The 564384-nt window shown below is 41.2% G+C and overlaps 59 protein-coding genes and 2 long non-coding RNA genes across 115 annotated transcripts in view; 38 read left to right on the top strand and 23 right to left on the bottom strand.

Moving 5' to 3' along the window:
• Nucleotides 1–3861, bottom strand: part of LOC125768804 (uncharacterized) — a 16284-nt gene extending 12423 nt beyond the window's left edge. Inside the window, exon 1 of the long non-coding RNA XR_007418966.1 lies at nt 3520–3861. This is a non-coding gene — a long non-coding RNA (uncharacterized LOC125768804). The remainder of the gene's footprint in view (nt 1–3519) is intronic.
• Nucleotides 3862–4096: 235 nt separating this feature from the next.
• On the top strand, nt 4097–5514 carry LOC125768800 (double-stranded RNA-specific editase B2-like). Its single transcript, XM_049436919.1, has 2 exons — nt 4097–4218; nt 4315–5514. The coding sequence occupies exon 2, from the start codon at nt 4320–4322 to the stop codon at nt 5313–5315; it is 996 nt and encodes a 331-aa protein (XP_049292876.1). The 5' UTR covers nt 4097–4218; nt 4315–4319; the 3' UTR covers nt 5316–5514.
• A 9630-nt stretch (nt 5515–15144) lies between these two features.
• LOC125768797 (myotubularin-related protein DDB_G0290005) lies at nt 15145–112085 on the top strand. 2 transcript variants are annotated; one of them, XM_049436916.1, is made up of 9 exons: nt 15145–15797; nt 59708–59774; nt 80302–80354; nt 106835–107553; nt 107634–107909; nt 108017–108128; nt 108314–108364; nt 109081–109257; nt 109332–112085. In XM_049436916.1, the coding sequence occupies exons 4-9, from the start codon at nt 107529–107531 to the stop codon at nt 110110–110112; spliced, it is 1422 nt and encodes a 473-aa protein (XP_049292873.1). In that variant the 5' UTR covers nt 15145–15797; nt 59708–59774; nt 80302–80354; nt 106835–107528; the 3' UTR covers nt 110113–112085. The 2 variants fall into 2 exon arrangements, with proteins under 2 accessions (XP_049292873.1, XP_049292872.1); XM_049436915.1 differs by having other exon boundaries at nt 15146–15797; nt 108308–108364.
• Nucleotides 68745–128852, bottom strand: LOC125768796 (HIV Tat-specific factor 1). Of its 2 annotated transcripts, none has more exons than XM_049436914.1 (5): nt 128742–128852; nt 112745–113912; nt 71321–71487; nt 69197–69520; nt 68745–69112 (listed from the first exon to the last, which is right to left on the bottom strand). In XM_049436914.1, the coding sequence occupies exons 2-5, from the start codon at nt 113891–113893 to the stop codon at nt 68836–68838; spliced, it is 1917 nt and encodes a 638-aa protein (XP_049292871.1). In that variant the 5' UTR covers nt 113894–113912; nt 128742–128852; the 3' UTR covers nt 68745–68835. The 2 variants fall into 2 exon arrangements, with proteins under 2 accessions (XP_049292871.1, XP_049292870.1); XM_049436913.1 differs by having other exon boundaries at nt 128705–128821.
• Nucleotides 124321–128897, top strand: LOC125768795 (X-linked retinitis pigmentosa GTPase regulator). The gene is made up of 5 exons (XM_049436912.1): nt 124321–125358; nt 125480–125713; nt 126920–127084; nt 127161–128678; nt 128760–128897. The coding sequence occupies exons 1-5, from the start codon at nt 125301–125303 to the stop codon at nt 128831–128833; spliced, it is 2049 nt and encodes a 682-aa protein (XP_049292869.1). The 5' UTR covers nt 124321–125300; the 3' UTR covers nt 128834–128897.
• Nucleotides 128898–129526: 629 nt separating this feature from the next.
• On the bottom strand, nt 129527–138643 carry LOC125768801 (peroxisomal targeting signal 2 receptor). 4 transcript variants are annotated; one of them, XM_049436923.1, is made up of 5 exons: nt 138423–138643; nt 131505–131710; nt 130898–131290; nt 130631–130833; nt 129527–130557 (listed from the first exon to the last, which is right to left on the bottom strand). In XM_049436923.1, exons 2-5 carry the CDS (start codon nt 131703–131705, stop codon nt 130389–130391), a joined length of 966 nt encoding a protein of 321 aa, XP_049292880.1. In that variant the 5' UTR covers nt 131706–131710; nt 138423–138643; the 3' UTR covers nt 129527–130388. The 4 variants fall into 4 exon arrangements, with proteins under 4 accessions (XP_049292880.1, XP_049292878.1, XP_049292879.1 ...); XM_049436921.1 differs by lacking the exon at nt 138423–138643 and adding an exon at nt 138176–138391; XM_049436922.1 differs by lacking the exon at nt 138423–138643 and adding an exon at nt 134505–135287.
• A 2434-nt stretch (nt 138644–141077) lies between these two features.
• On the top strand, nt 141078–143818 carry LOC125768798 (arrestin homolog). Its single transcript, XM_049436917.1, has 4 exons — nt 141078–141511; nt 142020–142571; nt 142633–142966; nt 143029–143818. The coding sequence occupies exons 1-4, from the start codon at nt 141347–141349 to the stop codon at nt 143172–143174; spliced, it is 1197 nt and encodes a 398-aa protein (XP_049292874.1). The 5' UTR covers nt 141078–141346; the 3' UTR covers nt 143175–143818.
• Nucleotides 143819–154337: 10519 nt separating this feature from the next.
• LOC125771115 (uncharacterized) lies at nt 154338–178006 on the bottom strand. Of its 3 annotated transcripts, none has more exons than XM_049441390.1 (3): nt 176752–178006; nt 155294–155844; nt 154338–155211 (listed from the first exon to the last, which is right to left on the bottom strand). In XM_049441390.1, the coding sequence occupies exons 2-3, from the start codon at nt 155400–155402 to the stop codon at nt 154916–154918; spliced, it is 405 nt and encodes a 134-aa protein (XP_049297347.1). In that variant the 5' UTR covers nt 155403–155844; nt 176752–178006; the 3' UTR covers nt 154338–154915. The 3 variants fall into 3 exon arrangements, with proteins under 3 accessions (XP_049297347.1, XP_049297348.1, XP_049297346.1); XM_049441391.1 differs by lacking the exon at nt 176752–178006 and adding an exon at nt 157257–157328; XM_049441389.1 differs by lacking the exon at nt 176752–178006 and having other exon boundaries at nt 155294–156160.
• Nucleotides 157328–159396, top strand: LOC125771112 (uncharacterized). Of its 4 annotated transcripts, none has more exons than XM_049441386.1 (3): nt 157328–158040; nt 158122–158245; nt 158722–159396. In XM_049441386.1, the coding sequence occupies exons 1-3, from the start codon at nt 157328–157330 to the stop codon at nt 158728–158730; spliced, it is 846 nt and encodes a 281-aa protein (XP_049297343.1). In that variant the 3' UTR covers nt 158731–159396. The 4 variants fall into 4 exon arrangements, with proteins under 4 accessions (XP_049297343.1, XP_049297341.1, XP_049297342.1 ...); XM_049441384.1 differs by having other exon boundaries at nt 158956–159396; XM_049441385.1 differs by lacking the exon at nt 158122–158245 and having other exon boundaries at nt 158722–158839; nt 158956–159396.
• LOC125771114 (putative uncharacterized protein DDB_G0294196) lies at nt 165885–169584 on the top strand. Its single transcript, XM_049441388.1, has 4 exons — nt 165885–166352; nt 166433–166498; nt 166793–166924; nt 168813–169584. The coding sequence occupies exons 1-4, from the start codon at nt 166101–166103 to the stop codon at nt 169170–169172; spliced, it is 810 nt and encodes a 269-aa protein (XP_049297345.1). The 5' UTR covers nt 165885–166100; the 3' UTR covers nt 169173–169584.
• LOC125771111 (PDZ and LIM domain protein 3) lies at nt 171207–206001 on the top strand. Of its 7 annotated transcripts, XM_049441378.1 has the most exons (10): nt 179776–180005; nt 180159–180616; nt 188803–189128; nt 189222–189408; nt 198337–198486; nt 199208–199264; nt 199906–200009; nt 200529–200573; nt 203027–203168; nt 204673–206001. In XM_049441378.1, exons 2-10 carry the CDS (start codon nt 180500–180502, stop codon nt 204808–204810), a joined length of 1266 nt encoding a protein of 421 aa, XP_049297335.1. In that variant the 5' UTR covers nt 179776–180005; nt 180159–180499; the 3' UTR covers nt 204811–206001. The 7 variants fall into 7 exon arrangements, with proteins under 7 accessions (XP_049297336.1, XP_049297335.1, XP_049297333.1 ...); XM_049441379.1 differs by lacking the exons at nt 179776–180005; nt 180159–180616 and adding an exon at nt 171207–171698; XM_049441376.1 differs by lacking the exon at nt 179776–180005 and having other exon boundaries at nt 180012–180616.
• A 1735-nt stretch (nt 206002–207736) lies between these two features.
• LOC125772417 (uncharacterized) lies at nt 207737–208177 on the top strand. Its single transcript, XM_049444119.1, has one exon. It carries the CDS (start codon nt 207824–207826, stop codon nt 208085–208087), a length of 264 nt encoding a protein of 87 aa, XP_049300076.1. The 5' UTR covers nt 207737–207823; the 3' UTR covers nt 208088–208177.
• Nucleotides 208178–208280: 103 nt separating this feature from the next.
• On the top strand, nt 208281–210957 carry LOC125772415 (phenoloxidase 8). The gene is made up of 4 exons (XM_049444118.1): nt 208281–209093; nt 209161–210244; nt 210316–210571; nt 210647–210957. Exons 1-4 carry the CDS (start codon nt 208569–208571, stop codon nt 210846–210848), a joined length of 2067 nt encoding a protein of 688 aa, XP_049300075.1. The 5' UTR covers nt 208281–208568; the 3' UTR covers nt 210849–210957.
• Nucleotides 210958–217810: 6853 nt separating this feature from the next.
• Nucleotides 217811–229733, top strand: LOC125770391 (mucin-2-like). The gene is made up of 3 exons (XM_049439892.1): nt 217811–218093; nt 226857–228028; nt 228100–229733. Exons 1-3 carry the CDS (start codon nt 218091–218093, stop codon nt 228620–228622), a joined length of 1698 nt encoding a protein of 565 aa, XP_049295849.1. The 5' UTR covers nt 217811–218090; the 3' UTR covers nt 228623–229733.
• Nucleotides 227683–288017, bottom strand: LOC125770398 (cysteine-rich venom protein 6-like). Of its 3 annotated transcripts, none has more exons than XM_049439902.1 (3): nt 287884–288017; nt 287564–287801; nt 227683–227694 (listed from the first exon to the last, which is right to left on the bottom strand). In XM_049439902.1, the coding sequence occupies exons 1-2, from the start codon at nt 287939–287941 to the stop codon at nt 287608–287610; spliced, it is 252 nt and encodes an 83-aa protein (XP_049295859.1). In that variant the 5' UTR covers nt 287942–288017; the 3' UTR covers nt 227683–227694; nt 287564–287607. The 3 variants fall into 3 exon arrangements, with proteins under 3 accessions (XP_049295859.1, XP_049295860.1, XP_049295858.1); XM_049439903.1 differs by lacking the exon at nt 227683–227694 and adding an exon at nt 227740–227751; XM_049439901.1 differs by lacking the exon at nt 227683–227694 and having other exon boundaries at nt 287440–287801.
• On the bottom strand, nt 232490–236459 carry LOC125770397 (uncharacterized). Its single transcript, XM_049439900.1, has 2 exons — nt 233355–236459; nt 232490–233291 (listed from the first exon to the last, which is right to left on the bottom strand). The coding sequence occupies exons 1-2, from the start codon at nt 233370–233372 to the stop codon at nt 232503–232505; spliced, it is 807 nt and encodes a 268-aa protein (XP_049295857.1). The 5' UTR covers nt 233373–236459; the 3' UTR covers nt 232490–232502.
• On the top strand, nt 240947–245475 carry LOC125770395 (uncharacterized). The gene is made up of 2 exons (XM_049439898.1): nt 240947–241942; nt 243204–245475. Exons 1-2 carry the CDS (start codon nt 241940–241942, stop codon nt 244275–244277), a joined length of 1077 nt encoding a protein of 358 aa, XP_049295855.1. The 5' UTR covers nt 240947–241939; the 3' UTR covers nt 244278–245475.
• On the top strand, nt 246594–262906 carry LOC125770388 (cadherin-23). The gene is made up of 7 exons (XM_049439887.1): nt 246594–249066; nt 256320–256463; nt 256562–258554; nt 258629–259995; nt 260069–260310; nt 260385–261814; nt 261891–262906. Exons 1-7 carry the CDS (start codon nt 248868–248870, stop codon nt 262000–262002), a joined length of 5487 nt encoding a protein of 1828 aa, XP_049295844.1. The 5' UTR covers nt 246594–248867; the 3' UTR covers nt 262003–262906.
• LOC125770394 (uncharacterized) lies at nt 263014–266654 on the bottom strand. Of its 3 annotated transcripts, none has more exons than XM_049439894.1 (3): nt 266485–266654; nt 265351–265473; nt 263014–265278 (listed from the first exon to the last, which is right to left on the bottom strand). In XM_049439894.1, the coding sequence occupies exon 3, from the start codon at nt 265251–265253 to the stop codon at nt 264159–264161; it is 1095 nt and encodes a 364-aa protein (XP_049295851.1). In that variant the 5' UTR covers nt 265254–265278; nt 265351–265473; nt 266485–266654; the 3' UTR covers nt 263014–264158. The 3 variants fall into 3 exon arrangements, with proteins under 3 accessions (XP_049295851.1, XP_049295852.1, XP_049295854.1); XM_049439895.1 differs by lacking the exon at nt 266485–266654 and adding an exon at nt 266242–266459; XM_049439897.1 differs by lacking the exon at nt 266485–266654 and adding an exon at nt 266001–266233.
• LOC125770389 (UDP-N-acetylglucosamine--peptide N-acetylglucosaminyltransferase 110 kDa subunit) lies at nt 266983–285774 on the top strand. 3 transcript variants are annotated; one of them, XM_049439888.1, is made up of 8 exons: nt 266983–267524; nt 268438–268636; nt 269359–269569; nt 269700–269883; nt 269978–270046; nt 275090–275286; nt 282412–284514; nt 284608–285774. In XM_049439888.1, the coding sequence occupies exons 1-8, from the start codon at nt 267396–267398 to the stop codon at nt 284870–284872; spliced, it is 3357 nt and encodes a 1118-aa protein (XP_049295845.1). In that variant the 5' UTR covers nt 266983–267395; the 3' UTR covers nt 284873–285774. The 3 variants fall into 3 exon arrangements, with proteins under 3 accessions (XP_049295845.1, XP_049295846.1, XP_049295847.1); XM_049439889.1 differs by lacking the exon at nt 266983–267524 and adding an exon at nt 267557–268286; XM_049439890.1 differs by lacking the exons at nt 266983–267524; nt 268438–268636 and adding an exon at nt 268654–269246.
• Nucleotides 286434–291879, top strand: LOC125770396 (syntaxin-6). The gene is made up of 5 exons (XM_049439899.1): nt 286434–286973; nt 289258–289427; nt 289525–290155; nt 290244–290338; nt 290430–291879. The coding sequence occupies exons 1-5, from the start codon at nt 286945–286947 to the stop codon at nt 290504–290506; spliced, it is 1002 nt and encodes a 333-aa protein (XP_049295856.1). The 5' UTR covers nt 286434–286944; the 3' UTR covers nt 290507–291879.
• Nucleotides 291880–291921: 42 nt separating this feature from the next.
• LOC125770393 (selenocysteine-specific elongation factor) lies at nt 291922–293932 on the bottom strand. Its single transcript, XM_049439893.1, has one exon. The coding sequence runs from the start codon at nt 293595–293597 to the stop codon at nt 292017–292019; it is 1581 nt and encodes a 526-aa protein (XP_049295850.1). The 5' UTR covers nt 293598–293932; the 3' UTR covers nt 291922–292016.
• A 250-nt stretch (nt 293933–294182) lies between these two features.
• LOC125770390 (solute carrier family 12 member 8) lies at nt 294183–298067 on the top strand. Its single transcript, XM_049439891.1, has 5 exons — nt 294183–294733; nt 294818–296297; nt 296359–296622; nt 296699–296877; nt 296958–298067. The coding sequence occupies exons 1-5, from the start codon at nt 294702–294704 to the stop codon at nt 297115–297117; spliced, it is 2115 nt and encodes a 704-aa protein (XP_049295848.1). The 5' UTR covers nt 294183–294701; the 3' UTR covers nt 297118–298067.
• Nucleotides 298068–298399: 332 nt separating this feature from the next.
• On the bottom strand, nt 298400–298954 carry LOC125770404 (mediator of RNA polymerase II transcription subunit 10). The gene has a single exon (XM_049439910.1). The coding sequence runs from the start codon at nt 298861–298863 to the stop codon at nt 298471–298473; it is 393 nt and encodes a 130-aa protein (XP_049295867.1). The 5' UTR covers nt 298864–298954; the 3' UTR covers nt 298400–298470.
• A 143-nt stretch (nt 298955–299097) lies between these two features.
• On the bottom strand, nt 299098–300449 carry LOC125770401 (survival of motor neuron-related-splicing factor 30). The gene is made up of 3 exons (XM_049439905.1): nt 300296–300449; nt 299804–300207; nt 299098–299725 (listed from the first exon to the last, which is right to left on the bottom strand). The coding sequence occupies exons 1-3, from the start codon at nt 300335–300337 to the stop codon at nt 299455–299457; spliced, it is 717 nt and encodes a 238-aa protein (XP_049295862.1). The 5' UTR covers nt 300338–300449; the 3' UTR covers nt 299098–299454.
• Nucleotides 300450–300718: 269 nt separating this feature from the next.
• Nucleotides 300719–302900, top strand: LOC125770402 (peflin). 2 transcript variants are annotated; one of them, XM_049439906.1, is made up of 3 exons: nt 300719–300894; nt 301137–301383; nt 301461–302900. In XM_049439906.1, the coding sequence occupies exons 1-3, from the start codon at nt 300883–300885 to the stop codon at nt 301829–301831; spliced, it is 630 nt and encodes a 209-aa protein (XP_049295863.1). In that variant the 5' UTR covers nt 300719–300882; the 3' UTR covers nt 301832–302900. The 2 variants fall into 2 exon arrangements, with proteins under 2 accessions (XP_049295863.1, XP_049295864.1); XM_049439907.1 differs by lacking the exon at nt 300719–300894 and adding an exon at nt 300962–301050.
• Nucleotides 302901–303483: 583 nt separating this feature from the next.
• LOC125770403 (zinc finger matrin-type protein 2) lies at nt 303484–304812 on the top strand. The gene is made up of 2 exons (XM_049439909.1): nt 303484–303881; nt 303958–304812. The coding sequence occupies exons 1-2, from the start codon at nt 303776–303778 to the stop codon at nt 304443–304445; spliced, it is 594 nt and encodes a 197-aa protein (XP_049295866.1). The 5' UTR covers nt 303484–303775; the 3' UTR covers nt 304446–304812.
• LOC125770399 (choline transporter-like 1) lies at nt 304813–308837 on the bottom strand. The gene is made up of 6 exons (XM_049439904.1): nt 308513–308837; nt 306924–308001; nt 306553–306832; nt 306325–306487; nt 306026–306247; nt 304813–305938 (listed from the first exon to the last, which is right to left on the bottom strand). The coding sequence occupies exons 1-6, from the start codon at nt 308618–308620 to the stop codon at nt 305720–305722; spliced, it is 2070 nt and encodes a 689-aa protein (XP_049295861.1). The 5' UTR covers nt 308621–308837; the 3' UTR covers nt 304813–305719.
• Nucleotides 308838–309386: 549 nt separating this feature from the next.
• On the top strand, nt 309387–314649 carry LOC125771049 (type 2 phosphatidylinositol 4,5-bisphosphate 4-phosphatase). The gene is made up of 5 exons (XM_049441239.1): nt 309387–310166; nt 311160–311326; nt 312065–312274; nt 312346–312510; nt 312598–314649. The coding sequence occupies exons 1-5, from the start codon at nt 310085–310087 to the stop codon at nt 312727–312729; spliced, it is 756 nt and encodes a 251-aa protein (XP_049297196.1). The 5' UTR covers nt 309387–310084; the 3' UTR covers nt 312730–314649.
• LOC125771050 (uncharacterized) lies at nt 314634–315649 on the bottom strand. Its single transcript, XM_049441240.1, has 2 exons — nt 315133–315649; nt 314634–314964 (listed from the first exon to the last, which is right to left on the bottom strand). Exons 1-2 carry the CDS (start codon nt 315339–315341, stop codon nt 314838–314840), a joined length of 336 nt encoding a protein of 111 aa, XP_049297197.1. The 5' UTR covers nt 315342–315649; the 3' UTR covers nt 314634–314837.
• Nucleotides 315650–316649: 1000 nt separating this feature from the next.
• On the top strand, nt 316650–333190 carry LOC125771047 (zinc transporter foi). 6 transcript variants are annotated; one of them, XM_049441231.1, is made up of 4 exons: nt 316650–316811; nt 328290–329152; nt 329250–331043; nt 331136–333190. In XM_049441231.1, exons 2-4 carry the CDS (start codon nt 328607–328609, stop codon nt 331283–331285), a joined length of 2490 nt encoding a protein of 829 aa, XP_049297188.1. In that variant the 5' UTR covers nt 316650–316811; nt 328290–328606; the 3' UTR covers nt 331286–333190. The 6 variants fall into 6 exon arrangements, with proteins under 6 accessions (XP_049297188.1, XP_049297190.1, XP_049297193.1 ...); XM_049441233.1 differs by lacking the exon at nt 316650–316811 and adding an exon at nt 316853–317133; XM_049441236.1 differs by lacking the exon at nt 316650–316811 and adding an exon at nt 319220–319356.
• A 1788-nt stretch (nt 333191–334978) lies between these two features.
• Nucleotides 334979–338708, top strand: LOC125771048 (protein ERGIC-53). The gene is made up of 6 exons (XM_049441238.1): nt 334979–335276; nt 335751–335905; nt 335976–336148; nt 336531–337412; nt 337485–337610; nt 337697–338708. Exons 1-6 carry the CDS (start codon nt 335075–335077, stop codon nt 337731–337733), a joined length of 1575 nt encoding a protein of 524 aa, XP_049297195.1. The 5' UTR covers nt 334979–335074; the 3' UTR covers nt 337734–338708.
• Nucleotides 338709–387630: 48922 nt separating this feature from the next.
• On the bottom strand, nt 387631–389008 carry LOC125770331 (protein MIX23). The gene is made up of 3 exons (XM_049439762.1): nt 388850–389008; nt 388452–388724; nt 387631–388385 (listed from the first exon to the last, which is right to left on the bottom strand). The coding sequence occupies exons 1-3, from the start codon at nt 388889–388891 to the stop codon at nt 388278–388280; spliced, it is 423 nt and encodes a 140-aa protein (XP_049295719.1). The 5' UTR covers nt 388892–389008; the 3' UTR covers nt 387631–388277.
• Nucleotides 389009–389150: 142 nt separating this feature from the next.
• Nucleotides 389151–393896, top strand: LOC125770323 (condensin-2 complex subunit D3). The gene is made up of 7 exons (XM_049439754.1): nt 389151–391498; nt 391579–391729; nt 391801–392212; nt 392300–392486; nt 392560–392848; nt 393043–393447; nt 393519–393896. The coding sequence occupies exons 1-7, from the start codon at nt 389373–389375 to the stop codon at nt 393849–393851; spliced, it is 3903 nt and encodes a 1300-aa protein (XP_049295711.1). The 5' UTR covers nt 389151–389372; the 3' UTR covers nt 393852–393896.
• A 367-nt stretch (nt 393897–394263) lies between these two features.
• Nucleotides 394264–395340, top strand: LOC125770328 (tRNA (guanine-N(7)-)-methyltransferase). Its single transcript, XM_049439759.1, has 2 exons — nt 394264–394456; nt 394553–395340. The coding sequence occupies exon 2, from the start codon at nt 394579–394581 to the stop codon at nt 395293–395295; it is 717 nt and encodes a 238-aa protein (XP_049295716.1). The 5' UTR covers nt 394264–394456; nt 394553–394578; the 3' UTR covers nt 395296–395340.
• Nucleotides 395341–395364: 24 nt separating this feature from the next.
• On the bottom strand, nt 395365–397781 carry LOC125770325 (protein bicaudal D-like). The gene is made up of 6 exons (XM_049439756.1): nt 397515–397781; nt 397304–397433; nt 397063–397241; nt 396615–396988; nt 396349–396540; nt 395365–396260 (listed from the first exon to the last, which is right to left on the bottom strand). Exons 1-6 carry the CDS (start codon nt 397665–397667, stop codon nt 396107–396109), a joined length of 1182 nt encoding a protein of 393 aa, XP_049295713.1. The 5' UTR covers nt 397668–397781; the 3' UTR covers nt 395365–396106.
• Nucleotides 397782–397915: 134 nt separating this feature from the next.
• On the top strand, nt 397916–399915 carry LOC125770324 (uncharacterized). The gene is made up of 3 exons (XM_049439755.1): nt 397916–398259; nt 398317–398414; nt 398485–399915. Exons 1-3 carry the CDS (start codon nt 398044–398046, stop codon nt 399668–399670), a joined length of 1500 nt encoding a protein of 499 aa, XP_049295712.1. The 5' UTR covers nt 397916–398043; the 3' UTR covers nt 399671–399915.
• An 87-nt stretch (nt 399916–400002) lies between these two features.
• Nucleotides 400003–401029, top strand: LOC125770327 (general transcription factor IIF subunit 2). The gene has a single exon (XM_049439758.1). The coding sequence runs from the start codon at nt 400157–400159 to the stop codon at nt 400973–400975; it is 819 nt and encodes a 272-aa protein (XP_049295715.1). The 5' UTR covers nt 400003–400156; the 3' UTR covers nt 400976–401029.
• Nucleotides 401023–402669, bottom strand: LOC125770326 (ubiquitin thioesterase OTU1). The gene is made up of 3 exons (XM_049439757.1): nt 402073–402669; nt 401635–401966; nt 401023–401562 (listed from the first exon to the last, which is right to left on the bottom strand). Exons 1-3 carry the CDS (start codon nt 402473–402475, stop codon nt 401350–401352), a joined length of 948 nt encoding a protein of 315 aa, XP_049295714.1. The 5' UTR covers nt 402476–402669; the 3' UTR covers nt 401023–401349.
• A 243-nt stretch (nt 402670–402912) lies between these two features.
• LOC125770332 (protein Asterix) lies at nt 402913–403665 on the top strand. The gene is made up of 3 exons (XM_049439763.1): nt 402913–403043; nt 403124–403248; nt 403335–403665. Exons 2-3 carry the CDS (start codon nt 403128–403130, stop codon nt 403541–403543), a joined length of 330 nt encoding a protein of 109 aa, XP_049295720.1. The 5' UTR covers nt 402913–403043; nt 403124–403127; the 3' UTR covers nt 403544–403665.
• Nucleotides 403666–403903: 238 nt separating this feature from the next.
• On the bottom strand, nt 403904–434311 carry LOC125770329 (uncharacterized). Of its 2 annotated transcripts, XM_049439760.1 has the most exons (6): nt 432360–434311; nt 424641–425901; nt 410212–410272; nt 408249–408320; nt 404684–404932; nt 403904–404392 (listed from the first exon to the last, which is right to left on the bottom strand). In XM_049439760.1, the coding sequence occupies exons 2-6, from the start codon at nt 424729–424731 to the stop codon at nt 404248–404250; spliced, it is 618 nt and encodes a 205-aa protein (XP_049295717.1). In that variant the 5' UTR covers nt 424732–425901; nt 432360–434311; the 3' UTR covers nt 403904–404247. The 2 variants fall into 2 exon arrangements, with proteins under 2 accessions (XP_049295717.1, XP_049295718.1); XM_049439761.1 differs by lacking the exon at nt 410212–410272 and having other exon boundaries at nt 432360–434310.
• Nucleotides 434312–434711: 400 nt separating this feature from the next.
• LOC125770334 (cohesin subunit SA-1) lies at nt 434712–438701 on the bottom strand. The gene is made up of 5 exons (XM_049439767.1): nt 438444–438701; nt 437100–438371; nt 435536–437021; nt 435075–435463; nt 434712–434993 (listed from the first exon to the last, which is right to left on the bottom strand). Exons 1-5 carry the CDS (start codon nt 438521–438523, stop codon nt 434780–434782), a joined length of 3441 nt encoding a protein of 1146 aa, XP_049295724.1. The 5' UTR covers nt 438524–438701; the 3' UTR covers nt 434712–434779.
• Nucleotides 438702–438939: 238 nt separating this feature from the next.
• LOC125770336 (alanine--tRNA ligase, mitochondrial) lies at nt 438940–442450 on the top strand. Its single transcript, XM_049439780.1, has 4 exons — nt 438940–439612; nt 439684–440035; nt 440109–440248; nt 440306–442450. Exons 1-4 carry the CDS (start codon nt 439056–439058, stop codon nt 442290–442292), a joined length of 3036 nt encoding a protein of 1011 aa, XP_049295737.1. The 5' UTR covers nt 438940–439055; the 3' UTR covers nt 442293–442450.
• LOC125770340 (elongation factor Tu, mitochondrial) lies at nt 442440–444266 on the bottom strand. Its single transcript, XM_049439793.1, has 3 exons — nt 444092–444266; nt 443110–443963; nt 442440–443048 (listed from the first exon to the last, which is right to left on the bottom strand). The coding sequence occupies exons 1-3, from the start codon at nt 444129–444131 to the stop codon at nt 442542–442544; spliced, it is 1401 nt and encodes a 466-aa protein (XP_049295750.1). The 5' UTR covers nt 444132–444266; the 3' UTR covers nt 442440–442541.
• A 234-nt stretch (nt 444267–444500) lies between these two features.
• On the top strand, nt 444501–462745 carry LOC125770335 (probable E3 ubiquitin-protein ligase HERC4). 11 transcript variants are annotated; one of them, XM_049439779.1, is made up of 13 exons: nt 444845–445059; nt 447290–448566; nt 454085–454184; nt 454261–455184; nt 458460–458537; nt 458641–458827; nt 459023–459416; nt 459503–459917; nt 459987–460117; nt 460201–461676; nt 461746–461971; nt 462052–462165; nt 462251–462745. In XM_049439779.1, exons 2-13 carry the CDS (start codon nt 447587–447589, stop codon nt 462401–462403), a joined length of 5178 nt encoding a protein of 1725 aa, XP_049295736.1. In that variant the 5' UTR covers nt 444845–445059; nt 447290–447586; the 3' UTR covers nt 462404–462745. The 11 variants fall into 11 exon arrangements, with proteins under 11 accessions (XP_049295734.1, XP_049295729.1, XP_049295733.1 ...); XM_049439771.1 differs by lacking the exons at nt 444845–445059; nt 447290–448566; nt 454085–454184; nt 454261–455184 and adding an exon at nt 457728–457994 and having other exon boundaries at nt 458439–458537; XM_049439768.1 differs by lacking the exons at nt 444845–445059; nt 447290–448566; nt 454085–454184; nt 454261–455184 and adding an exon at nt 457727–457994 and having other exon boundaries at nt 458439–458537; nt 458641–458812; nt 459503–460117.
• Nucleotides 445537–446471, bottom strand: LOC125770342 (uncharacterized). The gene is made up of 2 exons (XR_007419177.1): nt 446334–446471; nt 445537–446206 (listed from the first exon to the last, which is right to left on the bottom strand). It is a non-coding gene; the product is annotated as an uncharacterized LOC125770342 (long non-coding RNA).
• Nucleotides 462746–462798: 53 nt separating the features above from the next.
• Nucleotides 462799–466189, bottom strand: LOC125770339 (leucine-rich repeat-containing protein 40). 3 transcript variants are annotated; one of them, XM_049439790.1, is made up of 7 exons: nt 465902–466189; nt 464868–465058; nt 464575–464778; nt 464376–464499; nt 463610–464291; nt 463153–463533; nt 462799–463081 (listed from the first exon to the last, which is right to left on the bottom strand). In XM_049439790.1, exons 1-7 carry the CDS (start codon nt 466065–466067, stop codon nt 462976–462978), a joined length of 1854 nt encoding a protein of 617 aa, XP_049295747.1. In that variant the 5' UTR covers nt 466068–466189; the 3' UTR covers nt 462799–462975. The 3 variants fall into 3 exon arrangements, with proteins under 3 accessions (XP_049295747.1, XP_049295749.1, XP_049295748.1); XM_049439792.1 differs by lacking the exon at nt 465902–466189 and adding an exon at nt 465280–465778; XM_049439791.1 differs by lacking the exon at nt 465902–466189 and adding an exon at nt 465195–465278.
• A 299-nt stretch (nt 466190–466488) lies between these two features.
• On the top strand, nt 466489–474255 carry LOC125770337 (integral membrane protein GPR155). Of its 6 annotated transcripts, none has more exons than XM_049439783.1 (8): nt 466489–466868; nt 467803–468529; nt 470113–470402; nt 470468–470610; nt 470911–471414; nt 471496–471927; nt 471990–473032; nt 473099–474255. In XM_049439783.1, exons 2-8 carry the CDS (start codon nt 468207–468209, stop codon nt 473298–473300), a joined length of 2937 nt encoding a protein of 978 aa, XP_049295740.1. In that variant the 5' UTR covers nt 466489–466868; nt 467803–468206; the 3' UTR covers nt 473301–474255. The 6 variants fall into 6 exon arrangements, with proteins under 6 accessions (XP_049295740.1, XP_049295738.1, XP_049295739.1 ...); XM_049439781.1 differs by having other exon boundaries at nt 466489–466839; XM_049439782.1 differs by having other exon boundaries at nt 466489–466741.
• Nucleotides 474256–476188: 1933 nt separating this feature from the next.
• Nucleotides 476189–477121, top strand: LOC125770341 (uncharacterized). Its single transcript, XM_049439795.1, has 2 exons — nt 476189–476465; nt 476550–477121. The coding sequence occupies exons 1-2, from the start codon at nt 476459–476461 to the stop codon at nt 476840–476842; spliced, it is 300 nt and encodes a 99-aa protein (XP_049295752.1). The 5' UTR covers nt 476189–476458; the 3' UTR covers nt 476843–477121.
• Nucleotides 477122–477636: 515 nt separating this feature from the next.
• Nucleotides 477637–486760, bottom strand: LOC125770333 (AT-rich interactive domain-containing protein 2). 2 transcript variants are annotated; one of them, XM_049439765.1, is made up of 9 exons: nt 486387–486760; nt 486215–486308; nt 483869–486124; nt 482901–483545; nt 482099–482530; nt 478719–481595; nt 478323–478640; nt 478152–478243; nt 477637–478055 (listed from the first exon to the last, which is right to left on the bottom strand). In XM_049439765.1, exons 1-9 carry the CDS (start codon nt 486647–486649, stop codon nt 477941–477943), a joined length of 7092 nt encoding a protein of 2363 aa, XP_049295722.1. In that variant the 5' UTR covers nt 486650–486760; the 3' UTR covers nt 477637–477940. The 2 variants fall into 2 exon arrangements, with proteins under 2 accessions (XP_049295722.1, XP_049295723.1); XM_049439766.1 differs by lacking the exon at nt 482901–483545.
• Nucleotides 486761–486821: 61 nt separating this feature from the next.
• LOC125770338 (kinesin-like protein subito) lies at nt 486822–489583 on the top strand. Of its 2 annotated transcripts, none has more exons than XM_049439788.1 (4): nt 486822–486952; nt 487435–488975; nt 489060–489270; nt 489358–489583. In XM_049439788.1, exons 1-4 carry the CDS (start codon nt 486887–486889, stop codon nt 489511–489513), a joined length of 1974 nt encoding a protein of 657 aa, XP_049295745.1. In that variant the 5' UTR covers nt 486822–486886; the 3' UTR covers nt 489514–489583. The 2 variants fall into 2 exon arrangements, with proteins under 2 accessions (XP_049295745.1, XP_049295746.1); XM_049439789.1 differs by having other exon boundaries at nt 486823–486952; nt 487597–488975.
• Nucleotides 489584–520261: 30678 nt separating this feature from the next.
• LOC125772217 (tyrosine-protein kinase transmembrane receptor Ror2) lies at nt 520262–524699 on the top strand. The gene is made up of 4 exons (XM_049443682.1): nt 520262–521120; nt 521198–521477; nt 521552–521794; nt 521862–524699. Exons 1-4 carry the CDS (start codon nt 520728–520730, stop codon nt 523034–523036), a joined length of 2091 nt encoding a protein of 696 aa, XP_049299639.1. The 5' UTR covers nt 520262–520727; the 3' UTR covers nt 523037–524699.
• Nucleotides 524700–530678: 5979 nt separating this feature from the next.
• LOC125767165 (uncharacterized) lies at nt 530679–532368 on the bottom strand. Its single transcript, XM_049433472.1, has 2 exons — nt 531434–532368; nt 530679–531349 (listed from the first exon to the last, which is right to left on the bottom strand). Exons 1-2 carry the CDS (start codon nt 531440–531442, stop codon nt 530900–530902), a joined length of 459 nt encoding a protein of 152 aa, XP_049289429.1. The 5' UTR covers nt 531443–532368; the 3' UTR covers nt 530679–530899.
• A 107-nt stretch (nt 532369–532475) lies between these two features.
• LOC125767166 (uncharacterized) lies at nt 532476–540653 on the top strand. 5 transcript variants are annotated; one of them, XM_049433473.1, is made up of 3 exons: nt 532476–533051; nt 533135–533248; nt 540378–540652. In XM_049433473.1, the coding sequence occupies exons 1-3, from the start codon at nt 533043–533045 to the stop codon at nt 540582–540584; spliced, it is 330 nt and encodes a 109-aa protein (XP_049289430.1). In that variant the 5' UTR covers nt 532476–533042; the 3' UTR covers nt 540585–540652. The 5 variants fall into 5 exon arrangements, with proteins under 5 accessions (XP_049289430.1, XP_049289432.1, XP_049289433.1 ...); XM_049433475.1 differs by lacking the exon at nt 533135–533248 and having other exon boundaries at nt 540264–540653; XM_049433476.1 differs by lacking the exon at nt 540378–540652 and having other exon boundaries at nt 532739–533051; nt 533135–533543.
• LOC125767168 (uncharacterized) lies at nt 533799–535636 on the top strand. Its single transcript, XM_049433481.1, has 2 exons — nt 533799–535117; nt 535195–535636. Exons 1-2 carry the CDS (start codon nt 535109–535111, stop codon nt 535498–535500), a joined length of 315 nt encoding a protein of 104 aa, XP_049289438.1. The 5' UTR covers nt 533799–535108; the 3' UTR covers nt 535501–535636.
• On the top strand, nt 537551–543998 carry LOC125767167 (uncharacterized). Of its 2 annotated transcripts, XM_049433480.1 has the most exons (3): nt 537551–537641; nt 541913–543470; nt 543541–543998. In XM_049433480.1, exons 2-3 carry the CDS (start codon nt 543462–543464, stop codon nt 543850–543852), a joined length of 321 nt encoding a protein of 106 aa, XP_049289437.1. In that variant the 5' UTR covers nt 537551–537641; nt 541913–543461; the 3' UTR covers nt 543853–543998. The 2 variants fall into 2 exon arrangements, with proteins under 2 accessions (XP_049289437.1, XP_049289436.1); XM_049433479.1 differs by lacking the exon at nt 537551–537641 and having other exon boundaries at nt 540780–543470.
• LOC125767169 (uncharacterized) lies at nt 537980–539681 on the top strand. Its single transcript, XM_049433482.1, has 2 exons — nt 537980–539237; nt 539315–539681. The coding sequence occupies exons 1-2, from the start codon at nt 539229–539231 to the stop codon at nt 539618–539620; spliced, it is 315 nt and encodes a 104-aa protein (XP_049289439.1). The 5' UTR covers nt 537980–539228; the 3' UTR covers nt 539621–539681.
• A 3668-nt stretch (nt 543999–547666) lies between the features above and the next one.
• LOC125766934 (uncharacterized) lies at nt 547667–548767 on the top strand. Its single transcript, XM_049433031.1, has 2 exons — nt 547667–547780; nt 547848–548767. The coding sequence occupies exons 1-2, from the start codon at nt 547766–547768 to the stop codon at nt 548181–548183; spliced, it is 351 nt and encodes a 116-aa protein (XP_049288988.1). The 5' UTR covers nt 547667–547765; the 3' UTR covers nt 548184–548767.
• A 253-nt stretch (nt 548768–549020) lies between these two features.
• Nucleotides 549021–550257, bottom strand: LOC125766933 (putative protein TPRXL). 2 transcript variants are annotated; one of them, XM_049433030.1, is made up of 3 exons: nt 549862–550257; nt 549516–549778; nt 549021–549395 (listed from the first exon to the last, which is right to left on the bottom strand). In XM_049433030.1, the coding sequence occupies exons 1-3, from the start codon at nt 549998–550000 to the stop codon at nt 549387–549389; spliced, it is 411 nt and encodes a 136-aa protein (XP_049288987.1). In that variant the 5' UTR covers nt 550001–550257; the 3' UTR covers nt 549021–549386. The 2 variants fall into 2 exon arrangements, with proteins under 2 accessions (XP_049288987.1, XP_049288986.1); XM_049433029.1 differs by having other exon boundaries at nt 549021–549778.
• A 6892-nt stretch (nt 550258–557149) lies between these two features.
• On the top strand, nt 557150–561490 carry LOC125770437 (toll-like receptor 6). Its single transcript, XM_049440062.1, has 5 exons — nt 557150–557667; nt 559080–559209; nt 559302–560767; nt 560832–560959; nt 561032–561490. Exons 1-5 carry the CDS (start codon nt 557233–557235, stop codon nt 561219–561221), a joined length of 2349 nt encoding a protein of 782 aa, XP_049296019.1. The 5' UTR covers nt 557150–557232; the 3' UTR covers nt 561222–561490.
• Nucleotides 561491–562725: 1235 nt separating this feature from the next.
• On the top strand, nt 562726–564041 carry LOC125770533 (uncharacterized). The gene is made up of 2 exons (XM_049440241.1): nt 562726–563188; nt 563449–564041. The coding sequence occupies exons 1-2, from the start codon at nt 563180–563182 to the stop codon at nt 563794–563796; spliced, it is 357 nt and encodes a 118-aa protein (XP_049296198.1). The 5' UTR covers nt 562726–563179; the 3' UTR covers nt 563797–564041.
• Nucleotides 564042–564384: the final 343 nt, after the last annotated feature.

The following is a 564384-nucleotide window of genomic DNA, read 5'->3' on the forward strand; positions in this document are numbered from 1 at the left end:
TTTAGTGACGAATTGTTTACAATCATTCGATGTGTCTTTGCTCCCTCCATCCGTGAGGCAACTCCTACAAGAAATAAGCGAAAAACGAAGAATAATATAATTTCCTCTATCACATCATCAGTCTTTAAATGTGGTACTTACTTAATTTTCTCCCTAAAAAAACAAATCAAATTCACTATCTAAAACTAATCGTTAATTGCAGTTAATGATAAAAAATGTCTTCCCGTCTCACTGTTTCGTTGTTTGCCATTACACATATTGCTCTACGACAGACCTGATCGTTTGTACGCACGATCCCATCTAAACTCGTCGCTTTCGCAGGATGTTGTCAAATTAATTCGATTATCGTTTTCTTTCTCCATCTTCAAAACGACTTGCGCGATAAGCGCGCTCGTGTAATTATGATCGATGAGGTTCCACGATGGCGCCACCGTCCCATCACCCTTCGCGTTGCTGCAGTACGCAAAATCGGGTTGAAATAACATCCTCCCTTACTCGAGCTGATGGGTAAATAAACTCATCGTCAAATACACACATCTGTAGGTACGTTTTAGCCCGTGCACAACATGAGGAATGAAAGAGAAATGAAAATACATCACAGTTTTTAGCTAAAGCGTCCCATCACGTACGATCCCAACCGGCCCCAAAGTGTGGCGGATGTTATTTATTATTTATTTGTGTCGTACGTGTTTTAACGGGGATTCTTTTTTATTCTTTCTGCTGCTTTCGTTACAGTTACAGTCGATTTTCCTTCCTTCCCAATTCTTCCCAAATTCCTCAATTCAATGTTTCGTTCTTGCAGACATGGCCACGATTTATGATTGCTGTGAAATTGTTCACACTTTTACTTACGGGACGGGGGCGCCCGTTTTTGGGGAGAAAATTTTTAACCGATGACTTAACACCAAACTGCTGACCCTGACCAATTCCTGCACCGAGAACAGCGAGAGCACGAGAAGCATCATGGCATACGGGGTGGGTGAGATAGTAATTCAACACGACGGTGGTCGCGTGTTCTTGAGCGATCATGCTCACATGGAGACACATGATGTCAGCTGTGTGAGCCTGCGCCCATGACGCAATAGACGGACACGATCCGTGTTTCACTTGACGACGTAATCGGCCCAACAGACGGCTGGCGTGGCAAAACAAAACCGACGCATCGACGTATCATTCACATATGCAAATGAATGAATTCGACCGATTCCGAGAAGTGATCGTTCATTAAAAATCGGGTTGAGCAGCGGGAATTGTGTGTGTGTGTGTGTTTGCAACACGTGTAAACGGTATGTTTGGCCATCGGAACATAAAGCGCTGGCAGAGCAATTCGGAAAGAGAATTATCATCCGATTTTCGAAGAACAAAAGTCTGATTCACTTCCTTCCGGGCGCACGTGGGAAGGAAAGGTGGGTTTGATGTTGTGCCATCTCAAGTGGTTGTCGGTCAATTTGTGGTTACTTTTGCATTCCAATCAGTTTAAAAATACATGTAACAGGTACGTGGAATAAGGAATGTAGTACAATTAATTTTAAGAGGTTTTTGGTGAAGGCTAAGATTCTTCAAGATTAGGGAATGAAAAAAAAATATTCGTGCTGGATTTAAAATAAATAGTATTTGCTGGTTTATCACAGCTTTTTGTTAGATTGCTGCTCCTGAAATTAATATCGCCTTCTTGAATTTATATTAGTGTTGTAATAATAATATTTTTTATATCAATTGTTGTTCATTAAGGAGAAAAATCTTATTTATAACATTTCATCAAAAGATATTCAAACAATTAGGGAGAAGTAGCGGAAAAGAAAGAACAGGTCTAGGAACTGTTTAAACTGTTTTAAGTCAGATGGGCCATGGTTGTGAGATACAAGATCATCGAATAGAACTCCATGAACAGATCATGGAATCACTTCAGTTCCAGAAAGTGATCCCATCACCATCGGCCATCGTCCAGGCCCAGTAGACTGGGCAGCCAAAAACAGAAAAAATGCAGAAATGCAGAAAAAATATCGAAAGTTTACTGTTGGGAGAACGTAAATCTCATACCTTGCTTCTTTCGCCAATTGGAAAGCCTGAGTAAAAAGAAAACTAAAGAGAATCAAATTTTGATATTTTTAGATACAAACACATCCTTCAGCAGACAACTAGTATCTGTGTCAATTAAGTAGAGTGTTCTACTGTTACACCATAATGAGGCACAGCATAAGAAACAATGAATCTCTTTAATCGAGCGATAACACAAAGACACGTGTATGGCCATTGATTTGTTTTTCTTTGTTTTATGAATAATCAAATGTACTTATCAAGCGGCGTACAGGCTGGTGACGGAATGAATGATTAAAGAACGGTAGGAACGTGATTACTTTCTAGGCGCCGAACATCACCGACACTTTGAAACGACCCTTAAATTTATGTCTCTATCCAATCGTTGTTTACGCCTAGACATGGTCCCGTTCCTCTAGTTTGAATGGCAGGAAGAAGAAAGATCCAAATAACAAAAAAAGGTCAATTAGTAAGTTGTGTTGTTATGATACCATCAACAAACACGATTGATCCTCCTAAGAACGTGTCAATTTTTGAAACTTAGCTCAGAAATGTGTCCTCAAACTCAACTCAAACCCGGTCTTTAGGGCGGTCGCTTCTTCTGCTCGTTAAATCGGCAGTTCTTATAAACTGAAACCCGAGCAACTGTCCCGGAGGGTTGGTTGAACTCGCTCCGCTTGTTCGTAGCAGACTGCAAAGTTCAAGGCTGGTGGCGAAATTCGTTACCCAATCCTTCGGATCTTTCCGTATCGTCCCAGTAAAAGTGTTGCCGCTCTTCTCGCATCGCACGCGACAAGTGTTTTCACACCCAGCGCCCGGCCATATCGGGAATGTTCAATCGGATGAATCGAATTTTATTATTTATGTTTTATGATCGATTGTTACGAATTGATAGACCTGGGTCCGCGCAGCACATTTGTGCATCGTGGTTTGGCTGGTCTTCGTTTCGGCACACCTCGGGCACTCTCTAGAAAATTGAAACAAAACAATCGTGTACACAAACTGGGAACACGATCTGGGAACTCATCGCAATCATAATCATAAAACTGGCAGGTTAAAAACAAAAGTTGTAAAACTGTGAACAATCGACCTGCAAACTCTGTTCGAACGCGGTCGTTTGGCAATACATCGATCGAACACAGATGAAATGTGAAAATTCCACATGCTCATAAAATTCGATGGTAGCTAATGAAACAAATGGTTGTATTTCATACAAATTACTGAATTTTTTTCATGTATTGTGCGCTCAAATCGTGTTTGTTTCGTTTTGGAAACATTTTAATCGTGCATTGTTTAAAAATGGTTGTGCTAATTTATACTACATTTGATTGATGTTAGCTGTTCATACGCGAATTTAGTACGAGTTTCGTGTATTTATAAAATGCGTATATGTATTATTAGTGCATCCTCAGTATCAAATGTTAACGAATGCCAACATTCACCGCACATAAAACAATGCTAAATATCTTTAAAATATGTTACCTTTATATTACTAGATTGTTCAGTATTCGCCCCAGGTCGAATGTTTGCGACAAATACAGCATGCGCAACACTTCCAGCTAGATTAAACTTTACGTTACTTCTGTAATTTACTTCCGTCTCATGCATATTGCGCAGTAATTTAAACACAATTCACTAAAACAATGTTAAAATGTATCCGCAGCATCATTAAATACCAAAACTATAACAAAACTGTTGTGTTATTTCGAAATTTGATACCAAAAAAGGAAAGTGGATACCATTTTCATGTTGTTTACTATTCACAATTTTGTAGAAAACACGCAATTTGACGTTTCGCAATTTGACATATACCGCATCAATGGAAACACAACCCAACCATTGTTCAAAGTTATTTTTATTATTTAATTTGTGATAACGAGAAAATATCCTGTTTAGATAGCTGGTTTTCATAAAATTGTAATCTTTAGCTCACACATAATATAATTAAATGCAAACGTATGAATTAATAATAAAATAATAACTTTCCGTCGAATTCAAAACTAACCTAACTGTCGCCCAACCGACACAAGGCGACAGTGTGAATCGTTTTGGTACAACCTAATTTCTTCGAACTGGCATTACTCCAAACTCATCTCAATCGTAAACAACGCAGAACTTTTCAGCACCACAGTTTTACCATACGTTAGCAAAGACGTGTCTCGCGCCACACGTGTAATATTGGTATGTTTCGGACAATTAAAAAACTTAAAACGTTAATCGTAGTATAAAGTTACAAAAAGATACGAACTACTATTCATATTTTCATTCCGGCTATAGCGACGATGGACAGCAATCAGGAGTGTGAGAATTTTTCCGATACATTAGGACGGGATTATTTCGATTTCTATGAGTACACCGATCGTCTATTTTACGAATATAAACACCGAGAGCCATCGATCGATTCGTGCAGTGATAAATCAAGCATTGGATCAACAGTGGAAAGCGGTAGCAACTATCTAGTGGAAGATGCGCGAAAGTCCAATCTTGACACTTCCAAACAACCGCGTGAAATACAACGTAAAAAAAATGACAAGCGAGGCAAGGCACGCAGGATGCAGCAGTTCCGCAAGTGGTTACTGCCGAAGAATGCGATCTCAACACTGAACGAACTGCGGGCTCCAACCATACCCGATATGGCCGTCTATCCGTGCGGTCCAAAAATGAAGGCGGAAGTTGTGGTCGACAACGTCAAGTACGAGGCAATCGAGCGGAACAAGAACCTAGCAAAGGCAACAGCTTCCGAGCGAGCGTTGCGCGGTCTGGTCGTTGAACAGGTTGCCAAGCAAAACGAACACACTAACTTGGAGAGCCTGCCGATCGAGCGTGTGGCACCGTTTGCTATCCATAAACTTTTCACCGAATGGGAAGTGCCAGGATTCAATGCAGGAAGAGCACAGGAAATGGCAAACATGAAGCAATTGAAACCGGAAGCAGCGGCAACGGTTGATCAGCGGATCAATATGAAAATGCCTAAAGTAACCAAAACCGTTTCCGATCTGCCACCGAACGCAGCCGAATACAATCCGGGTATGCTGTTTTCCTACATGCGGCCACAAGTTACGTACGAAAATCTTGGACTAAGTGGCGATCCGACCAAGATGGAGTATATAGCAGGAATTCGAACGGACGGTTACTATTTCTTCGGTAGTGGCAGGTCACGGAAACTAGCCCGAAAGGCAGCTGCTATGGAAGCGTTGTCGAAACTGTTTGGAATAGTGTATAAAGGGAGTGGTGAACGGTCAACGCCGGAAAATTACTACAAACTTGACATATTGTGAAATCGTTTTTAAAACGTAACGTTTTTTGCCATTGTTCTTTTTAGCGCTCCTTGAAAACCAATCGGCTAGTGAGAGCATTGAATCAATTTGAATAATCCTTACTTTTCCACATGTAAATTTTCACTACTCTATTGGTAAGCAAGGCAATATAGCTAAGCTATGTGCCTGAATAAAATTAACACCCGGTAAGAGGACAACATTTTCTAGAGGGTTTCGAGGTGCAGGTTGCCTTTGTTAATAGGGTTTTATTATGTTTTTTTCTTCCTAAAATTTCCCTTTGTAAAGCATTACTTTAATCAAAAACCGTGCATACAAATCGGTTGATGCATTTCATTTGCAAGAGAAACGTTGGGAAAAGAATTCGTTTTTATATCCATTTTTTTTTTGGTTATTCATTTTATTTTACTAAACATATAACACTCAAATCAAAAACATGCACAGGACTACGCTTTCACATTTCACAACATCATTTGAATTTGGTTCTTTCGAAACGCTTGATACTTTGTTTGAATACTGTTTTTGTTCCAGTATTTTTTTTTTAGTTGTCTACCCAGTGTTTTGTATCTACTTTTATACGTTTCAAATATCATCTAAATAAAGCGATATTAAATCGAAACCTAAGCCAGTGAATTAGTATTGTGTTTGCTCTCCATTTTACACTTCTGCTCAAAATCCGTTTAAGTAATTGATGTTCTGGATCGCGAATGTTATGCTAGTAGCTCCAATCACCTACTTTCTAGATTCTCCATCTCATGTATTACGGTCGCCAAGTTTGTCGATGATTACGTGTAAGTACTCTACCACATTGTTGTCCTGGGTATCGACAATATAGGTTTATAAATCATTCCAGATCAATTTTCCAGGAAGTAGCTTAGCACCGGTTAAATCATGTTTCACCAACTTGAAGCTGTTTACTACTTTGTATCATTCTCAGTCACAGATTCCTCACGTGCCTGGTAAGTAACCTCGTCCATACCAAAGAATAGATAAGGACTGTATATAAGATGCTACCTTTCTTTAGGGTACCTATCTGATAATCGCGATGAACAGATATTTATTTCGAAAATGTCCGATCTTCACATATTGGTCATCCCTGCTAAAGGTCAGCTTCCATTACATTCCAATAACATCGCTTTCAGTCTGTGACAGAGTTTCGTCCCAAGCTATTTCTGTTCTACAAAATAACGAATGGTATGTGTGGATAACATTATACTCCTGATATTCAGTTTTCAATTTGTATCATTTTTTTCGGATCCGTGATCCGCGATTTCCTGTTCAGAAGTTCTCCCAAACACTGCCAAAATGTTGAGTTCCACAGATTAGTAACTGTTACAATTAGTTTTAGATCACAATGTGGGTGTCAAAACATTAAATCCTCAAATTGCCAGTAGTAATTGTCCATTATACAATTCCCTCGTCCATATCCTAAAGCATAATTGTTATTCGTTGGTGACTCTTTGGCTGTATATGCCAAAAGTATCTTTCCATTTCAAAACTTCTTGTTGATCGTAACAAATACATGATCGTCTTGCTGATCAGCTCTTTCTGAAGCCAAACAACAATTGTTTGTTTACAGCTTCCCAAAAGTACATAAGTTGAATGAACAAATCGGTCGGAATGTTGGCTTTTTATTATGTTCCTTCAGACATTCTGTTGCTGAAACTATAATATCGGAAGATGGTGTTCTTTCCGGATTTCCACTGGGCTTCTTCAATTCCTTGAAGAAGTCGTTTTACGATAAAATAGCTTAAAATGTTCTTGAAATTTCCCAGCGTCCAATTAACTGTCAGGGAGTTCTCGGTCATGATCTCTATGGTATCAACCTAAGCTTCTACGATCTGATAACGGATCATAGCCGTACATCATCTATGCGGTGCAACTTTTCTAGTAATCGATTGATCTGAGCTTTGGTTTAGTTACGCCTCAACAATCAGCGGGTAAACATAAACCGCCAGCGTACTACCCAAAAGGCCAATTGGCGATAAAACGCGACTGTTGCCGTTACGCTAGCACCGCCGGCATACTGGCGCGATTTTCGATTGTTCCAAACAATGCGGCAGTTAAGATTGCATCTTTAAATGCAAACCTCGTGCCGGTTACAAGAGTTCCCCAGTATGGCTGCACCGTGCGGTACGATAAATAAACCCGATAATTATTCGCTATCCGATAGTGTGCTGCTCCCGGTTCTCGTGTGTTGGTGTAGCATTTCACGGTGGAATGGAATTTGGGGCCGGGTTCACTCTCAGCATCGGACACTGGTCAATCCGTTCCGGAGCAGTTACCACCCGAAAGCAGGAACGTGCCTTCCTGTGACTCTTTCGATCTCTTATTAGTGAGTAACCCAAAAAAAAAACTTTCCCGCGTTTCTTATGCAAAACTTCTTTTCTTCCTGTGACCAGCTTTTCTTTCAGCTATCTACCGACACTTGAGCACGATAATCTTGGCCATTCCGGTTGCACTCTTCAGCCGTTTCCCGTTTGCTAACCGGATGCATTTGCTGGCAGCTCTCGAAACTGAATGCAACGATCGGAGAAGAAATTTACGAAAGGTAAATTTGAAGCACTATCTTTGGAAATGTAAAAAAAAATACACAGAAGCATAACAAATAACGATCAACAAAAATAAGAAACCAAAAAAAAGTGCATCAAGAAAGTGTACTGGATAGCACACGGACAAGATATCAGCAGCTTCCTTACGTTGAATCACCGACCATAACTCATTATGATTTATTGACGGTGATTTATCCAGCTCTCGGTTTTTGATGGCAAGATAAAACATTTGACGGCGTTGGGGTTATGACCCTGCTGCTTTCCCCTCATTTTATCCTACCCTTCACAGGGTCGAAAAAAACAAAAAAGAAAATGCAACCGGAAGGACTAACGGGAGCATTTGCACCGTGGAGTGAAATTGGAACCGATCTGAACGGAGTAAAATCTGGCGTAAATTTAATCGTTTACTTTACAAGAGCCAGCGATAAATGGGCTAAAGGATCTATACATCGAGCTTGTTATTAAATTCAATTAAAGCATGGAATCAAATACCGTTGGTTGGTTGATTAAGTATGGCAGGTCAGCAAAAAAGTGACCCAAAAAGAATGAAAGAGTGGAAGAACTGATGCTTTTGTATTGTTGTTTTGTGATCTCGTTTTGTAGTAACAAAAAAGCAACTGCTTGTTATAAATTAACAAGGATTTAAAAAATAATTTCATTGATAAATTTATTAAAATGAGAGTTCGTTTCATATGATCAAAAAAAGTGGGTTATTTGGTTATAATATTTGCTTCAAAATTCAAACGCAAATTTGCTTGTGTCCCTTAAGACTTAACGTACATCTGGAATTAATTCAATCGAATATATTTTTCCAAACGCTCGTACGTTATTTAATTACGGACTTTCTATTTCGAACCCCGCATTTTCCTTTCATCGAGCATCGGGTGCTCGAAATCGTGACTGTTTTCCATCCAATGAAAAGTGAAGCCTTTTCTTTTGCGTCCCCTTTTCTCAAGGGAAAACACAAGGTGGGCCCATAGAGAAGATGGTTTCAATTTTGCTCGATGAAATTGGGCTAAATGATTCAATTCACATGGAACTGTCTGGGGACAGAATAAAAACAGTCTATTGAACAGATGAAACAAATGACGGTTCGGTAGCAAACGAGCATAACAGGTGCACAAGTCCTCGACGTCGTTGTGGCCCGGTAATACCGGTAGCAACTGCAAGAAAGAGCCACATATGCGCTGACTGTTCGACTTTAATTGAATTTATGTGTTTAGAAAATGTTTGCCATTTTCCGTGTGCCATTCCAGAGAAGCGTACCACCAACCGCAGGAAGGTCAACATGACGCGGGGTCGGATAATGTTGCGTTTGTGGGCACCTTGTGCTTACGATAAATTCCTCTTTTTTTTCTTCCCATTGAGCCCATTTGGGTGACGATTGATTTGTTCGCGCCCGCAACACATACAGGTGCGACCGAAGGGCACCCACGCCACCGTACCGTATTATCCTGCCGATTGTTGTCGTTTTGTCGATAGTTTATGCAAATAGTTTACGCTAATGATACACGCCGAGCACCACTTGCCCTTAGTGCAGATTAAGCACACCAAGGTGCACGGTAAGTGATCGCACGACGCCTTCCCAATGGGCAGTGCAATAAATAAAACAAATCATCAGTGGCGAGTGGCGCACGCCGCGTCACGGTAATTGTGCAATTAGGGCCGCGGCGGCTGGCTTTGCTGGAGCAAATATTTATTTCAATTGAAACCATCAATTGAAACATGGTGACGGTTGTTTGATGGAGAGGTTTTTTTACGTTTTATTTAAGTGTAGTTTTATTGTGTACCGATCTTGCAAGGAAGTAGTTTTGCAATAGTTTGCCTACGGTATAGGGCTTTAAGGTTTGCCTTGGAAATCTCAATTAATTGCTCATCAAACGTTCGTTTGTTTTTATACCCGGTATTGTGTTCTAATGAGGAATTATTGTGTCGTTTCAGTTTATGGACGCCTCAAACCGACGATTGTGATATATTTGTTTTTGGTTTATCTATACAACTGTTGATTTGATTATTCAAGTTGATATTAACAGATTGTCACTAAAAAAAGTCGATGATTGAAAAGGTTGATGCAGCAGGAAGTCATTCCGGCCAATATTACCAGACTTTTATGAATCACAATGACCAACGTCAGATGTTAGATGAAGGTGTATGTATAGAGAAATTTCAGGACTCTTTGCCACCTTCAACGAGTCTGGGCCAAAGATTTGGGCAAACTTGTCTACTCTTTCACCTAGCGCTAGAGAGAGTCATGCACGATTCAGAGGTGGAAATTTCAAGGAAAATCATCGTCCTGATCCTGTTATAAGCTGATGACATACACATCATTGGTTTACAGCTCTCTTATGAGGCGGTGATCATATCACAAGTGGTGATCTGAAAAAGATCGAAAGAGTCTGCACCAAAGAGATGGTCGCCATCTTCTATAAGTCCAGATCCCGAACCTAACATACGCTGATGATATAGACATCGTTGGTTCACGGCTCTCTGACTGCATTTTTTAAGTCTCCTATCTTGGGTCAAAGTTCAACACCGACAACAATATTGATGTTGAGCTATGCTCTAGAGTGCTGGCTTTCAACCGGCATTTCTCCTACACCCAAAACACCTGTCGCAACTATTGAAGCTAGGATTATATGGAACCTATATACCTATATATATTGAACCTATATAACCAGCACTCACATACGTCTTTGAGACATGACATTTTTCCAAAACTGACGAAACGCTCTTGGCCGCGTTCGAGTAGAAGATGTTCAGAAAGACGTTTGGCCCCGTATGCGTGGAGGCACAACAGAGAAGCCACTACATTGACGAGTTCTATGAGTTGTACACTAAGTCTCTATGAGAACCCAGCCAGTCCTTTGAGGTGCTCCACATGGACGGAGAAGGCAAACTGGTAGGACCAAACTTAGAAGGAGTGATGGCGTTGATACGTCCACCACAAAGGCCGAGAAAATGCATTGGTAGACGAAGGCGCTTGATTGTGAGTGTTTTTGAGAGCTCCTGCATTAGACCAAGACCGCGAAGGGTTGTAGCGCACGAAAAGTATTACTATTAACTTATACTTCATTATACTTTTACATTTATCATTGGTAATATTCAAATTTTACTGAGACTGTTTATGCCAGCTCTATGTAAGCATTTCTCCATTATTGTGTAATTTATTAAGGAAGTTTTGGTTGATTGTTAAATGGTTGTAAATTTTAAATTTTTGCACAGGGTTACTTGAAATAGGAAATATGACTGATTGTTGATTAACTATTCTTATTGGAGTTACTTTTAATTTTTATAAACCTTTACCTTTATTTACCTGATAAACTGTGTAAGCATTTTAAGTTTTCTAGCAAATATTTTCAATCTGGATTCGTATGACATTATTAGAGTATCGATAAGAGAAAATCGTTGATCAATTGAAAATTCGTAAATTATTACCATTCATGCCTTTTTTTTCTTCTTTTTTGACTAGTTTTCTTTTTTTCTGGCACTTTTTCTTCTTTTCAGAAACTTCAGGAGGGATTTCTGACTTTCCTTGAAGATTGGGATTTACTACCAGGTGCTTCCGTGTAAGGCGCCGATTACAAATGTATCATCGAGCCACAAATCACTACACTAAATTTTTTAATTATTCACACACTTAGGTATCTTGCATTTTCCTTACTTATCACCACTTTACGATTTTTTGAATAAAATAATATAATACTGGCCAGAGGTCACCTAGCGAAACGAAAAGTAGCGGTAAACCTATTCTCATACCTAACGAACGTTCAGCGAAAATTTCATACAAATCGGTTCAGCCGTTTAAGAGGAGTTTGCACACTAACACCGCGACACGAGAATTTTATAGATATAGATTAATAAAATAGTCATGAAGAAAAAATCCAAGTCTTGTCTTAGGATTTGGACCGAAGTGCCAAATGTAAGATTCCCTGGACGAGAAGCAAAGCTTCCGTTTAACACTATATTCGAATAATCCAGCATTTCAAAGTGTTTCTTATGATGAAGAAAAAGAAACTAAAGAGGGTAGAAATTCAAACATTAACGAAAGAAATAAAAACAAATTTTTGCTTGATTACATCATATTTGCATCGCAATTTTGATTGATCATCAAATTTAATCTACGTTAATTTGAGATTTTTTTTGCTTCTTTCAAATTGCATAATCTTGCAATTTGCTTCATGACCTTCAATTGAATATTGTGCCGCAAAATAAAACAATATAAAACAAGAAGAAGAAATCCGAATCAGCTAATCGATCGTCAAGCAATTTTTAAGCTTGTTTGGAAACAAGCTAGATTGAAATGAATAGTTTGAAAAACAAGAACAACAAACAAGAAACAAGAACATTACTTTTGTATAAAGCAATGAAGAAAGCAAAATTCAGTTAATGAAATTATAGAAAAAAAAAACTTATTATCGTTCCTAGCAACAAGATTCACCTTAAGTTAGAACAGATCAAACCGAAGCAAAAGCACGCAACATATTTGCGTACGTAAGCAGCGGTGCGTTAAAATAGATAATCTATCTGTTTATGTTTATCATTGGCACGCACAATCGGACAGCCCTTTTTGGATTCACGCCGATTATCATCCACCGTTCCGGCAGCAAACTAGGAAATCGCGCCCTCTGTTTGTGTGTTTAGTAACTCCGTCCGTGCGATTGAATAAACAAACGCACGCTGCGGAAAGTTGATATTAGGGCGCAATAATTAAACAGGACCCCCAAAAACCTCGTAAGATTCACTGCTTTTTGCATAAAATGTGTTGTTGTCTTTTTGGGTGGCAAGATGCGTAAGAAGTAGCTACATTCTTGCAAAACTGCAACTAGACAAAAACGAATTGAATCGTTTCGTGGAAACGGGTGATCGTGATCGTGGGTTCTATTTTAAACGATCGAAGACGACCGGATGGAAATGGCAAGCGTATGGAAGTTTGTTTTTCCCAAAGTTTCCGAACCGAATGCATAATGTGTCGTGCTAATGAAGTGGCGACACGGTGGAAAGGGTCTTTTCAGTTCCGTTCAGTTTGATCCTCCGATGGCGTCATCGTAGGGTGTTGGGTTGGTTGGTTCGCAACATCGAAGGGACCGGTTTTTGTCCGGGTGAGCAAGTGACTTTTATGGCTGCAACAATTTTATGATGATTAATAACGATACCGAGCGCATCGCTGAAGGTTTTCGGACAAATTTCTATCAACCCCAACCCTCCCGTTTATCTCCCTTTAAGCACCCTTCTCCCGCAGGTCAGTTACAAATGAGGTGAAATTAAAGTAGCGTTTAATTTTAATGGCTGTTTAGACAAGTGAGCCGTTTTGATGGCCAGGTTAAAACCTGGGCACCCTGTAATGCTTTAAAATCGGAAAGTAAAATCTGGACACAGTAGCTGAATAGAAAATGAAATTTAAATCACTTTTTAACGAATCACTTTTCGGCATGAGAAACGACCCTCCAGGATGACATCAATAGATGATGAAAAGGGATGAATTTTAGTTTCACGATCAAACATCTTGCATCATCATCGAACATGTTCTATGCTCGCAACATGCTCGTTTTTTGTGTGTTTAGAACAATTTTATAAATGTGATCCAATTAATAATCGCATAGAGAAAAAGCCTTTTATGTGCTTCCCATACGGTGCTGACAATCGGCTAGCCGTTCTGTTGTTTTGGGGGGTGAGAAGCAATAATTTATGGTTCTATGGCCCTTCGCGTTTGCATACCGGGATGATGTGCTCTTGGCCTATTAACGAAACATGTGCACCGTGCGTGATCAACCCCCGTATCAAGGGCACAATGTGTTGATTTTGGGTGGGAAATTGTTCAGATAGTGGATGGGTTTTTTTTAAAGTAACAATTGTGCCGAAGTCCAACAAGTTTTTCTTCAAGGAAAAAGAAAATTCAAAATCAATTCTTTGTACAACCAACGCTCAGGAAACGCAAACCATATTCTAGGCACGATCTCTAGTCAGGCTCATGCATTGCAATCGTTATGCTATATTTGTATTTTTTTTTTATTACTTTTCTTATCTTCTTGTGCTATTCCAGGGTTTCCCGGGAATAGCTTTTCGGTACTCCATGACAGACACTTCATCGTCGATAGTTTCCATTCTTCGTGTCACTTTGCTGCTTTGCTGACTCACCGCAACGGTTACCATTGGATTGAGTTTCGTGTGGGCATTCGCTTACGTTCCTCGTGTCGAGTCGACTCGAGACAAACGGGAAGCTGCGAGAGCGAAGAAAGCACACTATAAATAGACGCATGACCCAACCGGTGCAGTTCACCGGTTAAATGGAGGTTTGATTCGGCTTCCACCGATCGCAACGATTGGGGTAGGTTCTTTCGGAGAAGGTCAGAAGCATGGCATGGGTAGAACCGGAACAACATCGGAAGTACGGCACAGCGTGAGATGGCGCTTTGGCAGTTGCATTTCAATCTCAAGTCATCATTTGGGGAGGGGATCGACCCCTCCCTATCAAGAGGTTGTGGGGGTGGGGGGGGAGAGATTGCACACACACGAACGAGTGAATCAAAACAGAGAGCTTTCACTCATCTCTGGTCGTGTATTGATTTTTCTCGTGCCTGTGTGCGATGTTTGCGAGTAGATCGGATGAATTTTAACGAAAACCCGACCGAAATTGATGCGTTTCAGGGCTGCAACGCAGCAAAGAAATTCATTGGTGGGAAGATTTCCACACTGATCTAAGACAATCTGCATCTTGTAGAGAGGTCTTGTGCTATTCTTAGTGCTAAGCGCGATGGTAAAATGCAATACAAGTAGAAGTAACATAACCAGTAAAGAACCGCTTTTTTCGCATTTTTGTAAAAACTTAAACATTGTTAGTGTACATTCCAATAAAACTATAAATCTTAAAAAAGCGAACTATTCCACGGCAGAAATAGATAAAATTAAAGATAAATTTTCCCACCCAGTAACCCTGCAATCTCGTATCCAACGTAACGTCGTGTAACATCACTGTGTTCATGCAACGGCGGAAAAATCAGTCGGATCTAGAATGAACCAATATAACGCGACTGCCGGTACACTGCGCTCATGAACTGACAATTGTGCTCGCGCGCTCTCTCTCTCTCTCTCGCTCGCTCCACCTGGCTGCTTCTTGCCTAGGGGACGCATCTCTCGGCATGTACGCACGCACCACAAAACTAGCAAAGCGTTACGCCGAAATGAACACCGGCAATAAGCGAGAGGGAATGAACCGGTATGAGCGAAAGGGCCAATATGTACGCAACACGCGAAACGGAGAGACACACATACACTGGATGATGCTGCTGCCCGTACGGTCTCGCCGGGTTCGTCATCGTGGTACGGTGCCCTATAACGTGCACTAGCCAGATAAAGCGAATCAGTTGCTTTCGGCCGTTCGATATTTTCGCAGCTCGCAGCTCCGACCGCGACCAGAGACCAAGAGCGTACGCAAGGTGTTAAGATCGATACAACCAGTGCATCGCCGCGGATCTGTGATCAGTTTCCGTTGCCGGTTTGGCATTCGAATTCGTATGCGAACCGAATGAATTTGTTGCAACATATCTTTCTATGTGTGTATTTGAAGGAAGGTTTTGATTCTGTTAGTGTGTGAGTGTGTGATTTTGTGGGTTCGGTTGGAGCCTTTCCACCGTATACCATTTCGTGGCGAAATTTGGCGCGCACCCGAAGAAAAGGTCCTTCAAAGGTGATTAGTCACTAGAGGCAACGGAAAATAAAGGAAAGCCCACTAAGGGAGCGTATCTGTTGAAGTGTTTTCACTAGTGAAAGTATAGTGCTTATGTGTGTATATGTGTGTGTGTGTTGATTTGCTTGTGTTCAACTAAGTATCCTAATCGGATTATAAGTAGCGTTAAAACCATAATCGATCTACAAATTAACTGTTACGATCATTTAGAACGCAGAAATTGACAAAAAAATTGCAGTTTAAAATCAGGTAAAGTGTGCACGTTTTTATCATTTTTCTTACGTAAATATATTATCATAAAATGAGTGTAAAATTATGTCTAACCAATAAAATTAAACAACACTTTCGACACATGGTAACAAAACCCCGATAATCGTGCAGAGTGCAATAATGCAGTAATGTTATGTGTGGAAAAAGTACGCCCCTTAGAGTGAGTGTAAAAAAAGGTAAACGCTTCAAAAATAACATCAAACTTCACTCTACAAAGTGTGTGTTTTTTTGTGCGACAAAGCACAACATAAATTATGCTGCTTTTGCATTGAATAATTTAATGTTCAATCAAATGCAACACAACGCGATGGAACAGCGCAGTAGGCGATGTTTTCAAGTTCACGGTCATGACGGTTCATCTTCCGAATCCGTGTTTGGTTTTGGTGTTCATCCTGCCCTGCTTAAGAATCGTCTAGACGCGCTCGATCTTTGCTATTGTGTCTAGTGCATTTGTGGCACTTTAAGCAGGAGTGCGATTTTGCTTTTACTGTTGCTTAAATTATCAAGCTTTAGTATCTCTTTTAAGTAACGGTTCGAATACCAATTTCAAACCAGTTGACTCATCGTTACTAACATGCCAAGTGTTACTACTTAGTGGCCCTTTCTGGAACAGTGTGTTTGCCTCTTTTCCCAGTGCTCCAATTTCACTCAATCACAATTGGGAAGGTTAAGCTTTTTTTGTCGTTGTTTTACGACCGAAAAGGTCAATCCCTTGAGGGAATTGAAAAATCACGAAGCAAGGAAGAAATGTCTGTTCCGGTCTGTCGGAATGCAAATTCGAAATGTTTCTATGTTCACGTGTACGTGTCCCTGTAGGTTAAAGAGTATTCTTATATGGTGACACATCATCTCGTTTGTTGGGTGTAGGAATGATCACAGGTATAGGAAAGAAGGGAAATATTGTGTTGAATGTCGTGCTGTGAAATACAGTGGCTTTTACGATATTAAGATAAAGAATATTTCATTGCGAAATACTTTAGTGGATTGCATTCCCACCAGTGTTGTGTCTTAGTTCTAAATTTAGTTTATAATTTTAAATTTTCGTTTCAACTTCTACGTGAATATTTAATCAAATTAATTTGATATATGATTGGAGGCTTTTAATTACTTTACTATTTACTACTCTGTTTTTCTTAAATTTTATAATTATATTCGAAATGAAATTAATTATTTGTTTATTAAGATATTAAGATATTATTAATTAATTAAGATATTAAATAGAGTGTGTGTGTTGGAGTGTCATTTAGTATTGTTGTTGTTAAGTAAGTAAGGGTTGTTGACTTACACAACTATTATTCAAATCCGTTTTATCGAGAACGTTGTGTTAATTTGGTGAAATTTCTGTAAAGATTGTGAAGAAAAGTGTAGTATAAAAAAATTGTTATAATATACAATCGAAATAATTTTCGTATTCCTCCCATATTCGTTTTTAATGGAAAATGTTTCGATCGGACTCGAGTGATTTTGGATTGAATATTTAGCATTATTTGCACCTTTTAATTAATTGAGTAACAAAATAATGAAAAATTGCATTTTTGTAAATGTTCTATACATTGGTGTAAGTAGCTGCACAATAATTTAAAATGTTAGGCAAAATGATAAGCTAATTTTATCCATCCTTTAAACATCAACTTCAAGTGTATTGCCAGTGATAGTGCTGTTTGAAGAGGAGAAATTTACAAGTCTGTCACTACTAGTCAGCTGGAACTCTGATGCAAAAAATCCAATAACTTTATTCCCGATAACTTTATTATAAGCCGAGATATATTTTTGTTATCTTTTCCATCGAGAACAAGACAGAAAAATTATTCTTAAAAAAAGGATTAAGAAGAATTCTTAAAGAATTCTTTTATTAAAAATTTTACATCGGGTTTTACCCGTAGCAAATTTCGTTAAACTAAAAGAATTTATAACTTATTATTTTCTACCTTTAATTGGAAACTAACTTTACGTAACAATCGTTACATGTAAATAAATTGTGATACATTCATCAAAATCTCGTGTGATTAGTTTTATCGTGAAACTTCCCACAAAACTTTGCAAACTTACCCCACATTTCCCCCCACACGTACGACATTCGGAATCAATCAAACGATTTCCTGCGAACAGAATTGACGACCATCATCAAAAATACATAAAGCATGGTTCGTGTACAAAACGGGTGGAGAAAAAAAATCGCCAAAAACCCAGCATGTGCCCCTTTAGCCCTTTACCGTGTTCGTTGACGTTGGTGGTGTGGGTAAAGCAAACTCGAATGTACGGAAGCGGTGTGATGAAAACGTCATTTAGTCTTACATCTTCCCACATAAGGACTCCTCACCCCCCCATAATAGGGAGGAACATTCACGCAGCTGGACGGCTAGTGCTAACACCCAAAAACATTCCTCATAGCATAAAACCACATTCAAAGGGAAGGACATACACACGACATACCAGACGGGATTCCACCAAAATCAATCCACCCCAAAAAAGGCTTTGGTTTTTGTTTTCTCGTTTCATTCCTTTTTTTATCGCCATCCTACCACGTGTCGCTGGAATGATCATAATAAAAGATATAAAAATAAAGTGCCATCGTACCCAAAAGCAGGACAGCTCGTGATCGTTCTATTACATCGATAGCTTCGAACAACCGCAAAAAAAGGAAAAGTAAACCAAAAGACCAATATCCTTTTTCTCATCAAAATCATCTCAACATCGAAGGTTGTTTTTGTGCGTGTGTGTGTGAGAGAGAGTATTGGCGGTTACCAGCAAATCCATCGTTGTCCACGCAACGATTCCCGGCAAACATTTCGTCGGAAGGATGTGGGAAAATCTAAACGAGTTTTGTTGGATTTCATCCTCTTCCACCTCCCCCTGTTGGTGAAATGTGAAAATTCCTTTCCCAGATGATGTGGGAAGGGGGTGGTTTCCTTCCCCAACCGCCACCCTTCTCATTTGCTTTAGTGAATGGAGCGAAAGAAATTGTGCTTGACCACACAGTTTTATGTGCACTCATTCACATTTTGGGTCGGGTTTTTTAGGGGGGTTTTCTGTTGGTAAGAGCGGAAGGAAAAAGAGTTTCCTCATTCAAATCGGTTGGTGTAGAAAAGCTGCCAGATTTTCACACAACCCCTCCAGGTATTTCTTCCTCATTCACCTCTCCTTTTGAAGAAGTTTTTTTCGTAATTCCTTCTTTTTGTAAACCATTCACATTTTATTTCATTTACGGTGACAAAAATTATGCACCACTGCGAAAACTAGGCAAGTGACCACAACGCGGTCAAGTTATGCTGCCTGTCCGATATAATGGTCGGTATAGTATGACACCTGCTTCACCGTCCTGCTGGTTCTAATAGCATCCCTCTATTACAGCCGCAAAGGGGGAAGAACTAAACAAAAAACCTCCCGAAAGCACCATATTTACCACCAGCGACACTTATCGCTGCTTCAGTAGAAGTCTCGAAAATGCTCGAAAAGAAGTAAAAAAGGAAGCGAACATTCAAAATGGTGGAGAAGAGAGCAAGAAAAAAGAAACGGACGCTTCCATCATCTAGATAAGCAAGTTTTGCTAGCTAAAGTGTCACCTCTCGCGATGAGTACACCCACCCACAGGGTGGGTAAAACGATGGCAAAAGGCACCCGGATGAGACTGATTTCCTGTTAAAATGGTAAAAAAGAAACACTCAGAGAAAACACACACATACTACCGTTGCCATGGTGCAGAACGCGTTAAAGGTGCGAGTTTTGCGGGTTTTTATCTGCGACTCTATCGCCAACATACCGCAGCAGCAGCAGCAGCAGCATCTCGCAACGATGGTCTGGCCGACGTAAGAGCAGTGGACCACGTGGAGTGGCGAGGTGCGCGTAAAAAAAAGAAAAGACCGAAACAGTCTGATATCATTACAAACCGAGAGAACATACCTGTCAGTTGGTTTTTGCCACTCGCCTACTTCGGTTCCGCATTTTTTTTATGTTTTCTTTGGGGAGGATATCGTCGATTAAAAAAAAAACAACCGCACGAGATGTTTTTCACAATGTCACAAAGACCGCAAGTCTTTTGTAACACGGAGAAAATGCTAACATGCAAATGTAGCTGAATGTGCTGGATATATTCTTAAACGGTTGCGGTTCTTTTTGCTCTCCCCTTTCGTTCACGAAGGGACAGGTAAAAGTACTAATTTAACGCGAAAAGGTGAGTGTGACCTTTTTAACCCCTTTATGGGAGGATTTGCCAGAAAGGACTTTGCTGTGGTAGAAGATATTTGAAATACCCTCTTTTAACATCACATTAAAGTGAGACTAAAGCGGCTTACAACAACAAATAACCATAAGGAAATACATTCTAATATTTTTAAACCGTTTTTTCTGTTGAGAGATTAAACTGTAATTAATTGATTAAGCAGTCTTTTTTAAAAAAAAACAATGATTAAATTAATGATCTTGAAGTACAGCAACTTAAACCTATTGCTGTAAGAATTGATTTAGAATCTTGATTGAAATGACACTCGCGTCAGATGTTGTCACCATAAAACAGTGCGAAGTAGTTAAATGCCAAACACCTGAAGGTATTTGACATAAAAGTTTGACATTTTAGTGAGACATGACTGATTGTCAGAATTAGTATTGTATCTGCTATAACTGAGCTACTGATCTATTTGTTTTGTTTAAGTCACCGAGATGAGCAAGTAATCGGGAACTTGATCATGAGCTCTGGTTTCGAAGAGCTATCCTTTTGTTAGATTATTAACTTTTCAAATACCGGCGATAAGTGATAAAAGTTATATCCTTGTGAATATCTCTAGATATTAGAAATTACGAAACTGGTAATTTGGGAAAGTTTATCCCTTAACCGACCACAGACTTTAATGCCTAGAATTTCACCTGATCTGATCTCTACCATCTCTGTAGACGATCTCTTTGTAGGATAGTGCCGTGTACTACTGTGATGCTTTATGCCCCAAATCTCCACGAGGCTCTTTTTGAAAGGCTTTTGAACTTTCACCGAGGGTAGTTGGGTGCTTTTAATCTTAATTTTCTATAGTTTGAATCTAAGAAGTTGAGACTTAACGATAAATCATCGCAACTAAAAAAAAAAATTTATCATTTATTTGCAGCCTGGGGTAAATCATTACTAGAGTCTTTTCTACCATCAGTCCAGATTCACTTTATTCTGATTGAATAATTTATTATTATTTTTTATGACTTATTTGTGGACCCGTGAGGTCCACACAAATTTCTTAGCTAATACTTATTGTGCATATAAATATCAATAATTACAGTCATTTTAATACATTAGATCCTCAAAAAATCTGCCAATACAACTTCCTATAAGTAGACGGTCGGTCTAGCGTGAAAAAAAGTCTTATTGTCTTAGCATCTCTTGTTCCCATAAAACATATGCCACAAAACTAAACTACCTATGTATCTTCAGCCACATTTTTGAAGCATAGTTGTCGGTGTTATTCATTCATTGCGTTACAGTTTGTTTTGTCCCCAAAATTCACGCTCCCCACAGCAGTGTTTCGTCCCAAAACATCCGCAATCGAATGTATGTAAGATGGAAAACATCGGCCAGACAAACGTGCTGATAAAAAGGCCCTCGGAAGCGTTTACAGCACTGCCAGAAGGCATCCAGTACCTTCGATACCTTCCCAAGTACACACATACACAAGTGTTAGCAGCAACTACCAAAAAAAGGTAGAAAAACTGGCGGCCAAAAATTTGATTACGCTAAATGTAAATATTGAACTTCTCTTTCCCTTCCTCGTACCCCCGTTCTGTACCCTAGTTCGGTGGCATTCGTGACGTAGCAATACCAGTGCTTCTCTTGAGGGTGGAAATTTTGAGGTCGAGGGAGCAGAACCCGGTGTTTTGCAACCATATCCCGGAGGTTTTGACGACCTTCCCGACCGTAGAATAGATTTTATGTCCATGTTGACTCTTTCATTGCCCGCTCCACCACTCCACCGCGGTTCATCCACGTGTGGGTGCGTATGTGACGCAATTGTTTTCCTTTCAGGGAGTTTGTTTTTTACGGGAGATGGTACACAAACACTACTGCTCCGCAACCAGGTTTCCTCTAGCCGCGCGGGGCGGCAAGAAATTAGCACCATCCATTAGAGAACGATACGTGTTCCGGTGATGGTCACCGAGATGGGCTAACCGGGTGTGATGGTTTGTCTTATTTATATCACACACAAACACACACCTTACTACCGCCTTGTTCGAGAAAAATCGATATCGAAACCGATTCGTTTTGGCCGTGGTTTTGACGAAATCAATCCGTCAATGATGGCGCACCGACTGGCGGTTCGATCTTTTGCTTGTGGAACTCATAAATTATACTCTCATTTATTACATTTTGCCATGGTTTTGTGACGCAGTTCGGACATCTTCCAATATGATCAACTTTCATAAATGGTGAAGTGGCAAAAAAAAACAACAACTAAGACACGACTCCAAATGCGTACTACTTGCACACAACATGATCTTAAATTAAAATGCTTTTGTAATGCAAAACGATACACCGTTAAGCGTCTTATCCAAGGTTCGCCGTAAAGGAGTTGAGGTGATTTAATCACCGAACTATAAGCGAATGTTTTATGACCCAAAAAACATCCATTGTGCCCCGTCCAGATTCTTGGAAAACCGAAAACTCATCCAGTTCCGATGCGGGGTTGCGGCAGTTAAGAGTTGTAATCCTTCAACATTTATAATAATCTTCAACTCCACCTTCCTTCCGCTTCCAAAAAAGCAAGGACAAACGAACCAAAAACGAAAACCCACCCCCTCGAAGCTTTCCGTAAAATGTTTACAACTTTTCAGCGGAAGGATTTTTCCCGCTCAAGAGCAGCCCTTGTGCCTGAGACATGAAATCGATGACCAAGCTTCTAAGAAATTTGCTACTTCCTTCTGCTGCTCTTTAGACGAAGAGAGTTCTTAACTTAACGATGCTGCTTAATTCCAAATTGCTGTCTGGGCGTGCGAAGCTCAATCGCTCAATATTTTTGCGCCACAGTGAAACAGTTTTACGAGCGAACGGGGTTTTTGTAATAAATAAAAACTGCCACAAATATTGTATTCCACACGGTATCAGCGAAACAAAACTGGCGGAACTTATGATGGATGCCTCCACCCTTCCCTGGTTTTAGCACCAAAACTGCCTACACTGTCTCCTTCAAAACGATCTCATAAACGAACTTGCTTGACTGCTTGGTGACGACCACTCTGGCTATCCAATTTGTGCAAACGCGATACGTTATGAGATACGCGATACATAGAGTTTTAGAAGAAAACCCATCCACCATTATTGCCCCGAGATGATCAATGACTTCATCGGGCTCCCATCAGCTGACAGTAACGGTTAAGGAAAGGCCTGTCATAAAACACCACGAACACACGGCGCTTTGCATACCAATGATCTTCTTTTGAGATGGATTGTATCCGTAGGAAGACGCCACAGTCTACAGCTTCCGTAAAAAGTAGGATTTAAAGATATGTAATTCCTACCAAATGTTCTCCCACAAAGCTTGGGAAGTTTCTTCAATTGCGCAGCGGCACTCGTACTTCGCTTAAGCGTTCGAAATGGAAATAAATATTTTCTTTACAATTGTGCTCAAAATCAGCACAAAAATAACGAAGCAAAAACTTCCAATCTTCTGGTAGGTAGGCAAGAAAAAAAGGATGATACAAAGAGAAACATATTTACTTTCCCTCGAGCCAAACGTACAAAAATACCGAGCGCTAGTCGAACGAATCGAAACAACATTGTGTTTGCATGCTTATTAAAAACTTTGTATGCTTTGGCAGAAAAACGAAAAACAAAACCAAAAACAAAAACCCAGTGGCAAAAAAAGACCTGAATCCCATACCTTGCAGGAAACAACAACTGGATTGATTGTAAGGATTGTCCTGGGATTTTTCGGGGTAGTGATCCTTCTTTTATTCCGCCGCCCGCTCCGAAAAACCCATTCCCAATGGTACCAATCTGCAAAAGTTCAACGTTTTTACTTGAAAGCGGAAAAGGTTAATAGAAAATGGAATTCCATGTAGACAGCATCATCATCCCCATCATCATCGTTGTCGGTATGCCACCCCACCCAAAAAGCAACGCGGGAACACATTCGGATGATGCTGGAATTAGCTAACTTTGACAGAGGAAAACGTAAAAAGCAATCCCCAAAATCTTGCAAATAGGTCCCGCAGAATGGCAAATGTTTGCCATTTGCTTCTCTTCCTTCTACCCCCAAAAAAAACCCCCCCAACGATCGTGCAGCTGTTAGTGCAAAGGCAATGATGTATTGGAACGATCTATAGAACGGTCCGCGAGATTGGACTGTCGAAAAAGCATCCGTCCATCTTACCGGATCCATTCCACGGTACCCTTCACCCTAACTGTGGAAGCCGTAAGGACAAAGTGTGAGGTGTGAGTGCCCTTTCGTAACGCAGGTGCGAATTGGCATCGGGGTATTGCAAATGCAAATGGGAAACTGTTTAGCAGGTGTTAGAATAGAAGCACAACAAATAGGCGCACGGTACACGTCGGTTGATGAGCTCCGGGAGGGATTTTTTTCTTCTTGTGTGTGCCGGCGATAACGTCATTGGAAGGTGTTGAAACGATGCTTCACCGTGGTCAATTTGTGGAACTGTTCAATGGAAGTACTTAAGGATGGTTTCGAGGAATTCTAAGTGCGATTATTTTTTAAAACAATCATCAAATATTGCCGTTACAAATGTGTTTCTAGGGAGTTGTATTGCGTGTGTTTAAAATATTTACTCACAAACTAGAAAACTAACACTTGTTCGCTATTTCTAGCTCAGCAAGAATATAAGGTCACTGCTGAGAGAGAACGAGTTATGATTAATTTTCATGCATACAAATTAATTTACAATTCAAAATATGATTTTTAAATAATAAATAAAGCAACTGAATCCATCAAATAAAAACATTCATTACTCCCAAAGGAAAAACACCTCCATGGCGATCTTCATATGTATATTGACGCCATTACTTTTTTCGTGAGTATCTTACGTACTGGCTTTTGACCACCCACGCACGCGCTATAAAAGTTCTCTTATCAGTGGTTTGGAATGTGTTTATATAAATAGATTAGATAATTTATCTCCCTGCCTGTAGGAATAATTAATATGGCCAATGTCGTACGCATAAGTTTACACCTATGGATGTAGCTGCTGAGAGCAGCGTCAGATAGACGCAAATGTATTTTTTGGCTTGTAATGGTGAGACGTTACAATAATATACAAATGAGATTTGAAACCACGACACTCGTAGTGTGTTTGACCTACTGCTTAGCCTTTGGGCCATTGGTGCATTGCAAAGAGAGTGAATGTTTTTAGCCAATAAATAGTTCGAGCGGAAGTGAAAAATTCGAATTATTAGTTTATTGTTATGTTGAAGATTCTTTTTTATTTTAATCCATTTATGTTTGAGGCAAAATCTAATGAAATTTCTAAATATTTGTACTATTTGTAGGACAAAAATAAAAATGAACAAATTCCGTAAAAGTTAAAGATGAGAGTTATATCAGTAAAGGAAAATTCAAGAGAAAGTGAGTTTATTTGTCGATATTTATAGTTTGGCAGAATTTTCCTATTCACGTTTTATATTTTCTATTGAAAATTAAGGTTCAATGCTTTCAAAATAACAAGAAAAAACGTATGACTAATTTTTTTCTCGCTCAATTTTACGGAACAAAACATCCCGCTATTGCTAAACGTATTCATTGAATTATGATGAATTTTCTTATCAATTTTCTGCGTAAGCTGTATTATCATTACCCACGCTCATCGTGCATAAAAACATTCATCTGTCAATCAAACGCTTTTCCCCGGTTTTTGTCATCCACCGACATTATGAAATCGATTCTCCCTTTTGTTCCAATATCAACACCTTCCCGGTGATCCCACCTTCGCCGATGGCCGATGTTTATCAGCTGTAAATTACTGACAATTAGTATACCATGTACACATGCGTTTCATCGGTTTTATTCGGATGGGGTGGTTGTTTTCCCATTGACACAGCCTTCGAAAGAGCGCGATCGTGTTCCTACCAAACAACACCTTCACCGTGTTAACGCGGCGCTGAAGCGTGATGTCATGATGGTGAACACGTGTATGAAAAAAAAAGTATGGAAACATGAGTGTCCGCGAAATGCACAAACTTTCCAGTGACATTTGTCATCTTTTTCACCTTCGGGCAAGTGCGTTAAATGGTCGTAAATAGTAAAGCCCGACGAAAGGGGATGCAAACGCCTATCAAATGATGACGATCGCCTCGGAAAGGCTTTCGTGTTCGGACACCAGCAGCAGTGTAAAGTTTGACGTGTCGGGCTAATTATTCAAGACGGAATTTATTAAACCAATTAACATAACGCGCTACCGTGCTTCGGTCTCGTTTTGAATGGATGGCTGTTTTCGGACTGTTTTCAAGTGTTTTCACCCTAATAGCACGCCCCACCCCCTTGCCTTTCACACCCCAAAACGACGCCCAACAGGAAGGGCCACTTTTAATAACAACATCATCATTCGTACCTTCCGCATGGATTCACCATTCGGGCTTTTTGTTTCGGCCAAAGCAGAAGAATGCGACTTTCAGTGTGTTTAGTTGGGTGGTCGGGCAGATTTTTATGTACGTGTCTCTTTTACCCTTTGTCCGCCTCGCGTAGAAAGGCGTTTCTTGTCCGACACCCCGTTCGCGTTGGCACACGTTCGCCCGGGCCAGGCGGTATCAATCAAAATCTAACGAAAATTGATTGATACCATGCAGTGCGTGAACCGGGTGGACGTAGATTCGCCGATGGATTCTATCCTTTTTTTTCCTTCCATCAATCTAACAGCTCAACTTCACTGGAACTGAATCCAGTGAGTGCCGAAGTCAACGAAGGGCTACGGATGGGATGGCAATATTTTTAGAGCATCCCAAAACTAGGTTCGTTGGCTTTTCGTGGCGTAGGTACGATGGTCATTATTTATGTGCCAAAATAGAACCACATCAAGGAGGGGTAACGGACAGATGAAGACAGACAGAATGGAGCAGCAGTAGCGGCGACGGCAAAAAAAAACGCATGCTTATTGCCACAGCACGATCGTTCTGTTACAGCTGGAGGGTGTCTTTTTAGCTGCCGTTTGATCCGTTTTTTTTAATTTATTGGATTGCTTCAGCCACTGGATAGATTGCTCGAGGGCGCATAAATGAAGCTTTCATGTAGACGTCAGGCGCCGGGGTAACAACAGAAAGCCAAAAAAAATATAAAAGCGCTGGTGAACGAACCCAACCCATCGGATGGGAGCTTTTTGCTATCGGTCGGACGTATCTACCACAGTGGTTCGGGTGTCACACGTTGCTTCCGTGCCATCGTGTTTCGATCGCAACGATAGTGGATAGAGGGCCCCGTTTACTGGGGCGATATAAATGGATCCGAGTGAGTGTGTGAGCAAGACTGTTGCGTACACGCGTTGCCGTACGCAGCGTTGGTATGGCTACCGCAATCAATCTTGTTTTGTAGCACGGTGAAACAATGTACGAACATGAAATACAATCGGAAAATGGAACGTAAATACATTATAACTTAATTTGCGTACATTACGAAATGCTGGAGATAAGTCAACGATGCATGGAAAACCGTAGAATGCTTGTTTTTATTGAAACAACAGAACACACAGCAATTGTTGGCTACCTGGTATGAAAATATTATTAAATTAACCTAACTTTTATAATAAAATATTTTTGCAGATATACAAACGAAGAAGATATCTTATTTTGGGTCTTTGGATAACTGGATCTTTGGATATTATCATTCCAATAGTGCTTATAGTGGTCGAATGTAGTTGAAAACAGAACAATTTAGTAGCACAAAAAGCTTAGATCTTAGAGAAAAAATTAATAGAAACATGTCCTTTTAAAGTTGTTCTACTGCTGAGGAAAGCATCAACCTCCATTTCTTCATTGAAAAGTAAATTTTTCGAGATAGGTCTATTCGTATAAATAGCTTTTGAAAGGCTTTTCTGTTCTGAGTTGTCCGGTATCATTTTAATAACACAGTATTTATCCTTGTTGGGAACTGAAATTTAAAAAAAATATGGAAGTTGAAGAGAGTCCGTGGATTTTGTCTGTGGTTAATCTCAGACAATTCTGGTTCTTCTGTTTTAGAATGTTGTCCCTTACACTATGTTGATGTCTGAGCTACTGGCCATATTTGCAAGGTTCCTTGATATCACCATGTATTAAAATTTAAATGTCATAAAGATAATTTCGTTTTTCTCAAACCTATATTTGGCTATGAGGTGGGAAATTAAACCTCCATGCTAGCCGATATCGAAGTCCTCTTTCAAGACATATCTGAGATCAGAGTATTGAGTTCCACAATAATTCCAGAATATTATCAAATTTAAATTTCAAAAATAAACGATTCAAATTTCTAAATCTGAATTATATATCTTTTGGTGATGACAGGTACAGTTTCTAACTGTTCTTGTGCTTAATTTAAATCTCAAACTTGTGTTATTTCAACAAGAATAAACAATTAACATCTAGCTACTATAGGAGTTACAGGCTCGGTGATGTATGTGGTGATTTTGCCAGCGTCTATAATACAGGATCGGCTGGAAATCCCTTCCAGACCATACACCCATACGCAGAACTGACTATCCGGATATGGGTAAATAAAGTCAAGGAAACACAGAAATAGCAGGCAAATGGCTCACTTGATGTTTCACTGCAATATTAGAAGAAATTAGATCAGTTGAATATTCCGTTTTTTAAAGAAAAGTGTTGTAAAGTTCATTATTAAGGTTGTAAGGTAGAAAGTTTTTAAAAAATCAAATCCAAAAATCAAAAATCAAAACAAATTGTCATTGTCAATCATAATAATTGTTGTGAGAAAAAATGAAATAAATAGTAACAATTTCACTTAGCAAAAGAATTGGTCATTGAGATTACAGTATGCGAGAGATTAAATTTTAAATTGATATTTTAATTATGCTTGTACAACAATGGTGGCCTTGATGGTAAAACTCCATCCTCAAACTCATTCATAAAGTTGAACAGCGCTACTGCTGACACTTAGCACAAGTAGTATTATTCTCACGTTACGCTACCGTTGTGCCTCCATCCACACAAAATTGCTCAAATTTAATTTTAAAATCATTCTTCAAACCTCCCTAATTGTTCCCGGTAGTGTAGCACAGTTGCTTAGGAATGTTGCTACTACCTCCCCTAAAAAAGCACGAGCCTACCCAGCCATCCCAGTCGGAGCTATTCCAATCACTCGGTAGCTCCGCATCGCTTCGTTCCCGTGGAAGAATGTTCAGCTGACAAAATTTGCTACAAACTTGCGAACCGTTGGGCTCAGGGTTTTCGTTCGCACGGTCAGCTTCACGTGCCCGGAAACTTCCCGCTTCTGATGGGCGGAGAAAAGAGCATAAGAGTAGGAGTTGCTGAAGGAGAAGCGAAGCGGGTTTTCCCTTCAACCAATATACCGAAAGGGAATTTTCACAATCTTGCAACTTTCTCAAAATTGTTTAACTTTACAAGCCCATCGAAGGAATGCCACAAAACGTCCCTCCGACCGAGGCGGAAAAGATAGCAAGCGGTAAAAAGGCCTGGACATACATTCGGTGGACCACAGCAAAACACCTACCCATCGGGTTCCGGGAAGGATGGAGCACGTACCATCACAGTATGAATGGAGTTTTAAAGCGTGTGACACCATCAGCATCCCTGGGAGAAAAAGAAACTGGACGGAAAACGGCTTACGGAAAAGTAAAATGAGAAGCACGAACGAAACTTACACTCGTCTAGCTTAGCAAATAATCTCGGTCACCGCCGACACACGGGAATGTGTCCTTTCCAGCTCCTTTTCTTTCCATGGTACCACGCGTTCGTAAACCGTTCTTTACCTCACACCGAGGCTACTTTATCGCCGTTTTGCTTCAGGCTCAAGATGCTCATAAAAAAGTTTTCGACCCCACCACTCTCACGTGTGTGACTTTTTTTTTTGGGGTGGATTTGCGTACACCGTACAGACATTCAGCTCGACAAACACGAACACACATGATGTTGGCTTTTGGGGTGGAAATTGTGCTGTAGTAAGTCACTCGTGAAATATGTCCCCTGTGCACCATATTTGTTTTACATGATCATGAAGTTTGGTACGAAATTTCGATTCGATTTCGTTTCCATCCGTGTAGGAAGTTTTACTCCCAAGTGGTCCACGGTCCAAGAGTGTGCAAAAGAGAGAGAGAAAGAGAGAGAGAGAGAGAGAGAGAGAGAGAGAAATAGATAGTTCATACAGTTGGTGTAACAAAATTGCTTCCAAAGTGTTCAAAATTGAACAAAAATGGAAAATGAAACTATTTCTTCCACATCACTCAAATTGGTGTGCAGTTTGGAAGGTTGATATTTGTGGAGTGACAGACAGACAGAGTGCAGACAAATAAATGTTCAAAGGTTTGTTTGATTTTATTTGTTGCAATACTGTTCAATGTTTCAAAGATATTTTACCAAAAGTATTTACTATTTGCTTAAAATAAGTAGAATTCAAAATTGTTCTTCAAATTGATTTTCTTATAACTTCTCGTATTACTTCAGGAATTTTCTGATGAATTACAAAAAAAACAGAACAATTGGAAAGGTTTTCTATAAACCTTGTACGATAAATTCATGTACACACTGTCCAGAAATATGGAAAAGTGTATTAGAATTTATGGAATAAATTAAGCTAGAGCTGATTAGTTTGGGAAGGCCCCAGAGGGGTGAAGATGGTAATGGCGTCAGTCTCTACACAACAGAACTGAGTATCAAATCACATCCGGACCGAACTTCAGTACTCAAGTCAAGAATAGCCAGTAATATAAAGCAATCCACTACCTCTTGAGTTCGTAGTGCCACAAAAGAAGAAGATCAGTTTCCCAAACTGTCCTCCAAGGATTGTTCGATGAACTAGCAGTAACTCTGGATTCTTGAAAAAACTCTGAAGAGAACATTGTCTAGTCGAAATTTGCATCCAACCCCATCTTGAAAGTATCCTGATAGGAGTTCATAAGCAACTTGAAGTCGAAACATGAGGTTAGATTGTGCTTTTATGACAGTAAAGCTAAATTTGAGGTAACTTCAGATGGGCGAAAGAGTCAGTTGATGTCCGAGTTCATGGAGCACATCGAGAGATATGCTTTAACGCCGATTAAGCTACTCTGAGATTATCGTGCCAACTACCAGCAGGTTTTTTTTTTCATTCTTATGTTTGTATACTATAGAACTAAGTCAATTGAAACAATTTACAAATTGATTTTAATTATTTTAACCTAGACTTTTTTTAGAGATCAAGTTTCATCTTAATGAAAAATAGATATAAAGGTTTTATTTACGAAGCTAAACTGGATCAATTTAGTTACGGTTCTGGTAGATATTATTGTTGCGAAAGTCATATTTGTTTAGGTTTAACCTCAAGGATTCCTTCCAAAACCAAGTTCACGGTCACTGATTGCTGTTCTTCAATACACAAACAACTAGTGCCCATCCTCATTCACCAAACCCAAACGAAGCACAACTCACTGCAATTGGCGCCATGCTTGATCGATTCCGTCTTCCATCTTTTCGCGACTGATCGCGTCTAGACACAGATAATCCCGACCGATCAACACATCATCACATTGCGGCCCGCATCTTTGGCACCGTTAGCAGCTGTAAGGGCGTCACCGGTACGGTTCAGAGGAAGTATGTCGAACACGCTTATTACTCCGATCGAAGTTTGGTTAACTTTTCTCATTCTCCCCGACCGGTGCAGTTATTTGCTCTGTGTCGAGTGTCATAAAGATTGCAACACTGTCACGCAGCACTTGAAGAAGTTGAATACAAACCTGAAGTACTTCAAGTTAAACGCTTCAACAACAACAAAATGAACAAACAATAGTAAAACAATATCGCACCGCACCTTGCACCGTCTAAAGGGGTTTTTGAAGACAAACAACTACAAACATCAGCAGGCAACAGAAAGCATCAGCAAAAACCGTTCCGAAACGAACAAATAAACTCAACAAAATTGCAAACAATAAACAAATTAGCGACAAAAAAAGATGCCAAAGGCGACGAGCACACGCCATGTCGTGTAGAAAGCAACAGCAAAAAAAACACACAACCAAACGAGCAAAATACAAGCGACAAAACTGCTAACATTTATTTGCAAATCTTAGCTGACAAGGCGCACAAACTCAGAGCCGGTGTCGGTAAGAATGTGAATTTGACGGGGAACGGAAGTGACACGCGGAATACAAATATCGTTGATAAGATTCTTCCTTTCCGTTTGTTTTTCCTGCACCGAACCAATATTCTACCACCCTCAGCACCCTCATAGAGGACATTAAAAATGAAAACAAACCCCGAACAGGGAGACATTGGAACCTCCCAGTACAATGTGACACATACAGGCGTTGCAAAAATTTAACTCGCGGTTAGGCCGTTAGCAACATCGTGTAATGTAATTGGAAAGAAGTGGGTAAGAAACAAAAAAATAAACTTCCACTCACACACGCGTTAACATGCGGTCAGTGGCAGTTTTGGTCGATGAAAAACAAGCATCCCCCTCTGTTTTCATGCCTTAGTGGTGCCGTGCGCTTTGATTGAAAACGGAACACAACACAACACATTTTGCACTTCTAGCAGCATAACCGAACTGCATCATCGATGCGATCGACGACCATCGGTCCAAAGTTTATGGTGACAGACATATTTATGACGACGAAGGTATTGTTTTCCCGTACGCAAATGGGAGAAACGCAAACGGCGTTCCTGTCAGGGTGGACAGTGCAAAAAAGCAGTAATAAGCCGGTGTTTGGTTACGGGCACCGTGCACGATGTTGACTGTGTTGGCACATCGCCGACCGGTAAACGAATGCTTTGACTTTGGCGCCTTCGTGTGGATGCAATTTTTATAAATTATGGTCGGTAAAACAGGCGAATTGAATTTGTAAAAAAAGAACCAACAGACATTCACTATCGTAGCTGTACTGAAGAGATTAAGCCACTAAATGGACTAAGGTTTTGACGCTCTTGAAGGATATTAATTTAATTTATGGCGTGTTATGGTTTTATGGGGTACGCTTCATTAACTTTTGAGCTTTAAAATTCAAGATTCCGGAGAATTCCTTAAAACTGATCATTTCATTAGGTGGTATCTGGTGGTGTAACGAATAATGTTGACAGCCAAGCCACAAGACGATTATAAAACGGAACTTCTTGAGATTTAAATGAACTGGACTGAAGGACTGAGGACTGAACCTCATTAAAAAACGTAACTAATCGATCGACTGCTTATTCAGATGTTGGTCAAAAAGTCAAGGAAAGCCAAGAGAATTAATCCAATCTCTTCCAGGATATTGGATCTTGTAAATGTTGGTAATGACATGCAGCAAACGTTAAAAATGAAGATCAAGATCAAAGTGATGCATTCGTTCCTCTAGAAGATTGAAGCAATCGGCCAAATAGTCAGGAGGAATTGTCAGCCAAGGTCATTGTGGTAGTAGGCGATTGCCAGATAGAGCGACTTAAGGTTTTAGTAATGAATGTATTAAGGATAACGTTTTACTACAGACCACCAGTTATGTCGAGGTTTTTTAGGGGAAACGACAAACGGGCGATCACGTACAACAATTTTGAAACCAAAACGGAAAAAGCAAGTGTTCACAAAGACCTCGAAAATACTGAAATAAATGCTAACAGCTTTGTTTTTGATGAAATTTGCCAAGGTTCTGGGCAGTCTGATAGGAAGTAAACTATTGTTATCCTGCAAAAACGAAGAAGCGTTTAATTAAAGTAAGGTTTGTTTCATTTAATAAAAATCAATTATTTTTTCTTGTGTAAGACTTGTTTTTGTAACGTATGTAAGAGCTCTACCCAACATTCAGAATTCCAAGGCTCCCACAAGTAACTTGAATATGAACTCTGTATAAAGCTGACGAAGACTTCCACCTCCAGACAATCTATTTATTCGTTCTTATGCATCTCATCAGGAAAAAACACATTGAACAGCCATCTACAAGTCCTTCTAAACCTTTACCTTAACCACACAAGATCAATTTGGTTACTGTAACAGTAAACAATACAAAGAACTTCGCTTTGCGACATTTCCATTCTGATAGAAACCTTCCATCATTAACCCTACGCCAACAGTCACTCAGCAGACGTATCAATTATTTGTACACTCTAATTTCACGTCCCACGCGTTTCCAATTGGCTTCTGGTTTCAATGTGGCGTTCTGATTTTCATGCCAAACCTGCCAAAAGTTTAGTCCAAACCTACCGAAATCGTGCTAATTTTGTCTTCAACATTTCCCATCGCCAACACGGTGAAAATTCCGAGGCTATGAAAGCGCCTAAATTCCCCCCGTTTGCCTCTCATGTTATCGTCCTCTCCAGTACCGTCGCTAAAATCTGTTGGACTAAGGACTAAATTTAACATCCGAAAAAGCAATCCAAAGTTAAGCAACTCGCAAAAGGGTTTCCATTCCGTACCATCCTCTGTAAAGGTAGCTGCTGGCTGCTGGAAAATTCCACCAAATGAATAAATTAACAAACGGCTTGAGTTAACAAACGGATAGGGCAAAATTATATTTCCCACAAAAACGAGCATCCAGATCTTCGCCTTAAAGCTCAGCAGAAAAAAAGGACTAGTAGGTTAAACGGAGCTAGTGGCCATATGTCATGGATATGAACTTCCGGCAAAAGCAGTCCATTTAAATGTAGCTCCAGGGCCAGCGAAGCGTTTATAAATAGTATAAAGCGCTACAGACTGTGGCATAACTAAGCAAGGATAACAATGAAGCGACAGAGTTTCGTACCAGCGAAGGTTTATTTGAATAAAATCGTATGACGTCACGGAGTTTGTAAAACGACGCCAACGGGAACGGTAAAGTTCCGCTCATGCGGGATGTCCGTAATTCGGGCAGGTCTGCGACCTTTCGGTGGGGCATAGAACGATTCCATCCATCCGTCCATTCCCGGAAATACCATAAATTAGTGGTTTCATGTACGTCGAGCACAATTAGCTTGTGGTTCACCGTGTGTGTTTTACCAATTGTGGTTCACCGTGCATCGATAAAACTCTTCCCTAACATCCGGACAATTCTCACCTGCGGAAGCATTTATTTTCATTTTACATCCTTTTTCTTCGGATTGCCGTAACTGGGTTGTGGGTTAAAATACGAAACCTTCGCAGCGGTTACATCCCGGAAGGTTCTTTTCCGGAAGGGAACATACAGAAGCGATGCTCACCGGGTTAGAACATTGCTGCATAATGGGATGCACCAACGCTTACACCAACGATGTAACGTCTTGTAACGTACTAAGCATAACCACACTGTGCACCGGAATGTCGAACAAGTCCGCACACACACAAACAAAATGCCCGGAACCGGATGCTGACTGTGTGGTTGTGAAGCAACACCATAAAAAAACTCTACGCCACAGAAAGGCACAACAAAATGGACACCATACGTCGACAAGAACACCCGTCGACACCCCCGTAAGCTACTTCCGGGAAAAACTCTCCATCACATTCACTCTCGGTAGTGGAATTTCTGGAGGAACGCCATTTTTACACCCTTCCTCCAGAAACACGGCCGTTTTTTTTCTTCTTTTTATATTGTGAATTGTGCAGAAGGTTTACATTCCATGTTGAACGAGAAAATTGGAATGCTTGTTACATGAATAGATGCAACAAATTGTGTCTTGTTCAATCAAGGGTCGCTCCTTCCTGAAGGGAGATGAAAACCGTATTTATTGGCGGATAGTAGGAACTGATTCAGATCAGACTATGGTTTACAAACTACGGTAAGTAACACAACTCACGTACGCAATCAAAAAATTTCCAACATTTTGGTATGAACAAATCGGTGACTCGCTCACAGACCACAACGATACCAGGCTTGTAGGTCATGTCGTTGGGATAAGCTCGTTCAACAATTTGTTCACTCTTGCCACAAACAACGCTACACGTAATAGTACATAACCATCGAGAAAATGCACCAAACGACCGGCGTCAGCTTGTTTATTGTTTTACGAGCTAATTGTAATTTTAATCCCAACGTCACGTACATAGTTGGTAGGCTTACTCCGGTACAAAGATAGCAATGCGGAGAATTGGCAAGTTGGTTGTTTGTACGGGGAGTTCTTCCACCGAAAAACTAAGGAGATAACTTTATTGCGAAAAGTTTTCGCTCGCACTCGTTGGAATATTCATTTACACAATTAGACTCTCTCGTATCTGGCATTAACCATGATAATGGGGATGGGATACAGAGCTTCAAGTTACTGAGAGGCTTTCAAAAAGGTACTTTGAATTCCAAAAGCTGTTGCGAAGATTCTTTCAGAAATGTTAATTTTATTCTCCACTTAAGCGCTACTTGAACATTATTCTCTAAAAAACTAATATTTCAAATTAAACCACTTTTGTTTTATTATATAAAACTAATTATAGCAGAAAAAAAGTTTTCATACATCAGTAATCGTTTGCGTAAGTATCGTGCCCCGAAAGAACATTCCAACTGAGCACACATGTTGACAAAGAGCTCCACAATGAAGTTATTCAAACTTTCCGAAAACATGCTCCAGCAGTTAGTAACCACAAACAAATGAAAACTCTCTCTCTCTCCATTGCCATCTTAAGTCTTGCTTTACTTCGCCTTTATAACAGTCTGTAACGTAGCTTACGCTCACCCTTCCGTACCGGGTGCCCCGATGTTTCTATCCAACCTTAAGTCACCGTAATATACTCCACATCCATTTTATCCGGTAAAAGATGGTAAAGAAGTTGTAATGGTGAAATGGTGCTTGTTAAAGGTTAAGCGAAACACTGAACTATGTAACAAGCGTACCGAATGCCAAGGATTGAACGATTTGTTGGTGGAAGTTGTAAAGAAGAGTTGGAGTTACAGGGAAAATGGCCCCTTCCGACCTAGAAAGTGGTGTAACGAGTATCCATTAAGGGATCTTTCGACAAGGTCGCTGGCAGGGAATAAAGACTCCCATAAAGACACAGATTTAATCCGATAGCAATGGTACTACGGTACACTTACAACCTATTTGCTATTGATAAAAGATCTGTTTCGCACGATAATGTACACCGAAGCAAGGACTGAATTCGAATCGAAATGGGTTGTAACGTTATCCAACTTCAAGCGAATTGTTATCTTTGGGTTAAACTGGAAAGATTAGGCAATGATGGATTTTCCAAACCGTTTGCTCTATTAATTCGCTAATCTACTTTCTTCCGAATAATGGCACGGATTAAGGAATAGTGCAAAACAAAAAAAAAACCTTGTACCACAAAACTTTCCCAAGCCGGAAAACTCGCAAACCTTAATTAACTATAATCCGTATCATGCAATTAATTCCCTAGTATTTTGGGCCCTTTTTCATACGTACGGCTTCCTTAATGGGAAATTAAATTAGCATCTGAAGCAACCACAAACAGAACTGTTCGCAATTCCTTTTCCCAAACACTTACAATGCTTCACGATCACACGCTGCGCTCCATCGGTTGCGTCCTGTGTATATGAAGCCGCCAAACAATTGAGTATTATGCGAATGTTTACACCGGAAAATGATTGTATAAATAGATTGCAATCAGATTAAGAGTACTGTCCAAAATTCAAAAGAGGGATTAAATAACAATACAAAAGTAAATGCTTTCTTTGCCACACTGACTACGGTACGGTACGGTAATATTTTTAGCGCAACTTCAACTGTTGACAACTCAAAAACTTGAGAAAAATCTCATCTCACCACTCAACATAATAGCCATCATTCAAATTGCATCTCATTGCAACAGAATAACCCCTTTTGAAGCTAATGAAATCTGAAAAAAGCGATCACTTCAAAAAAAATTAGCTGAGTGTGAAAGTATTTTTCGACTTCCATGCTCTGTCTCTTGATTTAAATAAGCCCGCAGCTGAGATCGGGCTGATGGGCGTAAGCCAAAAAAAAAGCAAGGATACTGACGGGCAAAGCAGGAACACACTTTAAATTATTTTTCCTGCATTCCATCAAATTTATTCGAGCGTTGTGGTGCTACAGGGTACCGACCGAGATAGTTGAGTAATTTTGTTTTCATAAAATCTGCATAGCAATTGCGTGCAACGAGCCGAAGAAACGAGCCAGACAAGCGCGACAAAACCAAAAAAAAACCCGCAAGATGGACGGCCTTTTTGCATTATTCAGCTCAGTATTGCTATGCATCCGATAGTTTGCTTTGCCCATCCGTTGCTGATGCATGATCCTGCATCGGATGAAGGAGGAAGCGGGTTTGGGTTGGTATTTTGGGCTGTCTGGCTGGCTTCATGCTATGTGGTACAGTATGATACATTTTTTGACAATGGCCAATCATACGAGCAAGGTTGATTGGATGATGACATCGGTGAGCGCGTGACATGTAGGAGGCGTTGTTGCACTCATTGTTCCAAACGAAAGAGGGAGCATTGTGATTAAACCACAGCCCAATCTTGAAGTGGTTAAAGTAAGAAGTGATCCACTGAAACGGTCTGTAAGGGATCATTCAATTATAACGTAACAATGGAAGGGGAATAGGGGTTGATACTGCCAGCGTTACGTTTTGTTACGATAGGGAAGGAACGGGTCAAAAATTCACATTTTTTTTCGTTACGTTATACATGAATCATCCCTAACACTGTAGGTAATCAAAAATTGTACCTCGGTGTGAAGGTGTACCTTGTTGTGCAATTTCCACAGCATCTCCGAAGTAATTCGTTCAAGTATCTCCCGCCATACGTTTGTTGTGTATTGGCTTCTTTTTGTAGATTGTCCCAGCATGTTGGTTTTAATCTACATTTATTAACAGTTTCATGATCTTCAACCAGGCGGCTCCATGATCGCGTGTCTTGAAGATTGGAAGCCCAAACTTGAGCTTGAAGTTTGGACGGTGAATACACCGTCTGTCGTGGATCGAAGCTAACCTTAACTCGGCAACAAAGTGTGTAAAAATAATTATTTTTTTGTTTTATAATATTTTTTTGCCCTTGTGATGGCTTTTGCCTTATTGCCAGCTTGTACAGAACAAAATACAAATCGTATAAAGAATTTCCTCGTTGTATTTTCCCTGGCGCCGGACATACTCGGTTACATCTTTGAGTTGCTGGTGATAATGTTGCTTATTACTACTGTGGGTTTTCGGGGGTGTATCCTGTATGTTCTTGTATGTTGGTGGCGTTGTTAGTGTTATTGTTGTGGTCAATAGAATCAACTTCTGGTAAGCAGGAAAGGTGGATATGTGTGTCCTTTTTTGCGGCTATGATATCTGCCTTAGAGGCAACTGCTTCCTTATAGATTTAAGTATGGCACTCTCAAAGACATCACAAAAACAACATAACAAATAGAAGGAAAAGCGTGGGAAAAGTAGGGAAATGGAACCACAAGAAAGACCGCTGTCTAGCGCAAAGGAGTGAGTGAGTCTCATGAAATTAAGTTCATAGAACATGGTCCACATCGTGGAACTCTACTCCACAGCCACACATTTTCGACGAAGCCAGGCCAGGCTAGTACGCTGTTCAATCTTGAAGAATGAATGATCTATAGAGAGCCAAGGCCGCAAGTACACTTGCATATCCGCATCGAGTATAGGAATCGACTGAGTTTATCCTCCTCACACACAACTTGCGAGACAGGAAAAGTAGCTAGAGGGTAGGTAGAGATGGGTCGATCGTAAAAAGAGCCTCTGCTGACACCTATTTTGCACAGTGGGTCTATCTATCCATCTGAAATTTAATAGTAAAAAAATTGAGGAATGTTGTGAAGGTGTACATAGTCCAATCAAAAGATTATTCACGTCCACAGTCAATAGACATATTAGATTATGATCAATGGATAATAACATCAAACATTAATTGATTGATAAAGCCATAATGTTAAAATATGTGAGGAGAAAAAAATAAATCAGAAAATCACTTGAGACCTAATGATCATTGTGTTGTTGTTTTTAATTAATTTCTCCTAGATATGGATACACCACTGTAGTCGCCAGAAATGTTGTCACAAGCTCAAATAAAAATGTATAACACCGGGAAAGGAACATCAGATGACTTGAAAACAAACTTGACTTCTTGTGTGTTTAAAGTAAATCAGAGTTATTGTAAAATTAGATTTTAAAAATACATTTAACAAAGTTATCATAAAAATTGGTTATCACTATAGAGGTATCAGTGTGTTTCGACTGAAGTAGTAATCTCTCACAAAGGCAAATATTTGTTTTATTTCCCCGTATTCAAATTTATGTTCTTGGCACTGTACACAGATTTGAAATAGAGTTTCTCCTGCAAGCTTACTTGTATTATTTCGTATTTCTAAGTTATGCTTTGCTACAGTGAGCCAGCTGTTTAGCATAAAATGTGAGCCACTTCACCACGCAAGTACCCATTGCATATGAGGCACTTAAAAAAAGTAAGAAAAAATGTAAAATAATGTTTCACTAGTATGTTCCGAATGTACCTTTTTTTTCTCCAAACGCACTCTCCTCCAACTGATGGATCGCAGACGGGGCACAGGAAGCGATACGGATTCATTGTAACCCAAAAAACCCTCTCCACTCGGTACCATGTTTGCATGGCGTATGTACGGCACTGTACTGTGCCTTGAAATAAATACTGGAAGCTATTTACCTTTCGATATCGCCACCGAGAGGCCACCGAGCCACCGGTCCGGATCGGCACAATGTAGCAAAACACGCACGGAAAGATGACTTCATCGTTAGCACTAGTAGCAGCGGGGGTGGGTTGGGTTGCGATGTTTGTTTCGCGGGCTGCGAGTTTGTACCACGTGTCGGTCGGGGTCGGTCAGAGGTGGTTTTACATCTTCTCAGCAGCTGATGTAGCTGCAGCATTTGGGGCGAATTATGGGCGTAGACTTAAGTTTGAATTTATTGTTCACAAAACTGCAACACGTTTAACTAAGCTTAAAACCCTTTGCTCTAGACGGTAGCGGCTAATAATCATTATATACTGCATAATTAATGTACTATTTAATGTGTTTATAAAAAAGAAGCAAAACGATTGAAACCATACAGGCCCACACACGTGAAATATGTATTTAAATTTAATTTATATTTCAAATAAACCGTCCACCAAACTTGGTAGATTGGAAATCGATTCGGTAGCGGTTTTGAGTTGGGAGTAAAGATACAGTTATGTTACAACCTTTTTTTCATTCCCTTCCCAGATACAAAAACTCTTTCATGCAGAGCAATAAACTATCGCTTTATGGTACCGATCGATATGGAATAGGGATGGGGCATAATAGAAATACATTACGCAACCACAACGAGGGAGTATTTAACCTATCAGATGCTGCGGCTAGGTGGATCACACTGTGGCTGACAGTGGTGTAGAATTAAATTATGAACTAAAACTTTTACTCTCAACCATTCGCTTATCCCTTCATCTGTAGTTTTTTTTCTCATGCGACCTTGACAAAAGCGCGGAAAGAGTTCATTTCACTCTTGCTGTAGTTGATTTAAACAATTGTGTTTCCGACAGCTGAAAGTTGACAAAGTTTAATCCGTTCGTCAACGTTGATAAGCTCACCATTAGCAAAACGGAAGAAATAAATGGTTTGAAAGAGAAATACAAAGAACAACTCCCCACCCCAAACAGCATTTACACCCGTAGACGGATGAAACGTTTGCTGACTTTGCTCAAGTCAGCGCCAGGCAGCTTGGTAGAAATGGGCAATAGGAAAGCGTACTTGAAGCAAATATTTGCATACCATATTTTCGTCATTTATCGTTGTTTTATTCAAGGAAGCGATGGTAGCTACGTGTTTCTTTTTTCTAATTCACTACCCCTTCTTATCAGGTAGAAGCTGTGCATTTTTCTGTTTGAGACGATCTTCTATAAGTGGAGCCATTTTGTTCTCTGGACGTAAAAAAAAGAACACTAACTGATAAACGAGACAAGCTCACAGTGGTTTCAATTCAACTGGAAAACTCTTCCCAACAGTATATGCGATGGGAATTTGTTATTAGTAAAGCACGAGAGCAACAAAACACTTTGAAAAATGTTGTGAAAAGCGAACCTAGAAGTGGTCTGTAAAGTTCCCAAAATGACATTGAAGCTAGTCGTGCCAGTTTACAACCAAAAGCACTCTTCTAGATGTTTATTATTTGTTTCGCCAAATTACCGGTACAAAAAGCATCTCCATGAGCGATGACCTCCACGAGAAAAGAGATGATCCATCCGGGAGTCTTTACACCCGAAAATATCCGCATTAGTTCACAGCTACATCACTATCGACGTGCGCCGATGACAAGCTGATGGGAGGATAAATGGCTCCTAATGACTTCAACAACCCGTCCACTTGTGTCTGTTGCAACACACACTTTGGCCGACACTTTTATCCCGTTTTGGGAAAGGTGCCTCAGGATATTATGTTACCATGCCCAAAATAGCTTCACAATGCCTGACACGGACATGACCAGCAGCATCCTTCACCCGGCACATACACCGGGCTCATTTCGCACGACTTTATGGCCCAGTCACGTCAAGGGGTTGCGAGGGGAACAGCAAAAGGCATACACGTGTGCGGTTCTTTCACTCATCGTGCAAGTCTGGCACGAAATAATGAAGGTACTAAAATTATACGACATCAATCGGAGGTCGGCTGGAAATAATGTAGCATCCGGTGAGGATATATAAATATATTTAGTACACGTTTCGTTTCCTCGCGTGGAGGTTGGTGCTGAAAATGTTGCGATGTTTTTCCATTTTCCACAATGGAATTTCCACGCAACCCTCAACAGTGGGGTTTACTGCTGCCGTGTGAGGGCATGTTTTTGCGCCATAGCTATCATATCTCGCGAATGGACGCTTAACGAGCTGTTATGATGCTGTTTGTTTGCATTTGTTTTTTTTTGTTTTTTTGTTTTTCATGGGCTGGTCGGAAATTGAAAAATATTGTTACACACCGTACAATGTGTAATGAATTGTAAACAAAACAGTTACACGTAAATACAATTGATTAAATTGTACTGATTGAAAGAAATGAGCTTTCGTGTCAATGTGACCGTTGGAATGTGGGTACACCCCAGAGTAGAACAATTTTCCGCTTTTTTGTGAAAAGATTTTATATCATCAGTTATCATTTTGCAACTCGCGTACCGTTAGCCGTCAAGGTCGTTCGGTGTCATTCTTGTTTTATACCTAAACAGCTTTATAAAAGAATAATAGCACGAAAAAAATTCTATAGTTTAAAGAGTGAAAAACAATTAAGCAATATTTTACTAAAATTATATAACTTAATTTTAATTATTTAGAAATTTTAATACGGTAGAACAGATCAAATAATCAATAAATAGTAAAAATAAATAAATTAACAAAAACAAGCTTAAAAAGAAGAAGAAACAAATAATAGGAAGAAGTAGTAGTAAGTAGTAGTAAAAAGAGAAAAAAAAGTAATCAAAACTTTAAAATAAACAGTTATAAAAAGATTAAAAAATCAAACATTCTGTGTGATGCAGAGTTTTCAAGTTGAAGTGGTGAAATTGATTTTTTTAATGATTTATTTCATATTGAACTAGAACATGTAGATGTAGATGCTATAAAAAACCTTAACAGATTCTAGTTTAACTTGAAAAGAGCCTTACTTGAAGTCTTGGAATTGTAATCCTTGTAAAACGGTCCAACAATTAATGAGTTAAAAATATAAATTCTCTAAACTAAAACAAAGCAAACACAAGTAAACTAGAAATAAGTTCAAAATAGATGATAAAAACGAAAAATTTAAAGGGGCAAATAAGATAAGATTTTAGATGTTCAGTCGTGATTCATACCCGGAAGTGAACATGTTGTTAACAGCCCTGCTTCTTGGGAAATCAGTTATTATGACACCTGCATGGTCCAATTGATTGATGGTAAAGATCTATTTAAATTGTTGATTTTGCCCCTAGTTTTCTAATGATTAATTAATTAATTACAAAACAAACCAAAAGCCAAACAAACTCAATTAAAACAAAATGTCCATCGAGACGTTCTACCTTAGACCCGCTGTGACCGATCCCAGCATTGATCCAACAACCAGCTCTGCGGTCAGCAAACAGAAAAACCATCAACTTTCCCTCAAGTTCAGCCTCCCTGGAAACTGGTTCCCAACGCCGCGGCTAATGTACCCGTACATCTGCGGTTTTGACACTTTCCCTCCTCTGTTGCTGCTGCTGCTGCTGCTGCTGGTACACTCAATTGGAATAACAGCGGCAAAGAACCCGAAACTCGAAACAGCTCATTGCAAAGCTTTTCCAACCGTGCAACCACCGGTAACTGAAGCTTACCGCGGTAGCAAAGGCTGGGGAAAAGATTTCGTACCAGGAAAAAAAAGCACAACAATCTCGCCAAACCGTTAATGACTTCCAGCTGCGAGGGCTGACGTTCTGTTCCGGCGGTCGTTCGATCACGGTGCCACTATCAATACGATTCGTGCACGGTACGCACGGCGGGAAAAAGTACATTACAAGACACTCTCCTAAATGATATCTGGTAACAAAAAACCAAAAAAAAACCAAAAAAAAAGAACGAACAGCCATCATTTTGTATGTACCGTAAATAACAGTACAAAACAGCGTTCGCTTCACAGATTGTTTCGGGAAAAACCGTCGACGAAAGGGCAAAGATTAATTATCTTACTTGCGGCACTGGTGGATGGACTACGCCGGTGTTGAACATTTTTTTTCTGCCGCTTATTAACTGGCCCTTATTTCATTCCAACACTACATAGCACCGGTGGTACACTCCACAACGGTTAGGACCTTTTCCCATGAAAACAGGGGAAAAATGACCAACCAAAAAAAAATAGAAGCTTATTTCAACTTCTCATTTTCAACAGCGGAAAATTCATTACGCAAAATATTGTTACGTGTCGGTAAAATTGAATCCTTTCCTTACACTCAGCTGGCAGGTTGTGTGGGTGGGTATGAATTTCCTTCCTTCGTTTATTTTTTCGCTTTGACTTTATTTGTTTGTGCGCTTGTTTCTGCAAAATGGCCCAGTATGAATGAGTTTGCCCAGTTCGCAGTTCATTTGCGTGTAGCTTACCGGTTCATACTTTATGCTGCCCATGGGTTTTCACCACTAATGTTGAGTCGTGAGAGGTTTTTGGTTTTTTTATTTTCCACGCGGGGTCAAATGGTGAAAGTATTTTACGAACCACTCGACCGCATTGGGTTGGGTGACTTATTGGCCGTCCCAAAACGTGCGTTTACCATTCTTCCTTTTCGGCGGTATTATTATAAAGCCGCGTTTTAAAGGCACGCTGTTGGGTGACTTTTCGCCAATCAAACGACTAGCGATGGAAACTGTGGGGGTGGAATCATGAATCCACTTTGACTCCGGATTGGAAAACCTGGATTCAACTCCAACAAAATTGGGGTTTCAACTTGGGAAGTCAACTCCGCATAATTCAAGGATAACTCCGGAGTTATTCGGAGTTATTCAAATTCGGAGTTGAATTCGACATCGTCTCCGGAGTCGACATCGGAATAAATTTTTTCAACTCTTTCTTAGAATTTTCTTCTAATTTTCCTCAGGTCTTGTGGTATTTTTCCACACTTTTTCGCATAATTTTTAAAGATTTCCGCAAGTTTTTGAAATGTTGTTTTTTGGGGTGATTTTTCGAGTTGGAGTTCTGATGAGTTTTTTCTGTTTTTTCCACACTTTTGTTTTGGTATTTTTTATAGATTTCAATTAGCTTAGCTTTAGTTAAACAGTTTTCAGAGAGATTTTCTCAAATTTTTTTTACGAGTTTACAATAGTTAGTTTTCCGTAATTCGCTGTTCTGTTGATATCCTCAAAATGTCGGAGTTGGTCCGGAGTTCGATTGTAGAATGTCCTGGAGTTGGATTACTTCGAATCCAGATAAAATTGGATTTTTCCCATCACTAAATCAAACACACCGGTCCTTTAAGATCAACAATACCGTCTCGTGTGTATTCTAACTGCGCGAAATAAACCGTTTAGTCGAGACGTCAAAATTACCCACCACGTGGGGTGAGGTGGTGAATTTTGCATTATTCAAACACACACACACACGTGGCCATCAATGGGGGATGAATATTTTTCATACCCATTTTCCTATCAAAGAACTGGTATGAAAGATTACCTTTCCGCGTAAGAGATGAAGCAGCTCGAAAGGAACCTTAAGGAATATAAATTAAATTTTCATACCAGCAAAATTTTGACAACCGACGCCCTCCCTCCTCAAACAACAGTGGCACAACTTTGCTGCGGTTGCGCTACCCCGGCAGAAATTATGTCTCGTTATGTGTCGCGCTAACGCTTCAAAACGTCGGAAGCACACACACACACACCTTGGTGGAGGATTGTTTCCATCTAAGCACCTGTTCCGGTACGGGTTTTTCCCCAGGTACGGAGCCTTTTGTTTCGGGCTTGATTGCGATTGAGGTTAGGAATGGAATGGCTGTAATATTCGGGTAGCTGCTTAAGTTCCCCAACCCATACATTCCTTAATTGTGCCAAAGATCCCTTCCCGTCTTGAGATCGCGCCGTGTATGGGATGCGTATATCCAACCAGAAAGGGCGCAAAAAAAACAAGATGACGTCACGGACAGGAATGCTTTTGACAAGACGCCCGTATGTGCGCAATTTGGCGTGTGAAAGGATGCCCTGCCAAAAAGGCACAACGAGCAGATCGGTCCGTTTTTTTTCTGGGTGGAACTTTTCTGTGCCTTTCGTCCTTGCTTCCTACAGTTCGAGGTGGTTGTTTTGCGTTAGAAATTACGCGAAGGAAACAGTGCAACATGTGCTTGACATTTATGGGTGGTAATTACTCAGCGCATATGAGTGCCCATTAGGTGGTTGTAGATGTGCTTTGTTCGAGGAAACAGTTTTCTTTGTTTTTTACTCATGTAGGACAATAGAACAGCTCTGAATGTGCGTTCAATGAATGGGACAGATTAATGAATCGTATCATTAAATCATTTGCACTATTAAAACCATTTTCTGATTTTTTTCAGTTCTTTGTACATATTTCTGTTATTATTTAGTTAACTTTTTATAGCTCTGTTTTGTTTGCAAACGTTAATTTAATGAAAAAAAAAACTGAGATTCCAATTTTCTATTTGATTCGACTTCAATGATATCGACTATTTAAATTTTGAAGTGTTTTCCTTGCTTGATTGTATTTGAACAAAAACTATCAAAAAAATAAGTAACACAGGACTAATAAACTAAGATGTGATCTTAGTTTTTAAATAACTTATGTCTAAAGCATTAAAAAAAAACAAAATTTCAATGACTGTTAATGAAATATCTTCTTTTACTGAATGAATTAGGGAATAGGTCATTCATTTGAATGTTACTTTTCTATTTCTATAAACACTTTATTTTGTAGTTTGTGTTTAAATAATTCCTCAAAAATTGCTTAATAAAATGCAAACGAGTATTCTTTCACCAACTTTTCGTCATTATCGATTAAAATGGCTCCCAATGTTTCTAGTGTGTCTCAAGCACACAATTCAACGGCAGCATAAAACAGTCTTTTTGCTTGTCCTTTTATACTGAATCATCCCTTAGCTTCATTCCATAATAAAAAAAACAACCAAAAGACATTTCCCAAGAAAAACTGTCTTCGGCACTGTTTGGCAAGTGAAGAAAATGCTTGAAAAGCTTAAAATTCGAGACTTTTATACCAAAGCACCTCGAATCCGTCACTCGATATGGATCCCCTTCTAGTGTCACGTCACCGCTACTAATGGATCACAGCCGGGCCATGGCAAAGAACCGGGAAGAGTACTTTTAAGCAGCATCCATCAGCGAAAGCTTCCCGTTTCTCGGTAGTCGTTTGGTATGTTCGGGACCGTATCGTATATCCCGACGAGTCAAAATTGTCGTTCCGTCTGCTGGTGTATTCCCACCTTTAACTTCACCACCTATGAAGTAGCTTAGCGTTCAACGATATTTGACTCGTTTTTTTTTTGAGTGTGTATTTTATTATCGTTGTCGTTTCTTGCTCAGGAAAAGTCGTTTCACTACCATCATCACTCATTCTCGACCGAAGGATGATGCGGTGTGTATTTGCCCGTACAGAAAGGAAGAAAGGGGACCAAAAACACGGGCGACAACATGCCAGAAGCGTCGGAATGTACTTGTTTATTTATCATCTCCAATCCAAAGTAAGAAGGACCAAGAGTAGCACATTTCAAGCATGTGTTGACGAAGATTATCTAATGAAAATCTTGCATCGTAACGTACCCATTTCCCGAGGACACTTTGAGGATTCTTCGCACGAAAATTAAGACAAAAGTGCCATCGACTTTCGAAAGCGGGCTGTTTGAAGCTGTGATCCTTCCGAAAGGATATCTTTCGGTCGATTCGATTGGTAAAAGTTTATGTTGATCCTTTTAAGACGGGATGAGTGCGTGCCCTGTATGTTAGGTTTTTCCTCCATGCACAACACAAAACAATACACACAAGAAACGAACTTTTCTCTAATGGGAAACACTGAAAATAAGGGTCTTTCGATTGGCTTTTTTGTCCCCCTCCCTCAAAACCACCATATGCTCCACACAAAAACCCTTGCCACTGGAGCACAAGAAAAAGCCGACAACACTCGATGGAGTGTAGCAAAAAGGTCAAATGGGAGTGAAATTGAATCGTGTCGAAACAACAACACTCTCACAACACAGCTCCACAGTCATTGATGGCCATTTCTATCAACCATCCCTTTAGGTCCGTCTGAGGCTGACCGTTGCCTCCTTTATGGTGCCATCCAGTATTGGTCAACAAATTGGATACACATATTTTCAACGACAAAAGGAAAAATTGAGTGGAAACTCGATACGCTTTCCACGGTGCGCTAAAACGATAACGGTGACCTTTTTTTTCCTACAGTCTAGAGTGTAAGGAATTCCCTTTTTGTGAGGAGGCTGCTGCCGGTGCACCGACCATTGGATAGATGCGCGGGTTTGTTCATTGTAACAAGATAAACAAGATGCTATCGAACGAAACGATACGGAGTATTGGTATTCCTTCCAAGGTCGTCATTGTTATCGATTGGAATGAATTTTTATTAGCCCGAAATGCTGATGGGAAACGTGCCTTGTACTGGATGATGGTTGTGTTAAGGTGGTTTTTTGTTGTTGTCGTAGAAACACCAGGTGCTGTATAACATGCTATAAGTGAAGTAAAAAGAATTATCTACTGTCACTCGTTAAATATTAGGCGAACTGTTATCTTTTCTTTAAACTACTTAAGGTTTAAAGACATATTAAGACATTAGATAAAAGTATTTAGACATTGTTGACCCTTTCTATCAGGATCTTATTCTAAAATATATTTTTGTGAAAATATTTCTCCAATTTCTATGTAGGTACATGGAATATTAAAAGATAAAATTGAAGCCCAAGCCAATGCAATAATAAATCATGTTAACAATGGGTCGAATCCGAATGCTCGAAGTATTGCAAAAAAAACTGGAAAATAAAAGTCAATTAAAATAAGTACGAAGCAAACTGCACATCAAGCTGTTGAAAGCCAAAGAAAACTCCCAATTAGTAAAATAAAAAGAAGCAATTTGAATGGTAAATTGATGTAAAATTGTTGTGTTACCATACAGTCTCGAAAGGTCTTGTCCATTTCAGGCTTTTTTAGACTTAAAATTATGAAAAATACTTTGAAGTATTGCTAGATTAACCTTTAAAACCCAGTATGGACAGCAGAATACAAAATGCCATTAAGACCTCAAGTGTTCTGTATTGCGTCAGAAATCGAAAATCGAACACTGAACTTCAAAAACAAGCTCTTTACAAATCCATTCTTGGACAATGGTACAAAAATGTCATAGAAATAAGACAACCAAATAAACGCACTCCCAATCTACGCAAGTCGCAGGCGTGGACATTGAGTTAACAGTATTATTATAACCATATCGCGTGTAGTTTCGATTTAGTAATAGAAGAGCACGGTGCCGGGATGAAGGTCTGGGTAAATGCAAATTAATATTTTCTCAAATATGCGTTACGTCAGTTGTGGCTCTTTTAGATAGTGTCTCTATGCCTAATAATAAACAACGGACTCAGTACGATGATAGCTTGGAATGGTCGTTCCGAACTCTTTTACTTCTCTTTGTGTTCCTTCCTTTCGTTCTCTTCTTTTTTCGTTTACTTTTCATGTTTATTCCATGTCTTTGATCGGTTCTTCTTCTTCTTCTTCTTCTTCTTCTCTTCTTGTCTTTGATCGGTTAAGTTGTTTAATTTTAAGTTAATAATTAGATACAGAAGGAACACAACACGTATTTTATACTAGTAACCACCTGAACGTAGAGTCTAGTTCAGTAATCTATCCTTACCTGAAATCTGCGATCCAGTATTTGGAGACTCTCTCAAGTCAAACCGGAATAAGTTTGAAAACTCTTCGTCGGGTTATGGCTGAAAGACTTCCGGATGTAAAGGTAGCCGTGGCATCACCTTCCATAGACTGACGATGGGTTTGGATGAAACATTAACTATCATCAGTTCAGGGAATCCCCATTGCACTTGTTGGTGAACAACAAGATCCCACATAGCATGCCTATGCAGAGGATCGATCAAGTGTTTTCGTCCTGCTCAGAATGGCCGTAGGTAGGGTTTCTTATTCTTGGAGCATGTACACTGCAAGAAATAAGCAGTCATCGTTCCGAACAATCCCCCAAATTTCATTTTCATCCTCTTACCTCTTTTAAATAACATTAGCTTAAGAAAGAATAAGGACTCTTATTCTACAATTGTTTGCAAACTACGTCATTCACATTGTTGGAAACAACAAAGTTGTGATTGATTTAACAATTCTTAAATGCTCTTTGTAAGTCCTTTACGTCATTCCTTTAAAATAAATAAAGCTTTTAATTATTTATTTTCGTTAAATTCACTTCATCCAACAAATCAATAATGAATAATTTATTACCATTTATTGTGGTTCAATTATATATTCGTCCTAGCATTAAACAATTTTTAAAGTATTCGTCGTGTACCTGCAAACTGCGAAAAATTTATGGGAATAATAGAAAAAAAATTAGTTTGAATAGCTTCATGAATTTCTAGAATTAAGTTATAAATGAATTACACATAACAATTTTAAAGCTATTGATTATTGAAAAGATTAAATTTTAAATATAATACGGATCGCAAGTTGCTAGGAACTGAATGTGAAATCATGATCCTTTTTTATCATTAATTCTTTTATTTGCGTTGGCCCGGAAATCGATGGAATTTAATACCTGTTCCGAGTCCCGTTTGTTAATTAAAACTCTTCTGCAAAATAAACCCCACCGTTAGAGAGAATTATATTATGCCCAATTCTTGGAAAAAGTGCAATGGTGCAAGCGATCGAAACCGTTTCCCCGTTTGGCCAGGTTGCAGCTGTAAAATCAATTCCTTCCCAGGATTAATCACGTTCCTCTTATACTTCCGTGTATCCGTGTGCACGTTTCTTCATTTAAGGGTGCTCGTCTGGGACGGATGCCGGCAATGCCGGCAGTTGCTCTAAAATAACGCACCGTAACGACGTTCGTGTCTCGCAAAGGTTCGAAATCCAAAAAGCCTTTCAACAGCGGCGCCATCGTTTGGGCGTCGAATCAAAACGAAAGCATGACACTGAACATTGTACAGTGGCGCTTCTGCTCATCTTCGATGAGTCGACGACGAGTGGAAGACACTAGCACGCGCTACATTCGATCTCACTCAATAACCGATTATCGGCGCGCGTGTACGCCATGAGACGGGTGGAGATGTTTGGGGTAGAGTTTTAAAGACGCAATCGGTCTTATTAAACACGTGCCACACCCTTCACGGACCATCATCGTGTGGCGTTGTGGGTGCGGGTGCGTAGACAAGGTACAGGGGGAAATGATGATGAACACTCATGCCGAACTTTCAATCAATTTTCCAACCCCTTGATCGGTGCGCGGGCTCAAATTCATGGCTTTTGCACAAAACGTTCCAATAAACCGTCGAATCATGTTCGGTGGATGAAAAGGCAAGAGCATTGTATGGTTCTATTAGTGAGATTAGCAGCAAGAGGAGACGAATAATTTGATTTTACTTTCAAATTAAAACTCAAATTAAAATTAAAATCAGTCCTGCCGAAAAATGTATTTATTTAGTAGACTAATATTTTTCCTGTTATCAGTATTTCTTGAAAAATATTTAAAAAAATTGTTGCATTTTTTTTCTGGATGTACTCGTTGGTATCCAAAATGATGGAACTGACTGTTTCTAGAGCGCTCGAAAACCTAAAGTGTAAGAAACGTTTATTATTTCCTCCACAATCTATTTATAAAAATATGAAACAGATTTTTTTTTTTAATTTATGTTTTATAAAGGTACAGGAATGCTTTTATTTTTTGCAATATTATTAATATGCACTGGATTCTTTAAACCAAATTAATTATGAACAAGGTTCTCGAAATAAGAAATATTTCAAATCTACCTCGACAAATTCCAGTTCAACTTGAACATAATCCAGAAATGACTCTGGCTTTGCTAGTTGTACTTGAAAAGCCTATATATTTGCCTGCCCCTTTATAAAGTTTTACTCATTTAAAAAAACCCTATTTATTTAACCCTATAAAGAAATTAAAGAAAGGTTCAGTTTAGTCCATAAGCGACCTTCCCAACCGATATTACAACGCACAATAAATGTGTTGTTCAGGCACAACCTCTCCTTGTTGCATTAGTTTATTGAGTCAGATAGAGTTTCACTTCATCGATTTCTTTGTTATTATCGATGAAAACTTTCTTACTGAACTCTCAGAACTGCAACTTGCATATCGCCTATCTCACCTCAAAACCTTCAGGGCAACAAAATTCACCTGAAGAAGGTGGCAATTTACACCCTTTCCATGATGGAAAATTACCGTTTCGGTTATCACCCCCGAACCATAGCTTCTGGGCCTTTTTCTCAGCTCAAAAATCGTGCATACGAGAATTAGAAACATTTGATACCTTTTCTAGAGAAAAACAAAAAGAACGTAACAATTGATAGCAACTTCAATGCTCAGTCAGTCCACCTAATCTTCACATGCTTTCACTCGGTTACCCTTTAATTCTATCGATTCTTCTCCAGGCGTCCACGGACCGACGGAAGCACACACAATTTCTCATTGTAGCGTCTACATTTCCCGTTCGATAACATTATCGATTGCCACCGGGGTGGTACGGGGGTTGGGCAAAACTAGACAAGCGAAGCTTACCCATTCATTCGCTATCAGCTCGCGGCGGAAATGCAATCGATTTTTCAACCCCCGAACTCCAAACTGAATGCAGCTCACAATTTATAGCAAACGAACGGAACAACAAGCATATGGGGGAAAAAGGTGAATTTACTGGGCCCGGCCAGGATGCATTTTGTTGGTAGTTGGATGTTGGCTTTTTGCTCTTTGTTACATGCCGAAGAAAAGGGGTACAGCAAAAGCAAAAAAAAAAAAAAAATAACAGAGCAAAATAAAACAAAACCCGGAAACCCATTATCGACAAGCGTGATAATTTGCACTTGGCAATCGCGCGAGGCGGTTTCCGCCTGGGTAGTTCTACGCGTTTTGCTTTTTCATCATTTAAAAGCCCTTTCGTAACGAGATGAATAATTGAATAATGGTGTTAATTTTGGGGTATCAACTTCATCCTTCTGGATGTGGTGCTGAAGCTGATGGATCAATATCAGTGAATTGTCTGTTTCATTACATTGAACAGAAAAGGAAATTAAGTTTGAGTGAGTGAGTGCTGTTATGTTACAGTGCTTACTTATTACTTAGTTTAACTTTTAACTGGTCGTTGGTTGTAGGAGGTAAATTGAAAGCTTAAGAAGCTTTGAAATAATTTAACGACCTAAAAAGTACATTCGTAAAAGTATGTAAGATTTTATTTTCCAAAGTATTTTTACTTTATTTTTAAGAATGCTGTAAAGTATATGTGACGCGCACTTTTTAACATTAAAACAAATGTAAATTATCTTAAATTCAATATAAGCTATTGTTCTTCTCGAAAACAATATTGTTCGTTTAAAAATTCACACAACAATTTTTTGCAACTAGAAAATAAATTAACAAAAAAACATAAAAACTGATTAAAAATTGTTTTAACGTCTGAATTAATTCTACATGGCCAATAAACATATAGAATAATGACAAATTTAACTGAAGAAAATAAAACTTAAAAAAAAATAAAACACAACTTCAACGCAAATAATATCATTACCCAAATAAAACGAAAAATGTGACAGAAACCTAAACTAAAGAAAGAAACTAAACAGAAAGAAAATTATAAAAAATATAATGTTTATATATCAGTTATAACTGGTATAGTACTACTGGAGAGTACCGTACCAAGTTATATACGTAGTATTTTCACTCGGTCAGTCTCTCCGGTCATCGTAGAGACTGATCGACAGCATCCGGCTCGCTCTCTTCTGTTCGGACCGTCAAACGATACACATCGAGATGATTAGGAGCTCATCATAAGTATATGTGTGTGTGAATAAAGTATAACTGGCGCAGTCGGCACTTCGCACGGAATCGAGAAAACTATAAAATTCGGACATCCAGCATATCCATTGCGGTTCAGTTGGTGAGGAATTAAAAAGACGATTCTCGATCATCGAAGGAGAGCTTCGAGCAACCGGTAAAACCGTCCTTGGAGGTAAACCAGTGGATTTGTGCTGCTCGAAGAGAAACACGTGTTCCCAATCGTTCAACTGTGGTAGTGATCAAAAGTGAAAAAAGGAACAATGGAAGAAGCAATACAAAGCATGCAAGCGCAAATTGCTTTCCTTACGCAAAAAGTGGAACAGCAGGAGATTAGCCAAAGTTCAGTGGCATCAGTGGACAACGCTATTAAATTTACGAAGCTTCCTGACACGTTGAAGTATTTACCGGAATTTACGGGAAACACCAATACCATCCTAACGTGGATAGAAACGGTCGAAAGAACATTGACACTATGTAACGGATCGGAGGATAGTATTGTGTATCAAATGTGGTTAGGGCATGTGAGGAACAGAATTGTTCATAAAGCAAATAGGATTTTGCTAAATAAGAACTGTCCACTTAATTGGACGCTTATGAAAGAAGCGCTTTTAGAGCATTTCCTAGATGGAAGAGATTTAGGCACACTTACGTCAGAAATTTCGAGATTGAAACAGCATAACCTGTCTCTAGCAATGTATTATGATCGCTGCGAAACACTGTTTTGTGAGATACGAACAATTATTTCGATGGATAAGCAAAATTTTGGTCATGAAAGTGCGATAATCAGAGTAATGGAACTAATGATAAAAAACGCATTTGTTGAAGGACTAAATGGAGATTATTCTAAATTTTTGCGAGCAAGCAAACCTGATTCGTTGAAAGATGCGTATAAATTAGCAGAGGAATTATTTAGCACGGATAAAAAGAATATGAAGAAAGCCCACTTTGAAACAACCCCATTTCAGTTGAAACAAAGGTATCAAACTCAAACCCAACCGAAGATAGAAAAAATGGACGTTGATTCATCTACGAGACAAGTAAGGCATAACAACAGTTCAGGTTACAAAACATCTAACTATAAACCACAAAATTTTTTCCAATCAAATGGCCCACCGCGTTTTAAAGTAGAGGAATTATCGAATGTAAATCATTCTGATAGTAATAGTATCGATGATTTAAATTTTTCTTTAATTGAGAGTAATAAATCAGAAAACTTTGATAATTTCATACCATACATAAAACTGCGTAATAGTTTCGGAACGGAAATGAAATTTTTGATCGATACTGGTGCGAACAAGAATTATATTCGTGTTAGTTTAGCCAAATCTATGAATTGGCGTCGTGTAACACCAGTAACAGTTCGCAGTGTGCATGGATTGTATAAGGTGGATAAATACGTGTCGTTTAATCCATTTCCAAAAATTCCTTCATCACAAGACTTTAAGTTCTTTATTTTTGATTTTCATCCTTTTTTTGATGGTTTGATAGGTTATGAGACTTTAAGAAAGCTCCAAGCTAAAATTATAACTACAGAAAATGTACTTGAAGTATCTGGTTTAAAAATACCTATGTTTAAAAAATATTCCGAGTTTCAAAGCGTTACGTTAGAACCTAACAAATATCAAATTATAGGGATAAAAACACGTTTTGATAATGGCGATTTTTACATCGAAAAAGAAAAAGAAATATTTCCTAGCGTATTCATTTTACCCGGTGTATACAAATCAAACAATCATGTAGCCAATGTCGTAATTTGCAACAATAATGAGTCGAAAATTACACGCGATTTGGAAAAAGCTTTTGAATTTGAATGTAATAACTTTGAGATTCCCCTTCATGCTGATACACAAGCTCATAATTTATCAAACAGATGCGATGATTTACTTCTCAAAGCTAAGATCGATCATTTGAATCCAGAAGAGAAAACAAAGCTAGAGAAATTAATTTTGAGTTTTCGAGATATTTTCTTTGTTGAGGGAAACAAATTATCTTTCACCAATGCCATTAAACATCGCATAAATACGACGGATGATATACCGGTATACACAAAATCATATCGATACCCATATTGTCATAAAGAGGAGGTACAGCACCAAATTGACAAACTGTTAGAACAAGGCATTATTCGACCATCCAATAGTCCATGGTCTTCGCCAATCTGGATCGTACCAAAAAAAGGTACTGTAAAAGGTGTACCGAAATGGCGACTTGTAATAGATTATAGGAAAGTAAATCAAAAAACCGTTAGTGATCGCTATCCTATCCCCAACATAACAGAAGTTTTAGATAAACTTGGCAGGAGTATGTATTTTACTACTCTTGACCTTGCCTCTGGTTTTCATCAGATAGAGGTTTACGAAAAGGACATCCCTAAAACGGCGTTTAGCGTTGACAATGGTCATTACGAATTTGTTAGAATGCCATTCGGCCTAAAAAACGCGCCGTCGACATTACAAAGAGTACTAGATAACATCCTTAAGCCTCACATCGGTAAACAATGTCTCATATACATGGATGACATAATAGTATTCTCGACTAGCCTACAAGAACACTTGATAAATTTGAGGGAAATATTTGAATCGTTAAAAAAGTATGATCTTAAAATTCAGCTTGAAAAAACAGAATTTTTACGTAAAGAAGTATCATTTCTTGGCCATATCGTTACTCCAGAGGGCGTAAAACCTAATCCTGAGAAAATATCGGCAATCCAAAACTGGCCAATCCCTCGAAATGAAAAAAATCTCAAGGCTTTCCTAGGAGTAATTGGTTACTACAGGAAATTCATTAAGGATTTCGCTAAGATTACAAAACCACTTACTACACAGTTACGAAAAGGAGAATCTTTTGACGTAACTAAAGAGTACATATCTGCTTTTGATAGATGTAGACAAATACTAAGCAGCAGTCAGATCTTAATTTATCCCGATTTTGAAAAGCCGTTTATACTCACTACAGATGCATCTAAATTTGCAATTGGTGCAGTTTTGTCTCAAGGAAGTATTGGGAAAGATAAACCAATAGCGTTTGCCTCACGAACCCTCAACAAACACGAGGAAAACTATTCAACAATTGAAAAGGAATTATTAGCCATAGATTGGGCATGTAAATATTTTAGACCATATTTGTACGGGAGGAAATTTGTTTTGTATACAGATCACAAACCGCTCACATATGCAATGAATTTAAAGGATCCGCACAGCAAATTAATAAGGTATAAACTTAGATTAGAGGAATATGACTATGAGATACGGCATAAACCAGGAAAGCAGAATGTTGTCGCAGATGGATTGTCGCGACTAAAACAGATGGATGAGATAAATAATTCAAATATGACCGCCCACTCAGGCTTAAGCGACAATAGTCATCGTATTCAAATGACTGAACTTCCATTAAATTTTTTCAAAAATCAAATAGTTTTGGAACTAAATGATAGTAGTGAGGAAATGCACCAGGAAATATTCCCGCACGTTTTTCGTCGAACTATAAAAAAGGCTAAATTTGATATCTCGGACTTAATTTCAATTTTTAGGAATAATTTGCATTCATCACAAATTACATGCATTTTTTGCTCTGTTTCAATGATTCAAAAATTACAAGAAGTTTTTGACTCATACTTTTCACAGATGAATCCCTCGAAAATAAGAATCTCACAGTGCATACTACAGGATTTAACTACCCCTGAGGAACAGAATGAGGCAATTGAAAAAATTCATGATAGAGCACATAGGGGAATTGAAGAAAATTACAACGTGATGATACAAAAGTATTATTTCCCAAAAATGAAGGATAAGATTCGTTCTTTCATTAATTTTTGCAAAATCTGCCTTAGTAACAAATACGAACGACATCCATATAAAATCAAATTCGCTTTTACTCCTATACCAAAGAAACCACTGGATATTTTTCACATAGATATTTTCATTTCTAAACCGAACTTATTTTTAACAGCAGTCGATAAGCTGTCACGTTTTGCAATAATCATTCCGCTAAAGTCTCGTTCCATAGTAGATGTAAAAAGAAGTTTAGTGAAATTGCTTACAACCTATGGAACTCCAAAAATGGTGGTGTGTGATAATGAATTAGCTTTTAAATCAATAGAAATAAGGGAATTATTGCAAAAATTAGAAGTAGATGTTCATTACACTCCTTCAAACCACAGCGAAGAAAATGGAATCGTGGAGAGGTTCCATTCAACCTTAACAGAAATCTTTCTTTGTATTAAGGGAAAATATAATGACTTAACTTATAAGGAAATTTATAAAATAGCAACCACCCTATACAATTCCAGTATTCACAATGCGACAAAATTAAAACCTGTGGAAGTATTTTTTGGTATAAAAGAAAACGACGAAAGGCCACTTGAAATGGATAAAATGTTGGAAGATAGGAATAAATTGTTTGATGATGTTATGCTCCAACTGCAAAAATATCAACATAAAAGCATTGAAAAACAAAATGTGAAAAGAAAAAATGAACCAACTTTCGAGGAAAATGAGTCAGTCTACAACAAACGGCAAGGAATCAGGGATAAGCGAAAGGCAAAGTTTAACAAAGTAACCGTAAGACAAAATCGAAGGAAAACATTTGTTGATAGTAGGTTTATCAGGTTACATAAGTGTAATGTTAAACGGAAACGGAAGATATGATGAATGTTAGCTAAACACAACACACTTAGAAAAAATGTACACGGCATACAGTTAGACTCGATCAAGCGAGGACGCTCGATCTTCTACCCCCGGAGAAGTTATAACTGGTATAGTACTACTGGAGAGTACCGTACCAAGTTATATACGTAGTATTTTCACTCGGTCAGTCTCTCCGGTCATCGTAGAGACTGATCGACAGCATCCGGCTCGCTCTCTTCTGTTCGGACCGTCAAACGATACACATCGAGATGATTAGGAGCTCATCATAAGTATATGTGTGTGTGAATAAAGTATAACTTATCAATGTTTTTGGAAATATGAAAGTAGAATTTCCAATCCAAAGCAGATTAGAAATAAAGCAATACGTTAAAAAAGAAGAAATTCCAATCAATAGAGAAACAGAAACATTCATTGGAACAGAAGAAAATGAAGCAAATATAAACCAAACAATATCTTTGAGAGTTTACAGCTTAAACAAGTATACGAGGTATACAGATCTGTTACTTCCAATTTGCCTTCATCAACCGAGATGAGTAAAAAAACATGTTCAACCAAATTTATTGCATCTTTTACTTCTTGGTTCTTGCTTTTATACCTCTTCTTCAATTCATAATGGGATATCAATCATTCAATCGTTTTGCAGTGTTTAGTGTTTTTTTTTGCCCACTTCTTTATTTTGCATTCAATTTTTGATACTTTTTTGACTTACTTTCTTTCTTTCGTTTTCTCTCTTTGTGCCGCTACAGGTCCCGCTCGGTTGCCAGAACAAATGCGCTGACCCTTGACCTCAAACCCTTGACTCACGGTAACCAGGTAAGCAACAAAACCGGCAGATCAGCAACAATACCTCAAACAGCAACAAAAAAAAAGAACTCCCAAAATGAAATTCGCGCACCAACCGCATCATAACTTCCCGCAGGTTGTGCCATGTCCAGCGGTGGGATCACGAGGAAATAAATAAATAAAAATACCGCCTTGCCAAGCACCCAGCGGGAAAGGGTAGAGAGCATGAGATGGGTTGGTGGTTAATGTTGGGATGTTGGCCTCGGGGGCCACGAAAAGGATAGAGTCAATAAAAAGTAGCACAATAAATCTTCGTTTTGCACGCGTTCGGGGTTGGTTGATTTTATTTGGCCGTTCTCTTCGTTCCGCTGTTTTTTTTTTTATTTCCCTCCTCAGCGGGAGCACGGACATGGTTACGAACCACCGTTATCGTCACGCGTGGAAAAAGAAAAAAAACCCAAACGGCGATTGTAAGAACGGCGGTTATGGAACGGTGAATAGCTCTTCTCGTTTAATATCAATAACGAATAAATTCATCTAAGGGATGGCCTAAAACGTGTCTTTCCCTGGGGGAAGTGAGCAGACGGGTGAGATGTGTGTTTTTTTCCTTCATAAAATAAAACTCCACAAAGGCCAATACCGATGGAAAGCGAACGGAATAACCGAATCCACCTGTTGCGTTTGTCTTGGGACCATCATAAACGGAAGGCCCTTATGCGGTGGGTTGCAGTTGTATTTGCATCATCTTTCCATTTGGGTGCACTTGATCTTTAAGCGAACTTTTGACGCATTCGATTCGTGATCGTTTAATGGATTTCTCCAAGGCGCTACACCCGTCCGACCAATGCCAGCGGAACAGCAGCACGTTCTGCCGGTCATGTGCAGAGTAATTTTTCGTTGCATTTTATTTTACGCACAATGAAGAGTGACAGTTGCACGGTTTGTAAATGTGCCGCCATCGTGGAAGCACATGCCGTTTTCGTGCACGTGTGGGAAACGATGTTCGTGCGAAAATGTTTTATTGACGAAAGATTGATGGAATGCAATTGAAATGGCAACATTGTCGCAGCAGTGACACTGTCGGCAATTAATTTTTTAATTTTGCAATAATTTACTGAAAAGGTTACCAAAATGATATAATTGTGGGCTCTTGTTCTGTAACATAATCATTTAAATAATATTTTTATTTAATTAAATATTATAAATTCATGAATGTATCTCTTAGATCTAATTAATAAATGACACAATTGGGTTGTGCAGCTTGGTGTATCTTGAAGATTCACATTTTTATTGTAGCTTCTACTTTGTTAATCGAAAAAATAATTAAAAATTCAAATAAATAAGTAAAACTTCGTAAACTCATGAATTTTTGATGATTAATGAATCTTTAGAGATTACAATTCTTCAGAGATTTACGAATCTTCAGGGATTTACAAATCTGCAGGGATATACGAATCACCCGGGGGTTTGATTGTGAAAAATTAACAAATCTTTAGGGATTCAAAAATGAAGAAAAATTCTTTAATCTTGACACATTTATGAATCTTCAGGGAATCATGATCATCAGAGATTCATGAATCTTTTGAGAGATGGCTAATGATTCCAATGAAATTTGTTAACACTTAAAAATAGATAACAAAAATGACATAAAAACACAAAACAATTGATTTAAAACCGAAAAAAAAATTAAGAAAAAATAGTCAGTGCCAACTTTCGTTTCTTCAAATAAAATTTTAACATTTACAATCTTGAATCAGCATTTGGATGATAAAAACTATTTTTCACGCATATCTTTTACAGGGTATCTTCTTACTTTCCCTCGCTATAAATCCACCATATTCACCGAAAGTAAACGTCCTGTTACCCTTTAACCATAATGAACCACTCGGGGTAGTACTTTATACGGCCACATAAAAGTACCGCACAACAAATAGACAAATTTAACCCCCTTCAGTTAAGCAAAACCCCCGATCGAGCCTTGTCTGTGCTTAATGAGTGAAGGGACTTAAAATGAACCGAATCGTGAGGTTTGGCTGAGTGTCTGGCACCATTCGGGCTAAAGTCCAAACCCAGTCGAAACGATTAAGAAAAATTGAGCCTTAAATTAATCGTAAAACTTCGGACCAATGCCGAACAGGGGAAAGGGTGGTTAAATACGAGCTAAAAACACAACAAACTAGTTAACGAAATAAAACAATTAACAGCAACAACGACACCGGCAGATTTTGTTGTTGGTTTTTGTTTTGTTTGCGTTCGATTGGGTGGATTTTTGTTTGTTTTATTTTTACATTTAATACCACAAGTTCGGCGCGGCCGTACTTTGGATCCACCATATTGACCTCTATTTTTCCTTTCCGTTTGCTTTCGCGCTTTCCTTTCCCTTGGCCATTTTCCCACCAACCATTTTCGATCGGTGTCGATGGGTTTTATACAAGCCCCGCTGTGGGTTGCCCTTTTTTTCGCAAGATCGCGTACGCAGCGTTTTATTTACGTCGAGTAGAGTGTATTGAGCGTTGTACAGAAGTTGTTTTGTTCTGTTTTCGTTTTTCATGTACATGCCCGGTTTTCGGTGCGTTTCTACATTCGCGGCATTTATCTGTGACTTTTTGTCTGTTTATTTTTATTGTTCCGATCTGTTTTGTTTTGCGTTGGCCCCCCTCTGGTAGTATGTTGGTTTACTTCCACCATTCCCTATTCCCTGTGCAAAACATGGCCGCTTCGACATTTCGGATCGTGTGAAACTGCCAAATTCGCTAAATAATGTTTAATGCGACATGGGATGGAAGTAGCCATGGGACCAAAGCAAGCAAGTGCAGTTATGCGCGTGTAAGCATACCCAACCAACGATCAAGGGTTTTTTTGTCTTCCCCATAGTTGAATTGCTTAATTTCGAATGCTGCACTTTAATGTGAATGTCAACGAACTTGGTTGATTGGTACCGAAATTGATTCGGGCCCAGCATGTGTCAAAACAAGGATGAAAATAATTGCTCATCAATGTATTGCTATGGGGAGGAAAATGTCCTCTTTAAATTGACACTACAATTTGTCACTTGCAGGCAAACATTTGCGGTCAGTTTGTGTGTCATACCGATGGAAATTTTAAATGTACAATTTTAAAAGGATGAACTCAGCTCGGTAAACTTCCATTCGCACGAAGTCACTTTCAAATAGGTTAGGCGCTAGTAGAACCATCTAGTTGGTTAATATGTAAATTTAGAATACTCGTTACACCGAATGGAATGCCAGCCAGCGTGTATTTATTACACACTGTCTGTGGTGCGCAATGATCTCAACAAACCGGCCTGAACGAGAGCTCATGATGTTGCATTTTATGAACTTCCTTTGGCTGTACTCTATTTGTCACGGAATGCGTTTAAAAACACGTGTCGAGATTCGTGTCGCTTTTTTAGTGTCGGTTTTTTTTTAATAGACAGACGATATGGGTGAATCTTTTGCGCAATTTACGAGCGGTAGAAGTGCCGCAGCAAAGATTAAATTGCAATCAAGTGGCGTTAATGAAATGCTCTTAATAGATTCTAATGGTGGTTGTAGTACTGATATAAAGTACAGTTCAAATGATGTCAATAAGGGAGATAATTCAACTATTACTATTGGTTATCGTTAGTATGAGTATATCGGATGAAAGGGAAATAATCCTTCATATTTTTTTCAATTAATTCGAAAATATTATCAATGATAACTTGTGGAAAAGGAAACGCTACATATGTATAAAGTACTAAGCTGACGGATGGTAATTAGTATTACCTCTTTGTGCAGTGGGCTTAGCAAGTGATCCTCACGCGACTTAGACAAAATCGATAACAAAATCTGAACCTATTAAATGTGCGTACTGCGGGGTGATAACAACAATTAGACACATACTAGCAGTCTGCGAAGGCTACAACGAAGAAAGAATTTTTTGAAGAAAAATAGGGAAAAACATCTACGATATCCTAGCAAAAAAACGAAAAAAGTGAACGAAATGTTTTTTTTGCAATTTTTAAAAACTGTAAATATGTGCCAAAAACTTTAATTGAATAATAATTCTACCAATTAAGAGAATGATAAATGTAAGGAATTCCTACTATAAATAATTTAAAGTTATGAGGCGAATGTCAGCCAATAGGCCCAAAGCCTCTATAAAATAAATAAAAAAAAGTGACGGAGGGTAATGTACTTGAGCTTTGAGGCAAATTGCATGTTGTTAACTTACCCGTGTAAACGATGCTTTATACGCAGGACACTTTACTTTCATAAAAATGAGGAAAGCATTCACTGCGGCAGACGAAATTGCTTCTTGGGGTCTGTCAATCGGCGCTTTGGCACATTTAAAACATCACACTCGCCTACAATGGCGACATTTTTCAATACATAATTTCACGCAATAAGCAATAAGCTCATTAATAAACAGATATCACTAACACCAACCAATGTCATGATTTTATGACAAAACGCGTTTTAAAAACCGCATTGCACAAACACAAATGCAAATAATTTGCTAGCTTGGTGTCACGCATAGTACACGTACTGACTGAAAATTTCCTTACTCACACACGCGTATCCTCGTTGAACACAACGATAACTTTAACGTTGGAGTAAGAACGCTGCCACAAACCAAGCCTTTGCTGGGAACAATTTGTACATACGCAAAACAAAACTTCACTGTTTAACATCACATTAACACACGAATTGATATATTAACCATTCGTTGCATCGAAAAAGATGATCGAGGATCACTTTTTGGCAGCCAAAAAAACAACTTCTACTAAATATTTTCAGTACCGAAAGCTTTCATATCTCTAACGCATCGCTGTCCGATCGCCACTAATCACAATTTCTCCTTATGTCATGATCATTATCTCTTCTGCTCAATCACGACACACCTACACAACTATAATTAGCAATGCTGCTGGGATCTAAACTTCTCTCATTCTTTCACACACACTTCGCACCTGCTTGAGAGAAGAATGAAAAAAGCAACAATTCAACAAATTTCGATCAAATCTCTTTCTTCCATTTATGGAATGGAAATTATAAACACTTTTTAATAACATAAAATACTGTTGTTGTGATTAGAAACAAAACGCTTTAAAGGGACATTGGTTCAATCTTGTGGTAATGAATTAGTTAGAAAACGAAGTTTTATTTTTTCTAATGATAAAACTGGCCACTTGTCAAAACAAAGTATTTTTCTAACAGGTTTGACCACGAAATAGCTTTGATTTCTATGTTCGAAATGTTAACAAACTTTTTATAAATTTTTATTTAAAAACTAATTGTTTAAAAGTAATAAAAAGCAAAACTTCTGTGTAATTTTCAAGAAATTACTGTCATATGACCGTTTAACAGAACGGCAGATCAAAAGTATCGAGCAGATCCATTAGCATAACAAATCCTGTTAAAGGTTCTCTTTTAAATTTTTGTGACAGGATGGTCAAACTATTACGTAAATAAAAGAGGGGGTCTAACAATGGATCAGAATCCTTTGAATTTAACTCAGTTCAATCTTCCAAAGAGCACATTGAATGACGAAAGCAAATGTACTTAAACCTAGCTGTTGGGTTTCTGGATAGTTGTCTAATAGTAAAACTAGATAGTTGAAGCTTTAACATAGAAAGAATATGATTTGTAAACTGTCAGGAACTGCAATCAAAATGTCCAACATCGAAAATATTCGTAATTCGGATCAAGAAACGTTAGAAATTGATACTTTGATACGTTAACGTACTCAAAATTTTGAGTGATATTCTTAGAAATATGGAGCACTGTGAGCAATTCAATTTATATTGATTAGATATTATAGGAAATATTATAGGAATATAGGACATAATATAATATATATAGGACAATAATAATATAGGATCCTATAATCCTATAATATAATCCTATAATCCTAATCCTATAATAATATAGGACATATTAAAGGAAAAAGATGTCTTAAGTGTCCGTAATTTGTATCAAATAGGGACTTAAAATTGTTACAATCGAATCACATAGAAAATGAGATATTTCTCACAACTAGTATCAGAACTATTCTTTCTAATTGTGCCCTCAATTATTTTAATCTATCTTCTCGTAATCACTATGGTTAAAACAGCAATTATGTGATGGGTCGGCATCTTATTTCGGTCCCATATAGAAGAAAAATACGATCCGAAAAGGTCATACCGCTGATGCCGACGACCGAGAACTTTTCACGCGTAAATAGCTAGATACCATGATCAGGCGCCATTAATGCTACAAACTGCACCTTCAGCCACGGTGTGTGGCGCTTCCTGAAGGACAAACGGTCTTTCCACTAAACCACCGAGCGGCCTTATATAGCACCCTGCCGTGGCTGAGGCATGCAACGCACCTGAACTATCGCCCTTTCGGGTTGCTCTTCTCCTTTTTCATGGCGACCGCTTGGCTGCGAAGCAATCTGCTGACTGCTGTGCTTTCTTGTTGATCATTTAATACACTCAACTATTGCAACCAAAAAAAACCCTTCAGAGCACATTTCTCACCGAGCGTGGTTTTGTTTCCTATTTAGCGCGGGGCGCATTTGGAAGACAACACTCACGGTACTCGAATTTCATTCCGTTCTGCTGCATTCCTTTCACCGTTCGCTTGCAGCGGTTGATTCCGTTCTTAGAAATAGAAACGTACTGTAAGGTTGCGTTGCATTTCGTTTGTTAAAACAGGAGCGCAAAAAAAAAGGTTTAAAACATGCTGTCTGCATTTTGTGCAGTGCCCGTCGGTCGGTCGACGTCCTAATCGCGCGAATGGGCTGCAGTTTTTGTTTTTTGGCAATCGTCAGCACAGGTGTGTTTTTGAGTCACCTAGACACATCATAGCTGAAATCATTTGTTCTCGTTTGTGCTTCATAATTGTTTTTTGTTCACATTTTGTCTTGTTAAAAATTCATATTTCCATCTAGTATCATCTAAAGTGAAGAATAATACAAAGAAAATAATATTTGATAAAATATACCATTAGTTAATATACATAGTAGTTATTAAAATTTAATTACTAAAAATTACTGTTCCTACTTAGAACATGTTAATGGCCATGCTTAAAGAACGAAAATAAATAAAATCTTCATTACCAACGTCTGATGTTCTTACCATACCAATTAATCTTTCCTAAAGCACCTTCATTGCATGATTAATTTATTTTTCACAACAAAAAAATGCACACAAATTTGAAAACAAATACGCCATCATACGGGTCTGGCCTTGATGCGCGAAAAAAAAGTGCACCGAGTACACATTTATGCTAAGGCATGCACTTTTACCAGGTGTTTTCCCTATACCTTCACCAAGTGGCAACCGAAACGACATACCGATGATGATGTAGATGAATGCGCTGACCACAGGAACACAGGCGGCTACCCCTTGCAACCCTTTATCCGAGATTCGCTGCGAAAGGAAATTTTTCAAAAAACCGTACACGAACTGTACGCGACTTTGCATGCTGCCCGTAGCAATTCAATGGGCACCATACAAATGCACACGGGAGAAAGTATGTCGACAGCATCATGTTCACACACTTGCCACGGGAAAATCGCTGTCGGTCGGTGCGCTTTGCTGACGAACGTAAGAATGCAAATGAGAATAAATAGGTGCACCGTTTTTGCTGCAGTGCCCGAACGGAGTGAACCAAATCTTGACACTTCTCGTCCCGTTTGCGTAAGGGGCGATTCTGCAACCACTACCTGTACCTGTCTCACGGATTGTGCGAGCCTGGCATTTCTACAATGAGACGTAGTGCAGTCGGACCAGATCGAAATAACACCTTTCAACCGCTGTACACTCGGTCGAACGAACTCGATGAACGTTATAAAAGCGGCTATTAGGGAGATGGAGAGTTTTGTTTGTAAATTTTCTGTCACTGAACCGAACGGAACATCATATGAACATGCAAACAGACGCCCGTTGGGACTTTCGTTTGTCCCGTTCCCTATAGAGTCCGGAGACGATTCAAACCGCAAACTAGTGGTGACACTGCATCGACTTTTTGCGGTTGCATTGGTTGACGGAAAACACCAGTCAACCGACTGTATACGTTTGTTCGTCCGGTTTCTCAAACATTGGCACAACGGGGAAGAAGAAAGTGTCCGCAGCGTATTGATATTGAGGATCTTTTTTTTTTAAATGAACCACAATCTGAACCACAATACCTAAACATTTGGAATTGTTGAATAGAACTATTTCTTCTGCATGGATATGGATCTTGTTCCATATGCTTGATGAATAAATACTGCTCTATGATTATCACGATAATAAATAATGCCGCAAAGAAAGAAAGCCTTTGTTGTGTAGGAAACACCCACAAACGGAATGGAACCGTTTTTTTACACCACTGAAATACATACAGTAAAAATGTTCTTAATCATAAAAAAAATCATTTGATGATGAGGAATTCTTGTGAGAAAATAAAAGGGATCCCTAAATTAAATTATCCGTCTCTCATAATTACAGTGCGCAACATAACATTACGAGGACTTTTATTATTTTAATATAAAAATGATGGCGTTTTCATCACCATACAATCCCTTCATGCAGTACTGCAAAATGTGCAATAAGTAATACAATGGAGTTACGACATTTTAAAATTCATTCACAAATTTTAATAATTCTTAGTATATTCGCTTCTCGTAAATATGTATTAATATGAATAAAAATGAAAAAAATATCTATTTCATGAGGTATTGAAAGAGAACAGTACAAATTGTTTTAAATTTATCATAAATTTTGAAACTCAGAAGGAGAAGTGTTTGTCAACTTATGTTACCAACTGTAAAAAAGACATTTTATGAATTGCAATATCCTTCCTTAATTTCTTGAGCATTCTATTTAACAAAGTACCATCTCGCCAACCGTTTTTTTTAATTGAACAATGTCTACATACCTGTTCACGGGTTTGTTGTGTGAAATACATTTCCTTTCTTTTTTCGGATCTACAACATCCGTGTTTCTTTTTTCACTGCAGTGGATGAAATATACACCGGGATGGATTCGGTAACCATTTCGGCTTTTATTCTCATGAGCCGGGTCGATATTTTAGATGTCCCCAAAATAAATCAATTACAAACGCCATCATCACATCTAAACGGGCTCGGGATCCTTCACTTCCATTTCCTTCCCTTCACCTTCGTCCTCTTTCATCTCGGTCTTCTCCACAATGGTTTCGCTTTCTACCGCCGGAAGTTGTTCCTCTTGGTCGTCCAGTTTCATTTCCGGCGATGCTTTTGTCGTACTCGGTGGAGCATCATCATCCTTTTCCTGTTCAGCCACCTTTCCCTTCTCACCACCATCATCCGTTTCAAGGAACTCCTCCCAATTGCCACGCCGTTTGTCAATATCGGCATCAGTTTCAGCAATTCTGTCCGATGGAATTGAAACAAGTAAGGGAAAAGTGTGAAAATGAAATTCTTCCCGCATTAAGTTCAAACCCCATTTTGCTTACCGATACTTCGTTCGACCGTCCCAGATTGCTGCCGTTAGCTGACGCTGACCGAAGTACCGTCCATTCATCATCTGCACCACCAGGTCGGCCTCTTCCGGGTCGCCCATCGTTATCTGGGCCACCCCTTCCGGGTGCCGGTCGTACAGCAGCACCCGACGGACCGTACCACACTTGGCGCACTCTTCGCGCAGATCGTTCTGATACTCGAGCAGCAGATGCACCTCCCGATCGAACAGTGACGGCTCGAAGAGGTTCTTGATGATGACGATACGCTCGTGTTTCGACCGTTCGCCACGCATCTTTTCCGGGCGCCAGTCAAACAGCCTGTGGTACAATGAAACGGTAAAGGAACGGGATCGATTAGCATTGGTAGACGAAACAAAATGAAAAAAAAAATTCTCCCTCCATTTGAACTGCCAAACACTGCTCGCCCTTCTGTCGATCTCGAGCAGGGAAGCCAATCGATCGGTCAACCATGAAATCGTTCTCGCTTTGGCGGAACCTTGCTCTTCACACAGCGAACTCGCTAAAAGTGTAGTAGTCTTGTGCAGCGATACGACTGTACGAGTCGCGGGACATGGTTAATCGTATGCGAAACCCCATTTTCTGCCATCTTCAAGTGGCGCCTCTCGCGCGCGCGTTTGTTTGAAAACGGCAAACGGCTAACGAAACCCGTCCCTAATCCGTCACTTTGCTTGCTAATCGCGACCAATTGTAAATGAACTACTTGAAGGATGGCGGTACGGTTGAGTACTCTGAGCGAGAGGTTTGCCAATTTTCACCCTTTCTCAACCGAATGTGCGGATTGGTAATGAAGTCGAAAGGGAAGCACATGATCATCATCATCACCATGATGATGAGGATATTGACTGCGCCTCTTGGTGTGTCTATGTTCAAGGATCGTGCGTAATGAGTCACACACTCGAGACGTGTGGCACCATTGAGATTGTCGATTGCCAGTTTCGCAGCAATTGCGCGCGTTTCTTATACTTTTACTAGCATTTGTTTCACTTCGCTGCCGCAAATGGTAACCGTACATCGGGTGCGGGATTGATATTTGCGGTGAAGCCAATTTCCCCGACCGGCAGTGTGGTGTATTGGTAAAACAAAAAAAGAGACGCTACAATAATACCATCCGTACAGTGAGACTGTTGGACTGATTCATCCGAAAACAAACGCAAAAGCGAACGTATTGCAAATAAGGGATTAATCAGTTTGATGGATTTTGTTTGTGCAGTTTGCCGGCAATGGCAATATTTATTGCACAATTCCGACAAGAAGCGCGTGGCACGTACATGCAGTAAAAGTGTTAAAATTAAATGCCTGATAGAGCGTTTTTCAAGTGTAGAACCTATGCTTAGTCATATCTGTTATTACCCTTCGTTACGGTACAAAGTAAGTAAAATACTTGAATGGATCTCATTATGAACCGTTTTGCATGCGGTAACCGTATCTGCCTCATTTTGTAATGACATTTAAATTGTGTGCAATAAATAAGTAAGTTTATAGGGCCATATAAGTTCGTAGCAAGCAATCAATATTGGAATAAGCAAGCGTAACGGAAGGATTTTAAATTTTAAAGCTGTGGTAAAACATTTTTATTTTACGTACTTTAAAATTTAAAGAAAAAATACGAAATTTAAAATAGGTGAGAAACTCAACAACACCTTGACCGTATTTTTTCCCCCTTAAATAAAACCCCAACCCTGAAGACTCAATTTCTGATGGTCTGGAAACTTATATCTTGCAAGCGGTTGCAACGCTCGGGCTAAAATTAACGTGTTGCTTATTTGCTAACGAGCAGCCGAGGTTTAAAATAGGGAAGTAACTTTCGTTTCGTGCGTTTTGATATCAAAGTGAAACACCGCGAACAATTAGCATTGGTCCATGGGTGCCTGGGTTTTGCCGCCTGATCAATCCACGTCCGCAACGTACGCCGCCGGGTGCTAAATGAGAATGATCATAATTTATGCTAAACATGGTAAGCAGGAACATAACGACACATTAAGTGTTGTGTGTGTGCGCAATAAAGAGAGAAAACGAGAGAGAGAGAGAGAGAGAGAGAGAGAGAGAGAGAGAGAATCCCTGTCCAAATTAACCCTATCGACCCCCAGCGATACTTACGATTCCTGCATCTTCTTCAACCGTTCCTTCTCTTTTTTGCGCATTTTTGGCTTGAGGGTTGGATTGTATTCACCGCGCATTTGAAATTCGGCCCGCTGCACTTTGATCTTGTGGCCACGCACATCGTAATTGTCGAGAATTTTTAGCGCCAAATCCACGGACTCGATCTGCAAAGGAGAACAGAAAAATGAGGAAATCATTTTGAAATTGGGACGATGAAGTTAATCTATTTAACAACTAGTACAAATTTATGATTTTTTTTAAATTAAAACAGATTATTTTGAAAATTGAAAGAAAAAATATAATATTACAGGGTTTTTGAGTTCAAGTGGCAATGTTGGAGATATATCTCGACTATTTTCAAGTTGAACTGGAGTATGTGAAGGTAGAACTGAAAACTTTATCAATTTTTAAAATTTTTGCAAGAAGAATTCGACATTTTTTGAAGATTCCTTTACTCACAGAATCACTCAAAATTTATTTCAGTTTGCAGAAGTTCCAAAACGATCAGAACAATTCCAGATCTATTGTGACACATTCCAGTTCAAGTCCTTCAATCTTGTCACTTCAACTCGAAAACCCCTGCAATTGGTTCAAACATTACTGGCTACTAGTTCTATTATCCTGCATCGTTACTTAACCATTTAATGCCTCTAAAATCATCGCAAGCAGACGCACTTAACCTACCGCCCTCGTAATCAACATTATGCACACTCGCTTTTGGCAGTGTCAATAATTGTCGATTACGAAAGCAGTGTTTTCCCCACTATCAGGCTTAAGTGCCATCATAGAAAAGTACGAGCAAGGGTAGAAGACACACGACAATATGCAACGTAACGAAAGAAGGACAATCTGAACAAACACGGAAGAGAACTCCAGCATGATCGCGTGTCCATACAGCGGGCTCGCATCCCGCATGCATCCGAACCCCCTGCAACCAGACAAGAGGATGCACCAGGGCCAGAGGTGCTAAATGCAGCGCAAATATTGATACTTTCATTCGGTACCGGGCCACGTGACACGCATGCCGAACTGCCGGGTTTACGTTTTGCGCAAACAGTCCCATCCCAGTCGCAACGGTGGATTTTGTTTGTTCGAATGCAGTCGCGAGCGAACACTCAATTTGTCCATCGGGATGGTATCTTTTTCATTCTCTCTTTCTATAAATATTATTATGTTTTGCTGCACTCGAACGGCCAATGCAACGGAACGGTTCAACTCGCTTCCGTAGTTACGCATTTTTGTTCCACCGTGCCGGGACCCAAAAGGGAAAGGCAAACCCCTGTCCGAAGTGTGTGTGTCTGGTAGCGTTTTGGAATTGAAATCAATTTGTTACACACGACTCGCTTTAGTGAGCGGGTAAATAACGGTCCCATCGAGAAGTCATCGGATCCGCCTGTTAAGTGCACAATTTACCCACGGCCACCGATCGGCCGACCGATCGAAAGTAAATAGTGCGATGCTGGTAAGATTGGCTGGGTCCGGGGTCGACCGGTTAGTAAATGAGTCAAATTTGATGATGATAAAGATCAGGGTTGACTACACATAGTTCATCGTGGTGTGGCTAATTGCGAATGTCATTAGTAGAGAAAAAAAAACTTTGTTTCGAAAGAAATGTATTAAATTAAATCATTTAAACACTTTTAAACTTCAACGAAACTTCATGAAAATGACCTTCTGAATGTATATCTTCGCTTAAGTGACATTCGATTTTTAGCTAAAAGACTTGGTCATTAAACCAAGAAGAAAGAGAGAGAGAGAGAGAGAGAGAGAGAGAGAGAAAGAAAGAGAGAGAGAAAGCGAGGACTCCCTGAATCGTCCAATTGATTTCATTAAACAAACTCTTGAGAAAGTGTAAAAATGACAACTCGAATTTCTTCACTTACTTGAAAAGAACTCAAAAATAACCCAAACTTTGACGCTTTAACTCGAATATCGACTAGTGATTTTTGTTCATTATATTCAATAATTAATTAAAATATAATTTCTGCAACACCTATAAATGCTAGTCAAACGCATGACAGCAAAATGTGAGGAAAGAATTGATTTACAATTTTATTCCTTTTGTACAAAATATCTCTTTTCGACGTAATAGAATTAGAAAGAAATTTTGGAATTCATTTTTTTAGTATGTATGAACTTATTTTAAATTTAAATTATCTTATTTTTGTAATCAGATCTTGTCTGAAAAATTACAAAACTTTATGACAAAACTCGGAAAATTCAAAACAAATTGCATATCTTTAGGAACTAAACAACAGTTAAGAAAATTAAAAACAAATCCATCATAAAATTTATCTAAAATATATAAAATATATTTATAAGTAATTGCAACCAGCCGGTCATCCATATCGAAGAGCTCTAAACAACTAACAGTGTTATGTTTCATTACCTGCCCAAAATCGGAAGTGGACGTCGGACGAGAGAAACGATGATTTAATTTCTCGCTTCATTCGATCTACCATCTCGGGGTGGAAAATCAATGATTTAAAGTTATAACATGTTCTCTATTTGGAATTCATTTTTTTAGTATGTATGAACTTATTTTAAATTTAAATTATCTTATTTTTGTAATCAGATCTTGTCTGAAAAATTACAAAACTTTATGACAAAACTCGGAAAATTCAAAACAAATTGCATATCTTTAGGAACTAAACAACAGTTAAGAAAATTAAAAACAAATCCATCATAAAATTTATCTAAAATATATAAAATATATTTATAAGTAATTGCAACCAGCCGGTCATCCATATCGAAGAGCTCTAAACAACTAACAGTGTTATGTTTCATTACCTGCCCAAAATCGGAAGTGGACGTCGGACGAGAGAAACGATGATTTAATTTCTCGCTTCATTCGATCTACCATCTCGGGGTGGAAAATCAATGATTTAAAGTAACATGTTCTCTATTTACAGCAAATCAACAAAACAAAACAATAAACTATAACCATCGCAACTTAAGCGCCTGTAAACCATATCGAATTTGCAATCGATCACGGTTGAACAAACGGATCCAGGGACTGAGAGGTGTATGCAAAAAGGGAAGGAATCTGTTTCCGGATAGAGGAAACCCAAAAACCAGTACCGTATCAAACACACAGACTAATGACACCATCGTACCAAAAGTGTTTCTCGCCAAGACTAAACATAACGCCTGAATCGTGTGCACGGTTCTAGACCGCACAGGCCTGTTTGAAAGATGGTAGATGATTTTCATAGAAATTGGCACTGGTTCAAAATTTAGCATTTCTGTGGCTAGACGATACTAAGTTCCCATTCAACCACAACATATCACGTTTCAAAGTTTACAAAATCAAAACCAACAAAACCGTGTCCAAAATCCAGTGAATCTGTCAGTTTTAATAACAAACCCGATGATCGTTTCTCCTTTCCTGGGGCTGCGGTGTCTAATTTTTGTAGGTGCAAGGTGTAAAGTGTTCGGTTCACTAATCGGACTATGACCACACCTTTGTTTAGTGTGGGGGAACAATAAAAAAACCCTCAGAAATCAACAGCTCTTTCACTGTCACTTGAGCATGATGAGGTTTTCAGCAAAAAGGAAAAAAGAAAATTTGACGTTGGCAACATCTTCAAACGAACCGATTTTTGGCAATCGCAAGTGTGCATTTTTTAAACTGTTTCTGCAACCCCCAAAAAAAAGCCGCTTCTACTAAGAGAATATGTGGTTCATTTACCCAAGGTCCCAGGGTCAAAGGGTGCAAAGAAATTAAAATGTTTTGAATGCCTTTTTTATTTCTCACCCGTTTTCTTGAAAAAAAATCCTTGGAAGTTTGCCAACGGGTAGTCTAAAGCGAATAATGCTTCTTGCGAGCCATAATGTGTAGCGAACGTGTGCACAATTAACATTGTTTTGTTCTAATTTCCTCAAAAAATTGTCCCCTTGGTAGAACCAGAAGCATTAGCTCATTTGGTACTTGTCAGCAGTAGCTTCATCCATACAGTTGAGCCGTTCATCACCATAGGACTGAGTGGCAGAAGACATTACTGCATCAGCCAGACGTAAGTGACAAGTGACAAGATACTCTAGGGTGCCAGTGTCGGACATACGCACGGTCTGCCATTACGAATTGATCATATTTAAATGCTATAAATCCTTCAATTAATCAATGGGTCAGACCCGACAGCGACTTCTCGCAAGATGTACCGCGCAACACGGTGGCTGCTACTGTCCGGCCAGCGTTACGCACGCACTGAAAGACAAGATCAAATGTCGGTGTCGACGAACATAATTTTACCATCGGCCGCAACCACATTTCCAAAAAACCCGATAGTTTCAAGGTTCTCTCGATGGCCCGGTACACTTTGGAGTTCGCTTCTTGGAGTTGTGTTTTTTTTCGGGAATGGAAACGCCTTTCCACCGCCAAAGCACATTGACTCCCGGGAGAAACTGAGGCAATAATAAAGAAGGCAGTGGTGATTGAAACGATACTACTCTGGCCCCCGAGCTTGCTTACAAAACACAAATGCCGCCCATCGGAGCAGAAGGCATCGGAGCGGAGTGAATCGAAAAGTCAAACGCACGTTTTGATTGATCGTGTCAAATCATATGATATGATTGGCCTTCGCGTTTTTTTTTGGGGGGTGATACTTTTCAGCTTCATATGGGACGTTGGGAGGTTAATGGCAGCACACGAAGCGCCGGTTGCATACCACCGGTGGTCATGGTCGTGCAGTTCGAAGTGGAAATTTATCTCCCGCTCCATTTTCCCTTTTTTGGGAATTTGAGCCAGGAGGTCTGTCATTTATTCCGGTGGAGGTTGAGGTGTAACGTGTCAGGTGTGTTGTGTATATTGGAGGAAAATTCCTTTCTAAAATGAAGCTCCAAATTAGTTTACGATGTGAGAGTGAAAAGATGCTATAAATGGACAAATCACCGTGAAATGACTCAAGTCATCATCTATTGCTTACACAGTTTGAGGGGTTTTGAGATCAAGTAACGTTGAAGATATTTCTGCATTCTCTTCAAGTTGAATTGATGTGTGCCTGTTCAAAGTTTACACTGTGTCAGTCGAGAAAAATTAGAACAAAATCGATTTAAACTTGTAAAAATTACAGAAATAGTGAAGGAATCGCGAATAATAAAAAATATAGGAATAGAAATAGAGAAATAACAAAGAAGTTTATTAAAAGAAAAAGTAATTAACAAAAAAAAGATAAAAATAACAACAACAAAAATGAAAAACGAAAGAAAAGTAGAGAAAAAAATCATAAAACCTAATTAAATTAACAAGACAATAAAAGTGAAGCAATAAATGGAAATATTAGTACAAACCCCCGCCATAACAATCAGCTCAAGTGATGAATGAGATAGAACAAACACCACTCATCAACACATTAACGAAGTACACTTCAACTTCACTTTCATCTACCCACACTAAGAGGTACGAAGAAAGCTTTAGTCAATAAAACTGGAAGCCTGTGATGGCCTCGCACAGCTCACAGCATGAACGAACGGTCATATTTCTTTTCCCGCGCCAGAATTGTCGAGAAGTTTCCCGTTGCTATGTTTAGCGTTCAAGGATCCGGAGCACTCATTAAAGACTACCTTTTGCGCATCGCATCGCTCTGCACAATCAAGCAATCATGCAAATCATCATCGGTTTTCCACGCCTCTCCTTCACCTTCTTCTCTTCCATCTCATTCGCGTATGCGCATTGAAAATTATTGTAATCAACAAACGGTCGCTTGAGATAGCGGGCAGCCTGTTTCCACGTCTGTTTTCCACCCGGGCCATGTTCACAGCACACGATCGATATGCGGTCTAGCCGGTGATAATGTAGATCGACCGTGCCCTTCATACTGTGCGTGAATAACGCAACCACGGTGGTCTTTCCCGGTGTGTCATTCGCGGGACCATGTTGTCACTGCGGTCATGTTGAAATTGGACATGAAACGCACCTGTATGTGATCGAATTTTATTGCACCTCCGGTCTTAAACGTTTCTGCAGTAGCGATGAGTTTCTGGGGCCCTAATTTATGATGCAGCTTGTCGTTAGCAGGGAAAGCACACACCCATCGAAAACGTGAAATGAACGCAAAATATGGTATTGAAATTTAATTATCGACACTTTACCATAATGATCACCTCACCCCAGGGAACTGGGTCGGTGTTTGTACGTTTGTGTAGGGTTTTCCAGCAATTTGTGCTTGGTGCGTGATATGAACGACGACCACCCATGGGGGTGGCTAGCTGATATTTGGCGATCGCACTTAAACGCCATAATGCTGGATGCGAAAATGATGAACAATAACACAAAAACAGGGCTGGAATGTTGCTTCGGTAAATCGTTTTCCTCTTTTTTTTTTGGGTTGGGAAGCTTTGTGTGGAAGATTTATTCACCCTCGATTCTATCGTTTGCTTCTGGGGACAGGCGCTCGAAAGTTAGATTAGTTAAGTAAATATTCATTCATCGTCACAAACTCTCGCCATTAGAATGTATTTTTCATGACACACTGTTACCAGCCACGCTCATAAAAACTCTCCCCGGGCACTGATGGTGCGCGGAGGGATGGTTGTTGTCGGTATGAAATATGTATAAAATAACAATTTTTACCCAGAATCCGGCGTGGCATTTTGTGCTTGTTTTGATTTTTTTTTCGATTCTTTTCCTCTATTTTCTCCACTCCAATTTTTCACTTCCGGACACGTTATGCTATGAAAGTGCAAAAAAAACAAAACTTTACTTACGCTCCATCCCATATACAAAGGCCCAAGGGATGCATATGAATACGAGTAAATCTGGTCGTGTAGAGTTTTTTTTTTGTTTTCTTCGTTTTTTGTTCTATACTTGCTCACAAAACAAAACGACAAAAAAACACCACCATCAAATGAGCAAATTCCCTCACGAAATGGTCGAAAAGTGTGTTAGGAAAATATTGGCTTAAAACATTCCATTTTGTTTGTGCGCTTCGCTTTTCCCGTTGAGCAGAGAATCGAGCAAATCATGATTGGCAAACAAACGCTGAGAAATCGGCTGGGAAATTCGTACGATTACATTTGGTTTTAAATTAGATTAAATAAATATATATTTTCTGACCGATCATGATCGAGGATTTTTTTTAATTTTTAATTAAGGAGGAAATATAAATACAGAGTGGGAGATTATAATAAACAATCTTAAACTCAAGAAAATATTCCATTTTGCTGTTGTGATATAACCTATAATTTATATAAAAAGGTTTCTTATGGAAAACCTATAACGACTGTCAGAAATTTAGAATAATTATACTATTAATAGAAAACAATTTTTTAAAAAAGGCTAGTTTTCCGTTGTCAGTCGAATAGTCTAATATGCTTAACCTACTTATTGTTGAAACATAATTTTCATCGGAAAAGTAGTTAAAGAGAAAATCGATTTTCATATAACCAGAATTTTCTTTCCTAGAAAAGCGAATGTAAATCATATTCGCACAACTCTCGCTGATGCTAATCGAACACAAACAGTGATCCAATCGGAACGGCACAATATTATAAATCAATTTAAATTTTCTACGAATATAAACTAGATTAATTTCAAATTCCAGTTCGTCGAATCCGTGCCATCAGCATGTGGTCATTCAGACTCAAGCAAAAGTGAAAATCATTACATTTTCATTCGGCGTCAAATTAGCTCCGAATGTTGAGCGATCGGTTTAATTCATTACGGTAAGCATTACGGAAACATTTCGGTCGGTGGAAAAACTGTTTTTTTTTTATCTCAAACGCTACCATGCAATTTCGATGTCTTGGGCATAAAACATTCTATGTTACCGTGACACTGTTTACACAGCGAACCTGTGTGTTGGAACACAAACAAAAGCACAAAACATAACAAACACACGAAAAGCCGCTGCTTTTCTGTTTGATTCACTGGCAAAATAGGCCGCAATCCGTCAGCCGGTTCTAGCCCATATTTGTCAAAACACAAACGTACATGGCACGAAACAAAAATATCCGTTATAAATCATAAATCAACATCGGTGGAAGAGAATTCATCTTCAGGTCAAGGGAGTGGGGATGAGAGTTGAACCAAAGAACCGAAAACGCAAAATTTTTCCTCCACACACTGCGTGAAGCTACAATTAGGAGGAATGAGAAAATTAGTCCCTTTCCTGGTGAGACAAAATGCATGCTCTTGGGAACGGTGGTACGTGGAAAACGGTGGAGTTGGTGAAGATTGGTTAATTATGATTTATCGTCCGTAAGCGTATCGAGCAAAAACCCAAAGGGAACGATCCTCCCGCTGGTGGAAACCGGTCAAACCTAATTCGTACTCGAATTATTCGCTTCACATACGACGCATGAATCGAATTGAAATCTAATTCTAATATATACGGGTGAATTTAAATACGCTCATGAAAATGGAATTGCAAATTACATAAAATCTCTTTCGCGCGAATCTATAGGCGAATAGATAATCCAACGGATAAAATAGTAATAAAATGCAAAAGATAACAATTTTGCACCTCCAACCATTATTGGCACCGTAATAAAAGCATTCCGGGTTTATCTTTTATCTCTCGCTTAGCGTAATTCACACAAATAGTTGCGAAAAGTGCAGACACCGGACAGAAAATTATGGATATGAGATAGGACATTACAGCCAGGCAACTGCAACAGCACCGAACAGCGAGATAGAGAAATGTGAAGAGCAAATGCATTCGTTCATGGTTTTGTTTTTTTGGTTTTCCTTTCCTCGTGTCCCAGTCTGTGCACCGTAGCTGGACGATGGTACGAGCATCATATCGCGACTCATTACGGCCAAATGCATACCTAATGAGCCATGGCATGATTAGCGATCCTTTTCACTCTCGGTTTTGCCCTGTTTGCGTGTTACATTCGCATGTGAATTAAAGTGCATTATTTTATTTTTGTAAAGATGTGTATTATGAATGTTTTTCTATTTTTTAAAATTTATAATCTATTCCGAATCATTTTTATAAAATAAATTATAATAATATTTGCAATGTTTTTTTTTTCAGACACTATCAACCAGACACGAGATTTCTACCGTTTCCTGTGTTTATCAATAAAGGTAAGCAAGGACATACTCTTTATATAGAAAACTTAACTCTTATATACGTATACGTATACGGCTTCATGGCCTTGCATTTCGGCATCAGCTGTGTACTGGTGATGGGGAAATTCTTAATTTTCACGGAGGCGGATTAATCCGAGACATTCCGGTGTTAGCTCCGGAGTAATTCCGACATTTATACTCCGACAATGACCTGAGGGCGGTACGAGGGGTTGGAAAATCAATGTAAGAGTTTGTAAAATCAGTGCGCCCGCCCACAAACGGAAGATGAATCTGGAGTTAAAATCGGAGATAACTCCGGAGTTAACTCTGGATTCAACTCCGGAATAATTCGGAGTCAACTCTGGAGTAATCCAGAATCAACTCCGGAATAATCTGGAATACTACGGAGTTGAGAGTAGTTCGGAGTCAACTCCAGATTTTGTGCGGAGTTGAATCTTATTTTTATGCGTCGGAGTTCACACCACTACTGTGTATACCAAAGAGTCGTAGTTCAAGTCTCATCTGGACCGGTTGGGGCACATATTTTCCCGAGGATTTTTGATGTAGGAAAATATAATTCTAGGAATCCTTTTATATACGACACAAGATTTAGAAATTGTAGTAGTATAATAGTAGTTATTTGAATCTTTTAGTCGAAGGAAACTACTTTGTCAGCGGAAAACATGTAAACTTGTTTCATCCACTGCTTAATGTAATTTTTAATCCTACCAATCGGAAATTAATTTTATGGCAAAGTTCCTCGCACCCTACAGCTCGGTGTCATAAAAGCAGTAAAATATATTGATCCCCAACACGATCATCACGCCTGTTAATGTGCCTATTTGATGGAGTTTTACCTTTTTTGTCTCTCATTTTCCATCCTTGATCATCGATATATAAACTGCTCGAGGTTTTTGAATATGCAATAATTAAAAAGCGCAACGTACCGTACATACACCGGTTTTTACTGGAGAGCTAATTAAACTTTAATATCGCCACAGCAAACAGCTAGGCAGACACATTTTTTAAATGCAATTTCGTGCAGCTTTATTAATGTTTTTTCGGTCCAAACTTCCTCCTGTGCATTTACCGTGCAGAAGGTTATTTAAATTCAATTTTATTACCACCGCTTTTTACGGCACAGCTCGTTTCGGTTCGGTTCTGTTTTGTACTTTGTTTATGAGGGAGGGCGAAAAAAAAATACAAAAACCTGGTTCCTGTCCAATGTCGAAATGGGAATTGCCGTTCGCAATAAAAATGGCAACTAAATCCACCGATAATAATCATCATTTCCATATCGTACAACCATCGGGAAAAGGACCATCGAAGGAAATGATTTTCACCGTGTGAACACAAACGCGTATCCGGCCACTGTTTAGGCGGACTAAATAGATGGGCTATTCGTGTTTATGCTTCACTGTTTCATGATCGTCATCAACTTTGCACCAGGTTCATGGGAGCTGTTTTTGGGCAAACAATAGGGCAAACCAAAGTATCATGGAAATGGACCATAAAAAAGTGCGAAACGGAGAAGTGATATCACAACAAAAGCACACTCACTGTGGTGAAGATAAATAATTGATAATCCTACAAAAAAAAAGAAAAAAAATGGGAAATCCCTGTGTGACTTCGTATCGACGTTTTTAACGATTTGCACGATGGCGTGTTTATAAATTTAAGGATTTAGATTTAGATATCAACAGCTGGTGGTTTTGTTCGTTCCTGTGTCATTCCCTCCTGGAGGGCGAATCATCTGGAACAGTTGCAACTCGGGCATGATGTTTCCCATTTGTACGTGATTGTGGTACGCATGCAGTAATGTTGTGTGATTACGATTTGTAATGGTGCTGTGCATAGCTTTCTAGAATAGCCAGTCGCACGTACGTAAGCATAACATTATGCTACATTCAGTCTCGTTTGTCCATCGTTTAGATGAGTTATTGAGACTCCAAGAGTCTTCAATTGGTGGAAAATATATTGCTATATACAAGCGAAGGACAAACAGCTTTCGTTATGAAGAAACGATACCAAGACACCTCACACACGGACTCTAGATTCAGATTATTAACCGTTGATCATTTGTCATCAGCAGCAGCTTCTAGCAAAATTGTATCTGAAGCAGCAAAGCGCAATCTCTGCACATTGTACCTCCAATGTACGTCCTTGGTCAATAGGTCAATGCAGTTTTTCCACTCCCACGCGGGAAGGAGAAAGATAAAAAACGCAATCTAAAAGGGATCAAACGAATGGTACTCCAAACAAGCGAACAAACAAGCAGCAAAATGTAAAAGAAAAATGTAGCCCAAAGGGATGGATGCTGTAGATCGAATGGAGCAAGGATGTAGCTCCTATCGTTTGCTCCTACCGTTCGATGATCGATCGGATAATGATTAGGTGCATTTGAAAAGGGCAAGGGCGTGGTAAAAAATGACTAAAACGGAAGCACCACATACACATAACACACGGTAGCATGTGCAACGCTGCTTTTGTCCTTGAAAGCAATCGACATCGTACAGCGTACGCCGACGACGACGACGACGACGACGACGACGACGACGACGTTCCTGATGACGCTGGTGGAAAATTTATATGGCGAGCTAATGTTAGCTACTGCAGCTCTTGAAGAAGCTATATTTTAGCACGATGAAAGACAAATGGCTTGTTTGCCAGACGGTACGAACAACCTTTCTGTGGGAGAGAGGATTACTATGGGAATTTATCTTTGTTTTTTCGAGTTGGAAAATAATGTTGTAAATCTTGCGAGGAAGCTTATAATCTTAACTGGCGGGTTAGATTGAAAATTTGAAGTAGACTTTGCAAATTAATGTATTCTAGTTTAATGATTTAATTATAAAAAATATTCCAAGAACTACTTTAGAAACCTTTCAGCTCTTATTTACCGGGTGACGGATTATCCGGGTTGTACGTAAATGGCACTACCAAAGGGAATTATAATAATATTTCCAGAGCGTCATCTAGAGCTTACTTCCGTACACAGGACTGGATTTCCTACTATACGGGAAAATAAGCCAAGGAAATCCAGTAATGGCCATCAAAGACCACCTTTCTTGATATTGTTAGAGCCGCAAAAGAAGAAGTAGGTTTTTCTATACGAACCTTAAACATTACTAAAATTATTTTCAATATTTTTTTTATTGCTATAAAAATGTATAAAAAAAATAAATTGAATTTGAATATGATAAAATTACTCATTTACTTTACAAAAACAATTGAGCGAATATTTCAATCATTGAACCAACAAACATTTAAACATTAAATGAAAAAGTTTAAACATTCATGGTTTACCTTTTGATTATGTTATAAGTGGTGAAAGTAAATAAAATATATTGTAAAATGGCCAGCAAAAAATCCTCTACGTCATTAATATTTATCATTAAAATTCAATGTACCTAATATCCATGCTGTCCGGTAATCCGGTCAAGTTTCTCGATTAACACGGATGAAGGGCCCTCTGTATTGCCGAGTATTTTGGTTTGCCATGGTGTACTAAAAACACTCGGATACGGCTAAAATAAAAACAATGAAACTAAATAATATTTAAAAAGTAATATTTAATAATAATTCCCACATTCTAATATGATGCATCGATGAACCCTATCTATTCTCGCTACTTAAGACGTACAGTTTATTGCATGTTATAAAATTTGTAAACAAATTAGCCTATAAAAACCACCCCTGAACCGATTGGTTTTTGCATACAAGAAGTGTTTGTGTTAGGTTTTTGGGTGTGCAACAGCACATAAAAACCACCCACCCCAAATGAACTTGGGAAGATTTCGAGGTGGGGAGGAAACCCTCTTGTCTCAAATATCGACCACCGGCAATGATTTCGTACGATCGTGCAATTGTGTAGGATCGTTGCAACCGTATCATGCATACAGATGTGCATACAAATCAACCACCCTCTTTAGGCACGTCTGCTATATGGCGCCAAACACACAAATTGTACGATCATTGCTAAATTTATGCGAACAACATCCTGGCTTTAAACATTTTATTTACATTAGTTCAGCCCTCCCTTGGTCGAACGTTTTGTGGATTCGCATCACAAAACTTGAGAAGCGAGCACATTGTTTGGTGTGAGAACGTTAATTTCATTCATATCAATAATTTTCATGCGCCACCGTGCGCCAGACAGTTTTCGCGCGCGCGTTCGTGCTAATATAGGGATGCACTTATGCGGGGTGATGCAATAATGCATCGCACACACTCGGATGTGCGATTCGTCATACACCACACGGGTAAACCACACGGTACGCGGGTCCCCCGTTTTTCGCGATTCGCCTCTCCCCACACACGCGTACGTAAAGTGTGGCGGATCACTCAATCTGTCTGCTGTGAGTCGCAGCAGCTTCCCACGCCCGGTAGAACACAACCGCAGCTAAATAAAGCAACACACCGTCAGCTCCCGATGCGCTAATTCATTTTGGCAGGCTGCTGACGCTACCGCTGGCATGCTACAAACGCCTGCCCGAAAACCAAACCGGGAAACCTGTTTGATTCGATTCGAACTCGGCGAAGAAGAAAAGCAAAGAAAAAAAAGAACCTGACGAAATGGACCGGAGCACGTTCGGAATCGCACGGTGTCGGACAGACGGAATTATGTCACACACGTTTCAGCTGACCCTTTTTGGCCCGCTCGCCACCACCGCTCGTGCATGTTCCGGTCGTTGTTTTTTTTTCCTTCCTTTTCTTTTCAAACGTACCATGGTGTAGGAAGGTGTCGACAAAAATGTGCATCCCACTGGGTTCGAAAATTCCAAAGGCAGACACACGCGCACACAAAAAGGGGACCGTGAAGCAGTCGGAATATTTCACGCAAAAATGGTGGTACACACTAATGATGGAGCTAATTTTGATGCCATTCAATTCAAAATCGAGTTTCGCTTCTCGAGTTTGTAGTTGGGAAGAAAAAGACGCAACAACAAAACTGTGTTCCACCAAGAGATAATAAAAGGTGATCGTGAATGAACGTTCAGCAGCAGCAGCATCAACGGGAATTATCCAATAAATCGTCACATTTTAATTAAAATTTTCTTTTTACATTCCCGCGGAACACAAAATTGGCTATAAAACAATCAAACAACTATTAAAAAGCTTTCGCATCTTCTAAATCGTTAAAAAACTTCACACTTAAAAAGCGATTTTTTCCAATTTAATATTCGATTGGCAAAACAAAACAAAAAAAACACGAACCTTCCTTGCTGTTTGGCTTTGCAAATTAAAAGCTTTCCTGTTACGGCACTTAACTGCTTGTTTTTTTTAACTGCTCACCAAGATGAGCAGAACGTGCCGACCGGAAGACACTTATCATCAACGGGCGCAAACTTGCGATTGTCATCATTTTTGACAGCGCACTAAACGGCCACATCACATAAATAAGATACGCCTATTAAATGCTTATCGAAATACCAAACCATGGTGACTGTTGTGATGTCATCCCGGTGCCGGTGCCAAAAGAGGGCAACTGCGCCGGCAAACATGGCCCCCGGGACCGGAATATTCATATAATGAAATGGAAACGAAAACTGCAAAATCAATTTCTCGCCGTGTCAATAATATTAACTCCCATCTGTGCAAATGAACAATGTGCACACATCTGACCTATCATTATACCATCTGCATCCAATAAAAATTCCATACATCACAAGTGGGTTATTACACCAAAAGGAAAAAAAAAACAGAAGGAATGCATTTTAAATACACAACACTAATGAGTGTTTGGTCACCGTGTGGTAATGACAGAGAGGCTTATACGCATCGCAAATATTACCCCGATGAGCATACGCATCGATCCATACGCTTTATGCTGCATTCCTTCAACTGGATGCATTTTTGTTTATTTAACGCGGTGCAACTCGATGAATTCTAACCACAGGATGAATGGTGAATGGAGTTATGGGATTTTAATTGCGTGCAAGCTTTCCATCAATTAACAACACCCCTAGGGAGATTGGAGAACGACCCGGATGGAATTAAATGGAAAGTACTTTGCAAAATATATCGAAATCAATTAACGCGTATTGAACGATGCATACGATAGGGGGGATGGAAAATTGTATGTTATGCAAATAAGGGTAATATTTGTGTTACTGATCCGTGTCAGATCAGAGGCTCACAGTCGGCTATCAAGGATTTCCTAGAATATTGGAATCATTATTTCATATGATCAGTTTTCTGATTCGAATAAAATATGTAATTATATCTATTTTAATATAATTGGAGATATAAATATCTCCAGTACTTCTCAGGACATTATCCATAGAGTAATGAGTCGACCACTTGTGTCTTATTCAAGAATAAGAAATTCTAATTGCTTTTCAAATGATGAAGAATTACACAAGTTTCTCATATGACCGAAAAGATCTATCTAGCTACGAGTAAATATAGTCAAGGAATGTCTATAATGACGAAAAAGAACTTATGATGTTTTAAAGCCAAAAATAGAAGAAAACGAATGTTGAAGAACATGTTTAATTCTTTATCATATGTTTCTGAAACTTAAAGTTAAAAGTATATCAAGTTAAATTGTGTCAATACGTACTCTTTCTTAAACTTTGGTCGCACTGTTCTAAATTTCCTACTTCAGAAATTGAAATGTCCATTTTATCCAATTATTTGTGTTTCGAATATTTGACAACAAATCCCCAACAAAATCTGACACTTGTTCTTCTCGGGATTACACACGTGATTAGGGAAAATCCCTTTTAGCAAAGCTACCTGCCGAACAATTTGCCCAACATTTACCAAAGGCTTAAAGAAGAAGAGGTCATATAGAGGTCCCCGCAAAACAAAACTATCCCTTGTTTCGATGCGTACACTAATAAGCACAGAACACAAATCTGTGCCACCCTTTGCTGATAGCCATTATTAGACGAATGGAATTCATGGCGCGGATAAGAAGACACCTTCATTTTCACAAAACCACAACACCGCACACACGCATCCAAACCCGACTACGGGGCGCTTACAAACAATTGGCGAATCCCTGAGGATTACAGCAGCTTAAAGCACCCCGATAGCATACGTAGGCCAGGAAACACAAAACCCATCACCGGATCTTCACCGTTCGTCGGTATCATCCATACCATTGCTGTTCCTTTTGTGAGCGACCAGGATAACACGGTTGTACACACACGAACAAAGACGCACAATTATCGTGTCCCGAGGGGTCTGGAGGGGTCGGGAAAACCGGAAACGAGGCATCTACCACAACACCAAACGGACGAGTCGATTGCTTCCGTACCGGAGATATTTCGAGACCGGTTTCGGGATGAGTCGTCGCTAGCGAGAGTTCCAATAAACTCCACTCATGGATAGCTCAAATCGATCGGCTTGTCCACATTTCTGAGGACACAGAAGTGAGCAGTTGTATCGTAGTGTTTTTGCCTTTCGAGCCTGCATAAATTTTGGTGATGATTGTTTTTTTTTTCTTTCCTCATGTTCTAACCGATGTTGGCGGCGTGTACTAATCCAAACGGCAGATGATGAACCAGTTTTTGCTGTGCTGATGTATATCAACGGGATTGTTTCCACAGAAGTAGCGACCATTTGCTTCGCTCTTGTGTGATGATTTGTGCTAGTGAAGAGAGCAAAGCTGCGGGCACTGTCTGTCTGAGGTTTGTCTGAGGATGTATGGTTAACGTGCAGCTCGTACATCCAGAACTGGAGGATAGACAAACGAAATGAATAACCTACAAAATTCCCATCCTTCACCCAGGAGGCATGCTACTATTAGACACGAATTGCAATATGTATGTGTTTGATCCACTGGGTTAGTTGTTCCAATGTGGGTGCTCTTTTTTTTTGTACAACGTGTGGACAAATACCACAAAAGCAAACTACCGGTTGCATCGCCTAACAACATTTCTCATCGTGCGAATCGTGTTTCGAGTGGCTTTTTGTAGGCATCCTAGAATTTCACCAGGCATGAGGCCGTTAGCAATGGTGAGAACATTCGTCAAAAGTACAGCGACCTATATATATTGTCCAAAAAAGAAGAACCAAAGCTATGCAATTCAAAATTCCATCCCGGAAGGCTTCACTACCACTGCTACCATTGAACATGTGCATTTAAAAAGCCTTTTTTGTGCTTTACTCATCGTTGCACTTTCCACACAAACGGTCGTTTTTCTGCATAATGAAGCATAGCAATAATAAAAAAAAAACCCCGGGACACAAAATGAACACGTCAGCTAGAGAACAAGTGCAGAAATTCAGGACAAGCTTTTTGTGAGCTTTTTTTCACATCCTTACAGCTTGTGTGAGCATTTTCGTGCGACGAAAACAGTTAATCCGTTTATGCAAAGCTAACAGATGGATCGTTATAGCAAGTATTTTCTAACGATTTTACTGCTTGTGAGCTACAACAGGCCTACTGGCCTACCCTCGAGCTTACAAATCGTTCGATATTGATCAGATTGAGAGCTTTTGCTAAGTTGATAAACCTTTGTCTCCTATTTGGGGGGAAAGATTTGAGGGTTTTGTTTGTCACCAAACCTTCCTCCACATCATTGATGATTGGTTCCAAACAAACGATCCCATCGGTAGAACAAAACAGCCTTGTTAGTTTACTATTTGCTAAAGTCTGAATCAATCCGATCAAACCTCCGTCCCCAAGAAATCCCTGATTAGCCTTCCTATATCGCCGGTGGATAGATTCCTGTTTGCTGATGCGTTTGTGTGGCGTTTCAGATTAAGCAAATATCAAGACAAATATTTGACCCGACCTGGTAGGCCAATTAATTCGGAGTTCCAACTTCTCCGGAGATACTCCTCATGGTTGGTTGATGCTTTTTGGGCAGGAACTTCTTCTCATCTCAAAAGTCACATATTTGCATACCAGCAACAAATGATATCTAATGGTAGACACTCATTAAAAACCCTCCCAGCCCATCCTTTGTTCCACCAGAGCTGATTGGGAGAAATTTACCCGAATCGTTCGATTTTTGGAGCATGTGTGTTTGCATTCTTAGATAACTTCTCTTCTTCACGAAATTCCCGCACGAGTCGAAATTGAATCAACTATTTTTAAACCGGGCGTTGAAGTAATTAACCCTCGTGTGGATTTTTCCCCCGCGGTACTCGCTTACCGTTTCGGACACTGGAAGCTGATGCGTGGTGACCGAACAAGCGACCCTTTGAACCTGTAGTACCACGCTAGTTCGTGCGAGCATGTCAATCAGGCACTCTTCCTTTCCCTCCGGGAACGGGTTCGAATATCTCATTTCCTTCGATCACGCAAGCACACGCTGGACGAGGTTGTGCTGGCGCCATCATCACTCGCAAGACAACATACGAAAAGGAAATGAGTTCATTCACGAAGAAGAACGTAAAACGTGTCCACTACTGGAGAGCACATACTGGGGCGGCCTTAACTTCCAACCTTAATGCACGGCTAACGAATCGCTGATCGAGAGCCAAACAAACTTCCGTCCTGTGGCTATAGACACGTTCGATCTTCAATCAAACCATGCACACACAACGTCTTCTCAATGTTTGCCCACTGCCGTAGCGATGCCGTAATATTGAATCATGTAGAAAATTTCACTTTCCGGCAGCTTCAAAACAAATCAATTCTTCCACACTGCTAAGCACGCGTTCGTTGACGGGAAATTTGTTCTCCGGCTTAGTGCTCTTCGTTCGTTTTTCCTTACAAGTTACATCACGCAATCGCGGACACAAAACCGTCCAAATTCTACAAGTTCTTTGGCGAAACCGAACAGCAACAACATCTCGCGTGTATCCCCAAAAAAAACCCTCACCAGAACTTTTGTCCAGTTTCGGAACGGATGGCAGACACGCTCGTTATCGCGGGTGGTTCGAGCACGGAACGAAATCGCCCAGATTTTTTCCCTCATCCGGATGTCCGAGTACCACCGAAACGAAGATGAAGCACGAGAATGAATTATGATTATTATCCTAACTGCTCGCGAAGCATTGTTCCAAACCTCACGCACCATGTTTCGTCCCAATCTTGCTGGAATGTTGTGGCCAAAGATGAAAAAGCATGACGAGCCAACTTCCGAACCGAAACTGTGATGCCGTTCCATTTCCTTGAGGCTCACATTTCAGCCGGCGGGGAAAAATTTATCCACAGATTTTTTTGTGTGGCGCTTTTATTGTTCTGGAGCAAGATTATACTGGCCAATCAGATCAGCTAGGCGAGCAAAGACATTATTAGGCAGTCGGATGTTGATGATGTTAATGTTAATGCTGGACAAATATTATACCGCACGGTTCTGGGGGGATGAATTTCTTCATGTGACTGAGATATTTTTTCTTCATTCGCATTTTCTTTATAATTTACGTAGAAAACGGACTGTTTTTCAACAGAAAAAGAGCAACGTTTATGAAACAAATCAATAATGGTACTTTCCATTTGCAACCATTGTTTAAACGCATCCATCATTGTCCCCACCATGGGAAGCTCCTGCACGAGATGGTTACTAAATAGGCAATAAATAATGCCTTTTAAATAGAATGTCATGTGGCTTGTTAAATCAAAGCTAAACGAGCTCCACAGACACAGCGGGGCAATCATTACCTAGACATCTGCTACACCATCCAGCTGCAACATTCACCGGAAACCGGGTGAAACACACCCTCATGTGAAACCACAAACCAAGAAACACATCAAAAAAAGGGGAGCACTGTCACCAACAATCCGCAAGTAAGCGCCAAACAAGTACCTCGCGCTTCGGCGGAGTAAAAGAAGGAGTAAACACAGTTCCAACTCAATAAAACTATCATAAATAAAAATTAAAGCGTAATCTGGTTTGATCGCTGATGTTCTTCGGCGGTGGAAAGAAAGCCACAACAAACAACGGTCTCCCCTTTCCATTTTAAGAGCAGCGCCACCATGTGGGCAAATCAGGGGGGCAAAAACAGAGCATTGACAAGTTGCGTTTGGTTAGCGATTGAATCCCATTCTATCCCAACTGGGGATCTCACGAGCACCACACAAAGAATAAAAGGGTGGAAAAATGAATCTTTTTTTCACATTGTCCACTTCTGCGAAAGCACTTCCATTCCCGATCGGTCCGACAGTTTGTTTATGGTTACCTCTAGATCACGTCTTAAGGGGAGATCAGTTAATATCCTTGGTCACTTCCTATAGCGCGACTTTTAATGCCTCCGTACATCGGGAGTGGGACCATGAAAAGAGATGAAAATAAATCTCACCTCCTTTTTGGCGGGATAATTAATGTAATTGCTGAGTTGTCTGGGCAGCTCGCGACATCATCCAGCAGCAGGGTTACTTATCAAATTAATATCCATTTTTGTTTCGGTAATTGTTTCGTTACCTCCGGTTTTAATGTTACTGCGAATGACGCCATGCAGTTCACGTGTATAGTCCGAACCGTGCAAAAAGCTACACATTTTTCTAGCAACGTTTAATGGAACTTCGATTTGCTGTTGTCTTCCAGTACTACAGACCGGAAGATACGGTCGTCACTCGAAAGCAAACTATTATCGAGCGTACACACATCACATTATATTGCTCGCGTCGACAAATTTATTTGTTCGACCATTTTATGACCACCATTAACGGAGTTCGGTCCGTGGATGCTTTCGCTGCCCTAAGCTATTCCCGCATCCACGATTCCCGATCACTCGTTCCGGTACGTGTTCTACAAACCGCACATGCTTGTGTAGCGGTGGAGTATGCGCACAAGCGAACCGACCTTCCTTCCTTCGCATCGTCTTGCATACCGGCCGGTAAGAGGCCAGTTTACAATGGATTCATTCATTGCTTTGCGCTTACAAAACCACAACAACGGCACAAACAGACGGCCCACATAACCACCGACCGTACCAGCGAATGTTTGCACAGGGCGGGGGAAAACACGAAGAACTTCTGACACCAGACGGGTTAGGGTGAAATGCATGAAAGGTGTCACGGGTTTTAGGATACTGCCCACTGCCAACAAACATTAGATCATGCACTTACGGTTTCGCAAGCGTTTGTTTCAAGCAAAAACTTCTTCCGCCGCTTCACTTCATTCTTTCTCTCTGTACACACACATGCTTTTGCACCGAAACGCTGCAAGAACTGTGTCACGGCGTTAGCGTACAAGAGCCGCACAGTAGTGGAGACACCTTATCGCTAGACAGCATCGCGTCAGTACTGTCAGCGTGTAGGAGACGAGCCAGATTAATGAAACCTGTCCGCGAATATTAATGGAACGAGCTGTGTGCCGGCCGATATTCACTCCAGCCGCTTGTCCAGCTTTGGACGAAACAGTTTTCCAAACAAATCACGCGATTTGTTGAGGAAACATTATGTCGATTACAAAAACGTGCACGGATCGATTATGATGGGCACGGTTTGTAGCGCCTAGAAAAGCAATCTCTTATCGCTTATCGAATCGAAGCGAATGACGTCCGTACGATATGGAATCTACCAAGACTGGATAAGCTGTTGTTGAGGAGCAAAATGCTAACGTACGCAATTATCGAACGACCGAATATTCCCATTCTCACTAATCCTTAATGTTTCGATAAGCCTATCTACCTAGATAAGGTAATCACCTAGCTACCGGAGCTAAAATACTTTGCAATTTATAAGTCATTTTTCAGTTCGTTTTCATATTTGCAAAGTTGCTAAAGCTATCCCTCAGTACCGTTTCCTATATTCGTCAGTAAACAGTGCGTTCAGTTATGAAGTCTCCACTAGCAATTGTCCTGCTTCTACTGGTGGCGATGATCGCCTTCTTCAGTGCTGCACAGGCCGCCTGTGGTCCGAACCCTCGCTGTCCATCCGACGCTAGCAACTATCTATTGCCCCATCCGGACTGTACGCAGTACTATGTTTGCAACCAGGGAACAGCTTGTGAGCAGAGCTGCCCACCCGGACAGCACTTCAACTCCTACCACCGGCAATGTGAGGCACCGGAAACGGCCTGCTGTGACATTTTCATCCCGTGCAATCCAACCGAATGAAGTGAAGCTAATGGAAACCTCACAGTACTGTAGTGAAGAGTAGTAGTTTTTGCTGTCCAAAAAACTTCACACCCTTAAGCAATGCTCATAATAAAATGTGGCACCAAAGCAACTAATAACAGCAACTGGAGAATGAGTGAGAGATGTGTGTGGTTTGGACTCTTTTCTCCTTAGAAACCGAAATTTAGTCACGTCAGCTTTAAACAGTCCGCGCATTCCAACTGCCATATATTGGGGCCATCGAGCAGTAAAACCGATCGTCATCCAACGCGAAAGCGATACTTTGTTTATGCGTTCTGCAAGCTACAAATAAAATGAAACAAAAACGACATCTGATTAGCAGAAACTGTGTGCATGTGTGTTTGGGGCTCGTTCCTGGCTGGGGGTTGGAAAAATTGCCCCCACGAGCTAAACAAATTTTGCTTACCGAGTTGCGCGTTTAGTTACTCTAGGCTTAACTGGATTCGAATTCGTTTCGTTGGCTTTGTTTTTTTCCCCCCGCTTCTTTCGGTGTAAACAATCACAAAATGTGGGAGAATAGAAATATGCAAAATGTTTAGTTCTGGGCATTTTCTTCTTTCTGTCCGTGGGAGGTAAATTAAACGTTTGCACTGTAAATCATTTTTATTGGCTCGATTTTAATTTCGTGCATTTTAATACATAAAGCGCATCGTCTCTTCCCGTTTTCATTGAATGCAATCGAAAACGACAATCTGATACCAGATTCACGCACTTCAAAACATCCATTTTTTCTCGTTCGAAAGGCAGAATGATTTAGCACATTTAGAATATGAAAAAACACACCCTCCTGTACTGGTCTCGCATAAAAAAACTCCCCCCGGGCGATCAAGATGTCGGCATTCCGAGTCGACCGATCGATGATCTATAACTTCAACACGTGACCGTTAATGTATGGCGCGCGAAGGTTGGTTGTTAAAAATAGTTCATCCTCCCGAAAAAAAAACGAAACTTTCAACCCGACTTTCATCTGTTTCTGGGATGGGAACGGTGTCTCTGTGTGTCATTATTTCCTTTTGAACCAATGCCGCCTTTTCGGATCGATCGTTCACGATCTTTCAAGCGCAAGAAAGCTTCCTTTTCACGGTCGGAACCGATTCATAACGGCGCGGTTGGATAAAAAACTCACATTTTTCTTTTTGCATTTGCAGAAGGTGTGCAAATCGATATGGAAATCGTTTTAGCATAACGTGAACCGCTTCTACTATGGAACTGTTGGTGGCACATGTGTGCATTAATTTCACTTTGAAAAACAAAAAATGGTTCGCCCGGCCTGTCTGGACACAGGATATGTTTAATTGTTTATACGAACATTGGCACGAATGCGTTCTGGCTGACAGAGTCCGATCTCCGTCGGCATATGTTAGTCTCGCATGACAGTAGTTAAAAAGAATGGTAAAATAAACTATGATCTAGACGGAGTTTTGGGGGTTTTTTTGTGTTTGGTGTTCGAAGCGAAGACATAATTGGCAAGATTGGTTTATTTTTATCACACATTTCATTTGGCTTTTTGGCGTAGGATGACGGCATACTAGCCGGATTCTCATCTGCTGTTTGACTGATAAGAATGAAGCCGGAATAAAACGAGGTCAAACTGAAGTTGACGCACAATACGTTATTCTTCAAAGTAAAGATGTGCGGTAAATGTTTCCTTACTTTATCGATATAAAAATATTTTACAAATTCCTTTTGTCTAAGGAGTTTCTTTTTCGAAAAATTCCACCACCAGTTGGATCAATTTTCCCTATACATTACTGCAATTACTGAATGCTCCCGAAGGAAGTAATCCATCCGCAAACCCTAACCGGATTAAGGGCAAATGCTTCGCTTGCTTAACACCGGCATATCCTGAAGCAACTAATGATATTAGCTATTCTGTATCGGGCGTGACATAAGCCGCCACTGTCACTTCATCGTGACCCAAATTCTAACCTGAAGATGTGTGTTTTGTTCTGCAAGCCATAGACCCGCCATAGACACAAAACAAGGCCAAAAGGTCCATAATGAGCTTTTAAGTGAATTTTAAATAGACGTATAATAGGTATTTTCCTTTTGTTTTCCCTTTCCCTTAAACGACACCAACCTCACACCAACAGCTCATGATTTTAATGCTGTCTCATTTGGCCATTTGTAATTATGCGTGTACTCACGCTTGTTAATGTGCGTGTGTGTGTGTGATTTGGGTCACATTAAAAATCCACCACCACCCACCCTGGTAGGATTTTCCAGTGAAAATGGTCGTATTCAATTAAGCGCAGAACAAAACGATGGCAAAACATAAATTATCATTTTAATAGCTTCATTTGGTTGCTTCCTTTTTTATACTCCTCAAAAGCGAAACCATTCAGTTAAGGGATAAGGACGAAAGTCATTTTTATTCATGTGCAACATGAATTTCCCCTTTTTTGAAGAGAGACATTTTGGTTCGAAATCACTGGGGTGGGTTAGCAAAAATTACCTTTTGCATCATTAACAAACATTTTCTGCTTACGGCAAAACCAAAAAAAAAACGGCAAAAGCACGTCTACAACGTTCGGGAAGGAGTGAGTACAGAGGATAATAATATGTATCATTTTTGTGGCTATTTCGGTCCAATCTGCTTTCTTCGCAAAGGAACGCAGAGGCAAAATATCAACAAAACAACAACAAACGAGAACAATTTTTCCACCCAGAAAACTTTTGAGTGGCCTCGTCTGAAATATCCTTCAGCGAACGTCGTTCCGAAACAACCATTACGGAGATATTGCATTACATGGTGGGTCTTGTCGTTGAGTTTATTTTTAAAGTAAGCAAAAAAAAAGTCGAATGAAAAGTTACACGCAAAATCGGTTCTTTTATCGCTTCGACGAATTTGGAATATTCGATCGATAAGCAAACCCAATACCTTGAATGTGGATAGTCTTGTGATGGTCTGCATCTAAAGAAGCTAAACGAGATCATCGAACAAGCCTCTCTGTGCTCCAAAACATTGAAAATATGATACTTTACTCTGGATGCGAGGGGTATTTTAAAGAACGTACTAGTACACGTTTAATCAACAGGCAAGAACTAACGTTGCTGCTGTTGGATGGAATGCATCTGCTTCTGTTCACATGCAATTATGCACTATGACGAACGCACCGAACATAACGCCTCAGGTGAAGCTAATAAGCTTCGTATTTCCTTCGCACCGTAAGTGGAATGCAACACATTGGAATGTCAGCGGAACTAGAAGAACCGGCGTAACTAGATCAACGAGTCCTAGGCATCTTCCTAAGTGTGTGTGTTTGCGAAGGTCCAGAAGTGTTTAAAGCCTTCATACAAATGGTACCGAAAATGAACCGATTCAGCAACACCAACCGTAGAAAGAAAAACCGCTTCCCATATACGCTGGACACCTATCCGTCCGTTGACAGTGCGGCTACCTTCACCCATAATTATCCGGCGGTCCCGTGTCAACAAATAATTAAAATTGCATTATCACATCAAGTGCGCGTGTTACTGATTGTTGAACCATCGGACACGAAGCGCTTTTAAACCAACACGTCGCAGCAGACACTACGGGAGACAAGGGGCCAATTTTACAGCTGACACGATGCAATTTTCACCATCACCACCACCACCATCGGAGTACGGGTACTTGTGGCATCGATTAACACCCGTCACGGTGATCCGTATCCGGTCGGTTGGTGCTTGTCTGCAAGAAAGACCACATTAACAACGTAGCTCTTTTGCTCCAATTTCTAATTCTCACCAAACAGGACCGAATGCCACATGGATAACGTTCAATATCCTAGATTGGATCATCATCATCATCATCATCAGTGGGCATTAAGTTCAAACCAACCCGGCGGGGGGTGCAAAAGGGATTATGATGGACAAGCCCATCAAAGCTTTTCGTTAATCTTTCCTCGAATCTTTATCTCGCTTTTGTTTCATCTCGGTAATCCCCTCAGCGCTTTCTCCCCTTTCTCTGTTTTGATGATTGCCAAACGATACTATTTGCCTCAGATTGCCTCGCTTTTCCAAAGTTCGACTACTGGGTAGAATCAGAGTTTGGAGAACGATTCGTTCTCGTATCAACAATCAAATCCGTTCCAGCTCGCAACAGCTACATTTGCTATGGTGAGGCAGTGTGCAGGCCAGGTTAACGAGGTGCGTCTATATGTGCTGAATATAATCGAATCATACACACGGATCATATTCTTCACATCCTGTCGTGTTTTTTCTTCCTTTCCTTCCCCTTTCGAAAGACCAATCTTAGCTATGCTTTCTAGCGCAGTACCAGCTCCACAGTACTGAAGCTGAGCTTTTCCGAGACGAGATTCTGAGACGAGAAAGATAAGGAGAAAAAACAGAAATAGAATAATAAAGCCTTACTTATGCTTTGCCAGTTGGAGAGAAAGTTTTCATTCGAAGATATACTTACACGCACAGACACACAATCTGAAGTTGAAGGTTGGTAGAACGGAAAAACTCCGCCGACTCCAAATATAACACCGTTACTCTTGAGTGTCGTTTTTTTTTTTCTCTCCATTTATGGGAACCGTTTTAATATCCGGTCGTGTCATCAAATTTTGATTGCGTCGTCTTGTTTGATTTGCCGAAACTTTCAACAGCCAGCCAGGTAAAACGGTTTATGCGGATTTTTTCTCTGCTGTCAGAAACGCTACACTTGAGAACGTTACTTGGAAGCTGGAACGTCGTTTGCAGATAAAGAATCGATATGCACATTTGGTTTTTGTTCTCCAAGGCATTCGGAACATGTGCGAAATTTATGGCATGTTTACCATTAGCCAACTGTTTTATTTATTTGTTTTGCTGAATGTTTCATTTCAAGCGAAACAAATTAAAACGCAACCTAATAAGGATAAGTTGCACACATAAGGTCCCCCCAATAGAGCGGTTGTGGTTTTAAATTTCCAACTAAACGTCGTTTCGGTTGTAGACCAATCCATCACTGACACGAAACACGCTGGCGTGCGACCGTTTGGTAGCATATAAACAATAATCAAATTCTCGTTCGTCGGGTGTTTCGTGAAATTAAACCAAAATAGAACATATGCTTTTACATGCTCTCCGATCCGTCCAAAGTTGTGCAGGTCACTCGCCTTTTTTGTGGGGGGGGAAGCGAACGAAAGAGGTCTAGGTCTATGATTTATCATTCTCAATTAAGTGCATGCCGCTATGACTTCATGCGTTCCATCCAATCGCGTATGTTTATTAGCATCACCACGTCTCGGGCTACCCGTACATACCCAACAAGAATGTGACCGTTTTCGCACCCGAAAGACCACCTACCAAGATAGTTAAAAAAAAAGACACAAGAAGCTGCCCCATTGAATATGGCTGTCGAATCACCATCAGCTACAATGTTTGACGAGATCTGGACGTTAGCCGCCGCGTGCTTTTGTTTTTCCCTATCTTCAAACACAATATCAACTGGGAGAGGCTTTTGCGGCCGGACCTTCCCCGTTGTAGGGTCACACATTCCGGGCGGGTCCGGTTAATTTAGCAAATTGAGTTTTATAGTGTGCTACAACGATCCTCCCCGTATTGGCACGCCTATTGGAGAGTTGGAACAGTTTCAGCTTTTTTGGCGAAACATTCCAATCGTGTCGCGCACGTCCACGATGGACATTAAAAAATCTCATCAAATTAGTACAAACCCAACAGCAGCCAATTACCGACAGCAGTTGTGCGACATTAAACCAAAAGTTGCTGATGTCATTTGTTTCGCAAAACGGCATGGAAACACTTTTCGTTAAGGACGATTCATTGCGGATTCGTCTAACACATGTGTTTGTCTTATTGGAGTTTAGAATTTAGAAATTGCAATGTACTCTTGTTCTTCTATCAAGGTATCTCCTGTCTCTCTCAATTTACCGGGAGCATAATTTAAATCTACAACAATCCATTCAACTTTATTTCTGGGTCTTTCGTCTAAAGGTTCCTTAAAAAAATAAGCTCAGGTTCCAACCGGTATGCTTAGCAACTTCACTGTTTGGAGTGCCTTTTCCTGAATGGGTTCCATTCAGTTCGAGAACTTGAGCAGTGTTTCATGCCGGCAGCTTGGAATTCCGGTTGCAAAACATGACAAACAATCCGCTTACTTCTTGCTGACGTATCCAGCGTATCGTCTTCAAGTTTGCCGATGATTGCTACTGTAAGCCGTCGATAACTTCCGAGCCTTTTTGGTCGTATGCACTTGGAGGCTCTGCGAGGTGGAAACATAAAGTATTTGTTTATCGAATTATCTTCGTATGCGAATAAGTTGGTGCTACTGTGTGACAAGTGCCTAATACGAAGTGGAGTTCCTCGAACTTACGATCATTCTGGTCGGGATGTCTTTTGAATTAAACACTCCATATTATTTAGACTAATATTGTTTAAAGCTTTAGAACTTTGAAAGTTTTATGCTTCCAACATTGCTTCAAATGTCACTCTTCATTATGTCACTTCCTACCTCACTAAACGGTTCAACCTCGAAGCTACCCCATTTATCCACTCAAAACGATGCGATAGTGCAAAATTAATCATATCACCTTCTTCGAGTCTCTTGTGTGTCTTGTGGAGTTAATTTTTCATTCCGAATGCAACACCTTTGAACAAAACGAGCTTTACACTTTTTCTTACCTTGTTTATCACCCATCTTAACGGATCCGCGATGTGTCGTTAATGTGCAAGGTAAATATATTTGCCAACATTACTTAACTGTTAGGTGCAGTAAATCAACAACAGCCACACCGGAAAGCCACACATCATCAGGGTATGCCCTTGTTATTTTTCTTCCCTCAGTGTGTCAAGCAAAGCCCCCCTTCTTATGGCACCACATCCATCAACATCATCCACGCCACCATGGGCTGTATGTTTTCCCGGCATGCAGTTGATCGAGTGGGGATGAAAAATTGCATCGATCCAATGCACTTCCTTTACAGCATCACATTTTCACATCCCGGGCGCGCGCTCCGGTTGATGTCTAAACAACTTTCACGGAGCTTTTCATAATTTGATAATGCGCTTGCCTGGTATGGGGACTCGGTGTGTGTGTGTGTGTGTCCACACAATCCTCAAACCTGAAACCCCGATGTTTAGGGACGAACCAGTAGTGTGCATATCGCACACCATACGATAAAGTTTTCGCTTCGGGTCGAGTTGCAGCACTTTCCGGTTGAAATAATTGTTGATCTGTGTGGATGCGGGTGGCACGGGTAGTATGGATGTATAACTTTTGATAGAATTATCTGAACGGTTCTTTTGACGAGAGTGTCACTGACAAAAAAAAGGTTTCCAAGCGAAGGAAGTACTTGCGGAAATGAGAGTGTAAAAAAAAAGTAACTAGTTTTACTCGTCGTTATAATCAACTGAAGTAAGAACTGTTTAAGCTAATGGAAATTACTATCCACGAATAGTTAACAGTTGCTCCGATGGTTTTCTGAAATGAATAGTTTCACTATTCAAATGGTACGATAAATGATCATTTAAATGCACTACAAAATGAAATGTTTGCAATTTCCTCAAATTGTGTCATGAATTGTAATTTAATTTTCATAACTTTATATTAACAATTTCAATTAATTTCCAAAACGTTAAACAAAACATATTAAAACTTCTAAAGAGAAAAACTCTTATCTTATGGAATAATCACATTAAGAAACGCCAACCAACAGAAACATTGCAAACATAAAAGAAAGAAAAGCAAAATTCTGAACGTAAATTAAGTTTGTGCCCATCCATTCAAATGCCCGGACAGTAAATGAAGGTCACAAACAGTACACGTCTGTTTTTGGGGGCTTTCTTTGGCTCTTTTTTTTCTATTGGCCCCGGTATGCTTCAATGGAACTGAAGATAACGAATTTATTACTACCACGACCCACGATTAAAAGCAGAACGCATAAAAGCCATACTTGGTGGAGCACCGTTAATGGTGGAAAATTAAATTTTCCACATCATATTGTAAATCCACGAAATTGTATGCTAGAAAATCAATGGCAAAGCTACTGCTGCTACTAACACTAATTGTGCACATTTGGAACAGGAACAAACAGATTTCCAGTACGGAGGAAAAAAGGAATTTCCACCAAACCTTTTCTACGGCTACAAAGCGGAAGCGGCAGTTTCAAATGGACTCTTTTATGTATTGGTTTATTTTAATAAACTTAATCCAAAAGCTCTTCACTGTTTACAGTTTGCATAATCAGCAGCATACACCAGCACGGACCGCTTTGTTTGCAGGGAATGGATGATGCTGGGTGTGTGTGTTAACACGGGCGCGGAAATTGCAACCCCATTTGCAGGACAACACGCCACATACGTCAGCGATTGATGAACACGGTGAAAACGTATAATGTTGGCGGTTCGCTTTTGTGAGTTGATTAAATTACGCTCCACCAGTCCGTGCGGGGGAAAAGTGGTTGGAAAAGTGAAGGAGGCGGGTTAAACGCGGTATTCACCCCTTGTCAATGGAAATCGATCCGTGCCACTGATAAGCACATACCCAGCAAAACCCAAGCAAACGTACACATGTGAAGCTTTGTGTAAGCAAGCATAAAATTAATATTTCGTCAGCGAATAACTTCAACCGCCCCATGTCGGCACCTGAGCGCTTTATTGTGTACCATATCCAGTGCACACACGGGCGTAACGATTCTGAACCCAAACAGATCCAACTCTGGGCAGTTCCTTACCGTGTTGAAGTCATTTATACATGCGTTTTTGTTGTTGTTGTTGTTGTGCATACGCGAAAAACGACCCCCCACAGACAGTAAGGGAAGAAGGCATAATCGCTATCGGTACAATTTGCATAAGCAAGCATGGAAGCTATTAGGGAAGGACGCACAAGGGCACACCCTCTAACGTGAATACACGCGCGCTAGTTCAACCGTACCTTTTTGTCGGCATTAATGAGATTAATTATCGTCGATCGTACGGGCACATTATTAATGTTGCGCTTCGCTGTTAATTTAATAAAGCACAGCAAATAGCCCCCGAAGGAAAGGTAAATTGATCGGCTGTTGACGGGCAGCATCGAAACATGATGGTTGATGCCTTATCTTAATTGTGCCGTCCCACCACCTTTCAGCCTTTCCACCCGTTGTCTCATCGTAAAGAAGCTGCAAAAACCAAAAGCGCGATCGATTAGTCGGTGTGTCACTTGTTTCGCTAACAACCGTCATTGGATGCAATCTGTTGGTACACAGTGCAACCACACTTAACCCAATTCCATGGGAAGCGTTTAAACGTGTACAAATTTACTCACCCCCGCCAAAAGCGAATGGCTCACAGGCGCAGTAAGACATTCCATTTTTTAGAGCGAATATGCTAACGTCGAAATAGATTTACTGTTCAACCGCTGCCGCACGCTACCAAAGGTCACAGCCAAAATCGTCCATCAACAGCCCCCGCCGTAAAGCTGATGTTGGGGGGCGTGGGTTTTAATTTATCTCCATTTCATCGCCGTTGTTCGGCATCGGCTTCGTTGTTCGAACTCTCGGCACACCATCGGCTAATAAGCAATTAATCGCCACCCATGTACGGATCCCGGATTGCGTTGGGTGGACAGATTTTGGAAGTTGGTCAAAGAAAGCAGATTTTGCACGACACTTGGACAACTTTCTTAATTTCACACTTTTTGCTTACGGTGGTGTAGTTTTTATTTCCCCTCCAATGCCTTTGTTGAAACTTTAGTCAAACAGTTACACATAGCAAATTGATTAACTTGGCGAGATAAAATTTTAGATGAATTTTGAACGAACTCCCCGCACTCACAAAAGAGTCCTCTCTGTGGTCAATTTTTACTTTCATCCTGAGTAAAATCCTCCAACATTGGATAATCCGATCAAGTGCTTTACGGATACAGATCCATCGCTGGAAGCGAAACAACAATTAGAATGATGACGGATAAGCTTCGTCCTCCAAAAGGACTATACGAGAACCTCCAACGAGTAGAGAGTCTGGGAATGAAACACCAGAAAGTTTTGCATCCTTAGTTTCTCCATGGTTCACAGTAGCGCCTAGACAGCATTAGTTCCGACTTTGCCCGTCGAAATAAAAAAAAAGCATCTTGTGCTAAAGAATAGTTTCCGCCACGGGACGTACACATTCAAAGCGGAAGTAGTTTCGTTGGTGGTCTTTCTTCCCAAAAGCCAGGGTAACGAACGAGTTGCGAGCACTGGGGCATGATGATGTTGTACTATTTGCATAAATTATGCACGGTAATTGAATTTTTGTCATCGTCCTTTCGCCATGTCCATCTAGTGAAGCGGTTTTTTTTTGCTGTCTTTCTTTCTCGTTCCTTTACCATGGACGTAAAGCTCGATACACTTCGGCCACGGCTATTCATTCGAACGCACAAAGATGAAAGGAAACATTGCTCCACTTCCATTCGCATCCTGAAAAGAAGCTGCTGCTTATTAAGATGTTTTCGCTTCTCCTTGAAGGCGAATAGCTGCTTCTCTCTTTTTTTTTTTGTCCACACAGTTCGGTCGAAGATCGAAGGAAGTAACGATACGAGAATGAGAGCAACACGCACACCCCAACAGAAAAGGCGTGCGTCAACAGAAAGAAGTAATTATTGCGATTAAAATCCATGGAAAAATGTACACGAAAAAAAAGGGAAACAAAGCAAAGATCGAGCTCGGTCACGATCGGCAAAACGGAACGGTTGAGTTGTCATTGCTGTACTATTCGAGCAGATTGTAATGGCGAAACGAGGATGCAGTACTTGCCATAACCGGTTCCTTCATGCGTACGGGAACAAATTGTGACACGCGCGCTAATGCGCACCCAGTAAGGGTTTCTTCATATTAAATTAAAATAAAAACCCTCTTTATGCCTTCATTTTGCGCTGCACACCGACAGTTGTCCACGTTTACGATTTTGTTCGCGCACCTGCCCTTTTGAACCGGCACCGCCGTTGCCTATCGTGATTGAAGAATTAGTAGCCGAATGAATGAAATCGGTTCAACAGCAGTTGACCCTTCCGGGCTTCAACGCGATGCCAAAACTTCCAAGAATTTCAACAATCGGTCCGCTTTGTTCTTCGCAAGGTTGTCACCTAATCATCGTGTGGTTCCACAATCAATTAACCTGCCGGTGGACTCACGGACAAACGGAAACAAATATACCCGCGTGTGGAGCACCATACGGTAAGCTTTAAGGTAAACAAACCCGAACGACGAAATACCTACATTTCATTCGTCATCTCACGTCACGACGAGGGACACAGTTTTGATCGTCACGATTATCACACGATCGTCGGATTCTTGCGATTTTGTGACCCGGGGGGAAAAAATCTCCCGATAAGGATCTCAAACGGAATTGCGTCGGTATCCGTAAAAGAAGAGTTCAACAATTCAACCATGATCTCGGTACTCTCTATTTCTTCAAGGCAAAAACTTTCGGTGTACAAGGATGGAAAGCACATTGATGGTAATTGTGTTGATACTGTCGGTAAGCTTTGCAAGCCCAATATTTGCCAGCATTTTTCACCCCTTTCCTTTTCGGTGACCTTACTCGTGCTTATTCGCACCTTGGTATGATTTATTAGTTTTCAGTATGCAGATCGGCAGTACGCGATTTTAATCCACGAGAGTTAACTAAAAAGAAAATAAAATTGACAAAGAAAACAAAAAGACAGTTCGGTGCTGGGCTTTGGTGTTGGCTTTTGCCCCGATCTCGTTTACCTTGGCCGGTTTGATTCGGTGTGGTAAAGTGTCTGCGCGACAAAAAGTACACGAACACGGTGGACTTCCCTAGCACTGTCGTAATCCGTTTCGAGAATGAGCTGTACCATGCATCTCCCGCTGTATGACTGCATGGATAACAGCTCCATGACCTTTATAATACGCACCCGTGGTGCTATGGGAACTCCAGCTTGCAAGCATATTGTACCATTGTCTGCGCAAAAAGTGCACTTCTGCAAAGCTCTCTAAGTCCGTTACAAGAGGGGATTTTAAAAGGGCTCTCTCCAGTGTTGACAAAACAATCGCTAATACCGCATGGACAGTATGAGATATTTAATATACTCTCCCCTTTTGCTGATGAGTTTTGCTGCAAATATTTAAAGCTCCTTACTCATCGTAATGCTACTGTTATTCATAAAAGAGCGGGTAAAAAAAAATCATCACCAGAGGTTGGGACAGATGAAATAATCTTAAGCTTCTAATCATAACTTTCCGGATCAGACAGCGAGATGAGATGCAGTCGCTGCATAAGGCAGGTCGGTTTCAGCGGACGGATATCAACATTCACGTTTGTGGTTGACACTGACGCTGGCGTAGTGATCCGGGAACTGATCCCTCCCCCCCGGGCCAAGGGTGATCTACGTATACGTCCACAAGCAATAAAACTAGTAAATGGTGCGGAATTATGTCGTTCCTCTAATGATGAATTCATGAACGGAGTAAGATGAAACCGACAAAGAATGCTACTACTGCCGCAGCCCACACCGGGTAGAAGCCGCCCGGGGGAGGTGGAACACACCCACTAGTCGTCAGTGTAAACAACACAGCGGTGTATTTTATACACCACCGTCTGCTCATTCGGTGGTATCGGGGATTGTTTCATTTACTGCCGTACAGCTTGGTTCTCTACTTTCTTCTGCCCATCTTTTGCTAACGCCCGCAAAAGTAAAATCCTCCGTTGTGCATGTTGGTAATAATAAAAATAAAATACATTCCCCCCCCCCCCCCCCCAATTGCCTTACCGATGAAATAACCACGAGCTCGGTCACGACGCTTATGGCAATCGCGGTTCGGAGTACCAGTGGGTGGGTGTATTTCGACAACGATGACTACCTCGCGATATCTTCCATTCAGCAACCGTTCGTGGCCCAGCTACCCGGAGATGGTTTGCTGATCTGGCAAAGCCTCCGGTGCTTAATGCTTACGTGTTACTCGAAAAGAAGACGTTACCTTCGGCACCGTACAGCGAAAGCGTGTGTGCGATGTGTCTCATATTTATGTTGATACCCTTTCGCTTCTTATGCTATATACATTGACGCGGTTCACTGGTTCATGTAAGTGTACGTCCCTGGCGTACGTCACGTTCAGGTTTGTGCATATCGGAGCAATTAAAATTACACTCGGCAGGATATTTAACGGAAATTACACTTAACACCATTTGCAATCACTGGCATCATTAACACTGGCGTTGCGCGTCTTTTCTTTCACGCCTATCTTCTCACATGTGAAGGGGGGGGGGGGGGGGGCGTGAGGAAGAGAAGATACAAACGGAGTGGGAATTATTTATTACTTCCTTTGGTTCCTTTAGCCAAACGAAAGAAACAGCATCCCACATGGCGAACCGCTTATCCGTAAAGCACCTTCACTTATGGTTGTTACAAATACTTCCACATCTCACACCTAGAGGGCGTTAGTATACCCTTTTACCCAAGACATTAACCTTATTGCTCGGTCGAGTGCAAACAGGTATTAACATACCGACAGATTTAATGCAAAATTATCCTACCATTCCATGAAACTATATTTTAATTCACATTTTTCTGCTTTTCCGGTATTTTTCTCCCTTAGGTCCCTCTTTTGGTAGGATACGATATCAAACGAAATCACCATAAACTGGGCTACGCTTGAAAGAATTCCCAAACACTCACTAACGTGCAAAGTGGACCAACACCGGTAACAAACTAAAAAAAAAAAATTAACTTGATCCGCGTACATTTTTCTGCTTCCGTTATTGCTCATCGAAGCAAGTGAAGAAACCCCAGGAAAGCAGCGCCGTATCATCATCATCCGTTTGAAGGGTGCGGTGGAAAATTATACGCATCCCGACCCCGACACACAAGTACGCGTCTGTTCCCGCGCTGACCGGTTGAAGTGGGTAAACCGTCAGAAAAAGGATACACCACCGAGGACGATACGCGGAAGAAAATTAGTACCCACTCTGTTCGGTGAAATAATTTTAATTAAATTCAGTTCACGTTTAACGGGCGGCGCACGTCCGGGAATTGAGAGCGCGGGCTAGTATTAGCGGGCCTGGGTCCCGGTGTACTAAGCTTTCAATTAGTTTTTTTCCACTGTTGGGAAGTATCATTTTACCGCTGTGAAGCATACTTCGCAGTAAGGACGGTTTGTTGGTTGATCATCCTGCCGGGCCGACACGGATGATATTTCAACGGGCTACAACAGTCGGTGCTGCAGCTTAAATTACCGAAAACGGCAAGATAACACTTTCTTTGATTTGATAGCAACGACCACCATCATCAACATGGATTCGAAATCCACATTACTCGGTAAGTTGGTTTATTTTTGTAAAGCAAGGGATATCATGGAACACTGCTTAAATGAGTGCGATTATTTCTTTGATCTGTAGCCATTATCTGTCTGCTGGGTATGGCGCTGCTAGTGCAGGGTAATGGTAACGAAACGCGGCACGATGCTGAGGGCAAGCAGTACCGACGCTACAAGCGCATGTACGTGATGTGTCCGCCAAAGTTTAGTCGCATCGGTAACGAGTGTTACTACATCTCGCCGAGCAAACAGAACTGGCTCGATGCGTACTTCGAGTGTAAGGATCATAACAGCAAGCTGGCCGAACCGATGAAGTACGAGGACAAACATCTCAGGCGATATCTGCAGAAAATTAACCGTAAGGATGCAATTACTATAACCGCAATTTAATGATTATTTTACCAAAAAAGATGATTATTCACTTTAATGTTTCGTTCGAAAACATTCTTCTCCAACATAAAACAGTGTCAGAAGATCTCTGGATTGGCGGTACATTTAACTGGAAGGTGAACAAATGGCAATGGGGTCACAATGGACGCGACATCGAGTATCAATCGTTCAGCCAAATGATTCCTGGGTAATTAATGATTCACTTTTAACTTTGGTTCTAGCACAGAAACACACTCGTTACACCGTGAAACCGTGCACATCATCCAAAGGCCGTCACCAATGCGATCGCCATTTAACCCTTGTGCATTACCGGTTCATCACTCCTCACCGTACAAGAGAACATTAACTTATGAGCATTTTTTGCAGGAGCAGCAAGGATTTGAAATACAACTGTGCACTGCTACGGTCAGACCTCAAATACAGGTAACTATTATTGTAACGTGTGGATAGAGATAGTTTTAAAAATAATAAAAACAGAACGCTCTCCATCCTTACAATCGGAGCGAAAGGTGCATAGATTGATGCGCTAGGGAAAAGCTTGTTTGTCGTTTTCAACCATTTGCGCTCATTTTCCATCTTCCATTGTTACATTCGTTTGCGATTATGCTAATAGCATTATTAGATTAAATGTTTTATCAAGAAATAGTTTTCCCGTGCGTTTTTCCTATACTTTGTGTGAACAACTTTGAAGGTAAACTTGGTACCAACGAACTTTATAATTTATTTTTTTTTGTACATGTTGTTATGTTTATGGCTTGTTTGATTTTTTGGTTGTAGTTTTTAGTGCACCCAAACTTTGGCATGGATTTGATTAACTTTTTTCCACAGCACGTTCCACACATGTAATACATTCGTAGTTTTTGATTCACTGCTATGCTCTACCCCCATAAATTCACTTGCTGAAGCAGTACAATTCGCACCTTTTAACACGTTTAATGTAGTAAAGTAGATATTTAAATGCACTTTGCCTGGTGATAGATACAGTAACAATAAAGCTTATCGTTAATTTAGTTACTATTTAATTTAGTTAAATTTTACAAAACAAACCTATTCTATTTGCTAATTGTTTTTCGTTTTTTTTTTTATTTTTATTTATTTCCCTAACGGAAACAAAACACAAACGCACTACCTTTCCATAGATGGTCGGCTGAAGAGTGCACAAAGAAAATCAATTTTATCTGTCAACATCGTATGCCGCTAGTGTCCGCATCCGGACGGTACAGTTTGTATGACAAATGGAACAAAACCTATCCCGATCAGAAGGCGAACGAGAAGCTGGTGTTCATCATGAACGAACCAAACAATCGTAACCGAAGGTAGTACTATACGTGACATCTCACGAAACTGTTGTTAACATTTGTATTAAACTTTGAATTTTGATTTTCTCTAGCAATAACAATGAGAAGCCACGCATCTTCAATAGCATGAAGCGGGTAATGCAATCGAACCCTTCGATTAAACCACGTCCCGAGCACAAGCGCAAACCGTACCATAACAGGAAGACTGTTGAGGCTGCTACCGGACCTTACTACATTCCGCCGGAAGTGGTGGTTGGTCGCAAGCAACATCTCGCCCAGTATGCCCCGGACGCACCGAACGATATTAACACGATCGATAATGGACATCGAAATGGGTACCATTCGGGTTCACAGTTTAACGTTGACTTCCACACCGGACGCAATGGCAAGAACCGTCTAGTGAGCATGCCGAGCAGCTATCGGCTGGGGCATGGTTCGGCGGCACGTGTGGAAGCACACGGACCACATCAACACCGTCACCAACCGGGAATGCATAAAACCACCAAACGGACCCACTACTTTATGCCGACACGTCCACCGACTACACCGAGCACTACCATCCCTACGACGACGACGACGACGACGACGACTACCACCACAACTACAACACCAAGACCGCGAACTACCAGCCGACCAACGCCGACAATGAGAATCCCTTACTTCCCGCCAGCTACTACCAACATCCTTAAGCACCACACGACCCACTCGATGACGATGGACGAAAGGAAGCTTAAGCGGGATCAATTGCGCGAACGGCTCCAGAGGTTATCGTGGGAGGAGCAGCAGCTATTCTTCCAGGATCGTGCCAAGCGAAAGAAGCTGAAGGAGGAACGCCAGAAGCAGCTGCAGCGCGAAAATGAGGTGGTGCAGTAGAAGGGCACGCAGGTTCCTACCGTTGGCGATAAGAAGCTTTCCGTAAGCTTAACCTTCCCGTAGCGTTAGTGGAGGACTTCTTCGGGACTAACCAACACGAACAAAAAAACAACTATAGATGAGACGAACGATGGCGCACATCCAACAACCTCAAGTCAATCCAACTTAACTTAATCCAACAACTTTTAACCTCAATCCGGATCCGGAACGAGTGCTCCACAAAACAAACACACATATCCAATATACTTGGAACATAGAAATTCGTTACTGTGCACTACACTGATCTGATTTGACGGTTTTTTACGAGTTGCTTCAGACCATACTTATGGAGAAAATAGAAAAAGTCACTTTAAAATACAAAAGCCTCACTAAGAGTTGCGTTCTTCGTATTTTCTGATTACGGTGTTACATAGTAGCATACAATCAGACTCATACTAAAGAGAAGAAATCGATAAGTTTGGAGTGGAAATTACAGCAAAACCCAGCAAGATAGTGAACTAAACAAAGCAAATAGTAAACATACTGTGACACAGTGGCAGTATCTAACACGCTAGTACTTTAGTGCATTAAGAATGTATAAGAGCAAAAAAAAAAGTTGAATAAATTCGTTCATAAACAAAACGGAACCACTTTTTCCACTCCCCGGTAACAACAAAACGTCTTTCGCGCATTAATGTAAAATCTTACAATCTCGTTCAATGCAACTGTTTAGACAACAACTAGAGCGTTTAGAGAGGTATACTAAGGGTATAAGTTCGACCAAAACGAGTTAAGTAGATTGAATGATAAAACTCACTAAATATGAAACATTTGAGTAGCATAACCTCAAAGGGTATCAACCATTGGCAGAACAAAGTAGTGACTAGAGAAGGGATAAAACAATCTGCAAAGAAAATGTATACAGACTAAAGTAAAGCTTTCCCCTCTTTTAAGAAATAGTACTAACAGAAGTAGTAAACAGAAAGGAAAAGGCATGTGTTTAGGTGTGTCTTTCTGTTGCGACGAAGCGGAAAGCAATACAAAAAATGGTGGCAAGCTGCAGAAAATATGCAGAATGTTTAGGAAAAGAATTGATAAAACAAGGGAAGAAACAAAAACCCAATCGCCGACCATGTCCTTGTCGATGTAAAATTAAGACTAACATTAGCGCTTAGTTCTAATTGCCATACTATTAATACTTATTGCTACAATCACTACTATTATGATGATGATTATTATTACCATCGCTGCTCGTTCCTATCACTTTCGACGCAAGAGTCAGTATTGGAGCGAATGCAACCGGTGGCACTTATTACATGATTTAAAGAATTCGAAAAGCTAATTGCAAAACAAAAAGGAATTAAATAAATGAACCGAACCGGCCGCACAAAATAAAACCTGTGACCTGCGGGAAACAGACCACGTTTCTCTCGCAAACAGCAAAGTAAAAACGCCAAACGCGAAAGCATAACTATTTGTAACTTTAAATCTACAAAAAGAAAACACAAAATATTTAAAGCAAAACTACAAAACCAGAAACACGCAAACAATGGAAACAAACGAAACGTCATCAACGGTGGTCAGTGACCGTTCGTTGCGTAGGGAATCAAGCTAGTTATGTGCCGCGAGAATGAAGAAGTCGTTGAAGATGATTTAGATTCTATACGATAAGCTATCTTGTATACGCGGGTGTGTGAAAGTTCGCCTGCGAATTGACACACGCATACGGATATGTTCCGATGCAACCAACATTAAAGCATAGTGTTAAAGGTCACGCATACAACGATTTCAAACGAAAAGGTGATTACAGTCAGCAATCGGTAGTCGGTTCGCGATGTACAAGGCAGAACCAAAATTTGTAGGTACATCAATCCACCTCAATCATGCCATTTCCAACGGTGGAGTTTAATGTCCCATTGGAATTGGGGCAGCACACATTTGCATTGTTTTACAAAGAAAAGCATACTACTGGTTGAAATAAAGTATTACTTGAGCGAGTTGTTTTTTCTTCTTCTTGGATTCAAATGGATTTTATGAAAAATTTTAAAATTTGGGTAAGTATTTTCACATGTATAGAAGTATGTATATAAGACATAACAGAAACGATCAAAAGTAAGTACTTTAAAACAGAGATTAAAACAATTATAATTATTGATAGAAAAACTAGTCCACAAAAAATGAAACAAGTTTTCCATTTCAAACATTAAGTTTTCTTACAAATCTCTAAAGTCATATAAATGAATTTTGAAGAAATAGAAACAATTAAAAACAATTGAAAAATAAATATAAAATAAAGAAAAAAAAATACAAAATTTTAATCAAGATGTTAAAAAAATTTAAAACACTTAAAACTTTTAAAGAAACAAAAATAAGTAATATACAAAACGACATAAAAGATTAGATAAATATTTTGGAAATCATACAAAACAATAATTTCGGTAATATACCGAATACACAAAATTGGTTATTTAGAGAAGAGTAATTTAGACCTCCTTTAAAGCTTGCCCATAGACAAGAAAAACCAAGATCAATAAGGGTAGCGTCAAATTAGACAAATTTTTTTTTAGAATTTTGCTGAAAGGTCAAAATTTTATAGCTTTCCAGCCACTATCATGCTCTTAAACACATGCGAAAAAAAAACAGCTTCACCTACCTTTATATAGTGACATAGCCCGTCACCTTTCAGCGTTCCATCCGCTTCACGGTACAGCTTCAACTTCAGCTTATGCGTCTTGGGATCCTTCATCACCATACCACACTTGGACATCACTTCACCGAACTCTTCCTCACTAATGTCCATCGGTAGATTGGACACGTACACTTTCGTATTGTGCTCCGGTGCCATATCAAACCATTTCGGTGGTTCCGGTGGTGCTTTCCGTTTCTTGCCCTTCGGAAGGGCCCGTTGTGCCTCATCCTGTTCATCAACGTCATCCTCATCAATGTTCCGTCCAGGGAATTGTCTCGCAGCCGTAGATCCTTCACCGGTGGTGACTCTACCTGCGACAGCGGGAACACTTCCACTCGAGGTGTTGTCGATGAACCCGTAGTTTAGCTGATACATGGCCATAAAGTCATCATCCACCTTAGGGAACCAGGCTTTCCGTTCGTCGTCCCAAAAGTACACCGCACCGTCCTTATCCTTGTACGTGTGCACACCGTCCTCGTAACCGTACTCCCGATCCTCTTCGGATGTTGGTTGCTGCTGCTGTTTTGGAACCCATTTTTGCGCTTTCTCATCCCACCGATAAAACTCCGTCTCGGTTGGAGTTTCCTGCTTCGGGATCCATTCTTTCTTCTCGTGACACCACCGATAGTGTTCGTTTTCATATGGATTGTCTGACGGTGTTTCACCTGCCGTTCCCGACGGTACCGTTCCGTCCAGTGGTACCCATTCGCTTTTTTCCTTACACCATCGGTACTGAAACTTGGTGGCCGGATCGGTGTAAATAGCTTCGCCCGTCTCGTTGTATGTTACATGCTCCGCGTGCTGATCTTTCCCCGTTTTGGAAGCACCCGTCTCGTCGGGTTGTTTCTCCTTCCCAGGCTCATCAATCTCTTTCTCATCAGAAGCACTCGAAGTTGGTTCTGTGGTTGGCTCATCAGCTTGTTCCACTTTTCCCGAAGGTGCAGCGTCGGTATCTTCTGCACCGGGGTTTGATTCCATCTCTATTACACGGTTCTCGTTGTTTGTATTCTCGGAATCGGTCAACATTACGTTGGCCGCTGTCTCGCGGGAACTCATCGTCGGAGTAGCACTAACGTTCGGTGATTCGCTGGAGTCACTTTCACCACTGGACATGGTTGATATTGGACTGAAGCTGAAAGTACAACAAGACGCACAACAATGCACTGGTCAATAAAACAAGCAAGTTTAGCTGACACCAAGGAACATACGGTCTACATGTATGACGTTTTCCGTCTGGAAGAGTAAATAATGTAATAAGATACACTAGAGTTGTCAGTACATTTGTCAAGTTTGTTTGATGTATCTTTTGAAGCAGTTGAACGATTCGACAATATGGCTTATTAAAAGAAGTTGATTTTTTATTAAACTAATTTCACTCTAATATTTTTTTAAATATTTCTTTAACAATTATTCACATGATGGTTAGTTAATATATATTTTTTTAATTCAGGACATTCAATAATTTTTTGACAAACGACTTAATTTATTATACCCCGTTAGAACATATTAAACACAAACGCTAGCGCAATGAATTAATTAAATCCAACCACCACACGACACATTCGAAACGGTCCCTAAATTTAACAACATTTCAATCCCCTTCCTTTGATTTTTTTTTTTTTTGCTCAACCACCGACGACGACTGGTCACAGTGGAAACTTCTCGCCAATTAGGCACAAGGTTACCGAAATCCGCTCCGTATCGTAGTGGACTCATTCACCGGGTCCGAAAAAAAAGAAGGGCAAGGTTGATGGGAAAAATACGTGCTTTTCACGCTTTCCACCCCCACTACGTAATGCTTTACCCGGTCAATTCCTGTGGTTCATTATTCCCTTCCAAGCAATAACCCAACCGGACGCTAGCAGCCGAAGGAACTTTCTTAGCAGAATTAATGGCATGAAGAATTCGCATGAATGAACCCGAAAGCTCAAATAATACGCACGATTCGTATCGATTTTTTGTCACAAAACCCCCATCGGGGATGAATCTAGGTGAGGGTTAATTGTTGGCGCAACGGATACATTGGAGAGCCTTTTTACACCAACTCATATCCATCCGGTTTACTAGCAGTGAAACAACGAGCGCCTGCAAATACAATGCCACGTACACGTACAGCGATAAGTTACACGAGCATGTTAATTGGTAATCAGTCAGTTCCCGGTCAGTTCCCAACAGTATCCTTGAGGAATGATACTGCCTGGAGGCTTTAAAAAAAGGGAAGCTAATTTCCCATCATACCGTTCTAATCTTCGCTTGTAGCGTTTCCAAAAAGTATAAATATTTTATCCAATCATAAATACATTTTTTTTCAACACTTTTAAAAATCATATCGAAAAATACTTGCATTTGAAAAAAAAAACAAAATATACAAAGAACTATCCTTAGGTTCGTTATGGCGCTGCAGTAATAGTCACGGAAAGAGCCAATTATTGTTAATTATTTACTAGCTTGGAAAATGCAACGCAAAACCTGACTCAGCGATGGGAATCGTCAGGTTTGCTGCTCGTATATCCGGTGCAGTAGATAAAAAATCATCAAAAGCCTTCCACCAAACCCTAAATTTCCGCATTAAAATATAGCATTTCAATTTTCCAATATATCCACGGTAAATCGGCACATGCTTACAAGTGCATTACATATGTTTGATGAATGCATTTACAATTTGAAATAGCTTTCAATTACATATCTTACTCCACCCATCAACCGGTTATTTACAATGTGTGGCACAATTTCCACGACCGCTACATTCAATCGTTTAGTTAATTGAAACGCAAACGATAGGCAAGCTTCCAAAAGCTTGTAGGCTACTGACCAGTTCTATTAGCATATCGATTCAAAACTGCCGATGAAATTCATAACCGAACACTTCTGGTGGCCATTACGCGAGCTTCATAAACAGGCTGATGGTTGAATATTTCATACGGCCGATCAATTCGAACGAATAGTGCTACAGGAAGTGATACGAAGGGAAGCAAAGGAATTCCATTGCCCTTTTTTTGTCTTTCCCCTTCTTTCTCCCTACTGTACAGACAATAAATTATGCATTTCCATCACAAACTGCCCACCATCGCCGGTTACTACTGAAAGTCGGTCACATTTCGGCCTGATTTCCAAACACCAACCCCCGGGGGATGATAGAAGAAGGAAAAAACGCAAAGCGTCATTTTGAAAATCCTGTGTGTTTATGTTTCCCGGACGTGTTTTTTTAGTCATTTTATTGCCTTCATCATGCGAACTTGTTGTTGCTCACGCTGGTGGTGCACTCATGAATTCATTATTGCCTGGTGCCATTTCATACATTTTAGAGTAAGCTTTCGGTTCACGCATTCATACGCTGCATTTCGTGTTTGAATGACTTTCGGTAACTAAAAATGCATAGAATGATTAACATTAGGATTATGGAATTGGTGTGGTTTGGTGTTGTTGGTTTGCTAAAAAAAAATAAAATAAAAACACGACAATAAACACAACCGAATGAATTAAAATTAAATCATGCCACATAAACGCTTAATTGTGTGTCGCAAAACGAAATAAGCGAACTAATTCAGGATTTGTAATTCGTTTCATATCTGTTACTGTCCATTTTTCAATCCATTTATAGACATTCCCGTACATCCGTACACCGGGCGGTGCCATGGTTCCGTTTATCCCACCTGTTTACTACCAAACACGATGGCTCCAAACTGACTGTGATAGTAACCAACGAGTGTAAACAAATCCGTTTGGCATGCGCCACTACTAGCACAAGTGGAATGTGTTTTCTTCCACCTGCAACGAAGGTGCGAAAGTTTTCCCCGTTGTTCTCGAACACTTAATTGCGTTCCCCGAGGCGCACCGGGTGAAGAAAAACAAACATGCAACTATGCAACAAAACCGACGCGCCATCGTACCGATCGGTTCCGAACGGTGGTTTTGTTTTGGATACGGTGCTTGGGGAAAGCATACGCGTCATTTAGTTCATTCTCCTTATTGCGTTATGGTTACGGTGGCTTCAGTAAGGCTACGGGAGTTTCAAACAGCGGTGACTGCAAGTTCAAGGATTGCTCCGCAACGAGAGTTAACTGTGAGACATTCCGATACTTCCGGCATCTTCCTTTAGTAAGACAATGTTAAGAAGGACGCTACTGATAGGAAAGTGTTTGAGAGTGTGCTTGAGTTGTAAATGGGAACACCTTTACTATCTGCTAATGAGAAGCTGCAATTAGTCGTCTAGAACCAGTGCTGCATATTAATGTTCGTTTCTTCTTAGTTGCCCAAAATCGAAATGAACGGATTTGGAACAATTATTGTCCTGTGTTGAATATTCATCGCCACGATAACGGGTGCACATCGGTGAATAAAATCAGTGTGCTCCAGATCAGTGCTGCTCGTGGACACACAACAACAAAAAAGTTGAAACCTTCGATGTTTCGATACTAAGTAACACCTGTAACAGAAAAAAAACAGAAACAAAGTGATTTAATCCGATCGTTAAACTGGCGACAGTATTTATCGATGCCAAGAGAAAAACGGCCAAAAGCAGTAGTAAACGGTATTCATTTCCTTCCTCATCGATGAGGCACGCGGATAAAAAGCTTTTTCCCCGGCGTTGATCATCGACGTACGACGGGAAGGACCGTTCCTTATTAAAGCTAAATAATTCCGACCATTCCGATTATAATGCTTATGCTGTTCTACTGTGACACTTATTCGTCGGAAGGGTCGCATGAAGGATTCTTCCCCTTCATTTTCCCTTGTGGCCTATTTTGTATTTTCTCCCAAACCTTTCACCACACATGAACTTTCCCGGGAAAGGGGTCAATAGACTGGACAGTTCTTTCAACTTTTGTTTACGGTTGGAAAATCGATTATACCACACCATAAGCCAGTTCCCCTGTTGCGCCGTGTACATCAACTGCACGCGGGACCAAGTGCCAGGAATGATGTTTCACCGCCAGTGCAGTGCATTGTCTAGTTTAGTTTATCAAACTGCACTTACATTTTAAAGTAAAAAGAGAAGAAAATTGTTCCTGTTTTTAATTTCGTTTGTCGTTTGTGTTCTGCAAAACGGTTCAATTGAACTTTCACTGCCACGTCGCGTTCCCGCTAGATGACGCTAGATAGCGATTTCGGCTGAGTGAGGAGCTTCGGCTCAGCGAGGATATTCGGCTGAGCGAGATGAGTGCCGCTGAATAAAAGCCCACCGAAGCTGGCGCCAGGGCTCTTGCCCTAGCGACTCAGAGAACAAGCAGAGGTTTTTTTAACACCATACCAATTCACCACACACAATCCACACACTAACACACAAAATACACGTGTGCAATATAGAGTATAGTTAAAGAAAACTGCGTGTCGCGAGTAAATATTTAGGGAAAGAAATCCGTGATTGCTGGACGCAATCTTTGTTGCTGGACGCAACAATTTAAAAAAACCTTTCTCCAGTGTTATAAATCCTGTGTACGCTCTCTCCGCGTGACCGCGTGCTACGTTTTCGATAGGACATCGAAAACACGCTATCTTTATCGGAAGGACTCCAACGAAGAAAGTTCGCGAGTGCAGTGTTTCGCAAGTGATTTAAAAAATGGAACAAGTGTGTAGCATTTGCAACGGTGCAAATCTAGATGATGCCGTCGCATGTGATAGATGCTGCCGATATTATCATCTCGCGTGTGTTAACGAGGACGAATCCGTTCACAGCCGTGAGTGGACATGCCAGATGTGCGTGCCTGGCACACCGCCGGTAGGCAGACAGGGATTCGACGATTGTACGTTCGACACGCCGTCCGTGTATTTTGCTCAACCCGCAGCAGTGACGCTCGATGATGAAGCACCCGGCCAAGGTGAGGAGCCCCCTGCCAGAATGAGACCGGTAGTCGCCACGTCATCACCGAACCATGTGGCTAAGTCAAGCGCCCCGAACGCTAATACGCTTGACGAAATTAGCCGCTGCTTCCATAAGCTAATGGAAGAACTTGGGACGAGCCGCGTGCAGCGAAGAGAGGAACCTAACATCGTAGAGCGGCTTGAAGCCGTTCTAGGCAACTTTGTTCAGCGCATGGAGCGAAGCAATGGCGCCGAAGCACGTGTTTCCAGTGGTCGGCAACCTTATTCTGAGTTCGGTGAAAATGATTTTCATGAACTTAGTAGAAGCCAAGTTGCAACCCGTCAAGCTGTAAAAGGGAAATTGCCGTATTTTTCTGGCAATCCAGACGAGTGGTCGATGTTTGAAGCGAGCTTTAACGAAACTACGCGACTTTGTGGATTTTCCGATGGAGAGAATACCATACGCCTTCAGCAAGCATTAAAGGGAAAGGCATTGAAGGCCGTTCAGTGTCGTCTTCGCAAATCGGATAACCTCAAAGAAGTGATGGAAACCCTTAGATCGATGTTCGGTCGGCCAGAGATCGTCGTTGGAACTCTTTTGGAGCAGATACGTCGTCAAGCACCTCCGAAGGGCGATAAGTTGGACACGCTAGTCGATTTCGCTATTTCGGTGGAAGAAATCTGCGCAACGCTCAGGTCAAGTGAAGTGGAAAACCGATTCGATGGACCCTTGATGCAGGAACTAGTCGATCGACTTCCTCCCTTTGTTCGTTTGCAGTGGGGCATACATCGTGTAACTACCTCACAAAACACGTTGCAGGATTTTGGAAAATGGTTGCAGACAATTAAAAAGGCGGCACTGCTCGTAACGCACCCCTCACCCAGCACCGAACATCGAAAGCATGTCAACATGCACGTGGAACAGTCTGCCGGCCCGAAACCAGATCAGCGATGCGCATGTGAACAAGGATGCAGACACCCAGCTGAGTGTGCCGCATACAATGGTATGAGTGTATCTGAGAGGTGGAACCTGGTACGACAGAAATCGTGGTGTAAGCACTGCTTAAAAAAGCATCGAAATCTCTGTCGAGAAGCCCGTGTCTGTGGAAAGGACAATTGTACAGCGAAACACCATCCAACGCTGCATAACCCCGCTTCGGCTCCAGGTAAAGCAATTAATAATTTCTCCCATTCTACCACAGCAGCAAGTGACGTACTCCTCAGGCATGTACCGGTCGTATTACATGCAGGAGATAAAAGAATACAAACCGTCGCGCTACTGGACGAAGGCGCGTCTGTATCACTAATGGAACACTCGCTGATGGAAGAGCTTGGTGCGTCAGGAATCCTGAAACCACTTTGCCTGAAGTGGACCGGTGGTCAACATCGCTATGAAAACAAATCAATGGATGTGAGTATTGGGATATCGGGACTTAAGAGTAACGACCACGTGTACGAGATAGATGTGCGGACCGTACATCGATTGGGTTTGCCGGCGCAGCGTGTTGAGCAAAAGGAACTACGAGCAAACTACAAACATCTGTCATCAATACCGCTAGCGTTGTACCGAGAGACACCACCAAGACTGCTGATAGGTATGAATAATTACCACATAACCGTGCCGCTAAAAACTGTCGAAGGATCTGTAAATGAGCCCATAGCCACAAAGACCCGCCTGGGATGGACAGTTTCAGGATGTATTTCTTCACAGGTAGCTTCAAAAACAGCAAAAGTAGTAGCCACCCACTGCATTGAACTATGCGATTGCCAAAATATCGATACGAAGATTGATGCCGCACTTAAAGGAGGGTTCGCACTGGATGATCCGTATAACAAACAACACGTGAGTACCCATTCCAAAAATGAAGAGCGAGCAATGATGATCCTAAAGCAAAAAACAAAACTTGTTAATAATATATACACTACCGCGCTGTTATGGCGCTACGATGATGTGATATTACCTAACAACCGCTCAATGGCAATGAAACGACTAACCTGTTTAGAACGACGAATGGAAAAGGAGACTCACATCCGATTGAAAATGAACCAGATATTGGCCGATCACGTAGCGAAGGGTTATGTAAGAAAACTTACCGATCACGAAATAACGGCAGCACATCCTCGGAAGTGGTACTTACCTATTTTCCCGGTAATTAATCCTAATAAACCGGGCAAAGTGCGCATAGTATGGGACGCAGCAGCATCAGTAAATGGAGTATCACTGAACTCAATGCTACTAACCGGTCCCGATTTATTAGCACCATTAACATCCGTATTATGCCGTTTTAGAGAATTTAAAGTCGCTATGGCAGCGGACATTCAGGAGATGTACCATCAGGTCCTGATTAATAAAGAAGACCAAAACAGCCAAAGGTTCCTGTGGAGAAACGATGCAACACAGAAAGAACCAGATGAATACGTCATGATGCGAATGACTTTCGGGGCAGCTTGTTCGCCAAGCTGCGCACAATTTGTAAAAAATGCAAACGCTGATAGATACGCCGAGCAATTTCCGCAAGCAGCAGAATGCATAAAGTCAGACCATTATGTTGACGATATGTTGACTAGTGTAGAAACACTAGAAGAAGCGATAAGGTTAGCGAAAGAAGTAACCTTTATCCATTTGCAAGGCGGATTTAAACTGCACAACTGGATGGCGAACAAAAATGAAGTTTTACGGGTCGTCGGGGACAACGGGAACCGCTTGAAAGAGATGATGCTAGACCATTCGACTGCAACCCAAAAAGTACTCGGCATGTGGTGGGATGCTCATAGTGACACCTTCCAATTTAAATTGCCAAATAAAGCACAAGAGGTCCTAGAGGGAAAAATAGCACCTACTAAGCGGCAACTTTTGAGCGTTCTTATGGCCATTTTCGACCCGCTTGGCTTAATCGCAGCTTTCATGTTGTTCCTCAAAGTTCTTCTTCAGGAAGTGTGGCGCGCCGGCACTGGATGGGATGAGAAAATTCCAACCAACTTGGAAGACAAATGGAAGAAATGGCTCGCATGCCTACCTGAGCTTCAAAAGCTTTCAGTGCCAAGATGCTACCGCCTCGCCATCGACCTTAACAGTTGTAATACTGAACTACATATATTCGTCGATGCTGGTAAAGATGGATATGCTGCAGTGGCATATTTTCGGATCGAGTCGAACGGGCAACACGAGGTAGCATTGATCGGTGGTAAAACTAGAGTAGCGCCTTTGAAATACATCTCCATTCCTCGATTAGAGCTACAAGCGGCTGTTTTAGGGATACGTCTAGCTAAAACTATTGAAAAGGCACACCGAATACCAATTCAACGCCGATTCCTGTGGACAGATTCAAAAGATGTGTTATGTTGGATCAATTCCGATCACAGACGCTACAGCACATACGTAGCTCATAGGGTAGGAGAAATATTGGAAAACTCCACCATGAATGAATGGCATTGGGTGCCTACACTTTTCAACGTCGCCGATGAGGGCACTAAGTGGTCAAACCTTGACCCACACACCACATTTACCAAGTGGTTTAACGGTCCTGATTTTTTACGGAAACCCGAAGATGAATGGGACATGCCGTCGTTAAATGTCCGTACCACGGAAGAAGAAATGCGTCAAACCGTCACAGTGCACCATCTAACACAACCGCTAATAGCTATCGACCGATTTTCGCGATGGCGAAAATTGCAACGAGCAGCTGCGTATGTTTGGCGCTTTATTAACAACGCGCGCCAACCAAAAGCTTCGCGCATCCTGGGACCGTTAACTCATTTGGAGTTGCAACAAGCCGAACGCACACTTTGGATACAAGTACAGCGTCAAGAGTACCCAGATGAGTATAGGATCCTTCAGGAGGGGCAGGCGGATACTAAAAGAAACAGAATAAATCTTAAAAAAAGTAGCACTCTTTTTAGGCGAAGCCCCTACCTGGACACGTACGGCGTCATACGGCTACACGGACGCATCGACGCTTGCCAGCACATCAGCGATGACATGAAACGACCCGTCATCTTACCAAAAACTGGCCACCTCACCGACCTGATAATTGATGATTACCACCGACGCTACCAACATGCAAATCATCAAACCGTAATGAACGAAGTCCGGCAAAAGTTCGACATTCCGGCCTTGAGGCGCGCTTGTCATCGGGTACGGAACAACTGTATGACGTGCAAAATCCGTGACGCTACACCTACGGCACCCACAATGAGTGAACTTCCCGCAGCGCGTCTTTCTCCATTCTGCAGACCGTTCTCATTCGTTGGGATCGATTATTTCGGTCCGTTCCTTGTTGCTGTCGGACGGAGGCAGGAGAAGCGCTGGGGAGTACTATTCACGTGTTTGACCATCCGAGCGATCCACATTGAAGTGGCAACAAGTTTGTCAACCAGCTCTTGCATCCTCGCGCTGAGGAACTTCATCGCTCGTCGCGGTACGCCGTTGGAGATTTACTCGGACCGGGGCACCAACTTCGTAGGAGCAAATCGCGAATTGAAAGAAGCTATTGCAGAAGTTAACACCCATGAGTTGGTTGAAGCGATGCACCTTCCAGACACGATATGGAAGTTTAATCCGCCGGCTGCTCCACACTTCGGCGGGGCATGGGAGAGACTGGTGCAAACGGTGAAGCGCACTTTAAACAACATGCGGTTTGCACGTGCGCCAACAGATGCGGTGTTCGCGAACTGGCTGATGGAAGTGGAGTTGATAGTAAACTCAAGGCCGCTCACGCAAGTTCCCGTAGAAAGTGAAGACGAAGCGCCATTGACACCCAACCACTTTATTCTAGGCTCATCAGCTGGGACGAAACCCCTTAGCAGCTTAGATGACTCGGCGGCCTGCCTGCGAAACAACTGGAGGACATCTCAAGCGTACGCAAATGTTTTTTGGCGAAAATGGGTCACCTCATACTTGCCAACGCTAACCAGACGAAGCAAGTGGTTCCAGACGAATCGGGTTTTGAAGGAAGATGATCTGGTGCTGGTTGTCGACGACAACCTCCCGCGTGGATGTTGGCCAAAGGGACGCGTAGTACGGACAGTACCATCGAAGGACGGAGAAATTAGGCAAGTGCACGTGAAACTCGCTAGCGGAAAGGTTCTAGAGCGGCCGGCAGTGAAGATCGCTGTTATTGACATTGAACCACGAGATGGTGTTTTGACAGCTCAAAACACCGGGGCCCAGTGTTCTGCAAAACGGTTCAATTGAACTTTCACTGCCACGTCGCGTTCCCGCTAGATGACGCTAGATAGCGATTTCGGCTGAGTGAGGAGCTTCGGCTCAGCGAGGATATTCGGCTGAGCGAGATGAGTGCCGCTGAATAAAAGCCCACCGAAGCTGGCGCCAGGGCTCTTGCCCTAGCGACTCAGAGAACAAGCAGAGGTTTTTTTAACACCATACCAATTCACCACACACAATCCACACACTAACACACAAAATACACGTGTGCAATATAGAGTATAGTTAAAGAAAACTGCGTGTCGCGAGTAAATATTTAGGGAAAGAAATCCGTGATTGCTGGACGCAATCTTTGTTGCTGGACGCAACAAGCGACCTTTTTTTTCCTCATGCCGAGCAATTTGAAACGAACATTTATTATGCACGGAAAATGCATTCAACGAATTAGTGAATCTTTTCTGCCTGAATGTATGCAATGGAAGTAGGCATGAAATAAATTTTGTTTTGTGTTAAACGGTTCTATTCTTTTAAAAATCTATTAAATTAAATGAAAAAAAAACAAACACATAAAACCACGAGATGGATGTAATTATAACAAAACGGTAATAATTACATATAACGACTTTTTTTTAAGTCATCAAACAAGATTCCAGCCATAAAAAAGGCCACTGTGTCTCTTCTAAAAGTAGATCATAAATGAAATGCCCGTAAATAGACACGCTGGTACCAAACGCTGGTGGGAACCATTGTCTCGTGAATCAATAATTTCCGGACTAACGGACTAAAGCTATATTCATGTAGCAAACGGACGCGATATCTAAATTATCAAAGATTCTATAACGTTCGGCCTGCGGCCCACTTAATAACCGGCGTATGGTGGTCATAATGGGTTTCCACTATATGAAGCGACACTTTACACCACACAGTTACCCACCACGGTCCACTTTCCACCCTTTGCCGTAAATGGATGTCATCCAGTTACATGCGATCGAGGTTCTCTCATCCGCACACTCAACACATGGAAGCAAACCTTTTTTTTTTATATCATTCCCTTCATCAACGGCAGCCAAGTGTCCAAGGCAGACCAAAGCACTAGAACGCAATCGAGCATAGACTGACCCTTTGAAGGATACTTTCTCTTAGTCGTGGTAGTAAACGGCTCTATACCACGACTACTAAAACGTAACCGACGTGTGAGTTCGCGCCACGCCACGCAACGTTTGGACGTTTGGCTGGGAAGGTACCTGCTCGCAAGTATTTGCTAGACCACAGTATCGAACGGACCACAGGCAAACCAACAACGTTGGAGAATCAAAACGAACCATAGGGGAACGAAACTAAAAGGCTTTCCTTCCCATTACGTGCCATCGACAGGTGAAGTGTTTGCAGAATGTGTTAATCATGCTTGGGAAGTGGTAAACCTGTAAATAGGTCAAATCGGGATAGTGTTTGCGAATGAAAGCGAGTATACGTCTAAGTTTGAACTGAAGAAATATTTTAAAAAACATAAGTAATTTTACTCAAGTTTTCGGCATTTATCATATGCTCGTATAAATGTGTAACACAACGGACCAAAACGGAGGTGGCATGCATGTGGATATTGAAGTTCCAGGTGATTATCCGTGTGCAAAAAAAAGAAGCTCAAACATTACTTTGTATCATTAGAATTCTTCTAAATCCATCAAAAACCTCTATGTTACCTTTATTGTCCTTTTCGAAACCCATCGCTCCAGACACGGGTGCAGTGTTTACGTTGGGAAAATCGTACCTTTTCGATGATACGATTAAAGAGGAAACAACATCACAGCTCGACTCAACAAACCACCGACCGGAGACCAACGGTAAAGATGGTGTACCGGAACCCACCACAAAGGATGTGCCGATGCGACAACAAAGTTACTTTTTTGTCAAAAATGATCCGATCGTGAAAATTGTCTGTGGCAGCAAACAAAGTGGAGTGATATGCGGTAAGTGTTGTCCCGGTATTGTTTACGGTAGTGTTGTGTCACAAAAAAGGTTCTTAAGTAACATTCCTAGGGTGAAAGAAGATCAATTTCAGGCCGGTACTTTCCTGTACGCAAGTGTGACAAATTGATGCTCAAGTTTTGCTTTGTCTATGAAAGAACCCGGAAATGAAAACGGATTATAAGTGCTTTTCGGCAACTCATGATAACAACAATGATGAAGCAGAAATTGTTATTATACGTAGACATGGCATTCTTGCACAACTGAAGGAACTTACCAATCCAACATAGATTTTTTTGTTCCAAAACATTTTTCTTGTCAAGTCGTGCACCTTCACTTTCTATGCTTTGTGATTAGCATACTAAGAACAAAACAAAATTTACAACGTTTTATTTCCCTGGCCAAGCATTCTTTCTCTCACAATTAAAACATTAGTGTCAAGAGCGATATATCCATTTGTGGTGTCGCGAAATATAACCGTGGCGCTATGTTGACCTTTCGCTACAATTAAGCGCGTTCGTGAACTTGAAAAAGACACGAACACTCGATACCGGCTGTATTTTCTCATTACAACACTTTCGCCTTTTGCTCAACTTTTGTCCAAACCGAGCAAACGAGACATCTTATCGGGAAAAATGAAACCTCCCTTTGGCGCTGCAAATTAATGTCGCCACTACTAGGACCAGTAGGTGTTTGTTGTCATGCAGAAAGGGCACCCCGCTAATGTAGCATTTGGCAATCGGTATTTATCCAGCTGGTGCTTACTGTTAAATTATAACCATATATCTATCGCCCAGAACAAAGCAACAATACATCCGGACTGAACGTTGAAAATCTCGCTTGTGCACGTGTGAAGCACTGGCGCAATCCGTTTTCGTGTTAACTATTGCCCTTTTACACTTCCCCCTCCGATTACACCGATTATCGTGGCCAGTGAAAGTTCAGCTACGAACCTAGGGTTCCCCAACGAGTGACATAGATGCACGCAATCGCACAATTAAGGCGCACACAAGAACACAGTCCGGAGGTATAATATTTACACACTCATCACATCGCATTGCGCCCAGAAAATGACCAGACATCGGTAGGAAATAGTGTGGGTTCAGGAGTTTTTTTTTTTTTTTGAAATATTACGTAGGACGGTTTAGGCTTCTTCCTTCAATTAATCATTCTTTTAACCTTTGTGTGTCGCAATATTTGAATTCCAGAATCGGGACGACTGTTCGTATGGGGTCTGAATGGACACGGTCAGCTTGGATTGGGCAAAACGGAAACCATCCATAAACCATCCTGCGTGCGCACGATCAAACGTCTCAAGGAGCGTGTCCAGTCGTTTTGTTTCGGTGGAAATGGATTCTGTGTTATACTATCTGGTACGTTTTCAATTAGTGTTCCTAAAATTATATTTAAAAAAAAAACTGTTTTACCCAGTTCTAAATCATTCCACAGAATCTGACAAGGTGTATTACTGTGGGAAAAATGTATTCCCTTTCAATGCAAAGATTTCCTCCTTACTGGAAGCGACTACACTTCACAAAAATCCCACCGATAACAGTGAATACACACCGTTCCCGGTAGAACTGCGAGAATTCCATCACCTTCTAGATGAATCTAGAGAGGAGCGTTTCACAGAGGTAGTGGCCGGTTTCAACCATTTCATTATGCTCAGTTCCACCGGAAATTGTTACGGCTGGGGATACAACAGTCACCAACAGCTGGGTGGAGTCGATTCACTTAAAATACTCTCCCAACCGGAAAGGATTGCACTGGAGGAACCGGTCGGACAGGTGTTCTGTGGCAACTACTGCACACTGCTCATCACGACAGGAAACATACTTTATTTGGTGGGAAAATTTCAAAAGATCACTATTCCGGTGTTAAAACAGCTGACGAATTGCATTCTGCCGGAGAGCGTGATTGCAGGCGAAATTACCGGATGGGATTGTGTCTACCTGTTGTTAGCGTCCGGCCACGTATACCGTTCCAATCGGATGAGAAAGGTGGAAGATCTACGGTTCGAACTATTCGAAAATTTAGATGGATTGTTGGCGGAGGATGAATTCGTTATCAAGATCGCATCAGCAAACGATTGTGTATCGTTTATTACCAGTGCCGGTCGTCTGCTAACGACGTACGACGATGACTGCCCCTTCACAGCGTCAGATCATTTCAAAGAGCTAACAAAATTCCGTCACTTCAACGTTACGGACATTGCCAGCGGGAACGAACATTCGCTAGTGTTGGCTTACCCTGCCGTAGAGCGTCTAGATGTAACACATGCTCTCGAGCTGCTGCACAATGCTACACCGATACCAACCGAGCTGCAGATGGACGCCCAAAAGGCGCAAGAGTTTATCCGCAACGAAAAGAGACGGTTGCGCAGGGAGCACGTGGAACGTGAGATTTCCAAGGATGAATCGATTGCGATCGAAACGAGCGATCGAGGCGATTCGGACGTGCGGTTTATCGATAACGGTGTAAGCATAGCGAATGCCATTACTCCCAACGGGAAGCGGGAACACAAACGACACCATCACCACCACCAGAACCACCTGAGACCATCCGACGCAGCTGATGCGGATGATGAGGCGGACCGTTTCTCTGCCCACAAGGATGTCGGACTGAGGAAAACGCACACACCCAACATAAGTCAGCTGATTGATTACAGTGATGACGATAATGATAGCATCTCATCTCAGTCCACTTTCAACGACGAGGAAGAAGAACATACAGACACTGGGAAGCATGCCGGCAAACATACGGAAAACTACAATGGCAAAAATGGAAATAAAAATGATAGCAATAATAATCGCAACGAGGATGCACGTAAGCTGAGCCTCGGCAGCAAGCTAAACGGTAGCATGGGCAGCACAAAGTCCAGCGACAGGATGCGTAAGTTCTTCAAGGAGCTCAAATCGAAAAGTATGGATGTATCGTGCAAGAACCCGGGTGTCGTTTTAGACGATGGTGAGTAGTTTGAGGTGATGATTTACCGTGTATTTTGAAGCACCTAACAGGATGATACGTTACGTTCTATTCCCTTGGCAGATGTGAAGTATTCCAAAAACGATCAGATTATCCAGGCAGAGGATCGAGCGTCGAAGGTGTGCACACTGATGTGAATCTGTTCACTTTTGTTGTTTCTTCATACTGTACACACTTGGCAAATAAATCACTTTAAGATAACCGATTGCATACCGATTCTTTATATTCTACGTAAACAAAATAACTATTTGTTTCACCCTAGATTGTCGTACCCGGCTAATTCTACATTTTACAAACCAAAACGCACTGTTTTCGTTACAAACACCGCTTGTAAACTGTACCGGCTTAGGGGGAAAAAAACGTAAACAACTTTGCGAATGCTAAAATGTCAGCTAGAACTGTCAACACAAGCACTGTGGGAAGTTCCTTCGTCATTTATACATTTATATTTAAAAAATAGTTTTCATAATTGTGCAAAAAGTGTACATTAAAATTAAAGTTGTGCGACAGAGCATCATTTTCATGTTTTGTGCAAATAAAATTAAATCAAAACATATATTTGGGTACATCTATCGGGCTGCGCGAGTATTTTGGCTGCGTACTTTCCAATTTACGTTACGCCTGAACTCAAACAGTCACGTGGTTGACACAGTCACGTGGATGAAAGCTCAACAAACGCTTTACAATTTATATTGAGCAATTGTCTTTTATTTAGCATAGATAATTAAGAGAAGTTTAAAAGATAAGCAATATACACACGTCGTAATTAAAAAAAAAAAACTAATTTAAAACAATCATCATTTCTTTCCATATCAAATGTTTGAATCACGTTTCTCAGACACATATGCATATATTTCCTGTGTGTTTGGTTTTTCACAAATTTATCTATCTTGTTTTTAATACCATGCTTTTTTGTAATATCCCGAACTATAATCCATTAGCCTAAAACAATGCTTGCACCAGCACAAAAATAAAACCCAAAACCCTACCTCGCAATAAACCAAGCGCGTTGTGAAAAGAGAAAAAGAAACATGTAACCAAGCTGCAACGATCTTCAATGAAGAGTAATAAATAATAATATAAACAGTTAAAGTTTAATATAAACTACCATCAAATTGCGCACCGTTCTATAATTCGCTGCCGCTAAGCTTCCTTTACAGCTGTACCACGCACCATGTATGTAAGTATCATCTACCGCAGCTCTACCATCACCGAGTGTTTTGATTACAACTGTACATCGAAACATAAATTTTACACCATCCTTTCCGGACGGTGTTATTGGCGCACTCCCATTTTTTTTGACGCCCTTGCACGATTACTTTCTGTACAAATAGTTAATTTCAATGTGACAGCCTCCCGCCTACAGGCCTGGTGCCAAGAGTCACAGCATCCCGGGGAGCCTTGTTTTGGTCTACTTATCATCTAAATCACAATTTTTCCCACTTTCCACTTTTGGCCGAAATACAAAATTTTGGCTTGCCGATCCCATAGCCCCGCACTTTTCACGGGGTTAGGCTTTGGAACGTACTACACCTTAGGACGATTGGATGTGCTGTGGTTGAGTTGGGGTGGGGGATTTGTGGAAGGGGACACATAGATCACACGTCTACACCTTACTGGCTACATCCTTCGCTTGAAGTCACATTCAAAAGGAACTGTTGCGGTGGTGTGCACCTTCCGGCACGATACCGCCTAGATCTTATCCGATAGGCAATCCGGCTTGAAAACGTGCACCAACGAGTCCCATCCACAGTCGGCCAGCTGATTACGGCGACGTCTGTTCCAATCGAGCCCGTACGTAAACTCCGAATGATGTTTGATCGTTTCCATAGCTTCATTGCTCTTCTTAAAGTCCCATATTCTATTGAGTGAGAGGAAAAATGACGGTTATAACTTTTGAAATTTGCTTACGGGACACGCCACACAATACAGACCTGGTTGTAAAGTCGTATCCCACGCTGGCCAGTACGGAGAAATTGTGCGGTGAAAATTGTACTTTTCTTACGGCAAACTCATTGCCCTTCAGTTCCGTGATCGGTACGCCGAAGTTTCTCAGGTCCCAAATGCGTATCAAACCGTCCGACGCGCCAGTAGCGAGAATGTTCGAGTCGTGTTTGCACCAATCCACCGTTAAGACCTAGAATTGCAATTCGAGGACACCTGTACTTGTATTTTCTATAAGATCCCCCCCATCTACGTACCTCTCCATCGTGCGCTTTAATGCTTGCGATCGGTAGATCGTAACAGAGGATGTCCCAAATCTTCAGGAAACCATCGCCACTCACGCTAGCAAACGTGTTGGGGATGTGGGCCGCAAACACGGCATTGTACACCAGCTGCGTATGGCCGATGTACGTGCTGAGCGAGTTATTCCGGATCGGATCCCATATCTTCACCGTACTGTCCCAGCTGGCACTGATGAAGAGCTGCTCGTACGGTACCTTGCTCCAGTCCACGCTGTAGATCTCCTTCTTGTGCTCCCGGTACACCATCGACGGTGGCCCATTGTTGCTGGACACGTTGGTGTTCCACAGCTGGACACTGCCATCACCCGAACCGGACACAATGATTTCCGGGTTCGATTCGGACCATGTCTAAGGAGGGAAAAAGTAAGAGGTGTCAGTTTAGAATTCTTCAAATTGGTGCCACTTCGTCAGCATGTTTAACATCAGCTTCTTTAGACAATTGTAGCCCTATCTCTTATCTTGACCAATTGCCCTGTTTTCCAACATTTCTCGCTCACAACGTGTTGTGGGGATTAGGTTACGCGCTAGTGATAAGATTACTTCCTCCCTTTCTAATACGTACCACGTCAAACAGACCGTCCGTCCAGTGATGGGTTCGCTTCTCGACGATCCCGCAACCGTCCGGTGTTAGCTCAAGAAAGTACAGTGTGCCACCACCGGCCAGCCCATAGAATTGGCTCGATGCCACGACGAACTGGTCCGGGTTGAAGGGCGAAAAACGCACACTGTACCCGTGCCGGTTGGTGGTGAAAAACGTTGACATCCTTCCTGAAATTAGACAGTGGCACAGAATTTAGGTTAAACCAGTTAGTATGCAGGAGGGTTCGCTTGTTTTATTTTTTTTTGGGCACTCTTAGTGCTCGTCTTATCATACGTATGCCACCCATGCCCTTGGGCTTTAAACGGAGCCTTACTTGTGCGCACCAAACGAAGGAGCACTATCTTAAACAACTGTTATTTACACCACACATTGCGTGGCCACGGCTTGATTGTACGGCTTGATTTGACGGATTTCGCGTTTTCCGCCCGCTAGATGATAACGTGCCTACCGCTTCTACGCACACACCCACTTTGCTGTACAATATCTTGCAAATGTAGCAGCTACCGGATCGTTTGACCAAACCAAACCAACGAACGTAGTGGGTCACCAAAATAAAAACAAACTCACGGCGCCCCCAACCTTGGAGACCTTTTGCGATACACGCGCCCCATGAACCGACACCGCGGAACTATCGATGGGAAATGTCCGCCACAACCACAGAGCACACAACCGCGGCAGCATCGCCACCGCGCGATGGTAGAAAAAGATTGCATTATTTATTAAACAACCACCGAAAAACCGGGGGCAGTAAGGAAGAACTACGACTGTGCTCGGGCACACACATTCATATCGCGACCGGATGAAGTAGGAATGGATGAGAGCGACGGTTTGAAGAAGTGGTTGAAGAAGATGCTGACGGCAATGATGATGATGATGATGATGGAACAACAATTCCATCGCCACGATACGACGGTGAGGCACGAGCGCGCACGTAATCAAGTCGTTTGGTACACGCTTTTAGGTAGCGGAAAGGTTGTGCGCGATATTATGACACATACAAGACACGACCGCGAATTAAAATCGCATCGCCTTGGTGTCGCCGCGTACCGAACCCGGCACAGTAGTGCTGTAGTGGTGGCGTCCGCCCGTACGCACACCACGTGAATGGTGAGAACGCGCGCGCGAACACCATGGCGCGGTTATACGATATAGCGTCAAAACAACACCATCATTTAAATCATCGCGTCATCGTTCGTGGCAGCATCTTGGGACGTGTTGAGCGCGAAAAAGGTAAAAACGTGCGTACTTTTCGCGCCTTTCGCATCGAGCGCATGGAGCAAAACGCGTACGAGAACAGGGAAAGTTTTATACCGACGTCTCTTTCACGCACAAACGGGCAGATGAGATGCGGGTAGAGTTGGGGTGAGATAGATGGATGCTGCATGAGATGGAAAGCGTCGAAGCAGCAATGATCACACAGTTCGCGCGATAGGGAAAATTCTCTCGCGAGAAAATTTTGTTGCGCTTTTCCTGTTCGCACTGGTTCTGACTCTTTCTTTTGTGTGTGGGAAGATAACGCAGCAAAAAAAAAATAATGGACGTCTTCTCACAAAAGGACAAAGAAAGTGCATCTCAAGTAGGCGTCAATCAAGCGTGATCGTTTGCGAAGGAAAAGCTTTGCTATTTGAATTTAAATTACTATTCTCAAAAAAAGATGCTATGTTTGTACAATTCGGGTGATATTTACGTAGAAAAAATTATATTAAAAACACGATTCAAAATGTTTAAGTTATGTTTATAGCACAATTATTAATTAATGTTTGTAGCTTTCTGTTTTGTTAATTTGGTGATGGAAAATGTATCCCATTCATGTTGTTTTTAAAAAATATTAAAATCATTCAAAAATTAACTAAATACGGTAAAATAAACACAAATAAACACACCATTTTTAACAAAAAATATTTAGTTCTAAACGTTTCAAAAATTTTATCAAAAATTGTGATTTTTTTTAATATTGCCAAACTTGTTTGTATTAAAAAAGCAAAACAAAAAATCTGGATCAGTTCAGTGGAATATAAAAAAGCACCTCGAGTTAAAAAATTCGATTTTTGATAGAGTTCAAAAAACATTCTTTAATATTAAAACTATTGGGTTAGTTATTTTGACTGGTACGTTTCATTTTCAATACATTACTTTTTCAGGGTTAAAATATTCCTCTAGTCTATTGTAATGTACGAACTCAGAAAAAAACATTTAAATGTAATCCAGTTCTTCGAAATTGCCTTTAAAGTAGCCAACAGCGAAAGACATCTTACATGCTTGGTATTTCTAGTGTTAAAATTGTAATAAAATTACCAAAACCAACTTAACTTCTTCCATCAATTTGAACAGGTAACGATGAAGAAGATTCTCTTGCATGAGTAAGATCATCAAATATAGGATGACTAAAACAATGCTATTAAGCAGGCATTTGACACTAAATGTAAAACTTCATAGAACAATTATAACGTAACCAGTCGCATGAGAATAATCTACTCGACACGCGACCAGTTTAAGATCTTTGTCCATGCTCTCTTGAATGATCTCTTTGAGCACGAGTATTCGCTTTAATAGCTGATCATTATTCAGTTAGCGATAGGAGTCGAACACAGCAGAATAATAACTGAAACAAGTGCTTAGTTTAGGGATCTCACTACGATCATGTGGATCCTAAAAAGAATCAAATCTATTTAGAAGCAAGTATTTTGCCTTCTAAAACCACATTTAAAAAAACAATTGCTAAAGCACAAAAGAGCGATCACGCGACCAAAACCAACCAACTTCAATCGCATGTTTTATGATTTCACTTCACTCTTACACCACACACTGAGGTAATAATTTTAATTTAATTAATTAACATAAAAAAATCACAAAAATATAAAACGATTACATTCGACCCTTTTCGAAAGCCTTTCAAACAAAACCAACTATTTCCCTCAACTAAAAACGGACCAAAAACCCGGCATAACAAATGCCACTCACCAGCAGAACCGTCCTTTGCACTACTAAACTTGTGCGTGTGCACCCCAAAAATGCACCTCACAACGACTTCACGCGACTAGAAAAACTAAATCGCGCGCGCGTGTCTGGCGTACCAGCAATCTCAAAAACGCTACTCCATGTGTGTCCGGTTGTTTTAAGGTTTTTATTTTCCCCGTGCAGTATCATCGCATTGCCATGTTCCTTTCCCCTCCCCCGCTGGACGTTTCTTGTTTCTTTTGAGTGTTACGCGGTACAAGCGTCTCATCTTCAAGCCGCGTCAAAAACTTCTTCTCCCTCTGTTTTTTTTTCCTATTTGTTTCGACTACCCAAAAGGAAAAACTACTAACGCGATGCATCCAGACCTCGTTTTGCGATCCAACAAGAAGGGAAGCTGGGATGCATGTGTTTATGAATAGAAAATAGGCAAAATGCAACAGACTAGGGCATGCTCGGTACGTTCCCTGCCTAAGGCTAGCAGAGAAGAGAATGAACAAACCAACAACGCAACAGAGAGAAGAAAAAAAAACGAAAAGAAAGCAAACGTTCCACAAAACCAGAACCCGTTCAAAATAGTACAAAACGATCGAGAATGTCTTACAAAAATCATACCGCGGCACGCTATGTTACGATGCGTATGTAACGCGTCTCCAACGCGATCGTATGGCCGCCCGATCATCGCGCGTACCAAAGGGAGATCGTCTTGGCGCACGTAAAGCAGGGCGCGAAAACACAAATCGCTACGGCAGAACTCGGGGTGTAACAAAATAAACTATCATGATGGGAAGGGAAAGGAACAGGCAAAGGGAAAAGTGTTCACCCAAAACGAGCGATCGTCGTAGGTCAGGGTGGTGAGAATTAAAAATTTTAGTATAAAACTTTATTCGCATTTTTATGGAAGCGTTTTTTGTTTCTTCTGCTTCGTGCACAGTTGCACAGTTTACAAAATGATTCATCCCCTGGTATGTGAACTGGCACAGCAGTTCGAATCGGTTGTTTATCAACCACGTTAAATAGTTTCCTGCCAGATTCAACCAATAAATTGTAGAATTGTTTATTTTTGCATTCGTTCCCATTTTCTGTTTTTTTTTTGGGTTGCCTTCCCACACAATCCAACGATCATTCTGTACGCCAGCAGCATGCAGCACTGCAAAATGTTTCCGATCTGTACTAAAAACTGCATTTTGTGCATCGCGATCGAGTAATTTCTTTTCTGCAAAAAAAAGGTGCTTTTGGTGCAGTGAAATGGCAGGAAACGAAGCAGCAAATTTATTTATTTTGCACGCTTTTTTTTCTTTTCCCTTTTTTTTGGGTGTAAACGTGCTGTTAGCTGTGTGCTTTGCCGTGGCCCTTACCGTGTGTAGCACTGTACACTGTTGCTTCCGTGTTCCTATTTTTAGGGGTAAAGTTTTGCATAAAAACGTGTGTTTTTTTGTCACTGAGGAAAAGAATCGGTTGCGTTTCGGTTTTTGGTTGGTTTAGATTAGGTTGGACTTGGTGTGTTACAAAGTGTCTACTCATTTGTTATGGATGCGGATTTTTGCGAAGTGGGTCAAGCCAACAATAGGGTAAAACTAAACGCTTGGTATGAACGTATTGAGTAACACTATATCGTATTTATTAGGTAAATAGATAATAAGAAAACAATTGTGTTATACTGTCCAACACAATCTACAAATTTAAATAATTTGAATAATTTTTAAAAACAGCTTTAATTTTTGAAAAATATTTCAAACAAAACAATAAAACTTTTTATCAGTCTGTTTTCTCCGTTTAGAAAATGGAAAGACAGACAAAGACATAAAATAAAAGTAAATAAAACTGCACAAAATCGTAGTAATTAAAAATTAAAGAACATGAAAAACGTGTTGAATATTAAATATAAAAAAAACATTTCAAATTAGACAAGAATACATTTTTAAATAAACATTTTTCATAAAAAGCATTAAATTAAAATACAAAAAAAATTGTTAAACAATAAACTCATAAAATTACAAAGCTGTGTAGGAGAATAAAAGACAAAAGTCAAATGATAGATATGTAAAAATTAAGTGCTACAATATTTAAGTTTTCCACAATGTTTAAACATACACAGTATAATGTAAAAATATCATATTTTTCTATCACTTATTATATAACAAAAATTTTTTTTAAACCTTTAATAATAAATAACCTTTAAATAATAATAAAGAATAAAATATAATAAAAAAACAAAAATATGTATCGAACAAAGAGATTTTTCGTACGCGACCGTATAATGACAAAACCATGCCTAAAAAATAAGCAAAAATGTGCAAAACTAATAAAATTGTACATATTTATGTTTTTTATAACTTTGTAGATCTTTTTTTTTAACAATCTTCTTTACATTTTCTCATTTCTTATCTTCAAACTAATGACCGTATAAAATTTTGTTACGCGCCACAGTAATAAAACGCATCAAAAACGGGAAAACATGAGGAGAAATATACTTATTCTTATGACTACTATTAATGGTCTCCTTTTCCTTATTTTTCTTATTTATAAGAATATTTTCCCTCTTCTGTTTGTAATTTTCTACTTCAATTTTCCTCTACCATTTACCCCGTCAGGACGCGGGAATCAGAAAACCCGTACCCAAAAAGCACGTGCTTCGCACAAACTGCGCAATATCCCAACGACTAGAGAGATGGCTTCCCTGTTTTGTTACAGCGTACGCTCACCAGAACCCAGAGAGCAGATCATTGCGGCAGCAGAACGAACTGCTCTCCAGCACCGGGCGAATCATCATTCGCTCATCTCCAGCATCTCTTCTAAGCACCCATCCGGTCTCGTTTCCGTACCGTACCGTACGGCGCATCATCGCTAGGGAGCATAATTTTTCCCGCATTTTCCTTCATGGCGTCATCGGCGTCGTAACGCGTCGGCTAGCACCCGTTTTAGATACGCACCGTACAGATCCTGCACCCTTTCGCCCTGAACCACGTACGACCTCGCGCATAAAGGTATTATTAGAAAATTAGGTTTTTTGCCCAAAAACCAACGGCATTAAGCAAAATAAGAAAAATATAAAAGTTTGCATTGCCGGCCGTCAGAAAATAGTTGAAACATGGCCTTTCTCAGCATCCAGAAGGTGAAGTAAAAATGGAACCGACCGTGTTGTGGCGAGAGACTCGTACAAGCGTCCAACACTTGGGAAAGGTCGTCAGCAACAACCGTGTCTTGTGAATGTGTCCAAGTGTGTATGTGTGTGTGTGTGTGTGTATGTTAATATGTGTCCCCAGAATAAACGGGGGGATACAAATGGAGAAACATTTTGTATTATTTTTGGCGAAAATTTGTCATCCAAAAAGGAGTAACACGATAAGCAGCACAAGTTTAATTAAGGCTGCAAGGAAAAGGTGAAAATGTTCCAAAAAGGTAAAAAATATTGCCAAACAAAAATAAAAAAGCAAGATAGACAAAAATCACGGTTGTACAGATAGAAAATGGAGGAAAAACTAATCAAAATGTTTCATTTGTTAGTGTTAGTGTGTATTGTTTCCTGTTAACAAAAACAAAAAAAAACACGAACACATTCTTCATTTTTAAACAAAACCACAAACGTTAGGGAATAATTATGGTGTGAATTATGGTTTCAAACGGAGGTTTGGTAACAAAGTGTTGTGTAAACTAGTCCGATACGTTGTGCTTACCATGGTTAGTGTTTGGTTTTATTGAGGCCTTTTTTCTATACTCTTTTACTTTTTGCAATACATAACCAGAAACAACGAGCTACCTTTAGTGGATAATTTAAACGTTTTTTGGTAGTAGTTTTGTTTTTTTTTTTTAATTGTGAAAAGAAAAAGTTGTTTGACTTTATTTTCTTATTTTTCCATTCTTTTTTTTTGTTGGTTTGTTTTAGATTTGTTTGGTAGGTGATATTATGGAATTTGATCATACAAACAACCAGATCTAGTGGATTTGTTTCGAATAAAACACGCCGTGCCGAGAGAAGTCACACTGAACCAAACACACACACACACACACTGTGGGCACTTTTGTCGGGAAGGATCCGTAGACGCACGTACACGCACCAAAGGTAGAGTAACCGTACAATAGGACACACAGAGCAAAAGCCTGCGAGCTCGAGGCTATCGAGGCCAACCACCACGAACGCCTACCAGACGTCCACTGGTCCGGCAGAAATGTGGAGACACTCGTGCAAGGCCATCGAGCCCACCCCAAATAGAATCCACCCAACAGTTTCTGGGGGAGACAGAACGGGTGGTGGTGGTGGTGGTGGGATTTAATGTAAGATCCTCCTTCCATGCCAATAGTCACCACCCTTAGGCTGCGAAATGCATCTTCGACGGGGTGGTGAATTTCTTCCCTGCTGTATGTGCGTGCGTGTGTGTGTGTGTAGGTATGGAATGCCTTTGCCGGAAGTTGGCAACGTTGCCAAACTGAACTTCTTCGAGGTGGCAAACTGTACTGCGAAGTTCAACGGTGGGCAGGTGATTGGTGTTTAAAAGAACGAGAAGCAAAATCACACAAAACCGCAACCAATATGGGATGCAACAATGCCGGGAAATGCCGGTGCCAGGTGGACAAAAGATGGAACCCGGCAAAATGGGGAAGGAAAGATGCACATTACTACATGTGCACCGTTTACCTTTAAAGCATCCATAATACGCATAATCCTGAACAATCATATTCACCACAGATGCATCGAATGTCCTTGCGTACTGACCGTGTTGGTCAGTTGGTGCGTTTGGAGGTGAACAAAACAAACAAAAAAAAAAGAGCACAACAACTCGAGGCCTGTACAATTTCTGCAACTTGTTATCGATTTTCTTCCATTGCTGGAATCATCGGATGCGCTAGACTTTAAGCAGAACTTCAAGCAGATGGGAGCATTCAGGAGTGGTAGGAAGTGAAGGAAAAAAGCGGCCGAATAGCCACAATAGCATGATGAAAAGATTATTTCTTTTACATACATTTGCGGGCCGTTGTTTAAGAGGTGCAGTTTTTACTGCTTTGGCATTGGGTTTTATACATGTCTGAATGTAGTGTAGAAATTGGAAGAATTTCATAACGTGGATGAATAGCTTCCTATTATGTATATTGTTTCTTTGTTTTTTTTAAATAACTGAAAATTTACATTCGATTTCTTTTCTATTCTATTCAATTTATTCCTTTTTTTAATATGTTTTTTTAATTATAATACATATGTCTTGAGTTTTTTGTAATTTATGTTAATATTAAATTCACTTTAATGTTCTTTAATAATTCTATCTTAGTTTTTAGATTTTATGACAAATTTTGTATTTATAAAACTTTTTTTCTTACTTTTTTAACAACACGAATTACAACTTGAAATAATTTAAAAAAAATCAGCAGCATTCACTACAAAATCAAAAGGACGAATTTTGTTTAATTTCATTTTACAACTCGTAAATTCATGTCCAAATCCATGGTTTGCCTCTAAGACTGCCGAACTACATGCCACTTATTCGTATTAATTTACCCCGTTTTTTTGACTACAAAAATACCATTCGCTTTTTACATAATTTCTCTTTGGCTATCCTTAATCCTACCTGCTTACATTAAGCTGTCTTTATCTGGATTGTCTGTTTGAATGTTTTTGTTTTTTTTTTTTGCTTTTTACTTCCAACAATTCGTCCAATTACAGTGCCGTCTGGTAGTGTTATTTAATCAGAACTAGTACATGCGTTCCGCGAATACTATCAAGGTTTCACCGGATTCTTTGATCCACACCCTCCGATCGTGCGGAACCGGTGGTCCGGTCGCTCAACAAACCAACCTTGACATTCGAGCCGGGCTGGCAACATCGGACTACAGGATGAATTTATTGGCAAACATCCATCGAGGTTACCTTTTTGGGGCTATGCTAATAGAATCGTGAACTATGCTCGGAAAATGTTGGCCAAAGCAACGTGAATAGATATCATTCCGTGGTGCATGAAGCCTTACAAACTATTACCATTTAAATTGGTGAAAAAAAAGCTGTTGCTCAATGCGTCGTTATGCAAAACATTAGTCATCGGAGGAAAAAATTGAATCTTGCATAAAAAAGCTAAGCTCCTGAAAGTATGCAATGCGTAACACAATGGGTTCAAAATGAATCTCACAGCTTCAACGATTTGGTGCAGTTTTGTACTCCCAATGTAATTCTTTATGATTGCCCTTTTGCGATGGCCACAGCCGCCAAACGTGACCTACACACGCACCGAGCGCGTGACGTCACGGCTATGTTTTTTACGGAACTGGCATCAAATAAGATTACCGTGTTCTAGCGATGTGCTAACCGTTGCATCGTAATTTCGCCGCTCTGCGCGTGTATAACACACCCTGAACTACACCCTGAAGAGCAACAAGGAAGGCTGGAAAACATGAAAATAAAAAAGAAAAGACAAGAATTAGGTGGCAACCATAGCCCCCATTCGAAGGCATACAGCAACAGCTTCGTCATAGTTCGAGCCTAATTCAGTTAATGGTCGGATGGAGTCGATCGATACCGCCAATAGGGAGGAACAAATGGGCAGCACGTCGGGAAACCTTTTCGGTGTTGTCCATACCATCCGGGAAGGTATAAAACCGTCCACCAGCTACCCAAACGTTCGCACTTCTGGTTGTTCTTTCAAACCAAATACCCAAATACAGTGAACAGAGTTTTTTGTTGCGAAGCAAAACGCAAGAATACAACCGAGACCGAGACGAATTTTCGATTCTACATCTCGATTCCGTGAAAGTGAAGTAGTTGAAAACACCATCAAAGCACCGTTTGATCCGTGAATCCACCCGTGAATTAGAAGCAGAAGCTTTGTGAAGCAGGTTTATTGTCCACTTGGTAGCTAACAGTGATGGTTGTCGCAGTGAAAGTATTCAAAAAATCGGCACCGAATGGCAAACTGACCGTCTATCTCGGCAAGCGTGACTTCATCGACCACACCGACTACTGTGACCCGATCGATGGCGTTATCGTGCTGGATCAGGAGTACCTGCGAGGTCGCAAGATCTTCGGGCAGGTTGGTGAATTTTTTTGTGTGAATTGTGAATTTGGAGAATTTAATGAGGAATTGATGAAGTTGAATGGGAAAACACGTCATAAAAGTGTGAGAACAGAAAAGGTTGCAATAACAAGTGTCACACGTGGATATAAACCGTTGGAACTGTGGAAATTCTTTAAGCCGAGTGTGTTCTTTTGTGGCTGTCCATCGACGATGTGAGAGGGCATTATAAATAGTCAAATCTTCTCAATAAGATGTCGTGTCTATATGAGTTTTGATCCTCGGGTCTAGGTGTACTTAGACTCACCACTGAGGCACTTAGTCATGTAACTTCCCCTTTTCCAATGTCTTTTAAAACGCCAAATGTGACAGGAATAACTACTGATAGGAGATTAACACTAACGTTGATGTGTGATATTTATTGAGTGTTTGAAACGTTGAAGAATTAACCACTTTTCTCACGATCGACGTTCTCATAAAGTGTGTCTTTCTTGGCTAATATGGAACCGTTTGTTTTCCTCCACAGCTCATTACCACCTATCGCTATGGTCGCGAAGAGGATGAGGTGATGGGGGTGAAGTTCTCCAAGGAGATGGTGCTAGCGAAGGACCAGATCTACCCGATGGAGAACGCCAACATGGAGATGACGCCGATGCAGGAGCGGCTGGTGAAGAAGCTGGGCGCGAACGCATTCCCGTTCACCTTCCACTTCCCGAGCATGGCACCGAGCTCGGTAACGCTCCAGGCCGGTGAGGACGACCAGGGCAAACCGCTCGGTGTCGAGTACGCGATCAAGGCGTTCGTCGGTGAGGATGAAAGCGATAAGGGCCACAAGCGCAGTGCCGTCACGCTTACGATCAAGAAGCTGCAGTACGCACCCGCTACCCGTGGCCGCCGTCTACCTTCGTCGCTCGTCAGCAAGGGCTTCACGTTCTCGCAGGGCAAGATTAACCTGGAGGTAACGCTCGATCGGGAGATCTACTACCACGGTGAGAAGCTCGCCGCCAACATCGTCGTGACGAACAACTCGCGCAAGACTGTCAAGAGCATCAAGTGCTTCGTGGTGCAGCATTGCGAGGTAAGCCGGTGAGCAGACGAAGTTCCCAACGGTTTCTTTAATCCACTGTGCTTCCTTCCAGGTCACGATGGTGAATGCGCAGTTCAGCAAGCACATTGCTTCGCTGGAAACGCGCGAAGGTTGTCCGATCACACCCGGGGCCAGCTTCACGAAATCCTTCTTCCTGGTACCGCTTGCCTCGAGCAACAAGGACCGCAGGGGAATTGCACTCGACGGACATCTGAAGGATGATGACGTGAATCTCGCCTCGTCCACACTGATCGGCGAAGGCAAATGTCCCTCGGATGCGATGGGTATTGTCATCTCGTACTCGCTGCGCGTCAAGCTTAACTGTGGCACGCTCGGCGGTGAACTCCAGACGGACGTACCGTTCAAGCTGATGAACCCAGCACCTGGTAAGTGACGTAGGGGTTGTGTTCTGAAAAAGCGTACAATTAACTCCAACCATTTTCCACAGGAACCGTGGAACGAGAACGAGTGAATGCGCTCAAGAAGATGAAGTCGATAGAGCGTCACCGTTACGAAAACTCGCACTACGCCGACGATGACGATAATATCGTGTTCGAGGACTTTGCTCGCCTGCGGATGAACGAGCCGGAATAAAGCGGCCCGCGGGTTATACAGGCGCTTATCACCACCTTCGCCAATGAGGGCATTACCGATCGCGGTACCCTTCTTCATCACCAACCATCCTGAGCTGAGCAAACTTTCAAGCAATTTCTAGACAAATTGCTAATGCTTCCCGCACCCGTGGAACACCCGTGTCCCTTTTGCTGCCCCAACCCTGTTAGCTCCCAAGAGACCGCATCGCAGTGTGCGTGTATAGGGCTTGAAGGAAACAAATTCTGCCACCAGGGACCTGTCCAGGGTTAGCTAGGGAACTCCAGCAGCGAAACATACCTGAGCCACGTAACAATGCCCATGTGATAATACTATGATGCTATTTAAATTAATCACCCAGTGCGCCAACAGAGACAGAGCGCGATGTAAAACTGACAAAAAAAAATCAACCAAGCGAAGGAACAACCTACCCTAAGTGCTCCCTATTAACGTGTAACGATATAAAAGAGAGAGAAAAAACACTAGAAAAAAAACGAGGAGCGATAATAGTAAGCCTCCACAAAAAAAGAAGCAACAAGCAAAGTAACGGAACGATTATTAAATGACAACGAATTTGATTCATCGATTAATTAACTGTCATGCAATGGTTCTAACGAAAGACTGCGCAGTCACGATACAACAACAAACCAACCTAAAAAAAGCCAGAACCAACGACACAATTGATCGATCAATCGAAGAGCAACTGATACCAAAATACTAAAGACGAATGAACAAGAAGCAAACCAAAACCTCCCTCAAAACAAAACACCAGAAGTGAACGAAATCGAATCGACGATAATCTAGTGCAGCTCGGTTCGGGGTGGATGCTTTTCCCGCGGAAACTGCTGGGAAAACCGGCCACACCCGAACCGCTAGGCGACAGCAGCCATAGAGTGTAAGACGTTTTATTTTCTGTTTTATTTTCGGTGAAGTACAGAAGAATTTGAAAAGTTTAGCAAAACAAAAAAATACAGCAAAAAAAAAGGCTGCAAGTGACAGCTGAAAGCGCTGAAGATGAATATCGATGGGCCAGATTTGCATGGAAAGAATGCCCCCCAAAGGACCACTTTTCCATGCAAATCTGGACTTTTTCGGGTGTTTTCTTCTGCATCACTTTCGGCGCTCCTTACTGTGAGTCAATTATTGTTTGCATTGTTTTGATTTGATCATTTGTAAACGACGAAATCAGTTCCATTAAGTAAAACAACATGCAAAACAGTATACAGAACAACGATCAGCAAGCAAATAAAACAAAATGAAACATAATTTAAGATGGAAAGGAAAGCTTAAAACAACCATTCCAGCATGACAATCAGTTCAGTTCAACTTAAAAAAACAGACTTTATTTCGCAATACATTTACCTAAGTGTTTATGTATTGCGATGTGGACTGTGTTTGTTATTTGTATTTATTTTGTATAAACCTAATTTGGCTATGTTATTATTGTAATTGGAGATAAAAATGCAAAGCAACAAAAAAAAACAAACAACAAGCTATTTTTGTTTCATTTTATGTGTGTGTGTTTTTTGTATTGAATTCTTCTGCTTCGTCAACTTTTGATTTGTATTGAGAGATGGACAGCGAAAGAACTTATTAGAGACTTCCACTTAAGCGCAACCCCTATCCTTGTAAACAGAAAGTATACGAAAACACCCGGTATTTGCTCAATTAGAATTGTTGCCCCTGTTAGAAAAGGGTAAGAATTAGAAAGATTATTTCGCTGTATAAAAACCACTAACTCGTGATACTGACGGATGTGATACTGCTCTTGACAAATAGATCTGATGTAAAAAAAATCTTATTTACCTTGATAGTAAGATGTAAAATATTGAACATTTATGCAAAATGTTTCATAAAAGTAATCTAATGTTTGTTTTCGAAGTTAAGTAAACATTTGTAGAGCAACAAATTGAAATTGAAACCGAAAAACAAATGTTCTAATGAAAATTTTAAATTACAAAGTAAAACAGAATCAAACATGAATTTTTTTAAAATAATTGTATAAAAATTTAAAAAAAGATAACTCAAAACAATAGAACGCAACATAATCAATGATGGAAGCAGCTTAATTAAGTGTACAAATAAAGAAAGAAGTATGGAAACAGTCTAAATAAATGTAATAATAATACAAACTGCGGAACAAAACATAATCAAACATGAATACAGTGTATCGAAATGTACAAAGAAGAAAAATTATAGAAATGTTTTAATTTTACGCACAAAAAGGAAAAAATCGAAACAAAATCAAACAAACAATTTAACTATAAATATAGAAAAAGGGAACAACTTTAGAAACATTCTAATTAAATGTACAAAAACTTAATACAGAAAAGAAAATTCATTACTGCTGTACAAATATAATAACATACGAAAACAGTACAATTCAATGTACCAGAAAACAGGGAGAGAGAAACATAAACAAACACCGGAACTGTGTAATTAAATTTACAAAAAAGGGCAAAAAATATTAAACGATTAGAACATCAAATATAAAACAAAAAAATGTTCTAAAATCACAAGAAAACAACCAGATAACACATAATATGATTCCAATCACCATAAAACATCACAAAACAGCAAACAAACTCCATTTGGAGAATGATCGACGGCACTATACCTATAAGCGTAACGTTTTCTTAACAACTGTTCTTACCTGTCACTGTATGCCACTGCACCAGGTTTAAAAGGCACAACCCTTTAACGTGTGATGCGACGTGAAAGTTTGTTCTGTTGTGGAGACGGATCCAAAAACAAACTACAGTAGAGGCTCGGTACGGTCCAGACACTGACCTCGACCTCGACCCGGTCCGGGTAGTGATTGATCTGACCGAGAGTGACCACTTTCACTTCACACACTTTTAAATCGTTCGCATCGGGATTTAACACTAACACAGTCAACGGCCGGACACACTGGACACATGCACACACACACACACACGGAATGTGCTTACTCGGGGTAAGGACGAACAAACGAACGAAGCTCGGCTAATCCACTCCTTGCTGTGTCCGTTAAACCGAAGGGTGCTCCAGAATCACATATACTCACACACACACACACAAGCCGTGATTATGCAGCGGGTGGATAAACCGGAAGTCATCAATCGCCACCTCGGGGGTAACCACGTGTTGCAGAAGACAACCACAAAGTGGTACCAGACACGATCGTTACGTGTACCGTCAACCGTACGAAGTTATGCTGACTTGAGTAAATCTCGTACCAGACTGGAACGTGCATTCCTTCAGCAGTCCGCGTTACCGGTTTTCGATGACGGCTGATCGGGTAAAAAGGCACGAAGCGGGGAATAAGGGTACGGAACCGTTCCAACCAAAAACCTCGGGGTGATTTAAATTTTTATCAAACCATGACTTTCACCGAAAGTCCACCGACACACACACACACAGGAAAGCAGCGAGATCCTTTTAAAATGCTCACGCATTCGAGGCTGAATGGGAAGTGTGCGTATGCTTGAGCAGGAGCGCGCGAATGTGAAGACCCACCAACCGGAGAGGTCGCGAGAAAATCCTTTTAAAATTTAAAAGTCCCACTTTCGCTGGATAGGGTAGTGGCTTATGTACACAGTTCCCCGCTATAACGGTCCCATTGCAAAAGTAGACGAGGACAACCAGAAAAAGGGGTACGAAGTGTCCCAGGAAGCGGTTAAGAAAGCACCCGTTCTCTGAACCGTTTGCGTAAAAGGTGTAAAAAGGAGGAACCGTCCCATTACAACCGTGTTCCCGGTGCGTGAAGCGGGATGAAAAAACGGCCAACACACTTACTTACGGCAACGAGAAAACCCGAAGACACACTTGCGCTACCACCGCCACCCTGTCCGGGATGAGAGTTTGGTTTGTACTAAAAAAACGGAACGCTCTGTACTAAAAACCCGTGAGCCGAAGAAATCTTCCCCGATCGCATCATATCGTCTTCGGGCACGAACCAGTGACACGTGTTTCGCATTCTTGATATCCTTACCAACCCGGCAAGGATATCCTTTCTTTAGCTTCTTGTACTAAAGCCTTTGCTAGCTCCGCCTGTTTTCTTACGCCGCACGAAAAAGCGGCCAAGCTGTCCTGGAGGCTGCGCGTGTAGCGCGACTCGCGGGGATTTTTCTTCGGATATCCGAAGTTTTTCACTGCTTCGGCATCGCGAGTTTCACGCGTGTCCTCTCTGTGTGTGTTCGTTTCTTTTTAAATTCTTAAATATAATTTCTTTTGCGCGAGAAAGAAGCCTCCTTTAGATGGGGAGGATTTTTTTTTTCGATGTGTGTGTCGTGTATGTATGAACGTTTATATTCTTTCATCGTTGTTTCTCTGTCTATCGCGTGTAGTATAGTTTCTTTTTCCTTTATAAGAAGCACACATTTTGTTGGATGGGACAAGAAGTTGCAAGCGAGATGGCGTTGTAATGGTGAACGCGAATTTTTCACCCTGCGCTCGGTGCGGTATCGCGACGTTTTGCGTTTGCGTGCGTATTGGGTTGCGGTACATCCAATCGCGGCATTTTATTTTGTCCTATCGAGGTGAGAGAGAAAAAGGATGAAGAATACAAAAGGAAAAAAAATGCACACATCCAAGAAGGTCCTGCCTGTATATGTATAGCGCGGGAAGAAAATGAAGGAAACGGCTTGCTTTGTGAATGATTTTTCTTTTTTAATTTAAAAATTTTAAAGAAACCGTTACATGATCGGAATAATTCTTTAATTTTTTTTAAATATATCTAAAAACAAATATTAGATATTTTTAAATAGTTTTTGGAATTGAAAAGTTTCTTCTAAAATCATGCAAGTTTTGTAAACGTTAACTAGCGACTATAAAATTCCAGAATCACACCGTATCTCGAACACGTGTGTGTGTTTGCGTGCGGGTGCGTTTGTGTGCGAGGAAACTTTTCTTAGTTTCTTTCGCGCACTTTTCCACCAATATTGGGGTACATAATGCGCTCCCCTAAACGAAACGAACCGAACGTATCCGTTGCCATTACCCGAACGAAGGATAAGAAAACAACCCACCCCCCCAAGCGTACCCAGTACCAGGCGTCTCCTCGGGCGTTGTATCTTCGCGCACTTATTTCTTTGAAATTTTTCGACTCACATTTTTCGGCTTCTTCAAGACGGGCCGGGAGAAAAGGCTTTTGCACTTTCTCTATCGCACTCAGGTCGGTGTTGGCTTACGTTCAGAAAGGGCTCTGTTCTTTTCTGTTTTCCTTTTATTTTTTTTGTTTATGCTTCTAAACCGGGTGAGAATACTCCTGCTGCTAAGTTTTTAACGCACGAACGCGCGAAAAGTTCATGTACTCGGTGTGTGCAAGCAGCCAATATACAATGTGCCGACCGTTGGTCGTTTTTAGCAGGGTGGCGCTCTGTGCGTGTGTGTGTGTCCGTTTTTGTAAGATGTGAAAAGGATTTTCCACGATGTGGCGCCCCTAGAATCGGCGTAACGTTTTTGGCAGGTTTTATTTATGCAAAGATTTCAACCGTTAACGGACGTGTGCTTCCTTTACAGTTGGGTGGAAATTTTGTACCCGATTTTTTTGTGTGTGGTCGTGACGCGCCCATTTGTGTCCATTGGATAGAAAGGAGAGAGAAAAAACACGAGCCGCTCAAGTTAAGGATTTTTTACATAGACAAAGGTAATCGTAAAGTCCGTTAAAAATTCTAACGGACAATTCTTTTTTTTTAAACCTCAATTTATTATTCTAAAAAGAAGAAGTTTTGCTGTCTTTTTCTTCTTCAAATCTCTGTTCATACAAACAGAATGGGTTGTCCACATTGGAAAACGGTTAAACTCAAGGTGGTTTCTCTGCAACCGGGGAGAACAGAGTAAGTTTTGTACTAAAAATTATGAAACTCTTTTTTTCCCTCATTTTATAAAGAGAAGATTTTTTTTTTATTTCTATTGTCCACTTTTTAATAATCTGTTTTACTGCATCCAATTTCTTCCCTTTTCGAATGGTCAACCCCTATTTTTCGAAACGTCGCTCTACACGTGTACGGACGTCCAGCCGGACCTGGTTGCTTGAGAGCAACAGCCGTCCACCATCGCCCGAACAGCTGCTACAGCGTATCGGTCAGCTGAAGCTGGACCATTCCCCCGATCCGAATGGGCTGTTGATACCGAATGGTCGGCTCGGGATGCTTTTTCAGTCGGTCATCCTTTAGTCGCGTATCGCTGACCGTACGGTAAGGATGTGCTGATTGAACCTTTGCTCCACACGATCGAGCGCTCGGTTCGTACGTTTCAAACCTTCGTGTAAGTGTTTATTAAAAAGGATTTTAACATATCCTGGTGGTATCCCGTCAATGATGATACAGTACCCTCTCTAGTCTAGTTGTGCAGTTTATCCTTATCGTCACCGTTCATCTTGCTGTCTAAAGTCATTAGTGTATTTGTGTGCGTGTGTGTTGTGGCATAATGTTAGCATGAGGGAGGGGCGGAAAAGTCAGCAAATTGTGTAGAAGTACGCTAAACTTTAGATAACGCATATGTTAAATTCAACCAATATAAGTAACCAGTACAGTTGTGTGTATTGAGCCGAATGAAAGGCAACATTCGCAATACGGTGTGTTTAATGCAATAAATCACATACTTAGAGGCCCTTGTCCAAATCAAAATGAACAATCAAAGGCATAAATCGTTTCATTCGTATTATCAAAAAAAAAGACAAAACAAAACAAAAAAACACCTTCAGTTACGACATTTTACTTCCCCGCACGGGTAACTACTCGATCACGGGAGAATAGAAGCAGCGGCTAAATGTTCCTTCTAACGATGCGTAACGTGTGCGTAACGTAGAGCAGGTGAACACATATCTGTGCCCCCGCAGATGTGTATCACATGCGTGACACGAACACACGAACGAAAAAAGTTTAAACAAAAAGCGAAAGAGCGAATATCCAAATGTCATAATATTTAGCTTCTTAGCGATCGTGAGATCTTTGTGCAATAATCTTTAAAGTAACTTCACTACAGCTATCATATATTTAAAGGGTGTGAATGTAATTATGAAACCATGAAACAAATTAAGAACAAATTAAGAAGCCAGTTTAAAACTAAATTGAAATGAACAATCATGCAAAAAGGGGATAAATTTTAGACGGTACATACAAACCAATAATTAAATATTAATATGCTAATCCTAACCAAGCAACATTATTCGTATAAGGCTTAAAAAATGCGATCGTTTACTAACAATGTATGAAATTGATTTATTGTACTGCATCTTCAATATGTAGGATGAACACATATTAAAATAATTGTAAAAAAACTATACTATAACAATAAAGTAAGATCACACATCGAGTCCCAACAGAAAAATAGCCAGTTGTGTTGGTTTTACTTGTGTAACAGCTCCTAAAAGTGATCAAACATTAATAATTTTGAGTTATACACTTTTCTAATCAAGAGTTTTGTGATATTATTTTTATATTTTATGTCTCTGCTAATCAAATTTGCTTTTTTGTTATTGATTGTATCTATTTGTTTACTAATTTCGCTCTTTATTCGTAAAATATGTGTAAATGTTTTTTGTTTCGGAAAAAAACAACTTTATTTTATTCTTTTTTTTGCTGTAATATTAATCTTTCGGTTTTACTTCTGTTATTCAGATATTTAATGGTTGTTACGGTCTATATAAACGATTCGAAATGTTTTTCTTTTGTTTGATTTAAACTTCATTTTCGAGTTTTCAGTTACACATTAGCGTATATGGTTAGTTGTTTAGTTTAACTTATATGATCTTTTTTGTTTTCATATTAAATTCTCATTTATATTGTATTCTATATACTGTATCATTTTTTAAAGATTTAAATTCTTCTTTTTTAGGATTTAGGATTAGGAAAGATTAAATTAGGTTCTTTTGATTAATGTTTTGTTCAAATCTAGAGGTGCATTAACTTAGTCTTTAATTTCAATTGTTCTTCTTTTAAGACCATTCGTTATGATACGATTACTTTCGTCTTTATCAACTTCGTGTAATGATTTTTTCTATGAACCAAACGCAACCGTCATTGCATTCTTTCCACAAACCGAACCAAAAATCACGAACGATATTTCCTCAATCACGGCTCAAAAACAAACAATAATCTTTGCTCCCATAAATTCCGCACGAATTACGTTCTACGCTTTCGCTCATTAAACTCACCCTTCTGCCCAACGCAATACAGTAAGCATGCAAATGCATATGACCATCATCGAAAGGATCTCGAATTCCGTCACGTTTCTCGTCTTCTTCCGATTGCGAATGCATGTGAACGCAATGACATCGGACCCGTACCAACGATCGTTCGCTGGCTCGTTAATCCTTACCCGAGCTCTCGAGCCAATTGCTGCCGGCACAAAGCGAAACACATCATCCCTTCACCCCTAACAGTAAACCCTTCGAACACACGAACCTGTTGATGCGAAAAAGGGGTTACACGAGCGATTTGTCCGATGCCTCTGTCTGTCTGTTATCCTTTCTGTCCTTCTGGTCATCCGCAGTGATGCGCAAGGGTCCTTTTTTTCCCTGGCATCGGGTTATGTCGTGTGAAGGGCCAGTGCTAGGACCGGTCAAACCGGTTTCGAAATCATAGCGACCACCGGTAATGTGTCGGATTGTTGTCCAGAAGCAAATGTTCACACACTAGCCCGCATTCGGTGGACCAGCTGGCGGGATTCCGCTACCGGCTTGGGATGACCCGTATCGGGATTTACCTCGAGGCCGCGGGAAGGAAAAGTCGCCTGTTCCTGGGAAGTTTTGGAATGGTTTGCTGTCTGCAGGCTGGGAGTGATTGGCGAATTCATGAGGGTTTTATCTTAATATATCATCTTCTGGTCCGTACCAGAACGGCGTAACAACAGTGACCCTTTGGTTGATGTGAGAAAACTTTCCTCTGCTATCTTGGTGGGAAATAAACCGGTTTGGACATTGTCCTGTTCGGGTGTCAGATTGATTTAAAGGATGATGTTGAAGAAAAAAATGTAACTCAAGTTTGAAGACTTAAACTATGTTCAAGTACACTTACTAATCACTTGTTGTTGAAAAGAATGATAAAGAATTGAAAAATAATAAAATATAAGACGAGAAAAAGATTTATGTTTTAACACATACTTAAATATCGAAAAACTTCCTTATTAATAAAAAAAACAAGTCGGAAAAGGATGGTTAACAATAAGACTTGTTGTTTTTTATTATTTTCCAAATATTTTATATTTCTTTTAAAATGTCAAATGGTTAATCTGTTTTCTTTCAATCATTCAGTTGCAAATTTTATTTATTTTGTAGTTTTATTTATTTTATATTTATTTTATATTTTTCTAATACGCACAAAAAGCAATAGGACTTCGAACAAATCAACCCACAACAACAATACCATCAACAACAGCAATAACCACAAAACGCACTATCACAACCGAGTATGCCCGGGATAAGGTAAAATACAAGGAGGAAATGCCTTGTGATAATTGTACTGCTTCAGCTCCAGAGGCTGACAATACGGCAGAAGCCGTCATCATGAATTATAAATAAAAATAAAAATATTTTATATTTTTCTGTGTTTTATTTATTTTAAATTTATTTTATATTATTCTGTGTTTTATTTACTTTACTTATGTTTTACTTCTTTTTTGTTTATTTTTTAAAGTGTAAAATTATTCAACTTTGCATTTTCATTTCAAGAATCGCTGTCAGCTTTTTTACAAGATCACATTTTATTTGCAGACCACAAGGAGTTTAAAAAATTAACTCACGATTGAGCATTGCATTTGATAATCAAATCAAAACAAATGTTTATACTTTCCTCGCCCGACCTTCCCTCGCTGTAAATCACGTCCTTAACTGCCCGAAGTCTTCCTCGTTTCCGCGTGACGATCTAATCCCTACCGCTATTCAGAACCTCACAAACGCATTTGGGATTGTAATTTTTTGGCCCAAGTCCAATTGAACCCCTTTTTTGCCCATCGTAACAGAAATACGTTGATGACCTTTCCAGTTTCGGGCCATCAAATTTTCTTTCCGTTCGGTAGAATTCACCCCTTTGCCAGTGTCTGGTCGAATGGTCGAATGAAACTGTCCCGCTGGAGGGAATCACCGGAATGAAGGGTAGCCGGGGAGTATCTGTCCAAACCGGTCTTATGGGTGACGCGGAAAAGTCGATCAAAAAAATCGGCTGGGGTGGAAAACTGGACTGGCTACTTTTCGACCACTCGGGACATCTTGGATTTCGTAAGATGTGATGTTTTTTTCTTTCTAGTTTTGTTCTTTATCTCTCTGTCTCTCTCGTTTTGGTATCTCGAGTTCGTCCTTTGGTGTATTTGATGGGCCGGCAGTATCATTGGGTATCCCTTTTTTGAGATGACCGAGCATTTACGTATCGTGGGAAACGGTGTGATTCGGTCGGTTCACGGAACGAGTTATTTTGTTGCGCTCATTTACATACTGCATGCGGGACATTGGGAATGCTGGTCCGGCAATCACACAAAAGCAAAGGAACAGGATTTTTGTTACCCAGCTGTACCAGGCTTTGTAATTTCGAAACCGTCACTGAGAAATTTGCAATTGAAATTTTTCACTAACGAACACAAACGGGTATTCAATCAAATCTACTGTCAAATCAACAATCAACAACATGAAATTACGATAAAATTAAAATTAAAAATCTTAGTTCATTCAACTGGCAATGAGAACATTGATCATTAATTGGAAAATAATTCATTTAGTCAGTTACGTATCTTGTGATGAACTCTGTAAAACATTTAAACTGAAATTCTTTTGTTTTATCAAAACACTACACTTCAGAAATTGGCATTAATCATGTAATATTAGCTACAGTCGAGGGAGTGAAATAAAAAGATTTAAGATTAAAAGATGTGCTAGTAACATACTTAGCATCATTATTATCAAATCCCTTAGTCAATTTTATTTTACATGTATTACAAATAAATCAAGTCCGAAAAATGTAAAAGCAATTGGTAAGTATTTTGATAATAACAGTAAAATAACAGTTTTTAAAATGAAAATAGAAGGAACAGTTAAATAAATAGTTTTACTACTTAAGTTCTAATAGAATAATTAAATTAACGTTTTTCGAACTCATCCAGATTCCAAAAAATAGTATTGAATGCTTTAAGCAAAGAAGAAGAAACGGTTTTTGAAATTTAATTACACAGCATCATGAAAAAATGTTAATAAAAAGACCTAATTTTGGCCAGACAATTTTTCAACGCAACCTAAATAATTACCTTTCAGAAGTTATCCAATTTTCTATAAAAATCAAAACAAATTAGTTAATTATTCAATGCTATTAGTAATGTACTTGTATTTTTTATATCCACGATTATCTATTATTGTCTAATATTGTTTGTATCTATTTATGCAATTTTTTAATTCTCAAAGAACAAGTTGTCTTATAATTATGTCGCTGACTGTAGGTGTACCATAAGTAAATCATTTATACCAAATATTTACTCAGTACAATCCAAAACGAAATCGCAAAAAAAAACACAACTGTTATCGTAATTTTATTAACAACATGATAATAATGCGAAGTAAATACACAATTATCAATCGACGATTTATTACAACTTTCTCTAGCGTGTAATTTAACCAGCGGATTTAAATCATTTCTTTTATTACATACTCATCGCAATGTAATGAGACAGAAATTACATAGTTTATTTTTTTTTAACTAAATGTATAAAATTACCCATTAGCTGCCCATTAGTCCTCACCGTTCCGCCCATTAGCTTACCGAACAGTTCCTTAGCGCTCAGCGAGCATACTTTGCCCCCACAAAATGCCTTACACCCCACTTAAAGTTGGCATTTTTGTCCGTCTTTATGTAAGTGTGAATCGGTCCGCTCGTCCCATGCACGGCAGCGATCGTTCGTCCACTTCCGGCAACATTATTTGACCGCTGATGGTCGACGTTATTGTAAGCGTGCCGTTGAGTTGCACCGTTTTTATGCACCATTGCATCGTCGATGAACCCACCGGCCAATTGGGCCCGTATGCGCTCCGTCCGTTCGCCCGCACGGGACGGAAACGTTGAAGATTCACCACGCGCTGCAGGAAAGATGATGGTTTAAAGATTTATTAAAGTGGTCGATTTTGTGCAGCAGACGGAAGTGATGTGATTAATACTTACCTTTGCCGATCGGTTTTGCTGGAGAGTTTCGTTGCAGTTCACCGAGCGTATGGTGAAGCAGTAAAAGAAGTGTTGAAACCAAAGCAAACCAGCAGTACGATCGTGGCATTGTGTTTTAGCTGATCCTAAGCACGACTTAAGGTCCACCTCAGTTGACAATCAATCACAATCCGAAGACACTTGACGGGCAGGTCGATATATTTATAGATGCTGCACGTCTGGCACGTGTCTTTTCCTCGCTTTTGTTTACTTCTTTCTATCGTTCCGGTTCCGTGTATTGTTTCTTCTATTATGTTTTCCATTTTCTGTTTCCCACTCGGAACCGACACTTCGCCAAACTTTTCCCATTTCCCTTGATCTTGATTTTCTCCTTCCTTCGTTCTCTCACGATCACACACACCACTGATCGTGATCGATTTTGCTTTCGATCTACGAGTGGTTTATTATAAAAGCATTGATAGAGCGTTCACTGTTACCTCACAGCCGATCGTTTCCCTTTTCAGTGGTGATTTTGGCTTCTCTATTTTGGGACCGGAAGCGTAACCAAAACACTGCGAATCGTAACGTTAAGAAATTAAAAAGAAAAATAATGAAAGTGAGATCTAACCGAGTTCATTGCTAGCAAAACCACAAAACAAAATCAATAGGAAAATAAAGGGGGGAAACACATGAAAATCAGAAGACTGTAAACACGGATGAACACGAAGTTGATGTTGGTTACTGACAATGAAACGTTGATTGGTTGGTTTTCTTCTCCTTTTGGTAGGAAAATATCTGCCAAAGCAGTGAAAATCGAAATGGAACGGATTTGCCAGTGGGAAAAGGTAAAAACCGACAAGTGCTTGATCTTTTTTTTACCAAGAAACGCAGCCAACGAAACGTTCGTTTCGTTGCAATTTTCGCAGTTTATGGCTGCAGTAATGATGGCACCTGCCCGGTAATGAAAAAGTTATACCTTTTAGTGAAATAATTAGCTTATCTAAAGCACATACATAATTTTTCAATTAATTAATAAAATTAAAAAAAAAAAATATTTTTTATTAATACTTCTACATGAATAAAAAAAATATTTTTGGTTTTTTACAGTACGTAATAAAACTATAAGACACCCAATTATTTTGAAAATAACAGAAAATGTAAAAGAGTTTGAAAAACAATATATTAAGCAAAATTAAATAAAATTAAACAAAGTCGTCCAAAAGTTAACAAAATGTTGTAATGAAAAGAAATAATGTTTTTCTATGATTTTTTAATATGTTTCCGCCATTTCGATAATTATTCTGTGTGACATAAAAATATGTTACCCAACGAAATATTTTTGTTTCCAACGCGTAAAATTATTTTAAACTGTTTTCAAAAAGCAAGCAGTTTAAAAGCGTCTTGACTAATATAAAAACATGGCAATATATAATATGTCAAATTTTCATAATCGTTTAGTGACTACGTTTATTGATAATTTAACATTTAAATCATCAAACTAGTAGTCTTCAATTATGTAAAGCACTGTATTTTTTTTTTTTTTGAAAACCGTTAGCCAATCAATCGCAAACTCTAATGATCAAATGATCCAATTTATAAAAAAGAAATAACATAATTTCAATATCCTAATAATCAAATAAATTCACAAGTAAATTAAACATATTTTTTATCACAAATCACTTTTCCTATCACTTCATCGTTCTTCTTGGTTGCATCTTATGCAATCACTATTAACTTCGGTTGATTAGTTGAAGTGAGTGAATTTATTCGTCACATTAACCGCATACAAAGTGAATCCCGTGACAACCACCATTTGCCCAGATTTGTTACACTTTTCTGCTCCACTTACACGCGCCACAACACCAACCGGGTACTCGTGCATTACCGAGTTTGAAATCTAATTTACCGGTCACGTTTAGGTGAGTTTGTCATATAAAAATCATTTGCATATTCACTTCACCAGTCAGTATGGATAGTTGCTTACCATCGGGAACAAGTGTTCCCGTACTGCCCCGTTTTGTACCACTTGTGTGAATTTGCTAGCAAAAATCGAAAATGTCGTTAACACATCACGTCCTACCATCCTGTGTCATACTGTATGGCCTCGTCTGCGTTCTGCCTATGGGAAAATACGCTGCCGGAAGTTATCTGCGCGATGTTGAACTGATCGGTCCATCATCACAGGCCGAGCTGAATACGGTCTATTACTATCCAAGCTACGTTAAAGGTGAGGATCCGGTTGAAGAATACAACCGAAGACGATTGCACGTGGACACGGCAAATTTTATGGAGTACGAAACGAACCGTCCGAATGGTGTCGAGCAGCCGCGACACAACCAACAACGGCAGGCATACGAAAAGCCCAACGAAACCGATGATGAGTGTTGTTTGAAAGTGAAACGAAAGCGGAAGTATCATGGTCAGTCACGGTACCCCAAACAACACGCAATCGATCCGATGCGTGTGGTCGATGCGCAAACTGATCACGAGCAAAATTATAAGAAAATTCGCCAAACTGGTGCGGGCGTTCCGCGGTACGTCCGGGACGATGTGGAGCTGTTCGATATCGAACGAGGTAATCGGATCAAGGCAAAGCGGCCGATCAGACGAAGAACGAGAACGGCACACGCAAGCCGAACGAATGAACAACGACCGCGGTATGAAGAATCGGATCCACAAATATTCGCATACGAACGATCCGATGCAATAGCGAGTGGGCGAGCGGACACTGATCAACCGCGAACTTCACAGGATAATCAATATTTTCAGTAAGTAAAATGCACCACGGGGATGTAGCAATGATTGTTTGGCGGTTAATTGAACCCTTACTCTTTCGCCAAAAAAAAAAGAGATACATTTCAATTTCAAAAGTCACCTCTGGAGCTAGAGTTTGGCCACTTGTTCGAATCGAATAATGGCTGGGAAGAGCGCTACGAACGGCAAGATCATCAGAACCATAGACATCAAGGAAAAGTAATTTTTTTGACTACTTAACGGGTTTAGTAGCAGTTTTCTCTATTTTTTCTATCATCAATCTCTATTTTTGTTACTTCTTGTTATTATTCAATTCATCTTCTTTTACTAATAATATGTTTGTTTTAGTGTCTTCTATTCTTAACTTGTTTTTTCCATTTATTTTCTAATATCTTTTATTCCTATTGCATTTCTTCTATGTTGTTTGCTTAGTTAGGAAGGATTTAGTAAAGTTTTTTTACATTTTTAAATTATTTTTTTACTTTTGTTATTTTTTTCAAACCTTAACGTAATTTAAATAACCACTTATTAATTCTAAAGTAAACATGAAAATTTTATTCCAAATGCATTAGAAAAGAGTTTAAAACATAATGAATGAGAGAATGACCTTTTTAGACCTGATCTTATTAACATATCATTCACTAACAACCAACTAACACTGTGTATACCTGTGTTTCCCTTCATCCATACTGTAGATACGCTGAGATATTCGGTGATGGCTCATTCACAGCCGGTGCACGGCGAGGCAACGACCAGCACTATCTAGAACAGCTCGAACGCGGCTCGCACAATTTAGGGGTGTTTCAGAAAAAAGTATTCTTTTGCACATTCCTTTCCCATTAGCACAGTTTAACATTTGCTACTAATGACGTTCTTTCTCTCTTCTTCCATACATCTCATGAAAAACAAAAATATCCTCCAACGTACAGGTCAAATGGGCCGACAAACAGGGTGGCTTCGGGGAACATTACTGGGATCTGAATCACATCCAACCGAACGTTCCTGCTCGATAGAACAACCGCCATCGAACGCTAACATCAAGGCGAAGCGATTACAGATTAAGGTCAAAGTGGATGGATGATAGAATAATGTACGGAACCCGGGAAGAAGTGGATGGAGGGAGACGATACAATAAAAACCTCACCAAACATAATATAAATGTCAAGAGCATGTCTTAAGCACGCGAATCCATTTCAGCTGTTACCGGTTTGTGGGGTGATTTGGCGATGCCCTTTTAGCCAACATCGGTTCAGGCTAGGAAGAATAGCCTGGATTAACGATTCTTATGCAGTTTGTGCTTTGTTGTGGAACTTACGCTCTGTGTGTATGCCGTTGTATGGATGATTTATTTGGCAAATAAATATGGAAAAGAGCATGATTGAGGTGATCGTACTGGACCTTCGGAAAGCTTTGGCGATGGAATATAATATATTTAGTACCGCTATGAGTCATGATTCGCGAGTCATTAGATCTTTCGTAGGTTTATGATGGGGTTTTCGCAAATTTTCTCAGACTTTCAATGTATTGTTTTTATTTCTCTAATTTTTCAACTTATTCTGCAGTCAATTTTTAATCTTTTAGTAGTTTTGTATAAAGTTTTCAAAAACATGCATTTCGTTTTCCAGTTCCTTATCTTAGCATTTTTTAATGATTTGTATTTGGAATGCTCAAAAATTTCCGCGGATTTTCGCAGTGAAAATCCAAGCAGATTTGCAAGAAATTTCCACCATTATTCTTTGGGCTATTTCACACTTTGCTTCGAATTTCCGTTTTCATTGCCATTTGTTGTAATTGTTGCTAAGGCTTTCTCAATATTTCGATGTATTTATCGAGTTTCTTTAAAGGGGTTTCCTTAACTTTTCTTAGAAATTATAACTTTTGTCCTAAGTACACGTGTTTTTGTGTTTCCCAGCTCTATCAATTGGGTTTTCTATAATCTTTCTTAGAGTTTTTTTTTAAATTATTTATAACTAAATTACAGTAAAAACTGTATCAAAAATGCTTCATTTTGTTTTATTTTACCATTATTTCCTTCTTCCAATATTGTACCATTAAAAACAATCATTCAAAATGGTTATAAAGCTACCATTTTTACGTAATGCAGCCTATGAATGAATTTTTGTTTTTTTTTTCTTCCACCTTCAGTTTCGTTACATGGCAGGATCAGCATCATTAGTCGGTGTAACGGTGGAAAAACAAAACCGAACCGAACATGCTGAAATTGGTTATAATATTACATTTCACACACGAAGACGAGGTACCGCGCACCGGCAACCCAACCGATCACCGTTCCCGCCGATCGGTCGTATGGCAAACCCCCTCCCCCAAAAGCCGGTGGGTTGGTAACGCAATTTCCAAAAGAGGGTACCAAAAACCAGCCCCATCACATGCCGGCACGCGAAATTGAACGGTTTTGCTGTTTTGGTTATATTTTGTTTTTTCAATTTTTTTGTCGTTGATGGTCTCGTTATTATTTCACCCCTTCGGGAGGGCAGGACTAGGGTTGATGATGATTTTTTTTTGTCTGTTGTTTTGTTTGGTTTGCTACGTACTTTATTATTATGTCATCGTCCTGCACAAGACGAGGCAAACCGACAACGACTGGAGCTAAAAATCGTAAGGGGAAAAGAAATTCCCATCCCTTTTTTACGCGCCCCCTTCGGCAGTGCAACCGGGTGCTCGCGTAGAACGAGCCGCTCTGAGCCGAAACCGATCGAGCACGAAAAACGAAGCGGTGTAACAGCGGTGAGACACGGGCCAAGAACCGGTTCGAAAGCCAAGCGTTACCGAAAAGTAGTGCGTAGACTGTGTGTAGACCGGCTTCAGACACAGTTGCACGCATGCTATCAGAACCGAGTCAGTCAAGCGATACTGACTGCGAAATCGTGCTACAACTACTCCTTTCGATGATGTTTGCTGGATCATATGGTCGGTCGTAACCACGGAACCGCAGAACAGCAGTAGTCATCGTTTAATAAATGCTCATCGAAGACGTCGATCGTGACCAGTCGAGAAAGCTGAGACACTGGACAAACACCATCGCCTCGGTTGGTTCATCAATCTTTTTCCATGCACTCGCACGTGTGGAAACACTTTACGAAAGGCTGTTCTAGATTACTCCCACCCCGTTAACCGGCCCCCAGATAAAAACAATACGATCTTCCATTCACGGTGGAGCTCGGAAAAACCCCCCAGCTCACATCACATGTGTGGGAAACTGAGCACTGCACTTTTTGGGGTGGTTTTCATTGACCAATTGTGCCACCGTAATCGTGGTACCGTTTTGCTTGGTAATGCTGGTGGGATCGGCAGCTAACGTGAGCAATCGAGATTGAGAGTAATTAACCCGTTGCGGTCGATATGGACACAATCTGCGTGTCTGAGTGTGACTGTGTCAGTATCAGCTCGTTCGGTGCACTGAGCCCACTTCTAATTACTATTGCGCGATGATTTGTTAAAACGCTCGAAACAAAACGCAGTTGCACCTTTCATGTGTGGGACTCGGTATGAAAGAGGAAATATGAAACGCCTTGCTCTTTTAGAGCAAATGGTGCGGCAATTCGAACTGATTACGAATGTTTAAGCCGAAGAGATTGTGTTGAACAATGACCCGAAAAAATGGAGAATTCGATCATCAAAACCATTGCTTAAATTTTTGGAAATTATTTTATCAGGAGAAATGTTAATGTTTAAATCAATTAAGGTGCATAAGCCTTTATTAACCAAGCAGAACAAGCTAAAAATACAGAATTTTAATTTTAACTTATCTGCATTAACAGCAATTTTTAAAAACATTTATAGTTTTCTTATTTTTTCGTCACTTTAGTAATGAAATATAACTACGTAATGCGCCTTGTGCCTGCATGCGACAAAGTCTACGATTTTTTTAATGTTTGTGTTGTGAAACAAACATTAATTAATTAATTAATTTAATTTAATTAAGTGTAACAATAAACAAACAAAATATTTACATAACGAACTCCAATTAAACTAGGACTCTAATGAATTGAAGTTTTATTTTCTGTTACCGAAAACCAAAGTCAAATCTGCGACAATCTGGCTTATCTATTTGTGTCACATGATTGAATAAAGATGAACCAAAAGAAAGTATGGTTTTTGTTTCAATTGAAAATATGTCATAATGTTGACCTTAACCTTGTAAATGTTAACATTATTTTCAGGTATCGTAATTAATATTTGTATTGTATTTCTCAAATAGTTTCCAAAATATTTTTTTTAGAATATCTTTTTGAATCTATCTTTTGAAGATACAATCAAAATCTTTTTCTGTTTCCACGAAAATTGCAATAAAACAGTATTAAAATAAATATTAAAAGATATAAAAATATAAAATAAAAGCTGTAGAAAAAAAAATTATGAAAATTTTGCTAAATCAGCAAATATTCGTTTGCAAAGATAAAAAATAAATAAAATAAAGTTTAAATTATTACACTAAATTCATTCAAACCCAAAAGTTTTTATACTTACTAAGAATAACAAAAACAAAAAAGAAAATAGACGCAAGAAATTATATAGAACACAAGGGAGAGAACAAAAAAAATACGTCAGAATAATAAACAAAAACATCTATAGACTTAAAACTCTAGATTACTTGCTTATAAAATTGCGAAGGCTCATCACAAATATTTGTAGAAAAAAAAACATTGTCAAAAAATGAAAAAAAGAACAAATGATGCAAGCATCAAATGTAAATGAATTTCATTACGAACACCTAATCGGCAGCAATCGCTTAACACGCTGTTTGTATGTATTAATTTCTTGCTATGAATCAATACCATTGTTGCTGCATATCGTGCACCTTGCTCCAAACAAATTGAACAGGCACTAATTAGGCAAAGCTTCACACTACTTACAAAGAGAGCACATCGAGCCCCATCGATTCAACCCCGATGGATCAACTATTGCTTCGAGAACCACCCCCAAAAACACCCTCCGTACTGGAGCAGTACGGAAAACAATAACCGATCGGTTTTGTTGTTCCAAAAAATTGTTTCCAATCCACTCAAGATGAACCAATATCAAAATACACAAAACCATCCTCATACCGCTTCGCAGAAAAAGTGGCCACCATGTCAAAGCACTAGAGACGCGGGTTTTGCACGGGTTGCACCGGTACATGTGGGTCACCGGTGAAGGTGTCTCACCCGCGACAACCAATCCGCTTGAGAGCGAAAAATCCGGGTCGATCGATCGATCGGTGTAACAACATAATTAGCGCTTGCCCAAAACAAGACCGACCCGGGTACGGGCAAACGGTGGTGGAATGTTGGAACGGGCAAACCAAAGCTAGTGACTTTCAGCAGAAGGGAAAAAAATACTTACAAAGCTACCAAACGGCGGTTTGGTGTATCTAGATGATAATGTCTTGAGAAGTGTTTCACGGGCTCGATCTCAGCGCTCGACCATCATCGGTCCCGACCACAGTGCACAGACAGCTCAAATCCATCCATCAGCGTCGGCCCCCCGATGGTGCAATCGGCCAGATTGCGGGTGATCTTAACCCGATCTGGGTGCGATCTTCGCGATCAATCCACCCTCGAAGCAGTACCTCCTGCCGGCAGCACTGACATTTGCACGAATTGTTGCAAATCTATGGCAACCGGAGGCATCAGAGGCTGTAGAGGGCAAATTCGCCAAACAAAAAAAAAGAAGCTTTCCCGGGACCAACGTAGCGACCCATGCTGCCGTCGGTGAGATCGCCACGAACTGGTGGTAAGATTGTTTTCTTAGCGCTTCACGATCCTGATCGTCGAGATGCCGGGCACTTATGTAAACGCACAGCCACAAGATCTTGAAAAACCTCCCCCTCGGGAACGGCAAACAGAACCAACAACAACCAAGAAGAAGGGAGAGATCGAGAGACATGAAGGAGTTGGCGGTGAATGGTAGGAAAAGAAAATAATGACAACCGTCGGTCGGCGGCGCCGATAATGCGGCCGAGTTCAGCGCGAATGGAAAGAAATGCGAGCGAACTGGTCCCTGCGTTAAGTGTTAGGGTGTCCTTGAATCGAAAGTTCAGACCAATGCGATGACGACCAGAGCTCCCCAGAGTGGTTACGTAGCGCGGTTGCTCCAATTGGTGGCTTCGAGTGACTGCTTTGGAAACGTTGTGGGAGTGCAAAACACGTTCCCGCGGTACGAAAATTGGCACCGAAAAGGACTGGTAAATGTGTCAAGCTGATTAAAAGGAGTAATACATCGACTGGAATGTTATCTCAATTATCTAAACCATTTCTAACAGTAAGTTATCAGAACTGGTAATCGAATCAGAAATGATAATGAGAAATACGCTAAATATTTATGTAAAGAAACGTGAAGAAAGATATCAATCATGAAATATAAAAGAAAAAAGTAACAAAACAGGAATAAAAACAACTAGAAAAGTAGAGTAGAATAAAAAGACAAAAAAAAAACATGTAAAAAAGATTTAAACTTAACATAATTTTTCAGTTTCCAAATGTATACATTTGAACCATTATAAAATTTAAATAAAATTGTTATTTTATGTCAATAGTTTGCAATACTTTAAGGCAACACATTTAAAAGGTTCCATAAACTTTACGATCGCGCTACAGTTGCAAAGAGCAACACAAACAACCCTAAATACCACGTGACAACGGCAGCACCTATTTCTGCTGACAAAACACGCCGGAACACCAACATTCATAACTGCAACAAACAGTTTTAGGACAGTTTCAATATTTATGTAATAAAAAAAAACCAGTTTTATTGGGATAATTTGGTACGCACGCAAGTAGATCGGGCCCGTCTCCCGGGCAAAACCTTTCTTTCTAATACCGCGAACGTGTGCGTGGCTGTAGGCTTAACGCGTTCCTATAAGAGATTGCGTTTTTTTTTGTTGTTGTTCGTTTATATTAAATGTCACACACCCAACAAATGGCTAACATGGAGCTTCTAGTTGCTGCCTCGCTGTCACCCATATTTGCCGTATCTAATGCAGAACGCACAACACTGCGGTACAGTGGGCCAGTTCCCTTCGCGAAATGAAACTGCGATAGAGATCCGAGACCTGTTCGAAAGTAAGCCAATCGACGCCCAGCGGCGTCTGGATATGGTGTCGGCAAACGCTTCTACATAGACTGTGGCCAATTCTACGGCACACCGTCACTGAGTGACGGGACCGATCATAGCGCACATGGATGAAGGCGAGCGATCTAGAACGGGCCCAGCAATGTGATGGGTTTGATTTGTCTGCGCGACCTTACCGTACGTTGGTAAATGGGTTTGATGTGAGTTCCCTTGTTTCGAGAATCAGGGCCGGTGTGCCAATAAGGTGACTAATTGATAAAGGCTACCACAGTGACGGCCACACCCAAGGGTGGGAAGGTTTAATTCATGCGTGCAGTTTGCAATGAGTCCCGTTTTGAAGGTTACGTCTTTGAAGTCTATGAATATTAGAATTGCAATCTTCTTTTGAGTTTAGTTTTTTTTTATCAAAACCTAAAGTTCAAGATACTTCAGAATACTACTACTACTATAGAATCTCGAATGTTGACCCTTTTTTGACAATTCCAGACTGAGATATAAAGCTACTTTCTGGTCTACTGTAGACATCCTCAAAGTCGTATAAAATTTCCAAACGAACGCCACAACCATGTGAAGGGTCTTAGTGCAATGGACCCGCCAAGAGTCCACCATTCCCAACGGATGCCACCACCATTCCGTTGGAGCCACCCGAAAACGTCATCATCGTGTTCGGTTCGCCCGCAGACAAAATGGTGCGAAACTTAATTCCAGCCGAAGCTGTCCCCCACCGGTGCTTGTGTCGGCGCGGCCGGCCACAGTCGCACCACCTTCACATATAAAACCGTATCGTTCGGTTCAACCGTAGCTCACTGTAGATCGTGATCGTCGCATCGATAGGTTCGGACGAGTTTTTGAAGCGACAACCAAGTGCAACGCCGGCCAAAACGAACCGGTGAAAGTGAATTGTTTGCTTGCCTTTCAGAACAGTGTCCAGATTTTGTGTGCGTGTGTGCGTGGTAGTGTGTGTGTGTGTGTTTGTAGTATCGATCAGTGCCACATCATCATCATGCGTGCATTCGTTGTAGCATCTATACTGTGCGTTGGCTTTGTGTCGGCCTACCCGCAACAGGCCGTCGATCCGGCCTATCTGCGTCAGTACTACCAGCAGATCGCACAGTCTGCCGGAGCCCAGAACGGAGCACAGGGCCGTGCCGATGCTACGCCCATCTTCGAGCAGGGTGCCCAGGAACAGCAACACATCCCGCAATACCTGGCACAGGGCCAGCAGCTCCGTCTGAAGGATAATGTGCACGATCAGGTGAGGAACGAATGAAGTAGTTTGAAGTTGTCCAATTGTCCGGTGTGTAAAATTGGGTTTTTTTCCTTCATCGTGTCCAGGTCCAGCGTACTCAGTACCAGCAACCTCAGGCTAGACAGTACCAACCTCAGTATCAGCCACAGCAGGTAATGTCCCCCAAAAGAACCCCTCCAAAAGGGAATACTAAACCTACTCAGTAACTCGATCAGACATTCCCATGAGAGCTCATAACATTATTAATACATTGTCATTACGGTTACTTCATTTCCTGCAACACGTTAGCCCTGCTACCGCTGCACTATGTAATGACTTTCATTCGTTTATAATGAACCATAAAAAGGGCATTCCAAAGATCCAGGAAGCCGACCGCACGCTTGATTGTTCATTCGGTTTTGCTTGTTTCCCCTTACAAACGGTTTCCTTTCTCCTGCATCTTCCAGATCCAGTACGTCCAAGAGCAGCAGTACCAGCAGCCGCAGCCTCAGCCACAGCTGAAAGTATCCAAGCCCCGGCCACAGTACCCGCAGGGTGGACTGAAGCAGCAGCTGGAAGAAGACCAGGAGGACTATGACGTAAGTTGGCCGTTCGTACATGACATTGTGACTGCACTGGCAGATAAGTCGTCGTGAAAGCGAAAGTCAACTCCAGCAAAAACCCCCAACCGATCGTGGTAATGGGGCACATTAAACTGTACATTTAACGCCTACCGTCGAACCCCAGACATTGGAGAGGCATCGGCACAAGGGACAACGGTGGAACCATTTCCGTGTTTCACTTGAAGAGACAACAGAGCAGTTCCTCGGGCTAATTGCGTGCTGTTTTTTTTTGTATCGTCCGATCCTACCCCAACATTTGTACCGCGCGGTAACAGGTTATCTTCGGATTGACCATCTTCGCCAGCGGTACGACGACCAGCTGTGTACGTTGAACTTCACAGCTGGCGCTTTATAATAGGTATCTCGCTGAGCTGGCGTGACACGAAGTCAATGAACGTCCATTCGATTGGCATGAAGTTTGACGAGTTCCGGTCAATTATGTAGATTCGCTGATGTAAACACTCCCTGGTCAAACCCAAACCCCAGCATCCGCTGTAAGCAGGTACTGTGCGAGGTTGGCTACCAAAACCCCAAAACCATCCACTTTCCAGTTTTCGGGTTCATCATGTGCATGCTTTTTCCGGCTGCTCGTTTACTAGCCGGTTTTTCCTCTTTCCCCAGCGGAATCCCTTTTTCGGAATCGTATCGGAATAAGGCCTAGACCGAGACCTACTGTTGACGGTTGTGTAGTGCACTCCCGGTTCGGGTGAAACGCTTTCGAGCGGATGCTGCTACACGATCGATTAACTCGATCGCGATTTTTCCCCATTTTCGGGACGGCACACACCGTGTGTGCGAGATCGATGACCGCATCATCGTTTTTTTCCGCGGTTTCTTTCATCATCCATTGTATCATAATATGTTTCGGGGTGCAGCACGGCCAGTGAGTTTTGCTGGCTTTTCACAGATGCACGGTGCAATGACGAATTGCCGTTCGCGTAATGGGTCGGTTGATGCGTTGAATAACACGCGCCCATTTTGCCGCTCCAATTATTGGTGCGGCGAAAGTGATCGTATTTTGATGAATGAATAGTGGTTGAACAACTGAACGTACAGCAAAGAAAAAAAAAGGCGGGGAACGACGGATTTGTTGCGGTGAACTAATCGCGCAAATTTTAGGTCTAGTTTTTATATATGGAGATGAGTTTTAATCATATACTTTTGCGTGGAAAGTTGTAATGGAAGACTGCACTGTTGCGACATGCATACATATTTTTTGGTGTGGCAAAGCGAGAGTGGAAACCTACCAATGCTACAAAGTATACAGAACGATGAGCTGCTGTTGGAGACCTAGATTACTGGGTATGTTTTAATATATACCCACCACCAGGCAATGAATCAATCAACTTTCACTGGTACACAAGACATCCAGCATGCAAATCTGTACGGCGCGATCGTACCTCGTATCTCCGAAAAAGTGTCTGCAACTGGTCGCAACTGGATTGCATAAGAAACTGGTACACTGCACGAACTGCATCTACGGTGGTAAAAGTACCAGCATGCGTTGTTGGACACGGGTCGAACGTTAATGTGACAGCTCGGCGAACGGTCGACCCCGAACCCCATCCGAATGACATAACGGCTGCTCACGTGGAACATGAACTCCAACGATTCTTTCTCACCCGCCGCGGGGAGAGGACTTGGCCTGGGAATTGGGATACACTCATTCCTTTCGCTGATGTTTACCGTGATCGAATCGCATTCTCTTTAGGTGATGGCTAGGACGTTAAATGTATTTCTTTTTTTTTGTTAAAAGGTGAAAGTAAAGCACTCGAGCAATAGCAGGAGATTTGCACCAATAGTCTATGATCGTTTTGAATAATCGTCCACTTTTATGTGTTATCAACCTCCCTATTTCCAACAGCCCAATCCTTCCTATCAGTTCGGTTTCGACGTAAAGGACGACGAATTCACCAACTACCAGAACCGCAAGGAGCAGCGTGACGGTAACGTGATCAAGGGCAGCTATTCCGTGGTTGACTCCGATGGTTTCATCCGTACCGTTACCTACACTGCCGACCCGAAGGAAGGCTTTAAGGCCGAGGTTAGCCGCCAGCCGACGGACATCGTGGTCAAGATCCCAACACCTGCCCCACAGTCCGCCGGACAGCACGAACGTTTCGCTAGTCAGCCCCAGTCGAACGGTGCTTACCGTGTACAGCAGCAGCCCCAACAGCAGGCCCAGCAGCGACCGAGACCGCAGGAGTACGCCCAGTACCAGTAAGCGGAAACCCCCTACCTGGGTGGATCTCTAGTACAGTGTAATACCATCAACTATCACATAATTTATGCGCTCGTGCGTTGCGTTAGAGGATACGGAATACGTCCCGGTTCTAGAGCCGACACTTACACTGTGAAGTTTGTGTTTCTTTCTGCAAACGTCGTGATCATCTCAGCCGCTACACTAACCGAGCGGAGATAGAGAAAGTCTATGCGTGTACGCAACCACGCTACTCCTAAGAAATCGTCCGGTAATCTTAACTATCGCTGACGAAACCTATCGTCTTTGGGCTTGCACTCACTCACTCTGGCCCTTATCGTAAAGTCATGATATTTAAATAAAAAAAGAACGATAAATTAAACAAATATAAAATGATTTATTTGTTTACAGAACAGAACGAAATCGGGATCCTTTTCTGATCAATTTCCTCAAAAGAGTCCAATAAATAAGGTAAGAGAATGTAATGTCCTCCTGGGAAGAACAACGTGAATTTCTCTTATATTCAATATCTTGAAATTAAAACCTTCGGAAGTACATTATACAGAATATGTCACATTTCTGCTTGCCGAAGTTCCTAAATATTTCATTTCGCAAATGTGAAGAAACGTATTCATTGACGTAATTTATGGTATTTTAGCTCTACTAACTTGTACGATGAAATTGAAATTAACATGAAATTCCAATGGAGAACAAGATATGGACAATATCCTAACCGATTTTAAATAGCACCAGGTAAGGAATACCTTTGATAGAGCTTGAGAACAGAGTTTGTTAAAACCTCAGCACAGTAAATATCTTAAAGATGACAGATTTCAAATATCTATACGATGTCTAGTTTTTCCGGACTTATTGCCTCAAAATAAAGAAAAAAAGATTTTGTTGGAGGAATCAAGAAGAGAGAAATCTTGAGCAGAGCGAACGAAGAACTACTTCTTCAATATACTATTATCAAGCAATTTTGTGCTGCAGAAGCTCTACAAAATTATTTTCAACTCAAAAACTTCAGGTTCTCAGAATACCTATAGACAAAGACTCGCTTAAGCAAAGATCCCTGTTTTTACGCCAGCAGTTATCTTGAGCGAATAGTTTCAGTGAAAACCCACATTATTTTTTCAAGTCTACTTCCTATTTACAGCACTCTTAAACACCTTTTTTCCTTTCGAGCTATGATGCACTTTCAATATCGCTCCTATTAAATATGTTATTTCACGATGCCCAATAAATCATCAAACTCAAAATTCCAACACTATCCGACTAATTTTAACGCATGTCACACCCGGCCGGATGGTGGATTTCGTTACAAAAACCATCCTTTAGCCCCACCACCACCAATAGAACATATCCACTGACAGATGTACAGATAGTTTATCATAAACAGTTGCCTCTGCATGCTTGAGATCCGCTTGGCACCGTATCACAAGCTCATCAATCACCGTTGGAAAACCGAACCGAAACGGAGTCACCGATCGGCGCTAGTCGTAAAATGTCTCCCCCCCAAAAAACCGATCTTCTGCAGCGCCGGGTGAGTAGAAGAAAAAACTTCACCCTTGGCAACGTTAGCTTCCTAGCGCAAGCATGTTAAAATAAATGGTAAATTATTTACACTGCTTGTGGTGTGGTTTTGTCCGAGTTTTTCCTGGTTTAAAACCTCCCCCCACCCCCGGTGCGGTATCCATTTCCCAGTGAGCAATGTTTTGCCGCATTTTAACTCTAATTTACTCTCATGCGTTTGTGGATCTCTCGTGTTTCTCTTACCAACAAGCTGTTTGCGCAAGAATCGAACATCTCCGACGTGATCTCGACAGTAAAAGGCCTGCTCCCTATGCTGTTACTGACTCAACGCGTCCCTTCAACTATGAGAAACCTGCGCATACGGGAACCCTGTCTGTCCATTGAGAAAATTGCATCCCCTTTAAAAAAAAAGCCCCCTGCCTCTATCGTGTCAGCTTCCCATCTCCACCCAATCCCGATAGTGCGACATTGATGTCGTACGAACAGGAACCGCGTTCAGTTGTTCCCCGAAAGAACGTGGGTGTCGATCGTCTCGCGAGAACAATCGCCTGTTTTTGGGGGTTGTGTGGTTTTTGGGTGTTTGTGCAACTTGCTTCTTGTGCGGCTTGTGGATGAATTGTGGACAGTGAAGAAAAAAAGGGCGCGAAAAACGTTGCTAATCGGTGTGCTAGAGTTACCGATCGCAGTCGCAGTTCAGTAGCAGCAGCGACATTAAGCGTTGTGTGTTGGCCAGTAGAGCAGTGATAGAACGGTTTTGTCTAAATACACCTGCGCTGCGGAACAGATACCAGACGGACGCTCTTACGGAAAGGTCAAGTTTGACAAGCTTTGGACGGTGGGCAGACGGTGCGTCATATAACGCCGTAAGCGTTCAATCACCTGCGATCAGCAGACGAGCAAGTGTGTGCGATGGAGTGCGATCGGCAACAGTTTGAGCGACCTCCGTTTTGGAGACTTCCCCAGCAGAAAACGTTCGAACTACCGTACGGTAGGAGGCGCGTCCATTTCAGTGAACAGGTGAGTGTTTTGCCATGAATTACTACATTTTGTCATTTGTTTGTGACTGCATAAAACGAAAATTAGCAGCTTTTCCACACCTTCACCATTGTCTTGAGAGACGTGAGACGGACAGGTGTGTCGTGGATGGTGATGTGCAAAAAAAAAAAAGGTATTCAATGTCGTCATTGGGTTGATTTTTCTCAACCGACATCGTTGTTTTGAGTTTTATTTTTTACGTTCCCATCGAAAGCGAATTTTTGATGTCATTCGGCCACTTATCGCATGCCTGCGTGTATATTACTGGTCGTTTTAATGTTGTATCGGATGTGATCTTAAAATAAATCACGATCGTACTGCAACAATCAGAGACGCGCGTGTGTGTCATATCGTAGCCTTACACTCAAACATTGCCCTTGCCTTGAATTATGCTTCAAGAACAAAAATAATTGTTGGATTACCTATTTTTATACCTATGACAACGGGGACAAATCATCGGTGAGTGAAATAATTACAAACAAGCTACAATGAATATCGCCAAGGTGAGCGATGACTCCGAATTGTTATACAGCAAGCGACCGTTCATAAGAAATTTTGAACAAATTATCACAAATCCGATCATTCGACGGCTGATCCTATATCGAATTGCGTCAAGTACCGGTTTATGTAATGAACTCTTTTTTTTACGTAATGGTTTCTTCCGAAATACGTCACAAGCTCTGCTTTAGCGTCACCGGTTAGCTAAATTTTCTAGCTGATCCATTTTCCTTCTAAACAATTGAAAATATTCATTTTCCTTCCTGATGTGATGGCATGAAGGGATAAATCGATTTTGATCGGATTAAAACAACACTGTTAGATGGTTTACAATGGAATAGCCTGTTTGGTGAGGCCCACAGTACATTGTTTGCTTGTAAAAATAAACATACGGTTATTCTGGTGAGATCATTTGTTTTGTGGGAACCATTTTCGGTTAGCAGCTGTATGACCAATCATGCAGTAATTTGCTTATTTGAATGTTATTTTTTTTTATTTGGTTTTCTATTGTTGTCCACTTTCTCCACATCATCACTTTTTGATGATGACTTGTTTAGGTATAGTCAACTTTTCTACACAACAAAGACGTATAATTGTATACAACCATTTTAATTCAAAATTGTTTGTTTTTAAAAGAACAATTCTAAATTTGTAAAACGATACAATCGAAATACTTTTAGTTCAATCTCAACGGTTTCTACAGCTCACAGTTCAAACACGTTAAGCCCCTGAAACATATGCAATCCGCATACACGCTCGATACCCAAACAACACATTTTTGAAGCGTTGCAAGCGCTTGAAGCGTTTCTAGTTTGTCTTGCATTTTCTATTTTCCCGCTTCAACGTGGAGTTAGAAGGAAATGCAGAGATGCAAAGGTTGGTAACGATTCTTACCAGAAAGCTTGTACACAATTTGTTTTATTTTTTCTCCCTTCATACAGGGAAAAATACACGTACAATAATAACGAAGGGATAAAACCGTAAAGCAGTTGTAACCCTTCTTGAAGCTGAACACTTTGTGCCTTGCATAAATTAATGCGTTTGTTTGCCCTTTCTTGTCTTACGCACCCTAATTTTGAGATAATGCAAGACGCGTGCCGTTTGGTGATGTTACCTTTAAAATCAATCAAACCAGTGAAGAAAAGCAATTGGTTTAAAGTAAGCAAAAAAACATTTAGTTTAATGAAAAACATTGAAAAACGTTTAAACAATATGAAGTCTTATGAAGTTTTAATTTACTTCGATGAAGCGTACTATGGTGTTCTAGCCTCTTTAGACCCGTAAATAATTCGATAAAAAGAATTAAAATAATTTTCCTTGAAGCTCTCCAACATTTCAAGGCAAACATTCAATTTCCAACATTTGACGAAATTCCCACCAAAACAGGTATTTTGCCTAAACCAACAGGTAACAGGCCTAATATTCTCTCCCATCAACCTCGGACGGTGAAATAATATGTCCCAAAAACTGTACACCCGTCCCGTACAATGCATTCCACAGGTCAACCAGGATTGACCTGTCCGAAAATCTTCCCGTTTTGCTCGAAACCGGAATCTTCCTGGCATCGTCTTGAGGCGCCACTAAACTTGAGAAAGCACGCCGGGCAATTTTCCCACTGCCGGTTGTTTAAAACTATTGGCGTAAGAAGGTTTTTAAAAAACTAACAACCATCTTGACGCATTTGCCTAAATGTTCGAAGAACCTCGTTCAACTGTGGAAAAGTTTAGTATGGTTGATACGATTACGGGGAACCGTTCGTTCGCGTAACAGTGCACAAATTCGCGTTTATCAGAGTCTCGATTTGCGTCCATAAAGGTTTGGATCGATTCCAAACCACATCCTCCGTTGTAAAGCAAAGTGAATCAATTTACATTCCTGCATTAAACGAGCCAGTTGCAAAACGGTCGTTCAACGTTTAAATGACGAATAAAATCCATTCCATACAAGCACTTTCGGGCGTTTCAAATCGTTCAGCAACGGGGGATAGACGGTTCAATCATCTGTTCGTCCGCCAACCTGGACTACCTCGTGTTAGACTGAACCACTTGAACTGACCTATATTTAGTCGTCCGCACAAACAGACACCGCTTTGAAGCGCTTTCGCTGCCGAATTGTTTGCCGACACCCGTCACAGAATGCCAGAAAGGATTGTGTGTGTGTGTGTGTGGGTCTGTGCTCTTTAAAGCGCCATCGATCCGTACCGACATTGCACCGGGTGCGAGTCACAACACTTCATTCGGTGATCGTCTACGGTGCACAGATTGAACGTGTCTGGTTTACACACTGCTCGCCAATGGTCACCGGCATACCCGGATTGTTGGGACTACTGTTGGGGCCGGTATCAATCGAATCGGACATATCCCAACGCCAAACGATGCGGTGTGATGTGGTGCAGTTGTTGAAAGGTTTGTTTGGAACGTTTCAATGGCAAAAGCATGAATTTCCTCCTGTCGACACTGGCACCGTTTTGGGTGAGGTGATGGATAATTACTGTCTGATATCCGGCAGGAAAGGAACCATATGTGTTTGTGTGTATGTGTGTGAAATGTGTTTGTTTCTTCATCCGTCCCAACCTACGACAAATAGGTGTAAAGCTATCGAAATGATGAAATCCTACATTGAAGGTCTAATAATTGATGCAATCGGATGCTGGCGGAAACAATCATTTAACTACGAACTTGAGGTAATGATTGCATGATCTCATCCTTATACACTTATGAAGAATTTCCGATTTGTTTGTCCTGTATGAACTAGAATAAGATATTTGAGTAAATTATAGGAAAGCTGTAGGGCAAACCGACATGACCTGGTTTCTTAAAAAGGAAATACTAAGTTCGGGTAAAAGAAATCAATTAGGTATTTTTGTATATAATTCATGACTTTAAGTAACACGTTTCGGAGTGATTTGAGACAATTATAAATCGTTTTATTATATAATTTGTTGCCAATTCGAAAAATGCAACTTAATGCCTCTCTCAGAAGATTGTTGTTCCTTCTTGCCGAAAACTCAATATAATATCGATTTCATAATCTTCTGTAGATCCCTCCTTCTTATCTCTCAGAATGTACTGTAATGCGAGAAAAACAGGATAATCACTTGGAACTAGGTCCGGATTATATTGTGGATGCATTAAAACTGCATTTCTAGCGACTTGTTACAGATGTGGTTGGTCTGACGTTTTCTTCATGGAACTCAACGCCCTTTCTGTTACTCTGTAGGCCTTTTCTAGTCAAATGCTAGCTTTAAATAGTCCTGCTGTCGATGATAAAGATCTGAAATTAGTGATTGGCCATAGTAGCAATTGGTCACTAGTAATAAACTCATATTCCACTCATAATAAACTACTTAATTTCAGTCCCATCACACACAAAGTAGAATGTTCTTATCCTTGGTTTGGCTACCGTTTAATCTGGTTAAGTGGTTGGTGATGTTTTTGTCCAATATTGTCATTTCTTATCTTTTTCTCGGCGATTTAAGAAATAGGACGATTGACCAATGCTTTACAAATGTTTTGGGTTTGGCCAATGCTTTACAAATGAAAATTCATTCCATCTTTTTTTTTGTCACTACCAACATATAAAAGCATTTCGGATATTTCTGTACTGTTCTATTGTTATTTTTGACGAAAGAAAAAGAAACAACATTTTCTTCAACCCACCATTAGAACAGCTTCTACTATAAAGAGCAATTAAAACCGCTTCAGCAGCAAAAAATATAGTACAAAAACTGAAAAATATCAACATTTTTCATATTTAAACCATTCTTTAAATTTAACATTTTGAAATATATGACAAGTATCGTTTTTATTTTATTAAAAATACCTCAAACTATTATCAACCCACTCCTCTAAATATTACATCCATTCCGCTCCAATAAAATGATACGCGGCATGTATTCGCGCACAAAAGCGCGCCGTTCGATGTGTTGGTTGTGTTGCCTACGCAGAAAAGTAAGATGGTTGAACGGGTGTGGTGAAGCCAATCAACCCTTCGCATGGTTTGCGGAAAGTTTCAACCCCTGGCGTGGCGTTGCCACGGTACACGAATGGAACGGTGGGCGCGTGGTATGGAAAAATCACATTTTCCACCGCGTTGCGTAACGCGCAGCTTCGCCGGAAGCCATCTTTTTTCGCGACAGTGTGTCGCAGTGTTTTTAGTACAAGCGATGGCTGTGAGGCGACCGAAGTTAGCATCGCTGTGTGGGTGCCCGCGTTCATATGCGTGTGTGCGTGTGTTAGTTACAAAATGGTGAAGCTATATGTAAAACGGCAAATAAATCAGTTTTACCGTTTAAATATGGGGAATTATTTCTCTTATCATAATTAAACGGCATTTATTGGACGAATTTGAAAACTGTTAATAGAAATTTTCATAGATTTTCATAGAGTCAATCTGTTATGAAAGTTCGATATAACACTTCATAGAAAATGTAGACAAAAAAGAGTAAATTCCGAACATTAAACCACCCCCGTACCAAAAAAAAACAGATGCCATGCGATTGTTTTTTACGAGTCAAGTCATTTGTTGTGAAACTTACCCAAACAGCTAACAGCTTTCCCAAGCCGGATTAAGTTTTATTCACGCTTCTTGAAATGTCCACTTCGAGTCCGTAAATGTTTGAGGCAAACAAACAAAACAACAACAAAAAAACACACCCATTAAACGGTTACTGAACGATTCCATAGCAAAACGAACAGGTCACCATCGCGTTCAAGTGTACAAACGACGATCCTGTGCACGATCGTGCACATCGTAGCAGAGATTTTATTTCTGTCTACCAAACAAAATGCGCTACGGAATGATTTGCTACATGACACCGAAGGAAAGTGAATTGCTTAAATGCTGCAATCGAAACACTTCATCCATCAATCACGAACTTTTTCCCCGATTTATTCTTTAAGCTCTTTTTTTGTACTCGTGCAACATAACGATTATGAGTCCATTTGTGTGTGTAACGATTATGAATTTCAAAATCATCTATTGGGTGAGATGAAGGAAACTCGGGTGTGAAGTGATGGAGTTTCCCAATCGATCGCTAACGTCAGAAGGTTACAATTTTCCACATATGATCTGCCTTTCGATGAGTGAAAATTCCACCCAAGGGGGAAGAGATACCGCTGATGTACCGTCGGCATTAGTCCCTGACGCTAGTGGTCGTTGGTTGGCCCGATTATGTATGATGAAATATTTTTAGAAACTATCAAGAACCCCACTACAGGGCATCAACAGGTGTCTTTGATGCTGTAGCAATCTCTGTCCAGTCTATGCGATGTGTGCAGATATAGCGGGATGCATACTAAACATGTTTCAGATTGAGGTTTACCACATAACTGAAGAGGCATAAAACTGAAAATAAAATCATTCCGGGTAGAGAAGTATGACAGTAACGAGAGATATTTTTTTATAGTAGAGTTACTAACATCAACAATTAAATCTCTAAATCAAATATCTGATTCCATTATAATCAGCACATAAAATGCAGTTTGAAGCAGTTATATCAACAGAGTGGTTACATGTAAACAAATCGATCATACGTACAAACAGTTCCTCATTGCAGTACATGTATTGCAACACTGTCGCTTTGGGGATTTGTTTGTGCTGTACCAGTGCCAGTGGTCGGCAAAACGCCCAACTCTTTGGATACTTTCAATGATCGCTCAAGAAGATATGCCTCCATATTCAGGCCCTCCGTAACTTAAACTACTCGTAGCTAGTAGTCTGGATGGGATTCGATAGCCGATGTTATCGTGGAAAACCGACGCCACTATCATCCATTAAATCGGTCTACCGCGGTTCTGAGATGTCGTTCTACACATTGTTTAACTGAACATTGAGAACATTTGCTCTATTCAAAATCCATCATGACTGACTTTTATGGTTAGCTTTGGCTTGTGCCATGTAAAAAGTTTCATAAGATCTTGTTCTTGATCCTGATAAAGTCTTCTAAACAAACTCTAACAAACCAATTGTTTGCAAATCGTATACTTTGTAGCCTGTTATCAGGTTTTATAATAAATATATAAGAAAATTAAAAAAAATCTTATACATTTGTTTATTAAAAATGCCTCATGATAGTGAAATATGTTGTACAAGTGAAATATGAAGGTTGATTTAGTATTTTCATTATCTTTAAAAGGCTTGCCTTTGTTAATGTTCCATGTTGTAATCAATGTCGGAATAATTTGTTTTCCAATATTTGAAAAATACTTCCCAATGATTGTTTATAATTTAAAAATGAATGATAAATATTTTAAATTCATACTTGTAAATAGAAAATAACAGAAAAAAGTGCTATAAAAATATTTTGTAATCATTATACTGCAGAAATAACCGAGCATACCCGGGATAAGGTAAAGTACAAGGAGGAAATGCCTTGTGAAATTTGTACACTTCAGCATCTTGAGGCTGACAAAATAATAAAAAATAAATACTGCAGAAACCTAAACAACTTGTTAAAAAAGCACGATTTTCTATAAACTCTTTAGTCCATTCTGATTTTTTTACAAACAATTTATGTTTTAGTACTAACTTTCATAATTCGACTCGTCCTAACTATCACAAAGTATTTTTTTTTTTGCTCGGTTAGAACGGCCTGGCCGTATCAAGACTTATTTTACCACGTAGCAGGATAGTCAGTCCATGCTAAGGGGGGACGGTCCGGATGGGATTTGAACCCAGTCCTGCCGTGTGGACGGGCGCCGTTTTTCACATGCACCACCGGGCCGCCCCATATCTCAAAGTATATTTTCTACGATATTTCGAATTTTACTTTGAAAAGTTTTCCAACCACTGGCCTTAAACCAGCGTCTACCTTGATTCCCAGCGCATGTGATTCACGTGTACAACTGCACAAAGTAAACAACACACTCACAAAGTAACAACGAATCATGAGTCTATCTATAATCTACTGATCACTATGCCATACAGTATGCTATAAAGTTGCTATACTTTTCCCAATTACTCATAGCGCACAGTGTGCTTCCAAGGTAGATGAGTAATACGCACGAGTGTAAAGTGCATGGTTGATAGAGGTCAAATTAAAAAAAAATCCCAGCTTTGATGCTCATGAGCGGACTGTAAAAACAAACCAATGTACCGTTCAAAATTGAATGATTGGTTTTACGTTTTTATTTTTCCTCTCGACCACTCAACCAATGCTGAAGTATTCATGATTCATTGTAGAGTAAAAGGAAACAAAAACAACCAAAGTTACTAACGAAGAGCAAAATATCTTGATCGATACATCGTTCATCTTCTTAGCAAAGGGGAGATGATATGTTTTTTTTTTCTTCCTCTGAACTGAGTGCAACACTCTCGTGCGATACGATCGAGCGTCACTCAGCCAAAGCAAAAGTTGTGAAAATGAGTGACACGATCATCGTGCAGCGTACGAGCACGATCGCGATCACCGTCCGATCGACGGGGAAAAATTGGTCAACCATGAGCATGGGCGACCGGGGTCCGAGTGACCAATCGTGTCGGCGATTAAAATAAATATTTGATTTTTCCTCCGTCCGGTTTTTCGGCCACACTGAGTGCCGGCTCGCTAAAACAAAAACATAACAAAAAAGACAGGACAACTCACAGCGGCGAACACGACAAACGCAAGACACGAAAAACGGTCCCGATCAAGCTGGGCTGCCGCCCGGGTACTAGCAAAAGTGCAACCAGCAAACAACGACAAGCGAGCGATACGGTTCGCAACGGTCAGCGCGGAAACAAAACTTCAAGCGAACGCGCGCTCGTCTCTGTGTGTGTGTGTCTCTCTGTGCATAAAGTGAAACATTTGAGGTGAAAAAAACGGGATAAAGGAAATAAATTTGTAAAAAACAATCCCACCCTTGTTAGGGCTAGTATCTGGTGAAAAAAAGGGAGGGATTTTCCATAAAACATTTTGCTGGGAAATTTTCATCCATCCCGGTGGTTTTCCATTTTCCTTTGTAGCTGGTGTGATATAATAAGCGAACGGTTTTAATAGTGTACGAGTGTCTTGAGTGTTTGCCCAGCTCTGGGGTTACGATATTTTTACAGTTACGTGGATTTTCTCGACATTTCCCTACACATACACACAAACACGCGAAACAACCAACCGTGTACCGTGTGATCGTGTGATTTTTTATGTGCTGAGAAACTGGTCGTGGTGACCGTGGTGAGAACAATTAAAAAAGCCCCTTTTCAAGGTGGGAAGCAATCTTTTTCCCCTCCGCCACATCGGAACGAAAAGTGTACTAGTGGAAAAAGTGGAAAAGACTCACAACATCCCTTAAGTGACCACAGCAGCCACAATGAGTCCAAAACCGCACGACTTTATGGTAACGCTCAGGCGCGCATCGCCACAGGTCCCGTGGGGCATTCGGCTCGTCGGTGGTACCGATCTGAACGCACCACTTATCATCACACGGGTAAGCATTGGATCACGTTGGAAAAGTAGCCACATTTTGGGGGTAATGTTATGACCGATTGTGTCTAGAATAAAAGCTTCAAAAGAGGGAAAATTCAACTGCGCAAAAGAAACTTTACAAATGAGGAATTTTTCGGAGCGTGACAAAAGCAAGTGAATGAAGAGAAGAATTAAAAAACAATATTGAAGAGATAAACGAATCTCTCAGCTTTTCTTATGCTTATTTTGCTGGTGTTAAATACAATTGACCGAAAGCATGGAGGCGCATGGTGTCAAAACAATCGCACGTTCAGACCGCTTTGTTGTTTTTTTTTTGCTGCTTCAATCCAACCGTTGGTTATGACATTCCGCGCTTGTTGGAATCGTTGATGGTTGCCAATAAAATTTTAGTACCATGTGCAGTGTACCCGAATTTTTCGTTCCCAAAAACCCAACCATCGTTGTTGTCGCAGAGGAAAACCCACAAGACACCACAAGACGTATCGACGGACATGCATGTGGCCTGTATGTTGCATCACTGTTTCTTAGTGATTAATGGTGGGTTTTGTTTTGCCGTTTGCAACGGTTTGCACGAACACTCGTAACAGTTGCACTGTTTTTATTAGCAAAAAAAAACAACCTCAATATTACAACGCAATATGGAAAGCGATAAATGCATCCACCAATGCGCCAAAGGCAATGATGTCGCTGTAGACATTATTATGAAAGGTTAGCTGAGCACATGTGGTTAAATATTGTGTTTTATTGCATTCGCGAGCGTTGTGTTTGTTGGTACTGTAACAATGAAGGATAACCCTTCGTTTGCTGCCGCAGAATTGAGCAGCAGAGAAATGCATTGTTATTTACGTTTGCAAACGATACATTGTTTCGATTGGTCGTTACATTGAGCGAAATGTTTTGAGTTTACAGCGTGCAACCTTTACAGTTCATTGTAATTTATTGCATTAAATAGTCTGAAATTATTGGCATTGTATGTGTACATCAAGCTAATTTATGCGCGCCTTAACCGAATGAATCTTTCATTGTTTATATGCAAGTCAGAAATTTAATTGAAACATTCAACACGTATGCATGTAAGTAATAAATAAGATTAGATTAATTTTGAAATCTTCATTATTCTATGACATCTTTTGTTTTGAATGCTGAATACAGAAAGTTTAAAGGACAAGCGTAATTTTTGCTATCGAGCTTCAATAGTTTTTTTTTTTCATTTATTATTTTAAAACGATTTTTTATTTCAAAAACACATGAAAAACCTTGTATTTAAGCGATCAACGGCAAAATAGAAGAATATTTAAATCGATTAATAATCATATGAGGGAGACAGGGTTTTAGTGCAATATTTTTCAATTATTACAGTTGAATTATTTTTGTATAACAGTTTATACTTTATAACAGATAAAATTAATATCAATCATAAAACGCATAAAATGTTCAAAACGCATTTTTTAACATCCGTATCGCTCCTTATGGAAATGATTAAAACATTATACTTCAAATATTTGAATATCCCCTGTTTAAGTCTTTTTTACTCAACAAATTTTATTTAAACAAGATACAACATGAGTTGAGAGAATAATGTCTTTGAAAAGATTAAAATAGATAACAAAGGAATTAAAAAGAATCAAAATTAATAATAATAAAAATTAAAATTATGTAGAAAAGAGCACTTGAACATCGATTATAAATCAGAACAAAAGTTTATATAAAAAGCAATATTTTTGAGCTTCTAAACTATTGAAATTCAGTCAGAACACAATTTCGCTGGTTTGTTTTCTTTGCTACGATGAACCTCCCATTTCTTTCCACCTTTTTCCCTTTCACGCTCCTCACGAGCCTCTAAGATGGTTCACTTCCGCCGACACCCCGAGCGAGGAAACGGCCGTGACGCATAGCAAGCGAACCGCATTCTTGGCACACGTTTAAGATTTCTCTATCACTCGCAACGATCCGGCAACGATACCACGCATGAGCGTGTGCATCACTTCCGACCATTACCTACTTCCGACCAGTACCTATGACGGTGACTCGTGCATCTCGTGCCAAATGCCAAGAAAAAATAAATAACCACACCAACAAAGTTTCGTTCACTGAACCATCAACAACAGAACGGCGCGCACTTGTTTCGCACATATTGGTTCGTGACCCTGTTCGAACGCTAACCCCGCGTCCACATCCGCGAATGACAAATGGTGCGTCAATATGAAACAAATTGTAGCTACTTCTTTTAATTTGACGGTTTATTTTTTACCATCCTTCTGCCTCACAAAATCGCACTCTTCTAACGAGCTGATGAGAAATGATTATTAATTTGCCCACGTTCGCGGTGTAAGTGGGCGAAAAAAATGTTTTTGCTATTTATTTCATTTGCAATATTTAAATGTAAATTCCACATCCTCAGTATGGTTTTGGTGGTTGCATGTTGGAACAGACTACTGCAACGATCAATCCTGCAGCTCGTGTTGATTAACCTTCACACTTGCATACAGACCGTTTCCGAAAAGTTTCAAAATGTGTTCGAAAATGACGTAAAAACTGCTTAGCTCGTCGTTACAATCCTTGAGGATTTAGCTATGCCTCACCGAAAACATGCCAACGCCGTCACAATCTGTTTAAATTTTATCGCCTCACTAATAACTAGGTTAGCCAATTAAAATTGACATCAACGAAGATTTGGGTTGAAGAAGCTGTCAGTGGGATGTTGTTGCTTAGTGGTGAAGATTGTTAAAGGAAACGAGACGTGATAAAACATTTTTTTCGAAACATCAGGTACTTTGAACAGGTCATATGACCTGGCCGTCCTAATGGAAAAAAATACTTTAAGTAAGATATTTTTTTTAAATAAAATTTACTCTTTTTTCAATTATCACTGAAGCTATGTATTATTGCGGGTTATGAAACAGGGAAGTCGGTATTAAGAGATGAATATGTAAGGAGTTTAATAATTCATTTGCCGGTTTCAATGGCAGATGGGAAAGTGCATGTTAAGGTGCAGACTAAAATTGCTATTGGAATAGAATATTCAATTATTTATTGCTTTAAAACAACTATTATGTTTAAGAAAAGTAACGAATGACCCAATTGCATTTTATGAAATTTTACAGCTGATTCAAACTAGTGTTGTGCTTAATGTCATTTGTCATTTGTATGAATCTATAGTGAAAATAAATCTCTCGATAAATTCATGAATCCTTGTAAATTCATAAATACTCACTGTTTCATGAAAGCTCAATTATCTATTAATCCTCATAAAACCTTAAATCTCTAAGGAATTGTGATTTTAGAGATTAAGATATAAAGTCTTTGGCTTCAGACGGGATGCTTCAGCATGGCCAAAAATGGCAGACCAAGACTTATTGCTGTTCAACAACATAAGAAAACATACATAATCTAAGCCGCCTCAAATTTGTGAGGATTCATGAAAGTATGAGAATTAATTAATTTTTTAGAATAGAGATTTCGAGTCATTCATTAAGGTCGGAAATTCATCCTAATTTCCGAATCTGAATCAACCTAACAAGCAAAGTAAAGAAACAAAAGTGTACAAAAGAAGCAATGATGCAAATTTGATAAATAAAACAGAGGAAAATGAATGAAACGAGAAAAAAGAATAAACATAATAACTCAACAATAGAAAAGAATGAAACATAAAAGAATAAAAAAAAGGAATGAAATCACAAGACGGCCAGGCCGTATGACTTAAAAATATAAGACAATGTTATGTTTGCATAACGAAAAACTTGTACATTATTTCTATAAATGATTGCTTGATTATTTCTAGAATTACTATTGTTGTATTGTTGTCATTTGTGGTCACTTTTGTATGATTAGTTGGGGGAAAATAACTCACTTACTCATCAAAAGCTTTTTGGTTTTGAATTGCTGGATGAACCTCTTTAAAGCAATCGTTTATACCGGTCTTATCGGTTTAGTTATCAACGTCTTTCTCATTAATCATTCTCATTCTCATTTCTCATTTCTTATTAAAAATTTGGTTAAAAAATCTCCACTTTCCAATTATACTCTCTCGTTTCGTTAATACATCACAAATTTCCTAACGTGTTGTTCTGTTTTCAAGCTTCAGTCTTGCATTAAAATTTCTTCAACCAAGCACATTCCATCCGACACATTTTAACAAAAGCACTAGCACTACCAAAGAACTCAAATTAAGATTTCTTACGATTGCACCTTGTCGTAAAAAACTGTCATCACACACATAGTACCACGCACGCACTCACATCGCTGCAATTCCCTTATCTAATTTCCTTCTCGGTGCTAATTTATGCATAAGGAAAACTTTATCCTTCCCACCAGAAATCCTTTTTACGTTTTATTTCGATGTGCAAGATAGTGAACTTGTGATACGCCCAACCCTTCGCTTTTTTGTGACCATACAGCCAAAAACTCCTATTGCTAAGAAAACTTAGCCCCTTTTTCGTCGGCACCTTTTTCTTCGGCTTCAGACCACCATAGAAGGAGAAATCGGCTCCAGCACGTTTGCACAAGATGGCTGTATGCATTGCCATTTGTATTATAATTTATGTTCAAAGTATTCTACCATCCCCCATATAAATGCCTTTACTCCACAGCAAGTACCGGTACACACACACCCACATGAACGTTACCTTTTGTCGCTGTAGAAAAAAGATAAGAGTTTCGAAAAGAAAATTACAAACCCAAACCCACTTTCGCAAGACAAGACTTCCGTTCCGTTCCGAACGTCGGTACGAATTTCAAACACCCTCCCCAAAGAGCGCAGGATTGGCGAAAAGAAAGGACGACTTCTTTCTTTCTTGTCCTTATCAAGGGTAAAAACTTTGTCGTTTGCCAATTTTCTTTTACGGTGATACAAACCCACAAACCCTCCCCCCGCTCTGGAAGGTACACACACGCAACCGATCCACTCGCTCTAATGTGGCCAACGTATACGACGGAATGAAAGGGGGGTTTTGGGTAGCCATTTTTAATTAATGCGAAAATCTTAATTAGATTTTCATTTATATTAAATTTCTAGATAATTTATTATTTTAATCTAAGCGAAGCAGACACGACCCCGGGTCCAGGTTTTGCCGGTATTTGTGTGTGTGTGTGTGTGTGTGTGTGTGTGTGTGTGTGTGTGTGTGTGTGTGTGTGTGTGTGTGTGTGTGTGTGTGTGTGTGTGTGTGTATGTGTGTGTGTGTGTGTGGAAAAGGTTTCGATTTTCTTGAAACAAGCGAACGGCGAAAGAACGGCCCTCATTCAATCACAGATCCTCTTATCGCTTTTTCTTTGGTGTTTGGAGTTTTTGGCTGGGTGGGGAGGTTGGTTCAAAGATTTGCCAATGGGAAAAAACAGGCCAAACAGGTCATGCTCTCAATTCGCACATTCTCTTCACAATATTGATGAAATCCATCCATTCACAAAACTCGCAAAACCCAGACGCTGAATTTCCATTTTCCAAAAACTCCGATTTGAAGTTGTTTAAATATTTACCCAAAAACAAAAGGTAAAGTGCTGTGTTTGGAATGTGCTTGGAAAACTTTTGCTATCTTACACACGTAAACGCAAAAACCCACTCACAACCGCCGCTGTGTGCCGCTTTCACGTCTCATTACTAAAGTACGCTAAAGAAGATACAGGGTAACTGACAAAAATGGGTCCGCTTTTCATGTCCTTTCCATTCCAAAAGCAAGCTAATTTTGTCCAACATAATCCATAAAATGGGAACCAATGTTGCCAAAGTCGCAAGGGCAAAAGAAAATTCTAAAGATGCTGAGATTTTTCCCTTCAAGATTGTGACATCCTGCCGAGGGAAATGGATGGAGTAGTCGGTGCCACACCCAATTTTTCCTGTCCATCCTCTCTAGACGCCGCCAGGGGCTTTTATGTTCGGGCTGGTTTTTTGAACCGGCATTCATTAGCATTACAGTAGAGTCTTTCGGTTGGCTTACGTACGCCGAATGTTTACAAAGCGAACTGTTTCCCTCCGCTCGTGTGGGCCGGTCCCGATGGTTGACGATGTACATGGGGTTGAACCAACCCAAACTCCCGTGTACCGGTGCTGGCAAATAGAACGGGGTTGGGCTTTTGCGATGTCTACAAAGGGGTGTACCGTATCTGGGACTGGTGGAGGTTTGCCGACGCGTACAAAAACTTTTATCCTGTTCAATATTTTTCGTACAGAAAATCTCTCTTTCCCTCCCTTTCCCGCTTCTCCGTGTATCTTTCTTTCTCTTTAGGATGTCTTTCAAGCGTTCCGATGTGGGCAAAATCATTACAGCATTATCTGTTATCGGTTTGCCACAGAAGGATACAGCTCGTAAAGGTTGTTTGTACCGTTGATGAAGGTAAATCCCATCCGGTGGAATTAGTGGAAGTCGTGACAAGGATGGATAGTAAACTGAAGCGCAATAAATGTAATGCTGGTAATGAAAAATTAAGTTTAAAATGTTTGACTATAAGCGAACATAATTAAAATGTGATTTAATTAAAAGTGACACCTTTTGTTCTGTATCAGAATAGAAAAGTTTATCAATACGACCAGGCCGCTCTACATGAATAAAAGAAAATGTTTTGCAACATTCAATAGTTTCAAAAATTTTTGAAGTTAAGATTTCCATCAAGAGGTACGACGGCTAAGAACCATGTTTTCATGAGGTTTTGTACGTTATTTATCAATTTTGTTTAATGATCTTTTTTAATATTTCTTTGAATATTTTAAACATTTTTTTCGTTTATGCTTAAGACATTTTTGTTATGTTAATGGGTCTATTTGTTTGTTTTTTGGTTTCAAATTTTAGAGTTAATATTATTATTTGATTATTTAATTATTTATTCTTCTTGGCTTAACGACCTTACAGGTACGCCGGCCATTTCTGGCTTACTAGACTTATTTTACCACGTAGCCGGATAGTCAGTCCTTGCTACGGGGGGACTGTCCGGATGGGATGTGAACCCGGTCCGGCCGTGTGGACTGGCGCCGTTTATCACATGCACCACCGGGCCGCCCCGGTTATTAATTATTTATTAGTTACAGTATTTCTGACTATGATTTAATTCTATTTACACTTACTGTTAGTTATGTCAGCCATGACAATCCTGTACGTAATATGATTTTATACTACAAGAAATACGAATTTAAAACATAGTTTTGCTATTTATGATTTAATTTTTTTAATACATTTTTAAATATTAAAGAGTTGTTTCATTTCGTTTGGGTTTGATTAATAAAAAAGTCTTTTAAAACTTAAATAAATACGCAATTTTTAATTACATTTGTAAAATACATTGCAGTGTTTTAAAATGTTTCGGCTCCAAGTCTATCTATTGAGCCAATTAAACAATGCGATTTTAAGCTTATAAAACCTTGTCTATGTAATCATTGCATACTTTTGAGGGTGGACATGACGGGTGTTGGCAATTATGGCAAAATTAATTATGGTTTAAATTAAAGCCAAATTTTACTGATTTAAACTATACAAACTATTTACAACTATGTAAATATTTGATTACATTCAATCTTTTTCCTACTTAAGCGCTGCACGAGATTTAGAAATTTGAGATTTTTTTAGATTTGTATGTGAAGTTCATGTGCCATTTAAATAGGTATTCAATCCTTTAATAATAAAGTTAAATGACGAGTGAACCATATTCGACTGAAGCAAAAACTCGAGGCGCGCAGATTTATTTGAAAGCATTTGAAATTTACATTTTAAATTGCAAAAATCTTTACGATTTGCTAGAAGAAGTTTTCCCTTCTTTAGTTATACTGAAACTCCTTAAAATACGCGAAGGTGTGTTTTAAACTGAATTTCATTACCGACAAACAGATTCTCACAGAACCGGTAAATATTCTCACGATTATTTTAACTTAAGTACTCCTTTCAAATGTCCAAACCAAAACTTTCCCCTCAAATTTTGCTTCCAATCAACCGGGAATGGGCCCATTCAAGGTGTTCCATAAAATCCTGTTATCGAATCCAGTTTACCGAAACAACAATGATGACACAGTCCCAAATTAAAATCATCTTATCGGTGGTTACATTTCCGCTGACCGATCGAATAATCCCCGAAAGAAGCCGGTTTATGTCGTACGATGTCCGGTTTCGGTGGGAAAAAAGGACAACGTCTTCGGGACGTTTTACAAGCGTCAAAGGATACCAAAGAAACTAAAACCCTTTGCTTTTTTCTATTGTTTTCCCCTTCTAGGTACAGGTCAACACTCCAGCCCAGCCGGAGCTGCTACGTGGTGATGTGATTACCAAAATCGACCAGTACGATGCGCGGGACCTTACGCACATCGATGCGCAGAACCTGTTCCGTAATGCTGGCAACCAGATCAAGGTAACTGTGCGCCGCGATGACAAGGTAGCACTGCACCAGAGTGCCCATCCGATCAATGGCAATCCGGTGGCACCGTTAACGCCGGCCACCTTTGCGCAACCTTACCAACCGTACGCGGAACCGGTACAGCCGGCCAAACCACAGCTACATCAGAATTTCCCACCACCGGATCCTTCCCAGTTCTTGCCGAGGTAGGACGCAAACAAAATCCTTCTGGGAAAATTTAGATTTCTTATTGCTACCTACGCTTTGATTTTTTTTATTTTTTTTGGTTCTCGGAGTAGCGTTGCCTCGTCTTTGCCACATGGTCCGCAGTCGTATGCGGCCGCACTGGAGCGTCCAGTTGAAACGTTGCCGCACACCGTGTTTCCCGGAGTGGATGAAACTGGAGCGTACCATCTGCCCAAGCAGCCGTACCCACCACCGACGCCGACCGGTCTGAACGATGCCAACGAAGCGATCACTAATCAGGTAAGTCACCATCGATTAACATTCGTCCCAAAATGCCAATGCTTTCGAAAAACAAATCTCCCATTTTTCTCGTTGCTGTTTGACCACTACAAATGGTACTGATAATGGTTCAAACCTGTAGTTTTAGTGGACATAGTTTATTTTATTTAACTAACAAAAATAGTTTAAAATTATTGTTAATTCAAGCATGGTACATCTAAAATATCTTTTTATATAAAGATACTCATTTGAATTTATTATAAAATAATTTAAATAACTTATTCGAATCAACCACACATTCGATATTCGAATAATTGAAAGAAGCAGAAGTGTAAGTACAAAATTAATGAAAAAAAGATTGGTTTTGGAGTATCAAAGTCGGATGTAAATTGTAGTAGAATGTGTTTTTTTTGCTGTACATTAATTTAACAATTACTACTTTTAGTGAATCAACTATAAACCCCTATAAATAATGAACTGTAATTCGGTTTTTTACGGTATCAAAAAATTAATCAATTGTTTAACTCTAAATTCTGTGATAAAATAATCTCATGGTAATAATACTCTTGTTATTGTAATTATTTTAATTTTCTTTCAAAAGTCATAAAAATGAAGTGCTATCTTGAAAAGAAATACTAACATAAATCTCTTGTAATGAAAATTCACAAAAACTTATCATAAGGAAATAGTAAACCTTCAAAAAATTAAATAATCCTATATAATAAACTCCAAAAATTGGAGTATGGAACTCAATATAATTTTTATGATACAAAAGAAAAATTCCTCTATTTTATACACATCACAATCCAGAAGCACTATCGATCGATCGAGACAAAAACCTTCCTTTCATTGCATGTAACAAAGCTCCACCTACCTTCGACTTGAAGCCTTCTTCACACAACACAACAACAACGCTCACCACTACAACCGACACAACCGTGGGTGAGGATGATGGGTGGTGGTTCGCGAATCTTTTGGAAAATTTTAAATTACTTTTACTCCCTTTGCTGGCCGCACCGCCGCCGCCGCCTGCCTTAACGGCACACGAGCACAACTTTGCCACTGGCATTTGCCATTCCGAAGTTTGTGCTTGAGGATCCATCTTAATATGAAACCCACACCCCGTGCGCCATTTTCCACTCCCGGCAGAATTGTTTCCAACGGGGCTTTCGCGCCCAATTCGCGCCCAAAAGATTCCGCTGCCACTTGTTTCGCGCCGCCTGTCAAACCCTGGCGCACACCGCTTCACTGCACAAGACAGCCGAACGTCACCTATAGCAACATCTTCGTGCGGTGTGCGGTAACGGAACAGGTTGCTTCGGTCGAGATTCTCGCTTTCCTCCGCTCGATGGCTGCTAGGATGAGGATGCTTTCATGAATAAATTAAATTTTCTCCTAGCCGACCCTCCCCCCACCCCCTTTGGTTAGGAAGCTCTGGCACGGGGAAAAACATACTTGACGTCCTTCACATTTTGCCGCAGCGAAAGAAAAGGCGCTCTCTTGGGGCGCTGGTACACATTAAAATGCTCGCAAGCGTCTTACTTCTTCGCCGGCTGTTATAAGTGACAATCTGAAGATGAGTGTTGGTGAAGCGTACGAACCCTTCTTTTTTTTTGGCTAGGAAAAACCCCTTCACGTCACGCATCAGCTAGAGCTAGAAAAGACCCTTTTTGCTATCTGCTGCAGCTTCTTTGCGAGATGAGTTTTAACAGGCTCATCCTGATAGAGAAGAAAACCCGGGACCAAAGGACACATACATACACACGCACAATATGCTTGTGGCTCGTGCCTCCTAACCTCATCGCGTGCGTATGCGCGCGCGCGCACGCTCATCTGTATTGCGAGCAATTGTCAACCTGCGACACATTAACGTCCCCTTTTTCTTCGCGTCATCTTTCGGCGTATATGCCACTAGATAATACATTAGGGAGAAAAACCCCTTTCCAGCATCCTCTAATGCATGCATCGAGTGATGTTTTCCTTGACTAATAAGCACAGGGAGTTGATATAAAATGGTGGCTTCCAATGAGACCCCGTTTTGCGTCAAAAGAACCTTGTAGTGAGGAGAAACCGAGACACGCGGCTTATTATAGAGGGAAAGTAATTTAGCAGTGCAACTTTTTCACGTACATAACATGCACTTGGGGCTAAGATTCTTACAGCATCTTACAGCAAAGTATGGTTTGGCGGAGGAATTTTTCACTCATAAAACTATTCGCGTCTGTAGCTGCAGGGTTCGCGACTAAGCCCTGCTGTTCATAAAATATCGACCCCATTCCAAACACACAATCTCAAGCGCTGGGCAAACTTTCTGCCAGTGTATGTGTGTGTGTGTTTTCCCGCTTAAGCTTCAGTTCTTAGTATTTCATTAACGAAGGATTTACCAGCCCAAACTCATAGTATGCCGCTGTACGCTACAGCTAAAACTAATTATTTTCACATACATTATTGCTACCGAAGTGCGTCAAATAAACGCCAAGTGCTGCTTAGCATTTTCTTCGGCAAATCTTTTGGCGAAGCAAAACACTTCACTCTCATACCCACCGGTTTTGAGGCGGGATGTACGGGCACGGAATATTTAGACCGAGCGCTACATCTTCGAAATACTCACTCCACAATCGTGAATGGTGGAAAGTAACGAAGAGGAACAGTTACGCCGAATCCACTTGCGGCATTGCTCTAAAAGTTTAGATTTATTAAATTTATCTCGCGTTTTGGAAAATGTGTAAACCGTCGGCAATTTGTAACGAATAATTTTGCCTACAGTTTTTGTTCTTTAACTCACATGTTAAGAACAGAATGATAAGCGAAACAAATTTGAAGGGATTGAAATAAATAATTCCAAATAACTTATTAAAAATAAAAATACGTACAAGCTGCTCCAGAGAGTACTTTTCGGCATCGTAAGGCGAGTAAAGTTCCTTACGATTTGAAACAATCGTATACAAAAAATATCCTAGTTCATCAAGAAATAATTCTCTTCTAACAACAAATTTAGCAAAGAAAACATTAATTTGGATTTTGTTCATTTAACTTTAAAATAAATCCACAATCCCATTTTTCTCAAGCAACGATAATATGTCCGTGCTGATAGCTTAGTGTAATGGAAATATTCATATTGCATACTTCCAGGCGGATAACGTTTTTGCAGGGGTGCTCAAACGTAGCTGAGTTTCCCCTTATGTATAAGCTGAATGAAGAATGGATTTATGATATTCTAATCAGCGATAAATGCTCTATTCGATACAATTGGCAACAATATCCGCAAAGATTAATATTAAAAAACTTATTTTTTAATCATCTATAACTTCGTCACTTACAATTAGTGTTAATCTACATTTTATTCTTTTCCAAGGAACGATATATTCGGGTTTTTTTTAATCACCTCACTTTATCGCAACAGCAAAACATTACAAAAATATCATCTCTTTTTAAAACAATCTAATTCTACGAAAACAACAGCTATATTTGAAGTAACGTAGATATTTGCGATGATCATTAAAACATCGTTGATAAGCAGTACATCCATGTTATCGTATTGCTGCTATTCGGAAGCAGCACGTAAATCCATTACCAACGGTTTTGTTATTCTTCACCACATGAAAACAACATGTTTACTAATATTTTGCTCGAAAAAAAAAACAAAATAAACTTCAATCATGCTACTCAAGTAGGGACGAACTGGTCTATTTGGGTAATGACCTTGATGCTGCGACCCATCTCCTTCAAGGCCACCGCACAAGCAAACACTGTAGGTAGTTGAAACTGATAGTGAAACTATCAGTTTGAGCGTCCTTAGGCAAATAAATCTTGCTCTGCCTTGTCGAGACCTCGGCTTTTGGCAGCATTTCCTATCGAACTACGTCCACTATTCATCAAATCAACTAAGTGGCACAAGTCCAAGGCACGCGTTAGGAAGGAAAAGGAGTGGTCTGAGAGAACTAACATCGTCAAGGGCGTAGTACGTGCAACATGTGGTACACTCCGGGCACTTTTCTCGCCATGATGTTCACCACCCTTGACGCTACGATGTTGCATCAATTTCTTATACACGAAAGAAGTTTGGGAAAATGTTCCGAATGTGAATAAGAGCGTATGTCTAACTCCCTCGTTGCCCAACCGGAAGCATCATGCTGGTCAGCACCCGTTCATCACACTGCCCAGTATCAAGTTCAACTTTCAACACTAACCTTACCCTTTTTGCTGACACCCAGCTACACCTCCCGGTCCGGTGTACGGGATGCCCTAACTGCGTAGAGTTATAGACCACAAGCTCCAATCACCTGTGGCGCACCAAAGTGTAGCAACGCTATAACGCTAGACATATCATCACCGACATTCCCAACCCAGACGCGACACATTCGGCACAATAAACCCAATGCCCTGCCATCACGGCGTCCCCTTTTGCGAGACCTTCGTCCACCAGACTCAGGTTCAGGCAAAACTCTCCACACCTTCGCAACGCAAGTCGCAAGTGGTCGGACGGTAAAGGATGATAATTTTAGCCAGCTTCTCACTCTACTCCGATGGATGACTTTCCCTTTGAGTTTCCGTTCCATCCACAAACGCCGGTTGCCTCTCTCGCAGTTTGCTTCTCGTCACACGGTCGACTAAAAATAATTTCTCGACCATTCGGAATAAATGAGGTCACGCGAAAAAGTCCTCGTTCTCGGACAATTCAAACCACAGGGTGGCCGTATGGTCACAGCACGTATGATGTTAGAGCATGTTTGATTGCTTATTCTGGTTTTTTTTTTGCAATGCTATACACGACGAGAGGATGCACGACAACGTGGTAATTAAACGGTTTTATTTTCCTTGACCGAAAGTAATAACTGGTCCAAAAAAAAAAAATACGACAACATGTCCGAATTTCACTCGGTGCCGCTTTGCTGGAAATTTTTAACACAATTCAAAAAAGATCGTACTTTAAAAAAACTGAAATATTGCTTCGATCTCTCTCCTTGGCACCGTTCCATGCACTTGGGTCGCATGAAGTTTGTAAATAAAATATTTTTCCTTCATCTTACCAGCTGCTCCTGTTTGTTTCGTTACTTTCATCTTTAGTAATTAATAAATCGAGCAGAATACTCTTTTTTACTTTTTTTTTGCTTCAACAGAACAGTGGCGTAAGGCGTATAACAGACAAATAATTGAAATAAATTTGTCCTAACGGTAATTTCTCTGCTTCTTTATTCGTATTCTTCTTTAAAACATTTGCCGAAATTTTGGATTTATTTACAAAAAACCTTTTATTTTGAAGTATACTAATCCGAACGATCGGTTACTAACTGTGAGCAACATAACCTTCATTATCACTTTTTCAACATGGCTGGCATGATCTGTCAAAACTTGTGTCGATCGCTGGCGAAACAACCGATAGCACCGAACCATTATGCAACAGGGCCTTTTCGTTATTACCGGTTACACACGGTTACAATGTATGGACAAAACATACCACACTTACCATTAGTTTTCCCTTGTAGTCAAAATAAACAACCCTTTCACGTCCGTCCATTAAGCGCATTGGTCTGGGGTTCGTTTCTTTTCCGTTCACAGAGCCGTAATCGTGCGGAAAAACCAGACAGGCGATCGAGATCAATCGCCTGGGTAAACCACAATTCCAACTCCATCGGAAGCGTTACACATCTTCGCTCCAACACACGGAGAGCTAGCACGGTGAAAAACCTCTCATTTCCCGCCCCACTCCCCCCCCCCCGCCCCCTCGAAAGTAATGCGTAAACAAACTTGACCACACTTCGGGGCAGCATGACTTGGCGCGCATTTTTCCTGCGCGTACGTACATTATTAGTTGCGTGTCGTTGGGTCGGATTTTGCGCCTTACGAAAAAAAATAGATCTTTCTTTCTTTTTTTTTAATCAACCATTTTGCGTCTACTTTTACTTTCGGGAGTACATTTATCTTCTCCTTGCTATACTTCCTCCACCCGCCAAGCTAGCGATCGTACACCATCCGATCGTCATTTCAATGGACGTCACCGTCTAAAAGACGTACACAATCACACACTCACCCACACGGCTGTACGTCCTGATCCTTGCTAGCTTATAGAAAAACACCATTAGAATGAAAAGGAAAGAAAATCTACCGCCATCTCCTTCGTTGCCCTAGCTCACTTGCAAATTGATCGTAAGGCCAGAGCGTCGAAGATTTTCCATTTGGAATCGACCAGCCACGTTCGGTTCAGTTGCGTTCGGGAAAGCTACACTAACGGATCAGAACTTGCTTGCTTGCCTAGTGCGCTTGATCACTTGTACAGACTCGTATCCTTACTGTCTCCGCGTTGCCTAGTGCCGGTTCCAGCTCGATTTTACTGAGCTTAGTTGATAGTTGATTGTGGTTTTATTTTCTACGAAAGTGGCCAGTTGCTTGCTCGCTCGAACGGAAAATTCGATAAAAATGGCCGCCGCATATCAGTACCGTGGTTCGCCCGCGTTCATTCATTTCGCGCATCGAAATGAAAACTACGACGAGGCACAAATTGATTACCAAGTAAGCTTCCAAATGTTTTGCACTGTGTGAATGGGTGGGTGATTTGGAGTTTAATCAACTGTGTAGTTATTGCAATTGGTGTTAAGTGTTTTAATACATGATCAAGGTTTTTCCAGCCAAGTGAGTGGAGATTTTTTTTTCAAAAATTCTAAAACAAGAAGCTGAGCTGCGTACGATATGCTACATCATTAGCCCAACTGTGAAACATCGGACAAGATCGAAGATTAGTTAAAACCGTGCTCAGTAACTTGTCGATTGAAACGTTTGACCCTCAAGGTGAATGCTGACGCACGCCTTCGGTCAGCGCGGGTTCTAGCGTGGTGATCGTAATCCGGATGATCGTAAATCAAATACTTTTCCAATAATGATTTTTTCGAGAGTTTGTTGATCGTTATGGTAGCCGCAAGTAGCAAAAGATTGAATCCATTCAAAACGTGCCCAATAAAAATATCGCCAACACACACACTCACACGCTTGGGCTGGTGCAATTTATCAAAAAAAAACATTCTAGAATATTTTTGCCAGTCTAATCTTCGTTCGTTTTTTATCTGGATCGTTTTTACAAACAAGTTTTGCGCGCAAGAACGAATGGTGATAAATCACTGGTGCCGTTGTGAGTGACATAAGAAGAAAAAAAGCAATTCTACATTTCGTACGGATGTTTGTATACTATGGCACCGTCCAACGCTTCTCTCTCTCTCTCTTTTTCTTGATACTGTTACTTTGTGAAGGTATGGTTTCATGTTCTAAAAATAATGATCCCTACCAGTTGCCCTCCAGCATCGAACCCATGCTCGTCGAGTGACCAGTGGCCATCCGGTTTTTGGGCGGGGAAATATTTGCCAGATTTTTCCTTCACATTTCCTTCGCTTGTACGTTTGGCTTTCAACGCAACGCTTGACTAGTTAACTGATGAGTGCTGGAACAAAAAAATAAAAGTATATATAAACGGTGGTGGCCATTTGGAGGGCAAATGTGCTAATGTAGATGTGAGCTCGTAAGAATGATTATGTAACTATTGTAAATGTTAAAGTGACACTTCATTAAGAAAAAATATTTTTAATATTCTAAACAGAGTAACAAATCTGCCAACGAAAGTGTTTTCAAAGTGTAATACAAAAAAAAAGGAAAATTTGAAGATATTAATCAATTTCAAATGCTTACAATCTAAATATAAAACATATGAAATTAATTTTCTTTGCGATCCTTTGAAGAAAAAGAATCAAAATTTGATACACCTCGCTCATGTTTGACCTGTAATTCAAGGCGAAAAAAATTATAATTTATTATGATTACCCTAAGTTCATAAGGCTCACATTTTTGTCCACATTACCGCGCCATGCCGCTGACATTGACATAGATTTTTCGAGAAAACTTAAATCCTGCTCGAGGTCATACGCTCTGTTGCCAGCGGTTGCATGGACACGCGACATAAACTACATTGCCTAAAAATACTTTTCATTCATTTTCTTAAGGGCAAAACCTTCAACGGTCACACCACACGTACATTCAAGGATGTTTTATTTTTCTCACTTTCTACTCTTTTTAAATTCTTGTTTGTTTTTTGTACCTTCGATCAAGCACGTTTGGTTTGCTTGCTAGGTACGATCCATTTGCTTTGATTAAACCGCCTTTTTGTACAGAATATTAAACACACACACACACAAGCAACGCTAGAATTGTGATCGCGTAATATGCGTTGTGCTTTCTGTTTATTGTTGGCACGAGTTTGAAGGTAATGCCCACAACCGATCAGAGTTTATTTTTCACAACAACGTTGTTTACGAAGCAGAACTTTCCCTTTTTTTTCGGGACAAAACACCACCGGGTGCTAGGTATTTGCGAATGGCAAGAATATTTTGTTTGCCTTTCGGCATTTCGGCTATGCGAAACGAACCGTTTTCACCAACACTGAATACGATCAGGTGATGGCACACGAGCGTAACGGCAAAGCCATGTGGAATTCATTACAGAGCAAATTGTCCGTTACGACAATTTACACGAGGATTTAATTAAGTTTTTTATTTTTGTCCTTTGTTGTTACGAAAAGTGTTTTCGATAACACAATTGAAAATAATATTTTATATCCTTTTTTTTTTGGTTTGTTAGCATAGCAACTGAACATTAGTTACAAAAACTTTTTGCAATAAATATTAAAAAGAAGTTATTTTATATTAAGAATTTAAATATATTTTACCTTTAACGCTAATGCGCCTGAAAGTAGGGGGAAAAAGCTGTCTTTTATTAATTTAAAAATATATCCTTTTTCCAAAAAAAAATTAAAATATTTTAAACATTTCAAACACACTTGTAACACACTTGTATTCACATTCCTTATACATATCATAAAAGTTGTTTTGTTTTTTGTTGTGTTTGCTAAACCGTTTGCGTGTGTTTTTTTCTCTTTCTCTCTCTCTCTCTCGGTTTCCCTCATTCCAGCCGTACCGTACCACGCCACTTGTCCTGCCCGGTGCGAAAGTACCGAAGAAGGATACGCTCCCGACAGAGTCGTACCTTAGACACCACCCGAACCCGGCCATGCGTGCCCCGCCAGCACATGACTACACAGACACACTGATGAAACAGAAGGTACAGCAGTACTGGCGTTAAAATCGAGCTGATACCCAGCGGGCGGATGTCCGCCATCCCCGGACGGCTTGCCCTCTCCTGCCCAATACAATTACACATCCGTTGCATCATCTTGTCATGTAGTTTTCACTCCAAAAATCTGCTTCGTTTAGCAGACACCCAATCACATCTTGCGGAATGTTTATTTATACACACGCACACACAACAATATCAATTATTAATATATTTAGTGGTTTTCTCCATCTGAAATATTCTCCTTAGAAAGTATTTGTCACGAGGAGCCGGAATGTCGTTTAGGTTTTGTGTTTTTGTTTGCTACGAATTCATATAATAAATTCGCTTTCAGTGAAACGATACCGGCAAAATATGGAATGAATATTTATCACCAAAAAAACCGTCCTTTTCATCTACCCTGACTCTTCAGAACGCATTTACCAAACGGATGGACTCGTGTCTTAATTGTTTCTGTTCTTCCCTTTTCTCTTTTCGTCATGTCGTTCATATGCGTTATGTTATCACCCAACCATCGCAATGCACCCACACGAACGCCCTTTTGTTGGCGAATGAATTAAACAAATCAAACAAATTGTTACTTGTTTTTTTTTTCTCTTTATTCTGTTAATTCTGTGATGATAAAAAAAATACAAAACAAAACACACTTATTAAATGTCTACTACAAACAAAATCTCATCTTCCCCATCGATCGAACGCATACATGCAGCTCGCTGAAACTGTGATTCATCGAGTGATTGGCGAAGAGCCACCGACCGGTCCGAAGGTGCTTGTCTACAATTTGTGCACTTCTCTTTCGCTTTCTTTTTTAATTGAACCTGTTTGTGTGAATTATGTGTTTGTGTGATTTGTCTGTGCTGTACGTATTCGTACTTGCTGCTGGATTGGATTTTAAATGGGTTTCAAATTTTCGCTTTTTACTTCTAAACTTCCTAGGTGGCGGTACTTCTGCATCTACTTGATACAACTACTATTTTATCTACTTTACCTTACATGAAGGATCCCTTTTCCACCCTTTTTGTTTTTGTTTCTCTGCTTCGTTGTCTATCGATATGAAAAGAGTAATTGAACTGCTCTCCACACATTATTATGTTTCAGTTTTTACTCACCGTTTTTCTACCTTTCTTTACGATTTCTGTTCTGTTTGATCATGTGTTTTTTTTTTCTTTTTGTTGTTGTGCTGATTTATCTGTTTTCTTTATGTTTACATTACATCAACGCGTACAACGCGTTTGTTTGTGTTTTCTTTCTGTTTGTTTCGTTTTACGTTTCTTTTCTCACCGCTTACAACTTCTTCGTTTTTTTTGTTTTTTTTTGTTTTACCTCTTCGTTTACCTACCTTCCATGCAGATGTAAACCATTCAGATTGTTTAGTTAATTAAATTATCAAACAAACCTTCTTCACAGGTCGTTCACAAGCAGTTCAACTCACCGATCGGACTGTACTCGGATAGCAACATTGAAAACACGATCAGACAGAGCGCTCCACAGCAGCAGACACAAACCGTTCCGTAAGTAGCTGCAGATGAGCTAATTTTCTTCCTATAGAGAAATGGAAACAAAACTCTTCGAAACTCAAACTCCTACCCTAGTGATTGTTCTGGAAAGTTGATTAACGTCCCAGTTACTGTGTACAGAATGTTAAAAATGTAGCAATTATAAAAATGGGTAATGTTATATTTAATAAAACCAATATAAATATAAACGCATATTAAAGTTTTGCTCATATTAAAGTGAAGTACAAGGCGCCTCCATTTCTGTGTCACCATAATAGTTTTTTTTTGTTAAATAAATTAATTTGAAGTTGGATTAATTAAAAATAATTTTCGCGTAAACAATTTTAGTTTGTGAATATAAAAAAAAGTTTACTTCAATCATCCTTCAATTCATCAACTTTCCAAACAAGAGTTTTTCCTTTCCATTCCACATCTATTTCCAATTTTTTAAAATCCTGCCCCAAAAATTATTCAAAGCAAAGTAAATGATGTTATAAATTTTTCTATGCCCTCACCCACACAACATGCAACTAGATCGAACGGATACACCAATCGCCATCGGCCAACGAAAATTGAAGGGTAATGCATCGGTTACGGTTGTAGTATAGAGCTGGTGGTTTGGATCGTAGCACTGCTATGAATTTTTGTTCGCCTTTATACTGTTATATTTTGCCATTAATTCAAGCTTCCTACTATGAAGTGTTTTACTGCTGATTTGGTTTGTTTTCGAATGACGTCTCCGTGTGAACGCTTTGCATTTTATAACAAAGCACTTTTGCAAAATGAGTTGTTGTTTTTACTACACATTAGCTTGTATCGGTGCTGAAAAGCTTAGCAAAAACCATTTCATGCTGATCCACAAATCATTCAAAAGCTCCTCATGTACGTCTCTTCTCCCACAAGCCCACTCTTTCCCTTTTCACTTCTTAGCCTTTAACGTGCGCCAAACGTTCCAAAACGTTGCCTCTATACGCAACATCGATTGTAGCTCATGCAAAACAAAATTAATCAAAAAGATTAAAGAAGACAAGAAACTCCAAATTAAACTGCTTTTGATGTCGCTTTTTTGGTGTTTTTAATGTAAATATTAAGAAAAAGTCTCGTCCCCTTTGAGTCTCAATCATAAGTCTTTTGGAGGCATAGGAAAGATTTATATGAAAACCCCCATCTTGGAGAACTCGTTAGCCTTTTTGTAATTGATCTGCTGGAGAAGAAAAACTATCCTGTCTCTCTTTCTGTTCCTGTTCTCTCTGTCTCTCTACGAAGTTATTAAAAACTGTCAAGACCCATATCATAGCATAGCCTTCTCGATTCCAGCATATTCATCGATCTGTCCTTCCTGAAGCAGAAGCAAAAGATCCTGGACGAGCAGCGCCGTCTCGAGCAGGAACGTCAGCTTCACAAGCAATATCCCTTCCAATCGTATGCCTCTTCATCGTCCGGCCGTACGTCTCGTCAGCAAACACTCAGTCCACCACCGGTGCCTCCTCTACCGGACGCTTACCAAATGGTCGTCGACCCATCATCAGGCACCGTTCACTACCACCAACGTGATCAGCAACTCCCATAACCCGTCGAAACCGTCGTTCAAGATATCGTTCCGTTTCTCAGCGTGTGTGCTTCCACCCTCCCGTGCAGTTCTTCTCCTCCATTCTGATTTCTCCTCTCCCTCCTTCACTGAAAAAAAACCTTTCATCAGCTGCTTTTCATTATCTAATTGAAAAATATACTCCCGCGCTAACGAACGCCTTGTAAATGCATGCTAACTTGGAGTTTGGTTTGCGAATCGTCTAAATTAAGAACCCACTCACAGTGGTCGAATCCACTTGGACCGTGGACAGAGTGTCAAATTTGAGGTTGAAACTAATTTTATCTTCTCGCTCTGTCTTAGAGGACGGGAGATCGAGATCGAATTAGAAAGGAAGAGGATGCTTTTTCCTCGACTACAAAAAACAACTCTTAATAGAGCCATTATGCTTGTTATTGTGATTTTTAATGTGTGATATGTAAAAGAACCAAAGGAGATAAACGTTACAGAACGAACCAATTTATTACTGCTTAAGCGTTTAGTAAGGTAACGAAAGGACCAAAAAATATATTTATTATTCTGAAAGTGAAAAAAAAAATCAGAACATAATAACGATTATCAATTTAGTGTAAGAAATTGGACCAATGATCAAAAATCCCAAAAACCGAGACTGTGGTGACATTAATAAACCAAATTTATCATTATTACAGTTCGTTCTGTTCCGTTTTGCCTTTACAGTTAGCGATGATCGTTTGTTGTTATTTTTAGAAATAAATATTGTTGTTGATCGTGTTTTGTTGGTTAAAATTAGTGTTTCAAACTCGTGCTCGTGTTTTTAAATCTGCAACAATGAAGAATCTTACCAGTTGTCTAACAAAGTATCATTTTTTTTCTCTTCTCTTCAAATTGCACTCCAAAAATAAATCAACACCATTCATCATACCGTCATGCTTGGGGATTCAACCTACTTTACATACAACTTGTTGAAAATATTAAATTTGTACCATTTATGACACAATTCATATTTGCGTGATGGACGTGCGGCTCCATTGACGGTTACACTTACGCGATCACTTACGCACTGAACGTGTGTGTATGTGTTTGCAATTGTATCAAACTTGAACAAAAAAAACCATTACATTCTCACCCTCGAAATGGCACCAAATGCACTAATGATGAACAACAAAACCGTTCGGAAAACTGTTGGAAAACACCTGAACATCATGCAACGTTTAATATGCGCCATTTTCTCTACATTCGTACCGTGTGCGAGGGGTAAAATTAAAACAAACACACAAAAAACGCTGCTGACTGCCAAAAATAAAATTTTCCTTCCATTTGGCACTAACAAAAAACCACAACCAAAACGTTCAAATAAACACGCGCCAACGGCCCGAAAATGAACGCCAATATGCGGCGATGAAAAACCCCCTCATAAAAACAACCGCTTCGATCATGCGCTTGGGCGGTCGAACATTTACCGGTATTACGCACACGGCTACAGCTACAAGAAAACCGTCGTGTTTGACCCATGCAAAAGCGAAACGTACCGTGCGCTGCAGGAAGGAACTGGCGAAGGTTTGCAGGAGGTACCGAATCCGATTCAGCCGAAAACCTTCGCCCCGAACCGTTTAGTGCCTGGAAAGGTAGGTGTACGCTGATATAAACATTCATCATGAATCACGTTTAGAAGGTAACCAAGTTGATTGGCAAATTAATTAATTTATTTATTTTAGAAAAGTGTTTCAATGTTGTTTAATGGAGTAATATTGAGTTGCTTTGTTTATTGTTTTATCTTCTCTCTTTTTAATTATCTTTGGTATTTATTACCAAACAAAATACAAGCTGGAACGTAGATTTGAATCGTTTAGTCAATAGATTATATTTACAAAATCATTAACAAGGGTTTTAAGATGTTTAAACAACGCATGTGACTACGACAACAATGACAACAAATGTGAACTCAACTAAAGAAGAATAATCAAACTGTTCAGAAAATTGAAAAGGCGCGTCTACACGATGCCAATCTTTGATCGCCAATCTTACACATACAGTCATAGAAGCCTATAACAAAAAGATTGGTAGGTGTTCTCGTGTTTTCACGATACCAATCTTTACCAGGCCTGCTTTCTTCTTCCTACTTCCAGCACAAATTAAAAGTGTCTGAAAAGATATGTTCTTTCATCAAAGTAACCGTTTATTACAAAAGATTACAAGCGAAAGATTCGAGGCATCCATCAAAGTTGGTTAATCTTTTTAGGTGAAAAAGATTGCCCAACTCTGCTCGAACGCACCAATACATACAAAAAAGATTCGCCGAATGTGAAAAATCGAGCAGGAATCGTATCGTGTAGACGCGCCTAAACAGAATGAAAGAGTGGTTTTAAGGATTTGAATCTTTTACTCGCTCGTTCTGAGATTCATTAAAAATAATATTCTCACTCAGTGGCGGATGAACCCATGGGAGGAGTGCGCCGCCGCCAGGGACCTCGCATGTTAGAAAAAAAAAGCATCCTCCCCTACCACCTTCCCTCTAGGGCCTCGCGGCGAGAACAGTATATAAAATTCCAGGCTATTCCAGAAATATTCTACGATACTCCTCCGTGTCATGTTAGGCCGTTGAGATGTCACAGTCGTTTGCGTTATTCTATCTTCTCAAACAGCCCTGTAATGTTTTTTTTTGCTTCTAAAGAACGGTCAGACCCTGTCAAAAACTCTGTAATGTTCTAACAAACAAAACAGCTTCTTAGGCAGCCTTATCTAGTTCACAGTATTGTCAGCAGTTGGTATCACAATCGATGCACAGTATATGATAATCAAAATTGAAGACGACTAAATATTCTGCAGACCAACTTTCAATATGAAACAATTCAATAAAATTTCTTTGAAACACGATTGCCTTATTATTTGCTTCATTTGGCTGAATAATGAATGAGCTAATAAATAATACTAAATTTGTTAGATATAACGAATGTGTTACAATTACATTAGAAAAATTGTGGAAGTTATAGGAATAAAATCCGCTTAATAAGTCGCAATATTAAATTAAATGTTTCAAAATTATTGTCTCATTTACTCTTGGTAACATACTGGATAATCGTCAAACAATCATAATAAACTGTTTTTTTTTCCTTTTGTTACATCCCACAGAAGCCTAACGCCAATCATCCTGCACCCCAGCCAGAGTTCGCGTACCGGGTCAACTCGATGGGTGAACCGAACGAAAAGATCCACCAGAGTGGATCCTTCAAACGTTTGATGCTACACGTTATGAGCGAAATGGACTAAGCGTCCGTCATCTTGCCATTTAAGAGCTCATCAATTGTTGCGCCCAGCAATTTTTCTTACTTGACACACACACCCATACAAACAAACAAAAAAAACACATACCCATGTAGATTGTTCATCGAAGCGACAGTATAATCGGCTTCAAAACGAATCCCATACCGTAGAGGTCCATCATTTTAATTCATAGAATGCACTCGATCGTAAAGATCCTCATTAGGGATCAGAATTTGTTAAACAACAACCACAACAAAAATATCTATCGATTTTCGTTGTATCTCTCAGCCCCACACATACACGCACACACGAAATTGTTCGAAATATATTTTAGACCTTAATCAACCCGCGGGCACCCCCTTGCCGAAATGTGAAACTGCGTGAATGTTTTGTAAATAAGCAAATGCTTCCACCCTGCCCATTGCCCGCATTGGAATCAGATTCCGTTGGGGTTTCTTTGCCCTTTTTTTTGATTCTCTAACCGCCACATGTTGATTAGTTCCTTCCCGTTTTTCCTCCCTATTGAGCTCACCCCCTCTCCTCCCCTTCCCTCAGTGTCGTGAATCGCCCATCGTGTGTTTTGCTGTAAGCACATTTGCATATTTAATTATTTATCTATATCAACGTATATTTACGCGATTGTATATTCTACACTGATCTTTTTACCGATTACCGCAAGGCTCACTGAAAAATTTGAGCAAATCAAGCGAAGCGAGTGTATGTTCTAGTCAAAAGCTGATCGTTGTTCGTTTGTAGCGGGATCCAACCCACCGTGGCATTCGGGTCCGCCGCGTAACGCTCAGAAGAAGTAGTTATCGTTTTTAATCAACATTACATATATCAACCGTTACTACATTTACTCGCTGGTAAAATGTTGTATGAAAAAAAAAAACACAATTTTTTGTATTTAATTTCGCGCTGAAGGTTTCCTTCCAATAATGGAGATAAAACCTTTGCACCGTTGTACGTTTGTTTTGCTGGAAGGGATGTGAAACACATTTGAACTCATCAGGATGATGGAATTTAAGCGAGTACATATGCAAATGCACACACATACACGTACTCTGAACAAAAAAAGGAAGATAGTTTAGCACGGCTTGATACGAGATATATCTATTTATTACAGTTTATGTACACAGTGATATCACATTACGATGAACGAAAATGCAGAATAAAGATGAACTTACTATAAAAATAGCTTCAGTTTTAACTAATGATTTGCACGTGTTGCATATATGTATTTGAGAACATAATAGTTGATTTATAGTGATACCAACATTAAAATGTGTTATTGATTAGAATAATTTATCGATAAATGTTTGCTTTTAAAACTTATAAGAATAATGACTGTTCTAGTATATGTTCTAATTTTAATTACTTTTCATATAAGTTCTATATTTGAGTTTTATTTTAAAAGTGATTTGGTGGATCATCACATTGGAGTAAAAATCCATGTTTAGAAGATGTACAAACTCATATTCTCAATTTAAGGCCACCGGTTCACATACTGACATATAGATGGCGCTTCAAATTTTGATATTACAGGGGCTCTCAACTTGTTTTGCTAGGCTCAATTGCATATCTGTATTTTCAAACATATTTTAAATGAAAACAATACAATACAGCACGACCGTAATAATTTCAAATCTACTAATTAACTAAAATATTTATTTCAAACACTTCAAACTGTTGTGTAAGTGTTTTAGAAAAAAAACTAGATCACGCTGTTTTTTTTAACAATTTCAAATATATTACAAGAGAAACAAAGGTTTGGCTATTTAGTTTTTAATAGAATATTGATCTCATCTAAAATTACGATTACTCAAATTAAATTATGATTAGAATTATTAATCTCAAATTAAACTATGATTACTCAACATACGACGATCGTAAATCATATCACATCTATAGGGATCGCGCTTTGTAAGAACACAGAGGATTAAGTATATCTAGTACACCATTACAAGGGTGACTCAGACATGACCTAGTAACAAAATAAGTAAAATAATTGAATTATAAAGCGAGATCAGGACTGTTTTAATTCTTACACCCTTCAATAACAGTTTGCGATGGAAGGGTGGAGATCAACACAACAACACCGCTGCATTACAATTATAACAAAAACATCTCCACGGAATTATCCCAGGCAAAACAGTGCAGAATATCAGCAACAATGTATTCACGTTTGAGAACTGTTCGTCTACAGCACACAAAGAAGGTTTCCATTAAATGTGTGACTCACAATATTCTTAGCGTGAAGTGAGTACAAAACACATTATTAACCAAATTTAATTCGATTTATCAATAGTATTTATCCAATTTGTCATGATGTTGTGAAGTAAACTTTGCTGACATGAAGCAATAGTTTATTGAGCTATTATTAAGCATACACGCACTCCACGGACGGTACGATAACAGCACGCCCTTTTATCTGATGCAATACCAACCGATGAAAACTCGCGGAAATCTTTTACATTTAAAAAATTACGGAAACACCCGCTACACGCCTCTAATTGTGCACTGCATGCGATCGATATTCGATTGCGTGAATTTTTGTTCAATGAAAACGTCTCTCGACATTGCGAAAAACACACGGAGCAGGTTAGATCTAGCGAAACAAAAATCACATCCCCAAAGGAAGTTGTACGGGCGGGGTGTTGAATGCATCGAAACAAAAGGCATAGCCTGCATGCAATCGTGCTGCATCAGAACAATCTGCACCGGTCGCAGTTCTTATCCGTTCCCACACGATTGTATTCTAATCGTCGGAAGGGGATTGCGCTGCGCACCTGAACCGGGTGTCTAGTAAGACATGAACGTTCTAGTTCCGCTAGATGCGACGCACTGATAGTCTAATTGATTGCTCACATTTCCCGCCACGTCTGGGGCTGGTGATGGAAATGTCTCACCTATAAAAGCTACCGATCGCATCCACAACCAGCATCAGTGTTCGGTTCGAGTGATCGCTAAAGTAACAAAGCTTTGCCGTTAAGCCCTACAGAAGTTAAAGTGATCCAGAATGAAATTCACCATTGCCTTCGTGTTGTTTGCGCTGGTGTGTGCTGTGTACGCCCAAACCGATGCCGCCAAGGATGCGGCAAAGGATGCGACCGACAAGGTGAAGGATAAGGTTGCCCTTCCCGATGCACCGAAGCTGGACAAGGATGCTGTCACCACACCGGACCCGAAGGATGCCACCAAAAAGGTGGAAGAGGCGGCTGGCAAGGCCAAAGATCAGGCCGCTGAAGTGGGCAAAAAGATCACGGACGCATTCAAGCTGTAAAACGGTTCCGCGCTCGATGAAAACCTCCCAAATATACATTTCTTACACATAACACAAGAAAGTCCAATAAATGTAGCACTTGGAATCAAACATGTAGTGAGATAAAAAAAAACAGAACTCTTTTTTTTCCTTAAACTATCCGAAAATTGACCTCATTTCGTACGCAACTCGGTCGATAAGTAACGGCAGCATTATCGCCACAGTTAGAACGTTGCGGTTTTTACAATCACTGTGATACGGAGCGAGTGGCAGAGCCCGTTCTAATCACACCAAATCTTGTGGTTAACTCTTTCTACTATAAAACACACCCGATCGGAGTGTACAATCTATCAGTCAACGTTTTGTGTTCTACCCAGCACAACCCCAAAACCGTGGCACAAGTGTGACAAAAGCAAAAGTCGTGTGATCTCCAAACTTCGCTACTAACGCTCGTGCTACATACCAACGTCGGAGTTATCGCTCACGTACCCCGCTTGTTACAATGTCAGAGGCAACCGATCTATTGGCACTGTTGCAGCGCCCGCTGGAACCAACCTTCCTGCCGAAAGATGACGGCAAGACGGTGATCGATCTTCCCGATGAGTTCCTTACCGATCGGTACCGTCCGATCGGGGCCGAACTGCAGTCACGCTTCTCGAACGATGCCGAACAGCGTATCCCGGTGCGACAGGGTGCCATGCCGGATCTATCGTTCGCTGACGGTATCGATCGCCGTGGAGCGTTTTCGCTGTTCATACCGAAGCATCGTGATGCGGCCGCTGCCCTGATCAATCTGTTCATCGAACAGCCGGACGTTCCGTCACTTATGAGTGTGGGTGCGTACTGTCGCGATCGGTTGAACGCGGTGCTGTTCCAGTACAGTATGGCCGTGGCAGTGCAACACCGTGAGGATACGAAGAATGTTAACATCCCGTCGGTCGTGAGCCTCTTCCCGGACCAATTTGTTGATCCAGCCGTCTTCCCAAAGCTGCGCGAGGAAGGTGCCGTCGTACAGCAGGAAAATCGGGTATGTACAAGAGCGTGGGACAATGGACAATGAGGGTGACTAATTTATTTTGCATTTCACTTCTTAGATGGTGATCGACATTCCACCAAATTTTACCGCCTCCGACCGTGAAGATGAGCAGCGTATGGCATACTTCCGTGAGGACATTGGTGTCAACATGCACCACTGGCATTGGCATCTGGTATACCCCGGTGATGGCCCCGATGCCGTTGTGCGCAAGGATCGGCGTGGCGAACTATTCTTCTACATGCACAGCCAGCTGATCGCTCGCTACAACAGCGCTCGCTTCTGTGCCAAGCTGAAGAAGGTACGCCACCTCACAAACTACCGTGAGCCGATCGTCGAAGGGTACTTCCCGAAGATGGTTCGCAGCTCGAACAACCGGTCCTATCCGGCGCGTGCGGCAAACATTTCGCTGCAGGATATCGACCGCATCGACAACGGTACGATCGTGTCGGTGAGCGATCTCGAGCGTTGGCGCGATCGCATTCACGAAGCTATCGATCAGGGCTTCGTGCTGGATAAGGAAGGTAATCGTATCGCGCTGGATGAGGTGCGCGGCATTGACATTCTTGGCGATGTTTTGGAAGCGTCCAGCCTGACGCCAAACATGCAGCTGTACGGTAGCCTGCACAATATGGGCCACAATGTGATTTCCTACATTCACGATCCGGACTACCGCTACCTGGAGGATTACGGCGTGATGGGTGACGTAACGACGGCGATGCGTGATCCAATCTTTTACCGCTGGCACGGTATGATCGATGGTATCTTCCGTCGGCACAAGGACCTGCTTACGCCCTATACCGCCCAACAGCTGGGTAATCCGGGTGTGACAGTGAGCTCGGTCGGTGTACAACTGTCCCGACCCAACACACCCGCCAACGTGCTGCTAACGTTCTGGCAGCGTTCGCAAGTGGATCTGGCGGCCGGTCTAGATTTCGGGCCGCAGGGTAATGTGTTTGCCTCGTTCACGCATCTGCAGCACGCACCGTTCGCGTTCCGCGTTGAGGTAAACAACGAATCGGGAGCAGTCCGAAAGGGTACACTGCGCATCTGGCTCGCACCGAAGGCGGACGAGCGTGGTACAGTACTTAGCTTCCGTGAGCAGCGTCAGTACTTCATCGAGATGGATACTTCCACCGTAACGTGTAAGTAGTGAACATTCTCCGCTCGCTTCAAAAGGAGATCGTTTATTCTTACGAGTTGTTCCGTATTTTAGTGAATCCTGGAATGAACACGATTGTACGCCGTTCGGATCAATCGAGCGTTACTATCCCGTACGAAAGGACGTTCCGTGCCATCGGTACTAAATCTGTCCCGACCAACGCAGACCAACTGGCTCAGTTCCGGTTCTGTGGTTGCGGCTGGCCACAGCACATGCTCATCCCGAAGGGTGCACCCGAAGGTGTACAGTTCGATCTGTTTGCCATGGTTACCGACTATGAGGACGATTCCGTTGAACAGGAGCTCGATCCGTAAGTTATGCGCGGATACATATCATTCACTTGTGATATCTGATTAACGTTACTATTATCCCCCCAAAAATACAGTAACGCTCCATGTAACGATGCGCACTCATTCTGCGGACTGCGGGACAAGAAGTACCCGGATCGTCGCGCTATGGGTTATCCGTTTGATCGCCGTGCCGCAGATACCGTACGCACGCTTGATGACTTTGTCTCACCGAACGCCAACATGAAGACGGCTACGATTCAGGTGAAGTTTAACAACACCGTGATCGCGCGCACTTAACTCAATGGAAATGTGTCTACATTGATGGCAAACGTTGGAAATTCGGATTGAAATTTTCTTTGAAAAAAGAAAACTTTACACAAAATAAACAAGCATATATAAAATTTTATTACGATGTGTTGTGAGGTTCTTAACCCATGGTAGGTGTGCAAGATTCCGTCACGGTAACGGTGACCCGAGTCGTCACTGTACTTGTTGACGTTACGATGACGGTACCAGTCACCGGTATAGTGAACGTGGTCGAGAAGACTGCAGTGGAAGTGGTTGTCGACGCTGGCAGCGTGATTGTGGTGCTTGCACTAGACGACACAATAGACGTAGATGTTGGTAAGGTTGCCGTTATCGGCACAGTGGTCGGAAAGACGGACAGATATAACTCCGTATTCGGCGCCAGGGTGACAGTTTGGGTGCTAGTAACTACCGAAGTTGTTGTAGAAGTTTGCGTACTGCTAACTGTTGTCGTCGATGGTGCTAGTGTCGAAGTGCTCGGGATACAAGTTCCAAACTCCGTCGGAAAGTGATGGAGTAAATCATGATGATGCAGCAAATGAAGGTTCGAGGATCTAACGCTGATCAGCAAAAGGAGGAAGATGCCACGCAAACTCTTTGCGTTCGTAGTGCGGGTCAACTGCTGCATTTTTTTGAGACACGATACTCACTTGTGCAACGTCAAATTTCGACTAAACGAATTTGAAAGGAGCTGGGTTTTGTGGAACAGTTTAATGATCTTTGTCGACTCTTCTTACATGGTGGATCTTTTTGTTTTTGGATCACGCCATTAAAACCAAGAAGGGTAAAAAACTTAACTTTATTTTCGTTTCTTGCAGCACCGTAGGAAAATGATGGAATATTTTGTACTTTGAACAGTAGTAGATAATTATTGTTTAATCTTAAGATCTTGTTCTTGGGTGTATGTGATGGTGTATGTGATAAACGGCGCCGGCCAACATGGCAGGACCGAGGTTCAAATCCCATCCGGACCGTCTCCCCGTAGCATGGACTGACTATCCTGCTACTTGCTAAAATAAGTCTTGATACGACCAGGCCGTTCTAACCGGCCAAAAAAAAGATCTTGTTCTTAACGAAAAGCCAACATTATACAAACCATTCAGTCATACGGTTTAATATTCGCAATCAGTAAAAGATCAGTTTCACAAGACAGAACCCTTAGGGGGATACAAATACGAATAACTGTTTCATTCTCCAGTGAAAGAACCGGATTTGGTTCTTTAACAAAAACATCCACGAAAAAAAGAGCAGAGCAATCAGTACTTTCCATTTATAACCTGGTGCAACTACTTTCCAGATGCGCAAGGTTCTGACAAAATCGGGTAGATCTGGTTTTTTGGTTAGTCATCTTGAAGCCTTCGATCAAGTCGCAGCCAAAAATCTTCCGTTTGCACGTCTTACCATGGCGAACAATAAGTTGCATAAGGTAGCTAATTAGTTGGTTAATATTTTCAAAATAAGGATCTAATCTCTTTCACAGCTGTTACTAGTGGTGATACTACTCTGCCTACAAAGCTTAGGATGCGCATTCCACTATTTGCACCACGGTGCACACTTCACCAATCATATCCATTCGTTGACACTTACCTGTTTTCGTACGGTGACAGAACCCACCGTCACGGAAACGGTTCCGGTGACAAGTTTTACCACCACCACAAGTACCGCAAGTACGTACACCGCCATTACGCCAAGCCCGATACAGCTGACCGCAACGACCACGGAGACAATTTTCACCACGGTTTCCACCATCGCACCGAGCACGACCATCACCATCACTAGTACGAGCACGTTCTTTTCAACGCCACCGATCGTATCAACAGTTACAACTAGAACCAGCACCATTTATGTTTCGTCAAACACGTTAGTATCGTCAACGATTACTACCACCTCAACCGCTACGATTACTTCGACTAAAACCTCCAGAATTCCGATGTGTAATTAGTGTGCCCATAGTGTCACAGGTAGTGACACCAGTGAAATATCAACCACGTGTCATAGCCACGTAGCACGATGAATGATCAAACTGCATTGAAAATATATTTGACGCTTGTAACTGCATTCCTTTCTTTTGTCGTAAATCACTGCGCAGGTGTAAATTCTAGCGTTTTTCATCTTCAAATCGCTGCATCATTTACGACCTAATGCATTGGTACTAACAGGTTTTTCATGGGATTATTAAAATATCTACAACAAAAAATCATTTTTTTTTTTCAAAGTAATTTAATAAACAGCAAAAGCAAGGGGGTTTGAAAGTTCTAAGCAAAAAAAATAATTTAAAATTAAATTATTGACTTTAATAATAATGTGTTTTTATTCAAATGAGTTCGTCTTTAAAAGAAAAAGTATTTAATCAAATTTGTTTTTAATAATAAAGAACTTTGATGTTTATTTCATTGATTATTTTGTTGTTGTTGGCTTAAGACAAGCCCCTTTTTAGACAACAATTGTGGACGGCAAGCGATGAAAGATGTTGATAATATTTGAAAGACTAAAGAACGTAGTCAGAAAAATATTGTCGTATTTTACGTATATTTTGACATATACATATATGTAACATATTTTTAGTTAAAGTCGTAATTAGAAAACAAGAACATAAAACTGAAAGATTGTGTATCAGATCTGGTTAATGCCTGACCTAAAAATAAGCACTGTCCTTTCTCGCTGCCCTTTCTCTCGGTGACGTTTGGCTCAAGTAATAAAAATGTTTTCGAGTGTAAGACATTGCATGACAGTTTACTCACGTCACATCAGATGCTGTCGAATAGTAAACAACAACGAATGCATGGGTACATGAATATCAGGAAAATTTAGTTTTAAAATGTTTTCAACAGCTAATCATTATTATAGAAATGTTGAAATGAAATTTCGATGGAGATTTTATAAAAAAAAAACTTTTGCATTGCTTTTCCTTCTATCGGTCTATCATGACTGCAATACGCAATCAGCAATTCATTTACAATTATTTATAATTTATTATCATAAACGATTACTAAATGTTTGCAACATTTTAAAAATGTTTTCATTGCATAAACATGTGTCCAGTTAGTATTCGTTCTTTTTAGTTTTATAAAATTTCACACCAAAAAAAAAATTTCTTCGCACCATACCTCCAGAATTAGGAATCCATCCAGCATTATAAATAACAAAAATAATACACTTAGAACTGTTCGGTCGTTAAATGCTCGACGACTCGGAACAACCTTCAAAACCGTGCACATGATCGCATGGTTAACGTTTGAAGCGTCTCGCGCATCCAATGAGTTCATTAGAATCTGCCGCAGCAGGTTGTACACTCATGCATGTGCTGCAGCACCATTGGTCCGGGTCAGAAGAAGCTTCCAAAATACTTACGAAGAGCCCCAAAAAAAAATAACCCCTCTACCGCATAAAACGTGGTAAAAAGCCGCACCAAACCGTAAACCCCATGATGTCAAACAGCATCAGCACCCGGAGCAAATAATCACAAACATTTTCGCATAAAATTATCACTTCCCCTGCACGGCATATGCACACCCTTTTCCCAGCTTGCCACCGCAACGAGATGGCTGATGGGGTGGGTATGGGTGTGTGTGTGTGTATACGACGAAAAGATTGTGTCGGTACCGCAACACTATGCTTAAGATATGGAGTAGCGTGGTAGTGATGTCAACGTGAAGCAAAGTGAAGCGTTTCATGATAAACGATAATGATGGTCGATCACTTCTGATCGTGAACCTCAACCCAACTTCTGCTTCTAATGAGCTAGATCGGTTAGCGCGTTATCACTTGTTTCCTGTAGCTCACTGCATATATTCGGGCGTAGCAGTTCTATTGGTATGCGGTTTCTTCCCGCAAGGATCCTCTCCATGTCAACCGTTCGATCGTAAACCATTAATTTTATTTTTTAAAACAAAAATAAAGCTATTTCGAAGCTATCGCGTTTCTATCTTCATTCTCACAAGGGTAAAGAAAAAGGAAACAAACAAATTGCACTTGCTATATGTAGTAAAGGATTATGTCATTCTCATGTCCATAAAAAAAACGTTCACAACACCCCGAAATCGCTGTAGCATGCAAAAGACCGCTCATTTACTTGCCAAAACTTGCTTCAAGCTCCCTATCGGTACATCCTTTATTCTTTATCACTAATGATGATATATGAAGATCGAGCGGTGTGGAAATATTGTCAAAAAAAAAACACACACACACTTTTAACTGTGTTTAATTTTTAAACTTTGACCTTTTCAACAAAGAAAATATGACTATATTTTGTTTCTCTTCCTATTTCTTTGCCTTTGAAGTTAATTACACCGAAAAAAAAGACAAAACTGCAAACAAACATTTTATTAAAAACATCGAAGAATGGTGAGTAACACTAATCGGCCTTCCACAGTCTTTATGGGTAAAGAAATTGATCCATTACTCATATGGTTGAGGGTTGAAACAATAAACCGCCAATCTTAATTTAACCATTAGCTATCAAGTTTTATGTCCAAATCAACACCAGCAAGCACGCAACAACACAAACGATTTGCATACGAGTCGCTCTTACCGTTACCGGACGACTCCACTATACACACGTTTGATCCAGTTCTGGTGCAAAAATAGAACGCGTACGATCGATTCTGAAACTTATTTTAAAAGCAGAAGAATTTCTTCCAAACTTTTTTCATACGACATTCATGACGAGTCTCATTTTTGGCATCTGGCAAACATCCTTGTGCGAGCTTGAATCGCGTTTCCTTTCTAAGCTGTGTTTCCCATTGCTCTGTCCCCAGCCATTCAGCAAATGGTCGAGGTTGTCGATCGAGTTAAAATTAGTCGAAATGTTAAAACTGGATACCTGCACGATCGTAGACACGAAAGAAGAGACCGGGAGAAACGGGACAGGAAACCACACACTATGTTAAACATTTTGCATAAATTTCCTCGCCCAAAAACCATCGCCGAGGTGATCTTTTTTATGTTTCGTTTTTTTTTTTGTTATTGTTTCCACTTCTAATTCCATCCTCTCAGAACTGGATTCGATGGAATGGAACAACTTGACGCAAAATGTTGCTACAAGGACGAGACGACAAAGATCATCCTCGTGTTCGAGCGGACGCGAACAGGATGAAGCATCATGAACACGTCGGGCTAGATTCCACACCGTTTGATACGGAAATAAAAAAAGCTTTTTTTAACGTTGGTTGACTATAAAGTTCCCGCTTTTTTTATATTGATATTATTTTAGGGAAAGTGTTCGTCTGGCAATGCCTTGCTTAAGGCAATAAAGTAGAAAGTTTGAAATGAACTATTTCTTTTAGGTCGTTCTAAAACTTATTCAAGCTAAAAACAACATCTTAAGACAATATCGGAAAACATCGGTGTAAAACTGTAGCATTTGGATGTAGCATAGCCTAGGAAATATTGATGGTCCTAGTGAACCATCGTCCAACCGTCTCCTTGATATTCAAACTGGTTTAACCCTGAAGCGTATTAAATTATTTCTTCCTTTCTATTTGAGCGATAATCAACCGTGCAAAGACGCTTGTTCCCACAAACTATTCATCTATCGCCGCGACGTATATCAAGATCATCAGAATACCTCTGCCTCAATTTTGCCAGCAAGGCGTGAACCATGGTGACTCATCCTCCGTTGACAAAACCTAAACGACAAGGGAAAATGCGACGATGTGATCCACATGTTGACACATTTTCATTCTCATATGGGAATTTTATACACGATTTGCAATAGATAAGAAGCCTTGACTTTGTGGACGGGAGCAACAGCCTGTCAGGGATGATACATTCGTTCATGGAGGACTGATTTAGTCACTGCAGTACTGCAATTTGGCACGAGTTGTGTAGAAAATGCGTGTATGAATATCTTCGAATTACCCACCAGCACACGACTGAACCGGGAAGCAAGAATCGTACGTTGCAAATGTGATGAGCACCTGATGATCAGGTGAGCAGTGGGCAGTTTCAGGCGCGGATGAAGATTCCATAAGGGGCAAAGGGTACGCGTGTGTATGGTCAACCATATTAATGATGCTGTGCGAAAGAGATGCAAAAGCTTCTTCTTTTTTGTTGTTCAAGATCGTCAAGGGAGAAACAACCCCCTTTGAAGAAGTTACTTCCGATACGGGAGATGGGGCTCGAAGGAGGCCTTACAAAAGATCACTTGTAGATCGGGTATAGTGTGGATATTTATTTAAGACTTTATTTTTATTTATTGATAGCTTTTTTAGTAAAAGAAAAATAGACACATTTTACCTTCTTTTTGGGAATAATTTTCGTATAAAAGAAATGACAAATAGTTACAGCGCATCGGGTTAACTTTAGAACATTTTTACATAGTTCAGTTTCGGTTCTAAAATGAAAATTTTTTTAACACATTAATATCCTCTACTTTCTTCTTAGGATTTAAGTGACTTCATTTCACAGAATGTGTACTTAGTGATTTGTTATTTTATCAAGGGCAATTTTTAATAAAAAATAAACTTAGTACGTATATGAAAGTTTTACAACTTAACAATCGGAATGGGATCATTGAAAGTTTAACTGCAAATTTTTTTTAATTACCTTTATTATTTATTTTTCATTTACCTCCTATGAATTTATGGTTTTGGAATTCAATGGTAAACATTTTATTGATACTAAATATACTAATGATTTCCTTGATTAGTTTACTAACCTTCATACATTACATATGATTATTTATGCAATTATACTCTATACAAAGTTATATCAACTTTTTATTTGAATTAAATTCAAACTCCTTTATATTTGAAAATAGACTGTACATTTAATGTAAACCATAAAAATAGCGTCTTGTTTCTACAAAAGTCTCCCAAGCGCTCCAGTCTCCCCGCTAGTGTGCGTCCACTATCAGCGGCCGTATCTAGCCATCGGCGAGAAGAGCTCGAGTCGCTTCACCGGCTCACCGGTAAGCTGTATAGCGCACCTATAAAAGCATCCTGCGACGGGTGAACAAATTTCAGTTTACCACTTAATTTTCGGTCGACAACAGCCGGCATATCTGTACTGCCCGGTGACCGGTTTTCCCCCGTCCGGTGAAGTGCGTCACGCCACCATAAACCCCGTGCAGAGTGCTTTTCCAGCACTACATGTGCGTTCGTGTGTATGAGGTGTATTTAATAGATTGTAACACGACGTTTGCAGGACTCGTGCAATAAAAGGATACCGGTGCTTAGTGGAGTAGTGTACAGAGCTACATAACCAGTGACTTACCGTACAGTTGCGTGAAAGATGGTGAGTGAACTATCGATACGATCAATAGAAGTGAATAGTTCAGGTGCTGCTGAATGCTTCCTGCTCGCTGATCGCTAACCGACGCTTAGAAGGTCAATAGGTCTTGCAGCTTTTGCTAGCTGATGGGAAGTGCATCCTACGTCAGTGTATCTAATATGAGCTGCATCCAAGTGCAAGTAACAATGTGCAACCGGTCGCAACAGGCCGTGAAATGCACGTGAAAGGCGTCATCCTATGAAGGCGGTGGCAATTAGTATTACCTTGACTAGGTGGTAAAGCTTTTGTACACCGGACTAGCTAAGGTGACGGATTCTGTGTCACGGAGAGCTCGAATTTCAAGCTCATGGGTGAACTTGAGTGAACTTAAATATGAGCACACCACTATAAAACAATAGCATAATACTTAATTATTTCAAAGTGTGATATTCAGGCATACCGGAAAAATATATACTTCCTGGACATTTGCCTGCATAAATACAACATTAAGAATATATTATAAAACAGAGCAGTAAAAAAACTCCTCCTTTTTAGATGACTGATAACATTCAATATGTGACGCATGCTGTCAATGACAATTGACAGGTTTTCTGACTGATCAGTCAAGCTCCACTTGGGGAGATGCTAATTCTGCTAATTTAATGCCTCCGTAGCCTTTTTTTTTGGAGGACACACATACTCATATTAGCAAGCCTCTAATCTGGAGCCATCGACTCAGGGGTGTAAACGATTCTTCCTTTCTCTCGCACTCTTATAGATCGTTTCTATCAATCGTGCCTTATCAAGCGACGATGATGAATAAATAAGCGGATTTTCATATTATTTACGTATTTTAAACTGCGCAGGTAGGAAGTGGATGGATTTGTGGCAGTTTCAACAACATGGCGAGTTGTAATATTTCGCCACATTTTAGTGCACACGGTTAGTGGACACAATTGATGCATATAAATAGATTATACTATGCGATTTGCAACATCTGACATAAAACTAGTTTGGTTATTGTCAAACAAATGAATTTTATAGATCGTAAAAGAAATCATGCAAATAACTCAATTTCACCATGGACACTTTACTGTAAGCAGGTTCCAAAACAAACTACACAAAACTAACCTCGTCCATTTTTCCCGTGTGGTCCGAAACCAACCATTGCAACTGATGGACCGAGGTCTTAAGCTTGTCTTTCTCACCACATTACCATATACACGAGAAACGAAACGACAGAAAGAGTTCGTAAGTACCTGTGGCGCATCTTGTCCATAAACTAGCTTCATTGCTAAATCACGCTCAGCGACCTCAGGTGGTGGTCGGATCCATAAGGGACAATGAGGAGGGCACCCGAACTGTGTGCCCAAAAATCCCCATTGCCCAGAGCGATACACCCTGCGTCATACATATTAATTCATCGCGACAACACATAGAAAAATAAACAGGCAGAAATGTATCTCTCACCGTATCTTGGACATCTCCGTTCGGTTCAGTCCGTCAGGGTCAGGGGTTGTTCGTCCGAATTGGACGAAAGCCGAACAAAGGGTGAGTTCAGGCTGAATCAGAAATAAAATAAACTATAACTTGATTTTTAACAAATCATACTTAACGACACTGCGCACAACTCACCCATATAAGGTTGGTACGCTGTAAACAAGTCATGAAAGAACATTTGCAGTAAAACGAACACAGAGATATAAATTCCTTGTGGACGGTTTTTTTTCTTAATTTTTTTTACCGTTTATACTGCAACGAACTCCTGGCATCGTTGCAGTGAAAAAGCCAAGCCCAAAAAATGTTCATCTTTTGCTGCAAAATGTAATCGCGATGCAACTGCTGCACGGACAACATTAAAAAGCTTGAGGGTTTTGGAAGTCGAACGAGAAAACCAGTTTCCAAGTTCGACGGGTTCCATTTCGTTTGCTTTTATTTACCATTTTACTCGCTCGGTAACCTGCTACGTGAACCTGAGAGAAATTTTATACACCATTCACACGCGGTAGGTCACGTACATGGGGTAGGTTTCGTTTCGAAAAAAAAAACACTCTCCCCGAAGGAAACATTTGCAAACACGCACACCAGAACGACCAGAATGACGGACGGATGAAATGCTGCGGAAGAGATAAATCGTTTCCCATTCATCTACCGCAACTAACGGGTGTGTGAGGTTTCGTGAAAAATTGGCACAACATTTACCGACGGTGAGTTTTGACGACGTCTGACAATGTTTTATCATACCCAAAATCTGATACACACCCGACGATCATTATCGCTTATGGTCAGCAGTTTTCTCCTACAATCTTGTTTTATCTACTGGCGTTTTGTCATCGTGCTATAATTGGTACATGGTAAAACAACCGAGCTGAAGTAGGAGTTTTCTGATGAGAAAAGAAAGCTTCTTAAAAAGAAATCTTTTGCTTGCAAACAACCGACTTGTTGTTAGAAACTATTTGCGGATGTATGACGCTTTTTTTTCGTCACAAAAATAAAAGACCACCGAGAATGGTGTAACCCCTGTACCACCCCATTTCGCTCAAGGTCGCAATGATTAATGCATCTTTTATTCTGCAATTTATCACAAAGCATAAGGAAATCGAATGTTTCGTTTCGTCCTAACGCAGCGTGCAACCGTTGCATTCGACGATGGTTTCTATACATCATACCAACTAATTTGCATTTTTTCGCCAATAAAAATTTGCCAGATCCTAATGGTGGGAGTGCATTGGAAGCTCTTTTTTGTCTCATTTTCTTGCAAACCATATTTGATACAACGCCCCCTTCTGGTATAAAATACCTTATGCTCGAATTGATTTATTGACGGGTGGCTGTTCTCGGCGCAGCGGTATAAGTTACGAGGCGGATGTTTTCGGCGTTTTAATTGAGATGCTAATTAGTGGCATGGCGGAACACGGACGAAACAAAAAAAACCGCCTTGCATATGATTAGTTACAGCCGCGATGGCATAATAGTTCACACCAAGTGTGGAGTTGCATATAAATATGTTTTAATCTGATACAGCTAAATGGCCATTTTCATGCGATTACTTCTTAAAAGGACTGTTTACGTTTTTATTTTTTTTAAATTAGTTCACCTCTTTTTAAGTTTAGACCGACATTAAAAATGAAAATACTTTTTCAAATTTTACTCTAAAACTAGCCCAAAACGAACTCAGCATACCTAGCTTAGTCCTCTAAAACATTATTTTGAATTCAAGTTTTTCCAGCGCACATTTTAAATGTCTTAACTTCACATAATCAATATTTCCTTATCATTGACTTTTATGGGGGAAGAAATAATTATCGAGCACTCAATGATTTTTTCAACTAATCACCAGAAATCATTTGAATCTGGCTCTTTGTCGGTAAGAAAACATTTCAAAAGGTCTAGCGCTAGAAACGCTTTTCCTTAGGTTAAACGTATTTCCACCTAACTCCAGTTTAATTTTTACCGCATGACAAAGTAAGCAATTGTTGCCCGTTTTATCGATGAATACTTTCAGATAAGTCACATTTTCTTTATCTGAACACATGGTGAAAGAACGAAACTATGATCCAAATCCAGCTTATGATCCGGCGATCTTGACTTCGTTCCAATTATCACTATTGATTTCTTATCGCTCACAATCACAGGATACAAAGATCGAATTTATTTTTCTACTTCTACTTTTATGACACTGTCAAGTCAGGAATACTTAGACCTGAGTTTGGGGTACGGTCAGGATATGATTTAATTTAAAAAAATTTATTACCAAAAGAACAAACTAACCTTCAAAGTGAAGAATTTTATTATTCACTAAAAATACTGACGAAATAACTTACTTTCAAAAAATCGTTGTGCATTGACCAGCAAAGCATCATACTTAATGGCATTAAAAGATCAATCCAAATTAGTAACAAAATGTCAGTCGATCATTAATTTGGCCGTTACTAAAATTCCCTGTAGTACAATAAAATTTACCACCATGGTTGCTAAATAAAATTCTGCGAATCAATTTCGGACACTCCTAATTATGGCATGCAACTGATGTATTTCCCCTTTTTGCTTCGTGCGGAGAACAAATATCCTTGCAACATTAGCAACGATCATAAAGTGATGCTTCTTCCGACAGTCGGTATTTTGCGATCCACGCGCAACCGAAACACGCACCCAGTATTATTAGCTAAATACTACCCAACGAGCAGTTCCCATTCGAAGAGCCGCTGATCAAGCCTGGAACAGGTTTTCCGGTAGAGTTGGTCGTGGGCAGGTGAGACTTCTTCAAGGTCGTCTGCCCATGTCCGATGCTTTGGAGGGTGCGTACCCGGGCGGTGGTCGATACCAGCACGCATAACCATTCCCAAACGGTTGGTTGATGGTGTTGCTGCCGATGAACTTGCGCGCATCGATTCCGCCTAGTGCCGAAGCTTATTTATTCAACCGATTCGAACTCAACTCTCAATGTCAACCTGTCATTTCAACGGGTATAAAGTATTGGTTGTCGTTTGGTTTGCATTTTTTTTTCTCTACGTCTATTATGCTGGTACAAGAAGATTCCACACCGCGATCGGTGTGTGTATGATTCGTGAAGGTATTCCGTTCCGTACAACCGTACCGCGGAGACTTGAGTGGGTGAATGAGGCACGAAACTTTATCGCGATTCTAACGACTTTTGGGGCGATATGCGGCGATAGGAATGCTGCTGCCCGCATGGTTGGTGGTGATGATTTATCATTATTTTAATTGTAATGACTTAAAAGATACTCATACAATACGATTCGGTTTGGAAATACGTTTTTCATATGCTTGCCTAACGAAATCGTTTGAGACTGGACATTTTTTTTTCAATTCCGGTAATCCGCCTAAATATTTTTGGAATATTTGAATAACATTTATATGTACCATCAACAACTTGTTGGTCCAGTTTGAAGATTAATATTTCCATTATAACCAATGCAGATTAGTTAATGCTTTAAGGACGCTGCTTCATTCGTTTTGTTGAGTACCAAAATGGTTTTTCGATGGGGAAAAAATCGAATCTTTCAAACCAAACATGTTTTACAATGACAACCAGCTGTTTAAACATCTTCATTCCGTAGCGGTCTCTGAAATGGTTGGTGTTAATGAAAAAAAGCTACTCACAAAAAGGTAAATAGCTCATCCTGAAATAGCAACAAACCTGCCGTTGTTGCCTACCGCCTTGATCATTAAATGATCGTTTTTGAAACAACGCACAGCAAAACGCAATGGCTATGGCAGGAAGCGTTCAACCGAAGGACGCAACGAGCATACATGTTTGTGCTTATCACGCTACACGGTTTCTTGGCCACTTTTGGGTCAAAGTTCCAGCGACCCAACCACACTGTTACTGAGCAGAGCTGTGGCGTAACAAAGAGTGGTTTTTTTTTGTAATACTCCAAAAATGTATCCCCCTTTAATAGTATACAACCGAAACATTTTACCACTTTAAGCTATTTAGGCAGACAGATATGGGAAGATGCTATCTGCATATCATACTGGCGATCGGTAAATTACAATGTACCATTTATTGCACTTCTGCCACCATAATAAGGTTCGATCGATCGATTCGATTACGTACGAGCGTATCGTATCACAATGTATCCTCATAAGCTCATGTGCAATTTAAGGCAGTGATTAATGTGTATTAATTATTTTAAACGTCACCGGAGACATGGCTTTTGCGTACCGTGGACACTTGTACCTTATGTTAAGCAACTGTTACACCTAGGAATAACCAGTTTTTTGTCATCCTTAATTAATTTCTTTTCGTGGGTTTTTTTTTAGCTTCCCATCTTGAAATAAAGATCAGGAATGTGTTGATTACACAATATCAATCTTCTTCACACACCACGAAAATTACTACACCGCCATGCACGGTGATATGCAAACAGAATTAGCTCAAATGTCAACATGACCGCTGGAACATTCCTATACCCTATGATCTCATCCGTTTGATTCGTGTTGAGGTTTGGCGATCTAAACGGTCAACTGTTTTTTCGGTACCATTAACATAAATCTATATCTTACCGAAAGTTTCTAGTATGTGTTTTTAGTAGTGTTTCTCGAATAACCCCAAGTCTCCCGTTTCAACGCTAAACACTAGACCGCAAGCGACGAACCTCTTTTTTTTTCGTCATTTCATGGTCACCGAATGGGTGGAGCATTTGTTATTGGCATTCCGGCATTCCCGTGCAGTAGATAACTTTCAATCAAGTTCAAAGCTCTAATGTCATCACAACCGAATGCATTTATCGCGTCCCGATGTCTACCATTAAGTATCGTGTTTTTTGGTGTGTCCTCTAAAATGAAAGCTCTTTGCAGAGCTTTTTTATATCATCTTAGGAGTTTGGTTTCTTTTTTGCTCTGTGGGTAGATTTGTTTCGTTTGACTGTATGGGTGCCAAAAAAAAACCCCGAACGGAGCTATTTTTGTGATAATAAAATGCAAATTTTAGCATGAACGTCTGCGAATCGGATACCGCAGGTCCACATTTAGAAATACGGCGGATGAAAATAAGCATCCGTAGAACTGGCTCCGCAAGGTGTAACAGTGATAATGAGGCAGAATGAAACAAGCAGATGAGCAGAGCAGATATAGGCGGCAAACAAATAAACATGTGGCCGGTTGGCGAACATGCAAAAGAAAACCGGTTGACACTTGGTTCCCAGGGTGCTTGGTTGTTGTTTTTTTTTCTCCTTTAACATAAATTTTTAATTTGCCGACATCTCAAACTATCCCCAGGTGGGTCATCGCTAGCACAAGGATACACCTTGACTTTGGGAGTTTCAGCTAACGCGTATGTTTGGCCCCGGTTTGTTGTGGCTCGCAAACAGGTTCAGTTCATTGGACCCTACTGACACTCTGGGAGGCCTTAATGTTGTATTGTTAGGATCCTTCTTCCCGGATATGTTTGCGATATGGCTGTGGTACACTGATTTGAAGTAGCCAAGAAGATGGGTTAATGAGATTGTTTGACTTAACGATTGATTTTTAGGGAAGCGAAATAGAATAATAAAAACCACATATTAGATATTAGTAATCAGAAACATTCAAAACGAAAATACTTCTTATCAATATATTACCAACGTTCTAAAATAAATAAGCAATCTAATCAAAGTTTATCAGTCAGTATAAATATAGAATTTAATCAAAGACGTGTCAATCCCCACCTCGTAATAAGGGTATAATTATTTTATTACCAATTTAATTGCTTTTTCTATCTAATAATATACATGGATGCGTAATGTCCAGTATATTACAACTACGACAAACACACGCAAAGTGTAATTACGTCTTTGAAAGATGCAACTAAACGCTCCGCCGATTAGTGTAGCCCGCCCGCTGCCTTCGTGATCTTCACCTCGTACATCTTTCTCTTTTGCCGTCGGCAATGAAAAGGATGTCGGCAAGGTTGGACCGGTGCTTAATCAAATCGCACCGATCGCACACGGTGCGATTCAACGCCCAAGGAAAACTTACTAGTCAGCCTAAAAACCGGATAAGTCACTCTCCGGGAGGGGCAACCCCGGTGCTGTGATCGTTCTAGCCTGCAAATAGAAGCATCCGTGCAGCGAAAAGGCAACGGGCCGTGAAAACGGTGCGGTAACACATATCGTAACACACGCTAACGCCCCACCGGGGGTCCCTTATTTTACATTCATTGCCCATTTGTCCAGTTGAAGCTTCATCCGATGATGAGCTGGTTAATCGGGGTGCCATTTACATGCGTAGATCCGTCACCGGACACTCGGCTGCTGGTAGAAAGAGCTTGCATACACGGTGTCATTGATGGTGTAACTAAGATGTACGGAGTGTAACAGCATTGGAACTACATTATTCACACCGTCCTATCATCGGTACACGATCGCAAACCGTCTGACATCGGTGTGTAGCCACACAATGTAGATGAGTCGCGTAAGATCGGTGAAGAATTAAATGAGACTAAACAAATTCTGCGAATGCAAAAATGGGATGGATGAGAGCAAAGCTTGGTTGGCGATCGGTGAACGATGATCAAGTTGTGCAAATAAACTCGTCGGACGGATTTACCAAACAAACGCAACCCATGACGCAACGATGCTGTACGCATTGATCTTATTTGCAAAGATTGAACGATGACATTGCCTGTGCTTTGTATAGGAAATATGGTAATGAATGAATGTTGTCCATGAGGCAAAATCACATACTATGCAGAAATATAGCTTCCTAAATCTTCTAAACGATCATCAATTCATTCATGCAGCGGTGATTAGCAGTTCCCCTTTTTGGGGCCATTTCAATCACTTCGCACGCATCCTCGCACGGCTCTAATTGATAGATAAATTGACCGTTTCCTTCAACTACCTTCAACGCCAGTAGCAGGCAAACACAGTTAACCTTTGTGCAAGCACATGCATTCCATTAGCGCAATTTATGTATGTGGTCGGTTGTATGGCAGGATGAAGCATCGACCTCAAGCCGCTTGAGACCGTACGCGAAGTTTGATAAATATTATTCATCGAAACGCCTCCCTGTTACCTTCACCGAGTGATATTTTAAAATAGTGGGCCGGTATTTGTATGGGATTTTTGGGTAATGATTTACAGTAATGTCAAACAGCTTTATTTGCAGAGTTTTGAAAAAAAAGTTTGCTTTCGAATTTGGAACGTTGGAAATGCAAGATTGTTATTATTGCTTGAAAATGATGATTTTGAATTTGTGTATACTGTTTATATATTTTCTAGACAATGTCAATATTTAGTACATTCACCTTTAATATATGCTTACTTTAATCTCTCATTTCAGATGCGTCAACTGCTTTCAATTCTCTGTCTGATGGCAATATGCCATGCAGAAATACCAGTCTTTGAGATTGGTTCATTCCCCGCGGATACCGACACAAAGGTAGCGCCGAGTCAAAAGCGAACCCAATTTGAAGGATATGTTGTGGAAGAGCCCTCGGAACAGCTAAAGGAACCGTCCAACCAATGTGTAGGTGGACCGGACAAGTGTGGCTACGTCTACACTAAACCCAAGTGCCCATGGCAAGATGGTCAGGCACAAACCACCACCGAAACGAAGACCGCATTTCATACGGAGACGATCGTGCAGACGAAAACGGCTACGGTAACTGAAACCGTTCCAACCACCGTTACGACGACGTTCACAAGTGCAACTCCGTTCTGTGGAGCAACCAACACCTACCTGCCACCGGATACGACTACTACCTTACCGCCGGACACTAAGACGGTCGTTGTAACGCCGCCACCTGTAACAACTACCAAGACACTACCACCGACAACGACCACCATCACGTCACGCGGTCCTCCATTCACGACGGAGCGTACCATTACTCCGACTACCACGATCGTCATCAGTAAAACACCTTTTGTGACGTCAACGCGTACCGTAACGCCTACCTCGACTAGCATTATCACTGCCAGCAGTGTTTCGATTACGCGCACGATCACACCGACTTCGACGTACATCTCGTACATGCCCTCGACAACGATCACGCGTACCGTAACGCCAACGTCCACTAATCTTTACTACGCCGACTCGGTCACCGTCAACCGTACGGTGACACCGACGTCAACTAATGTCTTCTATCTACCGTCGACGACGGTCAATCGCACCGTAACGCCTACCTCCACGAATTTGTTCTACGCCGACTCGGTCACTATTAATCGCACCGTAACGCCTACCAGTACCAATGTGTTCTATCTGCCATCGACTACGGTCAACCGTACCGTAACGCCTACCTCCACCAATGTGTTCTACGCTGCCTCGGTAACGGTGAACCGTACCATAACGCCTACCTCTACTAGACTCTCCTATCTCGACTCGGTCACTGTAGATAGGACCGTGGTGCCGACATCAACCATTGTCTTTACGCTGAACACAACCCGTACCCAGACTCGCACGGTAACGCCAACTTACGTCGTACAGCAAACGGCGGATACCACTACCGTTACTAGGTAAGTAACACATTCGGAGTAATGACATATACTAATGAGTAATGACATATTCTAATTCTTTTCTATTTCAGAACTCTTACGCCCTCGTTCGTCGTGACCGAAAGTGTACCAACGGTAACGCTTACTCGAACGTTCACTCCATCCAGCGTTATTACAACGACGGCATCCACAACGAACGTGATCACGCGCACGGTAACGCCACAGGCAACGAGCACCACTACCGTAACGGCTCCTGTTCGTACGATCACAGAAAAAGCATCCACTACCGTCACGGTAACACCTCAACTTTCGGTAACGCCCACTATCTACTCAACCGTTACACTGCCACCGGTTATTAAGACTGTATGTGAACCGGCCCGAACCTATCTACCCGATCCAGGCGTTACGACCATCACCCGTATCCAGACGGAAACGAAAACGGAAGTATCTACGACCACCGTAATCGCTTGCACACCAACCAATGCGTACCTGCCGGTAAAGGAAACCGTAGCCGCCAATGAGTTGTCACCTGCCTTTGCCCGTGTGCCGGATCTGCACCGTGAAGTACTGCCACCGCAGGATGACGAACGTCAAAATTTGATCTGGAACGCTTAATGCTCAAGCACGAGTAAAACGTAACAAGCAATCAGAATAGGAAGGAGAAGATGAAACAAAAAAAAACAAAACAAATACTCATACCTTCGTTGCTAAGTGTGGAGCTGTAGGGTGGGCTCGTATCCACTCAAACAGTCCAGTGATTAGTTGTAGTAAGACCGTCGCCTAGGACACGTAATACAATGTACATAAATACTCTCGGAGCGGACAAAACTAGATCGTTGGAGTTGTTGCATCCTTATTTTTACCGTCCCCAAACTTCACTTAACTTGTTTCTCTGTTTGCTGTCGAATGTTGGAAAGCCCAGCAAACACCAGGACCGTTCAATGGCTGCCCGCTTGTGCCTTCTGTTTCAACACAGCAGCAAAAACCAATAACAGCAACCTGGTTGTGATTCACTTTAATTTTTGTGTGTAAGTGTGAGTGTGTGTGCGTGTGGTGTTCATAATGATTTCACAAATAAAGTCTTTGATATTTCAAAGGAAAGTTAGGCGTGTGAATTTATGGTTGCAAGAAAGCAGGGAGTTCAATCAATTGAGAAGAAATTCTTGTTTGACGTATGTATATCAGCACAAAAGAGGTTTAACCTTTTCACCATGGGCTTAGTTAAATCAAAGCAGCTGGGTGTAAGACGAATAAGAGATTCTCTCGCTTTCCTCTTAGCTTAACGACCTTTAAAATCATGCCGGCCATTTCTGGCTTATTAGATTTATGTTTAACACATCGGATCGGATAGTCAGCAATTGCTATGGGGGGACGGCCCGGATGAGATTTCATACCCGGTCCTATCATGTGGAACCAACACTGGGCTGCCCGAATAAGAGATTATAATGTAAATGTAAAGAAATGTGAATGACAAGGAAATAGTGAAATAGTTAGAATTATGAATTCGAATATATCCTATCACAATGATTTATTTAGTATTATTAATAAACAGCCGATTATGAAAAGGATCTAGAAGATACGAAATATATGGGTACAGTGCAATACCAACCAACAATAAGAACTTTTATAGAGAAGTTAACATTAGCCTGAAAATTGACGAATTGCCAAGGAATGCAAAGTTTTTTTTTTTTTTTTTTTTTTTTTTTTTTTTTTTTTTTTTTTTGTTAACGGGGAGGGAACCTTCAAAAGGTACCCACCTCGAAGGGCGGCTTGCGGCTACAAACCAATCCCTCCGAGATGGGTTATGTGGGATTCATCGTGACGCTGGGCCCGAGAAGCGGACCCGGCAGCCGATGGGACCCTAACTAAACCACTCCTCGACCTGATCCGAACCCTGCCGATGCGCTTGATGTGCGTAGTACTCCATGCAGGAACGTTTGTGCGATGCACCCATCCTGTTGACGCGCTGCTGCTTTCCAATGCTGCTACTGCGTCATCCGTCCTAGTTGTCTCAGCTGCTGCTGCTGCTTCGTGCCTTCCTTCCGCTGCTGCTGCTTAATTCCGCCCGTCCGTAGCCGCTACTTCCGGTGGGGTCTAGCTCCTGCTGCTGCTCTGGTTACTCGTTGCTGCTGCTGCTGCTTCCGTTGTCGTCATCCTTTGGTGCGGTCACGGCGGCAGCTGTTGCTGTCCCGTTTGTTCCGTGTTCCGCCGTCGTTGTTGTCGTCTCCGTCTGGCCGTAGGTGGACTTTCCTCATTCCATCTCACTTGGAGGTTTCTGAAGATGGTCCTTGCGGCGGTCCGGACTGCTTCCCATGTGTTGCTGTTGGCACACATTTCCGCTGCAAGATTTTCTATCGTCAAGCGGGTGTGGCTCTGCTGCTGCATCTCGTGTTGGGTTCGAGCAAACCGTGGACAGTGGAACATTACGTGGTCGACATCTTCCACTTGGTGTTCACACACCGGGCAGTTTGGCGAGCCGTCGAGGATGCCTTTTTCGACGAAGTAGCTCCGGAGAAACCCATGCCCTGTAAAGAGTTGAGAGAGATAGAAATCAATTTCTCCGTGCTTACGATTTACCCAGGACATAATGTCCGGGATAATTTTCCTCGTCTTCATCCCCGGCGATCTCGGCTGCCCCGCTCCGGCTGTCCATTGTTGTTGCCAGCGTCCCATGGTCTCTTCCCTTTGCCGCTTTCGTATGTCTGGTCCTGGACTTCCCCTCGCTACCTTTTCGTCGTGGCAGCGGATGTCCTCCTCTAGGAGAAGGACTAACGGGATAGTGCTTGCGACCACGCAAGCGGCATCGTAGGAGACCGTTTGGAAGGCACTGGCCACTCGAAGAACTCCTGTGCGGTGCGTCCTCTGAACCGTGGTCCGGTGAACGTCCTTCTGAAGAAGCGTCCGTCCCCACGATGGTGCCGCGTAACGGACAATGCTATTCCCAACGTTAACCAAGGGTCTCCTTCTGCTGCTTTTTGGGCCACACTTATTCGGCATCAGAGCGGTCAAGACATTCGTGATACGTGATGCCTTGCTGCAAACCTTCTCCAAATGCCGACCGTGGTGCTGTTTGCGGCAGAGCTCGACCCCCAGGTACTTGAGCGATTCAGTGGATACGATCGTGTGTCCCCCCGCACGTAGTTGACCTACCTGCGGGTTGTGATGAGTGCAGAAGATCATGTAGCCGGTCTTTTGATGGGCCAGCTTCAATCCCACTCCATCCATCCAACGCTCGATCGTCTCCAGATTCCTCGTAGCAAGGTTGCTGATTTCCTGCGGGTCCCTCCCTATAAGGGTGAACGCCACATCATCAGCAAACCCTATAATGTCCGCACGCTTTCCGAACAGCTCCAAACGAAGAAGGTCATCGTACATAACATTCCACAGTGTTGGCCCTAGGACCGAACCCTGCGGGACACCTGCCGATACTGGTAACGAGACCATTCCTTCATCCGTTTCGTAGTGGAGCGTGCGATTCGTGAAGTAGTTCCGCAGCAACGCCTGGAGGTACGGTGGCGTGTTCCTTCGCTGCAGAGCTGCTCCGATCGCTGTCCAGTTGGCCGTGTTGAAGGCGTTCTTCACGTCGATTGTCACCATCGCACACAGTCGATCGCCCCTGCGCTTCTTGTCGAGCGCAACCCTTCCGTTGGCAATCACCCTGTTGATGGCATCCATGGTTGAGCGTCCTTTCCTGAATCCGTATTGGGCATCAGCGAGACCGCCCGTTTGGAATGCAAAGTTTCAAGAGCAAATATTTACTGAACTAGATTTTTGCCCAAATATTTTTGCAAAAAGCTAACCATCAGCAAGGAGCTTTCTACGCTAGATCGTGAAAGATCGTAAAGCGTTTATACACGTCGATCGCCAAATAAAGCAAAACCTTCTGGTGAAATATAAAACTATCAAGGTCAAAACAATAATCCGGAATTAAGCAGCAGCAGCGGAAGGAAGGCACGAAGCAGCAGCAGCAGCTGAGACAACTAGGACGGATGACGCAGTAGCAGCATTGGAAAGCAGCAGCGCGTCAACAGGATGGGTGCATCGCACAAACGTTCCTGCATGGAGTACTACGCACATCAAGCGCATCGGCAGGGTTCGGATCAGGTCGAGGAGTGGTTTAGTTAGGGTCCCATCGGCTGCCGGGTCCGCTTCTCGGGCCCAGCGTCACGATGAATCCCACATAACCCATCTCGGAGGGACTGGTTTGTAGCCGCAAGCCGCCCTTCGAGGTGGGTACCTTTTGAAGGTTCCCTCCCCGTTAACAAAAAAAAAAAAAAAAAAAAAAAAAAGGTCAAAACAATAAAGCTAAAATAGAGTAATTATAAATCAATCAAACAATTCTTTGTTCATACAGTTTAAGCCTTTGCATAAGGCCCACTATGAGTATTTTATTGAAAACAAATTTAAATGTCTATACAAAATTTAGCTAAACGGCACATAAGGTAACAGCAAACATAAACGCCCTACAGTATGCAATCGGAATCCATCTTCGGTTTCACGTCGACTTTAGCGAAACCGTTGAGGTTGGCGTTTTTTTCGACGTCTCCACGCTCAGCTTGCGCTTGTAACGATAACCCTCGTGATCATCGTACGTCGGCGGCACTGCATGAACGTTTGGCAGCGAGTGAAATCCTCCAAACCCGTCGACGCCATTGCTCGGTTCGCCGAGCAATCGGTGTCCTTCGAAACTTTCACCAAGCGCCAGGAAAGGTTGATGTGTCACGGGATGCTCCAGCACCGGTGGCAGAGACACCTGCGGCGGTGGAATGTATGGTGGCGGCGGTGGTGGTGGTGGATGCTGCAGCTGAAGACCATTGTTGATGATAACTGGATTCGGCACTGGAACCGGTACATGGACCGGATCCGGTGGTAGATAAGTGTTACCAGCGGCCCCACTAAAGCCTTCCTGAGCGAAAACGGTTGAGAGCACGGTTTCGGTCACGTACTGTACGACGGGACTTGGCTGCAATACCAGGGTGCTGGTTTCGGTCACATATTCCAGCTGCGGTACAAAGACGGTGGAGACGGCATACTCCGTAGAGGTGATCAGTACCGGGTTTACCACGGTGGAGGTCAAATAGTCCGTCAGGTATACCGTGTTGACGTCCGTGAAGAAGTGGTTCAACGTTTCGGTCGCATAATCCGTAACCGTTTCGGTAAAGATTTCTGGCAAACATTGAGGCGTTGGACGTGGATAAAAGTATCCTTCCTGTGGATCACACTTGGCACCTCCGATCACCAACAGCAGCAGCAGGTGTATCTTCAGCGTAAATGATAGATTTCGCTGCAAGAACAAACACATCCTTTGTAGAACTTTATCCGGGGCGCCAAGAACCACACCACTTACCATCTTCGGTACCATCATCTTTACCACGGCTGACTGATTACGTATTCAATTTCCCTTTCCAACTGATTACGGCACAATTAGCGAACAAATTAACACCTGCACCGGCTGCTAACGGGTGTGCCGATGTCGGAACCGGACCTTGGCTCACGAGTTTCTCACACTTAATCCGCAGCAAAATGTGACTCTCTAGTGACCGGCAACTAGGGCTAGACTTACACGCTGTTAAAAAAAACACTGTACTGTCCGATAAGAGGTCCGATCGGATGTGACACCTATCCCTGATTTACCGTTAGACTTTATATACTTCGAGCGAGTATTAGGACACAATGTCATCTACCCTTCCATACGGAGGAGATACGGTTGGGCAAACCTGGTTTTCGAAGGTGAAAATTATCTTCACAAACAGCTTACATACAGCGTGTGCTGCTTTTTCGACAATTTTGTTGCAATTGAGCGAAAAAGATGTCCCAACCGTGTGGTGCGTAATATGCTGCTGACCTACAGAGCAAGGGATTTGAGGATATAGCCGATATGCAACAGCGGATTTTCACACAATTGCAGCAAGGTTACTCAAAATTCGAGAAGTACAGTATCAGTATCATACCTACTGGATTCAACTTTACGTCTGAATTACTGGACCACAGAATAACTGCTTCAGTTTCTTGGATAGGTTAGTATTAGCACCCAGCTTGAGGCAAAATAGACTCACCGAAAGTCGACTATTGCTAAGTGCGAGAAGACTTTAGAATAGCACCGTATAACAGTTTTGTTATACTGGGACCAATTAGACGAGGTACACCTATTCTAATGGAATTGATGACAATGATATATCTGAAGCAGCGTGTTTATCGGTAAGCGGACTAATCGACCGCTAGAAGCCACGTGCTCGCAAGTCTATAAAATCCTAACTATTTTCTCAATGCAAACATTTCGCAGGGGCCCACCCACTTAGATCCTGCTTTCCTCCTTAGGGCCTAACACGTCCGCTTAGGGCCCTCCAGAAGTGTAAATCTCCCCACCTGTTTATCTGCCGAAATATTTGGAATTATTTTGCATATCTAATAAAGGTTTTAACTCCTCAAGCCTTAATAAATTCCCATCCGTCTCCCCATGGACATAGTCAGTCCTGCTGTCCAGTCGCTACGTGGTAAACAAAAAAGTCTTGATATCTGGCCTGGCCGTTGTTAAGAAGCAAAAACAAGCCCTTATAAATGGATCCCTTTGGTTTCCTAACCTTATCCTGAGAAGAGCACTTCAGTTTTCGATCTTTCTTCTTCGCAACACATGTGATTGTTGTGATGCTTTACTCTGCGTATGAATATCTCTTTTTTATCTGGATTGTGTGCTACAAATGTTTTATTTGTTCTTAGAGATTTTTTTCAAAATACATCATGTCAGGCTCATAATAAATAACCCAGGATCACTCCACTAGACGCACAACATCACTTAGCAATGAGTATGAATCAATGATGTAAAGATCTTTTTCCTCTGCGATAGACTCTGATGAACGAATTAAACTGTTTGTTCTTATGAACTACATTTAAATATTATGCAATGTATAGAAAATAATATAATTCCTCAAATCCGGTTTGTCTGCCGTAACAAATAATAATTCAAGTTGGTTCAAAATCGGCATCTAATCGCAAACGCAATGTCTTCTCCTTTTGCTTAGCTCGTTTTGTTCGCTCGAGAAGCGATTCGAATCATTTTTATTCGCAAATTAAATTCGTAACATGAATGAAACATCCTTGGGAAAACCCCCCGAAACAACCAAACTTCAAACTCATGCCGGAATCGCATCAGCCCGAGCATCATGTTCTCTCACAAATGGAGATTAGCTAAACATTTCCTTTCAATTCGACATTCTGCACAACGGCCTAATGATCCCACCATAACCGCCGCTCGAGATGGTATTTCCGCCTTCCATCAAAGTACATACGCGAAGATTCAATTCAACCGCACACACCGCGATTCCTCCCTGTGGATGATGAATCCATACGAAAATGTCATACATCCTCTTCTCTATGCTACCCGGGACCTTTTTCTCGCGTTCTTGATTACTTCATTCAGCATTATGCACGTACTAACACACACACACGTACCGCAAATGTCAAGAGAGCACTGAGTAGCTTCGCAAACACTACGCCCCACGCTGATCGGTTCAATGCACGGCTGTTTGCATTATCTACAGGGGTTTTATTTCTTTTTATCGCACCACCAACATACTTCCGGGCATTTTTTGGCGCGGTTGGTTTCCATGTGAAAAATCTTCCCAGCACTCTCGTAGCAAATTGTTCTGCTGTAAGATGACCGCAGCAGTGGTGGTTGCAGTTTTTTTTCTCCTTTTACGCGTACATGCCGTCATGAGTAAAATTTGAACTTAACACCTTCCGGTTGGTTGAACGTCAGCAGCATCGCATGAATTGATGAGCACTCATTTAACCCAAGCTTGGTGAGTAAAAATAAATACAAAAATAAAACTAGTAACAACGCACAAACGAATTTTAAAGCTCCTCGGATTTTGGTGTGCATAATGAATTTTATTTCTCTCTCCACAGAAACCGGTACTAAAGACAGAAGAGGGAAAATCATTCTTTGTCGGATTTTCAGTCACAAATCCTCCCCATCCTTACTGTCGTGGGATTACAGATGTTTTTTTTGTCTTCTTTTTTAGCTTGATTTTATAAATCAAACATTAAATAAATCATTCTTAAACTCGTAAACTCGCCTCACGATCATGGTCAAACACACCGGCCAAAAACCGGGATGGAAGACAAACCTTACCGCACCCGGATTCGAAATGTCAAAATAATTTCCCCACATGTTGGGTTGCGTGGTTTTTATTTCATATCTTAAACCAAAATTCATTTGAACTGCTTCCACACACTCAACACCTAGTCAAACAACGTGACGGTCCGAGGATGAGCTAGCGCTCGCGTTTGATCGTATTGTTCCGTATCGCATGCATCTAATGTTTGTGCGCGCCACCGATTGCGGACGACCTTCCGCGATCGTCGGTAGATTATGATTGATTGTACTTCAGCCCGAAAATGTTGAGCGTCTAATGCAATTACTGTGGGTTTTTTGTTCACTATACGACGACAACCAAGAAGATAGAGAGCGAAAAAAAAAATCCACGTCCAAGCTAAATGCCATCGGGTCATCGGACACGCCGTAGCATGGGTGATTCGATGCGCTTTTTTCGGGCGGCTGCACTTATGTAAAGTGGCAATCGAACTGATTGAAGGATAATCGGTGGCCCTTTTCTAACACGGCGCTGATAAAAGGGATACAGCGTGGGATTTGAAGTAAACATTTCTCTCTTTTTCTTTTATTCTCTCTTTCTTTTTGAAAAACAAAAATACACTAGTTGGTGTATAAATGCCTAAACAAAAAGCAAACATCTAAATACATTTTATATAAATATAAAAATAGAATTCTTACAAACTACCATTTTGCTACAATGTTTCCGTCTTTCAGCCCATTATGCACCGGTTGCGCTAAATGGTGTTAAATTTTCGCAACTCCATACCGTACCAGACCGTCACACATTAAACAAGGATATACTCAATTTGCAAATCCCATGCAATGGTGCTAACATTAGTCCAAGGTCCAAAACGCCCACCGTATCGTGATAAGCTTTTACATACCCGATATGAAAGACTTGCACAGCCGCACAGAAAACGAACCCTCGAACCGATCGATCAATTATTATATGAAATTCCCCGTTCTCATTCAACTACACACAAACACACAGATACACGCAGGTGTGTACACATTTGTTTGCACCATCCATTCGCTACCGAATGACAAAAACCAGTGTACCCCGCCACCCGCGTGTCCCGGTTGCCGCAAGGATGTGATCAAATATTTGCGCACATCGAGGCTTTACTTATGCCAAAAAATTACCGCATAATAATGATCCCGACCTTGACTTTCATTAGCGGGGAGTACTGTAAACTGGGCCCCCATTGGCTTGGCCGGCGCTAGATGTAGCGTAACGGATCCGCACCGATCCGCTGAAGGGTACGGTGTACCACCCGCGGTTAGATTCTTTTCAAATTTGGCCCATCCACACCACTTCTCTTTCCGGAATATTTCACACAAAACGAATAAGCAATCCATCCCAGCATCCACTTGAGAACTTGCTGCGGTCTTGCTTAAACACTTCACCTGCTCAAACACGATGCTCTACCTCGATCAACCGCAAACGATAGGGAAGCCGCCATTAACATGGCGACCATACGTCCCCAACCCCGTCCGTATCGACGAAAGGTCACTCCTGCGGGGTTCACTTTCGGAGTTCACCGAAAATCGTACCCCAAAAAAATGTGTAGAAAACATCCAAATAAACCCACCACGATCGTGCTTCCTTGCCACGCGTACAAAAGCTGGCACGCGGTGTGGCGTGAAATTCGAGCACCTTGTTGTGCACAAACCAACATCTTCCTGGCGCGTGGACACGTACCGTGTACATCTTTGCGCAACATCAAACAGCAGCATACAGCGGGTCGTGTACCACTAATCGAACGAAGCGGTGTACCCTCGTCTACGGCTGGGGTTGGGTTGAATCCGGACGGGTTTACTAGCATTGAAATTAGTTTCACATTATCATAGGCTCGAAACCGCGTACGATCAGCAGCCTTGTATACCCCGCAACCGCGAACCCTCCGAGGTTCCCCTTTCGGTGCTGTATGGCAAACTAATTATACTCGCTAATGGTCCTCACTCTTCATCGAACTCACTCAAAGGCTTCTGTTTTGCTCTCACTTTTACGCTACCCACCCGGGTACAACTTTAAAGACGCATCTTTAGTGGACAGTTCCCTTCGGGTTTCTTCGTGCATAGTCGCCCAAAAAACCGTGAAAAATCGGTTTCGCCTCAGCACAACAACAGCACAACCGTTGTGCGCATTTGATGAAGATATAATTGATATGGTGCGTGCTGCGGACCTGACCAGCCAGCGGTTGAAGGTTTTTCCTTCAGCTTGAAACCGAAGGGCGCTGTTTTTGGTAGGGAAAATGCCATCACTGCAGCTGCATATCGTTACAGTGAGTGCTGATCGTTCCCAGCCCGATAAAGGTAAGAGGAATGAAGCGTTCGAAATCACATCACGCGGTATTGTTGTGTTTGATGAAAATAGGGCGCTTTATGCAAATTCTCTCATCCTTGCAGTGGATATGATCAGTTTCTATAAAATTGTGCAAAAAATTAATTTAAAATTTATTGCATCTGAAGGACTGCCATGTCTACATTTGTTTTAAAAAATATCTGAAGTTTATACAACCCGGGGCCATAGTGATTTACATTATTAAATTATAGTAAGTGAAATTATTAATATTAATACAGGGTTTTCAATGAGTAAAGTTACAATAGAATGTGTTGGGGAAGATTTGGAATCCTCATCAAGTCCTGAATCTTGTTTAAAATTACAGCGGAAGGCCGATTATCCGTGCTCATCGGGACTCACTTCCCACCGAATAAGCGAATATTACGGATAATAGGCACAACTCTTTTTATTGATAAATATTAGTGTTTAGTGTTTAATGGGTGGACTTTTTTTCTAATGCTAAATGTTAATATTCTTAGGTGCACTTTGCAAAATAAATCTGTTTTATTTGATCGAAGAACTTGAGCAAATTATGTTATTTCCTATTGAGGATTTTATTTCTTACCATCACCGGTTTGCAGTTAATATGTCATTTCCGAGCTGCACGTATAATGGGACAGTCGGATAAAAGGTACACCGATAATCGGCGCTCCACTGTATCTTAATTCTATGCAAAAAAAAGTAACAAAAACTTCCAAAAGTAACAAAAAATCGAAACTTAGCTATACATTTTACATTTCAACTTTTCAGTAATATAAATACTGCCCTTAAATTTGCCACTCAGAGGGAATTTGAATTCAACGGCAGAGTTGAAGTCATTTCTATTGAATTATATTTCAAGTTGAGGTGGAATGAGTGGATGTTTGCATCTTTTAAATTTTAGCAAAATTCTGATACTTTTGCAAGCTTAATTCAATTATGTTCTATTATGTTATGAAAACAAAACAATTATGAAAAACAAAAATGTGAATTGAGAATGCATTAAACAGAATTGATTTTCAGATCTACATCAATCCATTCTAGTTCAATTTGAATAGAATCTAGGAATGGCTCCAACTTGAAAACCCTGTAACGATGACGTGTGTTTATACCCCAATGATATAAAAGAGTATTTGGGTCATTAAAAATAGATTTCTATATTACTCGTTGTTACTGCCAAATGGTCATCTGTTGCTATGTGGAAGTCGATCGCGATGAAATATGGAACGATCGTTTTGGATTAAACACTTCTTTAATGTTAGCTTTAAATTGGCATGCCACATTTCTCTACAAATGTAAGTTGATGATTTATGTTATTTGAACGAATTATGTTATTTGAATGACGTATTCTTATTAATTGGCAAAATTAAAAAAAAAAACTTAAGTAGAACAAGCGTAAATAATTATTATATGTTTTACTGCGAACACTGATAAAAATGTACGAAAAATTGTATTAAAATAAATGAGAAAAAACAATTTTAACACTAATTATTTCTATCTCTATTTTTCTTCTCTGTGTAACTACATTTAAATGTCATGTCGGCCATTTTTGGTCTAAAACTAAACCATTTTTAGTAGTTTTCAAATTTCCGAGAGGCTTGAAGCTTCAATATTTGTAGAGAACTCAATTATAAACTGAGCATGTACGTTATTTATATACGCGGAGGCAAAGGTTAGCTTGTTTATGCAATTCTATCATACCTTTGTTCATTACTTTAAAAAAATCCAAAAACCTTTCAATAACAGCGTAGTTTGTTGACATTTGTTAATTCAATATTTGTTACACCTACTCATGCATGCGACATTCTTCTTTGATGCAAATCATTGCTTCACTTACACGAATTTGGTATGTGGTAACATGAAACGCAAACTCCTTACGGTTTAAGGGTAAAATAACGCACCAATTTTGTATGACGAATTCTGCATGAATCAATACCGGAAATCACACAAATTCCCCTCCCCCCCCCGGGGGCTAAACTGTTAATATATTCGCAAATTAGCTTATTTAAAGCGTTCGAGATGAAAAGTGACTGTTTTGAAAGTGACTTTATGATCTATTTCCATTGCCAAAGTGATCGATCTTATAATTCATTTTGCCATTTTTTTTTGTTACTCTCTCCCTCTTTCAAGGCATCTCATCACAATTTGTCACAACGTTTTGTTTTCTTTCATCTTCTTTTTTTTGCAAAGATCCCATCTTTATTGGATAACATTTGTCAACAGCACGCAACAAACTTGGAAACATGAACCAATTCTGCAACGGTAGCCACTCTCGTTTGGTTCACACGTCCGTGTGCCGGGTTCGCACCAACCTGCGCACTTTGCTGCTACGGGGTGTGTATGAGTGTGCGTCTTTTTTAACGACACATTTTCATAGCGTACCATCCAGTACCAGATGCTGATGAAAACCATCAGAAATAAATCAGGGTCGATTGGCGTTAAAGGTTGTGCCTACCAGCGAAACGCTAAATAGATCATCTCCAGACCACGATTCCGTGACGTGTGTCTTTCGATTATGAGCCGGTGGCGGGAAAAATAAGGCAATATGCTACTCTGTTTTTTTTTTTCGCCAGTGCCAACAGAAGAATTGACAGTTTGCTGGTAGACACAACAAAAAAAACCCGAAAAATATTCCCACATAAAAAAAACCTTTCCTACCCTTTTCTGTCCGCCAAAGTTGTGTGCGGCTGTGCTGGAGATGTCAGGTGGAATCAGAAAATTAAATAATCAGTACGTCACAAAAACATCAACACGATCTTTTAAAAATGGCTAACCATTGGGTAGGGGATGAATCCGTCTAAAATGCTGTACATCCCCCCGAAAAGAGAGAGAAAGAGAGAGAGAGAAGATCCCCAATACTTGCAAGTTCTACTGACGCTGTCCACTAAGGTTGCTCTGAGTGAACTTCTTTTCAAATCGGTTTTTCTTTTCTACTCTCTTGGTCACCATTATTTGGACAGCTTGGTTGCCCTTCTCCTCCTATTTCTTCTGCTGGTTCATAGCATCGCACACCAGCAGCATATTTCCCGCCAGGTAACCCCTCCACACCCAACTCGCTGTTCAGCGGCTACGATCATCAGCGATGCGCTCGGAATCTCGTCCTCCCGGTCAGGGGGGAATAGAGCAGCACAAAACGGTATATACACGCCGAAATATATGCCGAGATTCGCACTCTTCGGTTGTGATGGACGATCAGCACCACATTGTCATATAAAAAGATCAACCGGCGAACCAGAAGCGATCAGTCTAACGCTGACCAGGTTAGCTTAGTGGCGTACGCGTACCAATAAAACCAGCAAAGCCGTACAGTGTGGGCGAAAGTTTTTCCTCCACATTGTTCTTGTGGACATATCCTTCCCGAGAGCCACAGTTTGAAAATCGAAAGTGATCAGTGCTGTGCATTCTTTTGCAGGACCAGAGTGCCGAAAACGTTGCGTAGTGGTGTAGTGTATTGGTAGTGCGAGGCTAAGCTTTTCAACTACGACCAAAAAAAATAATGGTGAGTCGCGATATAACGAGATGCATCCGGACAGTGGCAGGTGCTAATGTGATGTTTGCACTAATCATTCGTTCGCTACTGTGAAGGATCAGGTGCTGTTCGTGCAGTGATTTTTTTTTTTGCAAATTTAAACCAAACCCCACAAGCAGAAGAAATATTGCGCTGGTTTGCGTTTTGCAGGATGGCGATGAAATAATCATTCGCACGGGGTGCTGTGAAGTTTGATTAACAACTGAGTGTCCTTGAGTATGTTTGGGAAACCATAAGTGGAACACAGATAGGCGAAACATTTGTGTTGTTCATGTGATTACATATATCAATGCGTACTTTGTGTATTTTGAATTTGCCAAAGTAAATTTCGATTGCATCACTAGCCAAAACTGTAATGAAAATTACACATCTACAGTGAAATCAAGAACGTGTTATAGAAATTGTTCCACTTCTAACCACTTCTAAAATATTCTATTTTTTATCATTAGAATTAGCATTATCATAAATTATGGAAAATCTTCCCACGATACTGTTACACAACTGTTTGAAGACAAACAAAACTCCACATCTTAAATTACACTAATCCCATCCTCACGAAGACAGCCACCTGGATAGCCCTTAAAGATTGGATGCTTTGAATGCTACACTAATTATCATCCCTTTTGCCTTGCTTCGTTTTCGATAACTAATCCACGGTCAAGGACGGTGGTCTTGTAAGATTTTCACTTTCCTTCGATCCTCATCAACCGTTCGGCGATCGCTAGCGTAGCGTTAATGATCTGGCGCTATTCCACCCTGTGATATGAAAATTTTTAAATGAACGCTTGCTTTCGACACCTTTTTGGCCAGTGTGGTTGATTTATGGTTATCCTTTTGTTCGCTTATCTACCCTGCGCTACAACCCGCTGGATGATGAGCATAATGACTGGTCGTTTCAATGCTTCTCGTATATTGATTAAATTCCTCCAAAATAGAGCTTGCGACACGTTTATGCAAATTGGCTCTTTCTATTGCGTTAAGAGCATTAACGCGGTAAGGCACCCGCGTTTGTCCGGTATAGTTCAATCCGGGGAAAGACCTTTGCTTGTTAGTTACTTTGGTATTTGCTTTCTACCACCTGATGGCCTCAAATTCCAAATCAATATCGCTCCTATATAACATTTCCCATTAAGCAGGTGTTTCGCTCACCGTTAAAATCATGATTTAAGTGACAACTCTGGTTGGTTTTTGATTTGTTGTTTTAAACCGCCATCTTTTTTTTTTTTTGCAGAAACTCTGTGCCTTCCTTTTGCTGGCCGTGCTGGGCTGTGCTCGGGCGGAACAGTTTGAAGGATATTTTTACCCGAAACCGAGCTGTCCACTGCCCGAAACGGTGTACATCACGCGTACGGAAACGGATTACCAGCGTTACACGGAAACGGTCGCTTCTCCGGTGTATGGCGATGAGCAGACGGTTGTGTCGTCCGTTTACATTACGAACACCTACACAGCGACGGTGCCTGTGTACCAGACGGTCACAAATACCGTCACCTACACCGTTACACCACCGCTGCAGCCGGTCCAAACGGTTTACAGCACGGTAACGCTGCCACCGATCGTATCCACCACGACCGTTGTAACGGCGACTCCGGTCTATCGTACGCAAACGGAGACTCGTACCGTTACACAGCCTCCCGTAACGCTACCGGCACAGGTTATCTACTCGACCGTACAGCTGCCACCAGTAACGCGCACGGAAACGTCCGTCTACACCACCACCACACCCGTCATCCAAACCGTGCAGGACTATCGCACCGTTACCCTGCCACCGGTAACACTTCCGGCTCAAACCATCTACTCGACCGTACAGCTACCACCGGTAACGCGTACGGAAACTTCCGTCGTTACACGCACCAGCCAGGTTGTACAGACCGTGCGCGACACCGTTACGGTTCCACCGGTAACGCTGCCAGCACAAACCATCTACTCCACCGTACAGTTACCACCGGTAACGCGTACCAGCACATCCGTCTACACAACGGCCACACCCGTCTATCAGACCGTTACCGATACGCGTACCGTTACACTGCCTGGTGTACCAGTGCAAGGTCAAACCATCTACAGCACCGTAACGCTACCGCCCGTTACGCGTACCGTCAGCTCGGTCTACACGCAACCGGGCGGCTTCCAGACGGTCTACATCACCCAGACGGAGGTGCAGCGCGATCAGCTACAGGGCCAAACGATCTACAGCACCGTAACGCTACCCGCCGTTACGAAGACCTTCTGTGCACCGACCTATCTGCCACCGCAGAACACGCTCGCTGCCTACAACCAGGGACGCTACACGAACGGACTGTTTTAAACGCAGCGCAAAACAAACAAAATAAAACTAAACGAAACGATCAAGACCGTGATCACTTTCTCATTTAAGCAGCCGTTATTATGGGAGCGCACCATTTTGACCGTCCCTTCCTTACCTTCCCTACCCGCTGTTGCCCATCCGAATGAAGCAGCGAAACAAATGATTTTGACGCAAAGCGACGAACCTGCTCGAACTTCCATTGCAATCGTTTATGTGGTACGGCCATCGGAAAACGTGCTGCGTGTCAGATTTGTTTCATCTTCTGCCTAACCTGTCCACTTCCCTTTTCCATCTTGCCATCTTGTTTAATCGGCGACCTCCGACGTGCCTCCAAATAGAAGAATGCCATATGAAATCCGCGCCAAAATGCTAATCAACTACGCCCCGTGCCGTGTCGTCTGTCGGCAAACCTTGAGGATGCATTTTTAAATAGAATCATCACAAAGCACGCACCGTCTGGTGGGCTCCGTCCCATGCCTGCCTGCGCTCGGGGTTTTCTTCGGTCACCCTCCGAAAAATTTTCACCCCTTGTGTCGTTTTTTTTTTCTGACTCTGATGAATTTCACAACAAATCTGAGGAATTCCCGCGCACGCGCGCCAACAAATATGATGAAGACCACCATCAACAAAAGCCATTGATCACGGACGGCATGATCATCTCATCAGGTCGTATCTTTTGGCGTTGCCAAATATTAAGCATGCATTCAAACGTAGTATGGGAATATGGATGTTTTTTTTCTTCGGTGCAACCAATTCACCAGCCTCCCACCACACCCGATGTATTGTTTTTCTTTGCCAATTCGGGGGTCCGTTTTGTTATAATTACCGTTTAGGATTGCTCAAGACGTGGTCAACGTGCATCTGTTTCCTTTGCCTCCCCGATAAACTTTTGTGTGCAAGTGTCTAAATATTATGATGGGTTTTTTTTTGCTTTTCGTTTGGAAGGGTTTTTAAAAGTTTTTAAATGGCTTCCGTCGTACCATTGTTTCAAAGCCAATTAACATGCGAACTAGTTTATGATGCATAATTCGTTTTGAGGGAAAGCGGCAGACACGAAACAATCAAATGTGTTCTAGTGGCCTAGGTGGCCTTCTTTTAGCTGATTATTGCTTTACATGCTAGTGGTTTAAGGTTGTATTAGAAAAGTGTAACAAGTGTAACGAGATTCAATAAACGAGCAATTTATTTTTCATTTCAATTATAATTGATGTCAATTGTTTTACTGCATAAATATATCACAACAGACTCTTCTTTCCTTCCTTTTAGCATATATAAAATGTTTACGGTTGTCTAGAACTATTCCTATACAACGATGAACATTAGCCTTCCACCATAATTAGTAAAATCATTTACATTTTTTTCTGTGTTTTTTATCAATTCAATTCTATTCGTACAAAACTGTTCACCATTGTCGGCTCCACAGCCGTATATTTTTATCTTCCTAATTTGCACTAAGCACAAGTTGTTGACAAAAGTAGACCATAACACGTAGTACTGTGCTTTTTTACGAAAACCATCAAAACAATGATAACCGCCAAGGTTAGGAAAAGAGAAAACGACACATTCTTTAGCTCAGTAATATTAATTTTTGGAGAAAAACCTCTAATAAATTAAATTTACGTGACAGAAAATGTTCGTTAGGAGAATTATTATTCCTAAAAATGATATTTTCATTCAGCAGATAAATTTTGTTTGGATATCTATAACATAAGACACGTTAATACATTTAATGAGACATTTTGTGTTATTTACTATTCATACATTCATTTCATTATTCATAACCTACATACAATGCTAGAAGCGGTTTGGTGGTATATGTGATAAACGCCGTCGGTTCCAAACGACAGGACCGAGAATCAAATCCGATACGAACCGTCCCGTAAAATTTTTCTCATAAGCCAGAAACGGCCGGCATGATCTTTGAGGTCGTTAAGCCAAAAAGAAGAACAACTTATATCGCAACATTATTGTCAAAAAAGTATTTGATTGACCATATATTGTTGTCCCATGCTGTATAACTCATAAATTAATTTATTTACCTCAAAAATTGAAAATTACACATCTATTACAGAAGTGTTTACAAAATGTGCATCTTTGCATATCTGAATTACGTGCAACATTTCACAAAATATCAACAACAAGTAATAAATTGCATTCAAGCTCCCTCTAGAAACGATATTCGCTACCTATACAAGAGACTTCAACGCCAACGTAGGAGAGAAACATTGAACTGTGCGATGCATTTTGTTTAGTTTCATTTCTAGTTTCAGTCATTTTTTGTTTATTTTTATACCTATGTTTCATCTAATTCTTGCAATAATCATAACAAAAAACTAATAAACTAAAAAAATATTATTATTTTTTTTTTTGCAGCGCCCTCTATGTTTCACTAGTTGCATAAAGGTGATCTTTCAAACGTGCCGTTAGTTGTCTTTTGCTTTTTCTTCCCTTGTTGTATTAAAAAATACTATAAAGTCTTCTTTAACATTCCTAAAGAGTTATGCACTTATAAAATAACTTTTAAATAACTTTAACCTGTTATGATGTGATGTTTCTTTATATCATATCAAGCTTTTCGTGCATGTTTCAAATACATTTCTTTTAAGCAGTTTCCCGATTAAACTAACAAACGCCGCAGAAAACGCATCCCGGAAAGAGAAGCACTCGCATCAAGTTTGGCGAATTTTGAATATTTTAAACCCATTATAAACCACGTACAATATCGTAACAGCATCATGTACTCGCTTCACTTCACACTTTCAGTCGCACCTGACAAACTTAAAAACTTTAGCATCAACATACATCCAGCGTCGATATCAAGCGAACGCATTTACGCGTCCCAAACTGTTCCTCGGAAGCTAACGTTCGCATCTCCGACTATTTTCGACACGGTACACGAACTCAAAAGTAAACAAAAACTTACCCCTCTGCTTTCCTTCTGCTTACGCGCTTCCTGCGTTTGTGTGCTTCTCGCTGGAATTCGGATTATCAAAGCCCACCATGAGCGCATGACGCTGAGTTCCCGTGTCGTTGCAGCACGCACGAATGTTTTCCCTTGCAAAAGCACGAACCAAAGTTGCGGGACCCGTAAACGAAAACAAAACCTTCTGCCCAAGTGAAAAACAACAATTGCCGCGCGCAGGAAAAATGTTTTACTCCACAGCGGAACAGTCAACAACGCAGGTAGCTCCGAGCATGATTTCCCAGTGACCACTCTGGCGGGTCGATTCTCACCGGAGCAAATCTTGGCTGCTCAGATGCTCAGATCGGAGAACACGCGACGGCCAACTCATTCAGTGAGCGACGTTCAAGCCGAACGCACGTCTTTGGGCCGGTGATCGGGCGCGATCGTAAGGGTGAGCGAAAGATCAGCTCAAACCAACCATCGGAAGCACTGTGTGCGTGTGTTCCCTTACCAGACACCTGCGCGACTGTCAAGCAGAAAAGAAGGAAGCCATATTACAGTGTTTCGATTAGCACAATTACAGCGTGGTGTTGAAGATCGTGATCGATGCATTCAGTGGTTAATATGGTTTTTGAGTGAACAGAGTAGAAAGATTTCAACCGTCTACAAGAAACGAACCTTCTTCATCCGAAATTCCACACTATACCCACTCTGGCCCATATTCTGTTGGCCGCACACGGAACCGGTTACCAGAGAAACTTCAACATCCTCATCCCGTGGTCTCGCTGAGTCACACGATACACAAACGGCACGGCAGTGTTTTTTTTTATTTTGTTCCTCTCTCCTTTGCTTGAATTCTCCTTTCTTTCGATTTGGTTATTCAACGCCAACGGGAGACGGGTCACCGTGTATATCTGCTGGTGGTAGTGACGAGCGAAAGGCGAAAGGCAAAAGAAACGGTCACGCAAAAGCCGCCCGGTTTTACTGACCGTAGACCGATCGGTGCTGCTGTACGATCTTCGCAGATTGGAAATGAGTCAACGATCTTTAAGGGCAGCTAGCAAACAAACGAAAAAAAGCCCCTCCGTGCCGTGAGCCAATAACGATCGTGCATCCTGTTGAAGTGAAGTAGAGTGGAATGGCGAAAAAAAAGTGCATAAGTTAGATGAATAGCCAAATACCCGCATTTGGAGCGTATGATCTTCGTCCAAAGTTTGATCAATGTGGTACAATTTTGTGGTGCCCGTAAGGTTTCCTCGTGAAGTGAGCGCAATCATTGCGGTGAATTGAGTGTGATAAGAGAAAGAAAAAAAACGAGGAGAAACCTTCGAAGTTGTGAGTGTGTGGAAAGAAGTGCAAACGATCGCAATCGCTCTGACCCGCAGAATGACATAGCAGCAGGTGGGCAATTTTATGTTTGGATGAAGTTGACGTCTAGATGTGAAGCTTTTTTTTGTGCATGGTCACAGTGTAGTAACCTATTCAAGTGTTTAAAGTCAAGGCATATTTAAGTGCTGAAAGACGTTTAAAAAACGCTGTCGGTAGTGGATGTGTCTCTCAATAGTTCCGGAATAGGCGTGTGCAATTTTTTGTTTTATTGAATGGTGGTGGACACCTTCGAATAGCAAAAAAACACCAGACATCCTCCAAACCGGTACAGCTGCCAGGCCAGGAGCCACTCAACCATGGCATTGCAACCGTGCAGTAGAATGATGCACCCGGAGGTGAAACTGGTTTCACTGCTGATGTTATTGCTGTTGCAGCAAGTTTCCCAAGCTCAGATCATCAACCGGACGCCACACTTTATCCCGGGCAGCGGTGATATGGCCCGGTTCAGTCTGCTCGAAAATACACCGGTCGGCAGTGTGGTGTACCAGTTGCGCGGTAAGTCTACCCGGTGATGGACGGAATGGGATTGAGCGGGATGAAAATTGTCGCTAGAAGAAGCAGAAGATATGCAGCTTAAAAACAGATGATTCAACCACTGAACCCTCGTTTTGGCCACTCTTGATTTCGTTTAATTATGCAGTTACGATTCCGGTTAGACATATCCGGATTATCGGAAACAGGTCTCCCTTCACGATCTGTTGCTTTTGCAACAACGAACGTCGAGTGGAGCAAATCTGCAAAAAAAAACTTCATTTCACTTTTTTCTAATTAAAAGGACAACGGCTGCAACAGCACTGTTAATGGTAGCAGCTAAAGGTGAACAAGATTTGTGGGTACGGAAACGTGATCGTAAAGTGGTCCGTAAAGTGAAAAATTTAAGCAAAATTTCACTTTTTTTAATAATTTGCTCAAAATATATTACAAAATAGTACTAATTTATCTGACGTTTGTCCTTTACCTTTCGGAAGATAAATTCAACAGAAACCAAACAGAAAAAAAACTCCAAAACATTCATTGTTTCGTTCCAAAAACCTGATCCTGAAGCTTGTAAATTCTGCGCCTACAGTACTAACTACACTTTAAGCAGCTGAACACCACTAACAACCTGATCCAATTTCCTTCAACATGCAACTTCCCACACCGTGCCACAGCACGGAGCTGTCTCCACGCGGCCGGAGACGCTTTGTTTCATTACCTCCCCAAAAGTCCGGCAATTGGTTACGGTCTGGTGATGATTCTTCTACGTAAAACAATGATACACACTATTGCTTTACAACCGCTCCACTGTCTCGTCTGTTCGAATGTAAAGAAAAAGAGAACGGAAGTGAAATGTTTCTTCCGAACGTGCTTGGGAAAATTATTCCCTGTATTGCATTTAAAAAAACCTACCCGTCAGTTCATGGTCATCGTTTTGTGCCAACGGAAGTATCGTTTAAATACTGATCAACTTTAAATATATGAACAGAGCATGAATACATTATAAGGAGGATCGCACCAAAAGTGATCATATCATTTTATTATTTTATTTCACTTTCTTCGAAAAGATTTTATATTGTTTTACAACCGTCATCAAGCGACGAACCTCTTGAAAATGTTTTTAAAATAGTTTAATCATATTTAAAAATTAAGTTTTAAAAGATCGCAATTCTAAAAATATATTTTAACAGAAAAACTGCGACAGGCAGATAAGCGAGGAACCTTAAAGCAATTCGCAAATCCTCAAAGCAATAGGCAAACTTCAAAGCAATGACAGACCTGGTCATGTCATCGCGACGTGCTAGACCCTGAGCAAGCAAAGAAGAGAGAGAGAGAGAGAGAAAGAGAGAGAGAGAGAGATTAGTTTACGCGACATTTTGCAAAAAATTGGTGAAACAAACATTAGTATATTAATATATAAGTATACTTAAAAAAATAATTTTGAATGAGCTTCGTAACATGTAAAAGATTATTCAATCATTTAACGTGAAGTATAAACGTATTATTCACGTAACGCAAGAAAAGGCTGTAGTATTGTTTCACAAAAACAACAAACTTTAATTGTTTCACACAAGCAACTGGTTTATGATTATAACTTTAAGCTCAAAAAACATATTTCGCACGACATTTTCAAGAAGGAAATATGCGTCGATTTATTTCTTGGACACGTAAGGTCAACACAATAAACGTGGGTAAAGTGGCAAACAAACAAAAAACACAACCAACGCTGGGATGATATTTCTATTATAAGGCTTACTTTAAATCCAAAAAAACAACTATAACACTCAAACTTTTCCCCCTTCTCCCTATAGTCCAGCATGGTGCGGAAATTGATTCAACTTGATTGCACCGAATCGGATCGGTTGAATGGGAATGGTAAACGAACACCCAGCAAGCTTTGCTGTAGCTTAATAGAGTAAAAGCAAAAGAAAAGGAAGCTTACCGTAATTGCTTCATCGATTGAAACCAGTTAAATCGATAAACTGGAAAATGGTATGGATAAATCGGACGGCATCACAACACGTACGCAATTGGTTGCTCCGGATCCGTTACGATACGAGCATCGGTTCTAGAAAATTTGCTCCGCTCATTAGTCAGAATGGGTGGAAGGTTGGTGTTTTTTTTTTACTTGGTTTTTGAATACAACCTCCAGCCACCAAGATTTTTCCTTTTCGCGCCAAACGGTGGCGAGGAACTGCGATGAGTTCACCAGTCCAATTTCGTTCCGATAAGCTGCCACCGAAAACGAGAGGAAAATGTGTTGCATAAGTGCTCATATCCACACACACACACACACGCACCGCGATCGCATAAATGTTGCATTTCATGCCAGACAGAGCGTGCACCGTTTGAGACGATCAGTTGATGAATGATCAAGCGGCTTTTTTCGAATTTATGTTCAACGTTTCAAACGGTTTTGTTGTTGTTTTTCGCACCTGCTCTTTAGGACCGTTTGGTAAAGCATAAAGGAGGCAAACAACTACTTTAAAAGCAAAAACCATTTTGTGGGTTAGTGGTGTTGTGTTTGATTAGGAAATGCGAAATTGCCCCAATCGTATTGGCAAATCGGTGAAGATGCTATGTGTAATTACACCTTGCAACGATCCACAATCGAAAAAGGGATCGTTTGGTTTGTATGTACAAAGAGAGAGAGAGCGAGGGAGAAAGAAAGAAAAATCAATGCGCTGAAGAGGAAATTAGCATTTTTCGGCTCCAAACAAAAACATGGAATGTTGCTTTTTTTTTTCAAATCATCTTCAATTTTTCACCCCTTCCAACCTGTTGCAAAAGCACAAACCGTTGGAAGATTTTGTACACCGTTTGCTAATTAAAAACGCTTACCAATGTTTGCTTTCAACTGCTGGTATACATAGAGCGATCGGTTACATGAATCGATTTAACGATCGCACGAAAAATACGCTATTCAGGCATTATGTTGTTGGGAAATTGAAATTGAAAATTCTTATAGAATTGTTTTTCCGTTATTGAAATTAGGAGTCCATCAAAATCATTTCCCTGGATTTTGGGGTAATTTTTGCTACTTATCAGGCATAATTTTACTTTTTGATTTACTATAATTCAAGCTTCATAGCTCATGTTTTATCTACTACTCTACGACAAAAAGAGTATTAATATTTGCTCTGAAATTAGATGCAAATTAGCTCTTCAGCATCGCATTCGTAACAGACAATTAGGCAGCAAAATGATGATTTATGGCACAAAAATAACAAAACGAAGCAAATACAGCTGATACCGTCACAAAATGGAGAGAAGCATAAGCCGGTATAGAAAATGGAAAATCAAACCGCTGAAATCGAATAACGGTTTCCACAAAACATAAAAATAAACCGGTAGTGGATCATATTACATCCCGGTCCTATCGAAACTGCAAAAACTAACGAAAGTTAGGGCAGGAAATCGAAGATATAAAAAGCTCGAAATGCTTTGCTCCAATGAAATTGCTGTCCGAACAATAGACGGTGGATCTTTTATTACCCTTCGTCAATAGCGTCGGAAGAAGTATTTTATTTAATTTCTAAAAATATAACGATATTTGTTTATTGTTTCTTTTTCTTTCCTTCACTCTCTTCCTGCTCGTGATGCTGTAATTTACATGGTGGGCGCTTACATTTCGAAACTACGATCGAAACGATCAATCCATCCAATTGTTCCAAAACTGTCACGAACAACTCCACCCCAAAGGCGGGTGAAACATCGTTCGGGAAAATCGAAATGCAGATAGTAGGTAATAGACACCCAAAGTAGGCCACGTCAGAAAGCTTCCGCCACCGGGGGTATAAAAAAGGGGGAAGTTGGTTGATAATGAAATGCTGCAGCAAAACGAGCTGGGAACATCTGATTGTCGCCCGCGCTCTCGAATCTTTGCACAGGGGTAGAAAAACCAGATGTTTGGAGGAATCTCTTGCGCGGGAGACAAACCACTCGAAGGTTAGATGGTGGTGCCTCCTCTCCCGATCATGGGCTTTCACTTGTTGTGAATAGCGGGAAGTAAACGGAATGGGGCAAAACGAAAAGCCACATAAAGATTCCACCGGCTAAATTCGACGAGCGACGGAATGTTTCGGGAGAAATCTTTTGTTTCGTTTCATCTGTACCCTCTGGGCAGGAATGGGAAACGGGCGCTGGGAGTTTTTTTTTGCTTCGGGACACCAATAGATTTGGGATATTCGAAAGCTAAAGAAAAAGTTCCCTAGCCACACGGTCGCGGAGGTACGCGCGACAACCTTCGTATAGCACATTGTGCGATTGGGTGTCTAATGAAGCGAAATAAATACTCTGCAGCAATGCTAAGTAGGCTACGGGTATTAGCTGTCAAGTTCAGTTATTATTCAGCCGTGTAATTAGAGAGGGAATAGAGTTCTCAACAGTAGAGCTCTAGCTAATAAAGGGCTTAAGAAAATTAGAAACCAATTCTACAAACTATTTCCCTTCTATTTTCCAACTCAACTCTCAAACTTTGAGTGGTAAGGATATCCACACACATTTCAAGGTGAAAATTTTCAAACAATAATTAATCAGCAACAGTTCAGGAAGGTTTTGATGCATTACAAACCACTTTTCCTTGCGTTTGTTGCCTATCCAAATTACCCAACAACGACCCATCAGGCCATATGGCTGGGCTTTGCGTCAATGTCTATTAACTCTCCGTGGAGCAAGCCGAATACTTTCCGCCATCGTTTGATGAGCAATCTTTAACCTGGCGTGAAGGAAACGAAGGCTCATACAAAAAAAATCGAAAGTGAACCTCATGTACTTCATGGTGGTTTAATAAGATGATGGAGAGCAGGTGGAGGTAATATAAATGATGTATCTTCCACCTTACCACAATAAGACGATCGTTTGTAAACGGGCACGTACACAATATTTCTCACCAGCACCGTTTTGCCGTTTAGGTACAATCGAAAGGTTACAGCCACTGTATGGTCAGCGTGCTCTCCTTTCGCTTCAGAATCTTGTAACACTGCGACCGGTGACCTTCGAAGCTACTCACCTATATACCGCTTGTTCTGACACCAGCTCGAACGCGTTTCATTCTGGTACGATGTACAGTGTGCATGCATCTTAGGTGGCCACATTTGCTGCCTTCCCAAATCCCTCATTGAACCCGAACCAAGGTCATTATAGACAACGTGAAGTTCAGTGCTAGTGGCTTTAGGGCAAAGGCATGGCCAAAACCTTTCCCTGGGCACACCTTTACTGCAGGTGAGGTGTGTTGGAAGTAGTGCGAAAAAGTAGCCCAAGCCTGTATCGGGTTTCATGCTCTCTGTCGCACACTGTTACGATCTCGCACGCGCTCTCACTCGCTCTCTGTTGCTATGGTACCTATCTTAAAGCATTTTCTATTCATGCTGACACGTTGGAAAATATCAAAGCTCTACGTCTGCCGCAGCCAGTTCACGTGGTGGAAAATGGATACACACTAAGCCCGTTTAATGCTTAAGTTCCCACGGCCTGTGTTTGGACAATGTTGAATGAGTTGACGGAAATTCCTGCAAGCAGAGATAGTGAAGATCTTTTTTTCTTTTCGGAAAGAAAAAAACATTAAATGCTGCCCTTATAACCTGTGCGTCGATAATTCGAAAGAAAAGTACTAACATGGCGAAGCATATTGTCAAATTTTAATCAATGGTATTTCCTGAAAAAAAAACTAATGCTCATGTTGGTTGATTCTCTTAAGCAAAACAACAAAATGATAGTGACCGGAGTAAAGCAGACTAATGTATACGTTCAACAGCACTTTGTATAGGTTTTTCTTTGGTTAAAAACTTGACTTACAAAAAAAAGAATAAACAATAGCTGCCATTAGTCACGTGCTATTGAACAACCGTAAACGACCAAGGCGAACGATCCACTCTTCATCACGTCACGTTCAGTTTTTATATCGATACACGAGTGTTAAAAAAGGAACAAAAAAATAGGTTTTGCTGCATTAGCTGCAAATTAAATTTACTAAATTTTTGTCTGCATTAGTTGCAAATTAATTTACCTTTTTTTGTAAAGGTTTCTTCCTTTTACAATAGGAGATGAATACCTCTATTGATATTTTTTTTCCTTTAATGTTGAAATATTCTCCAGAAACTGACAAAAAAAGCAACAAGGGGAAGCTGGTAATTTTAATATAATTAACTGATTATCTATTAGTGGAAAATTTCTATTTTCAAATTACGAGTAAAGTTTACACATTTTGTCTAACTTTGGGCGTTTATTTTTACTTTGAAAATATAAACTTTAAATATATACTAAACTCTGTTAGTAGACTTAGTTTTAAAGAATGCTAATTCTAAATTTGACTGATATAAAACTTTCTGGGGTCGAGTTTTGAGGATGTTTTCAACACATTAAATACATTTAACAAGGAAATGACAAGAATTTGAGGAAATCTTCGAAGGGGAAACGGTGGCTACGAGTTTGCAAAGCTTTTTGAGGGATTTGAGTGATTGAGAATTTTTAAGATAAAGTAAAGATGAAAATAGCAAAAGAATCAACTTTTCTTCAAACTTTAAAGGTAGTTTTAAATTACATCCAGCTCTTGCGATAACACAAAATAAACAGGAAATCAAAGAAGAGACGCTACTCTCTGAGTACATTTACAAAATGGAAATTAAAACAATACAACACAAAATATGAAAGTGAGCATTGTTTTCTTCAGAAACGCATAACGCGAAATTGTTATAAAACTCCCAAAAAATGATCTACCGTCAACATACGTACCAACGGAGTTGAACGGTGAAACCACCATGTATATCATTGTATGCCGTTGCAAATAGTGTGCCATTTCTCATGCACCTTTGCCAGCAAACGTGTAATGTTACGTGCACGCGCGCGCAAAAAAAAAAAAACCATCATAAAGATGCACATTAAAAATTCAGCACCAGTCGTCGTCACCTCATCGTACGTTACGCCCATTTGCCGCATTTTCTGCCATAGAGCGTAAGTTCAGAATGCTAACAGCGGAATGTCGAACGAAATGATCCAGCAAGAGCAGGTGTCTCAGACAACCGATCGACGCTTCTGTAGTAAGTGGGCTGCTAAGAATTCTCAACACGATCGTGCTGTTTTTGTGGCACTGGTGTTTTTTGTGTGCAATTCTGATAGGCGGTAGTAATAGATGTGTGTTCCACACAGGATGGCAATAAAAAATCATTCTGCTGGCGAGAGTTATAAGAAAGTAGATCATTGCGGAAGCCCCGTTACATACGACACGGTGCTAATGTGTTCTAATCGTATTATGTCTTTTCTCCTGCGACCAGGTGTTGACCCCGAGGGCAGTAAGTTACGCTTCAGTATCTCCGGACCTGTATTTAGCGTCGATCGCGACAGTGGCGTTGTACGGTTGCGTCAATCATTGGACCGCGAACAGCAGGACACGGTGGAAGTCATCATAAGCCTTACGGGTGAGTGATCTTTCACAAATTTCCCGTTACACCGTATGGGATTATTGGTAGAAAACATTCCTCTTTAACACACTTACGCACTAACTCTCGTTCACTAGATGAGGGCATACTAGGAACCGAACCGAACACAGTCTCTTTGAGACGGGAAATTCCAATCCGGGACTACAATGACAATCCACCAGTTTTCGTGGGCCGTCCGTACAGTGCTACGATCAGCGAATCTACGAAACCGGGCAGCAATGTCACGGTTACACCGGACATCATTGCCACCGATCAGGATGAGGGAATGAATGCGGAACTTACCTTCAGCTGCTATCAGGACCCGACAAAGGGTGCAGACGATATCTGTGAGGTGTTCACCGTACACACGGAAAAGATCGCCCAAGGGAAGTTCGGTGCGTGGATCGAGCTGCGCCGTCCTTTGGACTTTGAAACGAGACCGTCTTACATTCTCACCATCCAGGCACGGGATGGTTCACCAACGAATTCGCTTCGTGCTGTAGCGTCCGTTGCCATCACTATTCTGGATGTGCAGGATCAGCCACCGATCTTCATCAATGCTCCCTATTCGGCCACCATTCCGGAGAATACGATCGAGGGTACGCGAGTGCTCACCATCAACGCAACCGACGGTGACACGGGTAGTCCTAATCCACTAATGCTAATGCTTGAAAATGAACCGATGGGTCACTTCTGTCTTAACTACATTGGTCATCCACGATCAGGTGTGGCAGAGTTGATCACCACTGGTAAACCGCTCGATCGCGAAGATCCTATCATCACACAGAATGGAGGCGCATACACATTCTCAATTCGTGCAACGGAGCTGATCAACAACGAGCTGCCGGGTGATTCGACGACCTCACAGATCACGATCGTACTGACGGATGTAGACGATCACGTACCGGAGTTCAATCAACCGTCGTACGAAGTGTCTATCCCCGAGAACCTCGAGCAAGATACACCTCTTCCAGGGCTAGCAATCGTAGTAACGGATCGGGATCTTGGCCCTAACAGTCGGTATACCCTCGCACTACGCAATATTCACAATTCCGAAGGCGTGTTTGGTGTTGTCCCGACGCATGGTGAAGGTCGCACACCGATCGTGGTCAAGGTGTTGGATTCGTCCCGTCTAGACTACGACGTACCGAGTGAGGATGCGAAAACGTTCCGCTTCCAACTGGTAGCATCGGTCGATGGTGAGGAGAAATCTACGGCCACCGTGACGGTACGATTGCAGGATGCAAATGATAATTCGCCCACCTTTCCACAGTCCACGTACTCGCTGCAAGTGCGCGAAAATTCTCCGCAGGGTTTCAAGATTGCGGACCTGAGCGCTACCGACCATGATGCCGGCATGTTCGGTCAGCTATCGTACGTGGTGAAAGGTTTTGGGGCAGAGTTTTTCCGCACGCATCCTACCGAAGGTGGGCTGTACGTCGAGCGGCAGTTAGACTATGAGGAACAGAAGAGCTACAGTTTGGCGCTGGTTGCCAGAGACGGTGGTGGACGCGAAACGAACGCCAACGTGTTCATAGACGTGATGGACGAGAACGATAACTATCCGTCGTTCGAAGCGCTCGAGTATACTCGCACCATACGGGAAGGAGCGACCGAGTTTGAGCCACAGTTTTTTGTACGCGCCATTGACGTCGATGGGCCAACACAAGGCGGTGGACGGGTATCGTACACGATTGAGTCGGAAAACAGTATATCGGGGCATGTATTTACGGTGGATCAAGACAGTGGAGAGATTCGGATTACAAGACCCGTCAGCTCGATGGATACGGACCGTGGTCAGTACGAGTTGCTAGTGGTCGCTACCGATCACGGTGTACCACCGCTCAAGAATGATACGCGCGTACTGGTGCGTGTTGGGTTGTCTGGCAATCAGCGGCCTATCTTCCGGGGACATGTAACTGCCACGAACCGTGACATTCCTGGGCCACCGTCCTATCGAGCAACCATACCGGAGAACGCTCCGCCAGGGTACAACGTTACACAAGTCAGTGCCACCGATCCGGATGGATTGGATGAGCTGTTGCGGTACAAGATTGTGGGTGCCAGCGATAATTTCGTGATTGATGATCAGTAAGTATTTCGGACGTTGTTGGTGTTTATTTTCCCTTTTATTTATGTACGTCTGTTATCATTGCCTTCAACAGCACTGGTCTTATAACCGTCACACGGGACGCACGACTAGATCGGGATACCAATCCAGAAACTTACGCGATCGTCGTGAATGCAATTGATGCAGGATTCCCCATCCCGGAGACGGCTACCACTACGGTAAACGTGAAGATACAGGACATTAATGATAAACCGCCCAAATTTCCTCAACAAACGTACACCGCGTATGTGTCCGAGCGGAGCCCTATCGATTCGGAAGTTCTGCGCGTCACTGCAAAGGATACGGACCTTAACTCCAAAATTGAGTACACCCTCGTCGAACCGATCACGGCCGTTACCAAAGGAGGTATTCCACTGCTGACGACCTCAACCTACGACTACCGTCAAGCATTCCGCATCGATCGGAACGATGGCACGATCTTCGTAAACAACACGCTCAACTACAACTATGCCGCGGTCATAACGCTCACCGTAAGGGCCACCGATACGATGGCAGAAATTAACCCAGAACGGCAAACCGATCAAACCGAAGTGACGCTTTACGTACAGTCGTTTAAAGACACAAATCCTCTTTTCAAAAACAAAGGATGGTCCACGGTGCGTCCCAAGATCGAGGTAAAGGTGAAGGAAGAATCACCGGTCGGTAGTGTGGTGTTCCGCATCGAAGCCGACGATCCCGTATCCGATGTGCCGATCACGGACTTTGAGCTCGTAATGCAGGACGTTGATGGGTTGTTTGCTTTGAACGAGCGTACGGGCGAAATTATGCTTCTACAGCGATTGGACTACGAAACGTATAATAAAACTACCATCGATTTCGTCGTCAAAGCCATCACAAGCAATCGGAAGCGTCATTCGCTTGCCTACGTTAACGTTACGGTTGAAAACGTTAACGATAATGCACCGATCTTCGACCGCGAATCTTATCGCGTTACGGTGCTCGAATCCGACCGTCATCCGCACGTGGTAGCTACGGTAAAGGCTACCGATCAGGATGCGGTACGCACGGAGAAAGACACCCTGCTCGGCTATAACGTGATCACGTACAGTCTGTTCGGTTCACACGCGAATCTATTCACGATCGATAACCGGACGGGTGAGATACGGATTGCGCCCGGTCAGGTGCTGGATCGTGAGAAACAATCGGTACTGAAGCTGCTTGTCGTAGCGGAAGATGCACCCGGACGTCCACAGGAAGCGAAGAAAACGACCGTCGAGGTAATGGTGGATGTGCTGGATGTGAACGATAATGCACCAATATTCGGGCAGCGCTCGTACACGGCAGTGATACCGGAGAACGTACTGGTGGATACGTTTGTGGTCGCCATCACGGCACACGATCCGGACGAGGGTCTCGGTGGGGAAGTACGGTACGATATTCTAAACGAGGGTGAAGCAAATGGTAAGTTATTCGTACGATAGTAAACATTCCTGAGCTTGGTGATATGGTTGTACTGCAATTTTCTTACCTTTAGGACTGCTTCAAATAAATCCTAAAACTGGAGAAATTAAAACAAAAGCAATGCTCACCGGTAAGGGACGGGCAGAGCCGTACGAGTTGGTGATCCGTGCACAGGACAGTGGAAATCAATTACCAAAGCAAAGTTCTCTGTACAACGATGTATCCTTTACGCTATACATAGGAGACATTAGTGCGAACGATGGCATTCCATTCTTCATTGCACCGCAGGTCGGTCAAACAGCTAATGTTACTGAGGTAAGTGTCGGCTAATGCTCCCTCACCAAGGATCTCACCAGAGTTTTATTTAACGATCTGCTTTCTGTTTGTAGAACGCTACGGTTGGTGCACCAGTATTCCAGGTGATTGCAAGCGATCCGGACAGTCCGGCCACACCGAGCGGCACTCTGCGTTATCGCATTCAATCCGACATTGAAGATGCAAAATCATTTAATATCAATGCGAAAACTGGTTTGATCACTACAACCCGCTCACTGGATCGGGAAATAAAATCTGCCTACAATGTTATTATTGAAGTTAGCGATATGGGAGAACCACCGCAAGCGTCCACCGTGGTGCTACGCATCAACGTTCTCGACATTGACGATCACGAGCCAAGGTTTGTGCGTGAAGTTGAATCCCAGCCTTATGAGCTGCAGATATTGGAAGAACAACCGGCCGGTACGATCGTCGGTAACGTTTCAGCGCTGGATGAAGATATCGGTCCGAACGGTGCCATTGACTATATGATCATCGAGGGTAATGAGTTGGGTTTGTTCAATGTCACACGTACGGAAGATAATTTGGCGATTTTACGCACTACCCAACCGCTCGATCGTGAAACACTGGAATCGATCCGACTAACGGTTCGATGCTTTAAGCACAATACCGTACCGAGTACGCTAATGCACGATACATACAACCGGCACGATAAATCCCAGCTGCAGTTGGTAGTTCGTGTGATAGACATTGACGATCATGCACCACGGTTCGAGCGAGAAAATCAAACCATCGGCATTCGGCATAACGTCCCGATCGATACGCCGATAGCAAATGGGCGTGCATTTGATGAAGATCCAACCGCTCGCCCGATTGTGTACACGATCCAAAGCATCAACTTTGTGCCACAGTTCTATCGGCGGGACAATCGCACCGAAGACTATACCGGTGTGTTTAGCCTGAACGCAGATACGGCGGAGATCCGAACGAGGCGCAGTATGTCCAACTTTGTCGATGGCTATTTCCAGCTGAGTGTACGCGCGGCCAACTCGGACGATGCGGATCGGATCAGTGAAACGCAGATGAAGATCTTCGTCATACGCGATAAGTCACTGTTGCGCTTCGTGTTCGCCCGACCACCGACTGAGGTGAGCGGTGTGTTGGATCGCTTTACGGTCGACATGCAGGAACGGCTAGCGGATGCCAACCTCGAGCTGTCTGTGTTTGACGCACAGGTACTGAGCCATCCGGACCATAGTCTCGACTTCAGTTCGACGAGTTCATGCTTCCAGCTGACGCGCCACGGTTCGGCACTTACTCCGGTGGAGATGATGCGCATCATGGATGGTGCAGAGATGAAGGATGCGCTAGCCGACGTGTATCACCGATATTCGGTGCACAAGATCGACTCTTGTGCGGTGGGTAAGAAACCACCCGCGACGGCACTGATCGCTTCATCTGGTACCTGGCTAGTGATACTGGCGGGACTGATAGGCTTTGCCGCTTTTGCCTCCACTATGACGGCGTGCTGTCTTGCCAGAAGGTAGGAATTGGTTTAGTTTTTTTTAAGTGAATACCTAACATTAAGTTTCATCCCTTTCCACATTTCCTTCTTCCAGGTACAAAAGTCAGGTGCGAACAACGATCAACTCGCAGCGAATTGTTGGGTCCGACATTTATGGTAGCGCAACACCGGTGCTGTACACGGAACCCATCTACGGTGCACTGTAGTAAACAGCCCGGGAAAGGCCATGTTCACAATGTTTTTCAAAAGTCTGTACAAACAAGTCATAAGATAGACACCCTATTTCACTTTACCCAACACGACGAGTCTCTGTGTACGAAGCTTGCCGAGTTCCGTTCTTGTAGCAGCGAAACAAAACATACCACAACTATGCGCATCGGACTAACCGAGGGTCAAGACCATACGTTGTTTACCCCGTTTACCGGACAACAGAACAATGGTCACCGATGTAACAAAAAGACTATAAAGGGATGGGAGGAAAATATTTATTCTACATTTTAAGTGCCTTTGTACTGCCGTTCTTGCACACTGTGGTCGGCAACGGACGAAGATCGGAATGATCCGTGAAGGTGAACGTGCAGAACGGAAACGTGCCAAACCATGCATCAAACTGTCCTCAAGCTCTTGCGAATCGTTGCACGTCGTCTAGAGAAATCCCTGGAGACAGAAGTTTTACTGTTTAAGGTGTTCATTGTCCTTCGCTGGGCGCTGAGACACTTTTAGCATTTTAGCTGGGTAGTAACGTGTGAATTAACTGCATTTGATGTATTTTGTAAATAAAGAAGAATAGAGTAACATTTAAAAAAATAACGGAAAGAAACGGTATATCGAGTTTAATTCTTAATTTAATTTATGATAACTAAGCAGAAGAAGCTCATCATGTGATAAACATGTAAGTATAAGTAAGAGTTCAATGCAGCGGACAGATACGATCGCTAAATATTTCAAATAATGTCTACATTAAAATCTTCAAATATGCAGACATGTGTCTATTCAACGGAATTGGATATTTTTAACTACAGACATTAAGCCACTAACCATTCGGCATGATAGGGTCAATAATCAATAACATAACTACAAATTTTCGGTCTAATACCAAGGTTTCGTATCATAAGACCATTTAAAATGAAACTCAAGTAGACCTCTTTAGGCATTAAGTTTCTCAATATCACTCTTACACCAATGCATCTTAAGTAACATTCTAAATATTATACCAATTTTAACCTGGAATCATATGCTTCCTTTATTCAGATAAAACGATCAATACAAAATGAAGAACGATTGATAAATTCGATCTACACATTCCCGTTTCTCTCCTCTCTGTCGCTCAGCTCCTTTCTTACACTACTATCCTCATGCACTCTACAGCTACACACACTCACACTTCGAGCAGGAGAGAGACACATCTTTTACTACAAGGGCAATAATATGACTTTATGTGTGGGCATAAAAACATGAGCTAGGGTTATACATTCTTAACCATTAAAGACAGAAACATATCTCATACAGTGTTGGTAGTATCGGAAGAAATACACTTTCGCTAGAATAATAATTCTAGCTTTCACGATCGAATGATGATGGATTATGAGAATACTTGCGAATTAAATGGGTGCCTTGGGATAGAATAAAGTATGTTTGTTCTAACGTCCCTTTCGTTTAAAGCGTGTTGAAGGGATATTACTTTAAATTTTCACCAACGATACAAGCCATTCTTTTGATCTAAAAAATCAACAACCACACAAACACTCATAATTCCGAGCCCATAAATGACCGAACGGAGTGTGCGATTCCTCAATGATAATATAGACACGCATCATTGTGTTCAGTGGGAAAATAAAAAAAACTTTTGCTATCCTTTTTCTTCAAACCAATCATTTATCACTATACGCTTCACAGACAAACGATCCTGATCAGTCAAAGAAATTATTGTACGGGGTTTGAATTTGTGAGCAACTTTTAAAACTAATTGATATTACCATTTCAAGAGTATGTGTATTGTTGACTAATTTTAACTCTCCCACATTGCTTTGCATTTGAGGAGTGCACATGTATAGGGCAACGAATTCAGCTGCATTCGAAACGGACATTTCCTACTGGTAAATTTCATGGCCAATTCCAATCATGGCGCATTTAGCAAACATGTTTAGCTGGTTAGAAGACGAAACAGGGACACCCATTTGCTCGGATACTATAACGCTAACACCCAAAAAAGGAAAAGTGAAATAAATGTACAGGACACGACACCGTTACGAACAAATCTACCCCAAAAAAAGTCACATTCTGGGACAGCACACGGGAACGGGAATTATTCCCACGGTGCCATTCACGTGGTATGTATGGTAAGCCTCCATTTTTCTCCGCATTAGATGTACATCATCTCCGCCATGCTGGACATTTTCTTCGGGATGTAAACAAGCGTCTCGAAATAGCTTGCCATCTCGTCGATCGTTACATCGCAGGGCATGGCGTTAAGGCGGGCCTGCTGCGAACAGGAAGCCGCAGCTGACGAGGAAGCAGATGATGCATTCGTGCTGTTACTGTTGCTGCTACTGGCCGACGATGAACCACCGGCCGTCGATGCAGCACCACCTAGGGGCAGCGCCGGAAACAGTGACCCCATTGCCAAACCATCACTATCGATCGCAACGCTGCCCTGCGACGAACCGCAGCGCGTTCCACTACCCTTAAAGTTTACCTCCACACTGCTGCCGTCACTGTCAAGCGATGAGGTACTGTTGGATTTCTTCAGCTGCCGCTTTCGATTGTGCCTTGCATTGGCCGTCGTTCGGCTGAGCTGCTGCCAGGTAAGATCCGTCGAACGAAGCGCTCGGAAGCTGTTGTGCGAAAAGTTTGGTATCGCTTCGTCCGTTGGCCGGAATGTTGTTGATCCAACACCGGTCGCACCCGGGACAAGCGTCAGTTCGTTACACTGCGTGATCAGTAACCTAAAATCGAGCATATCATCGCTAGCCTCGTTCGCGAAGCATTTGGTGAGATTTGTCTCCGACAGGGATGGTTTGATCGGCGTACCGGACGCTCCGGCGATCCCTTTTCCATCGTGCATCTTTCGCAGATTCTGATGCACACACTTGCCGATGTTACGCAGCATGGAGTCTCGCACAATTGTTTTCCGATCGGAGCGATGCTTGTGCTTGAACGTGGGTTGATTTCGTATGCCATGCTCCAAGTGCATCGATGCGCTATGTTTGCCATGGTGCGTTGCTGTCGCTGCGATGGGTGCCCGTTCCGCACCACACTCGCAGCGGTTGCCGAAAATTTTCCTTATCAACTGACGATCTTTCATACGCGCTTCGCTGGCACTGTCCAGCTCTGCACGAAACGGATTCCTTCCAATCACGGTCGTAGGTTTGTCGCTTATCGATGAATCCGCACGAAGCTGCTGGAACGTTTTCAGAGTATCTTCCAGCCGAACTTGTTCGTCTATTTCAGAAGCCATTGTTCTTTGCTTTTCTTACTGAAAGCTGAAATTACAAAAGAAAATTTAGTCAATTAGTTGTAAGCAATGTTGTAAGATTTGAAGCATTTATAAATACCTTACGGTGTGGCTAATGTAAACAACAGATAACGCACATCACCTTCAATTGGCGTAGCAATTTGGTTGCTTCGTTTGCAATTAAAATTTGTATAAAGTTTCTATTATTGAAGCAGCAAAAATTCTGTAAAAACATTTAGAAAAAAGCGAAAAAAATATCTTAAAATACGCATGAAAGTTTGGTAGAAGATAAACAACACAATTTTCATTATTTAAGTTAGTTTGCCTAACATGAGCCAGTTGACCGTAACATGAGCATGAGCAGAATGTATTATAAAACGCAATACGGTCACAATTTGGAAACACATGTGTGTTTATAAATGAATAATGAATAGGATCTTGTGGTCGATGCTTCTGCTATTTCAAAAACGCAACTTTATGCTTTTTGCGCCGTTTACCGATCACTTCCGCAAAATAACAGGCGAAACAAGGAAGTGGAAATTTCCAGAAAAGGACCCGCAACAACCAGACAACCCGGATGACCTTTTATGGGATGCAGCAACCGATAGAAACAAAGGTTTCCGTTTGCCACACAGCAAACGCTGAAGAAAGGTGTGCAAAATTGTGGAAAAACAGAGTAGTCTTTGACCACATGTAAACAAACCAGCATAAAACAGATTCAATTTTCATTTTCTTATTCCTTCAACCTACCCCACCACCCCACATGCACTGGAAATTGTCAGCCCTCTATGTACGTGACGTCAAACAGGAAGACCTTCTTGTGATGTGTATATGTGTGTGTGTGTGTGTGTTTGTATATGTTTGTTTTTTCCCATTTCTGCAATCGTCCACTCGTTCTACTTTTGCTGCACCCAGCCTTGTGGAAAAAAAAAATTTCCACATTCTAATACAACAAATACACACACACACAAGCACACCGTACAGGACTTACATAAGCGCGACGAAATTGTTTCGCAAAAGCAAACGAAAACTATCAATCAAAACTGGTTGCGCGCACTTTGATCGCCAACACTGTGACATTCACCCCACGGTTGGTGGCACCATTGCGGATGAGGCGATTTCGTCAGCAGGAAAGCAACCCAAACTGCAACGCAATGGTGCGTCGCTGATCGGAAAATCTTTACCTCAAACGGATGCGAAACAGGACAATGAATTAATAACGCTTTGCATTTACCTGTTTTATGGTTAGGAAACTGCACACAACGAATATATTATTCACTCGATTCCAATGGCACGATCTGTGATGAAAACAAACAGCGCACACATTTGAACACTGCCGCACACACACTGGTACGCGTACTTTTTTCGAAGGCAACTACAGCGAGCGCGAGATTGTGATTCATCAAAAAAATAGAGCCAAATGTTTCGACGAACGACGATGACAGTTGGAGCAGTTTCGTCGATTTTTCCTGGTGTCGGAAATACGCGAGAAATGCCTTAAATGTTCCGACAACTTTTGTGATTATTTTTAAATTGCTTATACATGGTGTACACACTCCATTTCATTTGATTTGATCTTAAACTAATGTATAAAAAAATTACGCAGAAGAAGATGTTTGACGTTAGCAACAAAATCACTCCAAAAAACATATACTTGACGTTTCTTTCTTTTAATTTGACATTTCCTTTTCCGACAACGAACGGCCAACTAGATTGATTGTTAGTTGGGAATCAGCTGCCTGAATGCATCAAGTGTTTTTCCTCTTCTATCGTGATTAACTACTGCGTGCGTATTGAGGTTGCTGTGGAAATAACGTTGAATCCTCCACCAAACAGAACCCCCGCGAGAGGAATCGATTTTGAGTGAATAGTAAATCGTTTGCAATTCGACCCCTTTTCCGTTTCTACCAAAAAGAGATCAAGCAAGCGCAAGCCTCTTGCATCCCTTTCATCCGCCTAATCGACGGGTTGCACTTTTCAATTGAAGTTACGTCGGGCTAAGGGACAGTCGACAAATTTAGCTCAATCACGAAAGTGGCATAATCCATCTCCCCCCTTAAGGTTTGTGCAGGTTATTCGTATATGTGGAAGTGTAAGGCTGTCTGAGTCGCACCGTATCGCAAACGCGTGTCGTGGCAAGAAACAATGTCCTCTGTGGAAAATGCAGAAAATGGCGTAGGAAAATACTCTTATCAGACGGTGTACTACATCATTACCAACAACAACAACAACAGCACCGAAGGCGAACCGGATCAAGTGGAAAACTTACATGCGGTAAGAGCGAAGAGTGTGAAGGGAGAAGGGGATCATGGGTCGAAAAGAAAACCAGCCACGAAAGAAGAGGAGACACCTTTCGTCAGCACTGATTGGCCAATAAAACAGTTGCCCATCGGTCGGTCGGCAGCGCTTTGTCCAAGGTGAAAGCGAACGTAGCATTTTTTTATGCTGTGCTAGTTTATGCAAAGTTAAATTGCACTTTGTTAGCAATTTACTATGAAATAAGCAACAGCTTTAATCATGGGACTTATCGTAAAGAGTAGAATAATGAATGCAATGCAATTTTTTCACATCAAACATATGCGGATGTGCATCAAACGTTCTAGAACGATTCCTCGTTAAAAATTCGATATGATGAGCGATATGTAGCGATGAAAAGTTCATTGCTCTTGATGGACGTGGAATGCTGAAGTGAGAACTATAAACGCGCCCAAGTTTCCTCGCACTCTCGTGTGCGCACTGTTCGAAAACGGGTGGTGCTCGATGAGAGGAATAACAAGGTGTTCTAATGCTGCTAATGCGCGCGAGCAAGAGAAAGCCACACCGATTAGAGCGGGACAGGTAGCAACGGGATGGCAGCTGCGAGCAAAAGCATCGCGCTGACGACGATAATTCCGAGTAAAGATGGCGATTAGTGGTGTGTGCTGTCTGATTGAAAACGCTCAGCATTAATTGAAGTGAAAAAGCAAAAGGCGTATATTTTTTTTCTGTTGCTACAAATCCGCCACAGGATTACGTTACAATCAGTGCTAGACCAAGGTGTTAATCTCTGGAGTGAAGTTTATATAACAAAGCTGATACTAACCACAACGCAAACGCTTGCTTCTTCTCTGCATTTCGTACCCGCTTCACTGCGTCGTGCTAAAATGTGGTGATTGGCTGGTACATCCGTTCGGTTGGGATTTCGCAGATAACTGCAGCTGTCGACAGTGAACTTACGCGGAAGCGTCGCAGAATAGAAGCAATTAAGATGCAGGGACAAATGCCCGGTGCAGTACAGACCCAGGGTGGATCACCACAGGCTGCTGCCCTAGCAGCACAGCAACAGCAACAGCAGCAACAAAGCATTTCGGTGAAAATGGATCCAGCGAATCAGCTGTCTTCTGCTGGTAAGTGTTGATAGTAAGAGTTATTTTAATTTCCCACATATTTAAGGTTCGATATTTAGAAAAGTACAGAGTTTGGTTTGTTTATTTTTACGTTTTGGAATCGGTAGATAAAACAAACAGGAAGAGCTTTATCTTATCTGGTCAGGTTAATAGATTACACACCGAATAAAAATAGAAATCTCGAACGGTATCCAATTTATCACGATAAAGGAAGGTTTACCGAAAGAATTAGTCCCAATTGAAAAAAAAACTTTAAAACTGCATCTTCTGATGTCCCTTGTGTTTGTCCCTCAAGGACAGACCGCTGTCATACGACGACGCGCATATTGATTTTCCCACAATCACCCGGTCACGCGCTTTCGGTGCGCTCTCTTTCACGCTAGCACCGATGCTCTTTCTTAGCACATATTGCTGCAGTTTTCTCGCTGCAACGTGACTCCGTACGATAGCGATAGTGGTGTAGAATATTACAATGCACAGAGCGCGGGTTAGAATAGACTCCATGTAATAGTCACGTTTATTCCTCCCTCCATTCTAGTCTTCTAAAGGTGCAGAGAGTGTCGAACAGGAACGAAATCTGCGCTTCGGTATAGCGCCATGGCCCTGAAAAGTGAACATCATCTTAAGTTTATTTTAGCGACAGCCGGTTGTGCTATTATTGGAATGAACATCTTTTACTAAAGTTTGTCATCACTTTTTTTTTTGTTACGCACATTTTTCAGGTCTGTTGGAATTGGCACACCGGGAATATCAAGCGGTTGATTACGAAAATGCCGAACGCCACTGTATGCAGCTATGGCGCCAGGAAAGCAACAACACGGGAGTACTTTTGCTCCTGTCGTCGATTCATTTTCAGTGCAGACGGCTGGACAAATCAGCACAATTTTCTACCCTGGCCATCAAGCAAAATCCACTGCTCGCCGAAGCGTACAGGTAAAAAGGAAACGAGAGAGCACCTTTGGCCAGCCGTGCGCTGTGAACCAACATTGTAGTGACACTCCATAACATAATTGTCCATTTTTTTGCCCTCTCTCCCTCTCGCGACATTTTCGTGCCCTTGTAGCAATCTGGGAAATGTTTATAAGGAACGCGGACAGCTTCAGGAAGCCCTAGAAAACTATCGCCATGCAGTGCGTTTGAAGCCCGATTTCATTGACGGGTACATCAATCTGGCCGCTGCATTAGTTGCAGCTCGTGACATGGAACAGGCAGTGCAAGCGTACGTCACTGCTCTGCAATACAACCCGGTTAGTTTCGATTGCCCAAGCAAGTTGGTTGGCGGGTGTGTACTTATAACGTTACCATATTATCATCAACATTTTCATTTTTCCATTTTATCAGGATCTATACTGTGTGAGAAGTGATTTGGGAAATTTGTTAAAAGCACTTGGCCGGCTTGATGAAGCGAAGGTAAGTACTGTTTTATTTCATCCAAAAAGTAATCATTTTCACTATCCATTTTTCGTGTCATTGATTGTGTTGTGTCGGTAGTTGTGTTGTGCTCAAACAGGGCCAAAATGTCCGCAAATTAGGAAACGGTTTAATTCCATCATGCAAGTTAATTTTTTTAACGCGATTCAACTAAATTTGCTGGAAATGTAAGATGGCCATTACACGAAACAGATATTATTAAATATATTATGATATTAAAATTCATATTCGAGTGTCCAAAAGTTTGTATTGTTTATTAAATCTTGCATGTTAGAAATATAGTTGTAAACACGCGTTTTAAACATGTTTTTAAAATCAATCAAAAACAGCGGAGGCAAAGCACAACTATCGTCACAGTTCATCCTTTATGTTTTTGATCCATTCTTCAAACAACAACAAAAAAATAGAAAACGTTCAGACATCATTTAAATCGCATTAGCCTCACTACAGATGTGTAATATGTTACGTTACGGGTCATGATGGATGTTTGCGAGTTGTCCGAGAAGATGGCGTTCATGGCAAAAAACCAAATCTGACTGATCGTGTACGATTCTTGCCTAAACTATTTCAGCACGAGATGCCGCACGAGTATAACTTTAGTTTATTATATTGCATGACGTGAGCGTTTCAATCGAGCTACGGCAGAGATTTATTGAATTGAATAGCAAATGTTGACTATACGTCTACAAATGCACGATTGAGACGCTCTCCTCACATTATTTTTTGTTGTATCAATTGAACGAAACAAAAATATGGAGCCAGGGGATCATCTAATGATCGCGAGTCAGAGAGATCGGGCAGCAATAATTATGATAGCGGTTGTAGCTGTTGCAGCAGTATCTACGCAAATGGGATCGAGGCATCGAAATGATAAGATAATCTTAATAATCTTCTTCCGGGTCACTGATCGCGGCAGGTAACGTAATATGTTGGATGCTCTAACGACAAGAACTTCTATGGGAACTCCATTCCGGATGATGTGCTGGTGGAAATATTAATAACTATTTCCATTCGAAGATTCCAATAGAAGCGTTCTTGTCCTACTAGTATCGAACATGGATTCATACTTATTTAGTATAAGATTTGTTTTTAGCATAAATCTTCAAAGACTGTAACAGATTTTTATTCCTAGAAGCAAACATTTTTCCTAGTTTTAAAAGGCTTAAAGTTGAAAACTATAGTATCCAGCATCTGAAGCCTTAGAATTGAATCGGTTGAACGTGTTATATATATGATGTTTAACCTTTCTTATTCCGAATCTAGATATTCGAATAACACATTCAACTATATAAAATGTGCATCCACACGCCGTATTTACGTATCCATCCTACATTGTATCCGGTCGAAGCGATCAACGAATGCAGTTTGCCGTTTCAACGTGCCATTTCGTCTTGTATAGGAACCACATATACTACTCTCTTTAGGATTTGTTACTTTCTTCATTTTTGTTTACTGCTCTATACTTTCCCAATATCTGTAACTCTTTCTTGTTTTAATGATCAATTGCTAACCCCCATCTCTTTTCGTAAAATACTTTGTTGGCATATCGTAATGAAACTTGTTCGGTTTCTTACTGTTCAGGCACTTATTATTTCCTTCTTTGTTTAGTTTTTTTTTGCGAAAAATGATGTGGGTTGTGATTGATGATGCTGTAGGATGTTTCGAGAAAACCTAATTATTAAACAGCTACTTAGGCTTAAGAAAAATTATATATATAGGCGACATTTTCCAGCTTGTTGGCGGCAGCAGACGGATGCAGTCCAGCATATGATGAAGCCATGGAAGGATAAGCAGAACCCCGATCCTGTTTGACAGATTTTCTCTGGATATTGCATGTTGAAATGTATTTCTTTTTATTAGTTTCTAGGATATATCGTCTATTTTTTATGTAATGTACCATTTAAAGAAGGCTAAAGCAAAATTGTTACACTAAATTATGCGATACCTATAAAAAAAATCCAACCATGCGTGATTGTCTTTTGCTTTAGGCTTCTACTTCTCTGAAAATGAATCGGTTGTATACATATTGCAAACATCATTTTGTATATTGAGCATACGATCCATTCATTTTCATATCTTATAATAACTTGTTTTGATTTAAATTGATAGCAAACATGATGATTTCTTTTTCTTTGTATAGTAAATGATTATTAATTACCCGAGATACGTTGTTCAATCAGCTATTTGGATAATTATTTAATGTTTATTAATTTAGGTTATTGAATTTTTTTTTACAAGATTCTCTTCAGGATACCTAATGGACTAGTCCTACAAAGTGGTAAGACAATGTTTCTAAATGTAATTTTAAAATGGTCTGTTATTGTACAATGCAATTGTACATTTGCAAATTAATGGAGAGGAATGAATCCATAATATGTTTCTTAGGTATACAGTAGAATGGATCATCATATGGTGTCCGTGGTTTTGTTTCACTGTGACTGTCTGCGATAAAATTGAGAATAATAAGTTATGTACGAAACTTTCATAATTCGACAAATGCCAGTCAATTTTGGAAGCAATCCCCTTAATTAGTTTGGATGTATTTTATTATCATTTTGTTTTTTGGTAACAACTAACGAAGGTATCTTTCGCGCATAAGGTTACCTTACGAATTAACAGATGCTTCGTTCGGTTTTGAAAAAAAAACTCATTAGTACGCAAACAAAAACACACGTTACGTTTAAATAAGGTTGATAAACCTAATTTTTAAAAATAACTTTTGTAACAACCCAACAAGATTTGTTAGTTGCTCTTCTTTCTTGGCTTTAACGACCTTACAGGTCACGCCGGCCATTTCTGGCTTACTAGACTTATTTTTACCACGTAGCCGGATAGTCAGTCCTTGCTACGGGGGGGGGGGTGACGGTCCCGATGGGATTTGAACCCGGTCCTGCCGTGTGGGCCGGCGCCGTTTATCACATGCACCACCGGGTCGTCCCGTTGCTCTTATTACAATCAATTCCATTTCATATGGCTATCAAAAATTGTTAAACAAATATAAATTGTGTTTTAATGTATAAACATTAAACATCGATTATATTATCCGTTAGTCTTGAGGTTTGCTTTCGAAAATAATTGTTACAATTATTCAATGCAGTTTTTTTTTATTTGTTATAATGATTATACAGTTATCATCAATTTATATTCAGTATCATGATATCAACATTTGTATACAAAGAAGAAATCATCATGCATTTTAACGATTAACAAGCTATTACTTTTTCAGAGAAAATCTGTCAAACATTACATTGACGGTGTTGTTGGTTCTGCTTTTTCGATTAACTCCTAATATTCGTCCTTTCACATCGCTTCACATTGCTTCACATAGCGAACTTTATGAACTTAAATATTTTCACTCTTCGCCCTTCACCACCGCCGATGGATGTCGCCGTGTACAATCTTTAATCATTAGCCATCCAAAACTGCCGTCCGTTTTTTAAACAGCCTGGAAACATATCAGCCTCAGCGCACGGGAAACAAATGAGGAAATGTATAGAAAACGGAAAACAAACAACATATTTTCTTAGGCATAAGGTAGCTGTTTAAAGGTTTTTTCAACAACATCCTGCCTTCTCTAAAACGCAACCGGTCGGCACACGATTTCCATTCACTGTTTTCCACATTTGCTCTTTGAGCGGCTTCGTGTACCCGCTTTTGTGGGTTTGGTATGCATTGCATACGTTCGTTTGGTCCCACATCTTCTTACCCGCCGTGTGTGCACTTTTAGCGAAACTAAAGAAAAGATGTCGGGCCACTTCATTTACAGGAAAAGGGTCGCTATTCGCGGATAAGTATTGCAGCAGCACCACCGGGCAGCACATTCACCCGTATTCGCATTCGCTTCTAAATCAACCCACCCCAAAACGCTCAGCTTCATCGCTGCTGCATGTGATGGTGCTGTGCGGGTTCTCTTACTGGTACCGGACTGGCAGACTGGCGCGATTTGCTCCTGTGTGTGATACGCTACGACCGAACGAACGTGAAAGGGGCGATACGTGCGTGCGTGTGGATTTGCACTCCAAACACTAGAGAAAAGAATATGAATCAGTTACATTCTTTGATTATGAAGGAAGTTTGCAGGGTGTGGGGATATAAGAGCGCATTTGCACATTGGGAAAACGTGACTACTGATGGAATGAGAGCTAGAAAGTGGTTGCATACGATACACACAATGATGCTAGATTAGCTGGTACACATTGGATGAGCTATTTTAAAACAATTTTTTGTGATCATTGTGGCATAATACGCTACCAAACCGTTTGCAAAAAGATCAATTAAAAATTACTCATAATTAGCCTCATTTAGTCCTTAATTTAAACTAACATATCTCGAGCATCCGGAGCTTTAGAATACATAAAAATTAATTGAAAAAGGTTTTTAAGGAATTTATAAAAATCGCGTAAAATTAAACATAAAATCAAAATACGCCCACAGTAGTACCATTTGACGATATCAATCTAGCGTGGATCGGCGATCATTTTCTACTCTCACAAAGCGTTTCTACAAAAGCACTAGTTTTCTGTTTTTTTTCATAGTTCTGTTTTGTTTTCGGTTATTTGATTGAACGCATACGTTTTAGTCACCATTTTAAAGTATTTTCATTATTATTTGTTCATTGTAAAAAAAATATTAAAAGTTCACACCAAACCAGACGGTTTGGTTCATTTTCATGAGTAAGAAAAAAAAATGAAGAGAAGGATATGATCCATAAATCGTTTCAATTTCACATTAAATGTTTAGACAGAAACCGCCCGCAACACTAATCTCGTTTTCCGTGTCTTTTCTTTTTCTCGTTCTTTTTCGACATTTTCTATCGTACATCGTTTCACATTTATGAACACAAAATTGTGCACACACTGATGTACTATTTGCTGTTAACACAACTTCCGGATATTATAACTTTGTAAACCGAAACGCATAAACCCACGCAAAAAAAACACCCATTCCCAAACGCTGCACCACACGCATTCCGGCGGTATGTGTGTCGTGTCGGTATTGTATTGCGGTTGTTTGATACGTTAGGCATGCTATCTGAAAGCCATCGAAACTAGACCAGACTTTGCGGTGGCCTGGAGCAATCTCGGATGTGTCTTCAATGCGCAGGGTGAGATATGGCTGGCGATACATCACTTCGAGAAGGCGGTTGCGCTCGACCCGAACTTCCTCGATGCCTACATCAATCTGGGCAACGTTCTGAAGGAAGCCCGCATCTTCGACAGGTGAGTGTGCCGTAAAGGGTGTTATATAACGAAGGGCGGGACGGGATGCCCATATCGTAATTATGTTAAAGGGATGTCGAAGGGATTCAGTGCGGGGATCATGTTTCTACCTCGATGCATCATCCTTGCCCATAATGCTTATCATCACAACTTCAATACTAATGAAACCGATGTTACTAATAAAGATAGCGTGTAGCGCAGTCATGTGTCGATATCATCCCAAGTACAGTGTGGGCCTTCGCTACGACAAAACTATGAAGGTAATAATTAGCATCCCATCCGACGGTGTGCTCCGGATTTAAAAATAAAACTCATTGCCACTTGAGTAAACTTCTTGCTGCCTGTGAGATTCGTTCGCAACACAGTTATCTGTACATCTATTGCAAGGACAGTCCCCTCCATCTCGTTTTGATGTGTGGTGATGACGGGCTCGGTTGATCTAGAGATGGATGAAATCTAGTTCGACGTGTCTGGTTGTCGGTTTTTTTTTGGTTTTATCTTTGTCATATATTAGACGAACAATGTACGGTATTCAATTCTTTTTTGATTCTGTTTGATTTCTGAGCAATGTGGTTTTTCAGAGGCGTATAAGCATGATAAAAATGTTGTCTCCAGAGCATTATGTTTACCATGAACCGGCGGATCCAGTTACGATCCAGCGTGGGCGGGATGTGATGTAGCAGGAATAGGATGGACCAATATCCTAGCCACGCGGAATGTCTATCATAGAGCCTCGAGGTGAAAACCACGATTAACAAAGGAATATGAAATCAAGTCGAAAATGATACATTTTTAATAATGTTTTATCTATGTACGACCATGAACTACGTAATACACGTACCTGGGTCTAAGTTGAAATGATAGTTCTCTGGTATGGGTAACGTTTCTATTCCATTCTACATATGTCGCGTATTATGGTCGTGTTGTGATAGTCTTATTGCATGTCTATCGTATCTAGATAGCAGTGTGATAGCTTGAGTTATTGTCCTTCATTTCTGCCATTGCATAATTTAGTTCCCAATCCACTGTCATACGCCACATGGTTCGATAACAATCTCACTGGATGAATTTAGTCGTGGTCTCTTTTGATTACGTTATGGGTTTGTGAACTGAAGCAATCTATTTTGTCAGTAATACTTTTTCTGATACTGCAATCGTTTAAATTCTATGATTTATAATAGTTCCAGAAGGAGTTTTCGACCAAAAAAACCGAAACATCATTCATCCGGTTTAGGAGAAATGGCGTTATATTTTTATCTAACATGCTTCAATAATTTTTCAACAATCCACGCATTGAAAGGGGGGAATAGTAGCAAAGGAATGGAATTTGCATCTAGGAGTGGGTGCGAATACAGGGAGAAACAATTCCTTCCTACACTTTCGAGGCACCAAACTCGTCGCCTGTTGTTTGTGTAAAGGTAATCCATATCGCGATCCATTTACCATAACGGAGAGGGTGGAGAATATTTCACGCTTCCACGATTCAGTTCAACTCACCCGTTCAAGTGCCCATTTTCCGCGACTTCGGTCTGGCAGAAGTTGGCAAAATTTCTATGATGCTATTCGTCGTCGCTATGATTTCTAAAGAGGTTTTGGAGTCCTCTTCCGGTTACAGCATGTTCGCTTCTTACCGCCCGCTGTCTGCATCGCGTTTGGGGGGGCTGTATTCTCTTCAACGTTCTGAGTTCTTGGTGAAGTGCCTGCTGCTTGTAGCTAACTTCCATATTTGCCGGCACTCTAATGTGCCAGGTAGCTAAACAGACGGCCGAAGAGAGTATGTTTTAACGGTACGTTTGAAAAACTCTTGAAAAATAGCACTCAATTTTTATTTTATGTCCCGCTGGTTTTGTTTTTTTTTTTTTGTCGCGTAGCGAAACGCCCTAAGTACGCCGCTATTCACATTGGCGCGAATGAAAAGCGCTCATATGACCACACGGGGAGTGTCTCCAACGGCGGGGGTGTCGGTACTAAGCGGGGCAGGAATTGGGAAAACGCACCAAACGAACGAGAGAACAGTGGTCGGTGGCGTAACTGAGAGCAAAGTACGACAACACCGGCCGTCTCTATGTGTACGGGCACAAATATTGAGAGAAACGAACGTGGTAAGGGGCATGGAAAATGGTTTATGAGAGAAAAACGTGTCCTTTTTTCCGAAAGGGATTCAGCTGGGGCCCTTTTTACACACGGTGGTGCGCACAGTGTCGATTCGGTTGATGCCGGAAAAGGTTGCGTTCGGAGAAGTTCGTGTCAATCGTACATATCGTTACACATATCCCAGCTTCGATCGTACTTCGTTCGATTGTTAGTTCGTTTAGTAATTCGCTTTGGAAGTGGTAGTTATGGCACCAAACATACAGAACCCCTTTACCATCGAGATGATCCACAGTTGAGGCGTAATTCGAAATTAATCATCACAAAAGTGATAAATAATTGCGCGAACGATTGATTGTTACGGCGTATAAAAACCTCCTCCAAAGGTCCTCCAAAAGTACCTAAAGCATGTTTTTTTTTATTTGGTTATTGAAATCAACTGCGACTGTCTATGAGCAGTAAATTAGGCGACATGGATGATCGTCATTGGAGGAAAGTGTGTAAACATTGGGAAAGCTGTTTTGGAAGTTTAGCTCCACCAATACTAGTGAAGGGCAAGAGCGAATAAACACAGTAACGTGTCATCATTGTGCATTCAGTACATCGCCGCACGTGTCATTTCAAATCGCTCGATCGTTATATGGATGAGTGTAGTACGAAATCGCTGTACATGACATGGTGTACAATTTGACCAGTAAAACTTTATTAATATTATCCGTGATAATAAAGTTTTCCTTCAGCGCATTTACTTGCTCAGTAAGCAGCGTTAAATCTAGTGAACTGATCAGTGCGTAGGTAGTGATAGTCATTTTACGATCGTACCATCAGGACTTCGTGTACACACACGCGGTAATTTACGATTATTCGGTGTGCGGTTTTGTGCATTCAGTGATACATATTCCTTGTTAGAAGTTGCTCCTTTGCCAAACGCTTACCCACATGAATTAATTTTCGTTTTGACACAGTTTTCCACACATGTAATCTTCCCGTGCGGAAATGTTCTAATTTTAAAATTCTACTGCATTGCTCTTGTTCGGTTTGTCAAACCAAACGAGAGCAGCAATAGGTGACGTCCGAATGATTTTGATTGCCCGTAGAAAATTGAATTCGACCGCAGATGCAATTGCAATTTTTGTTTTTGGGCGAATCAACCCATTTTCTAATTTTAACACTAATATGACAGATGTAGAATGTTGTTTTGTTTTGTTTCGTGATCTCTAGACAATCGTCACGTCCGGTAACGGTCGTTCTTTTTTTTTTGTCTCTTCCCTCTCTGTGCAAAAGATGTCAATTAGCTGCTATATTTTCGTCACTTGAAGTGATAATCTAATTGGACAAAATTCAGAACAAGAATTGAGAGCAGAACTAACCTTAGCAACAGGCATGATTGTGATACACCAGAGTACAGCTTCATTTACCTGTAATCTGTGGTTAGCATCGGATCAGCTTTAGTCCTTTTTTACTCTCTAATTGGATCAGTTTCTATAGAAGCACAGGTGTGTTTGCAGGGTAAATTTAATTGCAAGATCTAGGGTAAATATTCCTTCCTATAGAGACATATTCGCTCTCCTGGCGACCAACTTGACACTGAACCCCCTCGGGCGACATTTAATTTATTGATAAAAAAGGAAAAGGGAAGCAAAATAATGAAAAAAAAAACAGTAAACGCATCTAGTTTCTTGCGTAGGATGATGTGTATCTTATTTTAGTACTTCTTTTCATGGAAAAGCTAGCGAACAAGTTTGCTATTTAATCTAAGCATGGGCGAAGGAAATTGGAACTGCCTGGCTTCGTTAGAAACGAAGCGTTTTATTGTAACTGCTATTGAGCCGGAGGGGATCGTCGGTCACAAGCAAAGGGAGTATAGTTGATTTATTTGCCTCGGTTTTGGTGGGTGTGTATCTCTCCCGGGAGGGCAATGATGTTGTGGTTACGGTGTCCACTTTGACATTTTGCGTGTGTACTTTGCTGTTTGCTGTCATGTCCTATTTTAATACCGTCACCCTGGATATATGTGGCGGTTCTAGCCCAACAGTTCTAGCGGGCATGTTCCTGTGAAGACTGCTCCGAAAGCGATGTGTTGTATCCATTTGCCAGGTGAACCATTCCTGTGAATAGTTGCCAAATCCACTACCAGCAATACGATGTCAACAAGATTTAACAGTGCAACCCACTAACAAAAAGAGCCATCGGGATAGCACGACCACCATGCATATGCGACTGCATGTTGCTGCCAATTTGCGATGGTGGTTCAAACGAACTGTTAAATTGTGCTAGTTTACAACCAGTTTTCTAGTTCACAGTCGTGTACGTACAGCTGCCAGAATTGTTTCTAAAGCGTGACGACAAGAAGCAAGGGACGTGGAATAATTAACAGAAAGCCCCAAGCCCGATCGGGAGTGAACAAGATACGAAATTGACCCGATTAGTAACGGTGCAACTGACTCTTACCCCAAATTACCTTTGTTGACGATATGTGCCTGGTCAACGACATGGTGTAACGCCCGTGCGAAAGCAGTAAACCATCGTCTAATAAACCCCATCGTGCAAAAGAGCCGGTGCACTGCAGTACCAGCGATGGATTATCAGTGCATTGTAATTTACACCATTGTGCGCATAACGCCGTACCATCCGTACAATTCCCTGTCGGAGCTGAAAGCGAGCCAGGAAGGATGTTTGGATTGGATTAAGTTCTACATCAAAAGGTTAGCAACAAAAAAAAGAGAAGCTTCGAACGACCGGAGAACAATATGATATATATGGGGGTCGATTCTATATGTTCCATGCAAGTGAAATGTGAAAACAAAAAACCTTCCTACACAACTTAAGATATGATATGATGCTGATGATTATGCGTATACCAAAGTTAAGATGGATTTTGTTTCTGCAGGCGAAACATAAGCTGCGTTTGAAGAATAGAATATAAGCTTTAGGCACACGAATGCGATATAGAAAGAGCCTTGGTTGTTGTGAGTTGTTTTGAATCCATGTTCGCCCACGACAGAAACTTTACTTCCTTACAGAGCTGGGGGAGTATCTTTTTGTACCACCCGAAAAAGGATAATCCTTCAGAAACTCCACAAACCATTTTAAGGAAAGATTGGCTACATTCTACTAACAGCTCGCAAATCCTCTTTATGATGATCTTTACACAAAATCCTTTCAATGAACAATTTCCAATGCCACTTGTTTGTGTTCATTTGCACGCGCATCAGTTTTGTTAATAAAACAACTTTTTTTTATGTAGCAAATCTTCTATTTTTGCTACTAGCATATCACGTATTCAGGTTTGGCGTTATGATTTAGCCTCCCTGTGCGATTTTACCATACAAAGGAAGCAGCGAGTTCAGCGATGCATTTCAATGACGAGTTTTCGAGGATGCCTATTTATTTGCCACTCTGCGTAGGGTTTTATTAGGGAGGGTGTGCGCTCTTGTTATCGCAATGTGTTTGAGCGCGTGTGTGCATATCTCATTGCACAATAGTCACGCACAAAACATGTCTCAAGAAGATTTCCCCTTCGTACGAATTGTTCTATTCACTGGAGAGCAGCGGGTTATCCTTTCCGGGAAAAGAATAAGTTATAACGCGGATGTCAATCAATCGTTCTTCTTTCCGTGAAAGGATGAAGCATTGTGCTTTAAGGTTTTAGTTATCTCTTTTTAATCAATTGCCCAAGTTTCAATTTGCTGAATGTTTTAGTATTGCTTGACGTGGATTAGAAATGACAGTTATTAAAAGGAAAAAAGAAGCGTGTATAGTCACTCACATTTATGGCATCGAATAATGTATTCCTTGTGCAGTGTACTGTACAAGTACAGTACTTTGTAATACCGGAAGTTGATTTAGAGCAAAACAAGTTTCAAAACTCGTTCTATTGAGGAGTTCCTCGGATATGCATGGTCCAAATCACGAGATTTTCGCATAAATCACCTTATCAAGCGTTAAAAAGCGATTTAAAATCTGTAATGTATGTTCGCCAACTTACTTTCCAGTTTATTCTAACCATCATTATTTACAGTTTGATGAGTTTTTTTTTGGAAAACGTTTTGTTTCACACACTGTTGCGAACACAGATATGTTCCATCAGCAGGGACACACGGTTACCGTTACCGCTCGTCTGTGTAGGTTGTTGGAAAAGCAGATGCAGATCGAAGTTGGGACGCGCTTGCTAAAAATAATCTTATTGATGTAATGGAATTTATTAAACTTCCTGTCGCTCGCCGCCAGAATGGTAATGGGTAGGGGAGGGAAGCTAGCACCGCTTGATCCGTATCGACCCATCGCGAGGAAGCGAACACACGAATCTATGTCGATGTCTGTCTGTCGTTCGGGGAAAGTGCTTCACTTGTAGTACCGATACGAGATGGTAGAAATTGAAAACTGATTCTTAGCATTTGAAATCTCGTTTCGCGTCCTGCTGCACCACGCGCTGTCGTCCCAGGATGATTGGTGGCGGTCGTGCACATAATCCTTCTAATCCTGTTACAACGGAGCGTTTTGTAAAAGCCGTTTTCAATTTATTCCACTTTTATGTTCCGCTCAATTGCGGAACTTGGGACAGTGAGAAAACGGTGTGTGTGCGTGTCTGTGCTTTATGCGTGTGACGGGTTATAACGGAACGAGAGCGCCTAGTCCTTTTGATATTAGGTAAAGCAAGCAGCAAATTGAAATGAACGAATGTGGGTGTCCCTTCGTGGTGACATTTTTGAAGAGCCCTTTTACGTTGTTAGCCTTGGCCGAATGATGATGTTCTTTCCCAAAAAAGGGGATTCGGTTTTTGTGGATGGACTTGTCAAGTGTGACCGCTATTGTTACGCTGAAAGCAATCCCAGATAAATTAGACACATCGTTGACTTTTCAGAAGAGTTTTTTTTTAATTCAACATGGGACTAACCTTTCGCTTTAATGATATGCACAAAATAGACAACATTTACAGCATTGGTTAAATTTGATATGCTTTCTTTTAGCGTCCTTTTTTAAACTTGCATAAATTTATAACTTTTTTCTCTGTTTCTTTTCGTTAATTTTTAGAGCCGTCGCGGCATATCTTCGCGCCCTAAATCTGTCACCCAACAATGCAGTTGTGCATGGAAATCTGGCCTGCGTTTACTACGAACAGGGGCTTATCGATCTGGCCATCGATACATATCGGCGTGCGATCGACCTACAGCCCAACTTCCCAGACGCTTACTGCAATCTGGCGAACGCTCTGAAGGAGAAGGGTCAGGTGAAGGAGGCGGAAGAATGCTACAACATTGCACTACGCCTCTGCCCAAACCATGCCGATTCGCTCAACAATTTGGCCAACATCAAGCGCGAGCAGGGCTACATCGAGGAAGCCACACGGCTGTACCTCAAAGCGCTCGAAGTGTTCCCAGAGTTTGCGGCCGCCCACTCGAACCTTGCATCGGTGCTTCAGCAGCAGGGCAAGCTGAACGAAGCACTCCTGCACTACAAGGAAGCGATCCGCATCCAGCCCACGTTCGCCGACGCGTACTCCAATATGGGCAACACCTTGAAAGAGATGCAGGATGTGGCCGGTGCACTGCAGTGCTATACGCGCGCTATCCAAATCAATCCTGCGTTTGCTGACGCGCACAGCAATTTGGCGAGCATTCACAAGGATTCGGGCAACATCCCGGAAGCGATCCAGTCGTACCGCACGGCACTGAAGCTGAAGCCTGACTTCCCGGACGCGTACTGCAATCTGGCGCACTGTTTGCAGATTGTTTGCGACTGGACGGACTATGAGGCACGCATGAAGAAGCTGGTGGCGATCGTGGCCGATCAGCTGGATAAGAATCGGCTACCGTCGGTGCATCCGCACCATTCGATGCTGTACCCGTTGTCGCACGAATTCCGCAAAACGATCGCTGCACGGCACGCAAATCTGTGCCTGGAGAAAATAAACGTGCTGCACAAGCCACCGTACAAGTTTGGCCGTGAGCTGAATGGCAGGTTGCGCATCGGATACGTGAGCAGTGACTTTGGCAATCATCCAACGTCCCATTTGATGCAGTCCATTCCGGGACTGCACGAACGCAACCGTGTGGAGATCTTCTGCTACGCGCTTAGCCCCGACGATGGTACAACGTTCCGTGGCAAAATAAGCCGCGAAACGGAACACTTCATCGATCTCTCGCAAACGCCATGCAATGGTAAGGCTGCTGATCGAATTCACGCCGACGGTATCCACATTCTGGTAAACATGAACGGATACACGAAGGGAGCGCGGAATGAAATTTTTGCTCTGCGACCAGCACCGGTGCAGGTTATGTGGCTCGGTTATCCCGGCACTAGTGGTGCATCGTTTATGGATTACATCATTACGGATGCGGTCACATCGCCATTGGCACTTGAGGCACAGTACAGCGAAAAGTTAGCCTACATGCCGCACACATATTTCATCGGCGACCATCGCCAGATGTTCCCGCATCTGAAGGAACGAGTGATTGTGAGCAACAAAACGCAAAGCAATTCCCTTGCGGATAACGTAGCCGTGATCAATGCGACCGATCTGTCGCCACTGGTCGAGAGCACCGATGTAAAGACGGTACGTGAGGTGGTGCTTGCCAACAAGCCGGTCGAGATTCAGCACAAGGTGGCCGAGCTGCCTACGACGACACCGATCGAGACGATGATCGCATCCGGTCAGGTGCAAACCTCGCTGAATGGTGTAGTAGTGCAGAATGGGCTAGCAACGACGCAGACGAACAATAAGGCCGCAACCGGAGAGGAAGTGCCACAGAACATCGTCGTTACGACCAGGCAACAGTACGGTTTGCCGGATGATGCGATCGTTTACTGTAACTTCAATCAACTGTACAAGATCGATCCACTGACGTTGCAGTCTTGGGTTACGATTTTGAAACACGTTCCCAATTCTGTGCTCTGGCTGCTTCGTTTCCCGGCCGTCGGTGAGGCAAACATTCAGGCGACCGCCCAGCAGCTGGGTATTTCTGCGGGACGCATCATCTTCTCGAACGTAGCCGCCAAGGAGGAACATGTACGCCGCGGCCAGCTAGCGGATGTCTGTCTAGATACGCCGCTCTGCAACGGACACACGACCTCGATGGATGTGCTGTGGACTGGAACGCCGGTTGTAACGCTTCCAGCTGAAACACTGGCATCGAGGTAAGTGAAAGCATATTTTGGAACGGCGCAATGCAAGAATTTGCTTATAATCGAACATCGTTTAACGGTTGTGTTTGTTTCATCACTTTCCAGAGTTGCCGCATCACAGCTGGCCACGCTTGGCTGTCCGGAGCTGATTGCCGAATCCCGCCAGGAGTATCAGGACATCGCAATCAAGCTTGGCACCGACAGAGAGTTTCTAAAAGCGATCCGAGCCAAGGTGTGGGTAGCTCGCTGTGATAGTCCACTGTTCGATTGCAAGCAGTACGCACAGGGTTTGGAAACATTGTTCTACAAAATGTGGGAACGATTTTCACGTGGCGAGCGACCCGATCATATTTCCGCAAATGAGAAGTAAATGTACTTTGGTTAGGATAAAACCCCAACCTTCACCGGTTGACAAATGAACAGATAAGGAGGAAACTTTCCATGGTTCGTTTTCAATTTTAGCGATTTTTTTAAAGCATATTTCACTCTCAATAGTGTGAATGGGCTGAATTACTGGTGTACTTTTGTGTGTGCGTTTGTGGTAATTTAGTAGAATGGGTTTTGTTGTTAATTTTTTAAGCTTTTCCTACGTTAGGGATGCATACGGTCAGAGCTATGACAGGCTTTATTTTCTTTCTTTTTTATTACTACACATACGATTTATGTTTATCTTAATTCACTCCACACCAACAGAGTAATTTTCTTTTCGGTTATCCGTAAGAAAGTCTTTAAAATGATCCCTTTTGATAGGTTCTTATTAGGCTGGTCGAGAAATGTTACTTAAATTGAAAAAGGTAGCACGATTTAAATCAATCTACTTTGCTTATTTCGTGCAAGCAAACATGTACATAGTAAAATGACGAAGTTACAAGTTTATCTAGGGCCATTAAAACAGGAAACTTTATTCCCATTTACATATGCGACACACGGTTATGGTAATGCAACGCTCTACGGTCTTATTTTAACGGAAACGACATACAAAGCAAACCTTCAACTTCTTGGAGGATATACAGAACCGTTTTCCTTTCCCACGTACAACAACAAACACTTGTCATCTGTTTACCGCGATTTTTTCCTAAATTGTATATAACTTACGCATGTCGGTATATTTTGTGGAATATTCAAGCTTCTGTAGCACTAGGTGTAATTTATAAGCGTAAAAATTAGTCGAAATATATTACGTCGACTCATCTGCGATCTACTAGATAAGAATTTTGAATGAATGTTACGATTAAAGGAAAAAAAAGTTTACAATTACTTTAGACAGAAAAAGTGCGCGTTTTTTTAAATCTTTTATCACGATAATTTCCCCGGGAAGAGATGGTTTTCAAATATTGCGTAAAATTGGCGCTGCGTCGTATGTTAAATCGCAATGCATCCGAAACATTTAGGTACATGTGCCAATTATAATTTATCCACGCCAGGTACCTAATCGTCATTCGCCATGAATGGAATGGCTTGCAAATTCGACTTGGCGTTTAACAACCCGCGAACGAATAGTATTTTTTTACAGTTTTTTATGTCTGTTTTAGTATTTTACACTAATAACACCATTTCTCAAACCTGTTTCATGTGTGTAATAAAAAATATCTCGATCTTTTCTATTTCTCGCAGTGCTTTTTGAAGAACCCAAACGTTTTTCAAAAACCGCCACCGAAAAGATATTCCGCCAGAGTTTGTAATCATTCAACACTACGCTCTAAACAAGAGGTGTTGTTTTCATGTCAAACACACAGGCAAACTTGTGTCATGCAAGCTTTTCCTTTTCCCTAGAGGAAAATACATATTTCAGGAGCAAACCCGAACCGTACGCGAAGCGGCATTGTGAGCAACCGAAGTTTTCCCCCCCAAAGGGATCGCCACTGAGGAAGGTAAAGAAACGTGTGGGTGGGAATGTGCAAGGAAAAGTGAAGCGAGAGGAAATCATGAAAATCGGCATCCGATGCGCTGGGTTCGGTGACGTTTTTTCCTTCTTTCTCCCGAGCGAGCGAGAAGGATGTGAGGAAAATTCTCTCACACACAAAAAGGAAACGTCGTTGTTCATCGACGCAGCAGCTTTTCCGTGATGCAAATAGAGACACGGTGTTGTAGTTAAGGTGATTGCGAAAAAATTAGCAAATTTGCTTCTTTGCTGTTGGCCACCTTTCCCTTCCTGCACGCGCTTACATTGGTCAGTGAAATCGAACCGTTTAATAAGGGTAGCTACTGGAATCATTGCGAAAACATACTGTTTACAAGAAGCTGCTAGGCTTGCTGGATAGAGGATTGTGTGAAAAAATCGCTTCTCGTTTTTGGAGGAAAAGTGTCCAATGACTTCCATCGCTATCAGTACACATTTTGTTGACCGTGCCAGAGTAAAGAAAACGTTCCAGCAACGTCGATTGATGCATTAATGAGAGTGGGCACAACTTTGTGATACAACCACACAACCAAAGTCCTAGAATGGAAGATCCATTTTTCGTGGTGAAAGAGTAAGTTTTTGCAATACGATGATTTCAGGTTTTGGGGGAGGGTGGGTAGTTAAGGGAAACCTACGTAGGTAACTTTTGTTTCTTTTTGGTTTGTCGTTCACGTATAATCGGCTTCGAATGCTCAAACTTCGCGAATTTAGTATTGATCGTTTCAATATGAAAGCAGTGGATTATGTCGCTTCGTGCATTCGCTATTGTAGCAAGCTGTAGCAAACGAGCATTGATGCTGTAACTGTTTGTGAACTAGTAAAATGTGTGTTATGTTTTTAGCTCTAAGGCTCGCATTCCTGTAACAACACCTTCCCGGATGTAAATTCATCCATCCCCACACATTCACGGACCGTATGGTAGCAAGCGATTCGGAGCCCAATTTATCATCCATTTTCCCGCAGATTCTCGAACCGCACTACCCGCACCTAGGGACACAAGCAAGGAAAACAATCGGCAGTGTACATTAACGACCTGGTCTGTTTGTATGTGCATGCGGTTCGTAATTAAGTTTTATTTCGCCTACCAAAGTAAAAACCAAAATGATGGACTGTTTGCAGTATAAGGTGGCAGCAGGCAAACTGCCTCATGGTCACCGTAACGGAGGCAAAATTAGAAATCATGTTAAACGCGAACACCTCCCGCTTTACAGCGTAGGGCTGCAACGCCAGGCACGGACACAGCTGCCGGTATCGTCGCGCAAGAATCCATCCTGGCAGAAGCACTTGTCAACACAGGGTTCTGAGCATGGTTTGTCCCAGTCTTCTCCGTTGTTGCACGTGCGCTCGCAACCAGTACCGCAACGCTGGAAGGTTTCGTTTTCACCGCACTCTGTTTGGGCTGTAATGGACGTACGAATGACGCGTTTTTGTCAGTACGAGAAAAAGGCGTACGATGTGATGATACTGATAGAACCACTTACCCGAAGCTCCCAAGAAAGCGAAGACCGCGAGGACGAGCAGGGCAAAGATGGCGCGCATTTTGTAGGACGTTCGATATTGCTTCTTTTGGCAACCGAATAGAACAGACTAGGTTCCACATCGGTCACAGGGCCGTATTATATCGTCCTGACTACAGACGGCCACTATTTGCACAGTTGCTCCACCACAACAGAGAACTCGAATCCCGCATTCAGTTATTCGAGTACGTGGCTTTTCAAATCATTTTCTTGTGAATGCAAATAGTTTGTTCGGAAGCGACAAATAGCAAGCAAGAAACAATATAGTTATGTATTTTTCAACTTTGGAAAAACCAATTAATCATCACTAAAAAGTTATTCATATGTAGGTATATGAAACGCATCAAGGTGAATCAAACAAATTCAAGGGAGCTCAAGAAAATCGGGGGATTTTTTTTATTTAAAAAATAGCTGGTGACACATTTGTGTCATTTTACGAAGAATTGTTTGTACAGGTTTGGGTTTCCATACAGCTTAAACAATCATTGCCATGAGGCACAGACCTGCGATGGTGGTAACGTCTAGCGATGTTACCACTCTCGAGAAGGTTTTAATTAATTCAAAGGTTCTAGATGAATTTTGTTTGGGAATTTACTTTTCAAAGGACTCTTAGCACATAGCCATGGTTTCACACACGCGTTATCATCTCGCCGGAAGTAACCGGGTTTACAGAAGCATCCCGAAACGCACATGGTCGTGCAGCTAGCCAATGGTTCACTGAGGCTGGTACAGTTTCTGCGACATGGGGATGTACAGTTGTAGTACTCTTCGTTTGCTTCGGTACATTCTGTGGAAGAATTTTAGCAAAAACATGCAATGCAGTGTTTTGTACCAATTCAGTTACAGTTCATAATTTACCTTGTCCATAAGCGAACGTCAGCATTAGTGCTGATAGCAACACGGTTACAAAGATGTATCGTAGCGCCATTGTTCTCCGTTCTACCGATTGTTTCTGATACTGCTCAACTAAACAACGCACCGTGTTTAATGTTGCTTGTTTTATAGGCATCGATCTTGCCTATGTTCTGCCCTGCAATGTGCCTCATACCCGAATCTAGAGCATGAAATGCATTGTATTACGAAAGACAGTCAACATAAAACGAACTGCAGCGCATCAATTTCTTCTCGCTCCGTACACTTCCAGCTTAAGCAACCAATGCTGCCAGACATAGTTGCACGATACAAGCTTTTTAAACAGATCCACGAGATGATGAAATATGTTTGAAGAAACACTGCTTTATTGCCGAGAAGAGAAGAGCTCGAAATTGTAACATTTTCGTAGAATTTTATAATTAAATGGTTTCGTTTTTATTTCCGTTTTGTTTTTCTCCATTGTAGCGAAGTATTCAAAGCATTGAATAAAACACGTGGGCTGTATATTCGCTGGCGTGAGCTGAACGATGCACATTCCGGTGGTTCCACTGCCGAAGCCGATTGGACAACAACTGAACTGAAGAACTCACTCCGCAGCATTGAATGGGATTTGGAGGATCTGGAAGACACTATTAATATCCTTTTTTTAAATGACATACATTTGCTCACAATTTTTGGCTTATTTCCCCCCATCGTTTGCGTAAACCCTTCCTTAACGTTTCACCCTCGTACGTATTGTAGAGAAAAATCCAAGCAAATTTAAGATCGACAACCGGGAACTTTCCAGCCGACGGCATTTCATCGACGCCACCCGGGATGAGGTGAAATCGATGAAGGATCGCATGAGCATTAGCCGCAACCGTGATCAGGACATAACCGCACGCCAACCGCTGCTCGATAACGTCGAATCGTCACCGCAGTGCAATAAGAATTACATCAACAACAACAGCATCATATCAAACGGTGTGGCCGTGCTGACCGGGAACGGTACCATCGGTGGGCTCAACAACAATTCGCTAAACTGCAACCTGAACAACAACAGTCAGGTGAACAATTTAAACCTTGCCGAAACTGGTAAACATCTGATCAGTTCCGCCGGTGCTGCAATGGCTTCGCGACACAGTGGGGCAAAGTACTCGAAGCTGGAGAATAATCTCGACGATAGTCCGAGCCACTATGTTCCATCGTCATCCGGTGGTGCGGTACTCGACTCCAGCTCAAATCGCTTCGTGGAAGATACGTTGGCCACGCAGCATAGGATTCTGGTCGGGCAGGATGAGCAGCTGGATATAATCAGCGATTCGATTGGGACACTTAAAACGGTATCCCGCCAGATTGGTATCGAGCTGGATGAACAGGCTGTGTAAGGGAATGTTGCTCGATCGCATGTTGTTTTTCCAAGGTTTCGTAGTCTAACATGTGTTATTACGCTTATTGCCTATCCCAAACAGAATGCTAGACGAGTTTGGCAATGAACTGGAGCAAACTGATTCCAAGCTGGACGCTACCATGAAGAAAGTAGCAAAGGTATTACACATGTCCAACGGTAAGAAAAATTGTGCCATTTTCAACCTCATCTTAAATCGGTTTTTGATCAAATTATAATTTCTTGATTTTTCCTCCATTATTCCAAACAGATCGGCGACAGTGGACGGCAATCGTAGTTCTATCGATAGCACTGGTAGTTGTGATAATTATTTACATCATTCTCTAATCAATATCTATCTATCGTACAGAGGAAAATAATTATTCGGGTATGGTAAAGCGTAGGTGCGTGGGGGTATAGAAGTCAACTAAAGTCAAGTGGTGAAAGTTTTTTTTTTCATATTTGTTTTTATTTTCCCAAATAACATAGTGATGAGGTTGGCAGTACGCAAAACAAACCAAAAAGAAACATATTAATGATTTATGATGTAGATTAATATGGTTAGCTTCTCCGTTCTCCCGTGCAGTGTTCATTTGAGGAAAGTGATGAGCGTAGTGATGTTATGTTTAGTCCTATCGTATGTGAAACTGTAGATCAATTTATTTAGTTTATTATAGTTTAAAGAAAATTAATCCTATCGCCCATAAGTTTAGCTAACATGTCTGGTATATGTGTGTGAATGTTATGGTCTTCTTTATTATTACTATTGTGCGTGAACTACGCGTGAAGCATCTTTCGTACAGCTAAGTTTATGCGAGGTGTAACATAGGGATAGCAAACCATTGTAAATATCGTACCAATTACGTTCGAGATGCTCTCGAGATTTGATAGTCCGGTCTAATTTTGCATTTTTTTTTATAAGAACACTTTTGTTCGTATTGCATAATTCAATATACTATTTGTATCGAACACTCTTATCCAGCGAATGGTATCATACGAATATCATTTCATTTTTCCACTGAGATTCGTAAGGATTGGTTCTAGTCATAGGTTCCATACATATGTTTAATGATAGTGCAAGGTTTTGAAACGGAAACAAAAACAAATAGTGGAAAAAGGTAGTTTCTTAATATTACCCTTAAGCGTTCGTACTTGGTTAGGATTTCAAATTTTGATTGATACATATTTATGTTTTTTTTAAATAAATAACTCAATAAACAAACAGTTCATAGCATACCAAAACGTAGACGACCACAAACGATCAGATACAGTCGATAAACTAGGTATCGAATGAATATATTTTTCGTGAAATGTATTAAATATCTCAGAATGAACAACTATGTTTTATGATGCAGCCAAATTTTCCTATATTATCAAACGATTGTCGTCAACCATTTAACCGCAACAGAAAAAAAATATATCGGTGCAAAGAGAAAGCAATGATGAAGCGTCTGTAATCCGCAATACGACGTTGAGGGTGATACGGATACGTAGAGCGATAAAGGCAGCAAAAAAGGAGGACGTCTTCCTCGATGTAACGATGTAAGGACCCACGACTAGACGTAGAAGGTAGTATTCGACTCGGTTCACCCGGTCGAGCATACGTTCGAACAAAACACAAATGTAGTGTGGACAAGTTTTTGAAATTCCCCGTAATATTTTTGTCGCGTAGTAATTCATGATTAAAGTAACAACACTATATAAAGGAATGAAAAGGATAATATGTTCTTTCGCATTTCAAGAAGCAAGGCTCCACTTTGCATTTAACCCTTACCGGTCGGTGATGTATCACAGTTGCGTGTTGTTCAATTAGCAATAAAAAAACTCCATCAATTTAAATCAATCGCATTGAACATGTTTATTGAATCACTTTTTGAACTTTCGCATTTTTGCGGAACAGGAACTTTTTAAATCTAAGCTCCACCTTTACCTCACCGTCTGGCGATGGTCCCTTTTGAGCTATCCGTTTCAAGACATCGGCTGCAACGGGTTCTGGGAAGTGCAGCTTTACCTTCCCGCTAGCACCAAAAGTGTCCTGAATAATGCCACTTTCCCCACTTGACAAGCTAATACCGAGCCCAACGAAAGCTTGACGGTTGTTGGCCGATTTTTTAAAAAGACCCACCGCTATTAATTCTGTTTCACTTACTACCCGTTGAATTGAACCAGTTTTTGCTTTGTGTTTGTATATTTGCAGCTCCGGTAGTACCGTTTCGGTGTATTTGCTGTCCCGTATCACTTGCGCTAATTGGCCAGAAAAAGCTATTCTGCAATCTGCTGCATGCACATCACTGTCCAACTTCGAACCAATGATAAGCGCATTTTGAGGAGCCAGGACTGGCGTTTCAAACTCGAGCAGTGCAAAAACGTTTCCGCTAGCATCTCGATCTGTTGCTATTTCCTCTAAATATTCGTACTGGTGTGCATAGGAAAAGGTTTCTACCTCAGCAGTGAATAGTAAAATCGTGGCCACGACCGTCTCGTACCCGCAGGTGATGTGAAATTTTGCTTTCGATTTTATTGGACGTTTGTAATATTTTACGCAGTTTAATCGCACTATCGCTGCGTACACGCAATGGACATAATTTGAAGCGCACAATATACCACGTTCCAAGGATTTTGGATCAAATTGAGTAATACAAATACCGGCCCGATCGCCCTGACGAATGGTTTGGAAGCTTTTGCGAAACATTTGTATCGATTTGACCTTCCTTTGCAGTTTTAATTTCGGGATCTCAACTTCATCGTTTACGCTCAACTTTCCTTGCAATACCGTTCCGGTACAGACTGTACCTTGACCCTTGATTGCGAAGCAATGATCGACGGCAAACATAAACGGCAGATTCAGATTTCTTTCCGGGATGAACGACTTTGATTTCATCGCTTCTACTAGCGTTGTGATGTTTTCACCTGTCGTTGCTGAAATTGATATGATGGGCGTTTCACCGAAAGACATCTTGGAAAGCACACCCGCAATGCCTTTCTTTAAGCGTTCTAATGTTTTCTTCTGCTGGATTGGATCTCGCAGCACATCGATTTTGTTCAATACAATGATCATCTTCCGACATGTTAGTTCGCCTATTATTAGACATTCAGCCGTTTGAGGTTGAATTCCCTTTTCCGAATCGATCACTAGCAGCATCATATCGATTATCTGTGCACCTCCGATGATGGTTCGTATGAGACTGGCATGCCCGGGACAATCGACAAAGGTGTATTGAAGTTTTTCGTAACCCTGTTCCATGCATTGCTCCCGCAAAAGGTCTGGCAAATCTATCTGTAGGGCACTAAAACCAAGATCCAGGGTAATCCCACGTTCTTGAGATTGTGGGTTTTTATCAAAAGCTGCCGTACTAGCGATCGCACTCAGTGCTTTGGCTAGCGTTGTCTTTCCCGAATCCACATGACCCAGGATGCCGATATTTAGATTCAGATACATTATGATGTACCTATTTCTATACTTTCCGTTCCTCAAATTTGTTTTATGACTTTTGTCTATTCTTTTCGATGTGTACACACCATATCGGTATAGATTTTCCGGCTTTTGCCCACAATTTTCCAAAGCGGCGGAGAGTTTGTTTACATTTTGTTTTGTTGTTGGTTTGTGCTGTCAACCTACTCAAAACAAACATTCCCGGTAGTGATGGGCCAAAGAAAATTAAATTTGTTTGTGATTTTTTACGTAAAGTTAACGGATTTCAAACCCCAATGGAAAATATTACGTTAAAAAGGGTTAAAGTGGTTGCAAATGGCAAAGAGTGTTCAAATCGAATAATCGTGGCGTGATTGCATAACAGAACTCCATGTAAAAATATTTTTGCAAGCATAGTTTCTGGCCGTTGTGCCGACTTTGAAGGAGTGCAGTGTTGATCATACGAATGTATATTTATCGTTATTTTACATATATCACAGTTTTATTCTTCTAGTTTGCTAATAAACTCAAATTCGGCGAATTTAAGCAACAAAATGTCATCTAAAATGGACACAACTGCACTAACCGCAGTGACTCGGTGGAAATTTTCCTTGCATTTTCCTCCCATCCCCTTCGACGTACTATTTGTTGTGACAACGAGAACGGTTTTTATTGTTAGTGACATTTGGGTTGGAAAAAGGAGAAAGTATCGCGCCCACAAGGTGGGCCCCAAGATATCCTTATCATTGGCAATAACTACGCAACACATTTTCGCTAGAAGGAATACTTGCGGAACAGGTGTGTGTTAAGAAAACATGACATCACAACCATCGCCTGCTTGCTACGACGACGACGATTGATATACGCCGAACTGGGCAAGAAAGCGGCGCAAGGTTGTGTGGAGTGAACGGTGCAGTGCAAACAACGGATAACGCGCGACAGGAAAAGTGAGGAGAAATCTGCAAAACAGAAGCGCGTGCTGTTGGGGTGTGCACTATATGCACTGGTGCGGGCATTTTAACAAATAGAAAACACTGTCCGAACATCATCCGTTCGGAGTTTTACGCAGGGTACTTGTTGCTGGCCCTATTGTTTTCGTTCGTGACGTGGCTGTACTAACTTGGGCAAGGTATGCCCAACGGGACGAATGTAGACTGGTCCAGGTGAGGCAGCGAGATTAGTTAAACGGAGTGCAAAAGAAGATAATGCAATTTTTAACATATTGTTTCTCTTAAATTCGTTTTCAGATATGGACTCGGTAGCGATGATTCATCGCCGACCGAACGAAACCGTGCACACAGCCGCACCGGTGGTGGGAGCGGTGGATTTGTCGATCTAGGCAATGAATACGATTACGGCGCCGGAGGACATCATGCATCGGGCAGGGATGAAATCTTTGCCGAAGATCAGGGCGATAAACCTTGGTGGAGAAGTAACTTCTTCATCTCGCAACCTGTCCTGTTTGGAACGTGGGATGGCGTCTTTACATCCTGCTTGATCAACATCTTCGGTGTGATCGTATTCCTGCGATCTGGATGGATTGTAGCCGAGGCAGGCATCATGAATGCCATACTGATCGTCTTCTGTGCGGTGGGCATTGCTCTTGTGTCCGTACTGTCAGCCGTTGGTATCTGTGAGCGCTGCCGGGTGGAAAGTGGTGGGGTTTATTTCCTCATCGCCCACACGCTGGGCTCACGATTCGGTGGATCGCTCGGGCTGCTCTATTGCTTCGGACAGGCTGTGGGCTGTGCGTTGAATGTGCTCGGTTTCGGTGAATCGATCGCGGGTCTGGTTGGATTGGAAGGGAACCAGTGGGCGATCCGTGGGTTTGCCATCACAGCCGTCCTTCTGCTCGGTGTTATTAATGTGGCCGGTGTAAAATGGGTCGTAAAGTTGCAGTTCGCACTGCTGATCGTGATTCTAATGTCCGCGCTAGATTTCATGGTAGGCAGCTTTATTGGAGAGGCACCCGAGCACGGTTTCGATGGCTGGGGATCGGGCAACATGGGACTGAATCTGTGGTCTGCCTACACGGACGGTACGTCTTGGTTTACCGTGTTCGGAGTGTTCTTCCCAACGATCACGGGTATCCTGTCCGGCATTAACATGAGCGGTGATCTGCGTGCACCATCGACGGACATTCCAAATGGTACGCTGGCTGCGCTCAGTACATCCACGTTCCTTTACATGGTGTTTATACTGTTCCTGGGTGCCACCTGCCAACGAAGCCACCTTCTAACGGATTATCAAATCGCAGTTAAAGTGTCTGCGGTCGAGTTCCTGCTGCTTGCCGGTATCTACGTATCAAGCATGTCTTCCTGTCTAGGCGCTATGTATGGTACACCGCGCGTACTGCAAAGCATTGCAAATGAAAACGTTATTCCCGGCATTGGTAAATTAGGCAAGGGTCGTGGCCCCAACAAGGTACCGCTGTACTCGATGGCTGTAGTGGCAGGAGTAACGATTACATTCATCATCATCGGTGATATTAACACGCTGGCCCCGATCGTCACGATGCCGTTCCTGCTGACATACGCTTGCATCGACTACTCATACTTTGCACTGGCACAAACGTTTGACATACAAAACAATCGCGAAGAGCGCTTCAGGATACAGGCGCAGAGTCCACTATACGAAACAAGAAACTACGGTGCAACTGGAGATTATCATGAAAACAACGATCTCGACCAGTTGTTCCCGGAACGAACACGACACAAAAATCTAGGAGTAAGTGCGCCGCATTTCACGCTCTCTGTGAAAAAGAATTAACCGTTCTTCTTTTTTTCAGACCCCAACTAACTCACCACAACATGTGCCTTCAAATGCCGCTACCAGCGCGCGATCGCAACAACCAAATGGAATACCTCACAGTGCATCGGTTACCAGTGCGGACTCGGAAGTTATTTTCCGGGACGGTACAAACAGTGCGAATAACGCCAATTCCTTAAGCGAAGCGGACGATGAGCCGATCGCTCCGATTCGACCACCAATTCATTCCAAGACGAAAAATTGGTACTCTGGTTTCTGTAACCGATGGGCCTCACTGCTGGGTGTAAGTACTGTGCCTAGCCTTCTACAGTGTTCGGTTGTCAGATGTTTTTCAAAGCTTACTTTGATTCACATTTCAGGCTGGTGTCAAAATACTCGTAATGCTGCTTGTAAGCTGGGTGTATGCACTGATCTGCATCGGGACGGTGCTCATCGTGTGGTTCTACGTTGGCACGGCAAACCCAGCTGTGAAACCGGGCTTGGCACACGAATTTCGCTTCTTTGTATGGTTGAAAAATGTCGTTTTCCGTTGTTTTGGGTAAGTTAAGCCGTTGTGCAGCAGTTTAAAATTATGCTTCGCTGTATCATGATTTAATTTTGTGGTTCCTTTTATTTCAGAAAACGTGTGCACGATTATGAACAGGTCGTAGTTACCCAAACGTGCCCGAACGTAAACCTCGCCTCTGCTCAACTGAACGAGGAAAATGAAGACTTTGCCTCACGGCGACGATATCACCAGACTGCGGTCGTTCAGGGACGGTATGTTGATGAAGTGTGAATGGAAAGGTAGGCACAACAAAGAGGATACTTGTGATTTGTGGTGTACAGTGTATGATGTCACCGGAAAACCAAACAAAACAAATCCCCCCAATTTACTAGCCACAGACCATGTACCGTGTCTGCTCCGTAAAACGATGTAAACCCTTTCGTTACATGTGTGTAACCCGCCGTATCATATATTCGATCGCCAAAGTGTATTGTTGCTGGAAAAATGTGAGTCTTTGTAAAATCTCACACATAAAAAAATACACGTACAAGGTATATGTGAAACATATTTAGACCATCGTAGAACATGATCGTAACAAGCAATATCGAGCATTACACATCAAACAAGGAAGAAGAAAAAAAGGTCCGATGTATCGTTTGCGCACGCAACGGAAACAACGCAATCGGAAAGCCTCGATGAGAGGGTTTTTTTCAGTCGTCTGAACACAAATAAGTAGTATAGGATCAAAATGAAATTATGTAAATACGAAGGTCTTGTTTTCCTTCCTATTGTGTTGCAGCTTACAGTCTAGATCGTAAGATTTGTAAATTGATTTTCCTTTTTAAATAATGTATTCCAGTTAATTTATTAATGTACTCGCGACACCCAATTGTTGGGCCACTAATTCCTCACGATGCTGTATATTAACACTGCTCTAATGGAAGCAAATTTGAGATTACCAAAATATTTTGTTACCGCTAATCGGACACCTTTTTTATCGGCATTTTACATTTGCTGGAACCCAAGGAATTCAGTATTGTTTAGTGCACTGTGGTCCCTCCTTTTTTGCGCTGTAAACCCGCTACCGAGAAGGCCATTTAGCGGTAGATAGACTGCTTATAATTCAACCTAACATCCCGTGCGCATCTGTGGAACCAATCTTAGATAAGTAAAACTAATTGATATATAAACATTTCGTTTTGTCGCGAACAAACGGAGAACAATAAACATGCGATAAGTGATTCATTTTATTGTTTTTTTTTGTGATGAAAGTAAACCAACATCCTCACATACCATGCGGGATGAAACTAAACGCTGTGTAAGATTACATGAATACAACTGATAACATAAAACTAATAGAAGTTAGTGCTTGGCATTTGGCAAACATTAAAAAAGATGACGATTTAATTTCGGATGTGTGCCTAGTAGTTAGGTATACGATCCTTGTATAGAGATTGTATTTCGTTTTTAGAAAAACTTTATTTTGTAGTATATAGCAAATTACGTCGTATATTATATAAACAATTACTTTCTAATTTTCATGATACAATAGTGCAATTTACGCAATTTACCGCGACACTTCCATCCTCTAAAGGGATCGGGACACTGTACCCAAAATGTTCCCGCAAAGCACTACTACTACTACTATTCGTCCCCTCGAATTGCCTTGTATTTGCTGATCTCCACGGGGAAGGTTTCGCTTAGCTCCTTCATCAAATTGCTCTTGAACTTACGGTAGGAGTCGATCTTGCCCTTCACCTCTTCGTTCTTTGTCAGCGCCTTATCGATGCAATCTTTCGTGTAGAGCTGCGGGTTCCGTCCCTGATCGATATAATCGAACACCTCCAACGGTACGTTCACGTCGATCTGGTTCTTCATCTTATCGATCTCCTGCAGCCCGGTGACGAGCGATTGTATCTTCTGGTTTAGCACATTTTGCCCTTGTGGTTGGAAATCGCTCACGATGATACGGATCTGGCGCACGTTCTCAATGAACATTTCCAAATGGTTTTCCAGATTTTCTAGTGGTGAAGTCATTTTACGCGTTAAAGAACGTTAGCAGCACAGGCAAATATAAAACTTCTCGCTTGCAGCTTTCTTTTGGAAGAATGTTTTGATTACTGTAGCATCGAATGTCAATTTTGTTTTGCACGAGTTTATTACCCGTGGTGCATTACTTTACAGCCATTGGGATAATTTCTCGACGAACCCTGCACAATAATGCGTGAAAAATAAAATTCAACCCAAAGCCGACCAGCACGGAAAACACAGTTCTCAGTTATTAATAATTAGCTTATTCACTTTATTCAAAGTTTAATGTGATTTCTCTGCTCCCAAAAGTTTACTTGATACTCATGCCACTCAACGGGCTCGTCCTAAGATGTGAATGAATTCTTGATTAAACGAGGTACCCGAAGAAAAATTTCATAAAAAGCCTACAGAGAAATATCTTTATCCTCGGCAGTTGCTAAACCATGCTTAAGACAAGAAAGTATGTAGTAAAACAATTACTAAAGAGGTGTTTGATAAAATACGCTTGATCAAAGCGTGTGCTTCAATTGCAAAAAAAACAAATGATCTTGCAGCACACGCACACAATTTTGACGCAATTGTTGCTATTGAAAGCATTTAAACACCTTTCCTGTACTTTTCTCCGTGGGAAAACTCAGTCATCGGTTTGCCCGATACACCACAGGTACCGATACCGACCCGACCGTTCACATTCTCTGGAGAAGCAAAAATACTTTTCGCCTTCACGCCCGACTTCTTCGTCGATTTTGCTGTAAACTGAAGCCATTTGTTCTTCTCGCATTCGCGTTCCTCCTCCAGCTCCTTGAATCGCTGAATTTTTTTCATTTTCTTTTTCTTCAGATATTCCTTCTGATTGTGTCGCAAGCGCCTAAAAAAGGATTGGTCCATCATATTAATGCGCTTGCCACTTAACAAATATTTCGTTCCATTGCTCCACGCAACTTACTTGTTACTGTTGGCGGGAAACACTTCGTTCCGTGACTTTGGTTCCTTCAGCTCGCTGATGGTAGTGTTGCTCCGGTTTTGATACGCCTCAAACACGATGCTCACCTCTCCGGTTTCCGATATCGACTCTATGGTAGCATCATAGTACTGACCGTCTTCAATCCACTTAGCAGAACATTTATCACCCACCTTCCATACCTTGGCTGGTTTTGTTTGCTTTTTATCCGCTCCTGATACGCCATCGTAGTAGCTGCTGCTGGCCGGCTCAATGTATGCCGATTTCTTCTGTTCCGGTTCCTGCTGCGCCTTGATCAGATCCTTCGTCAGTTCGATTACCTCGTTCAGATCCTCCTTCAGCTTGAGCAGTTCCGCATTCTCCGGATCGGTAAGCAGAGCAGCTTCGACCTACGGTTGTGGCAGAGGGAAGGGAACGAAATCACGGCTTCGGAACCATGCATTGAATGCTGCCTTGTTTGCGGATCGCTAAAATTACCTGCTGCAATTGCAGTTTGTAGTTCTGTAAATCGTCGGCCATTTCGGCGAGTAATCAACGGAGATTCAATTATATTTCCCGAACTGTTTGCAATTGATATTGATAGCCAAGCGATCTCGTCAATAGAGCAACACAAACTTTTTTTCTAATTTTCTGGAAAACAATTGTCAAACAACGATGCCGTTTACGGTATAAGTTAAAGACTTAGGAAAGGATTGCTTGGGCAGATCTTAATTAACAACAAAGTTGTGCCCAAACGAGCCACATTATGTTAAATGAATTAAAGAGTAATGAACAATGAATCAAACGAATTTGCCAAAAATTATCTTCCTTTTAATTTAATCTTCATTTTTAGTAATTTTCAATCCGGAGCATGTCCACAGAGTAGGGGAGATGTTGCAAATTTTCATTTGACAGTTCTTTTCCAAGTTCTGTCATTAGCTGCAGTTCGTCAGCTACGTCGGAAAAAAAATCGCGTCTGGAAGTAATTGTACGGTGTTGTCCGCGTTCGTTTTATCTAATCGTGATTAAGTTGTTGTTCTGATTCTTGTGTGCTTGTGTATACGTACTAAGATATAAATCTAGCAATGGCTTATCAGGTGAGTGGCAGTAGATTTAGGCTATCGATAAGCTGACGTGTTGTTTTCGTACCGCATTTGGTGATTCTGGGCACCACCGTCACTGTGGTGATGTATTTACGCTGTTTGGCAAATGCCTAACTACGTGATTCAGAAACTAGTGAAACTCCAGCCATGGTGTGAATCATTACTGCACGCTTGCTTGATTTGATTGGCCTTTTTTTTCATTCCCTCTTCCTCCCTCACGCTGTTGGTTTCCGCAGGGAGGATTTCCGCAACAGCAGTACGGAGGCTATGGACAACACCCGCCGCCAGCCGCTGGTTACGCAGGCGGCTACGGTGGATACGCACCGCCACCCCAGCAACCGCCCGTCAATCCGGAAATTCAGAACATCTTCCGAAACATTGATAAAGACAACACGGGGCGTATTAACAACCGGGAACTGCAGCAGGCTCTGATTAATGGACGGGGCGATCACTTTTCGGATACCGCCTGTAACCTGATGATCAGTGAGCGGATTGCAAATGTGTATGACGATGGTACGAATTGGATAATGATACGAAGCTACTTTACCTTTCTCTGGCAGGCATGTTCGATCGGAACAAGACCGGCACGGTAGACATTTACGACTTTGAGAAGCTATACAACTACATCAACCAGTGGCTGCAGGTGTTTAAAAATTTTGACCGCGACGCATCCGGACACATCGAGGAAAATGAACTAACCCAAGCGTTGACGCAGATGGGCTTTCGCTTTTCGCCACAGTTCATACAGTACCTGATCGCGAAGAACGATCCAGTCAATAGGAAGGAAATCTCGGTGGACCAATTCATCGTGACGTGCATTCAGATTCAGCGCTTTACCGATGCATTCCGCGTGCGCGATACCGAACAGAAGGGCATCATCACGATTGGTTTCGAGGACTTTCTAGGCATTGCATTGTCGATGTGTTCCTAAAATTGTGCGAGCGGGGACAGTTCAGGCCGAAGGATCTTCGAACCCGATTCGACGCTCTAACCTAACCGCTATCGTTTAAACACACAACACGGACACACAAATACACATACACACACACACAGATACGCTACACACGCAGAAAAGGTAAAGTAATGCACGGTGAAAAAAAGAAACAACTGTTAAAGTATTCTACTAAACGGACAAAAGATGGAAAACTATGGCAGGGCGTGTGATGTGGATGGTACCGGGATGAATGTTGTCGATGAGCCTTATTCAGTTGAATGAAATACGCTTTTGTGAGATTGAATCAAAATAACCCACTCAGAAAGGAAACAAAACAAACAAACAAAAAAAACCATTGCTATATTAATGATCACTTGGTAGCGGATGCAAACGGTAGACCTAGCCGCGGAACCAGCAACTACTACGATTTGCGTACCGTAAAGAACAAGAAACAATCAGTGCAACAAGATGCCCAAACATGTAAACCGTTAACATCATAACTTATTCCATGCCGAAACACCAATATTCATCTTATCGTACATTGATTAAACGAGGGAAAGGGTAATAGTATAGCAGACCTACTACAACCACAAACACAGTACCACACTATCCGGAGTACCGACCGATTAAACAACCATATGCGTCATAATTTATCTAGTTTAAAAGGCACGCTATCAACGAGATGATGAGAGTGAGGAGCAGATCTTACGCTAGAATGAAAAGAAGAAAAGGGAGGAAGGTGGAAGATAGGAGGGGGGGGGGGGCGATGAAGGGATGCAGCACATATAAACACATACATCTTGGGAAGCGCACGGTTTCCGTTCGCTCCGTTCGCTGCTGGAGCTAGTTATATCTTTTGAGTTGATTGGCAATGGTTTCTGCGCATTGGAGAGCTATCGTCGTCTTATTATGTGTGGTATAAGTTTTTCGCAAACCGCCGCCAGTATGCGTATGGGAAGCTCTAGCGCGCGTTAGTGACTTCGTCGGTGGTGCCGGCGGCGATGGTAACAAACGACGAAGAATTTATTGTATTTTAATCTATCGGTAATAAATGTACTATTATCTATTTCATTGTTGGAATTTTAGAATGAGAAACACGTTTTGTTTTCTTACCTTTATCTGCTTTTATTTTTAAATTCTAACATTAACGAACGAAAATTTTCTTATTCTTGGTTTGCTATTCCTTTTCAGTTTTTTTGTTGTACAAATGTAGGTACTGAACCGTGTGTGGGAAGAGTACATATTGTTGTAGTAAAGTCGAAAATCTCAGCCTAAGGAGAAAAATATTTTAACGGAAAAGCTGTCGATGGATGAACTCTACAGAAATGGTCAGCGCTGGACTGGATGTAGATTTTTACAAAGTTTATCGATTATTTTGGAAAACCGTGAAACAGGAGCATCTACTGTAGAAACTTACAACAAACAAAAAACGGTGAAGAATTGAATTGTACTGACGGTAACAGACTTTAGTCAAAAAGCTGCTCTGGTGAGTAGAAAAACATATTTTGAAACGACGAAAGATACCTTACTATCTATTGAATCTGCAACGGTTACATTGATGTCTAAATACTCTTGATAAAGGAAAAACATGTGCCATTCCAACTGATGTGATTCAATCACAAAATTTGAACATTCGCTTCAAAATGCATCAAAAACCATTGGGCGGGTGCAGCATTCACGCATACAACTACAATCTTGTTTTGATTTTGTTGCCATTGTACCGCGATATGTCAAAATGTGTGTTTCTTTTTCTGCTTGCCAGTTGTCAATCGGTTCGAAATAGTAGTACCCGTTGCTCTGGGTTTACTTTGGTTAGTTTGTTATTGTTATTGCGAGATACTGTACACACACTATTCGGTGTAAACAATTGTTCTGCGAGATAAAACTGTTTCACGTTGTTGTTTGAAGCGAAATCTGCGCTTGCTGTAGAAGGTTTTAACGATGTCGCTGCGGCCGGATGATCATCGACGGAAGTGGGATCGCAAGGAGTACGAAAGGCTCGCGCACGAGCGTATACTTGCCAAGGATAAAGGCAACGAGGACGATGGTAAGAACCATGGTCGTGTGCACCATTCACGCCTTCCAGTGATGCCGTATTTTAACCTGTTGATTGTTCCCACCAGGTGAGCCCGTTACGAAGGAGCTGCTCAAGCAGCGCGAGTACAAAGTCGATCTGGACAGCAAGCTGGGTAAAAGTATGGTCATCAACAAGAGCACACCGTCCTCCCAGTCTGGCGGGTACTATTGCAACGTGTGCGACTGTGTGGTGAAAGATTCGATCAACTTTCTCGACCACATCAATGGCAAGAAGCACCAGCGCAATCTCGGCATGTCGATGAAAGTCGAACGCAGCTCGCTCGATCAGGTGAAGGAACGGTTTAAGATAAACAAAAAGAAGACCGAAGAAAAGAAGAAAGACTACGAGCTGGAGTCACGGGTACGTGAAGCGAAGGAGGAGGAGGACCGGTACCGGGAGTACAAGCGCGAGAAGAGAAAAGAGCGCAAGCGAAAGCACGACGATGACGATGCCGATCCCGATCTGGATGCGGGAAGCTCGGAAATGGCCGCCATTATGGGATTTGCCGGGTTCGGTGGATCGAAGAAGAACTGAACAGCATTGTCCCCAATCCGGGAAAGGCGCCTTGCGGAAGGTCTACACCATGCAGGCTTTGTGGTGGGTGCATTGACGGGCGTGTGTCCCCATCCACGGCTTAACGGATCTTTTGGGCGCAAGGGGGGGGGGGGGGTTCTCTTTGGTTTCCGTCGCATGGTCCATCAGCTCACCGATAATATACCACACAGACACGTGCTTTACAAACGTGAGGAGCAACGGTAGAGGCACACTGCTCTGTCTCCAACCACATTTACGCGCACATCGGCCGATGTTCAACCTTAACTAAATAACTTGTAACTTGACTTACCGTAACTGGCGGTGTATGCGTGTGTGTATACTAGAATAAACTCTATTTAAAACCTCATTTCTGCAACGGCAAGTGCATAGTTTTATTTCGATTCATTAGCACAATTATTTTCATGTAGCAATATATAGAACAGTTCATCTTATTCCCGTCGTGATGTAGAATTCTTGTATAGGAAATCCAAAACTAAAAAGAACCGTTAATATCGGTTTAAGATAAACTTTTCAACAGTCAGTATTAACATTGCAATAAGCGCAGTACTGTAAATAGGTTTGCAACTTCTAATGGGTGGACAAATGTGTTTTTGTGTGGCGGACTTCTTTCCTTATCCGGCTGGCAGCGTTCTTTTCAATCTGCTGTGCTGTTTGCATTTGCCTCACAATAAGCTCGGAAGCACCGTTTCGTCGCTAGTTTTGAGAAGATCATTTACGCACATGGTCGTTACAACTTTCGCACGACAGACAGACAGTTCGTATTGGTTTTTGTGTGTTTGAGCGCATTCGATTGTTGCGTTGGTTACTAATGTATAAATGCTTTTATGCCGATTACAATATTATAATAATCAAAAACTTAATCTACATCTTGTGACCATCTTCATAATGCCGCGAAACGTGTAATATACGTTTTTGGGGGAGAATATTTTTAAGTAATTAAGTAGTTGTAGCAAAATATTGGACCATACACAACATGAGCTGTGATGAATGTTGTATGCTTTAATGGTAGTTGTGCGTATGAGATTTATCATGCAAGACGCTTTTTGGAACCATATCTACCGATTTTAGTAGTGGTGCAAGTAGTAAAGCATCGTTCGTAATACAATTTTTGCGATTTATAATGTACGCCCCGCCAATGTAGATAAATATTGATGAGGAGCGTGAAAACGGTGGTCGTACTATCCCCATACACACTAATGCCAACTTATGCTCTACTAATTTCATGCCCATTCGACGCATTTCACCGAACCAAACTAAGCCTTACTATTTTCCATCTCGGCCTGGAGGAATTGAGCGGAGAATGGTTGCTTCGTGATGGGCGTAAGTTGAACCTCCTGCATCGGTGCCTCAACCGCGTCCGGTTCCGGTGCTTCGCCTAACAGTCGAGCCAGATTGCTTTCCTTCCAGCGGCCACTATTGCCGTTGATGGTGCGATCCTCACACACGCACAGGAACAGCGTGTCGACAACCATCTGCGGGATTTAAAATTTTTAGGATTTGATCAAAAAAAAAGTTGGCAGAAAACAAATTACTACAGGAGCTGGAAAAAAAACACTTACCTCGTACAGTGACAGTATAATGTGTGCGATGAAGAATGCAAACACGGTAATAATGATAACAGGTGCCATGTAAAAGTGTAGATCGGGATTGTCACGCAGCAGAAGAATGCTAATCAGTCCGCATATCGCTGCCACGGCTAGCTTGCCCAGGAACAGCACAAAGTCTCCAATACCGTTAATAGTGGCCACTTGCAGCGCATTTGTCACGAGTGCATTCCAAGCCTGCATTTAATGAGAAACAACACTTCAGCACTTTACGCTTCTTACAGTACAATCTTTTCACAAATCGGAAATCTTACAATCTTTGCAGCAGGACAGAAGTTTACTCCTTCGATGGCAATGACCGTGTAAGCGTTGTGGTTGAGATAGCGAATAAATTTCTCCAACAGCCAGAAACTGCAAATGCAGCACCGTAAACAGCAGCTAGCACACTCGGAACCTTCCTGCTGGTGACGTTTCAACCTGTTTCAAGCAAGACAATCGTTTAAGACAAACTCGCTTCCACCAGGGACGGCATGTGGACTTACTTCGCATACAGATAGGTCAGTATGAGGCGTGGAATTTTGAAGATGGTAATGATGAGCGAACCCTTCGCGACGGACCCGAGATGATACTTGACCAGTTTGGCGATCGCAAGCAGTACCGGCGAATCGGTTGGCTTGCGAAAGTACCAAAATGCAACCGCACCGGCAATGGCCAACTGCTGGCAGGCGAATATAAACTCACTCGTCCAGATCAGCCCAATGATGTAGATCCACAGCATGTGTCGCAATGCGTTCACATCATGATATTCGACCAATTTAAACGCTGTTTGGAAGCAATCGAAATAAAGGAAACGGATCGTTCAGATTGGTGATTGGTTCAGGTGCAATACAGGAATAAATGGAGTCATACGCACATTTGAAGCTGGTATCATTTTTGCCCGCCATTTCCGGCTTCAGCTTGGTATCGCTCGCAATCGAGGGATTTTCTTCGAGCTGAGCCAATGGAAGCAATGGTTTAACGCCGGGATAGTTGGCCGTTGCCAGACACACGACCACCACTACCCAAAAAACGAGAAAGATCGATAGTGCCAGGAAGGCTAGCAACGGAGGACCGGCCAAACCCGGCAGCTGTAGCATACATTTGCCGGCTTCTTCGAACAGTGCCGCCAGACCGGTTAGCTTCTCGCGAAGATAGTATATGACCACGAGCAGAATGATCATGATGCAGGTGGCTGCGATCGCGAGCACATAAATGGTCGTTTCGTTGCGTACCAACTCCTCAAGGTAGGACAGCTGCTGATCGGTATCGAGCGTATGTTTGGCCTTGTAGTAGCTCCACCAGAGCACACCGGTAATGCCGATACTGGCCACCACGACGATGATACAGATCAGCCACGAAACGATCGTTGCGAGCCAATGAAGCAGTGCAATCATTATGATTGAAAATACCAAACTTAGCGCACACACAAGCACGACCGTTGGCCACGCTTTGTACAGATCGCTAAACACCTGCTGCGTGGCTTCCCACGAATTGATCAGTGCGTACATCTTCTTCACCTGCTGCAGCGGTGCATTTACACCGGTCGGTATACAGCGGTGCAGAACGGGTGCCGACTGGTACACCGGAAACGGTGGACAAGGTCCAGTAAAGTCGAAATATTTCGCACCGCCAGCATCTTGCGTTTGGAGCATGCTCATGTTAAAATCGTACCGGCAGTACTTCGCCTTGCGATCCTCGTAGTAGCGGTACAGTTCGGCCGCGTTCAAAATTTCACGCTGAGGACATTCTTTGACGCAAATTTTCAACGTATGGCGTAGCTCCTTGATGTCGAGAAAGAATAGATACGGTTTGTCCTCCGTGTTCATCCCGGACATGGGGAAGTTGGAAAACTTATCGTTGCTGCGCACGCCGCACGTATTGCCGAAGGAATCGTACCCATTGATGATGCGGAGCGGATTTCCGTATATGAAGGAAAAGATTGCGATTACGATCTGGGAAATAAAAAAACAGGGGAAAGGAGAAGCAGTCAAGTATGATGAAGGCGCAAAGCAAGGGTGGGGTCATTCGTTTAATTTAAACACCCGGTTGAATTGTGGATCATTAACTTTGACCTTGAAGGGTGCAAACCGAGTCAAAGCGGAGGGGAGCATTTGAAATTTAAAAAAAAGGGAAACCATCTTCACACCGTTTCCGCGTTTAGGGGGAAATTTGTTGTCAGGGTCAGGGTACGTTGGAAAATCCATATGTTTGTTCTACAGGTATGCACATTTTAAAAGGGGTTCGAAACATGATCGCATGGGGTGAAAAACGTTGCATTCGTGTCAATACACTGTAATTAACTGCACGCACGCGCTTCTATACTGACATCGGTTAATAATAGATGCTAACCACACCGGGTTCCTTTAAACAAAACTTGGGAATGTACAAATTTGGAACGAAAAACGCTGTTGATTAATTTTAAACTTTTGTCAATAAGTCTGTTTTCTTAACACTTTTACCTACCAGTGCAATCCAGAAGACGACGTACAGTATCAGCCAGAAGATGTCCGTCGGTGATCGGACGGTAACTGGTTGCACTTGCTGGTCGGGTTTGCTCTCAAAGCAACCCATCGTGGCAAAGGGAACACTTTCTGCACAGTTGGTGTCCCACAATAAAGCGATTCGTTTATGGTTTTTTCGTTCACTACGGCGTTCAGGGCGGGGATGCTAATTGCTAATTCCGTTCAAAACATTCCACCCAGATGACGCGATCCCGGCAGCAGTGTTTATTGTTGTTGTTGGCGTCGCTTCGCTTCTAGTGTGCAGGGTTGCTTGCGAAGCTAGTACAAGCTGGCCAGCATCTTTTGACAGCCCACCCAGTGCGCAATCGTTTGACATCGTTTGACGTCTTGCACTGTTGTTTCTATTTTGATAAATATAAAAATATTTCAATTTTTTGTTAACAATAATGAACATAAGAATCTCTCGTTTGCTATTAATATTATTTAAGTATAAAACATCTCGTGAAGCATGGAAATAAGGGACAATTTTGACGAAATTCGGTGATACAGTTGGCTCGCAATATTGAGGCCATTGCCAGCGCTGTGCACATCAGCAATACGACAAATGCTGTAATTAATTATGAAAAAGTTAGTAAATATACCATCGCTTTGATGATGTTCCGACACACGTTTTATGTACAAAAACTACATAAATTCTAGAAAAGATGCACGCCAGCGCCATCTATTATAATGTGTAAACATCGAGAGCATACGTCTGATGTCAAAGCGATGCGCATCGGGTGGGCGAAGCCATATTGGGCTCTATTGCAATCTGAATCGTAAAAAACTAACGAACGATTGCGACTTTTTACCAATGCGTTGAAGGCTGCACCTGTCAAATAAACAATCATACAGCTAGCGACAGTGCCAATCGGCTACATCACTCTATATTTACCATTCATTATTAGTTCGTCCGTCAGCACTTGCATTAACATGGTGGTGCATTGCCACTAGCCGTGTTTTTCTTCTTTTACATACGGGCGGGGATAGTGCGCTGGAAAGAATTACGAAAGCTGCCCAAACGCTTGAACGCTTACAGGGGCGTGAAGAAGTGAAGCATTAGAAATTCGTTCGATGCGTATGGAAAAGGGCAAATATCGCAAATGTCAAAGTGAGGCGAAAAATCGTATCGAATTTTTTTTTAGTTCCTTCTACCGCCTTCATCTATCTATCTGCCCTCGGAACATACATGGATTCTCAAGTGAATGCGTGCTAACGAGACGCAGATTAGATTAGAGATTCATTCGGTGAAGTAATTCTAGTGCGTCAGTGTACGGTTTCTGCCGTTCGGGCTGTAGAAGGTGGTGCAGAGAAATTCTCTTTGTTTCTGCCAATTCTGCACGCACGAATCACACGGTCGTCGACGGGCCAGTGGTGGTTACGGACGGGGAAGGAAGTGGTGTTCAGTGTGCAGGCCTGCAATCGCAGTAAATTGGCAACAGTCGCACCAACACATAACTTCGACCAAGTGTAGTTTCTATCGTGCGTGCGTGTGTGTGTGTGTCCCCTGGCAGGCTGCAGTCCGGAAGTTGCAATGGACGGGGAATCGGAAAAACAGCCGCTCCTGAAGCAATCACAGCAACAGCAACAATCCCAAGATTCAGGATCAGTGCAACGTAAGTACGCAGCAGGTCGGAGTGGACCACTTCCGGATGAATGTTTGCGGTCGATAGTGTTTTTTTTCTACTTCGAGGTCTGGCGTCAAATGTGCTACAGCCGTTCCAATTATTATTGGACCATTACGTTGCTGTTATCAACTGTTTGAATATAATTTTGTGAAAATTTAATCTCCATTACGTAGCCTGCTTCGATGCGATCGGAATTCTAGTGGAATAACTTTTTCTTCTTTCGACATCGTTGCTGTGGTTATGTGATGAGTCAGCCCAGTTATGTGTTGTCTCTTTTTTTTCCTACGACTAGTAAACTGTGCCTGCGCTGCTGCTGCTGCAGGGCAATAGAAGCAGCGGGCTTGACAAATGAAATCCACCGGCTAAAGGTGTGGAAAGAGGAATGGTGGGCTGAGATGGTAATGAGTCAGGGCGCAACAAACACACGAACGTAGCGAAAGAAACGCGAGTTCTTTTGTTTTTATACATTTCGGTTCTTATCAGCTGTGTCCGCGCACTGGCCACCAAGAGATTGTGAATTTCCACAAGCAACGGACCCACAGCGAAAGGCTCACAGTGCGATATGCGGAGCAAGGGACGGGCGTTTTGGGACGATGGGGTGTGGGATGTGTATACAGGCATACCATAAACATTCTATCCCGACGGTAAAAACAATCGACCCGTGATTCCAGATCACCTATCGGAGATGTTACTTCAGAAGGTTGATGTTGGCACTGAATGCATACATTGCATAAGTGACCTACGCCAATTTATCGGCTAAAGCATCTGATCTATACGTGACACGATCAAGGGTTTTGTTTGTTTACATTACAGCAAGATTAGCCTGCTGGCTTCATCCGTCTATAGAACATGACTAAGAAAGTTCCTTATTTAAAGTTTACCGATTGCAGCCAGTCGCGTTTGCACATTTGCATTGCATGCTGTTACGATCAATGATTCTAATGTTTTCCTTTGTTCTTGTCTCGTTTTTGTTTTTTTTAGCGGTCGTGAACGCATCCCCCATCGGTCCGGACGAGGTACCACCCTCGTATCAACAGGAGCAACAGAATAGTATTATAGTGACGTGCCGCGTATGTCAGGCACTGATCGACATCTCCTGGAAAAAGGAACAACATGTCGTCAAGTGTTTGCAGTGTAACGAAGCAACGGTATGATGCTGCTAAATTTGCCTGCATTTGCAGATAATGTTTTTTTTCTTCTTCTTCTTAAACAATCCCCCGCTTTTGTCCAGACGAAAATCTTTCGTGTGGATACTCAAGAAAATACAAAGCCACACACGCGTATGAAGCCTTTTAGTTCGTAACACACGCTTGGAGCAGTTGGTTGAGTTTTGTTGCTTTGCCCGGAATCTCATCCCTAGGGTGAGGTTTGTTTTTTTCTTTCTTTCTTTGTGGTACAATGAAACTTGATCCGCTTAATCCACCCAGCCAGCCAGTTTGTTTGAAATGTTCCGGGCAGGCATAAGATATACTACTAGCACACGGCCATGTATGTTTGGCACAAATGGTGGCGATGAAAAGCGAGATAGCTTTTAATGCTTACGTGTTCCGGCTTCACGATAGGACGGGTATTTTATTTAATGTGGGCTTTCCTGTGTGGACCCGCCCGGGGGTAAGGAATAGCAGCGTACTTTGCGCTGGAGCAGGCGCTAACATTCGAAAGATGCGCACTTCTAAGACAAACCTTAAAAGTTTTACCATAAACCTGAAATTGAACCCGTTTGAGTGTGAGTGTGTGTGTGTTCGTGCACGTCCCCGGGCGGATTGTTTTTAGCTTGAAGAATAAGGAACCCTTTTTACCCGAAGAAAACAATACACTACATCTAAATGGAAGCAAAATTGTTCGATCACTTAATTTTGGACTTTTCTACCTTTCTCTTGTTGTAGCCTATTCGAAATGCACCGGCCGGCAAGAAGTACGTACGGTGCCCGTGCAATTGTTTGCTGATTTGCAAGAGCTCTTCCCAGCGGGTGGCCTGCCCGAGGCCCAACTGCAAACGTATTATTAATCTGGCCCCGAGCCCGGTCACACCACCATTGCTACCAATGCCCGGCATGTGTCGCGTTACCTGTGGTCACTGTCACGATACATTCTTGGTATGTAGCAGGCGTCCCGTATTGGCAACATATTTCTACTTAATTATTTTTACTATCTTTATGCATTGTAGTTTGATACGTTGAAGAACAATCTGGCGAGATGTCCGCACTGTCGCAAAGTGTCTTCGGTCGGGGCCGACTTTTGCCGTAAGCGACGCAATCTACATTTCCTTGGTGGAATTATATTTTTGGCAATCGGTATCGGCGTTACATTTGCCACCTATACCTACGTGAGGGTAATTTTTGATTTCGTTGTTACTATTTTTTTGTTTATGTATTAAACTAACGATTTCTCTCTTTTTTTAATATTTTTATCATTGCAGGATTATAGTGGAATATTTGTGGCATACATTAGCCTTTATCTCATCTCTTTGCTGCTGTTTGCAAAGACGGTTTACTACTGTTCGCTGAAGATTAGCAACATTGATGGACCGTTCACAAATGTGGCATCTTAAGGGACCGTACCACGAACAAACATTCCGGAATGAAAAAAGGGCCCGTGCACATGCCTCCTGTATTTGTGGCGGTGTGGCGAATGCACGAGGGACGAAAGGGAGGGGGTATGCATGGTGATAAACGGTAGGGGTAACATACAAAAAAAAACTCCCCGATGCTGATTCAAATGTGTGAGGCGTTTGGCACTGGTGAAAAAATAGATACATGAGAAAGGGGCTCTTTGTTTTAGTACACACTAAAGATCGACCAAAATTGAAGGCAAAAGTCAGCAGACACACTTTACGTGATTAAGAAGGGGTTGAGTAGAACAGTTGCGACTGCAAAGCAAACGTTTAATCAAAATCAATTTCGTTAGGTCGATTAAGCAGAGGAAGGTTGATCGCAAAACAGTGCGAATTCGTACCCGAGAAAGTGTCGTAGAAGGTTAGACATTACTATTAGGTCGATAGGTAAAGAGGGAAGTGAACTGTGGCGTAATGCGCAACAACACGTGTTGTACTTCACCACCGAATGTATGATGAATTTTGTATCAATTGTATGTGCAGTTATCTGCTTGTGTTTGTGTTGAGTGTTTCCTACAGCCCCTGCCAATCGGTATCTTCCTCTTTTTGGTTATTGATTACCGCTTCTGGGATGGTTTGCTGTCCTTTCAATGTATGTGTTGTGTTTTTTTTTTATATAAAGTTTATACTGTCATGATTTTTTTATCGCACTTATAGCCCAAGCATATATATATTATGATTTAATATGATTGTATAAAACGTAAGCTGAATAGAAAAGGAATGCAAAACGTGAAGGAAAGCTTATCTTCACAATATAAATACAATAACAGGCATAATGTAGTGCTAAAGTTAAAAAGAAGTCAGCACCAATACGAACCGCTCCATGATTGTGTACTACTTTGTTGGCCATGAGACGAATCAATGAGAGGCTTGTTTGATAAAAAGCATGATCGGTGAAACGATCCACGATCAAACCCATGAAGACCCTTGAAGGGATGCGATTTGATTGAATGCTGTTGTTAGGTAAATGGCGTAACAAAATTGGAGTGTTTTCACCAACAGTTGAAAAATTTCGCCGAGAGCGAGAGAGGGTCAGGGAGAAACCCTCGTATTCATCCATATATACATATGAAACATACATTCATACATTTACCTTTCATACCGTGCTCTAAGGATGCCGTATATGTAATACTAGTAACATAAACATATAATTGGAAAGGAGATTCACAAGGGTGCGGCTTGTGCGATGTTGTAACTGAACGAATGCATTCTTTCCTTCAGTATCTAGCGGCAAGCTGATCATAATGGCTGGCATACACGAAACACACACACACACGGAACACAGTGGTTATTAGCTAATGTTTTACTAAAGATTGAACATATTTAAGTTACGTATCGAACGCGAACCTGTAAATCGTGCCACCAGCAGCCCTACAGAACGTTGTCTACAACCAATGTTAATCTTCTTGATAAATGTACGCTAACCCGCTGTTCTAATTATGATATTAGTTATGGAAAACCTTTGCACATAACAACTGGGTAATGTAAAAGCTAATGGACAGATTTACAAAGTGTAAGAATCAAAGGTTGGGTGGGTTTGTTAAGAACGGTACCAAACGTCTCGAAGGCTTTACGTTTGAAGCTGGACAGATTTCCATTCAATAGATGGGACGAACCCCGTAAGTATATTGTGTTGGTAAAATTTGTGACAAAGCATACGAACAAGCGAGCAAAAACAAAGCACGGGATGGTGTCGATAGACGTGCAGGGAGACGGTAACGAACGGGATACACGAACCGATACAGTTATATAAAATACGCTTTCCACATTTCTCACTAGTAGGTGACGAGCTCTGCTGTGAGCTGTATAATGCAATGAAGCAGAAATAAAGGCAATTTAGATACGATACAATAATAACTCCGTATGGTTTATTGAAGTTTAACTAACTGGATAGGTTTTGCTGGTAGAGGCGCTTGTATAGCAAGTCAAACGATATAAAGCTATATTATCATCTAGCCCCACGTATCTAAACCACGTTCGTGTGTGCCCTTAGGATCCTCCAGTATGCTGCCCAGGTACGACATCAGCGTGTGCATTCCAAACTGTCATGAGTTGATGCCTGGTGGACCACAGTTGGTAAGTTTGTCTTTCACCTCTTCCACATCCACCTGCTTCTCGTTGCAAAGCATCGTCAGGAACTGTAAGTACTCTTCGTAATCTAGCGTTGACTTTCTGCGTGAAGCGATAGACCAAATCGTGAAGGAAATCGTTACCGTACACATATTTATATACACACACGTGTAACATGCTTGTCTTCCATCCCCGAAGGGTGAAATTGTAAAGCGGATGTAATCACGCGATACATTTTCGCAACAGTAGGGACCCGTACCATGACCTTACCTAAACTCGAAGAACGTTAACCCGGTTTGGGTAAGAGTGAAGTGTTTGGAACCGATGAGGCCGGCCTGTTGCATCCAGCAATCACTTTGCGACAGCAGGATGCGTTTTCCATCACCTTGGAAAGAGTTCAACGTTGGCCGGTACTTGGCGAACAGTGTAAACATCGAGGCTAGCGTTGGTGGTTTCACTTTGGTCGGTGGATTAGACATCAGCAATTTTGCCACGATAGATAATTTAGAGGGAAAGGGCCTAAAGGTAACTGAAAGAAACGTGTGTATGCAGGTGCGTCTATGGACAACGTAACAACGTTTCGTTTGGTAGCAACGATACACGTTGCTAGGTTTACGAAAAATGGTGCAGCAATCCGCTACTTTGGTAACGTTATTTCTATTGTGAAAGGTCAATACGGTGAGTTGTGAATAGTTTTAAAAATAAAAAACAAAGACTTGCAATTGCAATTTCATTTCAACTACTGGCGCAAATTGAATGCAACCAATGGAATAAGGATGTTGAGGTCATTAATAGACCATATTTGATAACGCACAACTTATCAAGAAGTCTTTTCAGGAATAAAATCTTAACCAAGACGGGCGGTACGCGTTCATTCTCCTATCGCTCCACATCCCGCTCACTCAGCTGGTCTGGTCAACGATATCAAACAATTTTTATGCTCGTTCCAATTTTTCATTGTGAGCTAGACCTAGTTCAGATTATCATTGAAAGAAATTCTCGTCTCATTCCATTTTTTTCATTTTTTTTATTTAGATTATAGAAGTTTTGAGTCGCTAGGACTACATTCGCCTCTCGTGTTACATTCCAGTTTTGATTGCTTGACGAAAAATTCATTTCTTTACAGATGTGGGGCCGTTTGGTGGAAATGTAGTTGATACACGCGTACATTCAATCCTCGTCTTCGGATTGTACTGGTTTGTGTGATTTAATAAAATGGAAGTGATTAAATTACGACCCACATGGTGGAAAAAACGTTTAAATTAGTCTGTTCTTCGGAATTTTCCAAGGAATTTTTGCGAAAGTTAAATGTAACGCTTTGTAACGCGTATAACGGTCAAATTTGAACTGACAGCATTACCATGACCGTTTTATGGAAGCGAGTTTCTTGCAAAAAATTAAAGATACGACATTTTTAATCTAGTACATAGTACTAGGATACATAGTACCCTGACACTTCTAAAGCCTTCTGTGCGTTAGTAGTTTTTAGCATCCTTTTTTCATATATCGAAAGCATGGTCGCTTCAAATACACACGTTTTTGTGGACGAATTGGAGACAATCGGTCCAGTAGACGGTTCCGAAACATTTGCCTTGGTGTAAGTTTGGAGTGCTTCTGCGTTTAGACCCTTATATTATCTATTACTTCAGAAATATCTCACTACAGCACAATAATCGCTCCCTCGACCAAACTCGGTAATTTGAAAACAAAAATTCAAAATTTTCCACATCTTGTTTGACGCAGAGCATTTTCACCGGGGTATTGACTGTCAGACGAATGACATTTCTAACCGCATTCACACTCACACAATCCCATGGCAGAATTGCACATTGAACAATTGGTTTTGCGGCCGCGGAGTGCGATGTAAATATTGTTGCCGCTCGTGAAACACATTTCGCAGGCGATTGTAGTCGATGGTACGGCGTTCGTGCGTGCGTGGATTATTGCATGTAAGCAAACTATAGCGAGTAACATAAACATCCCTAAACGGCACAACGTTGCCGGAGGTTTCTTCTCCATTTGCCCCGTTGTCGCCTAATCAGTAGACCACGTTATACGGCTTGTTCGCACCTTCACGCGGACGGCACCAGCTTCTAGTGGCCTCGTGTTCTGTACGGTGGTGGTGTCATAAAATTCCGATAAGAAAATGACATGTTGAGGCAGCTGCAGAACGTGACGAATCTTCGACACTTCCGCTGAAGCTGCTGCTTCGGTCAAAAGTGATTGCGTGTGTGCGTCCTCATCAATGTCCGCCGCACATAGTCAGCAAAAGTGAGTAGGATAGCTTACCGATGGTGAACCATGTTGTATCGGAAAGGGTGGAAGGTAGTGCAAGTTGTGGGAAAAGATAGAGTCAAATGTGTATGCTTTTAGGTTTTCGGTCGGAAGAAATCCTGCAGTGATAGTGTGCACCAAGTGCCAGATTGGGTGCAGACCCGTCGCCAGCTTGCGCTTTTACCGGCGGAAAGAGAGATCCCGCAAAGGAAGAAACCAAACTGCATTGCATCCTAGCGTGAGAAATGAGATAGAACATATTGCGAGAAGGAAAATGAAATCGAAAAGCAACATTAGCATCGCTATGTCGTCGGTCCTGTGCGTGTAGCGCACATAGTATAAAAAACGAGCCGAAAAGTGCATAATTTCACCGGCCAAGTTTGCGTTTGCGTCAGTGAAAAACAAAAATGAATAGATTCCCATGGTCACATTCTGTACAGCAACGTGATTGATTTTGAACCATCGTGAGCGATCAGGAAATGAAAAGTGAAAGCACTGTCATGAAAAACGACACCACGGAACACGGCTATGGTGGTGGGGTCCATATTGGTAGTAGCAGTACTAAAAATGGTAGCAACTTTTGCTTTCGAGTGCCATCTTTGCGTGGGAAAGTTTTGGTTGCACTTTTTAATCGGTGGCGGTGAAAAGACGAAGAATTGTTACAGGGCGGTTTGTTAGCATTAATTAAGTATTCTAATCTGATTGATGAAAGTCCACTCCGTGCAGTGAGATCGATTTAATTTCAATTTGACAGAATATGGGGAGATCGTGAACACAAAACTAAACAGCAAACCAGTTCGTGACTGTTGAATGTGAAGTCGATAAGAAAGTAATAGTGAACGATAGTAATTTCCGACGTAATCTTATGTTTGTTTGTCTATCCTTAATTAAAGCTACTTCTATCAAATTATCCATAAACCAAACGAAAGAGTGATTTCGTGTTTAATTTAAAATCATGATACCAACCACCAAGTGCTGATGGTTTACTGTACGAAAAAAAAACTCCCCGCTTTTAGAAGTTATATTTGTGCGCGCAAAGTCCCCTTCTCCTCTGCCTTTTGGTGTTCTCTAGCGGGTTAGTGTGTTGGAAAATTGTACGGTAAAAGGCAGCGATCTGTCTCGGCAGGTGAAGCGTGGTCGTGGTGTTCTGTGGTGCGATGCGTGCTAAATTCGTGTCACTCTATTTTCGATCTGCTGCCCCCTTTTGTGATCTACCCTCTGAGGCAAGCAAACCGATCAGGATCTCTCAAACCGCATCATTCGTCGCTAGTGGTGTGCTCGCTCAGCTGCGTGCAGGGAACATTTTCCTTCATCGTGTTACTTTTACCCAAGGTCCCTTTAGGAGACCAGGTCGAATATTAGCGAGTTTTGCCAAAATTCTTCTTCAGATATTTTGACATAAGCGGGTGGGGGTCTTTGGTTTACAACACTGGTTTTAAGTGTATGGTCAATGTGTCATAATGCATAACAAAATGATTATGGTAAAATATACCTATTACTTAAATAATTGGTACGAAAATGTTATTATTTTATGTATGTAAAATTAGTTTGAAGCATGCAAATATTTAAACATGGATTTTAACTTCTCTCTCTCTCACTCTTTTTGCCTTACAGTCCTCTAGGGCCAGCCAGCCATTTCTGACTTACTATACTTATTTTTATTTTATAGTCGGCTAATCAATCCTTGCTACGGTTCCGATGGGATTTAACCTTATTTTACTTTAATTGATGCATGCACAGGAGGTGCAATAGAAAGCTTCTTTTCCAGATGGGGTGTTACGCTATACCTGAAGACGTGATGCCGTATATGGCATTTATAGGTTTACATGTTTGGAGCTTTCAAGAATAACTTTAACAAGATCATCCATATCGAACGTACCCTCCAGCCACCTTATCCCTTAAACATTTTTATCTAAAATGCAAATACCGTTGCAATTTAAACAGTCGGTGTATCTTTGCTTAGGTATTTATTATGATGTCAAACGCCCCCACCCTTGTCAAACGATGTCTTCTTGTTTTACGTCTTCTTGAATGTCAAAATGCTCTACATTCCACCACCTGGTCTTTTTAAATAGCCTTGCTTTTACCATTCACAGCTGGAAGAGCGTATCTACCGCCCTACAGTTTGTGTTCGAGCGAAATGTGCATTACATGAAGTGGTTTTTAAATAATTCCTGCAAAAGATACGCCCAGTGCAAAAGAGTTGCATAAACTCTGACGGTAATCGCATTCATAAATTATCTGCTCACTAGCAGGACAGTCATTTTACTAAAGGTAGTACTTTTTTCAGTTTTTTCCACTATTACATATTGTACAAGCAATTGGTTATGGTTCATAAAGTTTAGTAAGTGGTAATGATGGTACGCTTCCGGTGTTATTAGTAGCACGGTAGGCAACTATCATTATAGCTGTTGTGTTGTGTGCACACACGAAGAGAAGCAGACACATGGCTACTGCGAATAAACCATTTTCTTGTTTTAATTTTTTTTTTAAATTGTAAAGTTTGTTGTTACTTTCTCCTTCGCTAGGAAAAAATGTAATAATTAATATTCCATACAAACTTTTTTATGTTTTCGTATTAACTTGGAAGTACCTAGTACTGGCAAAGACTTTTTTTTTGTTATGATCATCTCAGTATTTGGAAGCATTTATTGGACAGTACATAAAAACCAAATCCATCGAAACCTTGTATCGAATAAGTAGGCTGAGAAACACGTCCAAAAAAGTGCGTGATGACCTGTTGATTTTTGCATATGCCAATATCTTGAAGATAGCGTTACCTTCGCGGTAACGTGGGCATACGACGTACATAAACATAACAAAAAATACTATAATTCGAACCATATTCGGAGAGCATTTGCAGTCATTCCGCATACAGTCGGAACGGCTCATCGATATATCGAACGCGTCAGATGGTGACCAACAAGTTGGGCATGAATGATGATGATGGTGGTTGATGCCCGTTGATGGGTTGCAGATTTGCAGCCGTGTGGTTTTGATACTACAACTATTACGGGGTGATGGCACAACGGCGCGATGGTGATTACCTTGAGCTCTTTCCAGCTAGCGTGCCCGACATACACCAACCTTCAATGCGGGTTGTCTGTGGCTGCTTAAATTCGCATCAAAAGGACAGAATACCAAACGCGCGCCTTCCATGTGGGTTTGATTGCAGATCGTTGTTCAAGTAGGCGTTGTTGAATATATTTACACTACGTATATAAACAAACTGGAACAAAATTGTGTAAGAAAATTGTTTACGTTATGTTCGAACTCTTTGATATTTTTCGATTATTTGATAACGAGTGCTAAGTTGACTGTGTCATCTTTTGCGTTCTATGACAGAATTCTTTTTACCCCTTTTTGCTCATATTTGGAAGAAAAACAAACATATTGTTTATTTTATTTCATTTTTATGATGGCAATAAATATGTTTACTTGTTTATTTATTGATTTCATGGTCGTGGTACAGGACTATGATATTATTATTTTTATCGTCATCCCTCCACACAAACGATGCGCGGTTTATGCGCTTTCAAGTTCATGTACCAAACATAAACGCTGCAGCAACAAACGCATCCGCGCGAGAGAGGGATGGAGGAAGAGAGCAGAGGGATCACAGCACGTGCCTTCACGAGACCGGTGGTATAACGTGGATTTTCTTTGCCCTACCGCAACCATCCATCGATATCTTGATTGCTTCGTTTTTTTGTAATTGTTTTCTTGTTTATTTCTATTCGCTCTGCACGAGCAGCTGATAGCGATAAGAGCTGTGATTCGTTTTCAAATAAGGGTTTTTTTTCTTCCTTTGTTGACGTAGTTTCCGTAGTTCTGTTTTGCCCCGTAATGGTTGGTACCATGGTGGGGGTGAAATGCAAATTCACAACCACTGTCGGTAGGATTGCGTCGGTGGAATTGATGATGACCTACAATTACACACCTGTACCAACGCTCTCAACGGCCCGAATCGATCAAACAATCGTGCAGCTAAACAAACAAACATTTGCGCAATACGTTCGTCCACGTCCGTTGCAATGCAATGTTCCGGTGGGTAAAGACGAATGTGAAATCATTGATCTACCCAGGGAAGACAGCAACATCCAATTTGGCAAGACTGTATGAACTCTTATCGGGAGATCTGACTAAACCAGTTTGTAGTTTTGACCACGATCAGTATTTTTAGTGTATTAAAATTCCTCCTTTTGATAACTGTAACTATCGAAATATCAATTTTGCTCTGTCCTCATAAAATGCTATTCACATAACATTTAGGCTGGAGAAAAAATGTTAATAGTGGTTCCTTCGTCCGTGAGCTAAAGATAGACCATAAAACAGGTATCTACGCAAAGTTGGTTTCAAGAAGAATCACGATCAGTTTGGATATTATATTATTTAATATCACAAAAACATCGACGGATCGAATCGTCTTCTGCGAAACCTTGGTGAAATGGCATGAAATTGACGAAATTCTTTAAACACATATTGTAACTGGCAACGAGAAATGGGTCAAGTACAAGAATGATGTGCACAAAATTTTCGTGGTAAAGTAGCTAAAACGGGGATGAACTATGAACGAATAACGGAAGGATCCAGTCATAACGGGCAGAAAGGTTCTTCTGAATATGTCGGCGGGACTGGAAGAAAATCATGTATTATGAGGTGTTTGCGTTTTGCTAAATATTATATTCGTTTTTCTATAGACTACAACTACAACTTTTTACATCGAAAATTTTTTAGGTCAATAGAAAAAGGGCTATATTTCATCAGGACTACGCCAGAAGATCGGCGAACTTGGTAGGAAATCCACGATAAAGTTTGGACCGATTGCCACCTCACTACAAAACTCTTCCTGAATGATAAGGATTTAGGATCAAGAAAAAAAAGTAGCAAATGGACATCTATTAACTCATTAGACCAGGGGTCCGGCCCGCTAGACGATTTGTTTCGGAGACGCGAGAAAAATTTTGTACGGCTCACAAAGAAGAAAAAAATCAATTATCACGCTATAAGATTATTTTTAATCCTGTGAATTCAAATCCACACCAAATATGTCGTATTTAATTATTTTCTTTTCGAAAAAAAGCATCTAATCTCTTTGGTAGTAAACCCTCAGTATCCACATGTTTCAAGAATTGTTTCAAGTATTTGGCTCGCAGTTTCTGGTTAATTTTTGCCTGGCCCTTTTTGGTGAAAACTATGCCGATCCCTACAATAGACAATACGCATACGATCTAGTAGATCATAAAGTAGAAGTAAAAGCTTCATGCAGATGAACTTCTCCCTTGACCAAGAAGCAGAAGACAAGCTCTAAAATACTAATAGCGTGTATACTAATTGCGTGTACTCGAGCGGGGTCCCGTTGCAAATAAATCCCGGTCTTTACTTATCGTAGAACAAACGTTCCCACAAGCACTATCTCAACACACTGCTATCGCTTATCTGCACCATGAAGGTGGAAAAGATTGTCCACTTGTCGATTTAAGCAGCATAGGTAATAGATTGGTACTCAACATACCGATCGCACTCACTTATCACGTTCCCTTTTTGGGGAAGCGTTTGTGCGTGATGAAGAAAACAGTAGCAGACGTATTGTGGCCGGCTGTGTATGGCAGAAGAAGATAAATGGTAATGGTACACGGCGCGTGCACGCGCTTGAATTAAGACTTGTTGATATCAATTGAGCAGTGGACAGTGAACTGATCGATTTGTTGAACCATTTGCAGTTCGTTTGCATTTAGGACGGCGTCCTTGGGATCGTTTTAGGAGTCTCGGCACGCAGGAGCCGCCAACGTCATTGTCAAAAAACCTCCTCACACGATGCCCCGTATGGCTATTCTTGTATACAGCTCAAAGAAATCAAACACTAGCTGGTCGGTTGGAAGGAGATTTAGCTCGCAAACTAATTGTGTTAATTGTTCGAAGATCTATTTCTTTCACAGAAGCTAGCAGTATGGATGTCCAACGATAGTCGTTGATGATGAGAAGTTAAGAAAAATGATCATTCGATCGTCGTTTTTTTAATTTAAATCAACACATGATCTTTTGAACTTTGCTGCTCTATAGTTAAACTACAACACGGCAGATGAAGTGCTCAGAATTTGGATCACAAATGGATTCGTTGTTGTACTAAATGAGTTGTCTATCAATTTATCAACTAAATTGTATCCAATTTCCCGAACTGCTTCCCCTAGCCTTTCTTTCGTGTTCGTGTTGCTGCGCAACTAAATTAATTGACGATTGTTTCGCCAAACGAAATTTGCATGAACAGATGGTGAATAGAAGTGGTTTTATGTCTCGTTGATCGGTCACTAGCACTGGCATCCGGCGCGTGTCTGAACGTGTTGTCCGATCGTACTAAAACCGATCCATTTACGTACCCTTTTTGAGGGGTGAACCGTCACACAGCTTCACCTGCTGCTGATACAGTTTCTAATCCTACGATCAATGGACAGGAGGTTCACCTCCCTGTTTATTCCGGCCGATGTGCGTCATTAACATTGTGTTTTCTTCTGAACGCACCGATCTCCTTTTTTAGTGACGATCTGATAGAAACAGATCTGTCTGTACAATGAAGGTGACCGAAAAGAGAAGTTCTGGTAACAATTCGCCATCCATCCGAGGGTGGACAAATCGACAACTAGTTATACAGTTCCGTTCCACACATGGGAATGGAAAATCGGACATTAGAGTCACCAGAAAAGTGCACGGAGAGCACATTGTGGAGGGTGTGCGAAATTGGAGCTAGAATAACAACTCATTTTTGACCGATGAATAACATATTAAACGACATGATTGTGAGGCGCGCGAAGTGCAGGGTGGGTGGCCTTATATTGCAAAATTGTAACACGTGCTCTAGCACTGAGGGGGTGGATTGGTATTGTCCCATGCGCTAATGTGGTTATGTGATAGGATGAATTACGATGCCACGTTTGCTTCCTGCAGTACACGCATATTGTACTCGTTTGCTGTAAACCCCCAATGTCTGTGGTGAGGCCAGTCACGATTGAGTGCGTACCGGCGGACCGGTGGCGCACACAATACCCGCCGTTTCGATAGTTTGGGTTCATTATTTACGGCCCATCATCGCCAGCAGCACCGTGGCTTAGTGTGGTTTGTGTAGGGGTTACAATCAAACGCAGTACTTGTGTCAAGCTGGGTATGCCAAGCCGGAGGTGCAGTTCAATTTTCCAGCGATAACACCTTCTCACAATCGCACACACAGTGTGTGAATACACCGTAAAAACCGTTTCTTATCACAATTTCACCTCCAGCAAGGGGAACAAACAGATTGTGGGTTAAGAGCCAGCCCAGAGGGGTTAGGGTTTTATGTGGCTGTGCGTTTTTGTTGTGAGTTTGTGTGTGAGTTTGCAAATGTTTATAAAGGTTTACATTTGTACAAATCAAATGCAAAAAGTGACGAACATATGACGCATGTTGCGGTTAAATATTCGGAAAGTGCTACTTTCAAGGCTCGATCCCCCGGTGTACACGTTGTTTGTTAATCCGGCCAACCGGCCCCCAAATTATGCTGGGTTTTTTTCCCCCAATAGCGAAGAAGGATCATACTGTTTTGTGGCGAGCTTTTATGAAGCATATACTGAACACACAAACCTCCTTACCCCGGCAGTGTTATGTTGTGTGTGTGTTGAGTTGTAACAAATGTTTAAACGAACCGAAGACAGGAAGAAATTGTGGCGAGAATTACACAACAGACAGACAGACATAGCATTGCGTAAAGCTAGTCGCGGTAATACTAAGGATACTTACTGACTAGAAGTCAGACATAATAAAATGTTTTAAAGCATTTAATTTATGTATTAACCCCATTCTACGTTGCCATTGTATAGCAACATGGACTTTGTTTTATATAATTTACGGCGTGCCTTGTGGCGGCTGGTGCGCTTATCGTGGACCTGTCCTTCACCGAGGCTCAGGCTCAGTGTGTTTAATAAATCATGCTCGAAATCAGGATTACAGATTGTTAATTGCCATTGGTTCGGAACGAAGTGGCGTGCAATAAACGTTCTTGTAACCGGTGTTTTGTTTGATTATGAACATTGTTACACTAGTGCGAAACAAAAAGTGTTTGTTATTGAAATGATTCGTGTTTTGCAATATTTCACTCATAAAGTTAGTGTATGTTTTTCGGTATAAGCGATTGTAAAGTGAAGTTATCTGATGAGTTGTAGAACATTCGGTTGTGAGGCGTTTTATGTTAATAATGGATTAGTTAAACGTTTGAATTAGTTAAACGTAAACGTTAGTGCCGAACTGTACCAATATTTACATTAGATTTTTACTTAAATTTACCTATTCCCAAAAAAATTTAAAGCATGATTTACTTGTGAATATTGATTAGAAAATATCGAATTTTTAAATACACCTTATATATTAGCACAAAACGGGTACAGTCACTATTAGTAAAATGTACCTCTCAAGTGGTCATAAATTCTTTTTTTTTGTTGTTACGGAATGCTAACACTCGCGAAAAAACTACATAATCCATTCGGGAACTAAAACGTTGCACAGCATGCAGTCCTTCGGATCGTCTCGCCTGGGTATCAAAACCTTAATGAAAAGGCATGGAATGAGGCAGATTTTGCGCATCGATCATATTACAACGCGACTGCTGATCGCGAAGCATGGATACAAGCGCAGCATCAGCTTAAAGAACATGTCTTTCTTCTTCGTTTAATGCATTTGTTTCCTTTTGATTGCATTTATCCGAGGTCCTTTTAAATCGGGAACGGTTTATTTTTAACATTATGGTCTTAAAAATATGTGTAAAAAAATGGAATTCCTTCTTTAACCGGTTCGTTTTCGATTACGTATTTGTTATTGTGACAATGCGACAGTATTTTTTTAACTTTAAGCTTATTTAAAGCTTTCGGTTTAAAAGCACAAGATGATGGGTGGTTATTATCATTGCGTGAGAAAGAGATATAATTCAAATGTTTAATTTTTTTAAAAAAAGTAGTATATGTAACTGATCACATTTTCAAGCGTACTGTTACTAATTGTACTCTCTTTCTTACATCAGACATGGCATTTCCACGAGCAAAGTTGTCATGCAACATTAATGCTATTGCAAATAAACTTTTCAGCAAGTTAGGAGTTGCAATTTTAACGCCAAAATATGCTCTAAACTACCACTCGATAGAGGCTGAAGCTCACACGTGAAACGATCATCCGTTTAGCGGCGTTGCCCTTTTTTTTACCACTCTCTTCCGTATAACGCATTCGCTCAGTCCCACTGTGTGTATGTTCGCAGGGGCGCAAAATAGTTCTCGTTTCTCTCTTGCGCGCTTTCCGCTTCATCGTTGCCTGCGCACGGTGTGCGAGAGAATTGCGCTGACTGGTCAAAACTTTTGCTGTCGGTGCAAATAGGGTTCTAAACCCTAGAAGAAGCGGAAAACGCACGGGAATGCGTCGGTGTCTGGCGCGATTTTTTTATCGTTAGTTTGGGAAACATAAGACGAGTTTTAGCAAAAAGAAGTAAAAAAAGGAAACGGAAAAGAAATCGTTGTGCAAGACTCGTTCGTGCTGTGTTCGTCCGTTCCGTCGTTAAACGGCTAAGAATTTTGCAGTGTCAGTTTTTTTTGGTTGCTGTTGCCGGTTCGTTGGCGGTTTTTACACGAATTCGTTCTTACCGAAACTGTGGCTTAGCCTGCCGTTTGATCCGATCCCGCCTCATATTCCATTATAAAAACGGAAGCAACGGCTAGCGTTAAGTGCAGTTTAGCAGCGTTTACAGTGCCGGACGTTTGTGTAGAACCATTGTGGAACGATCCAAGGCTGGATCCAAGTGTGCGTCCCGGTTGATTAAAATTTTGAGCGTTGTGTATGATTTTGTTTTTAAAATGTTTTTAGTAAGTTAAAATGTTTTTGAAACGTCGCTGTGAAACATTAGTGGAAATTATTAAGTATTAAATTCACTTTGCGAGAAAAGTAAGAAATTGTCAGTTGTGGTAAGTAGCACAACATGCGCGTGTAGAAACTGTACTTACGCCATGCGTTATATTCACCGTTACCTTGGATACTGGTAACGCGCAAGGATTCAAAAATTCCTCATTACTTACATCGATTACTAAACTTGTTCCATCGAACATTACCAACGAATAAAAAAAACGCGAAATTACCAGAAGTTATAATAGTGCTACGATAAGAAAAAAAGAAAATACCTTACCCCGCAGAACATGCGGAGTTCAGGGACAAACTGCCAATAAATTTGCTTACATATTCAACCAAATCGGCATTGTTACACCGCGTGCTTCGCTGATGATGGTTCTGTTTCACGATAAACAGCAGTTGAGAAAGTTTGATCAAACAAATTTCTCCAGCCCTCTCAATATACTATTTTCACTAGAAGGATTTCTCCATCTAACAGCGACACACGCACCGCTAAGGAACTAAGGTCCTTTTGAAGGGGTCGTGTTTTTTTTTGTTCTTACTCTGTTAGCTGGTGGAGGAACCGTTGCCATTCCTTTGGAAGGGCAAAAGCATTGTAGTGCTTTTTCCTCACTGTCAAGGTTATTGAGTTGTTGAATGTAAACCGTAGAAGCCCGAAATTAATGGTTCGCCCACCCGCCTCAGTATGGGATCCCATGGTTAGAACCAGGCTTTCATTAGCCACATGTTCGCCGTAGACGGTTAGTATCGGTTGGCTTTTAGTGTGTACCTCGTGCGTGTGCCGTTGCATCGAATTTGATATCGTCGCGCGAATTTTTTGGGTTTTTTATTTCATCCTCAACCGTGGCGAGTTATATTATAGGGAAGAAGGGTAATTCATTTATTTGATAAATTTTTAACTGTAACCATATTTACTGCAAACAATTCGTAATTACATTACTTATTCAACATTGGGCTATTTGTATCGATTCCGTCGCACGGCAGAGCGGCCATGCTTGATTGCATGTTTCGTGTTGTCGCGCTGATCACATTGCGTGGAGGTTGGTCCGTCATTATTAATTGCCATCATTTGTACCCGCGATATCGATCATCGATGCTATCTATACCTTGTTGATCCAAAGGCACTCAGTCCGAGCTTAGTATGTGGTTCATTTTGTTCTGACATTTTTATTGTATTACTACGCAGTCTCCTATTACTTCCAATACTAACTAAAATTAATTTTTGTTCTTCCTTTTCTTTGTAGATTAAATAGTTTCCAGCAACAAATTCTATTAAGGACAATAAATGGAATTGAATGCTCTTGGTAGCAGCTGTGTTCGGAGGGTACGGAGTGGAGTTTTTCGGAAAGCAATTTGGTAAAACACGTTACACGTCTGAATTCCTGAAGGGAAGTTCAGTAGTAGTTAAGCGTGAAGTAAAGCAACTCGCACGGTTTGCTCATACCGTATAGAAACGTTTCGCAAATCGAAAACTATTTGAATTCAGCAAAAAAGATACAAAAAAACCGCAGCAATACTACCAGCTAGAAAGGGAGCGAAAGTCAATTTAGGGTACAGAACGATGGCCCGTCACTTTATGGCAGTGTGTGTCGTGTGTCTGCTCTGTGCGGATCATGTGCCATGCAAGCAACATTTTTCCAACGATGATAGTAAATCGCTCGATACCGCTGGCCGGTCGGATGTGAGAACACGCAGCATACGATCACTAACCAATCTGCAGTACGAACCGTCGATAGTCGAAACGTTAAACGGTGTCCAGGCGAGCATCGATGATTGGAACAGCGACGATGGAACCCATCGGATAGTAAAGCGACATCAACACCATCACCACCATCACGACGATGATGAGGAAACGGAAAAAGAAACGCAAACCGAGTTTGAACGGTTGATGAAAGACAAGATGGATCAGGCCATGAGGAAAATTTTCACCGAATACGGCAATCCTACCCTAATGACCATGGATTTGCAAGGTTTCGAACGGATGGTGCATCAGTTGGGTATGTTACGACTGTTACGACCGAAAGCAGCAACAACAGAGGACAGTGAACATAGAGCGCAGGATAATAGTACCAGTGAATCAACAGTGCAGCAGGTGGATTCTCTAAAGGTAAGAAGATCAGTTAGCAAATGATTTATTAATAAAAAAAAAATAAAAAAAATTAATGGTATATCTCTACTTTATTCGTTCGGGGTTTATTTCCCAGTGCATTAGCAGTAATGAATTTCTACGGCGCGTTACACCACCGATGATACGGTCCCAGGAATGGGAGGATGCAGCTAAAAGTGATAAAAGTAGTTACGAATCGGAAAAAGAAGGCAGCAATAGCACGATTAACGGTGACAGTAGTACTTCCGTTGATGGGCGTATCGTTAAGGACGACGCAGCAAAACTTATTTTATCAAACGATAATATACAAAACATTAGCGTAAGCAACAGCAACACTAATAGTAATAGTAGTAGCAACACTAATAGTAGTAACAACAGCAGTAGTACCAGCAGTTCCCCAACAAAAGATCAACTGCTCGTGCAAATCGTTGTACCGGACGAGAAGATCAATGGGAGTAGCCACAACGAAAGCACTACGGCGGAAGGTCCCCCACGCGTAGAGTCAACGCTTATGCTGGGTGATCGCGATCTTTACAACATGTGTCCTATGTTGCTGGGGCATCTCGTATCGATGGTGCCGCAGGAACGATCCGGTTGCTTCGATGAGGAAAGTGTTCCACCGCTGCAGGTGAGCAGTCTGCAAGAGCAGAACGATCCTCACCATCATCATCATCATCACCACCATCATCACCACGAAGGTGGTTCATCTGAGGCGGCCGTATGGATCTACTCTTCCATTGCGATAGTGGGCGTGAGTTTGTGCGGATTGCTCGGTGTGGCCGTGATACCGTGCATGGAGAAACATTTCTACCATCACGTGCTACAGTTCTTGGTCGCGCTGGCAATCGGTACGCTGTGTGGTGATGCACTGCTGCATCTGCTACCGCACGCCATGCTGTCCTCGCTGGATAACCCTAAAGCGGCACACGATTCTATGATGTACAAGGGCCTCGCGGCGGTGCTAGGGATCGTGTTCTTTTACTTTATGGAGCGTTTCCTTACGGTGATCGCGGAATGGTGCAAGACGCGACAGAAAAAGGACAAACCACCGTCCCGGGTGCGTGTGATGCGCGATCCGGAGTCGACCTCGCTGCACGCTTCCAGTGCTGGGGAGAAACAGTGCAAGCACAAGTACAGTTCCTACCCGTACTGTTACGATGAGATCGCGATGGACACGAAGGACGATCATCACGAGCATAATACGGGCACGAACGAAAACCACAACAGTGCGCTGGCAAAGTGTGCCAACCATCATCACAACGGAGAGGTAACTGCGGACCATAGTGCTGAGTATGCGGCACTGAACAATGATCATTCGCATCACACGCAAAGCAATCAGCGGGAGGAAACGAACGATAATAATACGGTATCTACCAACTTGGACGAAGGATCGATCGAGGGCGAGCAGGTTAGGCAGGGTGGTGGCAAGTGTTTGGAGCAAACGAGTGGGAAACTGCGCCCGGAGAACTATACGATCATCTTGCGCGAACACGAAACCAAGCACCACGGACATTCGCACACGCACGGACACGTTCATTCGCCGCCCGGTTCGCTGTCGGCTGTCGCATGGATGGTGGTAATGGGTGATGGGTTGCATAACTTCACCGACGGCATGACGATCGGGGCAGCGTTTGCGAACAACATTGCTGGCGGTTTCTCGACCGCAATTGCCGTGTTTTGTCATGAGCTGCCGCACGAACTCGGCGACTTTGCGGTGCTGTTAAAGGCGGGCATGTCGGCAAAGGAAGCGGTCTATTACAATTTGCTTTCCTCCTTGCTCAGTCTGCTCGGCATGGTGGTGGGCATTATTATTGGCCACCAGCCGGAAGCATCCTCCTGGGTGTTTGCTGTTGCGGCGGGCATGTTCCTGTACATCGCGATGGTGGATATGGTGAGTAGCAATGGGAGAAAAGAAAGTTATCAGCATGTTTCATTTATATTTGGGATATTTTCCTCTCTCTCTCCTACTTCTTGTTGATATAGATTCCCGAACTCACTTCATCCCACGGTGCGGAGGAACGGTGCAAAACATCCGAATTTGTATTGCAGTTTCTTGGTCTTACGCTTGGGTTCAGTATCATGATGGTAATAGCTATGTACGAGCACGATCTGATGCTGCTGTTTGTCGATTAAGTTTCTCACGGGAGAATTGTAGAGCACAATGCAAAAGTTACAGAGTTAAACGATGAACTCAACCACTCCTCTTTAGCGTAGCGGTTCATGATCACAGTTCCTCGACGCATAGCGTCGTCCTCGTGCGCTGCGGAGCGTACACCACTGAAAGTATACATCCAGCAGATGTCAAAGCTTGTCTTCAAGCTTGCCAGTTTCTATCATTAACTTACATAGACATCAACGGCGTCTAAGCATATATACCTGTACAGTCAAGATAATGGCTGCGTAAAATGAAGGAAAACAAAATACGAAAAAGAAAAAAAAACAAAAAATTTGGCACCCTGTCTCGCGCTATCTCTCAACCGTTTTAACAGGTTAAATTAAAAACAAATCACTAAGATAGAAAACATAATGGCAAACAACAATATACAGTAGCGAGCGCAAGGAAGATGGAAAGCTTCTTCCTACGTGTAAGAATAATGTGATCATTGCGTTAAAGCAGAATCAGAAGCATTGTGTCCGTAACCAAATAATCAAGAATCGAGCAGAAAATGGAACTGAATCCTTAACAAACAAACAAGTAACACGTGCTCCATTAATTAACGCCAGTAAAAATGGCTAATTCTTGTACAGTACTGCATCATCACGATTCTCGTTCTCTATCCCGTGTAGTCGTGTAGTGATTGAGCTACGGAAACATTGTAAATGTATCCATCATGCTCACTCTATACTTAATCGTTTAATTTTGGGCGATTGGGTTTTCATAGTTTCCCTTTCAATAGCATGTAGAGTGGTAGGTTTTCTAAACAAAACAAACAAACATAAAAACCAATACCGAATTGCTTTTTCAAGCTCAGATAACACGAAAAGTATTACCAAAACTTATTGCATGTTACAAAAAAGAAACACACAAGAACAACACACACAAGCATACATAAAAAGTGGAAGATAAGGAAATCGTGTAAAACATTAGTGCACCAACTGGTGTCATCCCTATTGGGATTTGGATTATTTTTGTTTTGTAATCTTAATTATTAAGTTCCCTTTTGCGTCGTTTTTCTCTATCTGCCAGTTATATTTAAGGTTTGAGTACTTTGTAAACTTTTGCATCGCGCTTAGCACATTTTTTGATCGTTGATAGAAATTTTTAAATTCATTTCTTGCTAACCACTCTGTTTAGCTTGTCCAATTGAAACTTATTGTCTCCAGCTTGAACATCGTACTTAAATGGTACTTTAATATATATATTTTTTACGTCAGGCCATAGAATTTTATAATTGAAGAACCGAGAATAATGTTTTGCTTCACATCTGGCACTAAACTGAACGCCGTCGTGCTTATGAATTGAATTACCCATAGATGAACAGTCAGTGCTGCGTATGCTAATGCGACCATATTATTCGACCGGCCAAGAATAACTACTTATAGATTTTTATCTACAATCAATCTGTCGTAAGTAAAGCATTTCTCTTTACCTGTACATAGCACCGTTCTAATATGAAATCTTGAAAGGTGGCCAATTTCGCAACTCGTTTTAGTAATCAATGCTAATGCATTTGGCTAATGCGTGCGTACGTTATTTGATGCTGCGCTTTTTACTTACAAGCTGTTTTGTTTTCTATTTTCAACAATACCGCGTAACGAAGCTATACAATGTGCACGGTAGCGCAGATAGATATAGTGCTGCTAATATCATCTGAGGAAGGAAGCAGAAACAAAATCAGCAAACACTATACTTTAATTGAACACTATAGTCTTAAGTAGAATAACAAATGTTGGTAGTCTTTTGCGTTGTCGATGTTTTCTGTTTTATTTTTCTTACTACGATTTTTTCTATCTATTTTCTTTTTAACGCTTTCGAAAACAATGTAGCGGGCAATAATAATAAACTCAAAACCATGGAGTAACAAACAAAAACTATAACGAACAGATTGTTGTTGCTGAGTTTTAATTTAAATTTGAAAGATTTCCAAATTATCGTTTTAAATGTGACAAACGACTTTTGGAGGAGTTATAACTTTACCGATCATAGTAACCTTTGAGTAAAACTTTCGTACGTCCAAGAACAGTTTGTGTGGGATTGGCGTTAACTAAATTTTGAGCTCAAAATTGTACGAAATGTCGAGAAGACTGTTGGGAGATACCGCCATTGCTGCTGTGCAAACCACCGTAAAGGTGAACCGTGTTGTGGGTGTGCTGAATAATAATGGCAAGGGGTACTGTTTTCAACCGACACCACCACCGGAAAAGAAATGGTTCTACAAGCAACTGCTAGAGAGCGTTCGGTCGGGAATATCACCTCAATTAAACCTAGGCAGTTCAACACTTGGACAGGCAACGTCAAAAATGTGGCTACAGCTAAACATCGCACACCGGAGAGCCCAGGATATAGCGGAAGAATATCGTTTAAAGGAGAAGTTTGAAGTTCTAGTAAAACAGATGGCGGCAGCGGTTGTTGCGGCGAAGGATTTCATCGCGCATAAACAGTATTATCAGCTGGATCGAATCATCGATAAGGGATTGCTGAGTTTAGAAGAAAAAATAAGAACATCACGGGAAAATCAGCTCTTGACTGAGGGCAGAAGCAGTTCATTACTGCCGCCTACTACTTCGATGAATGCAGATAAAGGTTCAATGAAAAATTGTACAATGATCATGCTCAAACGTGCTCCTTGCATGAGTGATTCGAATCGTGCAAAACACATAAATAAGCCAACATCAGCCATGTCGGACAAATCGTAAAACAATACGTCGTAATCTTACACAAAATTGTACTAAATATATTGGAGTTATCATATTATTAAGCTTGCTTTCATGTGTATTGAACCCGTTTATAACAAAAAAAAGCTCGCTCTAGGCAATACAAGTTTAAATTTTAATTTAACGATAATCCCAATCCTGAAAATGAATAGTTTTTTTTTCACATATAGTTAAAACAGAGAAAACAGAAAAACTAATGTTATTCCTAGAACGTGGCCTAAGCTCGGGAATAGATAAAAAATTGAAAAAGTAAGCAATTCATCATGTTTAACTTTGTAGAAACCATTTATAATTAGTTGAACATGTTCAAACATACTGAAATAACAAATTACCCCGTCACTGCATGCTTAGCAATTGTCGCGTTTGCGAACACGACAAAAGTAGCACAATTTTCCAAAATAGTTTTGCGATTCTGGCGCGATTTCAAGGTTGTTTAACTTTTCTCTAGAATTAAATTAAATTAATATAAACAAAGAAAATTTTAGTAAGTATGGAATTTGTTGTTTTGATGAAGTCGATGAGAAACGCAATTTTTTTTAAACGTATTGGCGATGTTTCAAAACAACGGACCATCAAGAAACTGGTCGCCGGATGCTGCTGACTCCTGTGATGCTGCGAAAATCATGTCATAATTATTCCGGTTGCCAGAAGAAATTTTGTATTTGTTTGCCTTTTTATTGCCAGCAAAATTGAGCTATCCTGGCCGCCATTATAGAAAACTCTGTAGCGTCAAGTCACGCTTCGAATAGCGATTTTTCCGCTGAAAATACACGTATAGAGAGTTTTTGCAGTTTTTTTTTCTATGCAGTTTCGCAAAAAAAAATCTGAATCGCGTTCGCAAACGCGACAATTGCTAAGCGTTTAGTGACGGGTTAAGAATGAATTTATGATACAAAATGCCGTCTGCAGGTCCTAAAACATTCCCACTCTGCAACATGACTTTACGTACGACCTGACAGACGTCAGCACGAAAAAGATAACAAAGCTGACAGCTCAACATTGAAACGTTTACATTTTTCTACGCTCCCTACCGAACACTTTCCGAAAATGTTTCCCAAAGGGTTGACGTGTAGCGGCTCCGCGGCTTCTCTGCTACTGATAGGGCTACTGATTGGCCTCGGCGCCAATTTGGACCGCGTAAGCGGCGACGTGGGACTGGTGCACCGGCGCTTCGAGTACAAATATTCCTTCAAACCACCTTACCTAGCACAGAAGGATGGCACGGTCCCGTTCTGGGAGTACGGTGGTCGTAAGTATCCCGTCTAGCGTAAATGTGTCTCGGCGGGAGGGGGGAGCGATGGTTTCGGCAGGCTGTGAACCGAAAATCCGTACCGATTGTGAAAGTGCGAACGAGATGGCATTCGCAGCTCGTGGTGCAAACAGTTACACGTCAGAGGGTTTTTTGGCTGAACCAACAACAACGTGAATGGATTGGAGTTTTTTTGGAGGAATTTCGCTATTAAACAACACGCTAATTGTAAAAACGCATTTTGCATGATGGAAACCTGTGGATTTAGGTTTATCGAGAAAAAAGTTATTCAGAGCATTGCCAAATCTGCCATGAAGCGAATGTTTTCGGAACTCCAAAAAAAACCGGTTTGAACAAAAGTCTAAGTAGTGAAAGTGTCCTTATTGTACAACAATCTACCCCAGGCCAGAACTTATGCATTTGCATACGGAAACGAATTGTTACAACCTGTACCCTCTTTCATGTATTTTACAGATGCAATTGCCAGCTCAGAAAACGTGCGCATTGCACCGTCCTTGCGCAGCCAGAAGGGAGCCATTTGGACGAAGCAAAAGACGAACTTTGACTGGTGGGAGGTGGAAATCGTCTTTCGGGTATCCGGTCGAGGACGAATCGGTGCAGACGGTTTGGTACGGATTAGTTATCATAAACCAGGGCAAAGGCTATCCGCTGGTACTAACCATTTATTTGTATTTTTAGGCCTTCTGGTACACGTCCGAGAAGGGTAGCTATTTGGGCGACGTGTTCGGTTCATCCGACCGTTGGGTCGGTCTTGGTATCTTCTTCGACTCGTTCGACAATGATAACAAACACAACAATCCATACATTTCGGCCGTCTTGAACGATGGTACGCGAATGTTTGACCATCAAAAGTAAGTACCTGCAGTAAAGAAAACGTCCGGCGTCTATGTACACGTTGGGCACGTTCGGTTTTGTTACAAAACTTGTGGCAAATAGTGGTAAACGCGAGCGCCGCGATACTTTCGTCAGCAGATTTAGCATTGTGGAGAATGTAAACATACACTCGGGTGTTGTTTTGCTGACGCTAGGTTGTTTTCCGTTTCCTAATGATAGTGAATCCAACGACGTTTTTTTTTGTTGTTGTTTTGTTGCTCTTTTCCTGTGCGGATTTCTAGTAAATGTGAGCACTATTTTTTGAAATTCTTTTTATACGATTTGTTTTAGCAATTCATACCCGCAGTTCATACGTTTCCTTCTTATCAATAATGGTTTCCCTTTATTTGTCTATTCTAGCGATGGTTCAACGCAGCTTTTATCGGGCTGTTTGCGAGATTTCCGTAACAAACCGTTCCCGACCCGTGCAAAGATTGAGTACTACAACAACATACTAACGGTTCTGTTCCACAACGGCATGACCAACAACGATCAGAACTACGAAATGTGCTTCCGCGCAGAGAATGTTGTACTGCCGAAGGCCGGTTACTTTGGTCTATCGGCGGCAACCGGTGGGCTTGCCGATGATCACGATGTGTTCCACTTCCTGACCACGTCGCTGCACATCCCGGGCCAGTTTAAGGAGGAACCCGCACCGGGTGAAGATTCGGCTAAGTTAACGCAAGAGTATCAGGACTACCAGAAGAAGCTCGAGCTGCAAAAGGAAGAATATCGCAAGGAGCATCCGGATGAACAAAAGGACGATCTGGACAGTCTGTTTGAGGACTTCAATGAGCGCGAGCTGCGACAAATCTGGGAAGCGCAAACCAACACATTTGAACAGTTGCGTACACTTAGCTCTAAGATGGATGAAGTGATAGGCCGCCAGGAGCGTACGCTGAGTTTGCTCTCCGTATCGGCACAGGCCGGTGGAGCGGCAGGCGGTGCACCACCGCCACAGATTGCTGTTGGTGTTGGTGGTGGTGCGGCCGGCGGCAGTACGATTATGCGTCACGAGGTAGACGCACTGCTACAGAATCAGAATGTGATGGTGCAAACGGTACGTGAAATCCGTTCCATCATCGGCGAGGTACACGCACGTACGGATAGCATACTCAACAATCAGGCACGAGCGCCAACGGCACAGGTGCAGGCCGGCGGATACGATGTGCAGAGCTTGATGAATGAAATGCGCGACGGTATGAACCAGGTCCGCCAAGGTGTGGCGGGAGTGGCCCAAAGGTAAGAAAAGTTTAAAATGGGTTGGATTTTCTGTTTGAAAATGACCACTAATGGTTGTTAAATTTTTGGCAGGCTACAATCGGGACCGCAGGCGGAAGGGCTCGCACAGTGTCCAACACAAAACTGTCTCAGCTTGACGGCATTCCTGGTGGCGATAGTGGTGCAGCTGTTGGTGATGCTAGGTTACAGTATGTACAGGTAAGTGATTACGCGTTCGAATGCAGTATGACCGAAACAAAATTAATTCATTTTTTTTGCATAATTTCTTTCCCACCCTTCCACAGAGATAGCCGGGAGGCTCAGGCGAAAAAGTTTTATTAGCTAGCAAAATAACTTATTGATCGTTGATCGCGGTGGGTTGCTTTTTTTTTCGAGCGACAAAGATCAAGCAAAAAGTAAAAGAAAATGAATGCAAAACAACAAACAACAAACCTGGCAGCAAACAGTTACGACCATCGTGCGATATAGTGCAACATACGTGTACCGTGACCACCGTTCTTTTTTTTGATATTGTTTTTGATCGTCATCCATAATTATGTTGAATGCTTTTTTTTCCTTTCGTGGTAACGAATTACAAACACATTCTACATGCTGCATCTCAATTTGTTATTGTTTTGTTATTGGGATGAATTAAGATTCCTTTTTACGGTGTAACAAAATAGGTCTTGCGTGAAGATATTTTTGAATGTTTTTCCACTTGCATGACGAAAGTGCATTTAACAATAGGAGCTGCAAAATAATAGGTCATACAATAGAATAGAAGTTTTGTTTTGTTTGATGGCCAAACTTTGTTCCCTTTTGATAGAATTATTAACTCTGTTTGAGGAGAAAGATACACAATTCCTTTAAAGAATGAACGGTGAATAACTCTTGTTTTGATTGCTTAAAAGTGTTAACCATTAGTTTGCAACACAGGTCAGGCCAAAAGGTGTCCATCTCTTCCGCTATCCTGGACACATTAAACGGCTCAAAAGTTAACACAGATGTTTACACGGATGTACTTCTAACATTCTACTTAAAGGTCACATAGTCAGCCCACCAGGGAAAGATGGGTAGAAAGATTAATCGACAAAAGAAAAAAAGAAGGAAAAAATGAAACAAAACCTAGCTAATTGCGTACTGGGTCGTTCTGGCGATAATTCGAGCGTTTGTGCGTACCATCATATTCATGATCTTTGAGTTTCCCATGTTATTCTGCTGTGTTTAGTGTAGTATCGATTTTTTTTTGTCTTGTCATCCATATACAAACGAATGAAAATGGAAAATAAACAGTCTGCTACGATTTACAATGTACAATGTGGGGTTAATTTAAAAAAAATAATCGAAAAATATTGATGCGAAAACCATATGATCGAACCGGACGTGTCACGATCGGGAAATGGATCACCTTGTGTGTAACATTGCATGCCATCGTACTGGTTGTATGCGATAAGTAGGATGGAACAAATTGTACAACATTTTACTTGCATGCAAATTTACTAAGCGCCCTTACAAGATGTGTACCAAACCATCGTTGATCTTTAAATGTTGAGCCATAGAATTGATATCTTCGTTTAAACGTATGACGACAGGGGGTTTTTTATAAACTACGAAGGGGTGCATAAATTAAATATTTTAAAATATGATGCAATCTACCTCCCACGTCACAAATTGTCCGTCAAACTGTTGCGTAGATTATGTGTAACTGCAGCAGGACACATCGTTCTAAATCAAATTGATCGAGAGGGTAATGTTTTGGAAACAATTTTTGGGCCAGACTTTAAATGCAGCAATAAATTATCGTGAAGACATTTGGTCGTTTTTGTACCGCGTGGGAAAACAATTGCTCGAGATGATATGGAAATGAAAATGACAAAATGAAGTTAAGTAAATTATTTTGTATCATAAAATTGTGTCCCACTGTTGTGGTCTCATACCGAAAAACCGAATCCGGCTGCTAATCGATAAGCTATTATAATTTTCAGACTACGATTCAAGCTCACGATTCGATAGTCATCTACTCTGTCTGGCTGGGGAGACGTTAGTGTTTGTCCGTGTAACGATAAGATAGCCATTTAAGGAAGGACACACACCAACCCACAGTTACGAGGAAACTTTGAAAATCGAGACAAGAATAGCGCGAATAGCAAAAAATGAAACAACAGAGAACAACATCACCATAAACCAATGTATGTTCCACATGAAGCATGGATTAATGCGACGTGATCGCGCGACCAGCAGCTAGGGTTTGGCGCGCTTCATTCACCGTACGAGATCGAGGATCCATTCGAATCGGATTAGCATCGCTAACCGGTACCACCGAACCATTGCTGCCGATAGTGGAGATATGAGCGATAAAAATCGGCACCAAGATGCTGTGCCTTGGCTTTCCATTCTGGGCTGATGTAAGATCTCGATGACTGCGACAAAAATAGCCGTAAGATGCCTGACGGTACCATTACGGTGTGAAGCAAGCAAGATGCTGAAGTTTACGACTTCCGGATATGGCAGGAATTAGTGAAAAAGTTTTTATGATTTGACTTGAGGGTTTGTGGAATTGTGAAAGAAAGAAGAAAAAAAACTCCAAACAGGTATTATGAACCTTCGCTTCTGGTTTCGATTCAGCTGGGATTCACCAACGATTCTCAGTGAGAGAGAACGCAGTTGTTGAGAAATTGTACCTACATTTGCTGTGTAAAACGTGTTTTACTGTTTCCACACAACAAGGACACCGAAATTAAGGAAAGTGATAAAACTGAGATTGGTTTCTGCATAATACTAGTAAAAAAAGTAAAGCAGTAAACTCTGTTAAGAACTTTCAGGTTTTGGAGTAAAACGATTGGCTTATAAATTTATCATAATGCATCTTAATGAACATTCTTCAACATGTTTTGTTGTGCCCAATAAGCTCTTTTCTTTAGTTTTGTTCCAAATATTCAAATGTTCAAATATTTCTTATTTGTACAAAACATTGTTCCTAGAAAAAGAAAATTTTAAATTATGAGAGTGATAATGTACACAAATTCTTGTTATGCTTCTTGATCCGACATATATAAGGAAATTCGTCGGTACGGCTAGGAAATCAAGCAATCAGACCTTCCATAGTATCTCCGAAGGTTTGAACCGAAGTCCGCTATTCAGACGACAAAGATCAAAGTGTCTCAAACGAACCGTTTCTCAGTTGCAAGAGCTGTGAATAAAGGTGGATAATATTTGGTTAAACCTCTTCCTCTGATTCACAATTGAAAAGTAGTAAAAATTTCCCGAAACTTACGGAAAACTACGTGGAAAATTGCAGCTCCTACTCTACTGCTGTAAAATCCGTGGATCTTTTTCTTTGTTACAGATTTCGTGAATTGGTAAAGTATGAAAAATATACTTTCAGTTTTTTTTAAATTATCTATTTATAGATCAAATCAACATATTAACTTCTAATTACTTAAATTGCAGGCTTCAAACGATCCCATGGCAGTGGGGATCTTAGGATCAAATCTTATCGCAACCGCATGTGTTCCGGATGTATGTGAGTACGTAAATAATAATACTAATCCCTATATTAATTGTACAATGTTTAGCTACTTATATTGTAGAATAAGCATTGGCTCTTTCAAGCGATACAATGACCCTTTGAACTGGCGATTGTTGTAGTAGACCAAAACTGAACATTTTCTACTGCTAGCTCAAACGCTAAACTTACTTTCTATTACGTTGAAAACAAAAAATCTCATTTTCACAACAACTCATGCCGGTCCGGGTTAGTAATGACTAATGTTGCCAATATGGTTTTATCATTCACCGCTGCAGTATTAATTGCTACACCTCCTGTAACGATCACCCCCACCTTTCCTGTCGACAATATGTCGCGCTGTGCAACAGCTCCCGAGTTCAAACTAAAAACAATGAACCCAATCAATGCTTCGCAAACCCATTTGCACCCCAGACTGCCGTAAGCTGTGTCCGTTCCTTCTTTAATCGAAAGCACGACTTTCCACCCTTGCTGCTGTTGTGGGGCCACCGTCACGCGAATGGGACGGATTTTTGGTAAGATATGTGTGCTGTTCGCTTTCGCCTGGAACGGTTCCCTTTTTTTTTGCCTTTCCAATCAATTACTGACGTGCGTGTTGGTCACTTGTTTGGAAAATCCCCCGAACTCCACCCCCCGAGGGAATAGTGTGTGTGTGTGTGAGCATGGAAAAGGGGGAGATCTCCAAAAAACGTTTTTTCTCCACTTACAGTTACCAATGGACTGCCGTTGCAAATTTCACTTCGTGGCTTTTCGTTGCGGTTGCCAACCTCCGATATCGATAACCTTTGTGTATACGTCCTTCCCAGCGGTAGACGCACTGGTCGCTACGAAAGTGGTATCCTTTCCTTCGATTGATACCATTTCTTGCCCACAAGTAGGCCGTGTGTGTGTGTGTGTGTTGAAGCGATGGAAGTGGACACAGGGCAGGGATTGCCTTTTTGTCTGGTCGTTCCACACACAAAAGTCAATCGATCGATCATCGTGCCACGATCGCCAGGGTGCCTTTCGGGTACGAGATCCGAATCGAGCGTGATCGAATTCTTCTCGCATCGCGTTGTCCACCGCTGGTGATTTATACAGCGTCCGTAAGGGCGCTCCATCAGGGCACTCGAATATGGGATTGAGAGTGATTGTCCTCTTGTACTATAGCTGGAACCATTTTAACGTTAATCTCAAAACGAAACGCGACCACATGGCCGCAAATCTACGATCTTCTTAACCCACCATATCCCATATTTGTTTGCTCGCTCGTTCAGCTTTTTCTGTCACTTTCTCTCTCTCACACACACACATGGACAAATTATGGTAACAAAGAACTGCAAGGAAGTTGGCTCTCATGTCGCCTTTGTCGCGATGGAATCGAAACAAAATAACAGGTAAAAAAAAATTTATTTCTCTAGCGAATTGTTGTAAAATTGATTGGAAAGTCACGCTAGGGAACACCGGTCATAGGGTGCAGGGTATTAGTCATAGTTCAGTTACCATTTTTTTGGCAGGTTTTTACGCGCCTATGGTTTGTACGTTGTTGATGAATGTGTAATTTTAACCGTAAGCCGTAAGCCGCAAGCTGGCAGTCAAATTTATCGACGCCGTTTGGACTGTTTTACACATGATGTTTCTTTTTAAGCGTTAAATTTGCTTTACAATGCAAAGTAATTTTAATGTATTCTGTACAATTTCTAAATAATAATCGAAAAAAGACACCAGAATATTAAATCTCTCTTCGGCTCTCATCAAAACGTACCTGTACATGCGTTTCACCATTAACACTAGAACTACCGTACATATAAAAAAACATATTTCTGCACTCCGTATAAATGATTTAAATTATCCAATTATCCATAAATCCTTTAATACGTAAAATATCTTAGTATAACATTAAGGCGCTGCTCTGGGATTTGTCGTATACGACGAACGACAAATACAAACGTATGGAGCTGTATGAAGGTGCTCTGTCAAATCCTGTAAAACATGATCATACATCTGTCGTTATACAAATCAATTTGTTTTTTCTATAAACCTCGTAAAACTTGTCGTAGGCACATCTTTCAAAACGTGCATCTTGGTTGTCAGAACAGAACAAATTGTTGCAGCAGAAATTAAATGGACGCAAGTTGTCCAATGTGCATCATTTCTAATTGAATTTTAATTAAAGCGGCCAATCTAACAAGTTTAGGCAATGGAACTCAGATTTGAGGACGCTTTATTGTTGGTTTTGTATGTTTGATGATTTGATGTTTTTCTTCTTATTATTACGGTTTGACGTTCCTTCTCTGTTTGACAGTTTGTGTGACGACAAATCCTAGAGCACCCATAAAACTTGTCGTTGTCGTTCGTCGTATACGACAAATCCCAGAGCAGCGCCTAAGCTAATTAGAAATTAAAGAGAGAGAGAGGCTTAAGAAGTTACTTAGAAATAAAACTGTCACCGAGCGTTTAATGCACTTTGACGCCCCTGCTTTGACAGCGCAGTACAAGCGACATTTATAAGGTTCCGCGGAATGTTTTATACCACTGACGAATCATGACTGACATGATCTAGTAGACGGTGTAGTTAAAAGTGATTTTAAATAGTGCTTATGAACTTGTCAGAATGATCGGAATCACAGATTTCTGTCAAATATTTAAAAATTAAAAGTCATAAATAAATAAAAATGCCTATTGCATTTTCTCATATGACATTCTGTCACTCTCAATGGTTCGCGTTGATGAAGAAATGCTTAATTGCGAAGTTCATAACAAGAGTTTTGCTATCGTTTCTGCCAACCCAAATTTGGCTACACTCTTTTGCTAAACTTTTACCGATGAAGTCTTTCCTAAGCCTCGAAGGGCCACTTCGGACATGATCAAAAAAAAAAACTCCGCACATACCGGCACGTTTCGAATCCGCGTCGCATAGCGCAGTTATGCACGATTAGACGATTAATGTTTACAGAGAAGAGAAGGTAAGCGAATGAAGGGTCGTCGACAAAATGCTGCACCACGCGTAATTATGACGTCGAGTGTCTTTTTCGCTGACACTCACGGCATTTCCATTACCTGGCAATGGGGATCGTGAAAACGCTATTTGGCAATAGCCGCGTTGACGTTGATGAGTCCTTAGGAAGCGACTTACTAATTTGAAAATGAGTGGAATTTGAAATTTTCCTTTTTGCAATGAATTGCAATTAGTGTAATGAGCGATTAGCTGTTTGGCGGCGGTGCGGAGTTTTATGGTACCGTCAGGTTAGTTGGGATCGTGACCGTCGGATCCGATGGGATCTCAAGTCTTACCATAGACACTTTCACTGCTTATAATCTACACTTATGGGTGTGTTCGTGGAGGGTGGCATTTAGAAGGATCAGTTTTAAAAATAAAACATAATTTGACGGGTTGCTGGCAGCTAATAGAAGCAAAGATAATTAAAAAGCAGTTTTAAATGGCACATACTATTAATGCTCAATGACACACTGCCTGTAGCTTGATATAATTGACGTTATAGTGAGTTTTTTAATCCTTTCTTGCGTGTAAGTAAACTGTAGCGAAAGGACAAATTTTAAAAATAATTAAAGAATGAAAGAAACATTTAAACATTCCCACCATGATCACATCATGTTCAGGTTAATTGCTTAATATCCCTGAACAAAATGCAGAACTACAAAATATGCCTTATCCAAAACGCATATAAATTAAAAGCGAAAACAATGCTTCATGTAACACTAATGGCATCTCATGTTAAAACTTACAACTTGGTGCCTATAAAGTGAATCCAATTACATCAGAGCCATTATGGCCATTTCGCGCATTCTCAGGATCATCCTGCGATAATTGTCTGCAAAGGGCGGTAAAGCTTGAAAATTCCAAACGGACTATTAAAAATGCACAACCAAAAAAGGACATGGAGGCATGATTTAGTTGCGTCTGTAAACCATGTACATGCCTTAAGGGGTGTGATAAAACCATAAACTTTATACCACACGGTTTTTGTTTTGTAATGATAAGCTTTTCGTGCTGCGCACCATAAATTAATCCAGACCAAAATGTCCCTAAGAGGTATAATGCACCGAAGGAAAATGGATTTCCTTACAGCCTATCGTAAAATGAAGCGCCAGCACCAGGTATAGTTAAAGGAGTAAACAATTTATAATAGGTAAAGGGAATGGTACAGGGCTTTTCGAGGTTATATTTTTCATTTTCACCGAATTGTTATATTATTAGAGAATATAATTTACTCTTTCAGCGAGTTATTGAACTGTGTTAGAAGATGAAGTTTATTTATTCAGCAAAAAAGTATTAACCGTCGGTTGAATGTTGTTCCTAACAACACCCCGTTGCTATGGAATCTCTAGATGCAATACTACTGATAGCAAACAATTTTGCCTGCAGCAGTGTTGCCAGCCAACTTCTGCTCAACTCAAAATAACTTGCTTGCTTGAAAGACATTTCATTTCAAAACAAACATGGTCGATGGTCATGTCAGTTATACCCTCAAAACCCATGTAAATAGAAACGATCTGTGTTTATTGGGGTATGAAATTTAAAAAACCATAAACAACTGTGTTAGTTAGGGGGTTATTTTTATATGTTGTAATTAAAAACATTTTGCGATAAAACTTTTTTCAATTCTTCAATAGTATCTCAGAAGCGTCCATTCTCCATTGGTTTTTGATGTTACGCTTGGAGCATTTATGCTTGATTTTGGTTGGAGCATTTTTTCTTCTCATCAAACTTTGATTGCAACAAAAAAAATCTGTTGTGAACAGACTTTGGCTTTCGTGAGTTGTTCTCTTTCTTCGCACAAATAAAGCTCCCAAAGCTGCTCCAAGGAAAAGTTTTACGAGTTTGGAGATGGTTTGATTTTTTCATCCATTTCTTGCTTTTGTGCGGCAACCCAGCACATAAAACACGTCACGTTCTGTACGGCCTTGTACACGATCTTGTCTTACTGCCGTATCGAGCCTGCAATATTGTTTTATTTGATCGTAAAACTTTAAACGAACCAAACAACCTCCCTTGCCATGGTACGGTTGTGATGTCCTGATGGGGCACAAGGATATGTCTAGCGCAAAGAGGCCCAATAGTTCGACGATGGTTTCCGAAAATTGTAGAAATGATTTGTGCGAACGGACAACAACATATTTTTAGATTCGCGACCATAAAGCAGCTGTAAATCATTCGGCAGATTAGTTGCCAGACAGAAGACTTTACTTCAGCGCGTCTTTTGGAGTCAACGAATGCAACCGAAGATGTTTCCTTGGGTTAGCTTCAGCATATGAAAATGGCTTAAAGGTCTCAGTTGAACAAGCAGTGGTTTGGTGGATTGATGTTTATGGTGATTAGTTTTGCTTCCTGCTTCAGGAAAGAAAAACGGGTTCTTTTAATTAGTGATACAGAGTAGCTTGTTGGAGAGGGCAATGCTGGAGGCGACTGCTACCAGCTTGAAAGGAGCATTCTCCAAAACCAGAGTAAAAAAAAGTAATTATAAACCTCTCCGGTCTCCCGGTAGTAAACAATTGAATGTAGCATTAAACTGTAGAAGAAAAGCTCCTGAAGAAATCTGTTGATTAAACTCTGACTCGTAATTCATTCCCGGTTGTTCCGTGAGTATGGTCTCCGCAAATAAATTGATCCGAAGCCACGAACAATCCGCGAATACTCCTTTTTGCTGCGGTCAAAGGATTACGATCTTTCCGATCTTCTTCTTGGTCGACTGAGGTCAACCAAGCGAGAACACGCCGGACGCTACTAATGTGAAGGAATAAATCAAAAGAAAATGAAAATAAAACGTCCCTTCTCGTCTCCCTTGATCTCCACGACAACCCCATCCCCCTGGAGACACACTCTATCGCCTTTGTGGTTGGGAGCCTTGGGAGGATTTGTGCTTGTTTACTTACACCACACACCGTGACACCCGGTACCGAACGGGTACCATCCTCAAACCATCGTGCCCCGTATCCTTTCACTGTCGTGGTCTGATATGCAAATAGTGGCGGTTATATCGACGGTGACTCGACGAGCACAATGGCGAACAAGAAAAGTGGGTAAGGAGGGAGGAAATAAAAGCGAAAAGAAAACAAAACTCCTTCTCGCGTCTTGTTTACGCGGTTAAAGAATAAGAGGATCTAGTAGCCTGGAGAAGCCCATCCAACCCATGTTCATGTCCATGGTAACCGAAGGTATGTGTATATGTGTGGAGGATGAGCTTGCTTGATCAAACATGAGGCTTGTAGGGTGAAGCGCACGAAGGCAAAAAATGCAAATCTCCTTGATTGCCATTTCATAGAGCGTGACACAAATCCTGCCCGTCGTCGTCTGCCGGGAGAAAGGAGAAGGGGAGTGAAACGGTACGCGGCCTGTAATCGACGTGTCCCCGTGTGAGCAACGTGAAACAATCACGCAAGCGAACGTACTACACGTTACGTTTCATTTGCACAAAAGTGACAAGAAAAGATGTTGAGAGGAAAGGAAGAAAAAAAAAGTGCACAATCCAAGTCCAAGTGTATAAAAAGTGGAACGGAAGAGTGTGTGAGAGGGAGGGGGGGGGGGGGGTGCTAGGGGGAGGCGGAAACAGTACCATACAGGACGGCGGACACACGGTACGTCGATACGTACCTACGTACGAGCGCTTTAAGCCCCCTTTTTTCCTGATCATAGTAGGCTCACCTCCAAAGGTTTGTAGAACAAACGACTTCAACGACTGCGCCGTGGTTCGATATCTTCAGGCGACGAACCTCCTTTATGCAACTTTATGCCTGCTGCTTCTTTGCTTTGGAAAGTTCTTTTTCACAACTTGTCAGAAAAAAAGGAGGCATACTACCTCCCTCCTCCACCACAATTCCCACCCCCACCTTTGTATTCCCTTCTGCTGATTAACCACTTTACTTCAACTACCCATTATCTTCGTCATTGGTTTCCCTTTTTTATTGCCAATTCGACACGAAAAACAAGACACCTATTGGAAATCCGGGGAGAATCCAGCAAGGAGATTCGAATTACCAGCAAGGGAAGGCCGGGGTTTAACATGAAGTCGGAACCGAACACCGGCCACTACACTGGCAGGGAAATTGTTTCATTAATTTCATTAAGCATATCTATAAATAATTACTGCAGCCATTAACAAGGCAAGGCCTCCGAGGGGTGATGTTTGTGCGTTGCGAACACTCTTGTACCTTGTAGCTGTTGCGTTTACGTTTAACGATCCATACGAGGATCCGTCTTCTTCTGCACCGTCCCAAAGGATTAACCCGTCGTTGGATAGCATTTGGTAACGGCACCGATGTCCTTGCTGTTGCTGCGAGATAATCCGTCCGAGTTGGCTTTCGTTTTCATCCGTCGCAGTACAACGTGGTACATCGTTATACGGGGCGGGATCGTGTGTAGCAATAACTCATCGCTAGGCGATTGTGTCAGTGGTCTAGATACGAAATAAATCTTATCGTCGCCTGCATCACGTACCGGGGTGGGCCAGTGGTCGGCAAAGTACTGTGGGTGAACAATCTTAGCACGGGGTGGATTCCAAGGGCTAAGTTTAAGTGTCTTCTTTCAAGATATTTTTACATTTTTGGATTTTGGCAGTTTTTTTTACGAGACGGCAATGGGTACTGTGAACCCGATTTTACTACCTAAAATACTTAAAAAAAGTCTTGAAAATTTGACAATTTTAATGTTAACTCTTTTACATGATCTTCAATAAATATACTTTCAAATGGAAATACTTCATACTAGCGATGTGCAAAGTGAGTAAGAGTGAGATAGTGAGTTGAAACGTTGTATTGAACGAGTTTCGTTCACTCACCACGATGAGTTTTAGCGACTCTTTTTTCACTTACTCACTCATGAGTGTAAGCATGTAGCCGTGGTGAGTCGAGTTGCAAAAAGAGTAAATACGTGAGTTAAAACGAAAATGTGCGTAGGAGTTGAAGCAAAAATGAGTTGAAACGAAACGTTTGAAACACATGAGCTGAAACGGAATACCTTTTTAGATTTTTTTTTATTTTTTTCTTATTTTCTATTCCTTTTTTTTATTTAAAGCATTATTTGAGTGAAAAGGAACTTGTTTCAACCAATTCACATTAGAATAAATCAATTTAATTTTTATTTGCAAAATTTCACAAAAAAAACGTAAGGGGTAAGCCTTATGAAATTTTTGAGTTGAAAATTTTATTTTTATTTTTTTCTTATTTTTTCCCTTTTGCTAATTTAAAACATTATTTGAGTGAAAAGAAACTTTTTGTAAGAAATTTACATGAAAATATATCAAATTTAAAAATTTTGCTAAATTGCTAAAAATTTTAAGGCTTTAGCCTTAGGAGATTGGCATGTTTATAGAAACATCTGAGACATCTATACAGACATACAGACATCTGAGGGCATGGCCGTCGAAGAAGAAAATGTAGCCATTGGTGCCATCTATCGACCACAGGTTAAAGATTGGCGATCCGTTGGATACCGACCGAGTTATAGGCAAAACTTGGTGCAAAAATGAGGAAAATTCTACATTTTCTCAAACAGGGTATGGAGCTTGGTTCCTCGATTAACTCCTGGCACAGACATCTGAGGGCATGGCCGTCCAAGAAGAAAATGTAGCCATTGGTACCATCTATCGACCACAGATTAAAGATTGGCGATCCGTTGGATACCGACCGAGTTATAGTCAAAACTTGGTGCAAAAATGAGCCTTAGTAAATTTTCATTTTTTTGAATTTTTTGATTTTTTTATTAATTTTCACTCTTTTTTTTATTTAAAGCATTACTTGAGTGAAAAGAAACACATTGCAATCAATTGGCATTAAAATAAATTAATTTAATTTTTTTGCAAAATTTCCCAAAAAAAACGTAAGGGGTAAGCCTTATGAAATTTTCGATTGGAAATTTTTTTTGAATTTTTTTTCTGATTTTTTATTCTTTTTTAAATTGAAAGCATTATTTGAGTGAAAACAAACTTATTGCACCAAATTCGCAATAAAATATATCACATTTAAAAATTTTGCTGTATTACAGAAAAATGAGGAAAATTTTACATTTTCTCAAACAGGGTAAGGAACTTGGTTCCTCGCATAACTTCTGGCACAGACATCTGAGGGCATGGCCGTCCAAGAAGAAAATGTAGCCATTGGTGCCATCTATCTACCACAGGTTAAGGATTGGCGATCCGTTGGATACCGACCGACTTATAGCCAAAACTTGGCGCAAAAGTGAGCCTTATGCAATTTTTTAATTTTTAATTTTTTTTATTTTTTATAATTTTTTATTCTGTTTTTTTATTTAAAGCATTATTTGAGTGAAAACAAACGTTTTTTAACCAATTGGCATTAAAATAAATCAATTTTATTTTTTTTGCAAAATTTCTCAAAAAAAAACGTAAGGGGTATGCCTTATGAAAGTTGAAAATTTTTTTAAATTTTTTTTCTGATTTTGTATTCTTTTTTTTATTGAAAGCATTATTTGAGTGAAAAGAAACTTATTTCCACCAATTTGCATGAAAATAAATTAATTTTATTTTTTTTAATTTTCCCAAAAAAACTAAGGCTAAGGCCTTAAAAAAATTTCAAATTTTTACAATTTTTTAATTTTTTTTATTATTTTTGATTTAATTTTTACTTAACGCATTTTTTGAGTATAATGAAACATATGTTTTTGTGTTTTTTTTTGCAGCCATTAAAATCCGTGCTGCGTGAAGACTCAATGTTTGGTTTGGAAATAGTTTTGATAAAATAAATAAATAAATAAATAAATACCCTATTAATTAAAACAATATTTAATTATATTTAAAGTGATTTAAACGGGCTGGTGTATGTGATAAACGGCGCCAGTTCCACACGACAGGACTGGGTATCAAATCCCATCCGGATCGTCCCCCCGTAGCAAGGACTGACGTGATATCAGCTCCGTGGTAAAAATAAGTCTAGTAAGCCAAAATGGCCAGCGTGACCTGTAAGGTCGTTAAACCAAGAAGAGAGAGATAGAAAGTAATTTAAATAATTAACAAAATTTTTTTAATATGGTGAAAAGTTTCGATTGTAATATATTGAGAATTCTGAATATTTTACACATAATTTAGATTTAAGTACCTATTTTTCCATTTTAACTGTTCAAAACACATTCTTGAGCTATTTTTTTTACTACGACAAAGTTTGCCGACCACTGATCTAGAGCGATCGTACTTTGTTGTTGAACAAAGTCAAACAGAGAGGTTGCACTTTTGCGTGATTGTTTTTCTTCCGGTATTGTGCCCAACAACACACTTAAGTTTCCCTTTGCGAAGAAGAAGTAGAAGAAAAGGCTTTAACAGCGCGTACCGTGCGCGAGAACTGGGCCTTGAGTTGTCAGACGGTGCGATTTATGCGTGAGGGACCTTGAATATCCTGAAGCTGTGTATAATTTTGCAAAAAACGGATAGGAAATGAGTAAGGCATGCTAAATGTAATATTGCTGTAAATAAATTAAACAACTCCTGCTGATGATCAACATCAAAGCAAATGGTTTAACTTTTTTTTTGTTTAAACTTTATCGCATTGAAACCCAAAACAGCTTAAGCATGGATTAACGAAAACCGTAGCTTGTTTAGCTCATTGTTTCCCTCCCATTCCCAATTCGGATTATGCTTCCAAAACCAAAAACAAAACATCAAAAAAATGGAGCAAAACAAAAGTATTAAAACAGTACGTGCGTTTAACATTCGTCTACTTTGCGTGATTTTTGTTTTTGTGCCCCAACTTCAGTAAACTTCTCCTTAAGATTTGGCCTGCCAGATAAGTTGCTGGCACGAAAGTTCGTTATTGTGTATCCTCCATAACAACATCCTTCATTCTGGATGTCTGAAGAACACTGAGGGAGGCTGAGCACTGGGTGTAGAATGCTGTGGCATCACACTGATGCTCGGGCATTGCAGCGCAAACAAAGCGGGAAAGAGGTGAAAAATAAAATAAAACATAATACAGATACACACACACACGCACAGAGAGAGGGAGAGAAGAAATATTCCTCACTGATCGAAAACGAAACGAATTGAATGCTCGGAAGGGAACGATAGCCACCGCCACCGATCATGGTTCGGCGATGAAGGGAAACAACACGTTCTTGTGTTGTGGGATTTTATACAATAAATTGACTGACTTTTGAATGTAAAAGTATGAAAACAGGTTTTTATCAAAATGAACAACAGCGAGTCAATCAGCCAAACGCGATGCTGGAGTGAAGTGCGGGCAGGTTGGCTAAGAAGAATAGAAGAAGAATACACACACACACACAAGCGAGCAAGAATGCAAGAAATAACTTCTACAACATAAGTCAAGAAAAGATGCTGGAAGATCGACATCGTACGCTTATTATAAGTGAAAAAGAGACAACAACATGGTAGAGATGAGGCAGCACCCAACTGGATATTGAAGAAAAAAAAAGGAATCATTAAGACGGTGCAAGAGTTGGTTGCACGGAGTGAAACTCTGGGGCACTCCCAGGCATCATCATCATCCCACCGGGGTTGTGCCTCTTTCACACACAGCCCACCTTACATACCTTTACAAGCAACAAACGCCAAAGACAACAAAGGGGTGCAATCTCCCAAAAGGCTTAACCATCGTCGAAGACGAAGATCAACCCAAGAACACCGCTCGGTGGCCATTTTGTGTGCGAGGGGTTTTTTTTCTCTCTCTCCCCGCGATCGCAACCAAACCGGCCAAGCGGTATGAGATTCTTGCGCTGCTACTTTACCCCGAAGGTCCTGACCAGTGACTTTCGGTACCTTCGCCTGCTGGACACAGTTTACTATAGCTCTGGGCTTAAGATGTAAGGGACGGGATGGATGCAAAAGCACGCGGAGAGGAAAGCAACAAAACAGGCGAACAACAACTCAAGCTAACTTGAGCTTGGGTGCTGTGAAGTCCCGGGACCGAGTCCCGGGGACAGTCTTCCTCCTGTGTGCTGCGGTTGTTGTATCATTAACTTTTTTTTTCTTCTTCTCTCTGCATCGATGCAGGGGTTTTCACGTTTGTTTTTGTTTTTGTATTTGGTTTACAGGAAGTTTTAAGGAAGAAAGCCCTATAACGTTGGGCAAAATTAGGAATAGTATACAAGGTAGAATACTGCCGCCAATACAGCAGAAGTAACATGGTGTAAGTATTTTTTTGCTCGATATAATAACGTTTTAAATATTTCATTTTACATTGATTTAATACAATGTAAATTAATACAATAAAAATAAATATTCGTCGTTTCGTCGACCATTTCTCGCCTGCTACATATCTCCTTTTTGGACAGGACAAGATATGCACGTACATTAATGGTGTTACCACACTGTTGTAAATGTTTGAATTTTTTACAGTTTACGAAAATGAGTTTCTTCTTCTTTGTAAGTTAGTTTGGAATAAAATATTTTGTAAAATGATCTTAGATTTTTTTGTTCATCTTCAAAAGGTTTTGTCAAGCTCTGTTTAGTGTTTCTATTTATTCGGCCTTTTGCGTTGAAACAAAAGACTTCAACGCTGTAGTTGCGTATGAAAATGCTTGTTGTCTCGCAAGCGACGAACCCTTTAAATTTACACTTTTAAACCTATTTCTTTAGCAAAATATTAATGAAAAATCATGATAATTGTTAAATCTGTAATTATTATTACACGTTCACTTAATAATCAAACAGCGAACTTTTACAACAATTTTCCCCAAGCAAAAACCCTGCAACTTGCTGATGCGAAAAGGAATCTGTAAACAACGCAGAACACTGCATCCAGAAGAGCAAAAGCCACATGGTCGAAGTATATATATTTTTTTGTCGGTTCTTAATATTTTAACCAGTTCTACCATCATCAACCATCGTTCTTACTAACCAACCGTGTACGGTACGGTCGGTAAGGTGAGATGCGGATACGCCTTGCGTTGCGACCAATCTCGCAACCATGATGATGCTGATGATGATGATGATGATGATGCTACGACAATCGAGCAGCACTTCAGGCAGCAAACCACAAAACCCCCACACACTTGCGCCGGTGTGCCCACGCTCGGGCTGCGAGGCTTTAAGTAGTGATGCTGCGAATGGCAAGCGTGTTCCAATCATAACATCATCCTCGTACGGTTCCTTCGCATTGGATGGTTGGTCGGTTCTGTTACTACCTCGAGTGGTTCGAGCTGTGTGTGCTCATAAAATATAAGAACGATCGTTCGAGAGTGTGCGCACACAGGAAACGTGGTACGAATCGGTGGTCGTATCGTGAACAAAAAATTCAACCGAATTTTATATTTCATTACATTCTGTTCGGTTTTGTTTCCCTTCTTTTGCTGGTGCATGTTGCATGCTTTTTCATTGTAGGAACATTTCCACTGGGAGAGAGGATTTTTTAAGCAAACAAACCGTCTGGTTGCGGCGGGTTGCAGCTATGGGATGTGTATTGTGGCGTGATTAGCGTCCAGTGAATTATTATCCAATATTTTCTGTAAATTCGATACAATGCGTGCTCGTTTATGTAATATTGTTAAGGAGGCACTTTTTTCAAGATTCTCTTTTAAGGTTCGTCGCTTAATTTTTCTTTTGCATTTGGTTGTATCACATTAAAGCGTTGAAGTCTTTTGTTTTAGAATTCGGTGTCATTATGGAACAACTTTTTAATTACGAAGAAAAGAAATTAAGAATCAAATAGACGATTCAACCAACGATACAGAATCAGGCTCATGTTTGGGAAAGAGAAGATCACCTTTAGTATTCGATCAAGTTTCGGCCAAGTATGGCAACACTTGGTTCCGTATCAGTTCTCCATGTTGGATGATAGCTTCAAAAAACATCTTATTGTTTTTTCATCTCATTTTTAGGAACGTGTTCGTCCGGCCAAACGTGTTCCAATATCTTTTCTTCGTTTATTTATCGATGTTAAGATTGAACCTTTTCCATCCCGTGTGCGTGTTCCGCGCGCCAACAATTTAATGGTTGCGTGAGAGCATGAGCAAATATAAAAAAAAAAACAAAAAACAACACAATCCCGATTGTTTACGCCTGTATGCGTGTGTGTGTGTTTCTGGACGCGCGATTGTATGTTCCACTGCAGCCTCTTTGGCCCGCAAACCCTTCCGGTGGCTCAGTGTCTTCTCCAGCGCGAAAGACAAGGCAAGATTTCATCTCGTGGGATGCTTGCACACTCTTCGAACACGTTTTTGTTTTCTGTTTTCGTTACGGCACGATGTGATGTGGAAATTATAATTTTATAAGCCGGCCGGCTCGCGTTTCTCTTTACGGGGGTTGTGCGAAATCTTTGTGCGCTTGTGCGCTAAATGTGTATGTGAGTTGCTTTTCTTTGCTGCTTTTACCTCACGATACGAATCGTTCTTTTCGAAGCTTTTGCTTTATCGTATATATTTTTTTTGTTGGTTTTTGATTTTATTCGTATTCGAATGAAATTTTGGCAACCCTCCGAGCGATACCACAGTTACGGGTTTTACCTTTCTTATTATTTTTTAATACCTTCGCGACAATGCTGACTCGCTAGCGCTTTAATGTCACGGGATTGCCGGTATCCCGGCATGGGTTCGTGTATCACCAAAGGCCAAGGGCATAAGCAAGCGGAACACGGACGAAATCAATTTAATGCGCCAACGAGAACATATGAAATTAAAATTGATCTAAAATGGAAATTTCATGTTATGGCTTTTTAAGGAATCGCTTTTTGGCGGCTTTTTTTCTTCCCTTTCTCTCCCGATTTTGCCACTCGTTCGCATCAACCCAGTAGCAAATATTCGGCAAAAGCGCAAGATTGTGTATTGGGTTCGTCGCTTGTTACTGCGTGGTAAAAATATACACATGAACGTTCTTATGGCCATGCATTGAAGTCTTTCGTTTTCGTTCGATTTCGGTTTTTGGGTAAAGTGAATGGTTTTTTTTGTCTGTTTCTTCCGTTTGGACATATCCTAGCGGGACACAATTTAAAACTTGGAAGGATAATTTTGCTTCAAGTTTAAGGGCAGCATACGATCGAAAATAAATTGACAGTTAAACGGAACGGTTCCGTGAAGTAAGCGATATAATCAGTGCATGAAACCAATGGAAGTGGACATACCGAACATTAATTCAGCGATAACCGAACGTATTGGGTAAAAAGGGGTCAATTTTTTCTTCTACTTGCTACTGTCCAAAAACTGAAAGATAGTTTTGCTGTAAGTGCTCGTTGACAATGATGCTGCATGGAGCTTTGGTTGCGTGAATGCAATCGCAGCATGCACGACGTTTGTTCTGTTCGTCTGTTGCTAAGCAATCGTGCACCAAGCATAACAAGCCGGCCGATCCCACGCTGTCGTGATCGTGTTTTCGAACGAACCGGTATGTGGAGATTATTTTTTGGTGGAATGATTATTTTCGGGGTGGGCCCCGCGTTGTGTTGGACTCTCCCAAATAACAGCCCCCCAAAAAAAAAATATATCCTCTTTCGACGTGCATGCTGCATGTTTTCGACGCTCTGCCATCCGAGGGTTTTTGGAGGGAGTTGGGGAGGCAGGGTTGAAAATGGAAGAAAAGCGAAAAGGTATACGGCCGAAGAAGGAAAATGCTATCATGTTTCACTATCGCACCACAGTTTCGCGGATCCACTTTCATGGCAAAAATTTTAACATTTTTCCGCCATTTTGAAGCTGGGCTTTTTGTTTTTTTTTTTAACAGCACGTTACGCAAAAGGGCCACGACAAGAAGTAAATGGGAGACAGGTAGGGTGGGGACAGGTTTTTCAGAAAACCGGTATCATCAGGTAACAGAAAGAAAGCAAAAAAAACAACAAAAAACAAAAACAGCTCCATCTTCCTGCCAACCGGATGCGAGCAGCTTAATGTGTGTTATTTATTATGTTTCACCTCGCCAGATAAACGAATTTTTGGGGTGCTTCCTCGCGGGCAAAAACCGGGAAAGAAGGATCCCTGGCCGGTTCGTGCTAACTTTCTGTTCCTTTTTGGATACATTCTTTCAGCTATGTTGCAGTAGGTTGAATTTTTCGCACACAAAAAAAACTTGCCCATCCACGCCAACCATCTTATTCGGCCGAGGATGGTTGTTTGTGTTTTATTTTTGCATTATCTCGAACGTTGTGCGACACGGAAGCGGCTTGATACGGGACGTTTCTTATCCCATCCCCCAATCCCACACCCTCCCCCTCAATGTAGACGGAAACGATCGATTATATTGGAAAGATATCCGGGCTAGATTTGTTAAAAAGGGGTGAGTTCTTTGGGAAATGATAATGATGTCATTGAAATACTTAGCTGCTAGGGAATGGAAGAGTGTAAATTCATTCTAGTGCCCTTTACAGAGAGATATTTTAATATTATAACATCTTTACAATGCAATCTTTTTTTTCCCTTCCTTAAAACCTTTCAATTCTTCCCTTCTATTGCTTTTCCGCGTATTTTAATTCCAACATTCCACCATTCGATTCGGGGGAAATAATCGTGCAGAAAGGATATCTCTACTTCACATCAGCGCAGTTCAACTAATTCTTCCGATCGTAATGCGTAATTCGATCCGCCGATTCACTGGACGGACGCGTACACGTGTCGGTACGAGTTCCAGCAACAAAATTGAATTCATTTCGTACGCCGCATAATAAAGCGCCTGTACGGGGCCAGCGAAACGGGGCATTTCGGTGACTTTTCGAACCCCATTTCGCCCTTTTTGACAGACAGCAATAAAAACGAATCGGACAGGGGTGGTCCTTTGCCTGTGTGTCTGTTTATAAGAAAGCAAGATAGCTTTCTTTTTACCGGTTTGCTGTAGTTGGAAAAAGAGTTATAAATAAAACAACGGCTAGGGGTGGGTTCGGAAGAGAGTTCTTCGATTGGGTTCTCCCGGCTTGAAAACATTCCTCTTAACCTCCTACACCAATGTTAAGCTGTTTCTTCTACACCGTACCACACCTTTGGCCACTTCTTTTCCTAGTGTAGGGAGCAGTAGAGGCAGAACATTCCCTAGGATCATCAGCCAAGATCACGAAGCATCGGCTTCATCCCGCTCAAGCTCGAGACGTCCCGTTGATCCACTCAAAGACGTCAACTTAAAGTAACTCTCGGCATTCCTTCCGATCCCAACACATTACACGTGTTCGCGTTTGGTTCGATCGTTCTCTCGTGCAGACAAACCACGCACATTGAAACCGGCACAGGGAATCGGTTCAGTTTTTCGGCGTGTTCTGTGGCTTCGGGTACGGGGAACATAATAATGGTGGGCTTCTAATGCGGGCGGGCATTAATCATTTTCCAGCGCAATATAATGGAAGATGAATGTCCGTGAAATCGCTGGACTGCACTGTACACGTTTGGCTTTCTTGCCAGGTTCTGGTTCGGTTCTTTGGTAGATAGTTTGTTTTTATTGCAAACTAGCACCAGACAGTGAACACATGTTGGTTAAGAATTTAGTTGTTTTTCTAATGGAAATGGTTTACATTTAAAATATTTCCCAAAATTCTATATTTTTATCACTTAAATTTTAAAGTAAATAATTTAAAGCAGTAAAAATTAGTTTAAAATTAGCAGGATTTAAAAAGCAGGTAACTCGTAAGCAGAAATTATGCAAAATCAAACAAAAGACTTCAATGCCAGCAACAACATGAACATCATTCATTGGCTCTAAGAACATTTGCACACAAATTTCTATTTTCTCCATTTCTCTTTCTCTCGCTCGCTTTTTCTATTTCAAACACACGTAAGCTGGGAAAAGACTATCTAGCCTGGCAGCATCCATCACGCCACGTTTGACGTATGACCCGCGGAAACCGGTGTGACCCCACGCTTCGGATGGCCGATCCAGCTCATCCAGCTCCATCCCAAACCGTCGGTCCCGAAACCGCCCCAAGGGTCATCCGGTTCGCCCGTACATTTGTGGCCAGACAAAAGAAATCAGAGGTTTTCTCGTGTGTGCGTAGGCACGAATTGAATTGACGACAGTAACGACTCTCAACCCCAGGGTTTCTGATAGACCCACTCATCCCGGGTGGGGCGAGTAGTCGAAAGAGAGAGACAGAGAGAGAGAGAGAGAAAGGATGTAGCAAAGAAATATACTAGAATGACTCGCCAAGCACATCGGTTCGACCGATGTTTAAAATCCGCATTGAAAGCCGGCGATCGTAGGCGTTGATGAAAAGGTTAACGATTTGTTCATTATGTGTACGATTATTTTCTTTTATTATCGCAACCCCTCGGGCGATCTGTGCCTTGGCTGGAACGCTAGATTGGCTGGAGGATAGGATACCACACGCTTCTAGCCTATCCCCTCGACGCTTTCGGATAAAGTCTTGCCAAAACATGCTTACAAACACACGAGCAAACGGCTTCTATCGTAGGCAAAGGAGAAGCGACGATAGATGAGATTTTATTGCGAACCGGGCGCCTTGACCATGGCCCTGGCTAGTTCAAAGCCTGACAGGAAGAAACCCCACTCGAACTCGAAAGATTCAAGGTCCTCGATGAAGAAGCTGATCATGGTGGATCAGCACACACCACAAAGGCATGGACACACACACACATATACACACAGACACTAGATGGAAAAGTGGCAGATCGCTCTCGGCGTTAACGATGGCGTTTATAAGCGCGATTGGTTAGCGCAATGCGCGTCGGTAGCGCTAGGCAAGCGCGTTCGTGCGTACATTAAGTGCGTTACAGGGTTGCCGCATTTGGGGCAGAGATTAATTGAACAACATCTGTGCGCCAGCGGTCGGCACTAGGTTTTTTTTTTGGAATGTAGGCAAAATTAAAAGGCAATGAAAAGGAAGGCACAAAACAGCAACAACAACAACAAAAAGTCTCAGTCGGCGGCCAAAAAGGTAGTACATATGGAGGATAATGCGGAACTTATCTGAAGCAATGTGCTGTGCGTAGATAAAATGTGTGTGTGTGTGTGTTTTTTCCCAACCACTTGCAGACCATACGGCCGCGTTCCGGATCGGTCCTCGGGGTAGAATTGTATGTAAATTGGGTCCGTATAGCTACGAATGCGGGGATTTCCTTATACGGTACGGTCAATGTCAGATTTGCCCCGTTTGGCCCCAATTTAACGCCAAGTGCCTTTCGGCACCTGAATGAAGTTGTTGCTGGTGGCTTGTGGTTTTTTTTTGTTTTGGCGTTGCATTCCAGTACGATGCGTGCAATTAACAACTCCCGCAATCGGACGGTAATGTAGTTATGGCATTTGTTGTCCAATGTCCAATTAAAAATTTTGGAATCGATTTAGAGCTTCGTTTAGTAGAACAGGAACCTTTTAATCGACTTCATAGAAAGTGTTAATTTTGTAAATTGAATTTTACGCAGTGTAAACGTAAATATGCGTTTAGATTAGATAGTTTAAATAAAATTTAAATAAAACTAACGTACACGAAAATGCTTGCATGTGAACCAGATCCAGTAAAAAAATGGAACTTATTTAAAGAAAGCTTTTCTCTTTATTCCAATCGATCCTTTCAAGTAAACATGTTTTGTAGTATTGAATTCTACAAATCTTTTGAAAAGAATCATGCAAATGAATCTTCAGTAAGGAGTTATTAGTATCATGAGTCAACTCTCAATAGCTTCATTAATCTTTGAAGATTCGTAAGCATGAGGATTTGGGGATACACCAATCTTTATATTAGTCATAGTAATGGAGATTCAAAAATTAATCCGATTTATGAGTCGGTATGACTTTTTATTGACGTATAATAATTTCTGTATTATAACATATCATTGAGCAGTGTCTGTAGCAAGACAAATTAAATTAATCTTTCACTCTATCAATCGTAAAAATAAACGAATGAAGTGTTACATACATCTAGCATACATTGCATATGCCCAATAAATGCCGTGCTGGTGCAGTGTTTGTCAACTGTCGACTACAAAACAACCGTGTGCGTGACTAACGCAGCAAGAGTTCGTTGCGCAGATCGAACGATGGGTATAATAAAATCATTTTCAACACTCCCTCAGGATACAAAAATCACAAAAAAAAAAACAAAAACGAAAATGTACATCGTCATCGACTTAAGTTGCGGGCCCGACCACTAACTGACCGGGTGCAGTGCAGAACACCGCCCTTTCTCTGGTACACATAAATTTTAGCACGACCATCGTAAATTGTGACCGTAGTCGATGCAGTTGATTAAAATTTAAAATACCGCTCACGTGATTCGCGATTCTTACGCCTTTCTTTCATTCCACACTCCAGCGTATGAGTGAAAGAATATGGAGTTTACACGTTACGTTCCCTAGTAAATTCTTATCCCTTCGTTTCCTTGTACAAATTTCAGCTGCACGGTGAATGTTAATTAAATTGTTTGCCACGCACATTTCACACACTTCTATAATTGCTGTCACACAGTCACGGGAACTGTACCGCGCCCTGAATGGGGTGAGTTTTATTTTATTGCACAAGTTTTTTTTACTGACGGTGGGAAACTTAGCGAAGGAAAACACTTTTTTGTATGAGATTCATTGCATCTTGTTGCTTCGCTCTTGCATCCTGCAGCTGATTCGATGAATTCTTTGATTAATAAGGGATCTTTTAACGATCACTAAACGGCGCCGGTTCCACTAGATAGGACCGGGTATGAAATCCCATCCGAACCGTGCTCCATTTCCCAAGGACTTTCTTTCAGAAATGGGAAGACATGGCCTTAAAGATCGATAAATCAAGAATAGACAGCTATATTTGCCCGATTACACCGGGAATAAGGCGCCATTTCACGGTTCTTGCTTTAACACTAGAACTACCGGACCAGTCATTTTGACTGAAACGCTTCATTTTCATCACATAATTTTTTAGGGTTAAACAATTCTAAAGTAGGTGAAACATGAGTTTCACATACATATTCTAAAGTACGATCTCCAATAAACAATAAAATATACTCCAACTCTTCGAAATTGTTTAAAAATTAACCACAAACGAAAAACGCTTAAAACGCTTGGTAGTTCTAGTGTTAAGCAAATATCTCCCAACTAATGTGATTTTGAAACCTAGCTTAATACACATAGAATTAATAAGAAAAATGAACTTTGTATTCTAATAAATAAAGTATCGTCTCGATTGGAAAGCTACTTAACAGAACAAACCCCGAAGAGGTTTTCTTCCTGTTCCCTTTACAGATGATTCGCATTCGCATTTGGGCCGTTTCAAATTGGGATGCCAAGACCCAGAATATTCAGAAATGACTCTGGGTAAATAAAGTCGAGATAAGATTTTTATCGGTGCAGTCTGGTGAATCAGTGGTAGCAGTGGAAGAAAAAACTCAGTGTCAGAATCCGGACTTTACAGGACAAAATCCGGCACCTATTCGTAATCAGATTGTTATCTCGTATGCAGAATTCATCATCCAGCTTATGAATAAATGAAGTCTAGTCAATTTAAGTTCAGTAAGGTTGCAGATCCACAAATTCAAAAAAAATAAAAATTAAAAACAAACTGAACCGGATAATCCTTGAAACTGCAGCCTTCCGTAACGTTGTGTTCAGCCGCGAGTACGTAAATCCCTGAGTTCGTGAGGGCACCTTGTGGTTTTTGACAAGGAGTTGAGGAGCTTCCCAAGAAACAACAATTGAAGGAGCTAACTTTTCAACGATTTTACAGCAACTACCGTGAATATTGATCCTTACAGCGTATGAAAATTACATAAAAAAAAACGTTGCTAGGTATTTGCTAGAAAACGTTTTTGCTTATAATTGGCATATTTAGGAAAAATTATTGAAAGATTTAATGAAGAGTGGAGTTTGGAGTTCAGCTATGGTGTAAGTGATAAAATGACTGTTCATATATTTTTTTATTTAAGAAATTGTTAGGAATTTAATTCAAAAGCTATCAAAACAATGACCAATCAGATCAAATACCGGGAAACACAACTGATAGGGTGCGGCAAGTCAGCTTTAAGCAATCACGCAAACGAATATGAAAAACGCTGCAGTTGATACCGAAACACCAAACACATTTTTGAATCGGAAAAAAATGTTGCAGAATCGCGTGCAATTCATATGGCGCGTAACATATATCCAAATCGATCACCAAATCAATAATGTTTGATGTCTCTCGGACAGTGATTCGAAAAGTCACTGATAATGTCAAATGTAAAATCGAAGCTGCGTAAAAGTTAGTAAAAACGATCACTTAATAATCATTTTTCAAAACTCATCCTACTCTGCGATCGAAACGATTGCAAGGTTTGTACAAAAAATTTTATTACCAATTTATGAAGCAACAAATCTTCCAAACCAAGGATGCCGTGGGTAGTCGCCGGTCATGACTTCAAAACCATTGCCCGTAAGCAAGCGAGGCAAGCATTCAGAACCAAACGGTGTCAACGACCGTCCCCGTGTAAATATGGCGCAACGAGTAAATGCACAATTTACCCGTCAGGTTATATTGCACATGAAGCTTATGTGTGTTTAACTTAAGAGGAAGAAAAAAAACTCTCATATATTACGAACGGGATTAAATTGTCAGCGTTGTAATTAGAGTTACCTCTCACTTAACGTTTACTGTTCATCACCTTCTGGGTGCAGTTATGGTTTTTTTTGGACAGAAAGTTAAAACTATCAATCCGGATTTATAGCATTACACTTTCAGCTCTCAACCAATCAAACCTTTTATTTGTTGTGCATAATTAAAACATTGCAAAATACTCTCAATTCAGGCTCGGTTTTGCCAGTTTAAGAACGTCAATCAATCGAATTTAAAGCAGATTTTTTTACCTGTTTGTTTGCATATTATGGTGGGACCGTAACGATATAAAAAAGTATACCCAAAAAAACATGTCGCAGACGCTTAACTATGGTCTGAGAAATTTGCATTAATTAAACCACAAATGACTAACTGGTTTGTGTGTGAGCTGGTTTCGTGCAGTGGAATATAGACTTTTTTATAGCTGCTTACATTCGTTCGATTTGTTATGTTTATTAGGCACATGTCCAACAGACAAAAAAAATGCTGAATATGTTGAGCAGTTATTAAAACCAAAAGGAATAAAGCTTTACTGTTACAACATATTGCTCGCAGAATTGTAGAAGCTGCAGTAAACGACTTAGTGTCCTTGTGATCATTGCTTTTTCTGCATGCTCAACGCTGGTGGTACAATTAAATGAAGTGTTTGTTGTTTTTTTACCGTTTAAAACTATGTTCATTTTAATGTGCTGCCGGTTAAGAGGCGCCACCGTTCTATGAAACTCTCACCCGGCCATTGCTTCAGGAAACAGACGGATGCGAATCGAGGTGCAGATAGCTTTAAAGTCTTTCGGGGTACGTAAGTAGAAAAAACAGCAGCTCCCTCCCCAATGCAGTGTGTCATTAGCGGGCCAACACTCCCGTGTAGCCGAAAGCTTTGGAGCAGGGTCGTTAAATGAGGGGAAACTTCGTCAGCATTCGTCCGGTGTGGACATTTGCCACCCCACGCCTGGTAGTGTTTGTTGTATTATTTTCGCTGCTTTTTATTTCCCTTAACCATTCGACCATTCTCCCGTTGATCGTTGATCGTTCATCGATCTCGTTGACATTCAGAACGACAGGGAAAAAAACGACGCCTACGACACGTTTAGCAGCTTATGTGGAGCTACTTCTAATTTACATTAAATATCGCCACAGCGCGTATGCTCGCGCGCGCTCGTGGCGGTCATCTAGAAAATCGTCATCGTTGCTAACGCAATCAAAGAAAAAAAAATTCGGGGTTTGGTCTTTGGGTAAGAATTTGGAGCCGGTTTTCGTACGAACCTTTCAACAGGTTCGCGTTGACGGATTAGAACGGTTGGGTGATCTAATAGGGTATTGAATTACGTCAACTCTGTTTTCTTTTCTCGATTGTCTGGAGCGTGATCTAGGATTAAGTTTGAGCTTGACTGTATTTTTTTTCTTTGCATGGAATGACGCCTGTAATAAGCTGTACCATAGGAATAATTTTGTTTTAAATTTAATTTTCAACAAAAAACAATCTCTTTTAGTACCAATAACAACGACATAACTATTAATTTTTGGTTGCTAAACTGCGGGAACCTCCATTATTGCAGCGCAGCAAAACTCGATCGTACTGTAACAACAAAAATCACATTTAAAAGCTCACCAATTTGAGTCCCACATTCGAAACGGCGCCATAAACTTTACGATAATCAATATAATTTCTAGTAGTCAAACGCTTTTAATGCCAAAACATCCGGCAGCACTGTTTCGCGAACGGTGGTTTTTTTGTTTTATTACTATTTAAAATGACAGTTTCAATTTTAAGTTGCACGCTGCACGAGTAAATGTCATACGCGTTCTACTTCGGCCCAACACGATGGGGCGCTTGTGACAGTTTTGTGCTTAATTTTTGCGCTATTTCTTTTCGCTACCATTCTCGCATTGTGCCGGTGACTTCGATCGTTTCACTCTTGCTGGATGCTGGCGGTTTCACGTAATGGCAGGTTTGTTGTTTTGTTTGTGCTTTTGTGTTCCTCTTCCCCCCAGTCTACTAAGGTTGCACTCGCTCGGTGATGCGCTTTATTTGTTTCCTTTTTTGGGGGTAGATTTTGAATGTCAAAAAATTCCATTTTCGCCACAAACTATAAGTTTGCAATGTTTTCGATTGCACTCTCTCTCTCTCTCTCTCTCTCTTTTGCTCATATGTATGTTTTCCGTTCACTTAACCGTTTTTGTTTTCTTCGTTCTTTTGCAGTAAATTTCACATGTACACCTTCAACCGCAGGCCTTGTGCCTTTTTCCTGTGTTTGTGTGTGGTGAGCTTTGTTTACGCTTGACGTTTCCTGACAGCATCCCGCTTTGACAGCTCTTTGCACACCGGCGATAGGGAATATGCGAGCGAGAGAGTGCGAGTAAAAGAACTTTCAAAAAAAAAAAACTCAACCACCACACCAAAGATCGGTCATTGATCCTGAGAAGCCGTTTCGACGATCCTCCTTCTACGATTCCGGTGCGAGGAAGGGTTGTGAAGTGTGTGCTTACATTTTTTGGCCATGTCATTTCCAGTTTCGGTGGGGAGTTTCAGCTTTTCAACTCTCATCAGCTCCTTCTCCCGACCTCTCTCCACCCGATCCATTCCATTGCACGTCCAGGAGGACCACGTTTCACCTCCACAACCGGACACTTTTGGCTGTTGTTTGTGGCGAAATTCTTGCGCAAAATGTGTGTGTGTGTGCGAGTTGGGGGGATTTTTTTTACTTCCAGCCATTTTTCAACTTGCGCGTTTCAGTGGTTTTTGTTCATTTTGCAAAAAGGAACACTGATCGAGTATGAAGAAAAAGAACGCAAAAAAGGTCAAGTGTGTGCGGTGTCATGGGTAGAAGAACGCACCAGGAGTTCTTCTCTGTGTATGTATTTCAGAAAGTTACTCGCTCAACCATTCCTACGCGAACTGGCACCACTGGAAATGACAAGATTTCGGCGCAATGGTAAACACTTTGGCACAGTCCACCGACGCCATCTTTCCGTGCCGGTCAGCCTAATAGCGGCTGTTTGGTGTGGTTATTTTGTGCGTTCATTACATTTTTTCATGTCTCATCGATTTGCGTTATTGTTGCGTCTCGAGAGTATTTCTTTGTAGCGCGGTTTCATCACTTCAATACAACTAGCCCAACTATGGAATGGAATGATCGTACGTCATAACTGTCATACCTCAAAGCAGGCTGCATTTCTGTTCCCTCTCTCTCTCTCGCTCCCTTCGGCACTGATGATCCTACACAACCCTCGGGGGGGATTTTAGAGCCGGCGAATCCTCTAGAGCCACTCAATGGGAAAACAGATTTTGCCGACCGCTTCACGCCGGTCGATAAAACGTAGTGTGCGCCAAAACGACACAATCTGATCGCGCGGTTCGCAATGGTTCGATGAGGCACTAGAAGGTGTCTTGTGCGCAACATTGTTGCAAAATGGAAGGTGCCTTTTTTTTTGTTTGCCTTTTCACCCTTCTTCTGCTAAACCTGCCTCATTTAACTGATCGGACCGAAAAGGGAACGCGTTCCACCACTTAATGGTGCTCAATTTGTGTTCAATTGCCCTTTTGTAAAGTTTTCCCCCCTTTCATGTTTCGCCACTTTTCCCCTTTCGGTAACTCTAGCACTAAAGCGAGGCGGTGTTGATGCGTTTAAAAAATGATAACAATCAATAGCGTTTATTGAAACGTGCTGCAAATTATTCATTTTGCGAGAGGAACTGAAATGTTTTTTTTTTAATTTTATTTGTGAGAATATATACTATTGGAGTACTTAAACTTAAAGTTAACAAACAATTATTATTTCAAGACATTCTAAAAGCTTTTAATGCTTCGTGTTACTAAAGAATTTCAAACCCGCAGTACTAAAAACTCTTCATAGGCAGTCCCTAGTAAAGATGTACGTTTACGATCGATTAAAACGAATGAGCATACGCAAATTAGCGTTTATATTATTAACTAACAAAATGGCTCTGTTTTACGAATGCAGTACCTTCCGGAACGGACAATACAAACTCACCGTGCGAGGAGTGCTACAAACCCGTACCCCATCATCATCTGAAGGATCGGATCGACAATGGTCGTAACGCTTTTATAGATGGTTTGGTCAGCCATCAAACGAACATAATCGGACACATTACGGGTAACTTCTGCCCAATGAGTCGTAGATTTTGATGCACGCACGAACTAGGCGCGAGTAGTAAAAAGGTACTACTCAGCACTAACTCTTCTAATAAACAGCACCGATGAATGTTTGCGATCGTTAGTAAAGAGTGGTAGACGCGAGGAATAAAAAAATCGGCAAAAATAAAGCCCATGAGTGGACGAAAATAAGGAGAACAAACCGAACGCAAGGCTTGGAACGCAAGGTAAAAATGATAAGCGTGTAGGGAAAATATAATAAGAACATCATCTGGGCACTGTACCTTCGCAAATGAATGAATAAACTCGGTGTAGTTTTTACTTCTTGCCGAACTTTAGCCGTTTGCAATTTTGATGCGAATGAGAAAACGAATGAACGGGTGAACAACAAAATCTTCAACGATTCCCCCCCCTTCGCTAAAGTGAGAATGATGTTTTTAAACCCTGGATGGTAAATTGCCAAGGGTAAGGGTAAGAAAAATTCCATGCCATTAGATGAATTTGCGTCGGCATAAAGAGCACCTAACCGCAGTGAGGCCCAAAGGAAACCATAAAGATACTGCCCAAGGCATGCGAATTGGGCATTGATGGGCACGGTATGATGAGTAAGCAGCATCTCGTTCCTTTTTTTTTCTTCTCTTCTTTGCACACAGCGAGTCAAGATCAAGGGTGGAAAGAATGTTGCAAGAAATGAGCATCATTCATTAAGAGCAGCCCCCAAATCGGTGCCACCCCGAGTGTCCGATTTGGCTGATGCGAAATGTACCCTTACTGCACAAACAGATGGATTTCATTCGGGGCGAAAGATTGTTGTATAAAGGAATGGAAAGGTACGAGTTACTGAAACGATCGGGCGGAGGGTGAAGATCATGGAATGATAAATCTGTCAAAGTGATGGCATAAAAATAGATCCTATTTTCTACGATTACGATCGGAGCTTTTGCTGTGGAAAGAAGTATTGAAATGGATTCTATTTAAGCGTGGCTCATTCTATTAGTATTTCTTCCTGCCCTAACTATACCACGGTAAATGGTCTGATTAGCACAAAATGGAAAATTTTATTTCTCTTTACAGCTTCGATTAAAATAGGAAATCCGGTGATAATAATAAATATCACAAGTAACTCGTTGTGGTTTTTTCGAATTACGGAAAAAGAAGGCAAAATGTGTCACACAGTAATTTGAATATCATCAATCAAATAATCGTCATATCGTCCTAGCTATAAGCAGTAATGTAATTGTTATTTTAAGCACTATATAATTCATTAAAGATTTATTTTTAAAACTTACAAACTACAATTCCAGTACTATGTGAAACATCTGCCCAATGAACCGTAAAATACAGAACAATGCAAAATTGAATCATCTAATAAAACAATAAAAATAGTTACACTTTATTTTAATTTAATTAAAAATTTATAAATTAGACGAAATAAAATTATACATCTTACACAGCGGTTCGGAATTTGTATCTAAAATTGATTTAATTAATCGCCATCTTACCTATCTTTTAAAATTATATGGAAACAGAGAAATGGATTCACCTTACTTTAGTTGATCAAATTCACACTCAAACTCGATTCTGCAGAACGATAAATTCAGCCTTACATGCCTGCAGTGGCACACCATTAAACTGCTAAAGGCTAAAGCCATTTATTCAAAACGCTTAACATCGAAGAAATGCGACAGATAAGGTTGAAACTATTGCCGCGGCAGAAAGAACAAAAAAACGCAACGCAACGATAAGCGGAAAATGCAACAGAAAATGCAAAAATGTTAACTTCCAAATTCCATGCAAATCCATTTTTCGTCGCCCGGTTCGTCGCTTGTCCGCTAGTTGCTGTTCTGTTGTTTCTTCAACAGCGGCAGCGTTTTGCGTTGCGGCAAAGGTTAGAGAGCACGATAAGAGATACCTTCTCCAGTCGTTACATTTGAAAACCAGTCGTGAAAAGAATGGAGATACCAAAATGAACAGAAAGAAAATGAAAAAAAGACACAGATCGCGTTCAATTTAATGGGCGCATGGGTGTGCACATGAATAAAAAATTATCTCTTTAAGGAAAGAAAAAAACTTCTCCCAATCCTTCAGCGACTGTTCCTAGCCGCTTTCCCTTCGGTTGGATGCTGCTTGCAAGTCTTCGTTTGCCAATGGTACCTGACACGGTGGAAAGTTTGGTTCGCGTTGATACTCGTGAATTTCATGTGAACATAGTGCGGGAAGTAATACAAAACGTTTTAAGCACGGTGCGAAGGTGTAGTCCTGCACGCTACAACTGGTAGAATGGTCGGCATGGAAGGGGCACTAACAGAAGGTGAGTGAGGATAGGGAAACCTGTCCGAAAACATGAGAAACAATGGGGTTTGACTTTCTGTCGAAGGGGGAGATACGTAACAGTTCATTCAACCTTCGCCTAGACAACAGCCACAAAACTGTTCGATCGATCGCGATCGAAGCTCGGTTCGATCGTCACCGGTAAGCGGATGGACCATTTATTTATGATTTCGGTCCCTCTTTCCCACCGCACGCTTTAGGTCACCTTTCCCACCCTTGCACCGGGGCAAAGGGAAAACCGAAACGATAATGCTAACGACTTTGTCAAAAAGCTGTCAGAATAGTTTCGAAGAAAAAAAAAAGAAGGAGAATTATCTTTTTCCTGTCCCGTGTGTGTCCCGCGTTGTTTTTCCCCACGTTTACATTTTGTTTTCCTCGCCACGTTACGCTGTCAACCTTTCCCAATGGAAGAATTAAAAATTGAAAAAAGAAATCTCGTTATGATAAAATGGTGAAAGAATAATTACGAAGAAGAATTGATCATGCCTAATAAAAGACTCTGATTGAGGGTTTGCGCCATAATGCTGCGGGCAGAAGGAATAACTTTTGTTTTCATTCGAGCTTACGAAAGTTTATAAAGTGTCCATCCCATTTTCATTGTGTAAATGATTTATTACACACAATAAACGTTATCTTTGGGGGTAAGATGAAACGGCTTCAGTGGTTGGACGGGACAGTTTATTTCTTTCTTCGTCAATTTGTATTATTACATTTATTTTCTTCGTGAAAACCTGTTACTGAGCATACAAGCATGTGGATATTAAAAATCGATTAAATGTAACTCCAAGGAACTGATATGGTTGTTTTAAGTACATGTTTCTGAAGAGTAGCTTTTTGACACCAGAACTATCGGACAAGTCATTTTGACTGGATCGCTTCCTCCTGTTCATATTAATTTTTGAGGTTTGGCTGTTGCATATTTATACTGGAGTAGGAACTCCAAAAAATATTGAAACTATTTGAGAATTGCAGATTTTTTTTTGGCAGTCAACTCATGATTTGAATGACTCTTCACTGAAGATTCATATGAATCACTCTTTTCATATGATTCATGAAGCACAACACTTATATATTTTTTACATTTGAACACCAACATTTATGCAATACAAGAATACATTATTTCACAATACACTAATACACGAATACGCTATTAATTCCCAAAGTTTTTATCTGCATGAACATTGGTTTCCACCATGAAAATGATAAGCAAGTTTTATATTTATACACGTCAGAAAAAAAATCGCTACAAACAGGATGAAACATTTTATTAATTCATAAATTCATAGCCATTCGATTCCTGTTCCGATTTCGTACGGGGCTGTAATTGGAAGCATGGTTGGCAAACCGTCATGTACTTCCAACCTCAAGTACGTATAAGGCAAAAAAGAAGTGAAACCATCGTTAATGGTGCAAAACAAAAAAGAAAAGTGTACCACAAAAAAAAAATAAACAACCAAAAAACGGTCAAAAATGCATCTCGCAAAATCATCCTTTTCCCTGTGCACGAATGCATCCACCGATACGGGATGCGGATAACGGACATGACAATCGAATACACAGGACGAAAACTCGGGCCCGGTGTCAGCAGCGAGAAGCGGGCGGGGAAAATTTATTCTCCTTCAAAACATAATGCCGCGCGGCCACATTTGTGCCGTGCCCGTGAATTGTACGGAAAGCTTTATGTGATTTTTGTTTTCCTCATTTTTTTTTTGCGTTTTTGCTGGTAATGTTTCGTGGCCCTTCCTTTTGTGGTTCGATCGTCTACAGGTTTCGTCTGCTGGGATGCCTGTCTGTCGTTATCCTTTGGTATTTTTTTTAAATTCTCCTCCGTCCAGTATCACCCGGTTTGCAACCATTTTGTTGCATTTCGTTTATTTTGGGAATTATGTAGCCCCGCAACTAAAAGGATGTTCATGTTTTGGCAAGGTGGCTTGTTATTCTTACGATCATTCTTCCTTCTTCCAATGGTACGGACACACACCATTTTCGGGCGTTGTTTATTTTCTGCCAACGTGTGCGCTGGTCTGCCCGCCCGTATGCATTTCGTGTAAGCGAAAAATTCGAAAATTGTAAATTTTGTGCGCTACATATTTTATCGAATGACAGTATCGTAACTGTCGTGCGGACATTTTGCAAACGTTCTTGCGAAAGGACAACAAAAAAAAAGTGGCAAAACGAAACAAAATCTCAAACCAAAAGTCAGTGACAGGCAACGGCTGAGAAACGGCACAGAGGAACAGGTCATCGGGTCGTGCAACGCTACCGCGAGAAAAATCCCATCGCCCTCTGCTGAATTGCTTCTTTCTGCTTCTGACCCCGATGCCACTGGGCCATCGATCGAGATTCCACTTCCCGGTTTCCTGGTACGTGTTATTTTTGGCCTTTTGCAAAGGGTTCTTTTTCTTCCCTCTAAAAACTCCCGAGTTGTGTTTATGGCAAGCCTGGAGGTTTTTATTTTATTTTCCTTACCCTTTTCGGGTTTCCTTACCCTACCCTGTTTCTAGCCCACCTTTCACGCGGAGCGTTTCCGTACACAAATCCGTTAAAAAAAAGAGTTCGTTCGTGGGATGTTTGTCTTGTCTGTCTGGACTGGGTTTCCAGCATCACCGAAAGGTGAAGATGTGTCGCGTACGGAATGCTACCTACCGGTTCTGTTCGTGATCGGCCGTTAAAAGTTCTACGTGGTACGGGGTTCGTCCAATAAATATTTACAACCCTTATAAAGAAAGTCTAAACATTCGAAATGGTAGGAAAATTGGATAAAGCATAAACGAAGAAAACGAGCGTTTTCGTAACGAACGCTTCGCGTCAACCGCTTCCTCACACAATCTGGGCAGGTTGATCGTGTGGAAGTTTTTGTTTTATTCTTATTGTTAAAACAAAAAAAAACAGACAAAACATACGATCAAAATTTAAAGACCGTCTCACAAAAGGGTTGTGCTTATGCTCCACATGAATATATTAGGCAAAAAACACTTTTATTACAAACAGAAAATCGAGCGGATAAATAATTCCGTAATTCTTTTATCATATTCCCATAGCTGACCATATCGATCGATATGTGCTTAGTGGTGCTTTCTTGGTGATCCTGCTCCAGAGGCCAAATTATGATGTATCCACACCCGGCCGGGTTCACATCCCCCGATACGAGATCCGAAGGAAAGTCTCACGATTTTTCCAAACCTCCCTATATTATTTTTTTTTGCAGTATGAGTAAACCGAACCCGAAATGGTGGAAAGGTATTAATATTCGATCACAACCGGATTCGCGAATAAAAAAAAAAGCGCGAGTTGTCCGCAACCACACCAAAAACAAAAAACGAAAGAATATCTGCGAAGGGAAACGAAGCAAAAAAAAAACAATAAAAACACGTTTAATTTTCGAAATCCACTAAGAGGTGTTTCAGTGTTTTCTTTTTTTTTTTCTTTTATACTCTCGCCTTGCAAATCATCACCCGAAAACAGGCCGACCCAATGATGAACTTGTCCCGAACGTTTGCCCAACTCACCGATGCTCAGCACATCCAGCGATCGGTGAGAAGATGGGGTGGCATTTTCCTCATTTATTTGCCGGCCGGCACACAGGAATAAGCGGTCCGGATTCGTCGTGCAGAACTGGCCCCGGGCCATAATCGTCCTGTGCGCCGTCCGAAACCGTTTCTCCACCGTGGTGGCTCTGTTTGAAACTGTTTCCTCCCTCCCCTCGACAAAAAAAAACTTGTTCCAGCCCCGCGCAACGGGGTGCGGATGATGATAAATTATATAATGAAAACCGTGCCCCGTGTAGTGCCTAGGAAGGTGTACAACCCGGAGAGAAGACCCCATTTGGAAACTCCAACCCCCCCTCCCTCCACGGCCACCAATCTCCCACTCACGTCCCAAAAGGCCAAGGATTTGGCCCTGACCGTGAGGGCCCTTCCGATCGTGGTACGAGTTTTGGGCTATTGCAGAAGAACTTTGGCCACCAACTGCTGGAATGGTGAAACCGAAGTCAGTATCTTAAGCTGTAGAACTAAAGGGACGGCTTCGGTAACGGGATACCGAGATCCATCTTTGTGTGTGTGTATGATAGAGAGAAAGAACGATTCCTTTGGGTGGGGGAGAGGTCACGGCGCACGGGAAAAACACGGCTGGCGGAATGAAGAGTTGGAATCGAATTATCATTATTTTGTTTCTTCTTTCGGTTTCATTCCATTGGTTATTTTCGTTTAATAATGATTGTTGACGATTAGTATGATTATGTGCTTTTTCCTTCCTTTTCTTTCACCGTATCGCTATCACTATCTTTAGCACGCGTTTTTACGACTGAAGTGCTTCGAAAAACTCCTCTACTCCAGAATATTCTTCCCCAACTGGATTCCACTTACGGTACGAGAGAAAAAAAAACGGACCATGAACTGAGTCGAACGAAAACTGATCCAAATATAGTGATGCTGTTGCATCTTAACAGAAGGGACAAAACAAACTAAAGCTTTATTTAATGCTTCTGATATGGTCAACCACTGCGTTCTGTTTTGGAAACTGCTCTTTATGCTTCACTCAGCATTATGAAGAAAGGCTAACCATTTGGTGTAAACATTTTTCCTTATTTTTATTTATTGCACTTTTTTCTCGATAAGAAACAAACAAATGGAGCAGTCTAAGGGACACCATTACCATTGATGAGCACCATTTGTTGTAAACGAACTGGGGTAATCCATCGCAAATGGTTCCCTCGGTACACTGCATGTACATAGATTTGTCACTAGCCGCAGCACATAACCCCGTATAGATGTCATGTACCAGGCGCAGCGTGTAGCTTATGATGCACATTTGTACATGCCTTTATTGTACGTCGAACAATTCCGTCTGCTCCGTAAGGTTTACTCAAAAAACCCCTTCCAGCAAGGTAAACATAAATCCCGACAGTAATCTCGGGAGCGACCGATTTAAAACTCGGGTGTAGTTTGATTAAATTCTTAAGAAAACCACTAACGACAACGGCATTCGGTTACACGTGCATTCCCGTAATGGTCGCGCCGATCGTAAAATGACACTCGATCGGACGCCATACAGTGGAATAATTTATGCACGCAAGCCCACCCTCCATCAGATGGGGCAGAGAATGGAGTTTGCGCTACATCTAGCAACCGAGCACTAGGACTCGATGTGAGCCCTAGCTTTATCTAATGAGGACAGTATCGGAGCGGTCACAGCCGGCTAGTTGCGTGCCATGTTCAGCTTTCAGCAGAGTTGCCTGCATATGGATATTGACCCTGCGACAGGAGGATCGTAGCTTTCGGCCCGAACACACAACGAAAAGCATGGTGATAAATGAGCTTTTCTATAACAGGATGTGCGATTATTTGCCCTAATGAAGGAGTTTATCGTTGCGCCTTTTTGGACGATGTTTGTAAAGGAAGCGAAAACGAACACTCATGCGTTTCCTAATCGCGTGCTGAATGAGCGCCATACGAATCGGTACATGGGATCGTTTATCATTTGTCAGGAGATGGTGTTCATTCGATCTATATTACTCACGATCACTAGGTAGCTTCCATATACAATCGACTATCGGTATGTTTTTCTTCAAACGTCGCTATAAACGTAGAAAGCGTTTCAACTGATTTATAAGAAGAAATTTATTTTCGGCACCAGCATGGTCGGTTATCGTATTAGTTTTAATTTATCACTGCTTTGCTTTAGGGAACGGTTCGCTAATAGATTAAATTTTATCTTTGCTTCGAATCGGGATCTATTTTATTTATTTACTATCGTTTAATGCTTCACAAACAAGGAATTTCAAGATAATCCATTTTACGATAGCTCATTCTTATGCTGCTTAGAACTCTTTATCTTTTATATTAAATTATGGCATCTTAATGAAGTAGTGCGAAAAATAAAACAAGCTGAGCAAACCTTTTTCTAATATATTTTGAAAATGTTTGAACAAAATCCCGAAAGCCTCAATAATGACTCAATAAAATTTGACTTATTATTTTTAACCTTAAATCAAATATTATAGATTTATTCCATTCCTAAACGAAAGTATGAAACATGGATCAATATCTGAACATTTAAAGACGCATTTGCAACGTGAGTTGGATTAAATACTACACAAAACATTCACCAATTTCTTCCGTAAGATGTTAATAATCAATATAGAAACAAACAAAAAGCATAGAAAAAGGATAAATGTATCTTTTTACTTATTTTTTTATCATTAAAGTCGCTATTGCGATTGGTTTGACTTTCCCAGTGAATGTATAAAAAATCCTCCATGCTTCATAAAGCAGATACAGCCCAATAAAGATTCAAATCGTACGCGTTGTTTGATTTGTTTGGTTTACGAATAATGTTTCCCTTCAAAATGGCCTTAAACGCAACTCTGTTAAACAGAATATGCCTAATGACTGTTTGATTGTTGTGCGCTTTTAGTGTCGGGTTTTACCCATTTCCCCGCTCATAAAATACGTAAATATACGCAAATATGAACTCATTAGCCGTTAAATTTAAAAATGACGTTACAAACAAATACGATTTTGCCATGATCGCGAACGATGCCAGACCGCCGTTAACGAAGCGCAGGAATTTGCACGATCGTTCCTGCCAACGTACTAACACATCGACGCTACCAGAAACCTGTGTACGGTTGCGTGTATGGGTGGCACGCAAAAGAGGATGAAAACTGGTCCCTAGCATTTGTCGATTTTGTCGAAACTTTCCAAACTTACGATCGAACGTATCGATACAGCCGAAATAACCGGTTATCTTCTCGGCAAAGGTGAAACAAAAATCAGAACTCCCCAAAAAAAAAAAACAGACATCCTAAAGTCGTTTAAATTTACATCACAGCGTATTTTCGACCAAACAGCATTAAGTCTTGTTCTGCCCCTTTCAAAATGCTCAGCGCGATCCGGGTGGATGGATGCTGGTGAACCGGTTCGTGAAGCGATACGATCCGTAGAATCAAAAAAAAAAAAGAGACAACGGCGCTAGCAGAAGAGTGACCGTTTTGGGGATGTATTGCAAAACTTCTGCACCGCTTTCGCACCTGGCTCCCAATTACCATGAAACAAAACGTGTATTGGCATTTAGAAGTGGAAAACATGATCCGAAGCAGTGAAAAACGAGGAAAAAAAATAAAATCACAAAAAAGTGCCGATTGCCTCCGGCTAGTTCAGCTTCATCTATTTCTCTGTGCGGGCGCGCACACAAATCCCACATGGCCGGCACCCATACAGCCAACCGCACTTGACATGTGGTTGATGTTTCCTAAAACCATCCTACCGTACCAGCCTTAAAGCGGTTAGGTTGAAGCTATTCGCGAAAAATTTCGACAAAAGCGCGCCAACCGAAAGCTCCACGTTTTCGCAGCAATTGGAGTGGAACATGGCACGAGGTTTAGCCGACAAAAATGTGCCCCTGCCGAAGGAGCGCGGGCAGCAGCGGAACGAGCTTTGAAAATTTATGATGATCTAAGTAAGCATCCCATGAACGTCCGTTCCCCCGGGGGAGACTGTGGTGCACATGAGAGGCCCACACGAAAACAAAACAGGATTTGTACGGCATTCCGTATGCGGTCCATCAGGTTTTTGAGATGTGGTGTGTGCATAGCAATTTCCAAAACTTCCAAACCGAAACCTCTTGCTCTTTGTCGGATTCTGCTTGCTCATTCTGAACCGTTCTTCGAATGGTATTGGAATTTTTGGGGGCCTATGTGTGTTTTTTTTTGTTGTTCTGGCGTGTTTGTATTCTGCTTCGCTTCCTAAGGTCTCCCCCGCACCCGGACCGTACTACCCGGTTCCGACCTGCTGTTTACCCGATTTGCTCGAGGTGCCTTCGAGCTTGCTTGTGGGGTTTCCGAAGGACGAGCGAAAGGGAATCAAGTGTGAACGTGGTGGAACGAAACTAGTACTGCCCGAGGATGGATGCAGGCAAAGAGGAACATCATCACTGAACACCGATGAAGGAGAGGGAAGTTACAAAACGACCACGCTCTACGGTCACACACAGCGTCTCCGTACGCGTATCTGCCGTGTGTATGGGTGTATATCTGGAATGCGTACACAAACACCAAGAGCGTACCGTACAGGTGAGACCAGGTAGAAGATTAAACCGGTACGAAACGGTATGAAGCAAAGGGGCGAAGATGTAAACCGCACGCGTGGTTACCAGAGTCGGCGACACACGTTTGCTCCGATCGGCCGGATCTGCTGCGGTGTGAGTCATTTTGCTGTTGGCTGTGGAAAGGTGCGCAAGTGCCACTCGCTTTTGGAACGATCGAGCCGAAGCGAAGTAGTAGTGTCAGTAGTCAGTTTGTGCTGTGAAGAACAGGACAGGAGGTAAAGCTCCAGACCGATCAAGCGTTCAGTGTGCTGCCCACTTATACTTGTACGATCGGCCACTGTGGTTGCTTCTGTGCGTTCCCGAAACGATCGAACTTGAGTGCATTATCCTTATTTGCTCCGTTAAAAGAACTTTTGCGCGGTTAGCTAAAAGAAAAAAAACAACAGTTGTGTTAATCCACTAGTAAGCGTACGTTTCTGAAGTGACGAAAAAATAGTACGTAAGTAGTAGCTCTTTTGAAGCTTTTGGAGGGATTTTATAAGAAGCTAAAAAGAAAAAGGTATACGAAAAAAAACCCCAATCAGTGAAAAAATTTTGTACAATATTTAATCAAATGTAGGTAGCGATCCCAAGCGTATTTTAGAAGCGAAGGAAACCAACTAGGAATCCCCTCTTTTAGAAAACTGCTTCCACATGATAACGTGCAAATCGTGTCAATTAGAATGTTCAATCATCTCAGCACCATCTTGCCGTGTGTTAGAAAGCCTCGATCTATGCCATCTTCATTTGCGGCCATTTTCAACGCGTGTGGTGAGTCTGTTTGTTCTAAGTATTAGCGCGCCATTTCCGATCCATCCCATGCGCTGGTTGTACACCAACACTACGGATCGTGTAACCAGTGCACCTGTTGTTTTAGAATGTTTAAGCTTGCAAGGGAACGAAATAGACATGATCACACCCCGTAGCACCAGCAGCCTAGGTGCGTAGGTCGGTTAGACATGTATAGGTGGAAAAGGTAAAACAATAATGAGCGTAGAAGAGCACCCAAAAAGAACATTTGCCTCGCACGTCATTAGATGGTCAAGAGGCTAGGTCAAGCTAAGAGCCAACAAACGATAGACTGAGTCAGAAAGAAGAATCAGAGGTGCAGTAGTAATAGTAGGTAGGATAGAAAACGTGTAAAAAAAACTACCACTCAGATGAGGGGATTTTTTTTGTTGTTGGTTAACTATTTGTTCTATCTCACCGTGTAAAAATGGCCGGAAGAGATAGGCAGAGATAGAAGTCGAGCGAAACGCCAAAAGACTCACAAAAAAGTGTTGATTTCCACTTCTTCATCCGTAACCATCTACAAAACGCACACCATACCGTATGAAGGAAAGGAACACGGTCAAGCGTTGCGCGCAAGCTGCGGCAAGGCAAACGAGGAAACGAACGGAAAGGAAGCTGGTAACCAAACTGTGAGTTTATACTCGAACTTCACTCGACCGCTTCGACGATAGGTTCCGTCTGCGAGGGCTAAGAATCAGCTTGGGCGTATATCCTCCATTAGCACCCCCGCCAAAAAGGTGAGTAGAGACACGTTGTTGGCTGTTGTTCTCTTTGTAGGCGGTTAGCACGGTACAACCGTACCAAGCGTAGGAGTGGGTGTGCGTGTCTAAGAAGATCATGGCCCCACCGAAAAATTTCAATATCGAAGCACTTAACCGATGCTCGAATGGACCATGCGGTCTGCCGACAAAGGCGCAAATGTCGGGAAATGTATGGAAGGAAAAAAAATCGTCAGATTGTAGTTACTATCGGAACGGAAGTAGAAACACCCGGGGATGGGGTGGTTATGATAAGAACACGGTACATGTAGTACACATTCATGAGGACGCTTCTATCATATATTTATTTTTTTTTACTTCGTTGAGGGGCGAGTAGATGATGTTGCATAGATTCTTCAAACATTCAATCGAATTGAAGATAGTGTCAATAGCGTGAAGCATACTTTGCTAGATAGGAACGCAAAGCGACCGCGCTTGGTAGCGGCTGTCATGCCTTATTTTTGGAACAAGAGTGATGATATAAAACCGTTCCTAATGGGGAGGGACTTTAAAGTGTGAGAGAATGAAATACTATTCAACGTTTCATCCTTTGATTATTTGACACGGTTTAATTCCCAGTCCATTAAAGGGAATAATAAAAAAAAGTTATAGATATCTAACCCAAAACAAAGATCGGAAAAGGTTGCAGAGCCAAATTGTAAGTGGATTGGCTAAAAAAAAAAACATGGCCAACTTTCGGACTCTGCTCGATCTCTTCGATCGATACAAAATGGACACTCGCTTGATCTACTACCAAATTTTCTACCAAAAACCACAATGGCCTTGTCCCTATAATGGCTGACGGCTAGTTGGTTGCACCAGTAGACTGTAGCCGCACATTCAGCTCAAGGATGGATGCCTATTTGTTCGGCAAAATCAATCGAACCGACCACTGCTCCGCATCTTCGGAGGTGTGTGAAGAGTTTGAGGTGCGCATAATGCGTCAAGCGGAGCCTTGCAAGGTCTTTATTAAGCCCCCTAATTGGTAATTGTCCGGCAACGTCGGGGCATGAAAACGCGACGCATAGTAATCGGGTGGCGGAGCAACAAACGAAAAATGCTACATCACTGGCAAAGCACAAGGTTGTACGAAGTTTCATGCTTTAAGTTCTCTTTCCCACCTTGAGGAGTAGCACCGTATGATCACTTCTTTTTTTTTCTCTATTACAATTAATCTTGCAGTAGGCAGAGCGAGAAGCAAGAACTATCTACTATCGAAAGGCCGTCAGGCTCGATCGAATGATTGATGAAAATTGGTGCCTTTTTTGGCGGACAAATTTTGTAGCATTGGGTACTCCAACATCAAGCAGTTTGCTCTGTACGATGTGGTTTGTGCTTGTACATCATACCGGTTGCGAGAAGTGCCACGGGGTCACATGATTGGAGATCGATTTTTGGTTTAGTATTCCGATCGCGGTGTGTTCCATCTTATTCATTTCGTCCCAGGTGCTTCAGCATATTGGAGAAGAAAAGAAAAAAAAACCGCGGGGTCCGTCTGGGCGGAAAGGACTTTGGGGCATATGGTTACACCACATGTGCGCGCCCATGGGTTTTCCCGCACCGTCGGCCGAGCGATGCTTGCGTAATGCAAATTATTAAAGTGGAATAAAATCTTCCGCCAGCCATCCATCCTCATCCGGAATGCATAATGTGTACTGGGGACGTGCCGCGCAAGATGTGCCTTTCTGTGCGTATGTGTGCGTGTGTGTGTGTGTGTGTGCTTTTTATTGTATGTGTGTACCGAGTGCGTTTTGGCGGGTCTCGATTACGATTCTTTGCTAGCGATTACGATTCCTCATTGTCAATGCGAGACAGTCCTCCATACATCTTTTATGAGTTGAGTGAAACCTGAGCAGTCATGATTTCTGTACTGCGGCATCGACCCTAGAGTACTGTTCCAACGTTGCATTCGCTACTCCTGCCCCTGGTCCTGGGATTGATAGTACCGGTTGTTAAAATAAACGTCCCACCGCCGGAGACTTCAAAATACGATCGTCCCAAGTTTCTGCATTCTGCACTGAACACCTTCATTTTGTTTGCTGTGTTACCCCCTACGATGCAGCCAGCGACATACGGCCACGGACACATGCAGAACAATGCAGAATATGTCCCACCTTTTCGTTATTTCGGTGCAGGCGTGTATGCGCAACCGGGGGTCGGGGCGCATGAAAAATGAGCTCTGCGCTTCTTTTGTCGCATTTCACCTGTACTCACGCACCGGTACACTGCGTGAATGGAATGCGTTAAAAAAAACCCATGGCCGGTAAAGTGAGGCAAGAAAGAAGCGAAAACAACGACGGCGTTCGTTTTCCCAGAAAACACAAAAGTGCAACAGGATGTTGACGGCTGCTGCGTCGATGATGGACGGGACTTGGCAAACGGGGGAAAAAAGGCCCCGCGCTCACACAGGCATAGGCAGTACACAGGCGAGTTTAACTATCCTTTGAAGAATTTCGAAAGGTTCATAACTTCAACGTACAAAACTATCTCGTGCTTAAGGCAAAGGTACAGACAGTTCCATGTGCTAATGGATTTCTAAAAGGGGTTTCCAGAAGGATTGCTCAATGAGAACATATAACAAAAGGAAGAGCAACGCCATGAACGCTGTACAGACTACAGTTTGAAAATGTACGATCATGCATCATCGGTGTGTGTATATGCGTGTGTTCGTTTCGTTTGCGGATAAGGTACAAATCCTTGAGGAATGGAATGGGAAATGGCCGAAAATTAACTTTGTGATGTTCAGCAACAACAACAGAAAAAAAGGAGCGAACAAACAGGTAGAATAAAAATGAGCATCATTAAATCTCACAGAAAGCACGATCGTAAACTGAGACTCCTTTGCCATGCTGCTGTGTAAACCTTTACGATCAAGATCACCCTACAATTTTTGAGCATGAGGGAGTAGTACCTGATCCTTTTTTTTCATACCTTTTTCTAAAGTCAGTTTTGATTTCCTTCGAGGGACGAGAATGTTCCTGGAACGGTTTGTCTTCTCATCCACTGATCATGATGATGGTGTACATTCTGCAGGTTTCTTACGAAGGTTTCCTAAGGTTTATTACCTGTTCGAAGTCCCGCCGAGTGGAATGACGGTAGTATGTGAGAGTTTTATTTTTTTTTGGTTACTATAGGTAACAACCGACAGGATGCCTCTTAAAAGGGATTAGATTTCTGCTACGATGACTGTATGTCCAGATCGTCCAGAATTCTTCACCGTTGTGACAACTAATGGGTCTAGACCGTGGAGTGACTTTTGAAAGTAGCATTTTCCCAGGATGTGTAGGCAACTGAAGGACGTCTAGACGTCGAAATGCATTTGATTGATTCGTTACGATGATCTGACACTTTTTTGCTTCACTTATCGTTTATCCAGCTGTCTAAAGCTGTTTTGGACAATGTAGAAAACTTAAAAGCATGATCGTGAGAAATATGTCTACCTATCTGGACGGTGTTGGCGTTAAAGGAGCAGCAATGTTGAATAAAGACTCCAATAAAAGGTGTAAAAAATGAGTCAAATAGACACAACAAACAGAGCAGCATGAAGAGTTAAACGACATAAAGGTGTGCTTATTGCATATAAAGTCACTAAATCAATTGGCACTTTGGTAATAGCTAACCATGAACTTCACGAATTGTTCATTACTGACAAGAGTGTCTTGCCACAGAGGTGTTCTCTAATGGCTATCCGTTTACATCTGAGCAGATGAAGAAATTCTAAAACCAACCAGTAGAGTCCAATGTCCATTGAACCTGTGGTGAACCGTGGTGTGGTAAACGACCCAGGTGGTCATAAATATATCTCCCCCGTCGGCTGTTTGTGTCCGTGCTTTTATGTTTGTGTTTTCGAGTATCCACGAGTGGGTTTGGCCATAAGCTGTGTAGTGCAAACTCGTTATAAATGAATAGAACGTAAAATCTGCCGAACAGTATACGGACGCGATTAGCAACAGCTGCAGCGCAGGGTGAATGATGGCGAAGGTGGTAGCAACTCTTGTGATCTGCATACGTAAGCGTAACCATAGACGGTGATTTGCAGGAATATCAACTACTCGGTAGTGTACGGCACACTCAATTCGTGACACGCCGTTGGAGGTTTGAGCGTGTTTTCGATCGTCGCCCACGGCACGAGTACCTTGAAATCCGGTGCCCGGTTCTTAAGCGCGTGGGTTAAGCACCGGTGGACTTCTCGCAAAACGACGCCGGCTGGAGATCATCGACTGCAGCAACAGTGTGTACGGGTCTGCATACACCGTATGCTTTAGCAGTAATTAAACCACGACGAAGAATCGTGCCAAATGACCAAGAACATTCAAGTCCACTCGATCAATCACACTTTGTAGTCGTCCCTGGTTGCCACTCTCTGTGTGACGTGGCTCACGCAGTGGTACGACATAGTAGGGTGTTCCAGTCTTCTAGTTCAACTAATGTAGCACGATGAAGCGTTCCTCTTGCTGTTTTGGGGGAATTTTACGCTGACTGCTGCGTGATCTATTGAGTACTTTTCTCTGTACCAAATATCTTGCAACGTGCAATCTATCTTCATGTGAAATGATATTTGTTGTACGCATTTTGGTTTGTGCTTTATAGCAACAACATGTGAATTCGTCATTCAACAATCATTCATTCCAAAGCGGACGTACTTCGCGCAGGGTAAGTGATTCATGAAGTAAGAAGGAATCTTAACCCATTCCCAATGTAGGCTCTCCCCCCCAAATATTGTGTCAAGCACTTAGTGGCCAAGAGTGGTACTGACCGCCTTGGAATGGTGCCGATTCCGTGTAAACGATGACGACAGCTGTTGAATTTTAATTGCTGAAACAAGTTGACTGGGATCTTCCTGGAACATCATCATCATCATCATCACCAACCACATCGTGATCGTGTCGTGGGGCCCATATTTGTAATCCTCAACCGGTGAGAATCGCGTGTCCGTTTGCTACTACCTCCCTAACCCGCTGACTCATAAAACGTGTGTGTCGTCCGGTTTCCTGTGCCAGCTCAAAGTCTCGAACCGAAACCATATTTGCGTTCAATCGAGTCCACGTATATGGCAAGGACAAGTGCAAGTGTGTCGTGTCAGCGCAGTACCGTTCCCATCAACCTTTAGCCACATTGTAGCGATGCGCTATGGCGCCATCTGTCGTACCGGTGGAGGTGACAAATGTTCAGAATATTATCCACGTTTTCATCCAAAAACCCGTCCGGCTACCCGACCGGCTCTCGAGAAACCAGTCAATTAAAAAGCAGTCAAGCATTACGCTTCCCATACCCATTGCTTTCTTATGACATTCCCGTACCATTTGCTCGTGTCCCGGGTACACATTTTCCCAGAATCACACACACACACACACGCACGGGATGTTACGGTCGGTAATTACATTCCATTTGTGAAAGTACAAACTCACACATACGGTGGAATTTCGTAAGCCATTTCCCTCTGCTAACCTTTTAATTTTCGGGGCAAAAGATTGAATTTTCTTTTTTTGGTTTTGGTTGTATTTTGTGCCGAACTGATCATGAAACCCACCACCAACCATCATGGCCATCATCGTCAGCTGTGTGAAATAGTTCTCACGTCCGACTTCAAGGTTTAAGGCTCCCGCGTGTTTGTGTGTGTAGGTACGTGTGTGCTGGGAAATGTCTAGTTTGGGAAGGAATTTTGGGGAGGGAAAAAGTGAGAAAATTTGACCCCTCATCGTGATGACGTGTGGCGCTGAATGCACGTTAGACACACTTCATACCGTTTCGATCGATTTCTTGATCGACAGTGTGATCGTTGTGCGTTGTTGATTCATTGTGGTGCTAAAGGAAGTAACCGATCGTCTGGGAAGTGATGTTGAAATGTGTTGTTTGCCGTCAGCAACAAAGAAATTGAACAAATCGATAGGAAAACAGTTCCAGCTGCGATCGGTTAAGATGAGACACATTTTTTTGTTTTTTTTTGGAAAAGGCCAAAAGTCAATAGAATACGTGGTATTCGGTTTCCGGCAAAGAGTACGAAACAACAATTAACTACACAAACTCATTTTCCTTTACAGGTGTGTTCCGGTTTGAAGCTTTCTCAATAGTAGCGATCGATGGGGAAGTAGTGTGTAAATAAGCGTTGTGCTTCTTGTGTGAGTTTTTTGTTGTTGTTGGGTTTTTTCTCCCCTGATGAATAAAAAAACTCATTACATCTTCGTGATTTACTCACACTGACAAGTAGCACAGCACTAGGGCACCGTTTACTTCATGCCATCTCGCAACCCGGATGCTTTGTGTTGTAAAAGTTGTAATGTAATCGCATGTCCGCAAAAGGAAGAACAAGTTTTTTTTAGCCGTTCCTTTAGTTGATCTTTGATTTACATATCTGAGTGACAAACAAGCAAAATATCATTAGTAAATAGGCTTATTTTAGCTTGTTGAGTAGGGTGGTGGAGGGATGATTCATATAAAAGAATTTATTCAAAACTTTATCTCGTTTTTTCTTGATCTCGTTTTAGATTGCAATGTTTGGAATAGATCAGTGAAGATCAACCCGGGCGACATATTATCTTCATTCATCAGATAATGATTTTGATAGCAAACCAGCTGCAAAAAGCTTAGTTTTAAAATTATTGGATTGCATCCTCAGTATGGTTCCGGTTCCACAACACATTTTGATTTACCTATTTTGATTTATTATTTTTTTTTTGTTACGGAACAAAACTGAAGAAGTATTATTCAGAGTACTTTGGGGCAGGTGATAAGAACAAGACGCATCGAGCACGTGGAGGGCTTGGTTTTTATCAGTTTCACAAGGCGTTTTTTTTTCTTCTCCTGCTGGCTGTGTCGTGCTTTTTACACCGCATCAGCATGGAAGCGCGTAATCAAACCGATCGTATCACTAGGGGGTGGGGGACACGGGGTAGAATATTGATTAGACAACACGGCGATGGTAATGTAGTTGTTGAGCGTGATAAGACGACGATGTTCAATATCGTATCGGTACACTTCGCGGGCAATAACAACGGGATGGTTGTTAGTGAGTGTATTTCAACATAACGCTTTGGTCGCGTTCTACCGCGGTGACACGCAACCACCGACAAGACAAGCCGTTAGACTGAGACGGTTTTGGCAACGTGTACCGCGCACGTTCCGACTCAGGCACTCTTGAGAGACGGATGCGAAAAAACCGGTAACACTATTAACACTAGTCGACTAATTTCGTGCATACGGTATCAAGTACTATTACCCTTTGCAAGTGACGATTCTCGAACGAAGCGTTTATCGAACATTCTAATAGTTTTAAAATAAGAAAAAAAAACTGAACAACAATCACTATTCTCAAAAGCATCCCCACTTTATCTCCGCAGCCGGGAGGGAAAAGTTCGTTGCAGCTTGTCGATAAATTGTAATGTAAATATTGATACAAATTGGCACCGGAACGAAGCGTGAGCGCCAACCACACTCACTCACCCACCCGGAAGCAAAACGGGGTAGTTCTTCAGGGGAGGAGAAGGTTTTCGGCGATCGACCATCATCACTGCGGTAAGTTCTCGTCGTGATCAAACAGGCTGCAGACATCCCAACCTCCCCCCTCTCGAACAGCAGAAGGACAATAAACAATCGCTGATTTTTATCAAACCGTTTTCGTCAATGTTCTCTTTGGTTATCTAGCTGTATGAGTGTATTTTAAACGTCATAAAGCTAGCATACCGAAGTTAATAATTGACTGATGCTCATCGATGGACTACGTTAACTGTACAAAACGATTGAATGGGCGTGCACGTGTGTTAATTATGCCTTTACTGTATGTTTGATTTAGGTCTGTTGTGAAATGAAGTGTAAGGTTTTATCTTAATAAGGCGGAACAATAGAAAAATAAAATCAGAATAATAAAACATCATTGCAGGTCTAATCTACAGCTTTTGGAATTTAGTTAAATTATGTTAACTGTCGTTTGTTTAAGTGTGTTGTGTGTTTTCATACTTCTTTGGGTAGCTCATAGTGCATAATTATTAATTGATCCCACCAAAAACATTGCCCCAACGTTTGCCTTATTTAGGGAGGTAAAAGATGTGTTCTAGAGACTATAATCACATCCGGACGATAAGACTTAAAATGAATCCTTGTTGGGATGGGTACGCCTTACGTCAGCGTTCGAAAAATGAAGCATCCAAATGGGCTAATATCATAAAGAGTACCATTTTCTATTTTCTACATCCGAATTCATGAAATTAAAAATATTGCCACTGTATCGATATCACCATCAAAGTAAGATATTTGTTCTTTGCTACAAACACTCGCAGAAATATACACTTTATATATATTTTATAGGGGTTTTCATTAATTTTAATTTGATTTGATACTAATAAATTTAAAATAACCTTAACCCTTTACAAATGTACCCGCCATCGGATACAAAGCAGTACGCACGATGCAATATTGCATGCAATACGAAAAAAGTTGTGTGCAATGTAACTCACAAGACGCATTTCGTCTTGTCCAAACTGCGAATCGAAACCCAACCAAAAAAAAAATGCAATTATTCTTTCCAAACCATCGCTAAACAGTGAATCGCAATCACACAAACTCTTCCGGTATACTTCGACAACTGTTACACTTTACTACAGTAAACAACATCTTATAACATTTTTGCTGAGTTGAGTGATATTGGTTCGCGGACAAGATCACCTCGGACGATCAGAATAAACTTGAATCTACTAAAAATCTTTGTAAAACAAGGGTAAAACCAGTGACAGTAAATTACTCACAGTTTTTACCACGCCCTGCAATTAAATGCGCTGCTCGCGTATAAATGCTGCTATACAGTTCGAACTGGCTGTCCCGAAAATCTAGCGCTCCATTTATGACTTTGCTGTGGAGCCTGCTCGAAAGGCTCCCCCTCTTGGTTTAGAGGGAATCAAAACGGAAAAATAACCTACAACGTTCACGGAACGTTTTCTGCGTTCGTTCCCGAATAATATCCTCCACGCTTAGTTCCGCTTGCAGTAATCGTAACTAAAATAAAGTTAAACTTGTGCTGAATGCACTGTCTGCCCACTGTACGTACCGTTTACTACTTACTTTCCGTTGTTCCGTTTTGAACTGTTTGTTCAGAGCGACGTCGTCTTTGTTGTCCTCGCGTTTGTCTTTGAGTGTCTTTACCGTATCGGCACACACGACGATACATTTCTTTATCGCTTCTTGTCGGTGGCCGTAGCCTGACTCCAGCTGACCATGCAGCTCGCGGCACTTCGCTTCAGCATCAACCTGACCTTTGAACGATTCCGTCGGTATGGATGTGTTCAGTGCGTAGATAATTTTGTCATCAAGATCACGCATCTTTTTCAGCTGCTCCTGCAAGAGTAAGCGAAGGATAAGAACGATCACGAAGATTCCGCCGGCAAACGAGGGAGATTACACAATCTTGGGAAGCTAGGAATGGCTTTACACATGACGGCAAGCCGGAACGGTTTATTTACCTGAAACTGCGAGAAGTCGGCGCATTCATACTTGAAACTCATTTCCACAGATTCACGGGCAGCTTCTAGAGATTGTCGGTTGAGGTTTGTGTGAGTTTTTCTGTTAAAATATGATCAAAAACTACAACAATAACAGAAGTAATCGTGCGCGGTGCAATTCGCCGATCAAACTTTCACCTTCGTTTGACAGCCGGTTTGACAAAGCAAGGTTCGAAATATTAAGGGCTGCTTCTACCATGCTGTAGAATTGGATGGGGATTTAAAATTTTGAAGTGGAGAAAATTGTTCGTTGTTTTATTTTGCAAGTGGGGTTTCTAGATGGCTCGAGATTTATGTTAATAATTTTCTCCTCATAATTTACGCTTGTTTGAAATTGAAAGCAGGTTTCGAAATGTAATCCGCGAGGTTTCGTGATTGCAATTGCAGTTGCATTCGGACTGTCGCAGATTTGACAGCAGTTTTGTGTTTACGTTTGGTTTGTTGACAATTTCTCAAAATCACACAGTTGGTTGTTTTGTTTTAAATGGCTCCTACGCACGTACATTTATTGCTGGACCAGTTGCCCGGTTATTTCGATTCTTCAGTGTCGATCGATCAAATAGATCGTTTGTGCGAAGAGAGGGAAAATGGCAGCAGTACCACACCGGTTAATAGTGACAACAGTGACGATAGTGATGCTGACCAGGACGGTGAAGCTGGTGTTCCAAGAAAAACTCCCAACGTACACGATCTGCGCAGCCTTCCGATGGTGAAACGAGCGAAACGTGATTCAGAGTTGCTTGATTTGATGCGGGACATGATTCGTGAGGTGGAAAACATTCGCAACACCGCTGGCCGATTCGATCAGTACGACAATTGGCAATATTTATCGAAAAAAATAAATATCGAGCATTTTTTAAGTTTCATTTACGCCATGATCTGTCTCGCTGAGCTCTACCCAACGGAAGCGACCCATCGGAACTTGGCCATTTATTCGGCAAGATTGTACATTGTTTTGTTAAGCACACCGGGACAGAAACAAACGACAGTGTTCGATGAACAGGTATTTGCGAAAAGTTTGGATGTTTTCAAGCTAATCAATCGACTGTACGAACCCGGTAAAGCGGGTGCACCACAAGGACGAATGAAAAATACCACCGAAGCGAGTCGGCTAATGCTAGACTATATATCCATCCTGGAGGATTTGCAACTTTTGCTCAGATGTATGACGCTGAAAAACTGTGAACCTTCGAAACACAAATTGGTTGAAACGTTTAAAAACCTCCTTATTTACTGCATAAAGCATGCACACAGCCGTGCAGAAGCGGAACAAATGGCGGAAAACATATTCACAACGTTAAGCATCATTTGTTTGCCGGAGCATGACGATCACAACCAATGCTCCGCAACCATAAGCATGATACTGAACAAGACGGCCGTATTCTATAGTGCGGAGTATAAAAACGTTTCGTCGGCTTTCCAGGTGCATAATGTGTTTTTGCGATTGCTCGAACAAAACCCTGCCGACACATGTGGAGTGTTGACAAATTTCATCAAATCGGTACTTACGAACCCACCGAAAGTTTTCGCCCGTCCCGATGACTACGCAATACTGCTGGATGCAGCCGTACGGTACGAGCTGGTCATGTACAGAAAATGTAACGTTTCCATCGTCGACTACCTCAAACAGATAGAAGCACATGCAGAGACTGGCACTCGCATTAATATCATAGAAATGATAGCAAAGTTAGCAACGGTCGACTGTAGCGTCGATTGGGAATTGTTCCAATCAGAGATATCGAGCGTACCGCGTGAAATTGAGTTGATCAAATTGCTCCACAACAAGCTGATCGAAAAGTCCAATACTGTAAAGGTGAAGGCATTCCAATGTTTGCTGAAAATGTTCCAGAACGGTAACAAAACTATAAAGCAAATATTTCGGGACGCTTTCTATTCCGCCAATGCAGATGAAGATGAAAAAAACTACCTTCAGATGAACGACGTTGAGGAGCTTTTTCAAACAGCCGAACTAGAGCTAGGCATTTCTAGAAATGTTCTTAACTTTGGTCATCAGCAATCATCCGCCGTTGTGAACGAATCGACCAGTGATAACAGTTTGGCGGGTTCTAGTAAATCTGCCTTAAAAGCTCAAAAGCTGACATCCGATGTGGCAGGGATAGAAACGATCGAAGACATATTAACATCTCTGCCGAACATAATATACGACGCCATGCTATCGCCAATGTCCGCCATAAGACGTGTTGCTTTATCCTGCTTGGAGTATATTTTGGAGCTGAACAGAAACCGAATAGATGAACCAATATTTGACCACATCATTACAAAGCTTGCGAAAGATCCCGTCATGCTAATGCGCCGTACTACGCTGAATGTGCTGAACAAGCTGATCGCACTGTATCCGAACTATTTACCACTGATAAAGCTGTGGTCAAAGTGTTTACTCTTTTTCCTTGATGATATTGACCAAAAGTTAAAGGAATCGGCAATGGAAAGCCTTAAGACGAATGTGTTCGATAATATTTGTCGGTACGAAGATTCCTCGTCCAGGAAAGTATTCACCCCGTGGATGATCGTTCGCTCCATATTGGTTATAGGAAAAATAAATGTGCTCAAATCAGCCGTCGACTCTTGGATACAGAAATCCATTCTGACGTAAGTATATTCTGGCAATAAATGCAATTAAATAAACTTTAATTTTCTTTTTTTTTGTTTCCCTTTTGCCTAAACTGTAGTGCCAAAAATCTTAGTATCATAGAGTCCCACATCTTTACGGTGAACTGTAGTGAGGCATGGATTATACTGGCCATTATAGCAAACAAAATGAAGTCCAAAAATCCTGACCTGGTCATCAAAACTATGAACGACATTTTGCAGCAAGATACGGTAAGCTATTTTCTCTTTGCTGTGTTTCTTTTTTTCCCTTAATGTGTATTTTTGTTTCATCTCCTTTCCAGTACAACTCACCAATATGTTTGCAGTACATCCTATCCGTGATAAAATCCTGGCTATCCGACTTTACGCGTCCAGGGTTAAATCAGCTGTTTAAAATATTGAGCGATTTACTACGCACCGGAAGCACAAACATATCGCTTGTTAGTGACATATATAGCTTGTGCTGCATGATAAAGGAAAAGGCCGATGGTGCCATACATGAAACGTGGATAACCACGATACGTGACAGCAGTGCGGAATATTTGTTACACTTTCATTCACACTATACCAGTGCCCATTTGGCAAACGAGCGCTACTTAATAAGTCTGCTCGTGTATGCTGAAGCAGCGACCGATCTAAACGTTAAGCCTGATAGCAACATAATGAGTATATTGCTAAACTATTTAGCACGTATTGCTGCTGATGAAAAAGTTTGTAAGTATGCCTCATTTCCTATCCATTCGCTGTCACATTTTGGATTAGACGAGCTATTCAATTAATGTTCCGTAATTTACCCAACAGTACTAGTACAAACCAATCAAACGCGTAAGATTAATGTTACGATAATAGTGCTGGCGAGGTTTGGTTTACGCGATGGATCGTTGGCATCGACGGTAATTGCTGATTTTAATAGGTTATTGAAGTTTAAGAACATTCATCAAAGCATTTCATGCACGCTAATAACGGCTTTTGCCGATCTTTGCAAAAGGTACGTCGGTGTGTCTGTTCAAATGAGGGATAATATTACATTTGATTAACGATCGATCTTGTACACTTGGCAGGCACACGTCTTTGGTGGATTCATCTATTTCAACAGTTATCGGACAGCTTAGTTCTCGATACTTGTCCGTGAGGAGCGTTGCGCTGAACAATCTGAATGAACTGATCTTGCAGGATTACGTGAAGATGCGCGGTATCGTACTGTTGAACATTCTAAAATTAATTATCGACGAGGACGATCATATTGCGGCACAAGCCTTCTACGTAATACAACTGTACGTGAATTCGAAGAATGAGAAGTTATTGAAAGTATCATTTTTGGAATGTGTCTACGTGTTTAATAACTATTTGGTAAGTTTTTCAAATGGTTTCTTTTTCCTATTCCATTACCTCATGGTCATAGTTTTCATAGATCTTAGACCCACAGTTTGTAGTCTTTAAATTAAACGTAGAGTATCACAAGTCGTTATAGAAAACAAAAGTTAGGACAAATTAGTTTTTTTTCTGCCCTTATTCTAACGAAAACAAAAAATGGTGTTTTACAGAAATACGCAGAAAGTGACATGTTTCCTGCCGCGGATCTCGACAATGAAGAATGTGATTTGGCCGGAAGCGATGAAGCGTCGCAGCAGAAACGTTGTGCCATTTATGATTTCTTCATACAAAACATTGACGACATGAGTTTACTGAAATTGTTAAAGAACGTTAACAAAATCTACCAACAGCTATCGAAGGGCAAATACGTAGAGTGTTCACAGGGTGTTGGTACGCTTGTTGACTTAATTTACGTTTTTAAATGCATGTGCGGTGTAAGAAATCGTGACAAAGCCACGTCGAAAGGTGCAACGGCAACGGAAGACGAAACGAGCACAAATGCTAGCGGCAATGAAGGACCCTCCGCGAAAAGATCCCGATTAAAAGCTGCTCAAACACAGCACGAAACTGAAATGGTAATTGAGAATCAATCTTTAACTAGGGCGTGCTTAAAAACCTGTTAACTTATGATACTTCCATTTTGCAGACAACGATTGTGGAAAAAATGATTGCAGTGTACCACTCTTTCCAGCAGGAAGTTCGCAAATATGTGCAGAAGATCGAACCTGCGCAAATGGGTCTGGTTGACAAACGGTTGGAAGAGCTGGCATTAGCGATTGCTGGAAACTTTCGTACGTTGGTAGAATTTGCAAAACCAATGAATTTTTGGCGATCCTTGCTTAAACTCATCGATAGTACAAAAGACGGAAAGCGAAAGCAAGGCAAAAAATCGTCAAGCAAGAATAAATCAGATGAGGAAAGTGCATGCGAAAGCGATGAAGACGATGAAATCGCTGATGATTTGTTGGATTTAGAGTGAGAATACGTTACAATAAATACCCAATACCAAAGACTGTTAGACATGGATACTCGTATGCGTTTGTCGATTATGGAATCGTCACAAATAAAATTCGACTATACGCATCTAAATTTTATTGAATGCAAACAATTATTGACTCATCCTTCTTTAATCGTATAACGATTGCTATTTTTAACTATTCTTTCACCGTGTGAGAAAGAAGTTATTCAATAAATTTTGCAGAAGGAAATGTTAAATTAGACAAATCAACCAAAGCACAGCTCTATTCTACCTGACACACATAAACGTTGCAGGAAGCTGTGCTTGTAAATTTTTGGTGTTTTTTTCAACTTCTGTGGGCAGTTTACAAGCAAATACAGCACGTGTTGTCTACTGCGTAGGCTGATCTATAATATAAATGAACAGATTTTGAAAAAAATACTTGATCTTATTCAACTTGAAGTGAATACGACTTGTACAGGCTTGTAACGACACATTTGTAAACGAAGTATTGAGCTGGTTGGTATAGCCTGACTCGTTTTTTTTCGGCAGCATTGACAGTCGAACAGGAATCAAAACAACACCACGGGAAACAAAACACGCGATACCGGCTCTGCATGTAAATCGTAAGTTTGTGCCTTAATTTTCATTCCCCACCTTTTAGAGATAGCATTTTATATGGTGGTTTTACGAAACTAATCCCTAAACGGTTAATTTTACAGAAAACCCATACTGCAACGATTGTACAATGGACACGGTGGAAGAGCCCATCGATCAGCAAGTGAAACTACCGCAGAAGCGATTTTATCGCCAACGTGCCCACTCAAATCCCATTGCGGACCATAGTTTCGATTATCCTTCGTCGCCAGAATTGAGCGATTGGAAAGAACTGTATCCCAGCATTGGCAACCGGTGCGTTGAATTTGCGGACATTGGCTGTGGCTATGGGGGATTTCTGGTCACTTTGGGAGAAACTTACCCAGATAAGTTGGCGCTCGGTATGGAGATACGGGTAAAGGTGTCCGATTACGTGATGGATCGTATTAAAGCGTTACGCCAGCGACACAAGGGAAAGTACGAAAATATTGCTTGTATTCGTACGAACGCCATGAAGTACTTACCGAACTACTTCCACAAACATCAGCTGGAGAAGCTGTTTTTCCTGTATCCGGATCCGCACTTTAAAAAGGCGAAACACAAATGGCGTATCATTAATTCCACGTTGCTGAGCGAGTACGCGTATGTTCTGCGTCCGGGTGGGAAAATTTACACCGTCACCGATGTGCGGGAACTTCACGAATGGATGTGCAAGCATATCGAGGAGCATCCGTGCTTCACGCGTTTGCCAGACACTGAAGCTCAGGAAGACATACTCGCACCGAAGCTTTTGGACAGCAGTGAGGAAGGTCAAAAGGTGACCCGAATGAGTGGGGACAAATTTATGGCTATTTTTTCTAGATTATGATTAAGCGAACCGATCGATTTAAAGATCGAAGATCATTGCTTAAGTTAAAATAAAGATATGTTACTATGTTACATTGAAAAGAATTATTTGAAATTTTAATTCAGATGCATGGTGGTGGAGGAATAATAGATCCCTCATTCTATAATTAAAATTTATTTGGCGCAAAAAGTGATGAAATCAGGATATAGCGGTGAAAATTTCTAAGAGCTAAATATTAGGTAATTTTTTACGTTATCAGCAGCTCAGATCGTCTTATCGGCGATAATTGCAACAAATTTCGCACTGAATGAGGTTTTTCGTATAAAAAATTTGTTCTCAATTAAAATACAGAACAAATCATTTTTTAAAACATTCACAGGGAAAATTAAAGACCAATAAACGATAGGAAAAATGTAGCTGGCGGACATCTAATGGATGTTCTCCTTGTTGCTTTCAGCCAAAAAATATCTTGGAATTTGGGAGAATCATAGAAGACATCAAACAGTCTTGTGTGTTGAAAGTTGTTTGCCAAATTATATATTTCCTTTCTGTGTTACGTATCTTTCGAAAGATCTATTATATATTAAGTATCTATCCAAAGAAGATCGAATGATTTGGTAATCAAACGTTCATTAGGGATCTTATACTGGCCTTTCATGCAACCAGGTGCATCGAAGAGGAATCATTTTTTGCATGATAATTAAAATGTAGCCCTGCATAAAGTTAATTTAAAACGAATTGAGAAATGTATGATTATTTAGATAAGCAAATTAAATCAGACAGAGCAAACTTGTGTAAAAATGATGAGCTCTCTCAAGCCAATCTTACCACACTACGGAACTAAATTTTGCTTGATAAGCACCAAAGATTCTTCAGTCATTTCAATAATTCTTTGCACTTCTAGTCTTTGAACTACCACCATTTGTTCATACATTTCGTTGCTTTCTTGCAAAGCTTTAAGACAGGCCTCCTGCTCGACAAGTTTGCTGCAAAGAGTATAATATCAAAAACAATAATTGGTTAATATAATGAGTTATAAAGCTGTCGCTTTATTACTACATTATTTATACTTACTTATCACTTTTCCTCTCACTCTTTTCTGACACTTTTTTCCGAACATTAAGCTCTTGATTTTTCTCTGCAATAAGTGCTTCTACATCGTTGCAATTTTTTTGCAAACCGTCTGAAAAGCTCATTAAAGAACTGTATTGTTTTTGTAACTTATCGTACAAATTATTCAGTTCGGTTAATTCGATTTGCAAGTTTCTGGAAAAAAATAATACCGTAAATGAAAGAATATTTGCTAAGTGAGGGAATTTTTACATCAATAAAACACTTACTTGCAGCAATCGTTGAAATCATATTGCAGCAATTTTTCCAGAATTGCAATACACGGTCTCATCTCATTGATAGATGCAACATGAATTTCATAGGTTTTTTGAAGTTGTTTTTCCGCATCGATAAGAATTTCGATTTCTCGTTCTAAGGAGTTTTTTGTGCTCTTCATCGAAGCGGCCTCTTCATCTGCTACTAGCTGATCGGTAAGTTCCGAGTGTTCAACTTTGAGTTGGATAATTTTATCAGCCAGATTTTGGTCGTTTACTTTCAATGTAGCAATGCTTTCCTGTAGTGTGTCTTTGCGTTGGTGAAGTGCTTCCATTTGATGCTTCAACTGGGGAAGCTGATTTTTCATATCTTCTATGTGACGGTTGATCTGTTGATGGAAAATAAGTATTGATAAAGGGGATCAATATTAAGAACCTAAGTAGAAATTATTCATTTTCTTACATCGTTGGCACGAATTTTGTTTTCTTCCTTCGTTATTTGCTCCTGGTTGAGTTTGGTTTTCAGCTCAAAATACTTCTCGGTACAACTGTTGGCCTTTTCCTGTACGCTTTCTTTCACCATGTTGATGTAGAACAGATAGTTTAGGAGTATCTTCAATAGATGTACTATTTTTTTACCCGCTGTAAGTAAATATCTGGTTACAGCAAATATTGTTCTTTTGAAGATGCACAAACTATCTTACTTGGCTTGACCAGATCAATGTAAAAGAAGGAAGTTTGTTTCGAATCTGAGCACAGCTGATAGATGTAGTTGATTCTCGCTACTAGTTCCACTCGTTTCGCTGTGATCGTTTCGGTTGATTCACTGTACATCTGTAGGTAGTTGAACATAAAGGAGGTAAACAATTGATACATTAACAACCGGGAGAAAAGCGCTAAGTATCGTTTGCTTACGTTTTCGTAGCTGGAAACATCGTAATGCATGAGCTTGAAAAAATGGAGTATTGCTTTGTATACAAACTGTTCCGTAGGTTTTTCCAAATCAATTGATTTGATTTTGAACGGAACTATACTGTTCCAATCATCTATGAATGCAGCATTACTCATTGTTGATTGATTTTGTTAGATTTTCAATAGCTAGGTGGGCAATACGCGCGAAACAAACCTTTTTACCAAAACACTTGATTTGAACAAAGTTCGTTACCCACTGACAGTTGTGATGCGATTGACAGAGCCCAAAGTTTATAGAGAGAAGGTAGCTCATTGAAGCCGGGGATACAATGAAAAACTATCTTCCATTTCTTTCTGCTCGTGTCGGTGCAATTTAAAAATGGAAAATAAAGAATTTATGTGTTGTGTACAAGGCAAACAAACTACAAACTACAACTACAAAAATCCACAAAAATGTTTGTGGACTACAAAAATCTTTTACCAATTTCATTTTATTCCGAGTTCAAGTTTCCAGTGCAAAAAGCAGTGCTGAATGTGTATCTTTTATATCCGGTGTTTGCTGAAAAGCATGAGAGAGAAAGCGAGAATATCCATACGTAAGTACGGAAGAGAGAGAGAAAGAGAGAGAGAGAGAGAGAGAGAGAGAGAGAGAGAGATGAAATCGAAGCGGTATGAGAAAAAAACACGCACTGCTGTTTGTTTTGATTATAAATCCAGGACGTGCATCGGTATGGTTACCCCAAAAAAGGTAAAAATTACGTGTTTACAAAGATTGTAAATCGCGTTACTGACCAAAAACGTTTAGTTGAATGTTTCAGGCCCTAAAAAACGCAAAACGCTCCAGAGTGTTCGGCGAAGTTCTCTGGCAGAAGATGATGATATCATAGCAAACCTAGATGAGTGGTAAGCTAATTTGCATTAGCAAATAACATACGCGTGTACGCGTGAATTACCCTAGATTCATTAATTTCAGCTCTTACGAACAGCAACCTGCCACCTTTAGCCGAGAAAGCAGTGTAAATCGTTCACAGTCAACTTGTGAGCAGCAGGATTTGATCGATTCGGATGATTCCTCTTCCGACGCTTACACTGACGATATGGAACTTATTATAGAAGAGGAGAAAAGTGCCTCACCTGAAGATGCAAGCATGCAGCATTCAACGGACGATTACAAAAGAGCACATTTTAATCAAATGCACACTTCGGGAAGAACTTCGCTTTCTCCGAATGATGATTGGCACCAGCCCGTAGTACTACATCGCTATTTCACACCCATGGAAGAAGACAAAAGTGCCACGCCAGTAGGTGCAAGCATGCAGCATTCATCGGACAGTTATCGAAGAACTCCTTCTAAAGAGATGCCAACTGTGAGAAGATCTTCGCTTCCTCCCAAAGCTGATTGGTACCAGGCTGAATCACTAAAACTCAGCTCAGAAACCAGCAGCGGTAATGGATTTGTTAGCGTGATGGTAATCGTTGCATGTGTGTTTTTAGCAATAGCATTTGTAGTACGATACGCCCAATCCGATATCAGCGGGAATGTAACAAATGTGCACACGCCATTTGCAACTTGTGATGCTTTTCTTAAACTAGAAGAGCGGTACAAAACGGTCGATGAGAACCTCTGGGACATGTTGGTTGTGAACGTGCGTCGAGCAACTGCTGTTGATGAAAACAGGCAACCAGGAACAATTCTTTTCCTCCACTACGGGCCCACGGTTATTCTGGACGGTTTTATCAACAGCGTATCGAACATAACGGCCGGTTGCTTTGGAGGAACGGAACCAATCACGCTGGACGCTAAATACTTCAAGCAGCCCGACTTCCATGAAGACTATGGTGTGATTCTATCTCAGCAAAAAGAAGCATTACTACAGCGCGGAGTGATGGTGGTACGAAATTTTCAAGATGTCCCAGCATGGGCTGCTCAAGCATTTCATACGATTTGCGACACGGAGGAACCGTTGGTGAATAGAGCGGTTATTTATATCACGTTGGATATGCTCAGAGCGGCCGATGTGTCAAAACCACCGAGTGAGCAAAGTGCTACAGAAGAAGCAGAAAAATTGCTGCATCAATTATGGAAGAATTCTTTAGGTCCCGCAGTACTTGATCCACTGATCACTCGACTGACGGAGAATGTGTATCGTATTGTGTGAGCATACGTAGTTAAAATTAGTTTAAGTATCGGCTATGTTCCAAACGAATTGCACGATGGCTAGCTTTGGATGGCTCTAGTCGTTCGTGAACGCGGGTTCGTACGCAGGATTTATTATCCGACAGCGTGTGCAATGCATGTGAAGACCATCCATAAATGAATAGTACACAATCGAATTATTAATCATGGTAAAGACATTTATTTCGAATATTTAAGGACTAATAAATTACTGATTGGAAAAGGAAATCATTCATGTTACACACCGTTTCCAATAAATGTAAACAAATAGTTCTTTCTCACTCTCCGTTGGCTGTTGCTATGTGTTGCTCTTTCTCCTTCAAAGATCACACGCACACCATCGTATATTACCCATCTGTCAAAAAACGCATCACCAACAAGCAAGACGCGTACCGTGGTTGAAAACGCACATAATTTTGATTATCCTTCGTTTTCCGCCTCGTTAACACAAAGCTGCCGACGACGCAGAATGGCAAAAGAAGGTGAAGCGATACGTGTTGATAAGGAACTCGATCTGTCGAACGCGGGCCGTGGTGTGTGGCTCGTAAAGGTACCGAAGTACATTGCCAACAAGTGGGAAAAAGCACCGGGCAATATCGAGGTGGGGAAGCTGAAAATTTCCAAACAAGTCGGCCAGAAGGCACAGGTATCGCTCACACTTTCCGATGCGGTCATAAATATAGACCCGGCCGAGGAGATTCCCCGTGACCACCGGCTGGATGTGTCGGTCGTAACCAAACAAACGTTGGGCGTATTCTCCCATGCAACCACGACCACTCGGGATGATCCGGTGCCCGAGTGCGAGAAGCAGTATATGGAGGGACGCATCGTACAAAAGCTGGAATGCCGTCCGTATGCAGATAATTGCTACATGAAGATGAAACTCGAATCGATCCGGAAAGCTTCCCAACCGGCACGGCAAGTGAAATCGCTCGAAAAGATCGTGCACAACTACAAACCCGTTTCGGACCACAAGCACAACATCGAGGATCGGGAACGCAAGAAGGCCGAGGGTAAGAAGAGCCGGGACGATAAGAACGCGGTACTCGATATGCTGTTTCACGCGTTCGAGAAGCATCAGTATTACAATATTAAGGATCTGGTGAGGATCACTCGGCAACCGATCAGCTACCTGAAGGAAATCCTCAAGGAAGTGTGCGACTATAATATGAAAAATCCCCACAAAAACATGTGGGAGCTGAAGAAGGAGTATCGGCACTACAAAGAGGACGACAAGAAGGACGACGATGCGACGAAGGACACGATGTCGGACAGTGACAGCGACTAGTTGTGATATTTTCCCACGCAAAGTCTCTAGAAATGGTCAGGTGTGGGTTGCATTGTTGCGAAACTCTTGCGAACTGATACGTGATGTTTATTCATCATTTGTTAACATAAATACACAAAAAAAGAGCTAAAAAGAGCATTTTCCAAACCTGAGTGGGTTATGTGCTTCATCGCATACGTAGGCAAGCGTGTGATTTTACCCAAGCCCACCGTAAAACGACGAAGGGGATACAAGGGATAAAACCAATTCTACTATTCCGAAACAAAAAAAAACTATAAATTGCACCAATTGAATACCTACACAAGAAAATTTGCTTATAATTTGGGAGGCTACGGACGCGCAGACCAACGCGTACGGACACACAGCAGCCGTGTTCAAACTTCGCCAAAGTTGATGTGGCCGGTCTTTTGTGCGTGCTGTTGTGCTTCAACCTGGCCTTTCAGGAAGCAGTCGCAGTCTATGCACTTGAGGGTGAACTTGTTCACATCCGTGTACTGGCGGGCGGATTTAGCTTCCTTGGCTAATTGCTCCGCTTGTAGGTACACGGACTGGTCTTCGATGGGGAAAATCGTCTTTGGTGCTTCTCCCTGCAAATGTGCGAACCATCGTTAGTTAATGGAATTGTGGATCGCTACACAATTCACTGCACATTTACTCACACTTGTTGATTCCAGGTACAAAGGATCGTAGTGAATGCCATCGAACAGCAGGAATGCACGCATGCCATAGTTCTTGTCCTCGCCGAACCGATTTATGATGGCATTTGTAATGTCGACTACGTCAAACTCGAGACCATAGTAAGCGGACAGGATGGAAACTTCGATGGCGCCACCCCACGATTCGGGCTGCAGTATCCAGGCACAGTACTCATCATTTGGACGACCTAGGATGCCTTCGTTGTACTCGTGCTTGTCGGCATTCACCGTACTCGCGATTATCTGTCGCATGTACTGACTGCTTTCAGGGTCAACCTTTCCCGTGATAACATACCCTGCGTAATGTTCGTTCAAGGTGCAAAGCGGAAAATGCGTTAAGCGAACCACGAAAACGATGGAAACACTTGCTACGTAATCGGACTGGCACAGAACCACACTTACCTATGCTCGTGAAAAGGCATGAATTGTCCGAAGGAACAACCTTCTTCAACAGAATGCCGCTACTTTCACTGCCCTGTGCAGCCAGTTCCTTTGCTAGCTTCTCATCCTGCTCCAACCGTTTCGCTGCTTCTAATTGCTTGCGTTCTTCCTCCGTCAGTGACTTCTCTTCCACGATTAGTGTATCACCATTGCTAATGCCGGAAGCTAACACCTGGCTGGCTTCGTTGGAAAAGTCCAATGGTTTGAATGGTGGAAAGCCAAGCACTACGTGCAGTGAATCGCCCGGAATGTTGGTGAGCTCGGTGATACGCGTCTTAAGGTCACCGACGGTCGTCGTCTCTGCCAGCTTGCTTACAATATGCTGCTGGCCCGATTTGGTTTTGAGCTTCAATGAAAAACCCATCACAGCGCACTGTGCCACTGTACAATCCTGCTGCGCGAGGGAATTTTATTTGCCGAAAGTTGCGGTTATGCACAATATGCTGCACAATCTATGTCATGTAATTTTTCTCTGTGATTAATTTTCTATTTTCCAAAGGATCCTGAAGGAGTTTTTTTTCTTGTTGCTTGTTGTCCCAAAATAAATTAAAAATAATCAACAATGACGTTTGACGTTGCGCAAATATCAAGAAAATTTGTGTACGGGAATATTTTACGACGTTTGAAACAGTCTTTCCTCTCTTGAATAGGTGGATCGCCTGGTTGACCAATGAATATTCGATGTAGTGTGTATAGTAGCTTGAATAATTTAACAAATTAGTCATTTACATAATTTCAATAGTACAATTCATGCTATTTAAATATTTTTAGTGTGTTTAGAAAGTCAACAGTTACATATCGGATATGCTATTGTTTTCCTCCAACACAAACGTCAAACGATCACTTTATTTTGGTGCCACTTCGCAGTCAGCTGTCACGGCAAATTGTGTTTCTCCAAATTGGTTGAATTGCAATTGATTTCCTAGTCCAATGTAAGTATAAACCAACTATACATAGAGAAATTGCCGATTATTTTAGCTTAAGAGATTGGTTTCGTTTCCGTTTTCTTCAGAACTATGACGCTACTCATTAATCCCCGTCGCCCCGAGAAGGTGCATCGCTACAAACCAGTCGATTCAGCCAATCAAGGTGCTGGAGTAGGGGATGATTTGATGCCAGATTACATGAATATCCTTGGTATGCATTTAATAAGCCGCTGTTCGATTGATGTAGACGCTTCTACAGAGTTTGCTCATCCTCATTAACTTTTTTAACCCCCGCAGGTATGATATTCTCAATGTGTGGTTTGATGATGAAGCTGAAATGGTGCGCCTGGTTGGCGCTGTACTGTTCCTGTATTAGTTTTGCTAACTCCCGGATTTCAGACGACGCCAAACAGGTGCTGTCCTCGTTCATGCTCAGCGTAAGCGCTGTAGTGATGTCGTACCTGCAGAACCCCACACCAATGACACCGCCCTGGCAATCGATGTAACTTTAGCATTGCAGGCGGTAAGCAATCGTATGTCTAAAGCACATAAACCATCGTAACCATATGTATTTGTTAAGAAAATCTTTGTTAAATAAGATGAAAATCACTCCGAAGTGCTAATGAAACATCGTTTAAAGTGTGTGCAGTTGCTGATGTGAATCCGAATCCGTTGTCCAAACTGGTAAAGGCAGGTCTGTGATATCTATCTTGTTGTAACTTATCTATTTATGTTTCGTTATTTAAAAGATTTTCGTTTAAAATAATTTTACCTTGTGCTTCGTTTTATCGATCAGCGGTTATCAACCACCATGGGAGAGAGGACACAGTAGTGTGATATCGATTGATGGAATTGCATACAAACACTGATAAATAATTTGAATATTTATTTGAATGATACCAGCTCAAGGATAACTTCCCAGTCGCTATTGAACGCCAGTATTCGAGCGACAAAATCCCGGTCTTGCGCGTACCGGACCCGTGACTCCGAAGTCCCGGCAATGATGTACGTTTTTCCTTTATATTTGCAAGCATCTGCTGTCACTGTACTGACTAACTTTATTTACAAAACACATAAGCTCCATTGCCTACAGTGCCGTTGTGTCCTATTTGATTACATCGCAATCACATTCGTTATCCAACTTTTCGTAATTTTGATTCATACACTTTTTGATGGTCACTTTCGATTTGGGGCGCATTGGCCCATCCGGTCACATGCCACCACCGTTCAGTGCCAAATCATCATCCTCCTCATCGTCTTCGTTGTCGTTGCGATTGTCATTGCCCGTACCCTCCAAACTATGGCCCGGTTCAGGCATTGAATTATCCACCAAAACATCCGATAAGTTGTCGTACCTGTTGCGAAAAAAGCAAAAAAAAAAATGAAATAAACTTTTGGCAAAACTTTTCTCTAGGCATGTATCTCGATTGGAGTCCGTACAAACTCGTCGATTGTACAACACACGTGGTCGATGTGGTAAAAGTTTTCTATCCGGTAATCTAATTCCGTTTTTTTTTCTTTTCCGGGAAGTGCAAACGCACCATGATGATGATACATAACACACATTAACCATGGCTCGAGTGGCCTGGAGCAAATGTACCACGGTCCGTAAAATGGTACGCGCGTATTTTACCAAACAGACTTACTTGTCAGCGTGCTCATCAAAGTGGTTCAGCAGCTCATCATCCTTGCCGTGCGGTCGGAACTTGCACACCGTTAGTAACCGCAGCATGGCCAGTCCTATCAAAAGCCCTCCTGCCACGTGGCTTAACCACAGCCGATGGGGCCACACGATGAGCGCTATACCTAAGGCCACGTACGGAAAGGTCAGATGCCAACCGCCACAGTACCGGCATACGCTCCAGCACTGATAGCACCTGGACGTGTAGTCATTGCTGGAAAGGCAGAAGGAAATGAGCAGTTGAAAATGAATTATCCCGCGTAACGTAAGAGAAGAGAAGATGAATCCCATTAATTCTTATCTTTACATACTCGTTAGGGGGGAAAAGAAACAAAAACTCATTACTACTGCATTCGTAACCACAATCGTTAGCAGAGCTTTCGCGGTAATACAATAGGTTAATTTTAATCTTGTCTCTGCTTACCATTTCCAACTCACCGGGACCGTCATCGTATCCGTACCATCGGTGCGTTTGATGATATGCGATATCGACTGCAATTTACCGAAAAGCTTAAAAGGAGCGCCAACGGTAATTGCTTGTAATTATTTGATTATCGACCACGCCTGAAATGTCCTTATTGTGTACAGTACTTAACGGGCTCCAACAGGCCGGTGGGACTACCACTTCCCCCACCATTCAATGGTATTAACGTATTTATTTTGTAATAAATTATAGCTTCACGAGCAACTTATTACCAAAAAATATCAATATTTGTAAACACACTGCAAGAATAGCTTAATGTGCGCCAGAATATGCCACCGCAACGCAACGTGGTGGGAGTGAACACTAATCCCTTAACGGGCACACACTCTCGGGGAAAAACTACTCGAGTGCGAAAAACTTTTACCATTTGTTTGGTAACGCACCCTAATTCTCTTTCGCACACGGATTCTTACCGGACAGTGTAGACGCCACGCTCACGTGTGTTTGTGTGCATTAGTGTTTTGTGTTCCGGTTACGTCCGTTTTGTCCGGAAGCGGTCATGTGTAAATTTGATGGACAGACCGACACCGACACATACGGATGTAGCAAGTGTGTGGTTGGGCAGAAGATCAAAAAGCACGTTACTTACGGATGTGGAACCGTTTTGCTCAACCACGTGATTGATAGTAGTGGAATGAGCGTGATACGAGCAAAGAATTAAAATGGTTTCCCATCGTTGTGATTGTTTTCCGAAGCAAACAAAGACTTTTATTTAAATTGTAAAACTGTACACAGAAAGTCTCATTAAGAACGTGACCACTGGAACTTTTCCACTAGTGATGCTTACAATGATCGACAACTAAAATCGTTCACTTCAAACATCGTCTTTAAGTCCCGTTTTTCTAGTAAGGTAACGTACGTTACCCGTGGACGTGTTTTCGCTGCCATTAACATGCACAATTTATCATAACTTATGATCTCTTCGACAAGCCAAAGGTAGAAGGGAGTTTCTATCGAGAGACTAAACAGAGAACAGCATGGTTCATACATGCAAGCGCGCTGTAACCGCGGAAAGTAACTGACTGACGCTGTCGGAAGCTGTCCCGTAACGACGCCCGCCCAACGTCACAAGTTCCCAATATACCGTTGCTTCATAAAAGGATTATGATATTTACGGCACATGTGCTAGGTAGCGCATCCGGGACATCGTTTGAAATTTTGCCTACCTTGTGGGACATTTTGTAAAACGACCGTACACACTACTAGGCCCATGACACTAATGGAAATTAATGTAATACAAGTAGTTTTTTAAATTAAAACATAAAATTATTCAAATTACATTTTTGTTCATAAATTTAAGAATTATTTACTAATTGGAGGAATTAGTAAATAATTCTTAAATTTATGAACAAGCAAGCTTAACGACCTATAGGGTCACGTCGTTCATTTCTGGCTTACTGGACACGGTCCAGCTGGGACTTGAGACCCGGTCCTGTCGTGTGGACACTGGCCTCCCCATGTATTAATTAAACAGTAAATTTAATTATTTTAAATATTAAAAAAATATCAATTTTAGTGGAATTATCGGCAGAACTATACTTAGCTGCAAAAGCTCCAATCGCACGCAAAAACAGCTGAGATATTTTTATTTTATAAAATAGTATTTAAGGAATTACTTACAACTGTTAAGTAGATATGTATTCGACAAGACCATAAATGCGTTTATACTTATTTCCACTAGTGTACGGTTCTCCCTCCCATTTCCGGTGATAGATTATAATCCGCCGAAAAGCGGTTCCACCCCAAAAAGGCTTGCCTCCCGTAGCAATGGGAACTTGCCGAACGCAAGACAAACTCCACTCTTCTTCGATGGGCTGGTGTGACATTTGTTTATGGCACCGTAGTAGTACAGGAACGTCGAACAAACGAATCCTCCCTGTATGTGTGTGTTTTTTTTGTGTGTGGAGGCCAACTCCATTGCACTTACAGGCACGTTGGCATGAAGCGGTAACCTGTCCCACACACTCACATATAATACACTAAGTGCACATTGTTTATGCAGTTTTATGCGCTAGTGTGTTAGGATTGTGCCGTTTACAGCGTGAAGCTGACAGTATCCGGGACAGTAAAGTAAACCTTCAACTACAGCAGCTTCAAAAAGCTGTTTTAATGTTTTTTCTTCTTTTCTTTTTCCCAACAGAAAGGATGATTTACGAAAAAGCTTCGAACATACTGCCGGGGGGCATATAAGGGCATATAACCATCTGCAGGGCAATGTAAAAGTGGCAATGAATGAGTGAGCAGATTTAATGTTATGTTAAATTTACTGGAAGGACACACCCGCACACACACACACACACACAATGAACCATGAATGCAGAACACGTCGTAGCAGAGCGTATAATAATAATGTGCACACCAAAATGGGTGAAATAATGGAAGCTTTCGTGTACCGTTTGCAGCTAAAATCTATTGTTTTGCGTTGCATACGGTTAAACGTTTGATTGCGCCAGTGATAAATGCATTGCAGGGGATGCCAAGTGATGGATTGTCGGTGCTAGAATTAGCAATTATTGGATGAAATGTACGGAAACGCATATTGTTTCTATTTCTCCACCCAACCAAAGTTCTATTCATTTTCATATTGATAAACAATAACCATTTTGTATCAATTTTGAAATAGGTGATTTACGTATCACTAGCTCGAAGTTAGTTACACTACTCAACTTGTAAACAAACAGGGAACAGATAATTATTAAAGTTTGAAGCCGTTTTGTTTTTCCCCAACTCACAACTTTAGTTCGATATAATACCACTTTAAAGAAAAACTAAACTATTCGTCTACCGTTCCGGGAATTGTTTTCCACCGAGCTCAAACTTTCTAAACCCGGAAGCAGCATGAAATATTCCTATTTTTTTTTCTTTTGTTTATGTCCATGTTTCGTTTTCTGCATCTTTGAAATGAGACACCGTGGTGGAAAAGAATGTGGCAAAGATCTGTTTCAACTTTAGCAGCCCTCCTCCCTTTCTCGGGGGGCAGTCTTTAGTGTTGCGGGAACAGTAGAGACGTAAACTCGAGTAATTTTTGTCCACTTGCACAACTTACTTTGTACACAGCACTATGAACAGTGTGAAGAGCCATTTGATTTCCAGTAAGAATATAACTACGGAGGCAACACTGAAACGAGAGAAAAAAGGGAAACAAAATGGAAAACATTACAATACAGCACACCGAACGTGGGAAAGAGATGTTGGAAAAGAATCGAAATAAAGAAAAAAACTAAACTACAGTAAACCACTGAAGAAGTTACACACACAGAAATGCTTGCTGAACATTCGAGCTGGCGAAACTTTCGGTTCGAGGTTCGAGTTTTATACTGGAAGTCTAGACAATAATAGAATTGTAATGAAAAGATCGGTTTTGTTATAGCGAGGGCCTGCAAAAGGGTCTGAAGGGGTTGGAGGGGGGGGGAAGCTTTCGGAAAAAACCATTGCAAAATGAAAATGGGGCTTAGAAAGCCGCCTGGGAGGGTTCTGTCCTTCCTTGACGCAACCTGCAAAAGGGACGCACGATGCAATGATGAATTGCAGTTTGCCGAAGAGGCGTACATCGAGCTCAGCAAAAACTTCCATCTCCCACAAAATGAGAGAATTTTTTACTTAAGGTCAATTTCATTACGATGATTATACGGTGGCGCGTAGTGTTCCTCGGGGAAGCTTTTTCCTACGCGAGCTACGACGGAAAATCCCACCGTTCAGTCAGGTCCGATGAAAGGGCATCTCCCTAAGGTGTGGTAGTGTAATTAAGCGATATTCCCTTCAAACGCTTCACAAGGCAAGGGAAGCGGCAGGAAGTGGTGAAAAAGGGAGCAACACAGAAAAGCATGACCAACAGAGAATGGATGAAGAGGCACGTATAAATGCACGTGCTTAGTGTCTGGCTTAGATAATTAATTAATGATGCATCAAAGATGCAGCAAACGATGCATATAAAGTGCTTATCGTATGAGAAAGTCTGACTGTCCGAAGGTTTTCTACTGTCGGATAATAGTGTTCTTCTTCTCAATAGAACAGGAATTTCAAAATATTGTAAACTTAATTATTTAATCAATTTGTTGAGGAAGGCCTAAGATATTCGAACTTAAAAACCAAGATTTAAAAGATTTAATAAACTAATGATGAATCTCTGAAGTTGGTGAACATTTTTGGAGGAAATGTTGCTCCCACCAAAAAGGATATCTCCCCAATCGGAAGAGCATTAAAATATGCTCCCAAAAACGGTTGGGCCTACATTAGAACCCTCTTATCGCCAAACGTGCGAAACGGCTTAACAACAAAAACCGACGGTGATCAGTACCATTTTACCTGGAACTCGATACAAGCGTGGTTTTCTAATTCCTTTGCCGTGCCGATGTACGGTCGGAGTGCCGAGTACACCGAGCAGCAGATTAACGGACGGGACATTCCTCTCGGTCCATAGTCGGCCGCGTCGGAAAGTTACGAACTCATCGTGAAGTTGCACCAGGAATTTCCAAACATTCCAGGATTAACCCAAAACCGATCGAGATGATGGTACGAGCTGATGGGGAAAACAATTACTAGTCGTGGTCGTGGGAGAGAGTGGAAGTTTTAGGGAATGTTGCAAGTACCACCCAGGTCGGTCGGAAAGCAATTACAGTGTTGACCAAAAGCTACCAAAAAGGCAGAAACGCGGGGGGGCGAGGGGAGCATCAATAGAACCGAGAGGAACAGGAAAAGAGGAAGAGGGTATGGTTCGAAAAACTTGCATCATTTCGATGCAGAAAGGGCCCGGTAATTGTATGGAACGCTGTTCATGTATCCAAACTATGAATACGAGAGACCGGCGTATCTTTGAAAGATAAACTTAACAATCGGCTATCCCAATGGTGCTGATCCTGTTCAGGGGAGTAAACATACATGTGAGCCATGTGCACACCAGCTGCGCATTAAACGGGGTGGACAGGGAGGAGTTTTTTGTTCTCATTTTTCCCTTTTTCTATTTTGCCGGATGTGCCTAGGACCAGGAAGGAAATGAAGCAGCAACTTACATAATATAAACACCTGCAGTGTAACCGTGAACCATTATGTCTATCCCGACGCCACTGACCACTGGAAAGGAAAAGGGGGAAAGAGAGAAGAAAAGTGAAAAAGAAAAACATTCAGTTATGGTATAACAGTATATACAATGGGTACAGGGCTGGTATCAGCTCAGTACATCCTCTGGTACACATCTGCAACCAGGGAAAGTTATCGTTTCATTAAGAAATGCACTACACATACTTCCGAATGCCAACAAACGGTGTTGCATATCAAAACTTTTAATTCTCATAATTGTTCAGTAAACAAGAGTATCTTTTTTATTTAAATGAAATAAAGCTGTTACAGTTTGTCTTAATCGTTTCATTGCCCCATAACACGCACAATCAACGCACCGTTTTGATAGTGGCTTGATGGGAACTTCCAATTCTTTCAACGCCTACACTAACGATCTTCACGCCACATCACGCCGTATCCGGTTAGTGTTGGGAAATGAATAGCAAATCAACTTACACGTACATACAAGCAACTTCCCCCCCCAAAAAAAAACTTGTCCAGGAGTAAGTGAAAAAGGTCTTTGCAAGTAGTGTAGTAAAAGTAAGAAAGCAAAGGAACAAACCCACATCAGTTTCCGTTGGCCGGCATTAGCACGTAGACGTAATTGGAACTTTTCATTGCTACAAATTGATCGTCCGCTTTTTTGGTTTTTCCACCCCTAGCGATGTGTATGTGTTATTGTTGAGTGTACCACATCCGGTGCAGACGGGTTCCGCCGTTTTGTGTGCTTTCCTTTACTCTCCTCCGTTGTACTCAATACGATATTTTTACAACGACTACAACTGCCGGTACAGTTCCCAGTTCCCACCACACTCCAGTCATCAGTGGAAATGGATTTAGTTTTGGCAAGCAAATAAACCCCCTTAATGGATGTTATTGGTTACTTTTCGAAAGTGAAGTCTTTTAAAAGCATGGAGAAAAGCTCAGAGAGAAAAAAAGCATTGTTTAGCAAAAGGCGGGAAGGATGGAAAGGAGTTTTAAGGGGAGAGATGTTAAATAAAACAAAAAAGGTATCTTAGAAATGTGTTTTCTTTAGTGGGGCAGCAAACAACTAACACCTTGATGAAATTGAAATCTTTTTCTTTTTCTATTGACTTAAGAATCCAACTCACTATTCAGCACTATACTTAATTCACCTGTCAAGCACGCTGTCAGATGCAACTGTTTACAAATAGTGATTTGTTTGTTGTTGTTTGTTTTTGCGCTGCTCACATTTTGCACCAACTGACAACTGCAGAATGAAGTACTAAAAGTATCAGTAGCAATCCCGTGCGAAATGGGTATACACTGTTTCAATATTCCGTTTTCCTACCCACCTTTTTGGGGTTCTCCTTCACCCACCATAGCGTCATCGTAATTAAGTTTTGACACGATGCAATTTGAACCAGATTTTCAACATTATTTCCATTTGCTGGAGAAATAGAAATTAACGCTCCTTCCGTTGTGCATCCTGCTGCCGGCAGCATCCTTTACCACTTGGCCCTGCCTGGGCAGCTCCGCTCACTGTCAGCAGAGATGCGAAACAATGCGTTTTGCGAAACAATTTCAACCAGCCGTTGCCGTTGAGATCTTGCCGAAGGTTTGGACGGATGATACGAAAAAGCTTAAACAATTCCGTGCACTTGCCTTTGCACCGAATGTTAAATGTCGTTTCAGGTCTCGTCGGGTGCACTGAATCGTGCAGTTTCGTTTGATCGTTGTGAATTCGTTATCTGTGAATGTTGGTTCCGCTCTGTCCCGTTTTTTTTTTTGATACGATCTCCGTATCTTTGGACAGGATTTGCACTGCTGTACGGAACACATTATGACACCATCCCACCTTTGGAATAAATGCTTTTATGAGCAAAGGGGAAAATGACAGGGGAATTGTATTCTACAAATATTTCATTTTGGAGTTCTAGAATATAAGCGTGAACTACCCTGGCACCGATCCAGCGTGTTAAATGAAGGAAATCGTTGAGTAGTGTTAATTTCAAACAGAATATTAACATATCGTTTTATAACTTTAAAAAGAAAAGTTATAAACTTCACCCACAAAACTCAACTTACTGGTCTAAAGGGTATTAATAGTTGCCTTAAATATCACCAGACACGTTTTATTTGTTTCGTGGCATGCGGAAGAGAATCAGTGTGTCAGTGTCATATCCCCCCGGGGGGGGATTCAAGAAGGCTCCGTGATGCGTTATCTCATCATGCACGTCGTTGGCGTCGTTGATGTGTGCAGGCACGAACCCTCCTACTGTCACATGTCAACGTATCACTTAAATCAAAATCACTTAAACACACGCTACTACCACGATGGCAGTGTGTCATCAAACAACGAACCCCCAAAAAAGAGCGCCATTTAGCGCCGTGAACTGGGAAAAGTCAAATGGAACGCGGCATTCACTCGAAGCGTGCGTGTACTCTAAGTATCAAACGAAAAAGAAAAAAAAGTCGGGATCATGATAGGCCTTAGGGGTTGATATTTTTTGGTGGGAACATTCATGTTCGGAGACCATGAGCCACGAAAAAAAAACGGGAACAAACAGCGTTCGAAACGAACGAAAAGCTTAGGAACAGGATTTTATGTTACCAACACATTACCCGAATCGCGATCAGCAAAAGCTAGCTTTCATCCGAAACGTAACGAAACCATAAATCATCGGATTTGTTATACTAAATTTTTGTAGTGCAAAAAAAAACACTCCCAGGGGCACACATAAAACGGGTAAGCTATTTTTATTCTTTTGCTCCCTTTGTGGAAAAAGGGACTCGGAGGGAAAAAAAATAGAATATAGATGACAATACTAAAAAGGGGACAAAATAGGATCATGGTGGCGATATTTTATTTATGAACAATCTCTGCACCTATCAACCAACCTCTGTTCCGGGAAGAGGGGGATGCTGTAGCCCTGAAACACGGTACGGTGGACGTGTCGACAAAGGCGACAGTAAATGTTTAAATACTAGACAGAGCTTTTGATGTCACAGTTCCGCCTCCTTCCGTTTCAACGCATGCATGCAATGCACAATGGTTATTTTCCCACAGCCAGCAAGGAACTGGTGGGAGGTGGCAAAATAAGGCATAGAAATGCATCATCCTTTAGATGTCTCTGCGTTGCCGCACCGTTGCAGCTCGTGTGCTCCGTGTGCAATTGTTAATAAACGCAACCCCACCCGCGCGTTATTCGGACGGGATGAATACACATTTGGGGCGCGTTTCTGCAGATAGCCGTCCACTGCAGGTGACACACGGTGTTGGCACATAAATAATGACACTACGGCGCTGAAGCTCCGAAGTCACCTAGGAGCGAAGATAGCTTCACCGAACCCGTGGCACCCGCGTTTGGGTACACATTTGTTCGATAAATCAATAGCGTGTTTTGTGAGGCGACATGGTGTGGAAAGCAGAGACACGAGAGAGAGGGTGGTCTAGTGCAACCGACCGACCGACCGAGCGACAACCAGTTGTTATGCCGTTGGCACGGTTTATTCCAAACGATTGAACACTCATTGCATGCTTACTGTTACTTCTTTAAGGCTACGACCGATGAGAAAAAGGGCAAGACTGTAAAAATGATAACAGAACTCGAGAATATCGTTTCTATTATGACTTGCCTGCAGGAAGATTATGAGATGCTTTCGTGAAGGAAAACTATCTAAAATTAGATGCGATTTAAGATGAGTTATAAATTATTGGAAAATGTCTCAACACGACAGGAACTGGTATCAAATCCTATGCGGAGTCCTGCGAGTTTTGCGAGGACTGAGTATCCTGTTAGGGCTAAATCGAAACAAAGAAAGCCAAAAATTTCGTTTGCCAAGACCTCTCTTGAAGGTTTTAATGCCTCATAAGAAAAAGACTACAGTAGATTGTCGCCTAGTCGTCTATCCCTTTACCTCCTTGTAGGCTTAATCACCTTAGAAGTCGTGCCGGCCATTTTTGGCTTAGTAGATTCCTTGCTATGGGGAGACACGGTCCGGATGGGATTTCATACCCGGTCCTGTCGTGTGGAACTAGCGCCGATTATTACATACTCCATCGGACCCTTGAAGTTGAAGTTGCACTAATTCTGAACTAATTTAGACAAGTGTTGACAAAAGTGACATCAATGAAGTTTAGAAATTTAACTAAATCTATTTCTAAGTAGTCAACTTTAAAATCCTTAACTCTTGCTTTGGGCTCGGTAAAAGACCCCAGAGCTCGTTACGATAATTGAATCGAATTCTCATTTAGCCGTATACAAATGTCAGCAAATTAAAAAAATAAAAATCTATCCATTTTTGTCCAAATTTCCAACATTCCAAAATGTATCAAAAACTAAATTGGTACTGAATCTTTTTTAGGAATAATTAACAATAGCTACCAGCAGGACATAATTATTTTAATTTTGAAACCATATACTCCGTACAATAATTAACCATACAACATCATTACGTGCGGAAGAAAAAAAGGCTTGCATTATGTGTGTAAGAAAAGCGCAGTACATTACAACTTCCACCCTTCGTTAAGTTACTGTCCTGTACGAGCTTTAACTTCTTTCCATGCTACATCATTATGCACAATTTGCAAAACACATGTAAACTCCATCCCCAACGCCCTTTCTAGAGAACACAGTCGTAAAAAGACGCAATCCTAATTAAAACGGTCTACCATCGTTAAAACACAATTTACTCCTCAAAAACTAGCGTCCTACCCGTGGGTAACGCTGCCCCCGGTGTAACGCTCCAAAGAAAAACCTAAAGTGCTGAATGGGTGAAAGGAACACTGCTTCTTCTTCTGCTTCTGCCATTCACTCTCGTTCTAATGATGAATCTGAATGACGGCCTACGTTACGATTATGGTAAAGGGCATCCCCAGCACACTACAAAGCCAACCGGGGTAAGCCAACAAGCACACGCAAGCATTTATTAAGGTAAGGGAAAAAAGTAAACAAAAATTAGAATCACTCAGCGTGTTCTCCCCCCGCCAAATGGGGCACGGGGTACAATCTTTTCACCTCATGGGACTTTTACATGACAAAAACAGGGGGTTAAATACCTTAGCCTTCTGTCGCTGAAAAAAAGGGAAGTAGAAACAGCAAACCATAGTCCACATGGCCACCAAACACCGTCTTCCTAGTTCAGCTCTAGTGGTGTGATTTTCTCGCCGGTTGTATGCCACTGTCGTTCGTCGTGTCCTTTTTTTGTGGCATACATTTTTAATTTTGAAGTGCATACATAATTTCCATCACGGTCGTCGCGTGCCATTCACGCCCCCCAAGGCAGGACTCCAAGGCAGGAAGCATTACCCGTTCCTTTTCCTTTTCTCCATGGGGCATTAAGCTTTCGCTTCTTAGGAACTCTTTTTTTTTTAGATCTGTTTGACTTCGTTGGATGCCTGATGCCTGGTCCCAGCCCTGTGAAGTCCTCTGTCGTCGTTTGTTTGTGGGAATGTACTTATGGTTTTGCCTGCACTTGAGATGCGCAACACAACCAAACCGGCATTTCTACTAGCGTGCTTCCCTAGATCGTTGGTAAGTGAAAAGCTTTTGCTTAAAATATTCGTACGGAAGATGAAAGGTAGTGAGCAACCAAGGTTTTGCAACATCCTGTCCATGGCGTTGCACATCGCGTTGAAACATCGCAAAGATTACATTCGAACAGAGTATGTTAGCATTTTCGTATAGAACCGTTCCATAGGATGGCCACATTTGTGCTTTACACAATCTTTGCAAAGTGTTACACTGATCGTTTTACTAAATAGGTTTATATTTCGTATGTTTGACGTGCTGCACGGAAAGGAATGTATGTAAATCTGGATTGGTATGGAACCGGATTAGATTGTGTTGTTTTCTATTCACAGGAAAAGTTCGTACATCAGCCATAGTCAAAAAGGGCGTTAATTATTTTATCACGCCAAACGAGTTAAGCTTTGAGTTGTTGCTTTAGTGGAAAAGTTTTACCATCATACCCAGCTCATGTAAAGGAACATGCATACTGACACCGAAGCATCAACCTTCCTCCTGCGGGGAAACCACCAAAAAATATGCTTTCCTTTCGATGTTTCGAATGGTGTTACTACAGTCCTTGACAAAAGTAAACAACCAGCTTTTATTTATTTATTTATTTTTTGCTCGGTTAGAACGGCCTGGCTCTATGAAGACTCATTTTTCCACGTAGCAAGATAGTCATTCCATGCTACGGGGGCGACGGTCCGAATGGGACTTGAACCCGGTCCTGACGTGTGGATGGGCGCCGTTTATCACATGCACCACCGGGCCGCCCCAACCAGCTTTTATCTTGTTACTTTTTTGTCAGTCCAAAAATTATGCACAAAATTAAAATTAATATTTTTGATGAATGTTTGTGCTTATCTTTAATAAGTGGCTGCAGTTAAGGGCTCTATTAGTCGAAAACCCTACAGGAGTGGTTGTAGCCTTGAATATGGCGGAGGAGGTAACTTCTTAGTTCCATAAAGGGTAGTGCCCCACTCAACGAAAAGAAGAAGAAGAGGAAGAAGAAGAAGAAGAAGAAGAAGAAGAAGAAGAAGAAGAAGAAGAAGAAGAAGAAGAAGAAGAAGAAGAAGAAGAAGAAGAAGAAGAAGAAGAAGAAGAAGAAGAAAAAGGGCTACAGTTCTCCATCGACGGTTGCATTCGAACCCCGACAGGTTCGATTCCACTTGAGTGGAATCCTGATTCCACCATCGAGCTCTCTGTGTTCCTCTACGTCTCGTGCCGAACTGGTCGCTGACGAGTACCTTGCTGGTGGGGCATCCTTATCACGTATCCCAGCCAATCTTTGACAATCAGCTCAGCTAACTCGTGGTTCATTCTCCACCTCCACAAGCTCTACTCGCAGGCCTTAGTCCTCAGAACCTTCGAAAATACCGATTGCATTGGCGTTCTCCGTTAGCATAGTTCGGGACTCATACTCGTAGAAGACTATCGTACGTATGTATCAGTGTGCGATCTAACGTGCATTTCGTGCGTTACCGGAGTCTTCTGGATCGCTGGAGCTTGTAGAGCTCGTAGTAGGCACGATTTCCCTGAACAATGCGCCTTCGGATTTCGCTGCTCATGTTGTTGTCCGAAGTTACGATCGTACCAAGGTAGCAGAACTCATCTACCACCTCGAGATCGTCGCTGTCTGATACTCTGCTTCCGTGTCGGGCTCTATCACGGTTGCATTGATCCTCAATTCAATCCTATCGGTCTCGGGTTTCAGTCCGGTGTACTCATCGTACACCGCCGCAGATATCCGTCCGATCATATCGATGTCATCCACGAAATCAAGAAATTGGAGCGAACGAAACCCGCCATTCGCATGACACATTCCAGACTGACGTTCAACAGCAAACAGAAGAGTCCTTCCCTTTGACCTCAGAGAGTCCTCAGACCCCGATGTCGTTCTCTGATTATAAGATCTTTACATCCCAACTATATTCGCTAAGTTTTTAAGTATTCTGTGATGCTCCTGTTTTGCAAGGGACTGTATGTAAACTTTGTTAACGAGAAATGCATTCACTTTTACAGTCCACTCTCCGTCACACCGGGGCATGTAATTCAATTCTAAACCGTACAATCGCCTTCCAACTCTTTCGTGAAGCTTATCTTCGTTCCTTTGTCACCTGTTGTAACGACCATCCAATTCCCCTCATTCTCCATATTTACGGCATGCTGCGGTATTCATTATCATCTGTCCCTGTTTCAGGGTATGCTTCAGCAATGAAAAACTTTACTCCGAATTTTCTCACCCGCGACCACCGTCCTCCGTAACCTTTCGGTAGCTGTGACACACAAAAATTAGATACCGTGGTTTATTAACAACGTTTCACACCATCGAGTGATTGATTAACTTTTGCCAAAAAACCCCGCCTGCATGTTCTCCAACCCGGACGACAAAACTAGTCTGCTCTGCTGCGGAAAACTTTCGCCAGATTTTCCTTCACACCATGTGTCTCTACAATTTGTAATTTACCGCACACGACGCTTTCAACGGTTCTTCGCTACTATTCTCGGCCTGGGGTTCCATTCCATTCTGTTTTCCGTTTTTCCTTACGGACTAATTTCATTTGTTTCGATCGACTAGCGGGCGAGAACCACTAGCCGGTGGGTCGGAAAGCCACCCACTTCAAGTTTCAAATTTATGTCCCTCCCGGGGGGGGGTTGCACAGACTTTCGGTCGTATTTTGAAACCATTTTCTTACGACTTTTTGAGCCACGGTGAACCCATGCTGTTGGTGGTGCTGCTGCTGCTGCTGCTATCACTAGCAGAAACAGCCAGGAATCGGGAATGAAATGTCTCTTTCGATTCTCCCTGTTATGTTTCTGGAATGGATGCAGTGTGGAATGGATGTTTGCAACTTTTGGGTAAATCATATTAATTGTAACGACTTTAGCTGCATCACGATTTAGACGACAGCAAAAGGATGTTTTCTCTCGCGAAAGTTTTGCAAGAGCTTTCAGCGTATAATCTTGTCTATAGTTACCGTGAGTGACGCATCCGGAAAGCTGTTTTGCCGACAACTTGTACTATTTAATGGCCTATTAAACAACATAGATAGATGAAACATATCTCGGTTTTGCAGCCAGTACCAGTCGAGTGTTTGTTAGAGAAATGGTATCTTTCTTTCTACCACCAACCATCATCATCATATCGTCTCCAACGTTTCAGAATTTTCGGTTCTATTACATTTTTTTCATATTTTTTTTACCTTATTTCGAGACAGATCTTTTGGTCTCGGGTGGAATAGCCACAAACCATAAACGGATGGGGAGTATACAGCAGATAACGTTATTGGCTGCACCATTTTCCCATCCGTTTCGTAGTGCCGAAGGAAACGAATGCCGCACGGGCGCGCGCAATCGGCCCCGGCACAGCTTTACCGGATGGCAAATGTCGTACAAAATTGCAGCAATTTACTTCGTTTTGCACTTTTGCTGTATTGTAGCATCTCCGAAAGGCCAATGTCCGTGCCCTCACGGCAAACGCACAACCGGCATCAATGCCGGTAGTATGTATGTCCAATATTTCATCAGCAACGGATGTCATTTACTTGACAAATATCATCCGTTTTGCCGATTGGCCTTCCGTCCGCCTTGGAGCGCATTCGTTTCGGTGTCTCCATCAATTCTTCTGATAGGATACGCCCGACACACCTCCAGTGGGGACATTGAGCAAACAACGGTGAGTATCGGAACGCTCAAGGTTGATCGCGGAACCGCTCCGAGTGCCTTGCCTTTGGGTCACGGTATTTGAAAAGCGATAAATTCTTATAAAACGATGCGTTGTAATATCTCATTACTAGAACCAACAACTTCATTGTCTGCGGTTGTGTTGCCGTTGTCGGGCATATAATTGGTTTGTGACTGCATATTATTTACCCGTTAATTGATCGCGTCTAAAGCCGTCGGCCGATAGGAAGCTGTAGAACGGGGGTAAGATCGTACTGCGTACTGCAAACAGGTGCAAAGGTACATAAGTCACTAGGGTCAATGCCGTCCGTTTCCGAGCTTTAATATGCGACAAGTATGAGCTGTCGACTCATTCGCTATTCCGCAGCTTACTGGGAAGTGTTTTTTTGCTTGATCTTTAGAATAGTATTCAAAACCATCAATCAACCTTTTGGCATTGCTGCAGCTAAACAACAGCAGCAATTTATGGCTCCCGGCTGAATAGAACCAATGGATATAGAAAGTACGATTTATTTATTGCACATGTTTTATTCGCGATGCACAGAAAAAAAGGCAAACAAATGTTATTAATCTAACATTCTCGCACCTCGCACGCCTAGAGAATTAGCCATGAGAATTGAGGCTATTAATTTGATAAACTTTACCACCACATATTCATGGTTTCATACACGCTTTAAACATGACAGTTGGTGGTCCTGCACCAACCACCACCCTCTGGAAAACCCCCAGTGACCTCTTCGACCTCGATTACCAAAAAAAAAAAAATCCAGTCCCAAAAACTGCGTCGGCACGCTATTGCGATCGTAAATAATGTAGTAATTTATGTGCTCGGCAGGGAATCAGAATATCCCAACGTTTTTTTTTGGGATAATAAAACAAAGAGATTAAATAAAAGAAGAAAAGCACCCAACCAACCATTTGCCGAATGCAACTCCGTAAAGGGCAACTTTCTTACACCGGGAGCCAATGTTTTTGGCTTACAGTTTGGCTACCCCCAAAAAAAAAGCCACCCCGAAAAGGCCGAAAGTCGATTAACTTCATGCTTCACGTTTCAGTTCGTTTGCCAGTTTTCGCCAGTGCCAAAATAATTGAAAAATGCGTCTCGTGAAACGAAGCGTGTGTGTAGAAGCGTATAGAAGCAGCTTTTGGACGGCAGAAGAAACGCAACGGCGTAGGAAAATCGTATCTTACGCCTTGGTGCACTTTTCACGATGCGGTAGGAATGTTTGCCTTCACCTTTAAAGGTTGGGAACTGAGACAGCGAGAGGAGAAAAGAATTCTTTTTAAACCAGAAAGAAGAACAATTCGTTCCTAAAGTTCTGTTCCTACAAAGCAGCGGCATCTTAATTTGTAGTCTGTGTATGAAACTTTCACGGTTGTGCTGGTGAAAGGATATTGTACAGGCATGTTATGCTTTAATATTTTCACCATTCCACCGCATTAGCATTAGAGTAGAGGCCCAACGTAAGGCCATTCTAAGCCCCGCAAAAGCATAAGCATCAGCCGCTCATTTGTTCTCCTCTCATTCTCGAACGTACTCGAAATCATCGTAGCATAAAGCGGATAATATGAACACCCGGATATGCCTTCGGTTCTTCATCCGGCCGAGACCGAGTTTCAATCGAATATTGTCTGGTTTGACGTTGTTACCGTTGCTCTTTGTGGTGTTTGGAATTAATATTCAACGAGATACAAAGGACTGTTTACTTCACATGAAAGTGTCTCCACCAAAAACATGATGTTGGCTGCTGCTGCTGCTGCTGCTGATGGCTGTGTGCACCGAATGTGAACATGTCCTTTTGATGTTGGACAAATCGACGATTGGAAGCATGGCGTGAGCTATCAATCAGTACAACGCCGTACATGATGCATGTACGACACTGGATACTGATGGTTGTGGAAAGTGGAAAGACGCATTCTAATAATGATCACCCTTTGAACCACGCGTGTATGGCGTTATATTAAAATCGCTTTTGACAGGAATTGCGATTACGATTCGGAATACTGACAAAACCACTATCTCAACTTTAAGCAACACGGAGGTACGGGTAAGTTTCTTTGAAGAAATTGTTTGAAGAGCTTTCGCCCCATTTATTCAACAGTTCGCTGGATTACAAACGTCGTCCAGCACGAATGTGAGCCAAATCACATATAGAGCTGTCAAGTACAGCTGAAGCCATCGTTCAGCCAATTGGTAGTATTTTTGATCATAAAAGCGCCTGAATGAAAATCCCAATGAAAAAGTTCATCTCGTATCTCGTCGCTTCCGAGAAAAGGGAAGCCTGGGAACATTTTCTAGTGGCAGTCAAAAATCCCGTCGGCTTGTATACCGTCCTCCATCCAGCCAGGTTGAATTAGAAGTTTTGCTTAAAAACGATAAATAACTTTGATGACCAACCGGGTGACATGTACGCCTAGGGAAACCCTCACAATGCGCACGCTGATCTTTGGTATGGTGGCCATTTTTTTTTTGTTGAGGATAGGCTTTTGTTTTCCCTATCGGTTTCTCGCCCACTTCCTCCCCGCTTTTATTGCAGGGTCATATTTTACCGTCTAATGAACACGGTAACACTGAAACCGAGTACATTATCAGACGATGCCGGCAACATTTTAATGCTTCTTCAAATAGCCAAAAACTTTTCGTGCACCGGACAGAACTGGACATGATACGGAAAACATTGCTGCCAAGCAAAAAGAATATACAAAACCACTGCGTCAAGCGTACCATAAATTTATGTGACATTTCTTGTTGCGGGCGAAAGAGAAGGTGGACGGTGTGTGTCTAAAAGTCTGAAGAGATAAAAAAACAGCAGGTAAATAGAATACGCGAAAATCACTTGGTGAATGATCCGCGTTAGTTAGGTTGGCTTGATGTTCTTCACCATAAACACATACGAATGTTGGTCAATACGTCCCTATACCGTACCGTGTTTGCATTCCACTTTGCAGTCTATGCAGCAATCTACGAGCAGCTGTATCAGGATCAGGCGTTTGGACGGGAAGCACAAAAAGTTACATTCCATGATGGAACACTACTCGTACAATAAATGGTTGCCATACCTTTTTCTCCCGGATATTACAATTGAAGTTCGTTAAAAGTTTTGCAACTGAGTAACACACACGGCCAACACAACTTGCTGCTGTAAAACAAACGGCAAACGAGCGATGCTTTATGCTACTGCCTTTTGGCTTCAGCACAGTTTCTGTACGTATGGGAACTTTTGAAGCATTAACCGTTTTCCAGTACGTTGCTCTTGTTCCAGTTCGAATAAAATGGACATCATGCTGTGGATTATTTAGCGAGAAATGTGTTTTTAAATTTTTTTGAAAAAGTATTATGTGTAGTATATTAAAAGAAGACTTTCTATAACCTTACTAACAGCTCCTAATTGGATAGTAAAGTTCATCGTATGGGAGGGATAATTCAGAAGTGAAAATGTAGTTCGATGTAGTTCGTCACTACATCGCCATGTTTTGTACAATTTACTAGCTGAAAATAGTCAACTATATACCCTCAAAACCCCTGTATTGACACCTGCAACAACCGACCGGCTCCTTGTATGCTCGTTCTCTAGTGAGAGAAGAAATGCTCAAAAAGACAACATTTTATATATGATCTGTTTCAATATCTCTCCCAAGACAGTCATCAAGTAAAGTCCTTTATAGAAGAAGGAGGCCCAGAATTCCGATAAGATTCTACAGCCTTCGGTGTACTTTGACCCTACTTTAAGGGACAAGACCATCGAGTCGTCAAGAGTAGTGTTGTGCTTAATGAATCTTAGGAAGAAAATCATTCATATGAATGTTCAGTAAAGAATCATTTGAATCATGAGTCGCAACTCCCAAAAGATTGATGCATCCTCAAAGATTAACGAATCATCAAATATTCGAATGGGATTTGATACCTGTTTTAGTTCTTGTTTGTCGCTTCCACATACAACACCGGGTTGAGGAATCATGAATATTTGAGGATTTATGAATCTGTTGAATAGCGATTCAGAGTCATTCAGATTCATGAATCTGAATCAGATTTATCCAACACTAGTCAAGAGCACAGGCGGATCATCCGCTGCGCCAACTAAGCGGCCGCGTGGGGCCCTCAAATTTTTGGCGCTTGTAGAGTTCAATATCCATGTTTTACAATATTGTAACACATTACTTATTTTCTTTCGTCGGTTGTGAGGCCCCCAAACAACCATCCCGTCATCGCAACCAGAGTTTTAGGGGCACTGAGGATTCTCAGTTAGGGCCTCCAAAAATGGCTAGCCCCCCCCTTAATGGTAAATAAAACAAAGAATAAAAAATAATACAAAAATAAAAAAATTGTATAAATTTGAAAATTTCTTAAGGCTATAGTCTTAGCTTTTTTTGGGTAATTTTGCAAAATTTTATAAATTGATTTATTTTAATGCCAATTTGTTGAAATACGTTTCTTTCACTCAAGTTATGCTGTAAATGAAAAAAATAGAATAAAAATAAAAAAAATTTAAAAAAATTGAAAATTTCCTAAGCCTTAGCTTTCTTTTGGAAAATTTGGCAAAATTTTATAAATTGATTTATTTTAATACCAATTTGTTTAAATACGTTTCTTTCACTCAAATAATGCTTTAAATGAAAAAAAAAAAAAATAAAAAAATAAAAAAATAAAAAAATTGAAAATTTCCTAAGGCTTTAGCATTTTTACGATTAATTTAGCAAAATTTATACATTTGTGGCGTTTGTAGAGTTCAATATGCATGTCGTACTATATTGGAACACTTTACTTATTTTCTTTTGTCGGTTGTGCGGCCCCCAAACAACCAAAGCTCGCAAAATATGCTTCGTTTAAGCTCGTTTGATGAATTAAAAATATCATAGAAATCGAAGCAAAACCAGATCTGTACCATGCACAAGAAATCCAATGGGCATCCTAGGTCCGTCACTCACCTAACACAAAACGCTATGAATATTAAACGTTAATTTATTTTACGTTTCGAAGCTTTCCTTTCCGCCCAACGACAAAACGGTGTACGGTGGCGTGTGTCCCAATGGAACCGCTGGTGTCATTACATCAGATTGTAAGCTCTCGATTACACCCCAAAATCCCTAGTTCTGACCTGGTGCAGAGAACTGCGAAAACAAAATCACTAGAGTGGCAGCCCCAAAGCTTCCCCCACCATCCCCCCCCCCCCCCCTTTGTGTGGAGCTTTCACCGTACGGTGCAACTAAACTAACCAACAACTTACCAATCGCTGTCACGACGCCCCAGAGCCGTATCAGTGGCCGGAGACAGTAGCATGGGCCGCCAAATTGACGCCGTCGGTTTCTACCGTCCATGGTGTGCGCGTCGTTGGCTGTGGTTCGGTCTCCCGGGTGTCTCCCCGATGCCCTCCTATCACACTATTGTTCTTGCCTCGCTCCCTGCCTTCGCCTTCCTTCCTTCCGGGGCGGTAAAATCTTTCGCTTTCCCGGATGGCCTTGGATCTGTTTTTCTCACTGTGTACCGCGTGGTTTTTTTTGGTTGTATTCTTTTCTTAACGCGAAAACTTTTCCATCCAGTTCCGCACCGTGAGCGTTGAAACTTTCGCCTTTCGCCGAAAAGATGTTGACGGCCGCCTTTTTACTTTCCGTCCGCTTGGTCCATTTTATTGTGCCGCTTCGTTTATCCTGTTTGACGTGCGGCTGTAATGAACCACTTGTCCACGTCTGCAGCAGTACAGATTATCGACACCGGATTAACGCGACTGGTGAGCCTTTTTTTTTGGCTTGAAATGGTTTGGTATGCTTCGTTATGATTATTTTTTTATAACACCACTACTCCGGATTGGGGTAACATTGACAAGCGCGATTCACACACCACAACACATTCGATGGTCATTTTATGATAAAACCCAACTACACCTTGCGTTGGTGGAATAAAACTCAGAACGATGACACAAACTGGGAAGACTTTTCCGTCACGCACCTTTTACCGAATCACTACACACACACACGCATACATACACACGTACGCACAATTCCGACGTAATGAAAATTGTTAACAATAGTACACACACGCGAGGAGGGGGGACGGGGGAGGTAGGTCCCCAAAAAAGGGCTCGTTTTGTGCGGAAAATTTATGTTTCATTAGTCAAACGCACACGTCCACTTGCCCGGGTCACGACGATGGTGGTACCGCGTGTCATAATGTGAAACATTTTATTACCCATCCGTCCCTCCCATTCCGGCGTACATAATTATGCTCGTTCAATGCGGAGAAATTGCTTCCAAACCTCGGGGAAAGGGAAAACAATCCGCGTGTAGCGTTGTCGCTTTGGAAATTCGGTCCACAAGATCACACACACACGCATACACGTGCCACTTCGGGTCCGTTCGGGTTGTTGTTTCCTTTCCTTTTAGGGGTTGTTTGGTTGATTGGTCCGATCCATTGATCCCCGGAAAACTGCGTTCGATCCACTGATCCGGATGGTGATTGAATTCCTTTTGCGTTGTTTGTTCCACGGCTCTCTGGAATTGGATGCGAAATAACAAAACAAAACAATGAATGTGGAAAAGAGTTTGTTTTGTTCCTGAGGAAAAGAAGGGTGTTGAGGTCCTTCCACGAATAAAAAGGGATCAACAAACATTTTAAATTGATCAACCTTTTTTTCAGCAAAAAAAATAAGCCTTCGAACGATGGGCATAAGAGAGAGCATAGAACAATAAGCAAAGAACGGGAGCATATTAGTGACTGTGACGAAAAAAAAGGAAAAAACAGCAACCCAAAAATACACAACAATAGATAACATGGAATGTCTACTACAAAGAAGCAACGAAAAAAAATAGGAAACAAACTGAATAACTCGAGTAAAAAGATGAAAAATGTTGCTAGAGCAGATGAGACTTTTTTTGTTGTTGTTCGTTTGGCTTGGGATGACAAAATCGATCGATGGACGTATTATTTCCTCCCAAAAACCATCGCACCGAGCGCACTTTTACACAGATCAAAAAGATCAAACAAAACCCGTTGCTCCGATAGGCAAACATAACAAAAAAACACGACGACAAACAGCGTAAATGTTGCGTCAAATATACGCAAATAACACAAACAAACGGGAAGAAGAAAAACGCACATCACAAAACGCTATTTTCGCACCCCATCGCACATATCGACCCAATTATGAAGAAATTTGACGCTGAGTGCGATTTAGCGTAGCAAAAATTTAAGCATTTCCATACAACGGCCATATTACCGCTACTTGATTGCTCGATTGCTGGAACACGTCATTTGCCAAGTGCCAATATTGGCTTCACAAGGGAGTAGAAAAAAAATATGGCCCTATTCCAACCCTTAACCGGTGTGCCCCATTTTGTACGCTTATGAACGAGCTAAGTTAGATTGTTAATTGACGTGCGATTGGGCGCCGTTTGAAGCGATTAACAATCAACCCTGGGCGAGGGGGAGAGAGAGAGAGAGGTGAGAGCAGCAATGCAGCAGCAATGAAGTGAACAGTAAAGCTCTTCACTCACCCTCTTCATGGTTATGAGACGGATTTTTCTCACCTCTTCTCACCTTCGCTTGCTTGGATTTGAGGAGTTAATCTACAGTTCACCCCTCGATGAAATGATGCCATTTTTAGGGAGAGTGTAAGTGAGGGGATGAAAAAAGGGATATACTATTTGGGTGAAAATACAACTCCCTTCCCCTTGCTCTTCCTCTAACCTCCCTCCAAGTGGAACTTCCACCCTTTTACGTTTAGTAGCACTTAACACTCGATTTACTCATTTGCTACACGTGCGCTTTGGCCGACGTCGTTGATCGTTACCAAGGCTACATCCGTTTGCAACCCAAAACTTTCTCTCTTCTATTCCGTGGTTGATGGGCGACAACAAGCCCAATAGTATTAGTGTAGCAACAATTTGCAGCACACGCTTCATAATCAACTTCGCTGCAACATCGTGCGAAAGAGAGAGAGAGAGAGAGGGATTGTGTATGCGAAAAGTTTGGATACCATAAATTGAAATTAAAATTTTACACAGCATTTAACTTTGTGGCACATTTCGTACAAGTGTTCATGCCGATAATATTGGTTCAAACAAAACAAGAAAAAAAAACATACAATTTCGCACCAAAAATTGACTACTGTTTGGAGGTAAGTTTGGGACTGGTTTTTTCACTTTTCTCTCTCCTTCCCTTTTTTCTCATTTAATCTTGTTCAACCCTTTTTTAAGGGAAACCAAAAGGTGTGAAACTTTCACTGATTGTTTGTGCGTGTGCAGAGTATTTGTGTGTGTTTTTTTTCTTGCTATCTTCCGTTCGATTGTTCAACAACCGGGGGCATATCGAAACGATGGAGACGCCTGGTCTCTGGTATTTCTTCCCACTTTTTGCATGCTTTCATAAAGCTTTCGGTTCTGTGTTATCCACCCGTTACAATTGTGTATTCGCTTTAATTTTATTTTTGTTCCCCCTCCCCTTCTTTGCATCCATGTCTAATGGAAAACTTTTCCCAAAGTAGGGTAGTTTTCTGATCTCTTTTTGAGACCGGTGTTTTTCCCACATACACACCCCGAGTGCGTGGCCTTTTCCAGCATCAAATTGATACTTTTCGTTTCGCCACGGATCACGTGGCAACATCCACATCGTACTCTAGATGCACTTTAGTGTTTTTTTCAGGTGGTGGCGAACAAAATTATAAGTCACTTGGCATACGACAAACAAACTGTCAAAGATCAATGAACAGTACCTTTTTTTTGTTTTGTCTGCTTGTTTGTTTGTCAGCTACTTTCCGCTTCCAATCTCTCGCTCTAGCGCATCTTACGTGAAATAAAAGCAATATCGAAAAGTGGTGCTGGGAATTTTTCAACAGGAAACTAAATTAAATTGTGTTTTTGTTCTACATCTTACCCCCTTCGCTGGCTTCGTTTGTCGCCAATTCGGGAAGCAGTAAAAACTTGATAATGCCCAACCGGGGGGAACCATTAAATCTTCTAAACATTGCCATACAGAGCATGCTGCCAGACCAAAGGAATGTGACCGGCGTGTAGTGTGTTGTGTGTTGGTCATGCATAGAATTTAAATTGAGAATCGTAGCGGTGTGAATTTAAATTATTAATCTCTTCCCATGTTTTCCGAATTGCTTGCCCGGGAAAGTGCTATTGTTTTCTACACACTGGCAAACAAAACTTAACGCGAGATGTAAATAATTCATCCAATTGCACCCAAAGACTAGTGTGACCCTGCTCACTGGTATCATGGACGGAATGGTTATCCCTCAGCTAACCGTTTGAGTGTGTTAAATTATTAAACAATGTCATGTCAGGCCGTCCGACTACACAATGCCGCGGTCCATAAATCCTTGCTAGTCCTTTATAGTTCTGGTAAAGTTTTATTCTCGTGCGGTTTAAAGTGGCTCCAAAATGTGGATAGATCTAGAAAGCATTGGAAATTAGCATACCAACCAGCCCGGAACGAATATCCTAAATCGGGCGTCACGCTAAACGCTTTAGAACTGAATATGAGCCGAGAAAATAAAAATGCACCGCCGGCCATCATGCACAACCAAACCCGGGCCGAAAATTGAACAACGAGTGATTCCGAGAATCATTCGACCGTTCATGAAAAGCCACGAAACACGGCCCCAAAACGGGGGACCCAACAAGTCACAACAAGCCACACCACAAGGGATAGAAAACCCTTTTTCACTTTCCCTTGTCAAAACGTGTTACCGCCCCCTTTCGTAGCACACGACCCGAGGATTTGTCCGGAGTTTTTTCTATTGTTTTTTTATTTTTTCCTAACGAGTTCTTGTTGAAATGGCAAAACATACATACGGCGTTTGAGAGAGAGAAAGTAAAAATCACATCGAAAATGTATAGGAAACGAATTGTTACCGGATATTGCCGTATGCTGGTAACTTAATTTAAGTCTGGTACTGTTGACTTTTTTTTGTTTTTTTGCTTTCTTCCATCATTTCACTTTTTTTGGGGGATTATGTGTGAAGGAAAAAAGTCAGTCAAATAGTACTTCAATAGTATGCTTCATTCTAGCAATAGGGATGTACAACTCATACGATTCTCATGCCAAATGCCTTCCAGCAAAAATATAACCCAATCGAGAATCAAGCATCGGGACAATCACTTCTCCCCTTTTTGTTTTTTTGGTTGGTTGGTACGAATGTTTCAGCCCGAAGGAAGGACCACTGCAAGAGCCAAGTATTTGTAAAGATGACAACATCGAGATGTACAGTACTACACCCCACAGCAATGGCGCGTAAAAGGGGGAAGAGACCCCACAACATAAAGGCGAAAACAATTACTTAGATTTTCGTCTCAGGTAAAAAAGCAGAAAAGGGAAAACTGAGCGGCACGGCACGGCCAAAGGTTCGTTAAGATGGTGTATGCGTACGGTTAACATCATACAGGCAAAAACAAAAAAAAAAGACAGACGACTGCTTACGAAGCAACAACCATTTGCACCATTCGCTGCGCACCTAATGTAAAAACGCAAACAACAAAAGGCCCTTTTTGCGTGATACATAATTTATCTTATCCTTTAGCTTTCCGGGGGGAAACCTTTCATACGAAAGTGTTGACCTTCGGTGGTCGCTGTATTCATTCATGTGATGCAGCTACTAGCGCACCGCTGCGTTATGATGTGCTGTCTTGTTCATCTTTGCATACATTAATCGGTTGTCTTACTGGAGTGGTTAAAAATTCCTGCTCGGTACACATTCCCGCATACCTTCGTGACATTCCACAGTCAGCACACGGTCTTGTGCAAACTATCTTGCACACAGCTTGCACACTTCCCAAACGCCCAATAGGACAGAGATTAGAAGGTAAAGATAAGCGACAATAATTCAACCAAAAACCGTACCAAGTACCAGGCGTCTCCATTGCTTCGAGAGGCACCAGGCGTCTCCATTGCTTGGTGAGGTACCAGGCGTCTCCATTGGTTCATGGTTGTTCGTTCCTACAGGATGTTCTGAATACTAAACTTTCTTATCTTCATGTTCCGCTTTCACCTTTATGCATTCTTCCCCCACCCCTCCCCTCATTATGCACCTTCCATTCTATTGCGTGAAAATACATTCATGCGCTTGAAAAGAAATGATTTTGCCAAGGCGCCAAGGGGTTGGGCTTAGTGTTGTTGAGTTGAAACATTCACCTTACATGACCGAACAAAAGCTACACTTCTCGGCGTCATACCATCCAGAATTTGTAAAAGAAGGGGGGAAGAAAGGATTTCTAATAAACAGCAGCCGCCCACAAAAACCGGGACAGCTGTCCGTAGCGTTGTTCTGTTGTCACTGTCTGTACAAACCCGGAATGTCCTTTAAAAAGGGGTAACTTTCAATGGCCGGTTACCATCACCGGATACGGTTCGGTTTCTTAACAAGCTATTTGTAGCGTTTTGCAGCTAAATATCGGCCAACCGTTGAACCGTTCCCCTAGGGGGAGATAGATCCAACACGTGTACACACGGAATAGTGTAAAACCCCTCCCTGTTTGTTACCGGTCAATGTGGTCCAGTTTCATCGCCTCTCACGTTTATCACACGACGGTTTTTGGGAAGGGTAGGGAAAAGTATCCAGTTAGCTTTATAATTGGTGCGCACGAGTTATTATGTTCGCTCGCCGTGTCTTCGTGTCGTCGGGTACAGGGGATGATAAATTTCATCCTGTCCTTTCGTTGACGCGCTAATATATAAAGAATCAAGCATCCAGCTGTGGCTTTAAAGGGTGTTTTTTTTTGTTGTTATTTATTCGATCGGGTTTGTAAGTTGACACTGCGTGAGAGAAAGAGAAACAATCCAAATTGGACGATTACCGGACAATCGTACCCGGTAACCATAAATTCAATTTTCTAATTTTAAACCAAGCGACAAAACATGTTTTGCTGGTTTATTGGCTTTTTTTCTTTATAATATCCACCCTCTAACGGGCCGGTTACATCTCACGTACAAAACCCACACACACACACACACACACCATTTAGCCACAATCCTTTACCGATGATGTTTACAACGTGCACACGGCAGTGGGGATCGATCTGTTTCGATCACACACAAAAAAAAAAGAAAACCTTCGTTACACATTTCAGTCACGTCCTGTGTGTGTGTGTGCGAAGGGTGAAGCAAATGGACCATTTTCTTGCAAACCGTTGCATAATGGCACAGCATCATCATTCCCCTTCATGCTCGTTGCTATTGTTAGATCTCAGTTTAAAAGCGTGTCGATTTTTGCCATTACCATTGCCTGTCACCTACCTACTCTGGGAACGTTCCATCAATCCATCGAACGTTATCAGGCAGCATAAAAAAAAAAACAAGAAACTCACCACGGACAAGGAAACGATCGAACGCACTTGCGAAAGTTCTGTCTGTCAGCCGGGATGAAATGCATGAAATGTGATAACGCTGAGCAATTCGAGCATTGATCAGTATCAACATACCGACATCAACATCGTCGAGTAAAAGACTATCCCTTCAAGCAAGATTCTTTAATTGGGAAAAGGAAAGGATTTCCTGTATGTTTGTGTTTTTTTTTGGTTCTCTCACTTTATATTTTGATATATCGGATTTCTAGCCCGAGTTCAAAGATATACAGCAAAAGACGAAAGCAGCAGCACAATGATAGCCGTGCGTTGTGAAGAAACGCACGTCTATCAGAACCGACACGGAGTTGTATGCAGATCAGGCAGAAATAGAAAATTCCAATCATTGCACAATCCGTCTCCTGTAACTGATACGATACAGATAGGTTCGACACGTTGTCTCGGTTGGGTTGAGAAACACACCGTCCAAAACATGTTGTTCTATTTGAATTCAAAAGAACAAACAGAAAGGGATATTCAAATCAAACGAAAAAAAATATTTTCAAAAAATCAGGTAATAAAAATCCTTTTGAAGAATACTCATTTGAAGAATAATTATTTTTGAGACAGGAGTTGTTAATATATTTAAAAAAAATTAAATTACTTACCTTAACCGGATCGTGAAAGTTTTCCCAGTTTTTGAATTTTCTTTTTGTTTTACAACTAAAAGATTTCCACTTGCTCTTCCATGACCACGTGTTTCTAATCTCTAAACCTATGTATTCCACTTGCGCTTGTCGTAAACGGATCAACGGATTTTACATAATATTCTATTCAATTCCAAATGGCACCTTTGCACTTTGCCGGACGATGCACCGGCTTCTACCCTTTTTGTACACCGTTTCATACAACACAAACACCGGTTAGTAAAGCAAACCTTCGCCACGGTAACCGGCACACGGCTCGACGGACAACGTTCCTCGACGCAAACCGCTACAAATCTGAGAGCTTTCGACCGTGCGACTGTTAGTCGAGGTCCAAGCAATCGGTTTCGTGAGCTTCGATGAGCGGTGAGAGAATTTTCTCATCGAATAGAGAATCGTTCGTTCGAGAGCGATTAAAGGGAGGGAGAAACAATTCCATGGTGAGATTATACTGATACTCTGCTTCTCATCAGCGAACAGAGATGATGAAGACAAAACAAACAATTTTTCCACCAAAGCGGAAACACTGTGTGTACGATTTTTTGGAACAAACGTCCACAGGATAACGATCTTAGGCTCGAAACGAAATGGTTAGTTTTGGTTTCTTTTTTTTTGGTTGGGTTTTAGCTTTCACCAACTACGTTATTTATCTTTAAAGAAGTTTAAAATGAGATCGGAATGGTTTGTGTGGTTGGTTTTGCGCTCCGTTGGGATATGGTAATTGTGTTAACGGTGCCGTAAACTCCTTGGCAAAGAACATTCTGTAGCTTAGTCTCTATCTTTCCTAAAATTGTAACAATCTTTACACACTATCCTCCAACTGCATTAATTCTTTCGATTTCGTTTGCTTTCCTTTTTTCTGGGTGAGTGTATAATTTCTTGAAGAGTCTATTTCTTCAGCCTTTCCATTTTGGTATGGGGCGATAGTGCGACAGACTGTTAGAAAAAGTTTTCTATCAACTGGTCAAACTTTAAGTAACCAATGGGACTGTTTCGGTTTCTGACCATCTGTTACATTTAACAGAAGTTGTAATTTAAACTTACATCTTAGGAAAGATTTGAGAAACCCTAACACTGCCTACAGATATGCTAATGAAGGATGAAGAAATCGGACCTGACTTGAAGCACAGCCGGCCACCGTTATATTTTCTTGTCCAATAATTCTGGCATAATCAACAGCTTCGATCAGTGTCCATAATTTATTAGGTCAAGGGTAAGCCCAGGCTCATCCCCCTAGGCTGGATAACGATTCTGTCTTTTCAAACCCAGTCCGTCCATCGGATAGAGATATAATTTGCTCTTATGACAATGAAGATTAAAGTTAATTACTTCTACGAAATTTATTATTTACCATCACCATTACAGAAGCTCCCTTTGCCGAGAAAGGAATTACTCATAACGATTGGACGATGATCTATCCGCTTTATGATAAATTCAACAAGCTTCTTTCTTCATCATCGCACATGCACGCTGCGTGTGAGTGAAGGTTGGCTAAACTATTTACAGCAATGCGTACCAAGAAAAACATTGGCACGTGCTTACTTTCCAAACTATAATAAACCTTTTTTTTCTGGTGAGGTTCACTTGAACACACCCGTTACCTTTTTTGTGAGATGAAAAGAAATGACCGGGGAAAATGGCTTCTTTTTCTTGTCAACCGCAGAACCATGCTGAACACGTTTGCTACGGCGCAAATACAAACGGACAATTGGATTAGAGTTTGGAGTATTCCCTCAGGGCGATGAATATGGAGCGTATGCGTGTCCTGAACTAGTCTAGCACATCGTTTAGATAAATCAAAGGATATTTAACATGAGAGATGAAATTCAACCCACTTTTGGTGATTAGTCAGGACGAGTATCAAAATAGTTTCATCTAATCTGTTTTGTTTTCAGTGATGGGTTTTCAATTGTTGAGATAGCTGCATACATTCTTAAAACTTGCTTAACAGATTAACCAAATATCATCACTGCGATGTAACCGCTGTGGACGACAGCTAGAATACTTCCTAATTTTAGGGATTGTTTTTTTTTTGGGACTACACAGAGAAACTAGGATCTTCTGATCAATTCAAATCCTGGCATCATTGGTTTAAGGATGTCCTATGAAGCAGACTATTTGGGGGTAAGTTTAAAGCTACTTGCCTACTTTTGTTTCGAAAAAGCCCGATACAACCGATTGACCTAAAGAGGTTTAGAAGACTCCTGCAGGAGATCGAAATCATTAAATGTTTACAACGCATAAGTGATGGGAAGTGTAAATTTATTTGAAAGATAGTACATGTCTAGTTGAATTAACCGCTTTATTATTAATTAAGAATTAACCGAATTAATAATTAGAAATGGTGAAGAAAATTAAATAAATATGTTTATCATGCTATTTTTCTAACCGACGTAATCCTCATCATCATCTTCGTGTTCGTCTTCATCATCATGTTCGGCATCCTTCTTCTTTCTTGTGTACGCACGCTTGGAGGTAACAGGAAGTTGATCAGTTTCTCCGTGCAGTAACGAATTGCGATAGGTTACCAGCGGTTGCCAATCCTCAGAGCGACTCGAAGGAATACCTGCTTTTAGACGACGGTCTAAAAAGGTCAAACTGAAACAGGAGAAAGAAGCAATGTATAAAATATATCCAAACTTTCTAGTACTCCACCTAATGCCATAGCGCAATACGTACATCAGTTTCTTGTCCTGCTTGATCAATTTGTTTGTCAGCTCGGATAACACTTCCAGAAACGCGATGCATGGCGGTGCCGCTGACGGGTCGTCCTGCTCTTCGTTGGAAGACGTTACGGCAAAATGAATGCCCGCGCGGTGGAATACGGTAATAGCTTCCCTGTTCTTCACTGCGTCCAACCCAAACGATAGGGCGAACCGTTTCGCTAACTCCTTCAAGTCTTGGAATTCTTGTGACGTTCGCAAAACGCGTCCATCTGGCGACAGTTCCTGCAGTTCCTTGAATATTGTTACCAGACTCAAACACATAGTCATTGAGCAGTTAACTTTGTTGATTTCGCGCGTTTTTCCCAGCGTTGTTTTGATGATATCACCATACTCATCGTAGTGCTGTAATTTAAAACTCCATTAAAATATATCTTGCATGCATAAAAAATAATCTGTAATAAAACATTAACTTACCCGGAGATAGTGTTTAAAAATGTCTGCCGCTGCCTTAATGGGAAGAATATTGTACACGATCAGTTTGCAGTAGGCCGCGAGAAAGCTTCGACGTTTGTGCAGCTCCTCGATGCGTGTCTCATCATGACCCTCCTCCTGCTCGGTGGAAAATACCGTCGTCTGTACAAATTGGTTTAGCAGCTGCTGTTGCTCCTCGTTTGGCGAATGAACCAGTGATTGTATGTTCTCGTCCGCGTTACTTTGCAGCTGGTCCGAAAATACAACCAACAGATCGCAGATCGACATAAATGCTGCCTCCTGGACGGACGATTCACGATCATAGCGGACGAGATGGTTACAGGCGTTCAGATATTTGTGTAGATTTCTCCCCAGCTCGTGTGCTTCCTGCGGCACCTGCGATCGATCTCTCGTCGTATCCAGATGATTTAAGCCCCAGTTGATGGAGAAAAAGCATGCCTCGATGCAGTACACGAGCGCATCTTTCGGAATACCCGTCTCCGGAGACTTGCCGCCGATTCGCTCCTCGATGTCTTGGTACAGCGAATCGAACAAATTCCACGGATTGAGATTATGGCTCGCGTACAGCGTCGAAACCTTCTTCAGCGAAATGTTTACATTGTAGACTTCATCTTCATTCGGTATCTCATCGCCCGCAATCAGTGTACGATAATCGTCAATCGCTTCCCTGTACTTAGTGACACATTCTTCGATCACGTTCGACCGCACTACATCGCAACGGGTGTAAATAGCACTGCCTTCCGTGCACAGAAATTCAAGCGTTTTTGCACACGTCTCCAACACCTCACGATCAACGTGCGACGACATGACGTGCGTCATTTTATCAAGCAGGGCCTGCAAATTCGACTCCTGCCGGGTGGTGGTAAAAAGCTCTATATCAAAGTACTGCGGAATGGCCAGCAAATTCGTTAACTTCTCTCCATCGGCGCTGTACTTGTGCAGCAGCAGTGGCAACGTTTGAATGAAATGTTCCGTCAAGCGTTGCTTATCATCCTGCACCTGCTTGATTTCCTTTGCGCTCAGCGTCATTTTACGGCTGCTGCCACGTCCAACCGGTGGTTCTCCCGTTGCCGATTGACGTACAGCACTGACCATAATTTCGATCAGCGTAGATTCTTGCTTGTTGTCCAGCATTTCTTCAAACTGTCCCGGTTCCTCTAGCAGCAGATCCGTGTAGCATTCCCAATCTTTTAGCATCGGATTGTTATCGATGAAAGAATCAACCAAATACGCTCCGTGCTCGTGCAATTCCGATTCAATAAAGAACTGAACCAAATCACGAATGAGGGGCGTATTAGGCAGGCGCATCTTGCCCCGCCTTGTGTACATAGCCGGTGCATTGGCATCCTGACGGAATAGACGTACGTTTAAAAATTCGGCCGCCGCTTGTGCGACTCCACGGTGCGAAGAGTACACCAACTCGTACACGATTTCACTATCCTTATCGGTCAAAATTTCTTGATGACTCCTGCGAACAACAAAAAATGGAATCATTAGTACTCCTGGCATGAAACCGCCTCATTATGCCATTAGAAGTTATCCTTACTTGAGAATGTTGATAACCAGCTTTACCGCATGTACTGCTGCTTCGTACTCCTTGTCCAGCGTCATTGCTACAATGCGATCTTTGAATTTCGACGTGAATAGCTCAAGCTTCACCTTAAGCTCCTCGTTCTCGTACAAAGGTAGTAAAGCCTGGAGACACTTTAGTCGCACATCACCCACCTTATCGTGCAGTGTCCAACCGATGTACTTCAGATATGAATCATCCAAAAAGTTGGACGAAAACTTCATCATCCAAATGCCAATCTCGGACATACAGATGGCTCGGATATCGGGCAGCGTGTCGCGGTACCGATGGACAAACACGGACTTGAACATGTACGTCAGCATGTTCTTTATCTCATCCATGTTTTCCTCCAATTCGGTCCGACGAGCAATCAGCGAGTCCAGACGATCGGTTGCCCGCTTTTCACGGGGCTTCGTACGTTCCGTTTCGTACTGTCGGGCCGCCATATCGAACTGTACGGAAACCAGCAGCGCTACATCTACCAGCGCAGTCATAAGCTTCATGGCGGCCAACGTAGCCGTGTGGCGGAACGCACGCACTTGCGAATCGGAAAGTCCAGTCAGCAGCGAAATTACATTATCCATCAGAAACTGATCGTAGATGATGGAATACTGACACTGCTTAACAAGCGTCTGCACAAAGTCGCAAAAGTTCATCTTGAACTTCTTCCACTGCTGTCCCGACATCATCAGCGGATACTCATGGCTGTCTTCGTCGAACTCTTCCGTCATTTTACGAATGATAGCCGTATGTTCCATGTGCTTTTGCATCTCGTGCGTAATTTTGCCCTTGCAGCCGCTTGCATGAACGAAAAAATTCATCAAAGCAATCAGGGCCAAATTCTTCTCCAGCTTGTACCGCGTAATCCAGTCATCCACAATCGTGGTAATGGGAAACTTGGAATTACGCAAGATGTAATACAAACTCGTTTCGTCGGTCGTTATTTCACGATCCGTTACCACGACGCGTTCCTCACGCTCCTCACGCTCACGGTACACACGGGGCGGTTTTTCATGGTGTTCCTTCGGGGCCGTTTCACGCGGTTTACGTGGAGCTTTCCTCTTTTTCTGTGGAGCATCCTTGGCGAAAAAATCATCATCATCATCGTCCTCGATGATGGGTGCTTTGAGTGGAACTCCTCCCCGCGCACGTAGTCGCGTCATTCTGCCACGGGACGGTTCACCCGATTCTTCCGGATGTGCGCCCTCATCGTGGCCTCCCGATGACCAGCTTTCATTGAGCGGCTCACTTATAGAACGAAATTGAAATAACTAATGTTAAGATAACAAATAACTGGATACATTTGTCAATAAAACTTACTGGTGATACATCTGCTCCGGTTCCTCATACTCTACAGGAGGATCGTTCATACGAATTCTTTTTCCACCCCGACGATGCATTTTGTGATCCGTTTATTACTGCTCTTTCGTATCAAATTCTACCACCGAACACTTCTAACTTGAATTAGACTTCCACGCTGTCCCACAGTGGAACTACAATTGAATTTTTGCAATTTTTCCAAGACTACCGAGAGTTAGCGTCTACTTTTCCTTTTGAGCATCACAATATGTCATGGCTTGCTGTTTATTTTTGATTGGTTGGTGTCATGGCGACCAGCTAGCAAAGCTGTGCCCATGCAGCAAAGAATTTCTAATTTTCAATTGGAAAATATACAAGTAAATAGCATTTGTTGTGGCAAACATAAAAATATTAAGACAATATTTTTATTTGATTTTTGTTTAGTTTAATTGAAGTGTTTAGACAAGAATTGTTAAATTTTTTTTATTGTATATATCCGTTTTCCAACCCAAACCCACCGTGCTGCTCTGACAGATATGTAAACAAACAATCATAACCTGCAAATGTGTCACTCGGTTCCACAGCCCGTCGAACCGGTGTTGTATAATATCCACCTAGGACACATTCAAAACAATGGCTCTCCGATTGTGTTTTCGCTCTAAACTACTGTTCCGAAACTATTTCATCCGCTATCCGACTGGTCAGGTGCGCTATGTGTCCGTTAACAGCACAGGAACCGGTTCGAAAGAGATTCGGCGCCAGTTTATAGACTACTTCACCGTCAAACACAACCATCAGCTGATACGATCGAGCTCTTTGATACCCTTCAACGATAGTACGATTGCATTTGTGAACGCCGGCATGAATCAGTTTAAAAATGTCTTCCTAGGAACCGCTGATCGGCCCTGCCAACGGGCGGTCAATTCGCAGAAATGTGTGCGAGTGGGTGGCAAACATAACGATCTGTCCGTCGTTGGTACAGATAGCTATCATCATACGTTTTTCGAGATGCTGGGCAATTGGTCGTTTGGGGATTATTTTAAGCGTGAAGCATGCGAAATGGCTTGGGATTTGCTTAAGAATGTGTACTACATTGATATGGACCGTGTGTACGTTACATACTTCGGAGGAGATGAAAGTCTGAACCTGCCAGCGGATGAAGAATGTCGAGAAATTTGGCTGAGCTTAGGGTAAGCTAATTTCATCACCATCTTTAAAAGTTTGTTAAATAAATTTTAAAATTAATTTATTTTTAAATTAGAATATCTGCAGATCGTGTGCTTCCTTTCGGTGCAAGGGACAACTTCTGGGAGATGGGAAATTCAGGCCCGTGTGGTCCATGCACTGAAATACACTTGGATCTTTCAGACGAGTATAAGAATACAAAGGCGAGATACCAATTGGTAAACGCCGGTGTGCCAGATCTTACCGAGATTTGGAATATTGTTTTCATACAGTACAACCGTTCGCTCGAGGACGGAGTGATACGAAATCTGCCTCATTGTCATGTGGATACGGGGATGGGTTTGGAAAGGGTGGTTGCCCATCTGCAGGGAAAGTTAAGTAATTATGATACGGATCTATTCGAACCGATCTTCAGCCGTATACAGAAGGTAAAGTACAATGTAGGATGAATATTTAAACAATTAATACTAACTGAAACACCTTTATGATCCGCTTCGGTAGGTTACAAAACTTGAACCATACAGTGGAAGCTTCCTGCGTGGCGATAACCACTACGAACTAGATACCGCTTACCGAATTATGGCTGATCATAGTCGAATGATAACGGCTTGTTTGGCTGACGGAATGTTTCCCTCCCAGAAGTAAGTAAATCCGGCAAACCGTAACATTCCAAAGGCTTATTTAAACTATTTTTATAGTCACAAATTGCGGCGTATTATTCGCAAATCGCTTGCCCTGGCTAAACGTACCTTCGGCTGTCCGGATCTGCTGCGCGAAACTATCCCCAGTGTGGTGGAAATTCTTGGTGATGTGTATCCGGAAATGGGACGCAATCTGCCCAGCGTGCTACAAATAATCGAACACGAACAACACTCATACAACGAGCTAAGCTCTAAACGAACCACCGAGACGAATACGCTGCTAAAACAATTTCCCCAGCTGGACGAGTCGGAAGTGCTGGAACACGCTGGTCTTTCCGGTGCCATTAAGGAGCTCTCGCTAAGCAAACTAAACCATCTGGATGGTGCTGTTATTCACAAAATGTACGACACGTACGGGTTGGATGAAGAATTGCTTATAAAGTTGGGACAAATGATGAAATTTTCCCTTGACTTCCGGGACTATGAGTGTTACGTTTCAAAGCTGAAGGATGGATTCAAAAATGAGCTAGCCACCAAGCTCGAGACTCGTCTTTCCGCATATCAAAACCTCAGGGAATCGATCGATAATACTAGCTTAAAGCCAACAAGAACAGAACGAAGGTACAATTATGCATTTAATCAAGAGAAGGGCATTTATGAGGTAGCGCCATGTAAAGCGCATGTTAGCCTGCTTCTGGAAGATGACTCCCGTAACCAGTGGCACATCGTTACGGATCAGAGCAATTTTTACTGTGAGTCCGGAGGTCAACAGAGCGATACGGGACGGTTGACAGTGGGAGCTAGTTCTGAGGGTGGACAATCGTTCGATGTAGTGGGTGTTTCCGAGCATAATGGGTTTATCGTACATTCAATCGCGAAACAACCGAACGTAACACTTTCGATTGGTGATCAAGTTGTTCTGCAGGTGGATTCAAATCGTCGGACACAACTAACTGTTCACCATACAGCAACTCATCTGTTAAACGCTGCTGTACGCAAAATCGTTCCTCTGCCAATGTGTCAACGTTCCAGTGCCGTTTCCGAACGGGGCTTCCGGCTGGAGCTTGCCATCAGTGGTGAAAAGCTAACGCTAGACCAAATAGCTACGATCGAGACTGAAATACGATCGTTAATCAAGCGCAATGAACCGATCAGTGTGGTAGTGTGCAATGCTAATGATCTCGATTTCGCGACAATTACAACGGTTCCGGGTGAAACCTATCCCGATCGGGGTCTGCGAGTGGTATCGATCGGTGATGTATCGCGGGAACTGTGCTGTGGAACGCACGCAGCCAATACGGGAGAATTGCACGATTTTGCCATAACGAATGTAACGCAATCAAAGAACGGATGCTTTACGTTTCACGGGATTGCTGGACCAGCGGCCAAGAAGGTCCATTTCCTGGGCGCACAAATTCAAAACGACGTTAGCCAGCTGCAACAGGATGCGGATCAAAATGAAAAAGGACAGGGCGACATTACGATCATTGAAACGCGAATGCAGCGGCTTAAAAATGTTCTGCTCACCGGTACGGAGAATAACATTCACCTGCCGTACTGTGTCCGGCAACGGTGCCTGAACGTGATCAATGCGCTGTACCAGAAGTTGAAAGATCGATCACGAGAATCGCTCCGTGAGCTGATCGACATTGAGATGCGCAATCTGATGGAACAGAAAGTGACCGCGAATGATCGATTTATTGTGCATTTTCTCGAGTGTTCCATCATTCTCGAGGAGGTGCAGCTAAGTAAAGCGACCCGATACTGTACGGATCGTCCAATTTTGGTTGTAAGCATTACGGACAATCAGGTGAAAGCACGGGCAACGGTTCCGCCGTCGATGGTTACCGAACAGTGCAATGCGGAACGGTGGCTAGCGGTGGTTGCGCAAACGTTCAAAGCACAAACGGCCGCACCGAAGGGACAGAATGCGGCCGAAGTGTGCAACATGAAGGCGCGCAAGGTAAAGATGATGCATTTCGAAGCAACGCTAGAGAATGCGTTGCGTGCGGCCCAGACTTACGCGGAAGCAAATTTCCATTAGTGCTTTCCGGCTTTTTTGGGAAAGTCGATAACTCAGGTGAAATAAAGTTGATCGCAAAGGTTTTGTTTTGTTTAAACGTTTAGTGATGTTTTCGTTGTGGTCCACCAAACTTTCGAATGTGACAAATTTAGCGATTGCAGAACACAATTGGCTTTCGCAATTGTATTTCCGTCTAGATAACTAGCTTACATTTCTTGTTTGATCCTTAGCTTAACACACACTCCCTCCCTGACCAGCCTCCAACCCTTTTCACGCCTTACCAGTGGCAGCTTTTTCACGTGCCTTCTTACCCTCGGTAAGGGCAAGTCGCTCCTTTTCAGTGAGCGGTGCAAGCAGCTTCGTTACCACACCCGTACCCAGCGTAATGTGTCCGTCGCGCAACGTAAACCGTTGGCCCTGTTCCAGCACCATCGGTCGCATCAATCGTAGCTGCAGCTTGGCATCTTCGCCCGGCATAATCATGTCCTTGCCGGGGATCTGGACCTGCGTTGCACAATCCCAGGTGCGCGAGAACATCTGCAACTGGATGAAGCTCGTAAACGGCTTGTGCCGACCGCCCTCGTCCTTGCTGAGAATGTACACCTGGGCCTCGAAGTTATCGTTTGCTTTCATGGTGCCCGGTTTGCACATCACCATGCCGCGTTTGATGTCATCACGCTTAATGCCCCGCACCAAGGCACCGAGCTGATCGCCGGCGTGTGCCTCTTCGAGAATTTTGTGGAACATCTCAATACCGGTGATGGTTGACTTAATGACCTGATAGAAGAAACGAAACCATTACAAACCCCGCAACAATGTAGCATCAAACAAATCTTACCTTGTTGTAGCCGACAAATTCACACTCCTGACCTTTCTTCAGCATACCACGCTCCAGACGGCCCGTTACGACCGTACCACGGCCAGGAATGCTGTGCACCGATTCAACCGGCAACAGGAATGGTTTGTCCAGCTCCCGCACCGGTGTCGGCACGTATTTGTCTACCTCCTCCAGCAGCTTCATTACGGCATTAGCACCCATTTCCGGTTCGCGTCCCTCCAGTGCACAAAGGGCCGATCCTTTAATAACCGGAACATTATCACCATCGAAGCCCATCTCCGACATAAGCTCACGAATTTCCATCTCCACCAGATCGACCATTTCCTGATCGGCCGCATCAACCTTGTTGATAAACACCACTATGTGGTTAACGCCAATCTGTTTCGCCAGCAGCAAATGTTCTCGCGTCTGCGGCATGGCACCGTCCGTTGCGGCCACTACCAATATCGCACCGTCCATCTGTGCCGTACCGGTGATCATGTTCTTAATGTAATCGGCATGTCCGGGACAATCAGTGTGACCGTAGTGACGGTTTTCCGTTTGATACTCGATGTGAGCCACATTGATCGTAATACCTCGTGCTTTCTCTTCGGGTGCATTATCGATATCGGTATACTTTTTGCTCTCGGCCAGATCCTTATCTGCCAGCACCTTTGTGATGGCTGCCGTTAGTGTTGTCTTGCCGTGATCGACGTGCCCAATCGTGCCGACATTACAGTGCGGTTTGTCACGCTTGAAGACTTCCTTCTCGGCGTAAAACCTTACCGGTACGGCACGAATAGCCGGTGATGCATTTCGCACAACGTTCAACCCATTGCCGGCAGAAAGAAACTGTGCGACCGTCTTACGGGCGACTGGAATGTGTAGTAACAAAAGATTGATTACAAAATTAACCTCACTTTACGCATAGGAAAACATCCCAGCACTAAGCCGAATGCAAACAACCAGCGACATTAGTTCTTGTAGCTGTGATAACACCTACTCGGACTCAGAATTGCTCGAAGAGCAAGGTACGTCGACATTTTGTCTACCAGTCGCGGATTTTTGGGGTTTGTTAAATGCAGAAAAAACCGGACAACCCCAGAGCAGCAAGGAAAATTTTTCACTTTCTTGCGCAAGAACAACACCTCGGTTTGACGTTTCTCCTTGACGTACTGTCAATACTAGCGGCACAGTGGGTCAGCTGAAAAATTTATTCCCTTTCGTTGATATTTCGACTCATGCATTTTTCTTTTCTATTTATGAAAAACGTACTCAAATGGAAGAGTTCATCCAAGAATTAATGAAGCAAAAATATTAAGTAATGTTATTATTTGATGATAAAAATAGCTCCGTTTTCGGAGAGTGATATTGCATAAAATTAAATATTAAAACCGCTATTGACCTAACTTGGTGCTATAGCCATAATCGGGCCGCTTACCAATATTTTACACAAAATTGATTGTATAAGCAAATGTAAAAATGATGAAAAACAAAACATCATTTGCGGCAGACGGTTTCGCGTGGTTTTGCGTTGAATAGAAATGCCGCTTCAGCACTGTCAGTTGTAACGTCCACCGCGATTCCCACGGTGCAATAGCTGTGCACACAAAATCGGGAGGTCTTCGGGGAAAAATCGCGGTTCGCGATTTCATTCAAACTCCGAAAAGAGGACGGTCTCGCGGTTGCGTGCGTTGTGCGGTGGTTGCGCGAAACATTCGGTCGTCGCTCCGGGTCGGTACCTTTTTCGGTGGGTTCTTTTTCTTCAGTTGCTGCTGCTTGTGTGCACCCTCCCTCTACCGAAACGTCGTTTGCTCCGATCATCCCAGTTTTGCAAAAACCTTCATTGCAAACATCTAGATTAGCGTAATATCGTGGCCAAGCGGTGGCGTTGCAGAAATAATGGAATACCAGTGAAGTGTGTAGTGGAAGTGTGATCGAATAATAATAATAGTAACAGAGCAGTGCTGTGTACGTAAAAAAAAGCAGTGGATTCTGTGTGTTTAATGAAACATCTCCTTGATAAAAGATAAGGTGCTGGAAATAGGTGTTATCTATATTCCACCGCCTTATCCGACAATAGTAGTTGATTGTGGTGCATTAGGTGAAGCACAAAGAGTGAAGTGGATTTCCCGACACATCGCATTCTTTACCACTTATCCACAATGCGTTCTGGTTAAGGGTGGACACACGGGAATCTCGCCCCATTCCTTCGCATCCTAACCAAGAAGGAATGAGAAAGTGTTTTTTTTTTTGCAAAATGGAACAATGGTCCAAAGGTATCATGCACGTGAAAGTATGACGTTGCCTACTTTGTCTGCTGGTTTCCGTGTGTTGTTGTTTGATCATCTTGTCGGCTCAACAAAAAAAAGCATACTTTTTACGTAATCTCCATGCTGCATGTAACACGGTGTGTTTGCATACTACCGACGAGGTATTGAGGAACGATTGTGCATGGCATGTTACGAGCTGTGTTTATTCAAAGATAATGTCCCTGGCCGAAGGTTACAGCATGCCACATGAGCAGAGATATATTAAACATTTAATCATTCATATTACCTAAGCACAGGGCTGCCGGTCCCGGAATTCATTTAATCGGAACAAGTAAATGTCCAACACTATTGAGCCATTTTCCAATTAGAACACGACCACCCTCTCCTATACTATGCTGTGCTGTTACATAGTCATAGTTACAACTTTGTAACTGATTACCATTAACGATGAATTAGTAGCTTCCGCAATAATTCGTTTCCACTATCATCGAGTTGACCTGTTTTCACTACTCAAACACCTCATCATGTGTTAATTTCCATTTACGAAAATGAAGACGGTCGTACCACGAACCTTAAGGAGCTAGGATAACACCGGGTGTGTGTGTGTGCGTGCGTTGTTTGATGGTGTGAAGGAAATGACACCGTTTTCTAGCCTGGTATTGCTCGTGGGAAGCCGGTGTGGCTTAGGACAACTTTTAAATTGTTTGTTCCACACGAAGTGGGTTTATTCTACCCATATTTCCTAATGCCTGTACCTGTGGCACGAAGAACCAGCCACCACCACATTCTTCCAAACGGCTTACGTTCGAAGCGAGAGGAACGACTATTATCGAAGTTAAAGGTGCCTTAAAAGAAAACAACACAAAAATCGCTATCAATGCACTCAGATCTACTCCAAAATAAATCCACCAAGCAAGGTTCACCACATTTCCACAGTCACCTGCTCCTGGGGGGAGACCTAGCGTTACTTACCGACCGGAACTTACGGTCCTTCCTGTAGCCATACCGCCTTCCACACTAAACAACGGATTTTCAACTAAATATCATCCTACTACAAGTTGCAATCTTGCTTCAGAGCCTACATTGATGACTTTAGGTCACGCCATTCGGCTAAACGCCGCCTAGCACACTATGGGCTTGAGCGTGGACAAGGATTACTGAAGTTGCTGATAAGCTTGGGTCAAACTGGAAATTTTAAGTAACACAGGACAAGGCATGTTTTTAACTCAACTTTACAAAAGCTTCAAAACATTTTGTTTATTGAGAGTTTTCCTTCTCAGATTGCTAAAATATATTCCCACTGTTAGGAGCCCAACTCTATCACCCCGCCGGGTAAATCCCAGAGCGCATCGCCCAGGGAATGAAGTCACGTTGCATTGTTGCTGTACATTTCACATTCGATTTTGCTTTGCTGTAGACGAAGCGCCCTTATAACAGACGTCATTGTTCATAAGTCATGGTACAACGGTGATTTGTTGCCATCGTATAAACTTTTTTCTGCCGTAAGCTCCAATCCAATCCAACACCTCAATGCCCACTACACCATCGAAGCCCCTTGGGAGAAGCCGTGACGTGTGTGACGACAAAGTATTGACCCGCACAGTCCGTCCGGCGAATTGTCGTTTCAAGGCCACTACGGGTGGCCAAATAATTTTGGTTGAGCCAAAAATTGTGTGTTTTTGTTTTCCACGATTTATGTTGCCCAGTCGAGCGTGAAAAACGGATTTCCAGTCCATCATAAGTGCATGCCTTTGGGTGGCCACTCATACTTGAGTTGGAACCGGATTGAAGGCCATAGTTGATTTTCTGTACTACACCCTGCATCGAAACGAGGGCGTTTGTGTGGAGTTGTTTTTTCATGACCTCTCTGGGTCTGTTTCTGGTGCTAACGCAAACTCATAAAATATTTAATTTATTTAATTCCATAGCAATAGAAAGCTCACACACAGACCAATACAGCCGAATGTGTTTAATGTAAAGGAAGCGAACAAAACGTGTAATAGGAAGTGATCTCTGGAGCATTACGCAAGATATAAAGGTGAACAATCTGCTGCCACTAACACCATGCTCCAGTGGACCGGCAAACGGAACTGATCTGATGCGCAACTGGAGGCCGGAGGTTTCGCGAGATCGCGCCACTGCCCTAAACCCTGCGCGTCCCTTGCTTACAGTGTGTGGAAAGGTCGAGTCAAGTTGAAAACGCACAATCCCCACACCCGTTCATAATGGATCTGGCCGCGTTTAAACCGAAGGTAGATCCCAACGATACGTTGGGCGAACGACATGGCCGCGAAATTGAAGATGATTTCGGTGGCAAAGGTATTGCGGTTGTGGTGCCCGATCGTAGTGCCACCGAGGAAGGTCCACCACAGCAGACCATGGTTGGCGGTGCGACCGTCTACCTGACGGAAACGTTCTACATCAGTTCCAAGAAGAACACCGTGTTTGAGGTACGGCTCACAGACAAGGGTCTCTGCCTGAAGAAGCAATCGAACGGTTCGACCAAGGAGCAAACAATCCCGCTAAAGGACATCATCGGCTGTCGGTGTTTGCGCAGCAAAAGAAGATCCCGCGGCAGTTCGTCGTGCACCTGTGCCTCCATCTCGAGCTCCCACCAGCTGAAGGTGGTCGAGGAGAACTCCGACGAGCAGGACGAAACGGACGTTAGCGCTTATCTGTACATCTACGCCTACATCCTGAAGCGTAACCGGCGGGGTGGATTCCGCGAGAGAACCACCATAACGCTGCGCTTTCGTTCCTTCGACCGGTACGAAGATAATAACCGGGAGGCACAAAAGTGGCGTGCCTCCATCAAGCATCTGGTGGCGGGTGAACCGGTGCAGAAGTTCACCTATCAACCGCGGGACACGCGCAAAATGTTGATCATTCTGAATCCCAAGTCGGGTTCGGGAAAGGCGCGCGAAATGTTTCAGCAGCGTGTTGCACCGGTCTTTGCCGAGGCCGAGATCCCGTACGATCTGCACATCACGAAGAAAAGCAATTGGGCGCGTGAATTTGTACGGTTGCGCGATGTGTACCTGTGGCGGGGTATTGTCCTCGTGGGTGGCGATGGTATCTTCTTCGAGGTGTTGAATGGACTGTTCGAGCGGGAAGATTGGCAGACGGCTATTGACGAGCTGCCGATGGGAATCATCCCGTGCGGATCGGGCAATGGACTAGCGAAAACGGTCTCTTTCCTATATGAGTAAGTATAAAGAAGCTTTTCATTATTGTATTATTTATTCTGCTATGGCTATTCGTTATTTATATGCAACACCCATTGGGGTGTGTCCAGTCGAGATTTTAAGTCAATCCAAGGGGTTATAGATTGAATCAATCTGACCAGTTCACAGTAGGGATGGGCAAAGTGAGTAAGAGTGAGATAGTGAGTTGAAACGGTGCATTGAACGAGTTTCGTTCACTCACCACGAGGAGTTTTAGCGACTCTTTTTTCATTTACTCACTGCTTAGGAGATTGGCAAATTTTTAGCATTTTTTTTATTATTTTTTTTATTTTTTTTATTTAAAGCATTATTTGAGTGAAAAGAAACTCAATTCAACAAATTCGCATAAAAAAAATCAATTTATAAAATTTTGCTAAATTACTCAAAAAAAACTAAGCCTATAGCCTTAGGAAATTTTCATGTTTTTAGACTTTTTTATTTATTTTGTATTCTTTTTTTATTTAAAGCATTATTTGAGTGAAAAGAAACTCAATTCAACAAATTCGCATTAAAAAAAATCAATTTATAAAATTTTGCTAAATTACTCAAAAAAAACTAAAGTCTTAGGAGATTTATGCCGGGTTTTTTTATGACTCCAAAATGAGTCGTTCAACGAGCTGACTCCTAATAACGACTCATTCACTCTGAGTTGATTCGCTAGAAAGAGTTGTTATTCTCATCTCTAGTTCACAGGCTACACGCTAAAGTTGCAAATTAATTAATACCATACCGAATGATGGAATGATCTTTTCACACCAAGGCGCGTATATAGATGACTTCATGGTCAGAGTGGTATAAAAACGTCATTCGACATCTTTCACGGCAAACCTTGGGGGATTTACCATTGCAACACGTTTGCAGTGTGTGTGTGTTTTCCAATGTCCATTTTGTTTGGTTATTAATTAAGGGAACATATATGGGTGTATATCCTCCATAAAGAGCATGTCTCTCACTAGTACATTGTGATGTAAATTTACTTTATTTCCCAAGGATAGGAGCGATTGCAGCCATACGAGTGCCTTGTACCAGATCTCGATGTATTGTAAATTTGAGTAAAAATAACTACCATCAGGGAGAGAGATATCTTGAAGATCACCAAAAATGAATGTATCTGAAGCATGCAATATACGCCCAGAGTATGATCATAAAGCACAGCCAAAGGGGACATATGCTTGAACCACATGCAATGTAATAATGCACCAGTCGTATGCATTCTTCGTATGTTCCCAGATCCTGTTTGAAACATAGCATTAGAATCACGCAAGGGATTGATTTATGAACCTATACCCATACCCGATTCCGGACACTTAATTTACACCTGTACAAATGGATGTTGCAGCGATCCAGGCGCAAGTCGGCGAATGAGGATAATTATTCGACTAAGTAATTGCACCTACAGGAAGTGCTTAAGAGCGTAGCACACAGAAAAAAAGGCCTTACTCCAATGTCAGCCCTAAACTTGTTGGTGAGGCCTTCGGTAGGAGGTGGTTGCGTTTGCTACTTGGCCGGAAGTAGCACCCAACACCTAATAGCGCACAAGAACGCGATGAAAAGGTTTAAGGTGAAAGGTTTAAATATTTTCATAAAAGAAAAACTAACATACTAATATGATAATCTTACACCGGGCCGGAAATTTAAACGCTTGTTTTTTATTTGTTGATTCTTTTCAATTAAAATGAAGCGTTTTTCATATACGCAAGATTTGAATAATAATTCACGCGCCCCACACTATGTGCATGTGCATTATTCATATGTTTTGATCAAAATCTCGTTATTGGCATCCGCTGCACGCAAAAAGAATAATTTCTCCCCACCCTTTTGATGTGGGGAACGTTTTATTGGCCACAAACAACGGACGGACAGATGCAAAATTGCTTTAGCATTATCGTCAATCCGACTTCCGGCATGTAAAGCGGGATTTTTTTTGCTTTGCATAGATAAAAATGAGGACACACAAGGGATTGATAGTAGTTTTTGGGAGGAAAACAGGGGTTTTATCATCGATCTATCAATCTGTTGCCTCACGGCAACTAGAGAACTCGACCGGGAGAAGGAGGATTGTTTGTCAAGCCGCAACTATACGGCACGGAGTACCATCGTTGTTATTGCAATGTCACTTTTGTGGCCGAGATAAGACTGCTTTTAAACGTACGTAACAACACATGTACTACACACAGAGACATACAGCGAGGATGGAGATATTGAACGGGGTTTTATTTCTGCCTGCCTGCATTTGAATGGTTTGGCGTTTTTGTTGGGAGAATTATTGCGTTTTAACGACACGATGCTGAAGCGATAAATCCACTAACCAGTCGCGGCAAAAGGGAGGCCTTTGGTCACCTTGAAACGTTTACCAAGACCCCGGTGGGGAGGAAGTTCAGATCAATCCACAACGGTGCTTTGTGTGTTTGTTTTTTCTCTCCACAAGCCAAAAGATGAATACTTGCTTTTGCTTGTTTCTTTCACCCAATCCACGGTGCTCAACTGGCTGTTTGTTGAGCTGATGGTATGTCCAAAGCACAGCAGCCAGGATCCTCATAGTGGTGGCATTATATCTGTGCTATGAACTTCACCTTGTCGCGGTTTGCCAATAAGCGTAATAGGTCTGCTCACTTTATGGAAGCTAAAAGAAGAAAAGCAATGGTTCGAGATCAGCCATATAGCCAAGAATAGTCACGTTCAAGGATGATCGTAATCTACCCTTTGTTGCTTAATATTTAGTATTGTGTGTTTACGCGCAGTACACACCCGTAATGAGGTACTATATAGGTATAAATAGCAAGGTGCTTTTACGTGGAAGAAGCGTAATATCATTTAAAATATTCACACAGATGAAGGCGAATATTTACATACAGCAGAATCGTGACTGTGCTGTTTGTTATTTGTTTTCTTAGCAAGCAAAAAAAGCGAACGTTTATAAAAGTATAAAAACGTTCTAATTCTGGCCCGAGACATGCCCTTTCTAATGGGTCACGTTTTACATCATCATGACAAACATTGTTGATAATAATTTTCTCTTTATTTTAGCACTGGAAGGCTTCTCCATAAGCAAACATACACAATCATTTATAGATGATATTGCGCGAGGAAAAAAAACCCCGGAAGAACGTACAAAATACAATCAGTGAAATAAAGCTTTGCCGAAGGGTAAATAAATCCGATGGTTGATCCGAATGCAAACACAATTCACGTCATTTGCGTCAAGGCATATTTCCGACGCAGATGGTTGCCCGACGACACCCTGGAGAGTACGGCGGTCCGTTGCGATGATCAAGCATATTTCGTCACAACAACTTCCATCCCATCCCATCCGATTCGGGTCGAACTTCATCCTCTCGATCAGGACGACAAGTGGCATCTCAGTTTGCTCTGTATTGTTCCTGTTCTGATGGCGTCGAAATTTTATGCCGATGTGGAAGCAAAGCGAAAATATGATTTGTTCGCGTGTCGATGAGATAATGTTCACACCATTTGCCGAACTATAGCACAAACAGCTAACGAGATTGAAAGCAGAAGTTGGCAAATAAAATCGAATTTAGTGGTGTCGGAAAAAAGAAGGAACCTAATTCTCGTTGAAACCGCCCGATTCATTACGCCCGATGCTAATGGGGGGAGGTTTTTTGTGGAGGTAACTCTCCAAGGTGCTTATGTGGCCTAGATTTGTGATTATGTGGCTAAAACAGTAAGGCTCATAAACGTTTCCATTAGAAATGGGTGATGAAGAACGGTTCGGTTGGACGTTGGAGAATTTGGTCCGTTTTATTGATTATGCCTCAGAATCATCGGTGTGTTGCAATACCGGAACGGAGCCAAAATTTGACCGCAAAAATTTCTGCGGGATCTTCTGCTTCACCGCTTCATCCATACTTCAGCGACCGTTGGATGAGAACATTTATTGACACGACTCCACGACTCACACTCCAAAAAAAAGGGTGTACGGAGGCAATAAAAGGCACTCCGCACAAATGTGTGCCGGTGATTGGCCATTTTCATTTCAAGAGGTAACCCACTCGGCCACAACAATTACCCAAACCGTCTCGCTTGGGCCTCGCTGTAGACGCCCTTTGGAAGAACTCAACAGAATGGCAGAAAAAAACCCCACCCTTCGGGTACGGCAAAAGGGTGTCTGGTGTGTGTGTGTGTGTGTGTGTGTTTGATCGATTTGGTTCAAACGAGGCGGATTACATAATGCTTTAACAGTTCTCTGGCATCGAGCCAAAACCGAGAGTGTAGTGCCTCCGATGACACCAAGGCACATGACGAACGCGATGGGTTGCGATAGTTTGTTTCTTCTTGTCCCATGCTCCAGCATATTACCTATTGCTGCTCGGGGCGAGGTATACATTTGGGGACGATCGAGAGAAACAACAACAAAAAATTGTACCACTTAAAGAAACTTGTACCGCGCGGCACAGTCAGGCATTAGTGCTGACAAAACTTGACAAACCGGCATTTTGAAGCTGTCGCTATTTTTGAAACCCACACCCTCTCCCCCTATACCACCGGGGGTTGTTGGACAAAGTTTTGCTAAACATCATTTTGTACTTGTCGTTTTGAGCGCCGGATTTTCCAGTACAGGTAACGTCCACAGGTCGAATGCAACAGCTTTTTTTTCGGGTTTGCGTGCCTTTTAGCGTGACATATCCAATCGTCACCATCGCGGCACCATTCGACAACGAATGGGGCGAAAGCTATGGTCGATTTGCTGTTTTGATAAGATACTCCTAATCAATGAGGACAGACAGAGGTGTCGTAGTTGCTGTCCTCAAGTGTACGATTACGAGCGGCACTGCAGGCTGTTGCTTTTCTCGCAAATAGCCCTTCCAAATACACCACAATGCCCTCACTGCAAAATAGACCAATTGATGTTTTACCATCTTACCAAGGGAATGAGTATGATCATGTGAGAGCTGTGACGTCCTTTTATGGAACTGTTTGAAGTTATTGCTGGAAATGAAAGCTACCACCGTCCTCATTTAATCGTTTTAGAACAGATTTGATTTACTTACGGATATCCGTAAAAAACGGTTCTGTTATCGTGCTTTGCCTAAACCCCGAACACATCCAACCGTAATCACGTCGTTAAGAGTAATCCACATTTAATGATAAATCGGTAAACCAAACGAGGCGAGGCGGCAAACTAAATTTGAAGATTGAGTAATGCCCGTGTACTTCGTTGATAGGAAAGCTTTAAAGACATCACTGCAAATGGGACAAACAAGACAAACTTGCACGTGCACAGTGTGGCTTTAAGTGGAGGGGAAAACTTCTTACCTGAAAATATGTGTTAACATTGCATAATCTAATCGATGAAAATTATGAAATAATCCTCTTTTTTGAAGGTAAACAACAAATTGCTTATCAAACGTTGTACAATCAGTACACACGTGTGTGGATTTCGTTTGTTGATATGTATCATATAAACAGGTGTTTCGATATTATCACTAAGTGAATTCATGGATTTTTGTCGTTTTTTTTGTTGCTTTTCCTTTATTTCAGAGAACCGTTCGACACGAAACCTGTACTGGCGTCAGCTTTAATGGTAGTTAAGGGAAAACATTCCATGTTAGACGTAGTTAGAGTCGAAACACGTTCCAATGTAAGTATTTCAACATTTGTCAAATATATCCAAACAAACCCTTTGTCGCTAAAAACGGGTGCTTTATCTTTCGCAGATTATGTTCTCGTTTTTGTCGGTCGGCTGGGGACTCATCTCGGACATTGACATCGAGAGCGAACGGTTGCGTGCGATCGGTGGCCAACGGTTCACCGTGTGGTCCGTCCATCGGTTAATCAGCTTGCGCACCTACCAAGGCAAGGTGTACTATCTTCCGGCTTTAGTTAGTCAAACGAATGGCGTTGGCGATGGGAACCTCACGCACCCGAACGGTGGTGGCATCGGCACACTGAAGCACAGTGTTAGTTACAACACGACACTAAACTGTCGCGACTGCCGGGGACTGATGGGGCAGGACGGTGGTTGTGGTGGTACCGTCGGTAGCTGCGATGCCTGTGATACAAACTTTAGCGATGTGCTGTCGCTGGAAACCGGTACCAATTTGGACTCGTTCCGGCCACGTATCGATAGCTGGTATTCGGCCACCTCGCGCAAAAGCACCTACTTCTCGACGGTGGACAGTGTGTACGAGAGTGATAAAGCTTCCAACGATGATCCTACGCAGAACGGTGGCCCTAATGGTGGTGGTGTGATGTACGGACCACCCTCTAGACTTCCCGCACTAACTGCCTCGCTGCCGGACACCTGGCAAACGATTGCTGGCGAATTTGTGATGGTACACGCGGCGTATCAGTCGCACCTCAGCACGGAGTGTTACTTTGCGCCCCAGTCGCGCCTTAACGATGGGATCATATGGTTGCTGATCATCCGGGCGGGCGTTTCACGATCGCAGCTACTGTCGTTCCTGCTCGGGCTAAGCAGCGGTACGCACCTCCCAATGCAGCCGAACGAACACATCCAGATGGTGCCGGTTTCGGCGTTCCGGATCGAACCGGCCGGTACCAACGGTCACATGACGGTCGATGGCGAGAAGGTCGAGTGTGGACCGATTCAAGGTGAAATCTTTCCCAGCCTAGCGAAAGTGATGGTACCGAAGTAGACCCAGATGGGAGGGGGGGGATGTTTGTGCAATTATTGTGCAGCGCAGAGCATTGCGCTTCTTCTGGTGTGCGTCTTTCCGTGCATTTGTTGTGCGTCTTTTATATGTTACGCGTTACCATATCATTCGAGTGAGCGGGTACTCTCACCAACTGTTCCATTTGAACAGCGTCCCAGATGAGTTGAAATTTTGTATTATTTTTGTTAGCTGTGTGTGTAACGTGGAGCGTTTTGATGCTTGTTGATGTATTGTTTACAAGATATCGATGTAGAATTTAGATTTACCTAATTTTTGCATTCCATAGCATAGTTGATAGTGAAAGAAATAGAGAACCGGATAAGGAAAAAACACATTCGTGCCAAAAGTTTATTACGTTCGCCACCTGGTATTGGTGGTATCCAAACATACAAACATCTTCAGTTGCGCCAGTATCGTAAGCCGTTTGTTGTGAGCTACGTTCCTTTTTTTTTGTTCTCTTGATTGTAAGCAGACGGTTCAGGTTAACTTAACCTACTTATGTACAATAGTAGTTGCACGATCAATTAGAAATTCGAACAAACTCATATCAGCATCAAACAAGCATGTGGTCGAAATACACTTGAAACATGAGCTGAATAGGAGCTGAACGCCGATTACGGAACGATAAGCAATGAACCAATTTGTAGATGCTACTGCGTATTTAGAGTATAAATAGTGATCCGTAAGTACGGAACAAACAAAACAGTGGATGAGTTCGGTGAGGATGTATGCCAGCCACTTAGCGATACATTGCCATTGCGAGGGAGAAAGAGGCGATAGGACACTAGGAAAGTAAACCAAATGTAGAGTGAAACTGAAACTTGAATGATAGTAGACCATTTTAAAAACGTACACGTAAGTTCCACATATACGCTGCATAATGTCACCGCCATGTCCGTGGTTACACCGGTGGATTAGAATTTCACCCGAGCAGAGTAGTATTCGACTCCGTAGCGTATAGACAAATTAAGCAATTTAATAGATCACTGGTGGCAGGATTATGATATGATGATAATGTTTACAATGCGTTTCTAGTAGGACACACAGAATTATCCTCAGAACATTCTTAGCCCGTAAGACGTTAGTTTCGATAGATGCGAACCGAATCACCGATTTAGGGTGAATGGTGAATGAATCAGGTTGTTCTGCCGGATGGTGATAGGTGATGGGCAAACGGAGAAACGGTCTAAAAAGGTTGTGCCGCGCGAACACGCCCACGAGCGCGTGTTCCAGGTAAAAAGCAAAACTGCTTCACTGTGCATTTGTCGCGATCCGTTACCAATCAATCCTGCCAGACGGTCTTTGTCCCGTGCGCGTGTAAATATTTGAAAGTTCAACATGATTAATTACAACCCACTTGCGATTCGTGAAAGCTGAAACTGAAATGCAAATGCGATAGTTTGTACTGTAAAGTCCTAATACATACCTCTACATCAAAGATATCATACAACACCCGTAGGTTAGATTTGTTGTTTGTAATTCATTTTTCTATACTCTTCCCTTTCCCTTTTCATTGCCTGGTCTCTAGTCAGGTGCACCTAAGACGGTAGATAAATGTGTGAAAGACGTAGAGATTTCATACAGAGCGCGCGCACACACCTAACAGGACGATATATGGCTAGTAGAGCGAGCCCTTTTTGGAGCGCAAGTAAAACTCCGCGATGTTGTTACACCTCATTTATGTACTTCTTATTCCATGTGGCATAAAAAATACTACAGATACACAGACACAACCGTCCAACGAAACGAACAGATGAGGCCCGCAACAGCAGCAGCAGCATCAGTTAAACAAAAACAAACATAAATTAGTATGAAAGTGAAGTGAATATGACTGTGATTCGTTACGATCAAAATCGGTTGCGTTACGATACAGATAGAGCTGTTTCTTTATATGGGAATGTTTTTCTTTTGTTTGTTTGCTTGTTTTGTTGTAAGATTAAAAGCGAACCTAATAATCCACGAGCACATATAATATTGTTGGGTTTGTCGTTGCTTATGCTACGTTATTATTGATTATCGTGGGGGAACAAGTCGATTTATTACCATCATCTTATTAAATAGATAATCAATTTGTAATATAAATTGATAAGAAAAAAAACATGCCCTCGATTTAACCGTTTTCATTCAATTTTGAAAGAAACACCTGCGCGGCTGTGTGGTACGGTTGATCGATTTACCAGTTTTGGCGGTATTTCGAGCGAACGAAATGTAAACAACATTCTACAGCACAACAATCGATGAAGCACAGGGAAAAAATCGTCGATCGGATACGGAAAGCGCGCGCTCCGTTTATCACCGCGTGTTCACTTATTTACAAGAAATGGAGAAAAGCACAAAATTAAATGAAATAACTCCGGAAATAGTGGATTAGGATAGATTTAAATTAACGCCATGTATGGATAGTGGCACTAATTTAAAATAAAACAAAACGACTAGCTAATTGCAATCGGTAAAACTATTTGACGTACGATTTGACATTTGTTCTGATCGTTTCTAGACCACCGTCTCATTTGCGCACACATAGACACCGCAACAGCAGCAAACCATATGCAATACCATCCGAGGAAAAAGTGCGTTATTGTTGTCGGTCCGAAAACTAATCGAAATCGCTTTCCAAATTAGCTGTAAATGTATTTTTATGTTTACGCAGCATATTCAACTGCTAGGTGTTTGCTAAATAAACGCATCCCATGATAAGTTCGAACATCGTCCAATAGAAATTACATGTGAAAAGCAGTGCACGGGGGAAAAACCCTTGTCCTGCTTGCTGGAAGGTGAGTGAAATTGGGTTGAACTGTGTTTTTTATTCGTAAAAGTGTATACGTTAGTGCAACACATCATCCATCGGGCCTGCTAGCATGGTTTTAAAGTGCAATTGCTGTTTTTTTGTGTGTTAAAAGCACTATCTGTTGTGGGTAATTAGCGTAAAGTCATCGTGGTTGTGTTTATCTTTCGATTGTTCTAGACGTTTCGGTTCACGGTTGCACACGAAATTAGTCGCAATCAGCGAGACCGCAGAATGTGCCATTGCAATACACTAAAATTGTTGCCTGTGTTGATTGCAGTATGAAGTTTCATTAAGAACTTAATAATTGTTTCATATGAAATGTACGGCATTAAAGTTTATTGTCTACAAAATCTTGTTAAAAATTGTATGATGGTGACGATGATGATGGAACCGTTGCAAATGTTAATTATACTTTCTCCTCCTTCCGTAGGTTGGATTACTCTACTAACAGCACACCAACATGGCTGTCTATTGCTGGGGAAATACGGCCCACGGTGAGCTCGGTCTCGGTGGGATTGAAGAGGAACAGGTGAGTAAGAATGCCTACTACCAACCAGGGCTACCAACGTCATTATTGATCGTATATCGATTGAGAGGTGATAGCTAACCTTGTTTTGGTTTTTTTTGTTTAGGTAATAGTTCCACGTAAGATGGAGTGGTCGCATGCGGAAGATGTGGCGCAAGCGGCTTGTGGAACCACTCACACGCTGTTCCTCACGAAAGAGGGCAAAATGTACGCCTGCGGGAACAACGATCACGGTCAGCTTGGCCACGATACAGACACGCTACCAAACAAAAGGCCACGTATGTCCAGATTTAGTATGTAACTATTCTACCACCGATTTCATCATCCCAATTTTCTGTACCGATCATTTGTTCGATTGCACTATTGTTTTTGGGACAAGGGGTACTGTTTTACGTACGAATCATCATTTCCTTTTCTTTTCGTTACACATTAAACGTTTACTGGGAGCAAGAAAGGATGCTAACCTACATATTCGTCATCCGTTTCAGAACTTTTGACATCGCTAGAAAACTACATCATAACGCATGTCAGCTGTGGCATAGCACACTCACTAGCCCTAACAAACTGGGGGCAGCTGTTTAGCTGGGGCTCGAACGCCGTCGGTCAGCTGGGTCACGATACGGAAAATGGGCGCCAGCCGATACCACGCATGATAAAGGCGATCGGTGCAAAACACGTCGTACAGATCGCATCCGGTCAATACCATTGCCTGGCGCTAACAAACAACGGCGAACTGTACGCTTGGGGTTCGAACTCCTACGGGCAGCTTGGCATTGGTACGACAAATGAGAAGCTGGCAATACCAACGCTGGTACAATCGTTGGCCGGTGTACCGATTGCTTTTATCGCCTGTGGTGGAAATCATAGTTTTGCTGTATCCAAGTAAGTGTAGCATTAAGTCACGTTTGTGGTCGGTTCCCATAGCAATATTAAAGTAATATTTCGTTATTTTTTTCTCTTCTTTGTAGATCTGGTGCAATTTTTGGCTGGGGTAAAAACACTTTCGGCCAGCTCGGACTGAACGATCTTAATTCGCGCTGCTATCCGACACAGTTGCGCACCCTTCGCAGTTTGGGCGTCCGGTACATCAGCTGTGGGGATGATTTTTCCGTCTTTCTCACCAACGAAGGTGGCGTGTTTACGTGTGGTGCCGGTACGTTCGGTCAGCTAGGGCACGGTAGCTGCAGCAACGAGATATTACCACGGAAGGTGTTCGAACTGATGGGAAGCAAAATAACGCAAATTGCATGCGGCCGGCGTCATACGCTAGCGTTTGTGCCTTCTCGTGGGAAGATATACGGGTTCGGACTTAGCGGTGTCGGTCAGCTAGGGACCGGTATACTAGGCAACTTTAACACTCCACAGATTGTTCGTGGACCATGGGTAAGTGCTATACATTGGCGAGTAGTTTCATTCCATGAGAAGCCTTGCTCTATTCATTTTCTCTTTCAGTTCAAAACAGACTTTGAACCGTCAGGCTGTGATGAAACGCAAATAACTGTGAGTCGCATATTTTCCGGTGGAGATCAGTGCTTTGTTTCGGTGTTAGGAAACGAAGATTCTGCCGATTTCCGTGTCTATGAGTGAGTATTTCGATGCGCTCGGTTTTAAACTTTTGTTCGTTGCTTTCTTACCCTGTATCTCTTCTATCGCTTTCGCAAAACAGCAATAGCACGCAGATTCTATCCCTTTCGCCAGAAATGGGAAAGGAATTAGCGAAAATAGAACCAGATCAAACGATCGAGCTCGATCTGATGTCGTCGGTGGAAACGATCTTCAAATCGTTAGCGTGTATGAACGGTTCGCTACTGCTGCCAAACGATGAACATTTCTGCTGCACCTCGAAACACCCGGGCTTGGACATGGTGGCGGCAGAGGAAACGTTCGATCACATACGCAAGATAGAGCGTGAATCAATCCGACAACTGATCCGCGATTCGATCGAATCGGAACTGCTCGGTGCCTTAATGCCTTCGCCGGCCGATGTAGAGACGCTTCGGATTTATCTACTGCTGCCGCTGTACCATGAATTTATTAATCCAAAACACTACCAAAAGCTACACTCGCCGTTCAGCCAATCGGTACTGAAGCTAGCCAAAAATGCGTACGAAATCGTGGTAAACTGGTGGGCCAGCCAATCGAAGGAATATTTCGAATGTATGGTGGAAAACTTTAAGAGCGTCATACTGTACATCATCAACTTTAAGCAGCCGCGTGTGGTAGGTTCAACGAACAAGCAGGAGGTTCGGTACGATCCACATCTTGCCGCGATGCTGGACATCATAGCGGTCCTGTACTGGATCAATCATCAGAAGCGAACGGAGAAGTTACCGTACGAACAGTTCCACATCAACGAGATTGACGATCTGGTCGACATCCGGCAGGATTACATGCGATGGACGACGGATACAAACGGGGTAACGTTTTCGCTCTGTAACTATCCGTTCATTTTCAATGCCGCTGCCAAGATGCTGTTGCTACAGACTGATCAAATGTTGCAAATGTACCAAGCGATGCAGAGTGCGGCGACTGTTAATCTGCTGTCGATGTTGTGTTCCCCAATGCCAAGTGCCGCCTCGCAGTATATAGTGCTGAATGTGACGCGTGAAAACATTGTGCAGGATACGATCCGTGAGCTGTCGCACTATGCGGCGAGCGATCTGAAGAAACCGATCAAGATCAAGTTCTGCGGTGAGGAAGCGGAAGATGCGGGTGGTGTGCGGAAGGAGTTCTTTATGTTGCTGTTGCGTGATATTCTCGATCCGAAGTACGGTATGTTTAAATCGTTCGACGATTCATGTGCGATCTGGTTTACCGAGGATTACTTCGACAGTGACGATAGTATGTTCGCGTTGATCGGTATATTGTGTGGGCTGGCGATCTATAACTTCACGATCATCGCCCTACCGTTTCCGCTCGCACTGTACAAGAAGCTGTTGGGTGAGGAGGTCGACATGAAGGATCTTAAAGATTTAGCACCGATGGTGGCAAACTCGATGCAAAGCATACTGGACTATGATGGGGCGGATCTGGAGGATGTGTTCGATTTGTCCTTCACCATCACCAGGGACTATTTCGGGGAGATACAAACCATTCCGCTAAAGCAGGACGGTGAAAACATTCGATTAACGCAATCGAACAAGTAAGTCCAGGAGTCATGGGGGATTGTGTTTTTTGGATGCTTTCTAACGTTTTGTTTCGTTTTGTTTAGGCAAGAGTTTGTCCAACTCTATATAGACTACGTGTTTAACAAATCCGTTGAGAGGTCATTCCGACAGTTTCACGCTGGCTTTATGCGTGTCTGCGGTGGTCGCGTGCTGAAGCTGTTCAAAGCGCACGAGCTTATGTCTGTGGTGGTGGGTAATGAGGAGTATGATTGGCTAGCGCTAGAGGAAAATGCCGAATACAAGAACGGTTACAAGTGCAGTGATCAGACGGTAAGAACACGTGATCCCTGTGATTTACGCAGATCTACGATCAACTACTAAAAATTTCGTTTTTTTTCACCCTTCTTCAGATACGATGGTTTTGGGAGGTGTTTCACGAGTTACCATTGGAAGAGAAGAAAAAGTTTCTGCTTTTCCTTACCGGTTGTGACCGTATTCCGATCATGGGTATGAAGGCGATCAAGGTAAGTGAGAGGGGCGGTGCTTAGAATGGAACAGAACTTGGCGATTTTCGAATCTTCATCGCTCTTTCCTTTTCTTTTCGTGCAGATATACATTCAACCGACACCGGACGACAAATTTCTACCGGTGGCACACACCTGCTTTAATCTGCTCGATCTACCTCAGTACCAAACGAAGGAGAAGCTCAAGTACAAATTGCAACAGGCAATCCAACAAACGCAAGGCTTTAGCTTGGTGTGAACAAAAAAAACAGATCGATCTCGACGTACTCCTCTCCTTACACTCCCCGTCTCTTCTATTTTCCTTTAAATGTTTCATACAAATTCGGTAGACAGTTGGTTTCTCGTTTATAATCTGGTTTTACTCACTATTTATGTTACGCTTTTGTTTCGACACAAACGGACGCGCTAAATGTTCCATGATGAATGTATTGCGTTCACTATTTTATATTTATAACAAACTGTTGCTACTGTTAACGTCTGCCACCGTTCGAATCAGGTAAATAATGGTGTTCGAAGTTGTTGAAACGGATCAAAATAGGGCAATAAATTCATGGAAGCAATATTAGCAATACTTGCATAACTGTAGCTTGTACTTGTTCCTAGGTGTAGTGTAAAACAATTATTTTTATTAACTTCTTTTTTGGTATTCGTTACACAATCTTATATTGTATCTCCCGAGTATGGCCTATAAATGCGTGCAATCGTGTAAGCACTACTAGTATCGCGTAAAAAGCTGCAAGAATAATGTCGCAAATATGGCGCTTAGCGCTTTGTAAAATCAACCCAATTTGTGCTCCACCAATGTCGTCCTTACTGAGGGATACGATCCCTCAGGTAGGACATGATCGATTCCGTTCCCTTTTCCAAAATTTGATGCCGTGGCTGTCGGAAACTGTTGCCAATCAATTCCAGAGTGCTGAAAGGAAGGAAGGAACGAAGGATTAGAAAAATGTTCCATCGCCCTAAGGAATTTGCTGCTATATTTACGTGATATTCTTCAGCGTGCCCAGAATTGGAGGTACATGCTTGATGTTGTTGTTAGCCAAATCCAGTGTAGCTAACCGCTTGAGTGCTCCGAGCCCATTCTCCGATGCGTCTATTTCCTCGATTTGATTACCATTGGCAAGAAAAATTTCCAATCCTCGCAGTTCATACACACAGTCCGGTATGCGCTTGAGCTGGTTGCTGACGACATTGAGCTCGCGCAATGTCACAAGCAGTCCAACCACTTCCGGCAAATCGGTCATCTGGTTGTTCGACAGGTTAAGATAGCTAATCTTTTCGAATTGCGAGAAAAAGGGCGGCACGGTCTGCAGTAAGTTAAAGCTAACATTAAGCTCAGTTAGCAGAGAGGATAAATGAGTAACGCTAGAAGAGAACACACGAATAGAGGTGGGAAACAGATTAGCTTGATTCATTCGCATATACGGAGACGGTATCTCACCCCGACGGTACAGATGTTAGCTTGTTCTTGCTTATGTCTACATTGTACACGGAAGCTTCAAGCGCATCAAGAAACACCGCTTCCGGTATGTCGATCAATCCCTTCGAGCAGACGATCAGCGCGCGACCCTTTCGCATCTGGTACACATCCGGAAAGGTACTATTCTCCGTGAACAAGCTATTTTTCACCGTCACCGTCGGTCCCGGTTTCCCTTCCGCCTTTCCTTTCGTTCCATCCCGCTCGCGGAGCGTTTTAAGAATGCGCTGCGTACCGCACTGGATAACGTCACGGCGAATCGAACGGATTGGATTGCCCTCCACCTGTAGACTAACGAGATGGGCCAGCGTGGACAGACACGAGGGCAAACTGCTGATCGTATTGTTGGACAGATCCAGCCGCGTCAAGCTGGCAAGCAGCGCGATTTCGTCCGGCAAACGTTCGATCTTGTTGTCACGCAAATCGAGCACTTTCAGCTGTGGGAGATTTTCGCAAAAATCGGCCGGCAATGTTTTAATGAAGTTGTTCGAAATGTGCAACTCTTTCAGTGCTTCGCAGCCGGTAAAATCGGGCAACTCATCGATGTCGTTGTGCTGCACGTACAAACATTCCAGTCGGCGCAGTTCACCCATTACCGGGGGCAGCTTCTTCAGATCGTTCTTGGCAAGATCGAGCTTCTGGAGTTCTGGCAATGCAGAATGAAGGAGTGTTAGAGATTTTGGTACAATTGCCCCCCCCCCCCCGAAGGGCGGGGTTTTATATTACTTACTGCGTAAATTGACGATATCGTTCGGTAGTTCCGTTAGGTGATTATTATTCAACGTTAATTGCTGCATCCTTACGAGAAACCCAACGCCACCCGGTAAAGCGTTAATGCTATTGAAGGAAACATCCTACAAAAGCGATTACGTTTTAAAGCGTACAAAATTAGGGGCGTATTTTTTTTTTTAATCTCTAATGAAGCTTACCAACATTTCAAGCATGATTAGATCACTTATGTTCGGATTCATCTCCGGAAATTCATTGTGCGAAAGATTTAGATGCTTTAGCTCCTTCAGCTGAAAGAAGCTTTCCGGCAGCTCGGTCAGCTTGTTGCGGCTGACGCTGAGCTTCGTTAGCTTGGTTAGCGCCCCGATACCGTTCGGCAGGCTTGTTAATGCATTATCTTGAAGCTGTTGTTTTAGGGATGGGAATGGAAATAATGTTGACGGTGTGTTACATTCGTTAATTGATAAGCAAAAGAGAGAAACGATGCGCTTACATTCAGCACGGTCAGATCGGCAAGATTCTGTATATTTTCACTGATCGTAGTCAGCGTGTTGGAGCTTAAATCCAACGTTGTGAGTGACTTTTGGTTCCACCAGCTTTCCGCTTCGTTCGAGCGATCCAGATCGTACCGTACTTCCTTCTCATTTTCATCCGAATCACTCAGATTCCACACTTTCTCGGGCACTGTTTATATGGGAGAGCAAAAGAAAAAGAAATTCCCTCATTTTATTAGGACATTTTACAACCCGACGAGTGTTGAATGTGCACAAAACTGTTTCTGAAACTAAAACCACACAAAAGGCACATTTCACATTGTTACCACGAATTTTCCGATAGCGGCGCTTAGGATAGGGAATGTGTGATCTCGTTCGTCTCATTGCCACCGAGCACTGTGCTGTACTAACTTGTTAGATGTGCTTCTCTGCTATCGATCTCTGCAGCAGTATCCGCTAAGCTGTCGGTGGCCGATTCTTTCGAACGGAACAAATGAATTAAACGTCGCCAATCAAAAATATGTCTTGGAACGCGACGATAAACCGTTGGTTTCCGTTCCGAGGGTGTCAGTGGACTGGTGGACGTTTGCAAGTGTACGCCAACGATACCATCAGCTCGTTAGTCGAGTGTGTGTTCTGAATCAGTGAAACGTGAAATCACTATTTGAGGGGTTACCTTCGATCGGCAGTAGGAATGAATCGAAGGTCACATCCAAGGAAGCTGTGGAAGTGTTCCAGTCGCTGTAAACGATATCTTCCCGATTGTGCGCGAGAAGCTAACTGCTGCCCAGAGTAATTTGTTGGCCCCGGAATGGCGCGCAATGTATACCACGCCAAAAACCCATCATCCGGAACGTAAGTGGTTTCGGTTGGTGCGCCACAGCTGAACCATGTTTTGTCATCGATCGCTCACCAACGATGATGCAACTCATGCTTCGACGAGCCATGAAATGGTTATTGCATTGACGGATTATTTAACCTTGGTGTGGCAATGTGCAGAGGACCTCGGACATTTGCTTCCAACTGTACGTACCTGTCGCCAGTCCTTTGCCAGACAGATTCAACACTCCGCTCTTCAATGCTTGCTTTATTCTGGCGCGCGTAAGTATTTGGTTGTCTTCCTGTTTGTCTTGAAAGTGAAAAACTGGATTTAGCTCCTGCTCCCGAATTCTGCTGCGGGCAATCTGTCGTGCCTTCATGGTTTTGTGGGGACCCTATGTAATGGGCCAACTACTGCTGATTTCGCTCCAAACGGTTATACGCTTATTATGTTTTCACTCTGCTGGTTGTACGCAACTGCACTGAACATCAAACAGCGAATAGCAAAACCACAACAAAACTAACACAAACACACAACCCACGCACTCACAGCTGTGATGCGTTTATAACTCTGTTGGCTGGAGTTGTAACCGGTCTTGTTTTGTATTATCTATTTATAAAAATTATGCTGATTGTATGGCTTACACATAGCATATTTAATACAATTAAAGTTAAATATATTTATAGGAAACATTTATAAAATTAAACCATCCCGAATGTAGTCAAATAACGACCTGTATAACAGTCCCTGTCATACGGGGCTTCGATAAGTTCGTGGAACAAACGTCAAATCGCGTGTTTGGCAAAACACAGGCACACATTGGCGTGTTGCAAATACACAGCGTTGTGCAATTTGTACATTTTCATCTCGCGCAGTCTGTAGCAAAGCAGACACCAATTAGTTTGGCGAATCACTTGTCTGGAACATAAACTAATTGTTCCATACGTTCATTTTCTGCGGAATCAACTCCATCTCGTGTGGGGAAAAGGTTCGCTCGATAGTGGAAAAGGGCACCACCAAATCAGCTGTTCGTATGTCGTGCATGCGTTGAAAGTGAGTGGGATTCTGCTGATGGGAGGGTGGCAGTTTGTTTTTCCCGTGCAGTAGTGATTTATTTTTAGTGAACATCGGTTGCTATGAAGAAGCAAAATGTAAGCAACATTCGTTTTCACTGCAAAAGGTTATTATTGTTTGTGTTTCATGTGGTGCAAATGTGTACCACACGGCTCAGTCTGGTCTGGGTAGAACAGCGAAGGTTTACCTCACGTCCCAGGGCAACGTGTGTCGCCTGCTCCACAGCTGGTACGCAGTTCCCTCTAACCTTTTCGCAAAGCCAAACATTCGTTCAAGGTCGGTGGCGTGAAGATTTCGCGATAATCCTTTCCGAGAGCACAAACCAAAGCCACGGCACTCCTAATGGGTTTGCAAAAACGGTGTCGTTCGTTTACGGATCGATTTCTGGTTCGGGCTAAAGGTCACGCTGTGTGTGGAGTAAGGCAAAGCAGGCAACTAGATTAGCTTGAAAGTGATTACTCCAAGGGTTACTTGAGTGAGTGCAAATAGACATAGGTACATCGTTTCTTGGATGCCGGTAGTGCATGCCCTCAGTTCAACAACCCCCAGTTCTCCCCCCTGCGCTAACCTTTATCAATAGCGTTTTCACGCACGATTTGGTAGGGCAACAAATTATGTGTCACTCGCTCGTCAGGCTTCAAATATGCTGATAGTGTTGTGTACGCGTTGATTATTTAATTCAATGAAAGCAAGGCGACAAACCGATCTTCCGTGCCTTCTTCTTTGTGACACTTGTACCCTTTTTCTAACATAAGATTCGTGGACTGGAACATTCGAAATGATGTGTTCGGCGCAGTGGAAGATAAATATTGGCATGAATAACCAAACAGTTGTAGAACGGTTTCCACGTAGCATGGTAGTAGGCTGTAGCATACGCTACCCGACGGTTTGTGCTTAGTAGCAGAAGAACCTAATTTCGGACGGATTTTTCTGTTGCAAAACATTCTCTTTTTTGGTGGGATTTGAAAAGAAAAGTGAATTTTAATCCTTCAATCGTGTTATTGTGATCGTGGTTAAATGTTTCTCTTTCTCCTCTACAGTGAACGTGAAGCATAACGAATAGTGAACACCGCCGGTGCGACACAATGCACGTTGTTATAGACTGTGCGTGTGGCGTCTTAACGTGAGCATAACCTGGCATTATCGGCACGCAACGGCATCTCACATGTCGATTTGCAGAATAAACACTATGTGTGACAAATGTTATGGAAAGAAATAATGTGCAACAACCCTAGCGAAGATCGCTAAATGACTTGTGGAACGAACGTTCACGATTTTTGCCTTGTTTTTGGGAACGATGTCGCCCGTCTGAAGGAAGTCAGTCAGCTCGTCTAACAGCAAAATCAAATAGCACCCTTGCTTCTGTGATCCGCCCCGGTTCCAACCCTTGCGGTACCCGTCAGTCCGGCTCCTTTTGCGTCACGGTAACCCAAACAAAACACGGATGGACCAACACTATTCGGCGGGCAGCAGCAACGTCAGCCTGTTGGCTACGATGGCACAGGCAATGCGACACCTTAATGCCACACTCACGACCATGGGTAATAATGGTAGCGGTGGTAGTGGACAACACTACCACCATCCACCGATTGCCACCATCGTAGGGCTGCCAGCACTACTCGAAACGACGGTACCCTTTCGCAACGACAGTACGGATGGTGGCTTCATTAACCTGCAGGACGACACCGACGACGACGGTACGCCTACGATCTCGATGGACAATCTCTATCCAGCGCTCATACAGTGTTTCGCCATCATAATTTGTGGGTGAGTATAGGAACGAGAGAAGGAAGGTAAAAGTGGAAAAGGAGACGAAATGGATCGATTTTCCTGTGCCCGCGTCAATGTGGCTCCAGGAATGTCGATTTTCCTCCCACGACTGCGAATGACGCACAGATGATGAAAATTCAAACCAGCACAGAGGAAGGAAACCTTCATGGGATGGAGGTGGTGTATTTCTACTGCATTCCTGCACGAAATCCGAGGAAAATATTTCCCTCACCCTGCGGTTTTCCTTCCTCCATTCGGTGGCATTACTGTGTGCCCAAGTGCGATAAAAACGTTGGGGATTTTCATCATCACACTTGGCCCCGTAGGATTGGAAAGCATTAGCGGAAACAACCACGTCGATAAGAACTGTTTGTCACCGTGTTGTTTAATGTACAGCGCGAACTGCATGGCGCACATTATTGTTGATCTTTGCAACTTTCAAGTGCACCTGCTATAGAATGGAAGATTGCATTTTTTTTTGTTTATTGCTCTACGAAACATCGGACAATGTCAGCAAATTATTTTTTTTTTCTTTTAGAAACCCTTCAATTATGGCTTTTTTTTAAAGGTAAAAAGCTTCCGAAACTATTCAGACTCGTCTAGAAGGTTGTGGCGAATGACAACCGAGAAGCATTTCCGATCGTTGCGAAATACAAAGAGGCGAATGCAAAAATCCGACCTGAATGCTGGTGGATGTCATATTAAGTGCGTGAGTTTATGGGCCATTTAAACGTGTATGATCAACTTGCAGTGTCTTAGGGTCTTGCTAACGTTGTCGATTTGAAACAAATGGAATAATTGTATTGTGAACTTTCCCTAAAGTTTTTTTTTTGCAGTAAGATCATGCTTCCGCATTAGCATAAGATTAACATCTTCTCAAGGTTTTGTTGCGGTTAGTCGCGATAAATAAAGCAATAATTTCAATTCGTAATTAAATTACTTTTTTACACTCTAAAATAAGTTTTTTTAAGCTTTGAATCTCCTTACAAAAACATCCCGCTAGCCAACAGAGCAGAGCTAGCAAAATGGGAATTCCAACCAAAAACCACCGAAAAGCCCCATTTTAGTCATGTTTCGTCCAAGGTCGGATACCTTCACCAATCATTGACCTCCCACCCCGCGGGTACAGGACAGAGCAAAGCCTTGACTGGCTACCGGAATATGATGGATCCTTTCTGTACCCAGCTAAAGCTTCTTAGGTTGACTCAGCACCGACGGATAGTCGGTCTGATTGGCCATACAAAACCCCGAGGACATGCGGTTTCAATTAGGGCAATCAATTTACCCTGTCAACACGCCGGGTTTCATCTCGTTCACTCCGTTTTCCGTGTGTTTTGCCCGCCCTTGCTTGTGTGCTATGAATACCGTTGTTTTTGACGGAAGCGCCCCAAAGACACACAGATGGACAGCAATGGCAATGAAGCAGATTGTTCATGATTCATAATGTGCCCTGATGATTAGCTTCCGAGGGAAGAAGGGATGAAAGGTTAAAGACATTAAACTGATTTTTCAAACAGCTCTACAAAGCGCTTAGTTTGTTAACTTAAAACTAATGTAATACGTTCTTGATACTATTTCAGATATCTCGCGGGACGGTTGAACATCATCAGTAACTTTGAAGCGAAAGGTCTCAACACATTCGTCGGTACGTTTGCACTTCCGTCGGTCATTTTCCTTTCCTTGGCGGAACTAAACTGGAGTACGGTCAACTGGAATTTTCTGCTCTCGATACTGATCGCAAAGACGATCGTGTTCGGTTCGGTGGCGATCATTTCGCTACTGGTGGCACGACCCATCAACTATGGCCGGGCAGGACTGCTGGCAATCTTCTGCACGCAGAGCAACGATTTTGCCATCGGATATCCAATTGGTAAGGAATATACGGCTCAAGCTTTTGAAAAATGTTATCTTACATTATCGTACAATTTATTACAGTTTCGGCGCTATACTCAAAAATTCATCCCGAATATGCTTCATACATCTATTTGCTTGCTCCGATTTCCCTGGCCATCCTAAACCCCATCGGATACGTACTGATGGAGATCTCTAAAATTAAGGACAAGAATGCAGAAAATAATGTAAGTATCGGATGGTTGAGGAAAATTCTACAACTATTTCACATCGAATGATTCCATTGTGTTATTGAATTGGTGGGAAACATTATTGCCGTATTTTTTGTTATTGTTGACATTATGCAAATTTTGCGTTTTTTTTTCCTATCAGCGAACCGATTATAGTTCCAGCTGCTGTAAATGTAAAAACGGAAGGTGACATTGTCCCACAATCGCATATGTGTTTATCGTTTGTTTTTCCTCTTCCATCTGTGCACATTGTTTGGAAATTTTAGCACTAAACATTCACCTTTTCTTTTATTACAGGCATCAACGGATGAAGATACCAATCCTCCACCTACAACATGTCCAGAATTAGCAGCCCAGAATCGACGAAAAATTTGGAAAGGAAAGGCACTCGTCGTGATCAAGACGGTCGAATCGATCTTCTTCAATCCGATCCTGCTCATGACGCTGCTCGGTGTGATCGGTGGTCAAATCTTTCCCAACGGTTTACCAGTTTATCTGTCGAGCGTTTTGCGCTCGTTGGGCAACTCTTTCTCGGCCACCGCCCTATTTCTGCTCGGATTGCGAATGGTCGGTAAGGCTTCGACGCTTCAGGGTCCGGGTTTGATTCTGCCCGGGATACTGATCCTCGTAAAGTTGCTCGTGTTTCCGCTCGTCACAAGGCAAACGGTAAACATTATGAATGCTGGTGCCAACTTTAGTGAAACGACAGATCTGAGTACGTTCGGGTTCCTGTACGGTACGTTTCCGGCAGCACCGGGCGTATTCGTGATTGCTTCGCAATACAATCGAGATGTGGACTTGGTAGGTGAACAGTTTGTAGTGTTTTGTTTGTTGCATCCCGTTTTTTTTCTCTCCAATGTTTACGGTCTGTTTTCTTTCCAGATTGCAAGCAGCATGGTGGCATCGACATTTATCAGTGCACCGTTAATGTTCATCTCGGCTAAAATGATCACAATCACCAACCTCACGCCGGCCGACTATCTAAACGAGCTGGACAAGTTCTCGTTCGATATCAGCATCGTAGCGATTATTGCCGGTGTGTGGACGTTGCTACTGTTCGCACTTACCCGCAAGGTCAAACGGATGCCACATCGCATCACGTGCTGTTTGCTCGTGTCGCAGCTGATCTGCAACGTGGGCGTCATACTATGGTCAACGCTCGAACAAAACAGCCGCTGGAAGATGTATCTACAGTTTTACTTCTTCACCATCGGTTGTTACAGCAGCCGGCTTTGGACGGCATTTCTTGCGATTACAATACTGTTCCTGCAGTGTCGTAGCCTTTGCTTTGTGTTGAAGCTTTGGCCAGTGTTTGTAAGTTTGCTTGCTGCGAAAATGTTTCATTCCGATATTGATATACTCAAAATCATTCACAGATTGCTGCCGCTTGGGGTCTACCAACGTTAATAGTGTCGTTACTTCTATTTCTGGACAACAAAAACATTCTGCCGACGGAAAAACGGAATCCAAGCTTTCAGTACGGAAATGCCCAAGCCGCCATTGCCGTGTTTCTGTTGGTAATGTGCTTCATCGTGACGGTCGGCTGTTTGATATTGCATCAGCGGTTTAAGAAACGACACGAACGCTACCTTACGCTTTCACGCGAAGTGTCATCACCGGACACAGATACTAGCCCCGTTACGACTAGCTCGGTGGTGAATCTTCTGGCTGGTGGTGGAAACTCTACAATCCATCAGCGAAGACGCCGGTCGGTGACGTCGAGTGACGATGAAATCCTGCCCGCTGCAGTAGCTACCGGATGTGTGTCGCCGACAGTAGGAAATGGTGGATGCAACGATGCGAAAGGTGGAGGCTGCTGCAGTAGTTCATCCGGCACGATACGCACCGTGGTTGACATTGAAGATCTCGCGATCGGTGCCAGTATTAATAACGATGTAGACGAGCCCGGTTCCCCGACGACCCAATCGAATGGAATGTGTTCGGCACAGTTTAACTGTCCGGCGGCTGGCAAGCAGCAGTGCCAATCGTTGATCGATCGCTACCGGGAACAGGCCAACGATGGTTTGGAACCAGTCGAGTATGACAAGACGGGTGATCAGCAACAGATACTACGGCACATGGTGCTACTGATCCTCTTGCTGTGCTCAATGTTCGTCGGTCTCTCGCTTTCGGTGTGGACGCTTATAATGGAGGGTATGTCCGGCATCTACGTGGAGCTAACGTTTCTTGATGCGTTCCTTAACTTCGGACAAAGTATTATTGTGTTGGCTGTGTTTATTACCGACACCGGGGAGTTGCTGTTGCCGATGATGAAGTTTTGGCGCAAGGTTTGGTACGGTGCAAACTTGCTACAGCTACCGATCTGGAGCGATCTTAGTACGGAAACGCGCCACATTTGCGATCAGTTTACAACGCACCATTTGGAGATCTGTCGAAAGGCGATTGCAAAGGACATACGGTACGTCCACATTGTGGAGGAATTTACTGTTGTGAGATATTTATATATATTTTATTTCCTTTTTAGCTGGCGTATCAAAGTATATCGACGAGTGTTCTATGGTAGCGTTTTTGTCGATTGGCTGCTGGAGGTGGGTCTGGCTAAGGATCGAACTGATGCAACGCACTATGCACGCCGGCTGATTGACGGACGCGTCCTGCGGCACATCAATAACGTATACCACTTTCACGATCGTAATCTCCTCTACACGTTCTGTGAACGGCTGTAAAATGCGGAAGACTATTAGCAAGCAAATTAAAGGAAACAAACAAAAACACCAATACATCATTCCCGCACTGTGCAGCCAATGTCGCCAAAAAGGGTGGGTGATAGAGGGATCGGACAAAAGCGGGATAGTATTATCTATCTTGCATTGGGCAAGCTTTCTTATTTCCCACCCAATGCGATAACAGAAAGGAATGTGTTGGTCGGTGTTTTTTCTTCTTCTTCTTCTCAGCGGCGATAAGCTATCATGAAGATAAAAAAGGGTGGAGATAGTTTTGCCAAAATATACAACCCCCCGCGAAGGGTGGTTTTTACATGTGAGAGAGCTTTTATTTTGTCTTATTTATTACAGTTTCGTTAATACCTGTTAAGTTTTTTGCGCTTGTAAATTTATTCTGTGCAATATGTGTTTAAAGGGACAGGTTGATACAGTATGACAGTGTGATAAAATGGGGAACTCCCAAGCTCAAGTAAAGCACAAACCGTAGGAATGTTAGTTTTGTGAGGTGAAAAGAGAGCATAAGGTGAGCAGCTATTTCTGAAGCACTACATTACACGTAGTGCGTAACTTTACACGCAATCTTGCAATAGAACGCAACCCATTAAGACAGAACGAAAGAGAGAGTTTTTTTTAGCAAACTATGCTTTATTGCATCGGAACGAAACACCAAAAATGTTGATGGTGCACAATAAAACTTGAGCTGTGCTTTTTACTTTAGTAAACTGTACTGTGCTAGAGCAGAATAGAAAAGTATTACAAATGGTGGTAATACAATATATGTAGCCTGTTTCAGCAATATACCGGGTCACTGAACACAGAGCACTCACGATCAGGCTAATGCGGTTCGTGTTCTTAAGAGACAAAAGCGAACACGCAACTATTGTGTAAAATGTTTAATATTTAGCTACAAATGAAATATTTATTGTGTAAAAATAAAATTACACTGTTCTAAAGTATACTTCGATGTGCGTGTATTGATCATTTAGAAAGAAATGTAAATGTAAATGTCGCTTACTAATCATAGATCCTATTGATCCTTTCTTAATCACCGCCGACATTTTCGGAATGTTCTAGTTCACTTGATCCAGGCAACGAACTGGCTAGTTCTACATCGTATATTTTAACAACTCAAGTGCTTTAAGTCCATAGCCCCGCCCACATTTGTTTAAGCACTCGTAGCCCCACCCACACGTGCTTTAAGCAATCGTAGTCCCGCCCACAAATGTTTTGGACAATCCCAGATGCGTTTTAGCCCCGCCCATAAGTAATTTAAGCCCTCCTAGCCTCGCCCAAAAGTGTTTTAGCTATTCTACCCCCGCCCACAAGTGTTCAGCCCTCGTAGTTCCGTCCACAAGTGCATTAATTTCTCGTAGCCACGCCCACACGTGATTTTTTCCCGTTTACAAGTGTTTTGACACGTGTTTAAGCACTCGTAGCCCCGCCCACAAATGTGTTAGCCCCGCCCACAAGAATTTTGGCCAATCCCGCATGCGTTATAGCCCCGCAAGTGCTTTAAGCCCTCGTAGTCCCGCCCACAAGTGCGTTAAGCCTTCGTAATTCCGCCCACAAGTGCATTAATCTCGAGTAACCACGCCCACATATCAGGTGGAGTCAAACCTGACGGAGATCGGATGCAGCCGTGGATGGAGGACTGCAGCACTGGACCGAGTTTCCTGGAAACGGTTAGGCGAGCAGACCATGTCTACGCGACGTGCTCAACCGTGAGCAGGCCAGAAAAGAAGAAGAAAAAAGAAGAAGCCACGCCCGCACGTGATTTTTTCCCGCCCACAAGTGTTTTGACACGTGTTTAAGCACTCGTAGCCCCGCCCACAAGAATTTTGGCCAAGCCCTCGCGCGTTGTAGCCCCGCCCACAAGTGCTTTAAGCCCTCGTATTTTAAGACGGAGCACCGCCCAGATGTATTTTAAGCCCTCGTTGCCCCGATCGAAGGCATGTTCTATAGCGCTACCAGTACCTGCATCAACTGATTTGACTGGCCATGAACTCAACCGTGTAAGACCCCGAGCCGCGTTTAAGGCGCAGTGTATCGCACAACAACGAATAATGGCGAGTTGGCATGTAGAAATTTGTTAAACTTTTTTCCCTCAATTTCTATAATACACCACTCTGCACAAACATTTGTAATGTTCTTGAAATGCATGTTGGAATTTGAATTTCGAGACGTAGTACAATCTTAGTATCTTAGTAAACGCATCGACTGTCGGGCAATAGAATAGAAATCGGAAGATCCAAACCTCAATCTAGCATGCAGTGGAAATGTCATAAGAACGTGAGCTAAGCTATCCAGCTACTACGGGCACATTTTGAGAAATATTTCTCATTGTTTATTGCATTCAGGCCACATCAATTCCCAAGAGTATCTTCGTTCTAAGCAATAATACTGCATTGTAATATTTCCTGCACTTACTGCGTGGTTAAAACGTGATAATTTGTACTGCCCACACAAGCCTTACGTCATTGTTTTGAGAATTTACGCTCCATATCAAGTGCACTTCCTCTAGACGAGCATGTGTCAAGCCTACAAACTTTGCTACCAGAGTTCGTCACTATGCAAAAATAACATCCCGCCGGCATGTAAATTCCACCGAGACAGTATCGACGGAACATCGATCCCACCGATACGGCGGTACAGCATTTCCGGCGTGTTCTCATCAAAGACACGATCGGATCCGACAGCTCATGCCTAGCAGATGAAGGTCAGTATGCTGAAGACCAAAAAACACAAAGGAAGAATGATACTAACTTATCGCTAGCGCACGAACTTTCTCGCAGCGCAGGAGTGATGAGTGCGATAGAAGTAGAAGATCGGGGAACTAACCTACACTTGTGTCTGACTGTCGCGCTGACTACTATCATCGGTCCGCGTCTGATCTTATCTGATCGTGGTGGCGTTCGCTATCTTATCGAGATGTTCCGAAAGTTTTGTTTTTTTTAGTTTCGTTATCCTATTTTTTGAGGGTTTTTTGAACATTCACCTGGTGAGGTTGGTTCCAGTTGGTGGTAGTATCTTCCTTCTGCAATATATAGCTGCGCCAGATCGGTGCTACTACTCAGTATCGTTCTTTGGCCCGTTTCTAGAAGCACCACAAACAGGTCCAAAGCATCTAGCAGTACCAGTACCAGTCGAAAGTTATTACCAACATGAAGGGTATGTAGTAATTCTCTTTCATCCTAATTCCGGACGCGGCATTGAAGGTTTTCGTACACTTTGTTGTCTTTCACTTCTATGCAGCCGTTCTATTTCTCGCCGTTGTCGCACTATTCGTTGCTTTGGCCTACGGTCAGAATGGCTGTGTCCGTGACGACACCGATGGACAGCCGCTCTGCAATGCCCAGGAAATGACGACCCCTCTGTGGCGTAACAACTGGGATCCCACCGCCTACTGGGAGTGTGTGACTGCCAACGCACCGGCTGCCGCTCGCCGTTGCCCGACCGAAGGCATGTTCGATAGCGCTACCCGTACCTGCATCAACTGGTTCGACTGGGAATGGACTCCAACGTGCAAGCCCCCGAGCCGTGTGTAAACCATACGGCCAAGGAGAGTACAATACTAAAATGTCCGACCGCGTTAGTATGTAGAGTTGGTTATCCTTTCTTCCCCCTTCGCTTAAACGCTTCTCTCCAGTAATTGGAAATTCGACTTTCGAGACACCATTCCATCTCTGTTTGCAAACGTACCGACATCCCGGCAATAATAAAGGCTGTAGATTAGAGTGCCAAATTTTAAATGTTCGATTTTTTCTTCACGATGAATGATCCGTAGAAAGAAATGATTCGTGTTTGCATACACTGTTCAGCATAGCTAGTAACACGCCATTGCATCAATGGCTACTGCGTTTCGAAACGATAACGGCAAGCTGACGGGCTTTTTCAATTAAAAATATTGCCCCCGCTGTAGAGTAACGTCGATTGTAAATAACCGATCGATGTACATCGAAACCGATACAGTGTTCGAACGCTTGTTTGTTTGTGTGTGTGTGTGTGTGTCTGGATACCTAAAACAAATAATTGGAACTAATGGGAATTCTGTATTTGAACTGCTGGGACACCAGTTGAAGACAGTTGATGTTGGTAGTTGATTACGAAAAAATTGATAATGCGTACGATAAACTAAACGTGACTAGAAAATGTGTTTCTTTAGCGTGTGTGTTGACATCAAGAGTTGCGGGCGAACGGAAAAGAAAACAAGCTATCAAAATAAAATTAGAATCAAAAGCGGAGCGCAGCATTACCTACGTTGTCTGCTGACCGGCAATGGGGTCACAATTTCTCAGAACTAAACGGGGAAATTAATCAGTGACGCACCAGTCCATCTTCCTGTAGCTTTCAATCATTTGTCAACCCATTTTTTTATTTCCTTTTCTTTGATTCGATGTACTACTACTACTGCCACTATTATTACTACTACTACTACTACCGGCTTTCCGTAGCACACTTCCGGCTTCCGTAGCATCGTAGCAAAATGTGCAATTTAAAGGTAAATAATACAACCACTATACGGTGTTAAAGGACAAAACTGTGTTAATAAGGCGTTCTCTGTTGTTTGTCGTGTGTGGTAACACGATTAAGAATAAGATAAAATGCACATGTAAACCATAAAACAATGCATCACGGCATACCCTTTAGTAATTTGGCCCTGTGTCGTTCATTTCGAACAACAGCTGCGCTACGGTACGGCTCGATTCGACATTACTAAGCGCTACACCGGCCAGGTGTGCCTCGTACATGCGCAGGCTTCTGTAAAAGCATGGTCACATTCAAATGGATAAAGAGAAAGATGATTAATTCACATTCTACATTTCTAGATTCATTCACATTGCGTTCTTATCTTACCTTTTAGCTGAATTTGTATAAACAACCAGATTCCTTAAGATAAGGGCGGATGTAAGGCGAATACTTTTCGTTACAGGACCTTCCATTTCGTCCTGCGGAAATAGGATTGGTTTTAGGAAATTTTCTTTTCAAACTGTACGATTCAGCTCCAGCAGTAGAACTGAAGTTTACCTGGAATTCTTTCGAGTTAACGTAATCCATAGAATAACGCTTAATTGCATGCATTGCGGCCGGTCCTGCTGCGGACAGTTGGCCCGGTCCGTTTGTGTTTGAATTGCTGCTGCCCTCCGTACTTCCGGTATCGACCTTCGTACAGGAGGCCGGCGTTGGAGATCCTCTTTCACCCGACGCACCACCAGTAGCTGTACCGTTTGCAACCGCTACGCATCCATTGCCCGGTCCCGATTGGCGCACCAGTGTCACCGGATACGGTTGTACGGGTTGCTGTGGCCCACCGGTAAGTCGCCTTTGGACGGCCGCTTTGAAAGACTGGAAAGAAAGGCGCAAATGAGAAGAAGATTTAAATCATATGTACCATAGAGGAAGTCACAATCGCCGGCTACTCACATCCACCGTACAGTGCCGATCGAGTATGTGCGTCATCAGCGAGAACCGTTTGCGGGGCAAATTGTCACAAAGATTTGGCCCAAGACCCCACTGGCAGTAAATGTCCGCGCTTACATCCACCGTGTCGGGACAGTGGACGGTACAGGCATGCCGAAACACCTCCGTAGCCGATTGGAACTTTTTCCTCGGGCAGCCGCGCCAATCGCAAACCCACGGCCAGCTCGGATCGACATCCTCTTCCACGATCTTTTGCGGATCCATTGCCGGAATCATTTGGATGGAGGTGGTCGTGCTACCACTCCCGGTTGCAACGGATATCGGAATAGTGATCGTGTTGGTGATTGGTCCGGATGCTGCTGGAGCCGTTGCGGTTGCGACCGATGGCGTTTGGGCAGCATTTACCGTAGCCTGAATGTTTGCCGTCGCGCTAGTAACGGTAGCTGTTGGAACATTCCCACTACCGCTGGGTTGCGTAGAAATCGATGTCATCGTGACGGATGCCGGCATCGGTGAGGTGTGGGATGCAGCTGCAGGTTGACTTGTTACGATCGTTTGTGTGACGTTCGTTTGAACCATCGCCACCGTACCTTGGGAAGCAACCGAGGACGAGGCCACCATTGGTGGTGGTACGTTTGGCCCTGTTGGTCGAATATGCTGTTGACCAACGGCAGCCGCAACGGCTTGCGTTTGATTGCCTGATGCTGTCGTTAACTTTTGCTGCACGACCTGAATGATTTGTGGTTTGCCGCCCGGTAATCCCGGCGTAGGTGCAACCACCGGTGCCTGAACCACCGGAGGGATCACATTTGCCACGGACACAGGTTTAGAGGAAATGCTCGATTGCGATGATGATCCTGCTTGGCGTTGAATCGATAAGCTCGGTGGCAACTGTGGCGTGTGTTGCGGTTGTTGCGTGGTAATGGTTGCAACCGGTTGCTTCTGCTGTTGCACTGTAATGATTTGCGAAGGATTCTGCTTTATTGCTGCATGTATCATATGTTGCTGTTGGGGTTGGTGCTGCAGTTGTTGCTGCTGCTGCTGCTGCTGTTGAGGTTGCTGATGCAAAACCTTCTGAACGATATGCTGACCATGTTGTGAACCAGCTGCCGATTGAATAATTTGCTGTTGTATGATCTGCGGCCCAACCGCGCCACCGCTGTGCGTGCCATGGAAAACGATCTGTTGCGTGGGTTGCATGCTTTGCGTTGTCGACGGTAGTTGTCCTTGTGCCTGCACCAATGTACCACCACCCTGATGCTGGATGAATTGAATCGTTGGCTGCCCAACTGATCCACCGGTCGATAGGTTCGCCTGCTGTATAATGTGCTGCTGCTGTCCGTGAACTCCCACATTACCGTACGGTTTGATCTGGAACGTACCGCTCGCACTGCCCGATTGCATCGCCTGCACTTGCAGCTGTTGCGGTGGTCCCTCGAAGCTGATCGTATTACCCTGTGCGTTCGTCGTGATGTAGATCGGTTTCTTTTCGATAATCGTCCCACCACTACCACCAGCCGTTGCGATCATTGTGGTGCCACTCGCCGGCATGACCGACGGTGCGCTGGACGTGTGGATCGTTGTGCCACCCGACACGGACGGTCCCCCATGGCTAACGATCACCTGTCGCGGTAGCTGTGTCATCAGAATCTGCTGACCCTGTTGATTGAGAAAAATCTTTTGCGTTTGACCTTGATTCTGTGCCATCGCGCCCTGCATCGTCATTTGCGGCATAGGCGATGCGGCCGCTGGTTGCTGCTGCTGTACGATGATAAACGTTTTCTGCCCACTGCCACCGTGCTGTTGCCCTTGCGCAAGCAGTACCGTTTGCTGCAGTTGCGGCTGTGGTTGGGGCTGCTGTGCCATCACATACGTTTGTCCCTGCGGGTTGGTGGCAAGGATGTACTGGGTCGGTTGCTGGTGCTGGGTCGCTAGGACAGACGGTTGCATAATCGCACCACCCGGCGCTGTTGCCTTTTGCAGCTGCAAGGTGCCACCACCGATTGCGTTGTGCTGCAGTATGATCGGTACCGTTTGGAATCCACTCTCCGTTTTAATTGTGGCCGTCGTTTGCGATGTTAATTGCTGTGGCGTTGGATTGTTTGTGACATTTGCTGCCGGTGTTGAAATGATCATTGGCTGGGCACTGTTTGGTGTGACGATTAATTGTCGCTGCATCGATACGGGCATTGAAATCATTTGTTGTTGCTGCTGCTGCTGTTGTTGTTGATGCTGCTGCTGTTGTTGCTGTTGTTGCTGTTGGTGCTGGTGGTGCGTTATTTGCTGCAGCTTCACCTTACCAGCAAGCTGCTGTTCGGCATCTTGGGCAGCTTTAATATCGGCATCTTCCACGTCCTCACCCTCCGTTATCGAACCGGCCAATTCGGCGTACAGATCGGCCGTCTTTGTCGCCCCTTCCATTCGCTTCATTGGAGGTTCCATCGATGTGTCGGCCAGTTCGAATTTTCGCTTGATCGTCGTCTCACCGGCGATGATCATTTCACCCGGTTTCTTTTCCAGCAATTCGGAAAGTACCTTGTTTGGTAACAATTTACCCGTGGTTGCTGTATGATGCTGATTCGGATCGTGAGGGGCAGCGATCGTTTTGATGATCGTACCCTGCTGTATGCCCGGTTGACTAAGCGGTGCTAGCGGCGGTGGCGCGTTAAAGGACGTTTCGTGCGGATTTGTCGCCGTTATGACCGTGTTTGTGGGCAGTGTGCCCGGTTTGATGGATATGGTCGAATTGCCCACCTTAATGTTGGTCAGATTATTCGGATTGTTCGACGTTACGACAACAGATGGATTGATGGAGCTGTTGGGGAGAAGCTTTTGTTCGATCATTTGCTTCTGTTTCTGCATTTGTTGCCTTTGTGCCACCTATACAATGTTGGAGCAAGTAGGAAAAAATGTAAAATAAAATGTTTCATCTAGTTAATTATTAGTTCTCTACAGATTATTGTCGTTATTCTCCTTTTTACACAGCAAACACACATTCATAATCACACTCACACAAAAATATCGATCAAATCGTTAGAGAAACTTTGCAATAACAATAACTTTACTTATAAGTAATCAATATTTCAATTAACGTAAAACACTGTAATGTTAGTTGCAAATAAAACATGCTTGCTTTTTAAAAACGTTACATTATGCTTAAGTAATTTTAATGAAAACGCAAGCAAACGACTCTTGTACTGTAATTGAAGGTTAACATGCACACTCAAACTTACAGCGAAACATGGCAGAGAGTAATTTAGTGTAATAATTTACTTATTTTTGAAGAATTTGTACACGCAATTAATCTTTACCATTTGTTCTTCGCACACATTCAAGCAGTCTCTCTTGGAACTACGATGTTAAACGCTATTTGTTACTGTTACCTGATGCACGTTAACATTCGGTGCAATCAAACAATTGGTAGTAGGAGAGTTGGTGATGGTAGTAGTGGACAAACTACTGGAGTAAGGAGCAGCAGCGGCAGCAGCAGCAGCAGCGGCGGCAGAGCCAACGGTAGCAGCGGAGAGCGTACTATCGGTGACCGCTGTCGTTACCTTGTTCGCCAGCAGGCTCTTGATCAGCGCGGACGGGTTCGTCGTCGTGGAGCTGATTGTGCCCGACTGGTTCATGATCGTCGTCGTACCGGTGCCGGTTTGTAAATGCGCACTTGGTCCCGGATTGTTGTGGCCGGTGCCAGCTAGCTGTGGCGAGATGGTCGTCTGATTTACCACAATTACATTGTTCTTCTGATCGCCGCTAAGAACTTGCTGGAGCAAAGGCGACGAAGGTGTCGACGGTATGTACTGGTGTTGTTGCTACAAGATCAGATAAATAAACGAAAAACACAAAACAACAAAGATAAGTAAGTGTCTGCAAGCGATTACCAATATCACACGATCGATCAGATCAATCGTTTGTATGATGGATAGTTGCAATGCATCGAAGAGGGCAAAAAAGCAACAGGAAAAAAATGAAACTGATATACTGCATGAGCACAACATTAAAAACGTAACGCAACAAAAAGGTACGAGAAAGAGCCGCAAAAAGCACACCAAATACCAAAACTAAATGAAGAGAAAAAGCAAGTACGCACGGTATGGTGGAATGTAGAAACGAAAAAAGTGAAACAAAATCTGCACAAGCGATAAACTACATCAAACGGAATGAAAGGCATCATCATCTTACGCCGGACGTAGTCTTATTGATTACGACACTTTTGCCACCGACTTGGGTGACAATGATCTGTTTGCCGATCGTCGTCGATCCTCCTCCCGAGCCTGCTGAAGACGATGTGCTGCCAGCATTGTTAGGATCGAAGGGTTTTACCGATTGGGCCTGGGTAAAATGCATGATTGCTTTAGGTTGTACTTGGTGTTGCGAAGATTTGACCGTCTGTAGGGGTAACGCTTTGTGCAGCACCGATACGGATTGCGATGATTGCTGCGTCTTTAGTGCCGGTGGTGATGGATTACTACTTGGTGGTGCCATTGCTATAACGGATGAGGAACGGAGCGTTCCTTGCGCTGGGGTAACATCAACCAATCGACATTCTTGGCCGGTGGGAGCAGTAGAACCTGTGGTAGATCGCCCGGTAGCTGCAGCGTTACTTATGCCAGTGTTTGCAGGTTTTGCGATTGCATTCGTAGTGATTGCTGTGCCGGAACTCGTCTCTCGCCCGACGGTTGAATTTTGTGTCGTAACGGTGGTGTTTGCAGTAGTACAACTAATAGTGGATATTTTACTATGATTTTGTTCGTCGGCTTTTGTCAATGTGATGGAGCTACTATTAGTGCTAGTACCAATCGACGAAGTACAGTCTACAGCAGTTGTCTACGAGATGCCAGAGAGCGAGTGAGCAAAAATAGAATTTTAGGAAAAATTGTTAGCATTCAATAGGGAATCCACAGTTGCAGAGATTGTGCACAATGGAAATATGCAATGTTAATGACCAATGGAAGCATCAGTCCGTCAGTAACTTTTTTTTAGGAACTGGAAGTTAAAGAACATTATTGTACGATGAGTTTTTTTTACACCTTCTCGAAAGCAAATCAAAATCGTCCTACTTGGCTTATCATACCCTTTATCCGACTGTATTTTTTTGTAACAAAACTGGATTAGCAGTTTGTTGCATTCCCGCTCGTATCAATACTCACCAGCACTGTTCCTTTATGCACGATCGGTAACGGTTTGGAGCGAAGCCGCAAACCCTCGTAGTAGTATCCAATCGTTTCAACGCCATTCTGTTCCATTTTCAGCTGTACTGGACCCACCGTTCCACCAAACACGGCACGAACACAGCGCGGAAAGTGAGACAACGGAACAATCACTTTTCGTCCGAGCTTTCCATTCGTGGCCAGGTACAGTTTGTACAGCTCCTGCTGTTCCATTCGAACGGCCGGAGCAGCTTCAAACGATGCCCTCAGCCAGGCATAGGCAAACTGTTCACTTTCCTGCGCCTGTTGCTGCTGGATGTGTTTGGCAGCGATCGATGTCGGGGCAGCGGAAGGACTTTGAATAACGGCGCCGCCAGCCGTCACGGTTTGTTGATGCGATCCTTGATTCGTTTGTTGTACGTTTGTGGTAGTTGCCGTCTGCTGATTTGGTACCGTACCGTGCGCAACAGCCAATGCTGGATCCGTACGGGCAATTACGTTTACAGGAATCTGAGGTGAATCGGCTGCCGGTGGACGAGTGACGCTTACAATTGTCGCATTGTTGGCAGCAATTTGGTTCGGTGGCACTGTTTGAGGTGCAGGTTGCACCATATGCTGTTGGGGTTGGGCTTGCTGCTGCTGTTGTTGTACAACTGGTGGAGATGGCACTGGTTTGCTGGTAATAGTCAATGAAGGAAGCTTTGGTACCTCGGGTGTTGGATACACGACGTGTGTATTGCTGTTCTGCTGACCACCAGCACCCATCGACTGGCCACCGTCTTTGTGAACCGTCAGCTGTGTCATCGTTGGTGGAGGATTAGGTTGTCCCACCTGACCAGTCGCATTTTGGTAGTATGTGCCTTGGGCATGATGTGTGGCCATATTTCCAGGAATGGTTTCAACTACACGCATCAGAATGCACGCATCCGGCCCATAACTTTGTGCTTCAACCGTCACCAACGACACAAGCGTATCGATCACGCCTCGGATGTGCATGATCGCATTGCAGGGTTTCTCTCCCATCGATGTGAGAGAGTATATGCATTCCAATGTGTACAGCAGCAGCATGATGTCGTTCAAACATAGAAACAGACTAATCTGATCGTACAGTTGCTGGTTGAGGCAACGGTTCAAATTTTCCTCATTCGATTCCTTTTGGGCAATTTTGCTAAGCACCTCCATGCAGCTAATGATGACACCGCGATCGGCACCCTCCAAACCTTCGGAAAGCGTTGACACAAGGCACCGTGTCACTTCATCCGACTGCGGATCGTTAATGTCGATCTCGTTCGCAATGTTGCCGAGCATGTCCAGCCCAAGGTGGTGCAGATTGTTCCATCGCGAATTAGCGCACATAATAAGAAAGCGAATGAAGGTACGGTTGCGACCCAGGACGTGCAGATTTTCCTCGTTGAAGCTTAGATTGCGAAATATGGAAGCGATTTGCAACACACGCTGACCAATATAGTCGTTCGTTCCGAGACCCGTCCCTAGACTGAGAAAGGAACGAAGCGTTGCCGTGTTTAATCGTCCGTTCATGATCTCAAAATCGCTTTCGTTTTCATCTTCATTCTCGTTGCCAGCTTTAGTGTCCATCTCTTCCGGCTCTTCTGGATAAATTGATGCTATCAGTGCGCTAGGATCGGTACCCATCTTCGCGAAGCAGTCTTCCAGCGACAATTCCAACACTTGTGGCTTTTCAAAAAGACATTCTTTCCAGAACCGCTGCAGCGAATTCTTCCTAATGTTCGAATAGTATTCGTCGAACGTGTCCCGTAGCGAAAAGTGATTGAAAACTCCAGCATGGGCCAGCAATGCGTACACCAGTCGCGGACACTTGTCAACTTTTAGTGTGTGCTTGTTTTCGTTGGACATCAGCGTGCATACATTAATAGCAAAATCCTGCTCATTCGGCAACGGGGACAACAGTGACAGGATCAGCTTATCATACTCGGATGCACGATACAGATCGTCGGAAAGCTTCAACGAGGAACGTAATCCTTCCGCTACATTGTGTTGATGATGGTTGTACACGGACGGTGTGGAGTGTAGCATACGAACGGACCATCGTCTGTGAAGGCGCTTTTCGTCATCGTCGTCTTCTATCGGATCCTTATCCTCTCCGTGAAAGTTAACGCGCTCGTATCGATCCAAGTAGCGGATGTATATTTGTTTGAGAGCGATCTCATTATTCACACATCGGGTTGGAAGGTCCAACTCCTCAATTACTTCATCCCAGTCCTCTCGTGCATTCACCTGCGGAATGAAATATTGGCATGCGTGTGTGTGTGTGTGTGTATGTTTTAATATGTAAAACTGAATTCCATGAACAATCCCATTTCTCACCTTCATCCATCCGCCTCGGCCGATAACGATCGAGTAGAGCTTGTGAAGATCGACATCCTTTCCACTGATCTTGGGAAGCTTCAAGTACGGTGTACTGCGTGGAAGAAAAACAGGACGCCGTGTAAGTGTGTCGCTCGCATGTAAACATTGCGGAAGCACTGTGTTTGCTTACCCATGCTTTTCGTGGAACATGTGCAGATCGTTCAGAAAGCTGCACTTATCCTTTTCGAACGTTGGCTTAGCAATGGTCCGCCGTAAATTTTGTGATTTTGCAGATTCTTTCGGTGTTCCGGCAACGTTTCCGGCGACATTCCCGCTACCAACACCGGTCGGTCCAGTGACGCTGTTGCAGCTGGCACCGCTCGCATCGTTCGTTATTTCATCCACGGCCATGGGCAGGCTTGTACGTTCTATTTTCACTACATCTGTCGTCATTATTCTGATTGCATGTTCGTACGTTCGGTTCACGAAATGTTGCTCAAACTGATGTTAAAATTCACTGCTAGGAAATGAAGCGATGGAGAAGCGAAAACTGAAGCGAAATTATGCACAAGCCAAGCGACGGCAGTTGTCAAAATTGTGCGGGTTGTTTGACGGTGGCTGTCATTAATTTGAACAAAAAACTTCAACTGCCGTCAAAACAAGCAGCAACGACGGAGCAGCATTCGGTGTATGCACCGTTTACCAGAACTGGAAGAAATTTATTACGCTTTGCAGGATAATATTGATAATAACCTGGTAAGTATGATTGAAAGAGGGAGAAATGCTCTTCTGCCACCGGTTTTACAAATAAAAGGGAATGTTAAACATGGTTGATAAGTAAAACATTGCCTCCATTTGCAATCGGGAATAGAATAAAGCTATCCGGGTATGCTGTTTTCGTGACGGTATCTATAGTTATAGCAAAGGAGTTTCCACAAGACTGGACCAATATGAAATCCTATCCGGAACGCTTTGCTGTACAAGGAGCTGGCTATTTTGGCTACAGGTCATAGAAAGCCAGAAATGTTAAACCAATACCTCCGAGGTTGCATGGCCACAAAGAAGAAGATAGTTATTTGCCACCAGTACCATTATGCCATTGCCCAATAGCCTGCTAAATAGTCTATAACATACTAAAATAATTTCTGTATCTTCAAAGGCTTGGTTTATGTTGTTTACTGCTAAACGGCAGAGGGTGAATCAATCGTTGACCAAATAATGATTATGCCTTTTTCTAGTGCCATTTGTATACGTTCGGAGAAATGAAACGGGCACAACCTTCGTTTTTGAATGCGATCGAAAACAGCGTTGACCGCCGCCGGCGTCCTCGTCCGATCAGTCGCATTAGGTTGGAAACATTGCTGGCTGATGATCGTCAATCGTGTGTGTCTTTGCCCAAGGGATCAGCGATGCCACTTTCCGAAGAATTGGACGAAGTGCTAGAGGAACAGTACGAACAGGATGGGTTCGCTGGTAACGAGTTGAAGGAAGAGGAAACGGTCAAGGTGTGTCTGCGCCTACGTCCCTATACAAAGATCACATTCAAAATCAAGGAAAATACATTGATTGCCCGTTGCCAGGGTGAAAATCAATCCTCGTCGGAAAAGCACTACACATTCAGCAACGTGTTTGAGGACAATGTGTCTCAGGCTGAAGTGTACGATTGCTGCATTCGTCCCACAATCCGTCCTACAATTGGAGAACCAGGTGCAACCTACCTGACTTATGGAACATCAGGTTCCGGTAAGACGTACACTTTGCTGGGAACCGAAGAGCAGCCCGGCATTGTGCCACGTTCGATTGAACAGATTTACGAGGAATTGTATGATAACATATCGACTGAGCCTAGCCTAAAGATGGAATGTATGAAGCCCATACCGCTGAGTGATGAATCGGTACTGGATGAATTGCGGAAGCTGCGTACGATCAAATCGCGTTTGCAAGGTTGCGAGGAAAGCACCACAATAATCAGCGAAATCATCCAGAGCCAACACCAGTTTCAGCCGCTAGAGATGGGAGACAAGCGGGTATTCATTTGGATATCGTTTGTAGAAATCTATAACGAAAATGTGTATGATCTGCTAACCGTGGATGGTGACTATGGGAAGCGCAAGCCGATGAAGGTGCTTTCGAACGATGGCAATGCCTACATCAAAGGTCTGTCCACACTGTACGCTGGAACGAAGGAAGATGCGTACAATTTGCTGCAGTACGGTTTGCAAAGTGCTACATACGGTGCTACGGATGTGAACAGTAATTCCAGCCGATCGCATAGCATCTTTACGGTAACTGTCATCACGCACTCGGTATCAACGCAACGAATTTCACAATCGGTTTACAAGTTTTGTGATCTTGCCGGATCCGAGCGGCTGAAGAAAACCGGAACCACGGGTGATCGTTTGAAGGAGGCACAGAAAATCAATACCTCGCTGCTAGTGCTCGGTCGCTGCCTGGAGACCGTTCACAAGAATCAGAAAACGAAGAAAATTCACGATCTGGTACCGGTACGTGATTCAAAGCTAACCATGATCATTCAATCTGCACTACTCGGCAAAGAACCGATGACGATGATTGTGAACGTATATCCGACAGAAGAGTTTTACGATGAAAATTTGAATGTGTTGAACTTTTCCTCGATCGCTAAGCAGATCGTTATTAGCAAGGAACCGAAAATAATGAAAGCACCGCATAGCACACGGTATTCGTTTTTCCTATCACAGGCAATCAGCAGCCCATCGTCAAAGATAGATACAAATCAGCTGCTGTTGGAGTATGAGAGGTAAGTGAGCTCTTTGCAATAAGGTTTACAGGTATTACAGAGATATTTTTGAACATTCGTTTTGTATCTTCTTTTTTGCGATAGTTTGAAACACGAAAATGATCGCCTGATTGCTGAAGCGGAACAAAAAAATGCCGAGATTGTATGTCTGAAGAAGAAGCTGGCAATACAGGAGTACCAACTTCGGAACGAGCTGACGGATAATTTTCAACAGCATTTTACTAAGATGGAAGAGTCGTACCAGCTGCGTATTCAAAGTGCACAAGAACTAGCCATACTACCTTTCAAACATCAGGTAATGTATTGTAGAATGTGCCTTCATAAGACAACACGTGAAATGGGTGTTAATGGCGGTTACGTTGCTTTGTTGTTGGATTTCCAGTTGGCTGTGCTGGATAAAAAGCTCAAATCGAAAGAGCAAACGATCATGGAAATGGAAGACGAGCAGGATGATTATGAAAAGAAACTGAAGGCATATGAGGAAGAGCTGAATACTTATCGCCTGCAGCAAAGCCGTGTCCGAAGATTGTCTGTTTAAAAGTGAAGGGTCTGCATTTGTTTAATTTTTTTTTTCTCAAAAATACATTAATTTTATGTTTCCTTAATAATGTAATGCAGTAAGTTTTATTATCTGAAGAGAAACGTAAACCGCGTTAACGTGCGATTTTAAAATGTCTCAAGGAATTGGAGTCAATTTTCGCCTTTTTCAAAACGGCTGGGGACACCCCGTCACTAAACGCTTAGCAATTGTCGCGTTTGCGAACGCAATTCATAACATTTTTGGGAAACTCTATATAAAAAACTGCGAAAAGTCGCAATACGTGTATTTGCGTGTATTGCAAGCGCGACTTGACGCCATTTCTGTAACAAGGTAAGCATGCCAATAACAAATACAAATTCAAACATTAAATCGGTTGAGTGTCATTGAATATTGTAAAATTTAAAAAAAATCGAGTGCTATTTATATTTTTAAAGTACGTACATGTTGTATATAATTATTGTGAATGTAAATACTATTTTTAAAACATAAGAACGGCTGTTAATTCGAAAACAAAATCTCATCTCGTGGACTTTTCCCAAAACAAAATTGAAAATTTCCTAAGGCGATAAGCTTAGCTTTTGTTGGGAAATTTAGCAAAATTTTATAAATTAATTTATTTTAATGCGAATTGGTTCAAAAACGTTTGTTTTCACTCAAATAATGCTTTAAATAAGAAACAGAATAAAAAATTATAAAAAAAAAAAAATTAAAAATTAGAAAATTGCATAAGGCTCATTTTTGCGCCAAGTTTTGGCTATAAGTCGGTCGGTATCCAACGGATCGCCAACCTTTGACCTGTGGTCGATAGATGGCACCAATGGCTACATTTTCTTCTTGGACGGCCATGCCCTCAGATGTCTGTGCCAGAAGTTATGCGAGGAAACAAGTTCCTTACCCTGTTTGAGAAAATGTAAAATTTTCCTCATTTTTCTGCAATTCAGCAAAAATTTTAAATGTGATTTATTTTATTGCGAATTTGTTGCAATAAGTTTGTTTTCACTCAAATAATGCTTTAAATTAAAAAAAAAATAAAAAATCAGAAAAAAATTTAAAAAACATTTTCCACTCGAAAATTTCATAAGGCTTACCCCTTACGTTTTTTTTGAGAAATTTTGCAAAAAAATAAAATTGATTTATTTTAATGCCAATTGGTTCAAAAACGTTTGTTTTCACTCAAATAATGCTTTAAATAAGAAACAGAATAAAAAATTATAAAAAAATAAAAAAAATTAAAAATTAGAAAATTGCATAAGGCTCATTTTTGCGCCAAGTTTTGGCTATAAGTCGGTCGGTATCCAACGGATCGCCAATCTTTGAACTGTGGTCGATAGATGGCATCAATGGCTACATTTTCTTCTTGGACGGCCATGCCCTCAGATGTCTGGGCCAGAAGTTATGCGAGGAAACAAGTTCCTTACCCTGTTTGAGAAAATGTAAAATTTTCCTCATTTTTGCGCCAAGTTTTGGCTATAAGTTGGTCGGTATCCAGCGGATTGCCAATCTTTAACCTGTGGTCGATAGATGGCACCAATGGCTACATTTTCTTCTTGGACGGCCATGCCCTCAGATGTCTGGGCCAGAAGTTATGCGAGGAAACAAGTTCCTTACCCTGTTTGAGAAAATGTAAAATTTTCCTCATTTTTGCGCCAAGTTTTGGCTATAACTCGGTTGATATCCAGCGGATTGCCAATCTTTAACCTGTGGTCGATAGATGGCACCAATGGCTACATTTTCTTCTTGGACGGCCATGCCCTCAGATGTCTGTGTCGGAAGTTATTCGAGGAACCAAGTTCCATACCCTGTTTGAGAAAATGTAAAATTTTCCTCATTTTTCTGCAATTCAGCAAAAATTTTAAATGTGATATATTTTATTGCGAATTTGTTGCAATAAGTTTGTTTTCACTCAAATAATGCTTTAAGTTAAATAAAGAATAAAAAATCAGAAAAAAGTTTCAAAAAAATTTTCCACTCGAAAATTTCATAAGGCTTACCCCTTACGTTTTTTTGAGAATTTTTGCAAAAAAATAAAATTGATTTATTTTAATGCCAATTGGTTCAAAAACGTTTGTTTTCGCTCAAATAATGCTTTAAATAAGAAACAGAATAAAAAATTATAAAAAATAAAAAAAATTAAAAATTAGAAAATTGCATAAGGCTCATTTTTGCGCCAAGTTTTGGCTATAACTCGGTTGGTATCCAGCGGATCGCCAATCTTTAACCTGTGGTCGATAGATGGCACAAATGGCTACATTTTCTTCTTGGACGGCCATGCCCTCAGATGTCTGTGCCAGAAGTTATGCGAGGAAACAAGTTCCTTACCCTGTTTGAGAAAATGTAAAATTTTCCTCATTTTTGCACCAAGTTTTGCCTATAACTCGGTCGGTATCCAGCGGATCGCCAATCTTCTACCTGTGGTCGATAGATGGCACCAATGGCTACATTTTCTTTTTGGACGGCCATGCCCTCAGATGTCTGTGTCGGAAGTTATGCGAGGAACCAAGTTCCTTACCCTGTTTGAGAAAATGTAAAATTTTCCTCATTTTTCTGCAATTCAGCAAAAATTTTAAATGTGATATATTTTATTGCGAATTTGTTGCAATAAGTTTGTTTTCACTCAAATAATGCTTTAAATTAAAAAAAGAATAAAAAATCAGAAAAAAATTTCAAAAAAATTTTCCACTCGAAAATTTCATAAGGCTTACCCCTTACGTTTTTTTTGAGAAATTTTGCAAAAAAATAAAATTGATTTATTTTATTGCCAATTGCTTCAAAAACGTTTGTTTTAACTCAAATAATGCTTTAAATAAGAAACAGAATAAAAAATTATAAAAAATAAAAAAAATAAAAATTAGAAAATTGCATAAGGCTCATTTTTGCGCCAAGTTTTGGCTATAACTCGGTTGGTATCCAGCGGATCGCCAATCTTCTACCTGTGGTCGATAGATGGCACCAATGGCTACATTTTCTTTTTGGACGGCCATGCCCTCAGATGTCTGGGCCAGAAGTTATGCGAGGAACCAAGTTCCTTACCCTGTTTGAGAAAATGTAAAATTTTCCTCATTCTTAAGCAATGTAGCAAAAATTTTAAATGTGATATATTTTATTGCGAATTTGTTGCAATAAGTTTGTTTTCACTCAAATAATGCTTTAAATTAAAAAAAGAATAAAAAATCAGAAAAAAATTTCTAAAAAATTTTCCACTCGAAAATTTCATAAGGCTTACCCCTTACGTTTTTTTTTGAGAAATTTTGCAAAAAAATAAAATTGATTTATTTTAATGCCAATTGGTTCAAAAACGTTTGTTTTCACTCAAATAATGCTTTAAATAAGAAACAGAATAAAAAATTATAAAAAAAAAAAAATTAAAAATTAGAAAATTGCATAAGGCTCATTTTTGCGCCAAGTTTTGGCTATAAGTCGGTCGGTATCCAACGGATCGCCAACCTTTGACCTGTGGTCGATAGATGGCACCAATGGCTACATTTTCTTCTTGGACGGCCATGCCCTCAGATGTCTGTGCCAGAAGTTATGCGAGGAAACAAGTTCCTTACCCTGTTTGAGAAAATGTAAAATTTTCCTCATTTTTGCGCCAAGTTTTGGCTATAACTCGGTTAAATTCCAGCGGATTGCCAATCTTTAACCTGTGGTCGATAGATGGCACCAATGGCTACATTTTCTTCTTGGACGGCCATGCCTTCAGATGTCTGTGTCGGAAGTTATTGGAGGAACCAAGTTCCATACCCTGTTTGAGAAAATGTAAAATTTTCCTCATTTTTCTGCAATTCAGCAAAAATTTTAAATGTGATTTATTTTATTGCGAATTTGTTGCAATAAGTTTGTTTTCACTCAAATAATGCTTTAAATTAAAAAAAAAAATAAAAAATCAGAAAAAATTTTCAAAAACATTTTCCACTCGAAAATTTCATAAGGCTTACCCCTTACGTTTTTTTTGAGAAATTTTGCAAAAAAATAAAATTGATTTATTTTATTGCCAATTGGTTCAAAAACGTTTGTTTTCACTCAAATAATGCTTTAAATAAGAAACAGAATAAAAAATTATAAAAAAAAAAAATTAAAAATTAGAAAATTGCATAAGGCTCATTTTTGCGCCAAGTTTTGGCTATAACTCGGTTGGTATCCAGCGGATCGCCAATCTTGAACCTGTGGTCGAAAGATGGCACAAATGGCTACATTTTCTTCTTGGACGGCCATGCCCTCAGATGTCTGTGCCAGAAGTTATGCGTGGAAACAAGTTCCTTACCCTGTTTGAGAAAATGTAAAATTTTCCTCATTTTTGCACCAAGTTTTGGCTATAACTCGGTTAAATTCCAACGGATCGCCAACCTTTGACCTGTGGTCGATAGATGGCACCAATGGCTACATTTTCTTCTTGGACGGCCATGCCCTCAGATGTCTGTGCCAGAAGTTATGCGAGGAAACAAGTTCCTTACCCTGTTTGAGAAAATGTAAAATTTTCCTCATTCTTAAGCAATGTAGCAAAATTTATAAATGTGATTTATTTTATTGCGAATTTGTTGCAATAAGTTTGTTTTCACTCAAATAATGCTTTAAATTAAAAAAAAATAAAAAATCAGAAAAAATTTTCAAAAACATTTTCCACTCGAAAATTTCATAAGGCTTACCCCTTACGTTTTTTTTGAGAAATTTTGCAAAAAAATAAAATTGATTTATTTTAATGCCAATTGGTTCAAAAACGTTTGTTTTCACTCAAATAATGCTTTAAATAAGAAACAGAATAAAAAATTATAAAAAAAAAAAATTAAAAATTAGAAAATTGCATAAGGCTCATTTTTGCGCCAAGTTTTGGCTATAAGTCGGTCGGTATCCAACGGATCGCCAATCTTTGAACTGTGGTCGATAGATGGCATCAATGGCTACATTTTCTTCTTGGACGGCCATGCCCTCAGATGTCTGGGCCAGAAGTTATGCGAGGAAACAAGTTCCTTACCCTGTTTGAGAAAATGTAAAATTTTCCTCATTTTTGCGCCAAGTTTTGGCTATAAGTTGGTCGGTATCCAACGGATCGCCAATCTTTGAACTGTGGTCGATAGATGGCATCAATGGCTACATTTTCTTCTTGGACGGCCATGCCCTCAGATGTCTGTGCCAGAAGTTATGCGAGGAAACAAGTTCCTTACCCTGTTTGAGAAAATGTAAAATTTTCCTCATTTTTGCACCAAGTTTTGCCTATAACTCGGTTGGTATCCAGCGGATCGCCAATCTTGAACCTGTGGTCGATAGATGGCACAAATGGCTACATTTTCTTCTTGGACGGCCATGCCCTCAGATGTCTGTGCCAGAAGTTATGCGAGGAAACAAGTTCCTTACCCTGTTTGAGAAAATGTAAAATTTTCCTCATTTTTGCACCAAGTTTTGCCTATAAGTTGGTCGGTATCCAGCGGATTGCCAATCTTTAACCTGTGGTCGATAGATGGCACCAATGGCTACATTTTCTTCTTGGACGGCCATGCCCTCAGATGTCTGTGTCGGAAGTTATTCGAGGAACCAAGTTCCATACCCTGTTTGAGAAAATGTAAAATTTTCCTCATTTTTCTGCAATTCAGCAAAAATTTTAAATGTGATATATTTTATTGCGAATTTGTTGCAATAAGTTTGTTTTCACTCAAATAATGCTTTAAATTAAAAAAAAATAAAAAATCAGAAAAAATTTTCAAAAACATTTTCCACTCGAAAATTTCATAAGGCTTACCCCTTACGTTTTTTTTGAGAAATTTTGCAAAAAAATAAAATTGATTTATTTTAATGCCAATTGGTTCAAAAACGTTTGTTTTCACTCAAATAATGCTTTAAATAAGAAACAGAATAAAAAATTATAAAAAAATAAAAAAAATTAAAAATTAGAAAATTGCACAAGGCTCATTTTTGCGCCAAATTTTGGCTATAACTCGGTTGGTATCCAGCGGATCGCCAATCTTTAACCTGTGGTCGATAGATGGCACCAATGGCTACATTTTCTTCTTGGACGGCCATGCCCTCAGATGTCTGTGCCAGAAGTTATGCGAGGAAACAAGTTCCTTACCCTGTTTGAGAAAATGTAAAATTTTCCTCATTTTTGCACCAAGTTTTGGCTATAACTCGGTCGGTATCCAGCGGATCGCCAATCTTCTACCTGTGGTCGATAGATGGCACCAATGGCTACATTTTCTTCTTGGACGGCCATGCCCTCAGATGTCTGTGTCGGAAGTTATGCGAGGAACCAAGTTCCTTACCCTGTTTGAGAAAATGTAAAATTTTCCTCATTTTTCTGCAATTCAGCAAAAATTTTAAATGTGATATATTTTATTGCGAATTTGTTGCAATAAGTTTGTTTTCACTCAAATAATGCTTTAAATTAAAAAAAGAATAAAAAATCAGAAAAAAATTTCAAAAAAATTTTCCACTCGAAAATTTCATAAGGCTTACCCCTTACGTTTTTTTTGAGAAATTTTGCAAAAAAATAAAATTGATTTATTTTATTGCCAATTGCTTCAAAAACGTTTGTTTTCACTCAAATAATGCTTTAAATAAGAAACAGAATAAAAAATTATAAAAAATAAAAAAAATAAAAATTAGAAAATTGCATAAGGCTCATTTTTGCGCCAAGTTTTGGCTATAACTCGGTTGGTATCCAGCGGATCGCCAATCTTTAACCTGTGGTCGATAGATGGCACAAATGGCTACATTTTCTTCTTGGACGGCCATGCCCTCAGATGTCTGTGCTAGAAGTTATGCGAGGAAACAAGTTCCTTACCCTGTTTGATAAAATGTAAATTTTTCCTCATTCTTAAGCAATGTAGCAAAAATTTTAAATGTGATATATTTTATTGCGAATTTGTTGCAATAAGTTTGTTTTCACTCAAATAATGCTTTAAATTAAAAAAAGGATAAAAATTAAGAAAAAAATTTCTAAAAAATTTTCCACTCGAAAATTTCATAAGGCTTACCCCTTACGTTTTTTTGAGAATTTTTGCAAAAAATAAAATTGATTTATTTTAATGCCAATTGGTTCAAAAACGTTTGTTTTCACTCAAATAATGCTTTAAATAAGAAACAGAATAAAAAATTATAAAAAAAAAAAAAATAAAAAATTAGAAAATTGCATAAGGCTCATTTTTGCGCCAAGTTTTGGCTATAAGTCGGTCGGTATCCAACGGATCGCCAACCTTTGACCTGTGGTCGATAGATGGCACCAATGGCTACATTTTCTTCTTGGACGGCCATGCCCTCAGATGTCTGTGCCAGAAGTTATGCGAGGAAACAAGTTCCATACCCTGTTTGAGAAAATGTAAAATTTTCCTCATTCTTAAGCAATGTAGCAAAATTTATAAATGTGATATATTTTAATGCGATATTGTTGCAATAAGTTTGTTTTCACTCAAATAATGCTTTAAGTTAAATAAAGAATAAAAAATCAGAAAAAAGTTTCAAAAAAATTTTCCACTCGAAAATTTCATAAGGCTTACCCCTTACGTTTTTTTGAGAATTTTTGCAAAAAAATAAAATTGATTTATTTTAATGCCAATTGGTTCAAAAACGTTTGTTTTCGCTCAAATAATGCTTTAAATAAGAAACAGAATAAAAAATTATAAAAAAATAAAAAAAAATAAAAATTAGAAAATTGCATAAGGCTCATTTTTGCGCCAAGTTTTGGCTATAAGTCGGTCGGTATCCAACGGATCGCCAACCTTTGACCTGTGGTCGATAGATGGCACCAATGGCTACATTTTCTTCTTGGACGGCCATGCTCTCAGATGTCTGTGCCAGAAGTTATGCGAGGAAACAAGTTCCTTACCCTGTTTGAGAAAATGTAAAATTTTCCTCATTTTTGCGCCAAGTTTTGGCTATAACTCGGTTGATATCCAGCGGATTGCCAATCTTTAACCTGTGGTCGATAGATGGCACCAATGGCTACATTTTTTTCTTGGACGGCCATGCCCTCAGATGTCTGTGTCGGAAGTTATTCGAGGAACCAAGTTCCATACCCTGTTTGAGAAAATGTAAAATTTTCCTCATTTTTCTGCAATTCAGCAAAAATTTTAAATGTGATTTATTTTATTGCGAATTTGTTGCAATAAGTTTGTTTTCACTCAAATAATGCTTTAAATTAAAAAAAAAATAAAAAATCAGAAAAAATTTTCAAAAACATTTTCCACTCGAAAATTTCATAAGGCTTACCCCTTACGTTTTTTTTGAGAAATTTTGCAAAAAAATAAAATTGATTTATTTTAATGCCAATTGGTTCAAAAACGTTTGTTTTCACTCAAATAATGCTTTAAATAAGAAACAGAATAAAAAATTATAAAAAAATAAAAAAAATTAAAAATTAGAAAATTGCATAAGGCTCATTTTTGCGCCAAGTTTTGGCTATAAGTCGGTCGGTATCCAACGGATCGCCAATCTTCTACCTGTGGTCGATAGATGGCACCAATGGCTACATTTTCTTCTTGGACGGCCATGCCCTCAGATGTCTGTGTCGGAAGTTATGCGAGGAACCAAGTTCCTTACCCTGTTTGAGAAAATGTAAAATTTTCCTCATTTTTCTGCAATTCAGCAAAAATTTTAAATGTGATATATTTTATTGCGAATTTGTTGCAATAAGTTTGTTTTCACTCAAATAATGCTTTAAATTAAAAAAAGAATAAAAAATCAGAAAAAAATTTCAAAAAAATTTTCCACTCGAAAATTTCATAAGGCTTACCCCTTACGTTTTTTTTGAGAAATTTTGCAAAAAAATAAAATTGATTTATTTTATTGCCAATTGCTTCAAAAACGTTTGTTTTCACTCAAATAATGCTTTAAATAAGAAACAGAATAAAAAATTATAAAAAATAAAAAAAATTAAAAATTAGAAAATTGCATAAGGCTCATTTTTGCGCCAAGTTTTGGCTATAACTCGGTTGGTATCCAGCGGATCGCCAATCTTTAACCTGTGGTCGATAGATGGCACCAATGGCTACATTTTCTTCTTGGACGGCCATGCCCTCAGATGTCTGTGCCAGAAGTTATGCGAGGAAACAAGTTCCTTACCCTGTTTGATAAAATGTAAAATTTTCCTCATTCTTAAGCAATGTAGCAAAAATTTTAAATGTGATATATTTTATTGCGAATTTGTTGCAATAAGTTTGTTTTCACTCAAATAATGCTTTAAATTAAAAAAAAAATAAAAAATCAGAAAAAAATTTTTAAAAAATTTTCCACTCGAAAATTTCATAAGGCTTACCCCTTACGTTTTTTTTGAGAAATTTTGCAAAAAAATAAAATTGATTTATTTTAATGCCAATTGGTTCAAAAACGTTTGTTTTCACTCAAATAATGCTTTAAATAAGAAACAGAATAAAAAATTATAAAAAAATAAAAAAAATTAAAAATTAGAAAATTGCATAAGGCTCATTTTTGCGCCAAGTTTTGGCTATAAGTCGGTCGGTATCCAAGGGATCGCCAATATTTAAACTGTGGTCGATAGATGGCATCAATGGCTACATTTTCTTCTTGGACGGCCATGCCCTCAGATGTCTGTGCCAGAAGTTATGCGAGGAAACAAGTTCCTTACCCTGTTTGAGAAAATGTAAAATTTTCCTCATTTTTGCACCAAGTTTTGCCTATAACTCGGTCGGTATCCAGCGGATCGCCAATCTTCTACCTGTGGTCGATAGATGGCACCAATGGCTACATTTTCTTCTTGGACGGCCATGCCCTCAGATGTCTGTGTCGGAAGTTATGCGAGGAACCAAGTTCCTTACCCTGTTTGAGAAAATGTAAAATTTTCCTCATTTTTCTGCAATTCAGCAAAAATTTTAAATGTGATATATTTTATTGCGAATTTGTTGCAATAAGTTTGTTTTCACTCAAATAATGCTTTAAATTAAAAAAAGAATAAAAAATCAGAAAAAAATTTCAAAAAAATTTTCCACTCGAAAATTTCATAAGGCTTACCCCTTACGTTTTTTTTGAGAAATTTTGCAAAAAAATAAAATTGATTTATTTTAATGCCAATTGGTTCAAAAACGTTTGTTTTCACTCAAATAATGCTTTAAATAAGAAACAGAATAAAAAATTATAAAAAAAAAAAAATTAAAAATTAGAAAATTGCATAAGGCTCATTTTTGCGCCAAGTTTTGGCTATAAGTCGGTCGGTATCCAACGGATCGCCAACCTTTGACCTGTGGTCGATAGATGGCACCAATGGCTACATTTTCTTCTTGGACGGCCATGCCCTCAGATGTCTGTGCCAGAAGTTATGCGAGGAAACAAGTTCCATACCCTGTTTGAGAAAATGTAAAATTTTCCTCATTCTTAAGCAATGTAGCAAAATTTATAAATGTGATTTATTTTATTGCGAATTTGTTGCAATAAGTTTGTTTTCACTCAAATAATGCTTTAAGTTAAAAAAAAATAAAAAATCAGAAAAAATTTTCAAAAACATTTTCCACTCGAAAATTTCATAAGGCTTACCCCTTACGTTTTTTTTGAGAAATTTTGCAAAAAAATAAAATTGATTTATTTTAATGCCAATTGGTTCAAAAACGTTTGTTTTCACTCAAATAATGCTTTAAATAAGAAACAGAATAAAAAATTATAAAAAAATAAAAAAAATTAAAAATTAGAAAATTGCATAAGGCTCATTTTTGCGCCAAGTTTTGGCTATAAGTCGGTCGGTATCCAACGGATCGCCAATCTTTGAACTGTGGTCGATAGATGGCATCAATGGCTACATTTTCTTCTTGGACGGCCATGCCCTCAGATGTCTGTGCCAGAAGTTATGCGTGGAAACAAGTTCCTTACCCTGTTTGAGAAAATGTAAAATTTTCCTCATTTTTGCACCAAGTTTTGCCTATAACTCGGTCGGTATCCAGCGGATCGCCAATCTTCTACCAGTGGTCGATAGATGGCACCAATGGCTACATTTTCTTCTTGGACGGCCATGCCCTCAGATGTCTGTGTCGGAAGTTATGCGAGGAACCAAGTTCCTTACCCTGTTTGAGAAAATGTAAAATTTTCCTCATTTTTCTGCAATTCAGCAAAAATTTTAAATGTGATATATTTTATTGCGAATTTGTTGCAATAAGTTTGTTTTCACTCAAATAATGCTTTAAATTAAAAAAAGAATAAAAAATCAGAAAAAAATTTCTAAAAAATTTTCCACTCGAAAATTTCATAAGGCTTACCCCTTACGTTTTTTTTGAGAAATTTTGCAAAAAAATAAAATTGATTTATTTTAATGCCAATTGGTTCAAAAACGTTTGTTTTCGCTCAAATAATGCTTTAAATAAGAAACAGAATAAAAAATTATAAAAAAATAAAAAAAATTAAAAATTAGAAAATTGCATAAGGCTCATTTTTGCGCCAAGTTTTGGCTATAAGTCGGTCGGTATCCAACGGATCGCCAACCTTTGACCTGTGGTCGATAGATGGCACCAATGGCTACATTTTCTTCTTGGACGGCCATGCCCTCAGATGTCTGTGCCAGAAGTTATGCGAGGAAACAAGTTCCTTACCCTGTTTGAGAAAATGTAAAATTTTCCTCATTTTTGCGCCAAGTTTTGGCTATAACTCGGTTGATATCCAGCGGATTGCCAATCTTTAACCTGTGGTCGATAGATGGCACCAATGGCTACATTTTCTTCTTGGACGGCCATGCCCTCAGATGTCTGTGTCGGAAGTTATTCGAGGAACCAAGTTCCATACCCTGTTTGAGAAAATGTAAAATTTTCCTCATTTTTCTGCAATTCAGCAAAAATTTATAAATGTGATATATTTTATTGCGAATTTGTTGCAATAAGTTTGTTTTCACTCAAATAATGCTTTAAATTAAAAAAAAATAAAAAATCAGAAAAAATTTTCAAAAACATTTTCCACTCGAAAATTTCATAAGGCTTACCCCTTACGTTTTTTTTGAGAAATTTTGCAAAAAAATAAAATTGATTTATTTTAATGCCAATTGGTTCAAAAACGTTTGTTTTCACTCAAATAATGCTTTAAATAAGAAACAGAATAAAAAATTATTAAAAAATAAAAAAAATTAAAAATTAGAAAATTGCATAAGGCTCATTTTTGCGCCAAGTTTTGGCTATAAGTCGGTCGGTATCCAACGGATCGCCAATCTTTGAACTGTGGTCGATAGATGGCATCAATGGCTACATTTTCTTCTTGGACGGCCATGCCCTCAGATGTCTGGGCCAGAAGTTATGCGAGGAAACAAGTTCCTTACCCTGTTTGAGAAAATGTAAAATTTTCCTCATTTTTGCACCAAGTTTTGCCTATAACTCGGTCGGTATCCAGCGGATCGCCAATCTTCTACCTGTGGTCGATAGATGGCACCAATGGCTACATTTTCTTCTTGGACGGCCATGCCCTCAGATGTCTGTGTCGGAAGTTATGCGAGGAACCAAGTTCCATACCCTGTTTGAGAAAATGTAAAATTTTCCTCATTCTTAAGCAATGTAGCAAAATTTATAAATGTGATATATTTTAATGCGATATTGTTGCAATAAGTTTGTTTTCACTCAAATAATGCTTTAAGTTAAATAAAGAATAAAAAATCAGAAAAAAGTTTCAAAAAAATTTTCCACTCGAAAATTTCATAAGGCTTACCCCTTACGTTTTTTTGAGAATTTTTGCAAAAAAATAAAATTGATTTATTTTAATGCCAATTGGTTCAAAAACGTTTGTTTTCGCTCAAATAATGCTTTAAATAAGAAACAGAATAAAAAATTATAAAAAAATAAAAAAAATTAAAAATTAGAAAATTGCATAAGGCTCATTTTTGCGCCAAGTTTTGGCTATAAGTCGGTCGGTATCCAACGGATCGCCAACCTTTGACCTGTGGTCGATAGATGGCACCAATGGCTACATTTTCTTCTTGGACGGCCATGCCCTCAGATGTCTGTGCCAGAAGTTATGCGAGGAAACAAGTTCCTTACCCTGTTTGAGAAAATGTAAAATTTTCCTCATTTTTGCGCCAAGTTTTGGCTATAACTCGGTTAATATCCAGCGGATTGCCAATCTTTAACCTGTGGTCGATAGATGGCACCAATGGCTACATTTTCTTCTTGGACGGCCATGCCCTCAGATGTCTGTGCCAGAAGTTATGCGAGGAAACAAGTTCCTTATCCTGTTTGAGAAAATGTAAAATTTTCCTCATTCTTAAGCAATGTAGCAAAATTTATAAATGTGATTTATTTTATTGCGAATTTGTTGCAATAAGTTTGTTTTCACTCAAATAATGCTTTAAATTAAAAAAAAAATAAAAAATCAGAAAAAATTTTCAAAAACATTTTCCACTCGAAAGTTTCATAAGGCTTACCCCTTAAGGTGCCTGGCAACGAGAGCTGACAAAAAGGTGAAAAATTTGTCAAAACGGAGCTTTTGTCACTTTGTTGAGCTTTTGACAAAATTTTATTTTGTAGAAAATCCACGAAAAAGGTTGACAAGAATGGTGACAAAAAGTTGACAAAAATTTGACGTTCGCTCAAAACGTAAACAAGCGCGCTTTAAAGATAGTATATCGTGAATTGCTGACCATTGCGGTGTTCTCTTTTGTTGAATTAACTGTATTTCATCCCTGCAAGGACACAGACCATCTTAATCAATTAATTTAAAGCCAAAATTACTGTAAAACTCCTTACAATGCGTTGAATTTTCGTGTACGTTGAAGATGATGAAGATTTTGTCAATCATGGGTTGCTATGTTTTGTCAAAGTGTACAAATGTATGCACGGCCACGGGAAAAACTATTCTTCGCAGTTGACAAGCTGTTTTTGTCACTTGAAAAATTTGTCACCTTTTTGTCAGCGCTCGTTGCCCAGCACCTTTACGTTTTTTTTGAGAAATTTTGCAAAAAAATAAAATTGATTTATTTTAATGCCAATTGGTTCAAAAACGTTTGTTTTCACTCAAATAATGCTTTAAATAAGAAACAGAATAAAAAATTATAAAAAAATAAAAAAAATTAAAAATTAGAAAATTGCATAAGGTTCATTTTTGCGCCAAGTTTTGGCTATAAGTCGGTCGGTATCCAACGGATCGCCAATCTTTGAACTGTGGTCGATAGATGGCATCAATGGCTACATTTCTTCTTGGACGGCCATGCCCTCAGATGTCTGTGCCAGAAGTTATGCGTGGAAACAAGTTCCTTACCCTGTTTGAGAAAATGTAAAATTTTCCTCATTTTTGCGCCAAGTTTTGCCTATAACTCGGTCGGTATCCAGCGGATCGCCAATCTTCTACCTGTGGTCGATAGATGGCACCAATGGCTACATTTTCTTCTTGGACGGCCATGCCCTCAGATGTCTGTGTCGGAAGTTATGCGAGGAACCAAGTTCCTTACCCTGTTTGAGAAAATGTAAAATTTTCCTCATTTTTCTGCAATTCAGCAAAAATTTTAAATGTGATATATTTTATTGCGAATTTGTTGCAATAAGTTTGTTTTCACTCAAATAATGCTTTAAATTAAAAAAAGAATAAAAAATCAGAAAAAAATTTCAAAAACATTTTCCACTCGAAAATTTCATAAGGCTTACCCCTTACGTTTTTTTTGAGAAATTTTGCAAAAAAATAAAATTGATTTATTTTATTGCCAATTGCTTCAAAAACGTTTGTTTTCACTCAAATAATGCTTTAAATAAGAAACAGAATAAAAAATTATAAAAAATAAAAAAAATAAAAATTAGAAAATTGCATAAGGCTCATTTTTGCGCCAAGTTTTGGCTATAACTCGGTTGGTATCCAGCGGATCGCCAATCTTTAACCTGTGGTCGATAGATGGCACAAATGGCTACATTTTCTTCTTGGACGGCCATGCCCTCAGATGTCTGTGCCAGAAGTTATGCGAGGAAACCAAGTTCCTTACCCTGTTTGAGAAAATGTAAAATTTTCCTCATTTTTGCACCAAGTTTTGCCTATAACTCGGTCGGTATCCAACGGATCGCCAATCTTTAACCTGTGGTCGATAGATGGCACCAATGGCTACATTTTCTTCTTGGACGGCCATGTCCTCAGATGTCTGTGCCAGAAGTTATGCGAGGAAACAAGTTCCTTACCCTGTTTGAGAAAATGTAAAATTTTCCTCATTCTTAAGCAATGTAGCAAAATTTATAAATGTGATATATTTTATTGCGAATTTGTTGCAATAAGTTTGTTTTCACTCAAATAATGCTTTAAATTAAAAAAAGAATAAAAATCAGAAAAAATTTTCAAAAACATTTTCCACTCGAAAATTTCATAAGGCTTACCCCTTACGTTTTTTTTGAGAAATTTTGCAAAAAAATAAAATTGATTTATTTTAATGCCAATTGGTTCAAAAACGTTTGTTTTCACTCAAATAATGCTTTAAATAAGAAACAGAATAAAAAATTATAAAAAAATAAAAAAAATTAAAAATTAGAAAATTGCATAAGGTTCATTTTTGCGCCAAGTTTTGGCTATAAGTCGGTCGGTATCCAACGGATCGCCAATCTTTGAACTGTGGTCGATAGATGGCATCAATGGCTACATTTCTTCTTGGACGGCCATGCCCTCAGATGTCTGTGCCAGAAGTTATGCGTGGAAACAAGTTCCTTACCCTGTTTGAGAAAATGTAAAATTTTCCTCATTTTTGCGCCAAGTTTTGCCTATAACTCGGTCGGTATCCAGCGGATCGCCAATCTTCTACCTGTGGTCGATAGATGGCACCAATGGCTACATTTTCTTCTTGGACGGCCATGCCCTCAGATGTCTGTGTCGGAAGTTATGCGAGGAACCAAGTTCCTTACCCTGTTTGAGAAAATGTAAAATTTTCCTCATTTTTCTGCAATTCAGCAAAAATTTTAAATGTGATATATTTTATTGCGAATTTGTTGCAATAAGTTTGTTTTCACTCAAATAATGCTTTAAATTAAAAAAAGAATAAAAAATCAGAAAAAAATTTCAAAAACATTTTCCACTCGAAAATTTCATAAGGCTTACCCCTTACGTTTTTTTTGAGAAATTTTGCAAAAAAATAAAATTGATTTATTTTATTGCCAATTGCTTCAAAAACGTTTGTTTTCACTCAAATAATGCTTTAAATAAGAAACAGAATAAAAAATTATAAAAAATAAAAAAAATAAAAATTAGAAAATTGCATAAGGCTCATTTTTGCGCCAAGTTTTGGCTATAACTCGGTTGGTATCCAGCGGATCGCCAATCTTTAACCTGTGGTCGATAGATGGCACAAATGGCTACATTTTCTTCTTGGACGGCCATGCCCTCAGATGTCTGTGCCAGAAGTTATGCGAGGAAACCAAGTTCCTTACCCTGTTTGAGAAAATGTAAAATTTTCCTCATTTTTGCACCAAGTTTTGCCTATAACTCGGTCGGTATCCAACGGATCGCCAATCTTTAACCTGTGGTCGATAGATGGCACCAATGGCTACATTTTCTTCTTGGACGGCCATGTCCTCAGATGTCTGTGCCAGAAGTTATGCGAGGAAACAAGTTCCTTACCCTGTTTGAGAAAATGTAAAATTTTCCTCATTCTTAAGCAATGTAGCAAAATTTATAAATGTGATATATTTTATTGCGAATTTGTTGCAATAAGTTTGTTTTCACTCAAATAATGCTTTAAATTAAAAAAAGAATAAAAATCAGAAAAAATTTTCAAAAACATTTTCCACTCGAAAATTTCATAAGGCTTACCCCTTACGTTTTTTTTGAGAAATTTTGCAAAAAAATAAAATTGATTTATTTTAATGCCAATTGGTTCAAAAACGTTTGTTTTCACTCAAATAATGCTTTAAATAAGAAACAGAATAAAAAATTATAAAAAATAAAAAAAATAAAAATTAGAAAATTGCATAAGGCTCATTTTTGCGCCAAGTTTTGGCTATAAGTCGGTCGGTATCCAACGGATCGCCAATCTTTGAACTGTGGTCGATAGATGGCACAAATGGCTACATTTTCTTCTTGGACGGCCATGCCCTCAGATGTCTGTGCCAGAAGTTATGCGTGGAAACAAGTTCCTTACCCTGTTTGAGAAAATGTAAAATTTTCCTCATTTTTGCACCAAGTTTTGCCTATAACTCGGTTGGTATCCAGCGGATCGCCAATCTTCTACCTGTGGTCGATAGATGGCACCAATGGCTACATTTTCTTCTTGGACGGCCATGCCCTCAGATGTCTGTGCCAGAAGTTATGCGAGGAAACAAGTTCCTTACCCTGTTTGATAAAATGTAAAATTTTCCTCATTCTTAAGCAATGTAGCAAAAATTTTAAATGTGATATATTTTATTGCGAATTTGTTGCAATAAGTTTGTTTTCACTCAAATAATGCTTTAAATTAAAAAAAGAATAAAAAATCAGAAAAAAATTTCAAAAAAATTTTCCACTCGAAAATTTCATAAGGCTTACCCCTTACGTTTTTTTGAGAATTTTTGCAAAAAAATAAAATTGATTTATTTTAATGCCAATTGGTTCAAAAACGTTTGTTTTCACTCAAATAATGCTTTAAATAAGAAACAGAATAAAAAATTATAAAAAAAAAAAAAAATAAAAATTAGAAAATTGCATAAGGCTCATTTTTGCGCCAAGTTTTGGCTATAAGTCGGTCGGTATCCAACGGATCGCCAACCTTTGACCTGTGGTCGATAGATGGCACCAATGGCTACATTTTCTTCTTGGACGGCCATGCCCTCAGATGTCTGTGCCAGAAGTTATGCGAGGAAACAAGTTCCTTACCCTGTTTGAGAAAATGTAAAATTTTCCCCATTTTTGCACCAAGTTTTGCCTATAACTCGGTTGGTATCCAGCGGATTGCCAATCTTTAACCTGTGGTCGATAGATGGCACCAATGGCTACATTTTCTTCTTGGACGGCCATGCCCTCAGATGTCTGTGTCGGAAGTTATGCGAGGAACCAAGTTCCATACCCTGTTTGAGAAAATGTAAAATTTTCCTCATTCTTAAGCAATGTAGCAAAATTTATAAATGTGATATATTTTAATGCGATATTGTTGCAATAAGTTTGTTTTCACTCAAATAATGCTTTAAGTTAAATAAAGAATAAAAAATCAGAAAAAAGTTTCAAAAAAATTTTCCACTCGAAAATTTCATAAGGCTTACCCCTTACGTTTTTTTGAGAATTTTTGCAAAAAAATAAAATTGATTTATTTTAATGCCAATTGGTTCAAAAACGTTTGTTTTCGCTCAAATAATGCTTTAAATAAGAAACAGAATAAAAAATTATAAAAAAATAAAAAAAATTAAAAATTAGAAAATTGCGTAAGGCTCATTTTTGCGCCAAGTTTTGGCTATAAGTCGGTCGGTATCCAACGGATCGCCAACCTTTGACCTGTGGTCGATAGATGGCACCAATGGCTACATTTTCTTCTTGGACGGCCATGCCCTCAGATGTCTGTGCCAGAAGTTATGCGAGGAAACAAGTTCCTTACCCTGTTTGAGAAAATGTAAAATTTTCCTCATTTTTGCGCCAAGTTTTGGCTATAACTCGGTTGATATCCAGCGGATTGCCAATCTTTAACCTGTGGTCGATAGATGGCGCCAATGGCTACATTTTCTTCTTGGACGGCCATGCCCTCAGATGTCTGTGTCGGAAGTTATGCGAGGAACCAAGTTCCTTACCCTGTTTGAGAAAATGTAAAATTTTCCTCATTTTTCTGCAATTCAGCAAAAATTTTAAATGTGATATATTTTATTGCGAATTTGTTGCAATAAGTTTGTTTTCACTCAAATAATGCTTTAAATTAAAAAAAGAATAAAAAATCAGAAAAAAATTTCAAACAAATTTTCCACTCGAAAATTTCATAAGGCTTACCCCTTACGTTTTTTTTGAGAAATTTTGCAAAAAAATAAAATTGATTTATTTTATTGCCAATTGCTTCAAAAACGTTTGTTTTCACTCAAATAATGCTTTAAATAAGAAACAGAATAAAAAATTATAAAAAATAAAAAAAATAAAAATTAGAAAATTGCATAAGGCTCATTTTTGCGCCAAGTTTTGGCTATAAGTCGGTCGGTATCCAACGGATCGCCAATATTTGAACTGTGGTCGATAGATGGCACAAATGGCTACATTTTCTTCTTGGACGGCCATGCCCTCAGATGTCTGTGCCAGAAGTTATGCGTGGAAACAAGTTCCTTACCCTGTTTGAGAAAATGTAAAATTTTCCTCATTTTTGCACCAAGTTTTGCCTATAACTCGGTTGGTATCCAGCGGATCGCCAATCTTCTACCTGTGGTCGATAGATGGCACCAATGGCTACATTTTCTTCTTGGACGGCCATGCCCTCAGATGTCTGTGCCAGAAGTTATGCGAGGAAACAAGTTCCTTACCCTGTTTGATAAAATGTAAAATTTTCCTCATTCTTAAGCAATGTAGCAAAAATTTTAAATGTGATATATTTTATTGCGAATTTGTTGCAATAAGTTTGTTTTCACTCAAATAATGCTTTAAATTAAAAAAAGAATAAAAAATCAGAAAAAAATTTCAAAAAAATTTTCCACTCGAAAATTTCATAAGGCTTACCCCTTACGTTTTTTTGAGAATTTTTGCAAAAAAATAAAATTGATTTATTTTAATGCCAATTGGTTCAAAAACGTTTGTTTTCACTCAAATAATGCTTTAAATAAGAAACAGAATAAAAAATTATAAAAAAAAAAAAATTAAAAATTAGAAAATTGCATAAGGCTCATTTTTGCGCCAAGTTTTGGCTATAAGTCGGTCGGTATCCAACGGATCGCCAACCTTTGACCTGTGGTCGATAGATGGCACCAATGACTACATTTTCTTCTTGGACGGCCATGCCCTCAGATGTCTGTGCCAGAAGTTATGCGAGGAAACAAGTTCCTTACCCTGTTTGAGAAAATGTAAAATTTTCCCCATTTTTGCACCAAGTTTTGCCTATAACTCGGTTGGTATCCAGCGGATTGCCAATCTTTAACCTGTGGTCGATAGATGGCACCAATGGCTACATTTTCTTCTTGGACGGCCATGCCCTCAGATGTCTGTGTCGGAAGTTATGCGAGGAACCAAGTTCCATACCCTGTTTGAGAAAATGTAAAATTTTCATCATTCTTAAGCAATGTAGCAAAATTTATAAATGTGATATATTTTAATGCGATATTGTTGCAATAAGTTTGTTTTCACTCAAATAATGCTTTAAGTTAAATAAAGAATAAAAAATCAGAAAAAAGTTTCAAAAAAATTTTCCACTCGAAAATTTCATAAGGCTTACCCCTTATGTTTTTTTGAGAATTTTTGCAAAAAAATAAAATTGATTTATTTTAATGCCAATTGGTTCAAAAACGTTTGTTTTCGCTCAAATAATGCTTTAAATAAGAAACAGAATAAAAAATTATAAAAAAATAAAAAAAATTAAAAATTAGAAAATTGCGTAAGGCTCATTTTTGCGCCAAGTTTTGGCTATAAGTCGGTCGGTATCCAACGGATCGCCAACCTTTGACCTGTGGTCGATAGATGGCACCAATGGCTACATTTTCTTCTTGGACGGCCATGCCCTCAGATGTCTGTGCCAGAAGTTATGCGAGGAAACAAGTTCCTTACCCTGTTTGAGAAAATGTAAAATTTTCCTCATTTTTGCGCCAAGTTTTGGCTATAACTCGGTTGATATCCAGCGGATTGCCAATCTTTAACCTGTGGTCGATAGATGGCACCAATGGCTACATTTTCTTCTTGGACGGCCATGCCCTCAGATGTCTGTGTCGGAAGTTATTCGAGGAACCAAGTTCCATACCCTGTTTGAGAAAATGTAAAATTTTCCTCATTTTTCTGCAATTCAGCAAAAATTTTAAATGTGATTTATTTTATTGCGAATTTGTTGCAATAAGTTTGTTTTCACTCAAATAATGCTTTAAATTAAAAAAAAAAATAAAAAATCAGAAAAAAGTTTCAAAAACATTTTCCACTCGAAAATTTCATAAGGCTTACCCCTTACGTTTTTTTTGAGAAATTTTGCAAAAAAATAAAATTGATTTATTTTAATGCCAATTGGTTCAAAAACGTTTGTTTTCACTCAAATAATGCTTTAAATAAGAAACAGAATAAAAAATTATAAAAAAAAAAAATTAAAAATTAGAAAATTGCATAAGGCTCATTTTTGCGCCAAGTTTTGGCTATAAGTCGGTCGGTATCCAACAGATCGCCAATCTTTAACCTGTGGTCGATAGATGGCATCAATGGCTACAGTTTCTTCTTGGACGGCCATGCCCTCAGATGTCTGTGCCAGAAGTTATGCGAGGAAACAAGTTCCTTACCCTGTTTGAGAAAATGTAAAATTTTCCTCATTTTTGCACCAAGTTTTGCCTATAACTCGGTTGGTATCCAGCGGATTGCCAATCTTTAACCTGTGGTCGATAGATGGCACCAATGGCTACATTTTCTTCTTGGACGGCCATGCCCTCAGATGTCTGTGTCGGAAGTTATGCGAGGAAACAAGTTCCATACCCTGTTTGAGAAAATGTAAAATTTTCCTCATTCTTAAGCAATGTAGCAAAATTTATAAATGTGATATATTTTAATGCGATATTGTTGCAATAAGTTTGTTTTCACTCAAATAATGCTTTAAGTTAAATAAAGAATAAAAAATCAGAAAAAATTTTCAAAAAAATTTTCTACTCGAAAATTTCATAAGGCTTACCCCTTACGTTTTTTTGAGAAATTTTGCAAAAAAATAAAATTGATTTATTTTAATGCCAATTGGTTCAAAAACGTTTGTTTTCGCTCAAATAATGCTTTAAATAAGAAACAGAATAAAAAATTATAAAAAAATAAAAAAAATTAAAAATTAGAAAATTGCATAAGGCTCATTTTTGCGCCAAGTTTTGGCTATAAGTCGGTCGGTATCCAACGGATCGCCAACCTTTGACCTGTGGTCGATAGATGGCACCAATGGCTACATTTTCTTCTTGGACGGCCATGCCCTCAGATGTCTGTGCCAGAAGTTATGCGAGGAAACAAGTTCCTTACCCTGTTTGAGAAAATGTAAAATTTTCCTCATTTTTAAGCAATTCAGAAAAAATTTTAAATGTGATTTATTGTATTGCGAATTTGTTGCAATAAGTTTGTTTTCACTCAAATAATGCTTTAAATTAAAAAAAGAATAAAAAATCAGAAAAAAATTTCAAAAAAAATTTCCACTCGAAAATTTCATAAGGCTTACCCCTTACGTTTTTTTTGAGAAATTTTGCAAAAAAAATAAAATTGATTTATTTTAATGCCAATTGGTTTAAAAACGTTTGTTTTCACTCAAATAATGCTTTACATAAAAAACAGAATAAAAAATTATAAAAAAATTTAAAAAAATAAAAATTAGAAAATTGCATAAGGCTCATTTTTGCGCCAAGTTTTGGCTATAACTCGGTCGGTATCCAACGGATCGCCAACCTTTGACCTGTGGTCGATAGATGGCACCAATGGCTACATTTTCTTCTTGGACGGCCATGCTCTCAGATGTCTGTGCCAGAAGTTATGCGAGGAAACAAGTTCCTTACCCTGTTTGATAAAATGTAAAATTTTCCTCGTTTTTGCACCAAATTTTGCCTATAACTCGGTCGGTATCCAATGGATTGCCAATCTTTAAACTGTGGTCGATAGATGGCACCAATGGCTACATTTTCTTCTTGGACGGCCATGCCCTCAGAAGTCTGTGCCAGAAGTTATGCGAGGAACCAAGTTCCTTACCCTGTTTGAGAAAATGTAAAATTTTCCTCATTTTTCTGCAATTCAGCAAAAATTTTAAATGTGATTTATTTTATTGCGAATTTGTTGCAATAAGTTTGTTTTCACTCAAATAATGCTTTAAATTAAAAAAAAAAATAAAAAATCAGAAAAAATTTTCAAAAACATTTTCCACTCGAAAATTTCATAAGGCTTACCCCTTACGTTTTTTTTGAGAAATTTTGCAAAAAAAATAAAATTGATTTATTTTAATGCCAATTGGTTTAAAAACGATTGTTTTCACTCAAATAATGCTTTACATAAAAAACAGAATAAAAAATTATAAAAAAATTTAAAAAAATAAAAATTAGAAAATTGCATAAGGCTCATTTTTGCGCCAAGTTTTGGCTATAACTCGGTCGGTATCCAACGGATCGCCAACCTTTGACCTGTGGTCGATAGATGGCACCAATGGCTACATTTTCTTCTTGGACGGCCATGCTCTCAGATGTCTGTGCCAGAAGTTATGCGAGGAAACAAGTTCCTTACCCTGTTTGATAAAATGTAAAATTTTCCTCATTTTTGCACCAAATTTTGCCTATAACTCGGTCGGTATCCAACGGATCGCCAATCTTTGAACTGTGGTCGATAGATGGCATCAATGGCTACATTTTCTTCTTGGACGGCCATGCCCTCAGATGTCTGGGCCAGAAGTTATGCGAGGAAACAAGTTCCTTACCCTGTTTGAGAAAATGTAAAATTTTCCTCATTTTTGCGCCAAGTTTTGGCTATAACTCGGTTGATATCCAGCGGATTGCCAATCTTTAACCTGTGGTCGATAGATGGCACCAATGGCTACATTTTCTTCTTGGACGGCCATGCCCTCAGATGTCTGTGCCAGAAGTTATGCGAGGAAACAAGTTCCTTATCCTGTTTGAGAAAATGTAAAATTTTCCTCATTCTTAAGCAATGTAGCAAAATTTATAAATGTGATTTATTTTATTGCGAATTTGTTGCAATAAGTTTGTTTTCACTCAAATAATGCTTTAAATTAAAAAAAAAATAAAAAATCAGAAAAAATTTTCAAAAACATTTTTCACTCGAAAATTTCATAAGGCTTACCCCTTACGTTTTTTTTGAGAAATTTTGCAAAAAAATAAAATTGATTTATTTTAATGCCAATTGGTTCAAAAACGTTTGTTTTCACTCAAATAATGCTTTAAATAAGAAACAGAATAAAAAATTATAAAAAAATAAAAAAAATTAAAAATTAGAAAATTGCATAAGGTTCATTTTTGCGCCAAGTTTTGGCTATAAGTCGGTCGGTATCCAACGGATCGCCAATCTTTGAACTGTGGTCGATAGATGGCATCAATGGCTACATTTTCTTCTTGGACGGCCATGCCCTCAGATGTCTGTGCCAGAAGTTATGCGTGGAAACAAGTTCCTTACCCTGTTTGAGAAAATGTAAAATTTTCCTCATTTTTGCACCAAGTTTTGCCTATAACTCGGTCGGTATCCAGCGGATCGCCAATCTTCTACCTGTGGTCGATAGATGGCACCAATGGCTACATTTTCTTCTTGGACGGCCATGCCCTCAGATGTCTGTGTCGGAAGTTATCCGAGGAACCATGTTCCATACCCTGTTTGAGAAAATGTAAAATTTTCCTCATTTTTCTGCAATTCAGCAAAAATTTTAAATGTGATATATTTTATTGCGAATTTGTTGCAATAAGTTTGTTTTCACTCAAATAATGCTTTAAATTAAAAAAAGAATAAAAAATCAGAAAAAAATTTCAAAAAAATTTTCCACTCGAAAATTTCATAAGGCTTACCCCTTACGTTTTTTTTGAGAAATTTTGCAAAAAAATAAAATTGATTTATTTTATTGCCAATTGCTTCAAAAACGTTTGTTTTCACTCAAATAATGCTTTAAATAAGCAACAGAATAAAAAATTATAAAAAATAAAAAAAATAAAAATTAGAAAATTGCATAAGGCTCATTTTTGCGCCAAGTTTTGGCTATAACTCGGTTGGTATCCAACGGATCGCCAATCTTTAACCTGTGGTCGATAGATGGCACAAATGGCTACATTTTCTTCTTGGACGGCCATGCCCTCAGATGTCTGTGCCAGAAGTTATGCGAGGAAACCAAGTTCCTTACCCTGTTTGAGAAAATGTAAAATTTTCCTCATTTTTGCACCAAGTTTTGCCTATAACTCGGTCGGTATCCAACGGATCGCCAATCTTTAACCTGTGGTCGATAGATGGCACCAATGGCTACATTTTCTTCTTGGACGGCCATGTCCTCAGATGTCTGTGCCAGAAGTTATGCGAGGAAACAAGTTCCTTACCCTGTTTGAGAAAATGTAAAATTTTCCTTATTCTTAAGCAATGTAGCAAAATTTATAAATGTGATATATTTTATTGCGAATTTGTTGCAATAAGTTTGTTTTCACTCAAATAATGCTTTAAATTAAAAAAAGAATAAAAATCAGAAAAAATTTTCAAAAACATTTTCCACTTGAAAATTTCATAAGGCTTACCCCTTACGTTTTTTTTGAGAAATTTTGCAAAAAAATAAAATTGATTTATTTTAATGCCAATTGGTTCAAAAACGTTTGTTTTCACTCAAATAATGCTTTAAATAAGAAACAGAATAAAAAATTATAAAAAAATAAAAAAAATTAAAAATTAGAAAATTGCATAAGGCTCATTTTTGCGCCAAGTTTTGGCTATAAGTCGGTCGGTATCCAACGGATCGCCAATCTTTGAACTGTGGTCGATAGATGGCATCAATGGCTACATTTTCTTCTTGGACGGCCATGCCCTCAGATGTCTGGGCCAGAAGTTATGCGAGGAAACAAGTTCCTTACCCTGTTTGAGAAAATGTAAAATTTTCCTCATTTTTGCGCCAAGTTTTGGCTATAAGTTGGTCGGTATCCAGCGGATTGCCAATCTTTAACCTGTGGTCGATAGATGGCACCAATGGCTACATTTTCTTCTTGGACGGCCATGCCAGAAGTTATGCGAGGAAACAAGTTCCTTACCCTGTTTGAGAAAATGTAAAATTTTCCTCATTCTTAAGCAATGTAGCAAAATTTATAAATGTGATTTATTTTATTGCGAATTTGTTGCAATAAGTTTGTTTTCACTCAAATAATGCTTTAAATTAAAAAAAGAATAAAAAATCAGAAAAAAATTTCAAACAAATTTTCCACTCGAAAATTTCATAAGGCTTACCCCTTACGTTTTTTTTGAGAAATTTTGCAAAAAAATAAAATTGATTTATTTTAATGCCAATTGGTTCAAAAACGTTTGTTTTCACTCAAATAATGCTTTAAATAAGAAACAGAATAAAAAATTATAAAAAAATAAAAAAAATTAAAAATTAGAAAATTGCATAAGGCTCATTTTTGCGCCAAGTTTTGGCTATAAGTTGGTCGGTATCCAGCGGATTGCCAATCTTTAACCTGTGGTCGATAGATGGCACCAATGGCTACATTTTCTTCTTGGACGGCCATGCCCTCAGATGTCTGTGCCAGAAGTTATGCGAGGAAACAAGTTCCTTACCCTGTTTGAGAAAATGTAAAATTTTCCTCATTCTTAAGCAATGTAGCAAAATTTATAAATGTGATTTATTTTATTGCGAATTTGTTGCAATAAGTTTGTTTTCACTCAAATAATGCTTTAAATTAAAAAAAAAAATAAAAAATCAGAAAAAATTTTCAAAAACATTTTCCACTCGAAAATTTCATAAGGCTTACCCCTTACGTTTTTTTTGAGAAATTTTGCAAAAAAATAAAATTGATTTATTTTAATGCCAATTGGTTCAAAAACGTTTGTTTTCACTCAAATAATGCTTTACATAAGAAACAGAATAAAAAATTATAAAAAAATAAAAAAAATTAAAAATTAGAAAATTGCATAAGGCTCATTTTTGCGCCAAGTTTTGGCTATAAGTCGGTCGGTATCCAACGGATCGCCAATATTTGAACTGTGGTCGATAGATGGCATCAATGGCTACATTTTCTTCTTGGACGGCCATGCCCTCAGATGTCTGTGCCAGAAGTTATGCGTGGAAACAAGTTCCTTACCCTGTTTGAGAAAATGTAAAATTTTCCTCATTTTTGCACCAAGTTTTGCCTATAACTCGGTCGGTATCCAGCGGATCGCCAATCTTCTACCTGTGGTCGATAGATGGCGCCAATGGCTACATTTTCTTCTTGGACGGCCATGCCCTCAGATGTCTGTGTCGGAAGTTATGCGAGGAACCAAGTTCCTTACCCTGTTTGAGAAAATGTAAAATTTTCCTCATTTTTCTGCAATTCAGCAAAAATTTTAAATGTGATATATTTTATTGCGAATTTGTTGCAATAAGTTTGTTTTCACTCAAATAATGCTTTAAATTAAAAAAAGAATAAAAAATCAGAAAAAAATTTCAAACAAATTTTCCACTCGAAAATTTCATAAGGCTTACCCCTTACGTTTTTTTTGAGAAATTTTGCAAAAAAATAAAATTGATTTATTTTATTGCCAATTGCTTCAAAAACGTTTGTTTTCACTCAAATAATGCTTTAAATAAGAAACAGAATAAAAAATTATAAAAAATAAAAAAAATAAAAATTAGAAAATTGCATAAGGCTCATTTTTGCGCCAAGTTTTGGCTATAAGTCGGTCGGTATCCAACGGATCGCCAATCTTTGAACTGTGGTCGATAGATGGCACAAATGGCTACATTTTCTTCTTGGACGGCCATGCCCTCAGATGTCTGTGCCAGAAGTTATGCGTGGAAACAAGTTCCTTACCCTGTTTGAGAAAATGTAAAATTTTCCTCATTTTTGCACCAAGTTTTGCCTATAACTCGGTTGGTATCCAGCGGATCGCCAATCTTCTACCTGTGGTCGATAGATGGCACCAATGGCTACATTTTCTTCTTGGACGGCCATGCCCTCAGATGTCTGTGCCAGAAGTTATACGAGGAAACAAGTTCCATACCCTGTTTGAGAAAATGTAAAATTTTCCTCATTCTTAAGCAATGTAGCAAAAATTTTAAATGTGATATATTTTATTGCGAATTTGTTGCAATAAGTTTGTTTTCACTCAAATAATGCTTTAAATTAAAAAAAAAATAAAAAATCAGAAAAAAGTTTCAAAAACATTTTCCACTCGAAAATTTCATAAGGCTTACCCCTTACGTTTTTTTTGAGAATTTTTGCAAAAAAATAAAATTGATTTATTTTAATGCCAATTGGTTCAAAAACGTTTGTTTTCGCTCAAATAATGCTTTAAATAAGAAACAGAATAAAAAATTATAAAAAAATAAAAAAATTAAAAATTAGAAAATTGCGTAAGGCTCATTTTTGCGCCAAGTTTTGGCTATAAGTCGGTCGGTATCCAACGGATCGCCAACCTTTGACCTGTGGTCGATAGATGGCACCAATGGCTACATTTTCTTCTTGGACGGCCATGCCCTCAGATGTCTGTGCCAGAAGTTATGCGAGGAAACAAGTTCCTTACCCTGTTTGAGAAAATGTAAAATTTTCCTCATTTTTGCGCCAAGTTTTGGCTATAACTCGGTTGATATCCAGCGGATTGCCAATCTTTAACCTGTGGTCGATAGATGGCACCAATGGCTACATTTTCTTCTTGGACGGCCATGCCCTCAGATGTCTGTGTCGGAAGTTATTCGAGGAACCAAGTTCCATACCCTGTTTGAGAAAATGTAAAATTTTCCTCATTTTTCTGCAATTCAGCAAAAATTTTAAATGTGATTTATTTTATTGCGAATTTGTTGCAATAAGTTTGTTTTCACTCAAATAATGCTTTAAATTAAAAAAAAAATAAAAAATCAGAAAAAAGTTTCAAAAACATTTTCCACTCGAAAATTTCATAAGGCTTACCCCTTACGTTTTTTTTGAGAAATTTTGCAAAAAAATAAAATTGATTTATTTTAATGCCAATTGGTTCAAAAACGTTTGTTTTCACTCAAATAATGCTTTAAATAAGAAACAGAATAAAAAATTATAAAAAAAAAAAATTAAAAATTAGAAAATTGCATAAGGCTCATTTTTGCGCCAAGTTTTGGCTATAAGTCGGTCGGTATCCAACGGATCGCCAATCTTTAACCTGTGGTCGATAGATGGCATCAATGGCTACAGTTTCTTCTTGGACGGCCATGCCCTCAGATGTCTGTGCCAGAAGTTATGCGAGGAAACAAGTTCCTTACCCTGTTTGAGAAAATGTAAAATTTTCCTCATTTTTGCACAGAGTTTTGCCTATAACTCGGTTGGTATCCAGCGGATTGCCAATCTTTAACCTGTGGTCGATAGATGGCACCAATGGCTACATTTTCTTCTTGGACGGCCATGCCCTCAGATGTCTGTGTCGGAAGTTATGCGAGGAAACAAGTTCCTTACCCTGTTTGAGAAAATGTAAAATTTTCCTCATTCTTAAGCAATGTAGCAAAATTTATAAATGTGATATATTTTAATGCGATATTGTTGCAATAAGTTTGTTTTCACTCAAATAATGCTTTAAGTTAAATAAAGAATAAAAAATCAGAAAAAAGTTTCAAAAAAATTTTCCACTCGAAAATTTCATAAGGCTTACCCCTTACGTTTTTTTGAGAATTTTTGCAAAAAAATAAAATTGATTTATTTTAATGCCAATTGGTTCAAAAACGTTTGTTTTCGCTCAAATAATGCTTTAAATAAGAAACAGAATAAAAAATTATAAAAAAATAAAAAAAATTAAAAATTAGAAAATTGCATAAGGCTCATTTTTGCGCCAAGTTTTGGCTATAAGTCGGTCGGTATCCAACGGATCGCCAACCTTTGACCTGTGGTCGGTAGATGGCATCAATGGCTACATTTTCTTCTTGGACGGCCATGCCCTCAGATGTCTGTGCCAGAAATTATGCGAGGAAACAAGTTCCTTACCCTGTTTGAGAAAATGTAAAATTTTCCTCATTTTTAAGCAATTCAGAAAAAATTTTAAATGTGATTTATTGTATTGCGAATTTGTTGCAATAAGTTTGTTTTCACTCAAATAATGCTTTAAATTAAAAAAAGAATAAAAAATCAGAAAAAAATTTCAAAAAAAATTTCCACTCGAAAATTTCATAAGGCTTACCCCTTACGTTTTTTTTGAGAAATTTTGCAAAAAAAATAAAATTGATTTATTTTAATGCCAATTGGTTTAAAAACGTTTGTTTTCACTCAAATAATGCTTTACATAAAAAACAGAATAAAAAATTATAAAAAAATTTAAAAAAATAAAAATTAGAAAATTGCATAAGGCTCATTTTTGCGCCAAGTTTTGGCTATAACTCGGTCGGTATCCAACGGATCGCCAACCTTTGACCTGTGGTCGATAGATGGCACCAATGGCTACATTTTCTTCTTGGACGGCCATGCTCTCAGATGTCTGTGCCAGAAGTTATGCGAGGAAACAAGTTCCTTACCCTGTTTGATAAAATGTAAAATTTTCCTCATTTTTGCACCAAATTTTGCCTATAACTCGGTCGGTATCCAATGGATTGCCAATCTTTAAACTGTGGTCGATAGATGGCACCAATGGCTACATTTTCTTCTTGGACGGCCATGCCCTCAGATGTCTGTGCCAGAAGTTATGCGAGGAACCAAGTTCCTTACCCTGTTTGAGAAAATGTAAAATTTTCCTCATTTTTCTGCAATTCAGCAAAATTTTTAAATGTGATATATTTTATTGCGAATTTGTTGCAATAAGTTTGTTTTCACTCAAATAATGCTTTAAATTAAGAAAAAAAAATCAAAAAAAATTTCCAATCGAAAATTTCATAAGGCTTACCCCTTACGTTTTTTTTGAGAAATTTTGCAAAAAAATAAAATTGATTTATTTTAATGCCAATTGGTTCAAAAACGTTTGTTTTCACTCAAATAATGCTTTAAATAAAAAATAATAAAAAATAACGTAAACAAACCTTGCTCGAGATAAGTTAAACAACTTTGAAGTCGCGCCAGAATCTCAAAATTATTTTGGAAAATTGAACTACTTTGGTCGCATTCGCAAACGCGACAATTGCTTAGCATGTAGTGACGGGATGAAGCAAATTCGCCCGATATTTGGCACATCTGGTCATTTCATCCCGCTCGTAGGTCAAAACAAACTGTCAAAAGCAATGTCAAAAGCATTGCTGTCAACTGTCAGAATAATTGCGAACAAGAGCACAACAAAACAGAGTTGTAAAAAATGGAGAATGAAAATAATCAGCAAAAGGCAGAAGTGACGAAAAAAATGAATCTGTCGTAAAAAAAAACAATTACAACCAACGTAGTTGTAGCGCCGTAGTGGATTTGTCATCGAAGTGTACAAATCGCACCCATTTCAATCCATGAAAATCGGGGTCAAGTGCACTTTAGCACTGACGACGGGAGTTCCAGCGTTCCAGCGCTTGGGGAAGCTAATTTGAGCCGTACTTTGTGTGCAGTGAAATAATAAAAAGCAGATTTCTATCACCACCCGCCACTGCACGACGGCCACTGCGACACGGTGAGGAATTGATGATGTGGGACCAGGGTGTCTCTACAGCTGGTCCTCGCTACAGTCGAAGACAATGGGTGCTTTTGTTCTCGATGGCGTACGTCGTCGTGTTTGTGCTGTTAGCGTCCCTAACCACACCTAGCTCAGTGTCGGCAGTTTCAACTTCCGCCGCATCGCTTCGACATGGTGGTGTTGGCACCAAAGACACATTCGGTTGGGATGATGCCGGGGACGAGGAGGAAGGCTACTGTGCACCGTACAATGGGAAGGTGTGCAAGCGATTTATCAACAGTCGCCAGGTGTGGTACAGTCGCGAAGATGGAACGGGAGGCTGGGAAAATGAAAAGATTACCACCGCACTGTTCGATGATCTTATAACCGATCTACCACAGTACTGTCGTCCGGCTGCAGAGGTAACTATACCGTGGATTTGTCGCGACTAAATGCTAGATAAAGTACTATTGTTTAATGATATTTCTCTCATCCTTAGAAACTGTTGTGTGCTTACGCTTTCCCTCAATGTGTCATCAAGGACGGATCTACTATACGGTTACCGTTATGCTACGAAGATTGTGTAGCGACTTATCTGCAGTTTTGCTACAACGATTGGGCACTGATAGAGGAAAAGAAAGAACGTGGTGATGTCATTAAATCTAGAGGCCATTTCCGGCTTCCGAACTGTGAGGAACTTCCGCGGTACAACAAAACAGCAAAACCACCCGTTTGTTCACACGTGGGACTGACCGAGCTTGTCTCAGAAGAAGTGACCTGTAGGTGTTAAAATGCGTACCATGTTTATAACCAGATCACTCTAATTGAGCAAGTTTCTTCCCCGGTTTTTCAGACGATTGCCGTATGGGGAATGGAAGGTTTTATCTTGGCACAGTAAATGTAACAAGCACGGGTATTCCTTGCCAAAAATGGGACTCGCAAGAACCACACTCCCATCATAAGCCACCGTTAGTGTTTGCCGAACTGCAGGATGCGGAAAACTATTGCCGGAATGCGGGTGGAGAAGAACCGACACCGTGGTGCTACACAACCGATAAAACCGTACGATGGCAAGCTTGCGATATTCCGCTCTGTCGTAAGTATTTGCTGCTTTTGTTCCATAGTCAAAGTACGCAAAATAATTGATTCTTTTCTTCTTGCAGCAAACTCCACTGATGCCAGTGACATTCGAGGCAAAATCGACATGACAATGGAGTCGGTGTTTACTCCATCGATGATATTTCTGCTGTCTGGCATTGGTTTCGTGGCTATTGTACTCCTGCATCTGATGGTGTTGCTTTGCTATCGAGTATCACGCCATCGACGCAACCGTCGGCAGTCGGGTGCAGCTGGTTACAATACCACCGCATCGCAGGATGGTCAAGGGATCGATATTAATAAGCTTCCCTCGAACATAAACTACCATCGCACTGGTGCACAGCTGAACCCGAAGCTAGAAAAGCTTGAATTTCCACGCAACAACATTATCTACATCAAGGATCTGGGCCAGGGTGCGTTCGGTCGGGTATTCCAAGCTAAGGCACCCGGACTGGTAGGTGGAGAAGATTTTACGCTAGTCGCCGTAAAGATGCTGAAGGATGAGGCAAGCCAAGATTTGCAGGTCGATTTCGAACGTGAAGCTTGCCTGCTGGCGGAGTTTGACCATCCAAACATAGTGAAGCTACTGGGCGTTTGTGCAATCGGGCGACCGATGTGTTTGCTGTTCGAGTTTATGGCCCGCGGAGATCTGAATGAGTTCCTGCGGCAATGTTCACCATTTGCGCAGCAAAACCGCGCCGATAGTATCAGCACCGAACTGTCGCACGGTGATTTGTTGAATATTGCACATCAGATAGCGTCCGGTATGATGTACCTTTCGGAGCGCAAATTCGTTCACCGCGATCTGGCCACCCGCAACTGCCTGATCGATGACCATATGGTGGTAAAAATAGCGGACTTTGGATTGTCACACAAAATCTATCTGCAGGACTACTACAAGGGAGATGAGAACGATGCCATCCCGATACGCTGGATGCCGCTGGAAAGCATCCTTTACAACAAGTACACGATCGAGTCCGATGTGTGGGCGTACGGTGTTTGTCTGTGGGAGATTTTCTCCTTCGCCATGCAACCGTACTACGGTATGACGCACGAGGAGGTGGTAAAGTTCGTGAAGGAAGGCAATATGCTTGGTTGTCCGGAAAACACACCACTAACCGTGTACGATCTGATGCGCAAATGCTGGAGCCGAAAGCCGAACGATAGGCCCAGTTTTCATATGATCTACCAGAAGCTGCAACAGATAAGGGCGGATTTCGATGGTAAAATGTTGATGTAGCCACAGCCGGCATCATCTTGGGGTGAGTAGTAGCAGTAGTAGTAGTAGTAGTAGTACTAGCGCAAGAAACATCACTGCCCCACTGGAAGGAAGCTAAAATAAGAGTAAGAGTGGCATAGTGACCGCAGTTGTGTAATATACCTGTATGATGATGCCTGTCAATATTTCTTAGCATCTGTATTTTCGTATTTTACTACAACGGTTTACCAATTGAACCAAAACTATGAAAAGATAACATTGTTGGTAAAATACCTCCCACCAGTTCACTCTAAACGGTCATTTTTTCTGCAGGACAGAGTGTGAATGTTAATGCTTGATACCACTAACAATTTATTTTAAATTTCTTCGACAATTTTGCGTATGTTAAGATTTTTCTTTGGAATAGTATTTATTATACATGACAGACATTTTTTTGTGTTTTCCAAACAACCTCATAACTCAAGACTTTCGTATGCGCTTTACACTAAATGTCACAGAAACTGACTGCCAATGGAAATCTCAGTATTTTAGTTAGTATTTATTACAATCACTTTTGCTTATTGCAACTGTCTCACCATTTAGGAATCCAAACGATTCATCAACCGTTCGTCTCATTATTTTGCAAAATCCCATATTCATACAGTAGTTTGTATCTATATCCCTAAATTGATTCATACACTAATGAAAGTGTTGTGTATCTATCGGCAATACGGAAACGATCATATCGACCATAAGTTTGTTAGTAAAAACGAATTAGGTTAATGTACGTTTTTTCGCTTCTCAGTGCTCAGAAATCGGACTCAAATCTAATTCTCTTTAGTCGTAAATCCTAAACATAAATGCTCTGGTGAGATTCGTTTTGTATTGTAACATATAAAGACAGTTGGAGACATAGAGATTATTAGGATTAAGTTGGATTAGCTTTGGCAAGGTTCAATTTTATCCAACTTCCAGTGTGAAGAACTAATGTAATAAGATTCTGCCCTATAGCATGTAAGTGGTACCCAATAATAATGTATCAATTTTGATATGATTGAAACAAAAAGAAAGTATCAACCACAGGAGCGTGTTCTAAAGTTTGTGTAGTTTTCTTTCCGAGCAAATGGGGGGAAAATATTGCATTACAAGAAACAAATACAAATAATAAAAATCTACTTACCAGCTCTTAATTAATTGCGCTCGGGTTGGAACATTGACCAGTTTTATAGTCGCTTGTTTTTGCAGACAGTAGTTGTTCCCGGTTTCCTGGGGACAAGATGTTAGCCCGTAAGTACCTCCCAGCGTCAAGTGTTTGGCTGATTGATTGATTAGATAAGTAGAGAGCTACTAGTGTAGGTGGGGCTGCTAGAACCCAAAGACCATTTTAATTACTGACTGCAAGGTGTTTTGTAGAATTATAGAAGACGGTTTACGATAAAGCGATAAAGTACGAGAAGCGTAAACGACGCAGAAAAGGCTATGCATGCAAGAGAAAGCCCGATAGGAATGGCAAAGGATGGAATATGAATAAATCCTTCCGTACACCGAAGAGCGTTCGGTTGACAGATAAAAAATTTAGCATAACTTTAAAGTAAATATAAAAAAAGGAAGAGGAGAAACGCATAGAACAAGCGACGGAACAGAAACAAACCAAAAAAGCATACAAACCAAGTGGAAAATAAATATATAAATGTGTTTTGTCTCATCCGCTCGTGTTTGATATTGTCCACAACTAGGTGTAAGAAAAAATACCTTTGCGATGTGTGTGTGTGTGTGTGTTTGTGAAAGAGGAGCATAAAAACGAAGATGATAACCGAAGGAGAGGCATCCGTGAAAGAAATTGGAGAGGGATGACTAATCGTCATCATACCAACGGTGCGTGGTGGTCACAGAGCCGAAACGTCAATCTGAACCGCAGCGAGCACGTGCTGTGTCGTCATTGTAAGGAATTTCCTTGCGTATTTGCAGTTGCGCAAAAAAACGAAAAGTGGCGAATGCGAAAGGTGCCAAAGATATCGGAGAAGAGTCAAACATTGAACGTTTGAAGTGTGCAATTGAATTAATCTTCTTGTACGATGTTTCCTGCACAGCAAATATGACGAGCTGCATACATCCATGAGTCAGTACTATGGAATTAGCTGTTTTTAAAGTGTATGCAAATAATGAAAAATTATGAACTGTCGAGCCAGAAATGGCCTTTTTTGGGGGTAAATATCATAGCAGTTTCAAAACTGCAAGATAATATTTACTTTATAGCACTAATTTATTTTATAGCACTAGTTACTAAAGAGTAATGTTAGAGTAACTAAAGGTTAACATTTTATACATTCTTTAATTGATATTTAAATTTATGTCCTAGGTATGGCCAGTATTGGCAGCTTGTAAAATCTCTAAGTATTCAATTTTAAAAGTGGATAACACTTCAATTCCATGTTCAATTCCAATTCATCGTCAGTACTGTTTAGAACAGTTTTAAAACCAATCTAGATATGTCATTTTGTTTGGTGTATACTATAAAAAATTTGTGTAATTTCACGTAATATTTGTACTTCAAAAGTATGTCCGCTTAAGATCGAAATGCTTCGTGCTTTTCTTCGTAGATAAGAATTTTTAAACATGGCATCAAAATAACGAACTCAAAATAATCTCATAATCGACAAATAATTCTATCTTTCACGCAAATTCCAGCCCGAATGACCCGATAGAATTGGTGCTATAAATGGATGGAAGAGGTCAAAATCCATTTCGCACTCTCACTCCATCGACGCTTCGCTTGTACCGTCACGCGCGTCGACTGTTCGAAATTCGTTACCAGTCACGTGTTATGCTTTTGAACGTCACACGATCGACGGTGTATCCCAGCGCGAGATGATTGCGGGATGATTCAGCGTGCGAAGGGAATCCGCCATGCTCGCTTACCACATTTACCGTTGACGGACAAGGGTGAAGGTGTAACGGTGCGGTACAGTGTCAACAAATCGTCCATTGGGTTAGTTTGCACGCCTTCCACCAAACTGGAACCGAACCGACAGTGTGGCGCCAACGAACTTCGTGGGGCAGCACCATACGTACGTCATCAAGGCCGAAGGCGCGTCGTCCGTACTGGACTGGGGTAGGGTTATGTCTGTAGAAAGGAGGCCCGTACGCGTGTTAGTAAGGCGCGTTCGCATGTTCGTGCCATGCGACCGAAGCCGTAGGCTTGACGAAGGCACGAACGCGCAAGTTGTTAAAGGCGAACCTTGCGATTGTGGGGTGGGAGGTTCGAAAAAACGCACGTGCACCGGCGTGGCATCATCGTGCGTAGCGTGAATGGTGATCAAAAAAAAAAAAATAATAATTTATTCACCCATGGGTTGTCGCGCGGACACTTAAACAAGATATGCTTTCTTCCACGCTGCTGCATGTCTGATTGATGAACGGTTGGAAATATTGGAAAGTGGCGTATTTCCCATGGGCAATACCAAACACAGCGCGGGGGCATGGCAAACGGTGGGCAGGTACATGGCTTTGTTTGGGTGCTTGTTTAATTTTATTCATTTTCAGATTCTGCATCAGAGTTTAGCACCTTTTTGGGGATGATGTAAAGAACGAAATGGTTTTTTTGTTTTTTTGTCGCGGGGAAATTTTACGCGTGGATCCGTTACAGCCAATATACTTTTTTGAAACTGGTATCATCTGGTTAGGTTTATGCGTTGATGATGCCGAGAAACATGTTTTTCTTTTGGGAGTTATGATTATAGCAAATCTGAGCTGAATCAACCAGTATGAGAAATTTATTTTGCGTTATCGTTTATTAAGTCTATTAAAACTTATTTTGCGATACTTTATCTAAGAAATGTTGGTTTGAAATTTTTGTATTTATTTTAGTATGTTTCTTTTCCTCTTTTTGCCACCAAAAACATCAAACAGGTCTTAGGCGGTAATTTTTGAATTTCGGTCTGTCTTTGTTTTTAAACCCTTCGCTAGGTTGTCATCAATGTCCGCTCCTGTCTTGTATATCAGTGCTCCCCAACCTTTTTAATACCGCGGAACACTTTTCGACATAAGTATATCGTGGCCCACATGTGCCGTCTATGAACGGACTCGTAATGTATGTATACCGTTGTTAAGCCCTTTGTATGTATACTGTCATGTATGTATATAAATACGGGCTCTTAATAACCATTAATTTATGTAAATTAATTAATTTAGCAATCGAAAAGTTTAAGAGGTTTTTTTTTCTTCAGGTAGAACGGCCTGGCCGTATTGATAGTTTAAAAAGTTAATAACCTATGAAAATCAAACACGGATAATTTTTTATACAATAGATGATAAGATGATTATGAAGATCCACCTCGTTCCCCAAACATAGGACTGAGAGATGAAATAGTTTTCCTCTTTTTTTAAATGTTTTTAATTCTTTAAAATATGCTAATCAATTAGTGAACAATTTCTTAATTTGAAGTTTAAAATAAACCAAAAAATACATTGATTTTCTGGTTTTCCCAGGATAACCCGGGTTTTACACAGTAAGTTACGATATGGAATGCAGTTGTCTTTATTGACAAGTTGATCATTGATTAATCCAAACCACAAACGAGACATTATATAATTTAAACGAAGTTTTAATATTTGTCCTCTTAGGTAGCAAAAAAGAAATCTATTTTAACTGCAACAAATGATTAAGGATATCATTATATTTTTCTTTTCTATGCTTCCATAATAAAGCCTCTAGAACTCATTTCCGTTGAGAGTCTAATGAAATTTATAGCGAAACATCTTAAGTACAAACTGTACAAACATGTTTCCAATACTTTCCATTCACAGTTTCATGTACCAAATTTAGATAATTATGAGTAAAGTTTATAGCTAAATCAATTTCTTATAGCCGCCGGTAGAACTGACAAATGTACTGAGATACTTCATACCATCAGAATCCGACTCTCTTTGCCCCGCATTGCCAATATCTTGCTTATCATAAGACTGCCAGCAACTTTCAAGAACGAATATGAGATTGTTTATTTCCTCCGTAAGTGTTTAACAAAAACAAAACAACAATGGTACACGGAGCTAAATTTCGACATCACTTATTGCTACTTATCACACGATTGAAACTATCACAGGCCTTAAATGCAAAACTCGCAACACAACTGTCGAGAGTTTATTGGACTTCCGTAGCCCAGCGCCATGCCGGCGGGTCATGTCATGTTATCCGTTGATGTCCGATAATCCGCTACGGTGGACGTGGTGATCTACCAGAAGGGATTGAATCTGCCTGCCAGCGGATTCCACAGGAAACCGATGTTGGTCGACTCCATCGCGTCGAAACCTTCGTCGGTGATGGTTGCCGCCAGATCGTAGATGACCATTTTAGCCTGTAGAGAAGAAAAACGACGATACATTGTAGATAAATCGGCACTAAGAAGAGGGTCAAATGTTTCGAGCAAAGATCACTTACATCTCCATCCAGTAACGGTCTCGGTTTGCCAGCGATAGCCGACGGGATGCTGTCGTCCTTGTGACGCGGAGCATCGATGATGTTGGGTCCAGCGACCGGAAAACCCTCGGCAGTTCCAACCACTGCCAGCAGGACGATTGACAGCTGCATAAGCAGCAGCAGAAACACTCTTGCCTTGATCTTCTGCATCTTCTGCACGATTACTTCTTCACTTTAGTGATGAGTTTTGCAAGACGATAGAGAATACTTTTCCGAAATTCGACGAAATTCTTACTGACCCTGAACTTAGAGCATCAGGTCCGTTTTATAAGATCCACCTCGGTACAACGTTGTCTGCTCGACCGCAAGATCCGTATGTGGTCGGTGAAGATCGCTATGTATTTGATTCGGCTCGGACAGCAAAACGGTGACGATCCAAAGGTGCGGGCTGCAAGTACGACCGTTTGTTTACATACTTTTCATCTTCAGGAATTCTCCCGTGTTGGGCGCTAATATTTTGGGCCGGTTCCCATCAGTCCGGCAATGCTGTGCTGAAGATACCATGTCATTGTCGCGTTGTTGGTGTGCGTTCCAGCGGGCTATTCGGCTCCGTTAGCTGGGACGGATGAAACGACCGAACCTAAGCGTCCTAAGTGTCCACATGAAAGGAAACATATTTGCACGTGCTGTCGAATGATGTCGTCACCGTTGGCGAAGCAGCACGATCGGTTCGCACCGGAGTCCGATCGGTCACGAACCTGCTTCAACTCCACGCCGACATGGTTCACCAGCATGCCCATTCTGTCCAGTCCTTGTCCGGGCAGTTTCAAGAGTAGTTCACAGTGGTGGTGGTTCCCATATCGGACCCCCGAACGATCGGTATCGGCTTTGGTACCGCCTCCAAAAGCAACACACTTGAATGGATCAAACCGCGCTTGTTAGAGAATAGAGGAGTGTCGAAAAGGGCAGTGAGATCATTAGATTTGAGCGTTTCAAACGCAGTTGAAGCCAAACCTCATTCATCAATGGACGCATTATTGTCTTAACAGTAACCGTGAAGGAGATTAGTTAGTGCGACAACACGATATTATATCGCGCTTTTCGATAAAGGTTTTCAGTGTTAAGTTATATTCCCATCTGGTTTTAACTGGGTTTGGTGTAGAGTGTCGATCACTTGCGACAACAGTAAATAGGGCGAAATATGTGTGCGTATTCGGCGTTTGTGTACATTGCATGAAATGTATTATCCTTTTAAGATGATCTGGGCGTAAGGGAGACGCCTGTTTGACTAGCTCTGTTTGTTGAGGTTTAAGGGGTGATGGTATTGATTAATTAAATAAACATTTTTTTATGGGTTTTTGGTTTGATAAAAGTATTCGCTAGTTAAGTTCTCCTATCGCATTTTATTTTAAGTGATTTTTTTATATTCTTCTTCTTCTTCTTCTTCCTGATCGTTTAGAACGGCCTGGTCGTATCAAGACTTATTTTACCACGTAGTTGAATTGTCAGTCCATGGCACGGGGAGACGGTCCGGATGCGATTTGAACCCCAGTCCTGCCGTGTGGGCCGGCGCCCTTTATCAAATACACCACCGGGTCGATCCCAATTTTTTTATCTATTATTGAAACATTTAAAATTTTAATTTTGACCACCCGGTGGTGTATGCAGTACAGGCGCCGGTCTTTACACGACAGGACCGGGTATTAAATCCCATCCTGATCAATCGATAAATAAAGTCAAGGAAAGACAGAAATAGGATAAAGTCAAGAAAAGCCAAGACCTCTCTCGAGATTGTAGTGACACATAAGAAAAAAAAACACTTAAAAACACTTTATCCAAAATAGAAATAATTTAAAATTACTTTAAATATTGAAAATACATTAGTGAAAGAAGTTTGAAAGAAGTAAGAAGGATAATAGTTACAAAAATTCAGGTTTTACTCATTTATTTTGCTTACCAACTTTGCTTTATCATAATGCTGAACAGCACGCTGAACAAAGTTTTTAAATATTACTACAATATTACAATAAGTTGTAGAAAGCAAATGATAAACAAAGAAAGAAATAATCTTATTCCCAATAAAAGTCGAGTTCAATGCGCCGACAATTTCTCAAGGCGAATGTAACACTACTGTGTAATGAATTGTGCAATGTGAAGGAATACCAACACCTTTTTCGTGATGTTCTGTGCTAAGTGTCCGCATCCACATCGTCTTTTAAAGTATATGATGAGCAAAATAAATAAAATAAATAAATACAGTTCGATTCATTTTTTATTTAAAGGTGTTTTATTGAAGTTGTATATTATCGTGCAAAATGATGATCGAAACAATCATTTTCAATATTTACGGTTAGTTATGAACTTTAAAATAAGAGATTTGCTGTTATTAGTGTTTTTTTTACATACATTGTATGGGTTATGAACATTTTCTTTATGGACCAGGTACAGTAGACGATGGTTGGTTGGAAGAATTTAGGCCCCCGGCGGATTTAGCACGGAGTACCATAACCGTAGCTGTAGGGATATCCGTAACCGCCGCCGTATCCGCCATATCCACCATATCCGTAGCCTCCATAGCTGGGGTATGAGCTGTATCCAATGCTTCCGTATCCTCCATATCCGCCATATCCTCCATATCCGCCATATCCGCCATATCCACCATATCCATAGGAAGGATAATAGTGACTGTATCCGAATCCGAACGTTTCAGCCTTATCCATATCATCCTTATTTTCAGCCTCGATCGTAACAGTATCCGAAGCGGCAGTTTCTTCCTTCACTTTCTCTGCTACGGTGGCGTCAACGCTACGGACACGACGAACCGGGAACGGCACAGGTTGTTGAGCACCAACAAACTGTCCTGGTAGGGAAGGCTGAAAACCTGGGCTGAACTGTGGTGCGGCACTGGCCAAAGCCACTAGGGCAAGCAGACAAACAAACTGTAATATAAAAGAAAAAATCGCAAAATAAATTGGCCACGTTCAAGCTCGTCACCATTTGACTGTATTATCGTTTGTTCTTACCTTTATCATAATTGAAAAAAAAATTATGAAAATTCCACAGTGTCTCTTCTAAAGTTGTTACCCTCGGGAGGTACGGTTGAAAACTGGTACCGGAATGGGATCAGTGAAATGGTTTTATACCGAATCTTCCGATTCTCACTGACGTCAGCAAAGTTCTTGGGTAAATATTAATTTATTACCTTTTCGGCGCAACATAGGGAAACTGGATTTCACCAGACGTTCTCTCCGCGTTCATAGACGGAGACATTTTAATCCAACGCATAAATGTCGCCAGCAAAAAAAAAACAAAACACAAACAACCAAAAATCAATTCACAAAACCTCCTAACCGATGCTTTTCCAAATATCACTTCAGAATTTGAAACATTTAGTTTAGTAAACTATTTAGTTTCAAATGTGATATACCACTGCCCCCAAAACTGTTGCATAGAATGGTTCCGTTAAGGCCTGGGACAGATTATCGTTTGTTTGCCGAACTGCTTAACGACGGAGTGTGAAAAATGAATTGCATATCTTGTGGGTGACAAATTTATCGAAGCATGATTGGGCGATGAGTGGGCTAGTCAGGTGAGAAAGAATTTACGTAAGTCTACAAAAGAATGACTTACATTTTTTTACGCAGAATGACTCATTGCAACTCATTGAAAAGAGCCGAAAAATTTTGCAAGTCATATTTACAAAACATTAAAGTCGATGCAATAATGTTTAGAATTTCAAGAGTATTTCAGCCGGGTTGTTATTATTTTTCACAGAACGGCAACATAAATGTTCTATCTCGCTTAAATCATTAGCGCCTTTCGTCTAGCTTGGTTTTGTCTTTAGACCTTTGAAAAGCATAAAACAGAGTTGGAAATCGAAAACATTTGCATCGTGAACTTGGGATATCCCAAACCAGAATGCTCTTAGTTACGGTACTGGTGTTAACTATTGCTGATAAGTACCAACTCACGCACAGGTAGTCAGTACGGTCAAGCCTACGTACGGTGAACAAGTCTAGATACCGATCCGATCGTGTATAATATTAGCGCTGCTATAGCTTATTGTATTCAGTAATATTGGAAGAAATATTGTTAAAACTACCGAGGGTAATGAATTACCACGAACCATGATCTTGCCATGATCTTATAGCGTGGCGTTCAGTTTTATCCTCCGAAGTTTGCGGTTCTGAAATAACTCCATAATGTATTAAGATTGTATTTTAAAATAATCATAATAACCGGTGTTTAACACTGGCAGAGCAAAAGAGGCCCAGTAAATTAATTTATCACTTTTTTCAATATGCGACCTCCATGTCGCTACAGATGGTCTCAATGAATATGCTACAAACAATGACGCAAATTTAATCCAAGTCGCAAAGAATGCAAATGAGCGTCCACGTGTACGTCACAATCCCGGTGCGAGGGATGTGCTTGCGGTCGAGACCGGTTTTCCCAAGTAAATGTTTCACCGGGCCGCATTCCCGTAATGGTACGTATCGGAAGCAGACTGGATTGGATGTTGTAAGGAAAATTGTATAAAAAGGTATGTTCGTCACAAGAACAGCATCAGTCAGTTGAACGAAAGACTTCTTGAAAGGTTCTAACGGACAAAACTCTCTTAACCAAATCAACATGATCAAGGTGAGTGTTTGAAGGAAGATCGAGTTGAAGGCAAGAACTCCATTCTGGAATATAATTCTTAAATTATTTATTTCGTTTAACAGCTCTTGTGCATGTTTGCCCTCGTCGCTGTAGTGGCCTCGATGCCCAACGGTCCGATGGCCCCGATGAGACAGATCGTGAAGCGCGAAGCAGTTGCTCCGGCCCCCGTGCAAAAGGTGGTTGAGGAGGACGCTCCTGCTCGGGCAAATGCTGGATTGGAAGCTCAGGATGACTTGGATAACGCCGAAACGTTTGGCTTCGGATATAAGAAGGTCATCCACGTTGCTGCGCCATACTACGCACCTTATCATTACTATCCTCGTTATTATCACGGCGGTTACCACGGTTACCACGGTTACCACGGATACGGATACTATTGAACAAGGAAATATTTGGCGATCTAACCGATCTGTTATAAAATTGTACATAAAAAGTAAATAAAAGTGAAAATAAAGTTTATAAAACAACAAATTTGTGTTTTTATTAATAATTAACCCTAAAACTAGAATCTAAAATGATTCCAAATTCTCAATAAGACTATTCTACTAAACATACGTACTAGAAAAAAGGTATTTTGTTCTAGCATTGACTAATGTGATATTGAAAGATGAAATGAATTTTGTTATCTTTGAATGACATTTTCTTTTACACTTCGAGGATCTAAATTACGCGAGATTTCTTACAATAATAATGTTGTTGGTTGTTGTTCCACCTTTAAAATCATTAAAGAATTTTGTTTTCAAGAGCTCCTCCAGTTGTAATACCCAGGACAGTAAATTTATGAACTAAGGCGATTATGATGTACTTTAACCTAATACCAAATGATTTTTGTAAAAATAAATAAAAATAGCTAATGATTTTTGTTAGAACGTTTAAATTTTTATTATTATTAATTATTATTTTAATTAATTTTAATTATCAGGGGCGGCCCGGTGGTCCATGTGATAAACGGCGCCCGTCCACATGGCAGGACCGGGTTCAAATCCCATCCGGACCGTCCCCCCATAGCATGGACTGACTATCCTGCTACGTGGTAAAATAAGTCTTGATACGGTCAGGCCGTTCTAACCGAGCAAAAAAAAATTATAATTTTAAAAGTCATTAGTTTTATATTTGTGTCTCATTATTTATAATACAAAGTCAATGTATTGTAATGAGTAATCTAAAATTTAATAATCAATATTAGACCATATGCCAGCTCTGACGCAAACATCATATCGTCTTTTTAATTCAATAAAATGATTCTACATAAATGATGTCTTTTTTCCCATTCTTGTCAAGAACTTTCGAGCTTTGTGACGTCATTTGCTGATGGTGGATCGGGAATGCGAGATGAAGATAAAAGTCGATTTCAAAGAGTGACATTTTTTCAGTTGGCAATCATCTACCTACCACCTACTAAAATTATTCTTCGTGTAAATTATATTGATTGAATTCCCCCAGAGACCATAGCAAAGCATAAAAGTTTACCAAGCGATAAAGTGATGTTTTCCTCCCTATAGATCCTGTGTTTACTTGCTGGTAATTGAAAAACTTCATCCAAACGAACATTTTATCTTTTACAACATTGATATACTGTATCGTCACAGCTTTATGCTTGTAAAAATAACAAATACATAAAGTCAAAAATGATACGATTTTATGTTGATGATAACTTTTTTAGTTTATAAATCAATAAAAAACCCTAACTGGATAATTGAGGATCGTCTATTTTATGATACCCATCTACCATTTTGATGCATACAATAAATAACATGTTGAGCGCAATAAGAAGTAAATATGTAAGCACATTGTGGGGAATTTCTCTTATTGAAATGGAACTTTCGTTTTATATGGAATTCGTTGGGTTCTGTGACGTCAAACTGAGCTAAACCGGGACTTTTAGCCATGCGATTGCGAATTCGGTTGAAATGGTATAAAAAGAAGGTCTGTCAACACCGTACAGCATCAGTCGAGCCCCATCAAGTGCATCGTGCAACAAGCTTTCCGTCGCAAATATCGTTTGAATTCTCCAGAAGCCTTCAAACAGTACAACAATGTTCAAGGTGCGTTAGAAATTTTTTTTTTTTTCAACATAAAACTCGTTAGTTATGTGTATGTGTTTCGTTCCTTTTCTTAATAGCTCCTGTGTCTGTTTGCTATCGTTGTGGTCGTAGCAGCGATGCCTCATGCACCCCAATGGCCCGCTCCAGGGTCAGCTCCGGTGGGAAGACTCGTGAAGCGAGAAGTGAAGGAACCTTCAAAAATGGCGAACAACAATCCCGAAACCGTCCACGAAGAAGGTAGCGCAGTTGCTGCTGATGATGATATGGATAAGGCAGAGACTTTCGGCTTTGGATATCATCACTACTACGCCTATCCTCGGTACTACTATCCCAGCTACTACTATGGATACTATCCTCGCTATCACTATGATTACTACTGGTAAAATTGAGAAGGAAATCGGTCTTATTTATTGAAAATAATATAAAATTGAAACGCAAAACAAACCTTCACATGAGTAGAAACATAATTTAAAACCAATCGACGAGAAAGAAGCGGGTTTATTACGTAATATTTGTAACTCCCCCAGAATTGACGCAAAACACATCTTTAGATGTCGAACTAATGACATCAACGCCAGTGAAACGACGAACCTGAACGAATTGAACAACAATTTGGTTTTTCAAATGATGCATTTGGTTATTTATTTTAAGCAATTTTAACTATTATTTATTTTGTTGAGCAACCCATGTGCATGTTTGCCCTCGTCGCTGTAGTGGCCTCGGTGCCCAACGGTCCGATAGTCCCGATGAGACAGATCGTTAAGCGCGAAGCAGTTGCTCCGGCCCCCGTGCGAAAGGTGGTTGAGGAGGACACTGGATGACTTGGATAAGGCCGAAACGTTTGGCTTCGGATATAAGAAGGTCATCCACGTTGCAGCGCCATGTTACGCACCTCATCAATACTATCCGCGTTACTATTATGGCGGTTACCACGGTTACCACAGATGCGGATACGGGTACTATTGATCAAGGAAACGTTCGACGATCTAATCGATCGTTGGTTAAATTGTACATATGTATATCAAGCAATTAAAAGAGTTTTAAACCTTTACTATAAATCTATGTGTCTGCGTTCTTATTCCGTGCTTTAAAATTTCAGCCAAATGTATTGCAATAGAGCTAGACCATTTTTAATGCACAAAAAAAAACAGACTCGAGTAAATCATCAATGCTAAAGCTCTTGATGGTGTTAGCCTTTGCTTCAATGTTCGTATGTTTGAATAGTTTAATTTTTTTCATGATTTTGTATGTGCATTCTTCAGTTTCTTTTATATCCCTCATTTATATCATATTACAGTTATTTATTTTCTACATTTATATCTTATCCTATCAATTTATAGATTTGTTACTCCAATTTACTGAGTATTCAAGTATAGTCCAAAAACATTGGAAACAGTAAAAATAAATCGTATCAGATGATGTTTTATCCTAGATTTAGTCGCACCACTGCTCGATAAGCAATCAATTATAAAATTAGACGACTAATTCTCACATGTAGCTCCTGAATGGAATTTCTAATGTGTGATCTTGATGTGAAGAATTTTCGTAGAATTTATATGTAAGTTTGCTTAACTGTTCATTTTAAATAAATTACAGAATTTTTGTTATCTCCATCTCGTATTATTTAATGTTTGAAGTTTAATTTCGTCCTAATTGAAAGCGATAAACAAATGAAATGATTCATCGATTAACGATCGATATCATTGTTTGCAAAACGTTTTTTTCCATTCTTAGCTGCAAAAATAAGTAAATTAATGCTAATGCTCTTGTTATTCGTAAAGCTGGGAAACGTACTATTCCCTCGTTTTTGGTTTAGTTTAGTCTCGTGATTTTTGGTGTGCGATTACCAAACACACATTAGTAAATTAACACGCTTCTGTAAATTAGCCACAGTCTACAAAGGTTACGTAAACCGAAGGAATTTTTACAATTTTAATTAAACCGGTTGGATTTTATGCAAATTTTATCTAGATCGGGATATCCCAAAGAAGACCCTTTATTTCCCACCATTTCCCGGTCGAAAACCTACCCTCCACATTGCGAATTTTGTGACGCCATTTGCAGGCAACGTATTGAGTATGGTTTGGTGTGGTTGCGCCGCTTTAACCAACACACCTAAATTGATATTTGACGGAATCGAACGGTGGAGATATAAAAGTCGACTGCCTAGCATGACCTTTTATCAGTCATAGAACCTTTGTTTTGAGAGAATCATCTGGAAAAGAATTCCCAAAAACGGTAACAGAGCATCATCAATATGTTCAAGGTATAAATAAGAATAAATTTCGTTCAAAAAGTTCTTGGAGTGATAACGGCATCTTTCCTCTCCCTGAAGGTACTGTGCTTACTTGCTGTTATGGCAGTGGTATCGGCAGGACTTAGTCAGCCAAGAGCATCGGTCCATCAGCCCAGAATTGTGAAACGAGAAGCGATCGCGCCAGCAGAGCCAAAGGAAGCCGTGGAAGCCATTGAGAGCCAGGACGATATGGAGAAGGCAGAAACGTTCGGGTTCGGTTATCACAAGGTGATCCATGTTTACCCGGGCTATCATCACGGTTACTATCCCGGTTATTATGGTTATGGATATCCAGGCTACCACTACAATTACTACCAAGGATACTATTACTAGAAACCAAACAGGATAATCATAAAATCATACAGACACCAAATGTGGCAATGAATCGGGTTTGTTGAAACAATTTTTTTTAAACGAAGGAAAAATTTAATATCGTGAAAAAATACACAACTACAAGCAGAAGAAAAGCCGTGTTCATAACTTTAGTGGCATTAACGTCTAGAAAAAAAACTTTGACTAACAATCAAAAGCTGTTACAACTTATAAATTGAAGGCTTATGTGTTGTTTTCAGTGTTAACCTGCTCTAGTGGAGACCTCAATCAAGTCAAGATTTTTTTTTCTTTAAACTGCATTATTTTTATGCAATAAGTACACTGTATAAATGAAATATAAAAAATCCTTATGTGAAACCTAATAACGAACTTATGTGAAACATACTTACAAATTTATTTTTATTTGTTTATATTATTTCTTGAAATCAACAAAAGATCGAAAGAATAAATTTGTGCATTTCTCGTGATAAGAATAGCTACATTTGTTTGAATATATTATATTTTTATGCAAACCGACAACGTACATATCTATTGCAGAGACAAGAGGTAGTGTGCCAGCCTTTCCTACCTGGAGATAAAAAAAAAGTTTAGTAAACAAAGCAGAGCGTAACGTAAACAGGTGTTTCATTACATGGTTAGTTTACATGGTAAATATGTTAAATTTAAAGCTTATTACCACGAAAAATAAGGTTTACAATTTTTAAAATTGATAAACTAATGCGCCATTCATTTTTCAACAAACGAAAGAAGAAGTTTCCACAAATTTAAAACCCACCGAACCACTTGTTTTATCTACGATCTTGATATAGTTGTACAAAAGATACGTCGTGTGCCATGCAGTTTGATTCTATGTACAGTGTCTCAAATAAAATTTTATAATATGTGGTGCTGTTTTACATTGTTTTTTTTTTAAATCAACGGTGATTACCAATAGTTAAAATAATTAATGGTGAAAAATAAAATTACCGAGAAAAAAATAATTCTAAAAAGTAAAAACCTTACAACAAGGTCACTTGAACAAACTTGTTTCAACAAAAGTAGCAGAAAACAGGTTTATGTTATAAATAGATATACAGGCAACCAAGAAAAAAAGAACCAAAAGAATCAGGAATCTTCCAATGCTCTTTACGTATATAGTAAAAGATCGCAGAAGATGTTAATTGCGTAGATATCATACATAACGTGCCATGTTCAATGACGCTTAAAAATAATACATAGCGAAGAAATGCACATAAACCGAAAGGAATTTCTCTTATTGAAATGGAACTTTCGTTTTATATGGAATCGAATCGGTCCTGTGACGTCAAACTGAGCTAAACCGGGACTTTTGGCCATGCGGTTGCGAATTCGGTTGAAATGGTATAAAAAGAAGGTCTGTCAACACCGTACAGCATCAGTCGAGCCCCATCAAGTGCATCGTGCAACAAGCTTTCCGTCGCAAATATCGTTTGAATTCTGCAGAAGCTTTCAAACAGTACAACAATGTTCAAGGTGCGTTAGAAATTTCTTTTTTTTTCAATATAGAACTCGTTAGTTATGTGTATGTGTTTCGTTCCTTTTCTTAATAGCTCCTGTGTCTGTTTGCTGTCGTTGTGGTCGTAGCAGCGATGCCTCATGCACCCCAATGGCCCGCTCCAGGGTCAGCTCCGGTGGGAAGACTCGTGAAACGAGAAGTGAAGGAACCTTCAAAAATGGCGAACAACAATCCCGAAACCGTCCACGAAGAAGGTAGCGCAGTTGCTGCTGATGATGATATGGATAAGGCAGAGACTTTCGGCTTTGGATATCATCACTACTACGCCTATCCTCGGTACTACTATCCCAGCTACTACTATGGATACTATCCTCGCTATCACTATGATTACTACTGGTAAAATGGAAACGAAAATCGGTCTTATTTATTGAAAATAATATAAAATTGAAACACAAAACAAACCTTCACATGAGTAGAAACATAATTTAAAACAAATCGACGAGAAAGTGGGCTCCCCCAGAATTGACGCAAAACACATCTTTAGATGACGAACTAATGACATCAACGCCAGTGAAACAACGAACCCGAACGAATTGAACAACAATTCGGTTTTTCAAATGATGCATTTGGTTCAGTTCTGTTTCATTTTACAATTAAGAAAACATTCTAACAAGATCCCGATTATTTGACGTAAAATTGTGGGCACTGGGAAAATGCCGCGCATCTTCTAAAAATAAACTGCGAAACGTTTAATCGAATACCGGTTTTTGCATATTCAAATATCGATTTGTAGCTTTTCCGTAACGTTGCGATCCAGAGCAAAGTTGGGAGTGAAGTTCGCACAGAGGGAAGATATAAAAGCGGCCGTGTGCGATGAGAACAGCATCAGTCAGTTGAACGATAGACTTCTTGAAAGGTTCTAACGGACAAAACTCTCTTAACCAAATCAACATGATCAAGGTGAGTGTTTGAAGGAAGATCGACTTGAAGGCAAGAACTCCATTCTGGAATGTAATCCGTAAATTATTTATTTCGTTTTACAGCTCTTGTGCATGTTTGCCCTCGTCGCTGTAGTGGCCTCGATGCCCAACGGTCCGATGGCCCCGATGACACAGATCGTAAAGCGTGAAGCAGTTGCTCCGGCCCCCGTGCCAAAGGTGGTTGAGGAGGACGCTCCTGCTCGGGAAAACGCTGGATTGGAAGCTCAGGATGACTTGGATAAGGCCGAATCGTTTAGCTTCGGATATCACAAGGTCATCCACGTTGCTGCGCCATACTACGCACCTTATCCATACTATCCTCATTACTATCATGGCGGTTATCATGGTTTCCACGGTTACCACGGATACGGATACTACGGATGAAGAAATTTTAAAAATTTTGTGCATAAATAAAAAGTAATATAAACAACACCAAATTGTTACAAAATGGTTTTTTTTATTGCGGGAGAAGTGTGTACTTTATATTATATACATTGCAAAATATTAAAATTGTAATAATTTTAGTTTCTGACTAGTTTCTGAATGTCTTAAGATATCTCTCTCTCTCTCTCTCTCTTCTTGGCTTTAAACAACCTCTAAGGTCACGCCGGCCATTTCTGGCTTACTAGACTTATGTTTACCCGTATGTAGCCGGAAAGTCAGTCTTTCCTCCAGGGGACGGCCCGGATGGGATTTGAACCCGGGCCGTCCCTTAAGATGTATTGTTTTAAATTTGTAAGAGGAAGATAATTTTCTGCTAAATTACATGGCATGGTCTCAGTTTTTGTTCAGTTCGGAATGGAACTTTATTAGCGAGTTGCTGGTTATATTTTTTATTTTAAATATCTTCTTCATTCGTGGCACTACAACATGATCAGTCCCATGGCAAATATGCCAAACAAATCTAGAAAAAAACATTTATATTGAATCCTACTTGTATATCCTTGGTAGTTCTAGAATCTTCGGACTATTTAACAACCTTTGCTTTAAGTTTAAAACAGAAAGTAACAGTAAAGTGCAAATTTTACTACATGGAACCGTTAGATAAAAATATAACAGTAAAAATTACCATTCCTATTCTATGGCTAGGGATTTCCGTTGGTGGAATTGGTGAAAAAAACAAAACAATTCGAACGTTAGCCCCAGGTGGCACTCAAAGATGTTAATTATCATCCAGAAATTAGGGAGGCAGATTGAAATGGCAGCGAAGAGAAAGATTGTCATATCTAGCACGATTTCTCCCTTGGTCTATGTGGTTCAATAGCGCACGTTAGTGACGTCAGTGGGATTTACAAAAACGCAAACTAGTGATTTTGCCATTGATGTGGGCCTTTCATATAAAAGTCGACTGTCTAGCTTGAGCTTTTATCAGTCATAGAACCTTTCTGCCGAGAGAAACATCTGGAAAAGCATTCCCAAAAACGGTAACAGAGCATCATCAATATGTTCAAGGTAATAACATAAGATTAAATTTCGTTCAAAAAGTTCTTGGAGTGATAACGGCATCTTTCCTCTCCCTTAAGGTACTGTGCTTACTTGCTGTTGTGGCAGTGGTATCGGCAGGACTTAGTCAGCCAAGAGCATCGGTCCATCAGCCCAGAATTGTGAAGCGAGAAGCGATCGCGCCAGCAGAGCCAAAGGAAGCCGTGGAAGCCGTTGAGAGCCAGGACGATATGGAGAAGGCAGAAACGTTCGGGTTCGGTTATCACAAGGTGATCCACGCATATCCAAGCTATTATAATGGATACCATCCCGGATACTATGGATACGGATACCCTAACTACTATCAACCAAGTTTTTATCATGGATATTATTATTAAAAACTAAATTAATAAAAAAAACATCTAAAATCCTACATAATTGTGTGATGCTTTATTTCAGCAAATTTGAGAAGATTGATTGAGTTAGTATAAGAAAAAGAGAAAAATTTCTCAATATTTTAATTTTATACGAAAATGGAGAATATTTATTGGAGCAAAAATAAAAGCTTCTTCAATCGTTCTCATGCTCAGCTTTATACGATTAGAACGGAGTTGCACGAGTGAGTATTTTTAAACCTAAACCAGTTTTTCAGCAGACAGTTAATCTCAACAACTCCCATAAAGTTGATCACTTAGCACGGCTAATAGTCTCTGGTTTTATTTTTTTTTGTTTGTTTTTTGTTTTTTCATTTGTGTGTTTGATTATGTTTGGTGCTTTTTGATTATTGAAAGCTCACGCTTTGGGATGGTGTAATTTTTCATTCAATCAATTTTATTACTAGCTCGCGGGGGGTTTATTCTTAAATACCATTTGGTTTTGTGCTATTCTATCACCTAGGTGATAGACACTCCGTAATACTGTTGTGCTGCTTTGCAGGACAGATATTTCTATATTTTTCTATTTGTTTAATATAAGTTATCTCTCCGAGTAAACTGTTTTTTTTTTTCATTCTGGTTATTTGTTCTTCGATTAAATCCGTAAGATCGAACTACCTTCTATTGTGAACTACCACCAGTCGAGGTTTTTTTTTATCTTGAAGAAACTTCTAGCAAAGTTTTATGGGGTTTTTAATTATTATTTTCAAACTTACTTACTTACTTATTCAAAATAATAAAATTTGAAAATGTTTATAAAGAACGAAAAGTGCGTTTTTCTAACACAATTTTTCGAGCCTCACACGTTCCACGTTTACATAAAATAAATACTTTAACACCACGGAAATATTCACACAATAACTGGACACATTTTTCTGACCGTTTGTTTGAATTAAATCATATTTTTGTCATTTTTCAAATACACAAGTTCTCGCCACGTTTACCAAAAGGGGGTTGTTTTCGGTATAATTGTACCACACTAAAGCCAATGAATCACTGTCACGTATGTAATAGGTACCCTTTAATTTAAGGCTACAGGTATCAGCCACATGATACGGATTCCACATTTGCGAGGATCATACGAAGATGCCTCAGGCAATTAACGATCCATCAGAAGAGCTCATAGTCGATCTTCGGATTCAAACGGAAATACACAAACGCTGCTAGTTCCTGCGGCAATGGTAAGCTACGTCAAGGGGTTTCATTTAAGGAGAAGAATTCATTCGTATGCTTCTCGTGACGTCAAGTATCGTTTGTGACGTGCTGAGGAATGTGCAAGATCGGAGTATAAAAGCTAACCGCTTGCCGACAATTTTGCATCATTCAATTGAATATTGTTTAACCACGTGGAGAAGCTGCAAAATTTGTGCACATTCGATTACCGTACAACAGCACCAACACCATAATGTTCAAGGTAAGACAATGCAAATAAGATTCTTCGGGAAACTAATGCGAAAAACTAATTGTTATCTCATCCACAACAGTTATTTTGCGTGTTCGCTTTCCTTGCGATCGTAGCTGCCTTTCCGGGTGAAATTAATGATCCGGCAAACCAGGACGCAATAGCCAAACACGATGCACTACCCGCAACGATCGTAACTGCAGAGAACAACGAACAGAATGCACCAACTGTCGAGGGTCCGGTAGACACACAGGATGATATGGACAAAGCGGAAACGTTTGGCTTCGGTTATCGCAAATACATTCACGTCTATCCGAGATATTATCCACACTACTATTACGGTAGTTACTACTATCCACGCTATTACTACGGACACTACGGACACTACTGGTGAGGAGAAGGGAATCACCGAAAAACGAATTACGATCATTTGTAAAATATTGCCCATTATTGTATGTAATCATTTCGTGTTTGAGGTAAAAAGAAAACATTGCAAATAATGTGTGGTAAATAAATGAAACATTTTTTCCCATACCATAACTAGCACCTTTTTGACTGTTTATTATACATTCCGTTAAGAAGTTGATTTTCTAGAGAAACTTTTTTTTTGTATAATTGTGATAAATTCTTTTTAAAACTGAAAATAAATCACAGCGGATTTTCAATTTTTGGGTAATTATTTACTGAACAATATTTTACAACAAAATATTCTTCTTGTCAGCCAGAATACACTGTCGTTTAGCACTTTGTTTCACTACACTCAACACACTGCAAACACTTTTGGCGAAATTTATTGCTGAACACAGTTGTACAATTATCACCGTAAGATACTTTTAAGAACGACAAAAAGGTATCTTTACGTAATTTTTAATTTAAAAAAAATATGAAAACAGAAGAAGAAATCAAAAAATGGTAGAGCACATTTAAGGAATGATTTTACTTTAAAAAGCTCAATAAATGGAATCGTTTGTCGATCTGTTCATAACGTATCTAGTAATTCTTCTAAAGTTTTCTGAAACTTGAAAAAATCGACTTATATGTTACACGTATACTTATATGTTACAATCTATTTAATTCATTTTTTAAATTGTTTTAGAAAAACCGTTTGTTTGTGAAAGATAGATTTTCAGACGTTCCGTTAGCACTTGCTTCCTCACCCATGGTTGGGGGGAAAATGATTAGCTGTACAAGTGGACTGTTATATATTCCAAAACCACTACGAAGATCAGTATCACATATACCGCTCCAGTATCCCTATGTTGCACAGGAACGTCCCTCAATAGGGAATGGGGACTACCAAGGCTTACCGTTTTGTTCCCAGGTCACTGTTTTTTTTATCGGTATTGTGTTTGGTAGTGGTTTTGGATGTATATATACACCACCACCACAAAGTATAACATGCACAAAGACTACCACATGCAAAGAACCTTTGTACACTGTTCTCTAACACAACAAACATAAAGGTTATGTGCGCCATTTTGTTTTGTATGCAGAATCATGTAAAGGGTAAGGGTGTATCTGTTTAGCATACGGGTGAAATTTATAGATTTGTACAATTAGCATGTGTCGATCAGATTCCAAAAGAACAGATTTTTATACTGTTACCGAATGGTAAACGAACTTTCTTTTATATCGTGCGGTTTCTTTTCTCAACGGTTGTAGCTATAATTATATGCGCAATCCGTTTACTGCGTAGTTTCATGCCTTCTTCCCGTAGACCCATCTTTTGGTAGATGAGGTTTACAGATTTCTTACTTTTCCACATCACGGTAGTCTTCGTGTGATACACAGATTCGAAATTCTTCGAAATAAAATACCAAATTTTCAACCCAAAAACAGGTAACTGCGAGGAGAGCGGAAAACGAAGCTCCCTTCAATATCGTCCCCAATCGATCCTCTCAATACAACTCCCGAGGAACTCCCGGTTCTGGACCGAAGACAAGTTCCCTAGGAAGATGCCGATTGACGTCAACAGAGTCAATTTGCTGTAAATAAAAGTTGATTTTTGGGGTCCGAATAGAAGCAACAGTGAGCAATATTGGCCGGAAGGGATAACCGGTGCGGGAATTCGCAACTGATGAAGACACGAAAATGGTCTCGAATGGTGCACTCTGAACGATATAAAAAAAAAGAAAATCGAAATAAAAGATTTAATTTATTTTATTTAAAATTTTCAAGCCTGCCTTTTTGTAGGAAGTTCTCTTCCCGCTCTTCTTCCGGTTCATCCCACCAGTCGGTACCGCTGCACGAAGACGGAAGAGGAAAACTAATGTTCGTAAGTCGATACGTGCGCTCACATGCATAGTTCTGAGACTGGTTTAACATTTTCGAATCGCAATTTTTGATCCGTTCCTGTGATAGGTTGCCGTAAAAATTTTTTGGGGGTTTTTAGCTCGATTTTTATAACATACCTCCGCTAAAGCGCACCGCTTGAAACTGGTTTAGTGACGCAAAACCGAACGCCCGTGTAGGTTGTGGGATAGTATTTTGCAGAGCTGTAAAGGGTCAATCTTTTTTGGGACGGAATGTCGTACGAGATGAAGCAGAAGAAGCAGTACTGGCGCTGCTACATAAAATCGGTAGGCAGATATTGGACATGATCTTCGCTATGTCTGTAACGCTTAACGATCTAAGAGAATTTATGATAAAATTTATGATTTCAGCTTAGAATCGCTTCATAAGGCAAGATTTCAATTGATGTAAATTGTGACAAATTACCGTGAATTAATTTACTGCGTACGATGATAAAACATAGTGAAAAAAGTAGCACTTTAGCGATCACATAAATACCGGTCCGAACTAAATGTCGCACGTGCAACGAACGAGAGTGTTGAATAGCAAATGTAACACACATTCGTCAAGTAGCTAGCTAAATGAGGTAACATCCATAAATTACCATGTTTAGCAAGGAAACGGCTGCGGATGCTTGTTGGAACCGTTTTCAACTTGTTCGTAGTGTCATGCAGATTTATGCTAAATAAATGATGGAGCAAAACGCACGCACTGAGCAGATCCGTTGATTGGAACAAGCTTCGCGACGTTCTTGATGGAGACGTTCATGGAAAATGGTGTGGGTTTTAGGTATTTTTATCGGGAAAATAACAATAAAATTGTAAAAGTTTTCATTAGCGACTTGAGCACCAATCGTCATTTTAACTTCGAACATAAATGGGTATTTTAATGGATTTTAGAAAGGTTAATCTTGTACGATCGATAGGAAAGCTTATTTTTAGAAGCTTTTAGTCGAGTGGTATAATACCTCTAAAATGATTCTTTGTGTGGTAAGTAACGGTGAATATAATGCAGTATCAAAAGCACTTGATTTTAAGTCTACTCGAAGTTAGAGAAATGAGAATGTTTAGAGCTAAAAAAGTTTATTTAAATGAAATGTAAAAAGAATTCGATAGATAATGATTTGAAATATAACAAAAATTGAAACGAAGTAAATAGGTTTAAATAACTTTAACCAATATTGAAATACAAACGATTTATGCTAGCCAAAAGCTTATCCCTGCAAGTTCGTTAATGCTGTGAGAGGATTATGAAAAGTATGTTAATGTATTCATGCTAAATAACATTCACAAAAATGCTATTAAAAAAATGATAAAAAGCCGAAGCTGATCGTGTGAAAAATCGTGATCGCAACAGAAAGATGTATTGCGTATTGCATATAATTTAGGGGCAAAAAAAACATCGCAAAACAAATATCATAAAAACATCGAACAACATCGAAGTTTTGTAGGTGTTGCAGGGCTGGTAGTGTTACACTGAAATTAAATTTAAAAAATAAATACAAATAATACCTATATTAGTTGAACGTATTTTAAAACCATTAATAGGTTTAAAACAGAGATCATTATTTTTTACACATTATCCCATACTAACATAAGTTATTTACAATATTTTTAATAATTAAAAATGGTTCTTTACACAACACAAAACAACCCTACAAACAAATTAAACTGTGTTCAGAAACTGTGAACAGAAATAATGTATGTTAATAATATGAAACATTTTTCATCAAGTTTGACACCCTTGCTATAAAGGGTGTTCCGTCGAGCACAAATGTAACGTTCACTTGGTGGTTACATGTCTCAAATAACATTTCCACCGGAAGACAATCAATTCACCGCATACAATAGTGTATTGTTTAATTCATCGTACATCGCACCACCATCTACTGGTAAAATAGTGCTTAAAATAACTTCGATCTAAATAAATTGTACTCACAGAAAATCGCATCGGACATTTTAAATCGAACTTTCAATCGGTTTGTACTGATACCTTCGAGGACTTAAGTTTGCGCCATGCTTCACGGAATTGTAGGATGAAATACGCAACAGGACAAAATATGTGTTTCTGATCAATAGTTTTGTTTTTATTTTGTAGCAACGTTTTTTCATATGGATTTATCTTCTAACTGTCGCGTGCGAAGTTACCCATCAGCAACCACTTGAGCAACCGGTCGTAACGCTGCTCGACACGGAAAAGGAACCGATACCGCCGATCTATAACACACCACCACAACCGCCGGTAAAAATTTTGCGTGAAACCAGCCCCATCACGGAGAAGGAAAGTATGAAAGTGTCCGACGATTTGCAGCAGTCAGCATCGTACAGGTACAGCTACTATCGGCCAGTATATTATCCTGGCGTGTACTACTCGTACTATCCAAGATATCGTTGGTACAGTCCCTACGATTACTACAACTGGTGGTACTACTGAATCGCATTAGAAGGATGCCTGAAGGTTGTTGATAATTGAAGCAATGATACTCAAAACGTGGCTTGGAAGTTTGAAAAGAAACAACAACAAAAAATCATACAATTGCGTCATAAGAATCATGATTGCCCATTAAGGTAACCAAGTAAAAAAAAAGGTACACGGGTGTCCAAAATTAAATTATTAGTGCTATACACACATAAACACACGGTAAGAATTGTAGCAGAACAAATGAAGCACAGTGAATTAAATCAATAATGGTTGATAGGAGTAGAATCGTTTAACCTCCACCTTGAGAATTAGTCGACTTTTTTGTGTGCAGTCTAATAAACGAACAAAAAAAACATTCTAGAAGGTGTCACATAAATATGAAATTAGCTTTGAAGGTTTACTCGTTGGAAGTAGTTTAACCCGATTTAGCCATTTCGATTGAAACAAAAAAAAAACTTCCACGTGCACTGTCGATCAGTTGACAAATGTTCGGAAAATAGGAAACAAACACGTGCCGTGTAGTGCGGCAAAGTTAATGGCAATGGAGCGTAGCGTAGACTTTTAGGTGTGTTACTAATAAAGCAGAACTGATGCAATTTTTCGGTGTTAATTTCCTGTGCAAACGCTACAGTGCGAACATAACCTTCACCTCGAGAAGCCAACCCCTGTCCGGTTCGGTCCGCATTGGTAATGTTCGGTTCTGCTACGGTTGATTTCAGGAAAGGGGGCCGTTATTTAGTCATCCCGGTTCTGCCATGCGTTAAAGGTTAAGATTTGTCGTAGGCGTATAATACGATAGAATGCCATTCGGAGTTGGAAGAGTGAAGATCGAACGCAAAACGCACTGCATAATGTAATGGAAACCGGTTTATTATGATGAGCAAAGTATCACAAATATGGTCAATGAACGCTTATAAATATGTGCTGTAGTTACCCCAAATAGTAATGCTTTAAAATAATACAAAAAAAATATACCCTTCTGGCGCATACACTTAGTTTGGTTTTGGCTTTTGGATGCTTGCCTTCCCTTTTTCTCACCTACACAGAACGCGCTCTCTCTCTCTCTCCCTTTCTTTCTCAGGCCTGTTCCTGTTATCTTCCCTCCAGAATTTTGCACATTGTTCGCCAAAATGAGAATCAGCCTCACAACGCTCAACGTCCCCCGAAAGCGAGTTGCACAAGAAGCATTTACGCGCCTTCACCATCATCGCCACGCTAATAGACCTGAAATTTCGAAACTCAGTTTTCAGGCAGTGGATCATCAACATCGTCAAGCGAAAGGCTCGTCTTCGATGGTGCGGACGTGGACGAGACAGTAGAGTCGGACGAAGATTTGGAACTCACCGGCGATAGCGAACCGGACACCTTCAGGCTGCCGCTGTAGGACGTGGACTTCCCCTCCTCCGACGACGAGTGGCTGCTGGAGTACGATTTGTACGTCGGATAGGATGGGTGGGATGAGTAGGATTTGGAGGCGGAACTGTCCCAGCCGGAGTTGTGCGAGTTACCGGCATGCTTGGCCAGGAAGAGCAGCTTACCGCCACCGATGCCAAGTGCAATGCCCTTCACCACCAGCGCTCCAATGCCTGCCAATCCGGTAAAGATCACTACAGGGAAAAGAGAATAGATTGTAACAAAACCAAAAACAAAAAAACAATGAACCGATTGACGTTCGGCGTTTGTTCCCTACCAGTTTTTGGATCTATATGGAAAGCAGATTCCGCCGTTTCCAGATCATTTGTGTCACTGTCATCTTCCAGCTGTTCACTCCACACCAGCCCAATAATGAGGATCAGAAGCAAGGTGCTGCTACTTCCGAAAAGTTTCATTTTCGTTGTTGTTTTAGAAAGTCCTTCGCTAATACGTACACGACAGGCAATTGCACACCGAAAGCACTTGAGAATGCGATGTCCTAAAGATCGGGAATTCACCACCGTAAACACTCAAACTGCTGTGCTCTAATTGATCCGCTGTGACTACTGTGTACGCAAATGTGGAACCAACGGAAAACCTCACACGAATTAAAACAGAAGATCACCACCGCGTACACAAATCACCGCCGTGCTGTTGCGACCGACTGACCCGAGCTTGGACATCAATGTAGCTTTTTATACGACGCAACGCAGCATCATCTTATCGCCGATGGTTCGTGCCCACCGATCGTTCGAGGATCCTTCAAGTTGCGGGCCCACACCACACCCCGGGTCCCATCCCCCCCATCCCGCGTACAGTGTGTAGCACCCATTTTCGGTGCAGATTTAATAGTGAGTGCCGGGTGGGGATAAATGACGATTTTGGCCGGTGGCCGAATCGAAGAAAAAGGTGCATTAGGCGTTTGCTAAATGGACCTATTTTTTCCCCAAACGATCGCAAATCGATCGTTCACAACCGGGGGTGAATTTAAAACAAGGAACTATTGGCGTGAAGGCTGTTATGGTGCGTTTATGCCTTTGGTTTCGATGCTCCAATGCTAATTTAATCTGGGAAACTACCAGGTGACATGATTTCGCAACTGGCGCAGTACGACAGGATCGTATCACATCGCGATGACCTGAAAACGGTCGTTCACACACGAAGCGATCGAGTATGCACAAACAGATGACCCATTAGCATTATGTTGATAAGATGGATAGCACTACCCAGGGGTATAACCAACATTAGTTCAAAGTGTTGACGATACTGTCGACCTTGGAAGTCGAGGCGCTTCAGCACATTGCCCTTTTGCCAGCATAATCATGCACGTGATTCAACACGCTCATTTGCCAAATTCTTCCCCGCCAAACACTGTTTTACACCAGCAATGTATACATTCTGATCAAGAGGATAGCATTGGGCAATGGCAGATGAAGGACCCTACCCTTTATAACAAGCGGTTACTATTGCTTAGAAGGATACTTAACCTGAATCAGCCGAAAAGCACGTCCCAGCGAGTGTGTGTGTGTGTGTGTGTGGTGCAAGAAGCATCCCGAGAAGCATACTTTGGCGATGCGGCCCGATCGGTTAATTGGCAGGCTCGCAGCCATAACGATTGCATTGGAGAGCACTTTTGCTGTTTGTTGTTTTGCTCTCCGCTTGGTCCGATGGTCCACGGGCGGGTTACCAAACTGCAATGCACGCTCCACGTGCACAATCGGTGTCTTCACGATCGTACGCTGCAATGCGCCACCGATCGAAGGTTCCTGATAAATCGGAACTTTGTTTGGAAAATTACTAACCTGTTGTAGAGATGTATGCTTTTTTTTAAAAAAGATATTATTAACACAAAGGCATTGTCGTGTGACTGGCAGGTACAGGCAATAGCTGAGGTCACCCACAGTTAACGTACGATCAAAACAAGCGATCGAGTGGAAGTGGTGAAATGGAAATCTCTCAAATTAACTCGCGCCCCAAGCGCGATGCACATCTTCTTGGTGTATGGGCAAAGTTTTCGTTCCGTTGACCGCACGCTGTCGCCATTCGTTCACGGGTGACACCGGTGGCCACAACAAAAGATAAAACGAAGTAGGTTGACCCGGTCCGGTCGATGAAACTAGTTTTTTCGTAAACCACGCGTGGTGAAGCGTTTTGCATATTTTCGATCCGTATTTCGATGGATCTAATGCAATCGGAAAGGTGTTAACTTGAGTTGGTTGAACTCGAGCCGATTATGCGGACAAAGTATTATAATGAAATCTATAAAAATCTCTAACCTGACACTCGTAGTGCGCTTGAATGAAGGACATAAACACAGACGATCCCTTTACAGAGTGCGAGAGAGGGAGTCCTCTAGATCTTTCCTGTTGTCAGTGTCTTAACGAAACATTGGTGATAATCTGGTTCGAGCATAATTTATTCCACTCGTTTATGTAACATGTGTGAGTCAATGTGTGTCCTTGAGCTTTCCCATCTTCAGTGGTAAACCTTGAAAAGGCACCGTATGGTTGATGCACCCTGGTGGGTGATAAAAATGGCCTACTTTAGGTTTGTTTTTTGGGCAGCGGATTGCATCAAATGTGACATTGTAAATGTTCTCATTACCATATTATAAACATGATTTGTATATGAATAGGTACCAAACGGTGAAGATGCATTTAAAATGCTTCTTAAAAAAATGGAGTTAGGTTTAAGAGAGTTGGTATCAAAAAAAAAAAAAATATATCGGAGTATTCGAATTTAAAATTATGGGCGCTGCAGAACTGTACAAAAATAGACATATACGTGTGAAAACAGTTTCATCAAACCTTTGCAGCAAAAGTCCTTCACATTCACCCAAGGAACCATAAACAGGATGTCATTAGATAAGGATGAGAAGCACAATGATTGTCAAGGTAAAACCACAATAAAAAAAGAGAAATATATTGAAATTAAAGCCCCTTCTGTTCATCCATTTCTTGCCGAAGGATACGGTCGATCGAAGCGCTATAAAGAAAAGGACATCAAGATTTGAAAGCGACTATCTTCCGCCTAAATAAGCGGACACTAGGAAGAGTTTTAAATATCAATGCCGTAAATTTCCCCGCTCGAGGTGAGCGATTGGTGAAACATGGTGGAGAGTTTTGTGATAATTTTCCCTAACATTATGCTGTTCTTTACTCTGTTTCATTTGAATTTAGAATACAGAATACAGCTGTAGCCTTGAAAATAGTGTGCGCACACAAATTCACAAACCTGCTAATGTACACAGCCAATTACGCACGATCAACATCAATCACCATTAAGCGCAGTCCCATCAAGCACAAGCATTGAGCGAGAAAATGGGTGCAGTCGATGTGCGGAAAGAGCTAAGCAAATTTTCAATGAATAGTGAACTAACAACAGTAACAGCAACAAAAAAGCGCAAATCTCTGGTAGCGAGAAGTAGCAGATGAGCGTCAACAATTCGATCGCCATCGCCACAAATGATCTTCATTCATTCGTACGAAGCGATGTTTGCACACGTACAATCGGGTTAAATTCGTTTGCGAATTAAATAAAAAAAACCCCCACACGAACACACTATTAGCACTAGCGTTTCACACTTTCAGCTGTTGCAACTAGCTGAGCATTATGCAACGCAACACATTGATAAAGCACCCATTTCCGTGGCCAATGCTGCAGCTTGGGTTTTTTGGGGAGCGAATGAAACAAACCACAGTTGCTGCGATATATCTTCATTAAGTTTTATGGGTATCAAATTTTCTTAAAACTGCAACACTTAAAAATGCGTAGACAAAAAAAAAAGAAGCAAACATTTCTTCATTCTGGTAAAGTTATGAATCCGAACCTCCATCTTTTACATTTCAAAAGGAATCGAATCGCTTAGTTTCGCTTACTCCCTGTACGAAAGGAAGGAAAGGCTCTAACTAAGCCGATTCCAGTTTGAGCTGAGTGAATCCCCTCGATCGATCAAAATCGTGTCCCAAATCGCTTGTTTTTAGTATTAGTGCTAACGTTCAGCGCCAAAAAGCAAATATCATAAATTGACGTCATGCATGCGAGGTTCGTCGCTTGATGCCAGTTTCATTTTGTCGTGCCAGAAGTAAGAACATTTTGCTTTAGCACCACATTAATGCTCACACTAGAAACAATGTCGCAAGCGTAACTGTGCTAACAAGCATTCAACTGTTCCCCACCTGAAAATGCTGGCCTGGGAAAATAAACCGGCCTCCCCCTCCTCCCCTATCGTTGAAGTCTCTCTCGCTTGAATGCAAGAATGCACTGGAAGCATTGAAGTGTGCGATCGTTACGCGTTGGTTGCGTTGTAGTGTTAGTAAATTCAACATTGGTTTTCGTACGATACACATTCGTCAGCTGTTGTCAGCATATTCGCTCTCGTTTCTCTCTACAACTAGACAACTTTATCTACTTCTCTTCACCGTACTACTAAGGTTTATCTGTGCCTACTAAGGTGAGTTTCAGTCTTCGTAACGCTAATGATTTGTGGCTGTTTCCTTTCGAATCGTGATCGCTTAAGATCGTCGGACCTATTCACTCTTGCGCTTTGCAGTACGTAAAATCTCCTTGCCGCTGCAGTGCTGATACTTCGTGCGTTTCGCGCTGGCCACTGGTCCATGCGCTGTCAAGGTCGTCAGCGCGTCGTCCGGATCGTGCCTGCTGCAAGTGAAAGGGAGAGCGGCTACACAAGGGAAAAAGCGAGACACACAGTGCGAAAAAACGCGCGTTCGCGCACACATACAGTCCAAGTGAAAAGACGCGCGTACGCGCACATGGTTGAGTGTTGCGCTTTTTCGCGCTTCACCATCAGTTCGCGCCGTTAGTTCTTCGCAGATCGACCGTTTGCGTGGTCGTTCTTGCTGTGCCGTTGATCAAAAAAAGTGTGTGTTAACCGAAGGGTGATCGTGTGTTTAGTGAATGTGCTGGTTGGAACGAACAACGTACACCATGTGTGCCCGTAATATGTGTTCGGTAAGGTTGATAAATCTCCGAATGTTAGCTGTCTTATAAGAACTGATGGAAAATATTCACAATCTGTATCGTTCTTTTTTTTTGTTTCCTATTTCACCTTAAAACCCCTAACAGCAGATGATGATCGCTGTGGTAGATGGGCTGGTCAATGCAACCCAGACGTCGCTCGAGTTCGCCGAGGTCAACACCACCTTGATCGAGTTGCCCAACCAGTCTGGCGGACTCGACGCAGAAGCAATCGTGGACGGTTCCTTCGATCTGTTAGTGAAAAAGTTTTGTAAGTACTTTTCCACAAACCGCCCCTGCGTGCTTCTTTCTCTTTCTGCTTCACCTAAGACGCTTATCGTTTGTCTCTCTTTCCCGCGTTAGTTCGTGACGTTGGTGTTCTTCATCTATCTGGTGCAGATCGTTAGGTTCCTAACGCTCCCGCTGCGCGATCGGCTCGAGCAGCGCGAAGAAGCGCAACGTCTCAAGCGCATCTGCATGATCATCGTCAAGGTCATCCTGTCCGGGAGCCCAGGCTGTTGAGCCACCCTGCCCCCCGCTCCTTGAGCCCGTCGTTGTATGCATGTGTGGCAAATTTGCATCTTATAAAGCAGGGAGATAGAGACCCACACAACTGTGTGCCTTCGCTCGGACCACAATTAAAGTGTCATTGTTTCGTGCCTTGCCAAAACACAGTGCGTGTGCTCTGGTGCTTCCTTGTTGTGTGTCTGTGTGTGATCGAGTTAGAGAATGTGTTTCATGATGCAATTTCCCCACACACCATGCAGTGGTTAGTGCCGTTAGTGACCGGCGTGCGTACGTGCAGCGTTTGCTAGAGTTTCGTGTGGTGAAGCTTAAGAAATGCCCCCTTTCCTCCCTTCCCTCTTCCCCCTCGCCCATAATCCACCCCCTGAAGGTGAAGTGTTTGTTTTTCGGTTTACTGTTCCATAAGCATAACACGTAAATTAATTCGAAAGTGACACTTTTGATACGTCGCAGCTTGGGATTATGTGTAGCGTGCTAGCCATGGTTTTTGTTTTGTTTGCAATTTGCCCTTGTGCTGTGATTACGAAAACAAAAAACAAAAACTTACGCTTTAGTTTAACGTCCACACAAGTTTGCCCCTTTTTCTTTTGCTTGTTTGCTTTAACGTGACCGAAGTGTGAAACAAGCGACTAAGGTAGCATTATCATTGAAAAAGCATTTAGAAATTAAGTTTCCGCTGTACGTGACTTCATGTTAGTGCCTGAAAGCGGGTGTTTAATTAGAGAATGATAGCGAAATTGTGATTGTAATAAGAATATGTTAGTAGTACGCGTTAGCAATAAGGTTTATATCAACGGCACGAGACTGATGCGGTAAAGCGCTAGGCGTGGAGTGAACCGAAACGAGCGGTTTAAATCACATGAGGAAGAAATAAAATGTTGAAGCAGCCAACCAGTAGTTATGTAGCCGACACGAATGTGTTTCTCCATTTCATAACGAAACGTGAGTGAAACGGTATCGTAAAAAAAACCGATTGCGAAAGAAAAGTATATGGACAAACATATTACCAAGAACTAACCTCCGTCCTCAAAAATGTTGGACATAACGCAGGTGCAACAGTACAGAAATGTGACGGAATGCGTCTTGTTCAGGAAACTTAACCTTATGTGATCTCGTATGACGCTACCTCCGGATCCGGATTTGGGAGAAGCTCGAGATCACCCTGATGAACCGGTTTCCATGATTTTTGGGGCTATGGCATGATGGCATTGAAAACTGATCATCCTTGTCCTTGGTACCATGAAGCAATATGGTGGAAAAAGAAAAGAATGGAGACCATAAGAGCGTATGGACACACAACATGTAATGACGAAAGAAGATATTAATCGATCAGGAAAGTCCAATGATTCACAAGACAGATTCACAGTTCAATGACTTACAAAAGGTAGTGTAAATAATGTGAATTAATAAAAATTGTACAGCTCAAACATCATTTTACACCGATCACCGAATTAATATGGTTGAGAAATGGTTAAAAATAGAAAGGAGTTTACTACCGATAGCTTGGGTGTTTCGATCGATTGTGTGCTATAAATGTTTGCCTTCGTGTGTATCAGATTTATAATTGGTTTATTGAGGTCAATAGTACACGAAAAAGCATCAACTGCTGCAGTGGTTAATTGCTATTCTAAAATAATCATTACTCCATCCTATCGGGATTTATCAACGCCACAACTCTTACCACCCGAAGGTAGCTAAACCCAAGTACCTCTCAACTCTTCTCATTCACTGTCAGTTGAGTGGTATTATGGCGCGCTATCGATGGTAATAAGATTGGCGTACGCGTTATCACTAGATTATCGCAGAGCCTTACAAATGTGTGCTTTTCTATAGTACGAAAAAACGGAACTCAACAATCGATCGGCAGTACTAACCAAAACAGAGAAACGACGCGAAACTTCCCAACACTGCTATGACGAACGTCTGGTCCTGTTTCGTTGACGATTACTTTATCAGTTCCCGTACGGTACGGCGATAACTGCTATCAGTTATCAGATAATTCAATACCATTTGTGTTACGCACCGTACTGACCATCGGTCCATAGGTACTACCGGACGTCGATACCGATACTTAGGTTATCGGTCCGGTCCGGTCCACAGTGGCTTACCAACGGTTCGTCCGGCAGGTTGGTAACGCGTCGATCGAATGGAAATATCCGTGTCCTACCGGAACCTGACCGTGCTCGTGATTCTACTGCTAGTGCTGCCCACCGCATACCGAAAGGGTCGTTCCGTGGTGGTGACGGCCACCGTCGCACCCGTAGACCCGACCGATTGCGATCTGCTCGGTTGCGGTGGCAGCTACGCGTGTTACGGCAATGGGTGGGCCAACTATTTGCCCCACCGACCGGGCGAACGGTACAACATCCCGCTGAATGCGTTCCACATCGGGTCAAGCCTGCAGGCGGGCCAGCCTGAATGTTTGCTCGGCAATGCGAACAACTATCTGCCGTGGGTGACGGAGGATGGACGGCTTACCGTGCGCCAGGGACGGCATGCGCTCGACCTGTCCAATCTGCGGCTCAACGATCGTGGCCTAACGAGTTTGGTGCAAGGTGTCAGTGCACTGGTTCCACTTGAAGTTAGTATCGGGGGGTGAAAGAATTCCATGACGCGATCTATCGATGGCTGGCTTATGCCAGAGCATACCAGTGCCCCTGGCACGTGTTTTATTGTAATATTGTGCTTTAAGTTTTGAAGTGCATTTGTGTGTTGTTACGGTTTGCCATCATTCGTCAATGAGGATGTTTTGATTTGTGCAGGGTGCGGACTGGATTCTGGACACAACGTTGTTCAAGTGAATCTCTCTCTCTCTCTCTCTCTCTCTCTCTCTCGAGTGTAACAACCACACCACAATCAGTGCTTTCGAGCTATCGGCGGAAAATGATAACGACAAAGTGTTCCGTTTGCCCCTGTTTTTATCATGGTGTTAACATGCACAGTGGAAAGGAAAAGCGCAATTAACCGGCAAAAGAACCGGGGCTGGAAAGGAAGGGAGAAAGAAGAGTGTTCCGATAAACGGTGAATTCGATTTCAATTTCCGTAACCTTGGCAACGATGTGTGGCACATTGATGTGTGATCTTCTGTTGAATGAAAGGAAGTAGAAGAGTAGAAAGAAGATTAGAATCGGTTGATTGGGCATGGTTTTGATGGAAGAGGAAAAGCACTAAGAGTGATATCTGTGTTATTTGTTATCAAAAAAATAAAAACAAAGCAGTAACGTTAATGCCACAACAACCTTACACCCCTTTTCGATTAATAATGCTGTGAAGAAGAAAGTTTACCACAGTTCTAGCTTTAGTAAGATCGCGATCGAATTATGGCAGAAGAAAGTGTACGAGTGCTATAAAGCTATAACGGATGTGCGCAATCCAAGTGCGACTAGCACACTAGTGTCGACATTCCACGTACAATGTTTGCAGTAAATAAGCTACTTGAACCGACATAAGCCGGCAAAACGGTGGAATGTCAATAAAGGCAAGGTGAAGAAATAGCCCGAAAGACTACGAAATCACCCGGAAGATAACATCGTCCGTAGTACTAATCAAAAATCCTAACGCGTGACTTGAACTATTTTCTGTCTGTTGCTGGAAGTAACCGTGTGCTCCGGTTCTGATATCGGTTATCGATAATCCGTGCGAATTAGCGCTATCTTGATGGTGGGATTAACCTGACAGACTGTCGTGCACCGTCGAAATGGCTTGTACGTCGTGCTGGCTATCGATCGCAACACAGATCCCACCACGATGTACGTGTAATCTGGCAACCAAACAATCCATCAACCGTTAAGTAAAGAAGCTTCTACACAACCGCCTTCGGTGTCTAATCGTGGAAAGGGACTATTTGAATGTGATATATTGTGCAGAAAAAAAGGAAGAAAAAAAACGTTCGCATTGATTAGTGTGTTGTATTTGGTGTGTCATAGGGAGTAGTATAATGTGTCAAAATAATTAGCATTTTTTTTTAATTTTCGGACATTCCACATTCCACAGGAAGTACAGCATCTATCGATGGCAAACAATGAGCTTACGCTTGTCCCATCACCTTCGCTGAAGAAATTCCCGAACGTGCGTCTTCTCTCGCTGAGCGGTAATTTTTTTACCATGTTCAATGAAGAATTGAGTAAGTGTGTCGCGTTTTGAGTCGCGATCGTGCGCTACGAAATGCTGAGTAATTCCATTCACACCTACGGGGTTTCTGTCTATCGTTTGCAGCTGCCCACAACCGGTTGCCAATGCTGACCCGTCTGCGGGTGCTCGATATGCGCAACTGTAGCTTGCGAACGCTGCCGGAAGAATTTTTCAAAAATGTTAACCTCCAATATTTGTTCCTATCGTACAATTACATTACCACGCTACCGGTGGAGATTTTCTACCCGCTGCGAAGTTTGCTTCACCTGGACCTGTCCAATATGGACACGCGCCGTACCGGTGAGGAACGGATCGAGAATCCATTCATGAAGCTGATCGCCGGTGTGGATCTACATCAGGACATGTTTTTCCCACTCATCAGTCTGGTGTTTCTCGATCTGTCCAATACCCGGCTCGAGTATCAAGCGTTCATTGCGTTACGCTCGATCCAGCGGCGGGTGAAGTACGTAAGCTACTGTAACATCGGTCTGCCGGCGATCGTCGACTATCTGTTTCTTGCGAAATCGATCGAAATGCTTGACATTTCGTTCAACGTCGGTGTAGCGCAATCGTTGCATTCCGCCAGCTTCACGCTGCTCGCCAACAGCTTGGAGGTGCTGTACTTCAAAGACTCGATGGTACAGCAGCTGAACTGGTTGGGTCCGTTGCAGAAGCTGCGCGTGTTAAATCTGCGCGGCAATATACTCCGTATGCTGCATCGGGAAAGCTTCGCCAACTTAAGTAATCTGGAGCAGCTGGATCTAAGCTACAACTACATATCGGCCTGGAACCAGCAGATACTTACCGCGACCGATGCGCTGCAGAGTGTAAACCTGCGCAACAACAGTATCGTCATACTGACCACCGATATGCTGTACGATTTCTCACGCCTCTCGGCTATGGGACTGGGCGGCAATACGATACAGTGCTCGTGCAACTACGTCAAGTTCTTGCGCAACATTGTCCACAACCGGACGGATGTACCGGGTGCGTACACCATTTCGGCGGAACCACTGATCGTGGGTAAGCATGGCGCTGCTGCCGGCGTTGCCATCACCAAGCTGTCGCTTCAACACGTCCAGCTGTTCGATTACGACGAGTCGGAGTATTTGTGTATGAACTTTACCAGCAATCAGAAGCTTGATCCGTTGGAACTGCAAGACTGCATGATTTCGGACGATGAGCTGATCAATGCGGATCTGCCGGAAGTGAATGAGCGAGAGCAAGAGCATGCCAAGAATCATACGCTGGTGTACATACTCGTTAGTGTGGCGATCAGTTTTCTGATCGTCTGTGCTGTGGGGCTGTTCTACTACTGGTTCCATATTAAGTACTTCTTCAAGATCATCAAAAACTCGGCCGTACTTAGTTTCTTCAACGACGACAAGCTGTATCTGGACAAGAGTGGACTGCTGAAGGAGGCCGACTTTCATTACGATGTGTTCGTTAGCTACAGCAATGCGGATCGGACGTGGGTATTGGATCAGCTGCTGCCCAATATGGAAGGTGTTAGTCAGATAAATTTATGTTTGCACGAGCGTGATTTTGAGGTACGTAGCCACAGAAAAATCCGGAGAGACCTGGTTTAACAAAACATTCTAAACCACAATTTAGGTTGGATATGGCATTTTGGAGAATATTATATCGTGCATGGATCGGTCACGCTGTCTAATGCTGATAGTGTCCGAAAGCTTCCTGCTTAGCCACTGGTGTCAGTTTGAAATGCATTTAGCTCAGCATCGGTAAGAAAGACGCTTGTTGTGCTGTTCCTGATGACTTTAATTACAACCCTTTATTCTTTGACACTCTGTTAGGTTGCTTGAAACGCGTAGAGATGAACTGATTTTGGTACTTTTGGAAGATCTTCCTAAGCGCAAGTGTCCGAAAACGCTCAGCTATCTGTTAAAAACGAAAACCTACATCAAATGGCCTACGAAGTCGGTGGACGAGCAGTTGCTGTTTTGGAAGCGTTTGCATAAAGCTTTGTTGGCGGCAAAAGGATAGCATACCGTCAGGCGTTGGCAAAAGAATTCACCACTGCTTTTTTTCACCACTGTTTCAGTATCAGCGCAGCAGAATCATTTACGTGCCTGGCTTGTCGAAGCGATGATCGTACCTTAAACCGTTAAATATAATTCACACACTACTCATGATTGACATGTTTTGTATGTAATAGGAATTACATTTTTTGTAATTTAATTGCTTACCTTCATTATGAAAGGAATATTTCCTTTAGCTTAATAAATAGTGCAACTATGATTAAATTGTACAAATTTAGTTTAGTTATTTTTTTAAAATTACAACCTCAAGGAAGCAACGCTTGAAATTAGTATACTCCAACCGGAGAAATATTTTATAACACATAATAGAGACCTACGGAGTAAACATCAAAATTCACGCAGAGAATCAGCCGCATGAATGATTCGAAAGACTTCAACACAAAAAGATAAGCGACGAACCCATGACGATCGTTTTAATCGCAGTAACCTCCATGAGAGAATACATTTTATTGCACATCATAGAGATCTATGGAGTAAACAACAACACTCACTGCGAGAAACAATCGAAAGACTTCAACGCACAAAAACAAGCGACGAACCTCGATAACACGTTGCTCTCAAGAAAAACTATTGTCGAGAGAGAGAGAGGGAGAGAAGACGACGACAACCGGCATTGGAAGACATCGTGCTCAGCTGAAATATGCAGATTTATGAAGCCGGTTCCGTACACACCACCTGGCCAGGCAGACTCCGAGTTTGTTTTGATTGTGTTTTGCGTGACGTCACGTGGAATCATTTTTACGCTGTTGAATGAATCATCGACAAACAACAACAAACAGCTGATACGGAGTAGTTGTCTATTTTGGAAATTGAATTGCATAATGAATCGATATCAACGGCTTTTAACTCCTACACTCCTGTTTCAATAGGACTGTTTGGTTCGTTTCTTCTCTTGATCTTTTCGTAAACGACATTTTCATAACATAACGAAATTACATAAAAACATTTTACCGTAACAGCTACTCATGCGTATGCGTTTCTATTCTATCGACTCATGGATCATTTCCTACACTCATTCTATTACTCAAAGCTCTTTCTTTCGAGTCGTTGAACCTCCCTTCAATACTGCTCAACCGAGAGAAGCTCATTCGTGAAGCAACCGACCTCATCAATGCCTTGTTCTGGATGTTCGATGCGTATTTTGCTCACTCATGCAATGACAGAGACGGGTCATGCTGGCAGAGACGGGTCAGACCCACAAAGTCGGTCACTTTGATGACGGTTCTAAGAAGGTTTTTTCCGCTCAAATTATTATCATCGCCTTCATTGGTCAATGTGAGGTTTTTGCTAATTTCTTGTGATTTATGGAAGTTATTACTAAGCGTTAGTTCTCAGATGGTGTGAACATTTCGATCTTGAGTCTTGTACTTACATTCATTATTTGCTATCTAACATCCGAATATATTCCTCTTCCTGGATTCCTTGTGTGAATCTTCACACTGGTTCATTTCTCTACCCTTCCATTCTCCGTTCCTATTCGCAGCCGATCCTCTGTTGTTGGCACTCATTTATCTTCGACGTACGACTTCCTCCACTTCCCTTCCATCCTTGTTCCATTTCCCTTGTTCACAAAATCATTCAATCTCAGGTCTTTCTTCCGTAGCCCCGCCTGAAGACGACGAATCGGTAAACATCCATCGTCTATCCCAAACCCCACACACGCGTCCGCCTTGGAAAACCAGAAAGACGAGCCGTATTTAGCGCCTCACGGATTTGGGGATTTTTGGCGATTACTTTTCGGTTGTTTTGTTTGCCGTATAAATAGTACAACCAACGGCGCGGTTAGACACAGTTAAAGTTCGACGCTCGTCAAAGATACAATTCGCGCAGAATTCCCTTCGCTGGATACATCGATTTGAGAGACCAAAGTGACAAGTGGCTTCATCGAAAAGAATTTCAACCATGTTCAAGGTGTGTAACGATTGCCTGGGTGGTGCAGTGTAAACAGCAACGAGCGATGTTTGTGTTTGGCTTGCAAATCAATTCGATTAAGTCATCACCATTCCTGCTTTGTGTGTAAAATGGAATATAAATGTGGCATGTGATATGTTGATGGTTAAATAATCTAATTTTGAGACGATTGAAGGACTATACACAAACTACTTTCATCGGTTATCTCGTGTGATTAAATGTGTGAGGAGTAACTCAACTTTTTTGTTCATCCTTTACAGCTAGTTGCTGTATTAAGCTGTCTGGTAGCGATCAGTTCGGCCATGCCGGCTTTGGAGCTCTCGCAACCGATCGCAGCTCCAGAAGCTCAAAACAGTCCGGCCGTGCTGATCGTTCAGGCCGATGACGATGATGCAGATCTGGCCGGTGCTGAGACGGCTCACCACGGATACGGCGGATACGGTGGATACGGAGGCGGCTATGGCGGTGGCTTCGGAGGCTATCCGTATGGAGGCTATGGAGGAGGATTCGGAGGAGGTTATGGTGGCGGTTTCGGTGGATTCGGAGGTGGATACGGCCACGGCGGATATGGTGGATACGGACATGGACATCATCACCATCACGGATAAGAGATCTTGCCGACTTCCGACTATCGATCATGCTAGATCGAGCTACGACACCGACTCAATTCAACCCATCTGTTTCACCTCACTGTGATCAGCATCCATCCAGGGATGTATTTGCATTTATTGTTCGTTTAACTTATCCTGACAACGCCTTTTAAGACGACACCATGACCATCGATCACCCGAACTGTTATTTATTAACTGGATACCATTCTGTATTACGAATAAACGTTCACCATTTAAGCATATTTTTTATTAATGACTGTTTAATTTTGATTTAAAGGAAAGTCGTTGAGAAAAACAAAGCCAATTTGAGAAAAATAAAGATTTCTTTCTTTTTTATTCTTTTTTATCTAAAGCATTATTTGAGTGAAAAGAAACTAATTTCCACAAATTCGCATTCAAATATATCACATTTATAAATTTTGCTACATTGCTCAAAAATGAGGAAAATTTTACATTTTCTCAAACAGGGTAAGGAACTTGGTTCCTCGCATAACTTCTGGCACAAAGATCTGAGGGCATGGCCGTCCAAGAAGAAAATGTAGCCATTGGTACCATCTATCGACCACAGGTTAAAGATTGGCGATC

Source organism: Anopheles funestus, chromosome 3RL (assembly GCF_943734845.2).
Source record: "Anopheles funestus chromosome 3RL, idAnoFuneDA-416_04, whole genome shotgun sequence".
Classification (NCBI taxonomy): domain Eukaryota; kingdom Metazoa; phylum Arthropoda; class Insecta; order Diptera; family Culicidae; genus Anopheles; species Anopheles funestus.

Bases quoted from the DNA above. Each gene is read 5' to 3' on its own strand.
- LOC125770326 (XM_049439757.1), bottom strand. From the start codon at position 402,475: ATGGGTTTTTCATTGAAGCTCAAAACCAAATCGGGCCAGCAGCATATT. The intron at 401,967-402,072 runs GTAAGTGTGGTT...AACATTACGCAG, and splicing joins ATGCCTTTTCACGAGCATAG to GGTATGTTATCACGGGAAAG. The intron at 401,563-401,634 runs GTGAGTAAATGT...GCACATTTGCAG, and splicing joins TGTACCTGGAATCAACAAGT to GGAGAAGCACCAAAGACGAT.
- LOC125770325 (XM_049439756.1), bottom strand. From the start codon at position 397,667: ATGAGTAATGCTGCATTCATAGATGATTGGAACAGTATAGTTCCGTTC. The intron at 397,434-397,514 runs GTAAGCAAACGA...AACTACCTACAG, and splicing joins ATGTTTCCAGCTACGAAAAC to ATGTACAGTGAATCAACCGA. The intron at 396,989-397,062 runs GTAAGAAAATGA...TTCCATCAACAG, and splicing joins ACAAAATTCGTGCCAACGAT to ATCAACCGTCACATAGAAGA.
- LOC125772415 (XM_049444118.1), top strand. From the start codon at position 208,569: ATGTCAGAGGCAACCGATCTATTGGCACTGTTGCAGCGCCCGCTGGAA. The intron at 209,094-209,160 runs GTATGTACAAGA...TTCACTTCTTAG, and splicing joins TCGTACAGCAGGAAAATCGG to ATGGTGATCGACATTCCACC. The intron at 210,245-210,315 runs GTAAGTAGTGAA...TCCGTATTTTAG, and splicing joins GGATACTTCCACCGTAACGT to TGAATCCTGGAATGAACACG.
- LOC125770332 (XM_049439763.1), top strand. From the start codon at position 403,128: ATGACGCTACTCATTAATCCCCGTCGCCCCGAGAAGGTGCATCGCTAC. The intron at 403,249-403,334 runs GTATGCATTTAA...TAACCCCCGCAG, and splicing joins AGATTACATGAATATCCTTG to GTATGATATTCTCAATGTGT.
- LOC125770334 (XM_049439767.1), bottom strand. From the start codon at position 438,523: ATGCATCGTCGGGGTGGAAAAAGAATTCGTATGAACGATCCTCCTGTA. The intron at 438,372-438,443 runs GTAAGTTTTATT...TCGTTCTATAAG, and splicing joins CCGGAGCAGATGTATCACCA to TGAGCCGCTCAATGAAAGCT. The intron at 434,994-435,074 runs GTACGTATTGCG...CTCCTGTTTCAG, and splicing joins AAGCAGGACAAGAAACTGAT to TTTGACCTTTTTAGACCGTC.
- LOC125770388 (XM_049439887.1), top strand. From the start codon at position 248,868: ATGGCATTGCAACCGTGCAGTAGAATGATGCACCCGGAGGTGAAACTG. The intron at 256,464-256,561 runs GTGAGTGATCTT...CTCGTTCACTAG, and splicing joins AGTCATCATAAGCCTTACGG to ATGAGGGCATACTAGGAACC. The intron at 258,555-258,628 runs GTAAGTATTTCG...TGCCTTCAACAG, and splicing joins AATTTCGTGATTGATGATCA to CACTGGTCTTATAACCGTCA.
- LOC125770340 (XM_049439793.1), bottom strand. From the start codon at position 444,131: ATGTCGACGTACCTTGCTCTTCGAGCAATTCTGAGTCCGA. The intron at 443,964-444,091 runs GTAGGTGTTATC...TACACATTCCAG, and splicing joins TCGAGCAATTCTGAGTCCGA to TCGCCCGTAAGACGGTCGCA. The intron at 443,049-443,109 runs GTAAGATTTGTT...TTCTTCTATCAG, and splicing joins AATTTGTCGGCTACAACAAG to GTCATTAAGTCAACCATCAC.
- LOC125770329 (XM_049439760.1), bottom strand. From the start codon at position 424,731: ATGGACGGTAGAAACCGACGGCGTCAATTTGGCGGCCCATGCTACTGT. The intron at 410,273-424,640 runs GTAAGTTGTTGG...TTTCCTTTCCAG, and splicing joins GGGCGTCGTGACAGCGATTG to TGGTCAGTGGCGTCGGGATA. The intron at 404,933-408,248 runs GTAAGTTGTGCA...CTGCCTTTCCAG, and splicing joins TTCATAGTGCTGTGTACAAA to CAATGACTACACGTCCAGGT.
- LOC125771049 (XM_049441239.1), top strand. From the start codon at position 310,085: ATGGACGGGGAATCGGAAAAACAGCCGCTCCTGAAGCAATCACAGCAA. The intron at 312,275-312,345 runs GTATGTAGCAGG...TATGCATTGTAG, and splicing joins ACTGTCACGATACATTCTTG to TTTGATACGTTGAAGAACAA. The intron at 312,511-312,597 runs GTAATTTTTGAT...TTATCATTGCAG, and splicing joins CCACCTATACCTACGTGAGG to GATTATAGTGGAATATTTGT.
- LOC125768801 (XM_049436923.1), bottom strand. From the start codon at position 131,705: ATGTCAACGTTTTTCACCACCAACCGGCACGGGTACAGTGTGCGTTTT. The intron at 131,291-131,504 runs GTACGTATTAGA...TTCCCTCCTTAG, and splicing joins CGGACGGTCTGTTTGACGTG to ACATGGTCCGAATCGAACCC. The intron at 130,558-130,630 runs GTCTGTATTGTG...CTCACTCAATAG, and splicing joins GGATACGACTTTACAACCAG to AATATGGGACTTTAAGAAGA.
- LOC125770389 (XM_049439888.1), top strand. From the start codon at position 267,396: ATGTCCTCTGTGGAAAATGCAGAAAATGGCGTAGGAAAATACTCTTAT. The intron at 267,525-268,437 runs GTAAGAGCGAAG...GGGATTTCGCAG, and splicing joins AAGTGGAAAACTTACATGCG to ATAACTGCAGCTGTCGACAG. The intron at 269,884-269,977 runs GTTAGTTTCGAT...CCATTTTATCAG, and splicing joins CTGCTCTGCAATACAACCCG to GATCTATACTGTGTGAGAAG.
- LOC125770333 (XM_049439765.1), bottom strand. From the start codon at position 486,649: ATGACGACAGATGTAGTGAAAATAGAACGTACAAGCCTGCCCATGGCC. The intron at 486,309-486,386 runs GTAAGCAAACAC...TCTTCCACGCAG, and splicing joins ATGTTCCACGAAAAGCATGG to TACACCGTACTTGAAGCTTC. The intron at 478,244-478,322 runs GTAAACTTCAGT...CTATTTCCGCAG, and splicing joins TTAACTCGAAAGAATTCCAG to GACGAAATGGAAGGTCCTGT.
- LOC125770403 (XM_049439909.1), top strand. From the start codon at position 303,776: ATGTCGCTGCGGCCGGATGATCATCGACGGAAGTGGGATCGCAAGGAG. The intron at 303,882-303,957 runs GTAAGAACCATG...TGTTCCCACCAG, and splicing joins TAAAGGCAACGAGGACGATG to GTGAGCCCGTTACGAAGGAG.
- LOC125771050 (XM_049441240.1), bottom strand. From the start codon at position 315,341: ATGTCTAATCCACCGACCAAAGTGAAACCACCAACGCTAGCCTCGATG. The intron at 314,965-315,132 runs GTAAGGTCATGG...CGCTTCACGCAG, and splicing joins TTAACGTTCTTCGAGTTTAG to AAAGTCAACGCTAGATTACG.
- LOC125770335 (XM_049439779.1), top strand. From the start codon at position 447,587: ATGGATCTGGCCGCGTTTAAACCGAAGGTAGATCCCAACGATACGTTG. The intron at 448,567-454,084 runs GTAAGTATAAAG...CCTTTATTTCAG, and splicing joins ACGGTCTCTTTCCTATATGA to AGAACCGTTCGACACGAAAC. The intron at 454,185-454,260 runs GTAAGTATTTCA...TATCTTTCGCAG, and splicing joins GAGTCGAAACACGTTCCAAT to ATTATGTTCTCGTTTTTGTC.
- LOC125770398 (XM_049439902.1), bottom strand. From the start codon at position 287,941: ATGCGCGCCATCTTTGCCCTGCTCGTCCTCGCGGTCTTCGCTTTCTTG. The intron at 287,802-287,883 runs GTAAGTGGTTCT...CGTCCATTACAG, and splicing joins CGCTTTCTTGGGAGCTTCGG to CCCAAACAGAGTGCGGTGAA.
- LOC125770401 (XM_049439905.1), bottom strand. From the start codon at position 300,337: ATGGCCGACGATTTACAGAACTACAAACTGCAATTGCAGCAG. The intron at 300,208-300,295 runs GTAATTTTAGCG...CCACAACCGTAG, and splicing joins ACAAACTGCAATTGCAGCAG to GTCGAAGCTGCTCTGCTTAC. The intron at 299,726-299,803 runs GTAAGTTGCGTG...ATCCTTTTTTAG, and splicing joins TTTCCCGCCAACAGTAACAA to GCGCTTGCGACACAATCAGA.
- LOC125771047 (XM_049441231.1), top strand. From the start codon at position 328,607: ATGGCCCGTCACTTTATGGCAGTGTGTGTCGTGTGTCTGCTCTGTGCG. The intron at 329,153-329,249 runs GTAAGAAGATCA...TTTATTTCCCAG, and splicing joins AGCAGGTGGATTCTCTAAAG to TGCATTAGCAGTAATGAATT. The intron at 331,044-331,135 runs GTGAGTAGCAAT...TTGTTGATATAG, and splicing joins ACATCGCGATGGTGGATATG to ATTCCCGAACTCACTTCATC.
- LOC125770391 (XM_049439892.1), top strand. The intron at 228,029-228,099 runs GTAAGTAACACA...TTTCTATTTCAG, and splicing joins GATACCACTACCGTTACTAG to AACTCTTACGCCCTCGTTCG.
- LOC125771112 (XM_049441384.1), top strand. From the start codon at position 157,328: ATGTCGTTAACACATCACGTCCTACCATCCTGTGTCATACTGTATGGC. The intron at 158,041-158,121 runs GTAAGTAAAATG...CAAAAAAAAAAG, and splicing joins CAGGATAATCAATATTTTCA to AGATACATTTCAATTTCAAA. The intron at 158,246-158,955 runs GTAATTTTTTTG...TCCAACGTACAG, and splicing joins ACCATAGACATCAAGGAAAA to GTCAAATGGGCCGACAAACA.
- LOC125770336 (XM_049439780.1), top strand. From the start codon at position 439,056: ATGGCTCTCCGATTGTGTTTTCGCTCTAAACTACTGTTCCGAAACTAT. The intron at 439,613-439,683 runs GTAAGCTAATTT...TTTTTAAATTAG, and splicing joins GAAATTTGGCTGAGCTTAGG to AATATCTGCAGATCGTGTGC. The intron at 440,036-440,108 runs GTAAAGTACAAT...CCGCTTCGGTAG, and splicing joins TCTTCAGCCGTATACAGAAG to GTTACAAAACTTGAACCATA.
- LOC125771114 (XM_049441388.1), top strand. From the start codon at position 166,101: ATGCGTGCATTCGTTGTAGCATCTATACTGTGCGTTGGCTTTGTGTCG. The intron at 166,499-166,792 runs GTAATGTCCCCC...TGCATCTTCCAG, and splicing joins CTCAGTATCAGCCACAGCAG to ATCCAGTACGTCCAAGAGCA. The intron at 166,925-168,812 runs GTAAGTTGGCCG...TATTTCCAACAG, and splicing joins AAGACCAGGAGGACTATGAC to CCCAATCCTTCCTATCAGTT.
- LOC125768795 (XM_049436912.1), top strand. From the start codon at position 125,301: ATGTGTAACACAACGGACCAAAACGGAGGTGGCATGCATGTGGATATT. The intron at 125,714-126,919 runs GTAAGTGTTGTC...TTTGAATTCCAG, and splicing joins ACAAAGTGGAGTGATATGCG to AATCGGGACGACTGTTCGTA. The intron at 128,679-128,759 runs GTGAGTAGTTTG...TTCCCTTGGCAG, and splicing joins GGGTGTCGTTTTAGACGATG to ATGTGAAGTATTCCAAAAAC.
- LOC125766933 (XM_049433029.1), bottom strand. From the start codon at position 550,000: ATGAAACTTTTCGGAAGTAGCAGCACCTTGCTTCTGATCCTCATTATT. The intron at 549,779-549,861 runs GTAGGGAACAAA...TTTTCCCTGTAG, and splicing joins CCATATAGATCCAAAAACTG to TGATCTTTACCGGATTGGCA.
- LOC125770337 (XM_049439783.1), top strand. From the start codon at position 468,207: ATGGACCAACACTATTCGGCGGGCAGCAGCAACGTCAGCCTGTTGGCT. The intron at 470,403-470,467 runs GTAAGGAATATA...AATTTATTACAG, and splicing joins TGCCATCGGATATCCAATTG to TTTCGGCGCTATACTCAAAA. The intron at 470,611-470,910 runs GTAAGTATCGGA...CTTTTATTACAG, and splicing joins ACAAGAATGCAGAAAATAAT to GCATCAACGGATGAAGATAC.
- LOC125770437 (XM_049440062.1), top strand. From the start codon at position 557,233: ATGGAAATATCCGTGTCCTACCGGAACCTGACCGTGCTCGTGATTCTA. The intron at 559,210-559,301 runs GTAAGTGTGTCG...TATCGTTTGCAG, and splicing joins CATGTTCAATGAAGAATTGA to CTGCCCACAACCGGTTGCCA. The intron at 560,960-561,031 runs GTAAGAAAGACG...ACACTCTGTTAG, and splicing joins ATGCATTTAGCTCAGCATCG to GTTGCTTGAAACGCGTAGAG.
- LOC125770339 (XM_049439790.1), bottom strand. From the start codon at position 466,067: ATGAAGGCACGACAGATTGCCCGCAGCAGAATTCGGGAGCAGGAGCTA. The intron at 464,292-464,375 runs GTAAGTAATATA...CTGCATTGCCAG, and splicing joins CGATATCGTCAATTTACGCA to AACTCCAGAAGCTCGATCTT. The intron at 463,534-463,609 runs GTGAGATACCGT...GTTCTCTTCTAG, and splicing joins CTAACATCTGTACCGTCGGG to CGTTACTCATTTATCCTCTC.
- LOC125770328 (XM_049439759.1), top strand. From the start codon at position 394,579: ATGGACACGGTGGAAGAGCCCATCGATCAGCAAGTGAAACTACCGCAG.
- LOC125770404 (XM_049439910.1), bottom strand. From the start codon at position 298,863: ATGACTTCACCACTAGAAAATCTGGAAAACCATTTGGAAATGTTCATT.
- LOC125770390 (XM_049439891.1), top strand. From the start codon at position 294,702: ATGCCCAACGGGACGAATGTAGACTGGTCCAG. The intron at 294,734-294,817 runs GTGAGGCAGCGA...ATTCGTTTTCAG, and splicing joins ACGAATGTAGACTGGTCCAG to ATATGGACTCGGTAGCGATG. The intron at 296,623-296,698 runs GTAAGTACTGTG...TTCACATTTCAG, and splicing joins GATGGGCCTCACTGCTGGGT to GCTGGTGTCAAAATACTCGT.
- LOC125770396 (XM_049439899.1), top strand. From the start codon at position 286,945: ATGGAAGATCCATTTTTCGTGGTGAAAGA. The intron at 286,974-289,257 runs GTAAGTTTTTGC...TCTCCATTGTAG, and splicing joins CCATTTTTCGTGGTGAAAGA to CGAAGTATTCAAAGCATTGA. The intron at 290,156-290,243 runs GTAAGGGAATGT...TATCCCAAACAG, and splicing joins GAGCTGGATGAACAGGCTGT to AATGCTAGACGAGTTTGGCA.
- LOC125772417 (XM_049444119.1), top strand. From the start codon at position 207,824: ATGAAATTCACCATTGCCTTCGTGTTGTTTGCGCTGGTGTGTGCTGTG.
- LOC125770402 (XM_049439906.1), top strand. The intron at 301,384-301,460 runs GTGAGCGGATTG...TTTCTCTGGCAG, and splicing joins CGCCTGTAACCTGATGATCA to GCATGTTCGATCGGAACAAG.
- LOC125768800 (XM_049436919.1), top strand. From the start codon at position 4,320: ATGGACAGCAATCAGGAGTGTGAGAATTTTTCCGATACATTAGGACGG.
- LOC125772217 (XM_049443682.1), top strand. From the start codon at position 520,728: ATGATGTGGGACCAGGGTGTCTCTACAGCTGGTCCTCGCTACAGTCGA. The intron at 521,478-521,551 runs GTAGGTGTTAAA...CCGGTTTTTCAG, and splicing joins TGTCTCAGAAGAAGTGACCT to ACGATTGCCGTATGGGGAAT. The intron at 521,795-521,861 runs GTAAGTATTTGC...TTCTTCTTGCAG, and splicing joins TTGCGATATTCCGCTCTGTC to CAAACTCCACTGATGCCAGT.
- LOC125770338 (XM_049439788.1), top strand. From the start codon at position 486,887: ATGCACCGTTTACCAGAACTGGAAGAAATTTATTACGCTTTGCAGGAT. The intron at 488,976-489,059 runs GTAAGTGAGCTC...TTTTTGCGATAG, and splicing joins CTGCTGTTGGAGTATGAGAG to TTTGAAACACGAAAATGATC. The intron at 489,271-489,357 runs GTAATGTATTGT...TTGGATTTCCAG, and splicing joins TACTACCTTTCAAACATCAG to TTGGCTGTGCTGGATAAAAA.
- LOC125768797 (XM_049436915.1), top strand. From the start codon at position 107,529: ATGGATTCGAAATCCACATTACTCG. The intron at 108,365-109,080 runs GTAACTATTATT...ACCTTTCCATAG, and splicing joins CGGTCAGACCTCAAATACAG to ATGGTCGGCTGAAGAGTGCA. The intron at 109,258-109,331 runs GTAGTACTATAC...GATTTTCTCTAG, and splicing joins CCAAACAATCGTAACCGAAG to CAATAACAATGAGAAGCCAC.
- LOC125770327 (XM_049439758.1), top strand. From the start codon at position 400,157: ATGGCAAAAGAAGGTGAAGCGATACGTGTTGATAAGGAACTCGATCTG.
- LOC125768796 (XM_049436914.1), bottom strand. From the start codon at position 113,893: ATGTCCAGTGGTGAAAGTGACTCCAGCGAATCACCGAACGTTAGTGCT. The intron at 69,521-71,320 runs GTAAGTATCGCT...ATTGTACCACAG, and splicing joins TTGAAGAAGATGCAGGAATC to GCTGTTTGACTGGCGCCCGG. The intron at 69,113-69,196 runs GTAAGCAAAATG...TCCATCGGACAG, and splicing joins GACGGTCGAACGAAGTATCG to AATTGCTGAAACTGATGCCG.
- LOC125770324 (XM_049439755.1), top strand. From the start codon at position 398,044: ATGTGTATCTTTTATATCCGGTGTTTGCTGAAAAGCATGAGAGAGAAA. The intron at 398,260-398,316 runs GTAAAAATTACG...AAAAACGTTTAG, and splicing joins GTATGGTTACCCCAAAAAAG to TTGAATGTTTCAGGCCCTAA. The intron at 398,415-398,484 runs GTAAGCTAATTT...CATTAATTTCAG, and splicing joins ATAGCAAACCTAGATGAGTG to CTCTTACGAACAGCAACCTG.
- LOC125771111 (XM_049441378.1), top strand. From the start codon at position 180,500: ATGAGTCCAAAACCGCACGACTTTATGGTAACGCTCAGGCGCGCATCG. The intron at 198,487-199,207 runs GTACAGCAGTAC...GCATACATGCAG, and splicing joins ACACACTGATGAAACAGAAG to CTCGCTGAAACTGTGATTCA. The intron at 200,010-200,528 runs GTAAGTAGCTGC...ACATGCAACTAG, and splicing joins CAGCAGACACAAACCGTTCC to ATCGAACGGATACACCAATC.
- LOC125770393 (XM_049439893.1), bottom strand. From the start codon at position 293,597: ATGTATCTGAATCTAAATATCGGCATCCTGGGTCATGTGGATTCGGGA.
- LOC125770399 (XM_049439904.1), bottom strand. From the start codon at position 308,620: ATGGGTTGCTTTGAGAGCAAACCCGACCAGCAAGTGCAACCAGTTACC. The intron at 308,002-308,512 runs GTAGGTAAAAGT...TTTATTTCCCAG, and splicing joins TCGTCTTCTGGATTGCACTG to ATCGTAATCGCAATCTTTTC. The intron at 306,248-306,324 runs GTAAGATTTCCG...CATTAAATGCAG, and splicing joins TCTGTCCTGCTGCAAAGATT to GCTTGGAATGCACTCGTGAC.
- LOC125770323 (XM_049439754.1), top strand. From the start codon at position 389,373: ATGGCTCCTACGCACGTACATTTATTGCTGGACCAGTTGCCCGGTTAT. The intron at 392,213-392,299 runs GTAAGTATGCCT...TTTACCCAACAG, and splicing joins TGCTGCTGATGAAAAAGTTT to TACTAGTACAAACCAATCAA. The intron at 392,849-393,042 runs GTAAGTTTTTCA...GGTGTTTTACAG, and splicing joins ACGTGTTTAATAACTATTTG to AAATACGCAGAAAGTGACAT.
- LOC125770331 (XM_049439762.1), bottom strand. From the start codon at position 388,891: ATGAGTTTCAAGTATGAATGCGCCGACTTCTCGCAGTTTCAG. The intron at 388,725-388,849 runs GTAAATAAACCG...TTACTCTTGCAG, and splicing joins CCGACTTCTCGCAGTTTCAG to GAGCAGCTGAAAAAGATGCG. The intron at 388,386-388,451 runs GTAAGTAGTAAA...ACTTTATTTTAG, and splicing joins TCAAAACGGAACAACGGAAA to TTACGATTACTGCAAGCGGA.
- LOC125771115 (XM_049441390.1), bottom strand. From the start codon at position 155,402: ATGCCACGATCGTACTGCTGGTTTGCTTTGGTTTCAACACTTCTTTTA. The intron at 155,212-155,293 runs GTAAGTATTAAT...TCTTTCCTGCAG, and splicing joins AGCAAAACCGATCGGCAAAG to CGCGTGGTGAATCTTCAACG.
- LOC125771048 (XM_049441238.1), top strand. From the start codon at position 335,075: ATGTTTCCCAAAGGGTTGACGTGTAGCGGCTCCGCGGCTTCTCTGCTA. The intron at 335,277-335,750 runs GTAAGTATCCCG...TGTATTTTACAG, and splicing joins GTTCTGGGAGTACGGTGGTC to ATGCAATTGCCAGCTCAGAA. The intron at 336,149-336,530 runs GTAAGTACCTGC...TGTCTATTCTAG, and splicing joins CGAATGTTTGACCATCAAAA to CGATGGTTCAACGCAGCTTT.
- LOC125770394 (XM_049439894.1), bottom strand. From the start codon at position 265,253: ATGGCTTCTGAAATAGACGAACAAGTTCGGCTGGAAGATACTCTGAAA.
- LOC125768798 (XM_049436917.1), top strand. From the start codon at position 141,347: ATGGTTGTCGCAGTGAAAGTATTCAAAAAATCGGCACCGAATGGCAAA. The intron at 141,512-142,019 runs GTTGGTGAATTT...TTTCCTCCACAG, and splicing joins GTCGCAAGATCTTCGGGCAG to CTCATTACCACCTATCGCTA. The intron at 142,967-143,028 runs GTAAGTGACGTA...CATTTTCCACAG, and splicing joins GCTGATGAACCCAGCACCTG to GAACCGTGGAACGAGAACGA.